General features: G+C 48.5%; 16 protein-coding genes and 1 long non-coding RNA gene across 35 annotated transcripts; 11 read left to right on the top strand and 6 right to left on the bottom strand.

The window, feature by feature from the left end:
- The first annotated feature begins 48,985 nt into the window (after nt 1-48,985).
- On the top strand, nt 48,986-86,882 carry KCNK3 (potassium two pore domain channel subfamily K member 3). Of its 4 annotated transcripts, XM_082428024.1 has the most exons (4): nt 48,986-49,462; nt 49,859-49,921; nt 53,679-53,891; nt 83,623-86,882. In XM_082428024.1, exons 1-4 carry the CDS (start codon nt 49,180-49,182, stop codon nt 84,531-84,533), a joined length of 1,470 nt encoding a protein of 489 aa, XP_082284150.1. In that variant the 5' UTR covers nt 48,986-49,179; the 3' UTR covers nt 84,534-86,882. The 4 variants fall into 4 exon arrangements, with proteins under 4 accessions (XP_082284150.1, XP_082284151.1, XP_082284152.1 ...); XM_082428025.1 differs by lacking the exon at nt 49,859-49,921; XM_082428026.1 differs by lacking the exon at nt 53,679-53,891.
- Nucleotides 86,883-105,497: 18,615 nt separating this feature from the next.
- On the top strand, nt 105,498-120,468 carry SLC35F6 (solute carrier family 35 member F6). Of its 3 annotated transcripts, XM_082428082.1 has the most exons (7): nt 105,498-105,713; nt 112,952-113,024; nt 113,914-114,085; nt 114,334-114,684; nt 115,286-115,396; nt 116,721-116,839; nt 116,913-120,468. In XM_082428082.1, exons 1-7 carry the CDS (start codon nt 105,637-105,639, stop codon nt 116,934-116,936), a joined length of 927 nt encoding a protein of 308 aa, XP_082284208.1. In that variant the 5' UTR covers nt 105,498-105,636; the 3' UTR covers nt 116,937-120,468. The 3 variants fall into 3 exon arrangements, with proteins under 3 accessions (XP_082284208.1, XP_082284206.1, XP_082284207.1); XM_082428080.1 differs by having other exon boundaries at nt 105,499-105,713; nt 116,721-120,468; XM_082428081.1 differs by having other exon boundaries at nt 105,500-105,713; nt 114,334-114,546; nt 116,721-120,468.
- A 6,992-nt stretch (nt 120,469-127,460) lies between these two features.
- CENPA (centromere protein A) lies at nt 127,461-135,531 on the top strand. Its single transcript, XM_082428083.1, has 5 exons — nt 127,461-127,708; nt 132,766-132,875; nt 133,408-133,485; nt 133,772-133,927; nt 134,301-135,531. The coding sequence occupies exons 1-4, from the start codon at nt 127,615-127,617 to the stop codon at nt 133,904-133,906; spliced, it is 417 nt and encodes a 138-aa protein (XP_082284209.1). The 5' UTR covers nt 127,461-127,614; the 3' UTR covers nt 133,907-133,927; nt 134,301-135,531.
- A 21,464-nt stretch (nt 135,532-156,995) lies between these two features.
- On the top strand, nt 156,996-246,525 carry DPYSL5 (dihydropyrimidinase like 5). 2 transcript variants are annotated; one of them, XM_082428022.1, is made up of 13 exons: nt 156,996-157,310; nt 196,413-196,677; nt 221,096-221,254; nt 223,262-223,441; nt 224,257-224,325; nt 226,030-226,074; nt 228,210-228,285; nt 229,308-229,464; nt 233,733-233,874; nt 235,036-235,178; nt 237,431-237,638; nt 241,408-241,576; nt 243,589-246,525. In XM_082428022.1, exons 2-13 carry the CDS (start codon nt 196,417-196,419, stop codon nt 243,672-243,674), a joined length of 1,695 nt encoding a protein of 564 aa, XP_082284148.1. In that variant the 5' UTR covers nt 156,996-157,310; nt 196,413-196,416; the 3' UTR covers nt 243,675-246,525. The 2 variants fall into 2 exon arrangements, with proteins under 2 accessions (XP_082284148.1, XP_082284149.1); XM_082428023.1 differs by lacking the exon at nt 156,996-157,310 and adding an exon at nt 158,361-158,373.
- On the bottom strand, nt 246,482-259,545 carry LOC309644352. The gene is made up of 2 exons (XR_014254378.1): nt 258,971-259,545; nt 246,482-246,685 (listed from the first exon to the last, which is right to left on the bottom strand). It is a non-coding gene; the product is annotated as an uncharacterized lncRNA (long non-coding RNA).
- Nucleotides 258,562-307,309, top strand: MAPRE3 (microtubule associated protein RP/EB family member 3). Of its 2 annotated transcripts, none has more exons than XM_082428030.1 (7): nt 258,562-258,731; nt 302,288-302,415; nt 303,469-303,614; nt 304,209-304,410; nt 305,698-305,852; nt 305,979-306,131; nt 306,381-307,309. In XM_082428030.1, the coding sequence occupies exons 2-7, from the start codon at nt 302,295-302,297 to the stop codon at nt 306,447-306,449; spliced, it is 846 nt and encodes a 281-aa protein (XP_082284156.1). In that variant the 5' UTR covers nt 258,562-258,731; nt 302,288-302,294; the 3' UTR covers nt 306,450-307,309. The 2 variants fall into 2 exon arrangements, with proteins under 2 accessions (XP_082284156.1, XP_082284157.1); XM_082428031.1 differs by having other exon boundaries at nt 258,563-258,731; nt 304,209-304,365.
- A 3,860-nt stretch (nt 307,310-311,169) lies between these two features.
- Nucleotides 311,170-321,862, top strand: TMEM214 (transmembrane protein 214). 2 transcript variants are annotated; one of them, XM_082428021.1, is made up of 17 exons: nt 311,170-311,356; nt 312,354-312,553; nt 313,119-313,269; nt 313,557-313,691; nt 313,939-314,021; nt 314,471-314,576; nt 314,688-314,769; nt 315,051-315,152; nt 315,528-315,669; nt 316,070-316,161; nt 316,454-316,502; nt 316,696-316,809; nt 317,045-317,162; nt 317,690-317,786; nt 317,969-318,137; nt 318,338-318,414; nt 318,634-321,862. In XM_082428021.1, exons 1-17 carry the CDS (start codon nt 311,212-311,214, stop codon nt 318,758-318,760), a joined length of 1,989 nt encoding a protein of 662 aa, XP_082284147.1. In that variant the 5' UTR covers nt 311,170-311,211; the 3' UTR covers nt 318,761-321,862. The 2 variants fall into 2 exon arrangements, with proteins under 2 accessions (XP_082284147.1, XP_082284146.1); XM_082428020.1 differs by having other exon boundaries at nt 311,171-311,356; nt 318,263-318,414.
- Nucleotides 321,863-332,876: 11,014 nt separating this feature from the next.
- Nucleotides 332,877-350,878, top strand: AGBL5 (AGBL carboxypeptidase 5). Of its 5 annotated transcripts, XR_014254042.1 has the most exons (16): nt 332,877-333,024; nt 334,149-334,409; nt 334,664-334,835; nt 335,158-335,321; nt 335,900-336,077; nt 336,343-336,521; nt 336,940-337,396; nt 337,900-338,069; nt 338,399-338,534; nt 339,216-339,418; nt 340,046-340,260; nt 347,636-347,788; nt 348,884-348,996; nt 349,304-349,350; nt 349,848-349,978; nt 350,352-350,490. XR_014254042.1 is itself a non-coding variant. In XM_082426736.1 (15 exons), the coding sequence occupies exons 2-15, from the start codon at nt 334,195-334,197 to the stop codon at nt 350,521-350,523; spliced, it is 2,598 nt and encodes an 865-aa protein (XP_082282862.1). In that variant the 5' UTR covers nt 332,877-333,024; nt 334,149-334,194; the 3' UTR covers nt 350,524-350,878. The 5 variants fall into 5 exon arrangements, 3 of the variants coding, with proteins under 3 accessions (XP_082282862.1, XP_082282861.1, XP_082282863.1); XM_082426736.1 differs by lacking the exon at nt 349,304-349,350 and having other exon boundaries at nt 337,960-338,069; nt 350,352-350,878; XM_082426735.1 differs by lacking the exon at nt 349,304-349,350 and having other exon boundaries at nt 350,352-350,878.
- Nucleotides 350,731-352,011, bottom strand: OST4 (oligosaccharyltransferase complex subunit 4, non-catalytic). The gene is made up of 3 exons (XM_082426738.1): nt 351,904-352,011; nt 351,642-351,779; nt 350,731-350,981 (listed from the first exon to the last, which is right to left on the bottom strand). The coding sequence occupies exon 2, from the start codon at nt 351,776-351,778 to the stop codon at nt 351,665-351,667; it is 114 nt and encodes a 37-aa protein (XP_082282864.1). The 5' UTR covers nt 351,779; nt 351,904-352,011; the 3' UTR covers nt 350,731-350,981; nt 351,642-351,664.
- Nucleotides 352,012-357,362: 5,351 nt separating this feature from the next.
- Nucleotides 357,363-365,211, top strand: EMILIN1 (elastin microfibril interfacer 1). Its single transcript, XM_082426734.1, has 8 exons — nt 357,363-358,011; nt 358,952-359,077; nt 359,541-359,761; nt 360,914-362,842; nt 363,212-363,328; nt 363,705-363,722; nt 363,882-364,019; nt 364,457-365,211. Exons 1-8 carry the CDS (start codon nt 357,842-357,844, stop codon nt 364,792-364,794), a joined length of 3,057 nt encoding a protein of 1,018 aa, XP_082282860.1. The 5' UTR covers nt 357,363-357,841; the 3' UTR covers nt 364,795-365,211.
- Nucleotides 365,212-365,594: 383 nt separating this feature from the next.
- KHK (ketohexokinase) lies at nt 365,595-377,155 on the top strand. Of its 4 annotated transcripts, XM_082426332.1 has the most exons (9): nt 365,595-366,225; nt 369,947-370,063; nt 372,108-372,242; nt 372,431-372,565; nt 374,419-374,491; nt 375,222-375,368; nt 376,403-376,491; nt 376,629-376,786; nt 376,873-377,155. In XM_082426332.1, exons 1-9 carry the CDS (start codon nt 366,134-366,136, stop codon nt 376,956-376,958), a joined length of 1,032 nt encoding a protein of 343 aa, XP_082282458.1. In that variant the 5' UTR covers nt 365,595-366,133; the 3' UTR covers nt 376,959-377,155. The 4 variants fall into 4 exon arrangements, with proteins under 4 accessions (XP_082282458.1, XP_082282456.1, XP_082282455.1 ...); XM_082426330.1 differs by lacking the exon at nt 372,108-372,242; XM_082426329.1 differs by lacking the exon at nt 372,431-372,565.
- An 828-nt stretch (nt 377,156-377,983) lies between these two features.
- CGREF1 (cell growth regulator with EF-hand domain 1) lies at nt 377,984-393,347 on the bottom strand. Of its 4 annotated transcripts, none has more exons than XM_082426333.1 (6): nt 392,784-393,347; nt 380,711-380,804; nt 379,567-379,632; nt 379,409-379,479; nt 379,144-379,268; nt 377,984-378,947 (listed from the first exon to the last, which is right to left on the bottom strand). In XM_082426333.1, exons 1-6 carry the CDS (start codon nt 392,791-392,793, stop codon nt 378,501-378,503), a joined length of 813 nt encoding a protein of 270 aa, XP_082282459.1. In that variant the 5' UTR covers nt 392,794-393,347; the 3' UTR covers nt 377,984-378,500. The 4 variants fall into 4 exon arrangements, with proteins under 4 accessions (XP_082282459.1, XP_082282460.1, XP_082282461.1 ...); XM_082426334.1 differs by lacking the exon at nt 392,784-393,347 and adding an exon at nt 389,570-389,811; XM_082426335.1 differs by lacking the exon at nt 392,784-393,347 and adding an exon at nt 389,570-389,811 and having other exon boundaries at nt 380,711-380,798.
- ABHD1 (abhydrolase domain containing 1) lies at nt 392,800-400,857 on the top strand (the record flags this gene model as incomplete). The annotated part of the gene is given in 13 exon segments (XM_082427085.1): nt 392,800-392,837; nt 393,256-393,700; nt 397,956-398,116; nt 398,468-398,650; nt 398,866-398,911; nt 399,072-399,184; nt 399,319-399,492; nt 400,001-400,049; nt 400,147-400,197; nt 400,201-400,207; nt 400,415-400,522; nt 400,645-400,772; nt 400,774-400,857. Coding segments are annotated over 13 exon segments (1,587 nt in total).
- Nucleotides 400,858-400,882: 25 nt separating this feature from the next.
- On the bottom strand, nt 400,883-404,753 carry PREB (prolactin regulatory element binding). Its single transcript, XM_082426324.1, has 9 exons — nt 404,371-404,753; nt 403,628-403,820; nt 403,220-403,437; nt 402,950-403,030; nt 402,730-402,854; nt 402,356-402,529; nt 402,151-402,223; nt 401,798-401,957; nt 400,883-401,622 (listed from the first exon to the last, which is right to left on the bottom strand). The coding sequence occupies exons 1-9, from the start codon at nt 404,503-404,505 to the stop codon at nt 401,528-401,530; spliced, it is 1,254 nt and encodes a 417-aa protein (XP_082282450.1). The 5' UTR covers nt 404,506-404,753; the 3' UTR covers nt 400,883-401,527.
- A 112-nt stretch (nt 404,754-404,865) lies between these two features.
- Nucleotides 404,866-417,636, bottom strand: PRR30 (proline rich 30). Its single transcript, XM_082426323.1, has one exon. The coding sequence runs from the start codon at nt 407,672-407,674 to the stop codon at nt 406,043-406,045; it is 1,632 nt and encodes a 543-aa protein (XP_082282449.1). The 5' UTR covers nt 407,675-417,636; the 3' UTR covers nt 404,866-406,042.
- Nucleotides 417,637-428,075: 10,439 nt separating this feature from the next.
- Nucleotides 428,076-432,126, top strand: TCF23 (transcription factor 23). Its single transcript, XM_082427017.1, has 3 exons — nt 428,076-428,488; nt 429,196-429,438; nt 431,271-432,126. Exons 1-3 carry the CDS (start codon nt 428,267-428,269, stop codon nt 431,448-431,450), a joined length of 645 nt encoding a protein of 214 aa, XP_082283143.1. The 5' UTR covers nt 428,076-428,266; the 3' UTR covers nt 431,451-432,126.
- A 94-nt stretch (nt 432,127-432,220) lies between these two features.
- On the bottom strand, nt 432,221-436,327 carry LOC309643883 (sodium-dependent multivitamin transporter-like). The gene is made up of 2 exons (XM_082427016.1): nt 436,106-436,327; nt 432,221-435,711 (listed from the first exon to the last, which is right to left on the bottom strand). The coding sequence occupies exons 1-2, from the start codon at nt 436,214-436,216 to the stop codon at nt 435,559-435,561; spliced, it is 264 nt and encodes an 87-aa protein (XP_082283142.1). The 5' UTR covers nt 436,217-436,327; the 3' UTR covers nt 432,221-435,558.
- Nucleotides 436,328-438,230: the final 1,903 nt, after the last annotated feature.

Genomic DNA, 438,230 nt, shown 5'->3' with positions numbered 1-438,230 from the left:
CAATACCCGCATGCCACGCCCTCCTCTTCCTCTGGTCTCCTGTGGGGACTGATAGCACAGTGGAGAGTGAATCTGGAAAGACGGAGAAGCCCAGCACAGAGGTCAATGTCGTCCGCCAGGAGGGTCCTCCCGAAGCACCCCCCGCTCCCCTAGTCTCAGTGCCAGTGTCAGTTTCCTGGTTCGTGTACCCATGTCCTTCCATATGCTCTCCTAGGTAAACATCCCAGGGGCTTCCTGATAGAGCTAGTTTATATCTCTGGAAATGCAACTGCTCATTTTTCTTCATCTGCCCTCCACAGAGATGGAGACCGGCAGAAGAAACCCAGGAGCGCTTAGTCCTTATTTACTGGACAGACACAGGTAGAGTATCCACAGTATGTCAGGTGCTTGGCTTGACCCTGGGGAGAGATAGGTGAATGTGGTCTCAGCCCTCGAGGGATGGATACTTGCCACACACACACACACACACACACACCCCATGGGAGATGGAGTAGATGTCATCAGAGAGGTGATACGAGTTATGAGTATTTAGAAGAGGAGACCGCTGGATGGGAAGTCTTCATGTAGGAGGTGGCATTTAAGTGGTTGTTATAATGTCATGGTTAAGAATGTGGGCTGCCTGGATCACTTCTTGCTGCATCCCCTTGGACAAGTCATAAAACTACTCTGGCCCTCAGTTCCCTCAGCTGTAAAATGGGAATAACAAATCCCTACTTTATAGGATTATTGCAAGGCTAAAATTAAATGATAGATATATAAACCTCTTATATAGCAAGGTACCTGGCACATGATGAGTTCTCCGTAAAGGGTAAACAATATTATTACTTTTTAAAGTTGGGCCTGGAAGAAAGTGTAGGATGTTAGCAGGCAAAGTCAGTAATTACATCCCATCTTCTGGCAAACCATCTGAGCTTCTATTCTCATTTATTGAGCAGCTTCTCTCATCAGGTGTGTCCATAGGAGCTGTCTCCTGTGCTCACAGAGCCCTGGGGAAGGCTGAAGCTGGCGAGGTTCAGTAATGCTGTGGGGTCACTCAGCTGGCCAGGGCCAAGGGAGGATCCGAAGCCTGGATTGCCGTTGCAAGCCCGGGGATTCCCACAGTGCGGGGTGGGAACTAGGGGAGCTGCCGGGCCGCACCCCAGAAGGCTGTTTCCTCCTCAAGTCTCGCTCAGCCCTCCTGTCCCATGAGGTGCAAGTGGCAGCGCTGCTGGCATGTGCCTTTAACACCTCATTGACACTTGCTAAAAGGAGAACAAAAGCAAACTAGAGGGAATTCCCTGGCGGTCCAGTGGTTAGGCCTCCTCGCTTCCACGGCAGCGGGCACGGGTTCGATCCCTGGTGGTCAGGGAACTAAGATCCTGTAAGCCGCGCGGCTTACTTAATCAACTTTTTATTTATTTTTTAAAAAAATAATTAATTAATTAATTTTTGGCTGCGTTGGGTCTTCGTTGCTGCGCGCGGGCTTTCTCTAGTTGCGGCGAGTGGGGGCTACTCTTCGTTGCGGTGTGCGGGCTTCTCATTCCGGTGGCTTCTCTTGTTGCGGAGCACGGGCTCTAGGCACGCAGGCTCAGTAGCTGTGGCTCGCGGGCTCTAGAGCGCAGGCCAGTAGTTGTGGCGCACGGGCTTCGTTGCTCTGCAGCATGTGGGATCTTCCCGGACCAGGGCTCGAACCCGTGTCCCCTGCATTGGCAGGCGGATTCTTAACCACTGTGCCACCAGGGAAGCCCCTCAACTCATTATTGAGCCCAGCACTGAAGACAGAGTGATTAAGCCAAACAAGGCCCTGCCCTCATGGAGCCAGATGCCCCTAGGAAAACCAACATCACTTCGATTGTGATAAGGGCTATGAAAGAAATAAAGCAAGGATGGAGAGGGGGTGGGGCTGGGGAGGTTTCCTGAGGAGTGGCCACTTGAGTAGAGACCTGAGCGACCAGGAGAGTGAGCCAGGCTACGTCTGGAGAGTTTTCCAGACCCGGAAAGCAACAGCATCCAGCTAGAATTTGACGACACTGTTTGGTTTTCCTTATATTTGTTTATATTGTTCTTTCCATTTTGAAACTGATGCAGGTTTGCCATTTCTACCTGTGATATGTTTCCTTTATAAATATATCTGTTTGATGAAAAGAAATAGGAGCCCATCTAGAGAAAAATATTAAGTAAATAATTAGACAGGTGGTAAAGGAATACGCCAGAAATCACAGAGGTGTTTCTCTCTCATCTCACACACAGGTAACCAAGGTTTGCAAACTCTGCTACCCTCCTCTCTCCTTTAGCTTGTATCCCCTCACAACTCCCACTCCCCAATCCCTGCCCACTCCACCCCTACACACAGGCTCTCATCCTAGAGAGGGTTTTCATGGTTCCTACAAATAACAATAGTAACAATAAGAATATCACCTTACATTTGCATCGCTTTGTAATTCCAGAATGCTTTTCTATGTGCCATCTCATCTGCTCAAGAAATAAAAGCCTATGCTCCTTTAAAAAAAAAGAAAAAGAAAGAAAAATTCCCCATACAATTCTGCCTTCAATGCACTAACCAACAAGCATCCCTACCCTCCTCCAGCCTGTCAAATCTCTCAAACTCCTCTTTGGCAGGGGTTCTGAAAGGGGTGTAATTGAACAGAGAGCAGGCCCAGGCTTGCCCCGACAGTTCTGCACACTTCCCCTCCAGGGTCCGTCCCTGCAGGAATCCTCTGCGTGGGACAAATGCATTCTTTGCAAAAAAAAAAAAAATGCATTCTTTGCAAGGTTTCTGTCACCTGCCAATGAACTCCACCAACTGTTAAAATTGTAACCCCTGCTCTGACCTTGATTTAGATGTCTCTTCAAATTCAAAAAGGGCTGAGAAGGAACTTGTATCCAGAATACACAAAGAATGCTAAGAATTCAACAATAAAGACAAATAACCCAACTAAAAAAATGGGCAAAGGATTTGAATAGACACTTCTCCAAAGAAGATATATATGAACGAGCACATGAAAAGAGGCTCACCATCATTAGCTATGATGGAGATGCAAATCAAAACCACACTGAGATATCATTGCACACCCACGAGGATGGTGAGGACGAAGAGAAATTGGAGCCCTCCTACACTGCTATTGGGAATGTTAAATGGTGCAGACACTTTAGAAGAGAGTTTGGCAGTTCCTCAAAATATTAAGCAAAATTACCATATGTTAAAAACAAGACAACAGGCCCAAAATGGAGTCACTCTTGCTAAGCCCCACATCACCAAACTGAAACTTAATTACAGTTTCAGCTCTCCCAGAAATGGAATCTTAAACCTGTCACTAGTGAAGCCTGATAGACCCCTGCCATCCGTTAAAGGAAGTGACCTTGCGACTCCATCTACTTTTTGCCACTGTACCTTCCTTGTTCCCCCTTCCTTCTGCCTATAAAAATCTTTCCTTTCGTACAGCTCATCCAAGCTCCTTTCTGTCTGCTAGATTGGATGCCACCTGATTCGTGAATCCTTGAATAAAGCCAATAAGAACTTTAAAATGTACTGAGATGAATTTTGTTTTTTTAACACATATGACCCAACAATTCCACTCCTGGGTATATATCCAAAAGAAATGAAAACATTTGTCCACATCAAAAACTTGTACATGAATGTTCATAGCAGCATTATTTATAACAGCCAAAAAGTGGAGACAGCCCGAGTGTCCATCAACTGATGAACATATTGATAAAATGTGACATATCCATACAATGGATCATTATTCGACAATAAAAATAACTGAAGTATTGGTACATGGTACAATGTGGATGAAGCTTGAAAATGTTATACTAAATGAAGGAAGCTATTCGCAAAAGGCCACAGATTGTATGATTTTGTTTCTATGAAACGTCCAGAATAGACAAATCCACAGAGACAGAAAGTTAGATGAGCGGTTGCCAGGAGCTGGGGGGAGGGTAGTATGGGTGGGAGGGGTTACTGCTAATGAATATGGGATTTCTTTTTGGGGTGATGAAAATATTCTAAAATTAGATGGTGGTGATAGCTGTAAAACTGTGTAAATACACTGAAAAATACCGAGTTGTACACTTTGAGTGACTTGTATAGTATGTCAGTTATATCTTAATGACGTTTTTACTACAAACAATTTCAAGGAGTGTTTATGTCCTAACTTAGTGCCTGGCACATAGTAGGCCCACCATAAATTTTATTAAAGGAATGTGTAAATGATATTGGGTTTTGAAATAGTTTCTGATCTATTTCCTCAGCCTGTGGGTCTTGTAGCCCAGGGGGGCTCCACTCACTATAGTTATTCAGTGCTGGGAGCGAGGGGAGATCTTGCTCAAGCAAGTCACTGCCCAGCTCTGAATATCAGCTAGGCTTGTTTTTTGAATTCCCTGCAACTGAGCAGACTGGAAAGCCATCCTCTGTCTGGAGAAAGGATTTTCTAAACTCCTTTGGTGTGGCAAGAGGCAGGTCTGGGGGTTGCAGATCCTGGTCCCTGTAGGGGCATGCTGGCAGGCAGGAAGAAAAATGGTGGAAGTCCTGCCCTTCTCGTCTTGGGGGCAGAGGGGATGAGGAAGGTAGGGAGGACCCCTGGGTGCTGAAAATCTTGGCGCTCGAATCACCCTACTGCGAGGCCACTGGGGGCTGGGGGAGGGGTCGGGGGGCTGCACACCTCTAGGGGTCTGCCTGATGGTCTCAGCCATTTCCAGCACAGTGCAGAGCGAAGGTGCCCCGGTGGCAGGGGAGGCGTGACCGCGGTGGGGCTCCTGGCCTCCCTGGCCATGCAGGGGACCCTGGGGCACAGGGAGAACATCAGAGGAGCTGAGAGCTCAAGCAAAGACCTGGCCAGGACGCAGAGCCCAGTAAGGCACTTTTCCAGAGGCAAATGGGACACCATGGACCCCTCACAGTGCAGGTCAGCACATTACCCTGAAGGCCAGGCGTGACTGTCATGCCTCACTGGACCCAGACAAAAATGCACAGAACAAGCACGGATCCAAGGAAGCCTCCCCATGGCCAGGTGAGCCTGCTTCGTGCACCCAGAGACCGACTTAGGGGAAAGAAGGGGTGACAAAAACCTGAAACACTGAATATTTACACAGAGAGACTGGTTCATCCAAAGAGATTGTTTAAACCAGTTCTTTAGTTTCCCATTTATATTGTCTGGGGGAGAGTAGGATTGTTATAGCAATGCGGGTGGGGAGCAGGGGGTTTGAAACAGAGTAACTCTTCAAATAGATAGAATATTTATATGGGAAATAGTCATTCAACTTGGAAGACACTGAAGTATTATTAACGGTAAGTCTAGGGAGTGGAAGCTTGAGAGGAAAATCCGGGCAGTTTTAGATAATAAACTCTCTTTTCCTTGCACACACCAAGGAAAGCCTCCATGGCCAGGCCAGGAGGAGAACGCTGAATTAAGAGCAGCTGGAGGGGGCCTGGGAAGCCAGGGGGAGCTCAGGCCTGGAAGGGCTGGTCCACGGGCCATGGTGACCTTCACCAGCCTGACGAGCTAGGCTGGAGCCTGGACACTGACAGTGGGGGAAGGAGGGAAGGGTAGGGAATGCCAGCCAGGCACACCCCACACTGCCCAGTGCCTTCCAGCGAGACGGCCTCTCACCCCGCCACACGTCACCTTCCCGGTCATGCTCATCTCAAGGGCAGTTCTCCTGCCTCTGTGCCTGGCTTCTGGGATGAGGGTGGGGCATGGGCCTATGCTTGGAGAAGACAGAGCCTCCTTACAGATGAGTAGGGCTCCCCAGGTGAGGTAGGAAGCAGGTAGGTACACCTGGGCACAGTGCAAGTCTGACACTAACTATCTGGTGTTAGTGCAGCCTTCACCGGTGAAAGACACAGTCCTCCACAGGACTCCCCTCACTTCAGACACCAGCTGCAAGTTCTGGGGTTCCCAGGACACCTGCACTTCTGCTAAGTGGCCACTATTCCCTCAGGTCTGATAATTCGCTAGAACAATTCACAGAGCTTAGGAAAGCACCATACTGATGACTACAGTTTTATTATAAAGGGTGCACATCGGGACCAGCCAAATAAAGAGACACATAGTGTGAAGTCGCAGAGAGTCTCAAATGTGAAGCTTCTGTGTCCTCAGGTTGCATCACCTTCCTGGACCACTGATATGTAACATGAACCAGGAAGTGCTCACCCAAGCCTGAGGTCAGAGTTTTTATTGGGGTTTCATCATGCAGGCATGGTTGACTGAATCATCAGTCATGTGACTGAGCTTAATCTCCAGCCCTCCACTCCTCCACAGCGGTCGGGCTGACATCAGCTGGCTCAAAACCCAACCCTCTAATTGCATGTTTGGTCTTTCTGGCACAGCCAGCCCCCATGCTGAGTCATCTCATTAGCATGAGCTCAGACATGGTCTGAATAGCCCACCAGGAAGAGTGAAGACACACATTCCTATCACTTGGGAAATCCTGAGGGTATAATGGTTACCTCCCATGAGCCAGCGACATAAGCCATCTGAATTCTTTATTATACAACACTAGGAAGTCTGGAGTGGGGTTGGGGTACAGTCAGAGAAGTGGAGAGCTAGATCCAATCTTTTGAAAAGAAAGCGACCCCTTCCTCCCCAAAGGAAGAGTGAAATTTATTTGGGAGTTAAACAGATTTACCCAGAGGAAGAATGTGGACAGAGAGTATCTTGAAATTTAAATCTTCGTGTTCTTTTCTACCTTCTCATAAGAGACATTTTTTTTTTTTTTTTAGTCTCCCATTCACATTGCCTGGGGATAAAGCAAAATTGTTATGGTATAGGAAAAGAGCTAGAACCAGCCAATGTTCCTTTTTTTTATGAACAAATCAGACTTCTGAAAATCCAAAAGGAAGGTTGAGGGAAGCAGAGTCCAGAGTTCATAAAGGGACAGAGAAGAAGTATTATGCCACCAGAGAGGCAGGGCAAGGGTCTCCCAACTGGGGCCACTGCCACTGCCAGGCCTGGGGAGCTCAGAGCCGGCAGACAAACCATTTGCTAACTGTTGAGGGAGCACTGCTCACTGCCCGAAGAGAAGAGGCACACGAGCGACCCGCTTCCTCACTGTGGGCCAGGAGCTCCATCACGGGTCCAGCCAGCTGTCACTCAAGGGGGGTCCAGCCGAACATTTTGTTTCCCAAGGCTCTGCTGAACCCCATCTGAATTGCCCAGGTGGACAGACGCCCCCACCTGCATTTTCAATATCCCAGGACACCACAAAGCTCCGCAGAAAAGAGGGTGGGGGGCCTGGCCACTCAGAGGGTGGAGGACTGGTGGAGGGATGGGAGCCCCAGGTCCCATTCTTGCGTGGGGCTGGACCGTGGTGCACCTGCCCCTTTGCGACTTGTATCAGATGCCCTGGTGACCCAGGTCCCACTCTGACTTCTTGGGCTGCTGCGGGGACAGGTCTAAGAGAGCTTGGTCCATCCCAGAGTGTTGCCTGAAGGATTCTCCTTGCGTTTTCTGTCCCAGGACTGCTCTATCAAGAAGCTTCCTCAGCCTGCGGGTAAGCACAGCCCAGAAGTTCAGGGTGACACTCCCTGGGGTGACTGTCCACCGGTCAGGCTGGGAACTGGTGGAGAAAGGCTCCCACGCCTGTGCTTCTGAGCGCCAGCTCTGGGAGGTGCTCTGTGGCTTTTCAGCAGGGCCTGATGAGGTTAATAGCCCTTGAGACAGAGTGATCTGGACACACACACCCCAGCTGGGCTTTTTCTCTTTCTCCACCTCTCTTCCTAGCCCCTCACTCCTGCTCCCTGGGATGGGTTCTCAAGTAATCCACTTGCACAAAAGTCCTGGTTTCATTCCTCCTTTCAGGGACACCTCGGTGGGGCAACCATGGCGTCGTTGGGAGCCTCTGGGGGGCGCTGCCCTGCTACGTGAGAGAAAAAGGACACTCCAAAGACTGCATTCTGATTGGAGCAGTCCTGAATTTTTAGTTCTAAATTCCAATAGACTAACCTCAAAGATCCCCTAGTTGGACCCCTTCATTTTACAGTAGACTCGGAGCCCGGAGGCAAGTCCCCTGAGATCCCGTGGGGAGCGGGGCAGAGCAGGGTCTGGAACCCAGCTCATTCCCTGGTCTCTTCCCTCCCAACAGGCCTCTAAAAGCTGCTTGCTGGAGGTCATTGAGCTGGTTGAATGAGATCCTATCTGTGGAAATGTCTTGTAAACTGCGAAGCATTATAAAAATGCTATTTGTCATGATTTGTGCCAGACCTAGGACTGGAACCCAGATCTGCTGGCTCCCTGGCCAGCGCGTTAAGCCCAGCAATAAGAAGTTGCATTAGACAGCAATTTAGAATTCCTTATTTTTAGAGTCATGCTCTCAGAGACTCTTGCTAACTAGAACCCCCAGCCCAGCCTCCCTCTCTCTGCTGGGCACTCCCCGCACTGTGTTCTGCTGGGAGGCTGGCTGGGTGTGCAGTGCCAGCTGACCTCCATCTTTTATTCTCTGATTCAAAAAACTATTTACAAATCCTCTAAGATGTCTCAGGGACTTTGCTGGTGCTGAGGACATGGTGGTGACCAAGACAAACATAGCCCTGGCCTTAAGGAGATTGGCATCTAATAGGGGAGAAACGTAGGCAGTAATCACTTGGTTAACTATACAATTGTTTCTGTGCTGGTGCTGTGAACAGAGTGCAGGACACAATGACAACACCACCATTTCTAAGGGTCAGAGAGGCTCCTTGGAGGAGGGGACATTTAGCAGAGGCCTGAAGGATGGACAGGAGAGAAGCAGACAGGAGAGGAGAAGAGTGTCTCCTGGCAGAGGAGCCCCCAGGGAGAAAGGAGCGCAAGGTGCTGGCAGAGTTGAGAAGGGCCTAAGGGTGGAATGTGTGTCAAGGGCAAGAGTCAGGCAAAGCGAGACTGAAGTTGGGTTGGGGTAGAACTTGTGGGCCCGGTGGCTCCTTGAGGGTTTATCTTCAAAGCTTTCCTAAAAGCAATGGACGTCATTGAAGGGTGTTATGCTGAGAAATGACATAGTCATATTTTTGTTTTCAAGGGGTCATTCTGCTCATAGGGTGGCTGGCGAACATGCTGGAAGGAGGCCAGCCTGGCTTTGGGGAGGAATGTGAGGAGACTCCTGAGAAACGAGGGAGGGGAGCAGTGCCGGAACAGGGCTGCGGTGGCGAGAAGGACAGAACTAGGTGAGTTCGTGTGACATTTTAAGGTGGAATTAGCAGCACTGGGGATTGGAAGTGGGAGGGGAGGGAGTGGGGATTGCTAATGGTGACCCTTGGATTTCTGACGTAAGCAGCAGGGTAGATGGAGGACATGCCCCTTCCTGAGCTGGGAGCCTGGGGGAGGGACAGACTCGGGGGAAGAACATGACTTTGGATGTGTTGAGTTTCTGTGCAACAGCCTCCTGGAGATGACAAGTGGCAGTCAGATACGTGGGGCTAAGAGCTTAGTGCAGAGCTCTGGGCTGGAGACAGACATTTGGAAATGTCCAGGCATAGGTCATAGTCAGATGTCATGAATGAGATCTGCCTGGGACCACAGTGGGGATGGAGACAAGTTCCCTGACCTCAGGGAGCTTACCTTCTAATGGAGCGGGTAGAGGATTCCACTTCTTGTAATATCAGAGTGGCTCTTTCGAGACCAGTTCTCTCACCAAAAATAAGCTGGACAAAATCCAAAGGCCGTTTTTTTGCAGCCATTTGTTTGAAAGGTCAGGATCCCAGGGAGATGGGAGCATATGGAGGTGACATTTGGTGCTACTTTTCCCCTTAAGGTATCCCTGGCTCGTGAGCAGCATGGGGCCAAGAGGCTAAAAACCAAGCAGAAAGCAGTGGAGAAGAAGCTGAGAACTTGAGTTAGAGATTTTGGCAATCTCATAGAGTAAGGAAACAAATTTGGAGTTCAAAATAGCCAGACAAGTGGGACCTGAGGGCCAAGATGTCTGGGAAAAGAGAGGAGAAGAGAAGCACAGTAGGTTAGTTCACAATTCCCAGGTCCTCTTCCCCGAAGGCATTTGCTGATTCACAAGCAGCATCCACCCAAGTAGTGAAGGGCTGAGCGGAAAGCACAGACGAGAGACTAGAAAGTTGAGTGGAGTTTTGGCCGTAAAATGGGGCTGGGGAAGCAAACTGGGAATCAAAGTCCCACCCAAGAGGAAGGACCCTAGAAAACAACCCAGGCTCCCAGGGAGAACCCCAGAAGGGTGAGACGCTAGGAGCCTGGGTGAGCCAGAAACAGAGCAGCCTTCAAAGTCTGACCTCCAGCTTCAAGCCAGCTCAACCCCAGGCTGGATTAAGATGGCCTTCCGACGCTTGAACTGCCTTCCAGAAAACCAAATAAATCCTCTCTGATGAAATGTAACATCAGTCAGAGCCAAAAATGTATCTCCATAATAGAAACAGACCCACAGGTGATCCAAATAGTGGCGTTATCTGATGCAGTACAGATTTTTAAATCACTGTGATTAAAATGGTCAAGAAAATCGACGACAAGATGTAGACTTTCACCAGAGAACTAGAATCTATGTATGCAAAAGAATCAAATGGGAATTACAGTGGCGTGGATAGAATTTGGCAATTAATATCCTTGAAGAACGGCTAACAACCTTCCATTGAGCCAGGAGGAAGGGCACCCCAGGGGCAGGTAAGTGCCCTGTGAAACCCCACAGGTAGCAGCCTGCAAACAGGGTGGAGGGTGGGGTGTTTGGCTGGCAGAGCCAGAGGCAGCATTCCATGCAGGAAATTCAGGGAAGGCCAGTTGGAACTGCATTATGCTCGAATTTGAATGTTGGATGAAGAAATTAGAATTCCGTTCTGCAAAGAGTGAACAGTAGTTCTGTTTGTCTGTGTCTCTAGGTTTACTTTGCCTCAGGGTCAATGTAGGAAAAGTTTAAAAAAAAATGACATAGTTTGCATTTTTTTTTAATTACTTTTTTCAAACATTAAGAAATTCAATATCTGCACCAGTACTTAAAGCATTTTTAATTGTTTCTCCATCCAGGAAGAGTTTCATCTTCTGGGCTATTTTTGTAACACTCCATAACAAGCCTATATTACAGTTTCGGACTGTAGCATTGAACTTTTAAACAAATTTTGGCATTGAGCAAGACCTTTTTTGGCTAGTTTATTTTGTCCTTCCTTTGCTGACCTTGTAAACTACTTAATTGCGAAATGTGGTTTGTCTCAGAGTGCCTCTTAAACATTGTATTCTTTAAAATAGAGATTTTCCCATTGCTTGGGAGACCAACAGCCATATCCTCAACACACTCATACAGCAAAGCAGGGGTCCTCACTTCCACTTACTTAGAGACATATGGTTTTCATCAGCCACTTCTCTCTTCTTGGCAGAAAACCTGGCAAAGGTTTAAGTTTTATTTAACAAATAGCCCACCCCTCTCACATCAAGCCCCTACTTGCTGTTCTGTCTCTTCCGCCATCCCAAGTGACCCTGCCTCCTTCTCCATACCCAAAGTGTGCCCTCAGTCCCCTGCCAGGCAAACCCAATTGATTGAGTCGCCCACCTGCCAGATCTGGTCAGTGGAGCTCTGAAGCAGGAAGTCAGCCCGAAGGCCTCTGGAAGTTGGAGCTGACCAAGCTGAGTGTGAACTGTCTTTCAGAAGAGAGGGTTCCTGAAATTAGATCGGCCGGCCAGCTGGGAGCTCTTCCTCACTGCTACAGAGAATGGGCAGCTGATGAGACTGAAGTTCAGGGGTTGAAGACCACTGCCATTCGGGTTGTCCTGCCCCCATTCTGATCCAGTGGGGAAGCCCAGTGCCACCCCCTTGCCAGGCTCCCCCACCTTCTGTTCCCACCAGTTCTTACCCTTCCTGGTGTCATTGTGAGGGAGCTTTCTAAGCTGGCAGCAAAGTTTGTTGAGCCCTCAGTCCCCCTGACCATCCTTACCCTGGAGGCTGGCTGAGCCTCACTGACATAAAAGTGGCCAGAAAGAAGTACCTGAGTGCTGGTAAGGATGGCCCTAGACTAGGTGCTGAGGGACCCAGGTGGTCCAGCATGCTCACCACCACCATATTTACTGCAACAACTGACCATTTCTGCCTCCAGACATACCCTGAATCCATGCTCGTTTCTCCACCTGTGGAGGCAAAGGCTGTTCCTGGCTCCTGGCCTTGGTGGTCCAGGATGCTGGGGTTCTGAGGGGCTGGAGGGAGGCCAGTGTGGCTGGGGCACAGTGATAGAGGGAGAGTCACTCAGGATGAGGCTGCAACATTGGGGAGACCAAGCTCCATTCGGACTGCTTCCCTTCAGGGCCCAGAAGGCACTGGAGCTCTGATTTAGACAGATGAACATTTCCTGAGGCTTTGCATCAGCTGGGTGCCCCAGTGGGTGCTGGGGATTTGCCAGGGCTCACCATTCTTTGACCATGTCACACACTGTGAGACCCTCAGCCTCATAGAGACAGAGTGACCCCAGGCAAGCAGCAAGGCTCCTAGGACCTTGCTGGAGGAGGGAGAAGAGGGACTTCCTATGGTCCCCGTGGCTGGTTCTCCAGCTTGGGGACAGCAAGCACTGGGAAATAAGGGCTTGGGTTATTTTGAGAAGGCTTGTGTATTGGGGTCATAGGATAGGGCTCTGGAGGTGCTGACAAGGGAGGGGTGCAGCCAGAGGGGGAAGGATATATCAAACTAGGCAGGTGGGGTCAATGGAAACATCTCTGGGCTATAGTTAAACTTGAGCAGCAGGAAGGAAAAAGCTGTGATTTAAACCACCAACGAAATTATTCTAGCACTTCTGCCTTCCAAGGGGGTGGCCTAATTCATATCAAAGTGATGATGAATCTTTCCATGCCTGCGGAGACAGGTAGCAGAAGGAGTTAAGACCAATAATTTGATTGTGTTAAGGGCAAAAGTAATTTTAAAACTGGTCCTTAATGTTTTCTGGGCAGGCAGAGATTGGCCCGGAGGCCGTCTGGGCAGAGGGTGGGGATGAGCTGCTCCACAGGGGAAATGATGCTGTGGGAGGCGGGCTCCGGTGGCGGGGGGCGGGGGGGGGTGGCGGGGTGGGGGTGGGGGGGAAGGGGGAGGGGGAGTGAGGCTGGAAACGTACTGGATGCGGTGGGGGTGGGGAAGAGCAAGGGAATAGCTGATATGCACCTTTAAGGTGTTCTCCGAGCGAAGATGCAACACCGCTCTCCCAATTATATGTAGGAAAATGTGTCACACACTCCCTATGCTAGGGCTGCTTGGGGGAAAATCAAGGGAAAGGATCTATGTTTTACGTGTGTCTTGACATGGGGCAGAGAGAAGAAAACAGCTTCAGGGGACAAAAGCATAAAAAAGAAGAAAGAGGGGGAGAGAAAGGAAGAAAGAAAGAAAGGGAGAGAGGGAGAGAAGGAAGGAAGCAAGGGAGGAAGGAAGGAAGGGAATTAATTCAGTAGAAACAGGTAAGAGGGGGTTGGGAACAAATTCCCCAAAAGTCTTGCAGGAAACCCCAGATTTCCCTCTACTGTGAGTTGAGAGTTTGATCCATTTTCCCTTGGATATTCAAAGGCACGGTGGCCTTCATAAGGCCATAGGACTTGGAAACACCCAACACAGTAGACATAGGGTTTTAATTTTGTGTGTAACTTACTAAGTAATGAGGAAGAAGAAACTGAGCAGGACCTGGTGAGGGTTTGAGCAGCCTCTAAAAGGCATTGAGGAGATCCATCAACTAGGAGTTTAAATCCAAGCCTGTTCTGTTGAAGGCAGGTCCTTGGCTCACTGTAACCAAGGGGGTTATGGAAACCCTTGTAGTATCTGGAAGGAAGTGGGCTCATTATTCCCTTCTACACACACACACACACACACACACACACACACACACACACACACACTCACACCCCCTCAGATAATGATAAGGACAGGTTTGGCCTGAGTGTCTCCCTGCCGCCTTCCCCTTGATGTTTCTTGAAGCCTCTTTTAAATTATGGATCAGCTCATTAATGGCCAGTTAAGATGACTGAGTGGTTCCATCTATATTTCAGGGAAACCCTGGGATCCTTTTGGCCAATCATGAGGACACACTCCTTTCTACCTTCCCTTCCACTTAGAAACTGAAGTTATTCAAGGTGCTGGCCTCTGAGAACTCCCTGAGGTAGAACCAAGTTGCTTCATTCTTTGGAGAAGTGTAGATACCTCAAATCATACATGGCTATGACCAGGCTCACCCAAACGTACTCCCCAGCACTTGAGCCACAGGTATCAACCTTTTATCTCAATTTCTCCAGAGAAGATCCCATCATGTCCTTGACTGAAATACAACCCTGAGAGAGAAGGTCCCCCAGGGACACTGGTGTGCACATCTCCATCTAGAGGAGGATGACTTGCAGGGAGGGGTCTAGAAACCATCTCAAATGTCAAATGAATTGAGGATGTTGAGTCTAGGGAAGAGAAAGTTAGGGAGAACACACAACTGTCAGTGAGCATTCTCTCTTATGAGCAAGAGAAATGTGACAAATAAGGTTAAATAAGAAAAAAAAATTATTGGCTCATGTATTGAATAAAAGGGAGGATTGTGTAGGCTTCAGGAATGGCACACTCTCTGTTTTCGAGAAGATTGCAATCAGCTCTACCCGACTCAGATGGAATAGGTTCCCCACAGGAAAGAAGGGATCTGTTACCACAGGAAGGTAGAAGAGGTATTGGCCAGACAAAGACAGCAGATGTCCAATCCAGCTGTCTACAAATTTATGAGATATTCATTTGGGTTTTCTTTCTATAGCTTAATATCCTTCAGTGGCTCACCAGGGCCTACAAGATAAAGTCCAGTTCCTTCAAATGACTTACAAAGCCCTCCAGGGAGCTCTGCCCCTGGCTCCCTGCTCAGCTGCCCCTCCTACCACTCTCTGCCCAGATCTCTCCCCAAGGTACCCTTACACCCAGAGCCAGGTAGACCTCAGTCCCTCTGCCCAACGCATGGGCCAAGCTCTCTCCTAATTCTCTACACCACGGCAAAAGACAAGTTAACAACATTGCCTGAAATCTTAGGGAGGAAAAGGGAAGTACACACCAAAAAGTATCCTATCATTGTTCTCAGAAGTGGCTCTGCTGAGAGCCCACAGCCCCGAGCTAACTTCAAAGCTCTTTTCAAGCCCACTCACCCACAACTGCCTCCAGGTGGCCAGGAATAAACCTCCTCCCATCATCAGGTGTCTTCCAAGTATCCCTCTTCCTTGGAGTTCAGGTCTAAGCAATGACCCCACCCCCAACCCAGCTCCTGGAAGTAGTTTTTCCCTCTTACTCCCAGCTGAGATCTGCCTCCCAAGCCCTCTTGTCCTGCCCCAGAATTTGCCTCTTCTATGTGTTACCGACAACAGGACTATCAAAACAAAATACCTGCCAGGACATTTTCCAAAAGTTAGAATGGTCAGGTTAAAACAGCACTTTGGAAGGGACACCAACTCCCAAGTCTAGATTGGGCTGTGCCAGGCCCAGTTGGGTTTATTTGCACAGTTGTTTTCTCCAGTCTAAGCTGAAGAAGTGAGCACTTCTCTCCCACATTCTTCTCCATCTCAGCTTCTTATCTTGTACAAACAACTGATCCCAGAGTAACACACACCACTTTGCAAGAACACACCAGTTTCAGGCATAGGGTAGTCTGATTCCAAATTAGGAGATGGTGGTGCTCTAAATAAAACAATGTTCAGAGGCAGACTTCTACAAATCATTCAATGTATATTACTAAAGGGTATTAACATTTTAGACTAAGAAATCTCCTTTAGGACCCCATCAGTGCTTTCCCATTCTCACCAAGAATGATGGGTCGTTGCTTTATATTAGCATAGCTAAAAGGGCCAACTCAAGTGGGACATTCAAAAACAAAGGAACATCTTCCATAAAGCAAATTTTAGTCTCCATCCTAAAAGGCAGACAGCTTGTAATTCTGAAATGTCATTTTTTTCAGCTTAAAAAAACCCAACTTATTATAAACTCATTATAAAGTAATTTTATAATTCCAGGACAAAGGATAACAAAGAGAGAGATTGGGTGAAGGCTGATTTCAAACTCTTGTCATGGGAGCCCTACTGAGACATCCAATCAAAACAAAAAAATTATCAGATATGGGAATTTCCCAAACCTGTTCCAAACAGTGAAACATTGCATATTTGTTTTAAATTTTATTTTAAAACATAGCTAAGCTCAAAAGCAAAAAAAGAAAATTTCTAGACACCAGAAATGAAACAGAAACCTATAGCCATAGAGGGTCAGAAAGGACAAACCCCAAAAAGAGTAAGAGAAGGCAATAGTGAAATCACCCCAAAAGAAGCCTTAATAATGCAGAGCACTTACAGGACACTTGTGGAAAATAACTCCTATTGAAGATGAGCTCACAGACGAAAATTATAAAATATATGGAGAGGTCCAATGCCAAGATAGATATTCCACTGGCCCAACAAATGGGATAATTCACACCAGAGGAACTACAGACTAACAAATGATTTGACAAGGGCCTTAAGAGTTTAAAGAGATAAAGAAAGGCCTATATAACAAGAGTAGAAAATTATGAAAGACAAGAGGATTTGCAATCTTTGACTATAATTGTGCATTGTATATTTCTCTTTGTAGTTCTATTTCATTTCATATATTTTGAAGATTTATGAGGTGCATATACACTTAGAATTACTATGTTCTGTAGGTGAATTAATCCCTTTATCACTATGAAATAACCTTCTTTATCCTTGGAAATAGTCTTTGCTCTGAAATCTGCTTTGTAAGATATTAATATAGCCACTCCAGCTTTTTTTTGATTAGTATTAGCATGGTATATCTTTATCTAACCTTTCACTTTTAACCTATTATGGCTATATTTAAAGTGGGTTTCTTATAAACAGTATATAGTGGGATCATACTTTAAGAAAAACCCAATCTCATAATCTATGCTTTTAATTGGGGTATTTAGACAATTTACATTTAATGTGATTGTTGATATTGTTGAGCTTAAATCTACCATTTTGCTATTTGCATTCTATGTGTCCCATCTGTTCTTTGTTCTTGATTTCCTCTTCATTGAGTTACTTTATGTGTTTTATGATTCCATTTTATCATAGGTCTACTTTATTCATAGGATATTATATGATATTTATTTTATCATAGGTCTACCTCATTCTTTTTAACCCCAATATAGCATTCCATAATATGGATGTACCACAGCTTATTTAACTACTAATAGAAATTTAAATATTTTTTCAGTTTTTAAATATTACAAAAAATACTGCAATTAACATTTTTATGCATGTCTCTTTGTGCCTTGAGTATTTCTGTAGAATCAAGTCTCAGAGGTGAAATTTCTAAGTCAAAGGATATGTACTTTTTCATTTTGATGGATTCTGCCAAGTTTCCCTCCAAAAAAGCTGCATTAATTTGTTCTACCAACAAACAGCAATTCCCTACATCCTTGCCAACCTTAGGTAGAATTTTCTTTTATTATTTTTTGTCATTCTACTGGGGGGGGGGTTGTCAGTTATTATTGTTTTAAATTTTCATGTCTCTGTTTTTTTATAATATTAAACATATTGACATATATTTATTGGCCATTTGTACTTCTTGTGTGAATTATCTATTGTTATGGGCTGAGCTGTGTCCGCTGCCCACCCCCCACCCCCCGCAAATTCATATGTTGAAGTCCAAACCCCTAGCATCTCAGATGTGACTATATTTGGAGATAGGCCTTTAAAGCAATAATTAAGGTAAAATGAGGTCCTGTGGTGGGCCGTAAATCCAATGTGACTTGTGTCCTTATAAGAAGAGGAAATTAAGATGCAGACGTGTGTGCACAGAAGAAAGATTGCGTGAGGACACAGTGAGAAGGCAGTCATCTGCAAGCAAAGGAAGGAGGTCTCAGAAGAAATCAAACCTGCCGACACCTTGATCTTGGACTTCTAGCCTCTTGAACTATGAGAAAATAAATTTCTGCTGTTTAAGCCACCCAATATGTAGTATTTTCTTATGGCAGCACTAGCAGACTATACACATATTCATATATATCACCCATTATTCTCTTGGGCAATATATCTTTCTTAATGCTTTATAGGAGTTCATTATATATATAATACCATTTTAATTATACATATATATATATATATATATATATATATACTTATATACATAATAACCTTTTGTCTAGGGTGACAACATAATTTATCATTCAAACCAAAACATCTTTGAGAATGAAAATGGGACACCAGGACAGCAGATATAAACCAAAACTGTTCTGAGAAAACTAGGGTATATGGCTACCATACTAACATCTGTTATATTTGCTGCCAATTTTTCTCTCCAACTATATTAATTACTTTAAAATTTTTAATAGATTTTATATTTAGAGCAGTTTTAGGTTTACAGTAAATTTGAGCAGAAAGTTCCCCTATTATTAACATCTTGCATTAGTGTGGTAATTTGTGACAATTTATGAATCAATATTGATACATTTAATGACTAAAGGTCATAGTTTACATTAGGGTTGATGCTCTATGTTGTACAGTTCTATGGGTTTTGACAAATACATAATGTCATGTATCCAACATTACAGTATCATACAGAAGAGTTTCACTGCCCTAAAAATGTTCTGTACCCCATCTATTAATCCTTCCCTTCCTCCCCCAGAACTTCTGGCAATCAGATTTTTTACTGTCTCTGTAATTTTGCCCTTTTCAGAATATCATATAACTGGAGTCATATAGTATGTAGCTTCTTTCAGTTAACAATACACATTTAAGATTCCTCCATGTCCTTTTATGGCTTGATAGCTTCTTTCTTTTTATCACTGAAAAATATTCCACTGTAAGGATGTACCACAGTTTGTTTATCCACTCACCTATTGAAAGATAACATGGTTGTTTCCAGTTATTGAGTTATGAACAAAGCTGCTATAAATATTTGTGTGCAGGTTTTTGCACAAAGTCTTCAACTCATTTGGGTAAATACCTAGGATTGGGATAGATGAATTGTACAGTAACCTATGTTTAGCTTCGCAAGAGACTACCAAACTCTTCCAAAATGGCTGCACCGCATTGCATTCCCACCAGCAATGAATGAGAGTGTTCTGTGTTTCCACATTCTCACTAGCATTTGATGTTGTCAGTGTTTTGGATTTTAGCCATTCTAATAGATGTGTACTGGTATCTCATTGTTGTTTTAATCTGAAATTCCCTGATGACATATGTTGTTAAAAATCTTCTCATAAGCTTATTTTCCATCTGTATGTCTTCTCTGTTGAGGTATCTGTTCAGATTTTTTGCCCAATTTTTAATTGGGTTGGTTGTTTTCTTATTATTGAGTTTTAAGAGTTCTTGTATATTTTGGCTACAAGTCTTTTATGAAATATGTCCTTTGGAAAGATTTTCTCCTAGCCTGTGGCTTGTCTTTTCATTCTCTTAACAATGTCCTTCACAGAGCAGAAGTTTTTAATTTTAATGAAGTCTAACTTAGCAATTTTTTCCTTCAGAGATTGGTGTTGTATCTAAAAAATCATGGCCAAACCCAGGGTCACCTAGATTATCTCCTATGTTATGTTCTAGAAAATTTATAATTTTTGTTTTACATTTAGATCTATGATCCATTTTTGGTTAATTTTGTGAAGAGTGTAAGGTCTGTCTCTAGATGCACTGTTTTTGCATGAATATGTCCAATTGTTTCAGTACCATTTGTTGAAAAGACTACTCCATTGCATTGCCTTTGTTCCTTTGTCAAAGTCTATTTGACTACATTTGTATGGGTCTATTTGTGGTCTCTTTAATCTGTTCCATTGATCTATTTATTCTTTCATCAGCATCATACTCTCTTGATCACTATAGCTTTACAGTAAATCTTGAAGTCATGTAGTATCAGTCCTCCAACTTTGTCCTCCTGCAGTATTATGTTGGCTATTCTGGGTTTTTACCTTCCCATATAAACTTTTTTTTTTTAAGTTTTTTTTTTTTTTAATGTGGACCATTTTTAAAGTCTTTACTGAATTGTTACAACATTGCTTCTAAGTTCTTTTTCGGCTCTTTGGCCCTGAGGCATGTGGAATCCCAGCTCCCCAACCAGGGATCGAACCTGCAGTCCCCACATTGGAAGGTGAAATCCCAACCACTGGACCACCAGGGAAGTCACTCATTCTAATATAAACTTTAGAATGAGTTTGTTGATATCCACAAAATAACTTGCTGGGATTTTGATTGTGTTTGCATTGAATCTAGAGATCAAATTGGGAAGAACCAATATGTTAACAATTTTGAGTTTTCCTATTTATGAACATGAAATATTTCTTCATTTATTTAGATATTCTTTGATTTTTTCATTAAAGTTTTGTAGTTTTCTTCATATATATCCTACACATAATTTGGTAGATTTCTACCTAAGTCTTTCTTTCTTTCTTCTTTCTTTCTTTCTTCCTTTCTTTCTTTCTTTCTTTCTTTCTTTCTTTCTTTCTTTCTTTCTTTCTTTCTTTCTTTCTTTCTTTCTTCCTTTCTTCTTTCTTTCTTTCTTCCTTCCTTCCTTTCTTTCTTTCTTTCTTTCTTTCTTTCTTTCTTTCTTTCTTTCTTGTGCTAATGTAAATTGTGTTGTCTTTTTAATGTCAAATTCTAATTATTCACTGCTGGTATATAGGAAAGTAACTAATTTTTGTATATTAACCATGTATCCTGAACCTTGCTATAACCACAATATTATTTCCAGTTTTCATTAATTCTTTGTGACCCTCTACATAGACAATCATGTTATGTGCAAACAAAGACAGTTTTATTTCTTCCTTTGCATTCCGTATATCTTATTTCCTTTTCTTGTCCTCTTGCATTAGCTAGGTCTTTCAGCACAGTATTGAATAAGACTGGTGAGAGGGACATCCTTGTCTTGTTCCCAATCTTAGAGGAAAAGCATCTAATTTGTCACCATTAAGTACGTTAATGTTTATTACTTTTTAAAACATGGAAATAAATTTTAAAAACTAATTTAAAATACGTCCCTATGTTTTCTAGATTTTGTGTTTTGCTTTAAAAGACCTTCTCTATTCCAAGGTTATAGAAATATGTCCCTATATTTTCTTTATGTTCTTCCAGTAATTGTATAGGTTTGTTTTTTACCTGCACCTCTTTAATCCATCTGAAATTTAGTTTGCATATGGTGTGAGGTAAGGGTCTGTTATAGATAGATACTATAGATTAGCTGGATCAACATTCATATCAATGCCCTTCTGGTATGTCTTCCTATATTGCAGACTATCCTGAAGATAGGATTCCAGATGTAATGGAGATTCCCCCAGTTGGATGCCTTCAGAATCTGCCACAGCTCCAAGCCAATGACTGAGCATGAAGAGGAAACTAGAGTGTGGCCATTTCTCCCCACATAGAATAACGCTTCCATGGGCAATCTTGTAGTAGCCAAGACTTTCTCAAAGCTGCATCACAGTCTGAAGCTTTTTCTACCCAATCTTCTTTCCTTCTCCCTTTCCTTTCACGGACGTCACACCTAAATTACAGTCTGAAGGTTTTCCCTGCTGCTCCTGCTCCTCCTTCCCTTTATCTTTTTAAAAAAATTTTTATTTTTTATTTATTTATTTTTGGCTGCCTTGGGTCTTCGCTGCTGCGCATGGGTTTTCTCTAGTTGCAGAGAGCGGGGACTACTCTTTGTTGTGGTTCGCGGGCTTCTTATTGCGGTGGCTTCTCTTGTTGAGGAGCACGGGCTCTAGGTGTGTGGGCTTCAGTAGTTGTGGCACATGGGCTCAATAGTTGTGGCTCGTGGGCTCTAGAGCGCAGGCTCAGTAGTTGTGGCGCACGGGCTTAGTTGCTCTGTGGCATGTGGGATCTTCCTGGGCCAGGGATTGAACCCATGTCCCCTGCGTTGGCAGGTGGATTCCCAACCACTGTGCCACCAGGGAAGTCCCCCCTTTATCTTTTACATGCAGTGTCCCAACAAATCTCCTGTCCTTCTAACTCCATCTTGGTGTCTACTTTTTAAAAGACCTAAGCAGATACAACTCACATGAAGCTTTGAGTTACCTGGAGAAAAAGGCAGCACAGCTTCCATTTTACTAGGGCAGATCCTGGCAGAGGTGCTGTAGTTTTGGAATAGCACCCATGGCAAAAACTTCCTACTCTCTGGAAGCTTCCAGACTGTAGCAACAGCATCTCCTTCAGTGGTTGAATTCTGCACTGTGGCTTTGGAAGTCATTCTGGTAAGCTCAGTCTAAATCCTTTTCCTCTAACTCTCTTCACAGTTCTGGCAGCTTTACATAACTTCCACAAATTCCTTTCTGATTAAAATAGTAGAATGAATTCTCTTTTCAGAAATTAAAACCATCACCAATGTAGTATCTAATTTAACTTCTTCCAAAGTGGGTAATCTATTGTCTCAAAACCATTCTTGACTAGTCAGTCTTTTCCTAATGATTTAAAATGCCCTTCTCACATACGCTAGATTTCCATGGATCTATTTCTTTACTCTGTTCCATTGTTTGGATTATCTGTTCATACATCAATATCACTCTGTATTGACCACTTTATAGTAAATGTTTATATGTTGTTCTTACTGTGTCAGAATTCGCCTGGCTCTTCTTACTCATTTTTTTTTTCTAGATGACTTTTAGAATTTGCTTTTAAAATTCTATTTTTTAAAACTCTTACTAAATTTTTATTGGGATTTCACTTAATTTAAAAATTAATTAGGGGAAAATTTACTACTCTACAATATTGGATCTTCACCAGGACTCATTTGTACTAGGGACTGGCTAAATGGTTTGGGAGTGGGCTTGAAGCTTGAAGGCACAGGGCTGTACCTGCTAATTAACTTGGCCAAGAGTAGCTCATAGGTGTCTTAGGGAGAGCAAGAAAAGTTTTGCAGAATGGTGGGAAAGCAAGCCAGGCCACCTGGAGTTAAGGAGTGGTTTGACGATGATACACTGAAGGATAAATAACCATCTTATATGTAAGGGGGGGGGTACTTTAGGCCATGTACTGTGGCTGAGGGAGGGACTCTGGAATCATAAGCTCTTCCATGAGGAGGCCATCTCCATGTGCTGATGTAACTAAAAAGGCCCCCAAATCCTGGGTGGAATCAAGATGGGACCAAAGAGGAAACAACACTGAGGACTCCAGAGAACTTGGAGCCAGGGGAGAATGGAGGAAAAGATCCTGTTTCTGGTTCCTTGGAGACCAGGGTAACGGAGGGAGAGCTTGGCAGATGATATGGAAGAACAGAACAGACTAGTAAGGGAAGACAGTCTTCTCGGAGAGTCAGGAAAAGAAGAACAGCCTTGGAAGAGACTGGATGTGAGCTGGAACAAAGTTTACAGAGTTGAGGCATCCCTATACAAGATTCACCTGCAACGGTGACCACAGATGAGTCCTGTGTCCAATTTGCAAGATTCCCTTCATGAGTTCTTCACCTGCAGGAAGAAGTTTCCATTCCTCTCGATACCAATGGCTTGGATGTGTATTGTTATTGCTGAGTTATTGCAAGTGGAGAGTGAGGGTCCGTGGGGGTTATAATCTCCTTCCTAGAACCAGAGCTTCAAGCCCTGGCTGGTGGCAGAGGAAATGTCAGAGAAGGCAGGGTGCAAACCCGGCACCTGCTCAGAGCTCTCCTACTGAAATGTTCTCCAGAGGTCTTCTGGACTTACCCAAGGTCTTTTGTAGCCATTTGGGTCCCTTTAGCCACTGCTGAGCTCCAGAATGGATCTTTTCTCTTCTACCTTTTTATTTAAAGAAAAAAAACAACACATCTGGATAGTACTTCAGAGTTTATATTCATTATCACACTTGGCCTTCTAAAAACACTGTGATTTAGGTGTAGCTATAATTACTGATGGGAAAACTGAGGCTCAGAGAGATTATCTGACTCACCAAAAGGCACAAAGCTACTCAGTGACAGAGTCATTCATTTATTCAGCAAATGTTTCCTGAGGCCCTACTGTGTGTCCCAAACTCTGGAGACCCAGCACTGAAAAAAACCTGTCCAAGTCATCAAGGAGCTCCCAGTCTAGTGGGCAGACAGGCTCATGAACAGGCAATTTTAAAGCAATATTATTACCTTGCTGGTGGTCCAGACCAATCCAGAGGTTATGCAGAAGAAAGTCCCCAGGAAGGCCTGGCAGAGTCTTCCCAGACATAGAGGCAGCATTTGAGCTGAGACTTGAAGAATGACTAAGAATTTTCCAGGGAGAACAGTGGAGACATTCTATTCCAGGAAGGAACAGCAGGGGCAGAGGTACCCAGCAGTGAGAGGACACAGAGGGTTCTGGAAAAATGCAGGTTGTTCTGGATCACGGAATCACATGGTGGCAAAGGGTGGGCGAGGTGGTCCAGAGACAGAGACTGACTAGGCTTCAGGGGCATTCATTCCATGGCTAAGGAGTGCACCAGACACTACCCTAAGCACATACTAACTCACAGCATCTTCCCCTTGTCTAGGCTGGGACCCTTCCCAGCATAGCTTACACTCCAGAGCCCCAGAGAGATCAGGCTGAGGCTGCCCGTGTGGGACTTTGCCTGTGTCCTCCCTTCCCCCACTGTTCTCCCCGAGACCACACCATTAACAAATCCTCATCTTGGGGACTGCACCCCAGGAACCACCCCCAAACATCTTCTTTATTAGTTTCAGTCACTTACAGGAACTTGACACCATGCTATGTTTGTATTGGTTCACTGTTCGTCCCCTTCCACTAGAATATAGGCTCCATGAGGGCAGGGACCTGACCTATTTTATTCCCTGTGCCCTCTCATGCCTGGAAAGGTACATGGCACGTGGTAGGCACCCAGAATACATCTTGCAGAATAAAGGATCTCAGTGAATCCTCACAATGACCCTGTGAGGTAAAAATTATCATCCCATTTTACAAATGACAGAGTGACACAGCCTAGGTGACACAGCACACAGCACAGCCAGGATTCCAAACTCTGCCTGTGTGACTCCAGACCAAAGCTTATACTGTAAACCCAAGCCCATGTTTGCCATTTCCAGAAACTTCCAGGCTATTTCACACCTCCTCGGTGCTTCTTTTGCAAAGAAATGTCCTTTCTCCCTACCGACCCCTCCCACATACACACACACAATTGACCAATGCAATGTCCTTTGAGCCCCTCTGGCCCCTGGACATATTCCTGGTGGCTCTTTCTCATGTTTGTTTCCTTTTTCTCTTCTGTGAAATGTTTTAGGGTAAGACTTTGCCTTATTCATCTTTGCTTCCCTAGCACCAAGTGGGGCCCTGGCAGAAGGCTAGCAATCTGTGAATATTTATTAAATGAAAAGAAGGAAGAGAGGGAGGGAGGAAGGAAAGAAGAGAGAGAGGAAGGGAGGAAGGAAGGAAGGGAGGGAGGGAGGGAGAGAGGGAGGGAGGAAGGGAGGACATGAACAGGGCCGTGGGGATTACAGAGCTGGGTCCAGCCCTGGCCCATCAATGCCAGTGCTCTATTGCCCACAGAGGCCCAAAGTCTGCCTGTGGGAGCCTCTGGCTCATAAATGTTTGCTGATTGACAAAATGTCACTAACTTATATTTGTAAGTCCTTTAGCATGTACAGGACAGTTTCACATAGCTTGGTGGTGTAGGCAGAACAAATAACATTATTTTTACATCCCCTCTCCTGGAATGGAAATATGGCAGTCTCCCTAACAGCCATCCTGTTCCCTTCATACTGGGCATCAGCCGTGCTGTCTGGGTAGGATAATCCCACCCCAGTTCAGGGGTCTCAAGGCAGCTTGGTCCAGTGAAGAGAGATCTAGATGGGGAATCCAGAGATCTGGGATCCTAATTCCAACTGGGCCATAACTGGTGGAGTGACCTTGGGTAGGTCCTTCCTTCTCCAGGCCTCCTTTTCCTCATCTGTGACATGAGGGACCTGAACTGTCAAAAGATGATCTCCAACATTCTTTCTGGCTCTAGGATCCCCATATTTCTGAGACTTTAAATTGTCTGGTGCGGGAAGGCAGCCAAGGGTAGTGGCCAGGGCCCAGCATAAATATCTGGGTTCAAATCCAGGCTTACCTCTTACCCCCTCTGTGCTCAATCACCTGGTCCCTCGGAGCCTCAATGTCTTCACTGATATGATGGAAGAAAATTCCTCTTGCCCAGGTTACTCTCCTGGTGAATAAAGGGATAAAACATGATAAGGATGAAGAAAAGGTAAAACATTTACCTTTGCCGATCATTTGTGAGTCTTTGTTCCAATCCAGACATGGTGGTAAGAACCTGACAGACTATCTGATTCACTCTAGTCCTGTAGGGTGAGAATTGTCCCCAGGGATGATCTGGGAAATGCTAACAACTGGCCCTCTGGGGAGCAAAGGCCTGACCTGCAGGTTTGCTCATTTCTTTGGTGTAAATACTCTGCTGTGGCCCTTCTCAAGCTAACCAGCTTCATATGACTGAATGAGGAATTGAAAAGAAATACACACAATTGGCTTTTGGGAGCTAGAACGAGCCAGCTCCATGCATCCCTGATTACATCCGCTTTATTTATGAGAAAACTGAGCTTTGGCAACGTGCCCCAATTCACACAGTCAATACTAGCAGGGGGTGGGATTGCAACCTGGGCTTGATTGCCTGCAGACTCACTGCCCCTTCCCCTGTGCCGCACCAGCGCTCTGCGCAGCTACGGGATCTGTCTGTGCTCATGGAAAGAGACTGGACGTAGAATTAGAAGGTGTCAGTTTGGAGCCTGGCTCAACCACTTTCTAGCTGTGAGACCTGGCAGTACTTAGTGTCTCTTAACCTAAGACCTCAGTCTCCTCATTTGTTAAATGGAAACAAATGCACACCTTTCCTCTGTGGCTCGGACGAACGCTGGTGTGCTTTGTGACAGGACAGCTCAGTCTCAGAGCAGAAGCAACCAGCCCCACGAGGGAGCCGACGGGGAGCTCCTGCTCATCCAGGGAGCGTATCTGCTCTGAGGACACTGCTTCCCGCAGGCTTGGGGCTCACATCCTCCTCCTCTGGCTTGAGGGTCTGTAGCCAAAGGCAGGTGGAAGCATCCTCCATCCTCGGCGGGCTCCTGCTTGAGTCCTACCAGGCTCTGCTCCCTCAGCCTCCTAACTCCTAACATTCCAGGGCCAGCCCCTCCCTTCTGCCTCTCCTCAGAGCTTAGACCGGGCAGAAACCAGAACCCTTCCCAGAGCTGCTGGAATCCTGCGCCTCATAAATCAGGATGCATCCTGAGCTGTGGGACCGAAGGAACGTTCTGGAAAAGTGAGTGACTACCCTGGTGATCGTTTCCAAACATCATCCCACACCCCACTGAGCCCAGACCCCTCCCCAGGGTCAAGCTGCCTTCCAATACCACCCCTCACTAACGATATCTGGGCTCACACCTCCCTCTCTTAGTAACCAAGCAGCACGGGGTGGAAAGAGATCTGAGGCGGGGCTCAGGCTCCTGGAAACCATGCCCTGCTCTGTGGCATGACCCAGAAGGGAGGTCAGCTGACCTCTCAGAACCTGCCCTCACCTGGCCTGGCTGACTTGGAAGGAGGGAGCAGTCTATGATCACCTTTGTAAGAGGGAGACATTGTACTCTGTGCAGACCGAGCTGATGCCCAAATCATGTGCATTCACACACACACACACACACACACACACACACACACACACACACACATACACACACACACGTGTGTACACACTCCCATCTATCCCCACCCTGGAGCATCCTTGAATTTCAGAGAGGCACGTTGTGATGCGGACTCTGGTCCCGCAAGAGGCAAGAAAGAGATTTCTGGGTGACCTGAATCGCTGGGAGCACGTATAAGGGATCAGAGGGAAAAAACACAGGCTGGAGGAAACAAAACATAGGAGAAGGGATTTCCTGAGTGGAAGGGGTCCTGAAACTGACCTGGGGTAGGGCGGGGGGCGGTGCAGGCAGCTTCCCTGGAGTAAGTCACTGGCAGTGCCGGCAGCTGGGGCTTCAGAGAGGGCAGGTGTGCCCTGGTGTTGAGGGGCTGACTTAGGATCTGAGAAAGAGACCGTTCCTTCTGAGTGACTAGGGGAGCTCAGCTCTGGCCTTAGATAGAAGGATGGAGGGAAGGAGGGGAATGGTAGGCCAGGATGAGGATTGGAAACCCTCTCCAATGGGCTGGTACAAGCAGCCAGGCAGAGTGACTCGTTGTCTGGGCCAGGGTTGTCCTTGCTCTGGCTTGTCTGTGGTGTCATTCCAGCACTTTCCTTTAAGTAATTGCCTGAAGGGTGGTCTGGGCAGAGACAGGCTAGGGATGGGCAGAGTTCAGAAGCAGTGGTGTCCTTGGGTGGAAATTTGTCACATTTTCTTGGCATCCAGGGGAGAGGTAAAAGGCACTGAGAGGGATTTTCTCTCTGTGGGAACCTGAGCTAAGAAGAGGTAATTCAAGGGAGGGTGTCCAGTAGGCCAAGTTGCATTGACCAAGGGACCTCCCAGGTGGCACGACCCTGGTGAATTAACCATTATCCCAGACCAGGCCTCGTCAGGCTCTCAGAACTGATCCAACCCGTAGACCCAACTTGCCAATCAAAATCCCAAGAGTCAGAACCTGCAGGTCAGCCTTGGCCAATGTGTTCAACCGTAATGTGGGCTCTGAATCCCCCCACCCACACTCGGCTGCCCCAGCTTGGCCCTGGACCCCTAGACATCTGAGGCTATGAGCGTGGGATGTGTGCAAAGTCTGAGGGCCACTACATCCTGGCCATGGTGCGGCCCAGTGACCTTCCCAGGCCACACTAGAGCATGGGCCCTGGTCCCCGGAGCGTTTGCAGATTCAGGGCCTCTCCCCCAAACGGTGTTGGACAAGCGCTGCCCCCCTGGCTCAGGGCTCCTCTTGGCCTCTCCCGGGTCCATCACCCCCACCCCTTTGGCCCCCATCTTCGAGTGGAGTGAGTCCATTTCATTACACTCACCCAGAGCCTGCCCCCCAGGGATCACCTGCAAGCCTCGGTGGGCACTGTGAGTGCTGGCAAAGTTGGCGATCCCACAGTTCCCAACAATGGCTTGGCTGACTTCTTCAGACGGTGAGCTTAAGGCTGAGGGAAGCTTCCGAGAGTTGCCCCCAGATCCTGCCCCTGAAAGGGGCCTTGGCCCCTCCCAAGGCAGATGTGGCATCTCTGAGAGAACGTAGGCCTCCGCCAGTGGAATGTCAGGGCTGATGAGGACCCTGCAGACCTCCCTGCCCACCCCACACACCACACAGACGAGGACCCTGAGTCCTGGACTAGGTCACAGAGATGCGTTCAGGGCAGACTGGGGCCGAAGCTGGGCTTCCTGCTCCTCATCCTTCCTATTACAGCTCACGCTACCACTCCCCCGCCCCTGCTCGGATATTAACACAGGAAGCTTTCCTGGGCCTGGGTGAGGACCCCCGCCCCTCCCCACTCCCCAGGATGAGCACTGGTGGGGGGCAGGGTGAACTCTGGCCAGGGCAGGAAAAGTGCTGTCTAAACACGCAGTGGGGCCTGTGTGTCTGGCTCGCTGGCTGTCACCCGGGCCAGGTGGGCCTCTGACACACAGCAGGAATTTTCCATTCGTGCATCCTCTGGCTGGTTGGGATCCAAGGCATTTTTAAGCCTTTGTTTTTTCATTCCCGTTGTCTCCCCTGCCCCATGAAGATGCACCCTGTGGTCCAGAACACGAGTCCCTAAACTCTCAGGAAGGCTTCAGTGAGACTCACCCAGGAGCCACCTGTTAGTGCCTAAAATCTAGAATTATCAAATGTAGGAGCAGGAAAAGTGCTTTTTAAAAATCTACATGGATGATGAAATTAAAGTTCCGAAATAAGGGTGACCTGGCCAAGATCACTCCACCATTAAGTGGTGCGACCAAGATCAAACACAGGTCTGTCTAACCCTGACACTATTATATTTCCAAAGTCCCAGTTTCCCAAGGTTAAGAGCCAAGGTCAGCGAGAGACACTCTAAGCCACGTGAGTGAGCTCCAAATGTGAAGCTGCATGCAGGAGCAGAGCCATCTGTATGGGGAAACTGTGGGATCACAGAAGCCTCCAGAATGGACAGCTGAGTTGCCAAGGACACTTCTTCCCCACGCTCCTTTCCCCAGCCTGCTGCAGCAGCTCCAAAAGCTCCTTCCCAAAGGTAAGGCCAGTGGGCAGCGGCCCCACCCTTCTAGGGCCTGTGACCCCATCCAGCATTGCGGTGATGAGGATATTTCCTGGGTTGGGGCAGACTTGGCCTTGTGTCCAGGGCATTCCTTGGGCCTTGACGTAGTGGATGTGTGGGGAATACAGACTGGGAGGCTGGGCCCACATATTGGAGACCAGCCATGCTTGAGCCTGAATCTTTTTTTTTTTTTTTTTTAATATTTATTTATTTATTTGGCTGTACCAGGTCTTAGCCGCGGCATGCAGGATCTAGTTTCCTGACCAGGGATGGAACCTAGGTCCCCTGCTTTGGGAGCACGGAATCTTAACCACTGGACCACCAGGGAAGTCCCGAGCCTGAATCTTGTGGGATTTTTGTCAAACAGTGCAGGGGCTCCAGTGGGCCGCCACAGGCAGAGGTGTATCCCCAGGGCAGTGTGCCTGGTGGTTAGAGCAATACCTTTGCCTGCAGGGCAGGTTCACAGCCAAGGGGAAAAGACTGACTCTCCACGTTGAATGGCGTGCTGCAGACCCCTCCCTGGGACCCTGGGAATGTTTCCTAAAGTCACAACTAACTCCCCAGAGAGTGGGTCCTCACAAAGCTGGACCTCAAGGAGCCTCAGCCTTGTCCAGGGAGGTTGACAGATGGGAAGGTGGTGACAGGGAGACCTGGAGTGCCATTTGGCCTGTGCAACCTCCTACCTCCATGAAACATGAAGAAAGAGGGCCCCAGTTATAAACTCAGCATTTCCCGAAGAAGTTCTGTGAAATAAAGCCAAAGAGAGTTAGAGAAAAAAAAAATGTCTCCACGGTCAAATAAGCTTGGGGAACCGGGTTAAATCAGTCTTGCTTCCTCAGACATATTACACATTTCCTACACATCTCCTAGAGCAGTTGTTCTCAGCCAGGGGCAAATTCACCCCCAGCGCACATGTGGCAATGTACTGAGACATTTTTAGCTTTCACAACTGGAGGGGTGCTACTGGCGTGTGGTGGATAGAGGCCTGGATGCTAAACATCCCACAACGCCCAGCATAGCCCACCACAAAGAAGTGCCTGGTCCAAACGTCAACAGTACTAAGACTGGCAGACCCTGTGCTAGAGCACGGCACACTCCCAGGGCAGGTGTCCAGGGTCCACAGTGTAGAGAACAGTTGTCATTTTGGGCCAATCAGCACCTGCCCCGCTTTCCTATGTTTAAAGGTTTCCCCGTCTGCTGAAGCAGAGGCTGCCTCCCAGTACAGAAGCTGAAAGTGAAATGTGAAATTCACATTGTCCCCGCCTCTCTTGAACTAGGGCGCGGGCACACGACCTCACTCCACCCCTAGACCGTGATGCAAGGAAGCCCAGAATATGCAGGTTCTACTCTGATGAGTGTGGTGGCAGCAGTGGTGGCAGCAGCCACAATCTGTTTTCAGAGGCTTCAGTGGTGGCAGTTCTAGAAGCTGTTTCCGGTGCTGGTGGAGCCAGTGGCACAAGTATAAAGCACAAGTTCAGTGGCAGCAGCAGTGGGGCTTCCTGGGGCCAGTCATACAATATGACTTTGGGCATTGTCCCTGGCTGCTCTGCCCTTGGATTTCTGACCCTGCAGGAGATTCTGTGAGCTACCCAAGATCCTTAGAATAAATCCCTTTTAAGCTTAAATTAGCAGAGTTGGCTTCTGATGCTTGCAAACAAGAGCTAACGCTGAGTGATGCTTAGAATTTCCCAAACGCGTTGGAGCACAGGACTTTTTCTTTTGCAAAACATCTCAAGACACCATTGTTCTATGAGCATCCTTTGAGGAACACTGGCCAAAATGACAGTCGAATGGGGATTCACATAACCTCTGCTCCAGCCGGAGCCAGACCACTGCTGTGGCCCACCCCTACCCAAGGCTATTGCAGACGCTCAGCGCCTCTCTCCCGGTCCTCGATGAGTCAGGGCTAGCGCACATCTACCCTCCTCCCCCGTGACAACGAGAGTTGAGAATAACCACAGCTGGCTGCAGCCTCAAGAACCAGAACATAATCAAGGTTCGGAAATGATTGGGCTTGTCAGAAGGTGGAAGGCACTGAAATATGGATACGAAAAGTGTTGCTTGTTTGGGCTGGTGGTATGTTTAAAAAGAAACTTGAGGTTTTGAGAATATGTGGCATCAGGAGGGAAAAGAGGGGACCTTTAGGGGAGGTCAGAGTGAGTGACGAGGAGAGTGAAGCTATTTTAGGGAATGTTCTGCCTGGACTTCCTGGAAGGTGCTGAGCAGGGTTTCAGGTGTGTTTAAAGAGAGCAATTTTAGACTCATTTAGACTCATTCATTTACTATGGAATTCAGACACCGAGCAGGTGCTGGGGAGACAGTGTTGAACCAAACAGACACACCGACCTGCCCCTGCCCTCCTGGAGTTTACGGTCCAGTGGGGGAGACAGACATCAAATGCTTGAGGTACAGCTGGTCTTTTCATTATGATGGTGTTTTGTCATCGAGAAGGAGAGGACCACAGCATGAGGGACCTAACCTCCCTGGGGTCACGGAGGACATCCTGGGGAAGGGACTGTCAGAGGAGCGGGTGTGCGCCAGGTGGACACAGGGGTGAGCCCGGGCAGAGGTAGGGTTCATGAGGAGGCCAAGGTGGAAGGAGCATGACAATTGGGGACCTGAAAGAAGGATCCAAAAGCCCAGAGGGGCAGGGTAAGTGGACTGCCAGGCCAGGCTGGAGAAGTAGGGGGTGCGGATCCGCAAGAGCCCCCTGCAGGCCACACCGAGGGGCCAGGTCTTCATCCTAAAAGTGATGGGAAACATTCAAGAGTTCATACTGGAGCCATGTGACACAGGCTGAGGGGAACCTGAAACTAGAAAAAAAAATGACGTGGCTTCTCCAACGGCTGAGGTTGATGAAGGGAACCGGGCCTCAGATAGGGATGAGCCTCCAGGTGAACTAAAAAAAGGAGGTGAAAGGGGAAAGAACAGACTTTGGGAAGCACCTATCATGTGCTCAGATCATGTGCTGGGTGTTTTACATGTGACTTTACATTTACAGCAGAGCTGAAATAACCATAAAAGCAGCCCTGGTCCCACACAGAACTGGAACGCGTGCTTTCCCTCCCCCCCCCTCCGCCTGCATGCTGTTCAGGCCTGAAGACTGTCAGAGAAGTCCTGGGAGAAACAGGCAGGGTCCTTGAGAAGCAAGGCGGCCAACCTACACTGCTGGGCAGTGCCAGAAAGTGGGGGGAGGGGGGAGGAGTCTTAGAAACCTGGCTGGTCCAGCCACCCCTTTTATAGATGAGACAACTGAGGTCCAGGGTTCAGCAGCAGAGCTGAAAATAAAGCCCAGATCTTCGGCTCCTCGACCAATGCTCTCTCTGCTGTTCCAGGTGTGTGTATGTGCGTGAGTGCACACGCACGTCACACACATATGCCTGTGTGCATGTGTGGCCGAGACGAGGACATTCGTCTCTCCATCCATCCATAATCCAGGCTGGCCACGATGTCGGCATGAATTAAGATGTTTATAGAAATGAAAAAAAAAATGCTTAGAAAAGAAGTTAATCTCTACATGGAGGGGGGTGTCCAATTTCAGGAGGTTAATATCTTGATTTTTTTTAAATCCCTTTTCTGTTTTTTCAAAGAGGATTTGGTGTTCTCAGACCCAGCTGGGAGCTTAAGAAAACAGAGCAGTGTTTCTTTGCCTTTCCCTGCAGCTCTGGGCCTCTCTTACTGGACCTGCGGACAGTGAAGCTTGGATCCTGACCTTGGCTCAGGCCAGCCCCATGCCTCATTTCCCTCTCTGTACAGGGGCATCAGGCTTCCCTTTCTGCATTCCTCCCCGATCTGGTGGAGAATGTTGGTCCAGCCTGAGAGCGAAAGGGCTCAGACACAGGAGGTGAGAAACAGGACTTACAGCTGAAGGTGTTCAGGGGAACTGACCTGGCAGCTGAGGAGAATCACAGGCCCTGAGGGAGACTGGAGGTGTGTGCAGAGAGAAGAGGCAGATGCAGAGACTGTAGTGTGTCCGACAAGCCAGGAGTCCCACCTCCCCCACTTACCATCTGGGTGGACCTTGGAGCCATCCTTCCTCCTTGGAAAAATGGAGATGACAGTGGGACCACACATGCACTGGATGTACTCTTAAAGTTGAGTTTTGGGGCAAAGAGGACAACATATTTCTGGGTTCACCATTGGCGGGTGGACAGAAGCCTTGGTGTGGCCATCTCTATGCCCCAGTCAAACCCTTGGAGATCAGCCACCTCCAGGAATCCTAGCCCATCAGACCCCGAAGCTCCCTGACCCCAAACTTCCAGGAGATAACACCCCTCTGCAGACGGCTAGGCCTCACAGGGTAGCAGGTGAGCTTGAGCCCCACCCAGGGCTAATTGGGGTCTCAACAATTTTGACTACAATAAAAAGCAAGTTCCAGTTCCTCCAGATTCCCAAGGTCAACACAAATACCTCTGCTCAAGTCTGGTGCCCTGGCCATTGCCTGGAACCCCATTATTTCTTTGCTAGTCAGAGATCTTTCTTACTAGGAAACTCAGCAATGGGATTAGAACTCAATCAAGATCCAAGTACCATCATCATGTTGCATGCCCTTGACCCTTCCCTTCCCTCGGCCTCTGTTTCCTCTCTTATAGAATGGGAATTTAGACCAGATGACTTCCACCACAACTCCACACAATACACACACACACACACACACCCCACAATTCCTGTGACACTCATTTCAAGATTCTAAATTTCCCCTGAATCTCTGCTGAGTGTCTTGCCTGCCTCTAATCAGCTCAGTCCATCCACAGCCCAAGCAACCCATGCTAGACCAGGAAGCCCCTTTTCCTGACCAGATCACCTAAGCCTCAGGGCTGGCTTCTTCCCTAAGCTATGGTGCAGGGTTGGTTTTCCCCAGCTCTTACCCGGGAAGTAGGGAACAGAGAGAAAGGAAAGAAGCACTGCGACATGCCAGTCCTGACTTAAGGACAGATACTTCCCCTATCTCACCTAATCCTGCCAACGCATTTTAAGAAGGTGGGTTACACAGCTGGGCAGAGCAGGACCCACCCAGGGATGCTGACCCCAGAACCTGTGCTCTTTCCTCTGCCTCACCACTGCATCCTTAGATCCACTCCACTGAAACAGGGTAGAGTTCTCTGGCCAGGAGTTCTGTCCTGACTCAATTCATCAATCCTTACTAAGAGACCAGAGGGTTTGTTTGACAAGGTATTAGGGGGGCAGAAAAAGTCCACAGAGCCTATGGGGTGACTCCCTCCTGGCCTCTGGAATGGGGCTCAGTCCCTCCCCCAGGGCCGTGTCAGGCCATCATCAGACACCCCTGGGCCTCTGGCAGCAATTTTCCCATTTGTCCTTTTGGATCCAGCAAGTTACAGCTCATTCCTTTGGCCACATTGTTCCTTAACGACATCACTTTTTCCATCTCCCTGACGGCTCAGTGCCCTTCTGCCTGAGCACTGCCTTCCAGCTGATCTCCATCTCCCCGATGTGCTGTGGATTCCGTGGATCACTGGACTGTACCATCTCTGGGTCATCTGACATCCACGCAGCATAGAGCCCAGGTACCCACCTGTGTCTTCCCATGGTGACCCAGCACCAGGACCAACCCCTGTCCACGTGGTTGGATGGTCCATTCCCCTTCAGATTGATCGGTGTGCTAGAGACACTGTCGTTCTCCCAGACACCTAGCTCAAAGACTCAAAGGTATCCTGCAATCTATGCACAGCTGTGGAGACCCTTCTGAGTCCCTGCCTGGGCTGGATGCTGGGGCACCATGCTAGGGCAGGCCATGGACAACTTGGCCTCCTCTTTCCTCTCCACCTCGGAACAGTCACCGAGTCCAGCTTGTTCATGACAGTCCTGTTTCCCAGCCCCTTTGCAAGCTGGAGTCACTTGGCCTCACCCACAGTTCTGCCCTGTTTCCTAGTCAAAGTCAAGCATCTGTCCCTTCTGGGACAAGCCCAGGTGCTGTGTCCTAGCCCTTCCTACAGCCTTCCTCTCTGAGCTGCTCATTCATTCACACAACCAGTATTTTTTAAGCTCTAGCTATGTGCCAGGTTCTGTGTGGATAGCACCTTTTGTTCTATTCCCCTATTGCAGCTTGGCTCTGCCCTCTATCATTTTCTAGCAAGGGAGTGTGGCAGAAAAGTGAAAGCACAGACTTTGGAGTCAAACTGATCTGGGTTGAATATTGGAACTGTCATCTATTTACCTGTAAGAGCTTAGCCCATTTGCTTCACTGTGAGCCTCAGTTTTCTCATCTGTAAAGTGGGAATGCTGCCATTCCAAAGGCAGCACTAAGTGTAATCATATTTGTACCTGGCACAATGTGCGTTTCTGGCAGAAAAGCAAGAAGGAGCCTGGAACATTTGGAGGGACTGCAAAGATTACAGAATGGCTGATGCAAAGAGCCCTAAGCGGAACAAGGGGGATGAGGCCAGAGAGGCAGACTGGGCAGATCACACAAGACAGGAGCCCAGGCTGAGGGACGCGGGCTTGGCTCTGAGGGCCGTGGTCTCTTTGTGGAATAGCCCTGCCCGAGCATCTTTCATGTTCTCCCACTGCCTCCAACCAGCCGTGCAGATTTCTTCTGCTGGCACTCCAGGCTTTCCAATAACCTCCCAGTACAGCCCTGCCTCCCACCACTCTCAGAATAGTATGGGGAATAAAGTGGCTTCTTCCTCATACCCTCTCTTCTGGCAAGTGACTAATGTGGGGTGCTGATGAGCAGGGCAATCCGGGCCTGCTTGGTGCCCCCTCCCCCTGTATCCTACCTCCTTCCTCTTTCCTGCCAGTATGATCCAGGGGGAATTGGCTCTCCTCAAGCCCAGCATCTGAATCAAGGTTGCTTCTCCTCCCTGCAATGAATGCCCAAAGGCTATGCATGGCCCAGCAAGGCCACTGGTTGCCAATCAGCGCCAGGGCTCCTCTTTGAGGACAGACCAAGGCTTTGGTCTGATTACATGGGCACCAGCCATCTGAGATCACCAAGGCCAGGGAAAGCTAGCAGTCAGGTGGCCCCCACGCTCTGCTCCAGCAAGGCCACCCTGCTCTCAAAGCTACAGTCATGAAAATCAAAAGAGAGAAGGGCTGGATTAGAGAGGGAGACCTGGGTCCCAGCTGTTGTTAATAAGAACACTCTTTTTTCTTTTTTTAAAAATTGAGATATAATTGACATGTAATAACGTATTACATATAATGATTTTATATGTGTATATATTATTAAATAAGTTTTGTTGATACCTATCACCATACATAGTTATAATTTTTTTTCTTGTTATGAGAACTTTTAATATCTACTCTCTTAACAACTTTCAAATACACAGTACAGTGTTGGTAACTATAGTCACCATGATGTACATTAGACCCCCAGGACTCATAACGGGAAGTTTGTACCCTCTGACCACTTCACCCATTTCACCCACCTCCCACCCCCTGCCTTGGACAACCACCAATCTGTTCTCTGTATCTATGAGTTCAGTTTTTGTAAGATTCTACATGTAAGTGAGGTCATACGGTATTTGTCTTTCACTGTCTGGCTTATTTCACTTAGCATAATGCTCTCAAGGTCCGTCCACGTTGCCACAAATGGCAGGATTTCCTTCTTTGTTATATCTGAATAATATTCCATTGTATATATAACACATTTTCTTTATCCCTTTATCCATCGATGGACGCTTAGGTTGTTTCCAAATCTTGGCTATTGTAAATAATGCTGCAATGAATATGGGTATGCAGTCACTCTTTCGAGATAGTGATTCTATTTCCTCCAGATTAGTACCCAGAAGTGGAATTGCTGGATCATATGGCAGTTCTATTTTAATGTTTTTGAGGAGGCTCCATACAGTTTTTCCATAGTGGCTACACCAATTTACATTCCTGCCAACAGTGCACAAGAGTTCCCTTTTCTCTACATCCTCACCAACACTTATTATCTCTTGTCTTTTTGATAATAGTCGTTCTAACAGGTGTGAGGTGATAGGTCATTGTGGGTTTGATTTGCATTTCCCTGGTGATTAGTGATGTTGAGCATCTTTTCATGTACCTGTTGACCCTTTGTATGTCTTCTTTGGAATAATGTCTATTCAGATACTCTGCCTGTATTTTAATTAAATGGTATGGTCTTTTATATTGAGTTGTATGAGTTCTTTATCTATTTTGAGCATTGACCCCTTATCAGATATATGGTTTGCAAATATCTTCTCTTGTTTTGTAGGTTGCCTTTTCATTTTATTGATGGTTTTCTTTGTTGTACAGAAGCTTTTTTAATAGTTTACATTCTCACCTTTTAATAGAATTAATTAATTAGTCTTCGTTTCACATTCATCATTGCACTTGGAATCCCTCAACCACTGTGTGAGGGAGGCTACGTGGAGATGGCTCTCATCCTTCTATGCTGTCCAGGAGGAAGCTGAGGCTCACAGAGGGGCCATGGCTTGCCCGGCTCTCACAGCTGGTTGCTGCTGAGGTCTGCTGGCTTCTGGTCTCCTCCACTGGGCTGCCCACATGGTGAGTTTGGGTCACGTCATTTGCTTAGTACCAACCCAGAGTCTTAGAATTTCAGTGCTGGGAGGGACTGATGTTTAAATTCCTCTTCAGTGGTCTTGGAGAGGGTGTGAAGAAAAGGGAACCCTCCTACACTGTTGGTGGAAATGTAAATTGGTACATCCAGTATGGAGGCTCCTTTATAAACTAAAAATAGAGCTACTGTATGATCCAGTAATCCCACTCCTGGGCATATATCCAGGTAAAACCATGGTTTGAAAAGATACATGCACCCCTATGTTCATAGCAGCACTATTGACAATAGCCAAGACATGGAAGCAACCTAAATGTCCATTGACAGATGAATGGATAAAGAGGATGTGGTCGTATATACAATGGAATATTACTTAGCCATTAAAAAGAATGAAATAAGGCCACTTGCAGCAACATGGATGGACCTGGAGATTATCATACTAAGTGAAATAAGTCAGACAAAGACAAATATCATATGATATCACTTTTATGCAGAATCTTAAAAAAAATGCTACAAATGAACTTATTTACAAAACAGAAACAGATTCACAGATTTAGAAAACAAACTTATGGTTACCAAAGGGGAAAGATGGTGGAAGAGGGATAAACTGGGAGTTTGGGATTGACATGTACACACTACTATATTTAAAATAGAAAACCAACAAGGACCTAGCGTATAGCACAGGGAACTCTGCTAGATATTCTGTAATAACCTAAATGGGAAAACAATTTGAAAAAGAATAGATACATGTATATGTATAACTGAATCACTTTGCTGTACACCTGAAACTAACACAACATTGCTAATCAACTACACTTCAATAAAAAATTTAAAAAATTTTAAATAAATGAATAAATAAATAAATTCCTCCTCAGCATTCTCACAGCATCCAGGAATCTTTCAGGGAGTTCTTCCTCTGGGAAAGGAACCAGCACAGGTAGAACAGACACTGCCATGGCCCAGTGACCCTCCTGTCTCCATCTTGCTCATTACCCCCTCACTTCCAGGGACCTCCTCTCCCGTTCCTTCCCCCGCTAACATGACCCAACTTCCTCAAAGAATCTGGAAGCCACTAAATCATGGTCAAAAAAAATATTGTCTGTTTTTTAGGGAACACACATTTCATTAAATTTCTAGAGGAAAAAAATTCCAGGAGGGCATTCGTAATTTTTAAAAATACATTATTTCAGTTTTTTTTAATAGCCTGAATAATTAGATCCTGTAGCATATATTTCCATGTTTGAGGATTTCAAAAGTTCTTCTCTAGCTGGTCAGGTCATTTTAGCCTGGAATAGAGCCCAAACCAGATGAACTAGATAGACTAACATCTCTGTTTTTTGTTTTTTTTTTTAATTAAAACCATTTCATTGAGAGATGATTGACATACAAAATGCTGTACATATTTAATGTATAAAACTTGTTGCATTTGGAGATAAGTATACATACACCTACGAAGCCATCAAGACAATTTATGTTGTAAGCATATCCATCGCCTCCAAAAGTTTCCTCCTATCTCTTTATTTATTATTGTTGTTATTATTATTATTTTTAACATATTTTATTTATTTATTTATTTTTATTTTTGGCTGTGTCGGGTCTTAGTTGAGGCATGTGGGATCTTTCATTGTGGCTTGCAGGTTTTTCTCTCTCTAGTTGTGGCAGGCGGGCTCCAGAGGGCGTGGGATCTGTAGTTTGCAGCACGCAGGCTCTCTAGTTGAGGCGCACGAGCTCAGTAGTTGTGGCGTGTGGGCTTAGTTGCCCCGCAGCATGTGGGATCTTAGTTCCCCGACCAGGGATCAAACCCGAGTCCCCTGCATTGGAAGGTGGATTCTTTACCACTGGACCACCAGGGAAGTCCCCTGTTGTTGTTGTTATTATTTTTTACAAGAACATAATGTTAGATCTTCCCTCTTAGACATTTCTAAGTATACAGTACAATATCAAGATGGACTCCAGTTTCAAGCTTGGACTAGATTCTTCCCTAGTCCATCCTACTCACTTGACAGACAGGGAAACTGAGGCTCAGGTCAGAGAGGCACTCTCCCCATTGAAATTCAGCTCCTTAGTGGCAGAGCCAAGTCTCAACACAGGTCTTTGAGTTTCCATTCAGTGCTGCTTCCATGGAGCTACAGCACCACAGTGGCCTGAGGTCTGGGCAGCCCAGGGAAGGGGCCGGGGTACCACTTTCTGAGCAGCCCTTGGCCTGAGATAAATCTGCCCAGGCCTGAGCCTCAGACTGCTTTGATGCTCGAACTCACGCATGTGTCTGGCTCAAACGGCTGTCCCTTTGGACTGCTGCAAGGGGCTGATTAGATGTAATTGCTTTGCCTAGAGCGAGCTATCCGCTTAATAGAATCAGCTCTCAGTAATTAGCCTGCCGGAGGCTCATTTCCCTTGCTGGAGCCCTAGGGCCTCTAGGCCCTTACTCCAACCTGTGAGTGTTGGGCTTCTGCAAGCAGTGAGGTGTAGGGTATATGTGTGGGGACCTTGGGTGGGTGGGGACAGGGGAGCTGGGAGAAAGCAGTGCTGTGAGGGCTCAACAAGGACTCCAGGTGCAGCCCTGCCTGGGGCCGGAGAATTGTAGCATTTCCAGGAGGGTCAAAGGGCCTGGCACACAGGAAATGCTCAATGAATGAACCACAGAGAGCATCTGGTCCAGCCCCCAAACTCAGTACTTTTAGCAATCACGTCAGAAGGCATTTCTTGCAGATACTATGTGCCAGGCACTGTACTAGCTCTTTGGATCCTTCTAAAATAGCCTCAACCCCAAATAGGCGAAGGAGATTAAGAGGTACAAACTTCCAGTTACAAAATAAGTGAGTCATGGGTATGAAATGTACAGTGTGTGGAACATAGTCAATAATAATGTAATATCTTTGTATGGTGACAGATGGTAACTAGACTTATCGTGGTGATCATTTTGTAATGCACAGAAATATCAAATCACTATGCTGTACACCAGGAACTAACATAGTGTTGCAGGTCAATTATACTTCACAAACAAACAAACAAACAAACCCGTAGAAAAAGAAATCAGATTTGTGGTTACCAGAGGTTGGGGGTAGGGGAGGGGGTATCGGATAAAAGCAGTCAAAGGTACAAACTCCCAGTTGGGTCTAAGATAAATAAGTACTAGGGATGCAGTGTGCAACATGATGAACATAATGAACACTGCTGTATGTTGTATAGGAAAATCGTTAAGAGAATAAATCCTAAGAGTTCTCATCACAAGGAAAAAGATCTTTTTTTCTTGAATTTTGTATCTATACGAGATGATGAATGTTGACCAGACTTAATGTGGTAATCATTTCATGATATATGTAAGTCAAATCATTACGGTGTACACCTTAAACTTATATAGGGCTGTATGTCAATTATATCTCAATAAAACTGGAAGGAAATAAAGATTAAAAAAAAAAACAAGACAGCTTGAACCCAAGAGATCAATCAGGCTGTGCTTGCATAACTTCATTGACCAGGAGCTCATTACATCTGGGCAAGCCATTGCTTCTGCAGAGGCAGAGAGAATGCTCCATCTATTTTAAGCTGAAAGCTCTTTCACTGGAGCATTTCCACACAGATCACTGGCCCCTCCTAGGCCACCCAGAACAAAGCTAATCCCTCCTCCGTGTGACAGCTCACATGTCCTCTGCATCTTTTTTCCAGGCTGAAATGCCAAGTTCCTTGGTTTTGCCATGTACATCACGCTGGTGAAGTCCCACGTTAATCTGGTTGACAAGCCTAGAACTTGCTTCTGTTCATCAGTTCCTCTCTCCCAGTATATGGTCAGGACCCCAACATCCAGGACGACAGGAAATAGGACTCCTCTCCCGGCAGAAACAGCTGCAGCTCTAGCCAGATCACAACTCTACCCAAGGAGTGCCACAGTTGTGACCCAGCCCCTCAACTGAGGGAAGGATACCTAAAACCTGCTCACTGGGAATAAAGTCACCCCCCTTGCCCTCTCCCCCACCTGGATGGACACACACACACACACACACACACACACACACACACACACACACGCTGCCATGCATGCTCGCAGGCGCCACTCAATACTCACTGGCTGATTAATCATTGCAAGTGCTATTATAATTATTGTGTTTGTTGCTGAGAACTGGCTGCCTCTGCTTGCTTCTCAGAAGCCATAAACCTGCAAAGAAGGATTTCAAGATTTGTGAGGCTGTTGACTAGATCTCCAGGCTCATTTTTTTCCTTAGCAGCAACACGTTTGTCAGAGAATACAGGTCATGGCGGCTCCAGAATCTCTACTGAGGACAGGCTTAAGGGGCTTAATTCTAGTGATGTGAAGGGGGAAAGTCTAGGGCACTTACCTTGCCCCAGAGGTCAGGATAGCTGGGCTCAAGTCCCAGCTCTGGCCCAGCAAGCCATGAGGCCTGGAGATGCGGACTCCCCTTGCCAAGCCTCAGCTTCCTCACCGGCACTGTCTGGTCTAAGGTTTCCTCTAGTTTTAATTATTCTGTGAGCTTGGCCAAACACAGAGGAGAATGTGAGTGGAGGGGAAACTGACAAGGGTTGGCGGATAGAGAGGGGGAATAAAAGGAGATCAGGCCTGAAACTGAAAGTCTCAGGCTCACAGCCTCCTTTAGACACACACACACACACACACACACACACACACACACACACACACACCAGGCTGGAGAACAGCGGCTGGTTTTCTCCCAGATCTCGCTTTGTCATCACCTGCTGGCCTGCCTAAGACCCCAGTAATGTAGGGGAGGGGAAAGGGAGCGAAAGGGGGAAATTAGTAGAAAATAGTGAAACATATAAGCGGCAAAAATAGAAAAGTGGATCATACCAGTGTCAGTGAGGAGCAAGCTGACCAACCCATGCACTGCCAGGGAGAGTGAAGACCAAGACAGCCACGCGGAGGACAGCCCGGCGGCGTTTAGTGCCATGCAGTGGGCATAAGCGCTGTGACACCTCTGGGTATGCGTCCCAGTGGAAATTCCCTGCAGGTCCTTAAGGACACACACGAGGATGCTCATGTCCACGCAGTATTCAGAGTCAGAGAGAGAGGCCACCAAGGCGATCGTCTCTATGGGAAGGGATCCGTCCAATGTGGTAGGTGCAGACTTTGGACTAAGGCTTTCTGCTAACGAAGGGAGCAAGCCCGTTCCCCATGGCAACTCCATGAAGACCGGTTGGTTCTCACTCTCACTAGCAGGACACCCGAGTCTGTGTTCTGAGCTTGTCACCCAGCCCATCGGGGCAGGACTGAGAACAGAGCCAGGTGTCCACCTCCAGGGGTAGCGCTCTTCCCCCAACAGCTCCCAGAGCCTCTCCTTTGTGAACAGCTGCCTTCTGTGTTTGGTTTGGGCTTGAGATGTTAAACAAATAGTGTCTCTTGACAAACGCAAGCCGGCTGCACTGGACTGGTTATGCTCTGTAAATCCAGACTAATCCTCCATGCTTCTCCCTACAGAGGCACACCAAGAAACACCTCAGTCATACCCTAAGTGCCCTGAATCCAATCAACCTGCCCTCAGAGGCCAGGATCCCTGGGGCAACTCTCTGTGTCAGCCACTTCCCTCTCTGCTGCAGCTCCTGGGCCCACGGGGCCCCTCCCCCTTCTCAGGCCTTCCCCTGGCTTGATGTTGAGAAGGCCCTGGACACTCCTTCCTACAGCAAACCAGGGGCTCCAGGCCCTGCCAACCCACCTAGCTCAGCCAGGGCTACTGGAACGAACGGAGGAGTGTTTCCAGAGCGCCTTCTATGCCAGGTGCTGTACCAAGCGCTGTGGAGCACGGAGATGACTAAGGCCCTATCCCTGCCCTCCAGGAGCTTATGGCCTCGTCCAGCCAGGATGGACCAGAATTTCACGGCAGGCTCCGGTCCAACTAGCAATTGATAGAATCAGGATTTGAACCCCAGCTTGTCTGACTAGGGGTCAGCCCTTTCTCCCCCTACCTCACCACCTCCTGCCCCCATCTTCCAGCCAAACTGGCCAATAAAGGGGGGCTAGAAAGTGAGGGACAGAGAGACCTCTGTGCCCCTCATCTGTCAGACCACATTCTTGGCTGTTGTAGAATGAGCATTGCTAATCACAGGGCTAGGCCTGTCATTAACATCACGGAATGTCAGAGTGAGAAGAGACTTTTCAAGATAGTCAACCCTTTCATGCTATAGAAAAGGAAACCGAGGCACAGAAAGACAAAGTGACTCCTCGAGTCCACCAGCTAGTTGGTAGTTGGCAACAGCACTGGGACCAAGCTCCTGGACCTGGGCTCCCAGTTCAGTGCTCTCCCCACTGACTTTCTCAGGCCTCCAGACTCTCAAATTTATCTTTATCCTCTTCTTCTAAACGAGGCAGGGCTTGCTCCAGCCTTTGAAGTATCTGCAAAGTGTCACACAAAAAGATTGCCCGGGTTTTTCTGCCCACAGGCTCTGCTGTCTGGGTCCCTGGCCTCACTGACACTGCTGGTCTCTAACCCAGCAGGTGAGGATGCTTTAAGGTCTTCACTGTGTACTGAGTACCCAAGGAAACATGTGGGGCGACTCTGATGTGCAAAGCATGGTGCTCCCACTGCGGGAGGTGTACTATGAGTAAGAAGGGTCTCTGCACGGAGAAGATAATGAGCCGGGGAGGAAGACAAATATTAAAGAGTCAACGAGGCAGGGGGAATGTCAACTGAGTTGAAGCTTAGACAGGGTGCTGTGGAAGCCCAAAGGAGCCAGTGATTCTGATTGGAGGCAACTGGGGAATGCTTCATTGAGGGTGTGGCGTTTGAGTTGGGTCTTGAAGCCTGAATAGGAGTTCGATAGATAGAAAATGGAGAGGTTGAGGAGGTACCAGCATCCCAGCTGATGGGAGCCACGCGAGCCAGGAGTGAAGCGCAAAAGTACTTGGATGTGTCTAGAGCTTAGAGAGGAATGGAGTGGAATATAAAACTGGAAAATAAGCACAGGGAACTCTACTCAATACTCCGTAATGGCCTATATGGGGAAAAAAATGTAAAAAAGAGTGGATATATGTATATGTATAACTGATTCACTTTGCTGTACACCTGAAACTAATACAACATCGTAAATCAACTACACTCCAATTAAAAAAAACCTGTAAAATCGTATGTGTATGATGCTTAGTACATAATAATATGCAGCAACTAATGATAATTAAATTCTGTACCATTTATCCTAACTCTGACTGTGTCCTTTTCCTCACAAACTAAAGTCTTAAAAGCAGTGACTATACTCTCTTTTCACCTGATTCTTGGAAGAACTAGGGAAGCAGAAGCAGGCCAGGAAGGTCATGGGATGTTATAAATGAAGGGAACAGACATGCCCTGATCCAAACCCCTCCATTTATGGCTGTGCAAACCGAGGCCCCGGGAGGAGTGACTGGCCCACAGCAAGCAGGTGGCAGAGCCAGGACCCCAGCCCAGGCCTCCCAACTCTCCACCCTGTGTTCTCTATACCAGAGAGGATTTCAGAAAATCCTCACACAGAAGGCTGACCAGTATAATGATTTGAAGGATGTAAAAAAATCTCTCTCTTACTGGCCCAAAGCTTCCTCCCCTGGAGTCACCAATGGATTTAAAAAAATACAAGAATTTGGAGAAGCCACAGCTGAGCAGTTTTTATCGTTTATAACAGACAGGATTGACAGAGGTGCTTTCTGACACTTGGCCTTGGGCAGAGGGTGGGACATCCCCATGGCGAGGGTGAGGTACAGGCAGGTCCTGGAAGTCCTGGACAGAAGGGAGCAGGATAGGCTTCCAGGCCTTTGGCACCATCCCACCCAGGTCAAGGACTGGCCAATGCGATTCCTGCCTGTAGGTCCTGGGGGTTACTCAGAAAACGTGACTGGCACCCGTGCAATTACACCCACTGGTCCCCCCTCCTTAAAAGAAGGGAAGGAGGAGGGGCAGGAGGAGGAGACCCAGGCTGCCCTCCTGGGCTCCAAGGGCACTGTGCTCCCCTGCTGGTGGGTGTCCTGATCTCAGACATAATGGGAGATAATAGGAAAGACCCCTGCCATGGCACGTGAGTCCTGGACTTCCCACTCGCTTTGTGATCTTGGGCAACACCCTTCTTACTCTTTGGGCCTCAGTTTCCTCATCTGTAATGTGAGAAGGTTGGGCTAGATGATCTCTAAAGGTCTTTCCAGTTCTGAAGTGCTGTAAGAACAAGCATCATCATTATTAATAATAAATGCCCTGCCCCTAAAGAGAGCTTTTTCCCTTTTCCAAAGCTCTTTCACTCATAATATCACCTTTCATCTGCACAGCAGTCTGGCCTGGTAGCCAGAGGTGAACAGACCTTGGACACATACATAGCCTTTCACACTGAAAACCAGGCTAGTGAGCCACTTGCTCCCCTAGACTGGCTTCTGGGGTGATTGTGGCCAGGAACACAGAACCTAACTTGAGCCTGCACCCCTGGGAAGCCAGGAAAGGCAGTGCTTTTCTTCCAAAGAGCCGCAGGATGCCAAGAGGGAAAGCCTGCAGTAGGCTGAGTTCCTGGCCAAAGGGGCAGGACCAAAAGTTTGTGGCGGATCAAAGAATCTGACACAACCCAAAGACCTTTGAGGGGAGGGGGAGGGGACAAAGTGCCACCAATCAAGGCCTTCCCAGCAGGCTCTGGTCAAAGACCTGAGTCTTAGGGGAGAAGAAGTTGTTATAGAACCTCATATTGTCTGATTTACATGTATGTCATCCCCTTTGAGCCCTTACAACAATCTGTTCAAGAGCTAGTGTGATTAGCTATCCCATTTACAGTGAAAATAAATGAAGGCTCGAGGAGTCATTATGGAGAAGAGGACGGGCTTGGAAGGCAGATGGAAGTCTCTTCCCAGCAGAATGCCCTTGGGGGATTCTCTGCACTGCCTTTAGCCTCAGTTTCTACATCTATAAAATGGACATAACCATCCCTTCCTTTCAGGATCGTGGTAAAGACTAGAGGTAATGAATGTAACGTGCCTCGCCTGATACAAGGCAGATGCTTGAAACATACTTGTTGAATGAATGGTGGAAGAAAGGAATGAGTTGGGGGCACTCCTGGGAGAAGCAGTGTAGTGACTGGCAGTGACAGGTCAGCCCAGGACGTGGGCAGATGGTGCTCCTGCTTCTGGCTGGCTGCCTCCCGAGCCCACCCTCAGAGGTCTTGGGGCCTCTCCCATGTCTCTCCTCGTGGCCCATGCCAGGGTCCTGTGAAGGACTCTTTGACCCTCCTTGGCAGTGGAATTTGCATTCCAGTCATTCTGCTCACTCAGCCCATCCAAGTCTGGAGTTGTTTGGAGCTAAGCAGGGCCTGTGGGATCATCTGCCGTGTCACCTCATCGAGGAGATAAGGAAGCAAGACTCTGAAGTCCCACAGCCTGTCGTCCTCGCCACCACTGCACCATGTTGACAAATGAAGAAACTGAGGCGTAGGAGGAGGTCTGCTGGCTCCTCCAGTTTGTCAGCGAGGCGCCTGAGCTGGACCCCTCCCCCACGCACCCTATTTCAGTTAGATCCCAGTTCTGTTGGGATGCCCCGTGGTGGTCCAGTACTATCCCTGGCAGCCCAGCGCAAGCCCAGCCTGGCCAGCTGGTGCAGGACAGGGGCCATAGATGTCAGGCCTGTCCTCGAAGGTCCCTGGGGAGCAGAGCAGGAGACCCTAGGACTGGGTGCTAGTGGCCTAGGCTACCAGCCTGTGCTTCCTCAGCCAGTTCCAGGAGCTGTGCTGACCTAGGAAGGGACACATTTCACGAGAGCAGGGCTTTCCCTTGGGTGTTGGCCCATGTGTGCCCGGTCCACAGCTGTGCCCTCCTATTTCTGAGACAGCCAGCAGCCTGGCACAGGGGAGGGCCTATGGCCTGTGAGGAGGGAAAGCTTGGCTGAGTCCAAGTGCTGACACTAACTCACTGTGTGCCCTTGCACGGCACTGGACCTCTCTGTGCTTCAGTTTCCTCATCCACATAGTAAAGGGCAGGACAGCAAGGCCAGAGGTCCCGTCCAGCTATAGCCTGTTGTGATTTTGGTGGAGGGATGAGGGGGGGGGGGCGTAGAGGCTTGATTGGCCCAGTTCCTTTCCCCTTCCTTGCTTTTCTTTTTCTGTGTCGTCGGTTTATCTCCAGCTATCCAGGTCTCTCTGTCTCTCGCCTGCGGCTCTTTCTGTTTCCATCTTTCGCTCTGTGCCTCTCTCGCTCTGTATTTTGCTGCCTGCCTCTTCTTTTTTCTGTGTCTATGAGTCTACCTCTGGTTTTATCTCCTTGTCTGTCACACCCCCTTCTGACTCTTTCTCTCTCTCTCTTCCTCTGTAGTTATATGCGTTTCTCTGCCTACTTATCTTTCTCTGGGTCTCTCCCTCTCTCTCGCTCTCTGTCCTGCCCGGTCTCTCCGCTGCTCTCCCGTCGCTCCCCCTCCCCTCCCCCTCCGGCAGCCCCCCCTCCTCCCTCCCTCGGCGCGTCTCCCCAGTCCTTATTTGGCTGGGCGGGAGGGCTGGCGGGAGGAGGCGGCCTGCGGGCGGGGGGCGGGGGGCGGGAGCGGGGCCGGGCGGAGGAGGGCGGTGGGTGGTGCTGAAGGGACAGCTCCGCGGCGGCGGCGGCGGCGGCGGCGGCGGCGTTGGCGGCTGCGGCCCCGGGGCGCGGAGTGGGTGCCCGGCGCGGGGAGCGGCGAGCGCAGCCATGCCCCAGGCCGCCTCCGGGGCAGCAGCAGCGGCGGCCGGAGCCGGGGCGCGGGCCGGGGGCGCCGGGGAGCCGGCGGCGGCCCGGGCGGGACGATGAAGCGGCAGAACGTGCGCACGCTGGCGCTCATCGTGTGCACATTCACCTACCTGCTGGTGGGCGCCGCGGTCTTCGACGCGCTCGAGTCGGAGCCAGAGATGATCGAGCGGCAGCGGCTGGAGCTGCGGCAGCAGGAGCTGCGGGCGCGCTACAACCTCAGCCAGGGCGGCTACGAGGAGCTCGAGCGCGTCGTGCTGCGCCTCAAGCCGCACAAGGCCGGCGTGCAGTGGCGCTTCGCCGGCTCCTTCTACTTCGCCATCACCGTCATCACCACCATCGGTAACTACTCGCCGGGCGGGGGGCGGGGACCCGGGGGCTGGGCGCCGGGTTCTGGGGTAGTCCGGAGCCGGCTGGAGCTGGGGGGTTCCCCCGGAGAGGGTCTAGGCGCCGAACCCCGCGCTCCCAGAAACCCGAGTTCAGCCTGACGTGTCTGCTCCGTAGGGACAGGGCTCGGGGGAGGCGTCGAATCCTGGCTCCGGACTTGACTCTCCAGCAGGGCCAGCCCTAACTTGTCCCTGCCAGGCTGTGAGAGGGCCCCAGGGGACTCTGAAGTGTGTGAGAGGGGCAGGAACGACGGGCGGCGGCTGGGGAGGAGGGGTGTGGCCGCGCCAGGCCCTGGAGCAGGGCGCCGAGTGTAAGTGGTGGGGAACGCTCGACTCCTCCGTGTCCTTGCAGATCGGCTCCCGGACCCCAGCGTGTCTACACCGACTGGGGCTTCAGGGAGACGTGTGGATGCAGGTACTTGGCACTCTGAGGCACACGGGGCCACTCTGGGTGCCTGGAACACTCCATAACTGTGGCTATGAGTACTTCTTGGGGTGTGTGTGTGTGTGTGTGTGTGTGTGTGTGTGTGTGTGTGTGCGTGTCTGCGTGCACGTGTGTGCCCAGCTCCAGGAGTTTAGGCTCTGCCAGCCAGTGCCTTTAATTTTCTTAGGGCAGCAGAGCTGGTGCTGCAAGCCAGATCCAGCCCTGTCTGCCTTCTTTACTGCTGTCCCAGGAAAACAGTCACCTCACAGGAATGGCCCCAGTTCTCTTCTTCCAGCCAGGGCAGACCTCAGTGCAGGAGGCCACACACACCCAGACTCTCTCACAGTACAGGCACAGGTGCACACACAGGTACACACGCAAGCTCACACAGGACATACACAGGCACACACACAAAGCGCACAAGTGGATATCCCAGAAAGAATCTCCAGTGAGGCCCTTGATGTGCTATTCAGGTGTTCAAACAGGAATAAACACCTTACCCACTCCCAAGACTATAACTCCAGCCCAGCTCCATTACTTGTCCCGCTGTATGACCTTGGGCAAGTCCCTTCCCCTGCCTGAGTCTCAAGTTCACCTCCAGACAATGAGGGGTTGGCTGAAATGATCTCGAGGGCTCCTCCCAGTCCTGATGTGCTCCCAGCCCACCTTCCCCCAAAGCTCACTAGGATGCCTCCAGGAGCTGTTTCCTCCATCTTTCCCATTCCTTCTCCTCTCCCTGGTCCTCCTCCTAGCCTTGGCTGAGCTCCCACGGGCTCATTGCCATTTGGCATAGCCCATGACAAGATGGCAGTGTTTTCCTGAGAGTCAACAGGAGCCGAGAGGGGTAAAAGGCAGTACTTGACGCCGTCCCTGCAGTTTGTCCACTGCAGGATTGTCCCGAGATTCTGCTGCTCTCTCGAGACCACAGGGAGCTATGCTATGTGGTTTCTGGAAGATGATGAAAAGGACCCCAGGAGTGGATGTGGCCCAGGTGGGGGCACCTCTGGGTCCTGCTGATGCTGTGAGTTTAGTGCAGGATGGTCAGACTCAGGTCTGCCCAAAGAGGGGCCTGCTTTCCTGGGAAGGCCCAGACTGGGTTTTGTCCGCGTCTCCTCCCCTCTCCCACCTCCCTGCCGCCTGCCAGGGTTTCAGGAGCACTGCAGATCCTTAGACCTTCCCTCTCTCTCTCCCCACACATCACACCCTTGGTGTGTGCCCCCATCTTTCCCAGTATCCTGGTGCCCAGCTCCACAGTAACCACCCAACTGACCTCCTTGCCTCCAGCCTCATTCCCCCTCAGGGCAAGCTCCCGCGGATAATGCTGCCAGAAAGAATCTCCCCAAAGCACAGCTCTGACCATACCAATACCCTTCTCAGAAGCCCTCAATGCGCCCCTGCTGCCCATGTAATCCATAAATCCATGCTCCTCATCCCAAATTTTCAGGACCTCATACCTGGCTGCAATCTCTATGTCCAACTTAATTTCTCACTTCTTACTGACATGATCTCTCCACTGCAGCCCAACTGTCCCTTGAGAACCCCTGAAGCGTGCCTATCTGGCATGCCTTTTTCTCTGTCTTCTATTTATCTTGTCCAAGCTAACCTTCCAGGTCTGGTTCAAATCCCATCTCCTCCTTGAAGTCTTCCAGACCATCCCAGGCCACTGGCTCTGGATGACTGCAGGACTTACTGTCAAGACCACCGGAGTGACACAGTGTAGGCTGTTTTGCACAGCTATTTACATTTCAGGGGGTGTATTTTGTCTCTTTAACCACAGGGGGTGTAATTAACCTCCACGGGGGCAGGGCCCTGTGGTTGCCATCTCTGTGCTCCCAGTGCCGGCACAGTACCCAGCAATACACAGGAGCGCTCAGAGAATGCTACTGATGAGTTTAAGGTGTGCAGAAATGAGACGGCATCATCCTTCCCCTCCGTCCCTGCCGTTTCCCAAACTGCCTGTAGTCCTCACCAAGAGAGATGCTAAAAGCTGGGGGTAGAGGCAGACAGAGTGTGATTCTGATGATTTTTTTTATTTATAAGGAGCTTGGCAAGAGGAAAGAGAGCATCAAAGAGCTACCCTAGCTCTGTGGGGGCCCTAGACTGGCACTGCCCACTCTGCCCCACCCAACCGTCACTGGCTTTTTGTCACCTGTCACTCTGGCTATGACACCTGGCTGGGAGCTGTCCATATGGGCTCAGATCTAAGAAAAACCTCTCTGGGCTGTGATCAGATGGTTGGAAAGGGCCCTATATTAGACTGATCTTGACCCAAAACCCAAAGGCAGCAGTCTGTGTCCACCTGACCCCTTTGGGGACCCAAACGGGTCTCCTGAGAGACTGGGAATCCCTTTGGGATAGAATAATGACAAAATTTCCCATTCATTCAGTGCCTTCGTGATCACAATGCACTTTCATCTCATTTCTTGAGTCTCAGCCTTCATAGCTCAGGGAAGTTGCCAGGGCAGGTACTGTTAGCTCCCTTGCACAGATGAAGGCATGGAGGCTCAGGAAGGGGAAGGGACTCCCTCAAAGTCACGCAGCTGGTGAGCAGTGGAGTTAGTTAGAGCAAGAAGCAGGGACTTCTGACTCTAAGCCCAGTGTTCCTTCCCCTGCTGGTTTCTTGGCTGCTTCCTCTGCCTCCATATGTTGTGAAGCCCAAAGCCAGCCAGGATTGGCATGGCCAAGACGTGCTCAATCATGCCAGCTTGCAGGGCGCTCATGGGCAGCCCTGACTGGTTGAGGGTCAGCAGGGTCTGAGTTAGTCATTCACCTGGTTAGTCACAGTCTCCACTAACTGCGAGGATTCCTCCAGCTCCCTCGTCCCTAGTCTCCCAGACAGGAAACCCTTCCTTTGTTGGGCCCTAAGTTCATCAAATGCAAACGGAAACTCACGGAAACTCTGTTTTGGGAAAGCGTAACCTCTCTAGCTGTTGAGTCATTAGGCTCCTCCGGGGCCCCAGCCACATCTATTCATAGCCTGGAGGCTGTCAGAGCAGGAAGGGGCCTTGAGATCAGCTGGTGCCACCCCCTCCTCTTACCGAGAAGGAACCAAAGAGGTGATGGGAATAGGGTAGTCAAACCTGACTCGCAGGCCCCCGCTCCTTGCACTTGTGCAGACTGCTTCTTTATTTATTATTATTATTAACAGCAGCAACGGCAACAATACTAATAGCAGCCACCATTTATTAACTACTCTTTGGCAGGCTGTATACAAGACACTTCATTTATATTCCCATTCAGTTCTCTCCCCAACCCTTCAAGATGGGCATTATTATCCCCGTTTTTCAGCGGTGGAACCTAAGGCTCTGACTGTAAAGGACTCACCATGGCCTTGTGACTTGAAAGTATAGATTCAGTGGAGCCTCTCTGAGTCCCATGCCCTGTATTTTTTACCAATTCTTCCTCTACTTCAAGAACCCAGCCCAGACCCTCGTACTTTGGGGACGCCAAGTAGCCAAGGCTTGTCTCTTCCTCTGGCAAAACCCTCCCCAGAAAGAGAGGGCCTCTGGCTCCAGCACGCTACAGCCAGCCTCTGCTCCCCTGCACCCTGGCCCCTGACCAACCTAGACCACGTGCCACAGCTGTGCCCAGCACCAGGCCCTCCCGGAGACTGCCATGGGCTCACAGGTGCCCGTTCTCCCAGCGCAGGTCCCTGGATTCCTTGTGGCTCTAAGGCAACAAGAGGCCAGGTGATTGATTAAGCTGATGGAGCTGGGACAGAAAACCTTCTGTTCTGCTTTCTCCCCAGCTTCCAGCAGAGCACAGGCTCCCATCGCCCACCACATGGCCTGGGAATCCTTAGATTGTGAATTCAAGCAGGTAGCTCATGAGGGAACCTGTATTCTTACATCTTTCCAAGAAGGAGGAAAGTATAGAAGTGACCTGCCACCCGCCAAAATCCCAGAGTCCTCAAATAAAAGAGTGAAAGGAGACAGTAGCAGTCATCCAAACATCCAGAGAGGTGAGTGACTTGCCCAAATTCACACAGCAAGTCGCAGGTACAGCCCTTTGGGTGCCTAGACTAAAGATCTCTCCATCACCCCAGCCTGTTTTCCTCACGACCCCCACTTTGCTCTTAGCACCAGGGCCTCCGTCCGCTTATAACTCGGCTATTCCCAGTACTCTCTTGACTTCCCGGGGGATGGGTCGGCAGTCCAGCCTGAAACAGTCCCACTGTCCACTCTCAGTCAGTATTTCCTTCCTCGCTGCCCACAGACCACCCCTCTGCTTCAACTGCACAGCCTTTCCAGAGGGCGGCGTACGAACACGGGTGCTGGCTTAGAAGCCCGAGTGCCTGGCTTCATCACTCAACCCCCCTCTCCGCTCGCCACCTCCACCGCCTGCTACTAGTTGTGTCACTTTGGACAAGTTACTTAGTCTCTCTGAACTTGCTTTGTCATTTACTATATGGGAGAATAATATCTGCCTCCTAGGATTAAATGGGATAATGTAAAAGAAGTGCCTGGTACAGAGTATGTACTTAATAAACAGTATCTACAATTTTAAGTGTTATTATTTCTCATGTATTATCACTTTCCCTACAGAAGGGAACTGCTCTGTTTCCCAAGGATTACTATGACCACAGCACCTCTCTACTCCTTCCTAACAGGTGGGGACAGTGGGATTGGGGACCAGAGGCTGCCACGCCCTTCCCTTTATCCTCCTAATCTCACTCCCCCATCCCAGGCTTCCCAGATCCTCACTCATGCCTAGAGTCTGCCTGACATCCAAGCTCAGGGGCAGCGCTCCCTCCTCTGAGCCGGCAGACCCTGCAGCAAACCAGTGAGGGAGAGTGAGGCGCACAGTGGCAGGAGAACCCGTCCTGGATTGGAGCAAGAAGGCAAAAGTTCCAGTTCCACTTAGCTTAGCCTCTGGCCCTCTATGACCACCAGTTTCTTCATCCACGAAGTGGACGTATTTGATCAGAGGTCCTTCTGGCTGCCATGGCTCCTGCCTGCACGTCCAGTTCCCACACGTCATGATTGGGGGCTAGAGACATGGAGGGAGTGGGGGCCAGAATAGGACAGAAATAGAAGACACATGCCTGGCCACAGTGGGGACAGGACAAACACAATAAGTATTTTCAAAGAAAACATAAACAAGCACAGATGAATGTAGTGCAAATCACCACTATAAACAGCTTTCAGCTGGCAGCACAAACGGTAAATCTGTGAGTTGATTTTGTAATAAAAAAAAATGTAAAAACGATTTCCCTGCCGTCAGCCAGCAGCAAGGGAAGAGACCCAGCTCTGACTGAGATCATGATGAGTTTAGGCAAACCTCAGCAGAGACCCAGGATGGGCACTCCCTCCCTCCCACCCCACCCCTGCCTTGGATGCAGGGAACTGCCGTGTCTATAACACGTCAGGCTCTGTCCCAGGCACTTCTCACCGCCTGCATTCCCACAACTACCCTGGGAGGGCAGGCATTATCAGCCTGTTATGGCCAAGGAAAGGAAAGCTCAGAGAGGTTCAGAAATTGGCCCAGGACCCTACAAATATAAAATGACAGTAACAGGGCTTACACCCAGGGCTGTAGGAAGTATCTTCTCATGGCGTCGTGCAGCCCCCTGCTCCCCACGGAGGCTCTGCTGTCCCTCTCATATGAATGTCACAAACAATGGAGGATGGGTATCAGCGTCATGCAGGGCACTCAGCTGTGACCTCAGCTTCAGGATATCACATCCTCAGGACTATGGGTAGAGCGTTTAGCCCAAAGAGAAATCAGTTAGCTCCACCTCTCTCATTTTACAGTGTGGAAACTAAAATTCTGATTGGAGAAGCAGGGAACCCTGTTTACTGATGCCTCCTTCCGTGTTGTTCACCACCCCACCCCCAGGCTCATAGAAAAGAAAGCAGACTGCCAGCCGGCCTGTCCTGCTTGCCTGGGGCCCCCTCCTGACCCCTCTGTTAGGCTCTGGTCCTCAGCACGTGACAAATGCCTGTCGTAAAGCAGTCACCGGCGCAGCTGATGCGGCCACCTCCCAGTCTGTCCACACTTCCCCGTTGTCCAGAAACTGCCCATGCTCAGGCAGCTCCCAGGTGGCTCCCGGAGACCTGCCCCTCACCTGGAGCCACCCCGAGCCCCTACTGCTGCAGTCACGCCTTCACTTTCCCATTTCCAGAGCTGGCTTCAGCTACTACCTGGAGCCGACAGCTTTGGTCCTCCTGGTTCTGTGGCCCCCTGGGATCCCTACCACGCTGGGGCCGACTTCCCACGCTCCCCCTTCACCAAAGCCAGCTCCTTACCACCCTGCTTCCCACTCCTGCCTCTTCCAGTGACACACAGGGACGCCTTTGTGAAGAGAGTGTATGGATGCAGGGAATATAAGGCAGGAGCCTGGCCTGGGAACTAGAAACTGGGTTCTTTCTCTCCCCTTAGACAAATCATTGTCTCTCTCTCTCTCTCTCTCTGCTTTCCCCCTACTCATGAGAGGCACAGGCACTACCCTGGTGGGCTTCAGTCTCCCCATTTGTACAGAGGAGTGTTCCCCAGGGGGAACTAGAGAAGGCTAGCTCAGCAATACGGAATTCTCTACATTAGTACTTCTCCAATGGTCATCTCTGACGATTTGGTTGATCTTGTTTAAATGCAGATTCTGAACCAGTAGGTCTGGGATGGGGCCTGAGAGTCTATAATTCTCACAAGGCCCCCAAGGGACACTGATGCTGTTGATCTGCGGTTTACACTTTGAGTAGCAAGGATCTAAATAACCTGGAGACCTGATCTCTGAGAACAGACATGAGGTGGGGATTGTGGTTTTAAGAACAAGATTGTGTAGAGCTGGAAAAGTCCTTAGGAATCTGGTCATGGAATGTCAGGGCCAATGGCCTCAGAGCTGGTGGACCCTCCTCTGAGGCTGGGGCAGGGCTTTGGTTTGCCCCAGAGGAAGTAGATGCAGAGGTCACCTGTACCAGTCAGGGTTCAATCAGAGAAACACAACCAGCTGGAAATATATATATATATTTAATATATATAAATATATATATTTATATAATATAATATATAATTTATATATATATTTATATAATATATATAAATATATATATTATATATATATATTTATATAGACTTATGTGTCGACTTATGTGATGGTGTGATGGTAGTTGCTGGCTAGGCGAGTGAAATCTATACGGCAGGACATCGGGAAGGACAGGCTGGAACTCTCTCCAGCTTGGGCTGAAGCTGCTGTTCACAGGCAGAGTTTCTTCTTCTTCAGGGACGCCTTGGCTCACCTCTTAAGGTCTTTCAACTGATTGATTCAGGTCCACCCAGTGATCTAGGATAATCTCCCTTACTTAAAGTCAACTGATTATGGACTTTAATCACATCTACAAAATGCCTTCATAGCAACCCCTGGATCCGTGCTCGATTGAATAACTCAGAGCTTTAGCCTAGCCAAGTTGACACATCAAAAAGATCATCACGCTACCCATATATCACACTGGGGACCGTAATAAGTGACTTTTAAGGTTCTTACCAACCCTGAGATACTTTGATTCTTGATCTTCAAAGAGGCAACCTGGAGACTTAGAGTACCCAAAGTGGGACTCATCAGTGTCCTGGGGACCCCCAGACCCTCTGGGTCACCTTCCAAATAGTACTGACTTTAGCCTTCATTTCAGGTTTACCAAACTTCATTTTTAGTTTACAAAAAGTCATTGAGATCTTCTGAGTGCCAGACACTATACCAGGCACCAAGAGAATAGAAAACTAAGATCCAGATCCTTCCCCAAGGAGCCCCTGGTCCGGTGGAATCCTGAAACCACAAGTTGAATGGTATATATGCTAAATCCTAGTGGAGTAACTCAGAATAAGGATCTGAGAAGGCTTCCTGGAGCAGGTAGTACCTGAGGAAGGCTTAAATGAAGAATGAGAACTCTAGTAAGTGAAGACTGGCAGTGAGAGCTTTCCGGGGTAAGGGAGCAGCATGAGTTAGGCTGGGGCCATAAGTCTGCCCAAGGAAAGATGGGGGGAGCCAACCTTGGAAGGGGCTGAGTGCTAGACTCTGGCAGGTGGACTTGATTTGACAAGAACTGGAGGAGGGAAGTGATAGACTCCAACCTGTGTCCTCTTGCCTGGACCCTGACCAGGGATCAGGATGGAATGCCCCTATGACCCCAATTGAACCACCAGCTGCCTCCATCATGCCAGTTGAACCAGTGGGTCACCCCAGTTGAACTAGTGGGTGCCTCATGACCCCAGTTGAACCAGAGGGTAATGGCAACCTGAATCCTGATTATCTCGCTTCAGCCCCACCCTGGTCACCCAGCAGACCTCAGCCAGCCCCCAGGAAGTGCTTTCACTTCCTCCCCTCTCCACGATTCCTTTTCTGGACCAAAGATCCACTCTGGAGCCTAGACCAAACCCAGGCTTACGGTTGGTGTTCGGAAGGCCCTGGGACAGCACTGAGCTAAAGGAGATAATACTGTCCCCACTGCTCTGTGGACATTTTCTGCATAGACAACACCAGGCCCCTGCTGCACAGCTTGGCATGGACTCAGTGTCCCTCTTCAGGAATGTGCAGGGCCTCTCCTGACCACAGCTCCGATGCAGAAATAACCATCTCAGAAACATCCGGAGAGGCGCATTCCAGCCTGCTGGCCACAGGACCGTCTGGGGGGCTCTCTCCAGAGACCTGAACTGTCAGGCCCCAGTTGAACAGCCCCAAGAGGGTGATGCCAGGCTTCAGACAGGAGGCAGCCCTCTCCCCCAGGACGGGGCTGTCCTCCCACCGGGGTAGGGGAGTTCCCCCAGGGTCCTGGGGGCAGGCAGGGCTGGGTGGTTCCAGGCAGGAGCAAGTCTCAGATCGATACAGCAGATCTGTTCTCACCTGGACCTATTCTGTCCAGATCTTAGACATGACATGAAGCCGCCACACCCCACAGAGCCTGCCTCAGTTTCCACGGTCATGAACCAAGGCTGCCATTCACTGGGAGGTTTCTCTGGACTGAGCCCGTTACATGTATTACCTCATTTAATCTTCAGAGCCACCCTATGAAGGCGGCACTATTACAATTCCCATTTTACAGAAGGGGACCCTGAGGCTCCGAGGGGCCAGGGCAGGCCCGCACAGGTGCGCTGCTGGCAATCGGCAGAGCAGGGGTGTGTAAAGCAGGCCCAGCACTCGCTTTATAAAGCACTTGGTATCACACAGTATCTCTCCTGAACCTCGTAACAACCCAGAGATGTAGGTGTCAACGAAGAAACTGGACTTGAGAACATAAGATCGCTTCCCGTGATCCAGAGCCAGTGAATGTGGAAGCAGGAGTCAAGTCCAGACCTTCCAACCCCAAAACCAAGCTCTCCCCTGAGGAGTGCTCTGGCCCCCCGTAGCCGAAGGTGGGTTGGATGGTCCGGATGTTGGGGCATTGTAGAAGTGGGTGTTGGCCTATGGAGGGTGAAGAAGATGGTGCTGGGGGGCAGGGGGTGGCAGTCGTCATGGAGTGGCCTTAGTTGCATGCATTTGAACAGGAGGGAAACCTGAGACTAGAAATGAGAATAGAGTGATGGTTCTTAAGAACAGCCAGTGAGTGAGAGAAGGGCCTGGTTGGGGGTGACTTGGCAACTCACCTGCTCCCCGGCGTGCGGGGGGGGAGGGCAGGGAAGATGGCCCCTGCGTGCTGAGTCGGACGCTGGTCCCCGTAGCAGTAGTTATTTGGAGCCAGAGCAATGGGTGTCCGGGCCTGAGCTTAGCCCAGGAGGCTGTGAGTTTTAAAAACTTCCCTGGTGAGGGGAATCTGCAGCCAGGTTTGGGAAGCACAGGAAAGAAGAGAGCTTATTCGAATCAGCGTTCTGTACTTGGGAGGCTGGGCCACTTGCCAGCCAGCAGCTAGCATTTTCTTTCTGGGTTTCCTTGGGGCTTGAGAAACAGTCAAGGGGCAGCTGAGGAAGAATCTTTGGAGTTCACAAGCCAAAGCTCCTGGGGTGAGCCAGGTGGCAGAGGCCCCAGGAGTCAGCGGGTGGCCCCAGGAGAAGGGCAGGTCCCACTCTTCCCAGAGGAGAAGGGGACTGAGAGGGTCTCAGTGGGGGTCATGGGACAGCAGGTGGCTCCTCCATGGCTTAGCTCTCAAATGACCCCAGGGAAGGGGGTCACCCCCTTAGCTGTGTGAGCATCACTCACCTGGGAACAAAGTGGGGGGCTCTGGCCTGGCTGAGCCAGCGTGACCCCTCTTCAGCATGACCTTGCATCGTGGATTTTCCACCATGAGGGCTAGACAGAGGAAGACCTTCCGGGGCTACTCTTGGTCCTTGGTCTACCTCCAAGCAGGGCCAGAGGAAGAGAAACCTGGACCTAAACTCAGTGGCAGCCCTCCTTCCCTTGGGTGCCCAGCTCAGTGCCCCAGACTCCTAAGCACTTGTCTTCCCTGGGCACCAAAGAGGCCCTGACGTCCCCTATCTGCCCCTTAGGATCGTCAGTGGGCTACATGTCATTTCTCAGAGCTGTGACTGATGTTGTAGCACAGCTGAGCCAAGGAAAGTGGGGGACACAGACCCTTCTGCTGTTTCTCTGCTCCTACCTGGCTGTGAGACCCACAGCAAGTCACATCCCACCCTGGCCTTGTCTGCAAGGGACGGGGCTGGTGATGTCTGAGCCCCTTACAGCTCGGACCATCTCTACTCCAGCTCGGCCAGGACCTACTCCTGGCCTCTGCTTCCAGCCCCTCCTGAGATGCACGCTACCCAGGATTACAATCTTGTCCCCACTTCACCCCATGATGGCTGAGCCCTGGAGGGACTTCCTCTGTGTCCAGTCCCAAGAATAGAGCCTTGTCCAGGACCTCCAAGTCACCCCTTTCTGGAAAGAGCATTTCTGACTGTGGCTGCAGCCTTGCTTATCAGCAGAGCGAGTCCACTGCCCCAACCCCTGGGACAGCTGGAATGCGGGAGCCTCCCACCCAGAAAGGGGGGCCCCCTAACAGCTGGCAGCTCCCACAGTAGTCTGTGGATGGGGTGTGGGAGGAGCAGTGGTGCTGAGAGCCTGCTGACCCCAGCCAGCACTTTCAGGCAGGAGGGTAGCCAGGAGAGAGGCTGCAGATAGTTTTTCTTCCCAGGTTGCCCCTGGACCTAAGCTGGCCCGGGATGAATGCACTGGTGGCTGGCGGTTCCTACAATCCAGGCCCTTGGCTAGCTCAGAGGCTTCCAGGGCTCCGGGAGCTAAGGTCCTGCTCGTGGACCAACCTTCAACATCCCACCTAGACCAGTGACCTGCTAGACCTCTGAGCGGCTGGAGTTAGCCGCATGGGTCCTCACAATGGTTTGATATCTCAAAATGTTCTTGGGCCATTACATGATATGTGTGTGTTGCAGAGCATACGATCACCTTCCTCAGCCTTTGGCTGGAATGGGGTCAGGTCAGGGTGCTGACGCCAGCACGCTCGTGCAGTATAAGGGCTCAGCTTGGCAGTGGATGGCATTACTGCAATTCCTGGCGTCCTTCAGATTCTTTGAGAATCACCAATTCAGCCCAACCCTTCTCTCTTCCAGATGAGGAGACTGAGACCAGGGCAGTGTGCAGGGGGAGATGGGGCGTGGCCTGCCCCAGCCACCAGCAGTGCGATATCAGAGCCAGTCTTCAAACTCAGGCCTCCTGACTCTTTCCGCTCCCCCAGCACCCACACAGTCATTCCTCCATTTTCTTTCTTTTTCTGAGCATCTTCCATGTGTCGGGCACCGTTCCGGGCCCCAGGGACTCAGCCCTGGTCCTCATGGTGTCTACATTCCAGAGGAAGCAGATAGTCGATAAACTACATTATGTGATCACAAAAAAAAAAAAAAAAAAAATTATCCCAATGGTGACAAGTGCCAGGAGTCAGTAAAACAAGAGAATGGGGTAGAGAGTGATGGAGAGGAGGGATGGGCGATCTGGGAAAGCCTTCCAGGGAGGGGGTCTGTGGAATGCAAAGGTCAAGGAGGAGCCTTCCAGGGCGGGGGTGGGGCGTGGGGACAGCAAATGTGAAGTCCCAGGTAGGCCAGAGCTGACACGCTTGAGGAACAGGGGCAGAAAGGGCAGTGTGCCTGCAGCGCGCTGAGCGAAGGGGTGGAAGCGTGGGAGGACTGGATCCTGCAGGGCCATGGAGGCCATGGTCAAGAATTTGGATTTTACTCTACATGTGATGGAAGCCACTGGAAAGCTTTAAGCAGGGTTGTGGTGTGATATGACTTAAATTTTTTTTCTTTAAAGGAAGCAAGTTCTTTTTATTTATTTATTTATTTATTTTTGGCTGTGTTGGGTCTTCGTTTCTGTGAGGGCTTTCTCTAGTTGCGGCAAGCGGGGGCCACTCTTCATCACGATGCGCGGGCCTCTCACTATCGCGGCCTCTCTTGTTGCGGAGCACAGGCTCCAGACGCGCAGGCTCAGTAGTTGTGGCTCACGGGCCCAGTTGCTCCGCGGCATGTGGGATCTTCCCAGACCAGGGCTCGAACCCGTGTCCCCTGCATTGGCAGGCAGACTCTCAACCACTGCACCACCAGGGAAGCCCATGACTTAAATTTTGACCAGTTGCCTCTGGCTGCTAGAGGTCAGCTGGTTGTAGTAGAAGAGGGAAGCTGGGAGACCCGTCAGGCTGCAGTTGAGTAACTTGAAAGACAGAATGGTGGTGGATGGGACTCGCGTGGAGACTGTGGAGACTGTAAAGAGAGGTGGATTGAGGGTGTGTTTTCAAGACAGAGTTGGCCCGACCTGTTGATGGATAGTCTGTATGTGCTGGGGGAAAGGAGGGAGCCAGAGGGCTATGGGAGTAGGGGGAGGGGAATAATCAGCGGTAATCTTTGACCTGAGCAACTGGGTGGAAGGTAAGCATTTACTGAGATGGGAAATAAAATTTGGAGAGTAAAAGGTTTGTTAAAGAGATGAGATTCCAGACTTCTTGTTTTAGACATACAGGTTAATTTTGAGATGCTTATTACAAATCCATGAAGGCAGCTAGACAGACAAGTCTGTAGCTCAAGGGAGAGGTCAAAGCTGAGATATAAATTTAAGAGTTATCAGATGGCAATAATATTTAGAGTCATGCAGCTTGATGAGATCAGCCAGGGAGAGGGGAGAATGGGAGAGAAGAGCCCAGGGCAGGCCTTTTCTCCAGCACTGCGAGGTCAAGCAAGGAAGGGGAACTGCCAAGACACTGGAGGGAAACCTGGGGAGTGCAGTGTCCCAAGGCCAGGAGGCGTTGTTTTAAGAGAGAAGGAACTGTCAACCAGGCCAGCTGCTGCTGGGAGATCAAGTCAGATGACCACAGAGAAGCAACCAGTGTGTTTGGCAATGTGGTCACCACTGGAGACATTGACCATGAAAACATGGTGTAACTAACATTGAACAGCTTGTTCCAGGAGCATGGGAAGGAGAGAGTGGTAGGGCATCCTTTGTATTTGACCAGCCTGACATGGAACAGAGGGGCCAGATCCCAGTAGAGGCAGGGGAGGGAACAAACAATTTCCCAGCTCCCCATTTTCAGGCCTTTTCATAAATGCTTTACAAACCTCCTCCTGTAGAGGCCCATGAGGTAGTCATCATTATGTCCATTATGCAAATGAGGCCCAAGGCCCAGCAAGATTATTGGCTCAGGGCACCCAGCCAGGGCCCTGAGTCCAGGCCTGTCTGACCCCAAAGCCCCTGCCCCCAACTGTCACTCTGCCTGCGTCTCCTGGCTGCTCTTTTCCCCCGCCCCTCCCATCCATCCTTGTCCTTTGATCATTTCTGTCAGCTTCCAGCAGTCTTGGCCTCTGCCTCCCTCCTCCGGGAAAGCTCTGCTTTTTCTCTTTGATCCTGCACGTCTGTCCTCGGCTGCGTCCTCTGCTGGGCCCTGTGTCCCCTCCTCCCTGTCGCTTCAGGATGCGCTGAAGGTAGGGGATCTGCAAGAGTTTCTGAGAGCCTTGAGGGAACCTGGCCTGCGAGATGAGCACGTGGCTCCTGCTTCCCTGACCGCCACTGGGGAAAGAGCCTGGGGGCTCCTCGGGCCTGGCTGGGCAGCAGACCAAGCCCTCTCGGCACTGAGGGTCCAGAGACGCGAGCTCACAGGCCGGAGATGTCTGTGGAAGCAACTAGGAGGGGGCAGCCAGGAGGGCCGCGCATTCTTACCCCGATGGGCCAAGATGGGCCTCCGAGTTCTTCTCAGGAGACAGTTACAATGACTGGTGGGCTTCAGGGGTCCTAAATAGGGAGGTGTAATCGACAAAACCAGCCATCTGGCTGCCAACACCACATGCAGAGAAGAAGGGGGCGCTCAGGACTTCAGAGTCCCTTTTGGAGCCTGGCTGGTTCCAGTGGGAAGACATGGGTGAGGCCCAGAGACTCTTGTCGGAGCTCTCTCCCGGCCTGCTCTCCTCCCTCCCCCGCCTCCCCGTGTCCTGGCCGAGGTGAGGGAGGCCGCCCAGGATGCCCAGAGCCGCCTCCAGCTTCCACCCTCAGGGCTCTGAGGCCCTGTCTGCCCCCGGCTGCTCTAGGAGGGCCTGGTACCCAGCCCCCAGCTGGAAGAGACGGGCAGAGGGAACACAACACAGGGAACCACGGGGCCCAGGCGCGCTCCTCAAAGCCCTGACCGGGCGCTGCAGTAGTAATTAGCTCCTCACACATCCCCAGGGTTATTTTTAAGCCACGTTCTTCCCTGGTTTATTTTTAAAGTAACACTGGCACATGGCTGGCCGGCCGCCCTTCCCAGGTGCTGGTGCCAATTCGGGCCAGGAATGGAGCAGGGCAAGATGAGCCCCTCCCCCAGGGCTCCCCACCAAGTGCCGGAGTTAACCAACCCCTCCCTGGACGGCAAGGGAGGTTCCTGCTGTGCAGAAAGCCTGGGTCCAGCCTGGGGTGAGCAGGTGGGCTGGCATGAAAGACACCCCCCGCCACCCTGAAACTCCATCCTGCCTCTGATGCACACATTGCACATTTTGTGACCTTGACCAAGTCACCTCACCAGCACGAGCCTCAGCTTCCTCATTTCTCAGTGGGGTGAGTGATAGTGATTCTTGCGTCTCACTCAGAAAGTGAGAGATAAACTGAAATGTTGCACAAATCTAAGGGAGTATTGGGATTGACGCCCCTTGCAAGCATGCTGCCCCCGCTGTCCCACTAACCCCTTCCCAGCCATGCCTGTCTCCCAGCGTGAGTGACTCGCAGGCTGGGAGAGGCTCCTCTTCCTTTCACCCCTTGACCACCCCCTAAGACCTGCCTCCACATTTTCAGTATGACTGGACTCTAATCCAGGCCGCCCAGGGTGAAGGGCAGCTGTCAGGCTGCTGGTGGCCATGAAAAGGCTTGGGCTGGGGCAGGGGATGGTGGGAAGTGCGACAAGGGCAGAACCACCCCTCCCCCAGCCCCTCCCCTCCCCCCCCAAGCAGCCTTCCAGAGAGCTTAGCTGTGGAAAAGCACTGCCAAGAGTTAGCTCCAAAGCCCTCTCCTCGGGTACGGTGCAGCAGCTAAGGCTGGAGAAGAACGTCAGGGACATATGGTGGAGGACGCTGAAAGGCATGTTGAAAGTGTGAGCTTCTTTCCCTGTAGGCAATGAGGAGTCGTGGAAGGTTTTGAGCAGAGCAGTGACAAGTGCAGAATGGAGTGTAATCTGGAAGTAGGTGTGAGGAAGATTAGGAAGTTAGCGAGGGATGACAGTTCGGATTGGCTCCCCAGGTCCAGACTGGAAAGGATGAGAGCCTAGGTGGTGGCTATAGGAACAGAAAGAAAGGGCAGGACTGGGAAAAGAGGAATGGCTGGGACTAGGTCTGGGGGGAGAAGAAGAGGGGAAGGCAAGGTGTTCAGCCTGGTTGACTGAGGAATTACTAGGAATCAGGGAGTACAGAGAGGCCAACATGGTGGGAGGGATGGGTTCCGGTGGCCCAGCCTGGTGACAGTGTGGAGCAGAGCTGGAGGCGAGGCTTTGGTGGCCTCCCTGGAACCAGAATCAGATCAGCCCAGGCAGAATCTTGGTCCACTCTTAAAATCAGGGTGCAGGAGAAGGAAGCAGAGGCAGCAGGGGAGACTGCAAAGGACCAGTGGGAAGCAGGAGGGTCGGGTTTCCAGGGAGGAAGAGGACCGGCCATCAGGGCTGAGCATGGCCAGAATATGAAGGAAAATGAGGATGCCAGCAGCCAAGACCGCCACGTATGACTGTCCAGGTTATGGACTGCCCAAAAGAACCCAGCTGATGGGTGTGGGTTGCTGAAGTCCAGCCTGCTTACCAAGCCATGCACTCTCCCAGGGGCTGCATCCACCCAGAGGGGGCCTTTTCTTTTCTAATTTGTCCCAGAGTGCCATGTAGTTAGGGCAGCCCTGCCCACAGGGCACCGGGTCTGGTACTCAGGAAATTCCTGATGCTGTTGGGGAGAGTAGTCTTAGTGGGTGAAGCAGGGGCATCCTGATGGGTGAGGGGAGAAGCAACAGGGGCATGGTGGGCCTGCCTCCCTTCCTCCTCCCCTGTCTCCCTCCCTTTCCTTTTTTGAAGACTTGAGGCAAATAGTGAGAAATTAGCAGAGGACAATTTTAAATACCCTCAAATGGTGGGCCTCCAGGAGAAAGGTTAGGAAGAAAAGCCCAAGGCTGAGGCAGCATGCAGTTAGGGGTTCAGCTTTGGGAGGGGAGGCCTCACCACCTCTGAAATGGGAGTTGGAGGAAAAGAGCAAAGCACTCAGAGAGAGCAGGAGAAGCAGTATGGGGAGAGCCTCGCTCTGCCAAGTATTTGCTGTGTGACCTTGAGCAAGTCACTTAACTTCTCTGTGGCTCAGTTCCTGCATCTTTAAATAGGAATAATAGTAGTACCTACAGAATAGGGGTGTTTTAGAGGAATAAAAGAGGAACATATATTAGCTCACTTAGAGCAGTGGCACATAGTAAGCACTATATAAAGCTCAGCTAAGACTATTTTGAATTGGGGAGGAGGGAGCAGTGACAGAGTCATTTAATCATTTGAATAAAGTCAAGGGCAGAGAAAGCCAGCTTGCCCAGATTCCACATGGGGGTGGACGGAGGAGAAGGCACAGCAGCGCTGTAAACAGTAGCTGGGGAGGGCTGGGTCCTGGGGACACTGCCTGGGTCCAGGGGACTCTGCGCAGCTTGCAGCTCTAGGCACCGTAGAAAGCAAGCTCGGGACACCCCTGCATGAATAGGCATCCTCTATAGGCCGTAGGAGCCAGGAAGTCATTCTCCAATTATACCCCAGCCCGGCCGGGCTCTCCTGCGATTCTGGGCTGTGAACAACAGTGTAGATGGAGAACTTGCAAGGCTGGTGGAGTGGCAGAGCTAATTGAAAAGGTTGGGAAATCAGAGGTCAGAGGAGAGGTGACAAGCCCGGGGTGAGTCAGGCAGCGGGAGGCAGGCTGGCGGGGTGTGAGTGTCTGCTTCCATGTCTCTGTGTAAAGGGCAGTGTCCCAAGGATGGGGACAGCTGCTTGTGTCTCCACTGAAGACGGCCGAGAAGCAATGGCCTGAGCCTCATTTCATTCCACCTAAGGAGCATTTCCGACAGGGCCCAGGGTTGAGTGAAGTGTGTTTCCATGGAGAGGGGCGGAATCTTAGCCTCTCGGTTGGGTCCAGGCCTGTGTGGAGGAAGAGCTGTGTTTGGTGGCTTCTTTAGATCCCTGAGGGCCTGGAACTTGAAGGAACAGCGGGCGGCCCAGAGGCCAAGTCCTGTAGGGGACTCCTCTCCTTTTATTGAAGGGCAGATTTTCCTGCCTGGGTGTGTCCACCCTATAGCCCCCCTGGTTCTTGTACTCTGTGCCCTGGATGGTGGACAGGGTCATGCCAAGAGGCCATGGTGGGGGGCATGCGGGGTATTAGAGTGAGTGTTTGCGTGTGTGTGTGTGTGTGCGTGTGTGCGCACGCATGCACGCGTGAGTGGTAGGGCTGAGGACACCGTGTCTATAGGCTGGCTCAGAGGGAGAGAAGGTCCTGGCAGCTGGCTTCAGGCTCAAGTCCCTGTTGCCTGGAGTCCCTCTCCTCCTGGGCACTGTGCCAACCTACACCATCTGAGCTCCTGAGCCCTGGGCAGGGTGTTGAGCCTAAGAAAAACCTCCTTCACATCTCCTGGCATCTACTCCCAAATTCCCTGCCAGCCCAGAGCTGTCTGGGCCACCAGCCATGACCAGCAAGGAGAGTGGGAAGCAGGTGATGGAGACAGAGCCCACAGGGGCCACGCTCGCTCCAAGGCCTCCCTGCCAAACCCAACCCATGCATCCAGACCAGCTTCATGCATCTGCTGGGAATCCACCACAGACACCGGGCAAGGTGGGCCAGTGGGAGAGGCACCCACCTCCACGCAAAACCTAATACCTGGCAGAGAGTGGCAGGGGCAGAAGAAGGTGCCATTCTTCCAACAGGGAGACAGGGGAGGGTGTCCTGAAAGAGGCAGCCCTGGAGCTGCCTTTCCTAGGAGGACGGAAGAGAGGAGGGAGGGAACTCCAGGCAGCCCAACAACATGAGGAAGTGCTCAGAGGTGAGGCGCAGAGGGGACTGGAAGTGTTGGGGGAGCCAGGAGAGAGCAGGCCAGGTTGGGGGTGCATTAGGTTGTGCACAGCCTACGTGCTGGGCCAGGAAACCCCTAGAATGTATTGTGTGCCTTTGGGGAACTAAGGAAGGCTTCTGAGTGGTGAGTGGCAGCTCAGAGTTGTGCTTTAAAACGTAATATTAACAACAGCTCCCACCTCCTGAGACCTTCCACATGCCAGGCCTTGTACTAGGTACCTTGCACACTGTATTTCTAACCCCAAAGTCACCCAGCTACCTAATAAGAGAGGGGATCAGAGAGGCAGTGTGGGTTATGGGAGAAGCAGCAGGCCTGCGGTCAGGAGGCCTGGGTCCCAGGTCCAACTCCGGGCGGGACACCAACCTTTCCAGGTTTCAGTGTCCCCAGCCATCGAATGGAGGCCACCCCTGCCCAGTGGGCCACATAGGGCCGCTGCGTGGATTCAACAGGCATGCTCCTAAACACTATAGTGTGTAGTGCCCATATGGGTCTCCCCAGACTCATCCAGGGCCCTTCTGCTGCGCTGCTCACTTTGCCAGACACACCTGGGACACAGTGCTTGGGAGCCAGGCTTCTCCATCTGGAGCGGCTGGAGCTTAGCCAGGGCACCGTGCCCCCTTGGACCTGTGTGAGTAAAAGGGGACTTCTGAAAGGAAACAGCACCACTTAGCTGGTGTCAAAGACCCGCAGCCAGAAGCCCAGGCCTCTCTCTCCATCTCTCTCGGCCACACCATCCCTGTCCCTGCTGTTCCTGTTCACTCTGGCTTCTCTTCCCCAATAACCCCGACTTGCATGTGGCTTTGGCTCACCCTGGTCCCAGTTAGGACCTAATTCTTTGTAACCCTGCAGCTCAGCTCCCCAAAACTACCCAGCCCCTCAGCCCTCATCACAATCCCTGGGAGAGACAATCCCTGACTGGTCCACCCAGATGAGAGTTTAGGTCCTCTTAGATCAGGTATGCATCCCTAGTCCAATCCGTAGTCCAGGGCCACATGGTACAAAGGTGCTACCTGGACTCATCCTTAACTAGGGTTGTTGCAGGACAGCTCCGAAGAGGCAGGAAGCGGGTAGCCAGCCCAGACATGTCCACCACAGACAGCCTCCCTGGGGGCCCTGGGCCCCTGCCCTCCAGCTCTCCTCTCCTCACCTCCTGCTCTGTCTGGCTCCGGGCCTGACTGAAGCATCCCAGGAATCTCTAAAGAGAACCTCCAGGGAGCTGTTCCCTGGGACAGAAAGGACTGGCCATTCAACTTCTGGGTTCATTAGGCTGGCAGAAAGCAGGGGAGGGGCTCAGAAGAGAGGGTCTTTGGCAGGATGCCATCAGGATGGATGCAGAGCCCTAAGACTCTTAAGACCCAGATCCCACCCTGAGGGGCTTCCAGTGGTCTTAGGATGATGACCAGCGGGACACATTTTCCACGCTCTATTCGCAAAGTGAACGGTCCCAGGGACACCGGAAAGTGCCTGGACTTTGAAGGCGAAAAGATCTAGGTTGAATCCTAGCTTTTCCAATTTTTATCGGCATGACCTTGGACAAGCAGTATTTAACCTGAGCCGTAGTTTCCTCATCAAAATGGAGTTAATAATGCCCACCGTGAAAATCATGGTGAGAACTGGAGAAGATTGCTGCAAGGGTGGCTGAGTTCCTGACACCGTTACAGTTATTAGTAGGTGCACTAGGAACAGCGAAAGCACAGGCTCTGTTCTGGCCTGTGACTGTCGCCTCTTTCTCTCCCATTCCTTCCTCTTACACTCCGTCCCCTCCCGGTTCCCACCTGCCACCCCAGACCCAGCCACACAGAGGGGAGGCCAGGAGGCGAGTCCCCGCGTAGAGGACCAGACCTGGGCCCTGACCGCCTCTCAAAAGCCCTGTCCAGGGCCCAGCCCCAGCCCGGGCCGCCGCCCCCAACCTCCACTCTGCACAGGCAGACTTGAGTGAAAGGAGCTTTGCTCACAGAGGCATCACTGTGCATAAGGAGGTGGGTAAATATGCCAGGCAGCGTCTGCCAAGAGGCCAAGTGAGTGGCAGAGATGGATGCTGTGTGCAGAGCTGAGAGAAGGGGATGCTTGTGGCCCAGAACAGGAAGAAGGCAGTGGGGATGCGGTGGGAACACAGCAGCCAGCAACGCATCACCAGAGGCTGCGGGTGTTTTGAAAAGGAAGGCAGGGCTTCACAATAACGCTGCAAATCTAACATTGGTCTAAAATTAAAAGTGTACTTTAAAAAAAACGTATATGGTAGAAGATGAAGAAGGAGGAGGAGGAGGAAGAAAAGAAGAGGAGAAGATGGAAAAGGAAGAAGAAGGAGAAGATGAAAGAGGAGGAGAAGGAGGAAGGAGGAAGAGAGAGAGAGTATGGCCTCAGACACTGACCTTCATCCAATTTCTAGAGACAACCAGGGCCAAGCAGCTCTGTGCAGCAGCCAGGGGTTCACACCACCCTGAACAATGCTTCCCCATATCCAGGGGCACTTCAGAGGCCCTGCTCTCAGCCGCAGGAGCACTGGCAATATTGCTGTGCCTTCGGACTCCTGGCTTCTGGGTGCCTGCAGTCCCACCATCACAGAAGGGCCCCTTTGACATAGACTCCCCACATCTGGGGATAACTCTTCACTTAAGGGACAGTCTTCTCTCACCTGCCCACTGGCTTGTCTCTGTTCCCAGAGGTCAAGACTCAGCCATCCCCGTCTTCGCATCCTCTCCCAGCACTCAGCTTGGTGCCTGGCACAAAGTAGTAGGTGCTTAAGAAATATTTGTTCAATTAATTAATCAAGGCCAGCTAAGAGGGAATAAAGCCATTTTTGCTTTGGTGATTTTCCAGCTGATTTTTCGAGACCAGCCAAGTGCTGCAGCCTCCCTGGGGCCCCTCCTGCCCACTCAGCCTCTCCAGATGCCCCCCCTTAGCTGTTTCCAGGGCTGACTCTGAGCTCTCCCACCACCTCCTGCCTGGCTGGAGCCGGTGGAGGGCGTCTTCTGGGGAGACCTAGCACACTCTTGGATCTGGCCTCTTGGGAGAAGGGCTGGAAAGAGGAAGCATCATAGCTGGGGAAAGCACGTGCTTGACAGACAGGGAACAAGCTGCCATGACTTTTCCAGAACAACCTTAAGAAGAGCAATTCATGAAGGTCTCACTTAGATGGGCCATGGACCCAGATCCCTGACCCCAGCCCAGAGACCCTGGAGGCCACTGGGATGTGGAAGAAAGAGAGCAGGGCTCGCCCTGGCTCTGCCACACACCTGTGTGGCCTTGTCACCCAGCCACTCAGCTCAGTCTCCTCGGCTCAAAACCAAGGCACCTGCCTTCCAGATGCAGCATCTAATCAGCTAATACTGGTTAGGCTGCACGAGGCAACAGGTCTGAATTTGTACCCTGACTCAGCCACTCACTGGCTGTGTGGTCTTGAATGAGTTAGGGAAACTTTCTGTGCCTCGGTCTTCTCATAGGGAAAGTGGGGATAATATCTACCCCATAAAGTTTTTGTGAAGATTAAATGAAATAATGTAAAGCACTGAGTACAGTCCCTGGCACACAGGTGCTCCACAAATGTGAGCTTTATGATTTACTACTATTACTACTACTATTACTACTGCTGCTACTGCATCACCACTACAACCATTACCATTAGCTCTACTGGGTGACAGGCACTGAGCTCCTGAGAAATACAAGACACCATCCCTGTCCTCAGAGTCCAGAAGGAGACTGAGAGGACAAAATTAGATGAAAAGGAGGAGGAGGTGGAAGAGGAACAGGATGAGGAGGGAAGGAGAAGGAAAGAAGGAAGAAGGAAAGAGGAAGAAAGAAGAAGGAAGAAGGAAGCAGCTAAAGAAGCCAAAAGGAGTAAAAGCTCAAGGCTCCAGAGACTGGTCCCTAGGGCTAGATGGGGGTGGGGCTAGGGGCCCCTTTAGCGCTCAGCAGTCAGAAGGGAGAACCTAGGGACCAACAAGACTTCAGGCAGGGACGTGCAGCTATCTCCTCCTTGACCCTCTGCGGCCTCCTGCGCTGGGAGGCTGTGCGGGGGGTGAGGTGGGAGGACCGTTTTGTCTCTGAAGAGTCAGCTCTGGCTGCCCCTCTACTTCAGCGGGACCAGCCCATCTCCAACCCTCCCCCTTCCCATGACAGCCCAAGGGTTCTCACCCTATGCACAGCCTCTGCTCAGTGCTGACTAGAACAGCTCTGCAAAGGGCCCCAGCATCTGTGGGCCTAACACGCACCTGGAGGCTCAGGGCCATTGCTTTGGGGACCCAACTGTCCCACCGAGACGACTGCTTTCTTCATTGTTTGTAGGGGAGGGAACGTGGCCCCTCTGTAAGCCCAGAATCCTAGAATGTCACAGGACCTCAAGAACATCTCCTCCACCTCCCAGAAGAGGAACCCCAAGCCCAGAGAAGGGCAGGGTCTTACCTGTGACCATACAGCGGCACAGCCGGAAGCAGACCCCAGGTCTTCGGACTTCCATCTGGCCCTGGAGAGTCCTGAGGCGACCAAGTACAATGGAAAGAGAAGAGCCTTTGAATTTCAAGTTTGATTCTAGCATTTATGGCCTGAGATAAAACACTTTACCTCACTGAGCCTCAGTTACCACACCCGTAAAATAGAAAATAATAATAATAGTAAATACCTCCTCTACGGGATTGCTGTGGGAGCTCAAACAATAGAATGTATAGAAGTTGCTTTGTAAATGACAAAGGGCTGCTTAAGTGCAACACAGAAATAGTTATTATTCTAGAACTTAGAGCACTACATATATTAAGGACTCAAAAAACGTCTGCTGGTTGAGTGGATGACTGTTTGTGGACTGAACAAAGGGCTCCAGGAGCACTGATTTGTTTAGGTGGGTGGGATCAAGGAAGGCTTCGCAGAGCCAGTGACTTGTGAAATGGAATTTGATGGAGGAGTAGAAGCCCATCAGGCAGAAAAAAAAGAGCATGAACAGTGTTCAGAAATGGGAAAATGCAGCCATGCCTCCAAAGAGCTGTGGATACAAATTCCACATGCAGGTTTAGGCTCCAGACCCTGCTCAGAACTCACCCCTATCCTCAGGGCCTGTGCGTGGTATGTGGAACAGGGGGAGCTAGCAATTTATTAAATCCTAAAATATAACTTGTCTGAGAAGAAGTAACCTTCTAATCTAACTTCCCATTTGATAGGTAAGAAAACAGAGCTCAGGAGCTGACATGCCTTAACCAAGACCCTACAGCAGGCTCAGCAAACTAGAGCCTGTGAGCTGAATTGGCCCACCGCCTGCTTTTGTAAATAAAGTTTTTTTGGAACACAGCCATGCCCATTCATTTACATATTGTCTATGGCTGCTTTCTTGAGACAATGGCAGAGCTGAGTGGTTGCAGGAGACCATAAGGTCTGTCAAGCCTAAAATATTTGCTATCTGGCCATTTACAGGAAAAAGTTCAACAAGTCCTGTCCTACAGCAAGGTAGTGGCAGAACTAGGATGGGAGCCAGGCCCCCGACTCCTGGTTGGGTGTTCTTTAACTCCGTGCGTGCGTACCCTACCCTCTGGGGTCCGCCTCGCCCCATGTAACACGGCCTGCAGGATGCAATTTCAGGCAGCCAGGCTCTGAGCAGGCTCAGCTCCAGGACACATGGTGCAGCCAACAGGGAACACCCAGGCTGGCCACTGTTGCCCCCATGACCCAACAAGGCTTCCTGCCGGGAGCAGTTCGGTCCCTTTTGGGGGAGTCTGACAAGGAGATGCCAACATGTGCCTGCTTCTCCTCTGTGGGCAAAACAGGAAGAGCCAGAGAGTGTAAGTGTAAGACTCAGGCCAGCCAGATGCCAGACTTACAGACACAGCCTTTCAAGAAGCACAAGGGTGGGGGTGGGGGGACTGGCATCCCAGCCATCTGCTGAGGTGGCCAAGTCCACTTTCAATTGTGCTGTAGAATTCCTTTCTCAATGCCAGACTGTCCCTGGTGGATTCATTTAATTAAAACCCCACCAGATCCAATCTGTTGCAAGTTCTAAGCTCACACATGTTCTATCCAGCTAGTCACAGGATACAGACAGGCCACAGGCCTGGGCCATGGCCACCTGCTGCAGTGGCTGGGCTAGAAGAGACCTCACAGGCCCCGGGTCAGTACCTTCCCGGGTTCACCCAGTGTTGCTGCCCTGTGTTGTGTGAGACACTGCCCGTTCTGGGCCTCGTGCTCTGTCCATCCTCCCTGGCTCCATCCCATTCAACCCTCAGGCTCATCTTTGATGACTCCTTTCCTTGATTCATTCATTCAGCAGAGATTTATTAAGTGCCAGTTACGTGCCGAGCACTCCTTCTAAGTGTGAGGAATCTGGTAGCAACAAAAGAGACAAAAATCTCTGCCCTCATGGGCCTTACAGTTTAAATCCACAAATACGAGAGCATCCCACACACTGTATCTACTCTTTCCTTTCTCCCCTCTCCTTTCCTTTCCTCCTCTTTCCTCCCTTCCTCCCCTCCCCTCTCCCCTCCTGAACCTAGTTTAGGCCTGAGCACTTGACAATGGGACCATGCAGGGGCCTCCTGATGCATCCTCCTGCCTGCCATCTCCCACTGCCATCCCCACCCCTACACATAGGGATGCCAGGAAAATCCATCTCCATACCTCTTTGGCATGTACCTCCCCTACTCAAGAGCTGTCAATGGCTCCTCGCTGCCTTCAAGTTAAGATTTGAATTCCTGCACCTCCCCTTCCAAGCTCTTCCCATTTTAGCCCTTGCTCACCATACCAACCTTCACTACTTTCTGCTCCAAATAACCCAGAACTTTTGTTGTTAGGTTTATAATATTCATTTCTTTATATGTAATAGATTTTTGTAGAAACTATAGAATCTATAAAAGAAAATTAAAAGTAATCATGAGCCCATGATTCAAAGATAAACTCTTAGGGGCTTTTTAGTATATTTCCTTCCAGCTTCTCTTTCTGTGTGTGTGTATAGCTGCATTTTTCATATTTGTATATTTACTGTGAGATCCCATTATACATAAAGGGTTGTATCCTACCATTTGTATTTAACCTTCGATGGTGGTTTTCTATGTAATTAAGAGACTCCTAAGAACAGCACTTTAATGGCTACACAATATTCCACCACATAAATATACCTTAATATGTTTAACCAAACCCTATGGGTGAACATTTGGACTGTTTGCAATTTTTCACAATGAAAATGCTGCTATAAACATCCTTGTTCATAAATCTTTGTTCCGATCTCTGGTTATTTTCCCAGGAGAGATTCCTAGAAGTGGCATTGCAGGGTCACGGGCAGACACATTTTCAAGGCTCTTGGGGCATATCGTGTAGCTGCCTTCCGGAGAGAGTCTGACCGTCCCCCTCCACCCCCCATTTGTGAGCATGCCCATTGGCCTCGGGTTAATTTTCTCTGCCCCTATCATGCCACGTGTCTTCCTAGCATTGTGTCTTTGTTTCAACAGCTCCCCTCCATCAGAACCCTGCATTTCCCACCCATCCCTTAGAGCTCAGGGCAAATACCACCTCCTCCATGAAACCCTTCCTGATATCCAAACTGAAGCTCTCCACCACTAGCCCTCCCTCAGGTCCTGTCTTAAATTCTTCCTAAAACATTTCCTACCTTTGCCAACATCTTAATAATTTGTGTAATAATAACCTCTTCTTTGGGAGGGGCATTGAAGTTTTCAAAGTGCTTCCACTGAGACGTTTCATCTGATTCCCTTTCACATGGAAAGTGTTTTGAGGTCAAGGACTGTGGTTTGATCATCTGGGTCTACTTCCCCTGGCCCCATCACCCACCTCAAGTCTAGCCCAACCTCAAGCTAGCCCTTAATTTACTGGAAGTTTACGACAGCCTTCACTATTCCTAGTCCTACCAGAACAGACTTCAGAGGGCTCCCCTCTGCAGCGAGGACTGAGCTAGATCAGAACGCCTTGGATTTCAGTCCTGGCTCTGTCCCTGCCCCTCTCTGGGCTTCAGTTTACCCATCTATAAAATGAGCGAGTTGAACTACATAGTCTCCCATACTCCAGGATAGATGGCTCCCGCGGCCCCTGGCCCCAGGCACCCAGAGCAGCCCTGGGGTGCCTCCGAGAGCCCCTGTGCAAAGCCAGCCTCTGGGATAGGCCAGAGGGAGCTGGCCAGGGAGGCAGGCCTGGCTCCAGGCCAGGCTGTGTCTGCAAACACTGACCTTGGCTGCCGCGGGGATTTTCCATGACACCAGCACCACCCCCCTCAGCTCCCCCTAATCCCATGTGGGCCTGGGGAGGGCAGAGGAGGGGGGCTGTCCTACATCAGAGAACCCTGAACTGGAGTCATAGGGGCACCTGCAGATGGAAGAGAGCTAAAAGAGAGACAGAGGAGAAGGCAGTGGGCCGCCACGTGGGAAGCTGGGGAGGAAGGCAGGGGGAGGGGGAGGAAGGCAGGGGGAGGGGGACGACCATGGTGGGGAGTGGGGACAAGAGCCGGAAGAGGAGCCAGGAGGATGGGAAGAGAGGATGTGGAGAGGGGCAGGGCCGGGGCAGGGCCGAGGTGGGCGGGGCTGTGCCTCCGAGCTGTCCTTCCCAGGCGCTCTGGCCTGGAGGGGGACAAGCTCCAGACCCAGTTCTGCACACTGGTCCCTCCTGCCAACCCAGGTCCTTCAGGCCCCAGTGGTTTCCCAGGCCTAGCTCAGGCCTTGGCCAGGGCCGGGGACAGCAGGGGATTCCTTCTGGGCCCTGAGGCTGATTTCATTTTGCAGGGTCCTGGGGGCCACCGGGAGGGCAGGAGCTATGAGTCACAAAGGGCCCTCCTCCTATTCCCCACCCCCCCCCACTGCCGCCGACTGCTGGGTGTCTAGGGGAGGTTTCTCTCATCCACATCTCATACTTCTGGGCTGTCTGGGCTGAACAGCGTTATCTGAGCAGCTGCACCCACCCGGCCTTGTGCCGGACACTGAGGGGACTTGCAGGCCCTCCGGGGGCTCAGAGCCCTGCAGAACTCCTCTGCACAAATCCAGGCCTGAGAGCGAGGCAGAGGGAGAGGTCCCTCCAGCTTTGGGAAGGCGCTCCAAGGTTCTTGGAAAAGGCAAGGTCTGAGCTGGATCCTGCAGGATGGAAGGAGAGGGCCTGCGCTCCCCTCCCCATCTCCACCAAGCTGGGCAGCCTCTTTCTTCCCTCCCTCCCAGGGTCTGGGCCAGCTTCCTTCCGCCTCATCTCCTTTAACACACCAATTAAGTCCCTGCGGAGCCTCCGGTCCTACTTCCTGGCTTCTCACTGCTGCCACCTCCAGATCAAGGGGGCGGCTCCCTGTCTGTGCCTCAGGGTCCTCCGTGGGCCTTTCTGAGGTGTCCTCTGCAGGTCCAGCAGGAGAGCTCAGCCTCCTCTGGGGGTGCCTATGTGTCACAGCCAGTCCCCTGGAGCTGCCCCGTCTCCCTCAAGCCCCCAGTCCTCTCCGGCTGCCCCACCAGACCCAGATAGCACGCTGAGGTCACACCCCCTCTCCAGGTGCAGCTTTGCATCAGCCCAGCTTGGTCCAGAGTGCACAGCCTTTGGGTACCTCTGGCCACGGGTCACCTCATCCATCTTCTCTCAGGGCAAACATTAGCCTGGCCAGGGCCATATTTACATTAGATAACTAGGTCTGCGGGAAACCAAGAAACAGGTTGCAGCTAGGCATTGCCAAGGGCTGTGTGTTTCTAATCGACAGAAGGGCTGGGCCAACCAGAGACGGGACACCAGAGAATCTCAAAGTCAGAGACCCGGAAGAAGGACCTTAGAGTTCTTGTTGCTACAGAGGAGCGTTTCCCAAACTGTGCTCCAGGGAACACTTGTCCAGCAATATGCACTGTGAGAGAAGTGTTCCAAGGTCATACAGGCAGGAAAACTTAAGCACATTCTCCCAACTTCAACTGACCTTGCTCTTGAACACGTGTGTGGCTCTGATAAAGGCTCCACTTAAATCAAATGACAACAAATGCAGTTGAATTCAGCATTCCTGCAATTTCATTTAACCAAGCAACACTTTTCTCATCCAACAGTTATTAATAGTCCATGAAATTGGTATTCCAGGAAATTACCTTTGGGAAACATTGATCTCAGAATGTCAATGCTGAAAGGAACTTTAAAGACCATCTGATTTTGATGTTCCCCAAAATATTTATACTAATGATTAATATTTATTGATCCCAACATCCTAAGCATTTTAAGTCAACTAACTCATCAAATCCCCAGAGCCACTCTATGAGGTAAGTGCATCATTATTCTCATTTTACAGATGAGGAAACTGAGGCGCTTAGAAGATTAAGTAACCTGGCCAAAGCTGAAAGCTGTTTGACTTCAGGGTCTGCTCTCACCTATACCACTAAACTGCAGAGATCCCTGTGGAAAATAGAAATATCCATTTTCAGTATTTCAAAAGCATAATAATAACTTAATTCAGTCTCAGAATCAGTTATCCCATGCTAATCAGAAGTTCTGACTGGCAAATGTGTTCCTAATTAATTTTGATGGGAAAAGAATTCATTTTTTCACAATTATCTATGCAGTGCCTATTCTAGGTAGTAGCTACACTGTACTGATCAACATATTATACTTCATATGTAAAATATTTAAAAATTTAGACTGTATGAATGGGTGTGGGTGAACAAAAAAAAACAAAAAAGGCATCCACAGCAGGGGGAAAAGGTGGGAAACTTTTATCTTGTCCTGTCTTTCCATGTCACAGATGAGGAAAATTGAGCCCCAGAGAGGAAAAGGGACTTGCCCAAGGCACAAGCTGGTTATGGTTAGGGCCAGGTCAGACCCCCAGATCTCCCGCCTTCTAGACCCAAGCTCTTTCTTCCACCCAAGGCTGTGGTCAGCTTTCTAACTTTGTGGCCAGCTAGGCCAGGGATAAGAGGTCAGGCACTCAAGCTGGCGGGCACGTGAGGTCAATGGGAGCAGACAGCTGAGTCCAATCCAGCCAAGGCCATTACCAAGGGCTCAGACTGGTTATTTGTGCTTCGACTAGAAGGAAACAGTCCACAGAGAGAAAAAGTTCAGTAAGAGGGAGGGATGGCCCCCAACCCTCTGCATCTCCCTGGAAGACAGAGCTTTGGCCAGTTTCTGAGGCCCTTGGTGATGTTGGGAGGAAAATAGAAGAACTAAGGCCCTGGGGTTCCCATCCCACCTAATTTTTCCTGCTGTCTCAAAATATTCATAATTAATATTTATGTCCAACCACATAATTTTTAAATCTAGCCACTTGGCTTCCTCAGGTAAATTCTGTGCTCCAGCCAGGTTTCTAGGCCATCTCTTAGCTGGGTTGCTCCCAAGCAGGGGCTGCTGGGCTCTGGTTGAATGAACAGGTCAACCTCGGTTATACTGAGCCAGAGGGCAGAGGACAGAGCATTGAGTTTGGAATGAAATATCTCAGGTTATAGTCCTGGATCTTCCATTCATTAGCTGTGTGATCTTGAGCAGGTCACTCTCCCTCTCTGGGCCTCCATCACCTCATCTGTACAATGTAAGGACTGGGCCACATGGTCAGTAAGGACCTTTCTGGCTCTGAGCATATGGTGGATTCAGGAAGGGTAGCTGGGAGAAGAGGGGACAGCAACAGCCCCAGTCAGCTCTCTGAGAGGCAGGGTCTAGAGTCTCAGGGTCAGGGCGTGAGTTCTGGCTGGTCGATCCATCAGGTATTATGAGGGAGGATCCTCAGAGAATCAGGCCCGGAGCGTAGCCTCTGTGGATGTCAGCAACACACAAGGACAGATGGAGTCCCTCATCCTGAGATGCGCAGGGCTGGACAGGAAGGAGAAAACGGGGACTCCCTTTGCCCCCTCTCCCTCGTAAAAACCAAGCCTGAGCACTGGGCAGGCAGCAGGCCTGCTGGCAGGCAGACAGGCCTTGCCAAACTCCCAGTTACTTCCCAGAAGTTCCAGGGCCCCCTGGGAGTGGCTCCACCCCTGCTGGCGCCCCTCCAAGCTGGGTGCCCACGTCAGCAGGTCCTCCCAGCTCCCTCGCCCTTTCACCCAGTGACAATAGAACAGGAGAAGGGGCGGGGGCATGCTGACCCTAGGCCCGATGCTTGGAGAAGCATCTGAATGCCTTGGCATTGCACCCCTGTTGCCATTTCTGCCCCATCCGGCTCAGGGCAGTGACTGAGGACGATGGTCCACATGGACTGCTCTCCTCTCGGGTCTCAGTTTCCCATCCTGATCGCCTTCCTGGGTGATAAATTGGCTCTGAGGCATCAGAATGAGCGATGAGTCAGAAAGTCTAGTGGCCTTGGCCAACTCACGAGGCTTCTCCAGCTTTCATTATTCCAACTATAAAGTGGAGATAGTCATAATAATGATCTTGTAGGAAGTTTTTGAGAATTAAAGTTAAAAATGTATCTGAAGGATAAGATCTGCAGCCTCAGCGTGTGGTAGGAAGTGAGGGTGGGCCCTGGGGGCACCTGACCCCAAAGGTGGGGCAACACTGGACAGGACAGTGGCCGTGGCAGAGCATGAGACTTGGGGCCGGGGGACTCTGTGGGCAGCCCACAGCGGGTAGTGAGGCTGCCAGGCCGGCAGGCACTGGGTTTTCCTAAAGGATGGTGGACCGGGAGCTTATGAACAGACACAGGTGAGGTGCAATGGTGTGCCCAATGTCACACAGCCAGCCTGTGGTCAAGCTGGGGCTGATCCATGCCTCCCATCCCTGTTCAGCCGTGGCCACAGTGCTGTTCCCTCCCCCACGTCCTATGCTGCGCCGGCCTGGGGGACAGGGAAGGGCAGGATGGGGAGCTGCTCTGGCTCAGAGCCTGCCCAGCTGTCGAGGTGAGTTGTGGTCTGGCTGCTGTGGCCGAGCTGGCGGGCACAATCTGTTCTCACCCTGCTGGGGTGCAGACGGGCCAGGCATGGCAGCTCAAGAGCTCAGCTATCCAGGCCCCTGGCAAAGGGTGACACAGTCACCAGCTAGATGCCACGGTCAGGGAGCAGGGGAGCCCATTCTAAGGGTGGCCCACAGCCTCACACACCCCAGCAGCAGTCCCCCGACCTCCCTGAGCTTTAAGATTCACATGGCTTTAGGCCGACAGAGATGCCAAGTTTACTGGAAATGAGCTGTCTGCCAGCCCAGGTGATCTCTTGGAAATGTGAGGGAAACCTGGCACTTCATTGTGAGCTGTCACTGAGCTGTTACTGAGCGCTTGATATGTACCAGACTCTGTGCTAAGTGTTATACACATTATCTCACTTATTTCTCCCCAAAAGTCCTGTGATGCAGGTGCTACTTATTAGCCCCATTTTGCAGATGTGGAAACTAAGGCTCAGAGAGGTTTTTTTTTTAAAAAAAACACACAGTCCATGGCAGAGTCAGGATTTGAATTCAGATCCCATACCAAAGCAGACGGTATCCTGCCTTGCCATCAATTCATCAAACATATTTTGGGCATAGCCCATGGTCATGGCTGGCAATGGGGTGGCGGGGGGGGAGGAATATGACAAAGTCCAGCAGTGCCCACCCCCACCCACCCCAAGCTAGTATTTAGCTGTACATATGTATTTACAGTTGGGGGACCTGAGTGACAGAGTAGGGGATGGTGGTAGTACTGGCCCTGGACTTCAAAGCCGAACATTCTCAGTGCCACTCAACACAGGGATCACTTCCAGCTGTGAGCAATCCAGGATGGCTGCAGAGAAGCAGCAGCATTTTTAAGTTTTTTGTTTTTTTAAATTTTTTAAAATTTGTTTTATTTTTGGCTGCATTGGGTCTTTGTTGCTGGGCGCAGGCTTTCTCTAGTTGCGGCGAGCGGGGGCTACTCTTCGTGGTGCTGCGTGGGCTTCTCATTGCGGTGGCTTCTCTTGTTGCGGAGCATGGGCTCTAGGTGCTTGGGCTTCAGTAGTTGTGGCATGCGGGCTCAGTAGTGTGGCTCGTGGGCTCTAGAGTGCAGGCTCAGTAGTGGTGGCGCACAGGCTTAGCTGCTCCACGGCATGTGGTATCTTCCTGGAACAGGGCTCGAACCCGTGTCCCCTGCATTGGCAGGCAGATTCTTAACCACTGTGCCACCAGGGAAGCCCTTGGTTAAGTTTTGATAAGGCTTAAAAAGGTGGGAAAAATGGAAAGCATTACTTTATTATAATAATACTGTTAATAAAAGTAATAAATATCTTAATAGCTCAGTGAAGGAAGCAGGGCCAGGACCAGCAGACATCATTTTACAAATGAGGAAACATGCTCAGAGAGGGGGAGTAATTTTCCCAAGGCCACACAGCCACTAGTGACAGGGCCAGAACTTGTGCCTACGGCTTCTGAGTTCCCATCTAGGGTCCTTTCCCCTCTAGGTCTCCAGGCAGAACTCTTGACTTAGGCCATGTGATGGTTGGCTCAGAGGGAGGCTTTGCCTCTGCCTGGCTCCTGGCTGGGTGAGGGCTGAGGGGCATGGTAGGGCGTGATAGGGTTGAGACTGTCTGACTGGTGATAGTAACACCTGGAAGGACAACCAGGGCCCTTGCTTTGACAAAGGCAATGCCGCATCCCCATGAGGAGAGAACCTACATTGGGGCCAGGCATAGAGGATGACCCCAGGGCCCCACAGATGGTTTGATGAGGACTCTGGAGCACTAATTCATGGGGGGAGGGCACTGTCTCCTTTCTCCTCCTCTGACACGGGTGGGCCAGCTGCCTCTGGGAGACTGGTGGGCCCCAGGGGCGAACTACCCCCATAAGCTTTGGCTGGAGGCAAAGAAGTCATCAAGGACCCCCAGGGTCCCTCCCTTCACACTCAATCACAGGATGCAGGACTCATTCAGTCCAACCTCCACCCCTTATAGTCAAGGAAACCGAGGCCCAGAGAGGACAAGGAACAAGTCCAAAGCCCACAGACACTAAACTAGAATCCAGGTCTCCCAACTGACTTGCCAGTACCGTTTCACGCTATCCACGCTGCCTCTAGACTAAGTTCCCAACAGCAGCACGAGTCAGCTCCTATTCTGGGTAGAGAAAATGGTCGGGTCTTTGAAGCCAAACAGACTCTAATTCAAACGCAGGTTGCTCTGCCTCCATACAGTGTGACCCCGGAAAAGTCACTTAACCCTCCCTGCTTCCTCTTTCCTTCCTACCTAACCCCTGGAGTGGTAATGATAGTAAGTGAGAAACCATCAGCAAGGAACTAAAGGATGCACCCATAACTGTGAGTCGTCTTCTCTTCGGCCAAAGGAAAAAGAGGCCAGACTCTGCGAGGTTGGGGAAGGAGAGGGGAGAGTAGGAGGAAGGGAGGCAGGTTTCTGGAAGGGCAGCCCCAAAGCACGTGTTTTCTCTCCTCTTCCCCTTTTTCCCCCAGGCTACGGCCACGCAGCGCCCAGCACCGACGGCGGCAAGGTGTTCTGCATGTTCTACGCGCTGCTGGGCATCCCGCTCACGTTGGTCATGTTCCAGAGCCTGGGCGAGCGCATCAACACCTTCGTCAAGTACCTGCTGCACCGCGCCAAGAGGGGGCTGGGCATGCGGCGCGCGGACGTGTCCATGGCCAACATGGTGCTCATCGGCTTCTTCTCGTGCATTAGCACCCTGTGCATCGGCGCCGCGGCCTTCTCCTACTACGAGCACTGGACCTTCTTCCAGGCCTACTACTACTGCTTCATCACGCTCACCACTATCGGCTTCGGCGACTACGTGGCGCTGCAGAAGGACCAGGCGCTGCAGACGCAGCCGCAGTACGTGGCCTTCAGCTTCGTCTACATCCTCACGGGCCTCACGGTCATCGGCGCCTTCCTCAACCTCGTGGTGCTGCGCTTCATGACCATGAACGCCGAGGACGAGAAGCGCGACGCCGAGCACCGCGCGCTGCTCACGCGCAACGGGCAGGCGGGCGGCGGCGCCGGCGGCGCGGGCGGCAGCGCGCACACCACGGACACCGCCTCGTCCACGGCTGCAGCAGGCGGCGGCGGCGGCTTCCGCAACGTCTACGCCGAGGTGCTGCACTTCCAGTCTATGTGCTCGTGCCTCTGGTACAAGAGCCGCGAGAAGCTGCAGTACTCCATCCCCATGATCATCCCGCGGGACCTCTCCACGTCCGACACGTGCGTCGAGCAGAGCCACTCGTCGCCGGGAGGGGGCGGCCGCTACAGCGACACGCCCTCGCACCGCTGCCTGTGCAGCGGGGCGCAGCGCTCCGCTATCAGCTCCGTGTCCACGGGCCTGCACAGCCTGTCCACCTTCCGCAGCCTCATGAAGCGCAGGAGCTCCGTGTGAACGCCTTGCGGGGCCTGGAGCACCTGGGAGCGCGGGCGGGGCGGGGGGCTCCTGCCCGGAGGAGCAGCGGGGTCGGTGAAGAGACCGCCCCAGCCGCCTTTGGCGCCCCTACACCCCTCACCACCCTCCCCCCGCCCCCCATCTCCGACTGTGCCTGCTTGCACCAGCCGGCAGGAGCCGGGGCTCTGAGGACCCCTGGAGCCCGCATCTGCGCCCTGCAAATTCCGAGAAATGTGAAACTTGGGGGGGGGGGGTCGGGGAGGGAAGGCAGAAGCCGGGAGCCTCCCATCCCTTTGGAAAAATAAGGAGCTCCCCAGTTCGCAGAGGCCCTGCTGGTAACCAGACCATCACCCCCTCCCCCTGTCCCTTACGGAGGGAACTTCGTGTTCCGTGTAAGTTTGCATCTCTATTTATACCTCTGTCCTGCCAGGTCTCCCACCTTCCCTTGGCTCCAAAAGTCAGGGTGTTTTTGTCGAGGTCACCCCACTCAGTCCCACTCCCCTTCCTCATCCCCAGCTGTGTCTCCCAGTCTCCCACTACCTTTTGTGTTGTTTTGCATGGCTTCGCAGTTATGGAGGAAATGGAAACCCAGCAGTCCCTAAAGCTAGTCCCCAGAGGGCAGGCAGATGGAAGCAAGGACAGGCAGGCTGCAGAAGGGGTGGAGAAGGGAAGGGGGAGGCAGGAGCCCAACAGTCTGCAGGGTGGTCCCCTTGGTAAGTGAGAGCTAACTGACCTCCAGTCACGTCCTCAGGTGGGGCCGGAGGGAGTCCAGCCTTCCAGACACTGCCCTTGAAATCAAACAGAAAACTTCCTCCTTGCCATCACTGGCCGCTGCTGCTAATAACCGACTCTTAGATTCGTGAAATGAGTTTGAAAACCCTGTCCTGACTACCCATTCGTTTGATTCTCACCACACCCCAGTTAGGTGACCAGGGCAGGAGTTCTCATCCCCATTTTACAGTTGACACTGAGACCCAGACAAGTGACATGACTTGCCCAAGGTGACACAAGTAGCAAAAGGCAAAGGGGAGCAAGAACCCAGGCTGTTTGTTCTGAGCCTAAGTGCTCTTTCTTTCGACTCCTCTTCCCACTCTTTGAAAGCAAAGTTCCCAGCCTGCACACCCTGGCATTGTGTGGGCAACTGGGCCTTAGACCAGAACCAGAGCCCAGGACTGAGCCAGTACTGGGCTCAGCCGCTCCTCTGCTTGGCCACGAGGCAGGCCTCTGAGTGGGCTGCTGAAGCAGGGTAGGACCACTCAGTCTCTGAACTTCCTACTTACAAACAGGGGAGTCCTTAGGGCCAGGTAAGCAGAGCTGGGGCTGACAGCAGAAAGGCCAGGAGCTGGAGCTCTAGGAGTTGGGGAATTGGGCAGAGCAGCCTAGAGAGCTGGCAGGCATATCCTCCTGGGACGTGAACCCTGACCCCACAACCAGTGTTGGTGCCTGTGTCCCAAGTAGCTAGAGATAAGCCGTAGCTGCAGCAAGGAACGCTCCTCCCAGGTGTACCCCCTGCCTACCCCACCTGCAACCCAGAAGCCCAGGTAGAGAGCAGCAGTTGGAGGTGAGACCCTAGGCTCCACGGTCAGGACCCAGAGCTAGAGCTGGGACCGTGACTCAGGACAGCATCAAGGGATGGGTGAGGGGCCTCTCCCCCTCCAGACTGCCCCCTCTTACTGTTCCCGTGTCAGCTCCTTAACACTGCTGAGCAAGGCCAGCCCTGGCATTCAGGGAAGCTGTAGTGGAGGTCCCCAGGGTGATCAGCCTTAGCCCCACCCTGACCCTGCGCTCCGGCCTCTGGGCACCCCTGGGAGGGAAGAAGTCTGGCCTGGCCTGTGTGTGAGTCCCGTCTCAGTGTGGAGGAGCTGGCTGCCCAGGTGCCACAGAGAGCAGGGCCCAGGACCCGGGGCTGCCCTCTGTGTTTATGTTGGGGTGCCTCTGTCCTGTGTGCGACCCTGCCCTCGAGGGGTCCCGTCCCGTCAGTCCCAAGGGAGCCGCAACCAAAGTTGTGGGGAGATGGTGGGGAAGGAGGCCGAATGGCCCTCGCGGAGCACGGCAGACTGCTCGGTCTCCGACCAGGTCTTTTCTAGGGAACTGGAAGGCCGGTATTGCTTCTCCCTCACCCCCTCCCACTGAAGGCAGCCTTTCTGCTTCCCCAATGCCTTATGCCTGGGCACACTGCCACAGAATATGCAATACGTGTGGGTGACACGCCCCCGCGCCCACACCCTCATCCCGGGCAGCCCCTGGACCCCACAGGCCGCAGCTGCCACGGCCTCCCGCCAGCCCCTCCTGCCTATCTGTCTTCACACTGAGAATGGCGCCTAATAAATGCTGTCCATGGAGACCAGGCTCAGGCTCAGCCGCCTCTGTCATCGTGTAGCCCTGGCACTGCCAGGGAGCGGCCACTCCCCCGCTGGGGTCTGAGGACGCACCCAGCAGATGCAGCTCATGGGTGAGATACATCGCGGGCACCTCTCTTCCAGGTACATTTTCCTCTGGGTGTGGAGGGACGACTCAGCCTGGGACTGGGCCCCAGAGCCCAGGACAGACCCGGAAGCAGATGCATCCTGAAGTGGTGCCAGCGCCTGGCATCAGCTAGCCAGTGGCTTCCAGATGTCACTGAGTACAATCCGCAGTGGCCTTTGACACCACAACCCATGCCTATCTCCCTGTCTGTCTTTCTTTCATGAAACAGTGCTTAACCCCTACTACAGCCAATGCATTCTAATACTTTCTATTCTAGTTCATGTTATAAAATGCCAGTCACAACCCACTAAATTGATTTCTCTCCCCACTAATGGTTTGCTCCCTGCAGATTGAAATACACTAGAGAAATAAAGGCAGTGTGGGTAAGGCTGCTTTATCGCAGTCCTCCCACCTACCCACATAGGTCAGTTGAAAAATACAGAGAGAGACCTATTTACTGGGGATCCAGGGGTCGAAGAAAGAAGTGGTGGCACCTGCAGGAGGCAGGACACAGCCAAGCCTTGTGTGACAGCGCTCCTGGCTGCTCCTTGCAGCTGCAGGCAGGCCCCTGGGACACACTGCTTGGCCTTCGGCCCTTGGGGTGGCCACGGCACAACCGGCCCTGAGCTCCCATTGGCTCACCGCACCTAAGACTACCTCATCAAAAGCCAGGGCTTCCTGCCCACGGCCTATCTGCCTCTGTCTTTCTTAGAAGAGCTAAGTTAAACAATGTCATTTTTGAGGTCAGCAGTAACCAGTCCAATATTGCTTTGACTTTCCTAAGCAGTTCCTACAGGACCTAAACTTGCTGACACTTGCCCTCCTTTCTTCATTGCCTAGGGTGAAATAATCAGAATTCGAAGGAATTCCCCAAGGGGCTGCAGTCATCCCAGTCTTCCGAGGGGTAATCAGAATCGTGGCAGCAGTGACCTGCACCCCAGCCCCTGCCCATCGCTCCTAATGGCTCAGAATTGCCCTCGGTCCTACCGTGGGCTCTTTATCTCCAGGTGATGCCATCCCCACCCTCCTCACTTCCACACAGCCTCTGAGGCATCCTGCACTAAAAAAATATATGTACAGCAAAACAAAAATAGAAAACCAGCACCCCAGAGCGGGGTGGGGTATAAATATACCAAGACTCTGACTGATGTGGTTCCTCTGTGCCAGCCTCAAATGGAAACAGAAGCTTCCTGGGAGCTAAGAGAGAAAAAGGTCTGCAATGGAACTCTTGCCAAAATGTGTCCCATGATTTACCTTGTGGGGAAAAGGGTTCCTTGGTCAGATGAATCTGGGGCAACACTGCACACATCGCTCAAGTGTGAAGCTTCCCGAGACATCTTAGCCCAGTGAAGGTTCTGAAAAGCCCAGCGGCAGACACAGCTGTTTACCTGTGCTTAAACTCACAGCATTGCCCAAAATCACTCCCAGCACCAGCCCTTCTGTTTGCACGACGTCTCCTCACACCCCGGGTCCCACAGGGCACGCTTTGGGAAATGCTGATCTAGTGAAATCTGTCTGATGAAGAGAGAAGTTTGATCCTACCCCCTCAATAAATTCTAAAAGGAACTTAGCTTATAAGTCCTTCTGTAACTGAAGGCCGTGACATTATGAAATACATATTTTATTCCCTATTATACGTCAGCTCAAACCAAGGCTCGGAGTAGCTCACTTGCCAAGATCAGGCAGTGGGCTGGTGGCAGAGTTGGGATTTGAGCCCAGGCCCGATGGCTCCGAAGCGTAAGCTCTCAGCCGCCTCACTGCGTCCTGTCCCCAGGTGGTCCACGTCTTCAGCAAAAGTTTGGTGGAAGTCGCAGAGCTGTTTAGGACGTGTCATTTCTTATTCAGAATCTTGGTGAGTGGGGAGGCTATAACCTTAAAATGTCTCCCTTCAAAGATGACAGATCCTGATGGAGCCAAGATATTCTGTTCCATCTTAAGTCCTTGCACTCCCATAGATAGGACCATTTAGCTCTTTCTTTCTTTTAGCTTCACTACAACTTATCTCAGGAAGCCAGGGGCAGGGAACGGATGTCTAGGGCCAGGGAAGAACTTCAGAACAGACACACTGTCAGAGGAAAAAGCAACAGCCCCACCTCAGGACACACCTCGCCGTCTGCACTGAGTAGCATGAAGCTTAAGCCCCCCTCTCACTCCCGAAGCTGGATTCAGCCTAGAAGGCTGAGACTTCATTTCCCTAGGGGGCCTTTGAACAGCCCAGTCTGTAGTGGACACGGTCCCCTCCTCTTGCGCAGTGATGCTGGAACAACAGCCTCAGGCACTGCCATCACCTTGGTCAAAGTTTGCAAAGAATCACACACACACACACACACACACTCCTCTAGATTTCTGGTCCAGCTCCTCTTTCTCAGAGGAAGGGATTTTGGTTCAGAGAGAGGAAGTGAGATGTTCAAGGTCAAGAGGCAAGATAGCGGTGTAGCCAGGTATCCAGAGAGCCTCGCTTTCCACGCTCCCTCCCCACACACCCACACAGAGTAGGGGCCCAGCCTTCTCTGATTTCAGATGAAAGCTGCTAATCTCTGAGGTTGAGTCACTCTCACTCTCATGCTGGAAATTTCCCACATCTACATCTGGACACACACCAGGAGACTCACACGCCCACCCCTCATTCACCCAGCTGCAGGGGAGGGCCTTGTGGGTGGTGCCACCCCTTAGGACGGGGGCTGTGATGGAATTGACATGATCTTCTCCGTGATCTTCTCTGGCCGTGAACTCCCCGAACATCCACGCTAAGGACGTTTTCCATTTACAAAGCCCTCTCACGTCATTCTCTCCTTGGCTCGTTGGACAACTCTGTGATTTAGGTGAGAATTAACGCTCCCATTTTACAGATGACAGAACTAAAGAAAGACTCAAGGTCCTGAGAGCCGGCACTGTTCCACATTCACTTCCATATTGTTGATGTTTGTGCTGGGCCACGGCTCCCTGTGTGCCTGCCCCAGTACCTCTGGGCCCCAAGTGTCCCCCACAGTGTGTCAGGCTGGTTCCCATGGGTTGGGGAGGCCCAGGTGGATGTGACTCACAGAACCTATCAGCAGAAGGAGACAAGGAGTCATGAACATTTGACCCACTTCACCATGAGCCCTGAGCAAACTCTGTCCAGAGCCATGGACTTTGGATTAAGGGCTGCACAATGCCCTTAATAACAACCCCCGCCCTTCAGCTGGAAGGGCCACAGGATCCCTGGGAGAAGGTCGTGACTTTGACCCAGGCCAAGTCCCTAAGTCAACACTCTTCCACAGTTCTTGTTCCCTGAAGAGGGAACACGTGAACAGGTCCTCCCTGACTACAGAGTATTCTGGTCTGACTACGGGATCAGAGTGGTAGGAGGAAGACCCACAGCCCTGGGCTTGTTCTGGACCCAGCGTCAGGGTTTGAGAGGTACTGTCCTTCCAGACTGCACAGGTCCAACTGGGGAGACTGAGGGTGCCGCTGGGGCAGGGAGCCTGGCCTGGGCTGTGTTGTGCTTTGTCCTCACCTTTGTCGTAAAAACTCTCATTCTGCCCTTATTTCAGGCCACCAAAACTTCTAAGGAAACTTTTGGCTGCCAGAAGGTACTGTGCCAGCCTCTCTCCAAAGATAAAGGACATGCCCGAGAATCAAGGGTATGTTCATTATTGAGCACCTACTATGTGCCACAGACTTTACAAATCTCACAACCACCCTGCGAGGCAGGTGCTGTTACCCTCATTTTGGTAGATGAGAAAGGTAAGACTCAGAGAGGTTAAGTGACTTGCCCAAGGTCACACAGATAGTAAGTGGCAAAGCCGCACCCAGGACCCTCTGGCTCTAATGCTCAGGCCCTTTCCGGTGCACACCCGTGCCTGGAATACATCTAGTCCAGCCTCCCCACAAAACAAGAATTGCCTCAACATCTTCCCTACCAGGCCATACAGCCTCGGTTTACAGGACCCTTGCTCTCTGAGGCCGCCCCTTTGTTCACTGAAAAGCAGCTCTAATGACCATATGGAGACATTGACCATATTCTTTCTATTGAGACAAGAACTGCTTCCAGTTCTGGCTGTGCCTTCTGGAGCCACAGGAAGTAATTCCCTCTGTTTCAGGCATTGCTCTAAAGGATTCAAGATGGCGCCCCACGTGGACAGGTACCTCCCAGTCTTCTCCAGGTTAAATGTCCTATTCTTTCAGCCACACCTCCATAAACAGTACATCTAGACCTCTCACCAGCCCTTCTCTGGAAGAGCTTCAGGTTACTTCTTCCCCAGGAGTTTGATCCGTCATGTGTGATCCAGCCGCACAGAGGTGATGACCATCCCTTCCCTTGCTCTGGATGCTCCTATTAATGCAGCCTAAGAGCACATCTGACATATGAGCTTGCAGCGCACCAAAACTCTCCCGGAGCTTGTCGTGTGAACCACTATGACAGACACCACTGGTTACCTAATCGAGAGGCATCCTTGTGCCCTTCTGCCTTGATGGCAGAGGGAGACATTCCTCAGGTGCTCACCGTCCCTCAACGCCTGTTCCAGGAAATAAGCCAATCACGGTGACCTCGAGCAGCTTTCCAAAGACTGAATTAGTACGAGTGTGTTCCATTCTGGTTAATGGGTTCTTCAGAGAAGTCTGCTGGGGGCTACTAGGAGAGGCTTTCCTAAAAGAAATCACAAGGGAGGAAATGCCACTCTACTTTGACTGAACCTTGCCAGGTCTATGTGTAATGCCTGGAATAGTGACAGCCATGAGAGAAGACATCATGGACACAGTGGGGATGGCAGAAGGAGAAGATGGAGAGCTTATTTGTCACTGTGACAGTGAGCGGTCCCTGGAACCCCTGACCTCAGGCCGTCTCGTCACAGGAGACAAAAAGTGTAAGACCCAGATCGGTTTTCCATTACTGGCAGCTGAAAGCCCCATGGCCCTCAGGCTACTGCAACAGGATTATTGTACTGTCTGAACCTGGTGGACCCCAAGGGAGAAATGGCTTTGTTTTTCCTCCCTTCATGGCCTTTAGCAACACTAGCTTGAGTCTCCCATTCCTGCCTCTTAAACATCAGCTGGGGCTAATCCCAGAGCTTTGTGGTCACTCTTGGGTATAAGGAAGTCCAGTCCAGTCTAGTCCAGTTTAAAACTTTAATCTCAGATCCATTTTGATGCTCATATTCTCCCTGTTCCCAGAATAGACCATCCTTCAGCCGAAGGGACTTAGAAAGGAGAGGAGGCATGCTCTTCTCCCCAGCCCCCTCCTTCTATTTCTGGCCCTTCCACAGTCTCAGGCTGGGGAGAGGAATTAAAAAGACAATGGAGGGACTTCCCTGGTGGTCCAGTGGTTAAGATTTCGCCTTCCAGTGAAGGGGTTGCAGGTTCCATCCCTGGTGAGGGAGCTAAGATCCCACATGCCTCATGGCCAGAAAACCAAAACATAAAACAGAAACAATATTGTAACAAATTCAATAAAGACTTAAAAAAAAAAAAAGACAATGGAAGCCCTCCTGTGGCCTGGCTCCCAGCGCTGGCTCTCCAGGGCCCCGTGTGGGGTTCTCAGGACCCACACAGGAGCCTCTTCGTCGCCCTGTTCCATGGAGGGGCAACCCAATGTCCCCACAGGCTCTAGCCCGTGGGGGTCCCCCCGCAGCCTCCTCTGGACCCACAGCCTGCCCTCTTGGGTGGAACACTGTAAAAATCCAAAGGTGGCCCAGCCAACTTCCAGTGTCCACTTGGTCCACAGGACACTCCCACATCCTGACCATGCCAGTAAGTGGGAGTACAGACGGCCCCCAGGAACCCCTGCCACCCCTCCCCAGTGCTCTTCACCCTTGTTCAAATAAGCAGAAGATGGAGCAGCAAGTTTATGTCTAAGTAGACATCCAACCTGGGAAGAAGATGCTGTCTCCCCTTCTAGTAGTTTCAGTGAGGGATTCCTGGGAGTCCGCTGCCCCAACCTGGCTAGGCTGGAGAGGAGGGAACCACAGCATTCTTCCCCCAGATTGACAACTCAGAACTAAAGTGATTCTCCCTCCTCTCTCTGATGTCCTGCTTATTTATCCAGGCCGGGGAGGACTGAGGACATCTCTTTGCCCTTGAGCATGCATATGCCAGGTAGCCAATGCCAGGGTAAGAGAAAAAGTCAGTGCCTGGTATATACCTTTCAAGCCAGATCTTTCCTGCGAGGTAGCTGAGCAGCTGCTTTTCTTAATGTCAGTGCAAGATCTCGCTGACTTAGCGCTACTAGAATCTCATCTGGTTGGTTCCACGCTTTTGGTGATGTTCTGGGTGTTGAAGCCTGGTTCCACTGTTAAATCTACTCCCGCTCTCTCCCAGCTCCGTGTCACCCACAGATTTGATAATCCAGCTTTCTGTGCCATTATTCAAGCCTTTGATGAAAATATCAAAGAGAACAAGACCAAACAGAGGACCCATAATTTAGGACGACATTTATTCCAGCATGTTCTTGGTGAACTGTTACTGGCTCCAGCTACTCACCACTTCCTTTCATCTGTGCTCTAAAACTGTCTGTTTAATCAACTCTCACAGGTGATGAGGCTCCAGTCCGTAGCTCTCCAGTCTCCCGGGATGTCAGTGACCTGGGCTGGGGATTTGGACTTGCTGAAAATAGCAGGTGCTTCCTCGCCTAGCTCAGCCTTCACCCTCCCCCACCCCCCCACCCCCGCCACCGCCTCGTTTGGGCATCATCATTGAGCTCAGCTCTGCCCAGCCACACCCCAGCCCCAGCCCCAGAGCTGAGCACCGCCCTTTCATCCCCTTCCGGGCTCAGACTCAGCGCCTCTCTCAGGCAACCGGTCTGTCCCTGAGGGGAGGGGCGGGGGGGCAGTCACTGGAGCACTCAGATGACCTTAAGAGTTGAGATCTGCCACGGGAAGCTGCTGACGTCCAGGACCCTGAGGTCAGCTGGGGCTGGGATGGGTGTAGCACAGAATATGTATTAAGCAAGCGCCAGGAGCTGGGCTAGATGTGTTACCAGAATCTCATCACAACCCTCATCACATCAATTGTCTCCATCTCCTGGGTGAGGAGAGGATGTGAGGGAGGTCACACCATTTGCCTAAAGTCACCCAACCAACCAGTAAGTGGCAGAACCAGGTTCTGACCCCGAGGCTGTGGTTCCACCTTCCGAACTGGCCACCATACCCTCTGGGTAGCTGTGCTGCTCTGTTTTCTCACCTTCCCAGCTTCCCTCCCAGGCAGTTAGGGACGGGTTGCTGCTTCAGCAGCCTCCGGAAGACAGGGTAAGCCTGAGCACAGCCCTCCCTGAGCCCCCGGGAGGGAGTAGCAGGTTGAGGGCAAGAGGAGGGGGGAGGAGGGGGAGGGGGTGAAATCAGGCTGCAGGGAAACGAGTCCAGTGTTCCCAAGACCTGAACGATTTGGGATTAATCTTCCAGATCTGGCACCACGGATGCGATACGCATCTGCTGCTGCCCCGCCCCTCCAGCCCATCGCGGGCGAACAGATGGGCAGACCCCTCCCTGGGGTCTAAGTAGGGCACTGCTGGGGCTGCTGGGAGGCAGGGAGGGAGCCAGTGAGCCGGGCAGGGAGAACAGGGGCAGACCTAGCTCCACCTCCCCTGCCTGGGCACCCCAGCTTCCAAGGCGGGTAGATTCTGAGGGTCAGCTGTCTGCTGCCAACGGTGAGTGGGGTGGCCACACGAGGCAAAGACTCCGGTCCCTGGAGCAGAGCCTGGACGAACATTGCAGGGGATTCATGCACAAGTCAGGCAGTCCTTTCTAATTCCAAAGTCCTTCGCCTGAGACCCCTGGAACGGATGAGCGACAGGAGCTTCCTCCTCGGGGCTCTAGAGCGAGGCTTGGGCAGGGCTGTGCCCAGAGCACCCCGGTCCTAACCAGGCCCAGGCTCTACGCGGGCCCTCCCATCACCCGGAGCGCAGTGGGGTGGGGCAGGCCCTGGGAGGCCGGGACAATGCAGACATGTGAAGACAGCAGCTGTCAGGGCTAGAGGCACCTTAGGACCCATGAGTCCTCTTTATGTTCCAGAAGCGAACGCTGAGGCTCAGCGAGGAGAGGGGACCTGCACACAGGGAGTGGGTGACAGAGCCGGGGGGGCTGCCAGCTCCCTGAGTAGTTCTCCTTCCATATCAACACAAGCTGCCAAGCTTTATTTGTAACAGCAAAACACAGGAACAGCCCAAACGTCCACCAGCAGGTAAATGGATAAACCAACTGGGTATTTCCATGCCGGGAACTAGTTACCACTCAGCAACAGGAAGGGATGAACCAGTGATACGTGCAACATGGATGAGTCACAAAAGATCACAGAAGTCAGACAGAGAGGACACACTGTAGAATGCCATCCATTTAAAACTCTGGGAAGTGTAAGCTGATCTAGAGGGACAGACAGCAAATCGACAGTTTACAGCGCCAGGAGGGGCACTTTAAAAAGGGGCACAGGAAAGATTTGGGGTGAGGGGTATATTCACTGTCTTGATTGTGCTGTTGGTTTCGCAGGTATGCACACATGCTGGGGAGCGGAGGGGGCTGATGCGGGGGGAGAGCTGGCCGGGGAGGGGATGGACATGGAGTAGAGCTGGCCCTGACGGAGCCTGGAAGGAAGGCTGGGAAGTAGCAAATGGCAAAGGCACTGCAGAGGCAGGAGCTTGAATGAAGGCTCAGACAAGGCAATGCTCTCAGAAGGATCCAGAGCAATGGGAGGAGCCCAGGGCTGCTTGGGAAGGGGAGGGCGTGGGGCTGAGGGGGAAGCTCTGTGTCCATCTCCTTCGTGGTTATATCTCTGGAGCCTCACAGGTACCTACACTTAACAGGCATCAAAAGACGGTTGTGGACATGTGAGAGGGAGAAAGAGGAGGGAAAAGAGGAGGAGAGTGGAAGAGAGACCCTGGATGCATCCACCAAGCTGGGGTGTGTGGGTATATTATTCCACAGGCAGCAGGGAGCCAGGGCAAAGGAACAATGCATGTAATTTAGAGTTTCAGAAAATACACCTGGCAGCAAAGTACAGGGACCTCCACTCTATCCTGATGGATGCAACTGCTCTCTGGAAGGACTGCTCCATCTCTATACCAGCCTGGACAGGGGAGTGGCAGGGGGCACATAGCAGGCGCTTCTCCAAGAGCTGGGAGGGCCTGGGATGCCCCAGCTGCTGCTTCCAGAGCTGAGAACAATTTACTCCCCTTGCCTGCCAGGGAGGCCAAGGAGGGCCTGTGGCACAGCTAGGAAGGGGGAAGATTTTCAAAACCCTGTGATGGAATCTCCCTGGCTCTCCCGGGCCTCATGTTTCACAGGGGCTTCCAACCCACAGATCAGATCCTCCGGCAGCAGCAGTAGCCCCAGCACCCCTGCCTCCAGGGCAGGAAGGAGGAACACAGGCCTGTAGGAGTGTATGAGGCCAGGAGGGGCAGGCAGGTACCACATGTCCACTTGGCTCTTCCATCACCCAACAGCTGAGGAAACTCAGAAGACCCAAGTCCCTCCCCCAAGAGACCACCTCCCCCAGGGCCAGCTCTGGGCTGGGAGTAGGGGTGGGCAAATGAATGGGCTTCCAGGATGTTGGGCCAGCTGCCTGCCTTGACCAGACTGCTGTCATCCTGTTTTCAATTCAAGCATCAAAAATGAATAGCAGCTGCCTGGGGTGTTAAGATGAACCTTGTAATCTACCATACCCAGCGCATCACTGTACAGTTGACCCCTTCATCTCCTCCCTGAACCTGTGAAGCAGTCAAACCCTACAAATAAGGGTTGCATGCTTCAGCTAGGCCTGTGGACTTGTCTAAAGTCCCACAGCTGAAACACTTAGGAGGAGGGAGCTTCAGCTTCCCAGCCAACCTCAAGAAGGGCCCAGAAAGCATGAGGACAGGATGGATCTTTACGAGGAAATTTACAGACAGCTCACGGTAGGACCAAGCTGTCCCAGCCTCATGGGTCTGCCATTACGGAGATGCCCCAAAGGGACCACTTTATCTTGCCCCTCGATTTGTAAATGAGGAGACTCAGTGCTGAAATAATGTGTCCATAGTCATACAAGGAAAGTGGCAGAGCCAGTCTCGGCCTGAAAGGCCTCTCTGGTTTTAACAATTGTGGAGAGCACTTCTCCCTTCCTTCCTGTCGATTCATGGGGAAAAGTCTGACTCTCGCATGCGGACAATGTCCCGTGTCACCGAGGATGCACTGGGAGCTGCTGGGGAGTCAGCGCAGGCCCAGGTCCCGTCTTCAGCGGGGCTGTAAAGCAGCACATGGGGCTTGCCTTTCCCTGCCTCAGTCTGCCTAGGGCAGAACTAATCACTGCACAAGATTTGGCCAGAGTTAGAAGGAACCCCAAAGGCTCAACCTGCCTCATTTCACCCATCAGAAAACTGAGGCCTGAGAAGGACCAAGGAGGCGGTCACAGGAATCTGTACTTTCAGCGGCTCTGAACCGAGAGAGTAAGAATCAGGGAGAGGCCTGGACCGGCTGGCCCAGGGGGTCCTTGGCAGGGAGAGGGTGTGCTTGGGCAGAGTTACGAGGGGCATAGGCTCACCCCATCCCCTGTTCCCACAGCACAGGCAGATACCCTGAAGCCTGTCCCCCAGGAGTCCATGGCCAAGTTAAAATTCTCTACTACAGGGAAAAGAACAGCCACCACTGTTGAATACCTACCAGAGGCCAGCACTGTACAAGGCAGGAATCACTCTCCCCACTTTACAGATGAGCCAAGATTCAGGGAGGTTGAATGATCTGCCCAAGGTCACACAAGTGGGAAGGAGCAAAGCCCGGACTGAAAATGCAGTGTCCTTCCCACCGCACCTCACTGCCCTCAGCCTGGGCCACCCTGCTGCTCTTTGCTTCTAGAAGGAATTGCCCAAGCTCATCTGCTCAGCCAGCAGCCCTGAGATGGGGCCTCTGAGGTCCTTCGGCTGCCTCTCTCCAGCCCATGCTTCTGGGATCATTCAGTGCTGCCCCCCGGCCCCCGCCCCAGGGCCCCTCACACAGGAGTCCCCACATCAGATGGTGTGGAGACAGCCCAGGCCAGCCAGGACCAACTCACCAGACCCACCCTTTGAGAATCTCCAAGCAATCAACTTGGGAATCTGCATTTTTACAGGAACCTTTTGGAAGCACTGTTTTGGAGAAAGAAAGTGAGAAAGACTGGGGTCTGCTGCTTTCAGTAAAGATCTCCCGCAGGTCTCTCTATGTTGGAGAAAGGAAAACCTATTTCCATTCGACTCTCTCAGGCCTAAAGCAAGCTGGTCCCCTTGGTGGAATCAAAGGAGCCCCTTCTGGGAGGCACAACCTCATGTGGTGAAAAACATCCCCATTGTGTGAGGGAAAAGGACACCCCTTCCTCCAGGCACCTCCATAGCTGAGGGAGCTGCTCAGAGGGGAAGAGAGCTAGGAGGTGCCGAGGCCCCGCCCACATGGTCAAGTCTCACTCAGGAGAACGTGTCCTCCCCTGACACACTTGCCCTGCCTGCCCCCTCCGGCTAAAACCTATCTCTGCTGTGGATAAAAGGTCGTTTGCCTGGAGTCGCTAAAAATTACACATTAACAGTCCTACTGATTTCCAGCCATTTCAAATGCTGGCTTTGGCCAAAAACTTCTTTAAAAGGCCATCCTCCCTTCTTATTCCATAGCGTTTACATTTTATAACATTTATACAGAACCGCTTTCAAGCAAAGATAGGCAATACTTGCCTCGAATGTCCGCATAAAAAGTAAAATCTGGGAAACGTCTACATTGGATGGCTAAGGAATGCCTTCTGAGCCCAGCAGTGATTAGCTCCATCTGCAAGATAGTTCAGAATACTGCTTCCTCACTTGGGGAACCTCCTTCTCCGAGAAGCCCTCCTGCCTTCTTCCATCTGGGCTCGGTCATGGATATCAGTCCCCAGGAGTGTCCTCCATAGACGCAGCTGAGTCTCCACTCTTTATATGCACGAAATCTACATTTACTGAGCTCTTCTGATGTGTCAAGGTCAGAGACTACTAAGGGAACTACAAATAATTGTTTATTTGCCAGATCAACCCTATAGGGTAGCTATGACTATTAACACCCGTTTTGCAAATGGGAAACAGAGGCTCAAGGAGGTCAACAGACCTGCCCACCATTGATTCCACAGCCCATGCCTTTCAAGGCTGTCTGCCCCAGCCAAGGAATCCCTAAACTGACAGGGAGTCTGAAACCTTGTGCCAGAGCTGGGGTCCTGCCAACCTCTTAAGCAGTCCACTCTCCCATCGTGGTTGAGGACACTTGACCGCATCCTCCACCATTTGACCCCAAGGGAAGCAGAGTCCTCAGCCCATCTTTTTGTTATTCTGCATCTCTCTGAATCGCTTACCTTACAATGCCCAAGATACTCCTGGGGGGGATGCTTTTTGATGTTAAAATTTCCTCACGTGACTCGCAAACATTTTTAAAACCTGGATGGGCCCCAGCCACAGCATCTCTCCTTTAGCAGTAGGGGCAGCACACCATCTAGTGGCTGTGTGGTGAACCTCGTATTGACCAACCTGCAGGGGCAGAGCCCAGGATCTGGGAGGCCCTTAGGTTGTCAGGTGGTCCAACTGAAGTTCAGAGAGGGGAAGTGACCAGCCTACAAGCACACAGCAAGTCAGTATTCAGTCCTCAGGACCATAACCCAGTTCTTGGGCAGCAAGACTGTGCTTCCCAAACTTCCCACACAGTTTCAGGGAAGCTGCGTGTCTGGGAGAAGGTCTCAATTCTGGTAGTTGTGAAAATGAAGTGTCCCGTTCATAGGTGCACCATCTTCCTGGTACTGCATCCTTTATTCTGTTTATCATTTTTGAATAGGTAAAGGTACATATGGTATGAAATCCAAAAGGTAGCAAAAGGGTATGTGATGAAAAGTGAGTCTTTTAGCCCTCTACTGCCAAATTCCGGGATTATCAGTTTCTACATGTCTGTCCAGAGTAATCTTTGTAAATTACAAAGTTTTTTTTTTAACTTTTTTACACAAATGATATCTTTTCCTGCACAGGGCACTTAACAAGGCATCTTGGGGACTTCCCTGGTGGTCCAGCAGTTAAGACACGGCACTCCCAATTCCGGGGGCTGGGGTTCGATCCCTGGTCAGGGAACTAGATCACATGTGCCGCAACTAAGAGCCTGCATGCAGCAACTAAAAGATTCCCCATGCCGCAACTAAAGATCTGCACGCCACAACGAAGATCCCACAGGCAGCAACGTACATCCTGTGTGCCGTAACTAACCCGGCACAGCCAAATAAATAAATATTTTTTTTTAAAAAAACAAAACAAACAAAAAAAAGGCATCTCAGAGATCACTGTACATCAGCATATAAAGAGCATCCTTGTCCCTTTGTAAAGCCACCCTGCATTCCCTGGGGCGGGGGGGATGGTATATGGAGGTACCATTTAACTACTATACTTTCGATGGACATTTAGGTGGTTCCCAATCCGCTGCTTTAACAAACTTATACGGAAAATCCTTTAGAATAAATCCCTGGAAGTGACATTGCTGGAATTATCAGCTGTGATTCATTGTGGTCTCATACACCAGCAAACCCAATATAATAAGAGCTTAAATACTTCAGGCCAAAGATGATGCTATGAAATAAAGGCAAAGAGGAAAGATTTGAGAATGACCTTATGAGGGCCTGAAGCTGGAAGGAGCAGGTGCTGCCTAATCTAATCATCTCTGGTCGCCATAGAAACCAGCTGTAAAGTCAGCCGGAAAGAGCTCATGAACAACATCTACCCCGTCTGCACCGGTATAGACCATTCACATTCCCTTCCCTGTTAGGTCCTGTCAGGCCTGGTTCTGTTGCCTCCTGGGTCTCCCCCAGGAGAGAGCCGGATCTGGACCCTGCCCTCCTCCTCCCAAACCCCTCCCTCCTCTTTCCAGCCACAGTCTCAGATGGCTGCCCTGCAATGCCCACCCTGTCGGGAGAGATGGGCAACTAGATACCCAGCCCTGTGTCAAAGAAAAAACAGAGCCGGACACTAGTTAGAGTGATAAAAACAGATTTTATTCAGGAGAATTACAATAGGGGGAAAGAAACCTCAGCATAGAACAAGGCTCAATTCCAAATACAGCGTGGGCAAGTGGGAATTTATAGCCTAGTGACAGGTCAGAGGGGTGGGGGTGGGGAGGAGTCAGAGGATGGAAAATTACTAAGAGGATACATCGGGGTCAGGGGGATTTGGCTAAACCAACATAACAGGATTCTTGCTGAAGACAGGCCAGGGTAATCAGACATCCCCTGGGGGATGGTGAGGAACTCGATCAGATAACAAAGATGGTCAGATATGGGGGGGGGGGCAGGTTCTGGTTAAACTGACTTAGCAGGGTTCTTAATAAAACTGGATTTTATAAGAAAGTGCACAGATGGGCCTAGGAGAAGGTTCAGGAGCCTGACTAAGGTTTGGTTACCTGCCCATCAGGAGGGCACCTTCTAGCAGGGGAGCAGTCTACACAGAAGGGAAATGGCCCAAGGACGTACAGCAAAAAACTTGTTCAAACCAAAACATGTCTGACCTGGCCTGTCTCTCAACGTATCACTGTCCTTCCCAGGGTAAAATAACTCTTCTAATCCAAAATGTGATTAAATTGATTAGGAGAATGTTCAGTCTTTCAGATAAGCCACAGGCAGGCAGTAAGCTTTGAGTACAAATGCAGGAGTTTGCAGGGATGCATTTTATTTGATTCTGGAAATTAGAGGCTCTTTGAAGATAGCACACAATTTTGTTCAAAGTGTCCAAGACTTTGAGAGAAAAGACCCAAACCCTGCATCATGCTTTTATGAAAATCCTGAGAAGTGCTTTTTAACACACAGCCTGAGATCCTTCTTGGCACTGCTCTGCTAGACCTGCCCTGACCTCAGAGCAGCTATACTAACTCTCCCCACACCTCCGCTGCACTTCCACATCTGCCCTCCATCCCTCTGCACAAAAAGCTGAGACTGTATTGTTCCCATTTTATAGATAGGAAAGTAGGGCTCTGAATGATTAAGTGACTGAACCTGGTCACTTTGCTCTAAGTGGCAGACCCAGCCTCCCTCTCTTCCCTAGCCTGGGACAACTTGCACAGATGTCATTCCACTTCTGGAGATTCTGCCCTCTTAGGGGTACATGAAAAAATTCCTATCTCCACCTACTGCCCCATCCACACATGAGGATTCTGTGGCTCTGGCATCCCTAAGGGTTAGTAAATTTCCTCCCTTTGCTGAAAATTTGCTCTCTTTCATATAACTCCAAGTGATCTTTGGGCAAGCTATAGTCTTTAGTCAGGACAATAAAAACTGAGCAATCAGAAGACAACTGCTCCTCTGATGGACAAGATCACCACCCAAAGATGGCTGGCCCACCTTTGACTTTGTAAAGGTTCGGAGAGGAAGAGAGGAGGCCCCAGAAACCCCCAAATCTCCCTGCCCCACTTCACCTTACCCATTGTCTCTGCTGTCCCCAACCACCAAAGTCTTCAGTGGCTTCCCTGGGCAGCACCCTCAAGGACACCAGATCTCCCCAGAAATTCAGAAGGGCAGAGATCCAGGCCAAGTACAAAGTATTAACAACATGTATTTGGGAACATGTTATTTAGCCCAGGAAATCAGTACTTCCAAAATTATGAGGCAAATTTGTATCCAAAATATACCTTAAGCTCTACCCCTGAATTTCATCAAATAACAATCTGAAGGATTTTGCAAAGCCAATGTATGAACATATTGTCGACTGAAAAAAAAAACAACACACACACAACCTAAAAACTGAGTTATGTTTTATTCGATGATCTTACTGAGGACTATAGCCTGGGAATCAGCTTCTCAGATAGCTCTGAGGAATTGTTCCTAAGAGGTATGGGAGAAGCCAGGATATAGAGGAGTTTTTGCTGGAAAAAAAAAAACCCTGTGTTTGAACATCAAAAGATTACTGCTAATCACACACACACACACACACACACACAAACAGACATCTCAAGGTAATGATTTTAGTGCTTTACTTTGTATGGGGCAATGAAAGAATCTGGACTTTTTAAAATTATTCCTTTGATCTGCACCTTAACTACCTATCCTGCTTTCTCCATCCTGAATCCCCTCAGGGCGCATGGTTGGGGCGGCTGCAGTGGCTGAGGGCTTTATGACCATCAGCCTTTGTTTACTGAAATGGCAAGTGGCATTCTTTTTCTACAATATATACCCTGATTCCTCTCTACTTTTCTCAGAATTCCAATCTCCTGAGGCCCCATGCCTTGCTGCTACCTGGGGACGCTAATGTCAACCTTACTTTTCACCTGGAAAGTGTAGTCTAGCCAGGCTGGCAGACACCTGGAACCTCGGTGTAGGTCACTCCCCAGTGTGGGGGCTGGCGCCACCTCCCGTGTGTCCAGCAGGGTTGTCTCTGCCTGGAGCAACCGCCTTCTCCACAGGCGGGCACAGACGGGGTGGCTGATCCAGGACAGCTCTGATTGTCACTGTCATGCCCTTACTCCCACGCCTCTTGAGGAATCGGTCCCTTTCCCAACTCCCTCTGCCTCTTACACATCCTCACGTTGCCGCATGGTTACCGGTGAGCTCACTCCTCTCCTCCATAAAATCCCAAACTCCTTGAGGGCAGAGACCTTGTCCCGCTTGTCTTTGGGGTTCCATACCTGGCTCTGGGCCTGGCACTTAGTGGACTCCGTGTGTATTTGCCAGTAAATCCCTCTGACTCCTGGGCTCCAAAGATAGCAGTTGGATGAATGGTCAGAACATCGTGATAAACTAAAATTCATTTTATGATGTGGCTATGGAGACACACAAAGACTGTGACATCATGTCAGGCAGGTAACACCACTAATCATTAGTAATGTTTATTTCAAGACAGTGTCCTTGGCTTGGACACGTGGGGAAAACAGTTCAGAGCCCCGCTGAGTGTGTCACTGTGCTGTGGGAACTGGCTCCCACAGGGATGGGGCTATGCAGCTGCTGTGGGCCGAGCTGGTCTACCCCTTGCGACAGAAGCTGTGTTTCATTCATCTCTACAGGCCTCAACGTCTAAGTCAATATTTTTGGATAACTGAAGTAATTCCTTTACATGAAACTAGTGGTGTTGTTGAAGACAAGAAGCTCAGAAGAAACCTCTTTCTGCGTCTCTCAACTCCCCCACTGACTGAAAAGAACAGACTACAGTGTAGGGAAGTTCCCAGATGGTCTGCGGCTCCACGCCCACTCATACCTCTGTGCCATCGCACTGCCATTCCCTCCTCTGGGATAGCCCTTCCCCTTCTATCCTACTTTTGTCCAGAACCCCCCTTCTACACCTTCTCTGTCAGGTCTTCCTGGTCCAGCCCCTTGAGAGTTTTTGTGATTCAACACTGGTCATTTTCATAAGGTCAAGGCAGTCTTAGGGGCAAGCAGGAGGAGGTGGCAGGCAGGCCCTACCCCTGCACCTCTAGCAGCAAGATCTGCAATAACGGGGAAATATGCTCACTGGGTCTGAAGCAGATCCTTGAAGGCCTTGTGCTCCAGCCTGTGGTGTGCCCGGGCATGGCATGGCGTGCAGAGAGAGACCTGGAGATGAGGACAGAGGGCAGCTGAGGGCTGAAAACTAGGAGCAGGATTTTAAAAGCTGGAAGCCTCTGCGCACAAACCGAGGTCTTTCTGCCTTCCGTGCTCTGAGCAGCATCCGGGGAATGCAGAAAGGAGCAACGGGGTGAGATTGGTGGAGGCGCTGAGCAGAAAGCACGGATTTGGCGGAGACTGAAGAATATGCATGCAAACCCCCACTCCATCACTCACTAGCGTTGATCATAAGCAAATCACTTGGCTTTTCTTTTTTTTTTTTAATTTAATTTATTTTATTTATTTTATTTTTGGCTGTGTTGTGTCTTCGTTGCTGCATGCAGGGGCTACTCTTCATTGTGGTGCACAGGCTTCTCATTGGGGTGGCTTCTCTTGGTGCAGAGCACGGGCTCTAGGCGCATGGGCTTCAGTAGTTGTGGCACGCGGGCTCAGTAGTTGTGGCTCACAGGCTCTAGAGCACAGGCTCAGTAGTTGTGGCGCACGGGCTTACTTGCTCCGCGGCATGTGGGATCTTCCCAGACCAGAGCTCGAACCCGTGTCTCCTGCATTGGCGGGCGGATTCTTAACCACTGCGCCACCAGGGAAGCCCCGCTTTTTTTAATTTAGTTTCCTTGGCTATAAAACGGTCTCCCAGGGAGCAGGAACTAGATTCTTACGCCACTTTTCTGTAAGATGTGAGCAACACCGCGGGTTGGGATCTCTAGGGACACGTCTCAGGCCTCCTGGGAGTTCCCTGGGTATCCAGTAGAGAGGAGATTCCCACGCTGGACGTTTCTACTTCGTGGTTTGCCTCTGACATTGTTCAGCTCAATCTCTCTAAAGGGTTTACAGAACGCTCTAATATCCACGGTGCATTCTCACTTCATCGTCCCATCAGCCCCTTTTGCAGATGGGGAGACCTGGGCCCGTGACTTGACACTGTCACTCTGTGAGGACCAGCGCCCCCGGCTCCGGCTCTGGAGAGCGCAGACGCCAGGCCCCCCGCGCCCTCCCTGGGGGCGGAGTGAGCAGGCGCGGGGCGGGGCCTTTCAGGTCATGTGACTGCCGGCCCGGAAGCACTCGCGCCCCAGACCCCGGGGGTGACCAGTTTGGGGGCTACCACCTCAATCGCGCGCGGAGGTCGCGCTCCTGTTTCGCGCTCGCAGCATCCGCCGCCATGGCCTGGACCAAGTACCAGCTGTTCCTGGCCGGGCTCATGCTCGTCACCGGCTCCATCAACACGCTCTCGGCAAAGTAAGTCCGGGCCTGGCCGGGAGGGGACTCCGCGCCCACCCTTCGCGGCTCTCCTTTCCCGGCTTCACCAGCCAGCTCAGTTGCTCTGATCCGTTCATGCGGTTTATGGACCACCCAAGGGGTACGAGGCGCAGGGAAATGCGGGGCAGGGCCGTGTCCCCGGCTGGAGGACCCGAGCCCCGGCTTTGATTCGCTGTGTGCTTGATCCCAGCGAGTCACTTTCTAACTCAGCGCCTCAGTTTCCTCATCTTTAAACGGGAGGGAGTTTCTCTCCCCTGCCCCTTCCAAGCTGGCATCAGGGGCCCCGCCCTCCAGGAGCTGTGGGCCAGGGAGGGCTACAATAAACGTCGTGCGGACCGAGTGACCAGTGAGCGTGGAGGGCTGCGATGACAGAGAAGGGGGTGCACCATGGGCCCCCCTTGGAGGAAGGGTTACAGCTGGGCCTCGAAGCCTCGGTAGGATTTCTACATGTGGTGGGGACATCGAGGCAGGAACAGCAAGGCCAGATCCAAGTGGATTGTAACTAGCACCGAACGCCCAGGCTGGATTTTATCCCATAATCCAAGAGGGGTTTGTGAGATGGGGAGTGACATGTTAAAAGTGATACGGTGAACCTGGGGGTCAAGGTGAAAAGTAGTTGGCTGCAGGAAGACCACTCCAAGGCTGCTGCAGAGCAGATAAGGGGAACTAGGAGGCGGCAGTGAGGTGGGAAGGGAAGGGTCAGGTGGGAGAGACCAGGTGCAGAGTGAAGCCACGGGGCCTGACCCACAGGATCCAGTAATCACTCCTGGGCTTCTGCCTGGGGGAACAGAAGTGGCATTAACCCAGGCAGGGTGGGCAGGGGGGCAGTTCAGCTCTGATGTAAGAGGGTGTGGTGCTCGTGGGACGGTGAGGACAGTCCTCAGGAGGTTGGGGACTGAGGACCTGGGGCTGTCATGAGGCTAAGGGACCGAGCATAGCCTCCTCTCTGTAACAAGCGGGAAGCCCGGGAAGCAGCCCCTTCTCTTGGCGGCCCTTCGTCCCTTTCTCTGCTCCCGCCTCGGGGCGGGGCCCTCCTACTCCTCTGCCCAGCATCTAAGAGCCCCAGTACCCAGAGCCTGCCCTTTCTCTGAACCAATTCCAAGGTGCACGTGGAGGACAGTAGACAGTGACCCTCTCCCAGTCACACCTCCCTTCCGCCTGAGCCCTGCCAGGCTCCAGAGCAAAGGGGAGTCACCCCAGTCACCCTCTGGGCTGCGCTCCAGGCCCCCTGAGGGTGGTGGGGATAGTCGTATCTTATTCGTTTTTGAGGGTGTTTCTTCCCAGCGTACTCCATCAGTGATGTGAGAAATGCCCCCGAAGAGAGGTCTGGGAGAGAAGTATCCTGTTCGATTCATCAGGCATGTGAGGCACTGCCTAGACCTAGGGAAGGAGACAGAAGTGACCGAGAGAAGGTCCCAGGCTTTGAGATGCTTAGAATCTGCAGCAGAGGAGACAGATGTGTACACGCTTGGCAATCACAGTGTCCTCCCTTCTCCACAGGAGGTGGACCTCTGGGTGAGGCCCACCTGTCTCTCTGGTTGGGCTCTGGCTTGCTGTGTCTGTGTCTTGTGCTGGGCTCCTGGGCCCTGAGGCCTCCTGAAGGGTACTCCTTTTGCTGAGCCCTTAGCTATAAAGGAAACTCAACCTGAGGGCTCCCATCTCAGGATCTGACTGCAGCAGAACAAGTCATCTGTCCATCCGTCCCACAAGCCAAGGCCTCAGGCTGGTGCTTATAGGGTGGCTGTGGTCTGCCAGGGCCACCGTCCGCAAGGAGAGCTGAGTTACCTACTGAGGTAAACTGTGCTGACTCAGCTCCTTCTGTAAAAAAAACTCCAGACCGGTCAGCTAAGAAGCCAGGGGATCCTCAGCCCTGAAGGACTGAAGACAGTGGATGAGGAAGTGGGCGTGAGCATGTGTTGCTGCTGTGCTGGGACCACAGGTCAGCTGTCCGCTGCAGGAGGTCACTGCCCACTCAGCAGGACTGGGTGTGCTGCAGGGAGCCGGCCTGGCCGGGCTGGGCTGGGCTGGGGCTGGGGATCACCTACCCCCAGGAGGGAAAGTCACCGATCAGGCTGGCCCTGTAGCCTCGTCCCTGGGTGTTGGCAGAAGGTCCCTCGCTTCTCCTTTCTGTAGCTGCTTTCTCCCCCCTCACCAGGCTTCTGCTGATGCACTTCCTGGAGACCAAACATTTGCCCTCCTCTGGCACCGCGTAGGGCTGTCTGCCTGAACCAGTGCACGTTTCGGAGCCCCACTCTCCTGAATCCAGCTGGAGTTCTGCATGTAAAGAACCAGGGTCAAGTAGACACTCACTCAGGAAGGCTCACATCCCCTCCTAAACTTCTGCAGGCTGTGAAGCCCACCCAGCCATGAAGGGGCCGTGGGGGTCATTTCTCCAACAGTCAGGCTCACTGGGTCCGGGGAGCCTGCAGGAAGGTGGCAGGAGGCCTGCGATCACTGGGCCTCTTTTAGGGAAGGACTCTCACTGTCCTTCCTGCGCCAGCTCTAACTTTTGCCTTGGCAGCTGCCCCTCCCCCCACCCATAGGTTCCAAAAGTGGGCACAGGATAATTGCTTCAGAGGGGTTCAGGCCAGCTGGAGAAAGCCTTAAGTCAGCAGGGCAGTGTAGCAGTGAAAAGAGCATGAGACTTGGAAGCTATGGGATTAGATGAGTCACTGGGCCTCTCCAAGCCTCAGTTTCATCTATGAAATGGTCATGATAATCCGTGCCCCACCTTCTCCCCAGACTCCTTGTAAGATCTGCTGAGGAGAGTTATCTAATACTTAAGAGAGGGGAGGCTGTCGTCACTTATCACCACGTGAGCCAGGGCCACCTGCTATGACACCTCAGAGAGTGGAGAAGCCCTGGGGCCCTTCTGAAGATCCCAAGCCAGAGAAAGAAGCTGACTCACTGGGCTTAACAGACCCAGGATGAGAGCGGAAATGGCACAGATTCTGTGGGGAATGGATGCACAGCTAATCCGTGCGAGGCAGCCGCATCAACCACTTCCTCAGCTTCTGACCGCCACCCCTGGTCCCACACAGACGCGTATGCCTCTCAGAACGCTGAGCTTTGAGTTTACTGAGCAAGGCCACGCCAGAGTGACTCACCCCTAGTAACGGTAGCCCACCCGGAGCCCTCCAAGGCCCAGGGAACTCTAAAGGAAGCCTGCCTCTGCCAGTGGAGGGCACTTCCTCATGTGGCCGCAGCCTGAGCCTGGTGGGTCCCCAAGGCCTCCTGCCCACAGCTTTCCCCAGGATATAGTGTCCAGAGAGAACGGAGGGCCCATCTGCAGGGCTGACCTTTTCCCCACCTCAGCCAGGGGGGTGGGAAGAAACTTGAGTAAGAAGGTGATCGGTGTTGAGGAAGGAGCACAGAACAGGGGGTGGTGCTCCTGGGTCCTAGTGCTTCCCTGTGTCCCTCAAGCCCTGTCTGGTCCCTGGGTTTCTCATCTCTCAAACAAGGAGCTTCCTGAGATGATGGCTGAGTTTGTTCTCCTCTTTCAGCACTTTGTGGCCCTCCAGGTGCCTCTGCGTCAGCCTGCAGGCTGGGTCCCAGAGGATGGATACTCTCCCCGGAAGCTTTCAGGCTGGAGCAGAGCTGGGGCCACACCCGCCCAACACAAGGGGAAGTGGCTTCTGCTCAGCAGGGGAGAAAGAGGGAGAAGGGGCAGCAAAGAACTTTTATTGACCACCTGCCATATGCCAGGTCTTATATGTCTTATTACTTTTGCCAATTCATCAGTGTTGGCATTATTATCCCCAATTTAGAGGTGAGAAATCTATAACACATCCAACCTGTGAGAGTCAAAAGTCTGAGCTTTCCGTGTATCCTGCTGCCTTTTCTGAAAATAAGTGCAAGCAGATGGGTTTGGCCCCAGATCCGCCCATTGTTAACTGTATGAGCCTGAACACGGCTCTCTCCACCCCAAGGTCTGACTGAAGACCCTGTCTGTAAAATGAGGGTCCTTGTTGTGAGGCCTAAACCACACAGCCCACATGAAGTGCTCAGCCTCCTCAGGGAGAAGTACAGGCCTGGTACAAAGTCAGTACACAGTGAATTGTACATTCATAAAAACATGTTAGTGAAGCGTTTTGCAAAGAGATAAGTGCTATCCCACTGGGGAGTGATTGCTTTCACCCCCAGATGAACCGGGTCTGGCTTTTGGCTCGTGTTCTGTGCTACCTAGGGTCCGTCTGAGACTGCACAGTGAGCCAAACGTTTCCCAGGGCCAAGATGAAAAGCCTGACTCTATCCCAAAGTGACTGCAGGCCTGAACTCCTCCCTGGCCCCAAGAGTCTGGGCAGGGCAGCCTGTCCTGACACCCAAACCCTTGGGGTGTAAACCTGCCCCAGGCACTGAGATACAAAAAGATTCCATTTCCCCTGCTGGGAACCTGCCAGCCCCAGCCTGTTCAGGCAGAGCCACCCCTTGGAGAAAGCAGACAGTGCAGGGGGGGCGGGAGGAGGCTTAGCTCCAGCCCTACAGCCAGCTCCCCGTGCAGTGCCCCTCCCTAGGGAAGGGCAGGCCCAGCTGGTCCCACCAGCAGGGGACACCTCAGACCAGGTGGCAAATTAGCAGTCATGGATACATTGCCTTTGGACTGTAGTACCTGCCTATTTGTCTAGCGGTGTCTGGAAGTCCCATTCATTCAACAACAAAAAAAATGTTTGAACTTCTGTATAATAATGTGCCAGGAGCAGGGGATTGAAAGCTGTGGAAGTTGCTGGTTGCTGAGCTCACAGCCTCTCAAGTGACAAGGACTATGGAACCAGAAAGTGATGCAGATATGAGTTGTCATGAGAGTAAGGTGCACAGGCAGTAGCCCAGGGGGAGTTCCAGGAGGTGGCCCCACTGCTGGATCGGGGGTCTTGAGCCTGCCAGTCTGTGCTCTGGATGTGGCCCCAGGATGGGGAAGGGGCTTCCATACCAGCCCTTGCCCTAGGCTTCTGATTGACCATGAACTTGGCAGGACCTCCCTTGTCCCTCCTGGAGGAGCCCTGGGAACTCTCTCTCCGACCTGCTCACTCGCTGCAGGGCAGTTGTTTCTGCGCCCTTGGTAAAGCTTGACCTCTTTGCTCTCCTTGGCTTCTCTCTTTTGCTCAGCTGCCTCACCCAGGCCCTCCCAGAGGGCTCTGTCTGTGAAGGTGAGTCTGGCTGGAGAGCAGGCCAGGCTGAGTGAGCCATACAGGTGGTGTGTGTCCCACACCCACATCCCATGTCCTGTCCCGTCCTGCCCCGCCTGGGGATCCCAGAGTCACAATCTACAGCAGATCGGGCAAAAATGAGACCCCAGAGAACAGGTGGTTTCTGTCCTTAATGGGGGTTTTCTTTGCCCCTTTGGTACTGGGTCTGGTTCCAGCCTGATCCCCTGATCCAGATTTCCTCTGCCTTCCCAACCAGGCATATCAGAACTTCTAGCTGCCCATCAGCTCTCCTTTGACCTCCACCATTCCCAAGCACCAGAAGCCCTCCTACCTTCCCTCCTCACATCTGTGGGAGTGGGTGGGGTCTCCTACCTTGAGATAAGTTTGCCACAGTCCTGTTTTGTTCACTTGCCCTGGGATATGTTCAGATCTCTTTGTAGATGTGATCTCTCCCTCCAGGTCTGTGCTACCACCAGCGCTCAGCCCGCCCTTCCCACCGCCTGCCCACTTGCCCCGGGCTGTGGGAAAGAGCTCCCTGTTCCCCTCCTCAGACTCAGGCACAGAGAAGCCCCGCCTGCACAGGATCTTTGTCAAACCCAGACCTGCACCGCTTGGCATGACCAGTGGCCCCTGCTTGGGGCACAGGAAGCAGGAGGCTTCCCTGCGCTCCGGGAGCCGAGGCTTGTGCACAGAGGAGCCAGCAGATGGGGCGGGGACCATGATGTAGCTGCTCTTGACAAACATTGTAAGGAAAGACATTTAAGAAGAAGTCCTGAGTCTTACACTTTAGGGACCGCCACCGCCTACGAGTGGGGTTGCTGCAGCGGGGGCAGGTCAGTGGCCCACTGCAAGTGGCCCTGGGTCTGCATTGACTTGAGTCAGCAGTGTGATGTGGCCCATGCAGTCCAAGCCAGGTCAACTAACCAGGATGTCCAACACGTGGGAGGGGCCGCCCTGTTGCCCGACTCAGTCTGGGCCAGATCACATGCCCTTGGCTCTGGGCCTGGGCCCACCAGAGTGCTTCCAGAAGTCAGCAGCCAGGGGAGTGAAAGGTTAGCAAGGGCTGAGGCTGCTTAACCAGGAGAAGATTCAGAAGGTGGGGAAGTCTCCACATATATGAAGGGCTTTCAAATGAAAGAGAGATTAGATTCCCAGGGACATAACTAAGGCCAGCGAGAGTGAAATTCAGAGGCAGAAGTTTTAGTGACAGATGGTGGTCAGTGCAAAAGGGTTGGCGGTAGCTGCCCAGAGCGCTGTGCCGTGACGGACTCTGGGCTCGGCGGGAAGCGTGCCATAATCAGGCCCATCTGCTGGGGTGCTGGCTGACACCCACTCCACAAGTGCCATGTACTTGCCACCTGCTTCCGAGCCAGTGCTAGAGGAAACCCTCCAGACCCTTCAGGCTATGTGAAGGTGACCGGGTGGTCTGTGTCAGGTGGCCATTTCCCAGGGCCCACGTGACCTTGTAGGCCAGGGACTCTTGATATGGGTCCCTTTGATAGTCTGGTGAAGCCTAGAGTAGTGTTTTAAAACGTGCAAATAAAAGACCAAGGATTACAGAAAAAGCTAATTGTATTGAAATAAAGTTATCAAGACATTAAACAAGCCAATTTGTGATACAGTAATGTACATGTGTGCATGCACTTGTTAACACATGAAATAGTAAGCAGTGGGTCTAATTACTGTAGTTTTGGAGCAGTGATGAGTGTAAATAATACTTCACAATATCTGCAGTGACTCGAATGTGATAATGAGAAGAGCTGTGATTTCCGTGTGTGACAAAGTCGCAGGTACTGCAATACTACACTCATAAATGGAGGAAATGCTAAATTTCTGTTAGAGGTTCATGAAATTTCAGCTAAAGGGTCCCAGGCCCCTGCGTTCTGCCTACCATCCCGGGGGAAGACTCCTTGCCGCGGAGACTGGTCCCTTCGAGAGGGAGCCCCGCTCTAGGCCGAGTCCGCTAAGTCTGGTCTCGGCTTCAGGAGGTGTGAGCTCTCTGCAGGCCCCAGGGCCGGGTGGGAGAGGCCGCTGCCACACTGCAGGGTTTGACCTTCTCTCTGTCTGCTGCAGGTGGGCGGACAACTTCGTGGCCCCAGGCTGCGGAGGGAGCCAGGAGCACAGCTTCCAGCATCCCTTCCTCCAGGTATCTGTGCCTGTCCTCGCCCATCTCCGTCTCCCAGGCCTCAGGTCAGGGGCCCCCACGAGGCCATGCTGCTTCCTGACCTGGGTTGGGGGCGTCCTCCCTTGCTCTCAGGAGAGCCACTTGCTTCTCTCTCTCCCTCCCAGAACAGAGGCCAGGGTGTGAGGTGCCCCTGGAAGGGGGCAGAAGGCACAGTCCCCTGTAGGAAGCCTGCCCAAGTCCTGGTGAGCGGTCATGCCCTGGACTCCTTGAGGCCAGCCCTCACCATGGCCAAGTCAGGACACATTTGGAAAAATCCAGCCCTGTCGTAAAACCTGCTCCCCAACCACGGGGAGCCCAGACCCCACTGGGGCAGGGCAGACACCATCAATGGAAGGTACCTTATTGCTAGACTGGGAAGCAGGAGACTTAAAGTTTAGTCCGGCTCTGCCAGCAACTTGCTTTGTGACCTTATATAAGTTCTCAAGCCCGTCGGGGCCTCAGTTTCTCCATCTGGAACATGACCAGGGATTGGTCTAGATTGGTGGGTTTTCAGATCAGGCTCTACACGGCATTAGGGTTTCTGTCGAGGTGTTTGAAGAGCTTAGGGGTAGACCTAGGAGGCAGGCTCTGGCCTCCCACACAGAGCAGTTCTGCTTTTGTCTGTTTTACATGTTGGGGTTATAGGTAAACTCCTGTGTGAAGAAAGGTTATGTTTAAAAAATTTTGTTACAGAGAATTCCCTGGCAGTCCAGTGGTTAGAACTCCATGCTTTTGCTGCCGAGGGCACAGGTTTGATCCCTGGTTGGGGAACTAAGATCCCACAAGCCGTGCAGCACGGCCAAAAAAAAAAAAAACTCTTGTTATAGGTGGTCTTCCTTCCAGCTCTGAAGTCCTGGTTCTGTCCCTGCAGGCAGTGGGCATGTTCCTGGGGGAGTTCTCCTGCCTGGCTGCCTTCTACCTACTCCGGTGCAGAGCTGCAGGGCACCCAGACACCAGCGCGGATCCCCAGCAGCCCTTCAACCCCCTTCTTTTCCTGCCCCCAGCCCTCTGCGACATGACCGGGACCAGCATCATGTATGTGGGTGAGTAGCCAAGCTGGGCTGCCAAGGGCTCAGCGAAGCCTGTGGCCCAAGGGGGCTGCTGAGAAAGAGCCACCCCCAACTCATCCTCAGCTCGCCCCGCCCCTCTCCCACCGACCTTTACACACACGCCCCCAACCAAGGTTAACTGAGTACTTACCACGTGCCAGCCCTGTCAGCCCTGAGGACACCTCAGTGAACAGACAAGCTGGGCCCTTAGGACCTAACGTCACATGTCTCTCCTCTCCTAGCCCTGAACATGACCAGTGCTTCCAGCTTCCAGATGCTGCGGGGAGCAGTGATCATATTCACAGGCCTGTTTTCGGTGACCTTCCTGGGACGGAGGCTGGCCCTGAGCCAGTGGCTGGGTATCCTCGCGACCATCGCAGGGCTGGTGGTCGTGGGCCTGGCTGACCTCCTGAGCAAGCACGACAGTCAGCACAAACTCAGCGAAGTGATCACAGGTGTGGCCGGGGTGGGCATCCCGGGGCTGCCCTGCACAGAGTCACTCGACAAAGCATTTTACAAGCTCTGCTGTCCGCCAAGCCCTGGGGGAGGGCATGTGGGACACCAGCTGATGTGGACATGTACCTGCTCTCGAGGTGATGGGAAGAGTGTAGGGAGGACCAGCAAGGGACAAGCAGCATGAGGGAGGGGTGGGTAAGGAGCGGGGAGGTCCGAGGAAGGAGAGGGCTAGTTCTGCGATTTACTTACAGCCACGCAGACTGCAGGATCCGGAAGAGGAAAGGAATGGATGTTGACTGAGCACTTACCGAGCGCCCAAGCATGCTTCGCACCGTGCTCGTCATCACTGCCATCCTCACAGTCCCGGAAAGGGAGCACTGCAGCCCGTTTTACAGTGAAGTGGCCACCCTGGTCACGCGTGGCAGGATTAAACCAGAAATGTCCATCTCAAAGCCTGTTGCTTCTCAAAAGACCTGCTTACCCCAGTTGTGCAGCCCTCAGCCCCAGGCAGACCCCTGGACCTTCTGGAGCCTTAACCCAGAGCGGGTGACAGTGCCTTCCCTGCTGGCCTGCCTCACCCCGCAGGGGCCAGGACGTCAGGCGCGGGGGCTGTCATGGCCGGACCTCGTGGACTGTACGGTGCCCTGCGGAGTCGGGGGCTGCAGGGGCTCTTAGGTTTCCGTGGGCTGGGATGTCTGCCTCAGCCTGGCCTCACCCTGGGCCCCTCCTTTCCCACAGGGGACCTGCTGATCATCATGGCCCAGATCATCGTCTCCATCCAGATGGTGCTGGAGGAGAAGTTTGTCTACAAGCACAACGTGCACCCACTGCGGGCAGTTGGCACTGAGGGTGCGTGTGAACACAGGCTGGCAGGAGGGCGCTGGGTGGAGCGCGCCCTGCGGGGTGGCACATGGAGGGAATGCAGTGAGGGCGCCTGGCGAGGCGCTGGGGGCCTCTGGGAAGGGCGAGCCTCCCGCCCTCCTTCTTCACTCCCTTCACCATGTTCGTGTTGACAAATACCCTGACAACTGCCGTGCACTCGGCCAGGAGCTAAGGGAGGACAGGGACGAAGATGAATGAAACGCAAGCCCCGCTCTAGAGGAACCGACCAGCAGGAAAGGAGCAGGCGGTGCGTTTTAGCTCGGACCGCTTTTACTCAAGTGACGCTTCTCACTTGCCAAGCATATCTGAGTGTCATGGCCCAGGGAAGGTGGCATTTGTGCTACAGATTTCAGCAAGCAAGAATGGACGGGAGGGAACGCCAGGCAGAGTGGAGGCATGGGGAGCTGGATGTGAGTTTGGAAACCAGTGAGGAATAGTTTGGAGGGGGTACAGGTTTGATGTAGGGGAAATGATCAGGAATTGAATATGTCAGGGTCATATCTTGGAGAACCTTGAACATCAGGCAAGTGGATTTAGACTTTAAATGACAGGCAGGGAAGAGCCACGAAAGGTTTTTGAGCAGGGAAGTAAGTCAAAATGATGCTTTAAAATTATGAAACTAGTAGGGCGGATTAGAGCAGTGCTACCGAAGTGTGACCTACGGGCTTGTCAGGGAGCTCTTGGTGCCTGGTCCGCCGGGAGCTGAGGGCTTATGGCAGAACGTTAACCACCGAAATCAACTATGTCATCAAGCATACTGATTGCTTCCACTCACTTTTTTTTCCTAGCAAGACTTTCTGAGTGAAGCAGAGCCATGATTTACATCCTGGCCCAGCTCCTTGTCACAGACCAACAGCGCTGAGTTAGAGAGCTCTGTTTTTCCACACTTGTGAGATCAGTGTCGTGCTTGCAGCCAGCAGTCCTTTTGTCCGTGAACAGAATTGAGTTTAAAAAGTGTCCGAGAGCATTGTACATTGTAAGGGTAGCTGTCGTTTCGTGAAAGTATGTGTACATGTCTGTGCACTGGTCGCAATATAAAATGTATTTCCTATTCTTGGTCCAGTCAGAAAACGCAGATTAAAGTGGAGAAGGGGCCGTCAGAGCCCATTCTGTAGGCCGTTGTAGTTCCTAACGAGCAGAGCGGCTCCAGGACCTGGAAGGAAGGAGCTGGTGCGAGGGTGGCTCGGAAGGGGAGGCTGGGAGGTCAGCGGGGCCCAGCGGGGTGGGCCGGGGCCTGCGGCGGGGCTGGGGGCCCCGCGGAGAGCGTGACGTGCTCCCTCCGCTTCCGCAGGCCTCTTTGGCTTCGTGATCCTCTCGCTGCTGCTGGTGCCCATGTACTACATCCCCGCCGGTTCCTTCAGTGGAAACCCTCGCGGGACGCTGGAGGACGCGCTGGACGCCTTCTGCCAGGTGGGCCGACAGCCACTCATCGCGCTGGCGCTGCTGGGCAACATCAGCAGCATCGCCTTCTTCAACTTTGCAGGCATCAGTGTCACCAAGGAGCTGAGCGCCACCACCCGAATGGTGCTGGACAGCCTGCGTACCGTTGTCATCTGGGCCCTGAGCCTGACGCTGGGCTGGGAGGCCTTCCACCCGCTGCAGATCCTTGGCTTCCTCGTCCTGCTGGCGGGCACAGCCCTCTACAACGGGCTGCACCGCCTGCTCCTGAGCCGCCTCTCCAGGGGCCGGCCCCCGGCGGAAGAGGGCGAGCATGAGAGACTGCTGGGGGGCCCTCGGACTGCCATCAACGATGCCAGCTGAGCCTCCCGCTCTACTGCCACCTGGACGCTCCTTGTTCACCCCGAGGCTGAGGCCACGTGGGCTGGTGAACCTGAAGTGCCCTGTCCCTGAGGCCTCGCCCTGCCCCCTCCCCACAGACCCCGCCCCCCTCCTGCCGCCCAGGGCAGCTGCTGCCACAGAAGATGACACAACACCCAGGTCCTCCTTTGTCACCACCCCATTCAGGCCTGAGTGCAGTGCCCGACCCCCAGCAGGCTTCCCCAGCCCCTCCTGCAACACTAGAGCTAAATCATGGAGTAGAATTGCAGGAACCAGCAGCCCTAGGGTTTCCTCCTAAACCATAAGCTAAGTGTGATTCTCCCAAGAAGAGAGGTCACTGAGCAAATTCTAATAGAACTAAGCACCACAGTGTCTAAAACTTGTAAGATACTCCCTAACCCTGTCTGGGAACCGAGGTTTCAGCCAGGGCCTTGCCGCAAACTCAGTGTGTGCTCCCCAGCCCTGTACCTGGCCACTCTGGGCCCTGGCGTCCTGCTCTGCAGAAGGTGTCCACGGTGTGGCTTCCGTGCCTTCCGGCCCAATTGGGCCCATTCTGCAGGGCTGTGGTTTTGACCAACCTGGGGAAGGAGTGACAGCCCGTTTATTGAAGATGCCCCCTGCCCATGGCGCTCCTCCCCACGCCTGCTCTGGCATCCTTGCTCACACCTTGAAGTCCTCCCCACCTGGGAGAAGTTACAGGGGGATTTCCAGGCAGCCCTTGATAATAGCTTTTATGAACTCTTCACCTCCCATTTTAAAGATGAGGAAACTTGAGTCCCAGAGTTATAAGTTGTTTGGCAAAAGGGCTCTCCTGCCATGGGCTCTGGCCGTGCAGCCACAGGACCAGGCAGTCGGCTGGGTTGTAGAGCACGTCTGGGGTTCTGCCTCACCACCAGCCACCCGACAGACATCATGGAGAACCCTCCAGGGTGATGGGTTTACCGGGAGTCTACCGTTGAGAGTGATGCTGGTATCCCAGGCGTTATGTTAAGTGCTTAGCTTTCATTCTCTTGCATAACAGCCTGCACAGGTGGATGCAGGTGAGAAAAGTGTGGCCCAGAGAAGGTCAAGTGACTTCCTCGTGGAGCCGGTATGTCAAGCTGGGTTTGCCTGATTCCAAGCCTGTGGGCCCACTTACCATAAGAGTCTCTGAGATCTTTGGGGGTACTTCCTGTGGCTGGGAGAGAGGCATCCTGTGCTGTTATCCTCCCAGTAACCCCACCCTGAAGAGAGGGGCTGGCAGCAGGGACCCCAGGGAGCTGAGCGGCCCTTCATTCCAGTGGTCCGCACTCTGTGGCAGATCACTTTCCTGGGCAGCTCGATCGTGAAACAAATACCGAATGCCTTCCTTAAAATAGATCCTGGGAGAAGGGATCTCTGACAAGCAAAGCCCTCGGGCTGTGGGAATCCAGCAGGTTCTTACCGTCGGGAGAGAAAGGCCTCTCTATCCCACCAGCTCCGAGTCTCGGGGGACCCTGAGCTCCTCTGGGCCACGGTGTGTGTCACAGGAAGAAGGAAATGGAGATCGAGGGTGATGGGTGCTATAGCTGCTTTGTCCAAAAAACTGGGGCCTTACAGTGTTGTTTCAGGCGTTTTATTTTTAAAAAGAAGAGGGGAGTTGGCAGTGTGGACTTTTTTCTTTAATGAGAGGGAAGGAGCACAAGGGTTAGGACATTCCTGGAGGTAACGTCTAGAACGTTGGATGGAAAAGCTGTAAAGTACCAAATCATAGAAATCACGTGTGGATTTTAGCATTGAAGGGTTGGGGGGATTATAATGGGACTTCAGTGGTGAGAGGTGGCAGAGGATGGGGAGGGGACTTACGGTCAGGCCTGCCACCCACTCAGGCAACTCGCTTTATCTCCTGGAGCTTTGGGTCTTCACATCTCTAAAATGGGGAAGCCTGCATCTCACAGGATGGCTGTGAATATTGCCTAAGATATAAATGGAAGGTGGCTGTAAATGCCAACGTACAGTGGAGCGTCCTGTAAGGCGGCACTGCCCACCAGGGTGGTCTGTCAGGCACTGAAGTCCCAGCAGAGCCATGGTGTGGAGCATTGGTTTTGCTCAGAGGGGGAGAAATGTTTTGTTAAAACATACCATTGTGGAATAGAGTGTAAACTTCACATTGATTATACGATAAAACAGGATGCCTCGTAAAATTTTTATGTTGACCCTAAGTACCCTTCCAGACCCTGGAGGTTTGTCCTCTCTATCCTAGTGTCTGGGGTGCTTTGGAGGATGAGTTTGAGAGGCCATGCTGTGTCATGCCGGTAATGGGGGCGGAGGGGGAAAGAATCTCCACTCTCCTGCTGAGTCTAGAGGGTTGTGAGGAATGTCTGTAGCTGTGGCCTACTGCTCTGAGTGGAATAATGGGGCCCTGGACCCCAAATTAGAATTGACTGATAACAGACTTCTGTAAACATCAGTTCAAATACAGTGTAATTCAGACTATCTGCACTGTAGTGAACTGACCAGTCCCTGCCCCATTCATAGTGGTCCTGGGGGACCCTGGGGCTGGGGTGTCCTCCAGGACTGCCATCCAGGTCCTGGAGTAGCCCTCAGGCTTGCTGCCCACCAGAGGTTTAGGACCGTGCCAGGTGGTTCCATTTGCCTTCGCTCTGTCCAAAGGTCTCTGTACTTTAACAAGCAAACAGCACGCAAGGAGATCAGAGGACGGTAGGAGAATGGGAGCAAACAGCCATGCGGTTTAGGGGGAGCCAGAAATGTGTGTCCTCAGCTCCGTCTCTCCCTTCACTGGGTGGCTTTGGACAAGTGCTGTTACCTCTCAAGACCTTGGCTGCCTACAAAAGAGAAGCTCTTCGTTTCCTAAATATGTTCACCTCCCTGACGTGCTTACAGATTGATTTAGTTTTTTCATGTTTCCCTTGGTTAAGAGCCCCTCTGGCCTTCTGTTGACTACATTCTTTGAAAACCCTAGGTCAGCAGGGGGTTCCCTCTGTAGCCATAAAAGTTTATAAATCGCCCTCCTTCGTTAGAAACTCTTGTCAAAAAAATTGTTTGTTCATTTTTTAAGAGACTTTTATTGGAGTATAATTGATTTAAATGTTGTATCAGGGGCTTCCCTGGCGGTCCAGTGGTTAAGACTCGGTGCTTCCACTGCAGCACTGCAGAGGGCACGGGTTCAATCCCTGGTCAGGGAACTAAGATCCCATATGCCACGTGGCATATGCCATGCGGCGCAGCCAAAAATAAAAACAAAAATAAAATGTTGTGTTTCTGCTGTACAGCAAAGTGAATCAGTTATACATATATCTACTCTTTTTTAGATTCTTTTCCCACATAGGTCATTACAGAGTATTGAGTAGAGTTCCCTGTGCTATACAGTAGGTCCTTATTAGTTATCTATTTTATATATAGTAGTGTGTATATGTCAATCCCAATTTCCCAATTTATCCCTCCCCCTTTTTCCCCCCTGGTAACCATAAGTTTGTTTTCTACATCTGTGTCTTGTCAAAAAAAATTTAATATGGGATTTCTATCCTAGAATTCAGCAAACTTTATTGAGAACTGAAGTGCTCCAAGAACTGGATCCATCAGAGAAAACAGGAGAGACGAATGTGTAGAGAAGGAATTCCAGCCCAGCACGATGTGCAGTAGTGAGAGGCCTTTTATGAGGGCAGGGGAGTCGGCGCAGGAGAGAGCACGTGGCTGAGCGCCCGGAGCTGTCTGCTCCACTTGAGCCCATGTTGCAGGGTGAGCAGGAGTCTTCCAGGCTGGGAGGAGGGGAAAAGGAAATGATATTCTAGGAGGAAGGAACAGCTTGTAAAAAGCACAGAAATGTGTACATGTGTAACCAGCTGATGTATTCAAGAGCTGCAGGTAAGTAGACTGGTTTGCGGGCAAAGAGCGGGCAACACAGGGAGTGGCAAGAGACAAGGTCAGAGAGGGGCATAGGCGCCCAGGTACTGCTGTGCCTTTTAGGCTTTGCTGAGGCTCTAGAACTCTATCTTTAGTAGGGTGCCACAGAGAGTTTTAAGAAGGGAGTGACATGACCCAAATTGCTGTTTGGAAAGATCACCTGGTTGTTATATGGAGACAGGTTTGGTTAGCATCGAGAGGTACTAAAGGCAGAGACCAGTAAAACAAACACCCTTTGGTTAATCAGGGTCTGAACTAGAGAAATGGTGGAGAGGATGAAGATAAGAGTCATTCAGAGAGTAGACTTACATTTTAGAGCCCTTGGCTGTTGTATCTTCTGTTGTGTAACCTGCCACCCAAAGGGGGTCTTCTGGACCAGACTGCTCACCCCACTCCCTATCGCCAGTGGACCCACCGAGTATCCCCAAGCACAGCTCCAGTCAGCAAACTCAAGAAGCCTTAAGGGACCATAGACCCACTTCAATCCAGTTGCCTGTTGTTGAGAGTTGGTCGTTACCTTCTTGAGGTAGGCAGGAACTCCCACCAGAATCCTGGAACAACCAAGGGGGATGTCACCGTGGGCATCACAAAATCATCCAAAAGGCATCGGTACAAAATAGTGTTTGTTTACTTTTATTTATAAATGTCAGAAGAGGAAAGAGCCATCAAAATTCGATACAGAGTAGTATTCTCAAGTTCTGTTCCCCAATCCAAGGTAAAGACTTGAGTTAGACAGTTTGGATTCTGTGGCAGCTTGATGCAGTGGGTAGAGTTCTTGACTGTGGATACCGAGTTCCAAATCTTGACTCTGACTAGGGGCCTGAGAAGCCCCTTCCTCTCCCAGCCATCAGTCTCCTTGTCCCATGGATAAAGGAAGTGAACCAGATGTATTCACAGATGGCCCCAGGAATCTGTGGTCTTTGTCCCTACTGATGACCTAGAAACCCTTCCATGGCCGACCAGCAAGAGGCACCAGGTGTGGTTGGGACTCACGATCAACCTTAATGCCCAAAGAAAAGGAGGCCACTTCGGCGGCGTTCACTCATCTTTCAGTCACTTACTGCTGTTCAGGAAGGGTGAGACCTGGCAGGATGCCAGCCCCAGCCCCACATATACACAGGGACTGGCCCTGGCCTCTCCAGAAACCAGAATTCTCTTCCTTGGGCCAGCTTCTCATTCTCCCAGAAGTGCCGAATCCTGCTCTGAGGTGACTCTCCTGGTGCTCATTTTGATCCTGGCTTTGATGCTGGATGATGGGTCACCTCACAATTAGGTAACTTGTCTCTCTTTCATACTCTGTTTCCTGGGGTCAGTCCACAAGTTCATCTGGCTTAGAAACTGGATGAAGAGTAGGACTATTAGGAGCTGTTAAAAAAGGCTTTTTTTCTACATTCCCTGCTGCTCTCTTTGGTCTGATCTACTCCTACAACCACCAGAATAATTCTCCCAGGCCCCACACCCTGAGATTCTTCAGTTCACTCTCCATCAAGATACCACAGTAACTCCATGTTCCTGGCAGTCTCCCTGGAAAGAGACCAGGAGCTGTCAGGGCAAAACCTCTTTCTGACATTGGGAGGATCACCAAACTAAAAGAAGCTTCTAGCCCTCCTGTATCAACTAGCTTCCATCTCTCATGCTTCTTCCCCCAGATCCCAGCAGGGATCCAGGAGTATGAGTGGGGCTGGCTGGTTTTTTCTCATCTTTAAGTCACTATTCATCTCCTCTCCAGTTTACATGAAGGCAGAGAAGCTTCTTGAACTTCAGTCAAGACACTCATTGAAGCCAGCCACTGTGTGTTCAGTTACGGAACAGAACAAAATCGAAGACTACTAATGGCATGCTGGGAATATATCCACAAATACTGTCTAAAAAGCAAGGAACAATTATTCACCAATGAATTGGAGAGACTAGAAGAAATCAATAAATTCCTAGAAACATAGAACCTACCAGGAGGAAATAGAAAATCTGAACAAACCAATTACTAGTAAGGAGATTGAATCAGTAATCAAAAGCCTCCCAAGAAACAAAGGTCCAGGACCAAACGGGTTCACTGGTGAATTCTACCAAACATTCAAAGAAGAATTAATACCAACCCTTCTCAAACTCTTCCAAAAAAAAAAAAAAAAAAAAAAAAAGAGAAGAGAAGGGAACTCTTCCAAACTCATTTTATGAGGCTAGCATTACCCTGATACCAAAACCAGACAAGGAAACCATAAGAAAAGAAACTTACAGGCCAATATCCCTGATGAACATAGATGCAAAAATCCTCAACAAAATATTAGCAAACTGAATTCATCAATACATTAAAAGGATCATAGTGGGATTGATGATCAGTCCCACCATGATCAAGTGGGATTTATTCCGGAGATGCAAGGATGTTTCCACATCTGCAAATCAGTCAGTGTGATACACCACATTAACAAAATAAAGGATAAAAATCATATGATCATCTCATAGATGCAGAAAAAGCATTTGACAAAATTCAACATCCATTTATGATAAAAACTCTCAACAAAGTGGGTATAGAGGGAATGTATCTCAACATAATAAAGGCCATATATTACAAGCCCACAGCTAACATCACACTGAATGATGAAAAAAGCTGAAAGCTTTAACTCTAAGGTTGGGAATGAGACAGTTTTTCCCACTCTTGCCACTTTTATTCAACATAGTATTGGAAGCCCTAGATAAAGCAATTAGGCAAGAGAAAGAAAGGAAAGGATCCAAGTTGGAAAGGAGGAAGAAAAACTGTCACTATTTGTAAATGACATATTATGTATAGAAAACCTTAAAGACACCATCAAAAAACTGTTAGAACTAATAAATTCAGTAAAGTTGCAGGATACAAAATCAATACACAAAAATCTGTTGCATTTATATACACTAACAAACTATCAGAAAGAGAAATTAAGAAAACAATCCCATTTACAATTGCATCAAAAAGACAGAATACCCAGGAATAAATTTAACCAAGGAGGCGAAAGACCTGTATACTGAAAACTACAAGACTTTCATTTAATGAAAGAAATTGAAGACACAAATAAATGGAAAGATATTCCACGTTCATGGATTGGAAGAATTAATATTGTTAAAATGTTCATACCATCCAAAGCAATCTACAGATTCAATGCCTATCAGATTCAATCCTACAAAACTCCAATGGCATTCTTCACAGAAATAGAACAAAAAATGCAAAATTTGTAAGGAACCACAAAAGACCCCAAATAGCCAATGCAATCTTGAGAGAGAAGAACAAAACTGAAGGCATCACATTCCCTGATTTCAAACTAGACTACAAAGCTATAATAATTAAAACAGTATGGTATTGGCCTAAAGACAGACACATAGATTAATGGACCAGAATAGAGAGCCCAGAAATAAACCTGCACATACATGGTCAATTAATTTATGACAAAGGAGCCAAGACTATACAATGGGGAAAAGAACCGTCTCTTTAGTAAATGGTGTTGGGAAAACTGGACAGCAACATGCAAAAGAATGAAACTGGACCACTGTCTTACACTATACACAAAAATTAACTCAAAATGGATTAAGACTTGAACATAAGGCCTGAAAGCATATAACTGCTAGAGGAAAACAACAAGTTCCTTGACATAGGTCTTGACAATGGTTTTTTGAATCTGACAACAAAAGCAAAGGCAACAAAAGCAAAAATAAATAAGTAGGACCACTTCAAACTAAAAAGCTTCAGCACAGCAAAGGGAGCCATCAACGAAATAAAAAGGCAACCTACTGAATGGGAGAAAACATTTGCAAATTATGTATCTGATCATGGATTAATATCCAAAATATATAAAGAATGCATACAACTCAATGGTGAGAACGAATAAACAATTCGATTTATAAATGGGCAAATGGGGACTTCCCTGGCAGTCCAGTGGTTAAGACTCCATGCTTCCATTCAGAGGGCACGGGTTCGATCCCTGGTCAGGAAACTAAGATCCCACATGTCCTGCGGCGTGGCCAAAAATAAAATAAAAATGGTCAAATGATCTGAGCAGACATTGTTCCGAAGAAGACATACAGATGGCCAACAAGGACATGAAAACATGCTCAACATCATTAATCATCAGGAAAATGCAAATCAAAACCACAGTGAGATACCACCTCACATCTGTTAGAAGGGCTATTATCAAAAAGACAAGAAATAACAAGTTTTGGGGAGGATGTGGAGAAAAGGGACAACTTGTGCGCTATTGGTGGGAGTAAATTAGTGCAGCCACTGTGGAAAATTGTATGGAGGTTCCTGGAAAAATTAAAAATAGAACAACCATGTGATTGAGCGATTCTACTTCTGGGTATTCAAAGGAAACAAAAACACTAACCTGAAAAGATATATGCACCTTTGTGTTCATTGCAGCATTATTTACAATAACCAAGATTTGGAAACACCTAAGTGTTCATCAATGGATGAACGGATAAAGAAATTGTGGTATATATATATATATATATATATATATATATATATATATATATATATATATTCACAATGGAATATTATTCGGGCATAAAAAGAAGAAATCTTGCCATCTGCAACAACATGGATGAACCTCAAGGGCATTATGCTAAGTGAAATAAGTCAGAGAAAGACAATACTGTATGATCTCACTTATATGTGGAATCTTAAAAAAAAAAAAAACACTCTATTTTCTACCTTTGTTTTCTACTTATTTCTAATAGAGCAAAGAAGGCACTCTAGGTCTAAAGCAGAATAAATGAGTGAAGATTTGCTTCATCCTGAGGACTGGTGTAGTAGGACTTCTTGCCTCTGTGTCACTGAAAAACAACTATCCTTCTGTGATTTGACTGCATCTCAATGGGTTCAACCAAACATTCCTTTCCTTTCCTTCCTCCCCTCCCCTTCCCCCCTCCTCTACTCTTTCTTTCTCCCTTTCTTTCTTTCTTTCTTTCTCTTTCTTTCTTATTGTGGTGAAATATACACAACATTAAAACTCACCATATTGACCATTATTAAGTGTACAATTCAGTGGCATTAAGAACATTCACATTTGTTGTGCAATCATCACCCATCTCCAGAACTTTTTCATCTTCCCAAACTGAAACTCTGTACCCATTAAACAATAATTCCCCTTTCCTCCCTTCCCCCAGCCCCTAGCAACCACCATCCTACCTTTCTGTCTCTATGAATTTGACTACTCTAGGCATCTCATGTAAGTGGAATCATACAATATTGGTCCTTTTGTATCTCATTTATTTTGTTTAACATAATACCTTCAGGACTCATCCATGTTGTAATATGTATCAAAATTTACTTTCTTCATAAGGCTGAATAATATTCCATTGTATGTATATACCACATTTTATTTATCTATTCATTCACTTGAACATTTTTGGCTATTGTGAATAACACTGCTATGAGCCTTAGTGTACAAATACCTGTTCAAGCCCCTGCTTTTAATTGAATATACATCCAGAAGTGGAATTGCTGGATCATATGGTAATTCTGTGTTTAATCTTTTGACCAATTGCCATACTGTTTTCCACTGTAGCCGCACCATTTTGCGTTCCCACCAGCAGTGAACAAGGGTTCCATAAAATCACTGATTTTGTAACATATTTCCTGATTACAGTGCATGTTAACTGTAGAACATCTAGATAATGTAAAAAAAAAAAAAGTGTAGAATATAAAATCCCCTTTATTCTAACTACCTAGTTCTACATTTGACCTCAATACATATTATCCCCAACAGGAAGGGAAGGGGTCATTTCCCTGTTACGAAAATGCTGGAGAGCGTGATCCAAAAACAGAGCTGAGGCCTGCCCTGCTTGACCTCATGGTCGGAGGCCCCATCCTGGCTGTCCCAGGACCCTAATCATCAATAAGGTTCATGCAGTTAAGCTGACTTCTGAGTCATATTCATGGGCTGCTCCTGGTCTCAGGCGAGACATGGGATGGTCACATTCTCCGTGGGCCCGTCTCCTCATCTTTAAAACCCACCTCAAGATTGATAGAGCAAAACATAAAATGTTTGCGCAAGGTGATTCGTCTAGAGAAACGCGTTCTACACATGTAGCACCAGCTACATCTTCATAATCGAGCTTTCATTTCGCGACCAGAGAGCGCCGGAGGACGTGGGTCTGATCCCTCAAAGATGCGGTCCTGCCCAAGGGAGCGGAGGACTGGAGCAGTTCCCGCCTCATTTCACTTTTCCAAGTCCCCATTGGCTGATTCCTACCATCGATCCGCCTTGTCCCCGCTGTCTTCTCCTATCACCGCCGCCGTTAGCCTCTCGTCCTGTGCTCTCATTGGTCCTCCCCGCAGTCGCTCTGCGCAGGAGCGTTCCAGAGGCAGCCACTGGGAGTCGCTGGATTCGGTTTTTAAAAAACGCCGGCAGTGAATCCGCGGTGGAGCGGGCAATTTGAACGCCACACATCCGGGGCACGCAGCCGGGGCGCTGCTGGCCCTCCCCTGGACCCCAGCCTCTGCCTCCGGACCCGGAAGGCCGAGAAGGAGCCGCGGTCCGCAACCCTGAGCGCCAACCATGGGCCCGCGCCGCCGGATCCGCAAGCCCGAAGCCCCAAGGAGGCGCGCCGCGAGCCCGGCTCCTGCCCCACCCCGGCCGGGCCCATCCTTAGGTAACCCGCCGTGATCCCTTTCCCTCCGAGCCGGCCTCCCTGCAGCCTGTCTGTGAGGTGGGTACGGCCGGGTCCGCGTGCCCATTTCACAGACGAAAAAACCGATGCTCGCTTGCTGAGCCTGGGGTCCAGCCCAGTCTCCTGACTCCCAGTCCGCTGGCCTTCCTCTGCAGGGGGGGCCAAAGCGGTTCTGCCGTCCAGTATCCGCTCCGGGACGGCCCAAGGTCCAAGACCGGGGAGGGACTGGGGAAGGTAGTTCTGAGGAGGAGAAAGGACTGGCCCAGACAGTATTCTTGATTCTACTAACGTGTATTGAGTGCTTACCACTAACTAGGCATTGTGTTAAACTCTTTATATGAATTAACTCAACTTTATATTGTGCCCATTTTACAGATGAGACAACTGAGGCACAGACAGACCTGATAATTTGAACAAGGTCACCCAGCTTGTTCCCGCAGACACGGGATTTTAAAAAATCGGTGTTTGTGCTTTTTTCAAATGCAAAAGTATTGGCTGCTTTTTGTGACAATTTCAAACAACAGTTCTAATTTTAGAAGGTGCCTTTCCAGGTGTTTTTGGTTTTTTGTTTTGTTTTTTTCCTTCAGTGAGTGGCTGTATTGGTCCTTAACCAAAGTGCCCTAACTCAGACGGTGCTCTCACCTTGTTCCCTTCCAGAGGTAGCATGCCTGGAAAGAAGGCTGGTCTGTGGTCCTTAGTTTCTGTGCTGTGGTCTGGTGGATGGGATACCCACAAACAAGAACTGTGGCAGCAACTGCTTTACTTGTCTTCTGCTCCATAGCTAAGAGCAGGGTGAAGAAAGTATTATTGGTTATTTATAGATGTTGCTATTGTGAATGGGTTGTTTTTTGGGTTTTTTTTTTTTTGGTTTTTTTTTTTTAATACTTCTTAAGGCCTTGACTTTTTTTTTTTAATTAATTAATTTATTTATTTATTTATTTTTGGCTGTGTTGGGTCTTCGTTTCTGTGCGAGGTCTTTCTCTAGTTGCGGCAAGCGGGGGCCACCCTTCATCGCGGTGCGTGGGCCTCTCACTGTCACGGCCTCTCTTGTTGTGGAACACAAGCTCCAGACGCACAGACTCAGTAGTTGTGGAGTTGTGGCTCACGGGCCTAGTTGCTCCGCGGCATGTGGGATCTTCCCAGACCAGGGCTTGAACCCGTGTCCCCTGCATTGGCAGGCAGATTCTCAACCACTGGGCCACCAGGGAAGCCCTAGGTTGTTTTTGTTTTTGTTTCTTTCCTTAACATAAATAACCTTTGCATCTAGCTAACTTGCTGAATTCTCTTGTTAATCCTGAGTCTTTCAGTTGCTTTAATTGAAATTTTTAAGTGGACCATTATACTGTTTGCAAGTAATGACTTTTGAGTCTTCTTTTCATTTTTATATATTTTATTTCTTATTTTATTGTTAGTGAGGCCCTGAGACTAGTGTTGAAATAAGAGCAATGTTTTGGTCATCTTTGTCTCATTTGTAATTTTAGCAGGAATATTGTCACATATGATGTTCACTGTTGCTTCTGGATGTAGAAGCATCCTTACAACTCCAGTCCCCTGATTCACTCTCAGCTCAGGATGACCTTGCCTCATGCTTCACTGAGGAGATAGAAGCCTCCAGACTGGATTCCCCTTTATCTTCTCACAACAGAGAACCTAGGTGACCCCTTTCCATCAAAAGCCACTCTTCCTCCTACATGAGCTCTTGGTCATATTCTTCTGTCACCTTCCCAGGGGCTTTCTGTTATCCTTACCACCTGCACTTGGAAGTAAATTCATACTCCTTACATTGGCATTTGGCAGATGTGCTCTGCTATTAATGTTCTAAAGAAAAGGGCACCCCACATCCCCGGCTCCCTCATACTCCCCATTTCTCACTTCTGCCCTTCACAGCTACCCTTTTATTTTTTTATTTTTTTAAATTAATTAATTTCTTTTATTTATTTATTTTTGGCTGCGTTGGGTCTTCCCCGCTGCGTGCGTGCTTTCTCTAGCCACGGAGAGCCGGGGTTACTCCTCGTTGCAGGGCGCGGGCTTCTCATCGCGGCGGCCTCTCCCGTTGCAGAGCGCGGGCTCCAGGCACGCGGGCCTCCATAGTTGTGGCTCGCGGACTCTAGAGCACAGGCTCAGTAGTTGTGGCGCACGGGCTCTGTTGCTCTGCGGCGTGTGGGAACCTCGACCAGGGCCCGAACCCCTGCCCCCCGCATTGGCAGGCGGACTCCCACCCACTGCGCCACCAGGGAAGCCCCACAGCTACCCTTTTTAGAACAGCCAGACTTAAGTCTACAGACGTGTCTGTTTCCCCTGTTCCCAGACACCCTTCAACCCATTCCAGTCTGACTCCCCACAAGCACTACCCCTACTTCAGTGCCCTTGAACTGCTGTTGTGAAGGTCACCAGCTACTTTCATGTTGCCAACTTTATTAGACATGCCTGTGTCCTTCTCTTACCCTGTCTCTCAGAAGCACTCGACACAGTGGGTAATTTCTTCTTCAAAACACTCCATCCCCCTGGCTCCGTGATACACACACTCTGCAGTTTCTGCTCAGCGGTTTTTACTGCCTGTGCCACCTCTCTTCAGCATGTTGATGTTGGACTTCCATGGTCTACTTTTCCTTTCTTTCCCTTCCCCAGGTGGGCTCATCCCTCCCCGTGGCTCCAGTACCATTCATACACTGACAGTTCTCACATTTATAGCTCCACCCCACATCTGTCCTCTGACCCCGCACACCTACATCCAACGGCCTTTCTACTCGAAGACTCTTGGGTACGTCACACTAAACACATCTAAAAGCCCACTTTTGGTTACTCCCCTCCTGCCGCTTCATCCCCGTTTTCCCCCATTTCAGGAAATGGCATAGCCACTCACAGGATCGTTTAAGCCAGAAACCTGGGAGAGATTTTTCATCTTGCCCCCATATCCATCCAATCCAAATGTAAGCTCAGGCACTTCCACCTCCACATCACATCTAATCATGCCACTCATTGCCTTCTCCACTCCCACCAGCCTAGTCCAAGCCCCCAGCACCCTAACCTGGCTATGACTTCCCTTCCACTCTTGTCCCTTTTCGGTTCTTTCCTTACGCAGCAACTGGAATGATCTTTAAATGTAAGTGGATCATCTCTCCGTCCTGCTTAAAGCTCTTCTGTGGCTTCCCATTACTTTAGGATTAAATCTCAACTCCTTATGTCAGATTTTAAGACCCAACTATTGAATGTTTAATCCCAGTTCTTTCCCATGATCTCTCTAATTGGTTACTTTTCACAAGCACTCGTTCCTGAGTCATAGACTTCACATCTTCCCTTACCCCTCTGAGGTTATTATGTGCATTTCTCTTTCTCTCTTTTCTGTGATAACTCAAGTCCCTCTGGTATTGGTTATTTTGTTTGCTGAGTTTGGTCCCTTCCTTTCATGGTGTTGGCCTTTTTACATTGCTTGGTGATCTTTAGTTGTGTTCATCTTTCCATTCTGTGACTGCCGTGTCTGATTATTAAAGGCTGCTTCCAGCGACTGGATTGGGGACTGGTGGTAAGGAGGGAGGCAGGTGCCAGTAGCTCATCTCCTGGGTGTAGGGCCTCCCTCTTTCTCCTAAAAAGTCCCCTGTTTCTTTGGCCCCTGGGATAAAGCCTCCACTGCCAGCGCATCTCTGCATTGCCCCTCTGTCCCCATTTGCTCTTGGCAGCTTGTCTAACACTTGGCAATTAGTTCACCATATTAAATTCCTTCTGTGCAACTACTTGGTGTGGATTCTCTCTTCTTGGCTGGACCATGAATAACATTTCTTCAAAATGTTAGTTTTTGTGGGTTTTTTTTTTTCTTTTTTTTATTTGCTCAACTTCTCAGAGGTTCATTTGTTTTTATTGGCCCTTGGTTTAATTTATGGAGCCAGCTGTACTGTTTTTATTTTACACTCTTTTTCATTAAGTTAGTTTATTATCTTTAATATTTCTTTTGCTCTACCTTCTTTTGATTTACTTTAGTAATTCTCTCCCTAATACGTGAGTTGAACACTTAGCGGAATTATCTTTTAATGTTCTTGTTTTCTCGTAGATAGATCTTGAGGCTGTACATTTTCCTTTAGGACTATTTGGCTATATCGCTTAAGTTTTAAGGTGTAGACTTTTTATTTTTATTCATTTCTAAATAGTCTAATTTCAGTGAATTTTCCTCTTTAAGACGAGAGTTAGAAGAATTTTTATTTTTTATATTTTTGTTTTTTTAATTTCTGATCAGAGTTTGACTTTTTTGATTTCTACTTTTAGGAATGCTTTTAAGATTTTTTTGTCTTTTTTTGTTGTTGTTGAAACTAGGCTTTGAGCCAAAGGCTCTGACTTCATAGCCCAAAGGCCCGACACTGGCACTGAGTTATGCCACTTCTGAGCTCCCACCTTGGCCGCTAACATGCTCTGGCCAACTGTCTTAACCTCTCTGGGCCTCAGGATAACAGAGACAAGGGAATTGTACTAGATAATCTCTCAGATTCCTTCCAGCTCTTAAAAAATACCTAAAAATTGGACTTCCCTGGTGGTCCAGTGGTTAAGACTCCGTGCTTCCAATGCAGGGGGCGCCTGTTCGATCCCTGGTTGGGGAACTAAGATCCCACGTGCTGTGCGGCAGGGCCAAAAAAAACCTAAAAACAAAATTGGAAACTGGGTTTCCAATCCAGGTGGGAAAGATAGAGGAGATGCACGGAGTACTGTGGGCCCAGAGGAGGGAAGTGACCCATCGGTTTGGAAGGGATTGGGAGTCAGGAAAGGCTGCATGGAAGAGTCGGCATTTAAAATAAGACCCTCAGAGGATCATCACTGAGGGTCAATAGGACCCTCAAAGGATCACTTATTCATTCATTTAACAAAAATTTATTTAGCACCAACCACTGTTCTCCAGTTGCTGAAGATAACCGCAATGACTACAATAGACAAAAATCCCTGCTTTGGGGGAGCCTATTATATACAGTCTACGATTTGGTAGTTTGACAGCCAGGTTGCAATGCACCACCCGTTTTCCACTGCATTTTACTGTCTGACCCAACTCTTTTGCTCAGGCGCTCCCTCCCGTCCACTTGCTCGCCGGAAATATCGGGTTCTGAAGGAGATCCGAACTCTTCAGAAGAGCACACACCTGTTGTTAAGGAAGAACCCCTTCGGCCGCCTGGTGAGCTCCAGGGAGCTTCCCGCCAACCCCCATGCCGCCTCCTTTCTTTAAATTTCCCAGGTATTGGGCCCCTATCGCCTCTTGCCCAAATGGCAAGGGACCTCTTCTCTAGCCTGGTCGGGGACTCTTCATCTTCTGAAAACATGAGCCCACCAATTCTTAGCCCACCAAGAATTAGCCCAATCTAATTCTTTATGGAATTAATTTCTAACCCCTACCACCTTTGAACTGTGTTCTTTGATTACGTAAAAGGAACTCTCTCATCCAACTACCCTTTCATCCCTTGTCTTGCCCTGAGAGATTGTCTCCTCCTCTCCCCACCACCAATGAGGAGAGACGGGCCAATCTCTAAGCTCCCTGGAGTTGACACCAGCTACTAGTTAGGTTCTATGATTAAGGGCCAGGAAGGAATAACGGAAATGAAGATTCATGGAGACTCATGGAGAGAGTCTGTCTTCTCTTGACTCTCCTTTTACTCTCTACTCCTCCCCACTCCCCTTCTCCCTTGCTCCCCATCCCCACTCCTTCGCAGGCAAGAGAAATATGTGTTATATTCACTCGTGGTGTGGACTTCAATTGGCAAGCCCAGGCCCTGTTGGCCCTACAAGAGGTAAGAAGGGGGCCAAGGTACAGTTGGGTGAGGGGTGAGTATGGGAGAAAGGCGAGGCTAAATCTCACCTCCTTGAAAAGAACAACAAGGGACACCCAGGGTTTGGAGGCTAGGTTCTCATTTGGTGGTAGTGGGATTCCCAGGCAAAGTTCAGTCTCGTTCTGTGAATAGTCCTTCCCCGCAGTCCTTTGAGCCCTTAGAGACTGAGTTTAGCGGGTCTCTCAGCAAAAAGCAGCCCATGCCCCCTCGTCTGTGTCAGTCTTTCTGCTTCTCTTTCTGTCCGCAGGCAGCAGAAGCGTTTCTAGTTCATCTCTTTGAGGATGCCTATCTCCTCTCCTTACATGCCGGCCGTGTCACTCTCTTCCCGAAGGATGTGCAGCTGGCCAGGAGGATCCGAGGCATTCAGGAAGGGCTCGGCTGAGCTCCTGCCGCCCGTGACTCTGTAAGCTTTTCCTGCTCACCAGAGAGTGAGTGCACTTTGGGGGAAGAACACCTAGCTTCTCATCACTGTGGTGGGAGTTTCTGTGAAGGAATCTTCCTTCTCCATCCTTAGTCCTTTGCTGCCTCGCCTTCCCTTTGTTCTCTAGGAAATGTTTGACCTAGTTTTAACTTGAATGCTTGGGATTCTGTGGCTCATGCCCTTTTGTACAACGTTAAATAAAGATATTTTTCAGTTGAGTAATGACCAGACAACCTGAATCTCTGACAGAGTTAATCCTCTCCATTTTACAAGGACCAAATGACCTCGTTTTGATTAAAACAAAGTTCTTATTTTTGAAAATGCCTTGTTAGTAATTGTGATTCCTGTGTTTCAGGGATGATACCGGGGACTCTGCCCGTAACTAGGGCCAGATTGCGGAGTACAAGGTGCTGCCTGGACTTGCTGTCTCTGAGCAGAGTGTGTGTGTTGCTTTTGTAATTAGGTTTTTTTAAGAAGGAGAAGACTGCATGGCTTTCCTCTGTAACAGAGGTAATACATGACAGAATGAACACATTCCAAAAGTCCTGACAATAATTTCAGATGAAGAGACTCCAAGTTTGACTTCACTTTGCAAATTTTTCACACACCTGATGATTTGGAAGACATCAGATTTTCTAGGTTATGAGAGAAAAGGATATCTACTGATTATTTTAGATCTTTCTGTACCATTTAAATTTTGTACCATATGTATATTTACTTTTATTTAAAACATAAGGGGAAAAATAAGAGAAGACCACTTCAGCCAGTTGCCTGGAAGAGCCTGGCGCGTCCAGCATACAAATCTCTGTCCCTCAGATTGACTTCATCATTAGTGGCAGCAGCAAGTTCCTGTGTGGATTGTGCCTGTCGACAGATTATATAGCTTTTCAAAACCTCAATTGGGATGAAAACAGGAAATCGTTAAGGTTTGATGTTCTGGCTCCTTCTGGTAAATTCCTATCAAAATCATTCAGAAATTCTAGCTTGTAGAATTTATTTTATTCTTATTTGCAAGTCATAGACGATGTATCATAATTTATACTGCAGAATTTTTCATTCCAGGACTTTTAAGAGCCTTTTCAATGTTTTTACAGGTATTTTTTATAACTCCCTTGTGGAGAGATAATAAAAATAATTCTTTAATGAGAAAAAGTTGAAGCGAAGTCACTATTATACAGAGTTTATACTGTGTCCTTTGCGTGTTAGCGTTAAGTTCTTCATTTGGACACTTTGCCAACAGCCACAATTTAAACAAGAGAATTCAGGGATGTGTTTTTGTCTCTGGTGGAGTAGAGCGTGAGCAGATAAAAACCTTGCCCATCTCTTGTAACTGAAAGCAGTTTAAGAGATTTCCAGAGAAATGGGAAGTGCCACCCGAAGACTTTTAGATATTGTGTGTGGTGAAAATGATTAGTGAGGGCGGACACTAATAATGATGTGTCGGCCAACTGAGAGACAAACTGAAGGGAAAAGGACCAAGTTCTGGTGTGTGGTAGATTTTAACCCTTTGGAAAAACCGTTTCCTGTTCGACATCAACTCATTTTTATGTAGACATTGGAATAAAGCTTACCTATCTATGACTATATTTAAAGTTCTTGTCAGTATGTTATTAATCAGAAGATTATACGCTTCCTCTAGTTTTCTTTAAATGGACACTTCTCTGCTCTCTTAAAATTGTACTAACCAGGACCCCACTGTAACACATGGTCACATGTCACATGCAAATGCCAGGCAGGATGTGTGCTCAGCACCACAGAGTATTTATACAGTAACGTGAGAATAAGTAATTTACACCATGATAATGTTATATGATATCATTACAATTTACTGTAAACTTTGAGCACTTACATTGCTGATGTTGCTGGCGCTTTGTTTTTGTTTTTCTCTACTTTCTGGGTGATTTCACCAACATTATGTTCTAACCTTTCCATTGAGTTTTTTATTTCTGCTTTCACATTTTTTAATATCCAAGAACTCTCTTATTTTTTGAATGTTTTTTATAGCATCCCAATCAGTATTTACTCAAAAAAAAAAACCAATCTAGATATTTCAAGCCAAGTGGAATTTAATGGAAGGGATTGGTTAAATGATGTCAAGAGGGCTGGAAGAGCTAAAGGGAAGAGAGGACGCTACCCCAGGGTCAGGAAGCTTCCAGTGCTCAAAGCCCACACTCACTGCTGCTCAGCTGGAAGCATGGCCCCCGCCACCACTGCGTTAGAACCACACCAATGCTACTGAGCAGGAATAAGGAGCCCCCGCTCCAGCCAATGCTGCTGCAGCCACCACTGACACCAGGGAAGCTCCTGTCATCCGCTGCTGCTTCTGCTGCCAAAGGCACTACCAAAACAACAGAGAAATGTCTCAACTCCCACCTGCCAGGCCCCACCAGCATTTTCCATTGGCAGAACCAAGCCAGAGCAGCTGCAAGGGAGTCTGAGAGCCCAACTGTTGCCTTCTAACCCCCTTGTGTTAGGGACGAGACCTTGAAAGGGTGAGAATGGAGCTTTGAGGGCCAATAGACACAATCTGCAGGACGTGTGCTCTCAGCACCCAATCCCAATCTTGTTTCGTGGATGCAATACCATTTTAAGGATATTTATTATAATTTTGCTACTGGTTTTTGTTTTCTTTTTGCTGCATCATCCTGTTTCCTCTAAGTTGTTTTGTTTTTCCTGTTCTAGTTTCCCTTTCACTTATAAGGTTTTCCTTTAATGTTTAACAATCTTTACGTTTAAAAGTGGGAGACAGAAAAGCTAATAGGTAGATCTGAGCATGTTGGTGGGGCTTGTTGACTTGGAGCTTTACTGTAGAATGGTCAGGTGGGTCTTTTGTTGGGGACACCCTGCTCTCTTAGGCCAGCCAGATCCCCAGGGGAGAATCATCCAACCCTTACCACTTGGACAGCAAAGGCCCAGCTGGGTCTAGGAGCTGAGTGGCGGAGTGCTGAGGATATCCATATGCAAAGTTCACTGTGCATAAGCTTCCTTAATCTCCCTGGCTTTGGCCTCCTGAAGTCCAGAGACTCGATTTTCTCTTCTTTTGAGAATCAGCCTCCAAGCTTCTGCTGGGATGGGGGAAAGAGAGTCACCAGTGACTGAGTGGTAGGAGAGGAACATTTAGGGACTTGTTTCCTAAGCAGTATCTAACCAATCCTCTATTTTAGCCAACCCTCACTCACACCCAGTTGCGGAAGTAATTGATGCTCTTTTGTTCCTGAGCCTTATAAAGATTTTGCCTTGTAGGTTGTGATGGTTCTTAACTTCCCCCACTGCTAGTTTAGGATTCCACTCTCTTGGGTCTGTGAAGTCAGTTTCTACTCATCCATCTGCTTTCTAAGTTTCAGGATTTTTGTTACTGTTTTTTCCTGTCCTGTCTTGCCCATCCTTATGAATTTATGTTGAGCTTCCTATCGTCTATAGGATTGTAGATTGGCAGTTATTTTCTCTCTTTACATGAGAAAGCTGTTCCACTATTTTCTGGGTTCTGTTCTTGCTGTTGAGAAGTCAGCTCTCAGTCCAACAGATGCTCCTTGGAAGCTAATGTTATCTCTGACTTTCTCTTCTTAGAAGATTTTTCTTTGTTTTTGGTGTTCTGCAATGTCATTCTGATGTGTCTAAGTGTGCATTTCTTTTTATTTGTCTTGCTTGGCATTCATTGGGCTTCTTGGGTGTGGATTGATGTCTTTCTATCAATTTTGGAAAATTCTCTCATCAAACACTGCCCCTTTGCATTCTCTCTCTCCTCATTCTGGGATGCCAATTATCTGTTTGCTGGGCCTTCTTCTCACTGCATCCTTAATGTTTCTTCCCCTCTTCTATTTTCCATCTTTTTTCTATCGGTGCTGCATATCTTCTTTCTTCTGTTCTACCCTGTAATTAATTGATTTTCTTTCAGCTATATCTAATCTAGTTTTAAACCAGACCATTTTCTTAATTTCAGTTATTGTATTTTTAGTTCTAGAATTTTTGATTCTTTTCAAAATTGTCCTGTCACTTTTTATAGTTTCTAGTTCCCTGCTTAAAATGTCAAGCTTGGCTTTTATATCCTTTAACATAGTAAGCATAGTTGCTTTACAGACTGTGTCTGATAACTTTCATATTTAGACTCCCTCTGGATCTGTTTCTATTTGTGGTTTCCGTTGATTCTCACTCATGTTTTTTTCTCTTTGGTGTTGATTACATTTGATAGTATGCCCGACACATCTATATGAGGAAATAATTTGAGGCCTAGAATGGTACCTTCCTCTAGAGAGGATTGGCATTTTCTCTGCCATGTACTTGGAGGCACTAAACATTCAGAACCACCTTAATTCAGTTTTAGAGCTTGAGATTTTCTGAGCCACCCAGATGTTTCAAAGCCAAGGTACAGTGTCAGGTTGGAATTGTTTCTCATTCACTTTATTCCTAAGGTACAACCTGCCCTCCAAGGTCAGCTTATCATGCTTACCTTGGCAGGCCTGCACTTCAACCTTTGTCTCCCTAAACCCCACAAGGTTACCAAAAGCATACCTCATTCCTCAGCTACTTTTTTAGGACTGGCAAAAATCCCCATGAGAAAGTGTTAGGCCTAATCTGCTGTTAAACTCATCTCTAGATTTCTGTCCTCTCTTTGATCTTGGATCAGTAATCACTAATAAGTAGTCACTATCTTGTTAGCAGTTTAATGCTTTTAAGGAATGAAAAATATAGTTGTCCAACTTTTTTTAGTTGTCTTCAGTAGGAGAGTGGTCCAAATGACTACTGGCATAAAGACAGACCAATGGAATAGAATAGAACAGAATAGAATAGGGAGCCTAGAAATAAACCCTCGCATATATGGTCAAATGATTTTTGACAAGGGTGCCAAGGCCATTCAATGGGGAAAAGACAGTCTTTCCAACAAATGTTTCTGGGAAAACCAGATATCCCCATGCAAAAGAATGAAGTTGGAACCTTACCTAATACCATATAGAAAAATCAACTCAAAACGGACCAAAAACCTAAATGTAAGAATGACAATTATAAAACTCTTAGAAGAAAACATAAGGCAAATACTTCACAACATTGGATTTGGCAATGATTTCTTGGATATGACACCAAAAGCACAGGCAATAAAAGAAAAAATAGACAAATTTGAGTTCATGAAAATTAAGAATTTCTGTGCATCAAAGGACACTATCCACAGAGTGAAAAGGCAGAATGAGACAAATATTTGTGACATATATAATGAGATATATACGATATATGATGATGTATACATAACATATAATGATGTATAATGAGATAATGAGACAAATATCACAGAATGATAAAAATTTGGAAATCATATCTGTTAAGGGATTAATATCAGAATATATAAAGAACTAAAACCAACAATAAAAACTTGATTCAAAAATGAGCAAAGGGGGCTTCCCTGGTGGCGCAGTGGTTAAGAATCCACCTGCCAACGCAGGGGACACGGGTTTGAGCCCCGGTCCAGGAAGATCCCACATGCCGAGGAGCAACTAAGCCCGTGTGCCACAACTACTTAGCCTGCGCTCTAGAGCCCTCAAGCCACAACTACTGAGCCCACGCACCACAACTACTGAAGCCCGCGCGCCTAGAGCCGGTGCTCCGCAACAAGAGAGGCCACCGCAATGAGAAGCCCGCGCATTGCAATGAAGAGCAGCCCCCGCTCGCTACAACTAGAGAAAGCCCGCGGGCAGCAACGAAGACCCAACGCAGCCAAAAATAAATAAATATATAAATAAATCTATTAAAAAAAAATGAGCAAAGGACTTGAATAGAGGAATATGTTGCAACAAGAATGTTAGTTTTGTAACTCTAAACATTCAGTAACATTTTTTTCAAATTTTGTAATATTATATCTTCCCAATGGGAAAAAAAAATGAGACTCATTCCTGAATGTTTATGTTTAAATCCCAGTTGATAATAGCTATTTTCATTATTGGCTAAACTGTCTGATGAGAATGTACAGTTAGTTCCAAATCCCCAGACTGTAGAGGATTCCAAGAAATGGCACCCAGAGAGTATCAAATGCCGCTTGATCCAGGAGAGAAGCAAGAGACTTGCGTTTCAGAGTCTCTAAGTGAGCTGAAGAGAACTGGCAAGGTGCTCTCTCTGGGCGTTTGCTAAGTTCTGGACGGTCCCCACTCCACCCCAGCCAACCGAGTCAGTGTGGACACCCTCTCTGCTCTGACCATCAACTTGCACGGAGCAGGGTCTTCAGAGTAGATGGCAGAAGGCCAGATACCAGATGCCAGCGAAGGTTGTGGAGAGAAAGAGAACTGTCATTCTGTCCAAAAAATACGAAACCATCCCTTTGCCTAACAAGTCTCTCCAAGCCTCTTCAGTGTTAGATTTCCTCGGTTTACCAGTGTGCACACAGGGTCAAAGCTCACTCTACTCCCTTTTATCAGATCACACTCAGACACCCAGAGAACTGAAACCCTAACTCTGCTGTTAATAACAGCATGACTCACCTGCAACTTTTCCACAGAAACAGCAGCAAAGAACAGGAGGCAGCCAACGTCAGATTAGACCCAGATTCTACCACAAGGCGCAAGAGACAGCGTAGTTAGTACACTTGAGATAAAATTAGTTTTTTTCAAGCCCTTTCGTGGAATCAGACTCGTAGGTTTGGGAATAACGGTAATAACCAGCCTGTGTATACACACACCTATGCCTGAATCTCCTCTCTAACAACATCCTCCCCACACCTCCCTGCAAAGCAGCCGGCTGTTCTCTCCTTGGACTCCTCTACTGACAGGGAGCTCATTACTTCCCTAGGCAGCCTATTCCATACCCTGATACTCTGACTCCAGAAGAATCAGTAATTTCCTCCTACTATTTCCAGTTCCCCTTCTTGGGGCCCATATAGGTCATACCTCACTCCTCCCCAACATGACAGGCTTTCCCGCAAGAAGACAGTCCAGTGACAGCTCCAAAGTCACCACTGGACTGACTGTCATGACTATTAGATCAGAGACTCCAGCTCCTTGGCTTGGAGGTTATTAAAATTTGGTTTTGCCATTCAAATCAAGGAGGAAAGGGAAGGTTCCAGGCCCAGACAAAGGCCCTCTCAGAGTACCTCCCCCTCCCCCAGGGGAGCCTCTTGCCCCCAGGCCTTTGTTGCTCACTCTCAGGTCTCCTGGGGGAGAAGGTAGGACAGGAGCATCATAGGGGTGGAGGGGGCTGGCTCCCCAGGACCACCCTGGGCTTTCTAATTCTCTAAGGAGCGTTACATGCACCCATCTGTTCACAATCTATGTCTAAAGCCAGGCTGCTTACAGTCTCGAGGAAGAGGCATGGGCCAGCTGAGAAGCGGTGCCTTCATTTCCTGCACTGTTGTGTCTTCAGCTCGTCTCTGACCCTCCCATGCTGGGCACCACAAGGCTCTGGCCACCATCACAACTCTCCCCCTGCCTGATGTTCTCCCTTCTCCCTTGCAACTGAACCAGTATTTTTACAAAATTTTTAAAAGTTGAGTAGATAAACTTACTCTGTAAACTACAAACTTGGTAGACTGAGTATAGAAAAACAATTCAACTAAAACTTACCAGGCACATTAATATATGAATGACAGTGAGGAGATGGCCTGGTAGTTAGATGTGGTGATTAGAAGGCCGTACGTGCTAACCGATGGTCACTGGGACCAAGATCATGGCACACCAAATCCAAGGTCACCAACCCCTGTGTTGGGCGGAAGTGGAGCAGCTATGATGACAGGTCTGCACACTCGGCCCGAGGGAGTAGCAGTAACCAGGCGCCTCTCGTCCTCTCCTGGAGCCTGGAGAGGTCAGGATACGACAGTCCTGCGATACCACTCAAAAGATTTCCAGGGGCTCGCATAGGCCTGGGGCCCCACGGGGCTCTCCCCCTGGAGTCCCTCCCAGCCTCCCCCTTCCACAGCCAAGGAAATGGAAACCCAGGGAGGCTGAGTGAATTCTTGAGCAAAGAAGCTCCCCTGACTGAGGTCGAGGGGATTTTGCAGGCATGAGGTGGAGGATGGTTCTTAGTCCTGCCGCAGAGATGAGGACGGACGACCAGCCAGGGAGACCACCATGGGGAGAGAAGGGACAAAGAAAAGAGACACAGCATTAGACTGTGACAGCAGTCAGCTGAGTCACCCCCAGGATCCCAAGGGGCCCCAGGATCTTTGTTCTCCCCAAACCCATCCCTACAAAAAGCAGAGTCCAGCTCCTCTGGGGCCCCAGGAAACGCTCCAGCCCTGACCTTTCCGTCAGGAGAGAAAGGGTGGGAGCCCTAGTGACCACCAGGGTCAGGTACGACAGACGTAGCAGGACGTCAGGGACACTTCCTGTCCCCCTCCCTCCCTGCTGCCACTGCCCTCACTGGTACAGGATTCTGACTTTGGAGACCCCTCTAAAATATCCCCTTGACCCTTGTTATGGGCTGAATTGTGTCCCCCGCAAATTCCTTTGTTGAAGTCCTAACGCCCAGTACCTCAGAATGTGCCTGTACTGGGAAACAGAGTCTTTGGAGAAGTAATTAGGGTAGAACAAGGTCATTAGGGTGGGTCCCAATCCAGTGTGACTCGTCTCCTTATGAGAAGAGGAAATTTGGACACAGATGTGTACAGAGGGAAGACCATGTGGAGAAACAGGGAGAAGATGGCCATCTACCAGCCACGGAGAGAGACCTCAGAAGAAACAACCCCACTGGCACCTTGAACTTGGACTTCCAGCCTCCAGAACTATGAGAAAATAAGCGTCTGTTGTTTAAGCCCCTCCCCGCCCCACATGTGGTATCTGTATGTCTGCAAACGAATACAGCCCTTGTCTATCACCCGGATCTCACTGTTACTGCAGCATCCACAAGACGACAGGCTGTGTGACGGTGGAAGTGGACACTGGGCCCATCACAGAGAGCGGGTGTGGTGGTGTGGGGAGAGGAGGTGAAACATCACCCCGGCAGACACAGGGCGTGGGCTGTTCAGGGCAGCAGGGCTCGGGTCTGTGCAAGTGAACATGCCCAGTAGAAGGAACCCGTCCCTATGTGCTTGGGAGGGAGTCCCAGACTCACTTGGCCTTTTCCACTGGCACCCCGGGGCAGAGGATGTTGAGTCGGAAGGAGAACTGTAGAACTCACGGTGGGAAGAGAGCTCTGCAGGCCCCAGGCTCACCTCTAACCTCCAGTGGGGCAAGAACCACAGGCCACAGGCCCAGGGAGAAACCTGAAGGAAAAGAAACCCAATTAGATCATAACATCTGTGCAGGTATTTAAATTAGAAAATAACTGTAAAAAGAGAGACGGAACCCATTGGTAAAGAACCTTCCTGTTCCAGAGGCTTTCACGTGGCTGAGACTCACCTGTCCTTCCTGACAACTCTGAGGGGACTGTTGGGACCTCACCTTCCACACGAGGTAGTGAAACAACCAGAGTAGCGAGGAATCTGAGCCTGGCACGGGCAGCCCCATGTCTGAAGCCCGACTCTGACCGTGGCTCCGTAACCCGGGCAAGCTGCTCATCCCCCGTCAGCCCCGTTGCGGGGTCTGGCAGCTCCTGCCTCCTCATAAACGGCAGCAGCTGCTATTGTTATCACGGTTCCATAGCAATGCCTTCAGGGAGGCTGAGCGGCCATGTGGCAGAAGCTTGAACACAGTCTTCGGGCCAAATTCACAGGCTTGGACAACCTGGTACCAAGCAAGGAGTACAGCCACATAAACCCGCTGTTGGCCCTCAAATCACCTTCACAGGAGCCCTATTTCAGGACTGTTGCGTGACGAGGGCTCAGAGGGCAGCGGTCTCAGGCGCTAGGACTTGGTGGGGGGCTTAAGTGGTTTAAGCAATTCTGAAAGGTTGTCATTAGCTATTGAATAAAATTGGTCACCCTCAGTTCCCAAGCAGAGGGACTAATGTACCATAACATCTCGGATTTATTTGGTGTCTTTCTGCCAAGGAGATCAAAGCACTTGAAAATAATTTCCTCTAAACTTTTCTGAGAAAGAAGCCAGTGGGGGAAAAGCACATTTCACCTATGAGCTCCACTTGACATCAGTCAGTCTCTGAGACTTTATAATTCTGTATGTTCTAGTAAAAGGCTTTTGCACCTATCCTCAGTGGCACTCTGGGAAGTAAACTGACAGGTGAGGTTGACCCCATTTTACAGATGGGTAAATGGGAGCCCCGGGAGCCTGAGTGCCTTTCCCAAGTGAGGACTTTCCCATCATGCACTGCTGCACATTGGTACCTCCATGCATTGTCATGTTTGCTATTTTCTCCTTCCCAGGGCTCCCCCAAATTCCTCCTATATTCTCAATCCCTTCCCCTCTCTCTTTGTCCCAGGACTCACCTTCTTTGACCCTTCTACACCTCTATCTCCCGTGCAGAGCTTCATATGGCTATGTACCTGCAGCTGGAAAAACCTTCCCCTGTACCCTGCTGCCCCTCCTCTTAGCCATCCCAGCTCTGGCCCTTCCTATCCCTGGCAAGTTTCCCCTGACTATCAACCGTGGTTGCTTCTGTTTTTTACCACATACTCCTGAGCCCACAGGCAGACTTTCACCTTCACCCGTTACATTGCAACTGCTCACCAGGCACTGTTCTCAGTATCCTGAATAATAATAACCACCATACATTGAGGGTCTACTGCTGCAGGTGCTGTGCCATCCATCCTTAAATGATCTTGAGAGATGGGTACTGTTAGCCCAAGTTACAGACGCGGTAACAGAGGCTCACAACATCTGGTTCAAGTTTATAGCAGCCTGATTCTAAAGCCAGTGACTCTCCTGCTTCCCCACAATCCCTCTTGCTGTGCTGCTTTATGTGCCTGGTGCAGGGCAGGCCTTCATCGCCCACCCAACCTCCCAGCAGCTCTCCTTCTTCTGCCCTCCTGGCCATGAGTTTCCCAAGGTCCTTCCTCTGTCCCTCTGCATGCATTCCTGCACTCTCCCCAGGCTTCAGCTGGGACTTCTCTCTAGATGGCTCCCAAATCCACCCTCTGGCTGCAGCCTCCTCCAGGTTTGGGTTCTATATCTCCAAATCCCCTTGGCTGCTCAACATCCTGGGGTCTTGCAACATAAGTTTCTAAACCCAGACTCCACAAAGCAACCTCCGTCTTGCAGGGGCTGGGCTTCTGCCCACCACGCTCCAGTTCTCAGTCACCTTGGGCTTTTCTGTAAGCCTGGCCTTTCCACCTCCCAGCCAGTCACCAACACACAATTCCTTCTCCCTGGTCCTCTCAAACTCATTGCTTCCTTCCTCATCTCATCTTCTTACAGCTGATCTACTGCCACCTTCCCGCTGGCCTTTCCTGTCTCTGTAAGACCCCAGCCCTGGACCCCTCATGTCTCCTGCACATGCCCTGGGATTGGCATTCCTTGGGCTGGAGGGTCGTAAGGACTCCACTCCTCAGTCCTGACCTCCTGAAATAGCTCCACTTCCACAACCTGGACACCACACCCAGTGATGCCCCACTGAATCCCTCTACAGAGGACGCACAGGGTTCAAAGTCAGACAGACCTCAGCCTGAAACCTAGCTCTCCCACTCATTTGCGCTGTGACCGTTAGGTTGGTAACTTAACCTCTCTGAGCTTCAATTCTCTCATCTAAAATTTTATCAAGCTGTTGGAAAGATTAAATGGGGTTCTGCTTGTAAAGCACTTAGCATACCCCTGACACCTTACTCAACAAGCGGTGACTGATTTCTTTACTGGAGACCAAAATACACCCCAGACCCACCCACATCTGCCCACCTCCTCACATCCCACGGCACCTTGGAAACCTCTCTGCCGCAGGAAGGGCATGCCCCCTCAGGAGTCATCGGTAAGGGGAGAACATTTGACAACAGTGAAAGCATATTTAATGCCAAGGGGAGATGGAGAATTACTCGCTTGAGCAGCAATATCACCCCAGGTGACAGCCAGGGCCAGCACAAGGAGCAAAGCCTTCATCCTAGCAGCAGAGAAGGGCTGCTTCCTCCCTAGCGACATGATCCTGGGCCAAACCCAGGCTTGTGTCTCCCTTTATACACAGGATGAGCCCTGCAGCCCCTCCCACAGGAGGAACTTGATGCTTTTCCACCCTGGTGCTTTCAGGGACTGGCCAGGCCTGCGGCTCCCTCCCCTCCCCAACTTCCAGCCCTGGTGCCAGGTCCAAGCTCCAGCCTCAGAAGCCTCACTCCCCTCCTCAAGCCCAGTGCCGCTCCCCGGGGCTCCAACCCTCAGCCCTAACTCATGGAGAATCAGGCTCCCCGAAGTTTTTTTTTTCTTTTCTATACTCCCAGGGATTCAGGAGTCACACAGAAATTGAAGTCACATAAAAATGAAATGGGGGCTTACCTGAATTCATTATTGGTAACTGTGGTCAATCAATAAAGCTCTTCTCTGGACTTGAGAGCAGGACAGGACTCACCTCTGGGTCAGGGACCTACAGAGGTTTTATTCATTTTTGTTCATTTTGTTCATTTCATGCTCCACTTTAATTATGTTGATTTAGTGGATCTGAGTCAGGAGTAGCTCGAAACTACACAATGGAGAATATTCTACTTCAACAACAGTTGATTTGCAGGTCTAGGAACGATGGCTTGGAGGTGGCGTCCAGCTACACACACACACACAGAGAAATAAGCCTTATTAAGACACATTCTGGGGTAATAAAGTTGCTGTAGGGAGACAGGCACATTTGCAGACTGCAGATGGGAATGTAACTGAAAGGGTTCAGAATATGTCACCCCCAAATATACCACTTTGGCATACTGATTATTTTGAATTAAAGGTACTTTTAAGAAACAGTTGGTATAAGAAGGACACTCTGACCCTCCTTTGTCCTCCTGAAAGCAAAAGATCAATCTCCCATGTGGAAGGGACCCTCCCTGTACCAGGAGGATAGAAGACATCCTTATCACCAGGGACAGGGAATTTAGGGCTGAGAAGCCTGTATCAACAAAACTGGTTAAAGTAACCCATATTCTCCTACTTACTTCTTCCCTATTTACTACCCATAGCCCAAACTCCTTTGTCTTGTCAATTCTTCACAAATGTATTGTTTCTTTGTCTAAAAAGTATAAAAACCTCCTTCTCTGGTCATTTCTTCAGGTCTTCCATCTCTCGTGAAGGCTCCCATGGACATGTAAGAATTCAATCAAATTTGTTTGCTTTTCTCCTATTAATCTGTCTTATGTCAGTTTAATTCTCAGGCCCAACCAAAGACCCAAACAAGATAGAGGAGAATTTTTCCTCCCCTACAAAATCGAGTATTTTCTTTTAAAACTCTTTAAATTATGAGTAACCAACAGTTTTGCCATGAGGTTTTCCTTAATGAAATAATTATACAAAGATACCAAGATAGATCTTCAAACATGTTTGTTCTGGACTATTTATAATAGCAAAAAAAATGGAAACAACCTGGAAGTCTAAAAACAGTCTACAGTTAAGAGTTCTTCATTGCAAGCAACAGAAACCATTTCTGACTGTTCTAGATGGAAAAGGGTTTATTAAAAGGATATATAGTGGCGAGTGCCTGAGACCACAGACAGGACTGGTGCACTTCCAACCCCACCAGCACCAAATGCTGGTCATCACCACCAACTCCACTGCCATGCGCTGCCCAGGGAGGTGCCATTGTGCTGAAGCTGCTGCCACTACCAGATAGGCAGTGTGTCCTCACACAGCCGGAGGAGCAAGAGAGTTCTCTCCTGCCTCGTATAAAGGCATTCGTCTCATTCCTGAGGGCTCTGCCCTCATGACCTAACCACCTCCCAAACATCCCACCTCCTAACACCATCACAATGAGCGTCCGAATTTCACCATAGGAAATTGGGAGGTGACGCAAACATTCAGGCTATAGCAGAGCACACTAAAAGTGTGACCCCCCCAGACTTTTGTAGGTTTTACTTCCAGGAACCCCACTAAGTTCTCATGGTGAAGACTGGAGAAAATCCCCCTTGCGATTCTGGCATGGGACGGGGAAAAGTAACTATTTTGAAATAAGGCTAGAGAGTTCTTTATAATAAGAGCCCTCCAGGGCAAACCTTACCAAAACCTTATCTTACCTGAGGGAAGGGCAATTATCCAGCTCTGGTCCTCTATAAACTTCCTGTCTCACGTAAGAGAAGAGAGAAAAAAGGAAGAAAATTGCTTCTGAAGGTTATAACCCAGGGACTCGGTCCTGCTTAAAAAAAAAAAAAAATGAGATTTAATCATAAGGTTATAGAACCCGTCCCTTCCCAACACCTTACTGCCACATCAACAGGCTCCAAGATCATAACAGCAGATTACAACTGAAGAAGCTGCAAGTCACAGAGTCTTTTCAAGAAGGAGTTCTTAGGGAAACCCAAAGATAACGGAGGAAGAAAAAAAACAAGGAAATTAAAGGAAATATGCCTTTGGCACCCACAGTGATTATTAAACACAGCCCAGGGACTTCCCTGGCAGTCCAGTGGTTAAGATACTGCACTTCTACTGCAGGGAGTGTGGGTTCAATCCCTGGTCAGAGAACTAAGATCCCGCATGCCACTTGGTGCAGCCAAAAAAATAAATACATAAAAATAAAAAAAAGTAAATACAGCCCAGCTCCTACCCACATTAACACAAAGCCTTACACTAAAAGCTTAATTACCTCAGTTTCTCTTACCCAGAGCATCATGTCTGGCTTTCAACAAATAAGGTAGTTATTAATCCAACTATATCAATAATCACTTTAAGTGTAATTAAAAATTAATTAAAACACAGACGTTGTCAAAGTGAATTCTAAAAAATTTTTTTAAAAAAGACCCAACTACATGCTGTCTACAAGAAACCCACTTTAAATATAAAGACACAGATAGATTAAAAGTAAAAAGATGGAAAAAGATATACCATGGTAACACTAATCAAAATAAAGTTGAAGTGGCCATGGTAATCTTAGACAAAGAGACTTGTGAACAAGGAAAATTATCAGAGATAAAGAGGTCCATTACATACTGATAAAGGGGTCAATTTTCAAAAAAAAAAAGACGTGACAAATAATTGTAACAAATATACTACACTAATGTAAAATGCTAATAATAAGGGAAACACTGTGGTGTGTGTGTGTTGGGGGGGTATATGGAAACTGTACTGTCTGCTTAATTTCTTTGTACATCTAAAACTGTTCTAGGGCTTCTGTGGTGGCACAGTGGTTAAGAATCCGCCTGCCAATGCAGGGGACACGGATTCGAGCCCTGATCCGGGAAGATCCCACATGCCATGGAGCAACTAAGCCCGTGTGCCACAACTACTGAGCCTGAGCTCTAGAGCCCGTGAGCCACAAATACAGAGCCTGCATGCCACAACTACTGAAGCCTGCGTGCCTAGAGCCCGTGCACAGCAACGAAGACCCAACACAGCCAAAAATAAATAAGTTAATTAATTTTTTTTTAAAAACTGTTCTTAAAAATAGTCTACTAATTTTTAAAAGGTAATACATGCTAATTTTTTTTAACTTGGAAGAATCAGAAAAATAGAAAATAAAAATCCTGAAGACTTATCATCCAAAGGCAACTGATATTGACAACTTGGTATAGTTCTACCAGACTTCTTTGTGCAGCCTCTCACTAAGAGAAATTTCTTTACCTCTATATATATCCTGGAACCCTGTCTGTCTCTTATTATAACTGTCTATGTTTTCCACAAGGTCTTAAGTTCTCAGAGGGCAGGAACCACAACTTAATTTTTATATTTCATATGATTCTTGGCATAATACCTGGAACATAGTAGGACTTCAGCAAATTTTTATTTAACTGAATTGAATAGAGAAGAATCGTCCCCGTATCAAATCTACGCTTGCTGAAGAAAAAAATTTACAGAATGATTAAGAAAATATAGAAACTCTTATTTTAGAGTTTACACCTTTCTATAGATAGAGATGGGCTGGAGACCTTAACACAATAGGACCAAGAAAAAAGAAGTATAAAATTTATCTTTGGAACAGAAACGGACTCACAGACTTAGAGAATGAACTTATGGTTACTGGCAGGGGAAGGGGGAAGGGAAGGGATAGTTAGGGAGTTTGGGATTGACATGTACATACTGCTATATTTAAAAAGGCTAACCAACAAGGACCTACTGTATAGCACAGGGAACTCTGCTCAAAGTTATGTGACATCCTGGATGGGAGGGAGTCTGGGGGACGAATAGATACATATATATATATATGGCTGAGTCGCTTCACTGTGCACCTGAAACTATCACAACATTGTTAATCAGCTATACTCCAATATAAAATAAAAAGTTAAAGTCACTGGGAAAATAAAATAAAATGGTTTTCTAAAAATAAATAAATAAATAAATAACATTTACCTTTGAAGACCTCAACACTGGTATCTCTTGGTGGTCACACTGCTCAGAGGGCTAAATCTTTGGCCATGCTGGTCCAGGCTGGGAGACTAGTACAGAGCATGTGGTTCTTTCAGGTTGGATCTGCAGAGCCTATTGTGAATGCATTTTCTCAGGAGAACAAGCAACTGATGGCACTTATAGTGTGAATGCCACCTGTCCCTGTTGGCTGCTGGGCAGTGACCCTCTTCTTCTTCGGGAACCTACCTTGATTTGAATAAGTGCATGAAACTTGTTGGGTGTATAAAGCATTCCATACACAAGATTAAGTCTAGTTCTTAGGGCTTTCCCTCTTCATAGCATGACAAATTCTAATTTGATTTTCACCCTTAAGTACTCAAGATGAAGGAGTCTCAAACAAGTAAATGAACCTCCTTCTCCATCTTAAATCAGTTTGAAATTTAAATTTCCATTTCCAGATAAAGTGGTGCATTTGTCTGGAAGAATTTTAATAAACTTCTTAATTCTTTAACTCATCTTGTCTGCACTTGGAGTCTAGTGGAATGACAGATTTTACAAATTACACCCATCATATTTCTATCAATTCAGGTGATGTGTAAGGGCTGCTGACCAACTCCCCCATACACACCAAAAAGAGAACAAAACTAGGGAATTCTCTGGACCTCAGATCAAATTATAACAGTAATAATTGGCATTGATATAGTGCTTTACATTCAATTCCACAAAAAGTTGGGTAATTTCTTAAATGTTACCTCACTTGATCAGTGTCCTAACATATTGTCTGATCCTCAGGCACTTTGCCTGGATTCAGATGAGCCCCATTCCCAGCACAAACAAAGGTTTGCTAACATGTCTCAAAGAATACCTAAACTGTAGCCAGCCTGAGCACAGGCTCCTACCTAAGAGAAAAAGGCTGGCGTGAGTTAAAGGGGATCATGTGTTTGTCCACCTTCTGGTTCTGGTACCCAAGGTGTAAAGAACCCACTGGTGGGCTGACGGCTGTCGTTCTAATCCTCCTATCCGGGGAGTCCCTGGCTGTGGCCTCCTGGCCCTCTGCAGGGAGCGGGGCACTGAATGTCAGGCCCAGTAGCCTTGGCACATGATGTCCTTGCCAGAAAGGGACAGGAGAGGGAGGCAGATGGGGGTCTGTGTTTGGACAACTCACAGAACAAAACTCTCCAAGCTCATTTGAGGGACTTTGGTCCAAATACAACTCCTGGACAGGTACTTGAATCTTGTTAGAAAGCTGGCTAAACACCTGGTTGAAGGGTTTGGACAGTTTGGTGAGGCAAGATTCCCAGGAAGGGAATGGCAAGGATCTTAAAGACTCCTCTCAGTGTATGAGGAAACTGAGTAGTTCTTTTATCTCTGCTAGGACTATGATCTGTCTACTATAGTTTCATGCTTACAGACCTTCGTTTCACTGAACATATAATAATAATGATAATAATTGCTAATAATTTGTGAGCACTTACTAGAGCACATCTGACTTATTAAATCCTCATAACCCCTACAAAAGTAGGTAATCTGCTATAACAGTACATTTCAATTGTATGGTGCTTTACACTGTTCATTTTTAACCTGCTAATTACAAGCCATCGAATAAACACTGAACGCTCGCCTAATCCACAGCACCTCACATGCATTACCTCACTCTCTTCCCACAAGCACGCTGTGGCTAGGACCTGAACCGTCCTCCTGTACAGCAGAGGATACTGAGACTTGGAGATGCAGCATCACTTGATCCCATGGTTAAGTGAATGATTCAGGCAGGTGTCCAAAAGGTGCCCCACCCTTCCAAAACCTGGGCTTTTATCCAGCCTCTTTTGATCCTCACAATAGCAGAGAGATGATCACTGCCCTACAGTTGGGAAGCAGAATCTCTGCTGAGGGAGGGGACTCATCCTGGGTCACCCAGGCACTTGACCTATTGGTCACACGGGCCAAGTCCTTCTTCCAAGTGCTCTAAGACACTGTACGGTTGAATAGCAGGACACATGGCTCCCTGGTACCTTACAGAGCCCCATCAGGGCTCTTATCCTGAAAGTGGGGAGGCAAACGAATCAAATTCAATAAAACCTCCAAGCTGGATGGGATGGCTGCCACCCTGAAAATTACAATATGAATTCCAAATAAACATTATAGGTTTGATAAAAGGGCAAATGTGAACAGAATAATGTTCAATAACAGGCACTGTGGTCTAAAGGGACAAATAGGGATTCTGGAGTCAGACTTGGGTCTTGATCTCAGCTCTGCCCTTTTGAGTTGTTTGACCTTGGGTTAGTTACTTGTCTCTGAGATCCTGTTTCCCTCTTCCATAAAGTGGATGTCATGATACATTTCTCACAGGTCTGCTGTGGGGATTAAGGGAATAACATACATAAAATATGCAGGAAATGCTAGATAAATATTTGCTTTAATTCCTATTGAGATAGGTTCTGATTAATGCAACTACAGAGGAAAAAATAGCTCAACAGAAAGGCTGGCTTCATAAAAGAGTAGCAGAAAAAAATCAGGTAAAGGCAGTAATGGGTATATTTTTTAATTGCTGGATTTCTTTGGACTCGTTTTATAAATGAAAACCCAACTTGGTGGCCGGAGTGAGGGGATACTTTCCAACAGTCTCAGCTCCTCAGCCCTGGTCAAGGGTTCAAGCATTGTGTTGTAGAGGGTGACAGGTGGGAAACAAAAAGATGATTAAAGATCCGGCTCTTAGAGTAACTCTTTTGTTCTCTGAAGGTGATTGTGTCTATTTGAGTTGTGTTTCTTGTCCTATTATTCTTGCTAATACCCAGATGAATTTTATTTGTTAAGGGAGAAAATGCCTTAAAACAAAGCCTCCTTATTCTTATCTGTATAATGTTGACATTGTGAGACTATGCAATTTCTAGGTTCCTTTTGGCTTGAAGAATCTCTACATGTGTGTGAAATAAATGCAAATTTAAAATTGTAGATTTCCACAATGGGGCCAGGGCAGCTGGAATCATCCAGTGATTCCTTCTGGTTCCAAGAGAAGACAAACTTTGATTTCAAAACTAAACTTTGAAATTGAAAAATAAAAGAAGAAAAAAAAAGGTTTCCAAGGCCAGAAGGAAAGATTTAAATTTTTGAAGAGTTCATCAGCATTTCAAGGGTAGTGATAAGCCACTGGAATTTACTTTGCTGTTTTCAGCTCAAGCACCGCCACCCCCAGCCTCCCCAGTTCTCCTCTCCTGTGTCTCCGTGTCAGGCTGGGTGGCCACAGCTCTGGGGTCTGAAACTCTCCCAGTCTCATTCCCCTTTGTCCCTGTTTGTGTATCTAATCGTCTTCATGCTTCCTCTGTTCTCTCTCTCTCTCTCTCTTCTCTCTCTCTCCCTCTCAGTGTCCACTTGTCCATCTTCCTGACTCCTTTTTGGCCCCTGCCCCATGGCCCTGACCTGAATATAGAGGTTTGACTGCTGGCTCACAATTTTTTTAACGGCTAAGTAGACTTCACAACGTGAACTCCAGAGTAGGGTTGTTATGGAGAAGTATGAGGGGGGAAAAGAGGTGAAAAGAGAAGGCCAAGGAGGAAATTTAACACAAAGGTCCTCAGGAATGTTGGAGAACACCCCTTCTCAGAGGGCACCTCGAGGAGGAACGGGTTGAAACTGCAGGAGGAACATCTGGGTGCCGATGACTTGGCTTGCCTCCCCTTGACAGCTGGTCATTCATGGTCACCACGGTCTGTCACCTTCTGGCAGATTGTAGGGGAGGGCGTGCTGGAGCAGGAAGAGTTCAGCTTTGCATCAGGCAGATGGGGTTGGGAACCATGGTTCTGCTACTTAGAGAGCGTGACTCTCCGGACTTGGATCCCCTCATCTGCAAGAGATGAGCAGTGCTACCTGCCGTGTGCAGGGGGAAGGGTCAAATGTGTTCTAAAAACACCTACTACTCTTTCCTCCTACCCCTTTGATGGTAGCCGTTCACTTGCCCGTTATTCAGAAGCTTGCTGTTAAGGCAATTTGGAACCCCAAACACATTTTCTCATAAAAACCAGTAGCCCTGAGCTGTGTGAAGCCTGGCCCCGACTCCAGCCTACCTTGCCATCCTCCTTCTCTTCCCACCACTCCCATTCATGGACTGGACTTTCAAGCCATGGTGGGATCTTCAGCTGTCTTCCAAACACCCCTCAGCTTCCCTATCCACAAACTTTTACTCCTTCAGCCTGGAATCTCAGACCTCTGCTTAGAACCCTTCAGGAAATCAATATCCAGGTGAAATCCAAATCCAGTGCCTCCATTCTCTGACGATCTGTTCAGAGCTGATTTTTCTCTTGTCTGAATTGACATTCCACTTCACCTCAGTTGGTCATAGGAGCTTTACAATAAAAGTCACAGCATACTGCCTTTTGTGGCTGTTATAATGGGAGTGTCATATTCTTATATCCCTCACACTGTTCAACAACTATTGCTGAATAAATGAATAATAATAGCTACATTTGTTGAGTACATGCTATATGTCAGGTAGTGTGCTATGCCTTTTTATATGCATTTCCTCATGTAATTATCACAGCAAGGTTAAAAGAATATATTATGGTCCCCACGCTCTGTGGGGAGCTAAGGTTCAGATGGACTAAGTAACTTTCCCAAGGTCAAGTGTCCAGAAAGAAGAGCAAGGATTCCAACCTAGGGATGTGTGACCCCCCCAAGCCCTGCATTCCTTCTACTTCCCAAGAGAGCCTAAATTAAAAATAAATAAATACAACTAAAATCAACTACTGGGGCTATTTACAACCTCAGGTTTGGGTGCGACTTTCAGCAATGTCCCAAGCCTACAAATGACCTCCAGGCAGGTCTTTTCTGACCAAGGGAGGTAGGCCCAGTAAAGCAAAGAAGCAGGACTCCAAACATGAGGTCCACTAAATGCTGCAGAAAAAGCTTACTGCCACTAGAGGGCTTCCTCCCCCTTTAGGCAAAAAGTGCAGCCTGGAACTTTCTAGTGGACCCAGCTGTGGTGAGCCGCCTCTGGGCTCCACTCCACCTCCCTCAAGCTCAACCCATTTTACCTGAATCCCTGGGTCAGCGCAGAAGTTGGCCAGCCTGGGGGAATCCCTACGGCAGTGCCCCAAGCTGGAGCAGTGGGGGAAGGAGGAGCCACTCCCCCCTGGTTTTCACAGGTACACCCCCGGGCTCCTCTGGGTTGGGGATGCTTTCAGGTAGTCCCTAGGCTCATTTGGGAGCTCACTGCAAAAGCTTATGATGTGAGAGGGGGCAAAGAAGTAAACCTTCCTCCCAGGAGAAGTGGAGATTCTATGGTGGTAATCCAGAAGTGAGGCCCAAATGCCAGCCTGGCCTGCTCCAGGTTCTGAGCCCACTGCAAAGGAGTACTGAGCAAGTGGCCTAAGGCGACCTCGCTTCGGCGGGCTCTGTGGGGCCCGGGGCCCGGGTAGATTTTGCTGAGACGGGGAGGAGGGACCCTCCAGAGTAGTGAAGCATCATTTTGTTTGAATATATCCTGCAGAGAGAAACATCTCTCGGGGCCATGGTTGTGCGGCTACAGACAGGGAACTCCCTCATCTTCACCCCTTCCCAGGAGCCCAGCAGGGGAGGGGCTTCTACAGCAGCCCCTTGGGGTTCCCCAGGGGCCCCGGTATGGGGTTGGAGTGAGGACTCAATGCTGCATTTTTTTTTTTTTTTTTTTTTTTTATTTATTTATTTATGGCTGTGTTGGGTCTTCGTTTCTGTGCGAGGGCTCCCTCTAGCTGCGGCAAGTGGGGGCCACTCTTCATCGCGGTGCGCGGGCCTCTCACTATAGCGGCCTCTCTTCTTGCGGAGCACAGGCTCCAGACGCGCAGGCTCAGTAATTGTGGCTCACGGGCCTAGTTGCTCCACGGCATGTGGGATTTTCGCAGACCAGGGCTCGAACCCGTGTCCCCTGCATTGGCAGGCAGATTCTCAACCACTGCGCCACCGGGGAAGCCCCTCAATGCTGCATTTTAACGCCGTATCAATAGCAACGCTTTTGGAGTGACAATAAGTGAAAAGAGGCAAATTACTAAACCATATCTGAGCTATTAGTACAACTACTGAAATAACAGATAAACGGTGAAGGACTGAGAGGGGATCAGTGAGGTGGTAAAGGCATGGTGATCCTCTCTCTTTTTTAGACTTGTTGATTTTGTTAAATTCTGTGTGTATTCAAAATGTGAAGAAAAAAGGTGAAGCGAATGTAAATTGAATTATAAAACATTTACAGAGGCTTCACCACGCCCTGAAAGGAGGTGTCAGAAATAGGACAGGCAGCTAGACCTGAGAGCTCTGGATGGAGAAGCGCTGGCCGAGAGAATGAATTCCGGGTTCCAGGCCCCAGAGGGTGCAGATGCGAACTTAGGTGGCCCCGAGTGGCCGTCCACGTTGTACGTGAGAATATTTTCTTATAACTACACCCCCGCCCCGCCCTCTCCATCCTGCAATTCAGCCGGGCGCCCATTTCGAAGGCGTCGGACTGGGTCTTGGCGGGAACCAGGCGGCCTTAGCCCGGCCTGCAGGGAAGGGGAAGCCCAGCAGCAGCCCGGGAGAGGCGACTGGGGCATTGTTTCAGCCCCTCGGGTGGGGTCCTGCAGGGGGAGGGGACGCGGTAGCCCTCCCAGGGGACCCGTGCATCAGCGCGTCCAAGCGCCCGGGCTTTGTTAAGTGTCTTGAGTCACCATGGAAATCCAAAGGAACGCGGAGAAGGGCGCCAGGAGGTCGGCGGGTTCTCAGGCCGCGCCCTCCGTCCCCTCTCGGACCCTGGCCCTGCGGCAGGGCCTGTCGGGAGTTGTAGTCCCAAAGCGGCGGCCGCGACCGGCGCCGAGGATGCCAGGCGCCGCCGGTCCCCGCCTCCCCCTAACCTGCTAGCGAGAGGTGGGGAGCTCTGGGGAAGAGCCGTCGCTTCGGTGATTGGCCGAGGCCGCCTCCAGCCCCCACCCAAGACCCCTCCCCTGCCCGCGGCTTCTGACTCCAGCGCCCGGCGCGCCAAGGCGGCTATCGAGCGAGCGAGCGAGCGTGCAGCCGCCGCCGCCCCGAGCACCCGCAGCTCCGGCGCCGCGGCGAGACCGGAGGAGAACCCACCGACCGACGGACCCTCGCAGCCGCGGCATCCCGGAGGAGTGGGTGATGGCGGGGCGGGCGGTGGGCTTATTCTCCCCGGGCTGGGACATCCATCTCACACAGTCTCTGTTTCTCTGGGAGGCGCACAATAGGGCCGGGGTCCGGGTGCGCCTAGGGGCCCGGCTGCGGGGGACGCGGCGGGAAGTGTGGTTTGGGAATGGCGGCAGCCTTCCCGGGCTAAACTGGGGCCCGAATCGGTTCCTCTTTGTAAGCCCACAGAGCTCCCAGAGCGCCGAGCGGTGCCTTGCTCATAGTAGGCGTTTAATAGGTGCTCGTGGGATTGCAAAGAACTGGGGTGAGGAGGCGGCTTGGTTGAAGGGGGTTCACTCCTAGCACACAGTGGACGCCCAGCCTCACTCGTCGAGGCGCAGTGAATGGCTGGAAGGCTGGGTGGGGGCTTGCTGGCCGTGGGCCTGTCCGGCCCCAGTCCTAGATCGGCGCCGTCCTCTGCCCCCACCCCCATCCGCAGACACCCTCTGTCCCTCTCCCCTGCGGGTTGGGGTTTGCCCAGCCTGAACCGGACCCGGCGGCCCGTCCACACGTCCGGCTAACGGACCGGACGCCTGAGGACGATTCGCCAGCCGCCTCCGAGGCACCTGTCTGAACCACAAAGGCCGCTTTTTGCGGCGCGGCCCTCTCGGCGGGCGCCAAGCTGGGTCCCTTCGCTTGAGCCCAGCGCGGGAGCCCTTCTGGCTGCATCGATCTTGGCGAGCGAGAGACGTCGACGCCCCAGGCCCGGGGAGGAGGCAGGAGTCCGAGCTGGAGAGAAGCTGGGATGGAGAGAGGCGGAGGCGAGGCCTCCGTTTGAGCAAAGATGGGGGGAAATGGGAGATGGGGAAGCTGGGTGGGGACAGGTGACTGGATCTGGGAAGAGGGGTAAACTGGAGACTAGGGTTTGAGGAGGAAAGAGAAGGGTCTGAGGAGGGAGGGACGGAGCTTGGAGCAGGTGGCGCGAGGCGAGGCTGGGGCTGACGAAGAATGTGGAGGGGAGGAGGGATGCTGGAGGGTGGAGACTGCCTGGGTTTCAGGCGGGTAGACGCTGGGGAGGAGGAGACCAGCGCGGTGAAGAGGAGGGGTCTCCCTGGGGAGGGAGGTCTCCGGGGAAGGGAGGGTCAGGCAGCTGGGGTCGCGGGTCTCGGGCCTGAAGACCCTCAGTTCTGGCGATGGGCCTGGCTGTCCTGTGGCTGGCTGGGCGTGGCTCTTGCACCGGGCGACGGACCCAGGATGGTGGATCCGGGACCGAACTGGCTGTCCCCGCGAGGAGCTTTGTCTCCCGGCTTGACACCAGCCCGTAGGGACTCGTTTAGGGTTTTGTGATAATCCGCAGCGCCGCAGGCACACCCTTTTCTTCGCAGAGCTGAAAGGCTTGGTCCAGCGGCAGATGCTGCCAGGGAGGCGGAATGGGGGACGCCTCCCGCCCGGGAGACCCGGAGAACAATAGCCGACACTGGTATCCGCCCGACAGCGAACTAGGACACCCCCAGAACTGAAGTGCGCAGTTTTCTGGTGCAGAAAATGCTCCCGGAGAAATCACAGGGCACGTGCTCGTCTCTTGGGGTTTGTGTTGGGGAACCGAGCCCCGCCGCTAATTCCCTGGTGTGAGTCGCGCGTCCCCCTAGACTGTGGCACCGGCAGACAGACGCCGCCCCTGGCTTTGGTACCTTCTGACCTCGGCACCGCCCCCTGCCCCTTGCAGTTGACCAACCACCGAGACGGTCTGGGGCGACCTGTGGAGGTTGCCTCGGTGCTGAGCGGGCTCCCTGAGTAGCCGGCTTTGTCTGGCGAGGCGGCCCACATCGAAGGTCTGCTGTGTGTTCCTAGAGGGAGTAGTCAGGGCTGGTGCGGACTGTGGTAAAATGAGGAGAAGCTGTCGTGGAGATTACACGCCCCGGGTGCCACTCTGGGCCTTAGAGCCGGCAGCTAGGGGACCAGTGCTTCCCTTTGCCAGTGACCACACCCAAGCCAGGGTATCCATCCTGCAGTTTTCGCTGGTATTGTCTGCTGACCTAAGACAGGGATGGCTCTGTGATAGGAGGCATCTCCTTGCCCATGGGAAAGCAGATGGACAGAAATGGAAGCACAAAAAGGGGTTCAACAGAGCTTTCCATGCACTCATAGTCTTGCTTGCTGTCTAAGCATCTTTCATGCCGCGCCTCAGCGTCTTGACATGTGAAATGACAGCCAGAAACTAGCATTCTGTTTTATAGGTTTTCTTTGATAATTGTTTAGCTGATATTAAAGGTGACTCTTTAGCATAGATTTATACTTTGAAATGGTCATTCATTTAAAAAAAAGAAAAGAAAAGAAAAAAGCAAGGCAGAAGCATTTTTGTTCCAGGAGTGGAGGAAGCTTGGCTAAATGACAGTCAGAGCATCATAGGACAAATCGGTATGACATATTTGGCGCGAAGTTGACCGATGAGCCTTTCGGCTCTCTTAGCCTAGCCCTGAAACCTCAGAGTTTTACTCAGGTTGATGCATAAGGTGAGAGACTGTGATGTGACTGTTGGCTCTTGCCCAAAACGTATGGTTGCTGCCAGAGTGAAGTCCTCCTATCTGGGCTGTACCCAGTGGCAGCAGCAGTAGGCTATATCCTGCTGCTTTTAAAGGATGGTGCTTTGAGGAGGTGCCTCTCAGAATTTACAAAGGACTAGCTGGAATGTTGTTCATTGGATGTGTTTAGTTAAATTAATAGACCTATCTATCTCCAGACTAAGTGAAAACCAGGAATCTCAGTATTAGAACACCCAAAATCTGAGGCTGAAGGTTTTTTCTTATGAAAAAACTCCAATGCGAAGTGTGTTTTAATGTCATTTCCCAAAGGAAAAGTTTCAGGAGGGAATGTTTTGTTGGTTTATTCTTCTTGAAGGAACTTATGGATTTGTTTAAGGGTGTAATCCTGTTAAAGCACTGTGTGAATATCCAACCCAATTTTTTTCCCCATGGGGAGTCAGTTCATAGATGAGGGATGCCAGTATGACCAGCCCATTTCTATTGGGAAGATAGAGAGAAAGCAGCACGCCCCCCTCCCACCTCCTGTGAAAATGCCTGGGAGACAGAGGGGAGAGACAAGTGGCTCCAGAGAAGGACTTTATGTACCCAGAATTCCAGGGTGCCTTTGGGGAGCTCAGCTAGGTATAGAAAAGATGTTCATGGGACATGAACACCTGGCTGTTTTCAGCATAGCCTCTCCCAGATGCAGATGTAAGCCAGAGTAGTTTCAGTATTCTCAATGCACTGCATGTTTCCACCTCTGGAAACAGTTACCCAGCAAGGCAAGTCTGCACAACTGGCCAAAATTTGGTTTGAGGACTTGGTTTGGCTTCATCTGTGGTACCTTCACCTCTCCTTGTCCTGCCATGGATATCTAAGAATTCTCCCTCCTTGATAATAATAGCTCCTCTGACACAGAATTCAGCTCCAGGGAACTGTAGGCCAAAGGCCATCACAACTGTGGACAAATCTCTGGGGTAAATTAGGATTTAGATAAATATTGAGAGCCAGAGAAGTTGGTATTATTAGAAAAAAGTATGTAAGATATCTTTCTGGTGCCAAAACTAAACAAATTCTGATAGAATCTGATCCTGTTCATACATTTTTGTTTTCTGAGCTATAAGAAAATTTTTTCAGAAAAGTCTTCTAAGACTTAGTTGACAGGAGCTTATAGAAGAATAATAATATAGGAAATCTTTGTCAATGTGAGAACCTGTAGGGAGAAGCTGGTATAAAATAAAGTCAAATGAGAATAACAAGAAGGTATTTGATTTTCTTGCACTGCTAGTGAATAAATAAGAAATAATTTCAAAATCACTTTGTCTTAAATTTTTTATATAAAGATGAAAGGTTCAAATACTGTGGTATGAATCTTTAATGAACTTTGATATATATGTATAAAAGCAGACACATTATATACTTTAACAAAAGAAATTTGTGAAAGAATATTGTATATGATTTGTTCTGTTTCAATCTTCGAAATTTCTTCCATTTAAAATAAATGGACTTAACCATAGCATCCCCTGACCCTCTCATACCCTCCCATCAATCACAGCCCAGTTTTGTGCTCGTTCCCTTGCCTCCTCCCACCTCGACTCCCTCCTCACAATCCAGACTCAGAGACAATGTACACAGGAGGGAGAGCCTTGGTCTGAGCCAGGAAGCCTGGGGTCAAATCCAAGCCCTGCCACTTTCTGTCCATCTATCCTTAGATGAGTTATTTTTCTCTCAGGGACTCAGTTTCTTCGTCTGTACACTGAGGTTTATATGAGTTAATATATGTATAGCACTGAGACCAGAGTCTGGCACCTAGTAAGTGCTCAATACATGTTAGTTACCACCATCAGCACCATCATCATACCCTTACCCCAGAATGTGTGCCCATAAAAACATTTTGATTCCCCATTTAATCTTTCATCTGGGGCAAGCTGGTGCGGATATCACCAGGGGCCGGGGCAAGCTGCTGTAGGGTATCGATAGTGGGAACAGAAAGAATGATTAGGACACCTTTCTGAAGCTCCCACCCTTGTAAATAGTAGGAATAGCTCTGTACTGAGTCTGAGCCTCTTTAAGCACAGCTGTTTTGAGCAGCTGAGAACTTGCAGAGTTAAGAATGTTCCAGAAGTGCTCTGACCCCAGCTTTGCCAAATTGCCCCTGTGTATAGAGTTGGCCGGGCAACTCACCCTTCTCCTACACCGTCTGAAGAACAATCAGGCATCCATAACTGGTGAGATGCTGTTGTTCCAAGGATGTTCTGTTCTTGGTGTGGGAAAGAGCGATCATGTTTGGTTGGTGGCAAGTTGTTGGGAATAAAAATTGTTGAGTTTATTTCTTAGCTCAAGTTTTCCAGCTAAGATATAAATTTGGCAGCACAGAATTACTTATTTAACAAACATTTTCAAATTTTCAAAACACTTAACTCTGTGTTAGGGGTTGTTCTAGTTCCTGTGAGTTAAGTACAGTACTGTCATTATTCCCATTTTACAGATGAAGCAACGGAGGTACAGAAACCAGCCAGCTAGAGAAGTGGTAGAGCCAAGCTTTGAACCCAAAGGGCCTACTCAGAGTCTGTATAAGTCGAGGTTCTCCAGAGAAACAGAACCAAGAAGGATTGGCTTATGTGGTTGTGGGGGCTGGTGAGTCTGATGTGTGTAGGGCAGGCCAACGGGCTGGAAGCTTTCATGTGGGAGCTGAGGTTGTGTGGGCCCCATAATGGTTAGTCTTACGGCAGAATTTCTTCTTCCTCTGGGAAACCTTAGTTTTTCTCTTAAGGTCTTTCAAATGATTGTATGAGGCCCACCTACATTATTGGGGAAAATCTTAAAGTCAACTGACTGTGGATGTTAACCACATCTATAAAATACCTTCCCAGCAACACATATAGATGTGTGTTTGATTGAATAACTGACTACTAAAACCTAGCCAAGTTGACACAAAAAACTATCACAGGGTCCGTGCTTTTAAGCACTACCCCAAGATAAGAACCTTACTTGTTGGGTATAAGATTTACAATAAACTAAAGAATTTAGCAATGGGCTATTTATCCCACTACAAAATGGTGCTCCTTACCTTGTTGAAAATAGAATTTGGACCTCTTTTTTCATCCATGTAGCTTCTAGCACAAAATAATGCTCAGAGCAAGCATTCAATAGATAATATTGAAAGAATGACCAACTGAAAGATTGAGATGATATTTTACAGGATTTTCCATCCATTGAGACCTCTAACTCCCCATTTAAATTTAAAATCATTTGGCCCAAGTGAGGTTGAGGTTTTATGAATGACTAGACTCTCTTGAATCAAAACAGGAGAGGTACTTCCCTGGTGGCCCAGTGGATAAGACTCCACGCCTCCACGGCAGGGGACACATGTTCGATCCCTGGTCAGGAACTAAGATCCTGTGTGCCGTTCGGTGCAGCCAAAAAAAAAAAGACAGGAGAATATCTGCATTCTGAATTGAGCTCCCCACCTCCCAACATCTGTCCATTTTCATCGGCTTTAGCAAAGATTTGTGGGTCTGTCACTGCCTCAACTCCTTGTGAATGTGTTCTGTACACACTAGCAGTGCCCAGGACTCAGTCACACCATATTTGTGTCCCTTTGTTGTCCACTGACAAGCATTCCCTTTGTTGATTTCAAATCCGCCATGGGCTCCCTCTAATTTCTCAGGCCTTCGGTCTTTATTCTCCCTGCTTTTGTCTGGTCCTGTCCTTCCCTTTGTCCTTCCCCAGAGCATGACCACTATTGATGGAGAAGTCGCCTCCTTTCCCATTTTTAGTGCTTCAACCGGATTTTCGTCTTTGTAGATCTATATATTCATTCTGTTATAAAATTCAAATGTAGCCCCCAATTTTTTCATTTAATGCCTTTTTGCTCCTGTTTCCAACAGATGTGAAACTCAACTTTAAGAAAGTTACTTGGAATGTTTTAAGTTTGGCATATTGCCAAATATTTGGGCCACACACATACATAAAACAGTAACATTGGGGATTGAGAGTGTATTTTAAAATATTTTTATTTTTTAAACTTTTTAGTAAAGTATAACAGATATACAGAAAAGTATACAAATCGTAAGTGTATAGCTTACTGAATTTTCACAACCTAAACATGGCCATGTAATCAGCACCTGATGAAGAAACAGATTACCAGTGCATATCCCAAAACCCCCCTTAAGTCCCCTCCCAGTCACTACTCTTCCTCCAAGTTCTCTAACCCCTATCAGCATAGATCAGCTTTGCCTATTTTTGAACTTTTTACAGATGGAATCATATAGTGGGTACTCTTTCAAAAAGTGGCTTATTTTGCTCAGTGTTACGTTTGTTGCATTTTATATGCTCATTTTCACTGCTATATAGCATTCCATTGTGTAAATGTACCACAATTTATTTATCCATTATGTTGTTAATGGGTATTTGGCTAGTTTCTAGTTTGGTGCTGTCACGAATAGTGCTGTTGTGACCATTCTAGTACCTGTCTTTTTGTGAACAAACGTGTGTTTCTCTTGGGTATATAGTTAAGAGTAGAATTCAGGTCAAGGATATGCATATGTTGTGTTTTAGTAGACCACACCAAATAGTAAGATTAATGGTGAAATTTTTTTTAAAAAAGTCAATCCCAAGGCATGCAATGCTGTGATTAAACTGTTTTTAAAAGCCCTAAATGCTGGCATAATTTAGTGGCTTGATCAGAGGTTGGTTTTCAACTCTTATTCTTCAGCAAAAAAGTAGAACTTTAGCTGTGTCTGACTCTACAGTAGCTGAAGTGAACATTTCTAAACTAAAGACCAAGGATGTGCTTCAGCCTTGGTCTTGCTACAGCAATTTCCTTACTCCTGTTTCTTAAGGAAAAGCTGAGAATCAGATTATAATTGCAACATGGGTCCAAAGATCATTCCAGAGATGTCCTGTCAGCCTTGAACAAGATTAACAAGTGATATTTATTTGGTTAACTATTTTGGATTTCTTGTATTGGGTCAGATAGCAGTTTTGAATTGTGTGATTTCTGTGGCTTAAAAAACGCCTCAGAAATGTCAGCTTGTAATTGCAAAGTTCATATTTCTTATTTGGGAATTAGAAGTATAGCATATATCTCATTTTTTGTGGGTTTTTCTAAAAAGACTTAAAACGCACATGTTATGGGGGGTGTTAATCTTATTTATTTATTTATTTTCTTTTTTTTCTCTCTTTTTGTAATTGAAGTATAGTTGATTTACAATGTTGTGTTAGTTTCAGGTGTACAGCAAACTGATTCATACACACACACACACACACACACACACACACACACACACACAGACAGACAGACACACATTCTTTTTTCAGATTCTTTCCCTGGGACTTCCCTGGTGGTCCAGTGGTTGAGACTCTGCGCTTCCACTGCAGGGGGCGCGGGTTCCATCCCTGGTCAGGGAACTAAGATCCCACATGCCATGTGGTACGGTGCCCGCCCCCCCAAAAAAACAAAACCAGATTCTTTCCCCTTATAGGTTATTATAAAATATTGAGTATAGTTCCCATTACAACGTGATTATAACGGAAAAACCCCTGCAACTACTGAAAAACAATAAAGATGAGGCACAAAGATATGAGCAGTAGCCTCTATCCAGATTGTGGATATAGGCAAACCCATCTCCTCTCCATAGCTGGTCTTCATTGTAGGCCCAGGAGAGATGGCAGTGATAAACTTGGCCAGTATAGATCAAGAGCAGCGATTTAGGTACAATTATAGGATGATGGTAATGAAACCTTTGCCACCAAAAGAGCATAACAAGGCAGTCATGAATTCCTAACTTGGCTGGTTTTTGCTTATAAGACCCATTCACAGCCCAAGTTGTTCCTAAGAAAGAATATTTTCCTGTCATGTGGCCTTTCATGTTTGGTATTGGTCCTCATATAAGCAAGTGAGTGAGATCAGATTTATCACTGCTTTAAAACCTAGATTTACTGCTTGAACTCTGAGTCCCTTAAGCACTTAGATATTTCATATCTCTTTTAATATAGGATTTAATTTTGTACTTTAAAATGTATATTCCAATATTTAATCAATTATAAAACCACTTATAGACCATTTTGCTAATACAGCTAGTGTAATGTTTGCGTTTCATCAAATCCTTGTCCATATATACAATGTAATTTTTACAGAGTTGTAACCACAACACGGGTACTATTTTGTATTTTGTTCTGCCATCTGACATGAGAAAAAAACTTTTCTGTGTCTCTACCTAATTTAGAAATGTAAACTTTTAATTGACTGCCTATCATTTCATTAGAATGTACTATATTTAAACATTTACTTACTGATGAACATTTAGATTATGTTCGATTTTTATTCTTTTATTTTTATTTTTTAATAAATTTATTTATTTATTTATGGCTGCGTTGGGTCTTTGCTGCTGTACGAGGGCTTTCCCTAGTTGTCGAAAGCAGGGGCTACTCTTTGCTCTGGTGCGCGAGCTTCTCAAGGCAGTGGCTTCTCTTGTTGCGGAGCACGGGCTCTAGGCACGTGGGCTTCAGTAGTTGTGGCACGTGGGCTCTAGAGCGCAGGCTCAGTAGTTGTGGTGCACGGGCTTAGTTGCTCCGCAGCATGTGGGATCTTCCCGGATCAGGGCTCGAACCTGTGTCCCCTGCATTGGCAGGTGGATTCCCAACCACTGCGCCACCAAGGAAGTCCCTGATTTTTAAAATTTTAGGTAGTGTTTACATCTTTGTGAAAATCACATACATGATTTCATTACCCAGCTGATAATATGTTTTTAAAAATTGAGATTCCCTTAAAAAAAGCTTTTGGTGTGGGGGATGCAGTTTTACTCATTATACCTGATAGTTTTCACATAAGGAGAAATGCATAAATATGTGTTAATTCCTTGAAATGCATAATACGTGTCACAAAGTTCCCTGATCAGAGAATGCCTTCTAATCAGTCTTAGCTGGCAGGTTGTTTATCAAAGAACTTGTGTAAATGTAGGAATAAAGTTGTCTGAGATAATCAATCATTTTACAAACAGGACATGTAATAATAATTTGGAGCACAAAGGACTCCAAGCTAAGCCAATTCTACCAATAAATTCTATAAAATTGTGTTGTCTCAATAGCAGATAGCACCAAAAGTTGGCCATAGTGAAAAAAATGAAAGTTGCAAAGAGATGAAACAGTTATGAGAAGCATCCAATACTTAGTTAAATTCTAAGTATCTGCCAGTAGAATGCAAATAGCCAGGACCAGAAATGACTGTTGGAGCAGCCTAGCAAGTGAGAGAGGTTTACTAACCATCCAGTAACTGGACTTAAGTTGCACTGAGCTGTTATTTGAGATGGGCTCAAACCTCCTCTCACATATTTCCTGAGTGCCTGCAAGGAACAGTGCAATTTCCAGGAAGCAGCTTGCACGTGGGAGAGAGATGGGGTTTGAATCCTGACTCTGCTACTTTCTAGACGTGAGAGACCTTGGACAAAGTCACCTAATCTTCCCAAGCCTCGGTTTCCTTGTGATTTAAAGGGTTGTTAATATCTTTCTCATAGGTTTATAAGGAGGACTCAAGGGAAAACATGCAGGGAGCCTGGTGGGTACGTCGTAAGCACTCAGTAAGTGGAGCTAATGGTATTCTCTAGGTGCTAAAGTTAGGTGCTTTGAGCTACATGAAGGTATAGAACAGTATTGTCAAAGTACATGATTGTCAAGTGAATAGGCTGGACAATAGGATAGCTTGTGCAGAGGGAATAGAGAGCACCTGAGAAGTTCAGTCACAATGGTTCAGGTCCCTCCTCTGTACAGTGAGGAGATGGAGACTAGATTCTGTCGGCAGCTCTGATCTGTGACAGCCGTGCTATGTTGCTGCTGAGACTGTCACTATTCCTTCCCAGCTCAAACCAGCAGACTTGCAGTTTGGCACCATCTATCAAAACGAAAACTGCACACACCCTTTAACCGAGCAGTACCACTTCTGGGAATTTATCCTAAAGATGTACAAGTATATGTGCACGACAAAAAATAGGAAGGGATATTATTGCAGCATTATTTGTACTAGCAAAAAAATTAGACCCAACCTAAATTCTCAGCATTGGTGAGCTAGTTAAATACCTTATGATCCATCCTTACAAAGAAATATTATGCAGCCATTTGAAAAAAATAAGGCAGATAATTTCTGATCTGATAAAGAACAACATCCAGTATATATCAGTGAATAGAAAGGAAAGCAGGCAGACCAACATTTAATGCATATTTGCCATTTATGTGATATAAAATATATACATATACGCTTAAATATGCACAGACTGTCCTTGGAAAGAAACACAAGAAAATCCATGATGGTGCTTGTCTCTGGAGAAGCGGACTGGGGAACATTTCACTATTTCTATAGTTTTAAATGTTTATCATGTGTATATTTTACCTGTTTAAACAATAACAATAACTTGGCAGCCCTGGTTGGTTCTGGCTCACCTCTTAGAGACTCGAGAAAACTGGAGAAGGGTAGAATTCTGGGCCTCATGCTCAGGACTTATGTTCTCATATGGACCCCCAGATGGAGGACCCCTAAATAAATCTGCAGAGTAGGGCTTTCAAGCCTACTGAAGAGACAGAATGTGTAGCCCATTCAAAAAAGAAAGGCTTTGGGGCCAGGAAATGAGGATGACGTACTACTGCTGATTCGCAAATAGCATTTCTGATATTTTCCCTCTTATTTATTTTTATTCAGGGAAATTTGATTTAAATCTTAGGATGCAGAAGATGAGACGCACTAATGAGGCATCATGAACCTCCCACAGCGCTGTGTGCATGTGCTCATTCCTTCATCCCTTCCTTCATAGAACAGGTGCTTACTGAACACCTACAGTGGGCCAGGGGTCAACATAGGATATTGGGGCTAAAAAAACCTTAGACAACATTTAATCATTTCACAGAGGAGGAACCTCCGGGGCAATTTAACTTCCAGTGAGCTGTATCAGTGCAGGCAGTTTCTGATAATTGCCCTCTTTGGTCTCCAATGACAGGTTAAGAGACCTCTGGATCCTCCTGGAGAATTAGTTCCCTCATGTAGAGTGTTGGTTCCATTCTGTTTTGCATTCTGGTTACTTTTGGGCATGTTTTCTCTGTAAGGGCTGTGAAGACAAACTCCTGGGTTCATACCTTTGTGTGATCTCTTCCTGTGACTTGCTTTTAAGCAATAGAAGACGACAAATGGTGATGATGGGGATGTCATTCCCATGACTGTCATGTGATGTAAGACCCCGTCGTCTTGCTAGCAAACTTGCTCTAGACGCGCAGTTTGATGAGCAAGTGGCTGTGCTGGGAAAACCCACTTGGCAGGAGATTGGGTGGCCTCTAGAGGCTGGGTGGCCTCTAGCTAGAAGCCTATGACCATAAGGAAATGAATTCTGTCAACAACCTGAGCGAGCTTGGAAGTGGGTTCTTCCCAGTCAGACCTCCAGATGAGAACACAGCCTGTCCAACACCTTGATTGCAGCCTGTGAGGCTCTAAAGCAGAGAACTTAGGCCTCCTGGCCCACAGAAAGGGAGGTAATGAATATGCGATGTTTTAAGCCACTAAGTTTGTGGTAATTTGTTAAACAGCATAGAAAACTAATTCACAGCTCTCCCGCGTCACTGTTTCTAGTCCATGTTTTCTTCACCCGTTTTACCCCATGAACCCACTGCTTCATTTGTTTATCATTCTCTTTCTGAGTCTTTGCTCGCCCTCCCCCCGCCCCCCGACTCCTGGCTTCTGGGGGATAGAGGTGGAGAGCAGCTGTGCTCTGACCCTGATAGGGCTGAGGGAAGTCGTCAGGATAGTGGGCACTTCTGGCGCCTGTGGTGGAGGTCCAGCAGAGTGGGGGAGGGCGTTTTGCCCAAGTTGGTGGGGAGGGGAGACTGGGATAGAGCTCTGCCTAGGAATGTACTAGAAAGCAGTCGTGGAGCTGGTCAACACTCCATTTTGTGTCCCTTTTCAATGTACGTAACCTATTCCAGAAGTTGTTTCAGCCTGTCCTCCATTGTTTTTGTTGTGTTTGGTTTTGGTGGTGGAAAGGGTACTTGTTGAGGGCATTCTCCCATTTTAGTCCCTTTTTTGGACCATACCCTGGAACATCTGGCACATCCACTCCAAGGGGCTCTCTACAGAGAGAGAGGAGATGATCCCCTTCCCCACCACCCAACTCCGTAATCGTCTTCCTCTGAAGCCATCTGGGGAGCCCAGCCCCTCCCCACTGTCACTGAACGTCCCTTCAGTTTCACACGGAGCCAGCTACCTGCATTACCCTCGGCCCAGCCCACCCCTCGGTGCTCAGGTGTGTCCAGCCACGTACTCCTTCACGCCCTTTACCACAGCTCTGACATGGGCTACGGACCAACCTCCAGCAGCGGTTCTAGGCTTTTGGCATCCCCACCCCTGTTTATGCTGGTTCAGTTTCAGCTGCTCACCAGGAACCACGGGGACAGTCTTGACACTGCCTGCCAGAGCTGTACCCCAGTTGCCCTCCTGGGAACCTGTTTCTCGACTTATGAGTCAGGCTGAAGTGTCCATTCTTTCCTATTACTGCTTCTTAAAGCTGGCCCTGCAGGCTTAGCCTGAAGCACCTGATGCAAGTTTGAAATAGCTTTGAAGCCTTTTTTTTTTTTTTAATTTTTATTTTTTTATTTATTTCTTATTTATTTATGGCTGTGTTGGGTCTTCATTTCTGTGCGAGGGCTTTCTCTAGTTGCGGCAACTGGGGACCACTCTTCATCGCGGTGCGTGGGCCTCTCACTATCGCGACCTCTGTTGTTGCGGAGCACAGGCTCCAGACGCGCAGGCTCAGTAATTGTGGCTCACGGGCCTAGTTGCTCCGTGGCATGTGGGATCTTCCCAGACCAGGGCTCGAACCTGTGTCCCCTGCATTGGCAGGCAGATTCTCAACCACTGCGCCACCAGGGAAGCCCTGAAGCCTTTTTAACAACATTATTGAGATGCAATGTAAATACCATAAAGTTCACCCATGTAATGTGTACGATTCAATGATTTCACCATTCTCTAATTTTTGAACATTTCCATCATCCAAAAAGAAACCCTTTACCCCTAAATCTCTTCCCATTCCCCTCCCCAACCCCAGCTCTTGGCAACCACTAAATATACCTTCTATTTCTATAGCTTTGCCTATTCTGGACATTTCATATAAATGGAATCAAATGTGGCCTTTTGTGACTGTTTTTTGTTTTGTTTTGTTTTTTAATTTTATTTATTTATTTATTTATTTATTTATTTATTTATTGGCTGCGATGGGTCTTCCTTGCTGTGCGCGGGCTTTCTCTTGTTGCGGCGAGCGGGGGCTACTCTTCGTTGCGGTGCTCGGGCTTCTCGTTGCGGAGCACAGGCTCTAGGCACACAGGCATCAGTAGTTGTGGCGCGCAGGCTCAGTAGTTGTGGCGCGCAGGCTCAGTAGTTTTGGTGCACGGGCTTAGCTGATCCGCGGCATGTGGGATCCTCCCCGACCAGGGCTTGAACCCGTGTCTCCGGCATTGGCAGGCAGATTTTTAACCACTGCGCCATCAGGGAAGCCACTTTTGTGACTGTTGAAGCTTCATTTTTTTAATCTTAAAAAAATAATGCAAGAACTTCCCTGGTGGACCAGTGGTTAATACTCCACGCTTCCAGTGCAGGGGACGCAGGTTCGATCCCTGGTCAGGGAACTAAGATCCCACATGCGCAGCCAAAAGTTTTTTTTTTTTAAATGCAATATCTGCACCCTAGTCCACAATCTACCCTTTTTTGTTTTGATATAAAGTAAAGAAATATATATTTGGTCGTCATTCCTAATTCCTGGCACAGAGCTCGTAAAACTCTTAATTTTCTGAGTGATTGGTGTGAGAGGAGTGTCTTGTTATTCATAATAAGCCCCTTTCCACCTTCCCTGAGTTTATGCTAATAAGGTGACTCTGAGGATGGAGCTGGTTGTCAAGGGAACCAACTAGATGATGGAGGTTTGGCACTTTCAGCCCCACCCCTCACCCCTCACCCCACCTCCAAGGAGAGAAAAGGAGCTGGAGATTGGGTTAATCACCAAGGCCCAGTGATTTAATCACTCATGCCTGTGTAATGGAACCTTCATAAAACCCAAAGGAGTTTAAAGAGCTTCCACATTGGTGAACACATCAAGGTGCAGGGAGGGTGGTGCACCAGAGAGGGTATGGAAGCTCCAAGTCCCTTCCCCATACCTTGCCCTGTGCATGTCTCCCATCTGGCTGTTCCTGAGTTGTATCCAGTAATAGTAAGTAAAGTGTTTCTCTGAGGTTTGTGAGCTGTTCTAGCGAATTAGCAAACTCGAAGAGGGCATTGTGGGAACCCCAGATTTATAGTTGGATGGTCAGAAGTACAGGTGACAACTGGCATCTGCAGCTGGGGACAATCTTGTGGGACTGAGCCTTAGCTTCCAGAGTCTGCACTAACTTCCGGTGGTTAGTGTCAGAAGTGTTGTGAATAGAGAAACAGTTTTCCTTTGGATAGTACCACAGGTTTTCAGCCATTCCCCATTGATGGGCATTCAATTTGTTTCCAGTTTTCTGGGTTTTTTGCCCTACCAGCAGTGCTGCAGTAGACTCTCTGTACATGTCTCCTTATGTTCTCGTGCTTTTATTTCGATGGATGGAGCCCTACGAGTGGAGTTGCTGAGTCAGAGATCTTTTTAAAATTTTAACAGAGGCTTTCAGACTGTTTCCCAAAAGTGTGTAATAATTTACATTTCCATCAGCAATGCCTACGCAACCTCTCCCAACCCCCACCCCTCCTCCCCCAAGTCCTGCCAATATCAGGTATCACTCTGGAATTTTTGCCATTTCTGATGGATATGAAGTGGCACCTCATTATGACTTTTATTTGCATCTCCTTGATTACTGGCGAGGTTGAACATCCTTCTATATATTGTGGGTCATTTAGATTTGCTCTTCTACGTATCACTTATCCATATCCTGTGCCCATCTTTCTCTTGGTTGTATTTTTCTCATCAATTTGTAAGAGTTCATAGCTGTCATATGCACTGCACATGTTTTCTCAGGCTATTTATTGCTTATTGACTTTATTTCTATGATATTTTTTTTTCTTTTTTTTTTTTTCTAGGACAGAGAAAGCTTGGCTCACTGATTTACTCATTATAGATTTTATTTCGGTCCCTCCCACCTACCCATTTTGTCAAGAGAACTGAGGGGGCATCATTAAAGATTCAGATAGATACAGTTCTACAAAAATCAACTGGATCCTATGCAGGATCATTACACACACACATGAGGCAGCTGTATGAAACAGTAAGAGCAGCAGCTAATTACAGCCCCAGGAGTTAGTGACATCTATGATATTTTTATATCAAATGAGATCATCTTCTGTAATATCAATTTAAAAATTTTTATAAGGTCAGAAATGTGACTTTTCTTTTACGGCTTCTGGGTTTCTAGATAGACGTAAAAGGTCTCCCCTGCTTCTAGGTTATACATGTATTTTCCTGGGCTTTCTTCTAATATTTTTAATTGTTTTATGTTTTACATGTAAATAAATTCCAGATGGATTACAGATTTGGGTATATGCTGTAAGGTAGGGAGCCAGCTTAATTTTCTTCCAGACAAATAGCCAGTGATGCCAGCACCATCTATTATTAAGTAAATCATTTTTCCCCCTGCTGAACTGAAATATTTCTTCTGTTGGATTTAATTGAAATCTGCTACCAATCGCCTTACTCTTTTCCACTTCTCTGTCTAATCATATGCTGATACCGTACAGATTTAATTACAGTAATTTCATATAGTATCTTTTATTATTTCTAAGGAAGTCCTTTACCCTACCCCACAGTATTCCTTTCCATAATTTTCTTGACTCTTCTCAATTCCATTATTATCCGTTTCAAAATAAACCCTTTGGGAATTCTAATAGGAATTTCATGACATTTATCTATTAATTTTGGGATAATTGACATTTTATGATATTAGCTTTTCCTGTCTGTGAATATATTTGTTTCATTGTGTTTAGATCCTATTTTATGTACTTTGAGAAGTTCTATAGGAGTCTGTGCCTGTCTTAGTTTTTTGTTTTTGGTCTCTTTCTGTGTGAAGTTGTATTGAGATATAACTTATATACAATAAAATTCACCCACTTTAAGTGTACAATTCACTGATTATTAGTATATTTAAAGGGTTGTGCCACCATCATGCAATTTACTTTTAGAAAATTTCTATCACCCCCAAAAGAAAACTCAAGCCCATGTGCATTTACTCCCAATCCCACCCCCAACCTTGGGCAGCCTCTAAACAAAATAGATACAAATAGAGAAAATACTTTATATTTAGATTTGCTTTTTCTGGACTATTCTTAGTGTTTTATTTCTTTATGCTTAAGTGTTTTCCAGTGTTCTTCACTATTGTGAACACAATATCTTTTCCTGTTTCTATTTCAAGCTGGCTGACTGCTAGCATAGGAAAAAATTATTTTGATTTTATTTCTTATAACCTGTTGTCTTACCAATTTTCATAGGTTTTCTAGGTATACAATCATAGTACAATTTATCTCTTTTTTTCCATTTTATCTTGAGGATTTAATTTTCTTATTGCATTTTTAAGCAAATTGCAAACATCATTTAATAATCGTAGTCAGAGAAGGCATCCCTGCTTTATTCCTGATTGTAATGACTATGAATTGCCGTCAAAATGTAATTTATTGACAACTATTGATGAACTGCAGAGGCAGGGAAAGTCAAAAGAAGGTTGAGAGGGAGTTACCTTTCCATTGCCATTTCTTTTAAGGCTGGTATGAAATAGTTATATGTTTCCTTAATCATTGGCTGCACTGCATAGTGCCTTAGCCACTTAAAAATAAATGCAATGAAAATTTCAGTTCCTCAGTTTCAAGTGCCACGTTTCAGGTGCTCAATAACCACACCTGGCTAGTGGCCTCATTGGACAGCACAGCTCTTAGACCCTGGGTGGGCAAACCACCACCAGCTTAGAGTGGTGGTTACAGTTTTAAGGGATTACTTAAAACAAAACAGAATATGTGACAGAACCCAAATTGGTCCAAAGGCCTTTTACAGGAAAAGTTTGGAGACCCCTGGTCGAGAGTATTGTCTCTCCAACTGAGTCATTTTTATATACCTTCTTTCCGTTTTTCTTATTACAATATCATCTACGAGATAGATGCTTAATATTTTTCTTTAAATAAGCTTGACTTTTTAAAAAAAGAAACATTATATCAATACTGTAAATGGAAATATTTGCCATAAATAAATAACTAGAAAAATAAATAGAATGAAAGCCAACCGATGTTATTAAATTCCAATAACAAACTAGGCTTTGCTCTTTCTTTTGTTAAAAAAGAGAAATTAGCAAGTGCTAAGTATTAGACGAGACACACCCACCACCTGAGAGGTGTTCTATGATGTAATCAGAAGTAGAAAAAGAGAACTGAAAAGGAAACCGCCTCCTCACTCATGATTCAAGGTCACTTATGTCCGGGGACGTGTACAAGTGTCTCCCGCTTCAAAAGCTCATTTTATGGCTGCTTCGGTTTTACGAAAGACCTACGTGAGTACCTGTTTTCGCTAAACGACAGAAAGAGGATTTCTGCTTTTAGGAACAAAGGCAAAAAGCGAAAACAGTGTTCAGCTTTTGTTTTGCTGAGACCCTTTATAGAGGCAACGCGCTCCTCAAGATAGGAGTGGCGCCGCCAAGCTCCTTCCCCGGGAACTACACTCGGCATCTCAGCATCAGGCTGCCATAGCTTTGAACTGTGTCTGTGAGCATCTGCGCTTTATCCAATTTATTTTGTGCATCCATTAGCAAGATGTGTCCTAAGGTAATTGCTTCTTTGCTTTAGGCCACTGTGCTTAGAAAGTTTTCATAGGAATGCTCTACTTTCCGATGGGGGAGGGAGGGACACGTACCTTCTGGAATCACCTGTAGTGTTCCTCAATTTCGGAACACTAGGCTGAGGGGAGAGGAGGTGGGGAGCATGAACTTGGCATAGGCGATGGCTGGGGTTGGGGTGGCCTAACTAGAGGAGCAATATTTAGACACCTTCCTTACCATTACCAGTTTAAGGGTGTACAAGATACATTTGTATTCGCTTTTTACTCTAGGTTAGAGCACCAGATGTAAATTTATAATTGGGCCATATCACTTTAACCTCCACAGAAATGTCATTGCTGAGTTAAAATTTAATGATATTTCCTCAGCCTTTTATTGATGTTTGCTCTATATTAAAAATGACCACTGGGGAAATATTTCTGCTCCTTCTGCAAAAATATATCTGTTTCTTATTTTCCTTAAAGAGTAATCTAATAAATTCCTTCTAGAATTATCTACATAGAGAGCAGACCTGCTTTCTCAAAAACATTCTAAGACCTTCTTTTGAAAGTTCGTTTAGGGTAGAGGAGAGCAGGGAATTATTTGGGATTCAAAATGCCTTTCCTTTGGGTGAATCGGAGCCTCCCTTTTATCCAATAATAGGAAGAGTTTTCCCCTTCCCTCCCAAACCATTCCCCCCTTTGCTCTAACTGCCAGGAATCTTGGCATTAAATATAATTCCTACTAAATTATATCTCTTCTTTTTCTGAGTTCCCTTTAGCAGTCCTCTTTTTAATGTGTTTTTGTTGCTTTTAAGTCAACTTTGCTGAGGTGTAATTTACATAAAATAGACATAACCATTTTCAGTGTTCATTTAAGAGTTTTGACATATTTATATACCTGAGTAATCATTACCACAATTGAAATATGGAATATTTTTATTACCACCCAAAGTTCCCTTGTGCCTCCTTCTGTTCAATCCCCTTTCCTCCTCCCTCCCCAGTCAGTGATCTGCTATCACTGTAGATCAGTGTTTCTCTACCAGGGGAGAGTTTGCCCCTTAGGCGCCAATATGGCAATGTCTGGAGACATTTTTGTTGTCACAACTGTGCAGGTGCTACTGGCGTCAGTGGGTCGAGGCCAAGAATACTGCTAAATATGCTACAACGCACAGGATAGTCCCTGCAACAAAGAATTAACCAACCCAAAATTTCAGTCGTGCCAAGACTGAGAAACCCTACTCTAGCTATAGATTGGGCAAGCAAATGGTATCCCACGGCTTAAATCCAGCCTCATTGCCTGGTTTTGTGCAGCCCATAAGTTAGAAATGGGTTCAATATGTACTCCAGCATGACTGGCTTCTTTCACTTAGCATGATGTTTTCAAGGTTCACCCATGTTGTGGCGTGACTCAATACCTCTTCTCTTTTTATTGCTGAATAATATTCCATTGCATGGATTTGACACATTTGTTTATCTTTCACCAGTTGATGGAGGTTTGGATTGTTTCAACTTTTTGGCTATTATAAATAATGCTGCTATGAACATTCTTGTGTAAGTTTTTGTGTGGACATATGTTTTCATTTCTTTTGGGTATACAGTATACTTAAGAGTGGAACTTCTGGGACATACAGTGATTCTATAACTTTTTGAGGAATTGCCAGACTGTTTTCTAAAGCAGGTGCATCATTTTACATTTCTACTGCAGTACATGAAGGTTCCAGTTTCTCTCCACATCCCTGCCAACACTTGTTATTATCTGTCTTTTTTATTATAACCATCCTAGTGGGTGTGAAATGGTATCCCATTGTGGTTTTGATTTGCACCCTACGGATTGCTAAATGAGCATTTTTTCGTGTGTTTATTGGTCATTCATACATATTCTTTGGAGGAATGTCGATTAAGATCCTTTGCCCAATTTTAAATTGGGTTATGTCTTTTTATTACAGAGTTGTAGAAATTCTTTATATATTCTAGATATAAGTCCCTTGTCAGATATCTGATTTGCAAATCTTCTTCCCATTCTCTGGGAGTTAGTTGCTTTTTATTAATGAGTATTATTCCCTTGTTTATTTGGAATTAGTACTGTACTCACAATTTGTTTATCCATTCACTTGCTGGTAGACGCTAGGGTTGTTTCCAGTTTGGGGTCATTATGAAAAACGTTATTACAAGGATAAGTCTTTGTGTGCACATATCTTTATATCTCTCTGGCAAATATCTATAGAGTGGGACTACTGAGTAGTATGGTAAGTGTATGTCTAACTTTATGAGAAATTGCCAAAATATTTTCAAAAATGGTTGCACCATTTTACATTCCTACCAGCAATGCACAAGAGTTCCAGTTATTCCACATCCATTCTAACCTTGATATTACTGGTCTTTTTAAGTTTAGCCATTCTAATGGGCAGTGCTATTTCATTATGGTTTTAATTTGCGTTTCCCTGGTAATCAATGATGTTGACATCTTTTCGTGAGCTTATTTGCCATTTGTATCTTTTTTGTGAAGTGTCTTTTCAAGTCTTTTGCTCATTTTTTATTGTATTGTTTGTCTTCTTATTGAGTAAAGAAATTCTCTTCATGTTCTGGTTACGTCCTTTGCAGGTATATGTTTTGCAAATAGTTTGTCCCAGTCTATGACTTTTCATTTTCTTAACAGTATCTTTTGAAGAGCAAAAGTTTTAAATTTTGATTAAGTTCCATTTATCAATTTTATCTTTTAGGGTTCATGCTTTTTTTTGTCCTAACCCAAGATCCTAAAGACTTTCTCCTATGTTTTCTTTTAGAGGTTTATAGTTTAGTATTTATGATTAGGTCTATTATCCATTTTGAATTCATTATTTCCCCACATGGAAGTACATTTGCTTATCATCATTTGTTGAAAAGACTACCTTTCCCTCCATTGAATTACTTTGGTACCTTTGTCAAAAATCAATTGACCATACATATATGTAGGCCTATTTCTGGACCCTCCATTCTGCACTATCCATATATTTGTCTATTCTTAAACCAGTACCACACTGTCTTGATTACTGTAGCTTTATAGTAAGTCTTGAAATCAGGTAATGTAAGTCTTCCAGTTTTGTTCTTTTTCAAAATTAGTTTGCCTATTCTAGGTTGTACACATTTTTATATAACTTTAGAATCAGCTTATCAAGATCCATAAAAAGGTCTATTAGGATTTTGATTGAGGTTGTGTTGAATCTCTAAATCAAATTGGGGAGAACTGTCATCTGAACAATGTTGAGTCTTCCAATCCACAAACAAAAAAGTAAATATTTCATTTACTTAGTTCTTCTCTAGTTTCTGTTAACAACGTTGTGTAGTTTTCGTTGTACAAGTTTTGCACACCTTTTGTCAAATTCATCATGTTTTTGGTGCTATTGTAAATGAGATAAATGTTTTAATCATGTAAGCTGCCTCATTCTGTGGATCACTTGGTGACCCTCAACAGAAGCAGGCCAGTTGGGAAGGACTAGAACTGGAATGGGTGGGGGTGGGGTGAGGGGGCAACTAGCCACAGACACTGGAGCACCTTCATTCCACTGCGCAGCATACCCATGACGGTGGAGACCACAGCTGGTAGGAACCCAGGCATGTGTCAGAAAACAGCAGGTAGAGCACAGTGACGGAAGTGTGGGCACAGGTGGTGAGAGGAAGCAGTTGGTGTCAGAAGAGTGTGCCAACAGGTGGAGGGGCCTGAGACACAGATGGGCAGGACTCGACTCCCAGAAAAGGCAATAAGCAACAAGAAGGAAGAGCATGCCAGCCTACCAGGCATGAGATAGTGGACCCTTTACCAAGCAGGGCTTGGGCGCAAGGCATCTGGTACCTGATGTGGAATCTGGGGTCTGACCCTCTACAGCAGAAGAGGTAGAGTGCACATTCAGGGCTTGTCCAGAGCCAGGTGTCCTAAATGGATGTCTTAGCATGTTGGACTCTAGTCTTTAGACTTGTCTTCAGGGATTGGTCCTTGGCCTGGGCTGGGGCTGGGAAGAGTCTGCCAGGGACTGGGAACCTAGGGAATCTGGCCAGCCTTTCTGGGAAGGAAAGGGAAATAAATTGTGTTTATAAAGGTAATTGGGAGTCTGTCATCAGTTCCAACTCCTCCCCTTTTCTAGTATGAGCAGATGAACAAGAAAAAGAGGAAATGCTGGCATTCAGGGTGAATTAGATGGGCAGACAACCAGACTTCCCATTACTCCCATTTACTTGCTTTCAAGAGATGTAGACTTATTCATCCCTTTTGTTGGCAGTTACACAGCAGGTGCTCCACAGCCCAGCAAGGGCTGAAGGAAAGGCTCATTAGCTCTTTTTGTTTAAGTGAATGAAGGTATCTCTACTTTTTCAGACTCAACCACCAGGAAAAGCTTTTGGACCCCGAACAATCCATTGCACCCTCTCTCCAACTGTTCATTCAAGGAAGGCAGCAGCCAGATGGGCCGGGTTAGAGAGGGTGTTCAGCTCCTATTTTGCAGCCATTTGAAAAGACTCTGTCTTGTCTGGGGCCCCGATGAACGGAGTGGAGGAAGGGGGCCATTCACTATTGCCTGTGGAGGTGGCCCCCATTTGCTCTCTTCATTGAAGATGATGCCCCTGGTGCTGGCTTGGTCCCAGGGTGGGAGGTGGGGTGTCTTTCACTGAGATAGGGGACACTGGAAGAGGAGCCAGGTGCAGAAAGAGTATGATGAGCTTAGTTTTAGATGTGATGAGTTTGAAGGGCCAGTGAGACATCAGAGCAGAGCGATCCCATAGGCCATGAGATGTACTGATGAATGGTAGTTGAATAAATGTACAAGAGATGTTGACTCGCTAGTGGATTGCCTGCGCTGGCACAGACTTCCTCAGAGTGTATTCCAGTGTTGCTGCTTGCTTGACCAGGGCTATCGTCAATTCCACAGCTAGTTTGTTATAAAAATATTTATGTAATCAAATAGTACCGAGAGATTGAGTCCTGCTGCAATTCCCTTTCTCTGGGACAACTGCAGTTAATAGTGTTTTAGGCAGAAAGCTCATTTATGTGTGAGTTTATGTATATAGATGAATATTTATAAATGAGATTTACATATAAATGAGATTTAATATTCATATATATATATGAAATCTCACTTATATGTAAATACACAAGTAGATACACACACCACAGGTCCTGTTCTGTAACCTGCTTTTCTTAACGTAACGCTGAATCATAGACAGCCTCCCTTGTCAGTACTCAGAGATCTAAACAATCCTTTTCAATGGCTGCATAGCCTTCTATTGTGTGACTATGCCATTATTTATTTAAACAGTCCTCAGATTGATAGACCTTCAGCTTGTTCTCAAAATATTTGCTATTATAAACAGCAATGCAGCAAAATACCCACATAATACATTTTTGTGCAATGGTCCAACTATTTTCTTAGAAGAAGTTTTTAGATGTGGAATGCACATTTTAAGTTTTCATACAGACAGATTTCATACAGATTTCCTTCTGATGAGATTGTACCAATTTGAACTACGAATGGTGTCTGAGAGTGAGTACATGCTTTTCTCACTTGCTCTGGGCTTTGTTCTCTTTTATCTATGCCATTATGATAAGTGAAAAACGTAATTTCATTGTTTTCATTCACATATCTTTGATTATTCATAAAGATGCACATTATTTCATTTGCTTCTTAGCTGTCTATATTCCCCCCACCCCTGTGGGTTACCTATTCATATCCTTTGCCTATTTTTTGTACTGGAGTGTTTGTCTTTCTCTTAAGATTTATAAGCGCTCTTACATATTACAGGTATCCTTAGTTAGGGTTAGTTATATGGTGCAAACATGTCATAACCAGTTTTTATTTGTCTTTGTTAAAAGCAGTTTGTGGTATCTTTTGCTGCATCACAGTTTTTCATTGTTATTTTAGTCATATCTACATCAATCTTATGTTTTATAGTTTCTGGCTTTAGATTATGCTAAGAAAATCGTAACCCATCCAAAATTTATAAAAATATCTATGTTTCCTTCTAGTACTTTATACTTTTATTTTTTATGTAAAATGTAAATCTAATGATGTCACTTCCTTGTTTGCCATATCAGCAAGCCTTCCTGATGCACTTAGCATCTAGCCCACACTCTTGGCCTAGCCCACCAGGCCTTGGATGATCTGGGCTCTGCCTATTCTCCATCCTCATAAATCAAATATATCAACCATCCCAAAAGCACCGCTCTGCTTCTGTTTGCAACGCCCATGCTTGTCTTCTCCCCCACTGTCTGGTGAACTCCTAAGCAACTATCAAGACTCACCTCAAGGGCACTTCCTCTGCGAAGCAGTCCTTTATCCCAGTCAATGTTAAGTGCTTCCTGCCCCTTCTGGGACTGACACAGCTATTCTCTTAACTCATATTGAAATTTTTGTTTATGCATTTCTTTCCACTACAAACTTGTGAGCTCCAGGGCTGGGGGGTGGGGGCGTGCAGCATCTGGCACTTGGTACAGTACCATTTAGCAGGTGCTAAGCCTGCCCCTGTGATCTGATTTGCATCTTAGCAAGCTCAGTGAGCTAAGAGTGTGGAGGCTGGGAGACCAATTAGAAGTATCCAGGTAGGGCTTCCCTGGTGGCGCAGTGGTTGAGAATCTGCCTGCCAATGCAGGGGACACGGGTTCGAGCCCTGGTCTGGGAAGATCCCACATGCCGCGGAGCGACTAGGCCCGTGAGCCACAATTGCTGAGCCTGCGCGTCTGGAGCCTGTGCTCCGCAACAAGAGAGGCCAATAGTGAAAGGCCCGTGCACCGCGATGAAGAGTGGCCCCCACTTGCCACAACTAGAGAAAGCCCTCGCACAGAAACGAAGACCCAACACAGCCATAAATAAATAAATAAATAAAATAAAAAAAAAAAAAAAAAAAAAAGTATCCAGGTAATGGTGATGTCCTCATCCAGGCAGCGGACAAGGACCTGGACTGAGGTGGTGGGTTTGGAGAAAAGAGTTTAAGAAACAGATTTAGTGGGTAGGATGAACAGTGCTTGAGTAGAGTGTTTTGTCTGAAGTGTCTCCTAAATGTTCAACAAACGAGTAAATAAAAATGTTAGCCTATTAGCACCGTCCAGACCTTTTGCTTCTGGTATTATTTGGTGTTTAGAATTACCCCTACTCCTATTCCTTTCCGTGAAGCTGTGTCATGTTGGCCAGTCATCACCTCGTCATCATCTGTCGAGTGGAGACAGCCTATCACCTCCAAGGGCAATTGTGAGGTTGTTTCAATGAAATGCCATGTGTTATGAGCCTTCACAGCCCCTAACATAGTAGCACTCAGTAAACGTTAACAGTCTGGCCTCCGCCACCTGCTTACCTTGGGTGATTGGGTCAGTTGCCATCTTCTGACTGACCTAAGGGATTCCTAGAGAGAGAAGCTGAAATCAGCGTTTATTATTGCGTTTCCACAAAGCACAGGCGTGCCCTGACAGCTGGTCTCCATCTGTCCACAGCTCTCTGCTCGCTCTGTTTGCCCATGCTGCCATTCTTACTGTCGTCCCCAGTCTGTTTTCCTTTTCCTCCAGAGACCCTCCCAGCATTCAGTCCTTTCCAAGCTCTGCTCCTTCCTTTTCTATTCTGTGAGCACTACGTAATTAACCTACTGCATCCTCATGCCGAGATCACAGCAGTCACTGCTCTCCCAGCCTCCATTCAACCTGTGCCAGGTAAACAAGCAGGAAGACCAGCCCCCGAATCCCCTGACCATACTCAGCATCCTGCTCTGAATGCTCCAGGGCTTCCCAGGCCCTGCGGATCTCATTCAGAAGCCTGAGCCTCTTGCTCTGCACACCCTGGCTCTCCAAGCTGCTTCCTCATCCCAGCCTAACCTCTCTGCTCCAAGGCCGTTAGTCGGCTTGCTATTCCCAGCCCATCTTTGCTTACTTCTGCCTCTTGTCTTTTTTTCATTCCACAGAATGCCTGCTTTGTTCCTCTGCCCCAGGCTTGCACCAAACACCCTCACAACTGGCACAGAACTCTCTTTTGAGATGCCTTCCTGCCATTGCTAACAGCCCATTACTGTGGCTAACACTTTGTACTCATAAAATGCTTTCCCACCGCTGTTTCATATGATCAATCCTCTGGCTTTCCTTCAACTGGCATTTAATGAGTCCACTCTGCATGCCAACCCTGGGAAGGATAAAATAAGGTATAACCTTTGCTCTCTAGGAGCTCCAGTCTAGTAAATATGAATTCCAACCCACAGTTTCCTTGGCTATAAAATGGGGATGATAATGTTTAATGACCTCACAGGGTTGTTGTACGATTTATATGAAATTGTGTGTGACACAAAAAGAGCTTAATAGCAGTGATGTGGATGGATGGTGCCAATGGCCACTTTACAGCTGTGAAGATGGGCTTGGAGCTGTTAAGGATGTGCCCACAGTCATACGGCTAGAGGGACAAAGCCAAGTTCGGTGCTTGTGGCACGGCCCTACCCCGTCGCCCACTCCGTCTCCTCCTCATATCCCCCTTTACTTCCTTTGTGTCCCACTCACTCTCAATCGCTGCTCCCTTAAACAGGTCTCTGAAATATGGACACAATCAAGCTAATGGCATCACTGCCCCAGTCAAGGGGAAGTTGGTCATTTTCATCCCTAGTCCTTTCTTTAAGCCTCCTAAGCGTGCCCACTTGGCCTGCCACTCCAGGTGCTTCCCGCAAGTGCCCGGCTGTCTCACCCATGTGAGTTTGTCTCTAGGAGGGAGTTGATAAGCTCACCGTGGCTCACCCGCCTTGCTGCCCATCTCCCCAAAGTTGGGTTCCATTAGTCATGTCTATCCATGGGCACTGATGAGGTTTGCTTCTCAGGCTCCAGGAATTCTGGATTGGGGTAAAAATACCCATCTGCCTCAGTGATGGAGGTGAGTCTGGTCCATGGGAAGGCAGCTGGCAGAAGCAGGCACAGGAAGTGGGTCACTGATTGAGCGGAAGAACTAGTGGTGTTAAGTCAATGGCAGGTAAAAGCATTGCATTTGGGAGAGAGGCCTGGAAGCACGTTTTAAGCCCAAGTTGAAATATCTGGTACCTCTTTAAAGGAGTCATATCACAGAGAAAAAAGTTTGTGTCCTTCTGAAATCTACTTAAGAGTCGATATAAGGAAGGAGATTGGTTTGTTTCAAAGCCCAGTCCTTTTAGGAAATCTTCCAGAAGGTGGCAGGGTGATGGCAAGACCTACTGAAAAGAAGAGAGAACGTCTTTTACCTTATGTCAATTTTTTTCAAACAGTATAGAAGTATTTATGTCATTTTAAATGACCATATTTACTTTTCATTATAAAATTAATATATAGAAAATTTGAAAAATCAGAAGGGGAAATCACCTACAATCCCATAACAAACGTTGTTGTTTATTTTCATCTGGTCTATTTTTTGAATGCATATTTTCACATGGTTGTAATAGTACTTGACATACCATTTTTGTATACTGGCATGCAGTTCTGTCTTTTTTTTTTTTTTAATTGTGAAATGTTTTATGGGATACATCCAGAAGAGCACAGAAAATATATGGACAGTTTAAAGAATAATTTAAATTATTTTAACCCCCACCCAGGTAAAAGACTCGAGTATTTGCAGCTCTCAAGAAGCTTGTGGCCCTCCCCAAACACAGCCCCCTCTCCCCCAGAGAGAACCACCAACCTGACTTTTCTGAGAACCTTTTCCTTGGCCTTTTCTTCATAGTTCTACCACTATGTGCCTATAATTCACTTTTACCTGTTTTTGAACGTTATATGAATGGAATCATACCTTACTTACTTTTTGTGTCTTGCTTCTTTCCTTCAATTATTGTTCTCAAGACATTGTATATGGCTGTAGTTAATTCATACTCATTTTCAGTTTAAAAGAGTAGTTTTATTTTCCTGCTCTGTTTCTATCCCAAATCTAGACTTTATCACGTAGCCCAGGTTTGTGATGCTTTTATAGTTGGGAAAACTCATTCCTTTCCCCTGCTTGTGACTTTCCCCAACCCCTGCCTGAGAATGTAGGTCTCAGTGAGAAGAGCACTTCCCCCTTTTCTGGCCGTGGCGCTGGCCCTCTCTGCCATTTGGCTGGCGTTCTAGGAAGCAGCCACTCTGTGGGCCGCTGGAGACCCTTGAGCTGCAGCTGCCGTCCTTCCAAGGGAGTTGATGGAATTATTTCTGGGGCCTGGAGACAGCTGGCGAGAGCATGGAAAGCACAGCAGGGCTGAGGAATCTGCCAGAGGGTTGGCCAGAACCGGGAGGGTTCTGGTGGTGGTGGTGGTGACACTACTTGTCACGAAAGGCCAGGTGTTCTCTGGCTAAAGCCTCAGTCAGGAGTCAGGAAGCCTTGTCTCCAGTGTGTGCACACCTTCCTCTGCCCTTCTTCCAGGGCCCTGGGCAGCTGGGCTCACGGAAGGGGGATTTAACTCATACTTACTGGTGTTTGCTGGTGCTCAGCCTCTCCGGGTCTCAAATGAGCCTCCTGACCTCAGTGAGTAAGTGGGCACCTGAAAGGAGCTACGTTGCTGCCCAAATGCCGGAAACTGGGCATGCCGGGCGGGGATGCCCACACAAACACACACGTGTGTCAGCGCGCGGAGAAGCCTGTTCCGGGTCAGCAACACACACACTCACATGCACGCCCAGCTTTGCCTTCTAACAACTACCCAAGTTCTCTCATAGCTAATCTTGTCGAACAAGTGGCCTGCGGCTCCATTTCTTACCACTCTCTCACAGCTAATCCTTTGGAATTTCGCTTTTGCTCTCTTGAGCACTGACGGTGCTCGCTCGGTAAGCCCCGCCCTGCGGGGCCAGGCCAGGCCAGATGAACCCATGGGATTAAAACCACTTACTTGATCTTAGCCTGTTAAGGACTCACCCCCGTTGGATTTATAGACACTTTCCCGGAAGCCAGGCCCACCTCTTGGACTTTACTTGTAGCAGCTCCCCGGTCCTAAGCTGGTATTTTACACTTTCTCAGGGGCAAGCCCTTCCTTGGTCACCACATTCACATCCGTCACATTGACAGACTGCGGTCATCCCCTTTCCTGTTACTGCCTGAAGAGGCTGCCCTGGTGCTCGGCTCTCACCAGTAGTCTTGCCCTTTCCTGTCCTACCTGGTCTAATTCTACCTTCTGTACCATGTGGTAGCAAAGGTGGTGGCAGTATTCCAGATGCAGATGCTTCATGGTCTTGTACAGATGGTCCCCAGTTACAAACACCCTGGGCCAGCCCTCACCTGCCACCCATAGCCTTGACCCTGCCCAGCCCCTGGGTTAAAGGAAACAGGGCCCCTGGGATGGTAGAGGCTTCCTGGCTGGCCAGTTAGATGCAGAAACAGTGTGTTGCTAGCAGATGAAGGATACAGTGTGTCTCAGGGTGGGTGTAACATCGGCCACAGCCTCTCTAGCCTCTGCCCTCACTGAGCTAGCTACCCCTTGGCCTGACCAGCCGTTCTTCCCGTCCAGGTCCCTGGCCTCCAGGTCCCCACCAGTCCTTGGAGAGCCCCAGATGAGAGACAGAGGACCTGTCCTTTTACCTCCCCCAGTTCCTCTTCCCACGGTTGACTTCTACTTCTAGAATCCCTCGAAACTTTTTGCACAAAACTCCCAGGTGCATGCCAGCCCTCCTAGCCTGGGTTGGAGAGGAATCCAGGAAAAGACCCGGGTTTCTGGGTGGGTGATGGGGACAGTGCAGTTGGTTTTGGGCCAGGTGAATGGTGCTGCCTGTAGGACATCCCAGTGGAGTGGTCCAGTGGGCGTTTGGATGATATTAAAACTCCCCCACTCCTTCGTTCTTAGCATAGTGGAGTTTCCCAGATTCCTTCTTACCTAGGCAAGCAGAAAACTAGGTGGTGAAGAAATCAGTCATAGAGCAGGTGAAGTGTGACTATGGGATGTGGGGAGGGGTGGTCACGGGGTGGGAGCAGCTGTGATCTTGTCCTTTTGTTTTTCTTACTTGTCACCTAATTGTTATTAGTCATTAATTCATACAAATTGACTAGGGGAGAAGTTACCTCCAGGAGGGGAATGTGGGTTGGGATGAAGGAGGTGCTGGCTCTTGAACACGGTAATAACAATGTTGAGTTCACAGGTGTTTGTGTCATTATTCTTTGTACCTTACACGTAGGTTATAAATGTTATTTAAAATCTACTCAAGAGTTGATAAAGCCCATTAAGAATTAGTTATAAAATTACAGTGTGCTTTAGCATTAGTTAAGAACTGTTTAGTGCTTCACTATTTAGAAAGCAATTTACTTTTTTTTTCTTTTAATTAATTAATTTTATTTTTGGCTGTGTTGGGTCTTCGTTTCTGTGCGAGGGCTTTCTCTAGTTACGGCGAGCGGGGGCCACTCTTCATCGCGGTGCGCAGGCCTCTCACTGTCGCAGCCTCTCTTGTTGCGGAGCACAGGCTCCAGACGTGCAGGCTCAGTAGTTGCGGTGCACGGGCTTAGTTGCTCCGCGGCATGTGGGATCTTCCCAGACCAGGGCTCGAACCCGTGTCCCCTGCATGGGCAGGCAGATTCTCAACCCCTGCACCACCAGGGAAGCCCCACAATTTACTTTCTTTAAAAAATAAATCTATTAACTTAAACACTTTAGCTGTTTCCCACTCACCTCAAACTTCTCTTTTTTTGGTTTTTGTGTTCTGCTGAACCTTTAATTTATTCTCATTTTCAACTCCAAGAGAACCCCTTTCCGGAATCATCCCAGGGTGCTCTAAGCACAAACACCCCTCTCCCATTGTTCTGTCTCTCTTCCCTATGTGCTGATCAGAAGAAGAAAAACAGCTGCACGGTTTTGTTTTCTTTTCCAAACCCGTGACATATATTGTCCTTTGATCCTTTAGCAAATGTTATCTGCTTGGAGTAAGGGACAAGACATGCCATTCATTTAGCGTGTCCCCTGTGACCTGAGCAACTTCACCTCCCCTCCAGCTTCTACTCCGGGTTGCCATTAGGGTCGGCTTAAATGCCACAGACCCTTCATGTCACGGGGCGGTGTGCAGCTCTTGCATATTCCTGGCTATCACAGTGACCAAGTGTGTGTAAAATCACACATTTTCCTGTGGATTCTACTGAAAGAGGAAATATGAGTCTTAAACCAGTGCCTGTCAAGAGGAAATATACATCTTAAACCAATAACTGTCAGGTTAGTTTTAAGGTCTTTCTGTAAGAAGTGTCCCTTTGCAGTCTTCTGGTTTGTGGGTCTGTGCCCAGCGTGAAGCCGCCTGGCGTCCGCCCCGCTGAGCTGCCGGCAGGAGGCAGCTGTGCCGGACAGACTGTGCCGCTCTCGTCTCACGCCTCCCTGCAGGCTCAGGGAAGTGTGGAAGGTGATGACAGAAGCAGGCAGCTCCAAACACGGTGCTGGGGTCGGCGGAACGAACACTGTGCACCTTCTAGGAGTGCGGGGCGTGTGCATTTTGTGAATGAGAAGCAGAGCTGCCCGTAGCCTTGACTGTCCCCTTGGCAGGACGCACCCCTGGCCCCGCGCATTTCTGCCCTGGAAGTTGCTCAGCAGCAGGAAGAAGGGCAGGAGGGTGGGCGGTGCGGGAACGTACTGTCATCCAGCAAGGCAGTTGTTGGAGAGCAGACAGCAATAATTGCTACTGTTTTAAGCATGAAGAGGCTTTCTCATGAAAGACTGCGCTCCCAGCTTGCACCGCTGTCCCTCCCCATCCGGAAGTCCCTCTTTCCCCCAGCCTGCACATCACCTTCGCTCTGACCCACCACTGGTTTAGGAACATAAGGACCAGGAAATTGGGGGATACGAGCTGGGTACACTTGGATAAATCTTTGCAGACTGGAGATATCCACCATCTTGCTGTGGAAGGCGTCATTCCCTGAATAAATTGTAAAATTCTTAAGATCCTTAATATTTGTAGCGTAACACCACCCCATTAGTCCTGGACTGGTTCCCTTTGATTCAAGGTCACTGTTGGTAAAGTCCAGGACTGGAGGGAAAGTCAGGGGGGACTTGAATCTATGCAGCTCTAGAATTCCATTCCTCTGATCTATTTTTTATAATAGCATTGAACTATCTGACAGTTTTTCCCCATTTCCTCCTGGAAGGACAGATATGTGGTTTGAATCCTTTTGTTCGAATAAACAGAAGAGGTGGATGATCAAAGTTTTTGGTTAAACGAATGGGAGTGTGGGGATATAGTCAGAAGTCTTTAAAGGAGGTGTATTTATTTTAAGGCCCAGTTGTTACTTAATGATGATTTGATTATAATGTTTATTTCTATCTAATGTGGTATCTTAGTCAGCTTGAGCTGCTATAATAAGAATACCATAGACTGGGTGGCTTAAACAACAGAAGCTCACTCCTCACAGCTCTGAAGGCTGGGAAGTCCAAGATCAATGTGCCAGCCAATTCCGCTCCTGACGAGAACTTGCTTGCTTGCAGACAGTCATCTTCTCTCTGTGTCTTCATATGGCAGAGAGAGAGAGAGAGAGAGTGAGAGAGGGATCTTGTGTCTCTTCTTATAAGGGCTCTATATGACCCTCATGACCTAAATATCTCCCAAAGATCCCATCTCCAACTATTATCACATTGGGATTAAGGCTTCAACATATGAATTTGGGGGAGGAGGAGCCGAAACCTTCAATCCATAGCATGTAGTAAGCCAGTGGGCCGGATATTGGCTCTATCTACACAGTTATGATGTTTGGGGATAAAATCTGTGACTTGAAGAATCATAAATTAGTAAAACTGATCCTGACCTTCTTGACCATGACCATTGACAAGAATGTTCTTTGAATGTGCTGCCCCAACCAGAGCAGAGGGAAAGACAGTCATAGCCGGTGGCGTTTGCACTGCTTAAGCATGTGTTTCAACAACTGTGCTCAAATCCTTTCCCTTTTGGGGGGACTCTCCAAAGAGGTCCAAAGTATCTCCCCACTCACCCACCCCCTCACTCTGTAATGTCCATACATGCATAGTACACTCACAGACAGCAGGCACACTGTGGGAAAAGACGCCAGTGTGTCTTTCCTTTCTTTCGTTTAGCAAAGACTAGCAGGGAAAGCTGTAGGACTGAGGTGCTAATGAGGTTGCTGGGGGAGGTGAGAAGCATAATGAATGTCAACCGTCACACAAGTCAACAGCAAGGGGGGACCAGGAGGGATTAGACATCTTGGTGATGTAGACAATCTGGAAATGTAGAAACGTGGGGAGGATACTTGTGTAACAAGACACCCCTCCCATCACCAACCTGCTGGCCTCATCCAGTCACAGTTGTGGTGTCTGGTACCTGGTGAGAGGCACCCAGTGTTCCCTGGACACTTTAGCCACTTAGTAATGCAATTATTTGTGTCTCTCTCGCCCACTAGACTGAGCTTCTTGAGAGCAAGTCCTGTGTCCCTTCAGAGTTGTCTCCAGTGCTTGACACTGAGAAGGAGTGAAGTTATAGAATATTTTCATGCACATAAATGTTCATTGTAAAAAGATATTCTCCAAAAGCACCTTGGGCAGGGAGCTATTATATTATCCAAACACACGAGTCCAGGCCTGGAGTGTTCTAAGGCCTTGGTGATCCCAAAAGACTGAAGTCTTGCAGGTAGTTATGATGACAACAACCTCCAGTCTGAAGCTGATAGTCTGCCAGAGGGTTGGAGGGAGCTGACAGTATTGTGCCTAATCAGACCTAGCAGCCAGGCCACTATTTACACTGAAGCCATTATTTACAGAATTGGTTTCCAGTGAGGACTCTCTTCCTGGCTGGTAGCTGGCCACCTTCTCACTGTGTCCTCACATGGCCTTTCTTCTGCTCATAAGCATGGTGCACAGGGGTGAGAGGGGGTAGGGGAGAGAGGGAAAGCTCTCTGTTGTCTCATCTTATGAGCACACTAATCCTATCTGATCAGGGCCCCACCCTTATGACCTCATTTAACCTTAAAAACTTCCTTAGAGGCCCCATCTTCAAATATAGCCACTCTGGAGGTTAGAACTTCAACATATGAATTTTGGGAGGACACAAACATTCAGTTCATAACTGCTCTGAAAACGACTATCTGGCTTTCAATTCCTACCCTGTTACAAACTAGCTGTGTGACCTTGAGGAAGTTCCTTTAACTTTTCTAAGCATCAGCTTCCTCATGGTAAAACTGGGGACAATAATGGTACCTATCTCAGGGTATTGTAAAGATCAAATAAGATAATGTATCTGATGGGCTTAGGGAGGGGCCCAGTATACAGTAGGTGTTTACTAAGAGCATTAACAGCACCCTCCAAGCTCTGAGAATGAGTTCCCTCTAAGGTAGTCCTGGGAGTCCAGTCCATTCCAGCCTGGATTTCTAGGACTAGGTCAGGCTGTGTGAATGGGATCTCCAGACCAGAGAGATTCCAGGACTCCCCAGTATTGTTGAGGGAGCCCAGCCTTTTCAGAGCCTAGTTAGCCTTCAGGGATTTCCAAGAAGGAAGTGGGAAACGACAGGGTGAGTCATGGTGGCAGCCCAAGGGTTCTAGAGAAGGATTCAGTGTTATGGCTGGTGGTAGCAGGTTCTTTTTTCATCTCCTTGCATGGAAGGTGACAGAGGGAGGGACTGAGCCCACTGGACCTGAATGAAGGGTCACATTGTATTCCTTCTGGCTTCTTTGTAGCTTAAAAAAAACAAAAACAAACAAAAAAAACCTTCTTAACACACTTTTCAGATTCTAAAAGGTAATACAAGTTTATTGTATAAAATTTGAAAAATATAGAAAACTATCAAGAACGTAAAAATCACCTGAAACTCTTCTACCCAGAGTTAACTCTGATAACCTTTCCTTTAAGTCACAGACCTGGGTATGAAGCCCATCCTTCCACGCTGGAGTGGTGTGACCTTTAATGGGCTACCTGTTCTTTTCTTTATTTTTAAAGGTAGACTTTTTTTATTTTAGTATTTATTTATTTGGTTGCTCCAGGTCTTAGTTGCAGCAGGCGGGCTCCTTAGTTGAGGCTTGCCAGCTCCTTAGTTGCAGCACTTGGGCTCCTTAGTTGTGGCATGCGAACTCTTAGTTGCCGCATGCATGTGGGATCTAGTTCCCTGACTAGGGATCGAACCCGGACCCCCTGAATTGGGAGCTCAGAGTCTTATCCACTGAGCCACGAGGGAAGTCCCTAGCTGTTATTTTCAAAACCTCTACTTCCTCATCTTAAAACAAGGCTAATACTTCCTGCCGTGTTCTTACTTCTCGGGGCTGCCATGTGAATTAAATTCCAGGCACAGGGTGTTAGCTTACTAAAAGCTGTTTTCTTATTTCTATTGAAGAAAACACACTTGGCTTATGATTCCAGCATCAAAGCTCAGATAAGAATCCCCCATAAATCATTATCATATCACCCTTTCAGGGTCTCTGCCCTCCAGGTGTGTGCTATGAGCATGTGTTCTGGATTTATAAGCAAATCAATATTCTCATTTACCACATTGACATAATGACTATGCAGCAATTTCCCAGCATAAACATTCCTATTTTTCCTCTTACTTAAAGCTGCTTTAAAAGGTGAGGATTATATATTTGCACAGAGGATTGTGTGTGTCTTACCATCATTTCCCTCTGATAACTTGCATCTCTCCTTTTGTGGTCACACCTGGCCTTGGCTTTGTAATGAGAGAGAGAGAGAGAGAGAGAGAGAGGCTGCATCTCTGAGGCTTTCTGGACTTCCTTTGGCCAGAATGGTTTTGTCCATCACCTAAGAACCAAACTCATTTCCTGATTATTGTGTGTTAAATTAAAATTCCAGTTTTCAGATTTTAGGACAAAAGTTCTCCTGAAATATGTCAGCTTCATTCCAGCTTCAGACAATGGGCTCGTTGCTGTGACTGTCCCTGTCCCCCCATCCTTCTGGCCTACCCAACTCCTCCCCACTGCCTCTGCCCAGGGCCTTCCACACTAGGGGAGGGACCCCTTCTCCCCAAAGGTCCAAATGATACCTGGCAGGGACCAGATGTTCATGGGGGACAATGTTGCTGTATAAGGGAACAGGGTTCACTCCCAGCCACCTGTCTTGTTTCCCAGCACCACCCCCAGCAGACCACCCTCTCCTAACAGCAGGAAGACCTGGCAGTTGAGGCTGAATAGGTACTGTAAACTTTCTTGGTGTGGAGATTCCATGCACTCCAATCTGGTCAACTTGACAAAAAAAAAAAAACAAAAAAACAACTGCCTAACCAAGGGTGTCCAGGAGAGCAGGCTAAGCTCTCCAGATAGTTGACTTATTTCCTTACAAGAGCTATTCCTTCAACAGATTGTGAGACCTTTTCATCCTGGGACACAAGCTTCCTGTACCTTGCCTAGTGGCAGGCAAAATGAAATGACGAGGATGAGAGATAGTATGTCGCTTCCTTTGCTCTGTTCACAGTGATGTGCTGTATTGGAAAAGGGATGAAAGTTGAGCATTATCCTGGACACAGAGTTGCCAAATGTCCTGGACAACAAATATGGAATTGGCCTACCGCTTGTTGCTTTAAACCGTTTGATTATCAGGGTGCAACAAGTAGATGCAGCCAAAACTGTTCATTTGTGAACAGTTTTGAGTTTCCTATACTGGATGCTGGGGATGAGGACCAGGCAGAAATGATGTTTGCTGCTGCGCCTTTGACTTTGAGGACTTAGTCCAGAGGTGGAGATAGACTCCAGTGCCACATGAAGGTACAGAGAGTTGGGGAAGTCTTCTCAGAAAAGGGAACAATTGATTGGATCCTGAAGAATAAGTTTACCGTGTAGAAAGGTGGGCTTTATTGAGCCCACAGAGACACTGCAGTGGTGTAGTCTCCCTCCCCCGGTCAGATTGTGTCCTATATTTTCTAAGCCTAAGTAAAAATCATTTCTGTTCAGATACCGAATGGTCAAGATAGTTGCCAAATCAACCTGCATTAAACGTATATATCAATTAGGGGAGAATTGACATCTTGACTATGCTGGGTCTTCCAATCCATGAACATTGTATGTCTCTCCACTTATTTATTTTCTTTGGTTTCTTTCATCAACATTTTGTAGTTTTCAGCATACAAATCCCGTATATTTTCTTAGATTTCTACCTAAGTATTACAATTTTTTTGTGTGTCAATTTGTTCATCGCTAGTATATAGAAAAACAATAGCTTTTTGTATGTTGATCTTGTACCTTGTGACCTTGCTGAACTGACATTTGTTCTAGGAGATTTTTTGTAGATTCTTTGAGATTTTCTGCATAGCTCCCATCACATCACCTGCAAATAAGAATGGTTTTATTTTTCCCTTTTCAGTCTATATGCCTTTTATTTCATTTTCTTTTGTTATAGTGCTAGCTAGAACTCCCTTTGTTGAATAACAGTGGTGAGAGTAGACATCCTTGCCTTATTCCCAGTTTAGGGGGAAAGTATTCAGTCTTTCATAAATTCTGGTATTAGCTGTAGGTTTTTTGGTGATGTTCTGTAATTTTTTAAAAATTTTTTATTTATTTATTTTTGGCTGTGTTGGGTCTTCGTTGCTGTGCGTGGGCTTTCTCTAGTTGTGCTGAGCAAGGGTTACTCTTCGTTACAGTGCACAGGCTTTGCATTGCAGTGGCTTCTCTTGTTGGGGAGCACGGGCTCTAGGTGTGCAGGCTTCAGTAGTTGCAGCACGTGGCATGTGGGATCTTCCCGGACCGGAGATCGAACCTGTATCCCCTGCATTGGCAGGCGGATTCTTAACCACTGCACCACCAGGGAAGTCCCTGGTGATGTTCTTTATTAACTTGAGGAAGTTAACTTCTTTCCCTACTTTCCTGAGAGTTTTTTATCATGAATGGGTGTTGAATTTTGTCCAGTGCTTTTTTGCAACAATTTATATGATTATGTGATACAGAAAAAGCACTGTTAATATGGTGGATTACATTGACTGGTTTTCAAATATTGAGCAAGCTTTGCATCCCAGGAAGTAATCCCATTTGCATAGTGGGATTCTTTAATTCTTTTACATATTGCTGAATTCTATTTGCTGATATTTTGTTAGAAATTTTTGTATCTACATTCATGGGATATTACTTTATAGTTTGTTTGTTTGTTTGTTTTCTGTACTGTGTTTGTCTGTCTTTGGTATCAGGGCAGTACTGACTTCATAAACTGACTTGGGAAGGTTTCCCTCTCTATTTTCTGGAAGAGATTGGGGTTAATTCTTCTTTAAGTGTATGGTAGAGTTCTATGGCTTTTGAAAAGTTGATTCTGGGGACCCAATCTGGACCAAATAAAGCTGAATCTTTGGGGGTGGGACCTGAGCATATCGGATGAGCTTATCAATGTGCAGCCAGCTGTGGAGCTTCAGTGTGGTCATGGACTTGAGACAAACATAGGAGGGTGAACTGAATCAGAATCCATCTGAAGAATGACATGAATTAAGCAGCTGTGAGGCTTGGAGAATTTGGCTCTCTGAGACACGTCCCAGGAGCCTCTGATATCTTCAGGACCATATGGTATAGTGGGGACGTTGGTCATAAAAGACGTCTGGGTTTGACTTGGCTACTTAGTAGCCATAAATTCCTTATTAGCAATTTCAGTTTTCTCGTCTGTAAAATCCCACTTCTTGGGTTGTTTTAGGAATAAAATGAGACAAGAGGTATGAAAATACTTTAGAACCACCACAACTTTTTGAGAAGGTGAAAATTGATGTTTCTTTGGGCCCCAGCTTCACCCTTACTGCTGTGGTGTCATGATTCCCAATGAGTCCTGCTGTGAGGTCAGTGGGAGGCTTGTGACCCCAGCTGGCTATAGGACCAGTGTCCTCAGGCTGTGGAGAAACTTCCTCCCCATCCCTGCTCACTTACTCTGCCCATGGAGTTTGGGCTCTCACAGGAAGGGGTGGGACCTTGGTGCCAGTGAAAAGGAATTTTGACCTTGACCAGTGCCCCCTCTCACCTTTCACAGGAACATGCTTGCCAATTCAGCCAGTGTGCGGATTCTCATCAAGGGAGGCAAGGTTGTGAATGATGACTGCACCCACGAGGCTGACGTCTACATTGAGAACGGCATCATCCAGCAGGTGGGCCGTGAGCTCATGATCCCCGGAGGGGCCAAGGTGATTGATGCCACTGGGAAACTGGTGATCCCTGGAGGCATCGACACCAGCACCCACTTCCACCAGACCTTCATGAACGCCACATGCGTGGACGACTTCTACCACGGGACCAAGGTAACGCTTCTGTTTGGGGAGGGTGCCTTCCTCGGCGGTTTCCTCTGTTTCTGGGGCTGCTCCAGACTAGATCCACATGGACAGGGCGCTCCTGCTGTATTGCCCAAAGGAGACAGGTGCTCTTGAAGGGGCCACTGTGGCAACTAAAATAGGAAATTTCAGGCTAAATGTCATAGATCTCTGTGATTATGGAAAAGGAGGCATTTAAGCCTATTTTGCTGATCACATCACTTACTGAGGTACCCAGGCCAGGAACTGATTTGATTTTTATATTTTTATGTCATGTAGTACAGACCTAGAGGAAGAGGAGAATCAGCTGGAGTCTGTTATTGTGCATGTGTGTGGCGGGAGGTGTGTGTGTGTGGGGGGGGGGTAGGTCTGAAGGACTGCTTTATGTATGATAAGCTAAATTAATTTCCCCAAAATTATGAAAAATAGATACGCCTATTCTAGATGATTTTAATCGTAGAAATTATGAAACAGACATAGTTAACTATCTTTTATTATCTTTCCTATCTTGTTCTTTTTAAAAACAGCTTGAAAGATACTGGCGGTAAGCCCTCTTTTCAGAGTGAATTATCATGGACAATATTTAAGAATTACTGAGCTGGGCCTGAGCTACTTTATGTCCCTAAATGCAAAATACAAAAATCCAGACCTGTGAAACAAATGAATCAGGAGGAAATTATGTGTCGCCGAAAGAGTCCCAAATAGGTTCTTTCACCCTTTCTCTGTGCTCCAGAATCCTGTCATTGCTGTCATCCCTGTGTGTTGTAATTATCTGTAATACGCAGGCCTCTCCCTGGACACCAGACTATGGGCTCCTTAAGGGCAAGGCCTGACTGTATTCTTCTGCTTTCCCAGAGCCTGGCCTTGACCTGGAATGAGAGTAGCTGGCCAGCAATTGTTTGTTGAATGAATAAGTGATTGATACTTATCCATGTGGTCTCTACATCCAGCTGTGCATCAGATTCATCTGTGAAGACTTTTTTCAAATGCAGAGTTGAATCAGCATCTTGAGGGTCAGAAGTCCCTGGCCCTGGCAGCAGCCCTTTGTACTGTCTGATTTATAAAGGACTTGGCCTCTAATGCTCCCTGGGTGAAAGGAGTCCACCAGGGGCAGCAGTCCTATGTCCTACTCCGGCCCACTGCCTCAAATTCCCATTGGCCCTGTACCTTAAAATCTCACCTCTGTTCTACTTGGGGTTCTCAGGGAGCCCCTCTCCCATGCTCAGTGCACTCCCCCTGGGATCCATCTTCCCGGGGGCTTCAGTGCTCTGGCTGTTAGGCAGCAACTGATAAGGCTCCCCAAACCCACCCTGAAGAGCCTGGCTGGGGCTGCCAGGCAGGCAGAGGCTGGCCCACCTCAGGCAGATGTCCCTTAAGGTCTCCCTGAGGATATGCCTCCTTCCCAGTCCAGGCGCAACAGATCAGACCCCCGGAAGGCTGAGCTGTGAGGAGTCACAGTAGCCATGGCCCAGCCTCTGCTGACGCAAGGATGCCACCAGGCCTACTGAATACTCTGGCATCCCAGGCCACACCTGCCCACTTGAGCCAAGCCCTGGGAATAGAAGTGGTTGGTGGACCCGCCCTACTTTCTCCTCTGAGAATTACTCCAGGGCCCTGCAGGTGATGCTTCACTAATGAATGGGGAGCCCCATCCTCATAAACTCTTGCAGGGTCCTCTTGGGGGGACTCTGGTGGCAGTCGGGGCCTTTCTGAAGAGAGTGAGCACATCCAGCTCACCATCCCCATGCACTTGAGCCCTGCCAGGCCAGGCCTGCTTCATTTGTGGTTATTTTTATTGAAGTATAGCATACATACAGAGAAGCGCACAGGTTCTAAGGTACACAGAATCATCACAACTGAACACACCCTTGTAACCAGCACCCAAATCGAGAAACCAAACATTGCCAGCACCCAGAAGCCCCCCTTGTGCCCCCTCCTAGTCACTACTCCTCACCGAGGATAACAACTGTCCTGACTTCTAATACCATAGTTTTTAAAAAATAACAGCTTAATTGAGATATAATTCACACTCCATACAATTTGCCTATTTAAAGTGCAGAAGTGGGTGGTTTTCAGTATATTCACCATAGGTTTTGACTGTTTGCTTTATGTAAATGAAATCAGGCAGCCTGTACCCTTGCGTTGGCTCCCTTTGCTCAACATTATTTTTGTGAAATTCACCCATGTTGTTGCATGTTGCACTTCATTGCTTCATAGTGTTCTACTGTACAAGAGCCCACAGGGTACCTGGACATCCTGCTATCACTGGGCATCTGGGTGGTTGCTACTTCGGGGCTATTACAAATGCTGTTGCTGTGAATGTTCTCATACATGTCTTTTAGTAAACGTGTGTGCACATTTCTACTGGGCATATTCCTGGGAGTGGGATTGCTGGGTCATAGAAGACACACATGTTTAGCTCTAGGACAGACTGCCAAATTGTTTTCCAGTTTGGTTGTAACAGTTTAAACTCCCAGGAGGAGAGTAAGAGAGGACCCAGTATTTACCACCAACATAACCCTGATTACCACAACAGTCCATGCTGGGGTCCATTTTGCAGTGTGCACCAAAAATTGTATGCAGTGTGCAGCCTTGCACCAAAAATTGTAGCTTGCTGGTTACTCTCCCCACTTGGGAGATCTTTAGTCCAGGGTCGGATGCCACACTGTCACTACCAGCCTCTGGGAGAGCAGGCTGGCCTTTCTTTGTTTTATTTTCCACATTGTCATCTGCCGGGGCCTCATTAGCCAGGAGTGACGAGTTTTCCCCTGAGAGCCTTCAGCTCTTTATAGCAAATGAAGACCTTTGCACGTGCATCTTTGTGCAAGGTGGTGGGTAACTTTTGATCTTTTCCAGGCTTCTTATCCGTGGAAGCAGCTGTCTCTGGAAAAACACCAAAAAGCCCCTGTGTGATTAAGGGTCCCAGTTCCTGCAGGATCAGACACCCCCAGTCCATGCCAGGCCCAAGTTATAGGAAATTTAAGGCCCATAAACCCCAAGCCACTCTGGCTGCTCGTGTCACCTAAACTGACCTTTTGTTATATCCACCCCCTAAGTAAGATCGCACCTTGTCCTTGTGCCGCAGCTCATATTGAGCGTCTGTTTCATAACACAGCCCCTGACGCAGTCCTCCCCAGACCCCTCTGGGAGACCCTGTCCAGAGTCCTGCCTCAGACCTCCCAGCCTCCCAAGAACTGGCTTCCCGCCCCGTCCCCCCTCCCCTCCACTCCTGGATTGCTCCTCCCTGTTGGTGCTCCTACAGCTGGATATTTTGGCTTCCTCTTATCTCTAATTCCTGACAATCTCCTGGGGAGAGAAAATGCTCTCCTGTTGCACTACTGATCTCAGGGATGTGTGGATTTAATTATTCACACAGCCTGTGGCACTCAGGCCGAGGCTGTGCACCCTGATAGATTGCCGCTGACCTACTTTGCACCTTCTAAGAAAGGTAACAGTTGATCTGCTTCAAGCATCTGGGTTTATAATAGAATAATAACCCCAAGGAAAAGCTCACCCTTGTGATTAGCCTATAGAGAAAGAGAGATCAAGTTGCGCCTTTTTGTTCTCGTCTGACAGATCCGAAGGGCCTTGAACTCTGCACCCCCTGAGCTATGGGCTGCCTGTCAATTGGGCAGCAGCAGCCAGGGCTGGGAAAACAAAACCGTTGAAAGCCTGGCTTTTCTGAGAGCATCTGGGTCTCCATTGTACTGGGTCTGAAGGGGTTTCTCTAGCGCTTCTTTAACACACGCTTTGCCCGCCTCTGCTTCTGTTAGAGGCTGGGGCACGCTCTGCCTGGCTCCCCTGCCTCTGCCCCCCTTGCTCACAGCCTGGGCACTCCATCCTCCTCCCCGCCTCCTCCACACCCCCAACCTGCAGGCCCCTCCCTCCCAGAGGCCCAGAACCTGGTCTCCAGAGATGCCAGGACGCCCTGCTTGTTAAAAATGCCCCCATGGAGGAAGGGGGTTATCTCCTGTGGGATGGCAGGAGCAGGAGGGGAGGGAGGAGAGCCAGTGACACCAACCGTGTTAATAAAGGTCTAGGATTTCACTTGGGTCACGGGGGTCTTTTATCATTATCCTGCTTAGCTTACTCATAAGTTATGCTTATTCTTTGGTGAGAATCTAATATTACATAATAAGAATGTTAATGCAGGCTGTTGAGCTCCACCCCACCAGTGGCTCTCCGTGGCCCGGTGGGAATATCAGAATCAGGCTTTTTAAACTACAGGCACAGCCCCTTCACTAAGATGGTGATAGAGGGGGCAGCAGGGACAATGGGGAAATGCTTCCTAGATGCCTTTTCTGCCTCCCACTCCTCCGAAAATAGACTGAGAACCACTGTCTAGGCCAATGGTTTTCAACCTTTGGAAGCAAATTACAGTAAAACTACTTGGGGAATTTTTTTTTTTTTTTAAACATCTTTATTGAAGTATAATTGCTTTACAATGGTGTGTTAGTTTCTGCTTTATAACAAAGTGAATCAGTTATACATATACATATGTTCCCACATCTCTTCCCTCCTGCATCTCCCTCCCTCCCACCCTCCCTATCCCACCCCTCTAGGTGGTCACAAAGCACCGAGCTGATCTCCCCGGGGAATTTTTTAAAAATACATGTCCAGACCCCTCCTCTCTACTGCCCGCACCCTCCACCCCAGACTAATGAAATCAATGTCTCTAGGTCTGCCTCTTCCCCCATCTGTATTTTTTTTTTAATTAAAAAAAAAATTTTTTTTTTTTAATTTATTTTTTGGCTGTGTTGGGTCTTCATTGCTGCACGCGAGCTTTCTCTAGTTGCGGCGAGTGGGAGCTACTCTTCGTTGCGGTGTGCGGGCTTCTCATTGGGGTGGCAGAGCTCGGGCTCTAGAGTACAGGCTCAGCAGAGCCTACATGGGCTTAGTTGCTCTGCGGCATGTGGGATCTTCCCGGACCAGGGATCGAACCCGTGTCCCCTGCATTGGCAGGCAGATTCTTGTCCACTGCACCACCAGCGAAGCCCATGTATTTTTTTTTTAAGCATCCTTGATGATCCTAACACTAGCATGCGGATTATTAAGGAACTTTCTCGGCTATTTTGAATGGCATGTTGTCTTGGCTGTTACTCCTGTTGCCTGTCTGACCCTCACCTTATGTGCCAGAATGACATCTGAATCCCCTTTGAAAACTTGGGCTTGTCTTGCCTCACCCTTGCCAGTATTATTTATTTGTTTCTCTCCTTCTAGTTACATTACAGGGTCCCACTATTGGGTTCCCAAGCCCCAGCCTGGGGCCTAGAACCCCTGTACTTGCTAAGTGTCCCTGGTGCTGTGCTCTGCCCTCCTGTCTGTACGGCATAGACATCATCAATGAGCGGCGAATTGGCCATGGTCAAGATGTCATCAAATAGAAATCCGGCTGGGTCTGTCCGTCTTCTTTGAGGACCCAGAGACTCCCTCTTGTCTGTGCCAGGGCCATCTGGTCACTGAGACAGCCTCCCACTAACTCAAAACCATCAGCAGCAGGACATCTATTCTTGTAGTCAAACCACACGGGGAGCCAAATCCTAACCCGAAGAGTGTTTGTCTAGAACAGGATCAGCCTAGCAGATGTACAGTGGCACAGGCTAGGTGGCCTGCCACTTCCCGCCCCCGGTGGAGGGTCCTGACCCTACCTCCCTCCTCCCATTGCAGAGGACTAAACCTATCAGAGTCCTGGGATATGACCTGCTGGGACATAAATAAATTCCCTTTGGTGTCCAGCCTGCCAACCTTCTTACCAAGGAGCCCATTTATCCATTGGGCAGACTGTTTTTGCTATTTTGCCTTTGAAACTTGCTCTTTTGGCATTAAACCTTTAAATGCCGCTCACTTCCTTTCTTCTTTTTTCTTGAATCTGTTATTCTGTCCATTTCTGTTTAATTCTAGCCAAAATGTCTTTCCAGTCTTTTTGCTCTGCAGTAACACTTCCTGCTCATCGGGATCCAGACTCATACAGTCTTGCTTATTAACTGATGTTCCCAAGTTCACTTCATTCCGGTAAAAAACTGGAGGGACCTTAGAAAATAGCCCACCCTCTCATTGATAGGGAGAGAGAGTGAATGAGTTGCCCCAAGTCCCAGAGGTAGTTGGACCAGACTGTAAGTTTCTCAGTCTGAGGCCCTTTTCACCACACCACTCAGAGGATCCTGAAACCCCAGATTCTGGACAGTCACCCCTTTCAGACAGCCTATGACCTCTCAGTAGGCTGCATGCAAATAGTTAACTTGACACCGTGTGGCTCCGAACTTGCCTGGACCAGATAAAGGCATCAAGGAACTGATGCATCAGGCAGACAGCAGAGTAAGCTCTCCGCCTCCCCAAGGTGGCAGCTTTATAACACACCACTGTCCCTAGAGGAATAACACTGATGTCAGTGCCTTAGAGCTGACAGTTTTTACCATTTACAAATGGTTGTTGTGGGGATTAAATGAGCTGATGCATGAAAAACACTTCACACAGTGCCTGGCACAGAGTACGTGCATGGTAACTGTTAGTCCCCAGGCTGTGAGTACCTGCTTCCACCCTAGGCCTGGCCTTGGCTCTGTCTGGTTTCTAGGGTTACTTGATCCACCCACTTTGGCTTTGCAATGAGATTGTTCTACTGTCCATCTAGTACCCGTGCTGCCTATGTCCCCGGCTTTGCCAGCAGGGTCATGTCCTGCTTGAGAACTTGCAGTGGCTCCCTGTTGTCTGGTTTGGAGTCCTAGATCTTCACCCTGGACAGCTCCCCATCTGACCTTGCCCTCTCCATCCAATCCTCACTGCCGACATGTGCCCATCCATCAGGAAGGGGGTTTTCTCAGCCCCCTTCGCTATGAATGTCCCATGCTCCCTCCTGCCATCCCTTCCCACCCGTCCACAGAAGGCCTTCACGACTTACCAAGCTCATGTCACATTCTTCCTCCAGCTAATTCAGCCCCAGGATCCACTTTCTTCTCCTCAGCTGAAATAAAGTGTCATCCTGGGGTTTTCAAATTGTTTCCTATGTAAAGTTTGTCTCTCAACTGGATTGAAAACTTTGAGGGGCAGAGACCACAATTTATATTTAACTCGTGACTCACCACAGACTCACAAAGATTTAAACATGTAGTACAATAGATGCTCAAGAAATAGATGAATGTCTACATAGGGTGGCAGTCGTGAGCACAGGCTGGGGTGGACGGCCAGAGTTTGAATTTCAGCTCCACATTTACTGGTTGTGTGATTTGGACGAGTTAATCTCTCTCTGCCTTTCAGTTTCCTTCTCTGGAAAATGGAGATTATGATAATACTTTATGTGTGTTGAGATACTACTGGTAAAGAACTTAAAATAGTACTTGGTAGTTCCCTGGCAGTCTAGTGGTTAGGACTCGGCGCTTTCACTGCCGTGGTCAGGGTTCAGTCCCCGGCTGGGCAACTGAGATCCCACAAGCCACGTGGCCAAAAATAAAAAATGAATAAAAATCTTAAAATAAAAAATATATTTTAAAATAGTACTTGGTGCTTACTAAGCACTATATGAGTGTTTGTTAAATAAATAGATCGTGATGATTGAGGACCAACCCCTGGAAAATCCATTTGTGCAGTTTCCTCACAAGCATACGTATTAAAGTGTTAGACATCGAATAGGAATTACAAAATTGGTTTCTATCTCTACTGTCAGGGTTGACTGTGTGTGTTATAGATTTCAAATGGAGCCTAAATAATACTGGTGATGACTTCTAGATAATTTTCTTTCTCCTTTCTTTCTCTTAGAAACAGAAATATCCAGTTATAAACTCAGCAGGTAGCAGGAGCTATTTAAAGATGTCCTGCTTCAAATCAGGTATCTCGTATAATAAAGTCTTGCTGGCAACTTTCACTGTACATCTACGTTAATTGGTAGGCCAACCTGTAGGCCAGGTTGACTCTTCTTAGAACAAACGTAAGAGAGATCTATCATTTCTTACAAATTTTTACGTCTAGCATTGGAAAAAAATCTCCTATGGTGACCAAGCAGCTCCTCAATTCCTAGAATAAGAGTGTTTGCAAAGAATTGATCTATACAGAGAGATTATTGCTTTTGAAAACCTTTGGTTCAAGAATAGAGATAAATGTACCCTTTGTGATTAACCCCAGCATCTTGGAAACCTTTCATACCTCATACAAGCTCTGCTTTTATACTCTCATCCAGCGTCTCTGGGGTTTAAAAAAAAGATAGAAGTGGGGCTTCCCTGGTGGCGCAGTGGTTGAGAATCTGCCTGCCAATGCAGGGGACACGGGTTCGAGCCCTGGTCTGGGAAGATCCCACATGCCGCGGAGCAACTAGGCCCGTGAGCCACAATTACTGAGCCTGCGCGTCTGGAGCCTGTGCTCCCCAACAAGAGAGGTCGCGATAGTGAGAGGCCCGCGCACCGCGATGAAGAGTGGTCCCCGCTTGCCGCAACTGGAGAAAGCCCTCGCACAGAAACGAAGACCCAACACAGCCATAAATAAATAAATAAAAATTAAAAAAAAAAAAAGCAACAGTCTTTAAAGATTATCTTTATAAAACAAAAAAAAGATAGAAGAAAAATACATCGTGTATTGTATGTATACTTCAGTGATGCATATAGTACATGAATGATGTATTTTTCTTCTTCCTATTTCTTTTCTTAAAGAATATTCTTTTCTGAATATTTTTTAATATTTCAAGAAATATTTGAATATGGCCTTATGGAAGGCTTCAAAAATCTCAGTTGAAAATATCTCTTCTCCAAAACCTCACTGAGGTTGCCTCCTATCTGAAGTGGCCATATTTCTGTGTTGAATGTCAGGTGCACATCTTAGAATGGTTCACTGGCAGGTAGAAATGTGTGTAGATGCTGTATCTTCTCCCCTAAGTGGTTTCTGCCTCATTGTTCCCTCAGGTTATCCCTATAGCCAACCATGTTTTTCTCTCATTCTGATCCTTTTTTATTTCTTGTTAATTAAAAATTAGGAGATGTAAGGATCCCTAATTAGTGACAATGTGAGGATAAAGCTGTAGGCCAGCTATAGTTAAGAACTTTCTCATTCACCACTGTGGTTCTTTTTTTGTTTGTTTGTTTTGGCTGTGTTGGATCTTTGTTGCTGCGCGCAGGCTTTCTCTAGTTGTGGCGAGTCAGGGCTACTCTTCGTTGTGGTGCACGGGCTTCTCGTTGCGGTGGCTCCTCTTGTTGCAGAGCACGGGCTCTAGGCGCGCGGGCTTCAGTAGTTGTGGCTCGCGGGCTCTAGAGCGCGGGCTCAGTAGTTGTGGCGCACGGGATTAGTTGCTCCGCGGCATGTGGGATCTTCTTCGACCAGTGATTGAACCCATGTCTCCCGCATTGGCAGGTGGATTCTTAACCACTGCACCACCAGGGAAGTCCCTCATTCACAAATGTTTATCTCTCACACTACACACACACTCACACACTTAGACACTTTCACATACTCACTCTCACAGTCGCACACTTAACGCACTCTCACATACACACACGTGCACTCACTCGTGCACACAGTTTTAGAGCTGGAAGTGCCACTGGAGATTAATGAATTCAACCCCTCATCTATGAATAACTTTCCTCTTTAGATTTAAACTCTCTACAATGTTCTCAATATTTAAAAATAAAATTAAACTTGGTGTATGTTAGTGAACTCTGTTCTTGGGAAGAGTATGTACAGAATGAAGAAGGTCATGATTGGGTAGCCCAGGAAGCCACTTTTTTTTAAAAAATCTATGTGTTACGCTTTTTTTTTAAACAACTTAAGGTATAATTGACATACAGTAAGCCGCACATTTTTAAAGTGTATGGTTTGATACACTTTGACACATGTATATACTGTGAAGCCATCACCATTAATATAATAAACATATCCATCCCCACCCCTGCCAAAGTTTCTTGGTGTCCCTTGTAATCCTTCCCTGCGCTGGCAACCACTGATCTGTTTTCTGTCACTATAGATTAATTTGCATTTTCTCACATTTTTATATAATGGAAAATGCAGTATGTATTTCTTTTTTGGTCTGGTTTCTGACTTAGCATTATTAAGTTTTTGGCAACTACAGATAAAGCGACTATGAATATCTGTGTACAAGTGTTTGTGTGGACATATGCTTACATTCCCCTGTGTAATTACCTAGAAGTGGGACGCCTAGAATATATGGTAGGTGTACATTTAGCTTTTTAAGAAATTGCCAAACTGGTTTCCAAAGTGGTTGTAACATTTTCTGTTCCTTCCAGGCTCCACATTTTTGCCATCACTTGTTATGGTCAGTCTTTTTAATTTTAGCCATCTAACAGATGTATCAGTGGTAGCTCACTATGGTTTTAATTTGCATTTCCCTAGTGTTGAATGTCTCTACATGTGCTTATTTGCCCTCTGTATATCTTTGGTGAAGAGTTCACATCTTTTCCCTATGTTTTGAGTCATTGGTCTTCTTTTTTTTTTTTTTATGAAATGTAAAGAATAGGTAAATCTTTATTTTTTCCTTTCTAGTTTTATGGAAATATAGTTGACATACAGCACTGTATAAGTTTAAGATGTACAGCATAATGGTTTGACTTATATACATCATGAAAAGATTACCACAATAAGTTTAGTGACCATCCATCATCCCATATAAATACAAAATAAAAGAAAAAGAGGGACTTCCCTGGTGGTCCAGTGGGTAAGACTCCACGTTCCCAATGCAGGGGGCCCAGGTTCGATCCGTGATCAGGGAACTAGATCCCACATGCATGCCACAACTAAGAAGCCCACATGCCGCAGTGAAGGTCCTGTGTGCCACAACTAAGACCTGGAGCAGCCAAAATAAATAAATAAATTTTTTTTAAGAAAAAGAAAAAATTTTTTCCTTGTGATGAGAGCTCTTAGGATTTACTCTCTTAATGACTTTCACCTATAACATCCAGGAGTGTTAATTATATTTATCATGTCATACATTACAACCCTAGTACTTATTTACCTTACAACTGAAAAATATGGAATGCTTCAGGAATCTGTGTGTCATCCTTGTGCAGGGACCATGCTAATCTTCTCCATGTTGTTCCAAGTTTAGTGTTGCCAAAGTGAGCACTGTTTGTCTTTTTTTTATTGGGTTGTCAGAGTTGTTTATATGTTCTAGCTACAAGTCGTTTGTTGGGTACATGTTTTGCAAATATTTTCTCCCAGGCTATGACTTACCTCTTCATTTTCTTAACAATGTCATTGGAAGAGCAAAAGGTTTTCATTTTGAAGTTCAATTTATTAATTCTTTTTCTTTCATAGTTTGTATTTCGTGCTGTAATTGAGAAATTTTTGTGAAATCCAAGGTCACTAAGATTTTCTTCTATGTTTTCTTTTAGAAGTTTTATAATCTTAGCTCTTACATTTAGGTCTATGATTCATTTTAAGTTAGTTTTTATATATGGTATCCAGTAAGGGTTGAGGTTCAGTTTTTTTACATATGGCTATCCAATTGTTCCAGCACCATTTGTTGAAAAGATCATCCCTTGTCAAAAATCAGTTGACCATATATGTGTGGGTCTATTTTTGCACTCTCTTTTCTGTCTTTTGAGCTATGTATCTATCTTTACACCTATACCACAATGTCTTGATTATGATAGCTTTACAGTAAGTCCTGAAAGCCGGTGGTATAAGTCTTCCAACTTTGTCCTTCTTTTTCAAAGTTGTTTTGGCTATTCTATCTCCTTGGAAGCAAACTTTTTTAGTGCAGGCTGTAAACCAAAAACTTAAGAGAACAGTAAACTGAGTGCATTAACCAAGCACCTGGTAAACTTTCTCAGCCCTTAGCATGGTCCCTTTCCGTTAGCCAAAAGTTAAGAATTTTCTTTAGAATTTTCTAAAGTTATTTGGAGAGAAAAAATCTGTGATGTGTGTGTGTTAAAAGGAACTTAACTGGGTGCTGGGGGTTCAGATGAGGTCCATGAGGATGTTCCATGATACTTGGCTACATATTGATCTCGACATATTATCTTCACATGATCCATATCTTTATGTATAATAAATTGTGATGACGTCATAAGGAAGCGTTCATTCTGCTCCCTCTTTGTCTTACATTTAGAGTCAGTGGAGAACAGAAGTGGGCTGGGGAGTTCTGAGCAGACTAGTTTAGGATAAAACTTACATGAACTGAAATTCTAACCACTGAGCTGTTGCCACCCTCTCCCCTTCCCTCTGTCAGGTTTCCATTCTGTTTGGTACCCTTTGTTACCACCAGGCCTGGGCTGTAGCTCTTCCCTGGTTTGGTGCCCTGACTCTCACTTTGCCAGGCTTAAGATAACTAGGACTCATATTCGGGAGAGCGCTCTCGTCCTGAACCTCTAAGCCCCAGACATAGTGGCCCATCAAACAGTCTGCTTTTCCTGCTGTGTGGAAAATGCAGTGTTCAGCCTGGAGCGTGTGGAGCCTCTCACGGGCTCTGGGCTCCCAGACCCCCAGGTGGCACCTGGCAGTGCATGGCTCTGCGTAGGACCTGCAGCTAAGCTTCCAGCCGCTGTCCCCTCCAGGAGGGCTGCACTGCCCCGTCAGGCCCAGCATTTCTGTATCGCTTATACGCGTATCGTGATCTTTAAAGCCCCCCTCAGGCAGGCCTTATTTTCCTTCCTTTGCAGGTGGAGAAGCTGAGTCTCAGGGAGTGAAATGCCTTTCCAAGCTAGTAAGTACAGGCATAGGCCTCCCTGCCTCCCAGAGCAGACGCCAGCCCGCATTCCCCAGCACCAGCACCCAGCACGGCCTCAGGACAGCCTTCCTCGGCAGCTTGATGGCACTATTATCACTGAGCTTTGGGACCAAAATGAAGACTCGCCAACACTGGAGTAGATGAGGGAAGGAGAGCAGATGGGGTTACATGTGGTCTATTTCTGGATTGTTGACAAACTCCTCTTGTCTGGCATCTGTGGGCAGCCTGGACTTTTAATAAAGATGGTCATGACCTGCTTACCTGTAAACTTTCCCGCTTTGGGATTAGAAGGGGCTTTGCTAAGGAGGAAGATGACAAAGGGCGTCTCCGGGCTCTATTTTAGAACGGTTTCCCCTGGCCCCCTGGCTTCTCAGAAGCTGGCAGCCACGTTCTCTCCGCCACATAACTCCCTGTGAGGATCCTCTCCGGTCTCCATGGTAACTGCATGTCGGGAGACAGCCTGCTCTGTTCTGTGGCTTTGTATTAAACACAATGATTTAAATTGGATGCTCGGCAGTGAAGATAATCATTCTGGATTAGAGAGATGCCTGGAGATCCTCATTTCATAATTTTAGATGTTGGCACAATTCTCAGGTTTAGCCCTGTAATTCAAGCCCAAGCCACACCTACCCCTCTGTTTCTAGACTGTAGTTAGGTCCAATTTCACTTGGGCTTTTCTCCATCCTTTGACAGAGGAATCTTGGAGCCAGGGAGCCCCGCAGTCAGACCAGGGCTATCCTGAGCTCTAGAAGGGGCGGCATAATGTAAAGGAAACCTAGGGTGCTAGCGGCAGATAGACCCTCATTCAGTCTGGCTGCATGATTTCCTGAGCCACATTTTTCTTATCTGTAAGACGAGAGGAGTAACCTCTACCCTACAGAATCATATATTTTTAAAATTTCTATTGTGATAAAATATATATGACATAAAATTTATCACTTTAATCATTTTTAAGTGTACAGTTCAGTGACATTAAGTACATTCACAATGTTGTCACCACAATAATCCATCTCCAGAACTTTTTCATCTTCCCCAACTGAAATTCTATACTCCATAAATACTAACTTTCCCATCCCCCAATCCTCCCAGCCCCTGGCAACCACCATTACACTTTCCATCTCTATGAAGTTGACTATTCTAGATACCTCATAGAAGTGGAACCATACATTTTTTTGTCCATCTGTGACTGGCTTATTTCACTGAGCATAATGTCCTCAAGTTTCAACCATGTTGGAGCATGTGTCATAATTTCTTTCCTTTTTAAAGGTTGGATAACATCCATTTTATGTATGTACCACATTATGTTTATTCATCTGTCGATAGACACTTGGTTGCTTCCACATTTTGGCTATTATGAGTAATGCTGCTATGCACATGGGTATACAAATATCTGTTTGAGTCCTTGCTTTAAATTACAGAGTCATTCTGAGGATCAAATAAGATAATAAATATTAATAATATGAAGAACATTGCACAAAGCAGGCTGTCAGTAAATGTTAATTTCTCTCCTGAACGTGAGTTCAGCCTAGGTGCTAACTGCCACAGTGGTCCGATGGCTTCCGCGGGAGTGGTGTCACTTTTTGCTAGCTTCTGCATCCCTGGGACATGCTAGTCTGTTGGGTCTGGGAATTAACACAATTCATTCCCAGATTTAAAGGAAATGTCTTAACCACAGAAATGTGCATCGTTTCATGATAAAAACCATGCATGCTTTTACATTTCTCCCACCATTTGGTATTCATGTATTCCTAGTTCCAAAATGAGAAAATGTTAGGGCTGATGTATATACTTCCTTATCTGTTGTCTATTTTAAGTATACCAGGTGGGAGACCCTGAATCTGCAGTGGGATTGCCCCAGGCTGTGAGGCTCTGTGCTTAGTTACTATTTGTTGGTATCAAATCTATTCTCAGTGTTACGGAGGAGTATGAGATTTGGAATAAAAATACCTGGATCCCAGTCTTGGCTTATGTCTCAGAAACTGAGATGGTGAAAACATCTGTCCAACCCAGTGGTCATGAAGATTCGGTGAGGGCAGCACTCTGCTGTGCAGGTGGCCCTCTCCTGGAGCACTTCGTGGGGACCAGGTCCCTGTGTTGGTCTGCATCCCTTCAGGAGATTTTCTCTGCGTCTAGTTTCATCCCGAAGTTTCTATAGTTGGGGTTACTCCCCTGCTGCCCTGGGCCCCTCCAGGGTTGAGAATCCAGAGCCGAGGAGCCATCTTTCCCTGCGGGGTCCTTTGCAATTAGCTTTCCCAGGCTCAGCCGGCACTTCTGCCGCAAGGCCACTGCACAAGCAGCCCTGGAGAGAGCCAGCACCTCTTTGTCTTCAGGAATTTGCAACAGAAAGGAAGGGGGAGCAAGAGCTGTTGCCCAGCCTGGTCTGACCTGTGCCTGACCCAGCTGCTCCCCACAGCATAGCAGTCAGGCCTGTTCTTTATGGATGGGGCTGAAGGGAGGAGGGCAGATGGGGATTTCACACTGAATCCCTCCCTTTCTCTCGCTCTCAGCAGCGCTTGCAGCTGGTTGTGTCCTGTGTGCCCAGGGTCTACCTGTTGAGCCGGAGCCAGGCAGGCTTAAATCAGGGCTTCCCAGGCAGATGTGTTCACTGTCCCTGAGACCTGAAGGCTACCCTGGTGTGCTCACGTCTGGGAAGGGGAGCTTGGGTTTCCCTCGAAGGCACCTTAACTTCTAGGGCAGCTCACCTCTTCTTGAAGCCAGTGAGCTAGGGAGATTCTTGCGCTGGTGACAGGGTTTTCTTGGCTTCCATAACCCCGTGCCAGCCTGCTCCTCCTCCTGCCTCTTGGCTCTCCCTCCCGGTCTCCGTCCATGGTCTTGTCCTCGTCTTACTCCTCTCCTCTGTGGTTGCTTCTCACGGTCCTATCCCAGACTGCCTTCTCCCCCTCCCCACCTCCTCTCCCCAGGTGATCTGTTACTGATGACTCCCAGGTTTACAGCTACAGCCTAGACACCTCCATGCACCTGCCCCAAACTCAACACATCTACCACAACCCCACTCCTCTCCCGGGGACCCCTCCTTCCAGGAATGACACCCCCATCCTCCCAAGCCAGAGCTTACTTGCTCAAGACCACAGGACTCCTCAGCGATAAAGCCAGACCTCGGACCCAGGTGTGCCAGGCTCCAGAGTTCAGGCCTCTCCCACCAGAGCACCCTGCCTTCACGTACCGTCGGAGAATCGAACTGTATTTCTAACGAACATAAAATTTCAGATGTCACTCTAAGCCCCAACCGAACTCTGCTCTGGGACCCCTCCTCATTTTTGGCTGTGCTGGACCTCCACCTGGATGCCTTTGTCAGTCCGTCCCTGGACTCCCCACTCCCTCAGCAATCCCAGCCTACTTTCTCTGTCCCAGCTCCTGGCTTCATGGAACTGACCCCTTATAATATGGCAAGTTCACTTCAGCCCTCCCTCGTTGATTCTGTAGTGCATTTCCCATACAGTTTTCTTAAACCTCGTCTTGGCTCAGACTGACACTCCTAAATTTCCCAAAACCTTTCCTCTGTTTTGCTAGGAAGTCTGGGACCAAGGGCCTGGGCACCCTCAGCTCTCCTCCATGTCACCTGAGCTCATCTCCTCCTCTATCCACCCCCCTCCAAAATGGATGGGAAGAGATGTCCTTCCCAGCCTAATAGATATGAATATCAACCCTCAGTTTCCTCATCTGAATAATGGGAATAATAATACATATTTCACAGGACTGTTGTGAGAATTAAATAGCCACAGAGTACGTGCTCAATGGATGTTGGTTATAATTAGCAATTTTCATCTGCTCCATTGTCCCTCCATCAGCTCTGCCTTAGGATTTCTAAAGACTCCTTTCCCTCCTAAATTTGGTTGTTCCTCTCCTGATACTATTTTTTCAGCCACACAGGCATAAAACCTCCCCTGTTATTTACATCCCCTCCTCTTCTGTCATCGAACCTGGCTGCTACTTCTTCCCCGAAACAGGTTTCACATATGTCATTCATCCCAGTCCCCAGGTTGAGGTCCATCATCTCAGCACTGCAGTCGAGTTTGCACTGAGCAGTCAGGGCCATGTTCTGGAGTCTGATTTTCATGTTCTTGCTCCGCCCAGAAGCCTGCTGTGACTACAGACATGTCCAGGGATGGGGGTGACCAGAGTCCTCTCTGTAAATGTGCTCCTAAACCCCACACTCCCGAAGCCCCCTCATCACCACCGCCTCCACACACACAAGTTGCTAAACTTTGCTGATTGATGGAATCCAAGCTCATCAAGGTCCACACAGTTTGCCTCAGCCAAGACCAAACAGATCTATTCTCTGTCCTCTGGCTGTGTCCCCAGCTCTGCCCACATCATTTCCTACCCCAGAGTGTCTCATCCTGTCCCCTTCCAGCTCTCAGCCTGCCCATCCTACTGTGTCCTTCCCCTCCTCTGGTCTGTTGAACTTGATGTTGCCGTCACCATTGAGGAATGTTATCTTGTGCTGCTTTGTACTCTCATTATTTTGAAGTCATTTCTATTAGAAATGAACTTTTTTCTTGTCCTGTTTGCTAACTGGACTCTTAAGGTACTTATATTTCCCACTTCTTCTGGAGCATCTGATACACATAGCATGGTGTGCACATTCATGTTACCTACAAATTATGCTTATTGTTTATTAACTATAATAGTTATAATAGTAGTACAAATCATTAGTATTTATTGGGCTCCTACTATGTGCAGGTGCTGTCCCAGGTGCTTTACGTGCATTATCTCATTTAATCCTCATGGTAACCCCACAAGGGGTGTATTATTACTCCATTTTACAAATGGGGAAAATGAAGCTCAAAGAGATTAAATAACTTGCCCAAGGTCTTATAACCATAAGTGATGGAGCTAGGATTTAAACCTAGATCTGCCTGCCTTAAAGTCTGGTTCTTGTCACTCTACTATTTTGCCTCTAAATATAACATTAATGTGTTTTAAAAATGGCAAGCAGGGGACTTCCCTGGTGGTGCAGTGGTTAAGAATCCACCTGCCAATGAGGGGACACGGGTTCGAGCCCTGGTCCGGGAAGATCCCACATGCCGCGGAGCAACTAAGCCCGTGCGCCACAACTACTGAGCCTGCGCTCTAGAGCCCATGAGCCACAACTACTGAAGGCCGCGCGCCTAAAGCCCGTGCTGTGCAACAAGAGAAGTCACCGCAATGGGAAGCCCGCACACCGCAACAAAGAGTAGCCCCCGCTCGCCGCAACTAGAGAAAGCCCGCGCACAGCAATGAAGACCCAACACAGCCAAAAATAAATAAAATAAATAAATTTTTTTTAAAATGGCAAGCAGGTTAAGTGTGGGAAAATGTCCTTTTCCCAAGGTATATTGCAGATTAAATGTTGCCTGTCTCCTGTGCTGAAAATTCAAAGAATGAAGGGTGAGTTTTAGATATGGTAATGCTTACAGTGAGAGCATTGCAAGGTCAGAAGTGGGACCATGCCCTAGATGAAGTAATAGAGGCTGGGACCCAGAAAGTAGGAGTGAAAAGTAAAAGGAAATTGAGAAGTGCAGTTAATTATAAATATGCAATTTAGAGAAAACCAGTCAGCTGAAGAATGAGCTCAACGGGTCAAGAAAAGGCTTGGGAGCTGTATGTAGCCAGAGGGACAGTGGGTGGTCCCAAGGAACAATCATGTATCACTTGGTGTCCTGGAGAAAAGCTGGTTGCAGGGAGGGTTTGTGTTGTTTTGTTTGTTTTTCAGAGAAAAGGGGCATTTGATAAAAGGTGTTGGGGAGACTGTAAAAGAGGTTGGAGCAGTGGTCAGCATTCAAGCGGCCTTGAAGGGAATTACCAGAGAAAGGGTCAGGGTCCTGAGCCCCCAGTGTGAGCTGGATGAATTGGCAGTGAAGCCAGCGTAAACCTGTTAAGAGCGTGACCTCCCTAGATCAGGTCAATGTAGCTGATAAAAATGTGGGACTCCTTGTTTAAAAACTATTAAGAATTTCAAGATGACAGCAGAGATTAAACCAGGACAGAGCCAGTCTGAACACAGGGCACTGTGGGACTGCACAAGCCACATACCCATGGAGCTGGCATTGGCTGGTGGGCGTTATGTTTCAGGATGAGAAAGGTGTTTACTGAGTGCCAGGCATGGTTCTAGGTACCATACATACATCATCTCACTTGACGAAATGCTCAGGCCCTTCTCTGGGGAGTCTCTCACATCCCAAGGAGTGGTGCTGCTTAAGAGCTGGCTTTCCTGAGGGCCAGGGAGCAGCCAACAAGATCCCTGAAGGGCAAGGAAGTTATTCAGAGCAAGAGAGAAACCACTGATCTGGTTTTTTTTTTTTTTTTTCTCTTGTACTTCGAGCGAGTATGAGTAAAAGATGGAAGATAAATTCAATGTGAAAAGAAAAGGAAGTGGTTCAGCAATTCCAAGAGAAGCAGATCCATCTGAACAAGTGATGGCTTTCTCAACTGCATTAAGAAATGTCGAAACGTTTGCATTGGACTTAGTTTACAAAGCACATCCAAATACTTGTTATTTGATTCTCAGTGTAGGATTGTTCCCTCTGTGAAGATTGAGTTGCCCTTAATCTATACATCTAGATACTAGCAGACCCTACTATTATGATTCCAATCACCTCCCCCCAAACACACCCATTTTCTGAGCACTAGTGTGAAAATACGCTCACAGGAAGTCCCTCCCCCACCCCTAATGAAAAACCCCACAGATAAGCTCTGGCCCAAGTGCCTTCTCAACAACAGGGTACAAAGTTTGTGCCTTGACCTATTGGTTCTTGGCCTTGGAGCCAGAGAACCAAGCCTTTCCCTCTGGGGGGCAGGGTGGAGGGGTAGAGAAAAAACCACTGCTACTGGGAACTCAGCAAAACGTGATTAGAGCTGCAGCAACGTAGAAGATGGTAGAGAATGACTCTCCAAAGATCTTTGTCCTGACAAAACCAGGAAGGGCCAATGCACTGTTCTTTCCAACGCTGTGATGTCAGCAAATCAATTATATCTGAAATTTCTTTCCAACTTGCTGAGCAGGTCCCTGGTCAATATGGAGACCCCCATGTGCCCACAGTGGTCTGATAACTTCTGAAGCATAAAGATGACATTTATAATAACAGGCTTAGGTTGAGTTCAGTACAAGTTCCTGCCAAGCGTATGCCTGGAAACTGTGACATAAAATGGATTACCATTAAGAATATTGGTTTTAAATGTAAAATAGAGAGCTAGTGGGAAGCATCTGCATAGCATAGGGAGATCAGCTCGGTGCTTTGTGTCCCCCTAGAGGGGTGAGATAGGGTGGGAGGGAGACACAAAAGGGAAGGGATATGAGGATATATGTATACATATAGCTGATTCACTGTGTTATACAGCAGAAACTAACATACCATTGTAAAGCAATTATACTCCAATAAAGATGTTAAAAAAAAAAAGAATACTGGTTTTTCTTAGGGAACAAGTGGATGTGACATGACTGGGCATCAAATAAACCCAGATTTACCCAGCGGTATGTCATCAATATCAAAAACAAAATAATGGTAACCCTTTGAAATAGTAAAATTATGTTTCATATCCTGCCAAGTGTGTGTGATGGTGCTGCGTCTGTTGGTTAAACAAATGGTCCTAAAGTCCGTATTAACTTAACAGTGAGAGACGTACAGTCTCACATTCACAATAGAAACGAATGCCACATACACAGCGGGGAACGCTTGGCTAGATAGTAGTTTATGTCAAAAAAAATAAGGGCCTGGGTTGATAAATGGCCAGTTCTGGTCAACCACCAGGCTCCAGTAGGCCCTAGAGTGTTAGCTGTTCCATGGTCGTGTCTGGCATAATTGGAGAAGCGCGTGTGTCAGGAAGCAGCAATTCTACTTCCGGGCACCATATACCCTGAATGCAGGGACCACTCTGGTGTGCATGAGAATGTTCAAGCATCAGGTATAGCAGTCAATGTCCGTGAACTCAGAAATGACTACATACCTGGAGGAATGTTCATACAGTGAATTAATTTAGATGAATGAAATATCTCTCCATAAATGAATCTTAATTCTGTCAAGTAAAAAAAGCAAGTTGCAAAAGGACATGGACAGTATAATACCACTTGTGTACATTTTTCAGATTTGCAAAACAAATATAGTAAAAGCATAAGAACATGGATGGGAGAAATTTATATCAACCTCAGGGTTAAGGGATGGGAATAGGATGGAGGGTTCCAGTTGTATTCGAAATATTTTCTTTCATTTTTTTAATTAAAAAACGTGTAAGGTAAATACAGTAAAAAGCTAACATCTGTTAAATTTGAGTAGTGGGTTCATGGGTATGTGTTGTATTATGTTCTGTACTTTTACTGTATGGTTGAAATGTTTCATAACTTTAAGAGAAAGTATTTTAAATACATAAACATGGTTAACTAAATTTTAAGTAGTTTTAGTTTCCTCCAAATTAATTTTTTTATGTATACAGTATTATTTCAAGTAATATATTCTATGAAGTAAATTTCAGAAAATTAGAAAAAATAAATTACTCAGAATCTCGTCATCCAAAAACAGTCATTGTTAATGTTTTGGTATATTTCCTTCTATTTTTTTTTTTCTTTGTGTGGGTGTGTGTGTGTTTAAACATACTTCTAAGTATCTTGGGTACCTTATTGAATTCTGTCTTTTTCACTCGTTATAGCGTCACCCTTGTTCCATGTGAAGACTTAGCCTCCATGAACATCATTTCTATTGATTTCTAAAGATCTTTCACAGCTTACTTTTCTTGCATAAAGACAGTTATGAACATTCAGCAGTCACACAGTCACCTTTCCTTTTGATTATCGTAAATATAATCCTTTTGAAAGCCTCCGGAACAGGATTGGGTCACGCTCTGCTGTTGATTTCTACAAGGCTGTTTTGTGTGGGATGACAGTAAAAAGGTCTGTCACATCTGTGATATCACATTCCTGCAAAGACTGAGCTTGTCGGCATTCATCCCGTGGGTGGGAACTGTGCATATTTTAGAAGCCAGCTCTGTGTGCATCTTGCCTGGGAGGAAACCAGCGCTAGTGCATCCAGCATCTGGTGTGGGATCCCGAACCCGCAGCTGGGAAAGTGTTTACTGATCCCATTAAACTTTTGCTTTGAGGCCTGGGGTAACAGCAGTAATGATTATTCCAGATATTTATATGCCCCTTCCCAGCTTATAGAGGTTCTCACATCCACTGCCACCTGAGCTGCTGTGGGCCCCCAGCGGTGAGGCGCAGAGCAGAGCAGGCACACAGGATTACAACCAGCAATTGGGAAAGTCAGGACCACTGCCGGATGCTTCTGACTCCTTCCAGAACGCTTTTCAGTTACTATCCTTGGACCCAGGCAAGAGGAGTCTCTGCCATGGGCTCTGGACTACAGGCAACTCCCCCACATCTGCCCAGAGCCCACTGTCCCAATCCTGGACCACACTCTGGGGCCCTGGAATCCCCTGACAAAGGGCCTGAGCACTGCCAGGGCCTACGTTAGCCTGCATCTGTCCTTCTGGGGGCCAGACCACCACTCTGTGCACGCCTAGCCCCAGGGTGGCATCTTGCAGGAGTGAGCAGAGCTTAGATCCGTGGGCTGCAGGACACATAACCGGAGTTGGAGAGTATGGGCTAGAGGCAGACGCAGAGGCTGAAGGCCAACATCCCCTAGAGTATAGCTCAGAACTGCAAGCATTCTGAGAATTCTGAACTCAAGCCTGGCCTTCTGAGTCATTATGAACATATATCTGTTAGAGTAGGAGCACAGAATATACTCTGTGTAACAGTTTGTTAGCTTGATCTGTAACTTATAACTAGAGATTCAGCAGGTAGACCTCCTTTTCTACTCTCAGAAGCCCACAGATGCTAAGAACAGTCTTGGCTGTCTTATTCCACTGTGCTGTCTCCATGTTCCCTTTTTTTTCTATGCAAGTCTACAGACAGACGAGGGTGCAAAGGAAAACAATCTAGAAGCACAGAAGAAGTAAAACAATTTGGTGTGTAACATCCCAATATACCAGACACCCCCGTGTCCACACATAAAAGCAAGAAATGCATTTCAGGACAAAATAGAGTACAACCACCTGCTACGAGGGTGAATCATTCTGGCACAACCCAGCAAAATCAGAAATAGAAGCCAGCTAGTAAAGCTACAATCTGCTGCTCTTCCCCTTCTCTCCATCTCCCACATCATGATTCCTGCGTGTGAGCCGCAGAACTAGCACCCTCTGCTGGTTGCTTTAAGCTATGCAAGAAGTCAGGCCCCTGGGTTTCCCAGGACAACAAGGGGACTAGTCTCACCCGCCCAGCCAGGGTCAGCATGGAAAATCAGTGTTGCAAGAGCTTTCATTGTAATTGTTGCTTGGCCACTGAACTAATTATTTTTTCAGTCCCTTATTCTCCAGCAATATTTCTGATTCATGATCAATGATTTAACTGGATAGAGAAGCATGAAATCATCAAGACAGTTTCATTGTGCTGTTTTCCTCCCATACAGAAAACAGAGATAAACAACTAAACTCTGAATAACTAAACACATATATTAGGACAAAACTTTACAAAATGATGATTCTCTTGACTTTCACAGCTCTCCAACAAGGAAGCCGGTCCCATGGTATAGGTAAAGACTCTGTAACAGAATATTTAAAAAATAAATAAATGAAAAATGTTAAAAACAAAAAGAAAAAAAGAGAAAAAACATACTTGACCTCTTGCATCACAGAGGTCAAGTAACCGGGCTGAGGTTATCCAGCCGGGAGGTGGCATAGCAGGGACTTGAACTTGGAGCTGATTCCAGTCACAGTAAGGATCCAAATAAAAGAGTAGGTTTTGTCCAAATTTTAATTCATCAAGAAAAGAGAGTCACCTATATTAAAGCCCTCATAAAGTTTCACATATTATGGGGCCTGTCTCAATTTTTATCTCAATAAAGTTTTTTTGGAGAACAGCCCATTAGCCTGGAATAGACTTTGGTCAGTGCTAGTTTAGGAAGCTCATTGTGGTCACCTGACCAAACTGGTTTTTAAACAAGTACGTGGGGGCAGAACTTTAATACAGATTGAGTAATTATTCCTGGGCGGATTGTTTGTGATTGCAAATGAGACCTTTAAAAGATTTCTTTTTAAGTGGTATCTCTTGGAGATTGTGGATAGGATCAGTTTTTCACTGATAGGTCGTACGGGGACCTAAAATGCTCTATCTCAAACAAGACAGATGGAAATGAAGTTAATGTTCTTGGAAAAACTGAAGACAAAGACCCTGATGTGAAGATGCCTATAAAAACTTTGAATAGAATTGTTTCATGAAATGTGAGCAAATAAAACAAAACAATAGAGTCAAGTTGACATTTTATTCATTATGGTTTACATATATATGTGTTAACTAAAATAATATTATAAACAGACTTATATTACATTGTGGTAGACATTTGCTTACATCATCTATATATTCAAGTTGGTCAGAAATTGTCTGGGGGGAATCTTCTCATTTGGAAATACAGGCACTGGTAACACACTAAGTGGTTTTTCCCAAGCACCGAGCTGCAACCCAAGGTGAGGAAGAGGCAGGTTTGTGTGCTGGATCCACAGTAATGATGAAGATTACACACTGGCTCCTGTGTTGACGGCTCCTTACAGCTTCCCAAACATTGCTGCACTTGGGCCTCCCAGCCTCTTGTACGGGAGGGTCTGTGGTTGTCCTGAATGTCCACCTGAGGACCCAGTGTCCCCACGTCAGCGACTCGGGTGCGGGTAGAGATGTGACGAGATTGCTTTTCCCGTCTCCCTCAGGCAGCACTAGTTGGAGGTACCACCATGATCATCGGCCATGTCCTGCCTGACAAGGAGACCTCCCTTGTGGATGCCTACGAGAAGTGCCGGGGTCTGGCTGACCCCAAGGTCTGCTGTGACTACGCCCTCCATGTGGGGATCCCCTGGTGGGCACCCAAGGTAACAGCGCTGCGTGGAACCCCAAGAGAAGAACCAGTGCTCGTTTTGGCAGAGGGGCCGTTTGGTGGGAGCCAGCTGGGGCGCTGACGCTGTCCTGCGGTGTGGAACACCCCTCCCACCACCATCCTAACTCCTCCAAATGCCAGAAGAAAAAACACTTATGATTCTATAAGGGGGGAGGCCTGTTTTGCTTAATTTAAAGAGCCAGTTTTCCAGCGCTCTGACCACAGGGCGCTCAGCATGTCCTGATGCTCTACATAAGGTGCCACTTATGTAGCAACCCCTAAGGGGTTGCTGCTGAGTAGCAAGCTCAGTAAGGGTCAGCCCTGAGGGTCACATCATTTTGTGCTTGGAGTGACAGCACTGAGGTCTCAGAACGGAGGGTCCCGTCCTGGCTCAGTGCTGCCTGGTAAGAATGAATTGGGGTGCTTCTTTCCTGCTGGGCCCCAGCTCCTGCTCTGGGCACCCTGAGTTTGCTCCTGGTGTGTGGCTCCCACTGGGCCCTTTCTCAGTCCAGCCTCTGTGCCCCTGGCTTCCCTGGCCTCCCATTGCCCAGGCCCCAGGGCCAGAGTCCAGTCCCTGCTCCCCGGATTCCCTCTTCCTTGTTCTTCCCGAATACAGATATACAGGCATTTAGATTTTGCTTCACTTCTGGAGTTTTACTGCTTATTACCCCAGGGAAGCAACCTGGATATTCATTCTTTCATCAAGTGCTCATTAGTCACCATGTGCCAGTACTTGAGTGGATGCCTTGGAATCTTAAATAAGCATTAAGAAATTTTACAAAGTTCTCCAGCTGTGGATCCTGATCTAAAGGGCCTGAGTCCCTTCTGAGACAGTGACTAAAAGCCTGGCTGTACTTCTGCCCTCAGGTACAAGCCTTGAGCGTGGGGCTTACACAATCTCTTCGATTATATCCAAACTGGTGCTTATGAAAGGCCTTGGAACCCCCCAACCTCACACATGAAGATCCCCCTCCTGGTACCGGGTAAAAGGTGCAGACCACACTGAATGTTAGCCATCCCTTATCTCAGATGGAAGTTTTGTCCACTTCGGACACCCTCCTGGATGGGCGACCCCTACCCTGAGCCTCTCTCCCTTCCCTCCTCCAGTGGCCTGGAATAGAGAGGGTCCGCTCAGATTCCCAGCAACACTGAGGCCAAGTCAGCTATCCCTAAGTCCCCAAAGGTTGTGGGGATTTTCATGCATCTAGAATTTTTAATTCTTTTTTATAATAACCCAAATTTTTTTTTCTAATTACAGATTTTAAAAATAGAAAAGAAAGGAAGCACATAATTCAGTCACCCCAACACAATCACTATTGTTATTTTAGCTTATTTCCTTCTGGTCTTTTTTCATACCTGCTTTTTACACAGTAACTCTTTCACTTAAGTGTGAGCATTTTCCATCTGGCTGCATGGCCTTCATGACCATCAATGCCATGGCCACCTAATGTTCTGTCAAGTAGATGAATCACAATTTGTTTTCCTATTGTTGGACCAATGTTTCTTCCATTTTTTCCTAGTATAAATAATGTTGGGATGAATCTCCTTATTCACATAACTTTGCTTCATGTTTGGCTTTGTCCCTAAGTTAGATTTTCCCCAGATCTCTGGATTTTTAGCATTAGTACGCCTTCCCTGTAACACCCCTTCTGTTATGGGGGGCGGAGGGAACTGTCCACAGGTGTAAAAGTCATTAGTGCATTTACCAATAAGGCTGATTTGGAGACAGAAACACAGGACAAGCTTATGTGATAGGAGAAACATGCCCAGATCTAGTTTCTCTATTTGTGTCACGCTGGACAATTTTCAAAACACTTCCGCATCCATTTGCTCACGTGACCTCACAGCAGCCTGTGGAGTGGGAGGAGAGTGAGATACTGCAAGGTTGCGGGTGGTCATGTGGCGACAGAGCCACCTCTCCTCCGCGCTGGGCCAGCGTCTGCCAGTCAGCCTCTTGGCTCTCTGTACTCACGTGGCATTGCCTTTGCATTCTGCTCTCCAGGTGAAAGCAGAAATGGAGACCCTGGTGAGGGAGAAGGGTGTCAACTCGTTCCAGATGTTCATGACCTACAAGGACTTGTATATGCTTCGGGACAGCGAACTGTACCAAGTGTTTCACGCTTGCAAGGATATTGGGGCGATCGCCCGGGTCCATGCTGAAAATGGGGAGCTCGTGGCCGAGGCAAGGCAGTAGAGAATGTTGGGGGAAGTTGGGGGAGCACCAATAGAGACAGTTCTCGGGGGGATTCCTGACCACCCATGACCCTCCCTACAGGGTTCAGATAAAACAAATTATAAAAGAAAGTGTGAGATGTTAACAGCCCAGATGACAGACCTTTGTCCAAAAATCCAAACTTTTCTAGTGTCTGTAAAAAACAAGTCTCTCTGTATAGTCCAAAAGGGTTTCTAAGTCTTGGATGATGATGTCTTCATTCAGATATGATACTTACATTCCATTATCACAAAGGAATTTAGAGCACCTCTAAGAAATAGTTTTAATGAGATGTGGCATACAGAATAAATAAGGGTCAACATTCCACTTTCCTGTACCTCCTCAGCGGACCTGAGGTATTATAGAGATCTTCTCACTGGTACCAAGACAGACAAGCCCCTTTGTACTACTGGGTCTTAAGTAGGATACTTGGGGTAAAGGTTAATCTAGGCATCTGTGGAAGCTGGAGATTTAACTAGATTTCCAGTGAGGAAATTCTGATTTGCAGATCAATAAACAGTGTTTGTCTTTAGTGTCCCAGGCCTGTTGGCTGGTGACTGAACCGTATTTTTAAGAGGAAAAGATATTTTCAATCATTATGAAGTGAGACTCAGGGGATCTCCTGTACTAATCCTGCCCTCTTTATAAGATGAGTATTACAGAAGTGAGAAAAGCAGCAAGCCTATTGGAATGGGCTGTGCTGAGCATATTTTACTGTCCCTTGGGTTCAGTATTTTTTGTATCTCTATGATTCTCTCAATTTTCTTTCTTTTGCTCTTATTCAGGGTGCAAAGGAGGCGCTAGATTTGGGTATCACAGGCCCAGAAGGAATTGAGATCAGCCGTCCAGAGGAGGTGAGGAAGACATCCGTGTTCTCTGCCATCATCTTTCCTATAGATTCACAGAACCTTTAGGATAGAAGAGTCATCAGTAAATACGAGTCGTATGGTATTGCTTTCTTCATGTGTGAAATTCCCATCTGGAAGCTTCCCAGGAAACAGCTTCCTCCATGCTACAGCCAACCTGGCCTTGAGCTTCCTTGGGGAAGACAACTTTGGGGAAACAGACCCACCTCATTGGGAGCTGATTTCAAGGGTCTGAGGGAGGCCATGTGAACATGCCAGGGGTTGCTTTGGCCAAAATTGAATCGGGAGAGAAAAGACAGACTGAAAGGGCCTTTAGATGTTAGAAGAAATTCCAGACTATAAGCCAGTGAATTGGCATTTTGGGGCTGAGATCCCTTTGAGCATCTGTGGAAGACTTTGGACCCTTCCCACCAGAAACGAGAGGCACATGCATGTCTGTGCTCTTTCCCCCTTTTCCTATTCATTGCTGAGATGGTGACTAAGCCCTGCTCTCCCTCTGCCCTCTGGTTTTATCCTTGCACAGTTTTGCAGGGTGTCGACACAAATGCCCCCAGGTCCCCCTTGCTGAAGAATTCAGCTCTGGAGGATCACATTAGATAAATAATGTGTTCTTGCCCTATGACCCTGTTCGGACATGCCTTGCCAGTGGTGAGGGGAGAGCTATTTTCCATTTCTTCAAAGCCTTAAATGCAGAGTGGTGGTTGGATGTCCATGAGGGACTGATGGGGAGGCCTTGAGGGACGAGGAGCTGGAGACAGGATGTGATAGTTCTGCCATCAGACAGGAACCAAGTCAGCCTATAGTGGGTCAGCCTGGTGTGGACGGGGGTCCCACCTTACTCCTGCCATGGGTTTGTCTCTGTCTGCCAGAGCCCTTGAATGTAGCTCCTGTTTGGGCACCTCAGAGTTGATAGAGAAAGACACACCAGCTTCAACAAGGCACTGAGAGTGCCTGTGAGCAGAGGGGTGGGGGGATGCACACAGGACTGGACTTTGTGGAGTTCTATGAGGGGAAGAGCGCGGTGCTGACTGTAGTGGCAGTAATAGCAAGAATACCACCTTCATCATCTACTGATTAAAGGGGAGCATCTAAGGAGGTTTTGCTCCCCAGGGACATTTGGCAATGTCCAGAGATATTTTGGGTTATCCCAACCTGGGGGGAGGATGTTACTGGCATCTACTAGGTAGAGGTGAAGAATGCTGCCAAAGAACCTGCAATGTCCATTCAGCTCCTACCACAGAGAGTTATCTCACCCAAGATGCCCCTAGTGCCGAGGTTCAGAAATCCCGATCTAGCCTAATCTCCAGCTTGAAATCAATCAGTATTGCTCCTTTGCTACAGTTCTGAGATGGCTGTGGAGAGAATGCACCAGAAACCAGGGAGAGATGTGACCGCAGGTTTTCGTTTGCTCTTGTTTTGTTGTCTTTTAATTAAGCCCTGAGTAGCATCCAGCAAAGATGTGCCTAGAACGCTAAGTCCCGGGGTTCTCTCAGTGTGAGCAGAGGTGGTTGGAGCTTGGTGGCCCTGCCCAGGGTTTCCCCCCGAGCCAGCCCCTGTGGGTGCTGTTTGTCACTCCAGCTCTGAGTCAGACATTCCAGCACTTTCTGCATATGAGGTGGGGTGTCAGGGAGATGTAAGCTTGCTTGGGGAGATGGTGAAGCTTGTTTTCTTCCTGTCCTCTGTTTCTAACAGCTGGAAGCAGAAGCCACTCACCGAGTTATCACCATTGCAAACAGAGTAAGTAGACCCCAGCTCACCCTCAGCCCATTCTCAACTCTGCGGTCAGAACCCAGCCTGTACAGTAGAGTTCCATTCTGCTCTGGGTACCAGCCCCATGCCTGGCTCACAGGACCGCAAATGAACACTGTTTGCTGAATGAACGTTGCTATTCCCACAGACCTGGCAGGAGTCCTCCCTGCCACCGGCTCCCCGTTCTGCCCTGCTGAGCTTGCTGAGACCTGGTTCATTGCTCAAATGGAAATGCCTCCCAGGAGAGGCAGGGCAAGGTGGGGACCACAGAGCCTCATGGCAGCTGGAATCTGTTCCTTGTAGAGGAGCAGAGAGACGTTTGCTTAGAGAACTATGATTCGAACCTCTGCCTCTGGGCCATTCATGATTTTTCCTTGGTATGGTTCAGGGTAAGGGGGCGCTGATGCAGTGTGGTGGTGGGAATGAGCACACACCTTGGGGCCTTGACCAAAGACAAGCCTCCAGTCACACGCAAGTCAATCAACCACTCCGAGAGACTATTTTATTATCTAAAATTGGAATGATAATATCACCCACCCCTCGCAGGATGGTTGTGAGGATCAAAGGTGTCGTGGAAGGAAAAGCACTTTAAAAACAGTAGAACACTGTACCAAGATCCTTTCTCCTCCTAAACCATCATTAAGTGTTCTATTTGCTCAGATAATCTGAACTCTAGTTTTCTAAGTGTGGTCTCTGGACCAGCTGCATCAACATCATTTGTTAGAATTAGGAACTCAGGGGCTTCCCTGGTGGCTCAGTGGTTAAGAATCCGCCTGCCAATGCACGGGACACGGGTTCGAGCCCTGGTCTGGGGGGATCCCGCATGCCGCGGAGCAACTAGGCCCGTGAGCCACAACTACTGAGCCTGCGCATCTGGAGCCTGTGCTCCGCAACGGGAGAGGTCGCAACAGTGAGAGGCCCGCGCACCGCGATGAAAAGTGGTCCCCGCTCGCCGCAACTAGAGAAAGCCCTCGCACAGAAACGAAGACCCAACATAGCCAAAAATTAATTAATTAATTAATTAATTAATTTTTTTAAAAAATAGGAACTCAGAAATGAAAATGCTCAGGCCTGTTCAGACCCACTGAATCAGAAACTGGGGGTGACACCCAGCAATCTGTGTTTTAACAAGCCCGGTAATGATCCTAATGGGCGCTAACACTTGAGAACTTCGCCTCCGGAAAGACCTTGGCTACCCCGAAGGCTGTTGAGCAGAGGATGTGGTGTTAGGAACACCAGGGGAACACAGAGGTTGGAGGTCCAGTTGGTCTCAGAATTAGTCAGGAAACTTGTGCCAAGCACATCAAATGTCAGGCCAGCCCCTAAATTCTCTATCCTCCTAATTTGATAGGCAAAGAAGGCATTAGAATAACATTTGGGAAAACAGTTTCCCTTTAGCCCTTTATAAGTCCAGGAGCTGGACAAGGACATTGTTTTACTGTCATAACAATAGTTATGCTCTCAATTACTTCCTGATGGGAACTTACCCCAGAATTAGGAAAGATCTGAATAACAAAAGGGCAGCTCCTCGTTTTCTTAGTTCAAACACATGCCCAGAGAAGTGAAGCCATGGACCGTGGTCACACAGCTTGATAGAGGAAAAGCTAATCAGTATTATAATCCAGGTGTCCATTTGCAAGACCGGTCCTGTCTGGTGTAGACTGTGAGCCCTGAACCTCTTGTGTATTGTTTCTTCTCCAGGGTACATTCTGTCTACTGATAAAGCAGCCCTCAGATGGCAGATATCATCGTTTTAGATATGGGATATAATACACAACTGTCTCTAGGTCATCACGTTCATGAATAGGAAATTAAGAGTCCCTCATTTCAAGTTGTAAATAGTCTTGGTGTTGGCTGGTAGAAAATGTGAAGTTCAGCACTTGACATCTTGCCCTGATGTCCCCCCGCTGGGCTCTGGTGCCTGTCCCCTCCTTGTTTCGTGGGGTTCCCCAGCCTGCAGCCACCAGCCCTGCATTCCCAGCAGAAGACCGCCACCCTGAGGGGAGTGCTAAGCGATGCAGGGGACAGCGCTGGGGCCAGCACTGGGCTGGGCTGGTCACCTTGGTCCTTGTTAGGTTATGGGGTTGATGCTCTCTCCTTCCCACCGTGTTTCCCGTCCTTAGACTCACTGTCCCATCTACCTGGTCAACGTGTCCAGCATCTCGGCCGGTGACGTTATTGCAGCTGCTAAGATGCAAGGTGAGTCCATAGACTGGGCTGAGCAGCGCCCGTGTGTGGTGGGGCCCAGCAGCTCCATGCACTTCCCAGCCCAGCTCCTGGGGCCAGGCCCTGAGCCTGCCTTTCCCTTTTCTCTCTGGCTGTCTTCTTCACAAGCACCCTGCACTGGCCTGGGTTCAGTCCATTAGCACCAGTGTTTTCCTCTCCACATTTGTTTGCATAACAGCTTTACAGAAGTGTCCGTCACCTCTCCTGGGTCTGGTAAAATTTTCCAAGTTTTCAATCAACTCACTAACTGGTATTTTTTTGAGTCTCTTGGGTTTTGCTAGTGGTTGCCTTGGTAACCAACATGAAATCCTGGACCAGTTCCAACTGACATTTCAGGGGGGAAATGCCTGGGAAGTCCCTGGAGAAACGACACTGTGAGGGCCCAGCGTCCCTTTCAGGAACCCAGTGTACCAGCCCCAGGGCACCTGTGTGTCGGAGCACCTGGCAGCCCGTGAAGGCTTTGTACGTGCTTGTACTCCCAGACCGGCTCGGGGTGCCAGTGAGGGCCCAGTAACAGGAGAAACAGGTCACGGTCACAAACCTGAGGATATAAATCAGGAGAAAGGGCTTTCAGCCTTCCCACCACACTGCCCTCCAAATCCTGCCTCTTGCTTCTCCTTTAGCAGAACCCCCTTCGCTGTCTCTCCTGCGCTGTTGTTCCAGCCTCCCACCTCCGTCTCCCTGCCCTCCATCCCCTGCTACGGATGCCACCCCCAGTATTCTCCTGAAGCTGCTCCCAGCAGCCGCCTGCTCAGAAAACAGATCAGTGCTGCCCCGCCTCAGCGCCCCCGCCCTTCTGTTCTTGCCTGGAGTCAGCACGGGGCCAGGGAGCAGTCTGACCTTGACCCCAGCTGTGCTCTCAAATGCCCAGCTGAGCTCGGGCAAGTCCCTTCCTTTCTGACTTCAGCTCCTTCACCTGCCCCATGAGAGGCTCAGACCAGTGATCTCCCAGGTTCACTGGCCTCCTGGTGATGGTTTGAACCCTCTTCTTTCAGGGAAGGTCGTGCTGGCCGAGACCACCACTGCGCACGCCACACTGACGGGCTTACACTACTACCACCAGGACTGGTCCCACGCAGCCGCCTATGTCACAGTGCCTCCCCTGAGACTGGACACCAACACGTCAACCTACCTCATGAGCCTGCTGGCCAAGTAAGGTGTTTCAGCAGGACCACGCCCGGCGTTATCTCACAATGCGCGCCATTCCGGAAATTTGTAGATCTTTAAGGTGATATCGTAGAGGCCCCAAACCTGACCTAAGTTTGATTTCGTTGTGTCCAGAGGATGATGTTGCTTTTGTTAGCTTCTCCAAAGCCCATCAGATAATTGCCATCCATGGAGCTCCTATGACCACTTGATTTGGATGAGAGCTTCTGAGGTGATGAGTAAAGAGCATATATAAAACTGTGAACAGTGGCTATTCAGAATTTCAGAGGTCATTGATACCTTACACTGGAGACCACTGGGGAACTATAGGATGTGGTCTCTGACTTACCCTAGAAAATTTGTGCATCTTTCTATCTCTTTTTTTCTTCACCTCTCCCTCTTCTCATTATGTCCCATGTGGTATTCTCTCATTGTATGTACCTCCCCCCTTCTGTGTTTCTCCCTCCTTTCTTTCCTCTTCCCCGTTTTCTTCTGCTTCTCCCTCTTTCCCCTTAACATCTTCCTCCAGACCTCCCTTTCCCCAGCTCCTCTTTTTCTAACACTGCTTTTCCCCATTCAATCCAGGTCTAAATAAAATGCTTTAATGAATAGTCTGACTTTGGTGGGACACAAACATGGAAAGATTTTGTTTCGTTTTGCTTCAAATTCTTTCTTGCCTCTAGTGACATTTTGATAACGGTAAAGGCCATTGCTTTTTCTTCTCTTTTGTTTATTGAAGTCCAGTTCAGTTTAAAAGTCAATCTCTTCCCCTCCCCACCCCCAGCTCAGAGAATTAGTAGGGGTTAGGATTAAAGGGGTGGGGAATTCCACTCCATACCCAAGCATGATTTGTCCTCCTGCACTAATTGTTGCTGCTTCTCTGGCTGAAAGTGACTGGCCTTTGGGGCCCTCCTTGTATGGGGCATGTGCCCAGATACAGGCTCTCTTGAGCCACCCTCACGCAATCCTCTGACACAGGAGATGGAGTCCAGCTTGACCTCTTCTTCCCGTACCTTCCCGGCTTCCAGAACTAGCAATTCCCTGTGAACAAGAATCTGGCCAAGCAGCTTAAGCCTGGCCACCTTCTACAGTATCTGGGCCCAGAGCAAGCTCACACAGCTTTGCCACTCCCTACGGTGGGAGGGCAGGCTGGCCCCCACCCCTGGCTCTCCTCACCCAGAGGCTCAGGCAGGCCCACCCGTCCACCACCCAGGCAGGTGCCCACTGCTGTCACCTCTGTTCTCCACAGGTGAACCACTTGAAATGTCCCCTCTTGAGGAGACTAGCTGGGGGAGAGGAAAGCACCATTCAACCCATGAAAAGAGGAAGAAGGGAGAGACTGCAGGACTCACCATTCTGCCAACACCTCAGTCGCCCTCCCTGTCTTCTGCTTTTACAAGACCTGGGGGTGGTGATACACCTCTGTTAGGGTGATGGTGGGGGGGTGTTGAGGGAAGTGACCAGCCCCAGTTGGAGGTGGCTGTCGTTAGATAATGGGGCTTTTATTTCATCCATGTCCTTAGTTTTCAGTCCTGGTTGGCTAACAACTGGAAAATTTCCACTCCACATCTTGCTACATTAACAACCGAAAGAGCAGCGTGGGGCTTTCCAAATACAACTGGAGTGCAGGCAGTAGGGTCCCGGGGTGAAGGTGGGCCCTGGAGGGGCAGGATATGCTGTGGCACAGTGGCAGTAATTAAAGTCTGTCCCATAGTTTTGCTGTGATTCTGAGCAGTGGCAGCTCTGACGAATTTAACCAATTTGAGAGAGTAAAGGGAGAAATGCCAGATCAGCTCTTTCTTTTAAAAATGCTTGTTGTTGGGAAAAACCAGCCTCCTTTTCATCATTATCAACACAACAAAAACAAACAAGTATCAAGAACCCACTATAAGAATTGGGGCTCAGTTCCAAGGTCAAAGAATCTTTTGAAATACCTCTGCTTGCCACAAGCAAATTTCCTGAAAGAACAAAAAGGTAGTAAAACCCCCAACCCACCCAAATTACAGTGCCCAAATCCACACAAATTTAAATAGGCAGGGGAAGAAAAGTATTATTAATCGAATAATTTAAGTTTTAATATCTAGCCTATTTTGTCAAATTTATTTAAATTATTTAACTAAATTCTATTCATTTAAATAGAATTATAATTTCATGTGAACTATTATGAGAATAGTTTGAATCCCATTTTTTAATATTTATTTATTTATTTATTTGGTTGCATCGGGTCTTAGTTGCAGCAGGCGGGCTCCTTCGTTGCAGCTCATGGGCTCCTTAGTTGCGACTCACTGGCTCCTTAGTTATAGCACACGAACTCTTAGTTGCGGCATGTGGGATCTAGTTCCCGGATCAGGGATCGAACCCAGGCCCCCTGCATTGGAAGCGCAGAGTCTTAACCACTGCGCCACCAGGGAAGTCCCTGAATCCCTTTTTTAATCAGTGCATATTGTAAACACGTGCAGTTTTATAGAATTTGGAGCATAGTTTTTACATTTTTAGGAATTTATGATTACTATAATTTTGCTTCTATGACATTATTGATGATAATTGGTATTACGCAAAATACTTGATAGAAAACCCAGACGCCAATTATCATATTTCTATAAGAAAATATGAGCTGCTTCATAATGATCTACTTTAGGATGTGGTTTCTTCGAATATACCAGGGTAATAAGTACAATCTATAGATATAAGGATTTGTCCTTTATTTAAAATCTGACTTCTCAAAGGGATCAGAAATTTCTTCATTTGAACATATATATTTTTAAAGTACTTAACAAAAGGCAGTGGTGTTTTAAACTTTAAAGAGTAGAGATGGGTCTGTCATACCTCCCAGATTCAGGGCAGCATCAGGGGACCCCAAAAGCCCTTCTAGAATGTGCCCCCCCATTCACTCTTGCCTAGTGAGCACTTACTTGTGTAGGGGCCTTTTTAGAAAAGTGGGTGCTCAGTAAGACTCGTCAGTTAAAGCATGGGGTCCTGGGGTCCCAGACCCTCAGCCCATGACTCTGATGGGCATCTTCTGATCTGAGCCCTACCCGGGTGTCTGCAGGATCCCTGAGGAGAAAGTGAAAACCTAAAGATTCTGTTTATCTCTGGTGGGTTCTGCAGGTCTGGGGCATGTGGGGATCCCCAGGATACCCTAGAATAAACCCTATGCTCTGTGGAAGAGCCCCTCCCGCAGCCCCTGAGAGGGCCCAGAGCAGCACCTTTGGCGCAGGGAGCTACCAGCCCATGCCACAGAGTGGCATGCCATGTGCACTGTCACCAATGTAAGTCTCTGCCCCGAGTTCTGAGCGGCCCGGGAACCCCTTGAGAGCCTGGCCGTGCCTTACCCACCGTAACCTCAGCAACCATTTGAGGACCATGTTCACGGATGGCAGCGGCGATGAACCACTGGCATGTCGCTGCTGGTTCATCAAGGTAGACTTCTCTTCCGTCTTGTCCTTGCTCTTCCCTGCTGGGCCAGGAGAGCCCTCACATCCAAGCAAAGCTTAACATGGAACTTGAGTGTTTTACCAAGCACATGCTTATTGCCAGCAGGGCCTGGTGCGGGTTGAGGGGGGAGATGAGAGGGAGTCGGCATATGGTTCCATGGAAGTAAAACTACCTCCACCCTCTCGCTTTAGTTAAACTCTTTTTTATTTATTTATTTATTTATCTATTTATTTTGGCTGCGTTGTGTCTTCATTGCTGCGCGCGGGCTTTCTCTAGTTGCGGCGAGCAGGGGCTACTCTTCGTTGCGGTGTGCGGGCTTCATTGTGGCAGCTACTCTTACGGAGCACGGGCTCTAGGCGTGCGGGCTTCAGTAGTTGTGGCACACGGGCTCAGTAGTTGTGGCACGCAGGCTCAGTAGTTGTGGTGCACGGGCTTAGTTGCCCTGCGGCATGTGGGATCTTCCCAGACCAGGGCTTGAACCTATGTCCCCTGCATTGGCAGGCAGATTCTTAACCACTGTGCCACCAGGGAAGCCCTTAGATAAACTCTTAAGTTCAATTTTTCTCCACCCGTTAGTTCTCTTAACATCCAGACTCTCAGTGTCTCCCGTGACGCTGGCATTCTGTGCCACAGTTGGCACATATGCTCATTCTGCAGATGTGTAAACTGAGGTTCTCACAGATAACTCGCTAGAGGTCATACAGCTATGAAGTGGCAGAGCTGAGATTGAAACCAGCTTTGCCGTGTTTCCAAGTGAAGGTTTTTCGCTGTCCCTGTCCCTACCCTCTGGGACCCTGGCCTCCCCTCCCCTTACTGGTCATGTCCTTCTCTCTACCCAGTGATACTCTGAACATTGTGGCATCAGATCACCGGCCTTTCACCACGAAGCAGAAAGCTATGGGCAAGGAAGACTTCACCAAGATCCCACACGGCGTGAGCGGCGTGCAGGACCGCATGAGCATCATCTGGGAGAGAGGAGTGGTATGTTCCCGGGACCCCTCCCCACTCTGGGCCTCAGAAGAATTTTCATCCTTAGGAGGGCTGGGTCAACCACAGCTCCTGTTCCACTCAAAAGGAAAACAGAAAAGGTCTTTTTTTTTTTCCTGATCTGAAAGGTAATAAGGCCTAGCATAAAAATTTGGAAAATATGGAAAAGTATTAGGAAAAAACCCCATAATTCCATACTGGGAAATTATTAATATTTTGGTGTATTTCTTTCCAGCTCTATGCATGTACTGTACATTATTTTAATTACTGGGTTCATCTTCTTTTCATTTAACAGTGTATTTTGAGTGTCTTCCTATATCAGTAAAAATTCTTTAAAAACGTATTTTTAATGGCTAAATAATATTCCCTCCAAAGGAAGTACCATACTTCAATTAATCCTTCCATGATGTTTGGAACTTTCAGCTGTTTCAAATTTTTGCTCTTAGAAATAATGCTGCAGAGAATCTCTTTGTTCATGAGTGTACATCAGCATTTCTAAGTATTTCCTGAGGACAGATTCCTAGAGGCGGATTTCTGGGCCAAGGGATACGAACCTTTTTAAAGATCTTTTGTCCAATAATAAAGATAGAGACTGGGACTTCATTTGAATACCTCCTGTTCTGCCCATGAAGAATAAGTAGTTTTGGTCTTGACCTATCACAGATTAGATGCAGCATAGAGTATGAGCCCAAAGAGATTTGAAATCCTCAAGCCTAAACAACCAGCTCAGGGAAGACCCATGAGGCAGCTCCAGAATCCCCTTTGAAAAGAGTCCACGGTGCCTTCGTGTGTGGGACGATAAGATGCCTTTCCAGCAGAGAATATATGTCCCTTCGTGGATGCAGGGAAGCTCCTGATTTATCCAGAGTGAGTACCGAGGAGACCTGGTTTTACAAACAGGAGGTAGATTTGCACCAGGAAAGCAACCTTTTGGAACAAGGGCCCACCCGCCCCCGTTGCTGCAAGAAGGACAGAGGAGTAACATGGAACCAAGCCTAGCAGGTTGGCTCATCTGAAATGATGCCCGTGACATTGTCCTTCTCAACACCATTGTTCTAACCAACTAAAAGCCCTCAGGCGAGGGTCAAGGGTGACCCGGGGTTTGAGGCACACACACAGGACCTCGGTTGACCTAACACTTTTGCAATGTTTCAGGTTGGAGGAAAGATGGATGAGAACCGTTTTGTGGCTGTTACCAGTTCCAATGCAGCAAAGATTCTCAACCTGTATCCCCGCAAGGGCCGCATTATCCCTGGAGCCGATGCCGACGTGGTGGTGTGGGACCCAGAAGCTACAAAGTAAAACCTGCTGCTAGTCTCCAGGGCTAGAGGGACTTGGGATTTTAAGGACCTTATATTACAGAACTCCAAAAGCATATCATCTTTGCACTACTTATAGCATAGAGCAAGATGACCCTAAGGTGTGTTCAGTTCAACAAATACTTGAGGGCTTGCCATGGTCCAAGCACTAGGAATGCAACAGTGAACAAGAAGGTCTGAAGATCTGCTATAGTGCAGCTCCATGTGCGCAGCACTTTACAGTTTTTCAGAGCTAGGTCACATCAACTATCTCGTTTGCTTTTCACATAGCCCCAAGAAGCACTTAAGCCTAAAGTTCTTATTTCCATTTTACTGTTGAAGAAACTAAGAGCAGAGAGTAGAGGGACTCCCCACATGACATAGCTAATAATTGGCTGAACCAGATAGACGTCCTGACACTCAGTTCCGGACTCTTCCACCCACTCTGCTTCTCTCGTTGAGGGTGTGGGTCCCCTTGAGCACACAGCGCTTGACACCCATGGCATTAATGAACACAAGTTGAGTGGGTAAATGAAGTGCATCAGGAGTTATCAAACCACAGGATAACTCATCTGTTATGAGCATCATCTTTTTTTTTTAATTTATTTATTTAATTTATTTATTTTTGGCTGCGTTGGGTCTTCATTGCTGCATGGAGGCTTTCTCTAGTTCCGGCGAGCGGGGGCTACTCTTCCTTGTGGTGCGCTGGCTTCTCATTGCTGTGGCTTCTCTTGTTGCAAAGCATGGGCTCTAGGTGCACAGGCTTCAATAGTTGTGGCACGGGGGCTCAGTCATTGTGGCTCGCGAGCTCTAGAGTGCAGGCTCAGTAGTTGTGGTGCACGGGCTTAGCTGCTCCGTGGCATGTGGGATCTTCCCGGATCAGGGTTTGAACCCGTGTCCCCTGCACTGGCAGGTGGATTCCCAACCACTGCATCACCAGGGAAGCCCCAGGGCATCATCTTTACTCAGAGATTTGAACAGGGTAATAGGAATTGTTTTTTAATGTTAAATTTCATTCAGTCACTCAACAGATAGAAATGTGCCACCATTTGCTGAGCACTTTTCTAGGTGCAGAAGCTAGCAGTGAACAAGATAGACAAAAATGTGCTGGGATTTTGAAGATAAAAAGTTGAATTGCAAAGAAACGCACCTCCCTGCTGGGATCCCCACACTGCTTCTCCATTAGGGCACTTGAGAAGCCGGGTTCTGCATCCAGCCTGTGGCTGGTCCCTGCTGCTGTTGCAGGTGTGGCTGTTAGTGATTGCTATTGGCAGAAAGACCCCTAGAGCGTAGCCCAGTGTATTAGGCAGCTAGGGCTGCCATAACAAAATACCACAGATGGGAGGCTTAAACAGTAGAAATTTATTTTCTCACAGTTCTGGAGGCTAGAAGTCCAAGATCAAGGTGTCAGCAGAGTTGATTTCATTCTGAGGCCTCTCTCCTTGGTTTGTAGATGGCCATCTTCTCCCTCTGTCTTCACATGGCACTTCCTCTGTATGTGCACTTCTGGTGTCTCAATTTCCTCTTCTTATCAGGACACCCATTTGATTGGATTAGGGTCCACCTATATGACCTCATTTCACTTTAATTTGTTCTTTAAAGGCCCTATCTCCAAATACAGTCACAATCTGAGGTACTGGGGGCTAGGACTTCAACATATGAATTTGGGGGGACACAGTCCATCCTAGCCTTTGGGGGTCATCCCTCCTCACTGAGCATCTTCCCTTCCCACTGAGCATCTTCCCTTCCCACTGAGCATCTTCCCTCCCCACTGAACATCTTCCCTCCCCACTGAGCATCTTCCCTTCCCACTGAGCATCTTCCCTCCCCACTGAGCATCTTCCCTCCCCACTGAGCATCTTCCCTCCCCACTGAGCATCTTCCCTTCCCACTGAGCATCTTCCCTTCCCACTGAGCATCTTCCCTTCCCACTGAGCATCTTCCCTCTCCACTGAGCATCTTCCCTCCCCACTGAGCATCTTCCCTTCCCACTGAGCATCTTCCCTTCCCACTGAGCATCTTCCCTTCCCACTGAGCATCTTCCCTCTCCACTGAGCATCTTCCCTCTCCACTGAACATCTTCCCTCCCCACTGAGCATCTTCCCTTCCCACTGAGCATCTTCCCTTTGCACTGAGCATCACCTTTTCCCATTGAGCATCATCCCTTCCCGCTAAGTACCTTCCCTTCTGTTGAGCTGTGACATCTTTACCTCCTCTCAGAGTGTTCTCTCCCGCCACTGCCTTCCCACCAGGACCATCTCAGCCAGCACCCAGGTGCAGGGAGGAGACTTCAACCTGTACGAGAACATGCGCTGCCATGGTGTCCCACTGGTCACCATCAGCCGGGGGCGGGTCGTGTACGAGAACGGCGTCTTCATGTGCGCTGAGGGCACCGGCAAGTTCTGCCCCTTGAGGTCCTTCCCAGACACTGTCTACAAGAAGCTGGTCCAGAGAGAAAAGGTAAGGTGAGGGGCGGGGGCGGAAAAGACGTGTGGGAAGAGGTTGAAGGCCCCTGGCGGCGGCATCTTATATGACTTTTAAATCTCAAAGATGTTCTCACTCTGTCTTTCCCCCAAATCTTATTGCCTGAATAGTCACTTTGGGAACAATCAAAATAGTAGAAAAGGAGCACCTGTAACAAAGTAAAATTTATCGGGAAGGGTCCCCAACTCCCTCGGAGCCCAGGGACACTATGAGGTACTCATAGCTCTCCCTGGCATCCAGGCTTCTTGTCGTCCCTCGGGACAGGGGACTCCTGGCTTGGCCTGGGTTGTCATATTTGCCCTGGAGATGCTCTTTCCCCAAACTCCCCACAGCCGCCCTGTGACTGCAGTAGGCCGGGTGGGCTTTGCTGAGTCTGGGCCCCCCAGTGGAGTGGTCAAGCCAGGTCTAGCTCACGGCCATGGGGGTGTGGCCTGAGGTCTTATCGTGAGAGTTTCATCCAGTCCTCGGATTCCATAAACACCCTGGGTGTTCACTGAAGCTTGGGGCTCCACCTTATCCCCAGGGGTACTGAACTCTGGGTAGAGTTTCACCCAAAAGGAGGCTGGCTATTCCCTCGTTGCTTGGGGATTGATTGTCCAGTCTTATCTTTGAGAGCTGTCCTGTCCTTCCTGACAACTCCGGGTGCTGGGAACCAACTGCAGCCCTGGCCTCTGGGTGGAGAACGCAAATCATCAGAAAAGAACAAATCTGACAAAACTGACGGGTGAAAGCATCATGAGGTTTCCCTTCCCTTCCTCTGGCATAAAGCAATATTATTATGGTTCAAAATGCTCCTGCCTAGCTATTTCCAGATTCTGTCTAGAAAGGGTGGGTGTTCTTAGAAATATCATGACCAAGGGCCTAGGAGCCCCAGTCCAAATGCAGGTCTTCTATCAGGGAGCAGACTTGGATTACCTAAAAAAAAAGCATGACTTTAGTTATCCCAGTATTCAATTCAAAAGCGAACTCAGGATCTCTCGGGTAGGTGAATGGTCCCATCTCCAATATGCTTCCCAGATGTGGACAATGGCAGAAGACCTCAGCCCCACCTCTGGGGGAGGTGCCACAAAGAACTGTAAGAGCGACACATTCACACACAAGACTACCTGACCAAGGGTGGCAATGATTTAAAATAAGAAAACGGAAAATAACAAGTGTCAGTGAGGATATGGAGAAATTGGAACCCTCATTCATCGTCAAATGAATGTAAAATGGTGCAGCCACTTTGGAAAACAGTTTGGCATTTCCCAAAATGTTAGATGTAGAGTTGCCAAAGTAACTCAGCAATTCCACTCTCGGGTATATACATAGTCAAGAAAAATGAAAATATATGTCTACACAAAATCTTGTACATGAATGTCATAGCAGCGTTATTCATAAAGGCCAAAAAGTGGGAACAACGTAAACGTCCATCAACTACTGAATAAACAAAATGTGGTGTATCCATACAATGGAATATTATTCAGCCATAAAAGGGAATGGAGTGATAATATATGCTACATACAATATGCATGACCCTTAAAAACATCATGCTAAGTGAAAGGATCCAGTCACAAAAGACCACATATTATATGATTCCATTCGTATGAAATGTTCAGAAGAAGCAAATCCATAGACAGAAAATAGATTATTGGTTGCTTAGGACTGGCCAGAGGGGAGAATGGGAGTGACTGCTCACGGGGATGGAGATTCTTTTGGGGGTGATGAAAATATTTTGGAATTACACAGTGTTGGTGGCACAAACTTGTGAATTACACTAAACACCCCTGAAATGTACTCTTTTAAATGGTGAATTTTATGGTATGTGAATTATAGCTCATTTGAAAAAAAAAAATCTTTAAACAGTTCTGTGGCTTTCCCAAAAAGAGATGTTTTAGTCAGGAAATAGGATCAAAAGAGGGCAGAGAAAGTGTTTGAAGCCCTTCTAAAAACCAACCTGGGACTTCCCTGGTAGCGCAGTGGTTAGGAATCCGCCTGCCAATGCAGGGGACACAGGTTCGATCCCTGGTCCAGGAAGATCCCACATGCCGCGGAACAGCTAAGCCCGTGCACCACAACTACTGAGCCTGTGCTCTAGAGCCCACGAGCCACAACTACTGAGCCCGCGTGCCACAACTACTGAAGCCCGTGCGCCTAGAGCCCGTGCTCCGAAACAAGAGAAGCCACCTCAATGAGAAGCCCGCGCACCACAACGAAGAGTAGCCCCTGCTTGCAGCAACTAGAAAAGCCCACGTGCAGCAACGAAGACCCAACGCAGCCAAAAATAATATAAATAAATAAATAAATAAAAACCAACCTCACAAAAATGTCAGACAGATACCAATTCACAGCAGACCGCTCTTAGGGCCAGACATAGTGGAAGAGCTCAGCTTCTAGGACTGATATAAATTCAACTCAGAGGCCCTTTATCCAAAGCACTTATTATAATGACAACATAAGGTCCTCAAGAAAAAACCAATTCTATTCCCTATTCTCTGGTATAGCCCTTATGTAACAGAATGCAGATACGCAAAAAACTTCATTTCCCCAAAATTATAAATAAGCAGTCCCTACAGAGCAGGGTCCTCAGGAAAGAAAGCAGCTCTGGGGTTGGGACCAGTGTATAAAGCCAAAGCAAGGGGCTGCCGGGAGCCGGGGCCTGCCAAGGTCACTCAACCAGGATTCACCAGGTCTGTACTCCCACCCTTCACCCCCGGAACCCCAAAGTGCAGCCTGGTAAAGGCTAAAACACTTCAGACCAGTTTTGACATTCTGAGGACTGAGCTCAACTACAGATCTGTTGGAGAATACAAAGGAATATGTAAGCTGAAGAGCCTTCCAGAAATCACCCTTATCTGTTCTTTCTCTCAACAAGGGTTTCAGCAAGCATTGTGCAGCAAGGAGATTGAGGTTATGTCCCTGAAGAGTGCCTGGGGTGTAGATTATTTATGCTGCCCCTTCAGACCTTATGCACACGCTCCAACACACTTCCTCTCGCAGCAGAACTTTGTAATATGATTAAGCCCCGAAACGACCCCTGCAATAATAACAGCTGCTGATACTTATATGTCACTCACCATGTGCCAGAGCTTTACTTGTTCTACTTCATTTGATCTCATAACAACTCTGTATTCTTATAAATAAGAAAACACGCACAGAGAGGTAACATAACTTGCACAAGGTCACACAGCTTACAAGTAACAGAGCTAGGGGTGGAACCTAGGCAGTCTGGTTGTAGAATATAGGCTCTTAACTCTATTGCCTTTGTGAGTACAAAATTAACTATTATTGCTGCTGGGGGATTCTAATCTCCAACTCAGCTGTACTTAACCTCTATTCCCACAAAGTTGTCACATCACAATAAAAGGCCTGGCCTCTTGAGAGCCTGGCAAGTGAGGGGATGACATTGCTCCGTGTGAGGGATGCTCTCTAAAGCTGAATACCTCAGAAGTCTACCCGCTACCTTGGAAAACATTCCACCGATGTCAAGGGGCGTCAGTGGATATCTCTATGCACATGCATGCAAACACTCACACACATATGCACTATTTAGGAGGTACAAGCGGATTCTCTACCCCTGGGTTCAAGATGTAGGAAGGCTTTGTCACATGCAGTAATTTGGGTCCTAAGAAGAGTGGCAGCGTCCAAAGTCTTATCAGCCATCAAGGAGGCTCTGGTGGTGGTGGTGGCTTGGCCCTGATGGTTGATGGTGTCTGTGCTCTGATGGCATCATCTTTTCCCTTTTTCTGCTCTCCACCTTCACTAGACCTTAAAGGTGAAGGGAGTGGACCGCACTCCCTACCTGGGGGATGTAGCTGTTGTTGTGCATCCTGGGAAAAAAGAGATGGGAACGCCACTCGCAGACACTCCTACCCGGCCTGTTACCCGGCACGGAGGCATGAGGGACCTTCATGAATCCAGCTTCAGCCTCTCTGGTAAGAGCAAGGGCCACTTGGCCTGGCACCTGCATCTCCACCAGAGTGAGGGGACAGGAGGAGGGCAGAGGGACTAGGATCCCCACCCCGGCAGAGGGGTTTATGCTGCTTTCCTCTCCATCTTCTCCCTCCCTCCCCGATCCCCTGCCCGGTGATGACTGCTGGGCCCCATGTTATAGACACACAAATATTGGCAGGGCTCTCCCAGTCCCTGGGCGCCAGCCACTCTAACAGGCCATGGCCCTTTTGGGCCTTTCCCCATGGTTTCTAAGTTCAAATAGTTTCATCCCTTGAGATATCTTGAGGGCCCTGCACATAGGGATGCCCCAGAGACGATCTGAGCGCAGAAGCATTAACTCTGTGCTACGTGGGTCTGCACCCCCGTTTCCCACCCCGCTCCTCGCCAGCCTTGCTGAAAGTCGTGGTATTTCCCTTATACCCTTCCCTCCCTCATCTTAGCCTCAGGTTTGCTCATCTGCCACCTTCTTTTCTGCCAGGAATTGTACTGTATGTAATACAATATAGAATATACGGGGTGTGTCTATGCTTAGAGACTTTATCGTCAACGGCGTGTGTCCCAGGTGCTTGGCCGTAGTTAAAGGTGGAGGTCACTGTGGCATAAACGGCGAGCCTCACTGGAGAGCAGGCAGAGACTGTAAGATGCCTCGGTCCTGCAAGCAGCTTTGCTGGAAACCATGACCCCTACTTGAAAGGGGCAGGGGCCGGGTCTCACTGAACGGCCTTCACGACTAGCCCTGGCGCAGACCGAGCCTCCGCTCTGCAAGAGCCATGCTGGGGCCGGCAGGTGAGAAGAGCAAGATCCTGGGGGAGGTGAGACGCAGCCACAAACCGTCCTAAGATGGGAGGCCAAGAGCTAAACCAGAGGGGAGCCGAGGGCCACGGCTGCCCGCTGAGCTTCCTCTGTGCCCAGCCGTGTGCTGGCAGCAGATCAGGTGGCTCCTGACTGAGGAGCTGACCACCAGTGGAAAGGGGTCCTCTCCACCGCCCTCCCCATCGTCTCAGAGCCAGTCTCATAACGGAGAGAACTTCTCCCCCAGCCTGAGGGCCACTGCTACTCCCACCAGCGACGGGACCGAGTGCAGGGAGTCAGAAAGGGGTCTGCGGGGCGGAGTGTCAGTGGGAGCCCCGGCCTCGCCAGTCCAGGAGGTGGAGCTCCCCACGGCTGCCTGGACCTGCCCCTTCCTGCAGCCGCCAGCCCCGGGAGAAGCAGCAAAGCCCCCAGAGCTGCGAGCCCCCTCTGGCCCCTGGCTTCTGCTCCCACCCAAGTCTCGGGCAGAGCCAAGACTGGGCGGAACTGCTCTCAGGTTCAGCAGACATCAGGCAGCCTCTCACCTTCCCTCCGCCCCAAACCTCGTCTGTTCTAAATGGGACAGGCTGAAGAATGTCCCACCACACTCCCTGGGGCACAGACCTTCTTTTCTTTTTCTCAATTTATTTATTTTTGGCTGCACCACAGGGCATGCGGGAATCTTATTTCCCCGACCAGGGATCGAACCCATACCCCCTGCAGTGGAAGCATGGAGTCTTAACCACTGCACTGCCAGGGAAGTCCCCAGACCTTCTTTTCTAAGTCTCGGGACTTCGAGACGTGGGGGCCTTTGGGGTGTTGTTCTTTGATTTTCCAAAGCAGTGGCGCACCCTTCCTTCTCGCTCTCTTGCTCACTGAGGCATATGTGCAAAGGCCCACTTGCTAACAGGCAGCTCCCTGGTCTGTGTGCTTGGCGAGAGACCATACCCCCAGGGCTGACAGCAGTGAAGGTGGCGTAGCAAGGCAGTTAATCATGGAGGCTCTGAGCCAGGAAGACCTGGGTTCAAGTCCAGGTTCTACCACTTATACACTGTGTGACATTAGCCAGGTTAACTTCCCTGAGCCTCAGTTTCCCCACCTGTAAAATGGGATGGAGTTGGATTGAGGATTAAATTAGATCCTAAGCACGGAGGACCTGGTTTTATTACCCAGGGGAGCTCACGCTCTGCTTCCTTCCTTGCAGGTTCTCAGATCGATGACCATGTTCCAAAGCGAGCCTCAGCTCGGATCCTCGCTCCCCCCGGAGGCAGGTCAAGTGGCATTTGGTAAAGGCACTGACCAGCCCCCCAAGTGAAGATGCACCACTGCCACCAGCCCACACGCCCTCCGGCCACAGCTGCAGGGGGCGGGAGAGGCCGGGCTGGGCAGCGCACCACCTGAGGGGGCCCCGGGACACGGGGAGCCCTCCCCATGTCTGACACGTGATTCACTGTGCTTCGAGCCGACCCTAACAGGCACTTTGAGATGTGTTCCTCCTGCTGCAGTCCTTTCCTGCCTTGGCCTCGGCAGGCTTCCCCGGGGCCCATGCTATGCACAGAGCCCAATGCATAGAGCCTGGCCCCGCCCCTCCTCTCACACCCGCCTCTGGGCTGGCCTTGGGAAAGCCCGACCTTAGTGCCCTGCCCCTGGCTGACCCGCCAGCTGTCCAGAGCACTTTAGCAGATGTGTTTTAAAAGAAAAGGACTCCCTCCCCCATCCCCTTCGGCCCAGTGGTCACTTTCCCCAAGTCAGACCGGTGTTAGCATCCCAGCCATGCCCAGGACATCCCGTTTTTCCCCACTCATCTCCCGCCCCTGTTTGGTTGTGGCTGGGACACTCTGCGCCCTTTGCCAGCTGCTTCCTCTCTGCCACCCCCCGGGAGTCCCAGGCCCAGAAGGGCTGGCCGGGCGGGCATGAGGCTGGTGCCAGGCGCGTGTATATGATTTTGTTTTGCACGTTTGGTTTGCGCAGTGGTTTGGTTTGACTTGTTTGTGCATCCTGTGAAAAATGACGGTGCTTCGTGTCACTAGCATAGCATAGAAACAGCAATAGATGTGGACCTTAGGAGATGCTGCATCGACACCAACCAGACAGCCTAGGGCACCGCTGACAGGGGTGAGAGGGGGGTACTGGACTCGAGGGCCCTTTTTCTCCCTTCCTGGAGTCTTCCTGTCCCTCCCCTCCCCTCTTGGTCTAGTTTCCTGCATCCTGAGAGGGTGCCCGGGATGCTGGCCCTGCAGACCTTCAGGGAGCAGGGTGGCCTTTCCCATCTCTGGCCCTGGTCACTCCCAGCACTGACCCCACACACACACCCAGCCGCCTGTAGGCTTCCGCCTACTGGACAGAGGCCCCGCCGCTCCTCCGTGTGATTGGCGAGAGGCCTCATGCCTGCTAAGAGAGATGGGGGTGGGACTTGGGGGAGCAGCCTGGCTAGATGCCAGGTGGGAGGCCAGGCCAGCAGGACCTGGCTGTAGCCCACAGCGCTGCTCAGGGGCTGCAGTCTCCTGTGGTCAGCACCTCACCCTAACCTGTCTGTGGCCTCCATCTCCTCCCAGTTGGGCCCTCCCTGCCTCCAAAGCTCCAGGTGGTTTCCATGGAAACACTAGAGGCTGCCCTTGGTAAGCCTTGTTCCCCCTCGGGGAGTGACATCATGTTGCACACTTGGTCTGAGCACCCGGGCTGACACGCGGCTCCTGGACTCTTGGGCCGGTGGTCATACCCGGCACATTTCTGTAGTGCTTTTCACATTGTCAAAGCCCTTTCATGTATGAGCTCTCAATTGCTCCTCATGATAACAAAGTGTGTATTATTCTCCCCATTTCACAGCTGTGGCCCAGAAAGCTTAGGCCTTCTGACTCCGGAAATGTCCAGGACTGCCCTTAAGAGCTTGGCTGTGTACCCTAGCTGTGGACAGGAGGAGTGGAGTGACATCTCTTGCAGATCCCACCTGAGAGTTTAACCAGCTAAAAGACTTACTCTCCCAGTAGGCATTCTGCTTTGTTTTGCACAGGTAGATAAATTTTTCTTGTAAACAAACTGACGCGTATCACTGTTTGAGCCGGAGCCAGTTACTCGTTGGAGGCCTGCCACGTGGTTTGAGCTGTCCCCACATTCTCACTTCTCCACTCATGCTCCTCTTCCTCACTCAGGGGCTGAGAGGACTGAGACACTAACCCAGGAAGCAGAGGCGACAAAGACACTCATGGAGGGTGGTGGCCATGGGGACAGTCGGTGGGGTCTGAGCCTAGGAAATTGTGTGACACTGACCCCGTGGTACAGTGCGCATCGTCTTTATCCCTTTCAGCCCTTGCTGGGTCATGGGCCTTGGGCAGATGCCAAAGAGCCAAGCAGTGGTGGTGGCCAGGGGGCAGAGCATCCCTGCTTGGGCTAGGAAAGCTTTACCTTCTCTGAGTGCCTCCGCCTGAGAGATGCGTGGTCCGTGGCTCTGGGAGACCACATGTTGGTGTGGTCCATCGAAGGCTTTCCGCTTCATTCACCCCCGACCCTTACATAGACCCACCCTTGCCCAGGAGCTTCTAGATGAAAATCAGAAGGAGGTTCAAGGAACCAAATGAAAGGTCACCCCCTGCCACCCATTCCCTGCCCCTGTGCCGAGCTCCAGCCAGCCCCATCACCAGCCCCACTGGCTCTTGGTTGGAATGAAAAGGGTCTCTGGTTGCACTGAATGCAGCTCTCAAACTGGTCTTGTACTTGCTGAATAAATACTGTTGTTCTTGCCTTAGCTGCTCTCTAGGTTTGTGGGGTTAAGTTACCAGAAAATTGTGCTACTGTGTGTGCGTGTGCGTGCGCGTGTGTGTAGTGCTAGGAGTCCACAGTAGGTCTCGGTCAAGCCAGTGCCGTGATGAGGGCTTTTCCGATACTGACCCAGAAACCACAGAACCACTCGGAAACCCAAACCCCCTCCAGCTGCCCAGGTGGCAGGCACAGCCTGGGGTCGGGATGGAGCCTCCAGCACCCAAGTGACTTCCTCACTCCTCTGTAAATGTCATGGTGCTAAGATTGTGTCAACCCCAAGATGACACATGGTCCTGTGCTTTGGCCACCTGACTGAGGCAAAAACAAAACAGCCCGACTCGTTGTGTTCTGGTGCAGGTTTGTATTAAACTGTAGCTACTTCTCACTTGGTCTCAGTTGTGTTTCTTCAAAGAAGAGGGAGCTTGGTAGGGGACCTCTTCTTCCACAGTGGCTGGGATGAGGCTTCAGTTGCTAAAAAAGTCAGCTTTGGGTCTTCACTTGTGTTAGGTGGCAGGCGGCAGCTCACTGGGAGGCCTGAGCAGAGACTGAAGATTAAAAATGTTAAGAGATGGGAGCCTCAGTGGCCCAACAGCTAGTAGTCAGTCCTCTCTCCTGGTGGGAACAAAACCAAGGTTTTTGGTGCCAAATTTCCCAGGACAAGTTTGGGCCGAGTTATCTGAAACAGGAATAATTAGGGGAAAACATCAGATACGAAAGGCAGGCAGGAGTGGGGGTGGGACTAGGCTTTCCCCACCCACCCTTTGTCACCTATTCTCTTGGTTACCATTTTGGAAACCCATAGCCCCGTCTTCACACTGGAACCCTTGGCTGTTGGAATCATGGTCTCACAAAATCACATTTCAAAGGACTGTACAAGGCCAGTGTGTCTTTGAAGGACCTGCAGGCTGCTCTCTGGCTCTCCGGAACCCCACCTTTTGGATTGGCCCACTGTGCCTTCAAACCCTTCCATCTGCATCAAGACTAATCTACCTTCTCTTAGATCTCAGCCAGAGGTTGGGGGGGGTTATCTGATCAAACACTTTCACACTAAAGAGTGAGTGAAATTGTTGCTACCAGTACTGTGGGGTCACTTGTACTTCTTGGCCCCAAAAAACAAAACCTTAATGAGGGAATTTTAGGTAGAATGGGGAAATAGTTGGCAGCCGGAGAACCTTCCCAGCTCTCACCAAATAAGCAACCCTCCTGCAAATAAGGCAGCCCGTGACCAAAAGAAATACCCAGAACACTGCAGTTAGGACAGAGCCCTTCACTATAATGAAATGAGCTGTGTGTATAAGTTCTACTGGGGTTTCGGAGCCAGATGGAAATACCGTTATTGGGCTTGTGAAGGATGCCAAGTCCCTGGGATGATACTGGGCCAAAGCGCCTGGGTTACCCTGTTTCCCCATACCATGGGAGCACACCAGAATTTGATTAACTGCCAAAAATCCTTTGTAAGTGTTTGAATGAAAAATGGCATGGCAACTCATTTGGCAGGTCATGTGCACGGTACCAGGTGGTTTATAGAAAAAAAAATAAAATAAAATACCCAGGAAGACACTGGTTGCCTTTGTACGTATGTAGTTGTGGGAAAACAAAAGACCACAGACTCAGACTTTAAAGGTAACACATGATCGTTTGTAAGAATCTGCATTTGGGGAAACTGAACCAGCCAGCAGCTAAGCAACCATCACCCTCAATTTCTTCACTCCAATTACAGGCTGACTTTTATTTACAGGTACAACCTAACACTAAGAATTGCCTTGCAGTTCTTGCAGTAGAGGAGGATGGGCCTCATGACACCCAAGGTATAAAGAAGAAACCTCACGATACACGGGGAGCGTAGACCTTCTAGTCCTAAGTTAATAAACGGCTCTTTGACCGTGTTGCTGATAACACATTTGAGAGGGCTCTTAGTACTTTTCCAGCAAAACATTAAAGGATCTAACATTTGTTGATACTTGATACCATCTTATAATGATGGCAGCTGAGTTCTTCACCTGCTTCCCCTCATATATTTACAAACCACACATTTATACCTAGAGGTATCTTGTCTGGGTTTGCCCAGACAGTCCTGGTTTAAGTCTATTGCCCTCCAGAATAATTATTAATAGCGCCCCCTTCACTTTCAAATGTGTCTTGGTTTGGACAATAAATTTTATGGGCATCTTAGGTACGCCTATATATTCATGAGTTTATTAATATGCTTGTCAGGCGTCAAAAGTTTTTCCATCACTGAAAGATGGGGGGCAGGGCATGGTGAGAGGCAAGGAAAATGGGTCCTTTTTCATGGGTAAGGACTGGAGTTTCTGGTGACGAGCCCTGAATCTCCGCACAGCCCTCGGAGGCCTCGTGAGGTCTCAGTGGCTGTGGATTCAGCAGAGTGGTAAAGGCCTGGGGGCACTTTCCTAGCTTTTCAGTTTAGCTTATAGACCTTATTATTCCATTAAAAGTTGTAAGCCTACCAAATTTTATCATTTGCTTTTAAGGGGACTTTGATTCAATTTATAAACTTAAACACATTCCAACATTTTAAATTACATTTAAAATTCTATTTCCTTTTTAAATACCTTTCCCAAGTACTAAATAATTATTACCAATCTGACAAACTTAGAAATATAGTGAGCTTAGAGGTTTATTAGATATTTCTCTGCTGAGCATAAATTTAGTAAGTTTTCAACGTAAAGTCATAAGTCTTAAGTTACACATTTTAAATTAGTTCTGGGGCACTCACTGTAATGGGCCAAAATTTCTTTTACAAGTATGACATAAACTACCAAATATGCTCAGATCCTCTCTCTCTCTCTCTCTCTTTTTTTTTTTTTAATTGAAGTATAGCTGATTTACAATGTTCTTTTAGTTTCAGGTGTACAGCACAGTGATTCTGTATATATGAGTTTCCAGACATAATCAAGACATTTCTAATTAATGGAAATAATGCGTCAAGAGCTAGCAAGAGAAAGGCACTAGCTGCATACAAAGAATTGGAAACTGAAAGCTGATTTGTCAAAAAAAAATACTAGAAGATGGAAAATCATGGAGTATGTTTTCTAAATTTTAAGGGAAAATAATTTCCAACCAAGATTTCTACGCCCAACCAATCTGTCAACCAAGTATCAGTGAAAAGTCATTTTTAGACATTCAAGATTGAAAAGCTTGACCTTTCTTGTACCCTTTCTTAGGAATCCATTTGAGGGTGTGCCCCAACATATTAAACTGTAATAAAAAATAGAAAGACATGGGATAAAGGGAATCGGAGATTCAGCGTAGGTAAGAGGATCAGGAATGGTGTAGAGGGAAACCCCTGGAAGGCAGCTGGGCAGCAGCCTAGGAGACAATAGGTCCGGAAGGAGCAGCCCTGAGAAAACCCTGACCAGGAGGCTAGAAAATCCATTTTGTCCGATTTTTGTCACAATGTGCTATAAATACTTAGCTGAAAGAGGTTCTCAGAACAACCAGAAAGTATTGCCCTGCTCTTGATAAAAGAGAACAGAAGAAGAAAAGATGATTTGCAAAGAGAATGAATTATGGATTCTCTGAGTTTGGGGATTCCTTACACACATCTAATTTAACCTCTGCAGAAATTTCTACCACATCCCTGACAGATCGTCTAGCCCCCAGGATCCAGGACATTTAGTCCAGTGACAGAGAAGTGCCTTCCCCAGTCATACTATCCCACTCCCCCAGAGCTCTGTTTGTTCAATATTACTTCCCTAATTGAAACTGAATTCTGTCTCTCTGCAACGCGTGCCCGTTTGCCCTAGCTGTTCCCTCTGGAGGAGCACAGAGCAAATAGCCTCCTCATTCATGTAGCAGCTCTTCCCATATGTGCACTTCATTGTGGGCTCCGTCCTGCCCACCCCACTCATGTTTCCTCTAAGCCAGTAGTTCTCAAACTCTGGCTTTGCATCAGAATCACCTGGAGGGCTTATTTAAACACAGCTCACCGGGCCCCACCCCAAGAGCTTCTGACTCAGTAGGTCTGCTGTGGGCCAAACATTTCTACAAGTTCAGGTGTGCTGAGAACCAAACTTTGGGAACCACTGCTCTAAGCAAACAGCTCCCCTTCTGTCAGCTGTCGGTCCGTGGCATTGTTTTCATGCCACTCATCCTGAAATGTGGCACCGAGCCTCCAGAATGGAGGTTCTGGTGCTTCTTATAAGACAATGACTCCCTGGAGACTGCAAGGGACAGCCTGAGAGGCAGAGGGCCCTGGAGAAGTAAAGCCCTAAGAAATGGCCTCCTTTGGAGAGTGAGTGCCTTCAGTTCCTGGGGTGGGCCAGAGCAGCAGCTGTACACTGAAAATGCCAGGAAGGTATATCTTCCCCTGCCCCTTTCCACTGTTGGGCTGGCCTCCTCTTCTATCCTCTCTCTGCCTTGTTCAGCCTTTCTCTGCTCCCCAAAGTCCTGGGTCCGTGAGATGGCCCCTGGCTACAGTACTACCCATAAAGGCCTCCAGGTGGCGCTTTAAGCTTATCAGTGGCTGCTTCTTTGGCTTAAGGTGCCAAAGCTGACCTAACCTAGGTGAACTGGTAAGGCCCAAGAAAGGCCAATATGTCCAGGTCACCATGGCCTCAGTCCCAGCACCCAGAGCAGCTTGGGATCAGGTCAACCTTGAGTGTGAGTGAGGGGCCATAGCAGCCCTTCTGCTACCAGGAGAACCCCTGGAGAAGTTGTCCCTTTCAAGGCCAATCTCTAAGTTAAAGTTGCAAGATTTAACAAACAAAAATACAGGATGCTCAGTTAAATCTGACTTTCAGATAACAAGTAATTTTTAGAATTTTTAGTGTAGATATGTCTCAAATAGTGTCTGTGGCATACTTATACTGAAAAATTATTTGTTGTTTATCTGAAATTCAAATTTAACTAGGTATCTTATATTCATATGGCAACTCCAGGTTTACGTTCATGAGTTTTACATCTTCCATGTAATGCGTGCTTATGGAATATCTGCCAAGCATGTGTTAGATACTACAAAAATGAATCAAGTGCAGCTTCTGCATTTAGAGATTAGTTTGGGGAAAATACATATTGAGAAATAATTGTAGTACAGAAGGCGTAGGAAGCATGGAATAGTGGAAGTTTGGGTTTTGGTGTTGGCTTTAGGCTCCCACCCTGCTCCTGATGTTCACTAGCTGTGTGATTTTAGTTAACCTCTCTGGGCCTCTACTGTTTATTGTGAAAATGGGAATGATACCAACCTCAGGAGGTGACCAGGGAGGTTATAGGAAATGGTACGTATTTCATGCCTGGCTACAGTAGCAGCTAAATAAATGCTAATTTCCCCTTTGTAAACAAGAAATACTGTGAGAGAGAGACAAATAAAAGTGCCAGGGTAGCAAAGAGCTTTACCTGCTTTGAGAAGGTCTCTATAAAGAATGTAACACTTCAGTTTTTAAATAAAAATAACAACTGATACTGTTCATTGAATGCCCACAGCATGCCAAGCATTGTCCTAAGCACCTGATGAACAAGATCCCACCTAATTCTTAAGTCTCTGAGGTTTTTACTATTATTATCCCTACTTTACAGATGAAGAAACTGAGTTAAATAGCTTGCCGTAGAGTTAGTGAGTGATAGATTTAGTATTTCAACTCAAGTCCACGTAGCTCCCAAACCTTGCCTTAACCTCTGTTTAATGCTGCCTTCGCGTGAATTGGCCCTTGACATTTGAGGTGGGGATTGCTATGAAGAGAAGCACGATTTGTGTCCACTGAGCTGCAGGAACAGTGGATGCTGATGCAAAAGCTGGGGCAGGTGAAAGAGAAGAGTCTTGGGAGATACATGCACCCCAATGTTCATTGCAGCACTATTTACAATAGCCAGGACGTGGAAGCAGCCTAAATATCCGTCAACAGATGAATGGATAAAGAAGATGTGCTACATATATACAATGGAATATTACTCAGCCACTAAAAAGAATGAAATAATGTCATTTGCAGCAACATGGATGGACCTAGAGATTGTCATACTGAGTGAAGTAAGTCAGAGAAAGAGAAATATCATAGGATATCACTTATATGTGGAATCTAAAAAAGGGTTCCAGTGACTTATCTACAAAACAGAAATAGAGTTACAGATGTAGAAAACAAACTTATGGTTACCAGGGGGTAAGGGGGGGAGGGATAATTTGGGAGATTGGGATTGACATATACACACTATTGTATATAAAATAGATAACTAATAAGGACTGTATAACACAGGGAGCTCTACTCAATACTCTGTAATGGGCTATATGGGAAAAAAATCTAAAAAAGAGTGGATATACGTATACATATAACTGAGTCACTTTACTGTACACCTGAAACTAACACAACATTGCAAATCAACTATATGCCAAAAAAAAAAAAAAAGTCCTGGGGCCTGGAGGCCACCTCAGACTCATCCAAGTTAATCCAAGCCTTTATCAACCACCTGCTCATCATGGTGGGCATTTTCCACCAAAAGCAGGGTAACATCTTGCAATCTAAGCCACTGATCTAAAGGTGCTATTCAATCTGGATACAGTAGGTCATTAATGTTCACAGGAGGTTTGTCTTAAGACCTTTGCAAATTCTAAATTTGCATATTTGCTCCTATATAATGTATCAGGGTATAACTGAGGGGGAGAATCAAGTGACCTCTTGACCTTAATGAGAGTTTGGTTACTATTGATAGTTACCATTTATTGGGTATTTACTGTGTATCAGGCACTGCCAGTCATTTTTCATACATTATCTCACTTAACCAGCACAACAACAAATGAGAAAAACCAAGGCCCAAGGTCACATAAAAGAGGAAATATTGGACCCAAGGCTTGTGCAGCTCCAGCGAGGGTGGGGTTGATGGTGTTAGGTTCGCTCTCTAGATAAGGTCACCTGCTTCAAGTCTTAGGATTAAAATTTATTCCTCAGCAAAATTACATACTGTTTCCATGGGTCCCTTGTAAATTTTAAAACCACGTCAAGGGTTCCTATATGTGGAAATCGGTCCTATTTGAGTGTCCTGTCCCACTTTTAGCTGGTTTCAAATGAATAACGAACACTCAGTAACAGTGACCAGCACTGCAGCTCCTCCCTGCCCTCACCTCACAACTAGGGCAGCCCTGCAAGTGCCCACCTAAAATCTAGCCCCCTGTCAGCCAGAGTTGACCCACTCTCTCAGACTCCCTCAACCACTTGGCTTCCCCAGTCACCCTGGGCAAAGCACAAAAGGTCAAGTTGTTTTTAACTTGCTTGGCTATTTTCAGTCCCATGTGAGGTGCTAAGAGTACAAAGGTAAATAAGATATGGTCTCTGAGAGTAAGGACCTCGGGTGGGGAGAGATGTGAATAAGCGTGGTATCGTAACACAAGGCGATGTGAGGCCGTGACGAGAACGTACCTGGTACCAAAGAGAACGTGTCAACTGTCTGGAGGAGGTCCCTGACAGTGTCACAGAGGAGATGACACTAAAGCTGGTCTTGGAGAATGAGTGGGAGTTTGCAGAATGAAGGGAAAGGGGGACTCCAAGCAGGGTGAACCCCGTAACGGTGGCTCAGCTGTGAAACAGAACTGGTTTCTTGGCCAACCACAAGTGCTTCCTCTTTGTGGCTGACATATATGGTGAGAGGTAATGAGGCTGGGGGCATCAGAGGAGTGGAAGGCGAAGTGGAAATGGTGAGCAGGGGCCAGATTAGAACAGAGCTTCTCTACCACGTGAAAGAGTCTGAACTTTTATCCTTCAAGCCAGTGTTTCTCAAACGTTCCACTAAAGTATCCCAAAAGGCAGTGTGGAGAGTTCAGGCCTGGAGGTTTCTTGAGTTCAAACTCTCTAAACACCTTGTCTTTAAAATCATGTGATTCTTGCATTCTACTTCATCATATGTCAGGGTTTTTAAAAAATATTTTTAAATGTTTTTCCTGAATCTCTAAGTAAAATTGAAGCTTGAGGAAGATATAACTATTCTATAGCTCCTCACTCTGTTTCCTTACATGACTCCCCCATGCCCAGAAGTTGTTTCAGCCAGTTTGAGAAGGGCAGCCATAGGGATTTAGGCAGAGGAGTTATGTTGATAAGATTTATCTTCTAGAAAGAGCCTTCTAGCTGGTGTTGAGGATGGGTCAGAAGTGGGAGAGACTAGAGGAAGAGAGACCAGGTGGGGGGCTCTGCAATAACCCAGGCAAGAGATGGTAAAGGTGATGGAGATAAAGAAGAACAGACCTGAGAGCTATTTAAAAATGGAATTGATAGTGTTGGAAAACTGTTCTGGTATAAGGAGTTGGGGAGAAGATATGGCTTAGGATCACCCTCAAGTTTTTCTTGGATAGTGAAGTCATTAACAATAATAGGGAATATAGGAAAGTTAGGTTTGTGAGGGGGGAAGGGTAAATAAGTTTAACTTAAGCCCATTGAGTTTGAGGTGCCTGTGGGACATAGGGTTGGAGATATCTAGAGGGCAATTACATATACAGGTCTGACAGTTGGAAGAGCTGATTGGGATGGAGATACAGATTCAGAAGTCATGGGAATACCTGAGGCCACTCAGGAAGTATGTATAGAGGGAGGAGAGAGGGAAATGAGATGGGAATCCCGGGGATGTTTAAGGGCAGATTTAGAAAGCAAGGGAGAATGGAAAAAGGAATGTCAAAAAGTCAAGAGGACTCATCACTTCCTGGTGAATGGCCAATTCCAGGGCTGAGGTAGGGAAAGTACAAGATGAGCCTGGAACATCTTTTACCAGAAAGCAAGGGAAAGTTCACAGAATGATGGGGACAAATCCAAAGGACACAGGAGCCAACTTGAAGTTTCTTCCACTGGCCAAATCTGTGACACATTGAACATCAAAACAAATAATAAGAAGAAAGGATTATAACACATTGGGGGGAAAATCCCTGTCAACACTGATATAAATAAATAAATGGGAGTGTGTCTGAACCCTAAACCAGGAACTGGCAATGTGTGCCCATTGGATTTCAGAATCGCTATGAACTAGTAACTGCTGTGTGTGCCTTGTTTTTCTCCTTTTCGAAATGATAATGTCCATAGAAATTATCCTGTGCCTGTGCCTCTAGTGTATGCTGGGTACGTATAAGGCAGATGATGTGTCTTTACGTCACAGGTCTTCAGATCAAGAGGACTGGTACTCAAGGAGTTATATCCAAGGAACTGGGCCTGAAAAGCCATATCCACACTGGGCCCTGAGTTAGATGTTGAGATCCTGGACTTCAAGTTGGTGCTGTCATGGAATGAGACTTGGGGGTCTTGAGGGAAGGGATGAGTGTATTTTGCATTGAGTGGCATATGAATTCTTGTCATTAGATGGTAGTGGGTAGCAGATAGCATTTTCCAAAGATGATTCAACAATATCTCTCATCCACGTGCTCTTATTACGTGACTTGGACATTGCTCCCTTTGAGAGGTGTGGCCTATGTTCCCTTCCTTTGATATTAGGTAGACTTTGTGATGTTTCTCAACCAATAGGATATGGTAGAAGTGATGTCTGAGGCAAGGTTATAAAAAGGGATGCAGGGACTTCCCTGGTGGTCCAGTGGTTAAGACTTCACCTTCCAGTGCAAGGGGTGTGGGTTTCAATCCCTGGTCGGGCAGCTAAGATCCCACGTGTCTCGCGGCCAAAAAACCAAGACAGAAACCAGAAGCAATGTTGTAACAAATTCAATAGAGAGTTTAAAAATGGTCCACATCAAAAAAAATCTTTAAAAAAAAAAAAAAAGATGCAGCTTTTCTCTTACTATTATATTCACCCTTGAAACCTTCAACTACCATGTAAGTATTCCAACTGCCCCAAAGCCACCATGTAGTGAGAAAGCTAGCTCTGAGAAATATGGAGAGGGTTGTCTAGTTAGCCCCTTGCTGTTTTTAAGCTCCAGCCACCATCTGACTGTAACCACTTGAGAAACCCTGAGCCAGACCCACCCAGCTGAGCTCTTCCTGAATTCCCATCCCACAGAAACAGAGATAATGAAATGGTTGTTGTTTTAAACCACTAAATTAAAGTGATTTGTTTTGCAGCAATAGATAACTGACACACGGTAAAATGTTAATGTGTGGAGAATCTGGATGAAGGGTATACAGAAACTCTTTGTAGAATGGTCCTTTATCCCATGTGTGACAAATGGGGAGCTACAAGGACCATAGTCTCTTCTCAGGATCACTCAGGACCAGCCAGCTATGCCATCCAAGTCCACACCTACAACCATGGAGATGTGCTGGAACTTCAGAATGGAGGAGCAAAATAAACTGAGTCTGAAAATTTTCCCTTGTCCTTGTGGCACCCAGACACCCTATAGATACAGTTAGGAACAGCTTCAGTTCTCCAACTCTGTAGCTAAGAAAAGTGTAGCCTGCATTTTTACTGTCCTAACCCCTTGATTTGCCCTGGGAATTATCCTCTACAAGAAACCCTCCCCTTTCTGAGAACTGCCTTGGATGGGTGGAGACCATCTTGACTCAGCATACGCTGTGTCCCTCTCTTTTCTTACTCTATTTGTAGTCAGCTGCCTTCTCCTTCTCTCCTGAGAAAATGGGCTCAGTCAGAGTGCTTTGACACCCATAGTCCTGGGGTGGAATCTCTGGGAGCTATACAGGGAAACTCAGAAAAGAATGCTAGCGTATGAATTCTTACTTCTGAGTCATTCGAAGAGAATGCAGCATGTCAACAAGCCCAGCAGAATCCAGTGAGGTTCACCAAGAGCGCTGGATCTGAGCTGGTTTAGGAGATGGTAGAATAGTAAGGCATGAAGAGCTTGTACTGATTATAGAGGGTGACAGGAATCATTGAAGAGGTCAGTACCTTGGGAGAAAATTTATTTAGTGGAAACATTAGGGACAGTGTAGAAGGGAGACTAGCTACAGGTGAGGAGTCAGGAAATAGAGAATGCCAGAGTCTCAATTAATAGATGACTAGAGTTTTGGCATTAAGATGGAGAGCTAAGGGAGTGAGAGAGGTGTAATAGTATCAGTGGTACTTAAAGATTAAATATGTGCAAAGATCATAAGGAAAATATTAGTGGAGACTCTGAGGCAGTTAGGTCAGAGAAAGTGAGGATGAACAAAAAATTTTTTTTAACCTTTTGACTCCTTTCACTTATTTTTTGGGGGTCAAAAAAGATTCTTCTTTGAAGACCCTTTGAAGAAAATCTTTGTCTTCACTTGATCCAGTTCCATAAACACTTATTGGAACTCTACTATGTTTTATATTGGGTGCTAGATACTGAGGGAGCAGATGAATAAGACAGAATTCCTGCCTACAAGGGACATGTAGTCTGATTGAAGAGACACGTGCAAACCAAGGACAATACTGTAAGATGTGTATGGAGGTATACAAAAGGAGGTATGTACAAGATGGGTACAGAGGTGACCTTAAGATATCCACGGGAGTCAGGGCTGAGGGAAGGAGACCCAGAAGTAGTTTGCACAAAGAGAACCAAGCTAATGAAATCATGAAGTGGTGAGCATAGTGGAGCCCTGGGTGGAGCACTGGAGGACAAGGATGGTAGGTGTGGGCAGGAAGAAGAGGGATCTAGAAGAGCTGGGGAGATCCATAAAAGCTGACCTAGAACAGGGAATTCGGGAACACCAATGAACATATCAAGGAGGGAGCTAGTTATGAGGGGATAGAATTTAAACCAGCTAGTGGGCAAGGTGAAGAAACAGGCATCGTTTACAAATGCATTGCGACAGAGACAATAAGGTTGATAAAAATTCGTGACATGTGTATAGACAATTTTGTTAGCTCCATTTAGAGGTAAAGGTATAGACTTTCTGGCAGGAGACAAAAAGGAATGTTTAACACAGGCAAAGGAAAATTGAATTTGGGGATTAGAGTAACAGGCTGCGATTGAAGGCCATAAACCAAGAGAGGAGAGAAAACCCAGCCTTAGCTCTCTCCTGTTGCTAAAAGAGAAGAAATATTCTCCCCTTTCTCCTTTGCAGTAGCCGTGATACAGATAAGAATCCGTCATCTAGAGGGAGGAGGTATGGGGATATATGTATATGTATAGTTGGTTCACTTTGTTATAAAGCAGAAACTAACACACTATTGTAAAGCAATTATACTCCAATAAAGATGTTAAAAAAAAAAAAAAGAATCCGTCATCTGGCTACTATGGAATCAGGTGTAAATGGTTGTTCTTTCTGTGATCAGTTAGGGTGGAGGAATTGTTACCCTGTTGCTAAGGAAAAAGGAAGGGGCTGTTTCCAGTTGCCATGGTGACAAGGTAAGAGCGTTCCCTCGATACCGCCGTAAATTTATGAGGCGGTGTCCTCTCCTTGTTGCTATGGTAACTTAGAGGGACTGTTCTCGTCGTCCCCACCTCCCATCGCAGTTGCTAACACAAGGTGGAAGTAGGGGCTGTCCTTCCCGCTCCAACCAGTTGCCTTGGAGACGGCTGGTGCCCTGGCCCCGCCCCGCTCGGACTGACAGCGGTGGCCGCATCGCGCCTGCGCAGTGCTCTCTTCCCCCGCAGTCTCTGTGCGTTGAAGCCGGAGACCGCGGCGGCCTCTGTTAGGACCCTCCGCCCCAGAGCCGCCGGCCGGAGTCGCAGCCTCAGCCGCAGCGCCCCCGCCGCCTGTCCCCTCCCCCGCCGCCTCCGCCGGAGCCATCTCGCGCACTGTGAGTCCGGGCCGAGGCGACCGACGCCGTGGGGCTGAGTCAGCGGGAGGCCCGGGCCCGAGCTGGGGGAGGGGAACCGAGCTGCCCCCCTCGCCTCCCGACCCGCGCACCCGCCCCCCAACTGCGTCTCCCCCACGCCTGTCTCCCTTCCTCCATCCCTCTCTCCCGGGCTCCCCGCGGCCTCAGCCGTCAGGCCTCCCCGAGCCACTCCCCCTCCCCTTCTCTCCCCACAGACCCACCTTGGGGGTTCTTCCCCGCTGGATGCGGCGCTACCGCACCTCTGCTCTGGACAGATTTTTTCCCCAAAAAACTGCCTCCCGTTCGCCCTTGTTCCTTCTCCTTACTCCTCTTGGGCCTGACATCTCCGGCCTCTCGGGTTTTCCCCAGTGATATGCCAGAAAAAGAGTGACAAGGGAGAGAGCGAGGGGAGACTGGGGGGAGGGGGGACGTTGTGCCTGCCCAAACGTTGGGGCCTCAGGTTTCCTACCCACACGCTCCTGCCCCGGCTGGCGTGGGGAAGCAGGTCTGGACAGTTCTAACTGGCTGCTAAGAGCTTGTGGGGCTTTCCGAGTAGATTTGCTGGGAAGCGTTCCGCCCCATCATCATGATCAGCTACTGCTTAGTGAGCACTCGCTAGTGCACGGTGGCCTTCTAGTGGGCTGAGCTCTGGCTTTGGCGGGCGCTGTGGAGAGCGACTAGAGAGAGTGGAGGGAGGGGAAGAAAAGGTTGCGTTTGGGAGCTGAAGTTCCTGCGCTTCCAGTGCGTTGTGAATAAGCATCTTGCAGTACTCTTTAACATGCTTTCCATCCCCCCGACCCCCTTCCCTCCCCTCCCCCCCGTCCCTTCCCTCCCCCGCCTCCCCGCAGTACAACACGGATATAATGGCAGGTTTGGAAACAAGCCTGATACCCGTAGCAAATGCTTACTGTTTGTATATTGAAGGGTTATGATCTCTGATACCTGTAAATTCCAAGTGGTAACCAACTGGGTAAGAGTGAGTTTTAACATAACATGTGCAGAGCGGAGAAGGAGGAGGAGAACTGAGGTTTCTCTCTGGTGTAGGGCTGAGGCTTGCACCCCCTGTTTCCTGCAGCTGTGTCTCTGTGGGGACTGTCACCTGATAGGGGTTCTAGCATATTTGAACAATTCCCTGGGTTATGTTTGCTACCCATCCACCTGCCCATCGTGCATTCCCTGATCTTGGAATAGAGCAGGATCCCAAACTGTTTTCTTTTTTCAGAAGAAATGGAGCTGAAGTTAGAGTTGGTGCGCACAGCCAGAAGCTGTCTCTTAATAAACGTGCCTCAACTCGAGGGCTCCTAACTATTGTGTGCACCTCATTGCCAACTTCCTTTGATTCTTTTTTTTTTTTTTTTTTGCTTCCAGATTTCATTGTACTGTTAGAAAATACGTGTAAATATCACCCAGTTAAACTGTAGAAGAGGCTTTGGGTTTTTTTACTTCAGGGTGCAAAAGGCGTAGATGGTTCAGTTCTAAAAATCATGGTGAAGAACCCACAAATTTGGAGTTTCTGGCTTGCAAACAGTGAGAAATAATGATTTTGTGCCTTGACTTTGCTCAATCATGGCCTATTGGCAGCCTCCTCAGAGCCACTCCCCACCCCCATGCCCATCAGATTAGTTTACAGTAGCAAAGACGGCTGTCGCCCTAGTTTTAAACATAGAGATGAAGTTCAGGAAAACTACTGCCCCCATGCAGCAGTGCAGTTTCTTCTGTTTCGAATGCCAGTCTGGGGTTTGGTGGGATGCACCTGCCTGCGGGGCGATGGGAACTGTGGGGCCTGAGAGTTACATTCCTTCTGTGTGGTCCTCTCTGTGTTGCATAGCTCACCGAAATACCCGAGCAGGGCAGGAGCGGACAGCTGTGCTGGAGAGCTACTCCTCCTGGGTTGAGTGTATTTTGGGAATCAGCGATATTACTGGGGTGGAGGGTTGTGAATTAAGAAGCAAGAAAATGTGTCAAGGCTAGATAGATCAGGAGGGTGTGAGTAAAATGTTCCCTTTACAGTTTGCTGTGGGACAGGACATTTCCAGAGCATCACAGTGGTTTTTATATAGGTTAATTTGCCTTTAAAATCCATACCTGTATTTTATGAGATGATGGAATGCCTTTTAAACTGCTGCTGTTGGGAAGCAGGACTAATAACCTGTGTCTTATACGTTGCCTATCCAGTTGTTACTGAGTGTAATTGTTAAGATCAGGGAGAGGGACATGATTTGAACCAAATTAGACCTAAATCTATGTGATCTATGTTGTAGTTTTGTAGCACTATATTTCCTTGATTCTAAGACACACCAGCAATTTACCAGCAGCTTTTAGGTAAACTCATTTAACACTACCAGATCAAAATATATATGTTGAGTCTACGGTGCCTCCTAATTTCAGGAACATTAAAATAGCCAGGAAGCGGCAAGATTTGAAGGAGGGATTTGCGTGTCTTAGAACTGAGAATATATTTATAATATTCCTGGGTATGTGATGATCCTCAGAGTGCATGCATTGTGAGGACGGATTTCCTTAAGTCCTTTCCCTAAGCCAGCCTACTCTGTGGGGTTATGTATGTAAGATGATTGACTGGAGTTAGGCATGGCAGTTGGCTATTGAAGAGAGGAAAGTTCCTATGTGGGAATCCATCCCAAGGCCTTCATATGGTACCCTCCAGAAGCTGAGCCAACTAGCTGGCAGCAAACATCTTATGAGCTATACCTGAATTTAGCCAAGTAACATCTTTCAGAAGCTGAGCAGAAAATGTAATTTTTCTGAACCAGAATGCATCTGATTTGTTCACAGACATATTTGTAAAGATCCTAAGGCACCTGTCCTCCCCCCCATAGGATGTTAGAAGTGGAGAGGACTTCAGATGGTTCAGTGTTCTCATTTCCAGATTTCAACATGAGACACCAAGCGTTAGTGACTTGCCTGAGGTCACCCAACTAATGTAGAAAGTATGTGAAAGCATTTTGTCAACTGTGTACACCATGCAAATTAATGTTGGTAGTTATTAGTGGCTGAGTCAGGATTAGAACCCAGATTGACAGTCTAGGGCTATTCTACAATACCATGTTACCTCATCCCTCATGTTTAATATTCCAGAGGGTTTTAATAAAAAATAATTTAGTAGTCTGTAATTAGCCCTGTAGACAAGGGCTTGTTTTTTGTCTGATTGCAAAGCCAGGTGAAATTGAGTGTCACACTGTCTAATTAAATATTTATTCTTGCCACCTCAAAAATATTTTTTCCCCACGCATTGCATTTCAACTTCAAGGAAGTTTTTCCTTTCTTAAATTTGCATCATCTAACGTAAAGTAAACGCAAAGGTGGGTGTTTGAAGTCTTCGCAACTTCTTATCTGTGAGGCTACTGCTGTATTCCAGGAAACAAGGTGGAGAGGGCTGAAAGGGGGCCGAGAGGAGGAGCAAACTGGATGATCTTCCAGCTCCCAGAATGTAACCTGCTGTGGTTCCTGGAAGCCGTAGAGATTTCTAATCCCTATCCTTGAGAAAGGGAGGTGGTCTGGCCTCTGGAAGCAGGCAAACCTGCATTCAAATCCCAGTCCCACCACTTCCTGACCGTGTGGCCTTGGGTGAGTTATGGAACCTGAGTGCCAGTTTTCTCATCTGCAAGCCTGAAGTGATAACCATCTGTTTTACAGGGTGGTTGGGAGGATTAAATGAAAGGAAGTATGTAGAGCACCTGCTTATTAAGAGATAGCAACCATTAATTTATATTACTAAAGTATAAAATAAAAAATAATGCTTTCCAAATTTTATCATGACCTAAGTCTATCTTGGCCCCTCAGTTCAGCAACCCCCATCTCCCAGCAGCCCTCTCGGTGTGTTTGACATGCACAGAGGGATTTATCCTGTGAAGACCTGGCACTTGCAGTGCTGTTTCAACTGCCAAAATAGGAGTATATGAACTGCCCCTTTGTCTCCATGTATTCAGCTGACCTGGTTATCTGAAAGGCTGGCAGGGCGGGAGCAGTTGACTAAGAGAGCAGAGACTTCGTGCGTTTGTGTATGTCGTGGTGGCGGTTAGTCCTCCGCTGGGGAGGCCAGTCTGGGGAGTGATCTTAATTTGAAATGGAAAAGCTGCTGAGCTCTCCCTCGTGAGTCAAGCTCGCAAGGGCCTTCATTCAGTTCCTCTACTATTAGAGGTGTAGCTTTAATTGGTGACTGCTCAGATCAGCTCTGCATCTGGGAGATCTAGAGGGCCCAGGAGAGGCGCTATCTGCCTTAGGAGGGAAACCTCCTTGCTAGTGAGGAGAGGTAAAGGGAGGTCATTTGGGGTGGCAACGGTTCCAGATGGAGTCTGCCACGTAATTAGGGAGCCCGGGCAAGCCATTCAGGTGGAACACAAATGAACTTAAATTCCTAAAAATTTCATTTGGAAAGAAAATACTCATAAATAGGCATCTAAAGACTGAAAATTTAAACACAATAGTTTTAACCTCTGGGAAGTGGAATTTGAGTGTGGAGGAGTGAAAAGGACACTCAAAGGAGGACTTTTTTTCATATATAATTCTATCTGTGAATTGTTGTAAGAAGCATGTGTGCTTTTGTAGTTTAATGAAGACCAATAGAGTTCGTAGTGGTTGTTTTTCAGTAAGTACATGTTGGTGAGCAAGAAGCAGTTGCCCTTACTTGGAGCCGTCAATGCTTGGGGCAGATAGGGTTAGACTGCTTCCTTCAAACAGGCCAAGCCAGTTTGCAGCAAACCAGGCTCGTAGGTAAGGACAGGACCCTCCAAAGTGGCTGCTTCCTGGCAGCCCAGGATACTTCACTGACCTCCTACCTCACCACCTCTTCCTAGTCTTTTCATCCCCTTCTTGAGAATTGTCCCTTCCTTCTCTTGAACAGTTGAAGTAATCATTGTTATTCTAATAAGCTGTTTTAATTTTCAACTATTGATGAAAATGGCATCTGACCAGATGAGCTGTATGAAAAATCCGTGCCCCTTACTTAGCATCAAGAGGGCTTGAAGTATAATGGCACCCAGCTGAAATGCTGACCTACTCTGTTATGGTAGCTGCGTTTTAGATCAGCTCGGGCTGATAGAGCACAACTTTCCCACAGTGATTTATTAGCTGCTTCCCCTAGGAATCACTGATAAACTAACAAAATTATTAAGTATTATTGAGCTTTAATTTTCTCCTAGTTGTGTTTCCTAGCCAGATGTCCTGTTTATTATAGAAAGATGACACACCTATCATTGGACACGTGCTTTGACTTGCTTAACCAAGAGTTAGGATGGGTTATGATGAGTAATCCACATTCCATCACGCAATCTTCCCTTTGGCCAAGAGTACACATTTGTGTGACAGTTGGCTAAGGTTGGTGAGGCTTCCTGTGGCCAAGTATGGTTTTTGCTCTGTGTAGAGTTGACTGGCTAATACTGGCCCAAGTCCAATATCTTGTTCTCACAAGCATCGTGCCCTACCAACTTTCCTAAACGGGTATAACGTAACACTGGTGTTTTGAGCTCTGGACACATCATTTGCCTGAAGTAAATAAAGATTTGGCCTATCTAAATGTTTTGACTCCATGTAAAATGATTTTTTTCCTGAAACTATTTCTTGTATATAGGAGATACATAGCAGTTGTGTGATATGTTTAAAATAACTGAGCAAGAAGCATGACTTCAAATTTGCCAAGTAGTTTTGACAGTATGTATCAAAAACGTTAAAAGGAGCATATGTTTAGATCAGAGGTTGCTGTTATAGGAATATTGTGAAAATCAGAGATGTATATAAAAATACCTATACAGTGATTTTTATTAATGCAACATTATTAATTATAATCATTATTAATAATATCAAATAGTTAAAACAACCAAAAGGATCAATAATTAGGCATTGGTCAGTTCACCTAGATAAAATACTGCACAGCCATCAAAAATCTTGTAGAATATTTTTTGATATCAGAAACTTTTGATATAATCAATGAAAAAAGGATGCAAAATTGTGTGTCAAGAATGGTAGCAATTTTATTTTAAAATACATGAAAAGGTACTAGAAAAGCATATGCCAAAACCATAAGTGATTATCTTTAAGTAATGGGATTACTTTTTTTTCTGAGTGCTTTTCAGTGTGTTCCAAACTTTTCTGCATTAAGCAGCTATAACTTTCATTACAAAATTTTTAAACCAGTGATGTATAGTTTCCATGTAGTACAGCAATCGCTAAGAAAATCTCAAGGTATTTAATTTTTTATTATTTTGTTTCACTATGGTCATGATTAAAGGTAAACACTTCTCAAAGGTGTTCCTTTAGATAGTATTTCATTTCTTCTTTGAGAAAGAGCGTGCCTGGAGTATTACTGTGTGGGTGTGTGACTTAAAACCATAGTCTAGAAACTCTCAAGTCCAACCGTCCAAATGAAGTAAAAAAAAATTATGAAAAGAAAGTGTCTTACAATATAGTCTTCTTTGCCTCTTAACTTTTGCTGTTTAGATTTATCAGATTTCAGTAAAACCCCATGTACCACAGGGCTCCATTTGGGTGGGCTTTTTCTCCCCATGTCTTTCCAGATTCTCTGGTGTCCTGGTTCCCCCATGTCTCAGGGGCCTCATTTGAAGCTTTCTCCCTTGTTTCGGCGGTTGTGCACCTATCTGAACTATCTGTTTTGAAAGACTCCACCCAGGCCTGCAGCAGCCTCCTTCCTCACTTTGCCCTGGCCATATTCTGTTCCGCCATCAGCTCAGAGGCCCTTTTTCCTCCAGGCGTGGGTGGAGAAGGTTGGGTGGCCACCTGGCAGCAGAAGCCCGCTGCGGGGATGGGCTGGGCCGGGTCCCTGGAGCTGCTGACTGTGATGGGAGGGGCTGGCCCGGCGGCTGTCCTCTCATTCATTTTCCCATCCACGTACACACTGTGCATCATCTCAGTGGCCTGTCCAGCGGGCTGATACCTGCCCTCTACCAGTGGTGGTGTCGGCCCACCTCTGAGCACCGGGACGTAGAGCTGAGGAACCATGTGGTTTATCACACAGCTTGGCCTGTGCTGCTATATAAATGTTTTCTAAGCAGGGTCTGCCTCTTCTTCCAAGTGATTCTGACTCCCCAGACACCTGTCCCAGACAGGGTGGAGGCCTGCCCTGCCACCTGGGATTATTAGTGAACATGTCTTTGGGTGTGGCTCGCTGGGGACACTCCACCACCTGGAGGGAGTGACTGTGGGAGAAGCATTCACCTTCTCTTGAGGGTGTTGTCCTGGTCACCTGGTAATTTAAATGGTGTTTCCTGCCTGGTAAGAAATGAAATCTCAGCTGCTCTGAGTCAGCAGGATCATAATTGAACTACTGTGTGTTGTGCCATGTGAAAGGGGCAGGCCTTGGACCACTGGATGAAATTAAATATCCCTTCCCATATGGGGAGTGTCTCACTGAAGGCTTATCTCCAGTGGTGTAACATGCACTGTGTAGCTAGACTTTCCTGCAGCACCAGACTCTTGGCAGACAGCCGTCAGCCCCCACTCCCGTCCCAGCAGATTATTGCCACTTATCAGGGTCTCTGATTTAGTCTGTGATCTGTCCTGATTTTAGATGGGTAGAGTTCACAGCTGAAAGCTCCCAGTTTGGGCATCCTATTAACACCTTTAAGTGACAGGACCACTGCTAAGTACAGAGATGTGTTATGCTGGCCCTAAAATAGCAAGGTACAGTGTTTTGAGAGTTGCTAACATTTGTATTCCCCAGATAGTATAGTTTCCAGGTTTATAGGTTATTCCTATAAATTTGCATATTGTCTTCTTAAGGCCTTATTCTAAGTGTACTCTCAATAAGATCTCTCCAAGTCCTTTCTGTTTTGTATTCTGAGTCATTATGGGGTATAAAAGAAATGAGATTCAACCCCTGTCCATGAGAAACTGCAGTCTGGTTTGGAAGATAAGGTGGATGTGTGGGATGATTAGCCTGCATGACGACACTGGGTGTTGATAATACATCTGTGCTGCTTTGTGGTATAAGCCATGGTCTCTGCCCTTAAGGAACTCAGCTAACATTCTGGCAAGAGAATTGGACACAAAATTATATAAACCGCTATCACACAAGGGGGTGGGAACGCCAGCAGTGATGGGAAAGGGTGCTTGGTAACCCAGGCAGAAGAGTGACCGTGAGCATGTAAGAGCTGGGGGAGCCTTCAGAGAGGGAAGCATATCGGAGCTGGGTATGCAGGGTAACGCAGGATCCCGCCCAGCAGAGGACAGATGTGTAGGAGAGTTCAGGCAAAAGAAATGAAAAGAACAGCGTATTGTGAGTCACTAGCACTACAGGGTCTAAATTCAAAAAGGGCTCTGAGAGGAAAATAATCATTGTGAACTGGAGTAATCAGAAAAGACTTCACAAAGGAAGCAGACCCTGAGCTTGTCCTGAAGACGAGAAGGCTTTGAGTAGACAGGACACCAGAGAGGGCTTTCCACGAGGCAAGGTGCCGCGTCTTGGAAGGAATGACTGGCCAAGGAGCATAAGTAGGTCACCTTTACCAGATAGAGGCTGTGAGAGTTTAGACAACATTGGGGACATTAGTCAGAAATTAGGAAGTTGAAGAGACAGTTTGGAGATAAGTTTTGGTTTAGGCATGGAGAACTAAAGATGACAATTGGAGACATCCAAGTGGAGTGATCACAAAAGCCCAGAAGCTGAGGATGAGGTTGGATGGAGCTATGGGTGTGAGAGTCAAGAACACAGGAGCGATGGCTTCCCTGAAAGGGGGTTTCTCCAGGGGTCTTGGGTACAGAGCACAAAGACCAGAGCCCCAAGTAGTAAGCTTTGAGAATTGTCCATAATTAGGAAAAAAAGTGAAGCAATGTGGGGAAGTAGGAGGCTTCAGAGCAGGGGAAGAGAGCTTCAGTGCTGCTGGTTTAACTAGACTCAAGGATTCATCCAGAAGAAAATCATGGCAAGGGTGTCACTCCAGTAAAACACTGGAGATGGAAGCCAGATTGGGTAGCGTTAAGCAGGACACTGGGTACAGAGAAAGCAGAGACAATAGATAGTCACCAGAGAATGGCAACAGGGAAGGGGAGAAAAGTAGTAACCAGGAGAAGCAGCAGGATCAAACTTTTTTTGTTACAATTCTATTCTTCATCAACAAACATATATAAAATTTTAGTAAGCATGTATTTTTTGTTTATGTAGTTTCTGTGTATTAAAGTGTGCTTCATCTGCAGATTTTTCTATATCAGCATAATCCATAGGTTTGTCACTTCAAGTATCCCATTCCCTCTGTGGTATTCCATTATAGTGATACCAAAATGTGCTTAACCATCAATCTATTATTGGGCAATTAGGGTATTTCCAGTATTTTGCAAGTGTAAGTATCTCTGCTCTGAGCATCACTGGACAAATTACTTTTTTTTCCTTTTTGGGTTATTTCTTCAGGGGTATATCCTATAAAGCAGAGTTACTGAGACAAATGGTACAAACAATGTTGGGGTTTTTTTAGTTGAGATATAATTGACATATAACATTATATTGGTTTCAGGTGTGCAAATAATGATTCAATATTTGTATATACTGCAAAAAGATCACCACGATAAGTCTAGTTAACGTACATCACCACACATAGTTACAACTTTTTTTGTTATGATCTTTTAGGATCTGCTCTCTTAGCGACTTTCAAATACATAATACAGTATCATTAACTACAGTCACCATGCTGTACATTATATTCCCCAGGACTTAATTATTTTATAACTGGAAGTTTGTGCCTTTTGACCACCTTCACCCAGTTCCCTCACCCCCACCCCGACCTCTGGCAACCACCGATGTGTTCTCTGTATCTATGAGTTCAGTGTTTTTAGATTTCACATATAAGCGAGATAATACAGTATTTGTCTTTCTCTGTCCAGTTTACTTCTTTTAGCATAACGCCCTCAAGGTCAATCCGTGTTATAAATGGCAGGATTCCCTTCTTTTCTTTGGATGAATAATATTCCGTTCTGTATATATACCACAGTTTCTTTATCCGTTCATCCACTGATGGACACTTAGATTGTTTCCATATTGTTGTTGTTTTAATAGCCTTATTATACATTGTTCTCCGTGGTGATCCAACCAACTTACAATCAGAGTAAGAGTTTAGTATTGACTTGGAATGATTTCTGATAATAGGGAGACATGAGCATGTTTGATGGTGGAAAGGAAAAGGAGTTATTTGAGGAAAATAATCCACATACAAGAGAGAAAGCGAGCAAATAGGAATGGTCTTGAGAACACCAGGGAAACGGATAACTTTGCAGGAGAGGGAAGGACTCCCTTCCTCTGAGACTGATAGGAGGAGAGTGTATAGCTCTTTCTACCCCTGACTTGCAGGGTGAAGTCCAGGGGAGATGACTGGAGTTCCTACTAATAAAAGACCTTTTCCTTAGTGAGACAGAGCCAAGGCTGCTTGCTGAGGTGGGAGGGCGAGGTCCTGAAGGTCTGAATTAACCACTGTGAGAAATGAGCCTGGGCGTTTGAGAGGTGAATGAAAGTCTTGTTGTGCAAGGGTGAGGGCTGAGTTGGACCCATGAATTCCTAAGGGCTAAGTCTCTGAAGTCCTCCAGCCTGGAGAAGCAGCAGTAAGTGGGGCAGCACGAGGATGGGGGCGGCTTAGCATGCTCGGGGCAAGGTTTCTGGGGAGGCAGAGTTTGAGATGGCAGTGAAGCAGCTGGCCCTAAGGTCAGAGGTGGAAGGAAGCAGTGCAAATCTAAGACAGGCACTGGTTGTCAGCAGAATGAGGGGGAAAGTAATTACAGGCTCCAGTGAGAACAAAATGGGGTTTGGAAGGTGAGCGATGAGCCGTGAGGAGATTTTTTTTTTTTTTTTTTTTTAAGAAATTCACGTTCTTTATTTATTTATTTATTTATTTATGACTGTGTTGAGTCTTCGTTTCTGTGCGAGGGCTTTCTCTAGTTGCGGCAAGTGGGGACCACTCTTCATCGCGGTGCGCGGGCCTCTCACCATCGCGGCCTCTCTTGTTGCGGAGCACAGGCTCCAGACGCGCAGGCTCAGTATTGTGGCTCACGGGCTTAGTTGCTCCGTGGCATGTGGGATCTTCCCAGACCAGGGCTCGAACCCGTGTCCCCTGCATTGGCAGGCAGGTTCTCAACCACTGCGCCACCAGGGAAGCCCCCGTGAGGAGATTTTTGACAGAGGAAGATTTTAATTTTAAGAGGCTGTTTTTACTTTTAATTATTCACCTTTGTAGAATGTTTGGGGGTGTTTTTGTTGTTGTTTTTTGTTGTTGTTGTTTCTTCCCTTAACATGGGCACATATTACCAGCAACATTTTTGTAGCTAAAATCTCTGGTGTAGAGCTGTGCTTCCAGGGTGTGGCAGGATTACCTCTGAGGTTGATGGAGGAGAAATGAAGATGGAGGAGCTTCACAGAGTCCGGCTTGATAAGGGGCTTGCACTGTGAGGTGTCTTTGCTTTCAGCCATTGCTCCTGTGGTCACAGCTTGTTGCTACGGAGTAGCACCCAACCACCAGCCCTTATCCACCCACATGGTTTTAGTGTTTAAAACCTGAGCAGGCTGACCTTCCCTAGGCTCGGCAGTCACATTTTCGATGTACTGTGGCGTGGGTCTGTCTGTTTCCGACTCTGCCCGGGAGCCCTACCGAGTCACTCCTCTCTGGCCTCTGTCCGTGAAGGTTCTTCCTCCAGGCAGATACAGCCCCTTGCCAGGGGCGCAGTTTTGTGAGTGGACTGTGGGTTCCGTTTCAGCCTCACCCATCCCCTCCCTGGGTGCTTTGTGCAGTGTACAAACTGTACAACTGTATATAGCAGCCCTGTTTCTCTCTTGCCTGTTTTGAAACTTGGCCTAAGGCCCTTGCCTCCTGTGACCGCTCTCCTTCTCATGTCCTCCTAGATCATCTACTTTGACCCTGACTCTGACTGACACCCTTGGTTGTGGCCTCTATTCCACTTGCCATATTCACATTACCATCATACCGCACAGCTAAAGCTCTTTACACAGCTGACCATGCATAGCAGTCACAGGGGCCAAGCAGGGAACTGAGCAAGGTGGAAACACGTGGAAAGGGAGTGCCAGCATCAACACAGGGACATGGAAAAGCCAGGGCCAGCGCTCTGCATCCTTTCCGGGGCCTTCAGCTGAGTCTAAACCTTGCCTGGACGTTTTGTAAATGGTGTTTCATTAAAGCCAGGACTAAGCAGGAGTATGGCTCCCAGACAGTCCCTACCAGGAAGGAACAAACAGCTCGCCAGTGCAGGCCTCAAGCCAGGTGGGGTAGGCACTAAGGTGCATTGTTTTGCATGGAGAATTAAACGGGCCCTTTGTAAACATGACCCCCTGCCGTTGCTCTTTTCTCTTGCCTCCTAGTCAGCCTAGGTCTGAATAATTAGCCCTTGGCCCATCAGTAGCAAAAAGAAGGGGAAGAGTAAACTAATAGGCTGCAGTATGCTTAAGAACCTTGAACTCGGAGTTAGGAGACGTGGGCTTAGCGTTATACGACCTTGAACAAGGCACATCTCTTCCTTGACCCCCACTTTCCTTTTCTATTAAATGAGGGGTCTTTGCATATGCTGTTCCCTCTGTCTGGAGCATTCTTTCCTGGCCTTTTTAGGCCAAGTCTCCGTAACCTCACTGTGTCTTGGCCTAAATGTCATTCCCTAGGGGAAAGTGTTCTGTGACCTCCATCCCCACTCCACTCCAGGTTGGGGACCCCATGACAGGGTTTTTCAAATGGTAGATTACAACCACTAATTGGTTGTGAGACCAATTTATTGGGTTGTAACCAGCATTTTCTAAATGAAAAGACCAGGGAATTCCCTGGTGGTCCAGTGGTTAGGACTTCGTGCTTCCACTGCAGGGGGCACAGGTTCAATTCCTGGTCGGGGATCCTGCAAGCCACGCGGTACGGCCAAAAAAAAAAAAACAAATGAAAAGACCAGAAAATATCAGAGGGCATCACGCATAGTAAGAGTAAGAATTGTTTAACGGAACTTTTGTTTTATTATCTATGTCTGGGTGTGTGTGTTTGTGTATGTATTGGATTGAATATAAAATGTATCTTTCACTAAGAGGCAGAAAGCCATTGCTTTCAAAACACCCTAGTCGTATATGTTTACTCTACAGCACTTAATATGATTATAATTACGTAGTTATTTGTATGATTTTATTACTACTTACCTATTTCACTAGGTAACAGGCTTCATGAATCAAGGATCAAGACTGACTGACTCATCTATATAAGACCTAGAAATTGTTGAGGCTCAGCAAATAATTGCTGAACGAGTGGATTTCTGAGGGGTACTTTGTTGCTGTCAGTCCTTAGTTCTGTGAGGCAGTTCCTAGGAGTGAGTAGATAGTGGCTGCAATAATAAACCAAAACCCCTCACATTTGTCCCTACTGGACAAAAGTAACAGAAAGAGCAGCTCTTGGACCTCTCGGTCTCCACGTTAGGAAGGAGTGGCACCGGAAACCGGGAAGGCCAAACCAGCTCCCCTGAGAGGGAGAAGGGAAGAAGCGGACAGATACCACCACCCTATTCAGTAAGGCCTCGCTTGGGCAGAGGTACCTTTCCAGTAACAGAGAGACAGGACGTTCAGAGACCAAACCCTCCACGTAATCTGTGCTCACATAAAGACAAAGGCGACTTGCCTAGTGTAAGCTCTCCCAAGGGCCCATCTCCCACTCTCCTGGGTATGGGCGACCAGCCCTTGACCCAGGAGTCCCCTGGGTTCCCAGGATAGACTTCAGAACTCCTCTTCCTCCTGTAGCACCCTCACCCCGCCCCCCCAACACTTCCAGAGAACTGATCTGCTTCTTGAGGCGTCTTTCCGAACCTAGCCAGCCTCACAACAGGTAGAATCAGTACCCTGCGCCTTCCCAGACGTGACAAGCCTCTGACTGTAGCCCAGAGGACTTCCCATGGCCTAGAAGGCTCCATTAGCAAGACCCAGCCAGGCACTGCTTTGGCCCAGAGCTGTTCTGGGATGTGCTAAAGATCGTAACTTGAGAGGACTTTGTTTCCAAGGCCCTCTTGAGGGCCTTGGGAACCCAGTGATAACACAGGCCCTGTCAGGAGTACTTAAGGAGGTCCAATTTGCTGCTTCATCTTCAAAGTTCATCATCTGAACTCAGATGGTTCTGGCAGCATCTAGTTGTTCTGTGGAAATTATGTTACTTCCTGCCTGGAGCAGATGACCTCTTTGGGAGGGATGAGGGGATAGTAACTAGTTGTCTTAGAGCTCCTAGAACTGTTTGGTTTTCTGGCATTGACAGCCCCTTCTAGAAGTCTCTCCCAAGAGGCTGCCAATCGGCTTCCTTAGGAAGCTTTCTCAGGCACCTGAGCCGCCCTTGGTGGTTGAGGGCAGGAGACGAGCTAAGAGAAATAACCGAGAAGCCTTTACTACAGGTTGTCCCTAAACAGCAGCCGCCTCTCACCTCTGGTCCTTCTCCCCCTGTTGGAGATTTAGGGTTTGGAAAAGGATTCTTCAGAGAGCTGCCAAGTGCTGTTATTCCTCTGAAGAACACTCGAGAATTTTTGTATCACTTGTTTCATTCTCACCCTAATAATCCGTGCGTCCTAATTTGTATCCATACATTAGCTTTCCTATGAATTAAAAAAAAAATTATTCTCAAAAATCACTATTACCTAGCCCATATTTCAGAAAAATTTCTTAGAGCAATGTGCGTTTAACTAATGCCTTTAGTGTATAGTAGTCATCAAAAAAACATTTTTTGGATAACAAATGTAAGTCAAAATTGCCTTTACAATATTTTAAAATTAAAACATTACAGAAATGCATAATGTAGAAAGTAGAAGTCTTCCATAACCTTGTCCCCCAAGGAGAAATCAGTGCCACAATTTTGTTGAATATTCCAGCTTTTTTTCTACATACATACTCTAACATTTTATTATTTCTTTCTAAAAACATGAGATCCTACTATTTTTCATTTATAGAAAAAATGGAAAAGATAGAAAAAAGTAAACAAGGAAATTAAAGCCATTGTAATTCCACCACTCAAACAATAGTGGCATCGAGGGGTGGCCACTGTGGGCTTTAGTACTGCCCCCTTGCAGAGCCGCCCATGTGAACCTATAGTCCAAATACAAATGTGTGCTGGTTCTGCAAACACAGTTTCAAGACTCTCTTCTGTCTGCCTCTTCCCACCAGATTACCAGCCCCAAGCCCCGCCATTCTCAAAACCTGTTGCCACCACTGTTGTTTACTACGGTGAATGCATTGCTACATTTTCCTCCAGTTTTTAATTACGTTAAAATCCTGTCCACTTACAATGTTTCCAGTAGTCATGTTCAAGAACCAGTGCAAGATACACGTGGAAAGCACTTTCCATTGTCCCAGGTAACATCATATTTGGTTTTGTCCCCAGTAGCACTATTTCCAAGACACTGAAATAATGTCAGGGAACTTTGTTTTGAATTCATCCCTGGAAGATGCTTTCACTGTGCTAGTGAAGAAGCTGAAACATAGGGCCAGTGACTTGTTTAAGCAGAATAAAACTCTGCCTCAGCTAGACTTACCTACAGATGTCTAAATGTGTCAGGATTACTAGCTGAATTGCCTAAATTCACTGAGACACTGAAGGAGTAGAAGGGGCATTCCCAGGTTCTGAATTCTTCCTTCCCCAGCCTGGTTATCAGCTGCTTAGAACCATTTAGATAGATGTGCTTCAGCCCTGAGAGAGGTTAGGATATGTGCTGTTGAAACTCTTTTCTTCCCTTTGGGGAAGGATGTTGGCTCTTCCTCCGAGTCAGTCCGAATTCCACCTGGGCCATCCTCCCAGCTCATGAGATGTTTCAAAGTATTCTAGTTCTAGGTTCTCTTCTGTACATCTCATTTCTCCATGTTCTGACAGTGTGGATCTGAGTAGGTGAAGCTGTCCTCATAGAAGTAACATGGCAGAGGTAGGCTCCACCACCTCAGGTCTGGCCTAGGCCAGTGCCAAGGTCACAGAACAACCAGCATAACCCAGAGCCATCTCCACAGAGCAGGAGAACAAAGAGGGACTCTTCAGCTTAGAGAATCCAAGTGAGAGGAGATATGATCAGTCTGCATATTAGTTTCCTATTGCTGCTATAACAGATTACCATGAACGTAGTTGCTTAGAACAATGTAAATCTATTATCTTACAGTTCTGGGGGTCTGAAATAGGTATAATGGGCCAAACGGTGTCTCCCCAAGTCCTAATCCTCAAAACCTGTGAATATTACCTTATACGACAAAAGGTGTGATTAAGAATCTTGAAAGGGGGTGCTTACCCTGGATTATCTGGGTGGGCCCTAGATTCAGTCATAGGTATCCTTATAAGTGGGAGATGGAGGGAGTTTTGAGAGAGAAGAGGAGGAGACAGTGTGACCACAGAGGCAGAGATTGGAGTGATGTGGTCACAAGCCAAGGAATGCCTGGAGCCACCAGAAACTAGAAGAGGCAAAGAACAGATTCCCCCCAGAGCCTGCAAAGGGAGTGCAGCCCAGCTGACACCTTGATTTTGGACTTCTGACCTCCAGAACAGTGAGAGAATAAATTTCTGTTCTTTTAAGCTATCCAACGTGTGGCAATTTGCTACAGCAGCCCTAGGAAACTAATGCAGTGGGTTAAAAATCAAGGTGTTGGCAAGGCTGTGTTCCTTCTGGAGGCTCTAGGAGAAGATCCTTTCCTCGCCTTTTCCAGCTTCTAGAGGTTGCCTGCATTCCTTGGCTTGTGGCCCTGCATCACTCCGACCTTGGCTGCCATCATCACATCTTCTCTCTTACCCCTCCCTTCCCCCTTATAAGGACCCCTGTGATTATGTTAGGGCCACCTGGATAATCCAGACTAATCTTCCCATCACAAAATCCTTAACTTAATTACATCTGCAAAGCCTCTTTTGCCACTTAAGGTAACATTCACAGGTTCCAGGGATTAGGACAAGGACGTTTTGTGGGGGCCTACCACAGTCTGCAAATCCTAAAGGGTGTGGGTAAGAATGATGGACCTGTTTACCACATCCCTGAGTGTTCAAATTAGATGCTACTCCCTGAAGTGAGAAAGGCAGTATCAAAGGAAACATGTCTTTTGCAGAGGTAGTAAACCTGGAATGCATTACACTCACAGGTTCTTCTAGGCAGAAAATGGTAATAAATAAATAAATAAATTTTTTAAAGAGATGGGGTATGAATGTGAGCTAGGCAAGGTGAAGCTCTCCCTTTAAGCTTTCGAGGTGATGACGTGGCGGGAGTGTCTCCTACAGCCTTCACCTTTGGTACTTATCAAGCAGCCTAGCTGAATGGGTCTGTAAGGGCATTTCATGCAGCCATCAGTCATAGAACTGTTACCCCGTGGAGACACAGCCTCTTGGAGATGAGCCAAAGGATGAGTCACAAGAAGTATACATGGTACTGAGGTTAGAGAAAATGGGGCAAGTTCATTGTAATGGCTTGGGGAGTTCAGCGTACAGGGCATGTGGGAGATGTTATGGCTCCATCGTAAAAGATGGAAGTGGTTCACGGGAGTGTTGGTCAGAAGGGAGAGTGAGAAGCTGAAGATCGACCGTTTGAAACATATTTCCATCTAGAGGGGTCAGTACTCAAGAGAGAGCAACCCAGTAATAGCTGCTCTTGAAGGCAGGTGGAATTACTCGAGGCAGTCTGAGCGCACATGAAGACCGTCAAAAGCAGAGTTCCCATTCTGCTCCTACCTGCCTCTCTGACTCTGGGAAATAATTATTTCTTCCTCAGAAGTGAATAAAACTTCCTACTTGGAGAGGATGATAAGTCATTAATTATTAATGTTTATTTTCATATTTACAGATGAAAGGCATGCTGACTTCAAAGAAGTAGAGTTAGGACAGGGGGAAGAGAATTAATTCTCAACATTAAAATTATCTACTAGAAAACACTCAAGGCCTATTTTGAAAAGGTTTTTCATGATTGAATATAAAGCCGGAGAATCTTAAAAGGAGATTTGACAACCAATAAAGGGATCAGAGAATAGTCCGTTAGGGCAGAAATGTTTGTGTTCCTAACCACTCAGACTCATTTCTAGGACAAGGCGTTAGACAAAGGTGTCCTACATGCTTGTGAAACACGATGAGAAGTTATGGTGAGTGCTTTGGAACCTCGCCAGATAATTAATGGCTTAATTCTGCTTCAGCTCCTCTCTTCATAACACAAAGGTCTGAGACTCCAATTAATGAATTTCACTTTAAAAAGAAGCAGCTTATTGGATACATGCTCTAGTTTAGAGCATGAAGCTCAAGGTAGGGGACAAAAAAGAACCCATCATCCTAGGGCCACCTCTCTATAGACCACACTGCTCTCCTCTCCTAGGCAGACGGACTGGCTGGAGGCCAGGTTCTAACTGCCAGTGCCATTGTTACATGGCGTGTCTCTTGGCTCGCTGGTCTGAGCAGCACATCAGGAAACACCCACTAAGCTCCGGAGGCCCTGGGCAGCCCCTACTTGGTACTGGTTGTTACCAGGGGAGAAATGGCTCGTCTCTGCTGTGAGCTGGCTACTGTGCAGGATGCTTTCCACATACTGCCTCGAGTAATGAGAAAAGTGATCCAAAGTCTGTAATTCAGGGGAAGGGACAATAATATCATGAACAGGACGAAAGGCAGGTTTGAATTCTGTTCTCAGCTTCTGTGTTCACTCACCATGGTGGGAAATTGAGTTCCCCAGTGCCTCTATTTATCCTTCTATAAAATGAGGTTATTACCTGTTCCCATTGCCCAACCATGACGTCAACATTGGGAATACTTTGAACTTCTCAGATGAAAGATGATATAAAACTACAAAGTGAAAAGTTGGTGTAGGAGAGGATGCTAGAAACTGAGAATGAAACGGCCAAGTGAGAGTAAAATGTAAGTATGCCAGGATTTTCTCCTGTGCCACCATGGAGGCTTTCTGGGCCTTCTTTGCCTTGCTTGTCTTATGGAGGATGGTGTGAATCCACACTATCATAGAAGGGGAGACAGACTAGTGTATTGGTAAGAGCAAAGACTTTGGGTTCACCAACCTACTGAGTCTCAAGGTAGGAGACAGCACAGCTAGTTTTAAGAAACTCCCAAGGTGATTCTGATGCACGCCAAAGTTCGAGGAACACCGTGTTCCAGACTGCTGATGGTCCTCAAAGACACTGTGTGTTTCCACACCTCTCACGCGCGCTCAGGCTGTCCCCACTCCCTTCCTTCATCACAAGCATCGCCTCCTGGCTTTTCTTACAATGATGAACTCCAGTTCTTCTCTCAAGGCCAGATCACATATCACCTTTTGCCCAAAACTTTCCCTAACCTTTTCAGAGAAATTAATTGTTCTTGGGTACAAAAGACTATGCAACCATCAGAGAATGAGGTGAATCTCTACACTGCATGGAAAAGTAACCATGATATTTTTAAAGGGAAAAATTGTCATAGAATATTTATATTTTCTTTAAACAGTGGAACAAATATGTGTATATATAGTTTGAGTATGTATATTAAAAGATCTGAAGAATACACGTACCTGATACCAGGAACCTTTTTTATTTTATACACATCTATATTATCTGAATTTCAATACCACTTTTTTACTTTTTCAAATTCAGTAACAATTAAAGTGATTACCAAGAGAGTAATTGCTCAAATAATTACCAGGGAAGAATGGATTGATTTTATAGCCCTTGTATGTGTCGTCATTCTGTGTGTCTGTCTCCGTGGTTCAGCTGTGAGCTCCTTGATGGCAGGGGCCTCGTCCTGTTCATCTGCCTGTCACCAGTGCCCCACGCTGTCCCTGACACATGGTGGATGCACAGTGTGTACTTACTGAATTTAGAAGATCTAAAACAGAGTCCAGGGAGGCTTGGTTGATCAGCCCCAGGACCATACATATGAAAATTGATTTCCTGTCCTTCACCACCACCACCAACCCACACACATCCTTCCTTTATGCCAACTTCCTATGAAAAACTGGATGTGTATAATTGTTTAACCTCATGATTTGGGGAAATCAGAAACTGTTATTCCTTCTGTAATTAAGGGAGAAGAATAAATGATATATGTTCATATTTATTATATTTACATCTAAAAACTACAGCAATGCTTTTTGTCCAAAAAAGCTTTTAAAGTCATATTTTATGGGAAACAGGGCACTCATTCTCACTGAGTAATGTTCTCAAATATTTTTTTTAATACTAACCTATTCTAGAAGTTGTGGATGGATTGTTTGAGGGGAAGAGAAAACAGATCACTCAACAAACATTAAGCACCTACTTCGCACCATGCTTTAGAATTAAAAATACAAATGTAAGACACTGCCCTTGCCCTGAATTCATGTTGTAGTTTTAATACACTCTGCTGTAATCACTTGGTGCGTATGGGTGTGACTCCCTGCCCAGTGAAATGGCAGGTTGAGGACCAGCTGCCGAGCCCTCTGCCCCCTTCTCAGCCTTACCAACACTGATGCTTGCTAGATTTAGGAAATAGGGCAGTTCTGGTCCTTTGTCCTACTAGTGTAGGCCCAGCTTGGTCTTGGCCACTGGTTGGGTCTGAAAGTTCATGCTTAGCAGGAAAGCCAGAACTATAATGGACACCTTAAGAGCCATGTTCTCCTGAGTAGAGGGTGGGCTTTTCCCACAAGACAGAAGCTTATTGAGAATATTGACTTTAAGGAATGCTTCCAGGATACCTCAGGATTTGGCTAGAGCCCTAATCTTTGTAGGTGGGAGCTGTCCAACATTTCAGCATACTTTTGCATCGGCCCGCTTTCAAAGAGGTGTATTGACGATCTGGCTGTTTTGACTGTTTTGTTTTGTGCCATATTCTGAGGGAAATGACACAGTTCAGGATCTAGCCTCTCAGGTCTTTAGATCTGATACTTTAATGATCAGCTCTACTTAAGGTCACTGAGCCCTGAGAAAACCGACTTATATTTATTTGCTCAGGCACATTTGTACCAGAAAGTACATTTAATACAACAAGGGATATACTTCTTCCCTATACGGTGCCTTGAAAATCAGAAAAGCAATCACAGCTTGCTCTGTGAGCATAAAATCAGAGCAAATAGAGTTGTAAGATGTTAATAAATGATATATCATCACACTCTGGTCAAGCTTAATTAATTCTCCCCTCTCCACTAGAAGAGGCACTGTCCTAGTGACTAGAATGCCAATGTCAACTAAACAGAGTGCCACTCCTTGGATAATGTTAAAATTGCACTAACATAGTTTTACTTTCCAGGCATTTTTTTTTCTAGGTCCCACAATAACCGCCCCTCTGTTTATTATTGCCTTTACAACCAGATTCTACATAATGGCATGTGACAGTTTTTCTAAGTTTGTAGCTTATTTTGCATTGATAAAGGTGCTGCCTTGTGACCTCTAGGGAGATGTATTTGTCTTGTTTACAATATCTCCAAGTCACACTATTCCTCATGATAGGTAATCCTGTCTATACCATGTAGATACTTGTTAGCAGGGATCAGTAGACATTTTCTGTAAGGGCCAGTATTTTACACTTCGCCACCTGCACAGTCTCAGTCAAGACTGTTCAGTTCTGCTGTTGTAATATGAAAGCAGCCACAGACAATATGTAAATGAGTGAGTGAGTGTGGTTGTCTTCTGATAAAACTTTGTTTACAAAAAAAGGGAGCTCTATGTATAAAACTGATAACTAATAAGAACCTGCTGTATAAAAAAATAAAATAAGATTCAAATACTGAAAAAAGGGAGCTCTAGCTCATAATTGCTGACCCCTACTTATTAGTCATAATCGCAGAGGGGGCTCGTTTTTGTCCTTTCCAGACTTTACTTCAATCCTCTTTTATCATAAATATTAATATGATGCTTAAGTCTTCAAAAGAGGTTTTTACTCTCCCCTAAGAGGACCAGGAATCCTTAGAGAAATGGCTTGTTCCAAGATGGAGGCAGGAGAAGTGCAAGTTGAGCCTGGAGCATCTTTTTACACCAGAAAGTAAGGAACTTCTCCAAGAATGTTGGGGATGTGTCATAAAAGACATAGGAACCAGCTGAAAGGGGCTCCCAAGGGCCAATACTGGGACAATTTGAGCATCCAAATAAATGATAGTAATGTATTATAGCCCATTGAATAAAATAATCTGTGAGTTTATACTGATCTAAAGAGATAAATGAAAAATAAATGGAGGTGCAATGATGGGGTTAATGATGGTGTTAGGAGAAAAAAGTGGTCCTCAAACAGGTTGAAGGGCAAATAAGAATCACTTGGCGAGCTTTTCCACATACCTGAGCCTCTTTCTAGAGAGGGGTGTGTGTGTGTGTGTGTGTGTGTGTGTGTGTGTGTGTGTGTGTGTGTGTGTGTGTGTTGGAAAAGCTCTCTCTGGGAGACACTGCTGAGCCTTCCCTGTTTGGAGACCACCGATGTTTGGGCCGTAGAGGACAACGGGAAGACAGCAGATGGGAGTATTGTATCTTGAGTCTGCTTGGCCCATTCATGCCTGTCCATCGTGTCTATTCCTTCTGTTATCCTTATCAGAGTGTTTGGTCTTCTTGGGAGCTGGTGGGTCCAAAAAGTGGAGCTCTTGCTTGTGGGGTCCTTGAGCAGCCATGAGAAATAGATGAGACATTAGGAGACTGAGGTTTCCTTAACTAGCAGAGGCCACCACCTATAATGTTTCCTTTTTAAGCTCTTCACCCGAGGAACAGAGAATACCTGGAAGAAAAGTATCTAGTGAAGAATTAGTTCTTACTTTCCAATGAATTTTCAGGAGGGAAAAGACAAGCCCACTAGCAGACAAATTAAAGTTGTGAAGTGAGCATTTAAAACATTTTTTATTGTGAACAATAGCTATGTGGGACCAAAATGTATAATACATGATATGCGATCCCAGACTTCAAAGCACATATGTTTGGGAAGATATTGGGGAAAAATTAAATGACAGTATAAAGGATAGATTGGTACCTTAAATGTTGTGTGGCAGGCCACATATATATACTTAATCACCGAATGAATTATGTAAACTCATAAAATTCATTAAATATAGAGGGATAAGGAATTGCCAAGGGCTAGAGTGGTCAGAGGAGACAGAGTAATACAATCAGCATCTATTGGAAGAGACCTTAAGAGGCCACCTAAAAATAAAAGCTCACCTAGTCCAGCCTTCACTCTGGTTCTTGACCTCACTAGACGTCCCCAAAGGGTGTCATCCAGCTTCAAAACTTGCCATGATGGGACCTTACCCCTTTCTGGGATAGCCATGCTGCCTTTAGCTCCGCTGGAAAAATTTTTCTTCAATTGGTCAAAATCTGTCTTTTTGTACCTCCAGCACTTTGGTCACAATTACATCCCTTGTGGCCACAGAGAAGTCTAATTCTTATTAGTCTTCCCCTGGTAGCTCTTCAAGTCATTACAGATAGTTCTTGGGTCAGCCTGAGTTTTTCTTCCATCTCTAAACTAAACCCCCAGTTTCTCCATCAGATCCTCACATGACCTGGATTTGAGTATATTCACTGCATCCACTATCATGGTGACTCTCCTTCAAACATACCCCTGCTCGTGAATGTTATTCTAAAAGTTTGCTTCCCAGAACTGAATTCAGTATTCCAGGTGTGGTCTGACAAGCCCAGAGGGGAGCAATACTTTTTTCATCCTAGAAGAATGACTTTATAACCAGATATCTGGCTTCAAATCAGTTCTGTTCCTACCAGCTATGTTACCTCAAGCAAGTTACTTAAGCTCTCTGAGCCTCAGTTTAGTTCTACTAATATCTGAGAACATACCATGTACTGGGCACCATACTAGGGATGCAGAGACTTCATCCCGGCCCTCAAGAAGTTCATAGTGAAGTGGAAGAAAAAGATATGATAAGTACTGTCTATGTTAGAAGTACACGCACACGTATTACAGAAACACCTAGAAGGCCAATCTAACTCAGCCCAGCAGAAGGGGGTGAGAATCAGGGAATTGACACTTGAGATGAATCTGGAGGTTAGGCTGGCATCTTCCAGGTGAAGATCAGTGGCAAGGAAGGGAAGGCATTTCCAACAGAAGAAAAGTATGAACAAAAAACGCCAACGTCTGACTCAGCCTGGTATGGTGTCTTAGAGCTGGAACGTAGAGTGGGAAGGGGACATGATGGTGCGAAGGGAGGCTGGAGAGGCAGGCAGGTGCCCGTCATGGGGAACGTGATGGAGGGCAAGGGAAGACATCGAATCCGGGGTTGCTTTAATGGTAGTCTGCAAAGTAGTGGGTATGAAGCCCAGAAAATGGAGCTGATGATCCCCTTAGCCCAATCATACTGCCCATGTTGTGAGGAGAAATTGAGGTAAATAAAATGCACAGTAGGGTCAGGGCCATGACGGGCTCAGTCAGTGGGGTCCTCTTCCCCAGCCTCTGCCACTGTTGCCTTTTGTCAGCCCCATCCCAGTGGCAACTCACACGGAGCTCCCATCAGTTCAAACCCCTTAAGTGTTTGCAGATCCTTAGGTCCCCTGCCACATTGCTTCCTTCCATTTGGTTTTCAAGATCCAAATGTAGAACCTCATGTGTATTTCTTTTGAATGGTTTAGCCCCTTGCCATAGGCCGTCACAGCAACCTGGTATCCTGATTCTGTCAGCCAGTGGTTGCGGAAATGGTGGGACATGAGCCTCATCTTAAAAGGAAGAAGGCCTCCAGGTATGAGTCAGGGCTGGCAGAGCTTCAGTATTAGGAAGAGTGGCGGCAGGAGAGCACCAATCTGAGGCTGAGGGTCTAAGGAATGGAGAAGCCAAAGGAAAGAACAGGAGGGAAGGAGTGGAGTGAAATTGTGAACACCAGCGCGAGAAGTTTAGTCTCTATCCTATAGACTCTATATAGGTGTAAAGGGCCACTGGAGGTTTGGTGTTGGGGGAGGCAAGGATTCAAAGCGGTGTTTTTAGAAAGTTTGTCCTGCAATGAGGGGTAAGAAAGTTTAAAGGAGACTAGAGTCAGGAATACTGTCAAGTCACAAAGTGACAATTTGGACAAGGAGGATGTCAGTGAGAATGGAAGGGATGAGATGGATGAGAAAAATCAATGACTTGACAACTTGGCCAAAATGGGAGAGGTAGGATTAGATCCAAACACATGCACTTTTAATGTGGCATTTTATGGATCCTTGCATCTTGGTGTATAACACAGATTTAAATTCTAATATTTTACCATAAAACATTTGTTTCCACATTATCATTAATTAATGTTACCATCTCAATTTTGAATACATTTATCAATATTTTAAAACTGCAGTTTGGAAGAAAAAATTAGTTTTCCAAACTACTAATTTTTCTGCCAATTCTCAGTTGTTGGTTCTTAAAAATAAAGATTCTGTAAGACCTTCATTTTTTAGATGCAAGTAACACATTTCTACTTACTTATATAGATGACTGATTTTACATATAAGTGTGAGTATTTGTGCTTTATCCAGATAACAAAACAATAAAAAAATGTGCTTCAGTGATATCAAGCAAGCATTTGCCAGGAGTGTACTGTGAGCCAGGTGTTAGAAGGTTCTTGGGAGTCTAAAGACGTGGTTCCTGCTCAGGGAGCTCACTGCTGAGCAAGGGCAAGAAGCCTGTGAGCAGATAAATACAGGGCAGGGTCATGTGAAAGATGACAGAAGTACAGGTACAAGGCTGTGCAAGTCCATCGTGTCCTTGTTATACCATGGCCACGTAAGGCAGGAGGATGGAATGGAAAGAGGAACAAGGGAAGAAGAGAAAGGACAAGAGTGAAAGACTTAAAAACAGGGAGGGAGAAGAGCAAGGAAGGACAGAGATAAGTATAAGAAAAATAACTTAACCTTTGTTACACTTTATACTGTACAAAGTACTTTTAGGTAGGTTATCTCATTTGATTCTGCCAAGTAGCTTAGGAGAGAGCAAGAAATGAGACGGCATTGGGGGATGTAAAGCAAGACCCACAGTAGAGAGGAGAGAGAGATGCACTCAGGAGTGTGCTCAGAGCCCCTTGCGGCCTCCTGGGCCATGCCCGAGGATAGTGCCCAGCTGGTGGAGGTTGGCCTCAGTGGGCCTTGTTAGAACCCAGTGGGGACCTTTCAAAACCAGAGGAACTAGCAAGGAAGGGCTAGAACCACCGTGCCAGGGAAGTCTGAACCACCCAGACAATAAGCAATAGAAGCCTTAACATGGTTATTTTGGCAGCTGTTGTCAAAGACTACTTGCTGCCTGACCACAGCTTTCTTCCATTACTTCTCTACCCTGCGGTTTTTTTGTTTGTTTGTTTGTTTGTTTTTATTTAACATCTTTATTGGAGTATAATTGCTTTACAATGGTGTGTTTCTGCTTTATAACAAAGTGAATCAGCTATACATATACATATATCCCCATATCTCCCTGCTTTTTAAAAAAAATATATTTTATTGAGTTTTTTTCTTGTCACAAAAGTTATACATATTCACTGTAAAAAATTTAGAAAATCCAGATAAATCCAAAGAAGAAAATCAAAATCCCCTGTAACCCCACTATCGGACAGAACCAAAATTATTATTTTAGAATATACCCTCACATTATTCTTCTATGCCTGTGGGTATATTTCTGCTCTGTAACACTTTCCCCCAATTTAATGTATTGTAAACATCTTTCTATGTCTTTCAGTTGGGATTATGTTTTGGTACAAGTAACAGCAAACCCTAACCCAAACCAACAGTGGCTGAAACAAATTATAGGGGTATTTTCCTCACATGACAGGAGTCTGGAAGTAGGAGATACAGGCAGGGAGACCAGCTCAAGGACATCATCAAGGACACTCCAGCTGCTTAGCCTGTTGGGTGTTACCTCATGTCTCAAGGTGGCTCTTAGTTGTAAGAGAGGCTGGGAAGCAAGTATTTCATTTTTCTGACCTCTCTAGTGGAGAAAGGCGAGGGAAAATGCTGTTGGGAGTGGGTGCTGAGTCAGCCAGCCAACAGTGCCAAAGAGGCACTACATATTCTTCTACAACATTGTTTTCTTAAGCAGCTGCATAGTTTAGATGTACCATGATTTGTTTAACAATTCATTGTTGTTGATCATTTCACTTGTTTCCAGTTTTTCATTATTATAAATATGCTTCTATGTATTAAAGCTTTATATATAGCCATAATTGTTGCTACAGTATAAAATTCCTTAATTCTGTAAGTAGAATTAAGGTCCAAAAGTATGTAAAAATGTAAAGGCTTTTAATATATTTTTTGGCCAAATTGCCCTTCAAAAAGATTGTACCGAATTACACTCTCACCAACCGTGTTTAAAAGAGTACAGTTCCCTGCACCCTCAACAACAGGTTTTTGTTTGTTTGTCATTAAGCTGTTATCCTATGACCATTATGTGGATTTAACTTAGTACTAGCCTTGACCAGACTGAAGTGCCCTGCAGCCTCTGGGAACCCAGAGGAGGGACACTGAGAACCTCAGCCAGCCCCACCCTTCCCCATGCCTGCCCGGAGGTGCAGGTCTGCAGGGCGTCCTGTGCTTCCAGGTGGCAGGTGCGGGTCCTCGTCCTGACGGGCACTGCAGAGGACTCGTGATGTTTCTGGTGAGCATGTGCGCCACTCATCTACCTTTATTTTGAAAGTCCTTTCTGCTACTGTGGAGTCATCGTCATTTGTCCCGTCTTAGTCCTAAGGCAAGGCCCTTCTGTCTTGTCTGGGGCTGAGGTGCTTCTGGGAGCTGGCCTCTTGAAACAGCCCTCCCCCCACCCCCGCATCCGAATGTGCCTCAGGTAAGGTAGCCTTACAGGCCCACTTCACTCTGTAACAGAGGGAAGGCCGAGAAGAGGGTATTGGTCGATTCTTGGGGGGTATTTTAATCCTATTAAGCTGCTTTGGGGACATGCTGCAGTTTCCTGGGGAGGCGGCCAGAAAAGGAAATTATCCCTGCACATCCCTTTGAAATAATTATTAACTAGTCAGCAGTTAGCCACTGTGCACAGCCCTTCTCCTCAAATGAGGAGTCATCTAGGGGTGAGAGGATTCCTCTGGCCAAGTCATGTCTGTGCACACAGTAGGTGCTTAAATACTCATATGTGTAGGCATAGATTCGTGTGTGAACAAATGAGTGACTGATGAACCCAAGTGAGTGTGCTCAGTGCAGGAGCAGAGGCCAGGCCCTAGCACCACACCACCACCATCCAAAATAAGAAAAAGAAGAGGAAAACATAGGCAGAACACTCTATGACAGAAATCACAGCAAGATCCTTTCTGACCCACCTCCTAGAGAAATGGAAATAAAAACAAAAATAAACAAATGGGACCTAATGAAACTTAAAAACTTTTGCACAGCAAATGAAACCATAAACAAGACGAAAAGATAACCCTCAGAATGGGAGAAAATATTTGCAAATGAAGCAACTAACAAAGAATTAATCTCCAAAATTTACAAGCAGCTCATGCAACTCAATATCAAAAAAACAAACAACCCAATCCAAAAATGGGCAGAAGACCTAAATAGACATTTCTCCAAAGAAGATATACAGATAGCCAACAAACACATGAAAGAATGCTCAACGTCACTAATCATTAGAGAAATGCAAATCAAAACTACAATGAGGTATCACCTCACACCAGTCAGAATGGCCATCATCAAAAAATCTACAAACAGTAAAGCTGGAGAGGGTGTGGAGAAAAGGGAACACTCTTGCACTGTTGGTGGGAATGTAAATTGATACAGCCACTATGGAGAACAGTATGGAGGTTCCTTAAAAAACTAAAAATAGAACTACCATATGGCCCAGCAATCCCACTACTGGGCATATACCCTGAGAAAACCATAATTCAAAAAGAGTCATGTACCACAATGTTCATTGCAGCTCTATTTACAATAGCCAGGACATGGAAGCAACCTAAGTGTCCATCGACAGATGAATGGATAAAGATGTGGCACATATATACAATGGCATATTAGCCATAAAAAGAAATGAAATTGAGTTATTTGTAGTGAGGTGGATGGACCTCGAGTCTGTCATACAGAGTGAAGTAAGTCAGAAAGAGAAAAACAAATACTGTATGCTAACACATATATATGGAATTTAAAAAAAAAAAAAAAGGTTCTGAAGAACTTAGGGGCAGGACAGGTATAAAGACGCAGATGTAGAGAATGGACTTGAGGACACGGGGAGGGGGAAGGGTAAGCTGGGATGAAGTGAGAGAGCGGCATGGACATAGATACACTACCAAACGTAAAATAGATAGCTAGTGGGAAGCAGCCACATAGCACAGGGAGATCAGCTCGGTGCTTTGTGTCCACCTAGAGGGGTGGGATAAGGAGGGTGGGAGGGAGATACAAGAGGGAAGAGATATAGGGATATATGTATATGTATAGCTGATTCACTTTGTTATAAAGCAGAAACTAACATACCATTGTAAAGCAATTATACTCCAATAAAGATGTTTAAAAAAAAAAAAAACTATTCAGAGGAAAAAATAAAATAAAAAAATAAGAAAAAGAAAACACCAGAATTGTGATTCCAGGAAGGAAACGATAAGGATTCTATTTAAGCGGTCCCTTCACGACCTTACCCTGACCTCCAGAGAGGCGGCACGCAGAGTGTGAGAAGCACTATCCTAAGGAAACAGCGCTCTGGGAGCTTTCCTTTGAGGGCGTAGTTTGAGGCTACCGTCAGTTACTACCACCGTGAGGGGAGAGAAAGGAAGAGCATGGTTATGTACACGTGAGATCTGGAAAAACCTTTGGCGTTACAAGAAAAGAAAGCAACCCTGATTCCCCATTAGTGGCCAATCTTTTGGTTCTTAAATCAAGGCCCAGTTTTTCTCCTTCTTGAATTATCCAACAGTCTCTTTTTCCTAGAGTGGAAACCAATAGACCAAAATGACCTCATTGAGAACAAGACATCTCAAAAGTAGAGCAGCACGATTCAAAGTATTACTACAATGACTAGAAGTATGTGGGAGAGAAAGTAATAGGATTTCACTGGGGGTAAGCCTGCATGCTGAGAAACGTTGTGTATTTTCAGTGAGCTACAAACATTGTACAGCATGAAGGACCATCAAATTTAAAGGACACCCTAAAACCAAGGGGACAAAAGCCCCCACTAGCTTAGCTGCCAGGGCTAATTCCCTTAAGAGAGCTAAGTAGGCCTTGCCACAGTCAAGAGAGACTGCAGTAGACTTGATGTCTGATGAGTCCCATGAAATTGACTCATAGCATCAACAGTTTATCCAGATCTCACACACACAGACAGACATGTTTATGATAATTAGGTGGGCCCAGAGTGGGAGGTTGCTGAAGGGCTGATTTAACTCACAAAAGGCCTCTTCATGTTGAGATTCCCAGGGAAGGGACTTGTATACCAAGGACTTGATTAAGTTATAAATGTGATCATTTCAGAAAAGTTGGAAAGTTTTGAATGGCCTATAATCAGAAGTAAAGGATTTACCTCCTTGGGATAAATCATGCCTGGGTAATGAACTTTACTTTGACAAAATTGTAACTTCTCTTTAAAAACCTTATGTCCTTTGGGACTTCCCTGGCGGCCCAGTGGTTAAGACTCCGTGCTTCTACTCAAGGGAGCACAGGTTCGATCCCTGGTAGGGGAACTAAGATCCCGCATGTCACGCGGAGTGGCCACAAAAACAAAAACAAAAACAAAGAAACCTTATGTCCTTTCTGAAAGAAAATAATAGCTAGAAACAGTCTTAGAGCTTCCCTCATCTTTGGGATACAACAAAAGGTCATCCACATAAAGAATCACAGGGAAATTTAAGGTCCTTGAGGTTGTGGTTGAGGACTTGTGAAAAGTAGGAATAGCCTCAGTAAATCTTTTGGGCATAACAGTCCAGTTATATTGTTGATTTTCCCAGAAGGAGGCAAACACATGTTGACTATTTTGATCTAAAGGAACACTAAAGAAAGCAGAACATGAATCTATGACTGTAAAATATGCAACCGCAGGAGGCACTAGAGATAAAAGAGTATTTGGTTCTGGTCAGGGAATGACTATTCTATTTATGGCCACAAGGTCCTGAGTAAATCTATATCCCCACACATTGGGTAGGGTTATTACAAGGATTTGTTCAAGATATGATGTGTCCTTCCTCTATTAGGCTTTTGACTATTTATTTTAGTCTTTCTTTAGCTTCTGATTTAAGAAGGTTTTGTGCAAGTTTGGGTAGACATTTAGACAGGTCATTCTGAACCTTAATGGATTCGGCCTCAATAATCCTGCAAACACTTGATGTTTGAAACTTTGTTCCCTTTTCATTCTAAAGCTCCTCTCAATTTTGTTCAGATTGAAGGCTGCCTGAACTGGCCACTATGATTCTAAAGTATGCTTGCTGAAATTATGACACCTAGAAAGATAAATTCACAGACTTGGGTTACAGTATAAATGCCTGTAAGAAGCAGGAGCCTGGTCTGGAGGGGCACAAACTTAGGTTTAAAGTGAGACAAACCCATAATTTTTGGAATAGTCAGTCCAAAGCGTTGCTTGTGTACCTGTGTTTTCTCAACCCCCTCCCCAACCTAATGCCTGGGTCCCCCACCTACAAAACCCAATCAGATCTGTAGTTCCAGAGTACAGAAAAGTATGGAGAGATCTCTGCCAGAGCCAGACTGTCATGGACAAAGCAAGAGAAGATTGAGGAAGGTTCTCACAGGGTTTTTTGTAATTGCCAAAAACTGGAAACAACCCAGATGTCCTTCAATGGGTGAATGGATAAACCGTGGTATATCCATACTTGTACCATTGTTTGGACTACTATTCAGCAATAAAAAAGAACTATTAATCCGTGCAACAACTTGGATGGAACTCAAAGGCATTATGCTAAGAAAAAAAAAGCTGATCTCAAAAGGTTGTTGTATGATTCCATTTCTGTAACATTCTTAAAATTACAAAATTATAGTGATAGAAAACATATCTGTGGTTACCAGGGATTAGAGTAGGAGGAGGGCCTGGCTATAAAGGGGTAGCATGAGGGAGTTTCTTTGAGGTTATAGAATAGTCTGTGCCCTAGCAGAGTGGTGATTACATGAATCTATACATGTGATAAAATTTCATAGACTGGACCACAACAACACAAAATAAGGGTGCGTGTAAAAACTGATGAAATCCAAATGAGGTCTGTAGCTTAGTTAATAACGTACCCATGTCAATTTCCTGGCCTTAACAATTGTTATGTAAGATGTTATTGGGGAAGCTGGATGAGGATATGTGGGAATTCTTTGTCCTATTTTGCAATTGTGAGTCTAAAATTATTTCAAAATAAAAAGTTTACCAAAATTTGGAGGGGCACTGATTTCTGCAAGCAGAACTTGGGAATCTCTTCAGTTCTTACCGGAAAAGATAATATAAACTAAAGCCTCAAGAATTATAAATTTAATGCAGTTTCTAAGCATTGTAATTTCATTTTCTGTATTTTTGATTTGGAAATTACGCGCAGCTACTATTTTAACTATAGTAGTGTTACAAATATTTTTGTATTGTTACAAATATATACATGGGGGAAAACATCCCTTGCTGAGTTTCCCCCAGGATGGAATAACTCCCAGCCGCCTTACAGAGCTCTTGGTTGTAGCTTCTGTCTACCCTTAACCACATCTCCTTCTGCCCCCAACATGCATTCTGGGGTGAACTATTTGTAATCCTCTACCTCCTCCCAGTCTGTTCCTCTATCCTTTTGACTCTTATTTGCTTGATGAGCTTTTCCTTCAAGACCCAACTCAAACTATGCTTCCTCTAGAAGCCTTCCCTGACCCAGGAAGCAGAGTTGCTCAGCAGCATGCCCTTCCTGCATCTGGGGTTGTAGTGTAATGTGTCTCCCTTTGGTTATTACATTCACTTGTCTAACTCCCACCCTAGTCTGCGAACTCCTCAAGGGCCCAGACTGGGTCCCTTTCCTTTCCTTAGGCCCCATGCCTGGCTCAGTGCCTGGAACACACACTCCATAAACAGTGATCAATGAGTAAGTGAATCTGACGCTCTGGAAAGTCCTTAGTAACAAATTTTGTTTATTCTACCCTTCCTTAATAATTTTCAACAAAACTGAAGACCAACAGGGGATTTGATTAACCACAGTTAAACAGAACAGTATATTAATATTTAAAACATTTTCCAAACATTCAACTTAGTCAAGACTTTATTATATTAAAACTTTTTCCCATGCTTTCTTTTCGTTCATGGCACCATGTTGTAAAAAGCTTTAGTAAGACCATGAGGTTGCACTCATGAGCCTCCTTAGACAGATAAGATCTAGAATTTAAGGATAGGACATGAATTTTCCAGATTTTACTGAGAGAAGCAAGGTGTTCTCCGCCTCGCAAGCCATCACTCTCTAATCCACCTGCAGTGCTGCAGCAGACCCAACGGCCTTGGTGATGAACCCCTGATTTCCCTCCTCAGCATCCTCTCGGGCAAATGATCAGGGACTCTGTAATTGTCTGCAGGTCTAGCTTCTGTCCTCACACTCCAACAAAATGACTCAGAGTTTCATCATTTCTTCTTGCACAGTCTAATGACCATTTCTCTGTCCAAGGTCTGGTAACTTCATTAAACAGGGCAGGTAACCTCCTCCTTGAAACTGGTCCCTCCCTTGGCTCCTGGGACACCACGTACCTCTCCCATTTTCGCTCTTGATTGCATCCTCTAACATTCCTCTAAGATTTAATCATTGGTCTCATGCTCATTTTTCAAATAAAAGTAATAATAAACATGTTTCCCAAGTCCCAAATTTTCCATTTTCTCTTCACTGCTTTCTGATGTCCTGTCATCTTTAAAGGCCTAAATTAGGTGCCACCTACCCCCAGAAACCATCTAACTACTGAGGCCCCACTCATCCTTTACACTCTCCTGGAGCACTTAAAAGCCAAATACACTTGCACAAGTTAGTACTTCATATATTCTCTTGGAACTATAAAACAAGGAAATCTCTTATTTTATGAATTACTCTTATTTCTTCAACCAAACAAAGGCTCCTTAAGGAGAAGACCCATGACTTAAAATCATCCCATGTCCTCATGGTGCCTTGTGGGGTGCTTAGCACATTATGGCAGTGGTCAGTAAACACTTGCTGAGTGACATTAGAGCAATGTTGCAGTAGCTTGGAAAGAGAAATATGAAGAAGAAAACCGGGACTTCCCTGGTGGCGCAGTGGTTGAGAATCCGCCTGCCAATGCAGGGGACATGGGTTCGAGCCCTGGTCTGGGAAGATCCCACAGGCCGCAGAGCAACTAAGCCCATGCACCACAACTACTGAGCCTGCGCTCTAGAGCCCGCAAGCCACAACTACTGAGCCCGCGAGCCACAACTACTGAAGCCCGTGTGCCTGGAGCCCATGCTCTGCAACAAGAGAAGCCTCTGCAATGAGAAGCCCGCGCACCACAACGAAGATTAGCCCCTGCTCACGGCAACTAGAGAAAGCAACGAAGACCCAATGCAGCCAAAAATAAATAAATAAATAAAAATTTAAAAGACCACTATGGTCTTTGGCACACGGTGACTGTCAGGAGAAACAGCTCCTGATTGGGTTGTGGCTTGTCATCCTCCAGATCCGCTGGAAACCCCATTCAAGGATCAGACTGAGGTCGTGGCTTTGGGAACAGCCTGCTCTGTAGGGTCTTGACTCCTGCTACCAGGTCTGGGGGTCTAGTCTGGTGATTTGCTAAACCATTTCCTATGCTAGGATCATAAGGTTCATGGTGCAGTCACTGAACAGGAAAGGCAGTTATATCTCTCATCAGGAGAGGTGCAGCTGCTGGTCATTCTACAGGCTGAGGCTTCCAACATGGTCGTCAAGACCAAATCTCCACGTCCCGTGGCTGGGAAGAGCTTCTCGAGACCATCCAGCTCCTTCCCAGATACCTAGGACTGTACGTAGAGCTAGGCATTATATTCCTAAATCATAAATAAGGCTGCATAACTCTGAAAGCTCACATTCTAATATTTAATAACCTTGTCAGTGGCCTAAATCTAATTTTGGCTTTTTGTTTTTAAGCCTTCAGTGGAACTCTACCTTCCACAAATATGTCTTGAAAATAATTCAGGGACCCTCGGTCTTCTCTAATTCTTTGGTTCCTAGAAGAACTCCCTGCAGTTCCCAGGTCTCTACCCTCTGCCCCCAACGGCTGTGAGGGAAACAGGTCTCACAGGTCTTTTGGTCCTGCAGGGGGTGTTGGGTATGCCTCCAGCAGGCTCCTTTAAGAATACCAGATCTCCAGTCAGACAACTTGGCTTTAAATCCTGGCTCTAACATTTCCTAGCTGCTTGACTTTGGGCCTCAGTCTCCTCATCTATAAAAAGGGGACAAAACAGTCCGCATTTCATAGAGCTGTTACAAGGACTAGGTGATTCATGTATACAAAGCGCTGAGCAGAGCCCAGCACACAGCAAGTATTTGATCAGCGTTATCAGCATTACTGGGGCAGACACTGAGAATCCAAGGGCACCTGTTTGAGAAGCAGGCGCCCAACACACATCCAGCTTCAGGCCTCCAAGACCGTAGAACACCAGTCTAAGAGGGAGGCAGACTACAGAACTGTGCTTTCTCTGCCCCTTCTGCCTGGGGACTGCCATCTGGGCTTCCTGAAGCTGGGCCTCTAACCACGATCCTTCCCCAACTCCAGATTTCCCATATATTCTGCTTTGTAGATGCATCCTACCGGCCAGGAAAACTGGAACAGATGCTGTGGGATCAGAGGAGAGAGAACTCTGAGGAGCTTGCCGAAACGTTTCCCACTCCTGACACGGGGCTACGCCCATTGCCACCGGGCTACCCCTTCCTGCCCGGGCCCAGGGGCGCTGCAGTCACCTGTTGGGAAAATCTGCAAAATTGTTACTCCTTGTCCCCCTAGGTCACACATCCAGGTTATTCTGGGGTTGCATGGAGGCAATATGTGCAGGCAGGGAAGACGGTTCTGAGGGACTGGAAGAACCCTGCTGGCGGGTCACAAAGCCCTGGCAGACCCAACCAATCACCTTCTTCTCATGGCTGACCAAAGACCTGACTCACGGGGAGGCTCAGACTCCCAAAGCTGAATTTAAAAAGTGGAGATGGGGCAGGTGGAGTAGTTCCGCGGCTGGTGGGGAACCAGCACACCTACATCTGGACAGTGTAGGTTCAGGTAGGGACTGGAGCTTCTCCAGGATTCTGTTCTCACAACACTTTTAGGTCACTCTTAGGTAGCTCTTCCCTAAGATCCTGAACCCTGCCGAGGTCCCAGCCACTGGAGTCCTGAACATGTCCTGCTGAACACGATCTAAACTCTGAAGAGGCAGATCTGGTTGATGCTGCCGTGCCCCTTGTAGCTGCTATCCCGGGGAAGGAGTCCTCTGGGGAGTCCTGGCCAGATTGCTCTATCTGGTCATTACTCAAAGGGTTAATGGAAATCCAGGAGGGGAGTAAACAGAACTCCTCACTTGCTAAAATTAATCCATTTTTAGTAGGGTCCATGTCAGTTGGCAGGTAGAAAGTTAAACCTTTCTTTCCAAAGGTTCTCTACTGGACATCTTTAAGTTCCACAAACACCTACTTTTTAAGTCAACAGACTTCCACGATGGGAGCTGCCATCAAAACAAGGCTACCAGCAGCAGGCTCCTGGAGCTGTGCAGTGTGGGGAAGCGAGGCTTAATGGTAAAAGCTGCGGCTTGGCCATGGGCTCAGCCACCAACTGCCTGTGAGACTTTGAGCAAGTAGTTTGAAGTATCCAAGCCTCAGTTTTCAAGCCCGAAGAATCAGAATGATTCTCTTGAGCATGGGATTGCTGTGGGGTTAATGAGGGACCCCGTCTGTGGGAACCAGAGGTTAATCCTCTCTCCACTTTGGGGGCTGAACAACCTTCATGACAGGCAGAGGATGACAGATGTGTCTGACTCATGTTCTTCTTCCCAGCACCCTGGAAAGCTCCCCACAGAGTTCCGATCAGGGTTCTGAGCAGGGGGAGAGCAGGGGCAGGCGTGGCCTTTGGTTGTGGCCCTCTGGCAGCTGTGCTGGAGCTCTGGTGCCCATTTCTTTCCTTAATTAGTACTAGCTCAGGGCCCCGGACGCAATAAAATATTGCTGAATGAATGAATGAATGGGAGAGGCTGAACTGCAGTGTGGGGTTTCAGGTGGCAGGTGGGCTCAGAAAGTGTGGTTTTCTGGCCACATTTCCTATCTGTTGACCCCAAGGAGCAGGAGAGTAGAAAGCTGGCTGCACCTGCTGGCCACACACAACCAGATGCAGCATGAAGCCCCTGGATGCTCAGCAAGAGATTGAAAAAGACCTCTTCCTCTAATACAAGGAAAAGAGAAACTATATAACATGGCTATAGAGCTGCCAGACTCCTCAGAGCAGGGCTTTGGGGTGGTTCTGAGAACAGAACTTGGTACCTGCTGGGAGGATGCCCCAGTCGGACTGGCTCTCAGGCCAGCTCTGTGCACACCCCCGGGGAGGGGATTGCTGGCCCATCTGCGGCCTGAACATAAAGAGAGAGGGGGGCTGCAGCGGCTGCTGGGACATGTGGGGAAGAGAACATTTGTGTCTGCGGCCCTAGTGTGCCTGGTGTCTCCTTACTGATCCTTCATGCTTCAAAAGCAGTTCTGGTCTTGGGGGGCACATTCAAGCCATGTCACTTTATCTTCCTTTCAAATGATGTTTCTTCAGACCGTGTGGCTGACAGCTGTCACCTGGCCAAGTGGCATGTGCTCCCCTCCTCTGAAACTGGAGTCTATGAATCATTCAGCCGACTTTCCCTCAAGCCCAGGCCCAGCCCTTCTCTGCTCTCAGAGCCCCTCCCCCGCCACAGCCAATCCACCAGTTTTATTTCCATGACTTTTTGACAGGCTGCTCATTTAATACTCTAACCTTTCCACCAGCAAGTCTACCTAACAATGTCCAGAACAAACCTGCCAAGGTTCAACATTTGAGTCTCTGTCCTCTCTTGTGCAAACTGTCATTCTGCACGTCCCCGAGACTTGACTCTACCTGCCCCCCTGCAGGCGATGGTCGTTCCCCCTCAGTGGGGACGTGCACGGGAGGGGTACCTTCAGGCCTGCCCACCTTCCAATAGCTTCTCTCCTGGTCTGCCATGGTGGTTGAAGTTCCCACCATGAATGCTACTCTTGTGGATTATAGCATTTGTCTCCAAAAAGCCTTAGTTATCGTCTCAATTTCGAATATGAGGCGATGAAGGCTCTGGGTGCAGTGACTTGCTCAGACTCAAGATCAACCACTGGCAAGGCCAGAGCGTGCAGCCAGGCCATCTGCACCCAAACCCTGTGCTCCTCCCACGCCATGGCACCGGGGAAGGAAGAGCCATTTGATTAAATCCTCTGCACAGCTCTAGTGCAGGATGACTTGCTCTGATTTAGGCCGCTGAGCATTAAGAGAAAGGAGAGGAAAGGTCAAAGGGGCGGGGTTGGAAGACCCTGCTATTGTAGCCCTTGGAACAGAGCCTGCCTCCTCTGGGTGGTTGCCTACCATTCTCTCAGGGGAGGTGAAGCAGCCCTTGGTTACAGGTGTAATCAACTTTAAGAGTTGTCTCAGACATTGTCTCTGCTGTATTTGGAGACAACTGGTCCACTTAGGGCTAGATGCTTGGGCAAATGCTTTACATGCCTCCTCCACCCCCAGAAGCTGCTCTGATTTGAGTTGAGGCCTGAGTCAACCCCCAGTGCAGTAAGTCATCAGAAGTTGGACCCGTTGATGAGTTTAACTTTATGGCTTTGGGGAATTGGGAGGTTGGTTTAGTTGAGTCCAGAATCTTAGAGTAGGCCTAATGCCCTAGGCCACTCCAGCTGGTTCAGTTCTCAGAGGACACCTGGGTCAGGAACAAGGACTCCACTCAAGCCTGTGCCCTGACACCACCAGGTTTTGACCAAACCAGGCTTCCTCTTTGAGGGACAAGGTCAAAGTTAGGGGCTCTCCCTTTTCTAAACTGAGCTAGGGAGAGAGGGATTTGGGGATGGGAGAAACTTTTAAAGGAGTCTTTGCCCAGGACCTGGGTGCCACCTGCTGGCCATAATTTAGTTGTATTTATAGGGCCAAATCTGGGAGAAGAAAATTAAAAGGGCATCCTGCCCTCCCCATCATGATGAGGAATAAGGGAACTAGGAGGCTGGTTTCTTCGTGACCGCCCCCCCCAGCAAGTATGACTGAGAATCCTTGCAGAGACCCCCAAGTGTCTTAGATGAGTTCTCCTGAGCCAAAACGGACCTCAGCTGGGCCAGAGGGTAGCATCACCTGAAAGAACCAGAGCCAGTCGCAAGTGGAGACAAAGCTCTGCTCCACATTATCAGCTGCCCACCCACACCCACCCCACCCTCCCACCCCGCTCCATGCGACCCACACCCACTTCCCCAAAAGCCCCACAGGAGGTAAAAGTCATAATTGGTGGTTCGGCCCTGAGAGGAGCCATTTTTTTCCAGCTTTCTCCTTACAGGCACTGTTGGCTCTTTGGGGACCCTAGATTCAGTCTAATCAAAGGTGTGGAAAATGCCCTTCCATCATCAGGCACAGACAGAGCTGGGAATTTCTGGCCAAGCTGAGAAGATTTGGGCATTTTACTAGTACCTGTGTAGCTTTTGGTGACTCTTAGGGCCCTGATAGCAAGGTCTTTTGTTGTGTTCTGGAAGGGAGACTGGAGATTTTTCATACTTACCAAGGAGGAAAATAGCCAACGCTGTACCCCAGGGAGGTTGCAAAACACCCCAGTATCCCAGCCTGTGCCATTGCAATGCAGGCCAGGCAATCCCAGCCAAGCACATGCATCAGATGAGGACTGTGGTTCTAATACCTTGTTGTGCACCAGGAGGATTTTTTAAATTATAAAGATATAAAATAAAATAACTATAAAATATATAGTTATACACACACATATATATAGATATAACACTAAATATATTATACAGTCAGCCCTCCATATTCGTGGGTTCCATAGTCATGAATTCAACCAACCATAGATGGAAAATATTTGAAAAAAAAAATTCCAGGAAGTTCCAAAAAGTAAAACTTGAATTTGCCATGAACCAGCAACTATTTACATAGTGTTTACATTGTATTAGGTATTATAAATACTCTAGAGATGACTTAAAGTACACAGGAGGGTGTGCATAGGTAATTTGCAAATACCGTGCCATTTTACATAAGGGACTTGAGCATCCACAGATCTTGGTATCCACGGTGGTCCTGGAACAAATCTCCCGTGGACACTGAGAGCCAACTATACTATGTATTATATATAAATAGATTGGTATATATCATATGTAGTGTATCATATATATTTATACATACTATATATGAATACTACATTATATATAAATATATATTAATGTATATTTATATAGTGTATTATATATAATTGCATATATACTATGTAATAATATACATGATGTGGTTATATGTAATATTTAGAGAGGCTAGGGAACCGCAGGTAGGCTGCCCTCAGGTTGGAAGACCCTTGAAGCTCAAATGATTTCAGTCAAAAACTGGAGGACTAGTTTAGACTAGGACCAGTGCCTCTGCTTTTCTTCAGTAATCACTTGAAACTCATACACAGTAAACAGGAAAAAAATCCCTAAAGTGGCTCAGGAATTCCCAGAGCCAACCTAAGACCGCCCTATACCTCCCAGAACCACCCCTGACCAGCCCAGACTCTGTACCCCAGGAGTGCAGGGATAGAGCAGCCCCCAAGACCTCATGGAGAAATGAGTCCCCAAGCCTGTGGTAAGCCAGTATCCAGAATGGCTTGTCCCCTCTGCACTCAGATCCCACAGGCCTCTGCAGACCCCCGAAGGCCTGGCAGGTTCTGACCATTCTTATTGGGGCCGTTCAAATCCATTCTCCAGCTGTGCATGCTCTCTCCTTCCTGACTTTGTGTAGCACCTACCGTTCTCACCACACTTTGGGGCATTTGGTTATACTGTTCTGCTGTGTGTTGGTCTCCCCAGTGAGACTATAAACTCTTTGATGACAAGGGCAAATCTTTCTATTTCTCAGAGTCCCTAACTAAATACTCATCAAAATACAATGCACTTGCCTTGACCCTACCCATCTGCCTCTCTAATCAAGTCTGGTGTCCACGTGCCCCTGCCACGCCTGCTGAGGTTACTTTAGGTGAGTTCTCTGGAAATTAAGAAGCACTCTCCTAACTCTAGTCTCTGTGATTGTCATTCACTGAGAATTGATCTAGAACCCCAAAGTGAATGAAACAGCCTGGCCATTGAGTTTACAGTCAGATGGAAGGGACAGACACACAAGTGATTTCAAGAGAATGTGATCAACGCCATGATTGAGTAAGCTCAGGGTGACAGAGAGACACAGATGAAGGCCATGTCTCCCTGCACAGGGGCTCAGAGAACGTGTCTTGGAGGCGATGGAGCCCAAGCTGAGTCCAGAAGGTTGAGTGGGGGAGGGAGGGTCCAGGTCAGAAGGTGATAAAAGATGGTTCAGAAAGAGGAGAAAAGGTGAGGAGGTGTCACTCAGTCATTCAACAAATTTGCTGAATACCTTGCCTGTGACAGGCCTGGAAACACCACTACTGGCTTTGAGATGCTTACTGATGAGGGAGGCAGGCATTTCAGCAAGTCCAGTGGTTAGTGCAAGGGTCAGGTTACAGGCCGGTGGCTCAAAACCACTGTGTAAGAAGGGACTCAAGTGCAGTCAAAATTACCCTCAGAAATCTCTGGAATTGTCAGCTCCTGAGTCCTTAGAAGCTCCCAAGATGATAATTTTTGTTTCTCTTGGCTTTTTGGCTCTGTCTGGCTTCCCTTTCCCTGGGCAATGAAGGACAAGGTCTATTTTTAAAAGGAGGAATGACTGAGAATAAACAAGAGGGTTTCTTGATTTTTCTTCAAAAAATGTATTGAAGTTAAATGTGCATCTAGCGAGGTTCCATTATATATACTTGGGGTGGGGCCATGGGGGAGCACAGCCTAGCAGATACCAACTGAGCCTCTTCTCTAAAGCAGCTTCTCTAATTTAACTGTGCCTGTAGACCCTCTTGGTCAAGTGCAGTTTCTGACTCATTAGATCTGGGGCGAGGCTCAAGAATTAGAATTTCTAACTTGAAATTTCTAACAAGCTGATGCCCATAGAGCACCAAAGCTGCTCCAGGGACCACAGTTTGAGAACCTCTAGAGCAGAGAATGAGTGGACTTTGGGGGTGGCGGCCGCATTCCATGCAGAGAGTGAGTAGAGAGCTGCCCATGGCTCCCAGTTGGGGGATCAAAGTAGAAGACAGGGCTGGAGAGGGAGGGCTCACTGAAGAGCTTCGTAAGTGATGGGGAGAGGGTCACATTATAAGAGCAGATACCCACAGGGGACCGGGAAGTAGGCTGGGTGTATTCTTCCTTCAGGGAGACAATTTGCATATTAAACCTAAATATTCTTCACTCCAGAAATATGTACTCTCACAATTCTTGAAATACGCAGTCCTATTTCTCCATTTATGATAAAGACCTAGTTACAAGAAATATTTCCCTCTCTCTTAACAGTGCAAGTCAGTAATAACAACTGACACTTGACCTCTGCGTGGGGATGGGGGGAGGGTAAGGAGGCACTTACACCCACTGGCGGGGGGGAGGGGGGATGGGTGGCGTGGCCAGGGCTGCTTTCACATAGATTCTGACCACAGCAGCGTCAGGGATGGACTAGGGGGAGGGAGTGCCTGGGGGCTGGAAGGCCCCCTAGGAGGCTTCTGCTAGCCTTGGCTGGAGAGAATGGATGCAGAAACCCCGAGGCAGCAGGAGGCGGGGCGAAGAGCAGGGCACACTGGGAAGGCAGAGTAGCCGGGCTCACTGAATGATGGGCTCTGAGGATGAGGGGGAGTAGGCTGTCTGGGACGACCCCACAGGTTTCCAGCGTGGGTGACTGGGTGCCTGGTGGTGACATCCACTGGGATAACGAATACAAGAGCAGAAGCATGTATTGAGGGAAGTTTCTGGATAAGGGGAATTTAGGTGCCTGTGGATCGGCCAGCAAGCCACAGGGATTATAGGGTCTGAATTCAGAGCAGATGCGAAGATTAGTCAGCTTTCTAGAACCCCAATCTGGTCAAGTATTGTCTGCTTAAAATCCTCTAATGGCTTCCCTTGTTTAAACAGAGTCCAGACTCCTCCTCATGGTAACCAAAGCCCTCGCAACCAGCCCCTTCCAGTGCCGTTGCGCCACACCCCAACACAAACACCCGCTCCCCAGGCCTGCTGAACAGCTCCGAGTCCGGAATAGTCCCGGAATAAGCCATGCCTTTGTTCTTGATAGTCCTGGGGCCTGCACTGCCCTTCTACCCCACCCCCTGTATGTTCAGAAAATTCCTACCCCTTTCAGGCTGCTCTGAAGTCTTCGCTGACCCTGTCAAGCAGAAGAGATCCCTCCCTTCTTTGTGCCATCCCTGAACTTTGCATGTGCTGCTTTTCCTGCCCTGTCACTCCCTGCTGTGGGGATTTGCCTGTCTGTAAACTCCTCGGAGGCAGAGACCACGTCTGACTTCACCACTTCTTAGTGCAGGTCTGGCATATAGTAGACACTCACCAAATGTTTCAAGAGTGAATGAGTACCCCTTCTCCAAGAGGCAAACTGCTGGTCTGGAGGAAGATGCTTCTCGTTTCCCCAGAGACCCTCCAGCTCCCTCTCCTTCGGGCTCAGAAACAGCACAAGGCCCCCAGGGTCTTACCTTGCCTTTCTTCTTTCTTTGCAGCTAGGGTATGGCCGTCAATGTGTACTCCACGTCTGTGACCAGTGAGAATCTGAGTCGCCATGATATGCTCGCGTGGGTCAATGACTCCCTGCACCTCAACTATACCAAGATAGAGCAGCTCTGCTCAGGTGGGAGGCTGGGAATCGGGGGGAAGTGGGCCCTGCTGGGGGGGCAAAGGGGGGTAGGCAGGAGGCAGAACAGCCACCGCAGACAACGTAGCTTGTAACTGGGATTAAGGAGGAGCACTGCAGAGCCCTCAACTAGCCAAAGTGTTTGGAGTTGGAGTAAGGAAATAGGGGTCTACGTGGGATGGAAAGAGTAAAAAGCAAAGAGCAGGGGCTTCCCTGGTGGCACAGTGGTTAAGAATCCGCCTGCCAATGCAGGGGGACACGGGTTGGAGCCCTGGTCCGGGAAGATCCCACATGCCGCAGAGCAACTAAGCCCGTGCACCACAACTACTGCGCCTGCGCTCTAGAGCCCGCGAGCCTCAACTACGGAGCCCGCGTGCCACAACTACTGAAGCCTGTGCACCTAGAGCCCGTGCTCCGCAACAAGAGAAGCCACCACAATGAGAAGACCGTGCACCGCGACGAAGAGTAGCCCCCGCTCGCCACAACTAGAGAAAGCCCGCGCGTAGCAACAAAGACCCAATTCAGCCAAAAATAAATAAATAAAATTAATAAATTTATTTTAAAAAAAACCACCGCTTCCTAAGGAGAGGTTAGGTTACTCTTTTAAAAAAAAAAATGAAGAGCAGGAGAGGCACAGTAAAAGGCTGCAGAAGGGGAGCGGCAGTGGGGACAGGCAGTGAAGCCAGAGGTCACGTGTACCGGGTCCAGCCTAGCCACTCCGGTGGGGGGGGAGGGTCCAAATCTCAGCTCTTCTTGTACTGCAACCCTGGACAAGTCACCACACCTCTCTAGGTCTCAGTTTTCCCGTCCATGAATGGAGATGACATCAGCTATCTAACCAGGGTTGCTGTTAGGATTAAAGCCCATACATGCAGTGTTTGATATGGTGCTGGTACATAATCGCATCACTGTATGGTAATTGCTCTCACTCTTGGGAAGTCTGGCCCCGGCTCTGGGAACAAAGAGAGAGAAGAGGAGACAGAGAGGTTTGGGGGAGTAGCGCCAGTTGGCCTGGGGAAGTGAAAACGAGCATCTTGTGTTTCTCCACAGGGGCAGCTTACTGCCAGTTCATGGACATGCTCTTCCCTGGCTGTGTGCACTTGAGGAAGGTGAAGTTCCAGGCCAAGCTAGAGCACGAATATATCCACAACTTCAAGGTGCTGCAAGCAGCATTCAAGAAGATGGGTGTTGATAAAGTAGGTGCCTGCGCTCTGAGGGGCCCCGAGGAGCTGTGTGACCCTGGGAAAGAAGATGGCCCGCCAGCCAGGGCAGCAGGGGCTGCTGGGGTCAATCCAGTTCTCATGCCTCTCTCCACCCCGACTCTCCAGGGGGAATGTTCCCCCAGCTCCAGGCTCAGTGGAAAACCCCACAGCTTTGGACATCCCATCCTGATGACATTCCTGTCCCTTTCTCCCCTCTGGACCCTACACCCCAGCACTTGAGCCTCGGTATATTGCTCCTATTAAGTTCCTCCTCTGTAGGGCCCAAGAAAAGCCTCTTGGCTCACTCTACTGCCTCAACGGCCCAGGACCCTGGTTCCAGCAGCCCTCACCCCACATGCAGGCGCAGCACCAAGGGATGTCTCCCCACACACTTCCTCCTGTGCCTGGAGGAAAGGGCCTGCGGCCTACCCATCTGCTCTGGTGGCACGGGAGGGGGGCCCGGTGGAGAAGGGGGAGGATGCTGCAGCCCAGGGGCTGGCTTTCCTGAGAGCAGTGGCCCTCTCACAGAGAAAGGCAGCCCTGCAGCAGCAGGAGGTTAAAGTTCTCTGCTTCTGTGGTCTATTTCAGATCATTCCTGTAGAGAAATTAGTGAAAGGAAAATTCCAAGATAATTTTGAGTTTATTCAGTGGTTTAAGAAATTCTTTGACGCAAACTATGATGGAAAGGATTACAACCCTCTGCTGGCGCGGCAGGGCCAGGACGTAGCACCACCTCCTAACCCAGGTGATCAGATCTTCAACAAATCCAAGAAACTCATTGGCACAGCAGGTAATGTGCCCGAGCTGGGGGAGGGAGTGTGGGGGGCCGGGCCGGAAGGGCTCTACAGCCAGGAGCGGCCCCTGGGCCACCGGCCCGGCCCTGCCAGCCTAGAGGAGACTGTTGTCACGGAGTTCAGATGACGCCGCCTGCTGCCCGCTTAGACCAGGGGGAGTCACAGTAGGGAGGAGAGGGCTCCAGAGACTGCCACAAAAGGAGAGCCACCGGCACCAGCCAGGGTGGCAGCTGGTGATGGGAGGCCCCGGGGCACCTCCCTCTGTAGCCCAAGCCAACTCCTGTGCCTCGAGATGATGGGGCAGCCCCTGGCTTGGTTCCTCTGTCCAGGTCCATCCAGGCCAAGGGCCTGGTCCGGCACTACAGACTCTTCTTGCCCTCTGCCCACTTGATTCCCCGGGGATGGGAGTTGGCCAAGCTTGACCATATCTTCCCCCATTTCCAAAATCCCACAGCCCTAAGTCCTCAAGAGATGAGTCTCTGGCAACGAGGCTTTGTCTGGGTTCCAGAGGAGAAGGGGAAAAAGCAACAGGGCCTCTGGGGGATGGGAAGGTTGGCGAGAGAAGAGGAGCAGCCCCGCACGCGTCTGAACCCGTCATAGCAGAGCGGCTCCTCTGTGTGTGCTGCTGCCCGCCGGGGCCTGCCCCCACTCCCCTGCTTGCTTTGCATTAGAAGCTCTGTCCTGGGAGCCGCCATAGCTGGAAAATAAGTGGCCACAGCATGCCGGGTGTGCAGGGGAGGAGTGGGGTCCCTGAATCAGGCCCAGCAGAGGGCCCAGAGACCATCCTGAGGCAGGGGGCCCAGAGGGGCAGGGCCAGGCTTCTGTGGTCTCCTCCAGAAGTCACCCCCGGGGAGGATGGCTGTGGGCTGGGGTACCTGTTAGCAAAGACCCAGTGAGACCCTGTGCCAGCTGCTTTTCCCCAGGCCCCAGCTGTCAGTACAAGAGGGCCCTCAACCCTCCAGCCCCACTCCCCAAATTCGCCATCCCAGTTCCCTCCTCTCCCCCTCAGGCCAGCTCTCCTCCCTGCCTACACCTTACACTTTCTTTAGTTCCCTGTAGCCCCTGCTCTCCCAGGCTTGCCAGAGGGCTGCCCCGCTGCTGTGGTGTCACGTGTGGCCGTGGCTTGAGGCCTAGATGTAGATGCCCATCCTGAGAGGGAGAGGACGGGAGGGCGAGAGTGCCTGCCTTTCGCATGGGCCTGCCCCGCAGTCACACCAGGCTGTCTCGTGCCACGTGAGCTGTGGGCTCACGCAGCCCCGATCTGACTTTTCTCCTCTGGGCAGTTCCACAGAGGACGTCCCCCACAGGCCCCAAAAATATGCAGACCTCCGGCCGGCTGAGCAACGTGGCTCCACCCTGCATCCTCCGGAAGAATCCTCCATCAGCCCGAAATGGTGGCCATGAGGCCGATGCCCAGATTCTTGAACTCAACCAGCAGGTGAGTGGCGTGGACACTGGCAGCTGAGAAAGCCCCGCCACAAAAGCCAGGCCCCCGGGGCGTCAGGGCGGGAAGGGAGTCCGAGGCAGGGGTCTCTGGCTTGAACACCACCTTCTCCCCGAGCAGCTATTGGATTTGAAGCTGACAGTGGATGGGCTGGAGAAGGAGCGCGACTTCTACTTCAGCAAGCTTCGAGACATTGAGCTCATCTGCCAGGAACACGAAAGTGAGAACAGCCCTGTCATCTCCGGCATCATTGGCATTCTCTACGCCACCGAGGTGAGCCCTGCCAGCGCCTGCTGAGCCTCACGCATTCCCGCCGGGCCCTCAGACCAGAAGGGGCCTGGGAGAACGTGGGCCGATGAGGGCAGCCCGCTGAAGTCACCAGCCCAGGGTCTCACAGGGCGTGAGCAGGGGAAGTAGGACAAGAACCTGGGCCCTGGCTCCCAAGCTACCCTCAGGAGTCCACACCCTCAGCCTGCCTGCCTGCCTGCCTGCCTCACCACCTCTCTCCCTCCCGCCCTCCAGGAAGGATTTGCACCCCCGGAGGACGATGAGATTGAGGAACACCAACAGGAAGACCAGGACGAGTACTGAGGGCGGCTCCAGCCCTGGCTGACCGCACGGCTGCCGTGTCTCCTCACCCCGCTCCCATGCCCACATTATAATCCTTTCCTGACAGCCAGCTGGCCGGGTGCTTTGTGTCAGTGCCGTGGCCCTGGGGAGCCTGGCGAGCAGGGCTTGGGGGGTGGGGCAGGCGAGCAGGCAGAGGCCCCTCCTCCTGTGGCAGAGGCCCAGTTGGGCGGGATCCCTGCCCACTCCCCACCCCTATTTATTTCCGTGGTCTCTATGCTGTGTCGGCCAACACTTCCCAGGGGGCTGCTGCCACCCACCCCAGCCAGCCGCCTGCTCCCCTGACAGCCAGCAGCTGTATATTTGACAAAGTCATTGGTATATTTTTACTTACTGGATTTTCCTTGCACTTTACCTGTTCTTTTCCCAGGGCTGACAGCACGGGCTCCGGGGCAGCGTGTCTGGCTTGGCCTCCCTTCCCCGTTGCCAGGGCTGTGGCAGGACTCACCGATTCTTATTTATTTTGTCTTTTGACTTCCCAGTAGTTGAGGGAAAGGCTGATGTCAGGAGAGGGATAGGGTGACTGAGGAGGGGGTGCCTTAGGCCCCGGTGGTCAGGGAGAGTGAGGGGAGCACGTGAGGGATGAAAATGACCTCCTGGCACCAGGCTCGCCCACCCTCGGCCCCCTGCCCCCAGCACCGAAGCACTGCCCCGAGGCCCCCAGCTACTCCCCCTGCAGCTTGGTTCATACCACACATGCTCTGCCTGGACCCTCCTGTACGTCTGCCTCCCCTCTGCCCGCCTCCCCAACCCCTGCCCCTCGGGCCACCCAGCCTGCATACGTGTTCACTTTTATTTAAATAAACTTGTGTGGTAAAAGTCCATACCATATCTCCCTCAACTGAGCCACAGCCTGGCTCTCAGTGCTCTTCTCCTGAGCAACCCCGTCTCCAGAGGCGATGGCCATGGAGCACAGCACCCCTGCCGTCCTCCCTCGGGCCCAGAAACCACCACTGGCTTAGCCTCAAGCGCCCAGCTCTGACCTAGCCCCCATCTCCCAACGCTGATTCCCCGGGCTTTAAGGGCTTGCCATTTCCCTGAAGAGGAACAAAGTTCAGGGCCATGGCTGTGATGATGGGCAGCCCAGTAAAGCAGCTGTGGGGTAACAGGGGGCCCTGTCTGAGAGGTGCTTTGTTTCAGTCCCCTTTGGGCCAGTATGACTGCATATTGTCCCCCACCCTTGTCAAAGCTCATACGCCCCACAACAGTGATCCAGCCGCGGACAAGGGCTCATGTGACAGAGCTGAGTGGGCTACAAAGAGCAACGGCTCTAAGAACTGAAGCCCAGAAGGAAAGCAATGTCCAAGGGGTTCCTTCCACAGAACAGGCTCTAACGGGAGCCGGGAGCCGGGAACTCTGTCACATCCTCCGCACAGCCCTGCAATCCTGGTGTGTGCCGGCCAAGGGCCATGATAACCAGTGTCCTGGAGGCCCCGAGGGCGCTGAAATGTTTGTGGATACCGGGCCCATTCAAACAGAGCCTTGGCTGCCATCTAGAACAGTCCCTCATTTACTGATGAAAGGACTGAGAACAACATGTGACATGACTTGCTCAAGGTGGTAAAAAACTAGAATTGAGACTTCCTGACTCAGGGTTCAGGGCTCATTCCCAAAGACCACAGAGGTGTGACCTCCAGAACGTTCCTCTAGCTTCAGACTAGCCCTGGTAGATGTTTCCTTGCCATCCTGAGTATGCCTGAGATACTACGGGGATTGTGTTCCTTCCATGGCCCTGCTCCATGACCCTCCTTCCAGACTGCCACCATTTCTCAGATGACTCCAGTTATAAGCCTGAAATAAGCAAACCGTGTCTGTTCATTCCTCATTCACTTCACTTCCTCCGTTTGACTCCCACCCCCACGCACAGAGACTTCTGATCTTATTCTGTTTTTCTTCTCCAACAAGTTCCTGCCTGCATTTATTTATCATTATGATTTTTAATTCCTGTGCCTAATTTTAAAAGGCTTTTCCCCCCACCATTCCAGGTAGATATAGTAAAAGGATAAGGTAGTTTCTCTGCGTTGCCCAGTGTTCATTTTCAGGCCGAGACCTCACCCTGCTGGTTAAGTGGGTGTGGTAGACAGAATAACACCTCCCCCGAGATGTCCACGTCATAATCCCCAGAACCTATGGATATGTTAGGTTACATGGTGAAGGGGAATTAAGCTGCAGATGGAATTAAATTGCTAATCAGTTGACCTTAAAATAGGGAGAGTATCCTGGATTATCCAGGTGGGCCCAGTGTAATTGCAAGGGTCCACAAAACTGGGGCAGGGGGCAGGAGGTCAGAGTGATGCAATCTGAGGAGGACTTGACCCGCTGTTGCTGACTTTGAAGATGGAAGGGAGCTATGAGCGAAGGAATTCGGTCAGCCTCTAGAGGCTGGGAAAGGCAAGGAAACAGCTTCTCCCCTAGAGCCTCCACAATGGACCACTGCCCTGCAGACACCATATTTAGCCCAGTGACACCCTGACAGACTTCCCCTTCCAGAACTGTAAGATTAGAAGTTTGTGTTGTTTTAAGCCAGTAAGTTTGTGGCAATTTGTTACAGCAGCAATAGGAAACTAATACAGTGGGTCAAACTGCTTCAGTGAGCTCACTCTTCTTCTCGCCTCCACACTGGACACCCACCCGTCCTCCTTTTTTGATTCTTCCCTCAAACCCCATGGGTACCTGCCTAAGCCCACCTCCATGGCTAGTGTCTAAGGCTGCTCTTTGAACACCCAGAGCTCAAGGATGTGAAGCCACTGCCTCCTTCCCAATGTCTGCAACATTTAAGATGGTGAACCATAATTTTGTGTTTACATAGTTGTCTCCCACACAAGCTTCGAGTTCCTCTCAAGCAAGTGAGGTGTGTCCTGTAGCTCCACCTAGCACTGTGCTAGGTGCTTAGGTAGAGAAGAAGGTGCTTTGGAAATGCTACTGGATAAGTAAGTGAATGACTTCTATCCCTTAGATGCCAAGTTACAACAGATGACCTGCCAGACTATTCTAAGGAAAGATAGGAAGTAAAGCCCCTCCCTTTCTATATATTTCCACCATGGAGCACCCCCCCTTCTTTGCCTCTATGGAAAGCCTGTTCTGTTTCTCTTCCAAAAACAGTGTCTCTTCTGTGACCATACATGTGACACAGAAGAGGTAGAACAAAGAGAAGACAGTGTCTGAGTAGAGCTAAACCAATGATCTGAAAAAAATGAATTGATTAATGATCAGCTCAAGTATGTTCCTTGCCAAAAGCACTGCATCTCAGAGGCAAAGTCAGCTATGGTCAGGCCTGAAGGGGCTGGAGGGCAGGCAGAAGGAGGCAGCAAGAGCCGGTTATATCCCCCTTCCTGCCTTTCCCCCACCAAATCCCATCCTTCACATATCCCCATTTAGCTTTCCAAAAGCAGATGTGCCACTTTCCTACTGGCTTCCCAGGGTCTGGAGGGCGAAGTCCGAATTTGGCAGGCAAGGCCCATGGCATATGGGCTCAGATCCCTTTCCAACCGCATCCCCTCCAAAATCCCTTAAGCACTGTCACATTTGAACTACTTCCAGTCTCCCAGCCTTGCCACGCTGTGTCCCACCTCTAGGACTCTGCTTAAATCAATAAATCCATACCACTGGCCTGTTCTCTCCACTTGTCCTGATCCCCAGCCAATGAAAATTTGCCCGTTCCTCAGGACCCATCTCAAGTGCCATCTCCTTCAAGAAGCCTTCTCTAATCTCTTTCCTAAAGGAGTTCATCACTCCCTAAGCTCTCCGTCCTGTGGGAAACTGAACTCTATTAGTTCTTACTATAAGGGCTTGCCTGTTTTGTTCCTCAGTATGGCAGGTGTGAATCTCGTCCTCAAATGTAGGAGTGTACATGAAATAGCACATTTCCTTAATCGTGATAGACCCCTTCCAGTTCACCTTCGCCCATCCTCCCCTGCTGGGATGCTTCAAGTTTTGAGGTCTCACGTGATACTACAAGCCTGGCAGAAGGCCCTCGGGAGATAGTGGATGTCTGAGCAGTAACCTGTTTGAGTGGTTCCCCAGGTCTGCAGCTCTCGGTTCCCTTCCCTGCCACATCTGGGACTTGGGAGTGACTCTTGTGGTGGGAGTCAGAGTCTTTTCTTTCCCATTGCCTGGAAGGGGAAACCCAGCGCTGGCTGTACCAGGACCCCAGACTTTTCTGTGCCTCCTACCAGAAGGACTCTCCGCTCTCCACTTCCTGCCCTCCAAGTACTGCCTCTTCTCTCAAGCTCCATCCTCTTCCTTGTTCCTTCAGAACACATTTTTATAGCTCATTAAACCCAAAGTTTAATAACTAGCAACAGAAAAACTAGCACTTTCCTACAAGGAAGGAAGCATTTAATCTTCAAACTCTCCTGGGAGATGAGGAGAACTATTTTCATTCCATCCTTCTTGCACAACTAGAAAGGAAAGAAAAACAGAAACACTTAGATTTCCACCAAGTCACCCAATGCCTTCACATTTTGCTCAATAAAAGTTGTCTGAATGCAAAAGCCTCTCATCTCAACATCTCTGCCTGGCTGTTTTTTTGCTGCGAAAAGGCCCCGACGCCGCCCCGACCCCTAGAGTCGGAGAACCAGGCAAACACGAAAGACTACAAGTCCCAGGCCGCCTTGCGGGTGGCGTCACGCGCCGTGAGGCCCTGCGAGGAGACGTGGCAGAACGTTGCGCGTCCGCGCCGGACCGGAAAGCCCAGGGAGGTGGCCGTGGCGGGAGGCTTGGAGCCATGTCGGCCAGGACGGCGGGTGGGGGGCGCTGGGAGGTGGTGAAGAAGGGGCGGCGGCCTGGGGCCGGCGGCAGTGGTAAAGGCGGCGGAGGGGACCGCCGGGCGCTCGGGGAGGCGAACGGCGTGTGGAAGTACGACCTGACCCGTGAGTACCCACCCGGCCCGCCGCGCCTGCCGCCGCCGCCCAGCCCCGGGCCTGCCCCCGCGGGTGGTAGCGAGCAGCTACCCGAGCCCAGAGGGTCAAAACACCCCCGGGCTCCTGGAGGCTCGAGCTCTCCTGCCGATCGGAACCTCCCAGTTCAGCCGGCGCCACCCTGGCGTTGCCTATTTTGAGCCTCACGGGAGGTAGACAGCGCGAGGGAAGTCGCTGTCCTTACCTCTTAAATGAGTAAACTGAGGCCCAGCGAAGTTAGATGCCTTGTCCAGAATCACATGTCAGAGGGGACCGGGATTCCGGTCTTCGGACGCTCAGCTGACTGCACATACGCCCTACCAGCTGTTCCCGGGCCCTGGCCTGGCCTCTCCAGGCAGGTGTCCGAGGGGTGCGGAGAGGCACCCTGGTTCATCATACACGGTGCCCCCGCCTTAAGTAACCAGCAGGTCGGGGGTGGGCGTGGGGACTGGGACGCACACGAGGCCCTGTACTGGGAGAAATGACCCACCACGCACTGTCCACACCCACCGAGTATTATTCTAAGTGGTGCCGGTTTCCTCAAAGCCTCCTGGAGGAGTGGAGAAAGCTTGCCACTTGTTGATTATAGAGTTGTCACATCTGAACCAAAAGGAACTGGGGTAGAACCAAGATGGAAAAATCCTGACCTCCCAGACTAGTAGCCATTCAACAAAGAAGCCAGCCCTCTGTATCCCACCCCCGGCCACCGATTCTCACATACTCTGATTTCCTAATAAAGAAACGCCTCATCTTTGTGAAAGAGCCCATGAACTTAACGAGCTGTGATTACTGAAGAAGCAGCCAGGAGCGCTCCCTGCCCTGCTCCTTAAGCAGGACAGCAAGAAGGGGCTTTGAGGCAGGATCCTCCCTGGAGATGAATTAGGTGACAGTGTGGAGGAAGGGACCACTGTTCCTGTGAGGCCCTCCTGACTCAGGGCTGCCCCCCTTTCTCTGCCTGTCATTACCCCAGCTCCAATCCAGACGACAAGCACCCTGTATGAACGGGGCTTTGAGAAAATCATGAAGCGGCAGAATAAAGAGCAGGTTCCACCCCCTGCTGTGGAGCCTAAGAAACCGGGCAACAAGAAGCAGACTAAGAAGGTGGCCACGCTCACCAACCAGAACCAGAAGCAGGGCCGCTTTCGCAGCCTGGAGGAGGCACTGAAAGCTGTGAGTGTGTCTAGACTTTAGGCAGGGCAAGAATGAGGACTCGAGGAGTAGAGAAAATGAGAGGAGCGGGAGGGCGACAGGCGGCTGAGGGACCTGTGGAATGTGGGACATGGCTGGCTGAGAGGAGGCGTTCAGGAAAGGATGGAAACCCCACGGGGTACAGTGTTTGCACTTAGGATGGAAAGGAAACACGTTTATAGAGAAACATAGATTAGTGAGAGGAGAGCCTTGAAAATCCAGAGATACCGGGAGGATTTAGAAAAACGGCTTGTGGTGCCTCTCCACAAGGAAGGAGTGATCTTTCATTTTCCATCTAGTCTTCTGTTTTTCCCCTTGAACATGTGAAGGGCCCAAGAGTATTAGTCCTTGAGATCAGCAATTGCAGCTGTCATGTTCTGTGTTTCCTAAAGATCTGGATTCAGCAAAAGTGTGGCATTCCACATACTTTCGTTTAAAAGCAGAAACCCTTTGTTCTTCCTACCACCACCTAGTTCAACCATTTTCCCACCTCTACCCCATTACTCTGTACCCACAACTCACCATGAGGGGCCTGTGTCCCTGGCAGCTGGACCTGGCAGCTCTGCAGAAGGAACTGGACAAGAGCCAAAGCGTGTTCTCTGGGAACCCATCTGTGTGGTTGAAGGACCTGGCCAGCTATCTCAACTACAAGCTCCAAGTACCTCCAAGTGAACCCACACTAAGCCAGCATACTCACGGTTAGTTCTCGAGACAAGTTCAAGAAAATTCTGAAAGGGCTGTGCGTAAGCACATTACTTAGTAACTGAGCCCAGTGCCCCCTAGTGCACTGATTTACACGGGTGATTTCAGCTGTTCTCAAATCGTCATGGCTTAAAAGTTTCCGGACCTCCTTGAAATAGGGAGGATGCCAGCCACAGTGCAGTGACCTCTGCCTCCACTTACCGTTCTCAGGGGGCAAACCAGAGCTCTCAGAGCCGGCAGAGGCTTCTGGTCCTAGCACTCATATGAGGCCTGTCGGCCGCAGATTATCCCTACAGCCTGGTGAGCCGGGAGCTGCGTGGGATCATCCGAGGGCTACTGGCGAAGGCAGCGGAGTCTCTGGAGCTCTTTTTTGACCACTGTCTATTCACCATGCTACAAGAGCTGGATAAGACGCCAGGTGAGAGGGGCCCGTGAGGAATAGCCCAGTCCCATCTGGGGAGCCTACCCCCTTTTTCCTGCTTCGAGAGTAGCTGGGTGGTTCCGTTTCAGCAGAGAAACGTGCTAACCTCAACACTCTTTTGGAAAAGGAGGAGGATGTAAGGACTCGCTGGGCCTGGGTTCTGGGCTCTCAGCTGTCAAAAGGGAGGTTACAGGTTTGGGATGCTGATTAGTATATGTAGGTCTGAGAATGTATATCTCTCCAGGGGAGTCACTACACGGTTACCGCATCTGTATCCAGGCCATTCTGCAGGACAAGCCCAAGATCGCCACCATGAACCTGGGCAAGGTGAGCTCAGGGTCGTGGTGGGGACATCGGGAGGCTAGGACTGGGGAGGCTGGGCGGAATCTACACTGTTAGACCCAATTAAGGGATAGTGGGAGGTCCTGTAAGACAAATGATCACAGCTAACACTGTTAGTGCTTACTGTGTCTACTTGGTACATTATATGAGGTAGGTACTGCTGTTATTCCCATTTTGTAGATGAGAAGATTGAGCCACAGAGGGGTTCAGTAACTTTCATAGAGTTGGTCAACTAGTAAGTGGCAAGTATGGGTGAAGGCCACAGCCTGGTGCCGGAGCCTGTGCTCCGAATCACTCCACCACGCTACCACGTGCTGCACTGTCCCTCAGCCTGTCCCTCCTCTCCCAGTTGACACCTCTCTTCCTCCCTGGCTTTGGGGGTGCTCCTGGTGCTCTGCCCTATCCCAACCTGTCTCCCCCACCGGTCTCCTCAGTTCCTGGAACTGCTGAGGTCCCACCAGAGCCGACCAGCAAAGTGTCTGACCATCATGTGGGCCCTGGGTCAAGCAGGTTTTGCCAATCTCACCGAGGGACTGAGAGGTAACGAGGAAGTGGGGAAGGAAGAGGGAGGTTTTGGGGCCAGGAAGTTGCTCTTTAATGTTCCCAGTGGATCCAGGCCTGAGGCTTCCTCCCTGACCTTTGTCTCCGCAGTGTGGCTGGGGATCATGCTGCCTGTGCTGGGCATCAAGTCTCTGTCTCCCTTCGCCATTGCCTACCTGGATCGGCTGCTCCTGTGAGTAACGGCAGGGAACAGCGAGGCCGAGGCCCAGGGCCTTTTGCAGTGGCTATTTCAGCAAAATGGCATGCTGTGATCCTGGTTTCCGTAGATGTGAGGAAAATCAGGACCAGCTCCTCCCAACTCAGAATGTGATGGTGAAGAAGGAAAGGGAGAGAGCCAGGAAGGGGAGGAGGATGGGGTAGAGAGTATGCCCTTTTTCTTAGATGTTATTCTTAGCTGGGTCCATGGCCCGGGCAGGTGGTCCCCAACAAGCCTGTTTCTTTCTTCCCCCACAGGATGCACCCCAACCTCACCAAGGGCTTTGGCATGATTGGCCCCAAGGACTTATTCCCACTTCTGGACTTTGCCTATATGCCCAACAACTCCCTGACTCCCAGGTAGGGCTGCCCTGGGGCACACCTGCTGTGAAGGATCCCAGCAGAGGGTTAGGAGCAGACAATATATGTCCCTTCCCCTCCAGCCACTCTAGATCTGAGATTATCAACCTGCAAGTACAAGGGATCATTGAACCCCTGGAATTATATGGGCCCTCAAATGTGATTGGCATGTGGGCATTTTCCTGGGGAGGGGACCCATGGCTCTGAGCAGATTTTCCAAGAAGCCTCCGAGTCTAGAAAGATGCGGGACCATCACAAGGCCCTTCACGACTGCCCGCCTTGGGCAGGGTGTGGGCTCTGAGGCAGGCAGAAGGGACACGGCGCACAAATCCATTTAGAGCTTGTGCCTGGCTCTCCTCTCAACCCCCTCCACAGCCTGCAGGAGCAGCTGTGTCAGCTCTACCCGCGACTGAAGGTGCTGGCATTTGGGGCAAAGCCGGAATCCACCCTGCATACCTACTTCCCCTCCTTCCTGTCCAGAGCCACCCCTAGCTGCCCTCCGGAGATGAAGAAAGAGGTGAGGAAATGGTGGGAGGCTCCTTTTTCCTTCCCAGGGGTCTGCTACAGAGGTCTTTATCTGCTGACAAAGGCCCTGCTTCAGGGAGCCCGTTTTCTGGGCATCCCCTTAGCTCACTCCTGACAGCCGCCTGCCCGGCTCTCTCATGCTCTGCCCTCAGAAGAACGGAGCTGAAAAGAGGCACATTCAGGTCTGGCCGGTCTCTGATATCCTGCCCCTTGCAGACAAGTGAACTTCGAGCTCAGGAGCCCTGGCCTCCCCCTTTACAGCCTCTCGGAGAGTTTTGGGGTATGGGCACAGTTTCTCCACCCTTTAGGGTGGATGTGTTGCCCGGAGGGCCTCACTTAGGAGAGGGGGATTACCTCCCGGCAGTGTCTCCCTTGTCCTGTCCCCGGTGCAGCTCCTGAGCAGCCTGACCGAGTGCCTGGCGGTGGACCCCTTCAGCACCGGCGTCTGGAGGCAGCTGTACCCCAAGCACGCGTCACAGTCCAGGCAGGTGGGGGTGGGCGGGTCCCCTGCCCCGATGCACACAGAGAAGCCTTAACGCACGCCTCCTGCTGTGTCCCTGTCCTAGAAGCAGAGGGGGGACGTTTGTCACTGTTGTTCAGGCTCATGCCCCTCAAGTTCAGTGGGAACGTTGCTGGGAGGCCTCTAGGAAGCTGCTCCTCTGCGGGGGCGGGGGGGGGGATATCTTTCAGCCCGAAGGAGCGGGGCCTCGTGGAGGACGGGGGTGGAAGGGGCCGAGTGGGCCTCCTGATTGGAAGGGGTTGCGCTTTCCCCACAGCCTGCTGCTGGAGCACTTGCTCAGGTCCTGGGAGCGGATTCCCAAGAAGGTAAGGAGCTGGGAGGACGTGGCAGGCTGAGCCTCATCTGAGTTCTGGGTTCCTACCCCTCAGCCACTGTCCCCCTTTCTGAGAAGGTGCTCTGTTAGCACATCTGGCATGGAAAACGAAGCAGAATGGAGGCTCAGGGTTCCCTCCTGGGCCAAATCTTACGACCTCAGCCTAAACTTTTCTTACCCTATAGACACAGAAGTCTTTGCAAGAAACCATTCAGTCCTTCAAGCTTACCAACCAGGATCTGCTAGGGAAGGGCAGCTGCAGCAACCAGGATGTCATCGCCTGTGACGCGGCCTGCAAGGTGCCAGCGCCCAGCCCTCCGCCAGCCCCACAAGCTGTTCTGCGTCGCTGTCTCAGCACACCCTGGGGTGGGCCTGTGTCCCATTCCTGCCCCGCCTGTCCCTGGAGCCCGCACTACCTCCTGGGTAATGTGAGGGCCTGATCCTCTCCCTGGAAGGCCTACCTCGAGGCCTGCCTTACGAGGCAAGGAGCAGCCCCTCTCCCTTCTGACCACTGCTCCCTACCCCTTCTCCTAGAGTCTGTTGCAGCAGGCACGGGGCTTCTGGCTGCCCTGGACGCGGCTACTCGTGTTGGTGCTGGTCTTTGCCATAGGTTTCCTGTGCCATGACTTGTGGTCACACAGCTCTTTCCAGGGTAAGCAGGGATTGGCAGGCAAGGGAGATAGCCTGGGGCTCTCTATGGGGACACAGAGCTGGATGTAGCACTCCCCGCCCCCAACACAATCCAGAACAAACACTTTTCCGACAGATGTTTCTGTCACACCTCAGATCAGACAGGCGCTTTGCAGTATAGAAATGCTTGCATATTCATGGTCTCATTTAAGTAGATGTTATCTTGTTTTTAACTTCTGAGGAAATGGAGGCTCAGAAAGATTTACCAATTAGCTAAAATACAGCTAGGTAATAGAAGGGCCGACCCTCAAACCTGAGGCTTCTTGACGCCTAAGCCCAGGGCTCCACCTGGCTGCACCCTTCTTGCTCCCCTGGCCTGCATCCTCCCTCCGTGTGTGTCCAGAGCAGACTGGAGGCAGCTCTGCAGCCCCAGGAGCACACTGAGTTCTGCCCTATCCCTCACTGGGTCTGCTCTGGGGCCTGTAGTGTCTGTCTCTCCGGTCCTTTCCCCGCTCACCTCCCAGCTCACCCGAGGCCCCCTTTTCTCAGCCTCCCTTTCTGGCCGGTTGCTTCATTCATCTGGTGTCTTGCCTGCTGTCCAACAAGCATGTACCAAGATCTACTCCTACAGCCTGCAAGGCTACAGGTGAGCACCTCCTGGGGAGGGGTGGGCTGGGAGAGAGACGGCTTGCGTGTTCAGGCATTGACAATCAGTGGGAAGTGATGGTGGTTTTCCTTTCCCAAGGCCTCCTTTGCCCCAGCTGTTCTTGGGCCAAATTGCCTGGGAAAACTCAGAGACCTCCTTCCTCCCTGTGTCTTCTCCTACAGCTGGCTGGAGGAGACATTGCCGGCCTGGGGCTCCCACTTGCTGACCATGGTGAGGCCCAGCTTGCAGCTGGCCTGGGCCCACACCAATGCCACAGTCAGCTTCCTTTCTGCCCACTGTGCCTCCCACCTTGCCTGGTTGGGTGACAGCCTCACCAGCCTTTCCCAGAGGGTAAGCCAGAGTCAGGGAGGTCAGAGAAGGCTGCTCTCGCCAGGGGCTGAGTTCTTGGGAAGGTGCAGCCCCGTGTGGACTGCATTCCCTGGCCACTCTAATCCCGTCCATTCTCCGCGGTCCAGCTGCAGATCCAGCTCCCTGATGCCCTGAACCAGCTGCTCCGTTCTCTGAGGGAGCTGCTCCTGTTTCTTTACCAGAGCATCCTGCTGCCCACGTGGCACATGCTGCTTGAGGCCCTGGCCCGCGTCCAGGAGCACTGCCATGAGGCGTGCAGGTGAGACCCTTGCCCAGGGCACCAGCAGGAGGCCCGTGGCCACACGCCCTTTCTCCAGGGACAAGGCTCCTCTGTTGAGTCTCTTGCTCTGCCCTGGCCCCTGCTCATCCCTTGGCCACTTTGGGATGCGGGTTGTGAGTGTGAGCTACAGCCCTGTGACTTGACACAGCTGCACATCACCGCTTTCCAACCTCCACAAATGTTCTGCTTTCCTCCCAGAGGTGGGGTGACCTGGGACTGCGTGAAGACACAGCTCAGTGAGGCTGCCCACCGGACCTGGCTCTGCCTACAGGACACCACAGTGGCCTTCTTGGACTGGGCATTTGCCATGATATCCCAGCAGTAGGCCCTGCCTCCCTGGCTGCTGGGTTCTGTCTGGAGCAGACCATCTGAGACTGCCGGTGGGGAGAGGGTGGCAGTTCTGCACGGGAGTCTTTGTTACGTGGTGCCTGAGTTCTGTCTCCTAGGCAAGTGGCTGGCTGCCTCTGCCTCAGTTCCTCCACTTTGGCAGCAGCTGAGCCCGAGGGTATCTCAGCCTCCTACCCGCGATTCCCGATTGCACCTAGCTCCCAGCCTCTGTCCTCGGGCTCGTAGCCTCTCTTGCCTCCTCTCTTGTCTCCTGCTCTCCACTTCCTTCTGTGTCATTCCTGAAGCCTCAAACAGCTCACCTCCAAAAAGGTGGGACTCCAGCAAGTGGTTTCTGCCTTCTTCAGACAAATGATTCCCAGGCTTCAGCCGCAGCAGAAAAAAGAAAGGGACCTCCAGAAGAATCCAGAAGAATATAGCACCTCAGTGGGTGGCAGCAGCTTCGCCTCTACCCACACCCTGGGTGTGGCTGTCAGTGGACATGGAGGCCTGGGTGGAAAGGCCTCTCACCTCAAAATGCTCAGCTTAGGTCCTTCAAGGCCCCTCACTGCCCCTTCCACTGTGGTCCTACTTCCTCACTCTCCATTCCCCTTCAGTGCTGGGGGGTCTCTGCCTCAATGTTCAGCCTTTCTCTGCTGCCCACCCCTACCATCTGTCTGGAGAGCGCAGCCCAGGTAGTCATGTCCCTCGGGCCCAGGGAACCTTCCAGCAGTCTGTTGAGACAGGATGTGGCCCATGGGTATGCCTACTCGGTGGAATAAAGGACACAGGTTTGATTTCTAGCTTTCCTCTGTGCCTCTTCATACAGGAATTCCTATAGTTGTGGACAGGAGGACAAAATTGGAGCACCTGCACATTCTTTAGCCCCCTGCCCTCCTGAAGGTTATAGCCGCTGGCTGTAATTGAGCCTCTGGCAAGGAAAGCACATTCTAAAGTTTGGCCTGTCGAGGGTTCTAGACACACTCTTGCTCATGTATTGTCTCACTTGTCCCTGTGATTCACGTCCCAGGATTTGCCTTGGTAGCTTGAGTGTTTTATGCTTGGAAAAGTTGGGGAGAGTCTCCTAGAGGAATTCTTGGCCAGTGATCAGAGGGTGTCTCCTTCGTTCCCAGGACCTTAATTTATTAATTGGTTCATTTTATAGGCAGTGGGTGAAAGGTTTAGAACTCCAAGAGTCAAGGGTTTAATCACCAAAGTCCCTTTTAATTTTTGACTTGAGACTGTAACAATTAGTCAGCTAACTGCATGGGTTTTCGGTTCTCACCTCAAGCTTCTTTCCTTCAATGTTTCAAAAAATATAAGCAGTACTAGAGGTGCACTGCCCGCTCCAACTTCCATGGGCTGGTTTCTGCTTCCATCATAAACACCTGAGATGACCAGCAGGGGTGATGGCCAGCTGCCACTTTCCCTTTCACGGGCTGCCCTGAGATGCTGCCTCCATTTCCAGCAGCAAGATTATAAAGAAGCAAGCATAGAAAAATCTTGACACAAGGTGAGGTCGTGAGGACTATAGCATCTCACATTTTTGTTCTCCTGTTAGGATGTAACTACATTACCACATTGGGAAGAACCCTGCTCTTCTAGTGGCAGTCAGCCATGACCATTTTTCCCAGAAAAAAAGAAACCCCGCCTGGCAAAGGACCAAGGTTTAGGACTGCTAGGCAGGACTGTCCAAGGGCCCCAAGACATGTTGCATTGCCTCAGTTCTTCCTTACCAATCAGATGGGTTCAACTCTTGAGTAGTGAATCCTTGTTAACTGTCCTGTATTCAAGGCAAATTGAAGAAAGGGGGCTGGTGTGAGCTTGGGTTGGCATGAGCGCAGGACCAGTAAAATGGTAACACTCTGTCCTACTGACGTTGAGTCCAGCCAAGGCTGCTGAACTGGATTTTCAATCTAGCAACTCAGAGAATCCCACTTATAAGTGCCTCATTGGTTTCTAATGTGTGTACTATTTCTGCCTTGTTAGGTTCATTTAATCTCTGATGTATGATCCTGGGATGCAACATTTTTCTTTAACTCAGGTAAACTGGGGCCTCCACAGCCTCTCACAGGGACACTGACACCTTAATTGGCTTTATTCAATAGACAGAGTGGTTTGACCTGATACTGGAATTGTCAGAATTTTTCCTCTGTCAGTAGTCCAACACTGCACCTGCTGTCCATTAAAGCTAGACCAGACATCCAGATGTTTCACTTTAGCAGAACTGTCAACGAACAGGAATCCAAGCTGAGCCAGTTAGTTGAACCAGTATGGACTGGTGGAGTACACTGATGCCGGCAGGCGGGCAATCACTGATGATTGGTGTTATTGGAAGTAAACTGACACCTGAAAGATCACTTCTAGACATTTTAACTTTACTTTTCACACACAGGTGGAGTTTACAGAGAACATACCATACAACTGATGGGCAGTTTGAGTATTGTTAACTAACTTTAGTTATTACTAGTTCTTGTACGGACTTGCAAATTATATTGCATGACTCATTAGAAACCCTTCTTTCCGTTTTTCTAAGTCTTAGAGCATGTTTTTGGTTTCCTCTGGTCATGTGTACCCCGTCTACAGCTTCAGCTTTAGAGCAGGGCAGCTTGATGGGGAGCCTTACTATGGATAGATAATGTTGCTAGCCTCACACCTGTGACGTTGCCAGTCCATTCTCAAATGGCTCCACTCTTAGAGTGGAGTGTTTCCCACAGAAATAGGCATGCCTGCCCTGCCCTGCCCTATTCCAGAATGACCCAGTTGTCAATTATACAGAAATTTCAATGGTTGGATGACCTCTGAGCATTTTAATATGTCTTAATCTCTCCTGAAGGAGTTTGGATTTAAGTGAACACTTAAAGTGATTAATTCTTTTTCTACATAATCTTCCTGGTTCTGCTCCCAAGGGGACTTTAGGGGACAAAGGACCTTGCTTTTCCCTATGTGATGTTCCATTTTTACCTGGCAGTTTCATTGCCCAGACTTGAAGTATAAGAAAGAATTTGGGGGTGAGGGAGAGCTTTCACCATTCAGGGCATGAGCAAATACTTACTGACTATTGAATATTCTACTTATTAATAAAAACGTTGAGTTCAGACATGTTGGATGTGCCTTGGTATAATTTTTTTTACTATGTTAGTATACAAGTTATTAATTTTTAATAGCTTTTATTTTTTACAGCAGTTTTAGGTTCACATCAAAACTGAGCAAAAAGGGCTTCCCTGGTGGCGCAGTGGTTGAGAATTTGCCTGCCAGTGCAGGGGACACGGGTTCGAGCCCTGGTCTGGAAGGATCCCACATGCCGCGGAGCAACTAGGCCTGTGAGCCACAATTGCTGAGCCTGCGCGTCTGGAGCCTGTGCTCCGCAACATGAGAGGCCGCGATAATGAGAGGCCCACGCACCGCGATGAAGAGTGGCCCCCGCTTGCCGCAACTAGAGAAAGCCCTGGCACAGAAACGAAGACCCAACACAGCCAAAAAATAAATAAATAAATAAACCCAAAGTTTAAAAAAAAAAAAGTTATTAAATGAAAATTTAAAAAAAACTGAGCAAAAAGTACACTCACCTTGCCTCTGCACTCCACAGCTTCTGTAATGTCAACATCAGTGAACCTACACTGACACATCAGTGTCACCTGGAGTCTATAGTTCCCATTCAATCTTTTTAAATTTATTGACTTGTTACCTAACGTGGGCTATCCTGGAGAATATTCCATGTACACTTGAGAAGAATGTGTATTCTGCTGTTGTTGGGTGGAATGTTTTGTGTATATCTGTTAGGTCTGGTTGGTATGCTGATCAAGGCCTCCATTTCCTTACTGAGCTTATCATAAATACATTCTTAATGTTAAAAAACTCTTACAGGGACTTCCCTGGTGGCACAGTGGTTAAGAATCCGCCTGCCAATGCAGGGAACTCCGGTTCGAGCCCTGGTCTGGGAAGATCCCACATACCGCAGAGCAACTAAGCCCATGCGCCACAACTACTGAGCCTGCACTCTAGAGCCCGTGAGCCACAACTACTGAGCCTGTGTGCCACAACTACTGAAGCCCGTGCACCTAGAGCCCACGCTCCGCAACAAGAGAAGCCACTGCAATGAGAAGCCCATGCACCTCAATGAAAAAAACCCAACGCCTCCAATAAATAAATAAATAAATTAAAAAAAAAAAACAAACTTACAAATCAGTAAGAAAAGCACTAAACAACAAAAATATGGATGAAAGACATACTTCATAAAAGAAATGCAAATGAACAAGACTTAGGGGAAAAAAGTCCATTTCGTTGGCAAAGAAGTGTGAATTTAAAATAAGGTACTCCTTACTTTTGCCTATCATATTAATAGAAGTTTTTTTAAGTGATAATATACTCAGTGAATGCTATGATAGAAATTGGTATAATGTTTCTGGGAATTAATTTGGTAATATTTATCAAAAGCCTTGACAGTTTCATACTACTTTAGCAAGTAGTTCCACTCCTATAAATATATTCTAGAGACTAGAGAAGTAAACAGAAATACAGACAAAGATTTATGTACAAGAACATTTATTGTAGCAGTATTAATAGGAAAAATTTGGATAAACTGTGTCCAACAATAAGATGAATATTTCAATGAACTTTTGTAAAAAGCAAACGACGAGAAATGGCTGTTCAAATGGTGATTTCAAAAAATCTTTAACGACAGAAAATTGCTTATTATTAATTGAGCTCAATTTATTGAAACATTGGCTACAATAAGAAATACAGAAAATAAGTGTTGGCAAGGATGTGGAGAAACTGGAACTCTTCTACAATGGTGGTGGGAATGAAAAATTGTTCAACCGCTGTGGAAAAATGTTTGGCAGTTCCTCAAAGAGTTAAACATATAATTACCATAAAACTCAGCAATTCCATTCTTAAGAGTATACCCAAGAGAAATGAAAACATACATCCACACAGAAACTTGTACACGAATGTTTATGGCAATATTATTCATAAAAGCCAAAGGTGCGCCTGCTGGCCGCTGGTGGGGGACTCTAACGCCCGAGGAGACGGGAGGAACCCCTAAGTGAACCAGTAGGACGGAGGGGGACGGAGCGGGGAGGAGAAGTGGAGGCCAGACAGGACTGGCGCCCCTGAGACTGGGGAGATCAGGAGAGGCAGGCGGGAGGGACTCTCGGCGAAGAGCCGGAGAGGAGCAGAGGGCGATCGCTTGGCCCACTCGGGCTGGGGAGCCTGCTGAGCTCCCAGGTGAGGCTCCGTAGCCTCTGAGACCAGGGGTGGGGGGCACGCCTGGGTCCCTTCTGTTCCTGGAGCCTAAGCCCCACCCCCTACAGCTCCCAGGACCTTTTCCAGCCCTGTGGGTCTTGAGCGTTGGCCCCGCCCACTGCCCAAACCTCACCCTTGCTTAGGCCCCACCCTCCACAGCTCAGGCCTCCCCCCCCCCCGCCTTTTTTTTTTTTTTCTTTTTTCTTTTCCCTCCTCCTCTTTTTTACTGTCATGTACTGATGTACCTTCCGGTTGTTGATTCATCTATATTTTTATTTTTATATTCTTCCTAACATATCTGTTAGCTTCTAGTCTAATTTTATTTTTTACTTTGTTATTGTTTGTTTGTTTGTTTGTTTTGCCTCCCCAGGCAGCTTGCGGGATCTTGGTTCACAAACCCTGGGTCCCACCGAAGCACCTGCGGTGGGAGCTCTAAGTCCGAACCACTGGACTAACAGAGAACCTCAGACCCCAGGGAATATTCATCGGAGTGAGGTCTCACAGAGCTCCTCATCTCAGCACCAAGACCCAGCTCTACCCAATAGCCTACAACTCCAGTGTTGGAAGCCTCAGGCCAAACAACCACTAAGACAGGAACACAATCCCACTCATAAAGAAAAAAAAAATGAGATGGCAAAAAGATACGTCACAGATGAAGGAGAAAGGTAAAAACCTACAAGACCAAATAAATGAAGAGGAAATAGGCAATCTACCTGAAAAAGAATTCAGAGTAATGATAGTAAAGATGATCCAGAATCTCGGAAATAGAATGGAGGTATGGATTGAGAAAATACAAGAAATGTTTAACAAAGATTTAGGAGAACTAAAGAATAAACAAACAGAGATGAACAACACAATAACTGAAATGAAAAATACATTAGAAGGAATCAAGTAACAGAATAACTGAGGCAGAAGAACAGATAAGTGAGCTGGAAGACAAAATGGTGGAAATAACTGCCGAGGAGCAGAATAAAGAAAAAAGAATGAAAAGAATTGAAGACAATCTCAGAGACCTCTGGGACAACAGTAAATGCACCAACATTCGAATTATAGGGGTCCCAGAAGGAGAAGAGAAAAAGAAAGGGTCTGAGAAAATATTTGAAGAGATTATAGTTGAAAACTTCCCTAACATGGGAAAGGAAATAGTCACCCAAGTCCAGGAAGCACAGAGAGTCCCATACAGGATAAACCCTAGGAAAAACACACCAAGACACATATTAATCAAACTAACAAAAATTAAATTCAAAGAAAAATATTAAAAACAGCAATGGAAAAACAAAAAATAACATACAAAGGAATCCCCATAAGGTTATCAGCTGATTTTTCAGCAGAAACTCTGCAGGCCAGAGGGGAGTGGCAGGATATACTTAAAGTGATGAAAGAGAAAAATCTACAGCTAAGATTACTCTACCCAACAAGGATCTCATTCAGATTCGATGGAGAAGTCAAAAGCTTTTCAGACAAGCAAAAGCTAAGAGAATTCAGCACTACCAAGCTAGCTTTACAACAAATGCTAAAGAAATTTCTCTAAGTGGGAAACACAAGAGAAGAAAAAAACCCACAAAAACAAACCCAAAACAATTAAGAAAATGGTAGTAGGAACATACATATCAATAATAACCTTGAATGTAAATGGATTAAATGTCCCAACCAAAAGACACAGACTGGCTGAATGGATACAAAAACAAGACCCATATATTTGCTGTCTACAAGAGACCCACTTCAGACCTAGGGACACATACAGACTGAAAGTGAAGGAATGGGAAAAGATATTCCATGCAAATGGAAATCAAAAGAAAACTGGAGTAGCAATACTCATATCAGATAAAATAGACTTTAAAATAAAGACTGTTACAAGAGATAAGGAGGGACATTACATAATGATCAAAGGATCAATCCAAGAAGAAGGTATAACAATTGTAAATATTTATGCACCCAACATAGGAGCACCTCAATACATAAGGCAAATGCTAACAACCATGAAAGGAGAAATGGACAGTAACATAATACTAGTAGGGGACTTTAACACCCCACTTACACCAATGGACAGATCATCCAAACAGAAAATAAATAAGGAAACAGAAGCTTTAAATGACACAATAGACCAGATAGAGCTAACTGATATTTATAGAACATTCCACCCAAAAGTGGCAGAATACACTTTCTTCTCAAGTGCACATGGAACGTTCTCCAGGATAGATCACATCTTGGGTCACAAATCAAGCCCTGGAAAACTTAAGAAAATTGAAATTGTATCAAGCATCTTTCCTGACCACAATGCTCTGAGATTGGAAATCAATTACAGGAAAAAAAACCTGTAAAAAACACAAATACATGGAGGCTAAATAGTGTGCTACTAAATAACCCAGAGATCACTGAAGAAATCAAAGAAGAAATTAAAAAAATACATAGAAACAAATGATGAAAACGTGACGACCCAAAACCTATGGGATGCAGCAAAAGAAGTTCTAAGAGGGAAGCCTATAGCAATACAATCTCACCTCAAGAAACAAGAAAAATCTCAAATAAACAATCAAACCCTGCACTGAAAACAAGGAGAGAAAGAAGAACAAAGAAAACCCAAAGTCAGTAGAAGGAAAGAAATCATAAAGATCAGAGCAGACCAAGGAAGGCCTCAAAGACAGAATGCTGCCTTTAACCTTATTCTACATTCCATGGAGTATTTTAAAGACTAGAAGAATATTGCTGGGGCAAAAATGATTGGGGCTCTGAAAGATCAGAAGAAATCTATCATTATTTTTTTAAAATAAGCAGACACTGAGAACTTCATCCACAAAGTTATTCTGAATTCAGTGTTCTAGCTGGAAACTTTTGTAGTAAATAAATAATACTGACCTAGAGTTCACTGTATTTCTGGATCTGAGTGTTACTTTCTTTTAGATTGGTTTACTTGAAACTTTAGCTACCTTTCTGTAATAGATTACTTATATTTTAGTTTTAAGGCAAATATTGAATTCAAAAATAATTTTAATTGACAACTGAATTGCTCAATACATTTTACTTATGTATACTTTCATAACAGCTTGAAAATATTTTTAAATTATATGAGATATATTCTAGAAATTATTAAAATTGCAATAATTAAAAAAAAAAGATCAGAGCAGAAATAAATGAAATAGAAATGAAGAAAACAATAGCAAAGATCAATAAAACTAAAAGCTTGTTCTTTGAGAAGATAAACAAAATTGATAAATCCTTAGTCAGACTCATCAAGAAAAAAAGGGAAAGGACACAAATCAGTAAAATTAGAAATGAAAAAGGAGAAATCACAACTGACACTGCAGAAATACAAAGGATTATAAGAGACCACTACAAACAACTATATGCCAATAAAATGGACAACCACGAAGAAAGGGACAAATTCTTGGAAAGGTACAATTTTCCATGACTGAACCAGGAAGAATTAGAAAATATAAACAGACCTATCACAAGTAATGAAATTGAAACCATAATTTAAAATCTTCCAACAAACAAAAGTCCAGGACCAGACGGCTTCACAGGCGAATTCTATCTAACATTTAGAGAAGAGCTAACACTGATCCTTCTCAAACTCTTCCAAAAAATTGCAGAGGAAGGAACACGCCCAAACTCATTCTATGAGGCCACCATCACCCTGATACCAAAACCAGACAAAGATACTACAAAAAGAGAAAATTATAGACCAATATCACTGATGAACATAGGTGCAAAAATCCTGAATGAAATACTAGCAAACAGAATCGAACAGCACTTTAAAAGGATCATAAACCATGATCAAGTGGGATTTATCCCAGGGATGCAAGGATTCTTCAATATACGCAAACCAATCAATGTGATACACCACATTAACAAATTAAGGAATAAAAGCCATATGATCATCTTAACAGATGCAGACCACTGCATGATAAATTCAAGACCACTTTATGATAAAAACTCTCCAGAAAATTGGCATAGAGAGAACCCACCTCAACATAATAAAGGCCATATATGGCAAACCCACAGCAAGCATCATTCTCAATGGTGAAAAACTGAAAGCATTTCCACTAAGATCAGGAACAAGACAAGGATGTCCACTCTCGCCACTCTTATTCAACATAGTTTTGGAAGTCCTAGCCACAGCAATCAGAGAAGAAAAAGAAATAAAAGGAATACAAATTGGAAAAGAAGAAGTAAAACTGTTACTGTTTGCCGATGACATGATACTATACATAGAAAATCCTAAAGATGCCACCAGAAAACTACTAGAACTAATCAATGAATCTGGTAAGGTTGAAGGATACAAAATTAATGCACAGAAATCCCTGGCATTCCTATACACCAGCAACAAAAATCAGAAAGAGAAATAAAGGAAACACTCCCATTTACCATTGCAACAAAAAGAATAAAATACCTAGGAATAAACCTGCCTAAGGAGGTGAAAGACTTGTACTCAGAAAATTATAAAACACTGATGAAAGAAATCAAAGATGACATAAAGAGACGGAGAAAAATACCATGTTCTTGGATTGGAAGAGTCAATATTGTGAACATGACTATACTACCCAAAGCAATCTACAGATTCAATGCAATCCCTATCAAACTACCAATGGAATTCTTCACAGAATTAGAACAAAAAATTTTACAATTCGTATGGAAACACAAAAGACCCCGAATAGCCAGAGCAATCTTGAGAAAAAGAAATGGAGTTGGAGAAATCAGGCTCCTCGACTTCAAGCTATATGACAAAGCTACAGTAATCAAGACAGTATGGTACTGGCACAAAAACAGAAATATAGATCAATGGTACAGGATAGAATGCCCAGAGATAAACCCATGCACACATGAGCACCTAATTTACGACAAAGGAGGCAAGAACATACAATGGAGAAAAGACAGCCTCTTCAATAAGTGGTGCTGGGAAAACTGGACAGCTACATGTAAAAGAATGAAATTAGAACACTACTTAACACCATACACAAAAATAAACTCCAAATGGATTAAAGACTTAAATGTAAGACCACACGCTATAAAACTCTTAGAAGAAAACGAAGGAAAAACACTCTTTGACATAAATGACAGCAAGATCTTTTTTGACCCACCTCCTAGAGTAACAGAAATAAAAACAAAAATAAACTAATGGTACTTATTTAAACTTAAAAGCTTTTGCACAGCAAAGGAAACCATAAACAAGACAAAAAGACAACTCTTAGATTGGGAGAAAATATTTGCAAATGAAACAACAGACAAAGGATTAATCTCCAAAGTATACAAACAGCTCACGGAGCTCAATATCAAAAAAACAAACAATCCAGTTAAAAAATGGGCAGAAGACCTAAATAGACATTTCACCAAGGAAGACATGCAGATGGCCAAGAGGCACATGAAAAGATGCTCAACATCACTAATTATTAGAAAAATGCAAATCGAAACTACAATGAGGTATCACCTCACGCCGGTCAGAATAGCCATTATCAAAAAAGGTAGAAACAATAAATGCTGGAAAGGGTGTGGTGAAAAGGGAACCCTCCTACACTGTTGGTGGGAATGTAAATTGACAGTATCACTATGGAAAACAGTATGGAGGTTCCTTAAAAAACTAAAAATAGAACTACCATTTGACCCAGCAATCCCACTACTGGACATGTACCCAGAGAAAACCATAATTCAAAAAGAGACGTGTACCACAATGTTCATTGCAGCACTATTTACAATAGCCAGGACATGGAACCAACCTAAATGTCAATCGACAGATGAATGGATAAAGATGTGGCACATAGATACAATGGCATATTACTCAGCCATAAAAAGAAACGAAACTGAGTTATTTGTAGTGAGATGGATGGACCTACAGTTTGTCATACAGAGTGAAGTAAGTCACAAAGAGAAAAACAAATACCGTATGGTAACGCATATATATGGAATCTAAAAAAAAAAAAAAAGTCCTGATGAACCTAGTTGCAGGGCAGGAATAAAGAGGTGGACATAGAAAATGGACTTGAAGACATGGGGCGGGAGGGGGAAGCTGGGACGAAGTGAGAGTAGCATCGACATATATACACTACCGAATGTAAAATAGCTAGTGGGAAGCAGCAGCATAGCACAGGGAGATCAGCTCAGTGCTTTGCGATGACCTAGAGGGGTGGGATAGGGAGGAGGGGAGGGAGGCTCAAAAGGGAGGGTATATGGGGACATGTATATGCATTTGGCTGATTCGCATTGTTGTGCAACAGAAACTAACCCAGTATTGTGAAGCAATTATACTCCAATAAAGATCTATTTTTTAAAAAAAAGCCAAAAGGTGGAAATAGCCTAAAGGTCCATCAACAGAAGAATGGACAAACAAAGGAATGGAATATTATTTAGCCATAAAAAGGGACAAGCACAGATACATGCTACAATTTCAATGACTCTCAAAACATTATGATAAGTGAAAGAAATTAACACAAAAGGTCACGTATTTTACGATTTATTTTGTATGAAATCTCCAGAATAGGTAAATCCGTAGAGACCGAAAGCATATTTGTCGTTGCCAGGGGCTGGGTGAAGTATGGATGGAAGTGATTACTTTAAGGGTACAGGGTGTTCTTCCAAGGTGATTTAAAAAAAAAATTTTTTTAGACTAGAGAGAGGTTGGGACAACATTGTGAATGTACTAAATGCCACTGAATTGTTCATACTTTAAAATAGTTAGCTGTATGTTATGCGAATTTCGCTCAAAAACAAAACAAAGACCCCAAGCAACATAATTAAATATATTCTGCTTTCCAGCCCCGCCTCCCCACAAGAAAGAGAAAGACAGTGAGAGTGCTAATCACCGTTCCAAGAAAACTACCCCAAACTAACGTTCTAGGACATAAAGGTAGCATTTGCAGCAGCAGAATGAAGTTAAACCAATAAATCAATGGGAAGATGTTAACCTCCTGCTTTGTGGATGGGCACAGGCGTGAACCCCGTGTTGCGTTCAGTGACAACAGAAACTTCGGATTTAAAACAGCCTGAGAGAACCTCCAAAATGTTGGAGCCGCGAGGGGCTTGAAACCATCGCCCGACCTGGATTTGCCCGGGGCGATTGTGACTCGGGGTAACACAGGCGGTTGCAGAGCTGGGAATGGAGACCAGGTCTCCCCGCACACCCACCCCGTCACACCGCGAAGCAAAGCTTCACACACGAGTTGGGTTTTAGGTTTGTTTCTTTGTTTTAAAACCCCGGGAGCTTTTGGTGGGCAAAGGATTGTGGGCTGGCATGCCAGGCCCCTGGAAAGAGAGATGCAAGTGTGAGGCGGGCAGGGGCGGGAGCCGGGTGGATGCTAGCGGTCCGACTCACCGCCCGGCTCAGGGCCCCGTCAGCAGTCGCTGATCCCGGGCATCCCGCGCCGCCCGCTCCAGCGCCGTCAGGCTCGCCTCCAGCAGCTCGGTGGTTTGTATCTTTCTTGCTCTTAGGAGGAAGAGATCCTGACAAACGTGGGTTAATTGACTGAATGAATGTCCTTCACATCAGGAGAGCTGTAGGATTTTACAGGCGCCCCTGGAGAAACCGGAGGGAAACGAGGAGCGGAAATAGCGAACGTAAGCGGTCGGCTTTGCAAACCCAGCGGGCGCCGGGCGATTGTAGAGCACGTGTGCATACCCGCCCCGCCGGAGAAATGCGGCCCATAAGTCAGGGTTGTGGGCCAGGTCTCGAAGTGTCCGCAGTCCTGTAAGAAACCACAGCGGGTGGGGGGTGGGGGGTGGGGGTGGCGGTATCGTTTTGTAAAAGGCAAGGAAACGGAAGGGAAACTGTATTGCCCGTGTTTCCTTCGTCCAGGGTTGGAAAGCGGGTCCTTTGGCAGCGCCCTTTGCTCGCATTTCTGTCTCCGGGTTCCTCTGTTCTGTGCACCTTGGAGGAGCTCGGCCCCGGGGAGTTCCTTTAGAGGGTGGGGGCCAGGTCACCCCAAAACTACTGAGACCCTGGAGTGAGGCCTTGGTAAGTATTAGGGGGACAGCGGCAGACGGTAGCAGCAACGGAGCCTTCGATAGCTCAGTTGGTAGAGCGGAGGACTGTAGTGGGTAAGCGTATGGCAATCCTTAGGTCGCTGGTTCGATTCCGGCTCGAAGGACTTCGTGCGATATTTTTAGCTTCCACTCATTCAGAGGAGAAAAGCTTACCTAGAAGCCGACTGAGTTGCGTACGCACTGCAGATGTTGCGTGAAACATATATGCAGTAAATAGGGTACGGGTACGCTCTCTTGGGGGTTACATGCAAAGGAATGTTAACCTATGCTTATAAATGAGGCTTATTATTGCTTATGTGTGATTATTATATATCTGCTTTTAAAAATCTTGCCCGCGGTCCCACTGCACTTGAGTGCAGTGCTAAGCTAAATGAATGTTCTGAATTGCGGTCGGTTCACTGGTCAGTGGACACCCCAGAACAACCTGTAAGGCAAAAAGAAAGAAGCCAACAACGACCGGGGGATTAGCTCAAATGGTAGAGCGCTCGCTTAGCATGCGAGAGGTAGCGGGATCGATGCCCGCATCCTCCACTGGGTTTTTGGCCCGGGCACTGGAGGATCCCTGAACCGCGGGAGAGTGGCTGAAGCTGGTGGGTGTTTTGTAATACATAGAGGAGTACGATAGGCAATCGTCAGCTTCACACACGGTCTTTTTATTTTGCAGGTGAGTCTTTTCCAGTGTCCTTCTTGGTCACTTCGTCTTTTCCTCCTCCCGGTGGGCAGGCCGTTAACCGTCTTCTGAGAAGACGCGGGCGGAACCCTCCCACCGGGCCCGCAGGTAGAGCCCCCAAACAGCACGGGCTCAGGTACCCGCTAAACGTGCGAGGGAACCCCGGCGTGCTGGCCAATGGCAGCGAGCCTTACTGGGCGGGTAGCCAGCTGTCCCCGCGGCCAATAGGCGTGAGACTTCTTGTTTCCCGGCAGAGCGGGGTCCCGGCACCACGGCGCTCGGGTTTTGTTTGGGTCCTGGGTGGAGGGCCCGGGTGCCGGGGCCCAGGTGGCGCCTCGCTAGCGGGAGAGGGAGCGGGATCACCGGCCCGGAGAGAGGTGAGGGGCTCTGCGTGGAGTGCGGGCCCCGGCCCCGCCCCCTTCTCAGCCCCTGGCGGTCCGGAGCCCCTCTGGAATCCCACCCCGCCCCGCCCCTAGCCCGGGGTGCCTCCGGCCGCACCCCACTCCTGTGGCCTCCTCTCTTACCCGCTACGCCCTGCCTTCCTACCCTCCCGCGAGTGTGAGTCCGCCCAGAACCATCCCAAGCCAACAAACCCCACCCTGGCCGGGACAATCTCGGTCCTTGTGTGAGGGTCCTTTAGAGTTGTGGGTCGAGAAGCCATCCCCCTGTCCCCAAGTAGGTCTCTATCGGCCACATTTTTTTTAGGGATGCTCAGAACACCCATTAGTAACCCACAACTACCAAGGTAGCTTTTTCAGGGGCCTCACTGCTCACAGGACTGGGGGTGAGGGGGTGGAATAGACCCGTACCCTAGCTGGGTTTGAGCTGCAGTCTCCAGGTGAGCAGGTGGCTTCTGCCCAGTTTCCTTTGGCTTGGCAAAGGCCACACGTCTAGTTTTCCTCCCTGATAGGCACGGGGTAGTAACAAAAAAGTAAGAACCAGCCCTTCCAGGGCTCAGGGGAGCAACAGAAAACTGCCTGGTCAGTACTTGTGAGGACAGAGGAGTGGAGAGAGGAAGCTGCCCATCCAAAGTTAGAAACGTGGTTCTCTCCACTCTGCTCTTCTCCAGAGTGGGGAGCCCGTCTAGGAACCAGAGATCCAGAATGGCCCATCTCTCAAGATGGCCACATGTGGTGGTGGGTGTATCTTGGCTAGATTTGGGCAATCTGACCTCTCTAGCATCTCTAATCTTTGGGCTGCAAAGAAACTTAAGAGTCTAGTGTTTCTCAGCATACTTTAGCCACTGAGTATTTCATTTTGGAATAGCCAAGCTGTGGTAAAATAGGGTCCTTTGAGGTCAGTTATAACCCTTAGTGTGGGGACAGAATACTGCTTATTCTTGGCCTTTGCTGGAAGCCCACTTCTACCTTTTTTTAAGGCGGAGAGAGACTCTTGTTTCTTAGGGCACTCCCTAAGAGCAGCTCTCATTCACCCAGAGATACTCAAAGAACGTGTTTTCATTTTTCTTCCCTCTCCTCCCTACCCCACCATTTTTCCCCAGCTCTCAGGGCCTGAGTGGGGCAGGAGGATGCTTTCCCAGCCGCACCATGGAGCTGCGCTGTGGGGGATTGCTGTTCAGTTCTCGCTTTGATTCAGGGAACCTAGCCCACGTGGAGAAGGTGGAATCTCTGTCTAGTGATGGGGAGGGAGTAGCGGGTGGTGCCTCAGCCTCCACCAGCAGCATTGCCTCTTCCCCTGACTATGAGTTCAACGTGTGGACCCGACCAGACTGTGCTGAAACAGAATTCGAGAATGGGAACAGGTAAGAGGAGAGTAATGGAGGGTAGAAGAAGGAAGAGAGGCTGGCCCCGCACCCCTGCTTCAGTTAGCCCTTTGACTGAGAGTTCGTGACAGCACACTACCCTTCCCCTCCCACTCCCCCTTCCTCTCCCTCTCTCCCTCCCTCTCTCCCTACCAAGTAGCCCTTTCCCAGTTTGGCTTGCTCCAGCCCTCCCACATTGCTCCTCTCCAACCCTCCCCTGTAGAATGACCTGTCTCTCCTACTCTGGCCCTCAGGTCATGGTTCTACTTCAGTGTCCGGGGAGGAACTCCAGGGAAACTCATCAAGATCAACGTCATGAACATGAACAAGCAAAGCAAGCTGTATTCCCAGGGCATGGCCCCCTTTGTGCGCACACTGCCCACCCGGCCACGCTGGGAACGCATTCGAGACCGGCCCACCTTTGAGGTAAGTTCTCCATGAGGAGGATAGACAGACTTGGGTGCTAAAAGCAGATGAGGGAAAGGAAAGAGGAGTCCCTTCGATACAGCGTGCTGGGCAGGCGGGACACCAGGTTTTGTTACCAGCGTCCCTCTGGCACCAGCTGGAGTCCAAGATAAGCCCCTGCCTCGGGAAGCCTAGAAGGATCTGGCTGTCACGTGGAGTTTCAGAGGGAGGGACGTTGGTAAAAGTGATGAGAGTGTGAGGTCAGTTCCTGGTGACCCCAGCAGGATCTTAGTTCTGACACCGATGGCATGTTGCCCCTCCCTCTTCCTCCTCTGCTCCTCAGATGACAGAGACGCAGTTTGTGTTATCCTTTGTTCACCGTTTCGTGGAAAGCCGTGGGGCCACCACCTTCTTCGCCTTCTGCTACCCCTTCTCCTACAGTGACTGCCAGGATTTGCTAAACCAGCTGGACAAGCGCTTTCTGGAGAACCACCCTACCCATAGCAGGTGCCAGCCGCATTCTTACTCCTGTCATGCCATCCTGGACCACACGGCACCTCTGCTACTCCTGGAACTTGCCCTAAGAGCCCTGAAACAAAACCTCATCTGTTCTTTTCTCTGTACAGAATGTGGGATTTGGGGTATCTTTGACAGATGTTTCTGTGTGACCTTGATCTTGGCATTACCACTGCTCCACTCCACTTATCCAGCTGCCTACTTCAACCCTCTTAGTATCCCAGCTCCCATCAGTTACCCAGAATTTAGCCAGCACTGCCATTGCTCAGCACACATTTGTTTTTCTCCTGCCCCAGCAGAGGCCAACTCTCTGTGTCTATGCAAAGTAGTCTATCCTAGGGCACCATAAACTGGGGAGAAAAACAATAAGTTTATCCTGTCCTGTTCCCTGCATTCTGGCAATGTAGACCCACCCACATCCTCAGCCTCATTTAAAACTGTGAGAGACTGTAAAGCCCCAAAGGTTTGGGTGAAGTACCAGATCGTACAAATCCTGGGCTCATGACAAGGCCCACCTGTTGGTAGGACTTCAGGGACTTCTCCTGGCTTAATGACTTTTACCTTTACAGCCCCCTGGATACCATCTATTACCACCGGGAGACCCTTTGCTATTCTCTGGATGGACTTCGTGTAGATCTGCTAACGATCAGTTCCTGCCATGGGCTTCGAGAAGATCGAGAGCCCCGCCTAGAGCAGCTATTTCCTGATGCCAGCACACCCCGACCATTCTGTTTCACAGGCAAGAGGGTGAGTAGAAATAGCATAAAGGTAGTACCTTGGCCTTTGCCCAGCTCCAGGCACTGCTGGTAGCTGAAGGCCATGTTATTCCTCAGCCCCGTGGGCACTGCCTCAGCCTGCATTCTCAGGCAAGTGTGACAGCTCCTACTCCATTTGCAGACTCAGCCAGCTGGAAATCCAGTGGCTGTTTCCACCTCATCCCACCACCATCCCCACATGGTTACCGTGGAATATAGAGCAACTGACCTAATAACTGCTCTCCTCTCCACCTCAGATATTCTTCTTAAGCAGTAGGGTACACCCTGGGGAGACTCCATCTAGCTTTGTCTTCAATGGCTTTCTGGACTTCATCCTTCGACCTGACGATCCTCGGGCCCAAACCCTACGTCGCCTCTTTGTCTTTAAGCTGATTCCCATGTTAAACCCCGATGGCGTAGTCCGGGGCCACTACCGGTAAGAAGCGTCCCCAGCCCGCCTGGATTGTTCCCAGTCCCCTCACGCCCTGCATCTCAATGGAAGACTGTCAGCCTCTCATCTAACGTCTGTGTTCCCAGTCCTCTTGCACCCTAACAAGGGCAAGTTCATGTGATCCTCCAGTGACCTGAGAAGGAATATGATCCCATCTAGTGGCACTCTCTAGAAGGAGAAGAGCCAGAATCCCCGCAGGTCCAGCTGAGCGGAGGGCGCTGTCTTTTAGGTTTCTATGGGATGGGTGACAGCTGACCACGGAGAGGGCCTGGCCTCAATTCTTTCTTTCCTAATGCACCCTCAGCCTCTCGTGTCACAAGTCAAGTCTTGTTTTCATCTACTCTAGTGTCTCTTTCTCTGGCCCAGCCCTCTAGACCCTGCTTTGGTCCTTGTTTCCCTATAGCACAGACTCGCGTGGAGTGAATCTGAACCGTCAGTACCTGAAGCCTGATGCAGTCCTGCACCCGGCCGTCTACGGGGCTAAAGCTGTGCTTCTCTACCACCACGTGCACTCCCGTCTGAACTCCCAGAGTCCCTCTGAGCACCAGCACAGTCCCCATCTCCCTCCTGATGCTCCCCTTTCCGACCTTGAGAAAGCCAACAATCTCCGAAATGAAGCTCGCCGTGGGCACTCGTCTGACGGGGAGAACCCTGAGGCCTGGACACAGACCGAGCCAGCAGAGCCGAAGCACCACAGCGTGTGGATTATGCCACAACAGTCCACTGAGGCTGAGCATCCAGACCCCGACACCATCCCCCCCAAAGAGAGTGGTGTTGCTTACTACGTGGACCTGCATGGACATGCCTCCAAAAGGGGCTGCTTCATGTATGGAAACAGCTTTAGTGACGAGAACACCCAGGTAGGAATCCACAGGTGGTCATGTGAGTGTGGGACATGTTGCAGGCTAGGAAATAAAGGTCAGGCCACAAACGGAGGGAAGGGGGCCTTCTGGCAGGAAGGCCTGGGGCTGCAAGAGGTACAATATCCTGAGCAAGCTCCAGAGAGCCAAGAAGGGGCAGCACTGGGCCCCTCAAGTCTCAGTCATTACGTCATGACCTCTGAAAGAGGGTCAAGCTTTCGGCATCCTAGTCTTTTCTAGGGTTTGGGAAACCAGGGGAGGAGGAGAATTTTGCATTATTGGAGAGAAGAAGGGCTTAAAAAGAGGTAGAATCGTACCTTTCCAACACCTAGAAATATTGTCAAACATTCAGTGAGAATTTACGAACACTGACTACTGCTGATGGTTCTGGAGGTGTCTGCTGTGTTTAAGGCACGTGGCCGCATGCTTGGCATCTCTTCCTTGTCCCCATCCCTTCTTTCTCTGTCTCTCCTTCTGAGTTGCCTTTTTCCTCGCCCAAACAGGTGGAAAATATGCTGTATCCAAAGCTCATCTCCTTGAACTCAGCCCACTTTGACTTCCAGGGCTGCAATTTCTCAGAGAAGAACATGTATGCCCGAGACCGCAGAGATGGCCAGTCTAAAGAGGGAAGCGGCCGGGTTGCAATCTACAAAGCCTCAGGGATAATCCACAGGTTGGGTGGAAATTGAGATACAGTTTGTGAAATAGCTTCCCAAAGAAAACAATACCTAGTCGAGGGCGTTCAAGGGGCAGGGATAGCCGAAGTCTTCTCAAAGGACAGATTCACAATTAGTGTTATTGTCTTTAGTCTGGGACACTAAAGGTCCCTTTTGGGGACCTTCTTAGGTATATGATAAAGTGCCAAGGTCAATTGCTAGTTGCTAGAGATTAGCACTTTCTATTTGTGTATATTTTTTCCCAAATGATTATCTCATAGACCACCTAGTCTGTCCCCCCGTGGTTCTGTCCAGATTCTGTCTGATAAATGTCTCTGTGTCTTAGCTACACACTTGAATGCAACTACAACACTGGACGCTCAGTAAACAGCATCCCTGCCGCCTGCCATGACAACGGACGTGCCAGCCCCCCTCCCCCGCCGGCCTTCCCCTCCAGATACACTGTGGAACAGTTTGAGCAGGTATGCACGCAGGGGATGAGTGGGGAAAAGGGAAACCGCAAAGTCTGGAAAGGCCTTCACTCTTGCTACCTGACTCTAAGGTCCTCTGAGGAGAGCCGCACCACTGTCGCTGTCTCATCTCTCAACCACTGTGGTTGTCTTCCTCGGTTAATAGGCGCAGGCCTCTGACTGTAAGAGTACTGAGAGGATGAGTGGGCACTATTCTGACCTCCCCCCAACCCCGCCATAGCGAATCCCCGAGCACATCCGGGTCAGATTCTTCACCTCTGAGCTTGTCTTCCTCCTTCTATTGCATTTGTTCACTACTGACCTAAAAGTACCCCCTCTGCAGAGGTACCTGATGATCCTGGTGTCCTAGGGCACACAAGAGGAGTAGAAAGAGCTGTGGGTTATAGAAAAGATCCCAATGCCTTCTCCTGCTGGGAGAACTCCTGCCTGGTGCCAGCCAGAAAGCCCACCTGCCCCTGCTCATAATGGATGGGGGCCCCAGATGGGCAACAGTTTAGGGAATAGCTCTAAATCCACTTGCGATAAACAGCCTGAGCACTAAAGTTGGGATCCTCATCGAGCAAATGTGAGGCTAGCCTCTCCTTCCCTTCCCCTGTGCTGTGCACCCCAAACCAACACAGCACTCTAGGTTGGAAGACCAAGACACTGAGCCAAACCAGACTCTTCCCACAGGTGGGACGAGCTATGGCCATTGCAGCTCTGGACATGGCAGAATGCAATCCGTGGCCCCGAATTGTGCTGTCAGAGCATAGCAGCCTCACGAACCTCCGGGCCTGGATGCTAAAACACGTGCGCAGCAGTCGAGGCCTGAGCACTACTGTGAACACGGGTGTCAACAAGAAGAGAGGCTCTCGAACTCCACCCAAAAGTAACAAGTAAGACCAGCAGGGTGGAAGGGAGAAAGGCTGTGATAGTGGAACAGGGCTCTAGAGCGAGGAGTTCCAAGGAATTTGTGTGATTCCCAACTTCCAAAAGGACCACATGGTGAATATTTCCAGGGGAAACTTAAATTAGTAAGATCAGTGCATTTTTTGGAGAATGGGATCCTCTTCCCTTTTACCTGGAGCTGCATACTTCCCAGATATCTGAAAAGCAGGCTAGGGGATTCCCTGCTCCAGAGCCCTGCACAAAATCAAATACAATTAGGGTGCGGGTGGGGGCAAGTCTCAGCTTCCAGTGGTTGTGAATGACTGAGGGGTCCAAGGGCAGCACCAAGGCATTAAAGGGGAATTCGCTGGGAGTTAAAGCTGCCCAGGGACAGCCCTTATGGCTCTTAGCGTATTGTCTGCAGGAGCATGTTGTGTGAACAAGGGCTCCCAGGCATCCTGAGATGCCCCAGGTTAGGTACCTTATCCATGGACGTAAATCCCTCCCTGCTCCCTTGGAATGAGTCCCTGTGCCTTTTCACTCCAGAGGTGATGCTTTACTGAGCATCAGACCATGGGGAAAGACTTGCAACAACCTCCCTGGCCCAGGGTTAACTGGCATCTGCTTCTTTGCAGTGGACTGCCTGTTTCCTGCTCTGAAAATACCTTGAGCTGCGTGCGAAGTTTTAGCACTGGCACAAGTGCTGGTGGTAGCAGCAGCAGTCAACAAAATTCTCCACAGATGAAGAACTCCCTCAGCTTTCCTTTTCATGGCAGTCGGCCTGCAGGGCTGCCAGGCCTGGGCTCTAGCACCCAAAAGGTCAGCCACCGGGTGCTGGGCCCCGTCAGAGGTAAGCTAGTCTGGGAGCCCCTGCAACAGGTGTTCAGTTGTTTGGGGCATTGCTGGGGGAAGTGAGAGCTTGAAGATACACACTTGGCCTGGGACCGAGGGGTGAATCAATAAAATTAGTATATAGCAGAATCTACAGCCTCCTCTGCGACCTTGGTGTTCCCCGCGGCACGAGCTCCAGACGGTACCGTGTATGGCATAGGCGGGAGTCCGCGGTATCTGGGTTTCAGCAACTGCTGGGAGGCAGGAAAGTTTCCAAGGAAGAAACACTGGCTAGAGCAGGGTCACACTGAGACATGGAGCCTCCACGTCAAGGACAGGGTCGGTCTTATGGGAGCAACATAAGGAGATGTCCTCACAATCCAAATCGCAGCACCATACAAAGATGGAGAATCCTATCCAGGGTCTCTATGGGCTGAAATTGTTCCTGGCTTCAGAGCCTGTTCAGAAAGTGTTATCAGAAGGATGCCAGCTCTTCCAAAGAAAAATGGAACAACTACAGACAGCTCCTGTTCTAGGCTTACAAAGCAATAGTCTAGCCCCTTCCAGCAGTGGTCACAAGTGCTCAACTGTGCCCCTGGGTTTGGCCAAGGAGACCCTGCTTGATACAAGACAAGAGATTCTGGGTCACAGTGTATCCCCAAAACAGGTGGGCCTTTAGGGAAAAAGAAGAGGAAGGGACTCCAGAGCCGTTCCTCGGGAGTGACCCGGACTGTAGCAGGGAGACAGTTGCCGGGCCACTTCTGGAAATAACACTAAATCAAAAATCAACATTGTATGTGGCTTCTGGGCTACAGCAATCTTGCCAGAGTATGGAGGCTTAAATGCTAGAACTAAGCTTTGCTGGTCTTCAAGCTGCACTCGTCCTTGTTAGCACTTCCCTGCTACTCAGCTTGCAACAAAGCTTTCGGTGCAGAGCAGAAACATGCACTGGGGTCAGTGGCTGTGGAAATCTGACTACTAGTTAGAGCAGCCACAGGAGAGAGAGCAGCGGGCCTTACCAGCTTTGACCAGTAAGATGTTCTACCCCTGAGAAGCTCCATAGTTACCTCTGCTTATGTTCCAAGCCCCACTCTTAAGAGAGTCTGTCTTCATTGGGAAAGGACACTTTTGCACACTGTTTGATAGAAGGAGAGTATTAAAGCAATAATAATGCCTTATATTTAAATAGCATTAAACAGTGAACAAAAAAAAAAACAGTATCGCATATTTATTTCATTTAATCCTCACAAAGACCCTGTGGGATAGGTGGTATTTCCACTTTTCTGAAGAGGAGACTGAGGGTGTTTAAGGGTAACTTGTCCAAGATTGCGCAGCTATTAAGTGGCAGTTATTCAAACTTAGTCTTTTCGTGTTCCAGTATGCTTGAGTTTCCCATCTTAAATCTGTATATTTTTTCTTCTTTTAATTTTTCCTTTTAACTCATAGAAGGAATATTGGCACCATAAATTCTCCTTCCGTGACTACAAAAGGGTAATAGTAAAGAGCCTTTTCTAGGTCCTCACTGGAGGATTCTAGGCAGTTTTTAGTCAGTATTTTATTAACATCTTCCCTGCCCCCCCGCCAAATGCAGAGTGTTGTATTAAGCTCCTTGAGTGAGAGACATGTATTCTGTTTCTTTGTTACTTCCCCCAAATAACTAATAGAAAATAGGCATAGTCAGTACAAAGTAATTCCTGGTTGACTGACTTGAAACTTTACGGGGGACACAGGGCAGGAAACACAGCGTAAAAGCACACACTCATTATAAACATACAGGGAACGTGGGCAGCCACTGCTGTAGATGAGCACAAGAGTAACCACCCAGAGAATGACCACTGAGAAACGGTTGTGAAGAATGGGCGGTGGCGTATGGTTTTAACAGAAACAGTGCAGCGATGACGGTGGTAGCCAGGGCCAGAGCTGCCGCGCAGAGGACCACGAGCAGGCACACTGGCTGGTTCGAGGGGCCAAGCCCTTCCCGTGGAAATCAGCAAGACAGGTGGGTGGAAGGGGCCGAAATGTCTTGAAGACAAGGATGATGCGTTAACGAGACATGGCAACGACTGTGTTTCTGAGAATGATGGGAACAAAAGATTTGTTTAAGAGAGCTATCTGTGAACTGTGTGTTTATATATAAATCAAGCAGGGACAGGGAGGTGGGATCCTTGCAGTAGTTTATACATGAGATAACTAGTGCCTATACCAGGGTCTGTGAATGTACATACTAGAAATAGAAGTGGCAGGCTTCAGTGGTGGTGGAAGAGAGACTAAGAGAGCTTCATGGCTACAAGCTAAAGGAAAATGTCATGATGACAGTAAGACATTGTTGGAAGAAAAGTGCTGAGTTTATCTACTTTAGACGTGCTTGGATGTCATGGGCTAGCTATATGGAGGTGACCTACAGGCAGAGAAAGGGCCAAACTGCAGAAAAGATGACATCAGGGTTGGATCTAAGAGTCATCCACGTACAGGTGAAACCAAGTGAGAAGCCATGTTCCCCCAGGTAAATGAACTTAGAAGCAGAAAGAGAGCTGGTCTGAGTACCAAGACACCCTAGGGACTTGCATAAATATTTGTAAGAACTAAGAAACTATGTCTCTAAAGTCAAGGGGTCAAGAAGGTTCCTAATAACACCAAACAGGAATACTGTAAGGAGTTGAAAGATCAGATCTGGCAATCTTGACTCCTGTTCTCCTGAGCATTTGCTGGTGCTACAGTTTTACCACTTCATCTCAAAGTCCCTGATAAGACTCCAGGATGGGAGACTGGCCCTGGCTTGGGACAGGGACTTGTGATGCAGCTGTGGTATGTGGACATGGCATCTTCAGCTAACCCTTAGAAAAACTTCCTTATTTTGTTCGTGTGATTTATCCTATGCTGTAGCTTTGTGACATTTCCTGGTTCCACACATCTGGCCCCTGGGCCTTTGCCACATCTGGGCATACTTTGTCTTCCGAGATAGGAAGAACACAACCCTCATATCTCTAACTATAAAAGCAGCTATAAATATACTTTCCAAATCCCAAAACTGGGATTGCGTTGACAAGGTTTTTTTTTTTTTTTTTTGACTTACCAACTTATTTATAAGAAAATTCCCACTAATGTATAAAAATTTTATCACATTTAACCGTACGTTTAATTGACTATCCTTTATTGGCCAGAACAGAACATGAGATTGGGCTACCCAGAAAATTTCAGAAAAGATCTAGGTAGCCCAGCCAGAAGCTTAAGTTAGAAGTTCAGGGAACTAGTCTGGCAGGGTCTGTCCTCGGAGGCTGGGGGTGACATTTTAGAAGCCAAAAAGTAGCCAACTTGGGGTGAGCAGGAATGTTGCTGGGGCAGGAGGCTGGAAGAGCCTGAGTAAGCCTTGCCTCCCAGCGCCCCTGACCATAGTGCCAGGATCTTCCTTACCTCGTTCTCCCCCTGCTGCAAAATAGGTCCCGAGAACCGCCTTCCCAGACCCGTGGTCACGTCCCTGACCGCGGGGCTCAGAAGCGCAGCCGGCACTATCCGCAGCTGCCACCGAGGAGCAGGAGGGAGAGCTCACTGGGGAACAGCTAAAGTAACAGCTAAAGTGTGCGATTTCCTGGTGCAAAAGCAGATGCAGACAGCTCAGAGGAGGACCTGCTGGGGAGAGGGTGGATAGTAAACGAGCTCCTCCTTCTCTTGGCTATGTATTGATGAAAACAGGGCTCGGACTAGAGTGAAGCCAGTGAGGTGCCTAGGACACACGATTTAAGAAGGCACGCGCTCTCAGGGTCAGGCAAGGGCCTCCTTAAACTATGCACTCTAGGCGCCTCACTCGCCTCATACTAGTCCTGGCCCTGGATTCAAGCAAGTCTCACTCAATAACTTAAACTTATTCCCTAGCCCTCCACCCTACCCAGCGGGATACTGGTGTAAAAGACAAGGGACTTAAGTGTAAAGCGGGGAGCCTTCAGCCATCAGCCTGCCATGGCCACTCTAGTCCCCCCCCAGCTCTGGCACTTAAAGCTGAGGTTACCAGAATTCTCTCCTGGCCTCTGTGATGCCTTGTCTCAGCTGACCAGCAGCTTCTGATAGAGCAGCTAAAGGCCAATGGTGAGTGGAGGCTCCTTTGAGAAGTGAGTCAAAGGACACAGGAAGAGTGCCTCCAGCACCATCACCACTTTCACTTTTTCCCCTGCAAACAAAAGTTTTGTGTTAAATAGAGTAAAACTTATTTGATGGCAGGAAATGTCTCCTAACACATCTATTTATTCCCTTAGCACCTAGCACCAGGCCTGGCACTTATTAAATGATCTGCAAATATTTGTTGAACAAATAAAAGGCAAGAAGTTGAAGCTGAATGAAGGCTTGTCTCGCCTGTCCACCCCACACAGGGCATAAATCAGGTCTGCGATCATCCTAGGGATCCATTGAGATCTGGGGTGCTACCTGTAGGGACAGTTCTAAAGATGTTTTGGAGGGATGATGCACGACCTAGGCACAGATTACACAACTGCTCCTCAAAATTGTGAGCCCTCAGACTATCCATTCTGACTCATACATGGTGAGGTCAGTCTGGCTCTATGTCTCAGGCCTCTGCCCCAGGACCGTCCTGCCTCTCCCAAATGGAACCTAGCAGCTGATTATCATAAAACACCATCTCACAACCTCTAGATGCAGAGCTGTTCACATTATCACTTGCACTCAGCCTTAAGGCACTGTTTCTCTAGCTCAGAACCAAGAAAGAAGAGAGTTGGGGCTCCTCCCTTTAATTCTTGTCACAGTGGAGACTGGGTAGGCCTGGATTATACCAGGGCCCAGAAGCCAAAACATGAGAAACTGGGCTGTGTGCTCACGCTGCCAAATTCACAGGCAGCCCCCGAACCTTAAGACAGTCTTTTAAGTGATGACGTGTTACCTTTAAATGCCTTCTACTTTCCAGATCAGGCCTCTCTCCTAAACTAGAACCGGTCTCCTACCCTGAAACTCTCCTTAGGGGCAGGATTCCTGAGTTGTATCCTTAATATCTTTCCCTTGATCCTTACATTTCACGCTGGCATTTTTTATATCATTTGCCTGTTTTGCTTTGTATCTTCTTAAGTGCCACTCAGTTCCTTACTAGAACCTACAAATGTCCCAGAGGCCTTCACTCAATTTCTAGACTGCTCTCTTATCCTTCCTTGGGGTGGGGTGAGGCTTCATCCCTTAACATGGTTTCAACATCCTTCTGTGTATAGATATTTCTCAGATCATCTATTTCCTGCTATTTCCCCCTCTGTCATTAAAGTTCATTATTTCTGCCTACTGTGCACTATCACTTGACATCACCTTGTCATCCCTGTTTGAACCAAAGAATTACCCAGGTCTAGGCTCTATCTACAGTGTCTCGTAAGTCATTGGTGGTGGGTAATGTTTCGAGTTATGTGACTGTGGCCATGAGTCTCTGACTTCGGTTGTTTTGTTGGCATCGCTGTGCCAACTCTTACTAGCCCCCTAAGGTCTGGTTGTTTTTGGCTCCTGTGTGTGGTCTTAGACTCTAATTGGTACCCAGCATCTTGGCAAACTCCTCAAAGCTAGAGTAGCTTCCATCCTGAGATCTCTCCCTTTCTTCTCGTCCTTATTCATACAAGTATCAGTTTTTTAAAATTTGGTTTGGGACCTTCCAGAAGTAGCCTTGTCACTGCTAGTGTAGCTAGACAAGGTAAAGTTACTGTCACCTACTTCCTACTTTAGAGCCTTTTCACATGTAACACATGTTGCTTTGTTAGAAGTCAACTGGCATTGTGGAACCACCATCGAATTCAGCTCCACAAAGGTTAATAGCTCATTCCGTTTGAGAGCATTTGGTACCTGCTCTCCCCCTGTGATAAGGAAGGACCTGCCAAGCCTGAGAATCTCCCTACCTCACCATCTACCCCACTGGGACCCCACCTTTCAGAATCTGTAGCAGTGAGGCTCTAGCTACAAAGAAGGGACCAAGAGAGCTGCCCCACAGAGTATAACCATATGCCCTTAGACAGGGACTGTTGAGCCAGCTTACGGTCTACAGTGGGTGTCTGCTATCCGGGTAAACAAAATGTTTATTAAGGTCTCTGGTTTTCCAGGCAGTACTTTACAGGCACTGGGATGTACAGTATTGGAAAAGACAAGGTCCCTACCCTCAAGAGACTCAAGTTCCAATTAGAATATTAGCTACCATTTATTGAGCACTTACTATGCGCCAGGCAGTATTAAGTACTTTACATGTACTAATATTTAGTTAAGGAGACAGAAACCATAAACAATTACTAGCCAAGTGAACAAAGGACAATGAAAGAAAAGAGAAGAATTAATTCTACTGTTAATGGTCAGCGAGGCTTCACAGAGGTGACATTCAAGATGGGACATATAAGATGTCCAAAGTTTCACTAGAAGAGGAAACAGACTTTGCAGAGGAACCACATAGCTAGTAGCCCTAGAGGCTATAGCAGAGGGTGTGAAGGATCAAGTCAGCATCCTACTAAGGATGTGTAGACTGGACCCACAGTGGGCGGGGCTCTGAATGCCATGTTAAAAAGTTGAGACTTTATCCTTTAAAAGACCTTCAGTATCTCCCCCTTGCCTGAGCCAAAATGACTTTTGATCAGGTCTGTATTTTAGAAGAATAATTTCTGGCACCTGTGTGAAGGATGGATTGTAAAAGGGAAGAGACTCAAGCTGGGGAGGCCAGTGGGGAATTTTTTTCAAAAGCCTGGATGAGAGATAAAGACCTGTATCTGGATGCTGGCAATGGCAAGGGTGAATAAAGGAGGAAATCAAGTGAAGGCAGAGGGAGAATTGTCCAGATTTGGGTTAAACACAAATCTAAATGTGAGGGACGAGTCGAAAGATGAAACAAGGTTTCTAGCAGATTTTTCACCAAGATAGGGAGAACAAAAGGAAGGAGGGGAGAAAATGAGTTTTGTTTGGGTCATGAGAGATTGCCAGGTAGGAACGATCAGTAGACAATTAGAACTGCAGTTCAGGAAAAAAAGGGCAAGAGGGAGACTTGGGAGTTTTGAGTACGCAGAGCAGGAGAGAACCAAGGATAAAATGGTGGGGGACACTGACATTTAGGGGCAGGACAAGTAGTTGAAAAGGGGCAGTTAGTGGGAAGAGGAGAACCTAGGAAAGCCAAGCTCAATAACTTCTTTGCCAGAAGAATGAACTGGTGGGTGAGTAGGCTAGCTCCAAAGAGGTGAAGTAGGATGAGGGCTGGATGAAAACTGGAGAGCTGGAATAAATTATTAGTTCTTTCTACCCATCTTAGACTTACTTCAGAAGAGGGATGCTGGTGTGATGACAAGCTTGAAAACAGGCATCTGCTGACAAGGGAAAGCCAATGGGGCGGGGGAGTGACAATGCCTCACTTATTTGCCCTTTTATCTGCTTTTGTCCCTTCCACTCAGAGCCCCGAAGCCAGGACAGAAGACGGCGGCAGCAGCCCCTGACCCATCGCCCTACTTCAAGCAGCCCGGCCCCGTCCCCAACTCCTGTTAGTTCTAACACAGCCTCTTTACACCTGGGCTCCTGCCTACTGCCCAACTCACTCAGCATATCAGGTCTGTACCCACTGCCACTGAAATCTGGGTTGGCCAACCTCCTTCCTTCCCTACCTTCCAGGGCATAGGCCAGACTCCTGACTAGGCTTGAAGAAGTCCCTCCGGCTCTGCTGCCATGTGACCTGGACCTCATTCCTGACTTGATGTAATATAGGCCACTCCAGACCAGGGACATCAGTTATCCTCCTGGATTATCCTAAATCCCTAACATCAATGCCCTTGTACAGGAAGCTGGAGTTTAGTGAACATCTTTGTGTAATAAAATAACAGTTACCACTTATTGAGCGTTTACTATGTGGCAGGCACTGCTCTAAGCACATTATCTCATTTAATCCTTACTTTTACAGTTGAGGAACCTGAGGACTTTTCCTACCTGCTGTTTATTCAAGCTCCCTGACTCCAGGAGCTGGGCAACTTAGACAAAACTGAAGAATGAAAAAAGCATAGGCCTTTCACCTGTCATCACCGCAAATGTTATGTGACCACATCATCCACACAGAGCCTAGACCGTCTGTCTGCTCTCCTTTTAAGTTACAGACCCAGCCGTGTAAAGGACTGGACGGGAATGATTTCTAAGACTCCAGCCTAACATCTTCTACCTCCCTCAGAGCCCACTACTCCCAACCTGTTAACTCTCTTCGATGGGTAGCCCTGAATCCACCAGTCTTGGGTACTGCCGACTTGATCCTTAAATGCTCACACATATGACTGGGATAACTCTAAGGTCTATAAATTCAGAGTCGTTCAGCTTGAGTGGGTTCTGATTCAAGCTCCAAGTTACTGATCTACCCCCCGGACCAGACTAGAGCATGCCGTGTTTCTGAACCAGGGGCGATTTTGCCAGGCAGTGGACATTTGTGTGACAGGAGAGATTTTTGGTTGTTACAGTGGGGAGGAGGCAGGGGAAGAAATGCCATCTGCTGAGTAGAGGCCAGAGATGCTGCTAAACATCCTGAAATACACAAGGCAGCAGCCCACAACAAAGACTCATCCAGCCCAAAATGTCAATACTGCCAATATTGAGAAACCCTGATCTAAAGGAAGTTACCTCTTCTCCATGGCCCCATCCTGATATCAGTTTCCTTTGTTCCCTAGGGAGCAGCTGCTCATTCCTATCCTCAGGGGACAAACCAGAGGCTGTCATGGTGATTGGGAAAGGTCTGCTAAGGGCTGGACCTCGGATCCCCTGTATCAGGACCCGACTACAGGTAACATTTTTGGGTCTTCCCCAGTCCCCAGCATAACAACTCTGGCACAGCCCAGCAAGGCGCTGTTCACCTGGGTAGTGGGAGGGAAAATGCCCAGCACTGCTTTACACCCTCTCCCCACAACCATAGCAGAGAGCTGCTCTGATGCCTGAGTGCCTGTCTGTCCAGTGCTGCACCCCCGTCCCCTTCAGCCAGGTCTCTTGCTTGCTTCCAATCCCAGTATCCCTGCCAGACGTACCCTAACCTCAGCCTGCTAGCTTTGGCTTTGCCTGCCCCTGCCCTTAGCTTCTCCTCTCTTTCTGCCCAGACCTGCCCGAGGAGAGTTCCCGCCAGGAGGGGTCCCGGATTCCCCAGGTAACACATCTGGTTGCTGCTCCTAGGAACAGCTGTACCACCAACTCTGATTCAGTCCACATCCCCATACTAGGTTGACTGAAGTTGGGTATAGGCAGAAGCTGACTGGATGGGTGAAGCTTAAGCTACTCTGGCAGGGGCTGAGGCAGTGAAGGCTCTGAGGTAGACCTACTAATCCTCCAACATCTTTCTACACCGTGCTTCTCTACTCAGCCAGATCTTGACCGTGGTATAGCCATGAAGGTTAAATGCTGGACCCTTTTGACTCCCCTAGTTAAGTAAAGCTTGGAATGTATAGTCGTAGACTGAACCCAAGAGTTTTCTAGCTATCATCCTGCCCTACCTTCTCAGCTAGGAACAGTGCCCAGGAACTCAAGGCCCCGGTACCCGTGTTGACACCTATATTACACTCATACACGTGGATACTAGAAGGAAACCTAGAAGCAAAAAAGTTCATGGAAGAATCCAGCCTCATAGCCTACCCCCTGTCCACACAGGCTAGGCCCAGGTTGGACCGGGGCTCACCGCCGACTCGCAGAGGGATGAGAGGCTCTTCGGGCCCCACGTCCCCTATCCCCCGGACCAGGGAGAGCAGTGAGCCAGAGCCGGGACCCTGCTCCGTACCACGGTGAGCACCAGGGTCCAACTCTTCACCCCACCTCTCACTTCTATCCCCTTATTCCCATTTCTGCCATTCAGGATCATTTTCTTCCTTCCCTTCTCCCTTTGACCCCCGAAAGACTAAATGTACCTTCATTAAGAACCTAGTCCCTGACTTTTTTCCCATCATGCTGTCAGTCTTCACTCCAACAGACAAGAGAACAACTTCTAGTTAGGCCTAAGGAGCAGGCTGGTCAGACCATTCCTATCAGACCACTGTGCAGTGCTCAACCTGCCTGTCCTCACCCACCTTGCCTCTCTCATCTCCCAGCCCCTGGCTGAAAGACCAGAAGAAGGGTGGAGTTTTCACAACCCTGACTCCTCTCTCTTCTCTGTTGCAGGCTGCCTCAGGCTGGGCCCCCGCGGCCCCGCTCTGCCCCTGCCTTTTCTCCTATTTCCCGTAGTCTGTCTGACTCCCAGTCCCGGATTTGTTACAGTGGGGGGCCCTTGGGCCAAACTGAGGTTTGTTTTGTCCCTAAATCTCCTCCACTCACTGTTTCTCCCCGGGTCTGATGCCTTGACCTTCTTGCCCAGCACATGACCCCGAGATGGGGAACACAGTGAGAAATGTGCTAGTCGCCTTTCTCAGCTCCTGATTCCATGTGACAATTATAACTCCTTGGAACGCCAGCCACACTGTTCTGAGACATTGCAGAGCATCACCTTGAGACAGGACAAAGCAGGGACCTGCCACCCCTTCCCTCCCTCCACAGCACACGATTTTGGGACCACAAAAAAAATCTATATTTTTATATTGGGGGGAGGGAGTAGAAAAGAAAGTAGCCCTATGCTGGGCCCTATTCAGTGGCAGCTTCTTGTTCCATAAGATTAAGGAAGACTTTGAGGAAATAAAAGTTGTTTGGAAAAATCCAGGTGTAGTTGCTTTGTATGTTGTGATGGGTAGAAGGGATGAAGTGAAGTGTGAAGGCCCCTCACACCCTCCATCTTGCCTCAGACTATGTCCTGGAACCCTAGAAAAGAGGGGGAAAGACCTGAGGTAAGGAAAATGCTGCAGCTTTCCTCTGGGGCAATCCTTCAGCAATCAGCTCCCATCCAGCCTGTCCCCCCTGACAATTCTTGCCCACACTTATGGGTTGGTTCACAAGACGTTCATACAACACACGCCCCCCCCATCCCATTCTTCTCTATGGCTTGGGTCTACACTAGCCAACCCCTAAATCAGTGCCCTGTGCCCCTGAAATAGAATCCTCTATCTTTCCAACCCCTCACACAAAAAAAATTATGCCTAAATAAAAGCCTAAACAACCTTGGGAAAGTGAGTACTATTTAAGTGAAGAGCCTAAATCCTCTTACTTGGACGGCATCCTCAGTACCTTTATTCCTTCGGGTGTCAGTACCTCCTTGTACCCGTACTATCAACTTGGGCATCTGGGGACCACATGAAGATGGGGACTGAGGGAGTTTCGGGAACCCACCCCGTTCTAGCAGGGAGCAGTTTAAGGGGGAAGGGGGCAGGGCACTCGCTGCTCTGTGCGGATAAAGGGGCCCAGTTCTGGACAGTATCATGCTTGGCCCAACACTTTCTGATTTGAAGTTTCGAACCCTTCAGGCCCTGGCGCGGCCCCGCCACTCACTCTCCGGGGCTGGGCGCTACAGCCCCGGACCGTTACCTGGGGCGGAGAAAGCGCCACTTTCATTCCTGCTTCTTGGGATTGTTGACGGCCACGTAGTGATAGAGAACGACAAGCAGGAAGAGCGACACGCCCAGCATGTTGGCGAAGATGGCGAGCTGCACGTCCGTGATCATGCTGCGGAGAAGAGGAGGGACTGAGCCTCGGACCGGCGCACTCCTCGCCCAGACCAGAACCCGTCCTCGCCCCACTGGCCCAGCCACCGTCGATGGGCCGTGGACCGCGCCTGCGTGCCTCTCACCTGATCAGCAGGGCTCGGCTCCGACACGGTCTGCGGACTAGCTCGAGGTAGGAGACCTGGGCCGGAAATTCGCTGCTCCAGCTCAGTCCCAAAACAGCCACTTCCGGCCGTCAGGCTCGGCCGGTAAGGGCTCCCTAGCCCCCGCGTCTCGCCTGCTCCCGCGGCGCACTCGCGAGGGGCGGGGTCTTGGGCGGGGCTGAGGAGGGCCCGGCCGCCGTAGGGGGCGGGCGGGGACGCCCGCCTCGGACGCGGCACGGCGCAACTGGGCGCTGTTGGCGTGGTCCGGGACGCGGTTAGCGGCGCTGGGGCCGCCTCCTTGGAGCCGAGGAGTGGGCTAGAGCAAGGGTGCGGCGGCGGGACCGAGCGGGAGGCTCGGCCTGACCCTAGACTCCGGCACCCCTGTCGGTCGCGGGCCCCCATGCTGCTGCCCACTTTTCGCTTCCTGGCCCGGCCAGGTGCTTCCTTTGCGCCCTGCCCTCAGGGTCCCCTCCCTGGTCCGGGCGGAGGGGAGAGGGGTGAGAGGCGGTGCAGAATGAGGACAGGGCTGGGGCGGCCGGCTAACTCTCCTCGGCGCCAGCCTTTCTGCCCCATATCCGCCAAATAGAACGATCCTGCCTGTGATCTGACCAGTGCCTCCCTTCCGGACTCCCTCCCTCCATCCCACTCTCAGAGGTGGGCGTCGGAAATAGGGCGGACCCTCCCGGAATCAAAACCCAAACCGTGGGACTTCAGCCAAGTGGGAAATCACCCCCCCGGATGTGAGGGAGGGGGGAAAGGAGGAAGGGCTGGGACCAGCAAGAGGGGTCCTGTGGGTAATAAGCAGAGTGGGCCACCGAGGAGAAAAAAGAAAAGATGACTGTGGGTAGATGGCCGAGGGTCTCTGGTGAGGGGAGAGGCAGCCTGGGGCTCTACAACCCTCTGCCCAGCCAAAACCTACTTCCCCCCACCTCCTTGCTTTCCCTCAGCTTCACCATAAAAGGGAACGGCACTGAGCCAGGCTGGGGCCAGGGGCTGGGCTGTTTCTCTGGAGCTGTCAGGGGTAATGGAAGCCAGTTGCTTTGCGGTAGAGGGGGGCCAGGGCTCAGGGGACGCCTCTGCTTCTCTGAGCCAAAGAAAACTACAGGAGCTTCTATGGGGCTGGAACAGCTGGGTAAGGGGACCGACTCGCTGCCTGTGTGCACGGTGAGCTAAGGGTGCACTAGCCCTGAGTGGGCTTCCCTAGCCTGGGACCATCAGCAGTTTGTCCTCCATGCACCAGCCCAATGACTCCTAAGCTTGGTCTCAGCCTTTAGCAGTCTGTAGTTCCCTGGCCTCCCCTCTCATCACCCAGCCCCCACCCAGTATTTCCCAGAAGTTTTCTGTTTAGAATCCCAAGCCCATGTTGCCTCCACATAACGGTGAAATCCCAGCCGTGTACTCGCTCATGTGTCCCCTCAGTGAGCAGTCTGTCCCCAGCTCTACTCTGGGAGAATGAGGGTCTAGGTCTTAAAGGATTACACACATTATGCTTTGCATCTCCTGGAAATTTGAAGCAGATCCAAGTGCAACCAAACTTTCAGATCTGTTGAAACACAACTAGATCCTGGAAAGTAGACTTTCTAGACTAGATGACATAAGAGAAGGCCTTGGAAGTGCTTCAGCTTTCCAAGGCTGTCCAGAAACCAGCTGACCCGGGTGCAAAGTAAACTAGACTCTCAGAGCTGAAGGGGGCCTTCAAGGTCATTTTATGAAGAAGGAAACTGAGGCCCAGAAGGTAATTGACTTGACCAAGGTTCTACAAATGGTTAGAGACAGTGTCACCTGATCCTCCTTCCTCTGTTGCATACTCTGTGTCAGACTGTGGACTCAATAGGTTGTCCTAGGGTCAGGGACAAGCGGAAAAGGATTTGTTTTAGAACCATCCAGAAATGTCCTTCACCTCCCAGAACATCCTGTGCCTAGGTCAGCGAGTCTTTATCAGCCTTGAATGGGTCATTTGGCCTAGTGCCTGGAGGAACATTTTAAACAAGTTAAAAATGGTCTCCAGGACTAAACTAGACTCAGCTAAGAGCTAACAACTCCTGAAAAAAGCTTGGGTGGAAAAGTATGTGGGAAGTGAGATAGGTGAAGCCTTATCCCGGGGGAAGTAGGAGAGAGAGGATTAGGGGGCACGTGGGGCGGGGGGGGGGGGAAACGTGTGGAGCTTAATCTCTGTGATCAGTGGGACAATTTCAAGCAGAAGACATAGTCAGGATTAGGCTCAGGAGTGAAAAAGCAACAAGACCTGGAAAAGGGGCACTGGGCCCTGCGTCCAGGGAGGTTGGCTCCTAAAGTATTGTACCTGTGGGAAGGGTTGGAAGGAAAAAGAAAATGTGTGCATTTGTGCAGGAGTGGACTTTTGCTCAAGAGTCCCCACAAGCTGGGATTCCCATCTGGGTTGGCATGACCCAAGGCCCGGTTGATATTATTCCCCCCTTTTTCCTCCCACTATTCAGTCTTCTGACAGAGGGTGGTAGGCATAAAATGCTCCTTTCTGCTGGGGTCCCTATCTCTCTGGCCCCAGGCACAGGAGCTCATTGCTCAGTCAGTGATGGTTGACTGAATGAGTTAGTTGCCTGGTATAGCCAAGATTTCCCATTGGCACTAGACCCATGGAAATCTGTCTTGGAGAGATTATAAAATAGATCTTGTCCTAGTGCCCCAGGGACTCTTAGCCTTTTTTGGTCTCAGGAATTCTCTTCCAGTCTCTTAGGAAGTTTGTGGCTGCCTATCAATACCACCGCCACCACTGCATTCCCTCTAACCTTAGTCTCCACTGCAGCCTGCTCGCCCAACACCTCAGGCCTCCCCAGTGAACCCACTGATTTCTTTGAGATCTCTAAACATTCATGTCAGGCCCTAGGTCTTGGCTCCTAATTACAGGACTAAATGAAATGCAACCTACTGCCATTATATTTCAAAGGCAACATTTTTGACTTGACACACTTAAAATACAACAGATTTTGTAACTTAAGGGGGCAGGCAAAGGAACGGGTGACAACTGGGTAGTCACAAGATGGCTGGGATGACTTTTCAAGTTGCCAGAAGCTCCTGAACGGAGAAGACGGGAAAGAGCAGAGAAAGCAAACCCACAGCAGCAGCCAGGGCCACCTGGAGGGGAAGTGAGTTAGCTTCCTGCCAGGGCCAGGGCCAGGGCCTAGGCTGCTGCCTTCCACTGACAGCGACTTTGAAATCAGGACCTTCCAGGACCAATTCCTTCACGTCTCCCTAGGTGCCGATCCCCTCACCTCTAAGGAACAGCCACAAATTTCCATTTCTGTTGGTTCCCGTGTTTACTTTCACCATCCTGTCTTTTCACCAACATTTCTCCCAGTCATCAGGATCATATTCTGGGCCATAGGACCTCAGAGGCAGATCACTCAGATTCACATTGAAGATTTGGTGGCATCCATTCTTATAGTTTCCAACTATTGCCCTGCAAATGGTTCCCAGAATCAAGACCCACACTGCTAACCATCTTGTTTGGAAGTTTATTTCCATTGAGATGTGTTATTCTCATCTTAAACTCAGGATGCCCAAACGAAGGTCATCTTTCTTTCCTTCAAACCTGCTCCCCTTCTCGATTTACTCATCCTGGCTCAAACCCTGGAAGCTTCTGTGGTGTCCCCCTTCATCTGGTCCGTCATTACCCAGGCAGTCACCAAGCAGTCACAGCCTTCTCTTCCAAGTCTGCATCACTTTGCAATGTAGAATTTGGAAGGGACCTGAGATGACAGAAAGATAGCAGACCTCCGGTGGAGTCAGGGGGTTTGCTCAAAGTGATAACACTATTTAGAGGAGGAGCTGGAACCAGCATCCTTGTGCCCTAACACCCTGCCCATTGCTCTTGCCAAGAATATCTTCTTTCTGCATGTATATCGACCCCCTACTCAAAAACTTGTAACCCAAGCTGTTAACCAGTCATCTGAACCTCTCCCTGATTTTTCCACAATCGACCTCTCTGACTTTCTGACACAAAGAAGAGCTAACATTTACCACATGCCAGACACTACTCTAAATGCTTCACATGGATTAACTTAATCCACACGAAACTAGGAAGGAGGGTACTATGATTATTCCCATGTTACAGATGAGGAAACTGAGACAGACCGCTTTCACCAACCTGAAATCTCTTCCCCCGCCTTGTCTCTGTTCTTCACTCCCCCCCACCCCACATTTATCAGATTCTCTTTCTTCCAACAGCTCTTCTCTGACTCCCCGCAGCAGCCAGCTATCTTTCCCCTCCTCTTACCGGGAGCACAGCATCCGTCTGGCCTTCTGTCTGTCCTGCCCTGTGTTTGTTCTCTGTCAGGAGCTTGTGCCCTGTTCCCCAGCAGGACCAGCTGCTCCTTACTGAGTTCTACACGTGCCTTTGCTACCCAGGCACCTCCGCAGCGCCCACACACCGGGCTCTCGCCTCCTTTCTGTCTAGTACTGCTGCCTCGCTCTCCCAAGCGGCCCACCACGCAGGGAGACCTGTACAGAACACAACGCTGGGGGCCAGATGGTGAGGGGGGCCGGCCGACAGATTCTGACAGAGCCTACCGGGCAGGCTGGTGGTTGAGTCAACTTCCTTACCTGCCTCAGAGGCTATCAGACTTGGCTCCACTCTAGGGAGTGACTTCCTTCAGGCTAAATAGATAGGGCGCAACTCACCTCCCTCCTTCCCTCCCCTCCCCGACTCAGGCTGACCTTCTCCAAGACAAGTCTGAGACCTATGTTCACTTGGCCTTTTGAGAATGAAAGTCTTTCTCCTCTTGCCCATGTCCTCTCCATGCTTGACAGAAGGCTACTCCCCATTTCCAGATTCCTTTCTTCTTCTGGCTTCTCTGAATTTCTTGCCTGCCTCAGTGGAGTCCTTCTCCTTTTCCTCCCTGGCCCAGTAGCCCTCGCTCCTCTCCTCCTTTTTCCTCCCAAGCCACTGACCTGGGTACTATTTATATTCTAATCTGTGCCCTGCTCTTGACTTGCTGTGTTACCTTGGACAAGTTACTTTCCCACTCTGGGCCTCAATTTTCACATCTATGAAAGGAGGCAGCTGGACTAGATGGTGAGTGACTGTCCTGCTGAGCCCTGCGAGTTCTTCCTTCCTTTTACAGCTCTCCTCTCCACCTCTCCCCTCTGGGCTCCTCTCTCAGGTCTTCTGTCCCAGGGTAGGCCTGCCCTGGCCCCAGGAGAGCTGTGGCTCCAGCTCCCGTTCCCTGTCTAAGCGACCAGCCCTGGGCCTCCACCCCAGCTCTGGCCCCAGCTCCGCTCCATGTGGCCCGTCTGAGAGGCTGGCCCCAAGCCCGGCGGCAACTCCACATTTCTCTGTTTTTCCTTTTTTTTTCTCTCTTTCCCGGAGTTAACAAGAAGCAGATGTGGCGCACGATGGTTGGAGAGGTGGGGGGAGGAAGGGGGAGGCTGGACCGCCAGCCAGACAGGGGGGAAGGGAGGGGAGTGAGGGAGAGAGAGAGGCGGGAGGCCAGGGCCCGCCCCGAAGCCACTCTTGCGCCTCTGAGCAGCCACAGGGGCAAAGCCCTGTCACCCTCAGGATCCAGTCATTGGGGAAAAGCGATAGGGAGACCAGAGGAGGGCCAGCTGGGGCGAGGGGGTGGAGGCCCAGGAAGCAGCATCTGAGAGGGCCAGGGACCAGGCACAGGAGACCGGGGGGCACAGAGAACAAACCCCCCTCAGAAGTGGAGAAGAGGAGAGCGGAAGGAACGGAGGGAGAGACAGATAGGAGCCTGAGGAGGAAAGAGGAGGGGGAGAGCGGTCAGGCCAGGCGGCCAAGGAGGAGGCGTGTGGCTGGGGGCTGCCGGCAGGAAGCTGGGGACAGGACCTGCTGTCCCTCGGAGCAGCGGCATCCCCCGCTCCAGGCAGAGGCGCCAGTGGTCAGGCCAGGATGTGCCTCTGAGGGCCACCACGGAGCGCCCCCGCCATGGCCCCCGGAACCCTCTGGAGCTGCTACCTCTGCTGCCTGCTGACCACAGCCGTGGGGGCAGCTAGCTACCCTCCTCGCGGTTACAGCCTCTACACTGGGAGTGGCGGGGCCCTCAGCCCTGGGGGACCCCAGGCCCAGAGTGCCCCCCGGCCTGCCAGCCGCCACAGGTAAGAGTCTGGGGCCCAGCCCGAGGCTGGAGGTAGGTGGGGGGGTGGGTGAGAAGGTGCGTATCCTGGCCCCTGCCTTGGGTCCGCTCTTCTGGGCTGTCCCCACCTAGGGCAGGGAAGGGGGAAGAGGAAACTCATCCATCAGGTGGCTCTTTACCCGCCCGCCTTCCTTCAGGGCACTTCCAAGGCCCCCTGAATAGATAGGTCCCCCCCAACCTCAGGGAGATCCGTTTCCACGTTAGGTGCCCAGGGAAACTACCCTGAGCGGCACCAGCCAGGCCTTCCTGCCAGCCGCCAGCTGCATACCAGCCTGGGATTCTCGGCAAACCTTTCATTCCTTTCTAGGGCTCCCTCAGCCCCATCCAGTAAGCCACGCTTCTGACGCCACTCCTCTGCTCATTGTGGCTCTCCAGCCGACATGGACCAGAGGCTGGCGTGAATGGGGCCAAGAGTGTAGAACTTCGAGCCCCAAGGCGGGCAGGGCTCATCAATGGCTTATTCTCTCCTTAACCCTGAGCTGGACCCCTGCCTGCCCCGTCGTCTCCCCTGAGTGGTGGGTGGAAGCCAGCATCCAGGGGATCTCCAGGGGACCCGGCCAGTCGGTTCACACAGGCCACGCCAAGCTGGGGGTTGAGACAGAAGCGACACGAATGAATGCGTGGATTCAGAGGCTCCCCAGGTGACCCCAGCCACAAGGATCAACATCTCATGGTTGTGGTTTTGCATCTACACCTCCTGTCCCCATCTTGAAAAGTCTTTATTGACTCCTGCTGCACAGGAAGGCGGGGGGGGGGAGCTGCCCCTGCCAAAGCCCTGGCTCCTACCGGTCCCCAGGGGCCCTTCATCTTTTGACCCTCCCTCAGCCCCTCTGGTGGCCCCTGGGCCGTCCTTGGGGGCATGTGTCTCTGGCTCTTGGGCCCACGTGGGGTTGTATCTGCAGGAACTGGTGTGCCTATGTGGTGACCCGGACAGTGAGCTGTGTCCTTGAGGATGGAGTGGAGACCTTCATCAAGCCTGACTACCAGCCCTGTGGCTGGGGCCAGCCCCAGTGTTCCCACAGCATCATGTGAGCACCACCCCCCCCACCAGGGGATGTGCACTTGGTTGGGGCTGGGCTAGGGCGGCCAACTGGGGGCATTTGTACCAAGCAGGTAGCAAGGGGCAGGACCGGGGGCTTCGGTCAGAGCCAGCTGAGGAGATGCTGAGGCAGCAATTTGGCTGGTGGAATACTGAGGGCAAACTTACCTGGACCACCCTGCCAGCCCCTGGAATGCCTTTTCCGGGCTGGGTCACAGTCAAGGAGAGGAGTTCAAAGTTCCAGCACAGGACAAGGGGAGGAAGAATAGGGATTTGGCCCTTGGCCAACAAGCTGAAAACTGTCAACTGAGCAAGGCCACATGCTGGTCAGTAAGGGGGACCCAGCCTGAGGGACAGGCCTAGTCCACCAGCGGCCGCCCATCTCTGAGGACAGGGGCCAGGATCACTACAGGACAGGGAGGAGTCAAGAGGCCTCCCTCTGCCTCTCCCAGGTACCGCAGCTTCCTCCGCCCTCGCTACCGTGTGGCCTACAAAACAGTAACGGATATGGAGTGGAGGTGCTGCCAGGGGTACGGGGGCGATGACTGTGCCGAGGGCCCTGCCCCGGCGCTGGGTCCTGCACCCACCACGCCGCGCCCCCGGCCCCGGCCCGCCCGCCCCAACCTCTCGGGCTCCAGTGCGGGCAGCCACCTGAGTGGACTGGGCGGGGAAGGTGAGTACGGGAGCTGCTGGGGAGAGGAGGGCGAGACGGTGCTGGGGGAGGCGTGGGCCAGGCTGCTGCGGGGAACCCCTGCTCCAGGTCCCTAGAGGGGACAGAAGGGAGTTAATGAGATCCCTTCCCACATGTGAGAGTGAGTGAGAGAGAGAGCGAGAGAGAGAGAGAGAGAGAGAGAGAGAGAGAGAGAATATGTCCGTGTCCGTGTGTGTGTGTGTGTGTGTGTGTGTGTGTGACACAGAGAAGAGAGATTGAGTGGAGACCCAGAGAGAAGGAAGACAGAAAAAGAGAATGTGCTCGTTCACGCCCACGTGTGGCCAAGATACTTCCTAGTTGGGAACAGCTGCGGAGGAAGGGGGAATTCCTTGGAGAAGCTTGGTCCAAGGGGATAGACAGATGAGACTACAAGTCCTAGCATGCACTGCAGCCAACTACAGGTCCCAGGGCCCTCGGTGGCCTCTGGAGACTGCAGGTCCCAGAATGCAGCAGTCCCCGTTGCCCGGCACTGCAGATGTGCTGTGTTTGCCTGCCAGGGAGATAGCTGTGCTGTAATTATGGAAACAGGAACTTCTGGCTGACTCTCCCACCATCCAGCCAGATCCCCCGCAGCTTGCCTCGGAGCCCTGTTTGTCCCTGTAGTGCTATGGAGAGGTTCCTACCCTACGTTCGCATTTCACTCACCCTGAGGGGGTGACATAGTATCATTCCGTTTTTTCAGATGTGGAAACAGTTTCCATAAAGTTAAGAGGCATTCTGGAAGGTGGAAAGGACCTGGCCTTGGTGGTCTGATGGATGACCTGGGTTTGAAACTTGGCTCTGCCACTTATTAAACTTGTAATCCATGGCCCAGTTAATTAACTAACCTCTCTGGTCCTCTGTTTCCCAGTCTGTGAAATGGGAAGAACTAATGGTATTTTCACAGTGGAGTTGTTGGATGGGGGAAGGAGCCATGGTACACATGTGGCTTAAAGGCATTCAGTGAATGGAGTTTCCTACCATCTTTTCTTGCCCAAGTCACGCAGCTAAGGAATGGCCGAATCAGCTGGGACCTCTGCCCTCTTGTTGGAGCTGGGGAGAGCAGGACCTAGGAGGTAGGCACTGAGCTCTGAGGCCTAGCCCCTCGACCTCATGCCTTCCCCTCTCTGCCAGGACCTGGGGAGTCACAGAAGGTGCAGCAGCTGGAGGAGCAGGTGCAGAGCCTGACAAAGGAGCTGCAGGGCCTCCGGGGTGTCCTGCAGGGACTGAGTGGGCGCCTCACGGAAGACGTCCAGAGAGCTGTGGAGACAGCCTTTAATGGGAGGCAGCAGCCCGCAGATGCAGCTGCCCGCCCCGGTGTGCACGAAACCCTCAACGAGATCCAGCAGCAGCTGCAGCTCCTGGACAACCGCGTCTCCACCCACGACGAGGAGCTGGGCCATCTCAACACCCATCACAGCGGTGGTGGTGGCAGCGGTGGCAGCAGGGCTCTGGGCCCAAGCCCGGCCCCTCCCGGCCACAGCGAGGAGCTGCTGCGGGAGCTGGAGCAGCGGCTGCAGGAGTCCTGCTCCGTGTGCCTGGCGGGGCTGGATGGCTTCCGCCGGCAGCAGCAGGAGGACAGGGAGCGGCTGCGCGCGCTGGAGAAGCTACTGGCCTCCGTGGAGGAGCGGCAGCGGCAGCTCGCTGGGCAGGCCCTGGGCCGCTGGCCCCCTCAGGAATGCTGCCCTCCAGAGCTGGGCCGGCGACTGGCCGAACTGGAGCGGAGGCTGGATGTAGTGGCTGGCTCGGTGACAGTCCTGAGCGGGCGGCGGGGTGCCAACCTGGGAGTAGCAGCTGGGCAAGGGGGCCACCCCCCAGGCTATACCAGCTTAGCGTCCCGCCTCTCTCGCCTGGAGGACCGATTCAATTCCACCCTGGGCCCCTTGGAGGAGCAGGAGGAGGGCTGGCGGGGGCATCCCGGGGGGCTGGGCCACTGGCTGCCTGCTGCCCGGGGCCAACAAGAGAAGCTGGAGGGGCTGCTGGCCAATGTGAGCGGGGAGCTGGGGGGGCGGCTGGCTCTGCTGGAAGAGCAGGTGGCAGGGGCTGTGCAGGCATGTGGGCAGCTCTGCTCTGGGGCCCAGGGAGAGCAGGGCTCCCAGGTCAGCGAGATCCTCAGTGCCTTGGAGCGCAGGGTGCTGGACAGCGAGGGGCAGCTGCAGCTGGTGGGCTCAGGCCTGCACAAGCTGGGAGCAGCTGGCGAGGCCCAGCAGGCCGCGCTGGAGGGACTGCAAGGGGTCGTGGGCCAGCTCCAGGGTCGTGTCGATGCGCTGGATGAGGCGGCTGCAGAGTTCACACTGCAGCTGAATCTCACAGCTGCACGGCTGGGCCAACTGGAGGGGCTGCTGCAGGCCCGTGGGGATGAGGGCTGTGGCACCTGCGGTGGTGTCCAGGAGGAGCTGGGCCGTCTTCGAGATGGTGTGGAGCGCTGCTCCTGCCCCCTGTTACCCCCGCGGGGCCCTGGGGCCGGCCCAGGTGTTGGGGGACCGAGCCGTGGGCCTCTGGATGGCTTCAGTGTGTTCGGGGGCAGCTCAGGCTCAGCCCTCCAGGCCCTGCAGGGAGAGCTCTCCGAGGTTATTCTCACCTTCAGCTCCCTCAATGACTCACTGCATGAGCTCCAGACCACAGTGGAGGGCCAGGGTGCTGATCTGGCTGACCTGGGAGCCACCAAGGACCGTATCATCTCTGAGATTAACAGGCTGCAGCAGGAGGCCACAGAGCATGCTACAGAGAGTGAGGAGCGCTTCCGAGGCCTGGAAGAGGGACAGGCACAGGCCGGCCAGTGCCCCAGCCTAGAGGGGCGATTGGGCCGCCTGGAGGGAGTCTGTGAGCGGTTGGACACGGTGGCCGGGGGACTGCAGGGCCTGCGCGAAGGCCTCTCCAGACACGTGGCTGGGCTCTGGGTCGGGCTACGGGAAACCAACAGCACCAGCCAGACACAGGCAGCCCTGCTGGAGAAGCTGCTAGGGGGGCAGGCCGGCCTGGGCAGGCGGCTCGGCGCCCTTAACAGCTCCCTGCTGCTCCTGGAGGACCGGCTTCACCAACTCAGTCTAAAGGACCTCACCGGTGAGGGGGCAAGAGGAGGCACGGGGTGGGGGGACTCCTTTCAAGTCCTTTCTTTCTCCTCCCCTGACCCTGCGACAGCCCAGCCTTAACCTCGTCCACGTTCTCCTTGCCCTGCCCAGCATGAATTGCAGACCCACCTCTGTCCCAGGGCCTGGTTTGTCCACAAGAGATGATCCAAGGTCCCAGCTCCCCGTCCTCCCCTGACGGCTCAGACAGGCCTGTGGGTGGAGGAGGGGTGCTGCTCTGCCGGCTAGGTACCCAGCATGGGCAGCGAGGGGCCCCAACACCCTGCCCCTGGATCCACCACCTTCCCTGTCCTTTGGAAACTCCTTTTTATGGCTCTCCTTCAACTTAGTTTCGTCACTGTAGGTCCTGCAGGTGAGGCTGGGCCACCAGGGCCTCCTGGGGTACAGGGACCCCCAGGCCCTGCCGGACCTCCAGGACCTCCAGGCAAGGATGGACAAAAGGGGCCCATCGGACCACCAGGTATGTGGGCTGAGATCCTTGCTGCAGCCAGGGCTACTCCAACCCCAACCCCGGGCTTGACATTCCACTCTGAACCGGACAGAGAAGGGGGGAAAGGGGCAAGGAACTGGGGCTCCCACATGGCTGACAGTGACTAGGAGCTAGGATAGTCACTGTGTTGGCCAGTTGGCTGTGGTGGCCTCACTGCTGTGTTGAAGACGATGGCTGAGCCTATAAGGTTGAACAGAATGGACCCTATCTCTTCCTCCTTTTCTTGATACGCCCAGTTCTGTTTTGGAGTCTGCATAGCACCTGGCACAGTGGGAAAGCAGATGTTTGCTGAGTGACTTAGCGAGAGCTGCCCTACTTCTCACTGCTCCCTTTTTTCTTCCCACAGGTCCCCAAGGTGAACAGGGTAAGTTCCTCTCATTCAGTGCTGGAGGGCGGGGAACTGAACTAGGATTTGGAGGACGGAAGGCCTCAGGCAGCCCTGGGGGTAGAGAGCCAGGAGGGGAAGGGGGCTGGGCAGCCCTGCACTGAGCGTCCACTCTGACACCCTCCCCACCCCACCCAGGAGCAGAGGGGGCACCAGCAGCCTCTGTGCCCCGGGTGGCCTTTTCAGCTGCCCTGAGTTTGCCCCGGTCTGAACCAGGCACAGTGCCCTTTGACAGGGTCCTGCTCAACGATGGGGGCTACTATGACCCAGAGACTGGTAAGCCTGGGAGTGGGCAGCCGGGCACTGGGGGGAACGGGGGAGGCTGTGCAGTGATACGTACCCATTCTTGCAGTTTCAGACAAGCTGAGTCTTTTCATTCTCTGGTTTGTGGAGACCCCTATTCTCTCCTTCATTTATTCATTCTCACCACAGCTTGGACTGAGGGGTGAGGTGGGGAGGGGAAAAGCCTATCATTCCACAGCTCTTTATGGGGGGGCCTGTTCTTGCCCAGGCACTGTTTTAAGTGCTGGGGATGCGGAAATGAACAAAACACTGGTTTCCCTGCCATCCGTGGAGCTCACATTCTAGTAAAAGAGAGGTGAAAAGACCCAGAGGGTCCCTCCGCATGTAGTCCAGGAGTTCTGCAAGGGCTCCCGGACACCTTCCCGGCCCCTGCCACCTGTCTCCCTCCTGATTGCCACTGTTGTCCCCAGGCGTGTTCACGGCGCCACTAGCCGGACGCTACTTGCTGAGCGCGGTGCTGACTGGGCACCGGCACGAGAAAGTGGAGGCCGTGCTGTCCCGCTCCAACCTGGGCGTGGCCCGCATAGACTCCGGTGGCTACGAGCCTGAGGGCCTGGAGAATAAGCCGGTGGCCGAGAGCCAGCCCAGCCCGGGCGCCCTAGGCGTCTTCAGCCTCATCCTGCCGCTGCAGGCCGGGGACACGGTCTGCATCGACCTGGTCATGGGGCAGCTGGCGCACTCGGAGGAACCGCTCACCATCTTCAGCGGAGCCCTGCTCTACGGGGACCTGGAGCTAGAACAGGCGTAGACAGGGAGCCGGGCCCCAGTGGCCCGAAGTGTCTACGCCGTCCAAACAGCCAGCTGGGGGGTGGGCTCCGGGGCGTCTCGCCTGGGACGGGGCCCCGACTCGGGGCAAGTCGCCGTCTCTGTACCCGCCGCAGCAGCGCAGGCGCCCAGAGCAGCGTCCTTCCCAAGGTCGGAGTGCACCGGGTCTGGGACTCTGGGGTCCCCTCGTCCAGACTTTTGGCCTGATCGCCGTCCCTGCAAGACTCGGACTGCGGAGGGGCTAATCCTCGCACACTTTGCTCCCCCAACTGGCCTCTAGGCCGAATCCCTGGGCTCCGGGACTCTCTCGAGGGGGCTCCGGCCCCCACCGCCATACTAAACTATTCAGGAATAAAGACACTTGGTTTTTCTAAAAAAAAAAAAAAACTAAACTAAACAAGCTGTCTGCTCTACTATGTGTTCAGGGGTAGACAGGAGTATACAGGGGACGGGGTGAGGGAGCCCCAGGTTCCGGACCCCGCTCGCGCCCTCCGCTCTGGCGGGGGTAGCTCTGCCTGCACTTGCACTGGACGCGCGGGCGAGAAGTGCGTCCGGGGCTTGGAGCCCTAGCCGGGCCCCATTACTGGTCGCGCCTTTTCCGCCGGCGTCCGCCAGAGGGCGCTGGGAGCCGAGACAGCGGCGCCGCTGGGCGGTGTCTCCCGTCACGTGACGTCCGCCGTTCATCTTGAGTGCCCCAGCTGCTCAGCAGCGGAGGCGAGGCCTCGAGCTGGGATTGGCTGGGCCTCGGGGGCGGGGCGGGGCGGGGCGGGGCGGGGCAGTAGGGACGGCGCGAGCCGCGGCTCTGGATGCCGGGGACCGGGCCGCAGCTGCGAGGCCAGATTCAACCCCGCGGGCCTAGGGTCTGGAGAGGGATCCGCGGGTGCAGGAGAAGGCGGGACAAGGGATGCCTTTCTGCTGCGCTTTCTCTTGGCATTCATGAGGTTGCCTAGCTGCGCTTTAGAGAGATTTGTATTAGCTCGGAGTCCGTCTGACAAGTGAGGAAACTGAGGGCGAGAATTTGAAGGCGTAGCCATCTCCTGGGCCACGCAACCTGCTAAGGGAAGGCCGGGGACCAAAACCGCGGGGTCTGCATTCCCAGGCCCGCCGGGGTCGATGCGCGTGGGGAGCAAGAGCCCGGCTGCGTCCACTGCACCCCACTGCACCCCTCGCCGCTGCAGGAGGCTCCTTGGAGGAGGAGCTCGGGACGCGGAGGAGGAGCCAGGGCAGACTCTGGGAGCTGGGACACGATACTCCGGGATAAGAGGCAGAGCCCGGGAGGAACCCCGTCAGCCGAGCGGGCAGAAAGCTCCGGGAGCAGCATTATGGAAGAGAAACAGATTCTGTGCGTGGGACTAGTGGCGCTGGACATCATCAGTGTGATGGACAAATACCCGGAGGAGGACACGGACAGCAGGTAGGGGCGCCCGGGCCCCTCGGAGACCCTAGGGGCCGCTGCAGCCCCGCGTTGTGCCAGGCGGCCAAGACTACACGGCTAATGAGCGGGAGGGGGCCCCCGCAGCGAGGCCTTGAGGTCGCCTTGGGAGCTGGTGCCCCCTGCCCTCTGCCCGGGACCTGGGGAAAGAATTGAGGCCTTTAGTAGTAAGATCCAGGCTTTGGATAGCATTGTGTTCTCCAGTTCCCATTTCAACCCTGGGACCGTGTCAGACATCATTATCCCCATTTTACCGAGTAGGCTAAGCAAGTAAAGACCCTGAGAGACGCAGTTATTTATCCACGGGCACACAGCTAGGAAGGTGCAGAACCAGTTTTTTTCTTTTTAACAAGAACTGTGCACTTGCCTATCACCAGCATTTACTTCTAATTTATTTACCACATATGTATCTCATATGTGTCTTTTAAAAAAATTTTTTGAGGTAGCTTACAATAAGAAGTATGTGCAGTTAGACTGTTCAAGAACTTTCAAAACCATGGTGTTTGAGCTTCACTGTAGCTCAGGGCTTGCTGGCACGGCAGGCAAATTTGGAGATGCTGTGAGTTATGGGTAGAGCTGGTTCATGAGCCACACAGACTTTTCCCTGGTGCCGAATTCCAGAAGTTTACCAGAAGTCCTTTTTACAATACTCAGTGAACAACATAGTGGAAGAGACCCTTCTTGGTTGTCTGGTAGAAGTTGAAAAGTCATTTGTTGGTTCCCATATTTACTCTTGATCACCCTTACACTGTAATCCCAAGACAGTTCTGTGTGGTGGAATCCGTGGCTGTCTCTTGGTGCAGTCTGGTGCTCAGAATACGGACAAGAACTGCTTCTTGGCCCTCACTTGTCTCAGCCAAGAACTGGATAAAAGGCGAGTTCAAGATTGAACTCGGGAAAGACACTACAGCAACCACAGCCAGGACGCTCACTGAGGGGAGAACCCTGGGTCCACACAGCACTGTCACAGGCATTGTTACATAGTTTCCTCACAGCAGCCCATGGGAAGCATGTAAGGATCAGTCACATCCTCTCTTTAGAGATGAGGAAGCTAAGGATTTGGAGAAATTAGACACTTTCTGTAAGGGGCCACGTGGTTGATGAGTGGCAGAGCAGTAGTCACAACTCAAGCGTCCTGATGCTAGTGCCCCAGCCCTCCGCCCTCTCTGGTGCTCCCTGTTCCTTTGCTGCTGCCCACCTCATGGAGTTGACCCTTTGCTTTGGGCTGCTTTGTTTGCCAGAGGTGACAGCCCCTGGCAAAAGGTGCAGGGACAGTGGGGGGGAGGCACAAGGGTATGCTGCTGTGTGGACCTAGCCCACCTACCAAGGTCAAGCCAGCCCCAGGACTTGGTGCCCAGTGAGGAGTCAAGTTTACTTTCCGGAGAACAGTGCAGATTCTGGGGCTACAGTTTCTCCAAGAACTGTGGAGGACCTCCAGAGGACCCAGACGACTTGTTCTGCTAGAGCTGAGTCCCAGTGCCTTTGGGCTTACTCATGTTGGGAGGCTAGGACAAGAGCCTGCTAGTTCCACCCTGACGGGAGCTGGTTCCGAAGGTGGGCACTAAGCGAGGTGCCTCTCTGAAGAGACCCTCCGTGCTCCCTGTGCTTCAGGGAGTATCTCCCCCCTCCCCCAGACCCATGGCTCTGCTCCTCTGTGGAGCAGTTTGCTTGTCCACAGGGCCTCTCTCCTGTGCTCCCATCCCACCCAGCCCAGCTCCTGGACTCTGTTGTGCCTCTCCGATGGGCAAACCTGAGTGGGGACACAGTCCTTCCCAGCATCTGAGCCCCACCTTTCCCAGGCTCTCTCCATAGGCAGCCGAGGACTCTCAGGCGCTGCCCCCTGGAACTCGGCCAGACCCCTGAGGAATGGCCCTCCCTCCGAGAGTCCTGGCTGAGAAGGACCTTCTGGAAAGCATCTTCATGCTCAGCAGAGCATTTCTGCACAGAAAGTTGCGTGTCAATATAACTTTGAAGGGTTTCCACAGAGTAAAACTGTATACCCTTTCTCTGAAGCCTCATCAAGCTGGGACCCAACTACTTTCCATTCAGAAATACAGAGCACTTGCAGTGGTTTGGGGTCAGGAAACCTGGGTTCTGGTATCACCTTTGTCATTAACTGTTGTTGTGACCTTGAGCAAGTCCAGTCCCTCCAGGCTTCTCCTCTCTTCTCTGCATGAAAATTTCTCTAAAGCTCATAGCTTGAGAAATGTCTGACCCTTTGCAGATTAGTATCCTTCTTTCTAATGAGATCATGGTCCCCTTTTCCCAAGGCTGAAGGGAACTTCAAGGTTAAGCTTTGTGTACAAATATACCCTAGCCTAAAAATGCTACTTCATTTATTTCTCTTTTTTTTTTTTTTTTTTAATTTTTAACAGGATTGTAACACAGGGTGTGTTTTTTTTTTTTTTTTTAATAGCTACTTTATTTATTTATTTATTTATTTATTTATTTATTTTTAGCTGTGTTGGGTCTTCGTTTCGTGCGAGGGCTTTCTCTAGTTGTGGCAAGCGAGGGCCACTCTTCATCGCGGTGCGCGGGCCTCTCACTATCGCGGCCCCTCCCATTGCGGGGCACAGGCTCCAGACGCGCAGGCTCAGCAGCTGTGGCTCACGGGCCCAGTTGCTCCGCGGCACGTGGGATCTTCCCCGACCAGGGCTCGAACCCGTGACCCCTGCATTGGCAGGCAGACTCTCAACCACTGCACCACCAGGGAAGCCCCATTTATTTCTCTTAATTAGTAGTTCTTCGGTACTTGTTCCCCTTATCGTAAGCTGCCACAGTTATTATTATCCTTTTTGGAACCGGAAGAATAGAAATAATAGCCTGTACTGTTACCTCACAGTATTATTGGAGCACAAATGAGAAACCATTCAAGTGCTTTGACTATGTATGCATGAGTTATCATTTTTGTTGTTGATGATGACAATGAAGCCCTTCAGGTGTATCTTGACTTAGTTTCCTTTTATTAGATTTTCAGTAAAGATGGAGAAAAAAAAAAAGGAAAAAAAAAAGGTAACTATGCACTGTGATGGATGTGTTAACTAACCTTATTGTAGTAATCACTTCACAAAATATATGTATATCATAATCATCACGTTGTACACCTTCGGCTTTCAGAATGTTATATGTCAATTACATCTCAATAAAGCTGAAAAAAAAGGAGAAACGAACAAAGATGGAGAAAAACTGGTCTTCACTCAGTAATCTTTTTAACTTTTGTCATCATAAAAGTTACCACACACAACCTTCTTAAATGATCACAATGTCCGGGTTTGCTTCCTGTCTTAATTATTTTAATCTGAGTTATTACTGAAGTGGTCTCTCTTAAGACAGGAGCAGCAGGAGATTTGCCACTTTTGGGAAGAGGCAGGTCTCAAGGAGGAGGCTTGGTGCGGGGACACTGTAACAAAGGAGGAAGTAACCCAGAGTCAGTGGGACCCTCAGATTGTGATGGGCCCGAGTGAGTGCTTTCCTGATGTCCTAAGAATAGGTGCAAGATAGAAATTAATCACTGTGAGCTTGAATTTAGCCTGGGTTGGGGAATAGCTGAGCCTCTTCCCTTTGCTGAGCCTAAGGCTGGCCTGGATGCTTTCTGAGGGGAATCGCCTGGCTTTTACATCCTGTGGGCCCTACTCAGGGCTCAGCCCTGCTTATCCCAGCCCCAGCCTGCTGGATTTGCAGGGACCCTCCTTGTGTTTTGCAGGTGCTTGTCCCAGAGATGGCAGCGTGGAGGCAACGCATCCAACTCCTGCACTGTCCTCTCCCTGCTTGGAGCCCCCTGTGCCTTCATGGGCTCGCTGGCCCCGGGCCACGTTGCCGAGTAAGTGGAGGGAGCAGGGGAGGGTGGCCCACAGGGTGGGGGGAGAAGAAGGAAGCCTTGGCCCTGGGTGGGCGGTCTCTGAGAAACGGTTTGCGGCCACCAGAAATGGGTGGGGCGTGGGGAGTGGAGTACCAGCATCCCAGACCCTCCCTGGTATGGCTTATCTGCTGCTCAGTTGTTAATGCTGCTCCTGTTAAAGGTTTCATTTTCACAGCCTGTTTCCTTGGCCAGTCCCTGGAGCCTGCTTCGGCTTCCCACCTTCTCCTTCCTTGTTTCCAACAGACTCTCTGCGGTGGATGTGACTTTGCCCTTCTCAAGTCCCTAATCCTGCCTGTGCTTGTGGCAGAAGGCAGTTAGGGACATGCTGTACCTGCCCTCTCTCGGGGATGTCCTGCATCCACGGTCCCAGGGTCCAGGCCTGCAGTTTCTTTCCCGGCTGAGGGAGCAGGGCCAGTGATTGTGTCCCCGTTGTTCACTGAAGCAGCGAGAGCTCCCTGCCCAAGGACACCCGGATGCCACGTGCTAAAGCTGGGCCCAGACCCATGCCTCCCAGCTCATCGGCTAGGAGGCTGCAGCCTGTAGTGGCCCACACACTTCCTCTATGTTGGCTGCTGCAGGGACCCAAGAGCCCTTTGACCCCTGGCACTGCCAACTCAGCAAGCGCTTATCAGGGCGGTGAGGCCCACTTTGCCCACTGTGGGCACAGGGGCAGGCTGCCAGGTTGCTGGCCTGTAAAGCACAGCCCTTTGAACCCTGGTTTGAGAGGGGCTGCTGCCAGAGCCCAGCCCCAAGCCGCAGCCAGATTCCCTTCCTTATGAACTGGCACGGGGCAAATAATGGGGTGAGAGCCTGCCCTGTGATGGGAGACAGAGGGACCCGGAGCCAACAGCTGCTCACTTGTCAGCCCTCTTCAGCAGCTGCCTTCCCTCCCAGCTAGAGCAAGACCGTGCCTCTTGCTTTGGGGTGGTGGACCCACCTTTGTGTGGCAATCATGCTGATAGCTGGGCCATTCCAAATTCTCCCCATGTGTTCAACAAACACTGAATGAGCACCTACCATGTGCCTGGCACTGTGGGTGCAAAAAGTTATTTGGCAAAAACCAAATCATATTCTCCATGCTGTGAGAAAGCTACTATTTAAAGGATCCTTGAGACGTAAGGCAAGGAATGATGCCCCGACGTGGTACCTCTATACAGATCTGTATTGTCCAGCCTTGGTGTTGCCAAAAGTGGGGTTCGGCCATAGTGAGAAAGGCCAGGATGGTGGCTGGGCTGCTGGGTATAGCTGCCAGCTCCTGGTGACAGGACACTGCGTTTCCAAAGAGCTGGGAGGGGTGGGATGCCCTCCTTGTTCTGGTGGTACAGTCTTCCTGAGGGGCCACCCCCCGGCTCACTCTGAGTGGAGAGGATTCTGAGCAAGAGTCCTGGACCCAGTCTATACTGAGGGGCCTCAGGCACTGAGAGGGCTTGCCACTGTGGAAGGAGAGGGCAGTGAGCCGGCCCACCGAGGCAGCACCACTTCCTGGCTGGGCATCGTGGAGGCAGGTGTAGAAGGAGAGGAATCATGTTAGGACTGGAAGGACTTCAGAGAGAGGAGTACCATGGGGATGAGCAAGCAGAGGGCACCTGGGGGACAAAGTGTCACCTTGGTAATTATTAATACTGCCTGGGCCTTGCATGATGCGGGCCACAGTGCCCTCACCTGCTTGGTTCAAACAGGGTGCATGTTCTAGGTCCCAAGTCTACCCCATCTAGCTTTATGAACGTGAGCAAATCCTTTCCAGCTTGAGTCAGACCGAAGGACAGGGTCAGGGTTGGAGTTTGCTTCAGTCAGGACCTAAAAGAATGTCCCTTAGGGTTTTTCTCACTAAGCTCCAGCCATGCTCTCCTGCCTCTCCTGCCTCCACACAGCCTGTGACAGTGACTCCCCGTCCCATCCCAGCCCCTCTGCTTGCACCCCAGGGTCCCTGGTGGCCCTGCCACCTACCCTCCAGTCCCCAAACCCCCGTCGAACTGCGCCTCCCCGGGTTACTCCGCCCTGGCAGTTTTGTCCTGGACGACCTTCGCCGCTATTCCGTGGACCTACGCTACACGGTCTTTCAGACCACGGGCTCCGTCCCCATTTCCACAGTCATCAGCAGCGAGGCCAGTGGTAGCCGCACCATCCTACATGCCTACAGGTTTGTACATCTGTCTGCGCCTTGCCAGCTGCCGCCGCCATTGCCATCACTCAGCTCCCAGAGCAGGACCCTTCTCTCCAAGGCCCGCGTGCTCCGGCACCGCTCCCCACCCCGCGGGAGGCCCAGGCCCCTGGTAGCCTCTAATCTGTGTCTCCTTGCCCTTCCCTTGGCTCGGGCTCCACCCCAAGCTTCCTGGTGGCTGACTTCAGGCAGCGGGGCGTGGACGTGTCTCAGGTGGCCTGGCAGAGTAGCGGGGAAGCCCCGTGCTCTTGCTGCATCGTCAACAGCTCCAATGGCTCCCGTACCATTGTGCTCTACGACACGTAAGGCCCCCTGGCCTGCCCTGCCACAGCCCACCAATTAGCCTGCTCACTTGCCACGTGGGCAGCCCACTTGCCCGTCCTCTGTGGCCTCTCTCTTTGTACCAGAAATTGTCCCTATGCCAAACTGTTCAGTGATTTCGGAATTGTTCTCAATTAGGGGAGAAGTGGGGTGGGAAGGGATGGGCTTTGCTCTGCCTGGCGACTTGGCCTTGGTCAACACCAAGGATGGGCGGGCAGGCCTGTGCAAACTGTAATTTATGATGTGATTCCTCCATAATCAGCCAATCAGCAGCCTGGATGTGAGTACGGGGAAATTGTTCTGAGGACAGAGGGATGGGAGATGTGATTCAAACCATCATGAGCCCTGAAGGGGGCCCACTGGGGTTTCCAGGGTCAGCCCCAGAGTTGCCAGCCTGCAGCATGGCACCAGGAGCTGAGGTTTGGGTGTTCGAAAGAGATGAGCAACCCCAAAGGTCCCAGCATAATGAAGCCAGACCAAATGCCACACACCACTCACAGCCATTGCTGAAGGAGGGAAGGGGAACACTGGCTCAGCAGAACAGGGCCGTCTGATGTGTTGCTAACCTGGGGCAGGGCAGGGGAATCCCTTTAGGGTCCCAAGCTTCCAGGGAGAGACCCCTTCTCATCTCTCCCAGATTCCCTCCTGAAAAATCTCAGAGGTTTAGTTTACTGAGAACCTAATGTGTGCCAAGTACTCTGTTAGGGCAGAGATGGCCCAAGCCCAACTGCCCTGGGGTTCTGACTGTCCCTGCTGCCCAGCATGACCACTGGACCTGCGGGAGGGGCAGTCATCCTAGAACAAGATTTATAACCAGTGGCCCTGGGCTCTTTGTGTCCCAGTGAATGAGTGGGTAGGCATACATGCTAGACACGATCTTCCCATTGGGCAACCCTAGTCATCTGCCCATTAAGCAACAATCTGTAGCATCTTTGATCAGGGACACAACATGGGTATTCACGGGAAGGGAGGGAGAGGAGCTCCAAGGAGAAATGTTTATTGCCCACTGGCCTCGGTCCAGGCATATCCACACACATTATCTCCAGCTGCAGCAGGCCTGCGAGGCTAGGGGTTCGGTCCCCTTTACCAAAGGGGAAGCACCTCAGAAAGGCCACAGTCACCCAGCTAGTTAAATCGGAGGAGGATTTGGCACAGAACATGGAGGGGAGGACACTGGCTGTGTGTAGGTCTCTGGCCAAGGAAGGTCAAGGCGGACCCTTCCCAGGTCTCCACACCTAAGTCAGCCAAAAATAAACCCATCCTCAAGCACCAACCTTGATCTCAGGGTCATAACATGGAGCTGTCAAACTCAGGACAGCGCTGCTGTCACCGCTGGGGTGCCTGAAGTGAGAGGGCCCAGACCTGAGCTCCAGGCAGAACGGCGTGGCCTTTGTAGTTTCCCGGGGCACTGCATGGTGGTAGCTGTGTGTGCTGCTGGCAAGAGGAATTCTGGGAATTGTAGTCCCTGGTGCGCTGAAAGCATTTTGGGAGATATGGTCTCCAAGGCACGCAGAACTGGTCCCTTGCTTGACATATGTGGTGGTTGAGTTTGCCCTTAGATAATATCACAGCCTCAAACACAGGAAGGGGCACCCTAGGAAACTGCCTCCAGCCCCCTGTCTGGATGGAGCTGAGTAGGGCAAGGAGTGGTCTCGAGTTTAGCCTGAGACAGGGTCTGTCCTGGAGCTAAGCCTCAGAAGCATGTGCTATAGATTCAGCTTCCTGCCATGCTGCAGGCAGCGCCAGGCATAGGGGCCCTAGCAGCCAGTTAGAGATCCTGGCCCTGGCTGACCTCACCATGACCCTTCTCTGTCCTTTCTGTCCTGCGACTCAGGAACCTACCAGATGTGTCTGCTAAAGACTTTGAGAAGGTTGACCTGACCCGGTTCAAGTGGATCCACATTGAGGCAAGCCCTGCCCTACCTGTGTTTTGAGGGCCTCAACCTGCCAGCCCCTCCACATGTTCTGCCTCCTTCTTGGTTTCTTTGAACCATGAAGTACCTTAGAGATCAATGAATCCAACCCCCCTCACCCCCTCTCCATCCTCCTTTATGTTTTCAGGTGGAAACTAAGGCCCAGAAAGACTGGGTGATTTACTCAAGGTCACACAGCAGGATGTAGGTGCCAGAAGCAGGATGCTGGCTCTAGGCAAAGTCTGGTGCTTTCTGTGTTACAGGCTGCCCCACCTCCTCTGGACTTGGCCTCTGGCAGGAGCCTGGCTGTGGGAGGCCTGACCCGTTACCTCTGGGGAGGCAGGAATGAGAGGGCCTGACCCAGCGCCCAAATAAAGGGAACTAGAATCTTCATTCCAAGAGAAGTTTTGGAGTCTAGGTGGGAGGAAACCTTGAGAAGTCCTGAGTTCTAATCCTAGCCCTGTCATTTAATTTATTGTAGGTCCTTAGGAAAGTCTCTCTTTTATTCCTTCGTCTTCTCATCTGAAGTGGGAGGGCTGGTCAATAAGGTCTCCAAGGTCCAGAATAGCACTAGAATTTTGAGGCTTAGGATGGGGTTCCGGCCCAGCCTTCCTGGCCCCTCTCCCCCCTCACCCATGGTTCCAGCAGGGAAGGATGAATGAGGCAGAATGAGACCAGCGCCCAGCTGGTCCTGAGTTGCCTGCCCTGCCCTGCTCTGCCCCAGGGCCGGAATGCATCGGAGCAGGTGAAGATGCTGCAGCGGATAGAACAGCACAACGCCAGGCAGCCTCCGGAGCAGAAGATCCAGGTGTCTGTGGAGGTGGAGAAGCCGCGAGAGGAGCTGTACCAGCTGTTAGGCTACGGAGACGTGGTAAGCATCCCCCACGGCCCCCCACTTGCCACATCCAGCTTCATTTGGTCCTTAAAGGGAGTCCGAGTGTCCCCTTGTCCTGCCTGTCACACTTAGGATGGCAGTTTGCGGCTTGGTGATGTTGGCAGGTGGGGGCAAAGCAAAGTGGCAGACCTCTAGCTTAGGGCTCTGGTGCAGGCCTCAACAGTGGCCAAGGAGTAGAATTTCTCCACCCCAGTGGGCGCATAGGTGTGAAGGCAGCCAGAGAGCTTGGTCAAGGCCAAGACAGCCAGCCTCAGGGCCAGCCTGCGTGGAAGCCTCTCCTCCCTGGGCCTCCTGTCTTTTCCTCTGTCAGATGACAGGATGGGGCAGCTCTCCGAGGTGCCCTCCAGTTCTGGGGTGGGAGCCACTAGGGGGTGAGGGAGGATGGGAAGGGGACTTGCCCGTGGTAAGTTTGGAATGTAAATGGAATCGGGATGATAATCCTGGCATCACAGTGGAAGCTCGTTGGGCCTCAGCCTTGGCTGCACGTTAAATGATGTGGATGCCTGAGCTCCACCCTCATTTTTTTTTTAAATTTGGTTGGTAGAGGTGAAGCCTGGGCTGAAGTATTTTTTAACAAAACACCCTAGTGATTCTAATATGTAGCTGGTGTTAAGGAATCTCTAGAACCCCTATTCCTTTGTTTTAAAGATGAAGAAATCAGACCTAGAGGGCATAGCTGTATGCGGAAAGCCAAACAGAACAAAACCCTCCTGAAAGCCATGGTTTTACCTGCCAGTTGTAGATTGCGCCCCAAGATGACCTCAAGACTCACTCTGGGTTTTCAATTGTGAGGAAATTCGTTGACCGTAGAATAGGCCGGGGCTTTTGTGTCACAATTTACATGGCTGTTTCCTAGCATATCCTGAGCAAGTATGAAAACCTGTTCCTGAGGGACAGCGAGGTGCTACTCGGGGGTGTCGGTGGCCACGGTGCAGGAGCAGGTTGCTGGTCGTGAGGGGCAGCTGGGGTAGAGCCCAGGTGACTGGCAGCCTCTCTCCCACTGCCCACAGGTGTTTGTCAGCAAAGATGTGGCCAAGCACTTTGGGTTCCAGTCAGCGGAGGAGGCCCTGAGGGGCCTGTACGGTCGCGTGAGGAAGGGGTGAGCTAGCGGAAGCCAGGCAGCGGCCCGGGTACGGGGAGTGAGGGAGCCTGGCCCCCAGGGTCTGCCCCGGGGAGGGATAATGAGGCTGGGGGCCAGGGCTGGGCTAACACCCAGCTGAGTGGAGGGTGTCACAGGGCTACGCTGGTCTGTGCCTGGGCTGAGGAGGGTGCCGATGCCCTGGGCCCTGATGGACGGCTGCTCCACTCCGACGCTTTCCCACCGCCCCAGGTGGTGGACACTCTGGGGGCCGGAGACACCTTCAACGCGTCCGTCATCTTCAGCCTGTCCCAGGGTGAGTACCCCAGCAGGAGGCCCGGGGCTGGGGCCCGCCCCTGCCCGGAACACCAGGCTGATCTGGCTGTTCATCCCTCCCTCCAGGGAAGAGCATGCAGGAGGCACTGAGCTTTGGCTGCCAGGTGGCGGGCAAGAAGTGTGGTCTGCAGGGCTTCGATGGCATCGTGTGAGGGCCCTGTGGCAGGAAGCACCGGCTCACACCCCACCCCAGGCCAGCATCACTGGCTGCCGTCGCCCTCTCTTCTCTGGCCAGCTGGCATCAGGCTGCCTTGCCCCCTGGGCGGATGCAGGCCGTGGGAGGGCTCCACCTGTGACCTGGCATCTCACATGGCAGAGCTGCAGAGCAAATAAATCTTCCCCAGAGCCAGCTTCCTTCTGGCAGTCTGTCTTTGATGTCTGAGCTGCTCTGGCTGGGGATTCTGGAGGCTTTGATCCTGCAGTCCTTCGCCCTTTTTTTCTCTATTCCCCAAATTCACCTCCTGCCCAGGCCCAGAGGAAGGGCCACCCAGACCAGAGCAGCAGGAAGTGCCCCAGGCTTGCCACCAGCTGTGCCCTTGCTGGGGGCCCAGCTCAGGGTAGAGGGCCAGACTTCCAGCCTTCCTGGTGGGGGAGGAGACTTAACCCCTTGCACCCCAGGGAACCTTCCAAATAACCACAAGCCATGAGAAAAGCTCCTCTGGGCCCCAGCTCTGTCACAAGACTCCAGTGGCCACAAGAGTGTCCACGTGGCTGAGCCAACCTGACAGGCCAGCGGGCACGGAGCCTACTCTGGTTTGGCGGAGCCTCTGCAGTCCAAAAATATCTCCCCAGTGACTGCCCCCGAGCCTGACCGCCCCACGCTCGGAGCCGCCTTGTAGTTGAGGCGGTGCCTCAGCCACAAATGTGACCCGGAATACAAAGCATTGCTTTCCCTGGGGGAGACCTGGTCTGAGGGCATATGGGAATTGGCGAATTTCCATATGGGAGTTGGGGCAGGGAGGTGAGGCCATAGAATGTGATAAAAGGTATGGGCTTTAGGCTCAGACAGGCCTGAATTCAAATCTGCCACTTAATTAGCTATGGGACCATGAGTATATTACTGAACTCCATCTTCCCCAATTTCCTCATCTGTCAAATGGTGCCTGCCTGGTCATAGAATTATCGTGAGGATAAAATCACAATATGTAAAATGCCCAGCATGATGCCCAGTGTGTACTAGGTTCTCAATAAATGGTAATTATTAATATTTTCAGGGGTGGGGAGCAGATACAGGTTGATGGAGAAGATCTACCCTGAACTGCAGGAGGGCGTTCTAGTGGTTAGGCCCCAGGGAAAGGCTGAGCTCCCTTCCCCCGGTTGTCTGCAGCTGGCTGTGGCCTAGTGCTGTACTCTGCTGTGTCTCAGCACCATCTGAGAACACTGGGTAAACTGAATTCCTGCCCTCCCAAGAGGACTGCCCAGTCCCGACCCCCTGCAGCCTGAGGTCAGGGCAGGCTGGACCAGTGGATCGATGGCCCAGAGGGATGGGTTCATTTGGTTCTTTATTGGTTGTCTGGGCCCTAAAGCTGCCCTTCAACTTAGGGTCTCCCTGAGCTGCACAGAAAGACCTGCCACCTACTGGGGCCAGGAAGGGGGCACAGAGGTGGTCGTTGTCCTAACATACACACCCTACCCTTCGGGGCTTATGTTCTGGCACTGAGACTTCTAGGGGTGCAAACCTGTATCCTCAAGGTTTATATCTCATCATTCTCCAGCTGAATAGCATGAACCTCAAGCTCATTTGGGGTTTTCTTAGACTCCAGTGTTTCCCTTGGAAGCTCTTCTGCTCTCTCTCCAGTGTCCCTGGCTTCTACCTGTTCCCCAACCTCCCCTCCAGGGCCTGGGGCTTCTCTTGCAGCCTCTGCCTGTCCCCCAGCCTCCTGTACAGGTTCCAAGGACTCCCTTCTGGCTTCCACCTGTCCCCCAGCTTCTTCTCTGGGACCTGGGGCTTCATGTGCTTCTTGTCTTGATGGGCTTTTAGCCAACAGAGGCTGCCTCCCAACATCCTGTGGCTCTGGGGGCTCTTTGAGATCTGTGTGCCTCGGGTCCTCTCCGGGGAAGTTGACGAGCTCCGCAGGGGTCATGAGCCCATCCCCATTCAGGTCCTGGGTCTCCAGCACCTCATCCACTACGAGGATCACCTGTGGAAGGGTCTATAGTGACTGGATGCTCCCAGGAACCCTGACCCTCCCAACACCCCCCTGCATCCCTGCCATGCAGGCTTCGAGCCCTCCTCTCACAGGGGATTCACCAAAAGAGTCATGATGGAAAAAAACCCAGAGCCCCAGGGAGCTGGGTCTTCTTCTGGGAGAAGGGCCCCCATCCAGCAGGGCTTACCGGGTTGGTGGTGGGAGAGTCAGAAGCTCCAGGGGCCAGAGTTGCTGTCAACATGGACAACAGCTCCAGGCCATCCAGCTGTCCACTCTGGTCATAGTCGTGGAGAGCAAAGAGGTAGAGGAGGACTAAGGAAGAGAGGCTGGGTCAGAAGAGGCATCAGGCGACAGGTGGGTCAGGCGGGAGTCGCGGGATGGCCCCAGGTCAGTCCCAGCTCTGGCTGCCCTGAGCCCCCCCGTCCACTGGCCCCATCAGCCCAGCCCCTCACCCTGCTCCCGGCTCATGTGCTCCGGCTCCTCTTCCATCCTCTCTAGTCCCTTTAGGTAGCTCTGCAGAAGTCTGGCAGAAAAGCGGAAAATCAGTCCACGAGAGGCCAGTCTGCAGCCCCAGGCCTGGCCCTCAGGCGCCCCACCGCAGCCTGCTCACTGAAGTTGCTCCTGGCCTGGCTGGAAGGGGTTGGGTAGAGGTCGATGCTGCACTTCGGGGTCCAGCCTGGAGAAGGGAGGGAAGCACCGGCCTTGCAAAGAGCCTCCTCTGAGGGCCCAGCCTCACAGCCTTCCATCCCCAAGCTCCTGGTAGAGTTCTCCCCCCAGACCCAAAGGGAGCTGCTTCTCCAGGTCCCCAAAAACCTTGTGGGGAGGAGGCCATTCTGGCCTCCTCAGAAGCAGAACCTTACTCCCCAGACTCTGCCTTTGCAGATTCCTAGCTTAGATGGTAAGTGAAAATCCCAATAAAACATCTGGTTTGGTGGAGGCCAGAGGAAGCCGCACCTAGCAGACACAAGTTGGAGACCTAAGAAACCAGCATAGTGGGCGGCAGGACAACATGCATCATGGCAACCCTTCCTCTGTGATGCTGGGAGCTGAGGGACAGGTCTCTGGCTGAGCCCGGTGGCACTGCCCAGTTTTATACAGACCCGATTTGCTCCATGACACAGAGTGGACTCTTTTTTACCCCAAGTTGAGGGCATATATGTTGGTTTTGTAGTTTCGATCTGCTCAGGGGCTTTTTGTCAGTCTTTAAAGCTCAAGATTTGCTCGCAGCTCCGGACAGGGATCCCTGTTTGCCCAAGTCAATCCAGATGTGTGATGCCAGAGAGCTGGCAGGAGCTGTTACAGCAACTTTTGTCACTGCTGCCAGCCCTTGCTGCTGTGGCTGTATCCGTCCCCCGACCCCACCCAGCATACCCACTGCATAGTATTAATACACAAAACCTCAAGAAAGATATTCAAATAAAATAGAAATGATATGCTAATGATCTCTATTTCTTTGGAGCTTCCACTATAAGGTCTTGATAAGAGGACTGCAGCCCCTTCCCAAGCTCATAGCCTCACATCTGATTGGAAATGAGCTCCCGGTTTCCAAGTGAGTCCAGCAAACGTGTCGATGCCCACCTTGCAGAGGGCGCTCTAACAGGCACAAGGCAGAAGCTGAGGTGGTGGGGAGGGTACAGAAGTCAGGGAGCGTACACCCAGTCTCCCGCCTCCCAGAGGGGCCCACAGCATACCTCCGATTCTCCAGAGACCCCCCCTGCTCCCAGCCCACGGCCCTGCCCTCTGAATCCCGTTACCTGGTGGTGCCGTCCTTGGGGGCAGCCTGACTCAGGGGCGGCAGCAGCAGCAGCACTAGCATTCTCATCGTCACAGGTAACATCCCTCCTGTAGCTGGAAGTAGGAACAGGGTTAGGGAATCAGAGGGAAGCGCTGTCTGCCACAGAGATGGGGATCGGTGGGTTAGACAGGAACGCCTCTCTCCCTGCCTCTACCTGCCACCCAGGTGACAGGACTCCTGTGCAGGGAGGAGCCACACACGGACATCGGGAACTTGGCTCAAAATAAATCTTATTCCGGATCCAGCACGTAAAGCTCATAACGCAGACCTGTGCTGGGGGAAGCTGCGCTGCGGGCAGGAGCACCTCACTCCTCTTGCCCTGCCAGTCCCCCAGGTGCTCGCAGAAGTGCAGTTTAAGCACATATGATGTAGTTCAGTCCACTCATTTTACGAGTGGAAACTAGTTCAGAGAGGATAAGAAAAAGGCCAAATTAGAAGTGCATAGAGTCACAAAAAGACCAAGGCTTAAACAGGGAGGGAAACAGATTGTTGGTTTGTATCTATTAAAAACTCACTGAAGAACAAATCAAGAGACTAGACTCCTTGAAATAGGTCTACACTCAGGTAGGGCTTGAAAACACAACAAATCAGGGTCAATCCAACAGTGGTCCCAAGAATTGCTATTTATTAAACACAGGAAAACCAGATCCCAATAGAAAGGAAAAAAACAAAAACTTTCCTTTAGACCTACATTGTGTAGGCCCATTGGCAGCACATCACTTGATTAAATGAAAATAGTCAAATAGAGTATCTATCAATGTTCAGAGCATGAAGCTTTCCAATTAGTCCCAGGATTGTGTACATATCATGTGAGTTTCTGAGGAAGCAGAAGCCCTCCAGAGCTGAGGCCTGAGACCTCAAACTCATCTTTAGGAAGACAAATCATCAGGTGCTTGATGGTCTAGAGCAGAGGATCAGGAACTCTCTGAAATGGTACCCTACACTTTGGCTGGCATTGAATTTTCCTGGAGAAAGGTGCATAGCTTTCAGCAGACTCTCAAAGAGTTCCATGACCCTGACAAGATTCCGAACCAGTGCAAGGGAGGACATCAGCTTCCTAAGAGCTCTTCCTAGAGGCAGTGAGCAACTGGCTAACAGGTAGATACATGTGTAGCTGTGCAAATAGAGCTGCCTTGAGGAAGAAGCAGCACAACATGGAAGTCCACAAGAAGGTGAAGCTCCCGAGAGTCATAGAAACTGTCTCTGTTTTTCTAGACATACGTTGGCCCCAACAGATATAGTGAGTCTATGTAGTTTGTAGACTAAGACCTGCCGCAACCAAAAAAAAAAAAAAAAAAAGCATCATGGAGGAGATAATAGGGGAAAAAGAAGAAACTAAAAATTAAATAATTAAAAAGGAAGACAAATAGCATAAAACAAGATGGTAAAAATAGATCCAAGTATATCAGTACTCATAATAAACATAAATTGTATAAACTCATCAGTTAAGAAATAGAGATTATCAAAAGGTACATAAAACAACATACAAGTTACATGCAGTTTTCAAGAGATTAACCTAAAAAGTAAAGTCACAGAAAACAAAACGGTGGAAGAAGGATATATAAAGCAATACTAGAGGAAAGAAAGCTGGCATAGTTTTATTGACATTAGAATAAATAGAATTTAAGGTGAAAGGCATTATTATAGATAAAAAAGTATCATGACAAAATGCACAAAAGTTTAATCCCCTAGGAAGATATAATGATTCTGAACCTGTATGTACCTAATAACATAGCCTCAAAACACCTAAAACGAAAACTGGCATAACACTATCACCTGTTAGAATGACCAAAAATCCAGAACATTGACAGTACCAAATGCTGACAAGGATGTTGAGCAGCAAGAACTCTCATTCATTGATGGTGGGAGTGCAAAATGGTACAGTCACTTTGGAAGACACTTAGGTGATTTCATTCCAGACTAAACATGTTCTTACCATACAATCTACCAATTAAACTCCTTGGTATTTACCCAAAGGAGCAGAAAACTCATGTCCACACAAAAACCTGCACGCAGATGTTTATAGCAGCTTTATTCATAATTGCCAAAATTTGGAAGCAACCAAGATACCCTTCGATAGGTGTATGGATAAAGAAATTGTGGTACATCCAGACAAAGAATATTATTCAGTGCTAAAAAGGAATGAACTATTCAGCCATGAAAAGACACAGAAGAATCTTAAATGCATATTACTAAGTGAAAGAAGCCAATCTGGAAAGGCCACACACTGTATGGTTCCAATTGTATGACATTCTGGAAAAAGCAAAACTATGGAGACAGTAAAAAGATCAGTGGTTGCCAGGGCCTGGGAGTGAAGGGGATGAATAAGTGAAGCACAGAGGATTTTCAGGGCAGTGAAAATACTCTATATGATATTATAATGATAGATACGTGTCATTATAGATTTGTTCAAACCCAAACAACACCAAGAGTGAACCCTAAGGTAAACTATGGACTTTGGATGATTACGATGTGTCAGTATAGGTTCATCAGTTCATCGTGTACCCCTCTGGTGGGGCACGTTGATAATGGATGAGGCTGTGCATGTGTGGGGCAGGAGGTATATGGGAAACCTCTCAATTTTGCTGTGAACCTAAAACTATTCTAAAACAAATAAATTCTTTAAAAAAACTGGCATAAACACAATCAGGAAAATCGAATCTGCCATTATGGTGGGAGAATTTAACATACCTCATACAGTATTTGAAAGATTAAGCAGACTAAAAATTAGTAAGAATGTAGACGATTGAATAAAATATTTTCTAAGCCTGAGCTAATGAACAGAGAATCCAACTCCAGTCACTTAGCAAATACATTTTCTTCTCAACACATGTGGGATATTTATAAAAACTGACAAGCAGTAGGCCAAAGAATATGGCTCAGCAAATATTAAAGAATCAGTCTCATACTGTTACATGACTAAATGCAATTGTATTAGGAATCAATAACAAAAATGATGTAAAAATCTCATTTATATAAAAAATTTAAAAGGTACACTTACATATGGGTCAAAGAAGGATATCATAATGGAAATTGTTGAATACTGAGAATTGTATAATACTGGGAAAACATAAATCAAAACAAGGTATGCAGCTAAAGCAGTATTAAAGGGGAAGTGGATTGGGGAATTCCCTGGTGGTCAAGTTGTTAGGACTCGGCGCTTTCACTGCCAAGGGCCCAGGTTCAATCCCTGGTCAGGGAACTAAGATCCCACAAGCCGGGACTTTCCTGGTGGCGCAGTGGTTAAGAATCCACCTGCCAATGCAGGGGACATGGGTGAGAGCCCTGGTCCGGGAAGATCCCACATGCTGCTGAGCAACTAAGCCCGTGCACCACAACTACTAAGCCTGAGCTCTAGAGCCTGCGAGCCACAACTACTGAGCCCACACACTGCAACTAGTGAGCCCACGTGCCACAACTACTGAGCCCGTGTGCTGTAACTACTGAAGCCCACGTGCCTAGAGCCCATGCTCCGTAACAGAAGCCACCTCAATGAGAAGCCCTCACACCACAACAAAGAGTAGCGCCCCACTCGCCACAACTAGAGAAAGCCCACACGCAACAACGAAAACCCAATGCAGTCAAAAATAAATAATAAATAAATAAATAAAATTGTTTTTAAAAAAGAGAGAAAAGATAAAACTTTTTTTAAAAAAAAGATCCCACAAGGTGTGTGGTGTGGGAGTGGGGGGAATATATATATACACATATATATATATACACACACACACATATATATACATATATATATGTATAGGGGAATTGGGTTGACTTAAAAACTTATATTAGAAGAAAGGCCAAGAGTTAATGAGTTAAGCTTCCAACTCAAGAAGCTAGTAAAGGAGAATAAACTTAAAGAAACTAAAAGAAATGAATAATAAAAGATAGAAGAAATTTAAAATATAATAGCAGCAATAAAGTGTTTCTTTAAAAGAACTAATGAACTACAAAACCCCTGACAATTTTCATTAAGAACAAAGAGAAAAGGCACAAATAAACAATATTAGGAATTAAAAGGGGACATAACTACAGGAATAGAAGAAATTTGCAAACTTAGCAGATATAGCCATTTTCCCAGAAAAACTTAACAGTAAAACTGACATCAAAATAAATAGTAAATTTTAATAGTCCTATAACCACTGAAGAAATTGAATCAGTGAGTATTAACCTATATTGTTTGAGGGACTATAGATGTGAACTATTTCTGGAGAGTAATCTGCAAATGTGTATTAACTGCCATAAAACCCCTACCCAACAATATCATCCTGGGGATTACGTAAGGAAAAACACAAACGGAAAAGAAATTATAAAGATATTTATAGCTGTGCTATTAATATTAGTCAAAGAACTGTAAACAACTGTAACATTTAGGTAATGGTTAAGCAAATCATATTATGTGACAGAGCCATTAAAAATGATAAATATTTCATGGGACTTCCCTGGTGGTCCAATGGGTAAGACTCTGAGCTCCCAATGCAGGGGGCCTGGGTTTGATCCCTGGTCGGGGAACTAGATTCCGCATGCATGCCTTAACTAGGAGTCCGCATGCCACAACTAAGAGTCTGCATGCCGCAACAAAGAAGCCCGCATGCTGCAATTAAAGATCCCACATGCCACAACGAAGATCCCGCATGCCACAACTAAGACCCAGCGCAGCCAAAATAAATAAATCAATAAATATATTTTTTTAAATGATAAATATTTCAAATTCATGTTTTAAAGGAAAAAACTGACAGATTTGAGCATATCAAAAGTTTAAACTTCTGTATTATGAAAGACACCATGAATCAAGTTCAAGAAGACAAGTGATGGAGGACTGGAGGGAACAGGGTTCAAGGCGATTTGGATTTTCAGCAGGGTGGAGTTCATCACCCCCACCCCCAGCAGAAGCTTGGAGACAGAAATCTCCATAGAGACCCCACGGAGACTGAGTGGAAATCCAAGAACGGCAGAGTTATGTGCCTAACCCGTGAGGATTCAAGAGAAGGCCCTGCCCACAGTGTTCTTGGCGGTTAGGAAGCAATGGCTTAGAGAGGGTCTAGGCAAGTGGACAGGAGGCCTGCCTCACCCAGTTCTTGGTATCCAGCGTGCTGCTGGTTTGAAAAGAGGGGTCTGAGGGCTCCAGGCTCTAAGGTGGAAGGAGGGGCACGAAACGGCTGAGAGGGCCAGCTGGCCAGAAAAGGCCAAAAGGAGAAGGCCAGAAGATATAGACCTTGGACTGGATGCCGCAGAGGACATCATGGGAAGCACCAGCCGAAGTCAAGACCCTGAGTGACAAGGACCAGGAAGGCGAGCCTTTGTAGGGAGGCAAGTGTAAATATAAGTTTATAGAGTAAACTTTTAGAGTAAGGGCAACCTTATAGAGTAAGGGCAAATGGTACTCATTTCTTTAATATTTATTGAGCACCTACTATATGTGAGGCACTATTTTATAAGTAAGATGATAATATTAGGTAAAATTACCTATTATTTTTCCTCCTTAAAGCTTACATATTTATGTAAGTAGGAAATGATACAAATGTTAAAGCAATGATGAAGAGAAAAACAGAGAAACACAGAATTGCTAAGGAATAGGTGGCATAGCCCAAAGTTTAAGGGTATGGGCCCTAATCTCTGGCTGCCTAAGTTCAGATCCAGGCTCTGCAACTCACCGTGTGCCTCCTGTGTTTCAGAACCTCAGTCTGTTAACATGAGGTGGATGAGAGCACCTCTCGGGGTGTGGTGAGGATGAAATGAGACAAGACGTGTAAAGCGCAGTGCCTGGTTATACAATAAGGCATTTTCCTTCCAGAAGTTTTTCTGGATTGCTCTGTAGTAGCTTCACACCATCTTGGTCTCCCCACCTGGATACCCTCAAATTGCTTTCTCCTCCCATCTGTTAACTGCCAGGACCTAGGCTAACAGGAGGCACAGGAGTAATTTAAATCCCTCAGAGCTGTCAAAACCTATTATCCAGGCTTAATGTGTTATCATCACTAGGAGTTGCCTTTTAAAAAAGGACATTTGGAAACTACAAAGAATGACTCTGGTGGTAGCAGTTCAGGGATAAAGGGGAAACACCTATCGGATCCCACTAATCCAGTCACTCATTAGACCAACTGTGCTGGTTTGAAAAGCATCTACCAATTCTTTCTTGTGGGAAGTAGCTGGAGTTAAATTTGCCTTTCCTTGTATATGATCTGGACTTAGCGACTCACTTCAAATGAATAGCAGAAATGATGCCATGTGACCTCCAAGTCTGAGTCATAAAAGGCAACACGGCTTATGCCTGTTTCTGGTTCTCTCTCTCCCTCTCTTGACATGCAGGTATGCTTCTCTGGAGCTCTGAACCGCCAAGGAAGAAGTTTGCCACGCTGAAAAGACCATGTGGAGAGAGCACAGAGGGATAGGGATGCTTGAGGAGCCCCAGTTGCTCTAGCCTCCAGCTGCTCACTTCCCCACCCAAGGGCCCGGCAGGTGAGAGAGCACACCTGTAGATCATTCCAAGCCCCAGCCTTCGAGCTGCCCCAGCCAACACTGATGGAGCAGAATTGAGCTTGCCTTCTCAGCCCTACCCAGAATGTACACTCATAGGCAGAGTCAATGTTATTGTTTTCAGCCACTGAGTTTTGAGGTGATTTGTCAAGTTGTCATAATGATTAGAACTGCCTTCTTGGCAGTCACACAGGGCCCTGCTCTCAAAAGGGCCCTGGGCTTAGTCTCTGCTGTCTCTATCTTGAAATTCCTAATCTTATTTTTGCACTGAGCCCTGAAAAGTGAGACCTAGTCCTGAACCCTGCCCACATGAATTACTCTTACTCTCCTCCTCTTGGCCCTATGTCACATGTGTGCAACTATTCAGCATGTGCAGTGGACAGAGGACAGAGCTATGGAATCAGCCAGACCTAGGTTCAAATCCCAGCTCCACCACAGACTGTCCCCGTGACCTCGGGTAGGTTAATTACCCTCACTAAACTTATCTGCATAATGGAGATAATAATAGTATTTACGTCACAGAGTTACAGTGAATACTAAGTGGATAATGAATTACTTCTTCTTGTCCCTGCCTCTGCTATCTTCTCGATTTAAAGAACCCTCCATACGCAGAGTACGCTTCCTTTGCTGGAACTTCACTGCTCCAAAACCTTCAATGGCTCCCTATTTCCACTACAGTCCAGAGTCTTCGCCTGGACATTTAAGGCCTTCTACAATCAGATATCAAGTTACCAGTTTAGACTCATCTTCCAGTGCTCCATTATACTAACACTCTGCTTCAAAGAGAGGGGTTACTGAAGTCTGCGGAAATACTTTTCGTTTTCACTTTGCAGTGCTTTTGCCCAAGCTGTTCCACCCTTTACCTGGAACATCCTGCGCCCTCCTGACAACCTTAGCACTCTGGTTGCAGCCCACTTCAGAAACAAATAATTGCATGTGGACTTTTGGTGTCATCTCAGTAATATTCTCCTAAATCATGCTTCCAAACGTGACATTTTTAGTACAGGTAACTCACCTCTATTATTTAAAGGAAGTCGGGCTAAGGCACCTCAAGTAATGTGTAATGAGGTTGGTGTAATGTGATTTCTTCACACTTTCACATTTCTAACTACAGTATTTACAAAAGCTTTTATGAGCAACAGAAATAAAGCAGCTATTGAACAACTGCCTGTCAAATAAAAACGTTCCTAATCATTTTCTATAACGTGCATAAACGTAATTTAACCTAATGACCACAGAAAAGCCACCACAACTGCTAGAGTTGTGATATAATTCAATAAAGTTATTCACATCACACACACACACACACACACACTCACAATGATCCTCTAGCCTCTGATTTCTTCAAGCCTTTGCACCAGTGCATGGGAGGAGAGCCTGGCCTTGGAGTTAGACCTCTGATCGAATCCAGCCTCTCACAGGACTAACAGTGTGATCTCAGCAGGTGTCTTCGTGTCTCCGAGCTCTGGGGCCTTCACTTTAAAAAATGAGGATAGTGGTATCTATCTTGTAGGGGCTTGGGGAGGGTGCAATGGAATAATGTAGGTTGAGTGCATGGCAGTGAGTAGATGCTCCCTGAGTATTTCAGAGGCTCTAGGATGTGGCAGGGACTTTTCTCTTGCTTGACTTCCCATCCAGTGCAAAACTGCTTGCACAGCATGCCTGTCAGTGGCCATCAGCCTCCACTGGACTTTCCAGGACAGGAGCCTACCACCCACAGGGCACGCATTCCATTTCTGCCTAATTCGAACTGTCGGAAGTAATTCTGAGCTCAATCCTCTCCCTTAACTTATCTCTCCAGGGCCGCTTGTGACTCCCAGCACCTCCCACCCCCCGGCGCAAGAGAAGAGGCACTGGCTATACAGCCAAATGGGTCCCACACCTGAGAGCTGGGCTCCCCCTGCCACTTCTAGCTGGGTGATAACCTCGGCCCCTCCCCGGTCCCCCTTTTCCTCCACTGTCAAATGAGGATGAAACTCCTGCCAGCCTCCCCCCCGCCCCCCCGGGACTGTCAAGAGCAACGAATGAGACACCGGAGGGAAAAGCCCTTGGGGGACTGTGAACCCCCCTCATCACAGCGAGGGAGCTCAGACCTCGCTTTCCAGGCCCTCCCTCTACGTGCTCTCAGGGGTAACCTCGGAGAGGCGCCCAGAGGCGACAGCCAGCACTCCGGCGGCGTCCGAGCCGCAGGGGATGCGGAGGGACTGCGCCTTCAGCCTCCGACCTGGAGGCCAGGAGACCGCCCCTGCCCGCGGTCCCGCCCCGCGGCGCCCAGTATTCCCGGGTGCCCGCCGCGGGGTCCCCGGCCCCCAGCCCGCCAGCCCCGGGCGGGGCTCGCACCCACCTGCGGCGGCGCTGCGCGGCGCGGGCCGGGTCCGGCTGGGTCGTCGCTCGAGGCTGTGCGCCGCCGCGGCCGCCGCGCCTCGGCTCCCGCCGCCCGGCCCTCCCCCGGGCCGCTCCACGTGGCTGCTCCACGTAGCCCTCCCGGCTGCGGCCGCCGCCCTGGCCCGGGCAGAGTCCGGAGCGCCAGCGCCGTGGCCAGGGTCTCCGCCCCGCCCCGCCCCGCCTCGCCCCGCCTGGCCCGCAGACCCCGGCCCGCGGCGGCCCGCACCTGGCGAGAGAGCGTGTGCGTGAGTGCGTGCGCGTTTGACAGGCACAGACAACTAGAGGGAGAGAGGCAAAGAGACAGATGATGAAGCTGGTGCGTAATGAGAAGCACGTTTAACTGGGGGCTCCCTCCCTGCTGGGACCCAGATGTGTGTGACAAGATAGAATGTGACTTACTGTTAGCCTGTGTGATTGTGACTGGTGTATGTGGCTGTGTGGATGAGAGACCTGTGACGCGGTAGGGGGTGTTTCGTGTGGCTGTGCATCCAGTATGGCAGTACTTGAGAGAGTATTGCCAACGCGTGACTGTCCGGGTGTGTGACCGTACAGGACGTGAGTGGTGTGTCTGTTAGGGTATCTGGCTGAACTCTTCCTGAGCTGTGATGCTCAAGTGACACCCGTGACTGTCGGTTTCCGGTGAAGGTTATCACTGTGTGACTGTGACTGCACATCACTGAGAAGTGGCTCCATATGAGCCCTGGTGGGGGGAGGGGGGCCTGGGAAAGTATCAGCTTCAGGGTGACAGTGGCAGTTGTTCGCCAGCACAGTGTTGCAATGTGTGGCTGTAGCTTTGTGGTCAAAATGCAGTGTCACCAGTTTTCTCAGAGCAGCCAGTTCCTCCACCAAGGCTTCAGACTACTTCCTCATCCACTGGCTCAAAGACTTAGTTCTTTGAGTGCATGACTTCTTATCTCTCTGGAATCTTCAACTTCTCCCTCCCCATCAGCTCCTTCCCATCAGCATCCATCCACAACAACAAACTCACTCTCATCAAAGTCACGCTGTCCTCCTTCCTGTGGTGGACAGGTGGGTACTGCTGGACACTGCCTCCTTGGGTCATGGTATCATTGGTTTCGGCAATACCGTTCCTCTCTCTTTAGTCATTTCTTCTTAGTTTCTTCATGTGTCGGAGTTCCTCTGGGCTCTCTCCTCATTCCCCATCTGCTCATGTGTTCTTCCATTCACGTAGCTTCCATCACTATCTCTTATGCGTTGAACTGTGTCCCTCAAAAATTCGTATGTTGAAGTCCTAACCCCCAATACCTCAGAATGTGACTTTATTTGGAAATAGGGTAGTTGCAGATATAATTAGTGAAGATGAGGTCATACTGGAGTAGGATGGGCCCCTAATCCAATATGACTGGTGTTCATATAAAAAGGGGAAATTTGGACACACACACACACACACACACACACACAAGGAGAACAGCATGTGAAGATGCGGGCAGAGACTGGAGTGAAGCTTCTACACACCAAGGAATGCTGAAGATTTTCAGCAAACCACCAGAAGCTAGAAGAGAGGTATGGAACAGGTTCTTCCTCACTGCTCTCAGAGTACCAATCCTGCTGACACCTTGATCTTGGACTTCCAGTTTCCAGAACTGTGAGACAACAAATGTCTGTTGTTCAAGACAACCAGTTTGCAGCACTTTGTTATGGCAACCCTGCAAGCTAATATATCATCTAAATGCTGATAACTACCATATCTCAAATTCCAATCTCTGAGCCCCAGACCACATCAGGAACTGAACAGCCTACTGATTTGTGCCGGATCTTAATTTTTAAAGGTGACTGAGTGACAACACAGAGAGGTCAATGCCATTGAAAGAAAAGTTTAATGTTACAGTTCCCTTAGGAAGAAGAGGCACAGCTCACCACACAGGACCACAGAGGGAAGCACCAGTGTAGGTCAGAAGGCAGAAAGGATCAAGGGGAAGGCACAGGCCACAGTTTTTATTAAGCTAGAAAAGCAAGACAAGGCAGGTTAAGCAGTTTAGGGTTGGCTAGTTTTAATAACTTCAGAGAGCTTTGGGGCATAGGGGCTGTCCCTAGTTGACTGGTCCCTGGTCCTGGGTTTATCTAGGAAAGGGAAAATATTGGTTTGGTGTGTGAGAGTTGGATAAAGGAAGTGGTTCAGAGTATGGCCTCTGGATTGCAGGCGAGATGTGAACAACTTTGGCTGTTAGTTTGGTCCTGTGATTAATGGATGCCAAAGAGACAAATTCAGAAGCTAAGAAAGCACAATTAGAACACCTACCAGCACCCTAGACGTGTCTGAATCAGAATACATCATCTTCCTCCTCAAAACTTCCCCTCCCCCCGCTTCCCTATCCCAATGTTACCACCATGCATCGCTGAATCTATGCAGTCAGAAAACTGGGGGTCGTCCATGATTCCTCCTTCTTCCCCCACCTCCAACCTACTACCAAGTCCTATCAATTCTGCCTCCTATCTTAAAGATCTTCACTCCTCTCCCGAGCTTTCCCTCAGTCCAGGCAGCCATGGTCCATGCCAAATTTCCGTTAACAGCCTCCTCATTAGCCTACTTTTCATCCCCCTCCAATCCATTCTCAAAGTAGCCTGAATGATTCTTCTAAAATATAACTCTGATCATGTTGCCCACCCCTTCTTAAAACTCTGATGGCTTTCCTCCACCCTTAGGATAAAGCCTAACATCCTTTATGCAGCTGCCCACAACCTGATTCCTGACCATCTCACATGATCCAGCAACACCAAATTTCTTTTGGTTCCTTTAAGAAGTCTCTCACATCCAGGCTTTTGCTTGTGCTCTTCCCTCTCCTGGAACAATCACTCTCTCCCCTCCTCCACCTTGCCTTGGAAACTACTACTTATTTTTTGATTTCGCCTTAAATGTATTGTCATTTAATAGCTGGGTGTGCTTTCTCTGATCCATGGAGTCTGGGCACCCTCCCCAGGGCTCCCGCTGCAGCTAGTACTTCCCTTAACTAGCACCATGCTCTGTTGCAGGGGTTCAACCCTGATTACACATTTGAGTCTTCCAGAGAGATTTTAAGTTGTTATTAATACTTAGGCTCCTCTCCAGACCAGTCATAACAGCGGGTGGGGCCTGGGCACTGCTAGTTTTAGAAACTCACAGATAATTCCACTCTTCAGTCAAGGTTGAGTCATTGCTCTAGTAGATTACTTACTTGTTTCCATATCCCGATGAAGACAGGAACAGCATCCCAAGTGCCTGGTACAGAGTGGGTGATGAGTAAGTATCTATTGTACTTGTGACAGGGATTGTATGAGACAGCGTAGAGTGACACTGGACGAGCGGCTTTAACCCGTGTGTGTGTGACTCTGTGCAGAATGCCACTCACTCAAGTAGCTGAAACTTGACTACGTGACACTGTGGGGTGTCGGTGTGAATGATCGTGTCCAGTGTGTAAGGGCCACTGTCAATGACTGAACACTACGGGAGTGGAGTGGTGTGACCACGTCAGTGGCTGTGCTCTGTGTGTGACTGACTGAGAGGCTGGGGGACTCTGGCCAGGCTGTCAGACTCGCCGCTCCGGGGCAGGGTTTGAGGAAGAAGGAGCTGGAGCTGCCCTTCAAGATGGCGGCTGCGGGGAAGGCCGCTAGTCCTCACAAGAGGCCGCAGGGCCGGTGACCGCGAAGCGGAAGCAGGAGCCGCAGAGGCGCGAAACCCGGCCCGCGAACGGGGAGGCCACTCGCAGGACACTGGAGTCAGCTCCGCGCAGACTGCCCGTGCGCGACCCACCCACACCCTCGACGTCCTAGCACCGCCCCTCGCCACGCCCGCCGACGGGAGCACGGGCGGTGGGCGGGGCCCGGGTCCCCCAATCGCCGGGCAGTGCGGGCGGAACCCGCACAGTCTGTCCAATGGCGTGTAACGGGCCGGGCCCAGCGCGCACCTGCGGGCCCACTAATCGAAGCTCAGGCGTCAGAGCCAGTCAAGAACTTGGGAGTGGAGACTCAGCAACGCGAGAGGCTGAGCTCCTCCCTGGGCCCCCAAGATGACAGCTGGACACAGTCCTTCTCTCTGCTTTTGGGACTTGGCGCTGCCCTCTACTTGGGCTACTACTGTGCATGGGTGGCCCAGGAGGGTGCGGGTCCAGAGCTCTCGCCGGCGGGTGTAGGTAACTCGAGTCTGAGGGCAGCTTCCAGCCGGGGCTCGAGCCCTTTGTGGAGGCTGGCTGGGTGGGGTCTCCTGGCCCAGGTGAAATTTGACGCCACAGCCCCACCACCACTCCGGTCCCGCGCTCCAGCCAGGCTCAGCTTTGCTACTATCACCTAATGGAGAGTCGGTTCTTTGCCTGCCTGGATTCTCTGCATCCCTCGTACTCCCCATGCCAGCTGGGCCTTTTAGGCATCGGAGGGGTGCTGCTGCCGATGATGTGGACAAACACTTGCGGAAAAGCGGGGTGGAAGGCATCCTGAGGTGTCAGGGAGATATGCACACTATCTTTTTCTTTTTAGGCAGTCTAGATGAGCTTCTCATTAGTTGCTCTGAATGAAGGAACCAGTTGGTGGGGTGGTGGCTAACTCCCAACATCATCCCATCAGCTTAGTAGGACCTTGCTTCTCTTAAGGACTGGCAGAGGTTCCCCGCCTAGCTCAGGACTAATGGATAACCATAACTGTCCTTGCTCATTCAGCCCTGTTTTAAGTTCTAGGCTCTCCATGTAGAGTGCAATGGAAAAGTCCAAAGAGGATGATTTTGATGAACTTGGAAATTTTATTCTCACTGAAATTAACGTAAGTTACATAGCCACAAAAATCTAAATCTTTTAATTTTCATTGAACTCGGTTCTAAGTAGCTGAGTCTAACAAGAAACCTATTGATTCAAGCCCTTTAAAAAGATCTATAGGGAAATTTAATGTTACCTCAACTTTTCTGTATTTTCAGAGCTTTATATATCCTATGTATTGTTTATAGAATACATGTGCCTTAGTAAAACAATTTTAAAAATCCAAACCTCACAATACCCTATAAACCTTACCTTATATGCCTGATTTGGAAAGTCAGTCATTTCAGAACAGAGCTGTCCTGAACTAAACATTTTCCTTTGCTTACAACCAGCCACAGAGAAGTCAGAGACCTCTGCCACTTTATACTCCAAATCCTTCTTTGATTTCCAAATACTGGTTTAAATGCAGGGAAAGTGTCATTCTGGACACTCTGAGGACATGCAGTTTGGATTGTCCAGCATGGTAATGGATTGGGATTGATTCATCCACAGTGACTAATGGCATTTAACTAATTAATTCTCAGGGATAAGTCAAGACACACTTCACTAGAGTTAAAATGAAACTAACCCACATACATCAAACCTGTGATTTATTAGCACCTTGTTCTACACAACTGAGCTGTTTGACCAAAGATTTAATAAATTGATAACTCAAAATCTTGGCAACTAGGAGGTAATATAGTAAAGTGACTAAGAGCACAAACTCTTAGTTTCAATCCCAGGTCCATTGCTAACTAGCTTTGGCACATTTTGTGACCTTTGACGACTTAATATTCAAACACGTTCCCACGGGGGGATCATAGTATCTATCTCAAAGAGCTATTGTGAAGGTTATAGGATATAATCATGTAAAATGCTTAGCACAATAATTGGCACATAAGGAGCACTCAACAAATCTTACTAGTAATACTGGTAATATAATTATTTTTTACACTTTTTAATAGAAGTATAGTTGATTTACAATGTTGTGTTAATTTCTTTTATTTATTTATTTATTTATTTATTTATTTATTTATGGGTGTGTTGGGTCCTCGTTTCTGTGCTAGGGCTCTCTCCAGTTGCGGCAATTGGGGCCACTCTTCATCGCGGTGCGCGGGCCTCTCACTATCGCGGCCTCTCTTGTTGCGGAGCACAGGCTCCAGACGCGCAGGCTCAGTAATTGTGGCTCACGGGCCCAGTTGCCCCGCGGCATGTGGGATCTTCCCAGACCAGGGCTCGAACCCACGTCCCCTGCATTCGCAGGCAGATTCTCAACCACTGCGCCACCGGGGAAGCCCCTGTTGTGTTAATTTCTGCTGTACAGCAAAGTGATTCAGTTACACAATTTATATACATTCTTTTTTTATATTCTTTTCCATTATGGTTTATCACAGGATATTGAATATAGTTCTCTGTGCTATACAGTAGGACCTTGTTGTTTATCCATTTCATATATAATAGCTTACATCTGCTAACCCCAGCCTCCCACTCCATCCCTCCCCCAACCCCCTCCCCCTTGGCAACCACAACTCTGTTCTCTATGTCCGTGAGTCTGTTTCTGTTTCGTAGATAGGTTTGTTTCTGTCATATTTTAGATTCCATATATAAGTGATATCATATGGTATTTGTCTTTTTCTGACTTCACTTAGTATGGTAATCTCTAGTTGTGTCCATGTTGCTGCAAATGTGTGTGTGTGGTTTTTTTTTAATGGCTGAGTAGTATTCCATTGTATATATGTACCACATATTCTTTATCCGTCTGTCAATGGACATTTAGGTTGTTTCCATGTCTTGGCTATTATGAATAGTGCTGCTATGAACATAGGGGTGCATGTATCTTTTTGAATTAGAATTTTGTATGGATATATTTTGTATGGATTGCTGGATCATACGGTAATTCTATTTTTAGTTTTCTGAGGAAACCCCATACTGTTCTCCATAGTGGCTGTACCAACTTACATTCCCACCAACAGTGTAGGAGGGTTCCCTTTTCTCCATATCCTCTCCAGCATTTGTTATTTGTAGAGTTTTTAATGATGGCCATTCTGACTGGTGTGGGTTGTTACCTCACTGTAGTTTTGATTTGCATTTCGCTATTAGAGTCATTGAGCATCTTTTCATGTGCCTATTAGCCATTTATATTTCTTCTTTGGAGAAATGTCTATTTAGGCCTTCTGCCCATTTTTTCTTTTTTTTTCTGCCCATTTTTCGATTGGGTTGTTTATTTTTGTTGTTGTTGAGTTGTATGAACTGTTTGTATATTTTGGAAATTAAGCCCTTGTCAGTCTCATTGTTTGCAAATATTTTCTCCCATTCTGTAGGTTGACTTTTCATTTTATGGTTTCCTTTGCTGTGCAAAAGCTTGATTAGAAAAAGCTTGATCTGTAAAAGCAGATGTAAGCTTGATTAGGTCCTATTTGTTTATTTTTATTTTTATTTCTATTGCCTTGGGAGGCTGACCTAAGAAAATATTGGTACAATTTATGTCAGAGAATATTTTGCCTAATATCATAATTATTATTCCACTTTGCCTTTTGCTAGCTGTGTGACTTTGGGCAAACATCTTAACCTGTCATAGTTTCTTATAATAACGTTGGGTTTAGCCTAGTGCCAGCAAATAGCATACAGTGAATCACAGGTGTTATTATTCCAGGGCTTAAGACCCAGGGTACGAGTCACAACAGTCACAGTACCAACCTGGCCTCTCTAGTTCATAATTTACGTAGCCCCTTTTGACTGCAAGAAGAGATAGGAATCTGGTCCTTGGGTCCCTTCAGGCCTGCAACAGAAATGCAATTTCTGTTTCTTGAGTCTGAGGCCTTCTGTCTTTGTACAGCATACTCCCCCCTCATAAGCCTTCTTTGTGGCTAGGCCCTCTCATTCACTTGATGTATATCCAGAAGAACCAAGCAGAGAGGTTGAAAGACAGGGCTAAGTGCCCAAAGACCTCATCTGGCCCACCATCCTATCCCTGTTACCTTCCTCCTGGCTGGCATGAAGAAAGAGAAAATCTGTTCCCATTGGGACTATTCCTCCTTTACAGTATGGTCTAACAGCAGGGGCTGTTAAGTAAGAAAATGAGGTGGTGCGGTACAAAGAAGCCCTTCAGCAGTGAGCACATGCAGTAGGGAATGGGAATATGCAACAATGGAATGCTAAAATCAGGAGCCAGCATGACCGGAGCTAGTTTTGAGATTAGAGTGTGGATAATTCAACTGGCAGAAGTGTAGACAATTCAAAAGGCAAAAGTCACAGAATGAATGGTGCTGCATTTCTTCAGCCTCTGTCCAGGATCCCAACCTTTCCTGTAGATCAGCTGGGCAACTTATTTTATATTACCTGCTCTCTCCAAAATGGGTTTGGGGCATGGATAGGTTGAGTGTGGAAGTCAGTTCAGGGGCAATTCTGGAGAGGTTACACTCTAGGACTGGAGTTGGGGCCCTAGTGGGACTATCTTAACAGAGGTGACTTGACCATTCCAGACTGAGGTAGGCTAGATTTCTCACGCCCAGACAAAGCAGTGCCCTCCAGGCTGGCCTCTGGAAAGGGCTCACTCTGGTATCGGGTACCTCACTGGCTTGGTGCAAAAATCAGGGGAGTGAGGCACATTGTGTTGTGTGATTACAGAGGCCACAACTGGTGACTGGGTCCCAGTTTCTGGCCTTCCTGGAGCAACACTGTCCAGTCACTGTGGAGACTTTCTACCCTACGCTCTGGTGTTTTGAGGGGCGGCTACAAACCATCTTCAGAGTCTTACTGCAGTCTCCGCCTGTAGTCCCTTACTCAAGGTAAGAAGGGACAGATGGGGGTGAACATAAAGCTGCAAGTACAGGGGAATCCTACTCGTGTACCTCTTTTAAAATGGGGGTAAACTTTGCCCCATCTACCTCAGTGTGCTAAGGGTAACCAGAGTGGCTATATGGAAAGGCTATTTAATTGCACAACCATGAGGGAATACTCAAATCTTTTATGTCCCATTATACCTTGTTACAGTCTTAATGTTTTGCATAATGCATGCCCTCAAATGATGCTGGTAACTTGTGGGAGCTGTTTGGGGAGGGAGAGGAGGGTGTAAAATATTTCGAAGTACATGGAGTTCCTAATAGTATCTTTCTGTGCCCTTTTCTCCAAAACCACAGGGAAGTTCTCAAAACCCCGGATAGAGGACAGCTCCTCCTAGACTGGGCCAGCCAGCCTAACAGCAGTCAATATGCTGACCCTACCACCCAGCCCATTGTATTACTGCTTCCTGGTGTCACAGGCAGTAGTCAGGAGACATATATCTTGCACCTAGTTGACCAAGCTTTGAAGGATGGCTATAGGTAAGGATGGACACAGCCCAGCGGAAGTGGGTGGTGTCTGATAACATAATTTTGTGTGTTAGGGGTCGGGGGAGGGTCAATTCAGACCCTGCTAGCTATGGGGAGGAGGTGCCATAGGAAGGGAACCTTTTGACGGAGGCCTTTCTGAAACCTACCAAAAGGGGAGAGGAGCCCTTAGGGAGGGTCTGCCTAACATGTACCTGTGTGTGCCACAGGGCTATTGTATTTAAGAACTGGGGCTGCCGTGGGGAAGAACTGCTGGTGAGTACCCTCCTTCCTCGTAGTGGCCCTTCACCCCACTCCCTTCAGAGACCCTGGGCCCTGGGCCTCAACCTACCTGTCTTCCATTTCTTGAGCCCTTTCACTTTTCTGCCTTCTGGTCAGGGCCTCCTTCCCTACCCAGTGATCCGGTTTGCCTCAGACCTACAGGGCCTTCTGTGCCCGCAGCACTGAAGATCTGGAGACAGTCGTGAACCACATAAAGAGCTGCTACTCCCAAGCTCCACTGCTGGCTGTGGGCATCTCTCTCGGAGGGTAAAGGCTGCCTGCACTTAACCCAAAGGCCCAGTCTTCCTTTTTCTCTTTCCTCCTCCATGTTCTCTCCCGTTCTCCTGTTCCAACTTGCCAATACAAACCCTTCTTTCATGGCCCCTGGTCCAATCCTGCAGGATATTAGTGCTGAAACACCTGGCTCGAATGGGATGGGCTGCGGGGTTGGTGGCAGCACTGACTCTACCTGCATGCTGGGATTCCTCTGAGACCACCTGCTCCCTGGAGACCCCACTGAACTCACTGCTCTTCAATCAGCACCTCACTGCTGGGCTCTGCCGAGCTGTGAACCAGTAGGGTCTTGACAAGTGGAAAAGGGAAGCAGACAGGGTAGGATGGCAGACATGCCATGTTCTCCCAGTGCTCGGGTCAGTTCCCTATCTGGATTTTCTCACTCATGAGATAAGACAGAGGCTGGCTCTGGGTCAGGTCCAGGAGTAGAGCCAAAGCCCTATGTGTTTTTTTTTTTTTATTTTTATTTTTTGGCTGCGTTGGGTCTTCGTTGCTGCGCGCAGGCTTTCTCTAGTTGCGGCAAGCGGGGGCTACTCTTTGTTGTGGTGTGCGGGCTTCACTGCAGTGGCTTCTTTTATTGCAGAGCACAGGCTCTAGGCGTGGCCTTCAGTAGTTGTGGCTCGCGGGCTCTAGAGCACAGGCTCAGTAGTTGTGGCACGTGGGCTTAGTTGCTCCACGGCATGTGGGATCTTCCTGGACCAGGGATCGAACCTGTGTCCCCTGCATTGGCAGGCAGATTCTTAACCACTGTGCCACCAGGGAAGTCCCACCCTATGTGTTCGTTTGCAGAAACAGAAAGGTGATGGAAAAGGTGGTGAATGTAGACTTTGTGCTACAGGTAGTCTTTCAACTATCCCCTCTCTGCCCAAAACTGTTCTTCCAACACCTTATTCCCTATCCTCATCCTAGCCTATCCCACCCGCCACCACCTGCAGGCCCGCACAATCTGCCACTTTGATGAGCGCTACACAACTGTGGTCTTTGGATAGCAAGACTGTGCTGCCTGAAGTTGAGACACAGATATAGAGAACAAACGTATGGACACCAAGGGGGGAAAACTGCAGTGGGGTGGGGATGGTGGTGTGCTGAATTGGGTGATTGGGACTGACATGTATACAGTGATGTGTATAAAATTGACTGATTAAAATAAATAAATAAATATAAATTAATCAATTAATTAATTAAAAAAAAAAAAAAAAAAAGACTGTGCTGCCTGTTACCGAGCAGCAAGCCCAAGAACCAAGGTAGATGCCATCCAGATCCCTGGGCTCTGCCTCAATGCAGCTCATGACCCCTTCTCCCCAGTCCACGGTGAGCACCTTGGATCTGGATGCTTTAGGCCCCAGGGGAAATGGGCCATGCAGTGTAAGTGGAGAGAACCTGGGCTCTCAGCAGAGGCCAGGGTTCCTGACCTCCTCTCCAACCCCTCCTAGCCCTTCCCCTACAGGCTGCCCAACATTCTCCCCACGTTGCACTGCTCATCACAGCTCGGGGTGGCCACATTGGCTTCCTGGAAGGATTGCTCCCCTGGCAGCACTGCTACATGAGCCGCCTCTTGCATTCAGTATGCCAAAGCCATCTTCCAGCACCCAGCAGAGCTGCTCAGCCTCAGGGCACCCACTCCTTCTGAGGGAGGCAAAAGCTGACAAGAGTACCATCTGGAGCCTCAGGTCAGTCTTCACTTGTTTATTAAATATCAACTTTTCCTGCCTAATGCACTGAAGTTCATTTTCCCTTTTCTCAAGGCTAGGGTAGACTGTCCAGGAATTTACTGCATATTTAGCCTGGCTGGCTTGGAGCTACCCAGCTGAACCCAAAGATTACTGCCTGGTCCTTCCTTTTGCCCCTTCCTTCCCTAATACCAAGTCCCAGGCCAGTGCTTGCCCCAGCAAATGCCAGGGGTAATGTGAAGAGCAACTGGCCACGAGGCTGTGAGGGGAGAAGAAAACGACTGTTTCTGCAGGAAGGACAGCACTGCCTCCAGGTTCCTGGGCATCTTCACATATTTCTGGAGAAAGGACAAGCTCAACTCTGGAGCCTCTGGTAGGCAGAGGGAAGGAGACAGGTGGTGTGGCCTGGCCTTCAGACACCACTGTCCTGGGCGGATCCACAGATGACGAATGCAAGGTTCCCAGGACTCAGTGTCGCACAGGGCCACAGCCAAGCTTCAACTGGAAAGGGCAGGCACTGCCCGTTAGTCTCATCAGAGGCAACCTCAGCTGTGGACCCAGGTGGCGCGAGCAGTGGGCTCCAGGCCTCCACACTGGTCTGGAAGGTGGCGGTGTCCAGGCCCCTGGCTCCCTGGGCGCAGGGAGGCTAAAGAAAAGCTGGAAAGGCCCTCTGGAGCAGCAGGATGGTCATGACGATAAGCCCGACGCACAGCAGCAGCAGCAGCCATACAGGAACGCTCCCTGCAAGGGGGGGAGGGAAGAAGTCAGGAGGCAAAGCATCACAGCCCAGAGAACAGACCATTCAAGGAGGGGTAGATGGCGACAGATAAGCATCCCCTTCTCCAGGAGGCAAGTTTTCGCTACAGCGAAAGCTGGGGTGGTTCCCCCACCCCACCCACCCACCCCAATGACTCACGTCGTGAGGGCAGCAGGTGTAGCTGGCAACGGCTATCGACAGCCACAGAAAACAGAGCAGTTTCCTGGGACCCAAGGAGCTCTGGACCACGACCCTTCTCAGGTAGAAAGGCCACATCCGTCACCACGATGCCATGGGCCTCCTTCACGTAGTACAGGCGCTGGGGACAGGAGGAAAACTAGTGAGGGGAGGCCCAATTGGGAACATTCCTTCTGGAAAACACGGCCTCTGCCCCCAGAAGGCTTTCCCGCTACGGGCTGGGCCAGACTCCTTCCTGCACACTCAGTGCAGAAGCAGGCCTAGAATCCCCACCCCAAAGAGCCCTCAGGGCTGTGCCCACCTCCACCCATTACCTGGAGAGAGAAAGCTATGTAGATGGCAACAGAGCCAGTGACCGTGCCCAGGCCTAGGAAGGTGCCCGATTCACTGCAACAAACAATAAAATGCTCGCTGTCCTGGAGTCTGTGCAGCAACAACAGTCCTCAGGGACTCAGGCAGCACGTCTCCCTGAGCTCCCCCTGGTCCCCCAAACCCAGCCAAGCCACCACTGTCTCACACCTGACACTAAGGCAGGAGATGACTTCATGGCCACAGGACTTGGTCCGAAGGGGCAAGAACGTGGAGCCATCCCAGGCTGTGAGGTAGCAGGGCGGGGGCTGGCGCAGACGCTTGTGGGGAATCTGCACCGTGAAGAGTCGCAGCCCAGCAGGCTGGTCTGGGACCTGCCCAAACCTGGGGGCCGGGCGAGAAGCTGTTCAGCTCCTGGGGCCCGTCCAACCCTCCTCAGAGGTGTGTGCCCTCCTGCACCCTGGTCAGGCCTAGGGTGACACCCGACAGGGCTCCGGTCCTCCCCAGCTTCCCCCCAGTCTCCTCCCACTCCCCCACCACATCTAGGCTGTGCCTCTTTCAGCCACCCTCCGGGGTCCTCACACCTGCAGGCCTGGTAGCGGTAAGGCGTGTTAGAAAAGGTGGGTCCGTTCTCTTGCCAGTGCAGCTGTGTCACCAGCTGATCCTTCTGCCACACGGAGGCCTTAAGGTCCCAGCCCACAGTTACCAACTAGTCAGGAATCAAGATTCCAAGGATAGTTAGGGCATCCACTTACTGGACAAACAGCATAATCACCTACTTTCTCCACCCACTCAACTCCTCACCTTGCCATCAGGCCCCAAAGCCAGGTCCTCAATCTCCCCTTCGTGGGCTCTGAACTCCAGAACTTTCTCCAAGGTGGGTACCTGCAGCCAAACCACCACCATAGTTAGCCTAGGTACCCGGCAAGAGCGCAATGATACTCACCTCTCTTCTCTACTAATGGCCGCTCAGTGCAGACTTCACTCCCAAGTTCCCCAGAACCCATGTTCAGTTTCTCACAATTCTGGCCTTGCTGCTACTGACACTCATTCTCTAACCTCCCCAAACCACACCTTCCAGACACGAACGTAGCCATCCGTCCCTCCAGTGGCAAGCAGGGTATTATCATGGTTGAAGCATACAACTTTCTGCAGTGGATCAGGGCCAAAGTCTGTCTGCACCGCCTGCAGATTCTCTACGCTGAATTCTACCTCCTCCTGGTGGGTTTCAGCTCCAGACTTCTCTGCTGGGGCAGCCCTTTTCCTTTGTCGAGGCCCCTGCTCCTTGGAACCTGCAACACAAACAGCCTGCCAGGTTCCAGGTTTCTAAAGTAAGTAGTACTGGCCCCCTCTCTAGTGGTGAACATCGAGCTTCTCGCCTGCTACCATAACCCCACTTCCAGCCCCACTTCATCAGAGACCAAGATGAGAGAGATCTTACTTATTTAACCCTCTTCCCAAAGCTAGAGAGGGGGCTCTCACCTGCCTTCTCTGCCTTGTTTTTGCTCTTCTGCTGATGGGTCTGGAAGCGCAGGAGCTGACAGTGGGCATCCTGCCCCGCAGCAAGGATGTTACCAGCCAGCGCCAAGTTCATGGTGGCCCGTGTCTCTGTGTCATGGGAGTGTAGTAAGGAGGCGCTAAGGCGCCCATTAATCTGCTCCAGTTGCAGAAAGTGCTGTGGGAGAGGCAACCAGGATGAGGTCCAGAGAGCACCTCAAGGGCAAACTAACATCCTATAGTCTGATGCCCTACCCCTTTGCTAACTACACTTTCTAGTTTAAAAGACTTTTTGCAACCTTTTTTCGTTTTTGAGCCTCACGAATCTGTAACAGCAAACAAGCCTCTAGTTTGCAGAACAATATGATGACGCTCAGAGGAGTAAAGAAACCTAGATTATATTTCACTCGCCGCTCCTATTAGGCAGGCAGACAAGTCTATGTGGCCTCCCCGGAAAAAGCCAGGATAAGACTCCTGGTGCTAATCCTGAGGTCGAACTGAAGCGTTCCTGCCTAGGTAGCGCCGTGTGCAGTTTTCACTTTACCTTAGCAGCGTCTCAATTGACCGGTGAGTGAGTTCTCGATTGAAATTCGCGCCGGGACGCCCGGCATGCCGGGGTTCCCACCCGGGAGGGGCCGGGTCCGAAGCAGGGGTGCGGCCGGTCCCCAGACCCTCCCAGAATCGCCCTCAGCCCGTGGCGCGACCCGGCCCAGTGGCACTGTACTCACCACGCCGTTCTTTATGCCGGTCTTGGCGGCGCCTCCTCCGCCCGCAGCGATGAGCAGCCCAGCGCTGGGGTCGACCTGAAGCGCGTACAACGGGAACGGGGCCCGGTACAGCTCTGGCGCCCGGCGCCGACCCATCCCGCTCGCCCCGCGCTTCACTGTCTGCGCCGAGGCACCGGGGACATGCCGCGCCCGGCCTTCGACTGCTGCTCCGGTCGCTGTTGACCTTGGTCCGGTCGCCGCCGGGAGGACTCCAGACCCCTCTCACAGCCGCCGGGTTGCCGAAACTCTAACTACACACAAGGCTCCCTATCACTGCCGCTGGCCGCCTAACCCGGTCTCGCAGACGCGCAAGGCGCAGGCGCACGGAGCCCGCACTCCTCGCGCAGGCGCAGAGCCGCCAATACGCGTCAGCACTAGCCGGCCGCGGGCAGGCGGAGCCCCAGCTCCAGAATGCCGTTCTCCGCCCGCTTGTGACGGCAGACTCCGCCATCTTTTTGCGGGGCGTTGGGGGCGCGCACCAGCTTCAAGAAAATGTCTTGTTCTGCAGGAGCGGGGGTGGGGGGGGCGGGGACGGGGTGTGCTAATGAAGGTTAAGGAGGGTTAATAAGCCTTTAATAAAGAAATCCGTGGATTAGGACTGTCCACACTTCAGGAGTGATACGCAGACTCGTCAAGCGCAGCCTTTACGTTTACCCCAGAGACGAAGTGATTTATCCAAGGTCACACTCCGGAAAGTGACCTCTCTCTCTTGCTTCTTAATGGACGCAGCGTGGACTTCAAAACAAACCTGGCTTCAAATCCCAATTCCACGGCTTCCTAGTATGAGGAAACCACTATTTAACTTCACGGTTAACACCTAGACTCTGTAGTTGGCAGAGGTGGGAATTGGCCATTCTCGAGGCTCCACACCCGCTCCTGCACCTTTTGTGGGTGGGGACAGCTCCCCTCTGATACTCTCAGAGATAGGCAGCTCAGCCCCCAGGTAGGGCAGGTGTCTGCCTCGCAGCCCACCCTCCTGAGGGGGCCCTTGGATTTCTGATCTCCAACGTGAGGACCCCGTGTTTCTCTGCAGTGAACGCTAGGCTTGCCCTTCCCTGCAAGGAGGCACCTCCTGCTGCTCCCCTGGCCTTATCAGCATGAGTCCTTTTAATCTGAGGTGCAGCCAGAGGAAGGGGCCCAGTGGCTTCATCTCTGGGGATGCCATTATCTGTCCCAACAAATCGAATTAAATGGGTGGAGGGCCTGGCAGAGCCCTCTGCACATCTCAGGTGCTCAGGGCTTATGGGTCCCTTGCCCTCCTCAGATATATGGCACTCACTCTCCTTGGTCATTCTGTTTCCTTTGACTCTCCTCCACCCCTTGTTGGGTTCTGGTCACCCTGAAGGTACAGCCACCCACAGGATCTGCTCAGCAAGACACAAACACAAGTTTTGCAGGGTCAGGCTTTATTGGATACACTGAAGGCTGAGTGGGGCCTCGGGTGCCCTTGGTCCTCTTCAGCCAGGAGAAAGCAGACTCCACAAGGGGCTCCCAGGGTTCAGGGCTGGAGAACACACCTGACCTCCAGCCAGCCAGCCCTTCAGAGTGTCTCGGGAGCTCCCTGAGATCTGGGGCCGGGCAGGGATGGGGTGGTTTGGAGGAGGTGCTCCAGGGAGCCTCCGTGGCTCTGGCACTAGAGTGGTGACTTTCGGGGAATGGGCTCTGGAGAGGCAGGCCTCTTTGAGGCAGAGGAAGGTCTGGGCTTCAGGGAGACAGTGGCCTGTTTTGGTGCCTGAGTCTGAGACCCTGAACAGCACATGGAGTTTGGTGATTGAGGGCCTACAGACCTGAAGCTCCCGTTCTGGGAGGGGTTGCCTGGGCCTAGATCTGCCTGGGTCTGAGCTGCTGGGGCTTGAGATGCCTGGGCTTGACATCCACGGGCCTGAGCAGCCTCTCCCCGAGGCCCTACTTCCTCCGGCCTTCTTTCTGCCAACAGATGCAAGGCCCTGGCCTGGCCCCGAGGCAGGCGGAGGCCAAAGCCAATGCCGATGCGCAGTGGTCCGGATTCCCGGCCCTGCGCACAGGGCAGTAGTTGGGGGAAAGCAAGTAGCCTGGGTCCAGTCCTGGACCTGGGGATAGGGCAAGAGGGGCTGCGGGGCCGGAGACACACCAGACAGACAGGATACTCCACAACCGGGGCCTTGCCGGTTTTGCCTTGCCACAGGCGCTGCAGAAGCAGTAGCCGCAGGTCGTGGGCGATACGGCGGTGCCCCAGATGAACAACCAGGGCCTGGGCCAGGGCTCCTGGGTCCCTGAACTCTGCAGGGTCCCTCTCGCTTGCCACGCATCCCCCCTCCCCCCCAGGGGACCCGGTGTTCCTGTACTGATGCGAGTGGCATGTCTGGCTGTTAGAGTGAACCCCACGAGAAGGTAGACTGGGGCTTGGGGAGGTGAGAGTGGACCTAGGTAGGTCTTCGGGGTGGGAAGGAGACTGGCAACGTGAGCCCAGGAGAGAGGAGTTCTGTGGCTGAGAGGGAGAAGAGGAGTGAGTGAGAGTAGGAGATGTGTATAGCCAGTGGGAGGGCGAGGAAGAATGTGGTGGGGAGAAAGAGAGGCAATTCTGATGAAAGAAAGAAGGGGAACTTGGGAGAGAAGAAGAGTAGGGATGTAGGACAAAGTCCGAATTTGAGTCAGAAGAGTAGAAATGGGAGCCTGCAGAGTGGGACCATGGGGGAGGAGAGCAAGGTGGGTGGGTGTGACGGAGTGATTGTTGGGGAGGTTGAGGTCGTAGCTTGCAGGGAAGGGAGTCCACAATTTGTGAGGGGCCCCGAGGAGGGTGCCCAGGGGGTGCTGCGTTCTGTAGCAGCACTTGGTCCTTGTTTTGAGTCAACATTGCCTTGAATCCAGAGGAGAGTGGAGCGTCAAGCCCAGAGATTAGAGACCTGGCAGACGCAGGACCAGTATCTCTGGGGCCAGAAGTGGCTGAGAAATCAAGGCCTTCTGTGCACAGAATGTGGCTCCAGCCTGGTGTTGGTAGGACTGTTGGTGGCAAGCCAAGGAGACACCCAGCCCTGGAGCACCAGCTTCTCTGGGTGTTCAGACGGGAGCTTGGCTCTAAACTTGCCTTCTCACTTCTTTGCAGTAGGCCAGTGATGAGGGATGGAGGGGATGGAGAATCAGGACTGACTCTTGGGAGCTGAACGACAGCAGAAGTTATCTGGGTGGGCCAGGGAGGAAGACACAGCCCATGGGATCTGTAGAGAAAGAAACAGAGCCCGAGATATTGGGAGACTGGGTCCATTTCTGGCTCTGGCTTGTGTACCATGCAGGCTGGTTCACCAAGGCCCTAAATCCATGTCAACTTTGGGGTCAGAAGAGCTGGCAAAAAGCTCCAGAGAAGGTAAGAGCTAAGGAGGAGAGGAGTAGGGAAGGACGGTAGGATGGATAGGTTGGAGTTAGAGGAGGGGGCTTGGGAGATGGGGACGGAGATGGGACTAGGAATTGAGGGTGTTCTGGTGCTGTGAGCTCTTACCGATGAGGGTTCCTCTGGGCTGTGTTTCTCAAGGCACTTCAGCGGTGTGGGACCTGGGAGAGAGAGGAACAGAGTCAACAAATGGTGGGTACGCCCCCTTCTGCCCCCAGCGTCTGTCACCCGAAACTCACTCTGACCAAGAGTTCTGTCTGAGCCTTGCTCTCGGTCCTCCTTCAGCCAGGCGGAGGTCTTCTGTTACCAGGTTTTTGTTCTCCTAAACCTGAATCAGAGATTCTGCAAGCATCCTGGTTTCCTGGCACTCTGGTTGCCCTAATCCCTGTCTTCCCTAACGCTGATGTCCTCTGGCTCAGTCTGGCCCCAGCCGAGATGGCTTTTCACGCTCAGTAGCAGCAGTAGCAGTGGGGCTAGCTGGTGAAAGCCTCCGGGAGGTGGGCACTTTGTCCCAACAGCCCTCAGGAGCTGGGAGCTGAGAGCCCCATTTCCTGGGGCCGTTGTCCCTGGCATCTAGTGCCTATGTCACAGAGGTCGGGGGCTGACATCATAGACTCTCCTCTTCAAGGCTCTAGAACCTTCTCTCAGAGATCATCCAAAGGCTGGCCCTCGATAAAACTGAAGCAAGCAAAATTCTTTGGGGCATTCAGTCTCTCCTTCAGGGCCTAGCCCCCACCTCTGCTCTCTGCCCATATACTTTACAGTTCCCACCACTTCCTCCATCCAGGCTTCTCCCCAACTGTACAGCCTATCTGGGCTGGACCCTCCCTTCAACTTCCCGTTTTCTTTGCTTTCTGAGCAGTGGTTCATGCTCCACACCTTTTCCCCCCTTGGGATAATGCTTATATGTTTGCTTTTTTTTTTTTATTAGTTATGTTCTACAGTTTTTTAGCTTTACTGAGGTATAATTCACAACTAAAATTTGTAATACCTTCCAAGTGTACATAATGATGATTTGATACATTGTGAAAGGAATCCTCTTAACTGTTAATTAACACATCCTTCACCTCATATACTTACATCTATATTTTGGGGGGGAGGTGAGGACATTTAAGTTTTACTCTCTTTGGATATGCTTATATGTTTTAATATCTATTTTCTTAATCGCTTTGTTGAGCTGTAATTCACATACCATACCATTCACCCATTTAAAGTGTGCTATTCACTGTTTTTCCAGTATACTCGCAGGGTTGTGCAACCATCAATGCAATCTAATTGTAGAACATTTTTATATCCCCCCAAAAGAAATCTCACACCCATAGTCACTCCTCATTCCTCCCTCTCCCCAGTCCCTGGAAACTATAAATCTACTTTCTGTTTCTATGGATTTGCATATTTCAGACATTTCATATGAGTGGAATCATACAATATGTGACCTTTTGTGTCTGACTTCTTTCACTTAACGTTATGCTTTCAAGGTTCCTTCATGTTGTACCATGTATCATTACTTTATTCCTTTTTATTGCCAAATAATATTCCTTTATATGGTTATACCACATTTTGTTTTCCCATTCAGTTTTTTTTGAACATTTGAATTTTATTTTATTTATTTTTTATACAGCAGGTTCTTATTAGTTATCCATTTTATACATATTAGTGTATGTATGTCAATCCCAATCTCCCAATTCATCCCACCACCACCACCACCCCTGCCGCTTTCCCCCCTTGGTGTCCATATGTTTGTTCTCTACATCTGTGTCTCTATTTCTGCCTTGCAAACCAGTTCATCTGTACCATTTTTCTAGATTCCACATACATGTGTTAATATACAATATTTGTTTTTCTCTTTCTGACTTACTTCACTCTGTATCAGTCTCTAGATCCATCCATGTCTCTACAAATGACCCAATTTCTTTCCTTTTTATGGCTGAGTAATATTCCATTGTATATATGTACCACATCTTCTTTATCCATTCATCTGTCAATGGACATTTAGGTTGCTTCCATGTCCTGGCTATTGTAAATAGAGCTGCAATGAACATTGTGGTACATGACTCTTTTTGAATTATGGTTTTCTCTGGGTATATGCCCAGTAGTGGGATTGCTGGGTCATATGGTAATTCTACTTTTAGTTTTTTAAGGAACCTCCATACTGTTCTCCATAGTGGCTGTATCAATTTACATTCCCACCAACAGTGCAAGAGGGTTCCCTTTTCTTCACACCCTCTCTAGCATTTGTTGTTTGTAGATTTTCCCATTCAGTTTTGTTGTTTTTACTTTTTTGGCAATTATGAACAATGCTGCTATGACCATTCTTGTACAAGTTTTGTATGGACGTATGTTTTCATTTCTCTTGAGTATATACCTATAAGTAGAATTGCTGAATCACATAATAAGTCTATATTTAACATTTTGAGAAACTGCCAAACTGTCGTCCAAATTAATTTACCATTTTTCAGTCCCACCAGCAAGGTACAAGCGTTCCAAGTTTTCCTATCCTCACCAACACATGTTATTGTCTGTCTTTTTGATTTGAGCAATCCTAGTGGGTGTGAAGTAGTATAATATTGGGATTCTGATTTACATTTTCCTAATGACTAATGATGGTGAGCATCTTTTCATGTGCTTATTGGCTATTTGTTTATCTTGTTTGGAGAAATACCTATTCAAATCTTTGGCCCATCTTTTAATCAGGTTTTTTTGTGTGTTCTTATTGTTGAATTATAAGAGTTCTTATATATTCTAGATACACGTCCCTTATCAGATATATGGTTTGCAAATATTTTCTCCCATTCTCTGGGTTATCTTTTTAGTTTCTTGATTGTCTCCTCTGATGCACAAAAGCTTTTAAATTAAGTCCAATTTTTCTATTTTTTTCTTTTCTTGTTTGCTTTTGGTATCTTATCTAAGACATTGCCTAACCCAAGGTCACAAAGATTTGTTGTTTTCTTCTGAGACTTTTGTATTTTTACCTGTTAAATTTAGGTCTATGATCCATTTTGAGTTAATTTTTCTACGTAGTATGAGGTAGGGGCCCAACTTCATTCTTTTGCATGCAAATATCCAATTGTCCCAACACCGTTTGCAGAAAAGACTATTCATTCCCCACTGAATTGTCTTGGCATCCTTGTCAAAAATCTGTTGACCATTGTTTTAGTTTCCTATTGCTCCTGTAACATATTACCTCATACTTAGTGGCTTAAAACAACGCAAATATATTATCTTACAGTTCTGTAGATTAGAAGTCCAACATGGGTCTAACTGGGCTAAAATCAAGATGTTGGCAGGGCTGTGTTCTTTTCTGGAGGCTCTAAGGGGGAATCCATTTTCTTGCCTCTTCCAGCTTCTAGAGGTTGGCCAAATTCCTTGGTTCGTGGTCCCTCTCCTCAGTCTTCAAAGCCAGCACCATTGTATCTCCATGACCATTCTTCTGACTCTGAACTCTTCTGCCTCCCTTTTCAATTTTTAAGTACCCGTGTGATTACGTTGGACCCAGCTGGATAATCTATTTTAAAGTCAGCTGATTAGCAACCTTAATTTCCCATGTAATTTTGTTGAGGAATTTTGTGTCTATATTTGTAAGGGATATTTGTCTGTAGTTTTCTTGTGATGTCCTTGACTGGTTTTAGTATCACAATAAAACTGGCATCATAGAATGAGTTGGGAAGTGTTCCCTCCTAGTCTATTCATTGGAACAATTGTGAAGGATTGGTATTTATTCTTATTTCAGTGTTTAGTAGAATTCACCAGGGAAGCTGTCTGGGTCTGGGCTTTTCTTTGTGGGAAGTTTTTATATTACTAACTCAATCTCTTGTTGTATTTCTTTTCAGATTATCTACATCTTCTTGAGTCCATTTTGGTAGTTTGTGTCTTTATAGGAAATTGTTCATCTAAGTTATCTATATTTTAAAAATTATTTATTTATTTACTTATCTATTTATTTATTGACCGCACTGCGTGGTATGCGGGATCTTAGCTCTCCGACCAGGGATTGAACCTGTGCTCCCTGCAGCGGAAGTGCAGAGTCCTAACCACTGGACCATCAGGGAAATCCCCTAAGTTGTCTATTTTTGTTGACATATAGTTGTTCATAATGTTCCCCTTTAATCCTTTTTTCTTTATTTATGGTCAGTAGTGATGTCTCATTTTTCATTTATTGTTTTAGTAATTTGAGTCCTCTCTCTTTTATTCTTCGTCAGCCTAGATGAAGTTTTGCCAATTTTGTTGATCTTTTTAAAAAACCAAAACTTTTTTTCATTTTCTCCATTGTTTTTCTGTCTCTATTTCATTTGTTTTTCCTCTAATCCTCACTATTTCTTTCCTTCTGCATGTTTTGAGTTTAGTTTTTTCTTTCCTTTCTGGTTTCCTAAGGTGATTAGGGCATTGGTTTGAGATTTTTCTTCTTTTTAAATATAGACATTTACAGCTATAAATTCTCCCTCTTTCCCACTGCTTTAGCTGCATCCCATAAGTTTTGGTATGTTGTTTTTTGTTTTCATTAATCTCAAAGTATTTTCTACTTTTCCTTGCAAATTCTTCTTTGACTTACTGATTATTTAGAAATATGTTGTTTAATTTCTACATATTTGTGAATTTCCTAGATTTATTCTATTATTGATGTCTAACTTAATTCCACTGTGGTTGGAGAACATACTTTGTAGGATTTTATCTTTTTAAATCTACAGAGGCTTGTTTTATGCACTAACGTATGTTCTATTCTGGAGAATGTTCCATGCACACTTCAGAATAATGTATATTCTGTTGTTGTTGAGTGTTCTTTGATGCCTATTAGGTTTATTCAGTTTACTGTGTTGCTCGAATCTTCTATATCCTTATTGATTTTCTGCTTACTTGTTGGATACTGTAAATTTAAGATAGATTGATAGACCAGGCATGAGACTTTCCATGAATTTGTTCTTAGATGAAAGGAGGCCCTGTGGTCTTCAGTGAGGTTCTCAGGACTCTTTCCTTCTCAGAAGCAAGTCTTCCTTAGAGAGTTGCCAAGGGATGAAGAGTCAAGGTCATTAAATAAAAATTTCTAATACCACCTCTTCTCCATTCCACCGTAAATCTGAATTCAGACTACCCCAGAGAGGGGCAAAATACCTTGTTTCCAATGCCAGGATATACCCTTAACAGAAATATATATGTATTAGTCTGGGTTCTTCAGAGAAACAAAACCAATGGGATATATCAATGTCTGTGTATCTATGTCTATGTCTGTGTCTATCTATCTATCTGAGATATATCCTATTAGTATCTTTCTAAGAAATTGTCTGTTTCATCTAAGTTATCTACTTTTGTTGGTATGCAGTTGTGTATATTTATATAGCATATATCTATATCTGTATCTAGCTATCTATGTATCTATATAGAGAGAAATTTACTGTAAGGAATTGGCTCATGCAATGAGGGACGCAGAGAAGTTTGAGAAGTTCACGGTCAGCAAGCCAGAGACCAGGAGAGCCAATGGTGTAAGTTGCAGTCTAAGTCTGAGGCCAAAGGCAGGAGAAGACTGATGTTCCAACTTGAAGACAGGCAGAGAGAGTAAATTCTCCCTTACTCCACCTTTTCGTTCTATTCAGGCTTTCCATGAATCGGACAAGGCCCACCCTTGGGAGGGCAATCTGCTTGCTCAGTCTACTGATTCAGATGTAATCTCATCTAGAAAAACTCTCGCAGACACACCCAGAATAATGTTTAACCAAATATCGGTGCACCCCTTGGCCTAGTTGACACATAAAATTAATCGTCACAGTATATAAGTGAAAGATGAGATGCCTTTCCAATGATCTATGATGCCTAGATTAAAGGAGGCTTTGCCCATATCAATATTTCCAATTGTCTCCTTTTTTTGGTGCCCTGGAGTTTTTTTCACCCCAGGACAAGTCATCATAATAAAATTAGGACTGAGTAAGATGTACGGTTAGTATAAAGTGAGAGAAGGGTTCTTATGAAGATGTGGGTGGTAGGAAAGCAGAACCAGGCAAAACCTCAGTCATATCAGTTTTAGGAAGGAGCGAATACGGAGGCTGAGATCCAGCCTTAGGGACTGAGGGCTTCCTGGGATGCCAGACTTTCAGTGCTAAAACCAAAACAGTCCTAGATAAACCAAAACTAAACCCTAGAACTTGAGTCCTCTTGGAAAAGATTCATGTTTCCCTAGGGTATGAGGACCCCAGTTTGAAGATTACTGTTCTAACAAAAAATTTCTATAGTAACTTCAATTTACACTAACCACTCTCTCCCTTATTTTGTGTTAATTACTATATGCTTAGTAAAACTCTACTGACCAAGCAAATGGAAATACTCTAAGCATTTGGCATCCAAGTTGGAAACATGGTATTGTAATGCAGTTGTTTTCTTGTTTGCTAGTTGTTTCCTATTGTAGACGTTATCTAACACACACTTTAACCACCCCCCACTACTCCAACGGTGGGCAAGAACACTGTGTTCTATTTCTTTCAAATGCTCTATAGCATGCACTTTCCAGAAATCCACCAATGTTTGTTGAGAGGATGAATGAATGAGTAAATTGATAGTTATCTAAGAGAATTTGACCTTTGCACTTTGCTTTTTCTTTTCCTTTCTTTTCTGTTTAGGCCCTACATTATTGCATGGTAGGAAGTGGAAGGAAGGGGCTGCTTACAGAACTACCTGAGTATTCTTGGAGAAATCATGATTATGAGAGAGGTGTCAGAAAACAGAGATAGGTAAATATTCAAAAAGGGAGAAACAATAAATTCTAGAATCTCAAATCAGTCAGTTTCTAGTTGCTTGCCAGGAAAATTTTAAACTGCATTATTGACAGAATGTATATAAGCTCTTAGAAAGGAAATGGATGATCACAATGGCCAGAGTGGGTTCAAGTAAAACAACTTGTAGAGAACATACAGCCGTCCAGAAGTGGCACATATATCGTGTCATCAGGGAAGGCAGTTATATCTAACCTTTCACTTTCTAGGATAAGAAGTGTGCTCTTGACCATGCCAACTAAAACACACAGCCTGAGGTAAGTGCCAGAATGCCAATTTATAAATTTACCCTAAGGACTTCCCTGGTGGTCCAGTGGTTAAGAATCCGCCTTCCAATGCAGGGGACTTGGGTTCCACCCCTGGTCGGGGAACTAAGATCCCACATGCCGCAGGGCAACTAAGCCTGCGCATCACAACTACTGAGCCCGCGCACTGCAACTAGAGAGCCCGTGCACCACAGCTAGAGAGTCTGCACGCCACGACTAGAGAGAAGCCTGCACACTGCAACAAAAAGCCTGGGTGCAACAACTAAGACCCGATGCAGCCAAATAAATAAATATTTAAATATATATATATAAATAAAAATAAATTTTTAAAAATAAATAGCTCACATGGACAGGAAATAATTAGCATATTCTCTCTCTATAGTCTATTTGGGGAGTCAAAATGTAATCAGAATCCACAAAATTGATTTACCATGAGAAATCATAGTTGCAGAGATTGACTTACTGCTTTCAACATCACCAATATTCTCAAATCATATAGACAGAACTGCCTGGGGGTCAGAAATGCTTGATGCATGGTTTCAGAACAAGGAAAGTTGGGCAAACTAATAAATTGATTGCCTGGTAGCACGAAGCTAAGAGGTTAGTTTCATGCATCTCAATAGAAATACTCAAAGTCTGTTGGGCAAAGCTCTATCTTTTCTGACCAATGCTGGGATGAGTATTATCAGATTTGTCTCTGTGAATCTTCTTTTCTTACTCTTCCAAAGTTGATGGACACATTCTCTCAAACTAGCTACTATGGAGACTTGCTAGATGGGAATTGAAATGTGCACACCTGTGTTCTGACCAACTGTGAGTTGCTTTTGCAGTTCAGCAGTGCAATTTGCCTTATCCTCAAGTGCTTGTTTGTATCTAAATATAGTCCTTAAGTACTTACCACATAAAATTTCCCACATTACTCTTATTTCTTACTTTGTAAATGAGTTTTCAAAGGAATTATAATAATCCCCATGTATATTGATTTCATCAAGGTTTTGACAGAGTGTTGTGGTGGAAAAATGTGAGCCAGCCAGTTGAACCACTATTGCTTTTTTGCCTTTTAACTCTTCTTGTTCTTTGAAGTCTACAAATAATGCACAAATAAATTCCATTGTACAAAATCCTAACAATACATACGTATACAGAGTAAAATTTAAAAGTTGGCCTTGACACTCTTCCTATTTTTACTCTCTCCAGGGATGTCCACTGTTCGTCTTCTATTTTTGTATGTATCTAATATTTGAGTTTATTAATTATAATTCAGTATCTCTGCTTATGTATCTCTGTTTAATCTATCAGCTTCTGAAAGAGGTGTGTTAAAATCAACTATTAATTGTTGATTTATATATTTCTTCTCGCATTTCTGTTAGTTGTTGGTTGATGGATTTTTGAGGCTGTGTTATTAGGTGCAAAAATATGTTTATAATGATTAAGTCTTCTTGTTCTGTTGTTCCTCTTATCATTTAGCAAATCACACAACCCAGCTTTCTTCTCCAGAAGTTGGAAAATGAACATTAGGGCAAAATTGAAGAAATGAGAAGGAAGAAAATAAAAATGATAAGGCTAAAAATGAGTGAAATGGAGACTTTAAAAGAATAGGGATTCACACTCATTAGGATGGCAATTATAAAACAAAAACAAGACAGAAAACGATAACTGTTGCAGAGGATGTGGAGAAATTGGAACTCTTGTGCACTGCTGGTCGTAATATGAAGTGGTGTAGTTACTATGAAAAACAGTATGGCAGTTCCTTGAAAAATTAAAAATAGAATTATCGTATGATCCAGCAAATTCACTTCTGGGTATATACCCGAAAAAATCAAAAGCAGGACCTCAGAGAGATATTTGTACAACTAATGTTCATAGCAGCATTATTCATGGTAGCCCAAAGGTGGAAATTACCCAAATAACCAATCGACTGATGAATGGATAAACCAAATGTGATAAATACATACAATGGAATATTGTTTCACAAAAATGACAAATACTATATTATTCTACTCATATGAGGTACTTAGAATAGCCAAATTCTTAGAGACAGAAAGTTCAGGGGTGCTGGGGTAGGGGAAATAGGGAGATATTGTTTAACAAGTATGGAATTTCGGTTTTGCAATATGAAAAATGTTCTGTGGCTGGATGGCAGTGATGTTTGCACAACAGTGTGAATATACTTAATGCCACTGAACTGTATACTTAAAAATGGTACATTTTTATCATAATTTTTAATAAATAAATAATTTTTAAAGACGCAGAATATTAAAAAAAACAAAGGCTGATAATCTAGGCATATTTCTGGCAACACTGATCAAGGACAAAAAAACAGGTGGGTGTAAATAAAATACAGAACAAAAAAGGGGAAAATATCTAGAGACATAATGGAGATTGAAAAATAATAAAAGGGGGCTTCCATCTGGGGCTGGAAGTAGTGACACTTCCAGGGCATTCCTATAGCACTTGAGGCACTAGGAGAAAGGAGAAGTATGAGTGACTGTTCCAAAAGGAGAGGGAGAAGCCTGCTCTTCTTGTCCCCTCCCACTGGCCCCATGGTCACTCAGATGGATCCTGAGCTTACCAAGTACTTCTTTTTTCAAATGGACCTCAAACAGTATCCAAGAGGTCATTGTTCCAGGGAGATGGAGCTCAAGTTCTAGGTTGAAGATGATCCTACCCTACATCCACTTCCTCTCCACATCTCTGTGGACAGAGCCAATACCCGTGGAACCATGCAGGGGCTTCTCCTTTCACCTGAAATAGTGGGGGCTGATGGTGCGCTGAAAAAAACCCAGGAGGAAGAGAATTTGTCATTAGTACTGGAGGCCAAGGAGCCACGAGGCCCAACTTCCATTAGTTAGACCAGTTCCTGGGACCCTACCTATGTCCTACTCAAGAAATAGATGTCCCGGACCAACTTCAAAAGAGAACGCATGACAGAAGCTCTGCCTTCACCCATCTGCTGCCTGTGTTCTCCATGAAGCCCACTTGGACCAATGTGGCAGAACCTGCCCTGCTATATCCATGGCCTGGCTGCCGGGGATGAAGCCCAAGACTGGGACAAAGTTGTACTTCACATGCCTGTCCACACACATGCATGCAGGTGGTTCCATAGCAGCAGAGATAGCCAGGCACAGCATGAACCTTTGCTGCGCCCTGTAGATGAGTCTCAGCACTCAGAACCATAGCTGCCTTCAAGATAAGCTTGCTGAGGCCCAGTCTGCCTGCTCTGCTGCCTGGTAGGAAACTTGTGCAAGATGTTAGAGCACTAGAAATGGCCCCTGTACCCTTTGGCCTGGGAGGTACCACCCCTGTACATCAGTCTTACCCTGTCTGGGTTCACCACTTGGGGCTTTGTGGACACTGTCTTTCACTGTAAGTTTTCCTTTCTACTCTAGCATCCCTGCTGAGATGCCACCCTGAGGTAAAAGTCCGAGAAGTCCCAGGTTAAACTGGCCATGACTTTGCACTCCTGAGGACTGAGCATGTAGGTAGAGGAGCTCCCTGAGGGTGTCCAGGTCACCTAACTCTGGGAATGCACTTGGGCACAAGAAGATCTCTTTCCACGTGGCTGCAAGTGTGGATTTATCTTTTTCTTCCTTCCTACTCTGTGTCCTGGCTCAGAAAAGTTGGAGCCAGATTGCCCTCCTTCCCTGATAGGTAAGTTCCTACAGAAGGAAAGACATCATACCCATTTACCATCTGGCAAGGGCTTTCATGGGTTCCCCTAGAAGTCTGGCTTTGGCATTGACCTGATTACATTTCAGATGGGCTCTGAATGGAAGCTTCAGGAGAGGCCTACCTTAACAAAAACTGAATGCATTCTGAGAAAGACAATATTGAACTGAAAGCCTAAAAATACTTGCCACTCATTCTATGAGCCACTCCTCATCTCACAGATGGTTAGAATGCAAGAAACTCTGGAATGCCCAATTTGTCCCCTCATGGTGGTGTTTTCTGTGGGTGACTTTTCAAAACTGGTCTGAGGGTCTTGGGATGGAAGCCCCTATTGACTCTTAGCTCATCACTTGAAGGTGGCATCTGATAACTTCGGAGTAGCTACATGTATATGGGAATAACAAAAGACAGTTCTGTTATGTCTGAAAAGTATGCAGTTTTTGCTCTTTCCATCCAAATGCCATTCTTCTGTCCTGAGGGCATGGTGAACAAGTCTGTGAAGATTAGAACGATCTTTGACCCCAAAGAGGATTGCCACAATAGTTTCTTATGATTCTGAGTTTCAACAACAGAAAAGTTCAAGTCCAAGGCAAAGTTCTTATGCCACTTAGAAGGTGTGGCTGTCTCAGGCAGAGCTTGGAGATGTTTCTTGTCAGTCTCATCTTGCGAGTCCTGCCACAGAATGGTCAGCCTGTTGGAGTCATTTGAAATTTGGGTTTTCCCAGAGGCCCAAGGCCTTGCCCATTTTCTGAGCCAAGTGTTGCTCTTAGACAGGTGAACTGCCTGGCCATTCTCAGAGCTCTGCACTGTTCTCTTCCAAGAGAACTGCCCAGATATTTGAAAGAAAATTCTTGCTGTATAGGATTTTTGGTTTTTCTCGTTTCCTTAATGACCTATTTCTAAGAGCATTCTGTACATTCAAGTGTTGGAATTCCTAGATGAAATGGATAAATTCATAGAAAAATATAAAATACCAGATATTTATAAGAAGAAATAAGGAACTTAAACCAATCAATAAGAAACTAAAATTGAGATGAAAGTTAAAATTTCTTCACCTCTTTACCAAAGAAAACACCCAGGCCCAGTGGTTGTTTTTTTTTTTAAGAAGTTTGAACACTAAGACCTTGAGCTCTTAGCGGTCTTCTCTCTCCTAGGGGCATTTTGCTTTTTTTTTTTTTTTTTAATTTTATTTATTTATTTATTTATTTATTTATGGCTCTGTTGGGTCTTCGTTTCTGTGCGAGGGCTTTCTCTAGTTGCGGCGAGCGGGGGCCACTCTTCATCGCGGTGCACAGGCCTCTCACTATCGCGGCCTCTCTTGTTGCGGATCACAGGCTGCAGACACGCAGGCTCAGTGGCTGTGGCTCAAGGGCCCACTTGCTCTGCGGCATGTGGGATCTTCCCAGACCAGGGCTCGAACCCGTGTGCCCTGCATTGGCAGGCAGATTCTCAACCACTGCGCCACCAGGGAAGCCCCCCAGTGGTTTTACAAGTAAGTTTTACCAGACTTTCAAGGAAAAGTTAATTACATCTTATATAAAAAGTTGTTTTAGAAAATAGAAAAAGAAATACAGCCAATATTTTATGATAACTATAAATGGAGTATAAGCTATAAAAATTTAAAATCACTATGTTGTACATGTGAATAATTTATATTATAAATTATTAAATTATTTATATTTAATATAAATATTAATTTAAATATTATAAATATTTATAATATATTATTATATTATAAACAATAATATATTATAAATCAACTATGTCTCAATTTTTAAAGTTAAAAAAATGAAAATAGAAAAAGAGTGAGGTTGTATGAGGTTGCATTGTATGAGTTTAGTGTAACCTTGACTCTGAATCCAAATAATGATAATTAAAGAAAAGAAAATTATAATCTCATTTCACTTATGAAGTAGTTGTAAAAATTCTAAGTAATGTATTTACTAAATGAGTCAGACAGTGTATTTTAAAAAAATGAATCACATTCAGGTTGAATTTTTTCACAGGAACTCAAGGAAAATTTATCATCAGAAAATCTAATGACATAATTTAGCATATTAATAAGCTGAGGGAGAAAAATCACGATTAACTCATGAGTATGCAGAAAAAAGATTGATAAAGACCTACACTTACTGATGATTTTAAAAACCTCTTAGCAAACAAGGAATAGGGGAGTACTTCCTTAACTTGGTAAAGGTCATATGTCAAAAACCTACAGCAAATATTATGCTTAATGAAGAAATATAGATACATTCTATTTAAGATTAGGAGAAGAAAAGGGTGTCCACTATCACTATTTTTTTTTAAATTTATTTCTTTTTTATTTTTGGCTGTGTTAGGTCTTCCTTGCTGCACGCGGGCTTTCTCTAGTTGCGGTGAGCAGGGGTTACTCTTTGTTGCGGTGAGCGGGCTTCTCATTGTGGTGGCTTCTCTTGTTGCGGAGCAAGGGCTCTAGGCGCGTGGGGTTCAGTAGTTGTGGCACACAGGCTCAGTAGTTGTGGCTCACGGGCTTAGTTGCTCTGCAGCATGTGGGATCTTCCCTGACCAGGGCTCAAACCCGTGTCCCCTGCATCGGCAGGCAGATTCTTAACCACTGCACCACCAGGAAAGTCCCACTATCACTATTTCTGGTTAACAGTACTGGAAGCACTAGTCGATCCTCTAAGGAATGATGAAAAAACAAGTATAAAGATTGGAAAGGAAGAGATAAAATTGTCATTATTTTATCTGCTTAGAAAAACCAATGGAATCAACAGAGTATTAAGATCACTAAGAGAGCTCAGCAAGGTTGCTGGATTCAGGATAAACTTTTAAAATGTAATAATATTTCTGTATAGCAGCCATAATCAGCTAGAAAATATAATAAGAATAAGAGCATTCTCAAGAGCAACAAAAACTATGAACTACTTAGTTGAGCAAAACTATTTCACTTAAGCAAGAATACACAGATGATCATACTAAGTGAAGTAAGTCAGACAGAGAAAGACAAATATCACATGATATCACTTATATGTGGAATCTAAAAAATGATACAAATGAACTTATTTACAAAACAGAAATTGATTCACAGACATAGAAAACAATCTTAGGTACCAGAGCAGAAAAAGGAGGGAGAGATAAATTAGGAGTCTGGGAATAACAGATACACACTACTATATGTAAAATAGATAAACAACAAGGACCTACTGTATAGCACAGGGAAATATATTCAATATCTTGTAATAACTTATAATGGAAAAGAATCTGAAAAAGAATAGATATATACATATATATGTATAACTGAATCACTTTGCTGTACAACCCAAACTAACACAACATTGTAACTCAACAATGAATCAATTGTTATTGAATCAATACATCAATAAAATTAAAGAAAAAAAGAATACACAGACATTTGTGGAGTAAACTACAAAATTAATAAAGGATATAGAAGATGTTTGAAATAAAATGAGAGGTATTTCATGTTTTTGGAAGGATTGACTTCAAAGTATAAAGATAGCAATCCTCCCCAAATTAACCCCTGGATTCAATGAAATCCCAATCAGAATTTCAGTTGAATTTTTTAGAAACTCAGCAAACTTTCTCTAAAATCTATATAGAAAAATAAGGGTCCAGATATAACTAAGTCAACCTTGGAAAAAATAAGCATTAAGAGAAGAGTTTTATCTCACCAAGTATTAAGACATGCTACAAAGTCAAAATAATAAAGCAGTGTGATGTTGGCTCAAACACAGACAAAAAGATCAGTAGAACAGAGCAGAGAGCTCAGAAATTGACCTATATATAAATACGGGAACTTAGTATGTGGTAAAGTGGGAGCTGCAACAAAACAGGGAGAGGAGGCACTGTTTCATAGGTGATGTTGGGAAAACAGTCTCCCAATATGGAGAAAACAAAACAGAATCTCTACCAAGCTCCATACACAAAGGATGCTCGAATTCATCAGTTGTCAGATAAGGACAATTTAAAACAGCCCTTACAAATAAGATGGCCTTTTATAGCTAGTCAACCGTAAAACTAGGAATCTGGTTAATACTAGGTAGCGGTGAAGATGTGGGGCTCCAGGGCACATGCAGTGCCGCTGCACGTGCAGACACTGTGGCCATTCTGGATGGAACTCTGGGAGTACCGAGCATTCTGCTCCTGGACATGTGTTTTTAAAAATCTGACATGAAGCCATAAGGAGATATGCGATGGTATTCGTGACAGCATTGTTTGGGGCGATAAGGAGTTGGAGACAATCTGGATGTCCATCCCTGGGGCTCTGGGTGGTCAAAATGTGACGGGTGCACACTGTGGAGTACCCTGCAGCAAATTAGAAGCAAAGGACTTAAAAACATAGGATGGAATGGAAGAAGTAACAATGTGATTTGAGACATAAGTAGTATTGTATTATATATTTGCAATATAAATGCATTATCATTTTAATGATTTTTAAATCCACTCATGCAACAATGCACATGGTTCAACGACACGCATTGCATTAGTTATCTATGGCTGCTTACCAGATTACCCCCAAACTTAAACAGCAATCAGCATGTGTTATCTCACACGGCTTCTGTGGGTCAGGAATTCTACAGGTTAGAGCAGCTTAGCTGGGTGACTCTGCCTCAGGGCCTCTCATGGGTTGCACGCAAACTATTGGTCAGGACTGCAGTCATCTAAAGGCTGAACTGGTGCTGGAAGGTCTATTTTTGAGGTGGTACACATACACACATGGTTGCTAGTTAGTGCTGGTGTTGTTGATAAACTTGAGTTCCTCACCACTTGGGCCTCTCCTCAGGGCTACTTCAGTATCTTCATGACTTAACAGCTGGCTTCCCCCAGAGGGAGAGATCCCAGAGAGAGCAAGGAGGAAGCTGCAGTGTCTTTTATAACTTAGTTTCTCAGGTAACGCGCTGACACTTCTGCCACATGCTACCTGTTAGAAGCAAGTCCCTAGGTCGAGCCCACACTCACGGGGAGGAGGATTATGCTCCACCTTTTTTTTTTTTTAATTTTTATTGGGGTATAATTGCTTTACAATGGTGTGTTAGTTTCTGCTGTATAACAAAGTGAATCAGCTATACATGTACATACATCCCAATATCTCCTCCCTCTTGCGTTTCCCTCACATCCTCCCTATCCCACCCATCAAGGTGGTCACAAAGCACCGAGCTGATCTCCCTGTGCTATGTGGCTGCTTCCCACTAGCTATCTATTTTACATTTGGTAGTGTATATATGTCTATGCCACTCTCTCACTTCGTCCCAGCTTACCCTCCCCCTTCCCCGTGTCCTCAAATCCATTCTCTACGTCTGCGTCTTTATTCCTGTCCTACCCCTAGGTTCTTCAGAACCATTTTTTTCTTTTTTTTTTTTTTTAGATTCCATATATATGTGTTAGCATACTGTATTTGTTTTTCTCTTTCTGACTTACTTCATTCTGCATGACAGACTCTAGGTCCATCCACCTCACTACAAATGACTCAATTTCGTTTCTTTTTATGGCTGAGTAATATGCCATTGTATATATGTGCCACATCTTCTTTATCCATTCATCTGTCGATGGACACTTAGGTTGCTTCCATGTCCTGGCTATTGTAAATAGAGCTGCAATGAACATTGTGGTACATGACTCTTTTTGAATTATGATTTTCTTAGGGTATATGCCCAGTAGTGGGATTGCTGGGTCATATGGTAGTTCTATTTGTAGCTTTTTAAGGAACCTCCATACTGTTCTCCATAGTGGCTGTATCAATTTACATTCCCACCAACAGTGCAAGAGTGTTCACTTTTCTCCACACCCTCTCCAGCATTTATTGTTTGTAAATTTTTTGATGATGGCCGTTCTGACTGGTGTGAGGTGATACCTCATTGTAATTTTGATTTACATTTCTCTAATGATTAGTGATGTTGAGCATCCCTTCATGTGTTTGTTGGCAATCTGTATATCTTCTTTGGAGAAATGTCTATTTAGGTCTTCTGCCCATTTTTGGATTGGGTTGTTTGTTTTTTTTGATATTGAGCTGCTTGTAAGTTTTGGAGATTAATCCTTTGTCAGTTGCTTCATTTGCAAATATTTTCTCCCGTTCTAAGGGTTGTCTTTTCATCTTGTTTATGGTTTCCTTTGCTGTGCAAAAGCTTTTAAGTTTCATTAGGTCCCATTTGTTTATTTTTGCTTTCATTTTCATTTCTCTAAGAGGTGGGTCAAAAAGGATCTTGCTGTGATTTATGTCATAGAGTGTTCTGCCTATGTTTTCCTCTAAGAGTTTGATAGTGTCTGGCCTCACATTTAGGTCTTTAATCCATTTTGAGTTTATTTTTGTGTATGGTGTTAGGGAGTGTTCTAATTTCATTCTTTTACATGTAGCTGTCCAGTTTTCCCAGCACCACTTATTGAAGAGGCTGTCTTTTTCTCCATTGTATATTCTTGCCTCCTTATCAAAAATAAGGTGACCATACGTGTGTGGGTTTATCTCTGGGCTTTCTATCCTGTTCCATTGATCTATATTTCTGTTTTTGTGCCAGTACCATCCTGTCTTGATTACTGTAGCTTTATAGTATAGTCTGAAGTCTGGGAGCCTGATTCCTCCAGCTCCGTTTTTTTCCCTCAAGACTGCTTTGGCTATTCGGGGTCTTTTGTGTTTCCATACAAATTGTGAATTTTTTTTGTTCTAGTTCTGTGAAAAATGCCATTGGTAGTTTGATAGGGATTGCATTGAATCTGTAGATTGCTTTGGGTAACACAGTCATTTTTACAATGTTGATTCTTCCAATCCAAGAGCATGGTATATCTCTCCATCTGTTTGTATCATCTTTAATTTCTTTCATCTGTGTATAGTTTTCTGCATACAGGTCTTTTGTCTCCTTAAGTAGGTTCATTCCTAGGTATTTTATTCTTTTTGTTGCAATGGTAAGTGGGAGTGTTTCCTTAATTTCTCTTTCAGATTTTTCATCATTAGTGTATAGGAATGCAAGAGATTTCTGTGCATTAATTTTGTATCCTGCTACTTTACCAAATTCATTGATTAGCTCTAGTAGTTTTCTGGTGTCATCTTTAGGATTCTCTATGTATAGTATCATGTCATCTGCAAACAGTGACAGCTTTACTACTTCTTTTCCGATTTGGATTCCTTTTATTTCTTTTTCTTCTCTGATTGCTGTGGCTAAAACTTCCAAAACCATGTTGAATAATAGTGGTGAGAGTGGACAACCTTGTCTTGTTCCTGATCTTAGAGAAAATGGTTTCAGTTTTTCACCGTTGAGAACAATGTTGGCTGTGGGTTTGTCATATATGGCCTTTATTATGTCGAGGTAAGTTCCCTCTGTGCCTACTTTCTGGAGGGTTTTTATCATAAATGGGTGTTGAATTTTGTTGAAAGCTTTTTCCGCATCTATTGAGATGATCATATGGTTTTTCTCCTTCAGTTTGTGAATATGGTTTATCACATTGATTGATTTGCGTATATTGAAAGAATCCTTGCATTCCTGGGATAAACCCCACTTGATCATGGTGTATGATCCTTTTAATGTGTTGTTGGATTCTGTTTGCTAGTATTTTGTTGAGGATTTTTGCATCTATGTTCATCGGTGATATTGGCCTGTAGTTTTCTTTCTTTGTGACATCTTTGTCTGGTTTGGGTATCAGGGTGATGGTGGCCTCGTAGAATGAGTTTGAGAGTGTTCCTCCCTCTGCTATATTTTGGAAGAGTTTGAGAAGGACAGGTGTTAGCTCTTCTCTAAATGTTTGATAGAATTTGCCTGTGAAGCCATCTGGTATGCTCCACCTTTTGAAGGGAGGAGTGTCAAAGAATTTGTGTACATAGTTTAAAAACGCCACAAAAAGTATACATTAAACGAAAGAATATACATTAAACAGTTTGGAATGGTTGCCTATGATAGGGAATAGGATAAAAGGGAACAGATGGAAGGGAGGGAGGGAGGGAAAGAGGGAGAGAGGAAGGCTAACAAGAGGCCCTGCGTGGACCAAAAATGACAGTGTGCACCGAATTCTCTGCATCTGGAGTTAAAAAAAAAAAAAAAGTAACTCAGTGTGCATCTTTTCAGTCTCCTTTCTATATATTCACATAAGCACAAAAACCTTTAAACTTTTTTTTTTTTTGGCCACGTCATGAGGCATGCGGGATTTTAGTTCCCCAGCCAGGGATCAAACCTGTGCCCCTGCAGTCAGTGGCAGAGTCCTAAACTGGAAGGGAGGACTGGCAGAAGGGAGTCCGCCAGGGAAGTCCCTAAACCTTTATACTTATAGCTTTTGTTTTTTGGTGTTTTCTTTTAAAATCCTGGCTGGGATCTTATTATACATAGTGATCTACAACTAGGTTTTTTCACTTCACTGTGCATCTTGGAGAGTTTTCCCATGTCACTATACAGATGTCTGCTTCTTCTTATTACTGCATATCATTCCACAGAATGGATATAGAAAAATCTATTTAATCACTTCCTTATCGATGGACATTCAAGTGAATTTTACTTCTCTTCTGTTTTCCTTTCTCTCTGGTTGGCTGAATGTCTGTCTCTGTATATCCACCTTTGTTCCTCTGTCCTCTCTGCACTTTCCCTTTACTTATTTTGTCTCCTCTGGAGTTCAAGATTGGAGGATAAGGGACGTGCAATGACTCTGCTGCAGGCAGGGGTGGTAACCTGAGGGCAGGCAGGGCCGACTGTGGCAGGCTTGCTATTCCTTCGGCCTGCCTCCTCCTAACTAGCTGAATGGAGGATCTGATGCAGCTCAGCAAACATCCTGGTCCTTGCCTTCAAAGACCTCGCACCTAGCAGGGGAACAGACATGTGAGTAACCCACCCAAGGCAGAACGGTGTAAGGTAAGGAGCAGCCTTCCAAGTCTCACTGTGTGCCTGGGCGCCATCACTTACTAGATGTTTGGCACTGGGCAAGTTATTTCACCTCCTGATACCTCAGTGTTCCCATCTGTAAAATGACGATGTACGAGTCTTTTTTTCTTAAGACGTTGATCTGAGAAATAAGATAATACATGTAAAGTACTTAGCACAGTGCTTGGCATGTACTGATCTAGAACACTGAACTGTTAGGAAGCTAGCCAGGGTGTAGTTGTGCATAGAATGGGGTACCAATAAAACAGGGAGAAAAAAAACCCAAAAAAAACAGGGAGACGTGGGCTCTGGGTTCTGTAGGGTTGGAAGAAATCCTCACAAATCCTTTGGACATAACCCAAAGGATGGACAGAGTTTCCCCTGGCAGAGCTAGAGGGAGGTATTCCAGGGGGACAAAAAGGTAAAAGTAAAAGCACTGAGGTGGAAATAAGAGGCATGTTTGGGGTATGGGGAGTAGCGCCCTCTGACTGGAAGGTCATTTTCACTGGCAAGGGGAGGAAAGGTCCTTTCAGGGATGTGCACAGCCAGGCTTCTGGCACAGGGAAGGGAGTTCAGGGCCCTTCCATGGACTTGAGCCCCAAAGCCGAAGCTGCAGGTCTATCCCAGGACCACAGTCAGGGTCAGGCGGGGATCCGGGAAGGGAGCTCCCTTCCCACCATCCTCCTGCCCTCTACAGCAGGGGCCTCCTCCCAGGGCCTGGCCACTCCCCGCATCCAGCACCCCCGCCCCTCAGCCGGCTGGGAGGCAGTCAGGAGGCTTTTCGCGGGGGCTGTGCCGGTGGGCGGTTTTCCCAGAGCAAGAGCAGAGCAGGACTGAGTTGGCGCTAGCTTCCTCAGATATAGACGTTGCTGGCTGGATGACCAGCCTGCCCCGCTAGCGTGAGCCCAAGGGCTTCCTCAGGCCCTGTGTTCCCATCCTGGGGGCTGCAGCATCATACCTCAGGGGTGTGGCATGTCTCAGAGAGAGGCCAGAGGGGCACTGGCCATGCCAGGAGTAGGGAAGAGCCCGGCCAAGGCCACACCGAGGTTGCTAGCAGGCACTGACAGGAAGAGGAGCCGCCTGAGCAGGACAGGGCAGGACCTGTGGGAAGAGACCAGCTGGAGCAACCAAAGATGGAGCAGAGCTGCCCCAAGCCCTCGAGGGGCCAGGGCCAGGAGCCTGGCTCGTGGCCGGGTAAGAAAGCCGGGCCCTGAAGAGGTAGCTGGGAGAGGCAGGCATGGGAGGGGCTGCGATGTCCCCTCTGATGGCAGAGCCTCACTCATGGTTACTGCCCTGCCCAAGAGAGGGGACATTGGCCAACTTCCGCTCCAAGGCTCCATGCTTGGGTGGTTAGGGAAGTCAGAGCCGGTCTTAACCAGAGCACGGCTCAGAGAGCTGGCCCAACTCACTTCTCTCAAGGAAACTGAGGCCCGGAGAAGTGATATGTTTCCCAAGGTCCCAGAGCAGCAGCCAGCGACAGGGCCAGCACGCTTTGGTGTCCTTTCCTCTTTACCACAGTTGCCTCTACGTCTCAGGAGCTGGCTGGGCCTAGGGTCAGCCCTACAGAGCAGGGCAGGGCTGCGTGCTCCCTGTGGCCCCGGGGCATCCTGATAAGCAGGGTTCAGACTTAGGTGTGGATGCAGCAAGGGCCAGGGGGAGGCACAGTGGAGGGTGGGAAAGAGTACAGGACTCTCGGTTCTGAGCCCAGATGAGGTCTTCTCTCCATTTCCTCTGCCGTAAAGCGGGGCCGGGCTGAGAGCAGACAAAGTGGGGACGAGGCCCTTGGGTCTCTGTCGTTCGGCATGCTACTACCCTGGCAGGAGACCTTGCCCTAGGATGCTCTTAGCAACCAGGGGCGATGGCGTCCGGTCAGACCCGCTCACCCGGGGTCCTCTGTGCAGAGTGAAGCGAGTCCTGAGAACGCCGCTCGGGAGCGGAGCCGGGTGAGGACGCTGCGCCAGGCCTTCCTGGCCCTGCAGGCCGCTCTGCCTGCCGTGCCGCCCGACACCAAGCTGTCCAAGTTGGACGTGCTGGTGCTGGCCACCAGCTACATAGCCCACCTCACCCGCACACTTGGCCACGAGATGCCTGGCCCCGCCTGGCCACCCTTCCTGCGTGGACTCCGCTACTTGCACCCTCTCAAGGTAGGTCACGGGCCCGGGGCCTTGGGGAAGGGGGTTTGGGATGGGGGATACTGGACTCAGTGCCCCTGCCCTCGGCAGAGCTGACGCTGGGGCCGGCTGCTTCCTGCTCTCTCGGGGAGAAGAGCTGAGGCTGGCTCTTGGGACTGGAATGATAATGTTTCTCATGGGATGCAGTGGGAGTGATGACTGGAAATGACTTCATGAGAATATGGTTCCTCCAAGGGGAGGGAAATTCTTAGAGGCCCCAAGACTCCGGAGCACTTAGTGATAGAGGACAAAAGGGGGTAGTTTCCAGGGCTGGGGCCTGGGAAAGAAACCACACCTAGGAGATTCCTAGATTCCAAGGGGCACCATGCCACTGTACAGTGCCTTGGTGTCCTCTGGACTTCTGTCTCAGGAGGGATCCCCCTTTGGAGAACAAAGCTCTAAGAAAGCATCACTCTAGATAACTCTTGGTTACCAAGCTGGGTGGGGGAGTGGCAGGGGCTGGGAAAGGGGGAAGGAGGGCTTCCTGCATGCATCACTTACCCGACTGTCACCTACCTTTCCTGAAACTCAGTCTTATTATACGGAAAGGGAAGATAACATGAGTCTGACTTTGCTTCCAGGGTATGAAATGAGATCATGAAGGAAAAGTATGATTAACAATAATCATCATTGCAATAACAGCTAACATTATCTGGGGGCTAAAGTAATGTCCAGAGCTAGACTAAATGCTTTAGTGCATTTTTATCTTTTAATCTGCACAAGAACCAAATGAGGATTAAAAAAAAGAAAATGAAAACAAAAATAGAAAAAGAACCAAATGAAGATTACTTTACAGATGAGGAAACTGAAGCTTAGGTAGGTTAAGTGGCTGAATGCAGTTCAGGCCCGGGGCCCATAGCCACTAAGCAGGCCCCGGGCGTGGGGTGGAGCACACTGTAAGTTGCTGACTGTGAGTGTAGCTGTTATAAAGGGTCGTCTTTGCCCTCTGAGGACAGTAACTTTATTTCTATGGAGGATACTTTTCACCGTCTCTCTTCCTTAAACATCATAGTTCTGAAACTAAAATGCAAGAATTTGAGACTAAAAGGGGCAACTCTGAAATGCCAATGGTGGCACCTGGTGCAGTGTCCCCGGGTGGCACAGTTGCTTGCTTAGCTGTAAGATGGCGGCCAAGGTGAGGCCCTTGCAGGAAGCGGGTGATGCATTAATATGTCGAAGAATGAATAAATGAGAGCCCAGCTAGGTCTAGCACTCTGGCAGCTGGGTGGGGTGGGTTAGCTAGCCAGGAGCAGTGGCCCTCAGCCCCCAAGTGGGGGGCTGTCAAGAGGAGGGCAGACCTCAGAGCCAAGTCAACCTGGCCTTTTCTGGGACTGGCCACGCTCCTGCTGGAAAGATGGACAATCCTGGGAGGTCCCCTGCTTAGGGGGAGTGGGCAGCACTGACATCTGGGGCCACAGGCACTTGGGTCCGGGACTGGGCAAGAGAAGGTGTCAGGACTGTTCAGTGTCAGGAAGAGCCTGCCCTTGCCCCACTCTGCTGCCCTCCCCACTGCCCAGGCCCTGGCTGCTGCCAGCTCTGCCGCCCGCCTCCCTCCCCACTATCGGGGGCTCCTCTTGGGGCCCTTGTTTTCTCAGACGGCTCCTCCTGTGCCTCTCAGCCAGGCTCAGGTGGTCAGGAGAATTTGTGAGGCCATGAGTGGTGGTGAGCCTGGGACTGCTGTCATCGGAGCAGTCGTGGGGACGGGTCTCAGGGAGGGAGGCTAGGGAAGGCCCGGTCTGGGGTGCCGAGGACGACGAGGGCTGTGCCAGTGAGCATGACCCGCATCCCCTCCCCATGTCTTGCAGAAGTGGCCGATGCGATCGCGTCTCTACGCCGGAGGCCTGGGGTGCTCTGGCCTTGACTCCACCACAGTCATCACCTCGGGCCAAAGAACAAAGGAGGCAGAGACCAGGCCCCAAGTCTCTGGAGAGGCAGATGCTCTTCTTCCCGCCAGGCCGCTCTCACCAGCACCTGGTGACAAGTGATCATCACAGTCGCCCTTTTCTCCTGGGCTGTGACTCAAGCTTAGGGACCTGGATTCTCTGCCAGGCCCTGCCTGTCTTCATTCTGCCTCTCACCCATCGATCTGATTCAGGCTCCACTCCCAGGTTCCAGCACACGGACCAGGCAGAGCAGTGGGCACCTCTGTGACGGAGAGTACTCAGGAGGACCAGGGAGCAGATCCTCATCTTGTCCCCCACGGGTGATGCCCCAGTGGCTCCCTTGTGGCAGTTACAGGGAAGTGGGCAAGGAAAGGGTCTGACTGAGTTGGAAGTTGAGTTAGGGCACTGTCCCTTGCTTTTCTCCCCTAAGGTTCCCACAGACCCTCTGGAGATTGCAAGAAGCCAGACACTGCTGCACATGTACAGAGGTAGTGGCTGAGGCTGGCAGCAGCTGCAGGTGCTGATGGGAAAGCCAGGGGCCAGACAGGCTCTCGGCAGCTGTGAGTGTGAGCAGAGCTGGGCCGGGGTCACATAGGTAGAGAGGAAACTGAAGAAGGGAACATACTTTGCTATTGCACTGCAAGATGCTTGCCCAACATCAGGAACTTAGGAATTTTGTATCTGCGTTATGGTCTCTCCAGCTGCCCCTCATCACTACATTTTCTCCCTCTCTGGGCCCTGCACCCTTCCACTCTTCTCTTGCTATGAGTTATATTTACAGGTTAAACCATAAAGCTTACATTGCTTACATTCCAGTATCCAGAGAAACTTGTACATAGTCCTAGCTGCCTAGTTTGAGATTTTATCCCAGAGGCAGCTCTACCTTAACTGAACCAGGCAGCATCTTAAGCCCTCACGTTTGAAGGTTTTGATAGACCCAGTTACATCCTTGAAGGACCTGAGAAGGAGAATGTATATCTTTTCCAGGGGATAATAATTACAATCTTCCATTGTATTAGAAACCTAACCTCCAGGACAAACAAGATAGGCCTGGGTTCACAGGGTTCCTTGTATGATTTTGGCCGAAGGCCCCACTGACTCAGGAGTCATTTCTACAATCTGTCTACAACGAGCTCCCTCCGGCCAGCTCCTCCCCACAGGCACTGCCCTCCCAGGCTCTCCCTTAGTCCTGCCGTGGGGTGCCAGAAATCAGATAGTGCTTTAATGGAATTTATCTCTGGCCTTGTAGAAATAGTTTGAGGAAAACTCAGTGTCTATACACACAGAAAGTAACTTTCCAGATCAGGTGTGGCTTCAGATCAGGCACCTAAAGTCCAGACAGAGAAGGAACCATCGTTTTGTTAAACTTCAGTGCCTCAGAGTGGGAAGGCACGGGCCAGGCCAACTAGAGTCCCAACAGGGGTAGCCTTAGACAGACGCCACCACTGCCGTCATGAGAACGAATGAGATTCTGGCCGACTGGGAGGGGCCGGGGCTCTGAGCTCTGGTGTAAGGAGCTGCCGTTCCGCCACAGGGCTGGCCGGGGCAGCAGGGGAAGGGGGCTGAGGGCGTGACTCAGCAAACTGGTGTGGAGGCAGAAAAGCAGACACAGAACGTCCCAGCCGCGGCAGCGTGAGATGTGGGAGAGCAGCTGGACTGTGGCTGGGAGCCATGGCGAGAAGGCCTCGGCCAAGGCCAAACTCATAAATCTACCAAGTCTCTGCCGAGGAGCCTGGAGAGCTTGTGCAGAGCTGCTTCTGGGCAGCTGGACGGGGCCAGGCAGGGCAGAGACCAGGTGTGGGTGGGCACTAGCACAGTGTTCTTCGCAAGACCATAAAAGTCCAGCTCGAATGTTCTATGTTTAAAGCCAAAAAGCAGTATCTTCCTTGTTGAATTTGAACGTGGTCAGAGGAGGAGCACATGAATTTCCTCGTGAGCTGGTAGCACACAATCTCTCTCCGGTGATGAAGCTGGGAAAGCTGGCTTTGGGTGTGCATTGGGGTCCCCCCACAGCACGGAGCTTCTCCTGATAACTCAGGTTTGGGAGCTTGCTCCATCCACCCCGCTCAGACTCCAGCCTTTGCCTAGTAATGCCAGACCCTTCGGGAGAGGGGGGACCACATTACCCTGGTAGAAAAGACAAGGAGGGCCAAAGAAGGATGCAGCTGGTGGGGGGCTGGGGGAGGGCAAGCACCATCATTACAAGTTTCTAAGTCTGTCTCGGGATCTTTCCAGGCATTTCCTTAGTGTTCTGGACAGTCCCCAAGGGGTCCAGAGACCATCTCCTCCAGCCAGACAGCACCCAGCACAGTCAGGTCAGGAAGCAAAAGGACTGTCAGGGGGCAGGCAGAGCCAAGGAAAGGACCAGGGGATGAATGGGAATAACCAGAGGAAATGTCAGGTTGGAGACTTCGACCCACAAATCAACCAGAATCAGGAGTAACCCCCTTTTCCTCTAACAGAGGAAGAAAAATACCCTCTCACTGGGAGACCCTGGGAACAGGGGTATGTAGGAAAGAAGCTCCGAAAGGAAACAGGAGCCTGGATGACAAAATGACGCTCAGGTGGCCTGGCTCGGGAGTGAGAGGGCTGGCTGGTCCACTTGAGCATCTTGTACCGCCTGCCCCGTCCCCAGGTGCCTGTCACTCTAGGTGAGGGTGAGGCAGTGATGGCCAGGACAACTTCTCCGGGGCTGGATATGCGTGTGCTCTCTGAGGGGCAGCAGAATTACAGGGGATGCACTTTGGGAGAAGCAGAGCTGGCCAAAGGATATCTAAGTATTAAGGTGGAGACTGCAGATTTCACTAAATTGAGAACTAGAGCCATTAGAAATAGAAAAATCTAGTCTTGTCTGAGAAATTCCCTTTCGCTTCCTCTGGAAGGAGCCTGGCTAGGATGAGTCAGATGGCACTGTCCTCTCCCCTTTGTGGCCTAAGCCCTAAACCCAGGGCCCCTGCAAGCTTGGTATTCGAGATCAGGGGTTGGCAAACTATAGCCAGTGGGCCAAATCCAGCCCCCGATTTTTTAAATAAGTTTTTATGGGAAAAGAGTCACACCTATTTGTTTACATATGATCTATGGCTACTTTCCCGATACAAGGCAGAGTCGAATAGCTGTGACAGACAGTAAAGCGCAAAATATTTACAGAGTTCCTGTGAAGGAACTCTGGCCCTTTACAGGAAAAGTTTCGCTCTTGATCAGAGATATGCAAAGTGTGGTCCGGGAACCCTGGAGGTCCCTGAGACCCATTCAGTGCCCTAAGTAGCCAAAATTATTTTCATAATACAAGATGCGATTTGCCTTTTTTTCACTCCTATTCTCTCATGAGTGTAATGGAATTTTCCAGAAACCATATGACATGTGATATTGCAACAACAGATGGAATGTAGAAGCAGATAGGAGAGTCCAGCTCTCGATTACAACAGACATTAAAGGTATTTGCAAAAATGTAGGGCTTCCCTGGTGGTGCAGTGGTTGAGAATCTGCCTGCCAATGCAGGGGACACGGGTTCGAGCCCTGGTCTGGGAAGATCCCACGTGCCGCAGAGCAACTGGGCCCGTGGGCCACAACTGCTGAGCCTGCGCATCTGGAGCCTGTGCTCCGCAGCAAGAGAAGCCGCGATGGTGAGAGGCCCGCGCACCGCGATGAAGAGTGGCCCCCACTTGCCGCAACTAGAGAAAGCCCTCACACAGAAATGAAGACCCAACACAGCCAAAAGTAAATAAATAAATAAATAAATAATAAAAATAAAGGAATTCCTTTAAAAAAATAAAATGTAAACCAATGCCACTCTTCTCACTAAATATTTTCCAATATGGAAAATAATTATTTTTCATAAAAATGGTATCTATATTCACATATAGTGGGTCAATTGTTATTTTTAAATAAATATTTTAAGTCTATTTTAATTTCTAATATGGTAAATATCAATAGAAATTACCCACATAAGCAAAAGCTTTTCAGAGCCCTAATTTTTTAAGAACGCAAAGGGATCCTGAGACCAAAAATTCTTAGAATCTCTGCCCTAGAATAGATTGGCGAAGGTCAAGAAAAGCTCTTACCCCATCCCCGTGACCCTGTATATGACAGCTCTACCCTCTGCCTGGAGCAGACACAGTGATTCGGTCTTGACCTTCGAGAGACAAGGGGCTTATGGTGAGGGAGGGGGGGTGTGCCTGGCAGAATATGGACAGAGTGTCCCGAGTCCAGATCACAGTGAGGCCTCCTGAACGATGAAGGTGGGGCTGATCCCCTGGTGGGCTGGGCCTTCCTCAGGCACATCCATGGCCTCCTTGTCTCTGCTGCCCCTCAGCATCCCATTGCTCACCTTCTCTGGAAACACAGCGGTGTCCACAGAGAGATCCTGGGAACACAGAGCAAAGGGAGTGGGTGGGGTGAACGTGAGGCAAAGGGGAGGTGAAGGAACCTCCCCTTTCTCTTGCAGGAAAGGTGACCCTGCTTTGATCCTGGCTAGAAAGGAGACCGACGAGGAGCAGGCCCGGGGATGAGCACGGGGCTGGGAGGAGGGAGACAAAAGGCCAGCAGCTGTGGCCTCTCGGGGCCGAGACCCTTCTGCCCACCAAGCCCCCGCTCCCCTGTGGGAAGGGGCCAGGCAGCTGCTGCGGGACAGTCCAGCTCAGGCCAATCACCAGAGAAAGGGAGGCTGGGAGGAGAAAGAAAAGGGAGGCACAGGAACCCAGGGGGCCGGCAGTAGCCTGAGAGGGAAGGGAGGGGCGATCTGACAACAGAGGCGCTACCTGGCTGAGGGTTTTGCAGTGAAGTCGCTTCTGACAGGACATGGGCAGGAGGGCAACGAGTTTCGGCAGCACTGGGTAAATGGTCCGAGGGTTCAGGGTCCGGCCCCGCATTCCGCCTGAAGACAAAGTGCTCCCGAGGTTCCTACTGTGTAACCAGGGGGCACCCGCGGCCCCCTGCTCTCCCCCTGCTCTCAGGACTCTAAACCCCCAGTCCCCTCCCACCTCCTCGAGCTCCACCAAGACGCGTGACTGTTCCAGGCACCCAGGAGCCCAGGATTCCCTGTATCCCCATGTCACACCCTGTCACCACTGTGCAGATTGCCTGCCCGCCCCCCCATCCCACTAGACTTGCAGCCAAGCATAGGTCCCATGACCTGGCTGGCAAGTGACTTCCAAAAGAACCACCACGGTTCTTGCTTTGATGATGAGAAACCCCAGGAGTGAAGATCTATCTCCTCTTGGTTGAGCCTGGATTTCCTACTCCCCCCACCCCCAGACTGGCTGCTGGGGGCACTTCCCCTCTTTGGGGCTCTGCCTCCCCAGCCTCAGGTTTGGAGAGGAGCCCCCTCCCCCAACACAGCTAGGGGCCAGCTGCTGAGCAGGGAAATAAAGGACAGGGACCGCCTCAACTGCCCAGGGCAGAAGCAGCAGGATTCAGTGCAACCTACAGGAGATGCTGGACAGACAGAGGAGCCGGCCACCAGCCACTGGGGAGACTACGCGGACCGAGCGGGAACTAAGGACCATTGAAGTAGCTCAGAAGTTATGAAGGGGCAAAGACGACTGGGCGTTTTTTAACCTGAAAAAAAATTGACAAATTATCAGATTACGAACACTCCTCCACATTAAGGATGCTGGAAGGAGAAAAAAAAGTTGAGTAAATCAGGCTGGCCTAACAGCAGGTCTATCAAGGTTTCAGGGGTCAAGAACGTCTGGGTTGGGTCCAAGTTGGGCGAAAATAAGTTCTGTGTCACACATCCCAGAAACCACAGTTAACTGCACAGTGGCTGGCAGAGTCCTGGTGAAAATACAGGCACACTCTCTCTACAGACGCAAACTTTGAATAGGGCTTGGAGAGGGATCCAGGTGAATATAAAACTATCAAGATGTGATATGCTCTGAGAAGAAGTACAGTAGCATGAAGCAGAAGTTGAAGCAAAGCTCAGTTCTAACTGAAGTGTGAGTATATGCCACGCCAGCTGGGAAGGGCTACATCTCATCACAAGAGGCCATTGGCCCTGACATTGGCAGGGCTGCCAGACATGGGAAGTGTCCGTCAGGGCTGGTTTAATGTGCCTCAAACACAGTGGTAATACTCCACCAACTGGCCAAGGAGTTTCTCTTTTGACCAGTCTTACCAGGTGCCTATTGGCAACAACATGCTGCCGCCATCATTTCCCTGAACAGAAGGGCAACCCAAGGCAGACCTATTTTGCTTTTGGAAGGTTGTCATAAAATACGCCATTGACCCAGACAGGCAGGCCTCTCATACGTTACTACAAAATGAACATTTACCTGTGCCTTTGGAAGTGGAACTCTACGTGGGGAAAAAATGGTGTTACTGAAAAATTATGATGTCCTAGGCTGTATTTTGATGACTACAGGACCCAGAGTTAACAGATTTTCATGGGGCTCCTGTTATATGTGAGCCATGGGACCACTGGACGAGAAGACTGGATAGCCCTTTTTGAAAGGCAGCGACATTTTGTAGAAGAGATCCTGGTATTATAAATCCTCCCAAGAAACCAACTGTTAAAAACACTACCAGTGAAGTGATGAAGTGTGTTATTAACACCAAGCTTATTTAAGACCTAGAATGGAAAGGGGCTGGTCTCCTGCATATTAAAAGAAGCCAGAGCCATCAGTAGCCTCCCAGGAACAGTAAAAATCCTAAGCTGGTCCTCCTGAGGCCTTTTAAGAAGGAGAAAAGTGTCTTTTCTGGCTTAAGAAGACACAAATATTGGCTGGGCTTTCTGCCCACCACCTTTGCTGGAGGATTTTTTCCTTTTCTTTTTCTTTTTTCTTTTTAAAAAAAAATTTTTTTTTAAATTTTTTTGGCCGCACTGCACGCCATGTGGGATCTTAGTTCACTGACCAGGGAATGAACCCGCGTCCCCTGCACTGG

Source organism: Balaenoptera physalus, assembly GCF_965194825.1.
Source record: "Balaenoptera physalus genome assembly, chromosome: 15".
Lineage (NCBI taxonomy): Eukaryota > Metazoa > Chordata > Mammalia > Artiodactyla > Balaenopteridae > Balaenoptera > Balaenoptera physalus.
The sequence above is the reverse complement of the archived record's forward strand: the minus strand, read 5'-3'. Positions and strand labels throughout refer to the sequence as shown.

What these genes read in the sequence shown, in the direction of transcription:
- EMILIN1 (XM_082426734.1), top strand. Translation starts at nt 357,842, where the DNA reads ATGGCCCCCGGAACCCTCTGGAGCTGCTACCTCTGCTGCCTGCTGACC. An exon ending in CGGCCTGCCAGCCGCCACAG is followed by an intron (nt 358,012 to 358,951) that starts GTAAGAGTCTGG and finishes TTGTATCTGCAG; the next exon opens with GAACTGGTGTGCCTATGTGG. An exon ending in GAGTGGACTGGGCGGGGAAG is followed by an intron (nt 359,762 to 360,913) that starts GTGAGTACGGGA and finishes CCTCTCTGCCAG; the next exon opens with GACCTGGGGAGTCACAGAAG.
- KHK (XM_082426332.1), top strand. Translation starts at nt 366,134, where the DNA reads ATGGAAGAGAAACAGATTCTGTGCGTGGGACTAGTGGCGCTGGACATC. An exon ending in GAGGAGGACACGGACAGCAG is followed by an intron (nt 366,226 to 369,946) that starts GTAGGGGCGCCC and finishes TGTGTTTTGCAG; the next exon opens with GTGCTTGTCCCAGAGATGGC. An exon ending in ACCATTGTGCTCTACGACAC is followed by an intron (nt 372,566 to 374,418) that starts GTAAGGCCCCCT and finishes CCTGCGACTCAG; the next exon opens with GAACCTACCAGATGTGTCTG.
- CENPA (XM_082428083.1), top strand. Translation starts at nt 127,615, where the DNA reads ATGGGCCCGCGCCGCCGGATCCGCAAGCCCGAAGCCCCAAGGAGGCGC. An exon ending in CCGGCCGGGCCCATCCTTAG is followed by an intron (nt 127,709 to 132,765) that starts GTAACCCGCCGT and finishes TCTTTTGCTCAG; the next exon opens with GCGCTCCCTCCCGTCCACTT. An exon ending in AGAACCCCTTCGGCCGCCTG is followed by an intron (nt 132,876 to 133,407) that starts GTGAGCTCCAGG and finishes ACTCCTTCGCAG; the next exon opens with GCAAGAGAAATATGTGTTAT.
- AGBL5 (XM_082426735.1), top strand. Translation starts at nt 334,195, where the DNA reads ATGGAGCTGCGCTGTGGGGGATTGCTGTTCAGTTCTCGCTTTGATTCA. An exon ending in GAGACCGGCCCACCTTTGAG is followed by an intron (nt 334,836 to 335,157) that starts GTAAGTTCTCCA and finishes TCTGCTCCTCAG; the next exon opens with ATGACAGAGACGCAGTTTGT. An exon ending in GGTGCTGGGCCCCGTCAGAG is followed by an intron (nt 340,261 to 347,635) that starts GTAAGCTAGTCT and finishes CCTTCCACTCAG; the next exon opens with AGCCCCGAAGCCAGGACAGA.
- LOC309643883 (XM_082427016.1), bottom strand. Translation starts at nt 436,216, where the DNA reads ATGCGGGGCCGGACCCTGAACCCTCGGACCATTTACCCAGTGCTGCCG. An exon ending in ACTGCAAAACCCTCAGCCAG is followed by an intron (nt 435,712 to 436,105) that starts GTAGCGCCTCTG and finishes CTGTGTTCCCAG; the next exon opens with GATCTCTCTGTGGACACCGC.
- DPYSL5 (XM_082428022.1), top strand. Translation starts at nt 196,417, where the DNA reads ATGCTTGCCAATTCAGCCAGTGTGCGGATTCTCATCAAGGGAGGCAAG. An exon ending in ATGGGGAGCTCGTGGCCGAG is followed by an intron (nt 223,442 to 224,256) that starts GCAAGGCAGTAG and finishes GCTCTTATTCAG; the next exon opens with GGTGCAAAGGAGGCGCTAGA. An exon ending in ATCCAGCTTCAGCCTCTCTG is followed by an intron (nt 241,577 to 243,588) that starts GTAAGAGCAAGG and finishes CCTTCCTTGCAG; the next exon opens with GTTCTCAGATCGATGACCAT.
- MAPRE3 (XM_082428030.1), top strand. Translation starts at nt 302,295, where the DNA reads ATGGCCGTCAATGTGTACTCCACGTCTGTGACCAGTGAGAATCTGAGT. An exon ending in GAAACTCATTGGCACAGCAG is followed by an intron (nt 304,411 to 305,697) that starts GTAATGTGCCCG and finishes TCCTCTGGGCAG; the next exon opens with TTCCACAGAGGACGTCCCCC. An exon ending in TTCTTGAACTCAACCAGCAG is followed by an intron (nt 305,853 to 305,978) that starts GTGAGTGGCGTG and finishes CTCCCCGAGCAG; the next exon opens with CTATTGGATTTGAAGCTGAC.
- PRR30 (XM_082426323.1), bottom strand. Translation starts at nt 407,674, where the DNA reads ATGGTACACAAGCCAGAGCCAGAAATGGACCCAGTCTCCCAATATCTC.
- OST4 (XM_082426738.1), bottom strand. Translation starts at nt 351,778, where the DNA reads ATGATCACGGACGTGCAGCTCGCCATCTTCGCCAACATGCTGGGCGTG.
- TCF23 (XM_082427017.1), top strand. Translation starts at nt 428,267, where the DNA reads ATGTCTCAGAGAGAGGCCAGAGGGGCACTGGCCATGCCAGGAGTAGGG. An exon ending in GGAGCCTGGCTCGTGGCCGG is followed by an intron (nt 428,489 to 429,195) that starts GTAAGAAAGCCG and finishes TCCTCTGTGCAG; the next exon opens with AGTGAAGCGAGTCCTGAGAA. An exon ending in GCTACTTGCACCCTCTCAAG is followed by an intron (nt 429,439 to 431,270) that starts GTAGGTCACGGG and finishes CATGTCTTGCAG; the next exon opens with AAGTGGCCGATGCGATCGCG.
- CGREF1 (XM_082426333.1), bottom strand. An exon ending in CCCAAGGACGGCACCACCAG is followed by an intron (nt 379,633 to 380,710) that starts GTAACGGGATTC and finishes TCCCTTCTCCAG; the next exon opens with GCTGGACCCCGAAGTGCAGC. An exon ending in ACTCTCCCACCACCAACCCG is followed by an intron (nt 378,948 to 379,143) that starts GTAAGCCCTGCT and finishes ACCCTTCCACAG; the next exon opens with GTGATCCTCGTAGTGGATGA.
- PREB (XM_082426324.1), bottom strand. Translation starts at nt 404,505, where the DNA reads ATGGGTCGGCGCCGGGCGCCAGAGCTGTACCGGGCCCCGTTCCCGTTG. An exon ending in GCTACGTTCGTGTCTGGAAG is followed by an intron (nt 403,031 to 403,219) that starts GTGTGGTTTGGG and finishes GTTTGGCTGCAG; the next exon opens with GTACCCACCTTGGAGAAAGT. An exon ending in ACATAGCTTTCTCTCTCCAG is followed by an intron (nt 401,958 to 402,150) that starts GTAATGGGTGGA and finishes TCCTGTCCCCAG; the next exon opens with CGCCTGTACTACGTGAAGGA.
- SLC35F6 (XM_082428080.1), top strand. Translation starts at nt 105,637, where the DNA reads ATGGCCTGGACCAAGTACCAGCTGTTCCTGGCCGGGCTCATGCTCGTC. An exon ending in TCCAGCATCCCTTCCTCCAG is followed by an intron (nt 113,025 to 113,913) that starts GTATCTGTGCCT and finishes CTGTCCCTGCAG; the next exon opens with GCAGTGGGCATGTTCCTGGG. An exon ending in GCGGGCAGTTGGCACTGAGG is followed by an intron (nt 115,397 to 116,720) that starts GTGCGTGTGAAC and finishes CCGCTTCCGCAG; the next exon opens with GCCTCTTTGGCTTCGTGATC.
- KCNK3 (XM_082428024.1), top strand. Translation starts at nt 49,180, where the DNA reads ATGAAGCGGCAGAACGTGCGCACGCTGGCGCTCATCGTGTGCACATTC. An exon ending in CACCGTCATCACCACCATCG is followed by an intron (nt 49,463 to 49,858) that starts GTAACTACTCGC and finishes GTGTCCTTGCAG; the next exon opens with ATCGGCTCCCGGACCCCAGC. An exon ending in TCATCCAAACATCCAGAGAG is followed by an intron (nt 53,892 to 83,622) that starts GTGAGTGACTTG and finishes TTTTTCCCCCAG; the next exon opens with GCTACGGCCACGCAGCGCCC.
- TMEM214 (XM_082428020.1), top strand. Translation starts at nt 311,212, where the DNA reads ATGTCGGCCAGGACGGCGGGTGGGGGGCGCTGGGAGGTGGTGAAGAAG. An exon ending in TACCTGGATCGGCTGCTCCT is followed by an intron (nt 314,770 to 315,050) that starts GTGAGTAACGGC and finishes CTTCCCCCACAG; the next exon opens with GATGCACCCCAACCTCACCA. An exon ending in AACAACTCCCTGACTCCCAG is followed by an intron (nt 315,153 to 315,527) that starts GTAGGGCTGCCC and finishes CCCCCTCCACAG; the next exon opens with CCTGCAGGAGCAGCTGTGTC.